Source organism: Manis javanica, chromosome 15, assembly GCF_040802235.1.
Source record: "Manis javanica isolate MJ-LG chromosome 15, MJ_LKY, whole genome shotgun sequence".
Taxonomy (NCBI): domain Eukaryota; kingdom Metazoa; phylum Chordata; class Mammalia; order Pholidota; family Manidae; genus Manis; species Manis javanica.
The window spans coordinates 68084157-68610119 of record NC_133170.1 but is presented as its reverse complement, the minus strand read 5'-3'; the positions used below and the strand labels follow the sequence as shown (position 1 = coordinate 68610119).

At 39.9% G+C, this 525963-nt stretch overlaps 8 protein-coding genes, 2 long non-coding RNA genes and 2 pseudogenes across 77 annotated transcripts; 7 read left to right on the top strand and 5 right to left on the bottom strand.

Moving 5' to 3' along the window:
- The first annotated feature begins 8698 nt into the window (after window positions 1–8698).
- On the top strand, window positions 8699–37694 carry ANAPC7 (anaphase promoting complex subunit 7). Of its 6 annotated transcripts, none has more exons than XM_017665954.3 (13): window positions 8699–8898; window positions 12592–12778; window positions 14294–14413; window positions 17560–17671; window positions 17997–18150; window positions 18908–19050; window positions 20507–20624; window positions 21181–21377; window positions 23955–24179; window positions 24825–24975; window positions 35777–35821; window positions 36550–36582; window positions 37399–37694. In XM_017665954.3, exons 1-12 carry the CDS (start codon window positions 8699–8701, stop codon window positions 36575–36577), a joined length of 1680 nt encoding a protein of 559 aa, XP_017521443.2. In that variant the 3' UTR covers window positions 36578–36582; window positions 37399–37694. The 6 variants fall into 6 exon arrangements, with proteins under 6 accessions (XP_017521443.2, XP_073078920.1, XP_036870143.2 ...); XM_073222819.1 differs by having other exon boundaries at window positions 36529–36582; XM_037014248.2 differs by lacking the exon at window positions 35777–35821.
- On the bottom strand, window positions 37684–89618 carry ATP2A2 (ATPase sarcoplasmic/endoplasmic reticulum Ca2+ transporting 2). Of its 3 annotated transcripts, none has more exons than XR_005060233.2 (21): window positions 88899–89618; window positions 88183–88200; window positions 87995–88077; window positions 81354–81458; window positions 77767–77905; window positions 61336–61416; window positions 60556–60641; window positions 58937–59401; window positions 55322–55410; window positions 54727–54829; window positions 53752–53883; window positions 48738–48860; window positions 48422–48640; window positions 47351–47686; window positions 46020–46240; window positions 45364–45566; window positions 43673–43758; window positions 43264–43397; window positions 42530–42647; window positions 40816–42441; window positions 37684–38486 (listed from the first exon to the last, which is right to left on the bottom strand). XR_005060233.2 is itself a non-coding variant. In XM_037014246.2 (21 exons), the coding sequence occupies exons 1-21, from the start codon at window positions 89014–89016 to the stop codon at window positions 38473–38475; spliced, it is 2994 nt and encodes a 997-aa protein (XP_036870141.1). In that variant the 5' UTR covers window positions 89017–89618; the 3' UTR covers window positions 37684–38472. The 3 variants fall into 3 exon arrangements, 1 of the variants encoding a protein (XP_036870141.1); XR_012125545.1 differs by having other exon boundaries at window positions 89245–89617; XM_037014246.2 differs by having other exon boundaries at window positions 42321–42441.
- Window positions 89619–103194: 13576 nt separating this feature from the next.
- IFT81 (intraflagellar transport 81) lies at window positions 103195–355886 on the bottom strand. Of its 21 annotated transcripts, none has more exons than XM_073222926.1 (23): window positions 355699–355882; window positions 354820–354908; window positions 354112–354236; window positions 270744–270861; window positions 258281–258445; window positions 257670–257773; window positions 256983–257163; window positions 251682–251771; window positions 249285–249350; window positions 248012–248122; window positions 246928–247012; window positions 235425–235588; window positions 234005–234100; window positions 219931–220077; window positions 196997–197146; window positions 191808–191936; window positions 180205–180294; window positions 160083–160169; window positions 159007–159078; window positions 158837–158922; window positions 155294–155339; window positions 136546–136689; window positions 103195–104757 (listed from the first exon to the last, which is right to left on the bottom strand). In XM_073222926.1, the coding sequence occupies exons 4-23, from the start codon at window positions 270762–270764 to the stop codon at window positions 104749–104751; spliced, it is 2043 nt and encodes a 680-aa protein (XP_073079027.1). In that variant the 5' UTR covers window positions 270765–270861; window positions 354112–354236; window positions 354820–354908; window positions 355699–355882; the 3' UTR covers window positions 103195–104748. The 21 variants fall into 21 exon arrangements, with proteins under 21 accessions (XP_073079027.1, XP_073079029.1, XP_073079028.1 ...); XM_073222918.1 differs by lacking the exon at window positions 103195–104757 and adding an exon at window positions 134847–135008 and having other exon boundaries at window positions 354112–354269; window positions 355748–355886; XM_073222915.1 differs by lacking the exon at window positions 103195–104757 and adding an exon at window positions 134847–135008 and having other exon boundaries at window positions 355748–355886.
- LOC118971672 (uncharacterized) lies at window positions 109805–197109 on the top strand. 4 transcript variants are annotated; one of them, XR_012125625.1, is made up of 4 exons: window positions 109805–110104; window positions 112376–112466; window positions 195798–196163; window positions 196973–197094. It is a non-coding gene; the product is annotated as an uncharacterized lncRNA (long non-coding RNA). The 4 variants fall into 4 exon arrangements; XR_012125626.1 differs by having other exon boundaries at window positions 109808–110104; window positions 112376–112458; window positions 195798–196986; XR_012125623.1 differs by having other exon boundaries at window positions 109809–110104; window positions 195798–196986.
- Window positions 289799–337285, top strand: P2RX7 (purinergic receptor P2X 7). 4 transcript variants are annotated; one of them, XM_073222947.1, is made up of 14 exons: window positions 289944–290067; window positions 290508–290611; window positions 294770–294938; window positions 296061–296129; window positions 297096–297168; window positions 299345–299441; window positions 302684–302764; window positions 303391–303520; window positions 305512–305648; window positions 319585–319675; window positions 320928–320993; window positions 321081–321230; window positions 322983–323084; window positions 324773–335410. In XM_073222947.1, the coding sequence occupies exons 3-14, from the start codon at window positions 294870–294872 to the stop codon at window positions 325268–325270; spliced, it is 1563 nt and encodes a 520-aa protein (XP_073079048.1). In that variant the 5' UTR covers window positions 289944–290067; window positions 290508–290611; window positions 294770–294869; the 3' UTR covers window positions 325271–335410. The 4 variants fall into 4 exon arrangements, with proteins under 4 accessions (XP_017499581.3, XP_073079049.1, XP_073079048.1 ...); XM_017644092.3 differs by lacking the exon at window positions 290508–290611 and having other exon boundaries at window positions 289799–290067; window positions 324773–335409; XM_073222948.1 differs by lacking the exons at window positions 290508–290611; window positions 324773–335410 and adding an exon at window positions 335757–337285 and having other exon boundaries at window positions 289800–290067.
- On the top strand, window positions 355886–381197 carry P2RX4 (purinergic receptor P2X 4). Of its 7 annotated transcripts, none has more exons than XM_073222950.1 (12): window positions 355886–356019; window positions 359741–359888; window positions 362450–362521; window positions 362642–362714; window positions 363154–363250; window positions 366252–366332; window positions 366436–366577; window positions 366674–366810; window positions 368991–369084; window positions 369238–369303; window positions 369592–369687; window positions 380891–381197. In XM_073222950.1, exons 1-12 carry the CDS (start codon window positions 355886–355888, stop codon window positions 380921–380923), a joined length of 1173 nt encoding a protein of 390 aa, XP_073079051.1. In that variant the 3' UTR covers window positions 380924–381197. The 7 variants fall into 7 exon arrangements, with proteins under 7 accessions (XP_073079051.1, XP_073079050.1, XP_073079052.1 ...); XM_073222949.1 differs by lacking the exon at window positions 380891–381197 and adding an exon at window positions 375975–376119; XM_073222951.1 differs by lacking the exon at window positions 380891–381197 and adding an exon at window positions 370205–370738.
- On the bottom strand, window positions 360367–418786 carry CAMKK2 (calcium/calmodulin dependent protein kinase kinase 2). Of its 17 annotated transcripts, XM_073222931.1 has the most exons (18): window positions 418665–418761; window positions 414404–414463; window positions 402047–402542; window positions 398723–398770; window positions 397972–398025; window positions 397196–397247; window positions 394087–394220; window positions 391782–391950; window positions 389136–389157; window positions 388924–389012; window positions 387569–387768; window positions 386949–387002; window positions 384870–384943; window positions 384697–384784; window positions 383434–383562; window positions 378954–379054; window positions 378383–378425; window positions 360367–361042 (listed from the first exon to the last, which is right to left on the bottom strand). In XM_073222931.1, the coding sequence occupies exons 3-18, from the start codon at window positions 402476–402478 to the stop codon at window positions 360863–360865; spliced, it is 1869 nt and encodes a 622-aa protein (XP_073079032.1). In that variant the 5' UTR covers window positions 402479–402542; window positions 414404–414463; window positions 418665–418761; the 3' UTR covers window positions 360367–360862. The 17 variants fall into 17 exon arrangements, with proteins under 17 accessions (XP_073079032.1, XP_073079030.1, XP_073079036.1 ...); XM_073222929.1 differs by lacking the exon at window positions 414404–414463 and having other exon boundaries at window positions 418665–418786; XM_073222935.1 differs by lacking the exon at window positions 414404–414463 and having other exon boundaries at window positions 391782–391818; window positions 418665–418785.
- A 146-nt stretch (window positions 418787–418932) lies between these two features.
- Window positions 418933–446629, top strand: LOC118971652 (uncharacterized). The gene is made up of 3 exons (XR_005060190.2): window positions 418933–419140; window positions 443950–444031; window positions 446494–446629. It is a non-coding gene; the product is annotated as an uncharacterized lncRNA (long non-coding RNA).
- Window positions 424963–498869, bottom strand: ANAPC5 (anaphase promoting complex subunit 5). Of its 11 annotated transcripts, none has more exons than XM_037014100.2 (18): window positions 498739–498869; window positions 467654–467733; window positions 467080–467189; window positions 462636–462828; window positions 456479–456601; window positions 455800–455866; window positions 453821–453922; window positions 452640–452830; window positions 450053–450134; window positions 449299–449388; window positions 446538–446719; window positions 445333–445468; window positions 441560–441634; window positions 439637–439758; window positions 439099–439206; window positions 438868–439015; window positions 425706–425868; window positions 424963–425294 (listed from the first exon to the last, which is right to left on the bottom strand). In XM_037014100.2, the coding sequence occupies exons 3-18, from the start codon at window positions 467177–467179 to the stop codon at window positions 425083–425085; spliced, it is 2094 nt and encodes a 697-aa protein (XP_036869995.2). In that variant the 5' UTR covers window positions 467180–467189; window positions 467654–467733; window positions 498739–498869; the 3' UTR covers window positions 424963–425082. The 11 variants fall into 11 exon arrangements, with proteins under 11 accessions (XP_036869995.2, XP_036869994.2, XP_036869990.2 ...); XM_037014099.2 differs by lacking the exon at window positions 498739–498869 and adding an exon at window positions 498381–498704; XM_037014095.2 differs by lacking the exon at window positions 498739–498869 and adding an exon at window positions 470184–470511 and having other exon boundaries at window positions 424963–425199.
- LOC108390403 (peptidyl-prolyl cis-trans isomerase FKBP3 pseudogene) lies at window positions 448100–448847 on the top strand (annotated as a pseudogene).
- Window positions 471007–471795, bottom strand: LOC108390372 (transcription initiation factor TFIID subunit 9-like; annotated as a pseudogene).
- Window positions 498870–498978: 109 nt separating the features above from the next.
- Window positions 498979–523429, top strand: RNF34 (ring finger protein 34). 3 transcript variants are annotated; one of them, XM_017649371.3, is made up of 6 exons: window positions 498979–499120; window positions 513999–514217; window positions 515316–515723; window positions 520267–520359; window positions 520626–520824; window positions 522744–523429. In XM_017649371.3, exons 1-6 carry the CDS (start codon window positions 499115–499117, stop codon window positions 522932–522934), a joined length of 1116 nt encoding a protein of 371 aa, XP_017504860.2. In that variant the 5' UTR covers window positions 498979–499114; the 3' UTR covers window positions 522935–523429. The 3 variants fall into 3 exon arrangements, with proteins under 3 accessions (XP_017504860.2, XP_073079058.1, XP_036870000.1); XM_073222957.1 differs by lacking the exon at window positions 498979–499120 and adding an exon at window positions 499726–499879; XM_037014105.2 differs by lacking the exon at window positions 498979–499120 and adding an exon at window positions 513506–513642.
- The last annotated feature ends 2534 nt before the right edge of the window (window positions 523430–525963 follow it).

Below are 525963 nucleotides of genomic sequence, written 5' to 3'. Positions count from 1 at the left end.
AGGACCAGAGAGACATACCAGCTGACTGCCACCTTAAATACTCTTACAGAAATCCTGCCCAGACACCTGGACTGTGTCTCCTTGGCCTCTACTTGCAAGGGATTATGGTGACAGCAGAATATTAACTGAGCATGTTGCTCCCCAGATCATTTGTGTTGTGCTACTTAAGAACAAAGGGAAGGGTGTACAGGAGCAGAACTAAGTTTAAAATTGTATTTAAAACTTGAGCTTTATGGTATTATTTGATCAACTAGAGTTATTTCCATTTTGGTTTCATGGGTTATTATGTAATTTTAGTGTATAAGTTAAATGCTCTTGAGCATCTGTTCATGGAAGATCTGAATTATGGACTGAGTATCACATTTCACATACCAACAGTATAGATCTGTAAAAACATACTCCATAGATACATGAAAGGATAGTCTTAAAGCTGAAGAAGTGTTACTGTTGTATAATTAAAATTCTTACCTAAAATCAGATTCTGTGTGTTCAGGTTGGAACTTCCATTAGACTCAGACATATATCAGAAAAAGAAAGCCATTGTGATTCATATCAAGATTAAAGGTTTGGTTTTAACAGTCATTTTTCAAGTTGTGGAACCTTTGTGATAGAAACCAACTCACTATTGTGTCTGTTCCATTAGTGCCAGCAGGGAGTGCAAAGACAATAAAAGCTAAAAACTTGATTTCTAAAATGCTCTCCACTGGCGCTGTATAATTGTAGTTTTTGTTTTTTACTGTATCTAAGAACAGTTTCCAAGTGATTTAGAATATATATAAAGTACAGCATAGTGAATTAAAAAATACAGCTTTAATTAAAATGTAATGCTGACATTAAAAGAAGATTGTTTACAAGGCATGCATTTTTAGGGAAGGCAATTTTATAATCACTACCAGATTTTTACTTTTTTCCATTTTTTGTCCTTTTTAAATTATATTGGATTTTTAAGTGTTTGTTCTTTTTGATCCAGCACCTCAACATCAGTCACACACACACACACACACACAAACACACACCCCGGAAATAATTGTCACCTTTCAATAGAGAATTGTATAAATAAGTTATGGTACATCCATAACATATGCAGCCATTGAAAATAATAAGGGGCTCTCTCTGTATTGTCATGAAAAGATGCCTTAGGATACACTGTTGAGTCTTAAAAAAATGTTGAGGACAGTTTTACAGTGTGATTCTATTTCTGTTTATTTAATTGTATGTACTCCAGGAAAACCTGTAGGAACACATACACTAATTGTTAGCAGTGATTCTCTTGGGGAGAAGCGAGTGCAAAGAGTTGTACATTCTAAGGTGTACATACTAAAATAAAATACATGTTACCAATAATCGGGAGAAAACTTTTTAAAAAACTGATAGAATATCAAATTTTAGAAAACAATTATATTAGCCAAAAATAGTCTGAAGATAGCACTTTGTTCTTTTTCTTAAGCATCCTGTTTATATTTATCATTTTAATATGCCATGAATTACTGTCATAAGTATAAAAAGATTATAGTACCTGGAAATACTTGAACAAGATTTATGAGAACTGTTTTATCCTGCATTTTCCTTTTCTCCAAAATTATTAGTACTGAAGACCTTGATAAAAAGTTTGGAGCTGTGTCCAAAAAGGATGTGATACTATTAAAAGCCATTTGGTTTGCTTCCCCCTTCATTTTGTTTATAGAGGTTTGGAAGATAGTTCCATTAGGAGAGTAATTTTAGGGCCACATCTGTTCTGTGTTGATTTTGAGATAAATTATCAATCATAATTTTCCACTTTGCTTTATTTAATACTGCAGCTACAATTTACAGGTGATCTGGCAGTGTGCTAAACACTTTACATTTTTTAATCCTATGTAAACCTTGCAAAAACTTTGGTAGCAGGTAGATACTATCCCCTTTGCTAGGTGAAAGCCGAGGCCTACAGAATTAAATAACTGGCTCAAACTCACCTGGAAATTGGCAGAAATGTCGATTAAACCTGTCTTTCTGAGCCTGTTGGCCCTCAGCCATTATAAGATGGTCACTTGCCTATTTGCAAATTTTAGTAATGCATTCAGGAGATAAGATTGGGAGATTGCTCTGTTGTGCTGTGCCACCTATTGAAAGGTTATACAAGAAATGAAAATGTGAACTCTGCCCTCCAGGACCTTAACCATCTGATGAGAAATGTGTATAACAAGAAAGAAGCCAAGAAATTGACATGACTGTCCAGGACTGTAGAAGCCCAGAGAAGGACAGGCTGTTACTGCTGAGGTTAGCAGGAGAAAGCAGAGTGAAGATGGCAGTCAAACTGTCTGAGCTCAGAACAAGTGAGCCAAATTGGGCAGGTTTGATGGAGAAAGAGTATACTGGGGCAGCCAGGTGACATGATCAAGCTCAGTGCAAAGGAAACCTTAGGGCAAAGAATGTGATGGGGAGGGAGGAAGCAGCCCTAGCAGGGGGTAATGCCCCATATTTTTAAGAGCCAGGATCGGCTTAGAACGTTAAACTTGGTATTCTATTAGTAGCACTAGAGCACGTTTTGGCTTTTCCCCACCACTGTGTGAGAACCATTTGCCTGAGTAACCATCTCTTTCCCTGCTCTTTTTTTCTTTCCAAGCCATTCCACAGTTTATGTGCTTGATTCTCAACTTTTTAAAACAGGTTTTATTTAGATACAATTTACATACCAAATAATTAACCCATTTAAAGTATGCAATGTTTTTTAGCATATTTTTATATAGAACATAACAATTTCCATTTTAACCATTTTTAAGTAAATGATTTGGTGGCATTAATTACATTAATAGTATGCTACCATCACCACCATCTGTTTCCCAAACTTCATCACCCCAAACAGAAACTCTGTACAGCAGGAAACACTAACTCCCCATTCTCTCTCCCCAGTCCCTGGTAACCTTTAAACTACTTGCTGTCTCTGGATTTGTCTATTCTAGATATTTAGGTGAACCATGCAGTATTTGTCCTTTTGTGACTGGCTTCTTTCACTTAATGTTTTGGAGGTCATCCATGTTGTAACATGTATTAGAACTTCATGTCTTTGTGGCTGGATAATATTCCATTGTATGATAAACCACATTTTGTCTATCCATTCATCTGTCTATCATTTCTACTTTTTGGCCATTGTGAATAATGTTATAATGAACATCAGTATACAAATATGTTTGGGTTTTTGCTTCTCACAGTGCTTAAAAAAAAAAAACACTCACTTGCCACTTTATCACAAGTACCCTTAAGATTTCTCCCTGAACCATTGTCTAGCTGTCTTATACTGCTGTTTAGTTTCTTTGTGTGTGTGGCTACCATGCCTGTCATCATTGTGCTCCAATGCTTGGGAAGGTGAGGTGCATAGGCACTCATATACTGAACCAATAAAGCTTTTTGAGGGTCAAGACAGAGTGCTTCCCACATAGTAACTACCTAGTAAATGTTTGTTGATGAGTTACTAAACAGAAGGGCTAGATAAGCAAATCAGGATTTTTGTAAGATTGAGTTAGTTACAGTGTACTAGATGGAGGGTAGAGAAACAGGAGGGATTCTAGGGAATAAGAGGCATTTTATTGGTGGTCTCCATGTAAGGACTTCATGATTGTGACTGAGACTAAAAATACAAGGAAATTTAAGAGACATTCTAAAAGAAGATTCCACTGCATTGAATTTAGCAGCTGAAATCTAGGTTGAGATTCTGAGTATAGCTGATTTGGGAAATAGCAGTGCATTTGATGGAAAGAGTTGGGGTGATGATATAATTTATTATCCAAACTCTTGAGCATAAAAGAACATTCTATGATTAATCCTGTTGGGACAACAGGCATAAACTGGGATTGTCCTAAGCAAACTTCTGGAAATAGTTAGTTGGGTTTGGAGTCCTTTGGAAGGAAAATGGAAGATGAGTTTAATTCTGAGCACGCTGAATTTTAGGAGCAGGTGATTGCCTGGGTGATATTCAGCAGCAAATAGAATATACATGAAGTAGCAAGAATAGAAATAAAGACTTGAGACAGGAAGTTCTAGTGGAATTAGGAAATAGAATCTGATCCCTCTAACAATAAGCATTTAGGAATCAGGAAGATGGAAGGAATTAGCAAAGAATCAGTCTAAAAGCTTAATCAGAATAAGGTTGACACAATGAGATAATCACCTCACACCAGTTAGGATGGCCAACCTCCAGAAGACAAGAAACAACAAATGCTGGCAAGGATGTGGAGAAAGGGGAACCCTCCTACACTATTGGTGGGAATGTAAATTAATTCAATCATTGTGGAAAGCAATATGGAGGCTCCTCAAAAAACTAAAAATAGAAATACCATTTGACCCAAGAATTCCACTTCTAGGAATTTACCCAAAGATCCCAGATTCAAAAAAACATGCACCCCATGTTTATCAGCACTATTTACAGCAGCCAAAATATGGAAGCAACCTAAGTGTCCATCAGTAGATGAATGGATAAAGAAGATGTACATATATACAATGGAATACTATTCAGCCATAAGAAGAAAACAAATCCCACTATTTGCAACAACATGGATGGAGCTAGGGGGTATTATGCTTAATGAAAAAAGTCAGGTGGAGAAAGACAAGTACCAAATGATTTCACTCATTTGTGGAATGTAACAACAAAGCAAAACTGAAGGAACAAAACAGGAGCAGACTCAGATTCCCAAAAGGGGACTAGCAGTTACGAAAGGAAAGGGGTTGGGAGGGAGGGAGAAGGGGAAAGGCTGGGTTGGGAGGGAGGGAGAAGGAGATTAGGGGCACTATAATTAGAACTCACAATCTAGGTTAGGTCATGCAGAAGGCAGTACAGCACAGAGAAGACAAGTAATGACTCTGTGGCATCTTACTACACTGATAGTGACTGCAATGGGGGGTTGAGAACTTGGTAATATGCATGAATGTTGAAACCACAATATAGCTCATGTGAAACTTTCATAACATTGTATATCAATGATATCTTAATTTTAAAAAATCTCTACACCAAGAAAAAAAAGGTTAATTAGTAAAGGATGAGAGTAATAGAAAGGAATTTCTTGGAGGGGGTCGTTAGTAGTTTGAAAATCTCCAGGAAGCCTTATTTTATGGCAGTTGAACTCTGCAAGCCCTCTTGGTTTTGCATTTGTGTTTGAATGAGTTAGTTGCTCTAGCCTTCTGGTCTGACCATCTCATAAACAAAACGCCAATCTAGACATTTTAGAACCCCAGAATATGTTGTTTTGCAGCCACTTGTACTGAAAAGGGGGCAGTTTGTTTGGAAAGATGGCCACATTCATTCCCCTCAAATGCTTTGTCCTGAAGTTACTTTTCTACTTGAAGGCTATCACTGCCAGCAGACACTTAAGGGATTTAAGTAATGTTTACCTTAGAGCAATTTACAAGTGTTGTATTTTTCCCCTTGTACAAAAGACAGATCTAAGAAAAACGTCTAATGCAGCTGGGAAAGATTTTCATTCTTAGCTGACTGCTGGATGTTTAGAAATGAACTTAAGTAGAACAGAACATTTACAATTATAAATTGTTCCTCTAATGTATCTGATTCAACACTCCAGTGTATACATGTCATTCTGCATCTATGAAAGGGTTTACCTACAGGGTCAAGACCAGCCCTGTGTCTGCTCATGTCAATTACCATCCCAGGGCCTTGGTTTCCTCACCCATAAAATGGAAACTGAAAATGAGATAACCTCTAAAGTTTCCCCAGTTCCAAAATTACCATTTTGGAAGGTGATGCTGTGAGAACGAGTATGCCTTGTCCTCTGAGATATAGCTCTTGTGTGTCCCAAGATAATTGAATGCTATATATGTCCTTTAAATAATACTAAAATCATGATATGGCTTATATTGGGTTAATGGAACTTAACTATGGAATCCATCCTACTTGGGTTAATTGCTTTTTAAAAAGATTGTAAAAGTGTTTCCAGAGGAGGTAGGTTCTCCTTCGCCTCTTTAATATTTTGCTTCATACATTGTGTAGGTTTGTCAACCCCACAGGTATGTTTTAGCACTATTTATCAAAGTTATCAGCTTTTCTCCTGCCATTTAGCCAGTGATATATTCTCCTTCATTTCCATCAACATATAAACATGTTATTTCTCCTGTCTTAAAGACAAATCCTTTCTATTCTACTTCCTCACCTGCTAACCACCGGTTTCATCCTTTCTCTTACAACAGGGCTTCCCAACCTTAATATTTTGTCACTTTGGACTTGATATTTAAATATATACATTTAAATTTCTGCTCCACTTTATTGTGGAGATCTGTCCTGTGCATTACACAGTGTTTAGCAGCATCCCTGGTTTCTACTGCCAAATAGTCCCCTTACCCCCAAGGTCTCCAGACATTGCTAAATGTCCCCCAGGGGCAAAATCACCTCCAGTTGAGAACCACTTCTCTGCCAAGAATCATCTATTTTATCTCACGTTTGTCTCTTCCAACCCTCTTTTGACCACCCCACCACCCTGAAAATGCTCTTGTGAAGGTCACCAGTGAACTCACTTGATAATCTGATGTCAATTTCTCATCTTGACCTCTTACCAACACTTTATATATACACAGTTGATTACTTCCGCCTTGGAACCATATTCATTTGGCTTCCAGAACACTCTCTTACTTTTCTTTCCACCTCATTGATTGTTCCTAACCCAGTGTCTTCTGCTGGTTTCCCCTCTTTTCTTGAACCTCTTAATGGTAGGATGTCCTTGTACAGTGTGCTAAACTGATCTGTTATTATCAGTAGTTTCATTTTTTAATTTTTTGCTGAATAGGATTACATGGTATGGATAGACCACATTTGGTTTATATAGTCATCAGTTAGTGAATATTTGAATTTTCCCACATTTTGGCTATTATTAGGTGTGGTTTTAATTATGAAATATTTCAAATGTAGAAAAAGATATAATAGCAAACATTTACATAGTGTTTACTGTGTGCCAGCCATTGTTCTAAGTGTATTAGCTAGAGTGGTGTATTTAGCATGTTTGACACCCAGAGCAGGTCAATTTTTACCCACCCCCGCTTCTTTTAGCAAACCTAATTTTTTAGAGCAGATTTAGGTGCAGAGCAAAATTTAGCTGAAAATAGCCCCCTCACACATGCACAGCCTCCCCCACTATCAATATACTGCACCAGAGTGGGACATGTTAGAACTGATGTACCTACGTGTTAGTACTGATGTACCTAAGTCGACAGACACATCATTATCACCCAAAGTCCACAGTTAGGCATTCTATGAGTTTTGATAAATGTATGATTTGTATCCACCATTATAGCATCATATAGAATAGTTTCACTGTCCTAAATCCTCTGAGCTCCACTTCCTCTCTCCCCTCAACCCCTGGCAACCACTGATCTTTTTACTGTCTCCAGTTTCATCTTCTAAAATGTCATATAGTTGGAATCATATAGTATGTAGCCTTTTTAAACTGGCTTCCTTAATACATATTTCAGTTTTTCCTATCTTTTCATGACTGTGCTCCAACGACTGACAAATCTGCTTTTATACTGCCTATTGAATGTGAATATGCAAAGATCAGTTTTGCGTTACTGACAAATATATTTTCTGGCCATTATAATTTAAGGATTAAAAACAAACTGTATATTATTCATTTCTTTGCTAGTCCAATACGTAGGATAAAAAATTTTTTAAATCCATTAATATGACTCAAAATTATTAATCCACTGCCTTTTTGTACTGCAATATGGTTTTTTTCTCATTAAAAAATTTTACTAGCATCATTATTTAAATAAATGATATTTTCGCTGTCCATTTCTTTTCTGGCCATTATGACTAGTCATTTAATTTCAGGATTATTACTGAAAAACAGTTTTTTTTGTAAAAGAAGGAGTGGTCAAGAGGAGGAGAAAACAAGCTACAGACTGGGAAAATATTTGTGAAACAGGCACGTAACAAAAGACTGTTATCCAAAATATACAAAGAACACTTAAAACTTAGTAAGAACACGAATAACCCAAATAAAAAGTAGACAAAAGATACCTCATCAAAGATGCACAGATGGCAAATAGGCATATGAGAAGATACTCATCATCCTGTCACTAGAGGATTGCAAATTAAAACAAGCTACCAACACAAATACTAGGATGGCTAAGACTCAACCTATCCTTATTCAAGCTGAGCTAGTGTGTCATTTCATAGTGTAAAAATAAGCCGTTCTGCACTCAAAGCATCTTTCCAAACGGTGAAGCCTGACTGCGGCAGGTAGTTAGCAGAGAGGAGTGGGCGTGGCGCCTTCAGCCTGGTGCGCAGGCGCCGCTGGAAAAACAGTTAGGACGGCCTCTGGCGCCTGGTTAAAATGTTTAATCCCAGCTGTTGGAAATTCCAAGCCACCGGACTTCCACCGCCCCCCACGCCCTGCCGCTACTATATTAACTTGAAGGATTATATATACTATATAAATATCCGCATACATTTTTACTGATTGCTGAGAGATACAGACTCATTTCAATTGAGCATGCGTACCGAGGTGCCTTTTGTCCTCAGCCCCCCTGTAAACCCTCAATGAAGTTTGCAATTTAGAACGATGACGTAATTTTACTAAAAACAAAACAACCCCCTCCTCCCCAACCCAAATCATTTCACTCTTACAGGGGCCTGGGGAAAGGACGTTTTTTGTTAGTTTTTTTTTACTCAGGCATATCAGTAGTTGCCTATTTTCCTGGGGGCGGTGCGCATGTGGACCCCATGGACCCCGGCGAGGCAGCCATTTTGGAGTCTTCTCTGAGGAGTTCCTACCGGCTTTTCGCACCGCTGCCGCCTTTGCCCGCGGTCTTGCCGGGCAGGATGAATGTGATAGACCACGTGCGAGACATGGCGGCCGCGGGGCTGCACTCCAACGTGCGCCTCCTTAGCAGCTTGCTACTTACAATGAGTAATAACAACCCGTGAGTTGAGGCGGGGAGCGGCCTGGGGCCGAGGAGAAAGCAGCGCCGGTTGGGGAGCCGGGATAGAAGGGGTTAGGGGACTGGAGAAAAAGAGCGGCCCGCGGTCCCCAGCTGAGGCTGCGGGGCCCGCGAGGGTCTCGTCGGTTGGAACCGACTTAGGAACGCCAGGTTGAGTTCTCTGGGTCCCCGCGTCGTGCCAGGCGCTGGGAGGAGCTCCCGGCGAGAGATGTGGCGAGTGGCGGCCTCGAGAAGTGAACGCGGAGGCTCTGAGGGACGACTTTGAGAGGGTTTCCCCAAAGTTGGGAGCGGAGGGTTTCCTGAGGCCCTTGTCGCTGGCCACAGCCACTGTCACATCATTGGGCTGACTCCTCCCTTTCCGGCTCCTTCCCTTCCAGAAGAACGTATTCTCGCTTGCTGCAGCTCAAAGAGGCCCAGTCTCTTGGTTTTATACCTTTGTCCCACATCTGAGATGGATTTGTCCCCTTGAGTGTATCAGGAGGTCTCTCGCCTGTGCAAACCCTTGAAAACGGGAGACGGCCCTTCATGGGTGGGAGTGGCGTCTTTTTAAGGACTCCAGTGCCCTTTTCATGTTTTCAGAGTCTTAGGGCTGTTTCCAGCTTTGAGTGCATGTTGTTCTTCCCCTGCTTAAATCCGTCCATTGTGCTCAAATTATAATTCCTTCCTGTGCCGCAGGAGTCTAGACTTCTTTCTCCCCACTTCATTTCATCGACTCTGCTCGCTGTACTCCAGCCTTCCCGGCAATTCTTTGTAACTTGAACACACCACGTTGCTCAACTCACAGCTTTTGCATTTGCTGTTCTGCTTGGAGTTCCCACCTCAGAGCTGCTTTCTCATTCTGGTTTTAGCTCAGATATCCCTTCTAGAGAACTCTTCTCTGACCATCAGAATTGTCCCTTATCCTCACTATTCTATCCTTTTGTCCCGTTTTATATTCTGCATCACTCTTTTAGAAAAAAAAAAAAGATGTATAATTGGCATAAAACATTATACAGTTGACCCTTGAATAATACAGGGATTAGGGTCACAGACTACCCCCCCAAAATCTGTGTGTAACCTTTAGACTCCCCAAAAACTTAACTAGTAATGACCTATTGTTGACTTGAAGCCTTACTGATAAAAGAAACAGTGGATTAATACATATTTTGTATGTTGTATGTATCATATACTGTATCCTTAAAATTAAGCTGGACAAAAAATATTTTTTCGAATTGTGGAAAAATTCCGAAAGTTGGAAACAGTCCACATGTTAAGTGGATCCAAGCATTTCGAATCCGTTTGAAGGACAATTCTCTTAGTTTTCTGGTGAACAGCATAATGATTTGACATTTGCATATATTGTGAAATGACCACCAGAATGAGTTATTAACGTCTGTCACCACGCAGTTTCAATTTTTTTTTTCTTGTGATGAGAACTTTTAAGATCTACACTTTGCATCACTCTTAACACCTAATGAAATCAGCATAGTGCCTGTGTGTATTAACACTTCTGTGTTTATTGAATATGCTAAGGCAGTGTGTACAACCTCAGAGAGGTAAATACTGTGTCCGAGTTCACACATCTAGTAAGTGGAGGAGCCACAGTGTCTGGACTTTGATCCCTTTGGCTCTTAAGCCTCCATTCTTACCTACTACAGGCTACTGCCACTAAATGACATTATAAATTTAATTTAGTCAGGGTGGATCCATTTACATTTGGCCTGTTGTAGAAGCTGTCTGGGTCAAAAGGAAGGGCCTTGAAAGTGCCTGTGATGCAGCTTCTGCTCCCTACTTTATTTCCATTAGTGTGCTTTTGGACCTCACTATGTGAGACCCATCATTTTGCCGCTTTCAACTTAGTGTTGACAGTGAAGAACCCTGGTCTCTGTCAGCCTTCTTTGTTTATTCTGGAGCCTTTGGCTTGGTTTTGAGTAATTTGTCAAGGCATACAGTTTCTACCATTGGGAATTTATGCACTGGTTAGTCCTTACTGTTGGTTCTGGAAGAGAGTTAGAAGCAGTTTGATTCTCTGACTAGACTTACTTAGCCCTGGCTTCTAGGTATTGGGTTAAACTGGAAGTTTACTAGCTTCAGGAGGCATTTAAATTCTGACCTTTATCATTTATATTTAAAGTTTTCTTACTGCATTGGCAATACAGAGTTAAAAAAAGTTCAGGCAGTAGAAGGGGTATGCAGATTGTCTGTCCCTGAGTCTTGAACCTCACTTGTTTCCCTTCTCCATAGGCAACAACTATTAACAGTTTCTTATGTATCATTCCAGAGATAACATGCATGTATAATTAGATAGGTATGTTAGAATATGTAAGTAATTTCTGTGAGTGTAGTAATATTTTCTATCATATTTCTCACTAAATACATAGAATCTCAAGAGTTGGAAGAGATCTTAACTATCTGGATGTTTTGAGTCCTTGAATTTCCTGTATAACTTTATATCCAGTGTTTGACCTATATATCCTTTTTTTTTTTAAGTTGAAATTTACATAATCAAATTCAGCCTGGTAAAGAATACATTCCTGTAGTGTTAAGTATTGTGCAGAGTTGTTCAACCGTCTTGACTGTCTATTCCAAAAAAATTTCATTACCCCAAAAAGAAATCCCACATATTTTAGTAATCACTCCCCAATCCCACAACCCCAGCCCCTGGCAACCACTAATTTATGGTACCTATTCTTGAGTATCCTTCATTTGTTGAGAAATTAACTGTCTGCAGAGTTCTTTGATGCTGACTTTCATTTAAGCAGTTATAACTTTTAACTGTCAAAGAAAAGCATGTAAATTCCTCTTAACTTGGGAAGGAGTTAGGGGTGGATGGACTTGCAGATTAAAAATTCCTATTAAGAATGGTGGCCAGCTTCTAGGCAGTTATAATGCTTGCAGCAATATTCAAGGTTAAAGAAAAAGTTTTGAAATTTTTCCTTTATACTGTCCTTAAACCCCTGAGACTCAAGGAGATAAAAATTCTCCTACTGTTAGGAAAGTTTACTTTCGTATGTAAAGTTAAAAAAAAAAAAAAACTTTCCTTTTGCCCTGTTTTATATTCTGCATAAGGCTGATCTTTCTGCCCTATTGGCTTATCTTATTCTATTCCTGTACTTCAGTATTTCAGTATTCCCATTTTCTTCAGTATTTGAAGCGTTTTCAATTACCTCCAAGCTTCCTCTTGTTCAGAACTTTTCCTGAAGAGGATTCAAAATGGTGAGGTTTCTCTTTTCCAGGTTCTTCAACCTTTCTTTGGTAACATTAGTTAAGTCATTTGATTGTTCTCCTTTGTCTATATTAGCCTAAAAATTGATGTTAATATAAAAGATTATAGGTATATATCAAACTGTCAAGCTAAAAGGAGTTGGGCTAAAGGGGCTACAAAGATGAATTACATTTTTCTTTATGTAGCTCTCTATTACTGAATTTGATTTAGAGGTATCATTTCATTTATAGTAAGTAAAGGTAAAACATGTTAAAACAACAATTTAAGGCAGCTTCCTAAATGTGTTGACCATATTGGCATAGAGTATGACTCTCATGCCTCTTATTTTAGGGACTCACATTTAAGGGTATGTGGACTTCTTTGTAAATTGTCATTACACAGGCTTTGTGCTAGGCTTGTGTGGATACTAAGGAGGTGTTCTAACATTTCAGAATAACCCATGTAGGGGGTATACTTTCTTTGTTTTCTAGTGAGTTATTCTCCCCACCTCAGAAGTACCAGCTTTTGGTGTATCATGCAGATTCTCTCTTTCATGATAAGGAGTATCGGAATGCTGTGAGTAAGTATACCATGGCTTTACAGCAGAAGAAAGCCCTCAGTAAAACTTCAAAAGTGAGACCTTCAACTGGAAACTCTGCATCTACTCCACAAAGTCAGGTAATTGGAGATAGAAGTGTGATTCTTTTTTTTTTGAGAATGTGAGACTGAGAGAATTTACTAGACGGCTGATGAGAAATAGAAGATGATAAAAAGTAATTCTAAAGGAGCTGACTGGAGAAACAAAGATGAAAAACCACTTAGATACAAAAATGCATCCAACCAAGCATTATGGGCTAAAAGCAAAATCTACTCTAGGGATGAATCTAAAAAATGGAATTAAAAGTAAATTATCTGGTTTCTAACCTAAGTCATGCCCTGTTCCTCCCTTTTTGAACTCAAAATGTAAGGCATTTTTATAATTTTAACAAAAGTATGATGTTTGAAATGTAACTGAATTATTAGGACTGTAAGTACCTAGGGTAATTTATGGGAATTCCTGCCAGTTTTGTTGCTTGATAATTAGTTAAATGAAGGGGAAAAATTGTAATTTCATCATTTGACAGTCACCCCATTGGTAGAAACTAACCCTAATAGTAGACTCCCAAAAGGTTTACAGGGTACATTATGAAGGCTGCTTTTTCCAGCATTGTTTATAATGTTAAGAAACTGGAATCAAAAGTGTTCGTCAAGTAGGATCTAGTTAAATTATCCTTAAGGTGGAAAGCTATGGAACTATTGAAGAAATGAAAAATGTGACAGAGTTGTATGTGCTGACTTGGAAAGAACTGTGCATATTAGTAAAGTAAAAGTTTGAGGCAGTGTGTTCAATACCCTTTTTGTTTAAAGGAGATAGTTTATAGATATATAAATATATCCTGGTATATGCCTAAAATATATATGGATACTATGCATGAAGGATTTTGTGTATGTGAAGAAAGGAATTCAGTGGAAAGCTAAAGGGAGAAGGGAACTTCTACTTTTCAGTTTGAACCTGTCTTTAAATTTGAATTAGTATGTGCAACTTATATTTAATAGGAATGTCAGAATGAACTGGGAGTGAAATTGTAAGTCAGGTGTTCTCTGTTTTGTATTTTTCCACATTCAAAAAAAGACAAATTAATGTAGTTGCTTTTTTAAAGCCTATAGAGTTTCATCTTGTTTTACTCTATGTAAAACTTGATTTTTTTTGATATTAAAAGATCTGATTTCCAGGATTTTCTGTTTTCTGACATTGAATGGGTCCATTGAATGGACATTTCATATAATGGAATCATACAATATGTGGCCTTTTTTGTCTGGTTTCTTTTACTCAGTATATATGTTTCCAAGGTTGATCCATATTCCAGCATTAATCAGTTCTTTGTTCTTTTTATTGCCAAATAATATTCCATTGTGTGATTAAGCCATGTTTTATCTAAACATAAGTTGATAGACATTGGATTGTTTCTACTTTTTGCCTATTATTAATAATGCTGCTGTGAATATTTGTAGGTTTTTACGTGGATAGATGTTTTCAGTTTCTTGGCTGTATATATAAAAGCAGAATTAACTGGGTCATATGGTAATTCTGTGTTAAATTTGAAGAACTGCCATGCTGTTTGACTATTTTGAGATGTTTTCATTGCCTTTTAGTGTCTTCCATCTGAAATTGAAGTGAAATACAAAATGGCTGAATGTTATACAATGCTAAAACAAGATAAAGATGCCATTGCTATACTTGATGGGATCCCTTCAAGACAAAGAACTCCCAAAGTAAGTTGAATTAATGTTTCATTATGTATTTTTCTTCTCCCCAGTGCTTTCAGTCCTCTCCTCCATGTCTTCTCTATGCATTAGGGAGTGCGTCTGAACCTTTTACTCTTGACTCAGTCACTTTTTCTGCTGTTATTGAAGTGGGGTTCAGAGAGAGGAAAGCCCGTTTCTTATTTTAAGACCCTGAATGTTTAGCTGATGAAAATGGTAACTAGATAATACTACAAGTGCTTATTATTCTTTGGCATTTCTTACTTTAGGAAATAATGATTTACAGTGCACTTCCAGGTGGGAAAAATACTTTTTTAGACCCTCGTTTTTTGTATTCTGTAAGTATACCCATTAGATAATGTGAATGGTTTTATTATTCCCTTCCTTTTCAAAATCCGAGACTACAAGATGATTTTGTACTTATTTGCATGTGGGATATGTATTTGTGTGTTTGACTTGGCAACATATAATGAATAGAACACTTTTAGCTGAAATCAAGATGTGTTGTCTTGTCTGAGTTTAGGGCATACAAGCTGTGTGTGGTGTGAACTTGAGCAAGTTACCAATCTGAGCTTAACCTAACCTGCTTCATGTATATGAGAATACTTTTTAAAGTACTATTCTGTAAGGAGTTAATAGGATCAGGCATCTTTGGTTACCTTTTTTTAAAGTCCAGTTTAGAAGAACAATGAGAATCCTTCATTTTAGGATTGAATTCATATCAGTAGTTAATATTGTAACATATATTCTCATGTCAGATGCCTTCCTCACTTCACTGAAAAACTATTCTGTTTAACTTTTGCTTAACAGTAAGAAATTTTATTTGTAAGATGTCTCTGTACATCATCCTGCCCTTGAAAGAAAAGGAATCTAAGTAGTAGGGATTTGGTGTATTTACTGTTTTTTCACCCATGTGTTGCTGAATTTTAAAAGTAAACAATCAAACCTCATAAGGGTATGTTTAAGCATCTCCTCATATTGAGGATTTATTTACTACTTTCTGAGTTTTTAAAACTAAGCTATTTCCCCAGTATATTCTATGGTGGTGGCTGCTATTAAAAACATCTGGAAGCATATTATAGACTAACCTGTCCATAATGAGCTTGGATGCCATATACTAAATTGTGTTCTGGTACCCTATGAAAGTGACCCCAAGAATAATTTTTTTTTTGTATATATGAAGAGTCTTCCTTTTGGAAGATGTTGTTTTGATTATAAAGTTGAATGATGTCTATTCTTTATCTTACTGGATGTGTACCATAAAATTTTCTCCTTAATGACTTGAGGGAGTTGGGGACATTTTAAAAAAATGAGTAATGGTAAAGTTCAGCTTTATGTATATTCAACACTTGGTGTTCACAGCCATCATTTTAAGAGGGACTAGAGGATCTTGCATTTGTTAGAAGTACATATCCTTCATTCTGTAGAGCTAGCCAGGAGCAAACAAAGATGTGTGCCTCAAACATAAACCTATAATATTTACAGTTTTTCTTTCTTGTCCGTTAGGGAGTTAACTGGCTTCTCAGTCTGTGTAAAGGACAAGGAAGTGAGTCAAAATACGTCTAATGAACGTCTGTTAATGTATGGTAAACACCGCCACACATTCCTTCACATTTTAAAGGAAAATTCCAGTGTGAGATTATATCTTCATAAATCTTCAACTTTTAAGAGTAAATATACCAACATACAGTTTCTCGCTCAGTTTTTAGAAAATGATGGCTGCTTGTGTTCATAACTGGTGGAATGTGGCTTTATGATATTCTTCCCATGTAAGGATGTATTTTAAAAAGAAATCAACTTTCTTGCTAGCTTGTTCTCAAGCTCATTCTTTTGAGGTGACAGGTAGTTTAAAGGGAATTTTAGTATCTGTTGAGATAGACTCTTCGTCAGTCATAGTTTGTTAATAACAAGCAGTCAAAAAAGGATCTTAAATTTAGCCTTTTATTGTTTTCAAGATTGACACCAATACTGGAGTTTTCCTTTAAGTACCTTCTTTTGCATTTTCAACATAGTCTAAAGTGGAAAAGCTGAGGCCAGATAAAAAGTTTTTTATTTCTAGTATTTCATTATTTCATTGTTTGAATCAGTATGGATTAATGCCATACTAGATTGTTTTATATACTCTTAAGTCCATTACTAGAACAGATGTTCTTCATCATTTTCTCGTTTGAGTAAATATCTGGCATACCAAGCTACAGATAACTGAAGAGATTGGGGATTGGCTTTTTTTCTTTGTGCCCTCATGGTGACTGCTTCCTTAGGTTAATGATCTGACAAGTGCTGTGTTGCACTTAATAACTATTAATTTTAAGTTGCAGTATTGTGTTTTCCTCATTGTACTAGTAAGAAGATCACTTACCCCTTACCTACAACCTCTACATTCGTTGTAACTTTTAGGTTTCCTCAATTTATCCCTGTTGTGTTTTTAGGAAGGGTTATTTTAATAGAGCTTTACTGAGTTACATATTTGAATTGTACTGAAAATGCATTCATTCAATTGAAATAGTGTAGCAAACCTCTGGATCATTGTCACCCCTAGAGATCAGTTAGAGTTTGATTTTTGTAGCATTATTTTGGTGAGTCAGACAATACCTAAGGGTCAGAGATTTAAGGATTAGAAGGACTGGTGTCTAGACTAATTGTTTGAGAGAAGCCAAGTATTTTACTTCTGTTCAGTCATTTCTTTTTGGGGGAAAATTCATCTTATATTTCTTAACTAGCTGTTAAGAACGCCTCACTTTCTTATTTATACCTTGATATTAGTTGCATTTAAAATATGTAAACTTGAGCACTTATAGGGTATTTCTTCTTCTAAAGATCAAGAATCAAGGTAATTAGAATTGTATAACATTTCTCAATTAAATGTTACTCCCATTTCCAGAGGCAACATCTTTGGTCCAGATATTACTGGGCCTTTTGGTCTGGTAAGTGAGAGAAATTTGACTTTCCTCTTAGAAATGGGAAGGCATGGGAAAAGCAAAAGCAGTAATTTTCTCTTTGGTTTGAAGAATGGAGTTGGTCTTTGTTTATTTCCACAGGGCTTTGGGTAGATTTTCCAGTAAAAAGTAGAATATGTAGCTGATAATAAAAATCAGGACTGAATTGATGGTGAGATATTTTCTTTGTTATATGCACTTTGTTTTTGTTGATTACAGATAAACATGATGCTGGCAAATCTGTACAAGAAGGCTGGTCAGGAGCGCCCATCAGTCACCAGCTATAAGGAAGTGCTGAGGCAGTGCCCACTAGCTCTTGATGCCATTCTAGGTACAGATGATTCATGGACTATTTTCAAGGAAACTTTACTCTCTAAGAAGCTTTTAGTCTTGGCTGTACATTAGAATAGCTTTTTTTTTTTTTAAGTTGCCCATGCTTCACCTCCAGAGAGTAATTCTAATAGATTGCTGTTGTCATGTATTCTTTCATCGATCAATAGTAAAGTATGCTTGTTCTATCATACGCATCTTGCTTAGCATAAGGAAAGGGGGAAAGGGTTGCCTTGTAGCCTTAGAAAGGGTAGCCTGTTACTTCTTACACTGTGGAAGAGGGATACTATGCCTCACTTTCTTTCTCCTGTTTTCTGTTGAATTAGGTTTGCTGTCTCTTTCTGTAAAAGGTGCAGAGGTGGCATCGATGACAATGAATGTGATCCAAACGGTGCCTAACTTGGATTGGCTCTCTGTGTGGATCAAAGCATATGCTTTTGTGCACACTGGTGACAACTCCAGAGCAATCAATACCATCTGGTGAGAGCCACAAAGTTAATTCAGTATTCTTGAGACCTTTCCTTCTATGGAGGTCTGATGTATCTAAATTAGCAACACTGGAAAATGAGATGCTTACCTTTTGGTGTTGCAGCCAGTTGTCCCTGTGCTTTATTAGTCTGTTAATGTACTGAACAGTTCCAAATGTTATAATTTCTGCTGAGAACCTGTTAAGTGTAAACTTGGACCAAGTTCCGCTCTGTACTTGCAAAAGTAGCAACCCTTACAAAGCAGACTGCCTTAGTGTGTCATGCTTAAAACTGAAAAAGTATATTTTTGAACATAAAGCATAGTGTATTATAGCATCTGAACTGGGTTGCCTCCTTAGGACTAGGATTTTCTTTCTAGTCAGGTAAAGTCCAAGGATAAGAGATTGGGGTTTGTGTTATGTAGAGTTATTTGGTTGAGTAATAAGTAGCTGTCATTTGTGAATGACATTACCTTTAACACCATGTAGTATATGTTGTCGTCTGAAAAACTGCAACCATAAAGTTCTTTCTGGGTAATGAGGGAGATTTCTGCTTTATTCTGTGTATTTGCTATCCTATCCTGTATAACTTTAAAATAAATTATAAGCTCAGAATAAGAAAACCCTAGCATACACAATTTGTTATAAAGTTTTATATTATGAAAAATGTCATACACAAAAGAAAATAGTACCTGTAACCCCACCACCCAGATTCAGCAACTAAGAGGATTTATAAATAGATTTTAAGGTTCAATGTTTAATATCTTAAAGTTCACTAGAGAAAAAGTCCTTATTGCGAGATAACGTGGACCTTCTGGGAAGCTTAGCAGATCTGTACTTCAGAGCTGGAGACAATAAAAACTCTGTCCTCAAGTTTGAACAGGCACAGATGTTGGATCCTTACCTGATAAAAGGTAAGTAATTCTTACAGCAGAGCCGAAGTGGCCATAGAGGGGCATTATCAGAGGAGGTAGGGAGAAAATATAGCAGGATCTTCTGAAACCATTTTCATAGAAATGTTTTCTAAATTTATTACAGTGGCCTTTCACCTTTTTAAAGTCCTGAGACCTGTCTCCAACACTTGGGTGATTACATTTTGAACAGTTGTTTTGCTTGAATCTAAGTGTCATCTTCCTACAGATCATTCTTTGGCTTTTTTTCTTTTGGGAGGGGTCATAGCCCCTCTTTAATGATTTATAAATTTATGATGTGTCTGACTGAGAATTTGAATGGCATCCTCAAGACTGTAATATCTTTTAGGGAATTTAGCTTTACTGTGTCCTTAGTATAGTTAAAAAGGGAATAAGGGAACAGACATTAAGAAAGGGGTGAGGAATTAAAGGGAATAATTAGTAGTGAGCAACAATAAAAAAGTCAGTGATGTAAAAGAGAATTGCAGCTGTAACAGTAAGCCACACAGACTTCCAAAAGATAGCTATTGGTTGCCTGCTCAGGAATGGTAGTGGGAAGTAAGGGTGAACAGGTAACATTGAAGTCTGCTTGTAAAGGCCCAAAAAGGTATCAGAAACATATGTCCTTGTCACAGTAAATAGCCTTGTAGACTCAAGCCATGAGAATAACAGAGGTGAGGGAGATGAGAAAACTGATTGAGAAAGATGAATTCATTTGCCCAGGGGTCTCCCTCCTGCTCAGTGCTTATTTTGCTTCTCCAGGCTGCCTTATGCCCATGATGTAAAGGGTGTGGTAGAAATAACCAGCTTTGCAGTGGTCGGCAGCTTGGAGTTAAAGCTGAGACCCAAGACCAGAGCCTGTAGGGAGTGTTGCAGTAATCTTGGCTTGAGGCATTTTCCTGGGAATCTGAAGGGACAGCGGGGAATGGAGGGGAATGGGGTAAGAGATGGTTGACAGTGACAATTGGGCCCTTTTTATAGAACACAAGTGAGAATAAATAAAGCAGGGTTGGCTGTGGGAGTGAAGGTAGTATTTAATCTTAAATGAGCTAGACTCCAGAAAGAATTAGATGCTTTTCTGGAATAGACTAACTTTTTCTGAGACTAACTGGCATGTTAAGTGTATAGTCATGATTGTGCCTAGAACTCTTAGAAAAGAGAACTTTATTTGGGCCTTTTCTGGTCATGAGTTAGGATAGCTGTATATCATTTCACAGGATGCAGGGACAAATAGTACCTGAAAATAATAGGCTTTCAAACAGTGAGGCACATCCTTCTTCTTTTTAAAAAATTTTTGGATATATTTTGTCAAAAATAGTCATTTTGTAGGAAACTGAATGCTTTTGGGAAGAGCTCAGACCGTGCAGGAGCTGGGGCCTCAGTGTGGGCTCTGATGACGGTTACTGCTCTTTTCTAAAGGACCCTTGCTGCTTTGTTTAAAGAGCCTCTTCCCCTCTAGGAATGGATGTATATGGCTACCTCCTGGCACGAGAAGGGCGACTGGAAGATGTGGAGAACCTTGGCTGTCGCCTTTTCAATATTTCTGATCAACATGCAGAACCCTGGGTGGTCTCTGGGTATGTTTATGCATTCCTTTTTCTACTGTTTTCAGTAGATTTTTTTTTAGGAATTTGTGGTTCCTCCTGAACAGAATATAGGTTGAAAGCACAGGTTTAAGAGGTAATCAGACTTGGATTCAAATCATGGTCTATGGCTTTGGATGCATTATTTACCCCTCTGAGACTCTTCTCGTTTGGGAAATGAGGATAATACCCCTTTCTTCATGAGGCAAGTATTAAATGAGGTAGTGAATGCATCGTGCTCAGCCTTGGACCTGTGTGGGAAATGAGTGAACAGGGGTTACTTCTGTATTGTTACCCTGGCTTCACGTATTCTCTGAATGTCTCATCTGGTAACATCCAGATCATCAGGTTCTTTTCAATAATTTTTCCTTTCCATAAAAATAAATACTTAAAAGTAGATTTATTTCTTTCTGTTTTTTCACTAACATCTTGGGTTAAAGCTATAAACGTGGTTTGTGATAAGGCTCACATAGAGGGGCTTTTCTTTGATTTTTAGATAAAATTCCTTTATTGCCTCTCAGATAACTTTTGGGTTTTTTTTTTCCTCCAGGTGTCACAGCTTCTACAGCAAACGATACTCTCGGGCTCTCTATTTAGGAGCCAAGGCCATTCAGCTGAACAGTAATAGTGTTCAAGCTTTGCTACTTAAGGGAGCAGCACTTAGGAACATGGGCAGAGTCCAAGAAGCAATAATCCACTTTCGAGAAGCTATACGGCTTGCACCTTGTCGCTTAGATTGTTATGAAGGTAAGGTAAAAATAGAGACAAATCGTGTGTACCTAGATGTAGGTGAGGCGATAGCACTCAGATGGAAGATTTTGTTAGAACAGCAGTTCCCAAACTTTGTTGTATGTTAGAGTCCCCTGGGGACACTTAGAAAAATCCTGATGCCAAGTCACTCCAGTGCTATTTAAATCAGAATACTTGGGGTTGGGAGATACACATCAGTATTTTTTTAAGATCCCATGTAATGCCAGTGGGCACCCAAGTCTGGGAACCAGTGCATTAAGCATTTTAAATTCATTCAGAGCTTTCACTGGATTTTTCACTCCATGCTTTCAGAATCCCTTTTTCTCATTCTTTTTTTCTGGTTTTTGGTGAGGGAAGTAGTTGGGGTAGTTTTTTTTTTTTTTGTCCTTTTTTGTTTTGTTTTATCAAACATGGTGAATATAAATGTAAATCTCTCTGTGCCAGCACTGTGCTAGATTGCTTGGGTCTTCTCTTACACAGTTGTCTTACCTTGGGCCAGAAATACTACTCATAGGGTAACTGCTTATCTGTATGACAGTGTTGGTTGTGGGAACAATTGGTTCATTGTGACCTCCACAGTGGGCAGGAGCAGGGTCAAACTTTGTTTTGTTACATACTATTTTTAGTTCATGTGAACTGACCCTAGTAGTTCAAAGGAGTGGTACCAGCTTCAGCAGCATTTGGTGACTCAGTCATAGACATTAAAATAGATCTTAAAAGATGCATTTCCTCCAAAACGTATTTTTTTAAGAATTTAAAAATAAACCCAGCAGTCTAGGAGTCATTTGCTCCTTAACAGGAAGATAAGTTCAAATTTGAGAAAATAAGGAAGTTGGGTTAAAGAATAGATCTGTTTAGATAGGGGCAGAACTGTGCCTGTCATGGATTTGTTCTTAAAGAAACCCCAGCAAACCACGCTTTCAGTTTCAGATTAAATTCTTGATCCTGAAACCGCAACTTCCTTAGCCTTTCAGCTGCTTTTAGCACGCTAATTCCTTTCTGCTGTGTGCCTATTTCATAAGAGCCCGGCAAAGCACTTAAATAACTCCATTACCACAATGCTCCGACAAAGGATGGTTAAAGTTGTCGGGGGCAGCGGACCTTCTCCAGTTGGCCAGCGAGGCTTCACGGGCTGCCTTTACTCAAGGTGCCACATAGAAATTTGGATCAAGGTAATCTGGTTATGCCCTCTCGTGCTTCCTTTACTGGTGGAGGCCCTGGATTAGTGAAGTGCGTTCTTTCCATTTCCTTTTGATTTTTCAATGGGACTTGTGGGTAAAATTGTAATATTTCCAGAATATCTTGCCTGGCTTTAGTACATATGCATATTATTAGGTGTTCTGAGGTGGACAGAAGTGTGGCTTTAGTTCATTTGCATATCCTCAGGGGTGGAGAGAAGTCATCTCCATATCAATGGGTAATTACCTGGGCTACGAAGGGCTTATCTGTACCTGAGAGGTGAGGGGGAGGGCCAGTGTTGCTGCTGCTGCTTGAGCAGGAGAGAGAGATTGGCCAGACCGCAATTTGTAAGCAATAAATGGGTTTTAAAGTTTATTTCTCCTGTTGACTGATTTCAGTTTTTAGAGGTATTTTACCCCAGGATTTCCTCTCCCAGGACTTACAGGACGTTAGCAGGAAAGTGAACCTACTCAATGAGTTGTTGAAAACAACCATATTCTGAGCCCAAATTGTTGCCCTGAAGAGTTAAATAGTTTCTGGTTAAGTAACCATAGTGAGTGGTAGAATGCACAAGTGTTTTAAATGCTAGGGTGGAGGAGCATGCTGAGAAAATCTGCCAGGGAGTGTGTGGGTTTGGGGTTTAAGCTGTTTTTCTGTTTTGATGAGTGCCTTGTGCCAAAAAGTACTTCCTCTGGTCTCCTCAACTTGTTATGAAGAGTTGAGAGTTGATTCTGCTCAGTGTCATCATATGGTGACTTGCTGTGGGTATGAAAAGAGGCAGGAGTTGCTCGTCTTAGTGTATTCAGTCCATCTGACTGTTTTCCATTTAGTTTAGGGGAGCCCTCAGCAAATGCCTTTTAAGATAACTTACGTTTCAACTGAAAAGGTCTTCCTTTCTTCATCGGTCGTTCCCTAGGCCCTTTAGTTTGTAGAACTGACATTTACTTTGGACTGTAGGGGCTGTCCCCCTTAAATCTAGTTAGAGGTGATTGGACACAGCCAGAAAGTAACAGCTTGGTGAGAGGCAGTGAAATCTTGGGTTTTGTTAGAAACATCATCTCTATTTCAGCTAATGATTAGTGTCACATTTGTTCCTCTAACATTCAGCTGGGCTGTTTACAGGCTTCAGTTTAACTTACACATGTTTGTTTCCTTTGCTGACTGAAGGTGCCTGTGCAGTGCAGGCTTTTTCCACATCCATCAAGTGCTCTGAAAAAGAGCACTTCTTAGCTATTCCATCAGCATACCCTCTAGTTTAATCTCACCATCAAAGTTTTTCCCTGGCTTGCCCGTTCTCTGAAACTTTAAAGGTTTGCAGTTTGGGAGGCTGTCGGTGGAAGCATGGCTTGGAATGATAATGTGTTTGCACTGTGTCTCTGTGTTTTGTTTTTTCAGGTCTCATTGAATGTTACTTAGCCTCCAACAGTATTCGTGAAGCAATGGTAATGGCCAACAATGTTTACAAAACTCTAGGAGCAAATGCACAGACCCTTACCCTTTTAGCCACCGTTTGTCTTGAAGACCCAGTGACACAGGAGAAAGCCAAAACTTTACTAGATAAAGCCCTGACCCAAAGGCCGGACTACATTAAGGCTGTGGTGAAAAAAGCAGAATTACTTAGTAAGTCTATCTTTTTACTTCACTGTTGGTTATTAGTTGCATAAACCTTGTCTCATTTGGATTCCCCAGCCCCAGCTGGATACAGATGACTAGACAAGTCCATGCCTTTTGCAGTAGGTCTGAGTCCAGGTGAACTGGTTCATATTTAGCACAATATAACCTACTTAGACCTGATTGGATTGGCTTTGACTGACTTTTGTGGAGTGGCTCAAGCCAGCTATACTTTGTTGGTACAAGTTCAGCTCACTTTGATTGGTTTTCATTGTCCTGACCTAGTTTGGGCCAAATATAGCTGGCATTAGCCAGTTTGGCCTGCCCTGACCCATCTGAGTTCTCTATGACTGACTTACCATGAACTCCTGAGTTTGGGTTAGTTTGGCAAATAAAATAGATTTTGGCTTTTTATTTGCACTTAGGTTAAGACTACATTTAAAAAAAAATCAGAACTTAAACTGCAGATTTCCTAATGGAACAGGAATTCAGATAAGCTTGTTCTCACTTCCTGCTACACTACTGTTCTCTTGAGGACATCTACAAATAGATTACTGGGTTGTGATTATTGTGCTTTTGTATATATGATTTGAGCTGGGAAAGTATTTTCAAAATGTTGCGTAAGTAGGAAAATGAGGGTCTTTTTCTTTTCAGGCAGAGAACAGAAATACGAAGATGGAATTGCTTTGCTGAGGAATGCACTAGCTAATCAGAGCGACTGTGTCCTGCATCGGATCCTAGGAGATTTCCTTGTAGCTGTCAATGAGTATCAGGAAGCAATGGACCAGTATAGTATAGCGCTAAGGTAGGCCTTCAGCCTCCCCCGGGGGGAAGGTTGATGAGGGGCAGAGGAGGCAGGGAACTATGTAACAGGAGCTCTGGGCACGTATTCTGTGTCCACAATTGAAAACAGTAATCGTAGTATTGGTAGAAGAGTTATTTGTGAACTCATGACTTCTAAAAATTTTTTCTTAAAGTATATTAACAACATTAAAGAACTGTTCCACTCGTAACCAGCTCACACCACTACAATATCTGTTTTCGTTTGTGTAGATCATCCTCCTGGCCTTGCCCACACATACATGTATTTTTATAGGGTTATACGTAGTATATATTTTATATTCTGCTTTTTCAAATCAAAGTATTGTAAGTACTTTCCCATGTTTCTACTTACTGTAGTAGTTAAGAACTTAAGCTCTGAAGTTTGAATACTACCTTCACCACCTGTTCTCTTGGGCAAGTCACTAACAAATTTCCTTGTCTATATCTGCCTTATTAGTTATTAAATGATTAAATGAGGATTAAATTTTTCCATGTAAAGCTCTTAGCACTGTGCCTGGTACATAGTAAATACTAAATAAATAGTGGTATTCTTACTGTTTAATAAGAAGTGATTTCTTTGAAGGTGTCTGTGTGTCTGTGAGGGACGGTGAAGGCCTGTCTGTAATCGAGCCTGGTCACATCCATTTACTTGTTCAGCAGTTGAGCACCACTCGTGTGCCTGGCATCTGAGTTGCCACTGGGAATGCTGCGGTTCCGGGAGCGCTCAGTCTCGGATGTGCACACTGATCGATACCTCATGCTTAAGTGCTTTCCTAGCAGTCTCTAGAAGGCAAGGTGGGAGCCTAGCCCAGTGGGCGGGGAGCCCTGGGTGTGGGTGAGGACTGTATGAAGCTATCACAGAAGAAAAGATGTTACAGATCAATCTACAGTTAGGTCAGTAGGAACAGGATTCCAAAGTGGGTTTTATCTGCGTTTTGGAGGCGCAGAGGCAAGTGAGAAAATAAAATACCGGACTTTCATTAGAGGCAGGATTTGCTTGCAATTGTACACATGTTGGCCTAAGTGATCGTGACAAAGGCAAGAGGATGAATTGCTCAGGAGCCAGGTAAATAAATGAGCATCACCTTCTGTCAGCGCCCTCATGTTCCTTCCCTTTCCTGGGCTGGAGCCTCTGTACTTTAGGGATTTTGGCATGTGTAATGATGCTTAACTTCTGAACTCGAATTCCTGGGGACAGGTAGCTTTGGGCCCTGGGGCCTCATCTGTTCTGTGGTAAGCCTGATGATTTTGGTTGACTGCTGAAATGCTGATGTGTTTAACTGTATTGTAAGAACATGGAACTATTTTACTCACAGGAAAATAAGTATATATTTTCTGTAACCCTGTAGCTTGAAAACCCAATACTGTTGAGGAACTACATTTGAATTTTTCTGTTAATGACTGGTTGCTACTTTTTCATTTGTGTTATCTAGTATCTTCCTCTAGCAGAGTGCTAGGGGGAAATAAGTGAAAAGGTTCAAGAAATATGTGGAGAAAAGCTCAAATTGAGAATTCTAAAAATTAGGACAAGATGCCTGTTTTTATTTCTAGTGGTGGACTCCCTTGATCCTGCCTGTGGACCCAGAGTTGTTTGGAGAGGCCAGGCGTTAGCAGTTTCTCTGTGACTCGGTGGTCATTTCACCTCCATGCTAGGGAGATGACGCATCAGCCAGCAAGAAGCAAGGCAGAGATTCAGGCCTCTCCTTTGTTTTGTTGTCCCCTAGTTTGGACCCCAATGACCAGAAGTCTCTAGAGGGGATGCAGAAGATGGAGAAGGAGGAGAGTCCCACGGATGCCACTCAGGAGGAGGATGTGGACGACATGGAAGGGAGTGGGGAAGAAGGGGACCTGGAGGGCAGCGACAGTGAGGCGGCCCAGTGGGCTGACCAGGAGCAGTGGTTCGGCATGCAGTGAGGCAGGCGGCAGCTCCGTGGCCACACTGGCTTGCCCTGCTGTGAGCACTTCCGTGGACTGAAGGAACCCGTAGGAGCCCGCTCTCTGGGAGGACAATGATTCAGCATGTGATACAGCAGGGGTCTCTGCCCCTGGCTCCATATTTCTAGTAGTGACTTCATTTTTAAAAACTGAGCCTGACCCAACTTTCCATATATCTCCATCCTCCCCCGCTCCAGCCAGGGAGGACCAGGTGAGCACTCTGGGAGGCTCACAGACATGTCAGGGCCTCTGGGACAGAGTGCTTTTTGTATAACTAATTTCTAAATCTGAAAACCAGGAATAGACAGTGTTCTGTCTGTGACAGTTGTGGATGAGTTTAAAGGAGTGACCTGTCACCCAGAGCAAGCGTGTCATCTCTCAAGATAGATAGCAGCACAGGCCGACGCTTTCAGGGTTTTCTGTCCCAGAAATCATCGTCCTGGGCTGTCCAAACATCCCTAGGAACCTTGCTTCATTCTGCAATGTTAGTAATGCCTTAAGCTGACAATTGCTATTTTGCAGAACAATCTTCCTATTTGCTAATCTGGTAACTTGCCTGTGAGCCTGGGCAGGATCTGAGAAACAGGTGTGACCTAGAGCATGAACAGAGGTGCACCTGGGTAATTAACTAATAAAACTGTTTTTTGTACAGTAATGGTGTTGGGTTGATCAGAATGGAAGCCCTTTATAGATTTTTTTATTTTTCGGTCTCTTACAATTGATTCAGCCCTGGAATTATTTACTATAAATAGACTCCTTTTCTTCCCAGAATGTTGGGAGCTGGATGGATGGGGAACCTCAGGTAATGCTGATTCATCTATTTGTGTTTTCAATCAGTGAAGTACCCCCAGATTCTGTCCACTCTGTCAGGGGTGCTGAGGTCTGTCTGTCAGCATTTTGTTGTGGGGGCTCATTCCCTGGGCTTGGTGCTGGGAGACTTCACCAACCTTCTCCCCCTCATTTCTTAAAAACGCGATGCTTTTGACTATATAGTTAACTCAGAGGTGAAGGTATAAGGGATGACACAGCTGACGCCAGATTCTCATTACAATTAGTTGAAGGCATTGCCTAATATTATGATTTTGAGGTAAATGGAAAGTTCTGAAGTGTAAAAACAGTATAAGTGTATAGCTGTTTAGGAGCTTGGAACATCTGGTAACTGCAGTTTAAAATGGGCAAAAGTTACTGTTAAAAATATCTTCTGATATGAGAACTGAATGCCTGGGCAGCAGCATTTGATTGAGCAGTTTCTAATGAGCTCACCTGTCAAGTTGGGGTCACACCTGGTAAACATGTGGCCTGGAGAAGACAGTGCTCTTTGGCCTCAGTCCTTACTTCAGGATGCCAACCTCATCGTTTTCAGTTTACCGTCCAGTACGATGGGATAAAAGGCGAAACCTCTTTGTCATTCCTGACTTAGGGGGACGTCCAGCCCCACCCCCCTGATCTTGTTTCTGTGTGACAGACTGGTCCCTGTGACTCCTGTAACTCCTGCAGGGTCAGGGTGTTCCTTGTAGCCCAGACCCTATGCATCACCTTCTGTCAGCACCCTCATGTTCCTCCCCTTTCCTGGGCTGGTCCCTCTCAGCTCTGCTGGAAGTCCCTGGATCAGCCTGTCCTGGGTATCCCAAGCCCCTGCCTCCCAGCAACACCTGGGCTGGACTCCTCAGGCCCCTCCCACCGGCGGCACCAGTGTTTCCTTCCTGACACACTCAGGGTGACAATCAAGTTAGAAGATGCAACTGAGGATACGTTTTTAGAGCACCTGACAGAATTGAAACCACTCTTGGGTGCACATCCGAGAAAGGAGATTAACTTGGATGGTGCAGAAGATTGTGCCTGGCACTGCCACTATCAGCTGCTCTCAAAAAATCCAAGCGTGAGAAGCCCCATGGAGCAGTGACAGAATCAGGCTGCCCGGCCCTCTGGCTGTTCCGCTGAGCTACCTTTCTAGCAAGGAACCTGACAAGGGAGGCCCCCCAGGTGCCCACAGTCACCACAGGTGCCTTCCGGTGTCTGAAGTCTCACACAGCCAATATGGGGATGTTTTAACTGATTCTTAGTATTTCTTTCCCTCCACTTCTAGATTGTACCACAGATTTGGAATCAGACTGGGCTGGGTTCTAAAGGTCCCAGCTCTCCTACCGTCAGAGCTATGGGTCAGGGGCCTCCCCTGGGTAGTTAGCCTTTGTTGCCGGGCTCCCACATCTGCCGCTGGGCTTGAGGACTGAGTAAGCCCACAAGGAGCTCAGCATGGTGCTGGTTGTGAACGTCAGCAGCAGCAGGGTAAATGCCAGACTGCCAATCTTCCCTGGGGAACTGGGGACTGGTGGTATCTCTGTAGCCTTTTTGCCCTTTTGGAAGTCCCTCAGCTGAGCAGGGTCATAAGGGTGCTCCCTGCCCTCCAGTTTAGGCCTTCAAACTCTACTCAACTCTTGCTGTGTCTAAGGACCTGGCAGATGTGGCTCCCACAGGGCTGAACTCAGGAGTGTTCCTGGCTAGTTTTAGTTTAGGGACCACACCCTTCCTCTGAATTCTTCTTCAGAGAATTGGGCAACTTTTGCCCAAATCTAATTCTCAAACTAGAGCATGCTTCCCAATGATGCAGATTGCCAGGCCCAGCACCAAACCTTAATCCAAGTCCAGACCTGGGCCCAGAAATCTGCATTTGTAATCACTCCCAACCTGACTTCCTATTCTGATTAAGGTCTTCCCTGGTCCAAATGTTGAGAAGCCAGGGAAAGGGGATTTGAGGGTCCCAAAAGCAGCAAGCCTGACCTTTAAAAAGCCCCTGGGGGCCCCACTCTGCAGCTGTCTGTGGGTGTGGGAGCACCTTTATGACCAGGTCTCTGGAGCCTGTGCCCAGGCCTGCTCAGCAAGCCCCAAGGCCACAGGCACTGTCTCTGCAGTGACCACATTCTGATGATGATAGGCAGCAAGTCTTGACTCAACAAGCACCTCACGGGCTTCCAGGGTCAGCAGCCTCAGCCAGGCCAGCCGAGAATCCCTGGCATGGGAGGGCCTGTTGAGGTAAGTAAGTGCCTTGCTAAGGTTTTCCACTTCCCTCTGGAGCCTCCCTACCTTGGGGCAGTGGGAGGGTGAACCAGCAGCCACCTCTCCTCTTCGGGCACAAAGGGCAGGCTTCTGTCCTCTAGATGCTTCCAGCCTGCCCTAGCTACACCTTGGCCGCCACCAGCCAGTGCCAGGGTATGTGTGGTTTTCCCAGATTCCTGTGGGAGATGGTGGTGTTGACAGCACAGAACATGTCACTGATTTCACAACCACAGTATCTGCAACACCAGGAATAAACCAGAATCCTGTTAAGTCAGCCTCTTTAGAAGCCATTAGAAGAAAACAGTTTAACCCTTGCGCATTGCTGGTGGGAAAGTAAAATAATACAGCCACTGTGGAAAACAGTCCAGTAGTTCTTCAAAAATTTAAACAATTGCCATATGATCCAGCAATTTCACTCTGGGTATATACCCAAAAGAAATGAAGCAGGGTCTCAAAACAGGTACTTGCACAACCATGTTCATGGCAGAATTATTCTTAATAGCTGAAAGCTGGAAACCACCCAGGTGGCCATTTTTGGATGAATGGGTAAACAAAATGTAATATACATACAATCAAACCATATTCAGCCTTAAAAAGTAAAGAAGTCCTGTCACATGCTACAGCATGGATGATCCTTGACAAAAGGACAAATACTGTATGATCACATGAGATAACTAGAGGAGTCAAGTTCATAGAATGGTGGTTAGCTGGGGGAGGGGGAATGGGGAGTTAGTGTTGAAAGGGGACAAGTATCCATGTGGAATGTTGAACAAGTTCTGGCGGTGGGAGGGTGGGGATGATTGCACAACGATGTGAATGAACTTAATGCCACCAAACAGCACTTAATGGCTAAGATGGTAAATTTGAAGGTACATAAATACATACATATATATATATTTAAAACCCTACAAGACAAAAAAGCTGTAAAGAAATGGCCAGCAATCCTACTATCCAGCCAACTCTGTTAACATATGTAAAAAAATTTAAAAAGGTATAAAATGAATACATCTTTCCAATCTCTGCTGAAATCCCAGTGTTGCTCTGCAACATTAAGCTTCCAGTACTACCTTTAGAAAAACAGTTTTGAGGCTTTAACCTAGTGATACATGCATGAAAGTAGACTAAAGTGGTCACACTTCACACCCGGAGATGAGGGCTGCTAGTGTTGCCAGTGTGCTGTTTATTCATCTTGACATTTCCAGAATCCCATTCTGTGGACAGAACATTTTCTATAATCCTGCTATTGGTGGACAGTTGTTTACAGTTTTTGTATATAATCATTACAGTCTGCACTGTCATGAATATAGTTTGGCATAATGTTCCAAAGACATGCAGATGTCAAGTTCCTTTAAGTGGAATTTGGGTCTCAGTATGTTAAGACTCTGATGGATGCCGTCAGGTGGCACCCCAACAATGGGATAAGAGTGCTTATTTCCACACCCTCACCAACACCAGTGTCGTTTGTTTTTTACTATAGTCCTAGATGTGATATATATTTCATGATTTTGATTTTTGCTTGAACTATTTCTTGAGTGCTCATCTGGGTTGGGCCAAGAGGCAAGCCCTTTGCCTGTGTTATCACATCTTAGCCTCACAGCCTGAGGCATGGATGGAATTAGCCGCATCTCATAAATGAGCAATCTCAGATGAGCATGTTAGCTGTTTTCACATGTCCAGGGTTTCTTACATGTCCTGGTGCTTTACGCTTTACTATGTTCTTAACCATGATCTCACCACATCTTTATAGTCTGCTAAAGAGAAAACGGATTGCCATAAGCATATTTCTGTCCCACCACAGTCTTCAGTTTCACGGACTGAAAGGCTGCTGGCCATGCTCTCTGGCAAGGGCGTCACCGTCAGGATGCAGCTCTAGCTGACCCTAAATCTTCCAGTGTCTGTCTCTAAACAATCCTCTGGTAACCTCCTTTGTGCTCACAGCTTTTTCCTTCTTTGGGGAAATTCCCAGGAGGGGAATTTCAGAGTTAAAGTGTATAGTGATCTTTTTTGGAACCTTCAGAGCAGCTGGGTGGCTGGCCCTCTTTCTGTACAGCCCCACAGCCTCCCCTCTCTGGTCATTGTGGCCTCTTCTGGCTGCCCAAATCTACCCAGGAAAGTCCATCAGCTTCAGATTAGGGGCAAACCAGGAGCTTCCTTCTCTGAAACTCCCACCTCACACACCCTGGCTGGAGCTGGGAGCTGGTGGTAGACTCTGGTGAGGGTTGCTGAGGACTCTGCCTTTTCTTGGGCGTTTGGGATTTGGGGCCTCTTCCCTCAGAGGACAGCCCTTGCTGGCTCTGGATTGGGGATTGCTTCCTGGACCAAGGTCAGATCTTACCTGCCTTAGGGCTGAGGCAGACTGTGCTTGAAGTTACTGTGTGGGTTGGGGGGTGCTGGCTTCTTGTGACCAGTCTGCATCCCCAGCCTTCCTTCAGTGCCCCCTTGAAAGGACTCCCACTGCCCACTAGGAGGCCCCGAGCCTTTGGAAGGACGGCCTCTCTCCACCAGCAGGTGGAGACCTCCTGTGGGAGACCTCCTGTGGCCGTGGGCAGCTTCCTTGGCTGCTCTGTGCCTCCATGTTCCTTTGGAAGAGAATTTAGGAGCATGGGAGGGGAGAGGCCTCCCAGGACTAAACCTTGGTCCTTTGGGGACCTTTGGGGATCAGCATCCCAGTGGACATGAGCCTTGTCCTCTGGCCCGTGGGTGGGGCCCCCTTTGGTGCTGGATCAGCAGATTTGCTCTGAGCCCCCCTTAGTGTCTACGTGGGCCTGTGACTCAGGGAAATTATTTTTAAAGTTTTGGATTATCTTCCACTCATGACCTCAGTCCTCTTGGACCACTGGCTCATCTACCTTGTCAGTCCCCTGCAGCAGTGAAGGATGTCATCTTGGAATTAAGTGGGAAAAGGGCAGCAAGCAGCTATCTGTCCTGAGAGAGGCTCTACCCTCCAGCCCGAGTAGTGCCCAGACTGAAGTCCTACATCCTTGATGGGTTGAAACAAGCTAAACCCTGACACCCCCACAGGCCCAGGCTGCTCTCCACTCTCCTGTTGCTGCTTTGCTGAGCCTGCTGGTGTGTGACAGGAAGGGACAGAAATGGCCTCTTACAGTCCACATCTGGAGCTTTTTTTGCAATGGTGGACATAAACTCAAGCCTGGCAACTTCTGTCAGCCTAGGGGAGCTGGGGAGCTACCTCAGAGGTCAGGGCTGTGCGCAGCCTCCTAAGGAGATTTAGGAGACAGCAGCGTCCTGCTCAGAATAGTTCTGCCAGGACACCAGGGTCCAGAGCTTGCCCAGAGGCCAGACAAGGATTTATTTTTTAATAAAAACGTAAAGTCTGAAATACAGCATATATATAGAAGTATGTGAAAATGTGTTTAAAGAACCCGTAGAGCACACATATACTTTCCCCAGGACTAAAACAAAACATACCCATAATCTGGAAGCCTCATGTGCTCGAACCTGTTCACATCCCATTCCCTCCCTGCTTGCATTCCTCTCTACCCCCTACCCCTGGCAGAGGTAAGCACTGCCTGAATTTTAATGCTTTTATTTCTGACCCTGGAAATTCAGTGAACCTTGGGCAAATGGTGAGCACATTTTTCTCACCTGCAAAATAATAGTTACTGTGTATTTTTATTTTTACCTTTTTATCCCAAACAGCACATTTATTTGATTGTTCTTAATGTAACTGGAGCCATGTTGTTTGTATTCTTCCATGCTATCTTTAGCATTATTTTAAAATTGATCCATATTGGTGCTATCACTTGTTCATTTACTATTACTAGACATTATTTTTCAAACGATTTTAGATACAGAAAAATTGGATAGTACAGAGTTTCACATACCCTGCACCCAGTTTCTATTATTAACACCTTACATTAGTATGGTACATTCATTATGATTAATTAATGAACCACGATTGATGATACATGATTATTAACAAGTCCATAGTTGATTCAAATTTCCTTGTTTTTATCTAATATCCTTTTTCTCCTCTAGGATCCCATCCAGGATAGCACCTTACATTTAGTGATCATGTTTTCCTAGGCTCCTCTTGGCTGTGAAAGGTTTTCAGACTTTCCTTGTTCTTGATGACCTTGAAAATTTGGAGGACTGGTCAGGAATTTTGTAGGTTGGTTCATTCATTTTTCATTGCTATGTGATTTTCCCATGTGGATGTAACACTTCCATCTTATTCTGCCATTGATGGGCATTTCAGTTGTTTCTAATTTTTTGTTTCAAACAATGCTGCTATCTAGCCTTCTGTTGTGTATAGCACACATTTCTGTAGGGTTATATATATTCAGCGGTGGAATTGACAGGTGTAGAGTATGTATGTGTTTGATTTTACTGTTTTTACATACTGTCCAGCTGTTTCCTAAAGGTTTTACAAATTTACATGTACACCTGCTGTCCTTGCCCCACTTTCTCACCAACATTTGATATTATCAAACCTTCATTTTCTCCAACACAGTGGGTAAGAGATGACTTTACATTTTTCTGTTTCATAGCAAGATTGAATGTCATTTTATAAGTCTAGGAACTAACTAACTGGGCTTCCTCTTCTGTGAAATTCCTTTTTTTTGGCCCTCTTTACCATTGGGTTGTTTGTCTTATTAATTCAAAGAAGTTCTTTATATATTCTAGATACAATTCATAATCTGAGTTGGTTTCTTCCAGCTTGTGGCTTGACTTTTCATTCTCTTCATAGCCTCTTTTGATTAACAGAGGGTCTTAATTTTAATATAGTTGTATTTATCCATCTTTATGGTTTTATATTTTCTAATTCTTTAGAAATCCTTATGTCAAAGTTAGAAATACATTCTCTACTAAGTATGGTGTGAGGTAGGAATCCAGTGTTATTGGTCTTCCCATTTATGTTTAAGCATACGTAACCACCAGTTAGAAAATTTACTTTATTTTCCCACTGAGCTCTTAATGCAAGCTGGGTTGTAAATGAGGTGTTCAGATGAATGCGTCTGTTTCTGGGCCCTCTCGTCTGTACATTGGTCAGTTTTTCTATCTTAGCACCCGTAATTATTGGTTATTTAAAGAGCAAGACCCCCAAACCTGAATGTTAGCACTGCTTTGGCTATTCATAGCTTTTCCAGAAAATGGTTATATCCTTGTCAATGTAATTTTTCAGATTCACAATTTTCAAAAGGACGTATGGTGTTATTTCCCCAGCCTGCCTTTCTTTTCCCAGTTACTTCCCCAGAAGCAAGCATAGTTACTAGTTTTCTGTGCATTTTTCCAAAAAAAATCTGAAATGGCCTAAGTGTATGTCTATTTACCACCCCACTTTGTGGAGTTGGATAGTTCATCAATGGAGTTTATTTAAAAAGTAAACTCAGTTTTTTTTGATGAAATGTTGCTTAACAGGTCATGATTTATAATTATCAAACATATGAATGTCAAACTTTGTATATTTTTAGTCCGAAATCATGGGACTTTGAGTAAAATGTACAAAGTACATCTTATCATTTCTACTAATTCTGATGGAAAAGCAAGAATTTCAGCTTAGCCAGTACTTCCTAGCTGACTGCTGGACATGTTTGTGTCTCTTCCTCAGGCACATTAGAAGCCCAGTTTGCTTTTCAAAACAGGAACACCTGGGTCATGCTGAAATCACTCTCTCAGAAATAGAGCAACAGGAGTAACAATTAGTATATTCTTGTAAATGTTATTATGTTTGGTGTTGACTCTATTAGCTTCTATTATCCTATTTGTTTTTAGATTTCTTCCATTTTTTTCCCCTTCTGTTAATGTGTTGGTATGTCCTCTGTTTCTTTTAGTGGTCACCCTAGGAGTACCAGCGTGTCTGCACGTGCAGCTAGCCAGTATCCTTACCATGTTCCTGGATGAGAGGCCCTCGGATCACTTAAGACTACTTACCCCTGGTCCCTGTCTAGAATTTCCTCCAGTGTGAGTCTGCTGGCAGAGAACTCTGTTTTTGTTGGAAAATGTCTTTCTTGAATCTTCAAATACTGTGTATTTTCTCCAGCTTTAGAAGGCTAGATGGCCAGTAATTTCTTTTAGCACATGAAGCTGTCATTCCTCTCGTTTCTGGCTTCCACTGACTACTGTGAAGTCGGCAGTGGTCACTCCTTTAAAGGTAATTGTTTTCCCCCTCTGCTGCTTTTTTCTTTGTCTTTGGTTTTCTGCAGATCACTACACTATGTTCAGGACTCAATTTTTTATTTATCCTGTTTGGGATTTGTTGGGATTCTTTCATCTGAGAATTGCTTTACCAGTTCTAGAAAATTCTTATTATCTCTTCAAGTAATACCACTCTAATCTTTTGAAAACCATGATGGCATGTATGTTTGTTTGACTTTGGCCTTTTTTTTTTTCCAGGTATTTTAACCTTTCTTCCATATTTTCCAGTTTTTCTTTCTCTGCTGCATTCTGGATAATTTCTTCTCATGTTTTCTAATTTGTTAATTTGCTGTGTCCACTCTGATGCCACATTCATCCAACAAGTTTTAAATTTTGGTGGTGGTACTTCTCATTTCTTGGATTCCATTTAATTTTCCTATGTGCTACGTTCATTTTCTGTTTCCTGCAGATTTTCAAGTACGTCTACTTTTCTTTAAACAAGGTAAGTGTGGTTGATTTATATCTAATACTCCAGTGGTGACATCTGGGTGGGTCTGTAATGCTCATTTTTGTTGGCTCTCACTCGTGGGTGCTTGTTTTGTGTGTGTACATACTTGCATATCTTTTACTGTCTGCTGGTCTGAAAAATAACTAGATTTCCCAAGACATAAAATGAAGGTGTCTTCCTGTAGAGAGAATTTACATGTATTCATACCAGGTGCCTAGTGGTGCTGCCAGGGACTTTATAAATTCATGCCTTGAGGTTTCAGACCACCCCTAGGATGCAGATCGCTGCAGATCCTCAAGAGCCAGTTTCTGTTGATGCAGTATGATTGCTGGGTTCCGCGTTCACACCTAGGCAGCTTCCTTTCCTGTCTGATCACGATAACTCTCCATAATGCGTGCTAAGTGGTGGACAATAGCAAACAGGGAGTCTAATTTTGTTTTTTTCTATTCTTCTGGCTTGTTTTTCATTATGTTATTAAATGGAAGTTGGATACTCAAGTTTTAAGTTGAGTGGTTGTAAATTTTAGCAAATGTTTTTTTCTGTATCTGTAGAGTTGATAGGACTTGTATATATACGTTTGTTACTAGGTTTATAGAATCATCCAAATACCCTTGCATCTTTGAATTTTTAAGAGAGAGAAGAATTATCTTAGTGAATCTAGAAAATAGAGATAAGCCCCAATTCCAAACCCATCCCTGGCAGATAAGCACTAAATAACCATCAAGTGAATTCAGTACCTGCTTCAGTTCTATTTCAGTTCTCTTTTCTATGTTAACAAAAGAATTTTACGTTTATTTTGCATTTGAACAGTATGAAAATCTCTCTCCATGGCTACCATCTCCAAGCTGCTGACGTATTACCCTGTAAACTATCTAAGGAAACTCTACTGGCCATACAAGCAACTTTCCCCCTGAAGCAAGAATATTTTATCAGTCTTGTCATCCGGACAGACCCTCTACCACTCTGCTCTCCTACCTAAAAAGTCCAATCCAAGAACTTACCCCATGAGGGCAATACTGCACAGGGCTGGAGGCCCTCAGTGCACATCACCCCCGCCCCCTCACATGGGAGAAGAGTCAGCACCACACTGTTAACTTATGGTAGAATAGATTTATTTACCTGAAACCTTGTCTGTGCAATGCTTGTTGTTACCAGCACAGAAATAAACAACTGATCTCTATTTACAGTCTAAAGTCAAACATGCATTGTGGCAAATTGATGTTTACCATTTTATTAAGATTAAATGCATCACAATATTTGTATTGCACCAATATCTGGCTATGCTTCTGATTTCATTAAATAAGTTACATTTAATACAGTGCAAAATAGCTGTTTGCACACTCAAAACAATAACAAGTTATGAACTGAGGCCTACATTTTACCATTCAACACCTGTAGTGTTTTCAATAAATTTATAAATAAGCAAAACTGTACAGGGCCAATTAAAAAGTAGCATGTTTCAATGACGCCATAGAGAAATCTGGCTACTTACAACTGAAGGCATGCATTACAATTGAATATTGCACATTTATATAAACTATGACATTTTGCAGAGAAATATGGAGACTTGGCTGATGGCTCTAAGTTCTTGCATAATGTTTCAGAACCTCATTTTCTCCTTGCAGCAAACAAACCAAAATCCTCTGAAGAGGCTTTCTGATTCATTAAGCTAAATTGTACATCTGTAATTATTTCGATTTAAAAGCTAAAAACCTCATTGGTAATACACATTTCCTCCACATAACACACAGAGTTGGGGACTTTTTTCTACTTTCCTTTTTTCCCCAACATCAGTCATGCAGAGGGCTGGTAGATGTGTTGCTAAAAACGCACATGCACGCAACCGAACACCCTTATATTTCTGCAAAATGGTTTAGGAAGCGGTTACTCCAGTATTGCTGAAAAGGAAAGAGAGAGGAAATCAGCTTTATGCAACATGGGGAGGAAATGTTAGAATAACTGTTTTAACAGTGACAGGTGGAAAGAAATACTGTTTTATTTTTTAAGACTTTAAGACCAGCATTTCTGATTAACTGTCCCCAAGATGCCGCCCACACAGGAGCATCCCATAGCAGTGGCTTGCCAACACAGATGCCTAGTGTCATCTGGCCACAGGGCAAAGGCCACCACCCCTGGTTTAGAGAATTCCACCAGGCAGACCATCGCTTCAGGTAGAACAGAAGTGAGAAGGGCAGGAGAGGAACAGTTACTGGTTAGCAGTGCAGAGGGGAAGGCTGATGAAGTGAACAGTGTGGTAAGGAGCACAAAGCCTCTAGCTCTCCTTGTCCTTCTCCAGGGGCCAGCCTGTAATGCCCTACCCAATCCTAGAAGGGGAACTGCCGGGAGATGCCATTCCTTTCAAGAAAGATGGCTGGAGAGCACCCTCATTATGAACTGCAAGGTGGTGGCTTTGACAATACTTGATGAAATTAAAAAGGCAACAGCTGACTTAGCTCACTGGCACTTAAAATGCAGGCAGCTCAGGCTCTGGGCAGTGAGGTGGTGCTTGGGAGACACTGAGCTAACACTTGTGGTTCCATATTCTTGAGGTCTGCCCACCAATGGGACATTCAGGGGACTGAGGCCCCAGTCTGAGGGTGATGTGGTAGCAGCTGCTTATTGGGGAGGCTGGCAGTTTGCTGACTGTGTAGCTCTCCCTACAGAACGATCACCTGCACCCAGTAGATGCAGAATGAGCTGTTGGCCTGGTGTCCAAGTAAGGTGATGTGAGGTGGAGGGACAGTGCTGTCTTCCAGGCCGAGCTCTAAAGTAGTAACACAGGGCGGTAGAATGCACATGCTCTGATGGGATGGGCCTTCAACCCAGCTGACAGCATGTACACCATAGTTATGAGGAGGACATGGCCCAATCTGGGCGAAAGCAGAGATGGACAGTGCCTCCCTCCCATGCTAGGGACCTGCTCCTTGCCGCAGGACAGAGGCCTGGGGCCAGGGATGTGTCCACAGCAGCACACTTGCTGAGGAGGCACTGAGGCAGATGTGTTTTTCAGCGGCAAAGTCCAAAGCAGAGTGGGCAGAGGGACTCTGCTTGAGGCAGCTGTGCGTCCTCCACACTCCCAGCTGTCTGGTCTGAGGGGCATGGTGCCCAAACCGCCCTTCTGGATGAGACAGGCCTGCAGCTGAGAAACCACAAGGTGGCAGCCAACCCAGGGCCATGATGTGGGGTCGTGTGTATCTCCTACAGCAGCAAACCCCACTCAACTTTTGTAAAGGCCACTAGATCCAAGAGCTGAGTCGGGAAAAGACACCTATTTGGTTAGTTTGGTTTCCACTGCATAGCACACCGTTCACACATCCTGTTTTGGTTTGCAGCCAAGACACTCCTTACATTTGCTCCACTCAACCCATTTCTCCTTACACCCCGATGCTAACATTGCAAAACCTACCCTGCTACATTCTCTGCCAAGCAAACCTCCCTTTGAGAGAGGCCTCAGTGGCCAGGACTCTGCACTTAGGGTCAGTCTCCATGTTCTACTTCCATCCTCTTACACCTTGCCCTACTGTATACCTGTTAACACTTCTCCAAACTCCAAGCATTTCTATCACATCTTCTGGCTGGCCTCATGGCCTCATGTCTGAGGTCATAGTACCTTCATGAGAGCACTCGACCTCACAGGGAGGAGCTGCCAGCCCACCCAATGCGAGCTACTGCCTAGACCTCCTTCCCCTTGGCTAACAACTAGCTTGGGGTTTTGCTAGCTGAGCAGAGCCATGCCCTAGTAACTGTGCTTGAAGGTACCCTGAAGAGAAGACAAGTCTCAATTGCAAGGATGTGACCCAGAAGGTGAAAAAAGGTGGCCTATTTAAGATAAGCCTATGGATGCGTGAGTTCACTGGCTCAGTTGCTTATTTTCACTGGCTTTTTAATGCATCAGGTAGCAAGGTTCTGGGGTGAGTCCTTATAGCTAACAAAGATCAAGAAAACCAAGGGAAATTTTTGTGAATCCTTGGAACTTAGCAAGGGCACAGCTCCCTCAGCCCATCAGTCTGACCAAAACACGTTTTTCTTCCCCTTGGAAGTGCCACTGTCCTAGGTAGCATGGAGTCTACGTGAGTCACACCTCAGGTCAGCTAATGTGGCCTACCACGCATCATGTGGAACAGTCACAGCATAGCAGTGCCCAACACAAGGCGCTTTTCATGTCATTCATGTCACTGGGAGTCACCTTTAGACTTTTAAAGCATCTAAATTCCAGGGAATACTCACGTTAGTTGATGGATGTTGGAAGGCATTGGAGGAAAACACCACAGTTAGGACTGTTAATGACTTATACACTGTTGGTAAGACTGATCGCAAACATGCACAAATATTTATCATAGCAACGATGGTGTTGGTTAGTGCGACATTCAAATAAAAATAGTTCTATACAATATGTTCATTTGGTCATGTGCTATTTACAGATTTTTACAAAAACGTGCACACACGCAAACACGTGCGTGCGTGCGCGCGTGCACACACACACACACACACACACGTACGCCCTTAGTTCTCTACACCAGGCTAAAACAGGCCAGCACAGACTTGCATAAAATTTATCATAGATGACAATTAGTGCCTGTACAATAAGAAATAAAATTCCTACAACTACCTATGCAACAAAACAGGAATCTTCCTTCCCTCTAGCACAGTAAAACTAAAGTTCTGAGCTAAGAACTTTAAGAGAAAGTTGGACACATCTATTAGTTCAAGCTAAGCCACTTATGAGTTAAAAACAAGGCAGTTATTTTTCTGTCCACTTAAAATGTTTTATTTTTCTTTTTAAACTAGATTGTGAAGTGCCACTGAAATAGGCAATGTTGGCAAAACAATGTCTGTTACAATAAAACACATTAGACATTTAAATAAATAACCTTAAAAACTATGTGGGGGACACAAACCCAGTCGATTGAATCTGAACAATGTTTTCTGCACAAGCGAGAACAAGCATACCTCTTGTTAAGACTGATGTAAACAGAACCATCAAAAACCTACAGGAGAAGCAGCCGAGCAGGGCCAGGAGTGGAGGTGGGGGGTGAATGTGGGCTAAGAGAGGGGTGAGAGGAGTGGCAAACCAAAAATACTGACTGAGGTAGCAGTACTCTGCTCAGTGCAGAAAAATTGGCTTATGAATAAAAATTAGACTGTGATCTCAGATTAAGTCCAGATGATCATGCAAAAGACACAATACATGCTATTTAGTTTTAGAAAACACCACACACATTCAGTTCCTAAAATCGCTGCCAATTAATTTGCTGACAATGTCTGCTGGCTCAACTATTTTTTTGTTTTTTACAAGGATGAGTATTAAACAGAACACTGTACATGCTTTTTCATCTACAAAAAAATATTTGCATAAAATAGTGTTAGTTCTCTGTACATGTCAATGGACACTTTAATTATGTGTATAAAAAAGGAAAATCTTGCCCCACTGGAGTCAGAAAAAGCAAAACAAAATCTAGAGTATGAAACCTCCTTCACCAGCCAATATATTCATGTGAAAATTCAGCAGAAATAGACAGTTGCTTTAAACAATAAAAAAATTAATTGATTAAGTTAAACATCTTCTTTATGTAAAACTGTCAGTCAAGACCAGAACATATCACTAAAGTTAGTGTCTGTGCTATAGACCCAGATCACCAGGGGCATTATGAGCAGCACAAATGGCCAGGAAATCCCATCGGTGCATGCCGAGAACGAGCAGGATTTGGTGGCAGGTTGCACACACTCTTTACCAGGTTCCAGGTAGTTGCGGGCCACAAACTTGAGTGTCTCGTCCATTAGAATCACAGGCAGGGAGATTTTCAGCACCATTAGCCACTGGGTCAAATTCAGCGGTGTGATCTGGAAAATAAGCTGAAACACAAAGAAGTCTCATCAAGCTCCCTGACCAGACTTGCTGGAGAGGCAGCCAGGCCCCAGCCAGGGTCCCACAACTGCTTACTGGCAAAGGTTCCACATAGAGGATTAGGAAGTGCAGCGACATGGACAGGCAGATGGAGCCCACGAGCCAGATATTCTCCCAAGGGGGCATCCTCAGCAGGGACTGGTTTTCAGACAAGCTGCAGAACAAGGAGAGGTTCATGAAAATACGCCCACCAAAAAAGCAGATGTATATGTGCCAAGTGACAGAGTGTCGGGAAGTAGGCTTCAATACGGCAGTGGCTAACTGGGCATTGCCCACTGCCCTAATTCTAATGACTGAAGTTTCTACCGTGGCCAAGTTAAGAAAATGTTCGGATGTAGGACAAACTTCCAATTTTACATCTACATTTCAGCACAGAAGATTCCATTTCATTGGGCTCAAAGCTGCTCTCAATTGCCCTTGATACTTACGCTATTTTGAAATTTCCATTTTTGTCACTGGCTTAATTGCACGATACCACTCATCTTTACACCAAGGCCAAGAGCTTCTTCCCTGTGGGCGCTGGTGTACAGGGGTACTGAAGTCCCTGTTTTCACCCCTAATTTTGGCCTCCACTGTCTCTTTGGCTAAGCACTTCCCCTACTTCCTGGAGGTGATGACAACTTAAGCTTCTAAAACTGGTGCTGCTTGTTCTCCTTTCTTTTGGGGGAGGGAAGTGCTTTCCTGTGATCCTCAATCAACCACGACACACATTCTGCCAGCACCCTGGCTGTCAGAGCTCTCGCCCCAGCTTGCCGAGAAGACTCACTGACCTGTTGAGGGCGTTACACATCTCTATGGTTACTAGAACAGAGAGCGCCATTGTCATCGGGTATGGGGATTCAAAGACTGCACAATCCACTCCTACGAAGTCTGGATTGTCCTCTTTACACTGTAGGAAATGACTCTGCAACAAAAGCCCAGTCAAGTTCCTGATCAGCCAAACACACTTCCAAGGTACATGCACCAATTTCACACTAAACCCAAAACACAGAGCACAGAAGAGCTTCCCCTGTCTCCCAGAGAAGCTCTGGTCCTTTGGAATAATCTTAGATGCAGCTGCTTATTCTTTGAGCATTAAGATTACTTGATAAACACCCAAAACAGAATGCTCATGGGCAACCTTGTTTGTGAGGGCTTACATTCTGCATCTAAGGTACAGAAAGAAAGGTGACTACATACCAGCTGGTAGTAGGACACTCTTGGACCGCCGTCTGCAGCAATGAACCACCACGCAGCAGCACCCACAGTAGCAGCACCAACGTAACCTGGGAACAGACATGACGATGCTGACGCAGGATCTGCAGCCAGCCCTGCAGGTGCTGCCTCGTGGGCCAACCCCAGACATGGACAGACATGTAGGATATGTCAATGGCAGCCACCAGCACCTGCTCACTTGCATCAGCCAAAGTAGCCAGACCAAGGGCTTCTGCAAGGAGAGCAGTGACTCTAGATAGGAGAACCAGGCATGGTTCTAAAAGTTGTGAGAGTATGCATTGGAAGGGACAGGACTTTTACACAGTCAACACAGAAGGCTGTAGGCATGTGTGTTCTCCACACACGGCTGTGCCAAGTCGGAGGACCAGATCACACCATCCGTGACTTTTAGGCAAACTGATGCTACCAGCTGTACATTAATTTATTTGCTCCATCAAGGGCCTGGCAGAACCCTTCTATGGAAATGCCATTAGAGCAGTTAGTGCAGGACACTGAGCAACATAGCATGCCCAAAGCTGATTCTGGGACCCCTTGTCCCAATTACCTCTGAATTCAGTAAGTCTATTACAAAGCAACAAGGGATAGTAGAGAAAAGAGACTTATGAATAAGGGAATGTCCCTATGTGACAGCACCACTAGGAGAGAGACATACACACACACACACCTGCCCTAACACAGCAAGCCAATGGAGCCCCAGACAGACAGACACACACACACACACACTCACTCACTCTCTCTCTCTCTCTCTCCCTCCCTCCCTCCCTGACAGACACACACACACAGACACACAGACCCTCCCTCCCTCCCTGACAGACACACACACACAGACACACACCCTCCCTCCCTCCCTCCCTCTGACCCAGCAACCCAATGGAGCACCAGGTAGCTAGTGCCAAAGGTTGAGGAGCTGTCCACATACTACAGGGCATTACCCAACAGATGGAGAAATAAAAAATATAAGGTTCAGCACTCAGGTTTTCACACCATGATCTCATTTGCAAAAATAATACATAAATGTATCTATTTGTGAAAGTATCTCTACAAGGGCATGTGAAAAACTGTTTACACGGGGGTCACTGACTGGCTGAGAGCCTGCCCACTTTATGACTTGTTAGGCCTTTTGAATTTTAAGGCATGGGAATGTATTAAAACACCTTTCCATGGAATTCCAGGGAAGTCACACAATCTCTGGGCCTCACTTTCCTTACCTATTATATGGGGAAGAAAACTGGCATCCTGGATGAGGAGGATGAGGTCTACATAGATGATGTATGTAGAAGAACCTAACCCGAGGCCAGGGCTCTATGTGTTCACCAACCACTGCTGATGAACACACAGAATTCTCCTCTCACTCAGGGAAAGGAAGACTCTCAAGTTTCCTATAGTGGTGATTGAAGGCCCACATCATCCCCATATCCCTTTGCCCATAGGGATGAAAACCTCATTCAAAGACCCAAGGAAGGACTGAGGATGCTAACTCATAAGGAAGAGCTTTATGGTAAACTGGGTATATAATTTATTGAACTGTAGGATAGCCTCCATTTTTGCTACCCTAATAGGGAAAAGGAAAATGGGCTTTGAAAGGATGAAATACACACATTTTTTATTTTTAAATAAAATGTTCATGGACCAACAACATAAAAAATTGTACTCACAGCCAATAGCCAGGTAACGGAAAAAGAGCCACCCACTGATTAGTGGTTCCTTTGGGTTCCGGGGTGGTTTATTCATGATGTCCAGGTCAGGAGGGTTGAACCCCAGGGCAGTAGCAGGCAGGCCGTCTGTCACCAGGTTGACCCAGAGCAGCTGGACAGGAATTAAAGCCTCAGGAAATCCAAGAGCTGCTGTCAGGAAAATACTGTTTCCACCCAAGGGAAGAAGAGAAAGCCCCCAAATTATTTTTGGCCACTATTTAAATAGCAACACCACCCCCTCGTCCTCCATGAAGTCAATGGATAGCAACAATGACTGCGTGAAATAATTTTTTGGCAACTAAAGAACAATTATACCCAATTTTGAACTACAGTTAACTTTTAGAAGGCTAAGAATTTTATGTTACTTTATATAGTTAGTGTAAATTCATTTCTACATTAAAGGGCATCCTTTGTACACGGGGGTAGCAGTGGACAGCCCTCCTGAAGGCTAGAAGTACCTCTATCTTCACAAGGAATTCCTTCCCCTTGTTTCACCCTCCCTCCCAACTTGTGCACAAAGACCAAAGCTGCTGTATGAAGAGCAAATGTGGAAAACTGGGCATCACAAGCCCTGATTTTAGATCAAGGAATACAAGCGATCTGCCATAAGGACCCACCAGACAACTTCCCCCACGTTTGATGAGATGAGGTAGCGGATGAACTGCTTCATATTGTTGTATATTGCCCGCCCCTCCTCGACGGCGGCCACAATGGTGGAGAAGTTGTCGTCTGCCAGGACCATCTCGGAGGCAGTTTTAGCCACTGCGGTGCCAGAGCCCATGGCAATGCCAATCTCAGATTTCTTCAGGGCAGGAGCATCATTCACACCATCCCCAGTCTGAAAGGGAACCCGATGGCTGGTTCACACACACCTGCCACTTAACACACACATCCCAACAGAGGCTCAGCCATCCTGAAGTGAGGCAAGCAAATGGGGCTGCAGGCCTCTGGGCACAAAGGATTAGGAGAATTTTCATTTTCCCACATTTGTGTCACAAAACACATGTCACCTGGGAAATGTTTAACTGCCAAATGAGCTTACCAAAGAGACTTCAGAGGGAAGTGGAACAAAGGGGACTTTAGATTAACCTGTATTATTATTATTTTTATCAAATCCAACCTAAACCACCCACATGCCACATGGCAGTCAAGATAAAGCACATGCATCCACATTGATAAATAGAGTAGGGGCGGACTGCAAGAAGATGTAACTTTAACATGCCATTTATAAAGGTCAGTAACATGCAAAAAAAAACTAATATTGTCTACAGACACAAAACAATCATTCCCATGGACATTTTTAATACTTTTGCTAAATATCCCAAATCAAATTCAGAACAGTGATTCCCTCTGGGAGAGAAGGGAAGGGAGAGGAAGGAGGAGGGGAGGAGTATTCCTATGATATCTGCTTTCAAACAACAACAAAATATTTTTTAAAAAGTTAAATTTTATAGACAAGTGATAGAAAGCAAATATAACAATGTTTGAACATCTGGGTGAAATCATGGGAAGAATCCCGGAAATGCTTCAACAAGCAGCTCTTACAGAGCTCTTCACCATACATCTCATCTCAGTTATTGAAAGATTGGGTGATAGAACTCAGATTAGCTGTATCTAACTGGGTATCTAATAATTAGTATCAATTCTTAGAAAACTTGAGACACAGATATATGTACTTTTACCAAGACCAAATATAAATATATCTTTATTTCCCTAGTGTCTGATTCAGAAGGCACTTCTAGGTCTTGAATGACTCTAGAAAGTCCCCCTCATGCAACATACAGCCTGCCAACTACAGGTCAGCAGAATGCTAGAGAACAGCCCAGGTTGTGACAAAAATCAAGAAATTCCAAATCTCGGAGCTTTTACTAAAAATGTGATGGGTCAGAATTAGAATCTGCTGTGTTTATGTAGTATGAGTCACCTGTACATGTCCAAAGATACTCACCATAGCTGTAATCTCATCAAAAGACTGAAGAAATTCTACAATTTTAGATTTATGGGAAGGTTCAACTCGAGCAAAACAGCGGGCATTCAGGCAGGCATCTCTCTGGGCTGAAGGACTGAGCTCGTCAAACTCCCGACCTGTAAAAGCCTTTGCTGCCACATCCTCGTCCTGCCTGAAGATGCCAATTCGGCGACAGATGGCCACAGCGGTGCCTTTGTTGTCCCCTGTGATCATGATGACCCGGATGCCTGCTTGTCGGCAAAGCTTCACAGAAGAGGCCACTTCAGTTCTTGGAGGATCCAACATGCCCACGCAGCCCACAAAAGTCAGATTGGTCTACAGCAAAAGAATCACTTTATGTTAAAACAGAAAATTCTGGTTTTTCTCTCTAGTGTGGAAAAGGGCCAGTTGCACATTAAAAGCAAAGGTTTCTGTATTTTTCTATGGTAAATTCTGTAACTTTGACTCTTACCTAAGATTAATATTCACACTACTGATAAAAATCCAAAGAATAGTATTAATCCCAATTAATTGGAAATGATTAAAATTACCACTACATTCTTGTTACCAGATCATTCTTTAACTTTCAAATGGATAATACTCTGAAATAAAGAAAAAACCAAACTGAGGATTAAGAGTACTTTGATACTGGCCATGGCAGTGCCCATAGTACCAAAGCTTATTATTACTTGTTCCTTTCATCTGATGCTCAGGAAGTCATATGCCTGGTATGAAAGAATTCTATTATGAAGAGAAAAAATAGAATCTCTCAACTTGGGTATCTTGACCTTCAATAACTAATGAAAGTTTAAAAAATATTACCAATTTTTACATATCTTAATTTACATAAGAGTTGCAAAATAAATTTTACAAGTTTATTTAGCTCAAGTCTTGATTTTTCTACTTTGAAAGTAACAGATCTGTATTAAACTGTGTGTGTGTGTGTGCGCGTGCACACCTCTGGGCAAAAAGAAAGATAAAAAAAAGACCTATTTGACCTTTTACTGAAGGAGTGCTATTTAAACACAATGAACATGCAGGGTGTGGGTGAAGGATTTTTCATCCGCTAACCTCGTATTTAATAAAGTTGGCAGAGTCCTCGAGGTTCATTTCTTCTCTTCTCAGTGGATTGTCATGAGTGGCCAGACCCAGGCATCTCAGGGTATCACTGCCACTACCCCATTCCCGAATGACAGACATGACCTTCTGTTTGACTCCAGGGGTCATAGGGATTTTAGTACTTCCAACTCGGACATGGGTGCACCTGTCAATGACACCTTCAGGAGCCCCCTAGAAATGTTACAGATTTAGACCAACAATTTAGTATCGCCTCACCCAGGATCCTAATCCTGGTAAGAACATCTCAACTGCAATTCACAGTACTTGCCTTCACAAACATTTTGCTCATTGATGTCCGGCTTGGTTTGTTTGGTGTACAATAAACCGACATTGATTTTCTGTCACGTGAAAACTCTAGAGTAAATTCTTTTTTCATCAACTGTTTAATGACCTATAAAGAGAACACATGGAATATTACCGGACAGCAAATTCTGTAGCTTTTTCAATTGTTCAATAAATATTAGGTACCTATTATGTGACAGGCACTGGAGATAAAGCAACAAAATAAAAAACAAAACAGACAAGTTCTCACGCTCATGAAACTTGCCCTCTAGTTTGGGAAAGACAGACTAGAATGTAAAAGTACAATATAGTAAGTGCTGTGGAGAAAAAAGTACTTTCAATTAAGCAGGATAGGAAACCTGTATGTATGTACAGATTGCAATTTCACATGAAGTGGTCAGAAGACCATAGTTGAGTAAAAACATGAAGGACCTGTGAACTGAGAGAAGAGAAGCACAGGTTGGCATCACCTGGCATGTACAAGGAGCCTCCAGGCCAGTGTGGCTGAAAATAGTTTGCAAGAAAGAGATGAGGGGTGTATGGCAGGGGGTAGCAGAGGCAGGCTGTAGGATCCTCAAAGTCACTGTAACGTGTTCAGCTTTTACAACAGGTGAAAATGGGAAGCCAGTGGAGGGTTTAAAGGTCTGGCAACTGAGTTAAGAATTAGCTGAAAGGGGACAAGGAACTCCACCTACACAAATAATCCAAGAGGTGATGGCTACCTGGACCAGGCCAACAGCTCTGGAGGTGAGCAGTAGTCAGTCCAGAGCTCTGCTGCCCAAGAGAAATTTCTATAATGATGAAAATGCTCTATTGGCGCTGTTCATGTGGCTGTCATACATGCTTACCAAACACTTGAAATGGGACTTGTGCTCTAGAGAAAGTTATTTTAAGAATTCTAAGTAGATTTAGGTAGCTTGTTACTATATTAGACTTCAGCATGTTGACAGCATGAGACCAGAAGAGATCATGGGAGTAACTACAGACAGAAAAGACTGAAGAAGACTGGGCCTCCCCACCCCTAGTGGGATGCGAAAGATCCAGCCAAGGAGACAACAGAGGGGCCAGGGAGAACCAGTGAGGTAAAATAATGTTTCAAGGAGGGAGAAACTGATAGGATCAACTGGTAGCTCAGTAAATGAAGACTGAGAATTAAATCTTTGATTTAGATTGTTGGATTATGCATATAATCATGTTTCTTATAAAAAATATACTGTATCCTTTCCAACTTTTCTATCTTTATTTTTCTTGCCTTATTATACAGAGTAGGAACTGCCAGTACAACATGATAGATATGCCGACAGTGGAAATTCTCCTGTTGTCTTTAGTACGATATTAATGCAGGCTTTGCATAAATACACCGTCAGTTTGAAGACAAGTTTGTGGAGTTGTTATCATGAACAGAGATTAAATTCTATCAGCTGCCTTTTTCTGCATCTGTGTAGATGATCCTGTTTTCTTTTTAGTTAATCACATGGTGAATCATCTTGATCTCTCCCAACTCAGACACATATCTAGTTATAACTGTAGAAATCCCAAAGGACCTCAGCATTCAATGCAGGCAGTTATGAGTAGACAGAAGTCTGGGACTCTCTGCCAGGCTGGGTGTCCTACAGCCACCCTCTCAGCCAGAGCTGCCTCAAGCAGTAGAGGGCAATCGCTACAAATTCTACATTACCTGACTTACTTGTAAATATTTCCTATGTGTTTAGTTTTCATTAAGCATTTGTACCAATGGCAGAAGACTGAAGGAAGGTGTAGTGATTCTGAATAAGGTGGGGTCTTAGGCACCAGATATATCCTGGGGGAGAAGAATAAAGCTGTTTCTTCTAATGCCAGGATTTTCAAGAGCAAGTCACATACACATGGGCCACTAGGCCTTAAAAAAAGATGGATTCTGCCCTCTTTGCATCTGAATTACTAAAGGTTCTTTCTTTCTGAAGGGTGGGAGCTGGCGTAAGTTTGTATCTGATAATTTTCAGTGAATGAGCACATTTCTCATCCCGTTTCTTAGCTGTTGTGGCAAAAATGAGGCAAAGGAGGCCTTGGAGTAAGAAAATGCTTAGTCTGCAGAAAAGAAAACCATAGTCCGCCTTCGTTTGTGCAGGCCGTTACAGTTAAAGCGACACTTTTAAGTTCCATGATTGCTACTTGTTTCCCTTCATTGAGTAGTTACAGGTCTAAACCCAACAATTCTAAACCTGACTCTGTGCAGCTGAGTCTTAAGGTTGCCTCTGAGGGATTCAGTCACACCAGCTAGTAACAGAGACTATGTGGCTTTGCAGGATGGGCCCTCCCTGCTTACTGACAGCTAGGGAGTGAATGCCCGCAAATGGAGACAATGGGCCGTTTCACATGGAGGTCTCAGGAGTCAGGCAGAATGCCAAAGGAGCTGCCCAGGGCCCTCGTGGCTCTGTGATTGTTGGCTGTGAAGCATGAATCAGTCTATGTGGAAGATTCTCTACTTCAGCTGTGATATCCTCAGTTGTGTGTGTGTTGTTTCTCAGGACCATATCAAAGAGGCAAAACGACATAAAAGGAAATGATGCAGGAGCAGGAACCCAGTTTTGCCTCACACAGAGACTGTATGCAAGTATACAGGACTCCATGTCCCTGCCTCAAGTGTCAGGCTGGACCGGACGGTCCTGGGACTTGACTTGGGTCACAAAAATGCTTAAATAGCTGAGGTCCTTAAAAAAGTAGTGTGCTTTCTCTGCAACTGTGGGCTGCATGTTCTGAGAAATTTGTCAATTTCCTCTTTGGTTTCTATAGTTCCCATTCCTGAGCTTCTTTAGCTTGTCCTGGCCTCATGGTGCTTCTCCACTCCTAGGTGCTGCTACCTGCTGCTGCTCAGCTGCATGCATGTACTGGGACATCTTGTTGGCAAATTGCTTGCACTGCTCCTCATCCAAGCACTCACCACATTGGCCAGGACAAAGGAAGTTATCACTTAGGTCCATTCAGCTGGCATTATTATGATCAAAAACAAGCTGGTCAGCAATGAGCTGGACCTGAGCCTCAAGGACCTGAATGAGGTCCTGTCAAGAAGTTGTTGCCTTTGCTAAGGCAACCATGCTGGATCTGTCCTGCAATAAACTGTCATTAGATTCTATGACCTCACATGCTTGGTGAGGCTAGACCTGAGTAAAACCATCTCTAACAGCAGATGGCAGATACTAGCCATCTGGTCAGCCTCCAGCCAGATTTCCTCAGTGTCTTCAGACTGGTCATCCTGCCTGCCACTTTGCTCAGCCCAAGAATCCTGGCTTTAGAGCTCTGACAGGCAGCAGGAAAGGGGATGGCGGCCATGCATTTGTCCAGGGTTCTTACCTAACGGACACCCTGCACCCTCCACCACTGCTACCACACTGATGGACCCTTTCAAATGTTAATCTAACCTTGTAGTCGTAGTAAATTCTGCTTGAAAATCATGTTACAGTTTTACTATACTAGCCTTGATGTGCACATGTGCTGAGAATCTTCACATTTGTATTTGAAGAATATTAGTAATTTCCTTTTCTTCTCATGTCCATGTCAGGTTTTGGTATTAGGGTTAAGCTGGTCTTATTAAATGAGTTGAGAAGAGTTTCATTTTTCTCCTCTTACAGTCTGTAAAACGTCTATTTCTTAAGTGTTTGGGAGAACTGGGCCTGAAGAACTTTTGTGGAGATTTTTATTTATAGATTCAATTAATTTAACAGACACAGGATTGCTCCATTTTCCTTAAAAGTGTCAGTTTAGAAAGTTGTGTTACTGAAGGGGTTTGTCAATTTCTTCTGCACTGTCAAGTTTATTAGTATGAAATTGTTTATAACAGATTCCTTACCTTGATAGTATTTTCCTTCCACCTATTTTCTACTTTCTTCTGTTGGAAGCTTACCGCATTGATTTTTAACCTTTTTAATACGTGCATTTAAAGCTATATATTTTCCCTGAAATGATGCTGTAGCCACAACCTCCAATTTCAATAAGGTGTGTTTAATATAGTTTAGTTCAAAATATTTTGAAATTTCCACTATGGTTTCTTCTTTTACCCATGGGTTATTTAGAAGAATGTTGCTTAGCTTCAAAATATTTGGGAAATGTGCTACTTATTGTTTTGTTACTGATTTTTAGTTTAATTCTGTTGTGATCAGCAACCATGTGTATGATTTCAACCGTTTATAATTTTTGTTGAATTTTGCTTCCTCAACAGCGTATCAGAAGCAGAACAGAAATAAGGGTTAGGCTGAATATATTTACAGTGCTGTTCAAATTTTCCATATCCTTAATGATTTTTTCATCCACTTGTTCTGTCAATTTTTGAGATAGGTGTGTTAAAATCTCCAACTCTAACTGTGGAATTGTCTATTTTTCTTTTTATTTCTATTAATTTTTATTTCATGTACTTTGTGCAATTAGGTACATACACACAAATGATTTAACCATTTAGCACAAGGCCATGGGTGACCTTGACAAGAGGTTTTGATAAACTGAAGAGGCAAAAGCTTGACTGGAGTGGATTCAAGAAAATGGAAGGGTTGAAACAAGAGAATACATAAAAATGGTGCTTTCTGGAAGTCTTACTGTATAGGAAAAGAATATGGTCCTGAAGGGAGAAATAAAGTCAAAAAAAGTTTTAAGATAAAAACCTACTGTTAGGTCTCCTGTGCTGAAGAAGATCCAGCAAAGATGGACAACTGATAATGCAGGAGGGAGATGTTGGGGGCTTACTGCACAAGGAGCCAGGACAATCTATCCACAGCACTACTGGAGAAGCAAAGATTATGTGCACAGATGGTTTCATGTGGAACTTATCTATTGATTACTTTTATTTTCATGGTCAAATAGCTAGCCAGATCATTTTACGTGAGAGTGAATATGGGGAAGGAGATATTTCAAGTTTGAGGAAATAAGGTATATAATAAGTTGTCCAAGGTAATAATAAGAGGGTAAATGTACTAAGCATATATGGTATGCATGATGGCAGCATGAACAATACACCAGGCTTAGATACTGACCGAGTTGCAGGCATTTGCTCGTTCTATTTTAGAAAGACCCTTCAATTCGGTATCAAATACATTCATCTTCTCTACCAGGCAAGTGAGAGCAGTCTCTGTAGCTTCTCCAACTTTTTCATACACACCCTTTGCCTGTATTGGTTAATGGCATAGAAAGTGCAAAAAGGGATAAGTAATGAGCAAATAAGTTTTCATTAATAAAGACTTTTTCTGTAGGAGGACAACCTCTCCTCCACTGCATCACTATTCTATGGGCTATTTTAATCGTACTCTGGAGCTCATGATCCAGATAATTAAAAACATACTCAAAGTAAGGTGTGCATTTTATCTTATTCTAATAATCAGGTTTTTCATTTCCCATAACTATTATCACAATATTAATTCAAATAGAGTTTTCAAAACATATTTATAATTCCATGTCATTACTTATCATTCTGTACAGTTTACATTCTGTTTCTGATGGGGACTGGCTTGCCTTTTAGATGAAAACCAAAGGATTTATCTCACTAATTAAAAGGAGATGGAAAAAGGTTTACTGTTGCTTAAATTTTATAGTATTATTTCATCATCATATTCAAAACAGTCCTTTATGCCTCAGCTTGTCCTGAACAATATAATGCTACTCATCTTAAAAAGGAAGATCAACAGCCTACACTTTCAGGAAAACTGCTTCTATCCTGGGTTTTATTCATTTATAGTAACCACACTATAAAGAGATAAGAACACCATGTACACTACACAACTCTTAAGTAACTGCAATGCTCAGTCACCAAGGTTATGTGAAAGGCTCTCCGCTGCTTTCTCTGGCTGGGTCGTGCTGACTCTGATAGAGAGAGGCTCTTGAATGAAAGGAAAATAAAATCAGGAACCCTTACTTTCAAAAGGGAGGAAGGCAGGCTGGATTTTCCTTCCACCCAACCCACCCTTGAGCTAGGAACGGATCAAGTCTAGGTTCTCATTTATGAAGAGCCTTACCTCATTGTAATCTAAAGCAGAGTCATTACAAAGAGCACAAATTGTTGCCAATTCTACAAGACCGTCATACTGATGACATTTCACTGGTTTATCATCTTTATGCCTGTCAAAAGAAAAAACTCTTAGAGCACGGTGTGGTCATCTCTATTAATTTTTATTTAATTATTTAATAATATAAATAAGAATTTTGTGGAAAACAGACTGGCAAGTATTCAAAAGAATTTCAGTGATGGCTCTTAGAAATGCAATGCTGGAGACAATAACAGAATGTGTTTCTTTTATCAGGAATCTATCAGTAAAGACCAAAAATTATTAAAGAATTTCTTCCACAACTGGTATCAATAAAGAACAAAGGCCACTTATTCAGGCTTTAAACAGGAGCTAAATAACAATGAAAAAGATCACTGGCTTATAACCTGTGTTTTTTGTTTCCAAGTGTGTTTTATATCTTGTTCAAAAAATTTTTACTACTCTTAAGAAGTAACATGAGCCATATTCAGAAAAACTGTCTTAACTTTTTATACACACTGCTTATCTGCACAGGTACCAAACTGCCACAGTGGATGCTTTAAATGATAAGGAGGTTCTCACTCACACTTCTCCAATAGGTGCATATGTTGATCCAGTTATGGTAAACTCATTAAGGGAACAAGTATCACCTTCAATTTTGTCCAGAATGAACATCTACAGAAAAAAATAACAAGCACTAAGAATTTAAAGGTGTAAAAATATGCTAGAAAAAAAAATCTTTAAGACAAAAGATCTTTCTCATTTAAGAAAACAATTTCTATGAAACGATGAATAAAGCTCAGTATCAGAAGTACTGTTATTACAACATGATGCTATTTAAGACTGCCTCCCCCATCTACCTAACAGTGATGGAACAGCATCGCTGAGGTGCCGAATAAATAATAAGCAGCAGCAGCACCAAGGACATGGACGACAACCTGTGTGAAACCTCGGTTACAAGGACTCTGGGTCAGGTCAGTCAATGCCAGAGACTCGGCAGTACTCTTCAGAATGCTCAGAATTCCAAATTTCAAATGACTGGCTGAGAAAATGGTGTTAGGTAGTCCTGCCTTAGAGCTAAGAGTAAATGCCTGGGAAATATAAACTCAAAGAATAAATTTCAGAGGTACATAAATGTTCCCTAAGTAAAATAAGATAAATCACTTCCCTGTTCCTTCCCACTTATTTTGATTTTGCCAATAGTTTATTTTCAGTGAAGCTGCATAACTACGTATACACAGTAAGGAGCCCACAGAGCTGAATGAAATCATGTTACCAAGACAATACAGGTGGAAGTGTGCTTAGGAAAGAAATTTTAAATTTACAGAATAATAAAGTGACACAAGCTAGTTTCTTAAAGATGAGTTCTTTTTGTTTTCTTGGTTTCAATTATAATTCAGAAGCCAGTTTGGAAGATTTAGGTTTGTTTTCACTGTGAACTGAAACTGTAAAACCTGTTAAAAAAACAAACAAAAAAAGGAAAAAAATAGAGAATGGAACTTTGACTATACTAATTCATGCCAAAATCTCTGAAATATGAGCAATTCATTCTACAATAATGAATTTTAAAAACAAACTCAAGTAACAAAGGGCCATGTAATGTCTTAAAAACATGAATTCAGAGCATTCCAACTCATATTCAATAAAAATCATCTCATCTTTAAGAAAATATTTTTTTTTGGTCTCAAGATCTGCTTGCCATATATATAGCACATACTTATAAATCTGAAAGACTTCATTTCAAAAGTATACTCAGCAATAAATCAACATTAGAACTAAAGCTATAAGACATACAAAACACTTCTTTAATAAAAATATATAATGGGATTTAAAAGGTTCTAGTTCAGTGTGTCAAATGAGGAAAAGATTCATGTCCAAGGTCACATACACCAAGATCACTGACTCCCACCATTCTTTTACAACAGATACAACACCTAAAAAAAGGAAGCTTGTCAAATGGCTCTTTCCAAAGATGTTTGACATTTTACAGAAGAGGAAACAAAGGACCAAAGAGGCTAAAGGACATATGTGTTCAAGGTTATACAATTATCAAATGGAAGAGAGAGAACTGGTTTTAACCACCAAACTCTCCTGTAAGAAAATCCAACTTTACCCCTTAGTGAAAGATGTGTGACCTCAGACATGTCACAACTTCTAAGAGCCTTGATTTTCTAACCTCTTGAGCAGGATTACCATGATTCAAATAGAGTCACTGTGAAAAAGCAAGTTGGCATTGTTACTATACACTGTGCCATTTCTTTAATGATACTCTATAAAAAGTGAAACTCTGGCTTTATACCAGAATCCAAAATATTTTAAGACATTTAAAAGTCTAATTCCCATTACCTAAATCCAAATGCACTTGGGCATTTTAGATTGTGAGCAAGTAAACCATTTAGAAACTGCATGATGAAAGTAGGCCTAAATCAAGGGCAGTTATGCAATCCACGGCAAGAAACCTCCTGTAGAATACTGATCAGCATCAGCTTTCTGTTGCTGAGGTAGAACAGAACAAAGAGGCAGGCTATTTCTTTTGTAGAAGAAAACATTTTAAATGAAACTATTTAAGGGAAAATGTAAGAACAGAAAAAATTTCTATTATGAATTTCAACTCCTGGTTTGAAATCTGATTTACTGCCACAACTTTAAATTAAAATTTTCTAGAGATTATAATTTCACACACTACTTACTTTCAGGGGTAAGAATGATTCTGAGGAATTAAAATGGAAGAGAAAGAACAGGGTTCTGTCTTGCAAGTTAAATTTAAACAATTTCCTGGGGGAAACTAAACAGGTAACATGAAATTTCCTTTCAAAAAACAACAACAAAAAAATTCCCTTTCCCTTTCCAAAACAATCTGCTTTTAGCTGACAACTAGCTTTTCGAAGTCTTGTCCACCTTTTCTGGTTCAAAGGAATGAACACTTCGGTAGCTCAGTCAAACCCTACATCTGGAAAAACAGGACAAACTAGAAGCTCACCACTTGAGAGATAGAAGAGCCGATCTGTTTTAAACACCTGTCCATTCATTCTAAATCTGGATTTGGACTTCACAAAGAGTTAGGAGTATGTGTATCTAAAAATCATCACGAATCTAAATTTGGCAAGACAAAGATTCAGAGGGTTTCACTATAAAATAAATGATGTAAAAATAATTTTCAATGCTGAAAAACATTATCCAAAATCTGGAGATAAGACCAAGAGGATAGCCACATTCCTTTTAGAGTCATTCAGAACCATAATTTAACAGGTCTACTCAAAGATTCAGTGTTTTGGAAAGATGTAACACTGTTTCACTGTGCTATTTATTAATTATGGGCTCAATGTTACATGAGGTTGTGGATTTGTGTCCTGCTGAAGAGGTAATCTGCAGTTTGATTGTCCTGTAGGATATTAACCAGTTTTTATAATCTAACATAAAGCAATTTGATTCTAATATTGAGCACTTCCTCAAATGCTCTTGTAAACCAAGTTTCACCATCTTACCGATCATCTCATTACATTAATTAATCTTTGACATATGTCCACTCAATATTTGTATGAGTCGTGTACCTTTTGGAAAATTATACTTTTTTTTTTTGACTTGTACAAAGTTGTTTAAATGAAACCTAGGGAAATGAATGATAAGAACGAACTTATCGGCTATATCATGTATTATTTCTTTAGTTTTCATTTTTCCAAGGGCAGGCTTAAATGGTTCCTTACTTTACTCCCAAGTGATATTCAAAACAGCCTAAGATAGGAAGGAGGAAGCAAGTTTAAGGCAATTATTTACTTTTCAAGAAGAAAGCATGTCTCAGTTCAATGTGTTAGGGACATACCAATGAGAATTTTAGGTAGGTAACTAGTTGTTTTATAGAACACTATTCCTTTAAAGCTTACCTATTAACATCCACACACTTAGAGACAGAGGAGCATAGTCACCTAACATTTGCAGACTGCCTAAAGTTATTTTCCCAATAGAAGTATATCAACTGTGGAGATATACTTTATTTAATGAAATAGTTTTAGGAATTTAATGATTAATTCCTCTGAAGTATTAGAAATTACCTGGGGCTCAGGCTTATACATACAACCCAATTTGTTTACAACACATAAAAAGGTTTCAAATTATGAATCAAAGGTTTTGATGGCATGAGGGCATATTCTTGAGATGAATTAACCACCAACACAGAAAATATTCTTAAATTACTCCCACTTACCCTGCAGACTGACATCTGGTTTGTCGTAAGTGTACCAGTTTTGTCTGAGCAGATAACAGAAGTACAACCAAGGGTTTCTACGGAAGGAAGGCTTCGAACAATGGCATTTTTCTTTGCCATTCTGCGTGTTCCCAGGGCCAGGCAGGTGGTGATGACAGCAGGTAGACCTTCAGGAATGGCTGCTACAGCCAGGGCCACTGCAATTTTAAAGTAGTAAATAGCACCTCTGATCCAGGAGCCTCCATGAACTGGGTCATTGAAATGCCCAATATTTATGATCCAGACGGCAATGCAAATAAGGGAGATGACTTTGGAAAGCTGTTCCCCAAATTCATCTAGTTTCTGCTGGAGGGGTGTTCTCTCCTGTTCTGTTGCCACCATTTCATCCCGGATCTTGCCAATTTCAGTGTTCACTCCAGTTGCCACCACAACTCCCATGGCTTTACCAGCAGCAATGTTGGTACCCTAGGACAGAAGTAGAGAACTGCTTATAATATAACCACCACACCCAACTTAAAAACTGACTAATAAACTAAGACTCATGTTGATTTTAACTAGAGCACCCAGATTCTCTCACTACATTTTACTGGGCCTTCCAATGGCTAATCTTCAGAGAACCAGCCATCAAACTTTGATAATGAGCAATACCTCATGCAGGTAGGATGGTGCCTCTCTCCCTGGCTCTTATTTCATGTGGCACCAGCACCTGTACATGGAGTGAGTCCCTGGGCTCTTACAACACTGAGCCTTGGCCTGCAGACTGGCTTTAGGCTGGACCAGTGCACAGACCCTCCGTCTCCTGATCTCTCAAACTCCATATGGCTCTCAACCTTAAGCATTTTCCACCTACGGCACCCTTCCCTACTCAACCTCCCCTACCCTGATCCCAAATAATAAGGAGGGCAACCAGCACCTTGGGCTACACCTTGAGGACCTCCACTCAAACACTGGCATTCAAAATTAATGAAATCAAGTATGAGCATTCTCTCCCCACTCCACTTTAATTCCTTGTGTGGGAATGACATAGCTCCAGTATTTCCAGCTGCCATGAGTGGTTAGGCTCCCATATTGACCCACAAAAGCCCCCTTGAAATATTTTAAATTCCAAACAAGAAAAAATCTATAAGTTTTCCAATTTGTATTTCCAAATTGTAACAAAGAATTAAAATAGTACAATAAACATCCTTGTAACTTTTCACACACTCACCATGTTTGTTTGCCATATGCTTTCTCTCTAAACACACACCTTGTTATTGTGAACTATGTATACACATCAGCCATATCATTTTGAAAACACCCTTTATAGCTAAGCCTTTTTCAAACAAATCTACTTTTCTGCTATGTTTACACATGAAAAGTTTAAAGATATTTTTTTGACCTTACCTTTTTCTAAATCCTCAAAAATTTGCCAACTAAATGAAAGACATCTTGCATACACATTCCACCATTATATGTTACTGATGTTTTCTCACACCTGAGACTGACCAGGAACAGTGTAATTATTCTCTGAATAACAGCCAGCACTTTCTAAAGTCTGACTCCTGAAAGAGGGCAGTGAAAAAAAAGTCTACGACTTAAAACTGAGAATGTTTTCATTCTATAGTTGATGAAATACTTACAGAAAAGAGCATGTTCTTCTTATCTTGGTTGACAGCCCGTGGGTCAGGGACAGGGTCAGTGTGCTTGATGACAGAGACAGACTCACCTAAGCAGGTTGTAAGATAGAAGAGATGGTTGGATCTGTGCAATTTACACCCCCTCCCATCCATGCATGCCACCACCACTCTCAGAAAAAGGGAGAAAAGGCCCAACTCATTCAAAGTTGGTGAACTAGTAAAATTTAGAAATAGAAACCAATTTCAGAGTAAAGAATGCCAGGATTAAAACCAATACAATTTCAAAATAAAAGAACTTAATTTTGGTTTAAAATCCCAGTCAAATACCTTTATTTTCTGAAGAAACTATTCAAATTTATTTTCAGGTATCTTTTTATACTCTAATACTGTGAATATACATTTACACACACACACACACACACACACACATTTGTTGCATACTTAAAAAATGGCAAAAGTGTATTTATTCTTAATGGACTGAACAAACTGTCACTATATTATGTGAATAATGAGGATCATCCACTGGGAAACCTGTTTTTGTTCAGTACTGCCAAAGAAAGAAATAAAAGCATTGTTTTAGAAATATTTGCATGCACTAATCAGACAATTCTATTTCAATTAAACAAAACTGAAAAACAGCAATGAGCAGGTGCACTAAAAAGATCATGTGCTATAAAGGACTACTTCTCAGAGTTTCTACTCGGCTTCTTGAATTTGGTTTAACTTTACTCAACACCACTTATGCTCAGAGTCCGTCTGAGTGGTGTGAAATTCACTGTTTACCTGTGAGAATGGACTGGTCCACTCTGAGAGTAGTAGACTTGATGGAAGTTAGCCTTATGTCAGCAGGAACTTTGTCACCAACTATAAGGGGGAAAAAGCAGCTCAAATAAGCAACTTCTGGAGTCATGTTTCATAGAAATCAATTTGTCTCCAAATAACACAATTTTTCAAGAAAGTAAATAGCTTATATATAGCGCAATTAAATAAAAATCTGTTAAAATAAGCAAGATAACCAACTTATTCCCGGAATCATAAAACTCCTTTGCTGGACAAATACAGTATTTGAATTACACAGGCAGAGAATGATGCCTGAAGAAATATGAAGCATACATTATTTACACACGTGCACATGCATGTGTGGCATGGTGAGGGGGATGGAGTTATATATGCCATGGTTTACTTCATCAGAAAAGCTAAATTATTGTGAAGAGGAAACAAATGGCTCTTTAAAAAGATTTTCAATCTCAAAAGAGGAATGCAAATAAAACTAGAGACACTACTTTTAAACTATGAAATTGACAAATAAGAGTTGAGAAAATGCACTAAGTTTGCAAAGATGTATAGAAACAGGCAGAGACTCTTATACTAAGGTGACTAGATCTGGAAATTTTAGTTTTAATAAGGAAAAAAATCAGAGGCACAAACATAGGGTCAAGTGCTTAAGCAGAAATTAATGAGTATTCTGCGTTAATGCACTGCTAATAAGGACAAACTGGACATATGTAATGTCACTAAGCATGCCATGTAATATTAATAGTCCATTTCGCATATATAATTCAACTATGCTTCCAGACTTTGTGACTTACATATGCTGCTGAATGGGAAGGAAAAACTTGTTACACAAAAATCTCTGGAGGGCATTTTGGCAATACATAATTGTGAATGGTAATCTTTTTACTCCATAAATTCCACTACAAGGAATTTATTCTACAGATATGGTCACACAATATGTGGTTAATCACAGCAGTTTTTCATTAAGAGAAGATGAGACAACTCTATTCATACTAAAGTGAACATTTCCTGAGATATACTGTATATGAAGTGGGAAAAACTCAAATGTGAAGCATCATGTCTAAGGAAATACATCTAGGAAGGTATAACCAACTGGAAATACTGGGTAGCTGGATATGAGAGGAAGGAGACTTTTTACCTTGTGCCCTCCAATACCCTTGAAATTTGATTTATCAAATAAATGAATAAGCCTCTAGATCTTTAAGTCAACTGGGGTCTTCTTCTCTAGGCTAGAGTTCCTTTAATAGCACTTACAGGGCCCACATTTCAGCCCTTTTCCTTGCATGTATGAAGTAAATGCCACAAGGCAAACCCAGGAACATACAGAGCCAGTGTTTCACATGCACCTTTAGAACAGTGTCCAGCAGTGTAGGTATTCAGATATTGTTGAATGAGTACTCACCAAAGCAACTGGACATTACCTTTCTGAAAGGCAACTAAGATAGCTTTTGAAGTCTTACGCAAGGACAACTAAAAATTAAAATAGAGTTTACTCTAAAAATGCATGTGGTATTTTTAAGTCATATCTTCATTTTTCCATACTTGCTGTACATACTGAACTGTAACTGTCATCGGTTAATAAAAAATTACCAAAATAGCCATTCTGACCAAATAGTAGATTTCTTTCATTTGTTAAACCTTCAGTTTATTTCTGATTTTTCTCCATTTCAGAGATTTTAAATTCAGGGAGAGCAAACTATACTTCTTCAGCTCAAGCTCATGAAATAACCCTGTAGCCTAAGTAGGAAATGTGGTCACAAGGCAGCACAGAAAGAGACTGTCAATATATAATCTCAAGGGACAAAGATCATCCTTGCATTTGACTGCAGGGACACATTAAATTAAGGTGAAATTCCTACTGGAAATGCTTATGCAATGAATAGCAATATTCAGACTTAATAAACTAGAACCTTTCATTTTAATGTAATTCTCACTCTAAAGTAACCATATCCTAAACTTTAGTGACCTTTAACAGCTAAAATGTCCCATCAGGATAAAAACTTGAAACCAACTTTACAGAAACCAAACACTTTCTGCATTATTTCTGGTGGAAATAATTTGATCCTGCATGATCTTGAACATGAAAAGAGTGCAAGTTTAATGATAAGCATATGACCCTAAATGGAAAATTTACTTGAAAATGTTCCTTTGATGTCTGAGGCGATTTATGTCACAATCCTACAGAAGCGGAAAACTTCTAATGCGGCAAAGAGGTCCTGATAATCTATAAGCACTAGCATATTCCTGCACTGTAACGACTGAAGATACAAAAAAATCTTAAAAGGTTTTGTTTTATACTTAAATAAAGGTAATCCTTTTTTTCTATTTAAACTATTTCTTTTATAAGCCCTAGCTCATACTGTCATGTAGAGCTACATTTAAAGCCAGCAATCATATATTCAAATTGAAAATAAACTATGAGAGGACCCAAAAATAGTGTCTTGGCATTTATTTTGCTGTGTTTCAGTGGAAACTCAGAGGATTTGAAATAGATGGCAAATGTATTTCTGAGGCAATAAATACCAAGTTTAAATTTCTTTCCTGGGTAATACAGCCAACATATTATTAGCTATTAGTTTAAGGTGGGGTCAATAATATATACACACAGAGCATTAAAAATTATATTTATACTGGCATTATAAAGAAACCAGCCACTACTTTTCCGTTAAAGGTCTATTTTAAATATAGGAAGACTGTCTCGTTGCTGTACAGAAATTATATTAATAAACATTTCATTGTTGGCCAAACATTCAGGAATGACTCAAACGTCAAATGCTACTGGAAAAAACTACCTGGAAAACCCTTAAAAATTGACCTTAAAGCTCTTCTCAGCTTTTCTTCCATCCAACAATAGGAAAATAATGAAATATTTAGGAATTAAAAGATGATCTGGGAGCCTTTTATAAACTACAGAATCTAGGACATGCTCTTGATTCAATGCCTTTGGGGTGGGTCACAGATCCCATGAAGGGATTCTTTCAAAGAGCCTTTACTATGTGCTGTTTCTCATGTACTAACTATGCTAGCTGTAGGCCAAGAAGACCCTAAGTCCCCCAACACCGGGAAATGTCTTCAGTTTGTTTCCAACAGAAACTGATCTCTTTGTGGAAAGGTACTAAGAGTATTAAGCCCGAACTGGTCTTAAAAACCTGCCATATTCTAGTATTCTCTTAGTTAGAAAGACCCTCACATCATCCTGACCAACCCATGTCTTCATTTCAGAAAACAAACTAAAGCTAGGAAGTAAAAGACATCTTGCCTACAAAACCTTAATTAATGAAAGACGTCCTTCAACTTGCTGTGTGACTCTGCTTTCTTTCCTGCTTTTTGTTTCTAAGAGTCAATTTACAACTGAAACTATACGGAAGCAGGGTTTTCCCTAAGAAGTAAAAGACCCATAAGTAAAGATTCAATGAATACTTTTCAAACTAAGACACAATCTTCTTTTGCAGGCTTCTGTGAATTTCAGGCAGGGTTTGTGTGTAACGAATAGGCAGTGATCATATCCAGCAATATTTCTCTGATGAGGCATGTCAATGCCCTCAGGGCAAGTGGTAGTGGAAAATTCTTACTCTTGCCAAGGGGATGTTCTGCAATTTTCTTCTCTGAAATTTTTTCCTCTCCTGGGTTCAGGCAGCAAAATAAAAGAGTAGATTTTATTTCAACTACTTTCCATTTGCTTAACATCTGACATTTTTTCAAATTCAGCTCTTAGCTCCGTTAAGTCCATAGCTCTTTAAACTGTGATCATAATAGAGATGTCCACTCTGAACAAAATCCTCAATGTACACTTAATGTGAAACTACCAGGCATACAAGTAAAAGTCAGTTAAGGGAAATTATTAGTTTGCCACATTTTAGAACTGAACAAAAGCTTTCTTTACCATAAAACCTAGATGGAGTGTTTATAAGCCATGATACCTAAACGTTGTTTATATTATGTCAAAAATAGTGATGGCTAAAATAATTACCCAGAAAAGGCCTTTTTATGAATTGGTTATATGTAAGAAAAAAAATCTTATTGTGGCAAATTTCACCAGAATTATTCAAATCTTTTCTTTATATACGATCAGAAATTACTTCCTAAATACCACTATTGTTTTTGAGTTTGAACAGCTCCTAGGAAAAGCAAGACATAATAGAATTTAACCAAAATTACTTAAACACTAAACTATGACTCAAACATTTTCACTTATGTTTCCAATTTGAGTCATAAATTTGTACTGAGGCAGAGTGAATGAAATTCTTCACTTGAAAAGCCCTACTTGCCTACTTAAAACTATTTCCAGGCCATGGGGAGAGTGGGAAAGGAACACTACAAACTGCCATAGTGTACTATATCTGCTCCCAATCTGATTTTTTTGAGAAGTATACTCATCTTTTAAAAGTGCAAAAGTGGTATCATTTTCTTGCTTAAAATCTTACAGCAACTTCTTACTAGACTGGAGATAAAATTTGATACCTTAACCATGGTTCATAACATCCTCCCAATGGCCCAACTGTTGCTTACTCTTTCCTTACCATTTTCTCCCTTCCCTTTAAGCTTCAAACACAATGGTCTTCAATTCCTCAAAATGCTGAGTCTTCACAAACCTTTTCTCCTTCCTCCCACCCCAAGTATATACTTATCTGTCTTTTCTTTTTTTAATGGCTGAATAATAATGCCCACTAAAATTTGGAGAATGTTTACTCTACACCAAGTATTGCTATAAAGACTATATGAGGTACTAACTCTTAATCTTTATAATTATACGGAAAGTGTGATTATCTTCATCCCCAGTTTACAGATGAGGAAAACGAGGCACAGAAAGCTAATCTGCTCAAGGTCAATGTTTTATAACCATACTATCCTATCCTATGGACTAAATGTCACCATTTTCATGCAATGTAGGTGTTTTCTAATTTTTCCTGTTGCCATGTCATATGACAAACATTTTTTACTTACATACTACTTCTGGAGGATAGACTTGTAGAAACAGCATTTTCCTACAAATGTACATCTCTACCAAATTTATATCCCTGCCATTTCCCCAGTCTCAATCTTGTATTTTTCTGAGCACTGGAACACCAAAACACTTTTTTTCAAAGTTCTTTTATTATCATCAAAATTTGTTTTACATTTTTACATAGTTAAATCTAGTGATCTTTTGTGTTTTTGTGCTACACTTAGGAAACATGTTCTTTATGCCATGTAGTTTCTTCTAATTTTTCCAAAATCTTAATCATAGAAGCAAGGATAGAAAGGTCGGCACTTACTGGTACTGTGACTACCACTGAGTCATGGGGAGTGGGGAGCAGATGATTACAAGAAATTAGGAAATGCCATGCCAGCACTGTGAAATTTAAGTTAGGCTTCAAGATCAACTGGTCCATCACGATCTGATGGTCAGGGAGATAGTTCTGCACTCTTCACAGTTTTTAATGTCTTAGCTACCCCGACAGTGCTTTGATCCTCTGTATACATCCACACTGACTTCTGTTGTAGACTATTTGCTCTTCTGCTTATACCCAAGATTCAGAAATTATGTTTGCCTGTGTTTGTAAAACCAAGCTTTAACTTACAGGGTCTGAAATAATTATTTCTACTATTACCTGGACACAGATGACTCAGATCTTCATCTGTAACTGTTCTCTCATCCTTCTCATTGTGAAAACAATTCCATGGGGGAAAAGGCAAGAGAATAAACCTGCTCACCACGTAATATTTGTTCATACATCTTTGCTTCTATTTCTTCGATTCGTGTTCACATTTTAGGAACAGGTAAAAACTGTTTACTCCAACAATGTTCCACCAACACTATGCAAATTGCTTAGCCAGACAATATTTTATTTTTGTTTAACTACTTTATTTCTCCCCAGTTTTATTTAGATATAAATCAACATATATAACACTGTATAAATTTAAGATGCAGATTTGATATATGTATATATTACAAAATGATTACTACAATTAGTTAACCCCCATCACCTCAGTTATAATTTTTTCCTTGTGATGAGAACTTTTAAGAGCTACTCTTAGCAACTTCCAAATATACAATATAGTATTGTTAACTGTAGTCATCACACTGTATTTTACATCCCCAGAACATATTTATCTCATCAGTGGAATTCTGTACCTTCTGACCAACATCACCAAGGCAATTACCAATCTGATCTCTGTTTTTAAGAGTCTGGCATTTTTTTAAATTTAGATTTTACATATAACTGAGATTACACTGAATTTGTCTTTTGTCTGACTTATTTCAGCATCATACCCTCAAGATCCATCCATGTTGTCACGAATGGCAGGACTTCCTTTTTTATAGATTAGTAATATTCCATTGCACACACACATATATCTATTTATCTGTTCATCCACGGATGGACACATAGGTTGTTGCCATGTCTTGCCTACGTATATAATACTGCAGTGATCATGGGGGTGCAAATAACCATTTGGAGTAGTGATTTCATTTCCTTTGGATATATACCGAGAAGTAGAATTATTGGATCATACAGTACACTTCATTTAAAAAAACCAAATAGCTAGAATCCTCGGGTGGATTCTAGCAAGAAGGGCAAGTGAATCCCCTGAAACCGCATGCAAGATTTTGAATTTATGACTTTGAGAAGAGGGTCCATAGATTTCATTAATTCTCAAAGGGACTGTGATCTAAAAATGATTAAGAACTACTGATCTAGAGCTTTTTCCTCAAAGTGGTCCACTTGGAAGCTTGGTAGAAATGCAGAATTATGAGGCCCCACTCTAGACCTATAAAATCAAAATCTGCTCTAACAAAATCCCCATCTACATGAAGTTAGAGAAATAGTGCTGTAAGCAGCTGGCCAAATCTGAAGGCCTGTTTTTGTTTGTTTTAAAAACAGCCTTTGAGCCAAGAATGATTTTTACATTTTTAAAGTCTTGTTTAAAATACTTTTTTTTTTCAAAAAAAAAGAAAGAAAAGGGGGATTACTCCCTGATAGGATAAAACTAACTATAAATCAATGATTAATGCATGCTTTAAATATCCTTAATTTTGATCATTTAAAGGGTGTCAGATGATCAGCTATGGAAGTACATTTTTCTGATAATATTCCTTTCTCTTAAAAAAAAAAAGCAGTTCCTGTGTGGTGATCTCCAATAGGTTCTTCACAATGATATAGGGGGGATGTCAAGGTGTGGGCAAGGGGTTTTTTTGTGTTTATACAGAGGATCAAAGCCTAATTTGGCTACCCAGAAAACGAATTAAGATACGATATGAAGAAGAACTTCCAACATCAACATTCTCTGGAAGAGTCATTCCAGAAGATGATCATCAAAAAACTTCAACAAAGATCCTGGCGCTGTTGCAGTTGTAGCTGCATTCATCCCACTGGTTCCTGGACTTGCCATTGGAATGAAGAAGGAGATATCTAAGCTGGCCTGTGCATACAGTAAAACAAATTTGACTGGATCTATACTGTCAGAACTCAACCAAGAATTAGAAGTGCAAGTTGCAGTGCTCCAAGATCTTGCGACTATAGACTATCTACTGTTAAAAGAACATATGGGATGTGAACAGTTCCCAGGAATGTGTTGTTTTAATTTGTCTGATTTTTCTCAAAATATTCAAATTCAGTTAGACAATATCCATCATATTATTGATAAGTCTTCACAAATGCCTAGGGTGTCTAACTGGTTTTCTTGGTTTCACTGGAGATGGCTGGTAATTGTAGGTCTGCTTTGGTTATATAGCTGTATTCCTATTATGTTAATGTGCGCACGCAATTTAATCAGTAGTTTAAAACCTATACATGCTTATGTTACACTACAAGAAGATATGTCAAAGAAATAATCAATCCTCCCATGTTTTCTTCTGTCTGCTACTTCTATAGCTTTTCTTCTTCCTTCCTAATTACAACCCTTAAGTAGAATTTGTGCCTCATAATGAAATTACCGAGTATCATAATTCTTCCAAGTGGTAAAGATACCTCAAGATAAATGCTGGGCATAAAAGCCACAGGGCATAAATCTGCAAAGTAAAAAGCTAACCTTTTCAAACAATATGGCTTCTCTCTCACTTACAACTTTATATTTCCCTGTATGGCCCCGGAAGATGACTGGTTAGCCAGAGACGGGTAAGATTCCTCAAGGGAGGAACAACCTAAGACAGGCACAGTCGCAGGGGGGCCATCAGGTGAGAAATTGGGGATCAACAGAGATGAGGCTTAGAACCTCACCCCCCGTTTTCAGAGAAATCTTCTGCATCCGTGGATGTTTTGTTGCCCTTGTCAAGCTTGAATAAATACGTAGTCTATAGGCACACACCTGATCATCTACATTTGCCCTCTTACAGTACTAAACTATGTTTTCTACCTTTATCTTGCATGAACCTACCACTTCAGCATTTTATTAAAAAAAATAGTAATAATAATAAGGGAGAAATGTGGGATTCACATATAAATCAAGTATAAAAATCAAACAAATATTCATATTTGACCTGATTGTTTATAGTTCATAATGCGTGATCAAAACCGAAAGTTTCTGTGATGACTGCCCTTGCACTGTTCACCATGTAAGAACTTATTCACTATGTAAGAATTTGTTCACCATGTAAGAACTTGTTCGTTATGCTTCAGAAGATTGGAGACTGTTGAGAATTAGGCTTGGGGTTGATTAATGATTGTGCATTGAGTCCCCTATACAGAATTTTATTGTTGTTAACAACCATTTGATCAATAAATATGAGAGATGCCCTCTCAAAAAAAAAAAAGATGTTTTTTTTCTAGAACCTGTTTGGGACCCACAAAGCCCAAAATATTTAAGTAGCCCTGTACAAAAAATAGACTGCCAAACCCTCTGGAGTACAGCACAGAACTGACTCCTGTGGTATTTGCTTTAGGGAGCTTGGCAGGTAGAAAGTGTTTGCTGACTATTCAGTCAGGCTGCTCCAACCTATTCTAAAAGCAAAAGAAGTCCACCTGGATTCACGGCCTAAGTAAACATATGAAATGGCCACGTTATCTGAACCAGACATCTTTTAGAGCCAGAAAGCTCCTTTAAAGAGTCTATTCCAATTATCTGATTCTGTAGAGGTTAATTTACTTTGTCCTGTGTCATACAGAATTAGGATAATAATCCAGTTTTTACACAAATTAAGTCATCTTTCTATTTTACAACTTTCTCTCCTTTTTCTCAATGGCTTAGAAATGCCACTTCATACATATTACTAAATTTCATTACTACAAGTTGACTATCAAAAGTGAAATTTTCTTCCCTAAAATAGTTACTATGTTTACTAGTAGTCTTTTTATTGAATAAATCCCGAAACTGCTAACACTACTGCTGAACATTTACTCTTCATTTTAGGAAATATAAAATCAACTTCCTTAAAAGGTAAAGCAAATGCAATTTCATGTAAAGACTGTATCATTTCTATCTCTTATACAATCTTAAAATATGATTGGCTCCAGAGTATAATACAGGACAGAGGTTATCTGAGGATATTTATGTTCTTGTGCTATTCATCAACTCTGGGTGGTTACCAAGATACATAAAGTTTCTTTAAAACAATCCTGAAAATAGTGGCCTTGAGAAATCAACAAATAACTCCCCATTCCCAGGGCATATACTAAAACCCAAGAACTCTAAACTTAAGACTTCTATGACTATCATAGTTTGATTCACTTTGATAATATTAGCAGATAATACAGAAAGCTCGATGTTCATAAAAAATACTGCCACTCATTTCTCATAAAATTTTTACCTGATTTTACAACTTTTGGTTTCCAGCAATCCAGAGAAATATTTTCTAGCAGGTAACTGTCTCCATATTTTTATTTGCCAGATCAATTTTATTTGGCTCCTTCCTGTATTCTAAGGTTTACATAAGCATTTGGTATGCATGCTTACATAATATATCCTTAGAAAGGATATTAGCTGGTAGAGCAACATCTAATATTTAATCTCCTTAATTCCTCACATCTTCCCCTCATAAAGAAAAGAAAGAAAAATCACCCAGCCCAGTCTAGCCTTCAGAAAGTTTAGCAGAACCATCCTCTCAGATGCCTTCCAAAAGCTAGCCAAAAGAACTTTATCAACAGAAGTTAGAAGGTGATCCTTATAACCAAGCAATCACTATAATAGGTCTATTTCTTTCTCCAAGTATCAAAACAGCAATGCCATCTTGCTTTCATCTTCAAAATAGTTCACACTGTTCTGCAGATTTTCAATTCATCAGAAAGAACTCAAATTCAATTTCATAATTTAAATAAAAGTAAAAAATGATCATATCTAAAAGCACAATTCATGCAATTTATCCCTTCAGGCTATGTTGAGAGTAAGACTGATGAGAAATAATATAGATCTACATTTAGAATTGAGTTCATTTCTATACTTTCACAGAACTGAATTATTTGGCTAACCTCCAAATTGCAGGGTTAATTAGATTACTAAACCTAATAAAACTAGAAGTTAAAAATAGCCTTAACACATATAGTCTTAAAAGTCTTAATAAATGCTTAACATCTTACCACACTGATAGACAGTGACTGCAATGGGCAGGAGTGAGAACTTGATAACATGAGTGAAGGTCGAAACTGCAATGTTGGTTCATGTGAAACCCTCATAAGATTGTATATCAATGATACTTTAATAAGTAAATAAATGCCTAAGCAGTCACAACGTTTTTGCAAAATGTTCCAATTCAATGACCCAAGTGGTTCTAGTAATCCAGCAAAACTATCATTTCTAGTTTGGATATAAATACACAATCAAGGAAGGTCACCAAAACAGACCAAACAAGAGTATATTGACAACCTAAAATTAAAATTGTGACCAGGTTTCCTCAACATGATAAAGGGCATATATGAAATACACAGCTAACATTGGATACTTTTCCCTTATGATGAGGAACAAGACAAGGACTTTTTTGTTCTTGTTTGCTATTGCCATTCAACATTCTACTGGAGATTCTAGGGCAATGAGACAAGAAAAATAAATAAAAGGCACCCAGACTGGAAAGATATAAAAATATTTGTTTGCAGATGACATGACCTTATATATAGAATAAGTAACCCCTGAAAAGCTATCAAAACTAGTAGTAGAGTCTAGCAAGATTGCAAAAATCTGTTTTATTTCTATACACTAGGAAAGAACAATCTGATAATGAAATGAACAATTTCAATTACAAATAGCTTTCCCCTCCCCAAAACAGGCAAAAACAGTACAGTAAAATATTTAGAAATAAACTTAAAAACAAGACTTGCACACTAAAAACAAGACAATGACAAAAGAAATGAAAGACCTAAATAAATGGAAAGACATCCTATGGTCATGGATTGGAAGATTTAAAATTGTTATAATGGCCATTTTCCCCAAACTGATCTACAGAATGAACATAATTCTGATCCAAATTCCAGCAGGCCTTTTCTGCAGAAATTAAGAAGCTAATCTTAAATTTTAAATGGAAGGGACCCAGAATTTGCAAAATAATCCAGAATAAAACAAAGCTGGAAGACTCAACTGGATATCTAAATGCAAAAGAATGAAACTGCACCCTTATACCACAGGGGTGAAATTATGTAACTCCCACCACATCCAACATCTTTGTGACCTGAGATTAGGCAATAGTTTATTAGATATGACACCAAATGTACGAGCAACAACAGAAAAAAATAGACAAATGGAACTATATCAGAATTGAAAACTTGTATGCTACAAAGGACACCATTAAGAAAGTAAAAGAATGCCAACAAGACGGGAAAAATGTTTTTGTAAACCATCTATGATAAGCCAATATATATAAAGAACTCTTGCAATTCAACATTAAAGACAACCCAATTAAAATGGGCAATGAATTTATATATACATTTCTCCAAAGACAACATATTGATGGAAAACAAGCATGTGAAAAGATGCTCAGCTCAACATCAGTAAGAATTTAGGAGTACAAATCAAAATCACTGTGTGATACCACCTCAAACATTTTAAAAGACAGTAAAGAGTGCTGATAAGGATGTGGAGAAATTAGAAACCTCATACATTGCTGTTGGGAATGTAAAATGAGGCAACCACTTTGGAAAAGTTTGGAAGTCCCTCAAAATGTTAAGCACAGAGTCACCACATGCCCCAGCAATTCCAAGTCTATGTATGTACCACCTAAGAGAGTGAAAGCATACTTTCACACAAAAACTTGAACATGAATATTCAGAGTAGAATTCATAAAAGCCAAAAGGAAAAAACAACCCAAATGTCTGTGAACTGATAAATGAAACAAAATATGGTACAATAGAATAGTCACAAAAAGGAATTAAATACATAATACATACAAATATGATACATGCTACAACATGAATGAATCCTGAAAATAATAGCTAAGTGAAAGGCGATACATTGTATGATTCCATTTATACACAATGTCCCAAATAAGCAAATCCACAAAAACAAAGTAAATTGTGGTTGCCAGGGACCAGGGGAAAGGGAGCAGGGGAAGTGACTGCTAATGGGTATGAGGTTTCTTTTTTAGGGGATGAGAATGTTCTGAAATTAGACAGTGACAACTGCACAACTCTGATTATACTAAAAACCACTTACCTGGTACACTTCAAAAGAGTCAATGTTATGGCATGTGAATCATATCTCAATAAAGTTGTTTAAAAAAATTGTTACTTGAGCCTCCAACAATTGGTCTGACACACATGCTATGTACACATTTGCTAAAGGATGTTGTATATTCTCTAGCAAATTAACTGCAGTTGAAAACAGAAGCAATAAGCCACAAAGACTCAGTTTCCTGAATTGTAAAACATACATAACAGTACACGTCTATGGAGCACTGGATGGTTAAGAACCAAGCACCTGCAAGTTCATCACAGTCTCTGATACACAATCTAAGTTTAGCTATTACTGAACACACACACAGACTTCAAATTACCTGTTCTGCACTGAAGTTGCACATAAGCATGTTTACATTAGCTGAACCTATCCGGTTCTTCTGATTTTAAGTTTCATTTATTATTCAACAGTTAGTGGGGCACAGTTCTGCCTTTAAGGTGCTCACTAACTAGTGGTATGACAGAAGTGTTTAATAAAATGTTCATATCTATCTAAATCTAGATATCGTCAATGTTCTGCAACCCTCAGAATGGTCAAAATTCAAGACCAAAGAGTAGTATACATGACCCTCATGTCCAAGCATTATCCATGTTTTTAGCAATCAGTGACGGAAGAGTTAGTGGGAAAAAGTGTTAACTATCAGAACTTGTTAGTTCTCCCTACAAAGAATTCAGAAATAAGTGAAAGCAGAATGGCTTTAAATGTGTGTACTGCTTAGAATAGTTACTATTAGTAGTAAACATATTCACCTAAGATAAGGTGCCCATTTTTTTCTACTAAACTCATTGTTTTATTAAAAGAAGGAGAGTGGTTACCAGGAGCTGGAGGAAAGGGGTGAAGTAAAGTTATTGTCTAATAGGGACACAGTTTCAGTTTGGGAAGATGAAAAAAGTTCTGGAGATGGATGGTGGTGATGATTGCACAACAACGTCAACATACTTAATGCTGCAGAACTGTGTACTTCAAATGGTTAAAATGATAAACTGTGTCTTATGTACATTTTACCACAATATAAACTAATTAAGGATGTTCCAGAAGACCAGAAATCTTTGGTCACACATGGAGCCATCATTATTGTCCTTCCTAAACTGTCAAACATGCAAAGTACAAAACATTACACACAAGGAATGAAATTTCACAGTGGGCAAGAAAAGTCAGGTAGATCAGAGTTCTAAGTTCACCACTGTGAGATTTGTGCACTGGTAAATTAATAAGTTATACATAATTTGCCTAGCCTACCCAAAAAAAAAAAAAAAAAAGGCCAGGGAAGTTTAGTGGTACTGAATTATTGCAAAAGGGATCCTGTATGGCTAGAGCATAGGAGTGGTATAGATGAAATCACAGAAGCAAGCAGGATCTACACAATGCAAGGATCTTTAGGTGAAAGCATTTTGTATTTCAGGTGCAACAGGGAAGCCGCTGAAAGGTTTTAGCAGGTGCGTAAACATGACCTTTAAGAAGCCACTCTGGCTGCCCTGTGTGGAATGGACTGGAAGAAGATGACAACTTAGCCAGAGCCTGATTAGGACACAATGACAGTCCCAGTGTGAGGTGACGGTGGGACTGGTGTGGTGACTGAGAAAACAGCAGCTCACAAATTTGGGCATGTTTCAGAGATAATAAGAGAATGACTCCCAAATTTCTCTGTTAGTTTGGTGTCTAGAGTAAGAATTACTGAAATGAGAAAGACTGGAGAGAACCAGGCTTTAGAGGAAAAGAGAAATCAGGCCTTCATTTATTTCCTCAAATGGGAAGATGCCTTAAGGATCAAGGTTACAGTTTCCTTTGACACTGTTTACCAGTGCCATCTGCTGATACAAACTAAGGATAAAGGCTTTCAGGGTAATTTCCCTAAATTTTCAAGTAGACTATATTCTTAAGAGGCTGAAGAGTATTAACAGATTCAGCTGGAGAAATTAAAAACATACAAAGTCAAACAGAACCTTGTACATATATTTAGGCAATACTATCTGCAACCACGACTACCATATATGTGTACAGAAAGACAAAGTATTTTCCTCTAATGTTTCTTTCCTCAGTTACTAGTACCATCACCATCCAGTCACCTGAACTAGAAATTCTGCCAGGATCTTTTATTGTACATCCTAATGCCATCCATTCAGTTATCAAAACCTGTTGCTTTGCATCTACATCTGATACTCATTTTTCAAACTATTCATGACCATAATCCCATGCCCAAGGGAAAGTCAGAGTTAATATTCTGCATTAAGACCTGGTTAAAACAAAAACCTTTAAAGAGTGTTCCGGGTGACTCTGATCGACACCCCTACTTAACAACCACTATTCATAAACTCAAAATCTTCCCCTCATTATTCTTAATGCTACTGCACTCCTTATCTCAACATCATTACCTTTTTGCCTAGACCATCAAAATGGCCTATCTCTAGCCTTCCCCATTCTGACCTATTTTCTACATCAGTGCCAAAATTCAATCTAACTCATATTTTTGCTCTAAAGTCCACTGTGACAAATGGCAAAATCCTAATCCAGTTTTATGGATTAGATAATAGCATCAATTTCCTGATTTTGGTAATTGTACTGAAGTTACATTAAGAGAATGTCCTTGATTTAATAAAATAAACACTCAGGTATTTAGGAATAAAGGGGCATCATGCCTGTAACTTACTGTCAAATAGTTCAGACTTTTTGAAAATAGTGAAAAATGTGTGAATGTATATATACAGACTAAAGGAGGATAATGCACATGTGATATAATGTTAACACTTGAAGAATCTAGGTAAAGGCCATATGGGAACTTTTACAATTGATTTTTCAACTTTTAAGTGTAAAATTAGGTCAAAATAAGTTTTAAAAAAATCCAACAGCTAAAGACTTCATTCTGAGGTATATTTTTATTAACACTCTGTAGTCCTCAGTAATCAATATGTAAGTATATAGACAGTATTCTTCTTCTTCTGGAAGATTAATGACAAAAATTATGGGTAAGAGAATACCTATGACAAGGTAATTTCCTTTCAGAGGCCAAAACTGTAGAGTACAGAGCAAGCAATTAGCTGTTTGAATTCTCCTCATTAAAATAAGTAAGATAAGAACAAAGCGCACCTTCAACACAAGTCACTATAAAAGCATTACTACGAGACAATTCACAAAAAGAAACCAAATGAAAGTATTCAGAGCTGAAGGGGGTGGGGTGGCAGGCAGGTGGGCATATGTGCGTGTGTGTACCTATGTTGATTTGAAGAGTTCAATGACTCCAAGCAGAAAGACGACACATGCTGTTCTGATTGGTTCCAGGGGTGCTCTGTGATGCGTGAATACATGGTACTGAACTAGAGTTCACTATACGAGGATACTGACCCCTTTGAGATCTTTGGATTCACAAACTCCTTGAAGCCCACTCAAAGATTCCAGGCTAAGATCCCTGGCTTACTGTTAAGTTTTTTTAAGCAGAGATTTTAGAGCCATTACATTATCCTTAACCATCAACTTAGTTTGATAGTTACAACTTGTGCCAAGAACCAAAATAGGAAAAACCAGGTAGCCATTAACTAGTATTCTAACAAATGCTCACTACAACTAATTGTCAAATCAAGATTAAGTTCATTATCTCACTAGTGCTAGTGCACTACAATGGACAAAAAGTAAAAGTACAATAATTCAAAACACTGTACAAAAAAAACCTTATCAACCACATGAAGTGAGATGCCAAAATACTTCAAAAAATTTACTTGATTTGTCTGGATGGCACTGAAAATATGTTAATATAATTGATATACGAGCATGATTTTTAAAACAATTATGAACCTTGAGAAAAGGACTGCATTCAGATGTACAATCTAAAATAAAACAGAAATGATAACTTACCAGCAATTTCTACAATATCACCAGGAACTATGTCTTTAGCTTTAATTCGCTGTACACTCTTTCTGTCCTGCCGATATACTTTGCCCATTTCAGGCTCATACTCCTTAAGGGCTTCAATTGCATTTTCAGCATTTCTTTCCTATACAAAAGAAAAACAGAAGATAAAAGTAATGAACACATGCTTGCCACTGCAAAAGTATTTTAGCCCAAGGAATCAAACTTAACAATTCTAATCTCATCTTCTAAAAAAGGGACACAAGAGGCACACATAACATTTGTTGTGAACAACTCACATCCCTAAGGTGATGAATGCTAGGCCCTTATGATTTAGTATTAAAAATGAAAATAAAAGTACCCTAAGAAGGGTAAGGATAAAAAAACTAACAGAGAAAAGCAGTTCTAGAATTTGTTGTCCATAAACACACTGTGAAACAGCCTTCACCTCAAGCCACACACACCCATGCCATTTTAATCTATCTTGCCTCATGGGAAAGGGGATGGTCTGGGGCTAAACTTCCTGGGTTCAAGCCAGGCTTTTCCACTTAACAGCTATGTGATTGTGGAGAAGTTACACAACACAAAGGTTCACTGTCTACAAAACCAGGACACTAAGAGTACCTACCCTCAAGGGTAGTGAGGATTTACAAGCTATATGTGAAATGCTCAAACTGTGTTTCAGCATGTAGTAAATGCTATGAGCAATGAATTAAGAAAATCAAGTTACACTTCACATATGCTAAGAAACCTGTCTCCAGTGGTAAAGACCAATAAATGGTTGGACTGTCATCACAGCACTGCCAGTCAAACAGCATATGTACCATAATATTATATAGAGAAGTATCAAGACTTAGCCACACACAGGTTTTCCTTCTTAATTTCAAGATGAAAGATATAGAATCAATGTGTCATGTTTTTAAAAAAAAGCTACAGGAAAGTTCCTTTAAGGAGAGAGAAGGGGAGGGAAAGAAACAGAGAAAGACAGAGAGACAGAGAAAGACAAAGAAAGACAAAGAGAGACAAAAAGAAAGAAAAGCTTATGTGCCAGATCTGTCTTGTCTTCTTTTAGAGAGCAAGTCAAGAAACAAATCGACCCAGGGCATGCCCAGGTGAAGCTACTCAATGGACAAAGGAAAGGATTCTTTCATTTCTCTCACATTTTTGCTCTCTGATCTAAAGCTCTTCAGTTTAACCTTTACTTGGATAGAATTTATGCTCAGTGTCACATAATCTCACTTTTCACCTTGTTATAACAATTGTCCATTGTGAAAAATGCCTAAATCTCTTAAAGAAAATTTAGATGACACAAAACTGAAAACTAATGGCATGCATGTCTCACTTTTTATGTATGCATCCCTGAGAAAGTACAGGAAACCTTAAATTTAGGAAATTTATAATAAAATTTCAATCTCTTATCAGATGATCTGCTTAAATAATGAGTATATCTGCAACAACTTATAATTAACGGAAATACTGTAATATTTAAACCTAATTAATGTCTGCTAAAAAGTCCTTCAGATTAATTTCAAATGTTACTGATATTGTAGAAAGCATAAATTCTGAGCATTGTTGCTCTTCCATTACAGTCATATTTGAAACTACTTTTTCCACAGATCTTCCCTCCTTATTTATGTATTGTGGAGTTTTACTTCCCTTTCTCCCTCTTCAAAGTCATGTCAGGTAGTGTTTAACTGGACTGCTCAAAGTTAAGATGTCCCAAATGGAATATTATTTTGCTCCTTCTAAAAATTTGCAAAGGTCCACTTAAATTAGAAGTATACATTCAAAGATAAATTATCTCAGACTGAGCACAAAGATACCAATTAAAATCACTAAAAAGCCTTCCCTCCAACTCAGATTATCAAAGGGAACATTCAGAATGTGAGAAAAGGGAGAATAATATTTAGGGGGTAGGAAAGGAAAGCAAATGATCATAGATTCAAATAGGTTACATCAAAAATAGGTCAACTTGGGGAAACACTAATATACTTAACCTACTACCAACAAAAGGGTAATATAGAGGACCTTAAAAAGTTTCCTTTGTTCTAAAAGTTTGAATCTCCCACCTCTTCCACTCAAACCCAGATTGTTCTTAATGTCATTTCTCAAACACGTTTTGTACCTTTCTACTCATGCCACTCCCTCTCTGGAATATTCTGCCCAGCTTCCACCTACAACTGTTTCTCTGTACTTCCCAGCTGCTTTTTACTTCCTTTAAGAAGCTCCCCTCGAAGACACTGGTCAGAAATGTGTTCCTCCCATTTCCCAATACTACCCTACACCATAATTATAATGACCTTTACTTCCAAAGGGCAAGAAACCCCCAGTATTGCTCAGACCATTCTGTATACTTTGTAAATGGGATTAAGACCAAAGTATGTTAGTTACTTTTTTAAAAAACTAAGATAAATATAAAAATCCTGTGAAAACTGCTGTAAAATTTTATTTTGGGATTCAGATCAGCCTGAGTCTAGATTCAAATCCCAGATACTGTTCTATGTACTACCTGGATGGTCTTTGATATGTCACTTAATCACTCTGAAACGCATGTCACATCTGTGAAATGGGAATATCATCTCTTCTACAAGATCACTATAAGGATGAAATGGGAATGTACATGAATTATCACCACATAACTGGCATAAATCATTTAATAAAATATGTATTACTAGTTTGCAAAAGACAACCTAATCTGTGTATTGTTTCTTTTGCCTAAATTATTCACAAAAGGATCCTTTCTACTGAATATAAACAATTAAAGGAAAAATTAAAACAAGAGGAATACAGCACAATTAAATTTTTCTATATGAGCCTACCACATAAAGACCTTCATGCCTATAAATAAAAAGTTTACAATTTCAAGAAGAGAATGTTTATAAGGTGTTTCCACTTTAAGAATGAAAGATGCATTCTCTTTTAATCCTCAAAGGGGTGACTATATCCGTGAAAAACCTGAAAGATCAATATTTAAAATGAATCTCAAGTATCTCAGTGTGTCTTAAAATATATAAAAAAATCAAACAGATCAACAGTCCTAAAGGAGTTTAAGTCCTCAAGTTAGATGTCATGGAAAAACACTGATGCAAACAGGGGAAAGGTAAATCCCATTGTTTCTGTGGTAAAATTTGCTTCCATTCTGTAAAGAAGGCCTGGGTAACTGAGGGACAGCAGCAAGGATTATGCTCTGAAGGGAAAACAAGTTAGGGTTTAGATTTTTATAGCTAGCTCCCCACCCACCCCATACAAAAATCCAAGGAAAATAAAATGATCAAGGTGACAAAATTTTTCACAGGAAGCAGCTAGGAAATAGGACGACAGACACTGGTTCTCAAATTTTCTGGTTTTCCTAAAGTAGCTTTTTATCCATTGTTAACTCCAAGCTACCATGAAGGGTAAGTTTAATAGCTAAGTATACATGTAGAAGAGGTCTAAAATTCTGCCATTAAATAAATTAATGGACAAAGAAAAAACACATGCAGATGTTCCAGAGATTATTTTAGTCAATGCATCAGGAAAGTAACAGAAAGATTAATAGTTCATATCACTTACATAAATTACTGAAATTTAGCACTGCAGGAATTTTTGCTTACCTGCCACACACCCACAATTGCATTGGCTACTAATATAAGTAAAATTACAAAGGGTTCTACAAAGGCTGTAATTGTTTCTTCACCTTCTTCAAACCAAGCCAAAACCTAAAAAAGAAATGGCATGTGTTAGAATTATGTGTTTTTAGGCTTAGTGCCACTTTACAACAAAAGTGGTGGACACTAAAGGTTGACACAATAGACAAAATCTCTTTTCCTACCATCCCTAGAAACAAATGGTGGCAAAATGTAATGACATAAACATTTTTAACCATTTAGATAACTATTTTACCATGTACTGTAGCTACTTTAAGATTCATTGTTGGATTCCATTACCACCTTAGTTTTGCTCTAATATGAAGTACAATGTGGCTTAGCTCATAGCTTTTAAATCTTAAAGTTACGGCTATTGAACTAGGAGTTAATTCTCTGCTAATTTTTTGGGGGCAGTGTTCAGTTATAAATGATGTTTTTGAACTTAAGACATCTCTGAAATGCTGTACTGCTATAATAGATGTCTTGTAGAGGATAACCTTCAAAATACATGCCTGATCTCACAACAACCTTGCAGTAATTCTGATGACCTTCAATACCACTGAAATAAGTGGAGCATTAGTAGTGTATATACTGTAAAATTTTGACTCATTACTTTTACTATGAATTTATGCCAGATGGATATTATTTGATATGAATACTAAATAAAAAAATTTGTTGATTAGCTTTTAATGAAATCAATAATTTAAGTTTTATTTCTTCTGAACATAAACATAAAATGAATGGGATTTATTTCCCAAAATAATTATTTTATTTGGATTTTAAAACAATTATTACAGGAAAAAATACATTAGCTTTTAAGGGTACTGTTAAGAAGTTGTATAATTTTGATTGTCAAAAATTATTAAGATCTATGTAGTAAATAATGAAAGTACTGTTTTGATACTTTTTATGTCATATATGATTTATGGCAGTAATGAAACCATCTGAGTACATTTGTACTTAGTGCAATAATTAAAGCTTTTACACAAATAGCAAACAATCAGAAAGTTGATTAAGGCAAGGACCAGCTTGAATTTTGCAAGTAAAGGAGGGTGACAATGAATTAACAAGAGATAATCAAATTGAGCAGGAAAAAAATCCAGAAGACACCAAGACCAGGTCCAGACAGATGCCAATCACCACTGAACTAGGGCAGGCAGGAAACCAGAATGAACATAAATGTTACTGAAAGCTTTCAATAGGGCATTCCTGGTGTTAAGGCCAGGCCTAATGCCAGAACAAAAACTTCTCTAGGAAGTTATAAATTTTGATAGATGCAAGATCATAGATGCAAGATCACAGCTGCTTTGATACTAGCCTCTCAAACATTTGCCAAGGAGAGCTTATCAGAAGAAGCCTGATTAGCTCAACCTGAGGGGTAATGAGGACCTTTCCAAAAGGTCAGTGAGGTATTAGCAACTGTAAGATAAGCTTCACACCTTGTTAAAGCAGTATGAATTTCCCTCTTGGCAGCTAGGGCTGAGGAACAAACTTAAAGCAATACTCCCTAACAGCTGGAGCAGAAGAAAAGACTAAGGCAAGCAATGACAGGACTATCAGAGCAAACCTCTGTTTCAAGAAATGGGTGATTCCTCTGCACAAGTGGTATTCATCAATAATGTAATAATCCTAATCTGTACGATGCAATAGCCTCTTCCTCCACTATATGACCTCAAATGTTCATGTGTAAGAAATACAGGCATAGTTATTTGAAGGTTCTACAGGTAATAATTACTAATTGCTAATAAGAAACTAGTGGGCAAATTTTTTAGGGTTGAAGGATGGTGATGAACCTATTTAAAATTGATAGACATTTAAAAAAATATTCAGGAAATTGGTGTTTATGTTGAAACTACAAATAACCTAAAAACCTAAATGCAATAGCCCAAAATGATGATCAACCATACTTCCCTAATCCAATCATGTTCAGATCACACTGTGCAATCCTTCATGATTTTGTTCTATTGAAAACCTCTTTTGTGTAACTGGGAAGATGATACTGACAAATTAAGACTTCACAAGATAGGAACCGGGATAGAGGAAAGGAGAGGCAAACTGGACGACTAACACATTACCAAAATGCAAGGTGTCTTTTTAGCATAAAAGTAGTCAGTTCCTAATTATGGTTCACAAGAACTTATACAAAACATATTTATACAAGAAAGGGGGAATGTTTCTACAAATCTTTATTGAGAACAGGTTGAACATAAACGATTATCTGTTGCTTTTGCCTTTGTCCGCTGTTGTAGCCCCAAGGCCTAGAATAGTCTCTGTACATAGCTAATATCCACTAAATATTTATTGAACAGACACATGATTGAATGAAACAAAATCTCATACCACCTCTAAGGTGCAAGACCCTAAATGGCAGTATGTGAACTTAAAACATTAAGACAGCAAAAAGGTAACCAACTTCATCATTATGAAAGGAAAGTGAAAGAAAGGGTCACCTAATATAGTTTTAGGCATAAACAATGTCTCTTTGCACTATTGCTCTGCACTATTAATACAGTAACAGTACTTGTCTTCTGGGGCTTATTATGTATTTAGCAAGTTCAAAGTTTGAAACTTGCCAATCCTACTCAAAGTAACTACTTGCTAACAAACTCTCAACCACTATTTAAACTGCTTAGATAGGATCGGGTATCTTCTGTTATCACTAAGACTGATATCCGTATATCACGGTATCTTCTGACAGGACAGCAAAAGATGCTGGAGAGCAGAGCTTTACGTATGAAAAGCAAATTTTAATTCAAGGTAGAGGTACATACTGGTATAAAGTGGGTGACAGTCATGTTACTGTGACTCAGTTATATTATCTACATGTTAAATTAATAATGTACTGAGCTCTTAATGAGACCAAAAAAAAAAAAGAGAGAGAGATAAGCACACTTTTAAGACTGAGGGCACAGGCCTGCATTCCCCCTTATATTGGTAGAAACCTGAGATGCCTTTGGGCACTAAAAACACTTGTTTAGTGTAGAAATTTACATAAAAAACATTTTTAAAAGAGTAAATGGAAATTAAACACTTCACAAGAACCAAAAAGTACCATAACAATTTTTTGGGGTAGGAAACAAAAATTCTTTCGACATTAAAAAAAAGGGGGGAAGAATTAGGCTACTTTTCTTCTGATCCAGACACAAAGCTTATTAGAAACACTTTACTGTTTTCAGACTTTGGGAATGCAATCTTCTTTAAACACAAAACCACACACACACATTCACCTTTCAAACCAAGTTTTAAAGAAGGACTCTAAATGAATTATTTAAACCAATCAGTAAACACACCCATCCTAATCCTTTTTTAAAGCAAGAAATTAAAGGAAAACAGTAAAAATTTTTGAATCATTACCTAATACAGTATCAAATGCTTCTAGAATACATTGTTCTGAGAAAGCCAAAGTAATTGATTTCATATATTTTGAAAATGCTGCCAACACAAACACACCCAGATATGTTACATCAAAAAAAGCACTAACTTAAGCTCTAAAAAAAGTAAGAACATTTTTAAAGGGCCAAGGAGTAAAAGACATATTATTCAAATGTAAGTGAAAAGTTGAGAAGTGTCTTAGTCTAAGAAAGTTTTATTAGGATTTTAGGATCAATCTAAGTAGCTGAGATGGGGAAATGGGGGTAAAGGGTAGATTAGTTTACGCAAATTGTTACTACAGAGGAATTTATGATTCAGATGAGGCAATATGGCCTTCATGCTCACCTCTTTGAGGTCTTTTCTCAACTGACACCTTCTTAGAAGCCTTTGCTGACTAACCTATTTGAAAACTGTACTCTGTTCCCCATACTCCCTTATTCTTTCTACCCACTCCCCTTCTGCTTTTCTTTTCTCCACAGCACTATCACTGTCCAACAGATTATATATTTTACTTGTTTATTATGCCTTCACCAGAATGTTAGCTCCAGGTCAGAGACTTCATCTATTTTGTTCAATGCTGTATCCCCAATGTCTATACCAGGTCCTCAATAAATTCTAACAAAGCAGTGAAAGAGGAAAAACAGGCATTCCAGTTAAGCAACCATACAAAGTGTTTTATGAAGGCCAAAGTTGGTGACCAAGGAGGCTGAAAAGACAAAGTGAAAGGACAGAATGTCCTGAATGCCAAAGTAAGGAATTTCTAATGTAACTTTATATGAAATGGGAAATATACAGCCCTTCTTCCAATCCAAGTGACCTTAAAACCAACCAACCAACCAACCCACACTATTTTGGTGACTATGACAAGTAATTAAGCTTTTTTGCTACAGGTCACAAGTGTAGAAGATTAATGCAGTTTCCTATGTTCTGCCACTGCCAAATATTAACTCTGGTTAACAGTTTACTACTTAGTTTGATATTTGAAATAAATCACTAAAGCCTAGAATTTTTTTAACTTGGGCAGAACCTAATAATGTATATAAGAACTGCCTATTCACTTATCCAAAAGAACATGAATAATCTATGGTGTTTTTCCTGTTCAACTAATAGGAATAAACTACCACAAAAAAGACTCAGTGCTCTTTTAAAAGACAAATGAAGAATGAAAAGATCAGGTGTTAACGTAGCAGTCGTCCCAACCTCACATGAAGAAAAATCAATCAAATAGGTTCTGTACCTGCAATTTCTTTATCAAACAAATCAAAGCAAATTAAGTAACAGTACTTCCTGAACACTTCATTTTCTCTAGCAAACTCATAAAATAAAAATGTAACATAGTTCATTTCCTGAGCAATAACTCCTTTTAATTATCAAAAAGGTAACTCAAATTTCAACTCTAAAACATAGCTCAATAAAGCCATAAAAACCCAACATCCTACCTTACAACAAAATTAAAGCATTTAAAAATCTATTTGAAAATGCCTAGAAACTCCAAACTCCTTACTTTAAAGTCACACACATTATTAATTCAAAATGTTAGAATATAAAGTCACTCAAAACTAGCCAGAGATCCTATACAACCCAAACAGTGAGTAGTTTATTAGAAATAATGTCACTGATGTTATAACACTGCCTTAAGTCATATACACAGAATAACATGATAAAAATTTACCTCTGGCTTGAATACACTAGCTAATTAACTTCTAAGAGGTCGCAGATGACCTTATTGAACCCTGGTATTTTAACTGCCAAAGCTGAGACTATTTGAGAATTATGTAGCTAAAGGTAAGTATTATCCTAGTTCAAACATAGCATTTGTTTTGCCCCATGACAATGCACTGAAATTAGGTTATCACAGTTCTACTCCTTTATCTTTATTGGTAAAGCAGCAGCCATTTACTTTGGGAGGGAGTTAAGAAAAGAGACATTAAAGAGATATAGAATGGTTAATTCAGGATGCTGAATGATTTGCTATTACATTACCTTGACTTTATTCAATGAAAATGAAAGAAAAGATTCATGAGGACTAAATTATTAATGGCTACACATCACTTGGCTAACATCGCATGATATATTAAAGTCTCACGGCAGAATATGTATAAAGAATTACTTGAAAAAAAGTTCACCTCTTGCCAATTTTTAACCCTTATCTAAAGAAATGCTTTATTTTGTTCTCAAAATAGCCCTTTATGGTATGGTTATAAAAAAAGCCTGAGGTAGATGCTCGGGGCTTGCATATACACAAACATAAAAAACGAAATCTTGAAGCTGTGTCAATTTTGCCAAAGCCCGAAATTAGTAGTGCACTTGGTCAATTTCACTGCTCATTGATTTTTATAAAGTAAAACACTGTAATTCAAGTACAAAAGGCAGCTCATGCTGTTAGGATTAGGAACATCTGTGTCCTATTCGTGACCATTTTTAGGAAAAGTACCAAGAAGTCCACTGCCCAAGAAAAAATGCAATTAGAAAAAACTGAACAGAAAAAAATATTAATAACCTAGAAATATTCTCACCAACCCTATCACCTTTCTTCTGCAGTTCTTTGCATTTCACCAGTCTCTTAGCAACGACACGACTCAAGCAGGTAAGCAGACACAGACGAAGAAAAAAACACTTTCTCTTTCTTTTAAGATCTAGAACCAACTGTACGGAACCTTATTCTCTCAACCTAGAAATCACTCAAGACAGGGGTCCAATTTAGATAAATACACTACCCTAAAGGTCAGTGACCAAATTTGGTCAACAGCAGTGCCATCACTGCCGTCATCATTCTTGTCACTGTCAGAAACAACTGTCACCTTGCCATTAGGAGGAAGTGAGAGCAACTGGAATATTCCTTTTGTAAGGTCTATTTACAGACTACAAAGAGTCCAACATCATCTTAGTATGATGTTACACAATGGAAGAACCCAAAACAGAAAAGGTCTTCAATAAAGAATTTTTTGATATTAAAAGCTGATAAACCACAAGAATCTGTAAGACCGTGCAACATTTGGGACAAGTCCTAACTGCACTGTAAATGTCAGGCATTTACTTTCTGTACACCAATGGCTTCAAGTGATTTATGACTTTAAAATACCTAGGTTTAAAGAAACAAAACAAGAACATGGAGACATAGCTTATCTCCCAAATACCTAACAGTTCTCACCTAACAGACATCATTTTTTTCCTGGTTTTTCATCTATGGAATACTCTCAACTGTTGGGAGAGAAAATTAATTTCTTTATACTTACAAAAGATATACATGCTGCCAGCAATAAAATTCTAACTAGTAAGTCTTCAAACTGCTCAATCACAAGTTCCAGCAAGGTTTTCCCTGTTAGAAACAAACATATCTGTTGTAAATTTCTTCTTGACATCAGCACACGAAAAGGTGGGTGGGGGTGGTGAAGAAAGGAGAGAACATGTTAAGATTAGTTACCTTCTTCAGCCGGTAACTCTGTAACATGTAGAAATTCACCAGGCAACATGTCAAGGGAGGAAGGAAAAAAACATTTTAGCACTCTTTCTAAAAAGATTTACTAAAATTATGTCCATGAAAGACATACCTGGATATGTTATCATTTAACCATTTTTAATGGAAACCAGACCAAAATAATACCGCAGAAAAATATACACAATACTTGTAACCAATGGCCCTGGGTCTACCCCGAAGCGTAAAACCTCATCGCTACCTTAGCAGGGCTCCTGAAACGAGGAGTCATTTCAGCTTTGTCATCACTTCTGCCAGATGTGTTAGCTTTGGGTAGTACAAGAACGGTCAGAGGCATTGTCAGCTACAAGGACGCCTCATAAACCGGCTGGGGACGAGAAAATGTCTCGCAAGGCTCAACCCAGCTGCAGGACTCATCCCTCCCTCCACCGGGGCCAGTTGCTGCTGGGGAGAAGCCTCCAAGATAGTTGCCTGCGGGGAAGGTCAAGGGCTTGAGCGACGAGGAAGTCGAGCGGAGGCCCACACGCGACCCTGATGCCGCCCCCAACGCCTGCAGACCCTCTCCCGCAGGGACGGCACGCAGGCTCTACCTGCCGCCCGGAGCCCTCCTCGGGCGCGGAGCCGAGACCCACGAGGTGGAGCCCGGTCAGCCATCTTCCCTGGCTCTCGGGCCCGCGCCGGGCCCCTGCAGCCCTGGCACCTACCGTTGGAGCCCCATCTCTCCTTCAGCTTCTTGACCTGCTCCAAGCTCAGCCCCGTGCTCTCGTTGACGCCGAAGTGGCCCAGCACCTCCTCCACCGTCTTTGTGTGCGCGTTCTCCATGGCTGCGGCGGCCCGGCCGGCCTCACCTCCTGTCCCCGAGGCTTCCTTGCCTCCGCCTCGCACTCGGGCCGCGGGCTCGTGTCACCCCGGGCGCCCAGGCGCGGACTGGCGTCTCCCCCGCCGCCTCCTCCTCCCGCCGCTTCCGCCCGGCCGGGCGCTGAATCACCCCGGGCCCCCACCCCCAGAATAACCGCCCCTCTAGCTGCGCGGCTCTCGCCGGCGCCCGACCTGGGCTCAGCTGTGCGGGGGGGGAGGGTCTGCCGACCTCCCTCCCCTCCTTAGAAGGGAGGGCCTCCTACGCCGTCAACCGTCTGCAAGGAGCGCAGGCCGCGGCTCCCGAGCCCTCTCCCCGCTGTCCTGAGGTGACTCTCGGCCCCACCCGGGCCGGAGGAGGGGGCGCCCTGCCGATCCCCGAGGGCGGAACAGAGCGAAGGCAGCGACCGGCGGGATAGTGCGGACGCGCTCGCCCTGTTCTTTCAGCTCAGAATCCCCGACAGCGGCGGAGGAAACTGCAGCGGACGAGAAAGAGGTGGCGTCGGGGACGGCTCGGCGGCGGCTGCTCTAATAGCATTTATCCGCCGCTGCCTCCCCTCTCGCCGCCACCGCGGCATGTGGACGCTGCTCATTGGCCGAGAGAGCCCAGCGCGGCGCGGGCGGCGCAGCCCCGCCCCCTCCCCCCGGAGTCCTCCCTCCCGCGCGACTCGCGCCCACGCCGCCGCTTAGGTCCCGCCCCCTCCCGCGCACCGCCCCCAGGAACCCGGATCTAGGCCCTCACGCGCCGCGCTTCGCCGGTTCAGTATGCGCCGTGGTAGGCGGGCTGGCCGAGGTTGAGCTCGCTACCTAGCCGGGACGCAGGTGGCTTCCAATCCCACCCTTCCCCAGACGTAGACCCGAGGCGGTTAGAGGCTGCGCCGAGGGAACTGCCTGCCTTTCGGGACCAGCCGTGGGCCGGGTGGATGGCTGGGAAGGTGATGCGAGGAGAGGGAACTCTCCGCGCGGGCTTCCCGAGCGCCCTCGCGCTGGTGTCCTTGGTTCGCCCCTTCTGCATCCGCCTGCCGGCCGCGCTCGGCATCCTAATCTGTCTCCTTAAGAGCCCCCCCTCAGGAACCAATGGGAGGAATTCTTCAATTCATACCCCACAAAGGCAAAATCCTTCCTCTGTTGCCTCGGGAATACTGCATCCCATACCCGCTCTGAGAGCTACACTGCACGCCAGTATCAGCCCTTCGCCCGCGGGTTTTGTGCTCCAACTGAGGGAATCCCACTCTTGGGGGAGGAAGAAGGTTTGATTTTATTTTTGATAGCCCACACAGCCTTTGGTACACGTCTGCATAAAAGTCACAGGTTGTGCTGCTCTTAACTGCTAAAAAAAACCAGCGGGAATTGGGCTAGAAGGTGCTTCGCCTGCCCATGAAGACCACAGCTATTTTCTAGATTCCCACTTTCCCCAATAGGAAGAAAAAGGGCTAATTTCCAAAACCTACTCTTATACCACAAATAGTTGGCTCTTGAGGTCTGCAACAGAACCTAGGAACATCAAAGTAAAAGGAATTTTGCTTATGTAAAGAAGTTAGACTACTTTAGCAACAATTTGAATCACAAAGAGCAGCTTTCTTAAGGCAGTGTGTCCCAGAATGAAAGCATTTAGTCACCGTCTGTGTTTGGCAATAGAGTTCCATCCACGTGAGCCAAAGCAAGCCAAAATCATCTCCGTTGTCCAAGATGGGTCAGCAACATATGCAAATCACAGTGCATTCCCCAGCTGAAAAAATCAGGCATGTCATTTCATTTAATTACTTCCAAAGTTGGCATGCAGTTTTAATACTCGGAAAAGGACCATCAAAACCCTACACAAAACAAAATTCTAGTGTATGGCAATGCACTAAGAGCAGCAAGGTGGAAACTGGTTAGGTCACAGAATGGGAGCCTCCCCCAGAAGCCACACGTGGTTGCATGCTGGGGGTGTGGTAATGCAGGGCTGGTGGTTCTCTTCTCTCTGAGACCAGGTCTGCACCACTCTCTACCAGTTCTTCTGCCTCACCTCATCTCTGTCAGCACAACAGAAGCACGGCAGGGAGGATTGTTAACCTTTCTCAGTCTGGAAATCATCTTGGGCATTTGACTTTGCATCTGTTTTCATGGCTGCCTCTCTGCTTGGGGTTGTAAGCACCTCTGGTGTGATCATGAGCTCCTTGAGGGGTTCCTGACCTTGGGTTTTGTGCTGAATGTACTTCCCTAGATCTTGTCATGCTTAGTTCCATCTTATTCAGATCTCAGATCTCGGAGATGTCTTGGTTGACCACTTAAAGAGACTCCTCTCCCAAGTCACTCTCCTTGTCACGTTATTTAGGTTTATTCTCTTCACAGCACTTATCTGTGATACTGTATTTTGTTCAGCTGTTTACCTCCTGTCCCACCCTACTAGGATATATGCTCTATGAGAACAGGGGCTTGTCTAACTTAACTTGTCTACGCTTAGGACACAGAGCAGTCTCTGGTATTCACTCATCAACTAGGATATACACTCTTTGAGAACAGGGGCTTGTCTAACTTAACTTGTCTACGCTTAGGACACAGAGCAGTCTCTGGTATTCACTCATCAACTAGGATATACGCTCTTTGAGAACAGGGGCTTGTCTAACTTAACTTGTCTACGCTTAGGACACAGAGCAGTCTCTGGTATTCACTCATCATTTACTGAACGCCTACTGTTTGAATGAATGAATGAGTCCTTCCTACCATCCCTGATCAGTGACTTGCAGAGAACTTTGCCATGGAGGCCCTTAGCAAATTTTTGCTGAATTCAAGTACAGTAATTTCCCAATTCGTGAAATAAACATGAGGGACTCTGAACTACCTGCCTCATGGGAATGACTGTGAAGGTTAGGTTTAGAACAGAAACAAAATTAGGCAACATTAAAGGTTTCTCAAAGATGAGTAAAATGCAAGTTCACGTTGGTACTGTTGCCACATTGTCATCACCCATCCCAGACTGTTTTTTGCAAGTCTTCCATTTACTGGAGATTGGAATACTCCCTTAAACTGAAAGTGTGATTTTTAGCCCAGGGTTGGACCCCTTCTATGTCACATACCAAGTACACCCTTGGTTCCTCAACCTATTGCTGTCTCTGAAATCGTTGTTCATACGTGGCCAAAATTTAGCTTAAACTCAGTCTCCCAAGAGCAGAAAAATCTAGTTTCTTTTATGTAGAAATAAACTTATGCTCCATTTATTTTATGCATTGAATTATACATGCTTGCTAGCATGGTTTAAAAAATGTAAGAATGGATTTTAGAAGTACTCTATTTTTCTCCAAGGATTGCAGCTATTTTCAATAATTGAGGACAGGGAAAGGAAAAAGAAGAGAAAGAAAGTTGGGTGATTTGATCAAACAACCTCAAAGGAAGTAATTAAGGAAGACATTAGCTGGTAGTAGGCAGGCTAGTTTTAAGAGCCAGGCAGACAAGGCCTAGTAGAAAAAAACGACTTGCGGAGCCCCTGGCCAACTTCCCAACCATCTACAGCACTCCTATAAAGCTATGGAGATTGTGAAATTCAGTCTGTGCCATATTGGGAAGCTCTAATCATTAAAGCAATCTCATTCTGGGCTGAATCTGCCTTCCACTGACTTCAGTGCATTGGTTCCTGTTGAGCTCTCTGGAACATCTCTGAGTAAGTTTAATCCCTCCCCTGTATGAGATCCCTTTGAGTATTTCAAGATATCTATGGTGCTTTATAAAAGTCTCTTTTCTCAACTGCAAAGAATACCTCAGTCCCTGAGCTGTCCCTGCCCAACCCTCCCTCCCCCATAGCAGGAGTCTGCAACCCCTCAACATCCTCGTTGTCCAGTCCTGGAGACACCCAACACGAGACACGTAAGTCTGGGCACCGTCTCACAGTGGAATTGTCCACCTTTGTTCTTTGATGATTTGCCCTGCACATTGCTGATTTGTGTTAACAATCAACTCAAAACTGATTCCTGTATATATAAACCACAGGCATGTTAATAAATCTTCCCATCGTGTGCTTGCACTGGTGATTCTTTTTAACCCAGGCACTGAACTCTCACTATGATGGAATGAATGTGCTCGTGCTCATTTTGGCCCAGTCTTTTGTGGCCTTTTGGAGTTTCATCTTCAAGCAGTGTTTTAACTCTATGTCCTAGCTTGGTTTACACACACGTTTGATAAGCATGAGTTAACAACTTCTGTGTCTTTATCCAAGAGAACCTCTAGACATTCATTCCAGATTGCAGAATGACCAATCAACTGGATTTAGTTGGTCACCTGCTATGAATCAATTGGACTACAGGTTCCAAAGTCAGGAAAATGAAAATCTTAAAGTTCACTCCCTGCCTCCTTCTTCTGTGGTAATACTTCATTATACATCATTGGAAAGACTATTTTTTGGTTGAGACCCTGATGTAGTCAGCTTGACTTAAAGGATCGTGTTATATGAAGAATACATGTTTATGTACCAGACTCAGAACTGGCACAGTAAGGTGTTTACACTGAGAGGCAGGTGGGAACTAAGGCCATCCAACTTAGTCACATCTGCCATCTCTTACCAACTCCAGAACACAAGCTAGTTGAGTGGAGTGATGGGCAGAACTGTATACGCTACTTAAATTCTTTGTTATGTAAGTTAAGTCTCTTAAGGTATCAATGGGATGTTAGTCCATTGCACTATTACATAGGCCACATTTCTCCATTAGAAGTTAATGAGAGGGCACTGTCAAATGTGTGGCAAAGCTTGAGGTACATTGTCTGTAACAGTCTCCAAGTCCACACTCTTGTGACCTTTCTGCAGAAATGTGCCCGGTTTGGCACGGCTTGTATTACTGAACACATACCAGAGCCTAGTGACCATCACTTTTTCTACATGCCCACAAACTATAACTTTAACATCTGAGAATTTGCCAGACTTAACAATGTCTTTCCCAGAATTGGCCTCTCTGCCTCCATCAATAAGCATTCTTTTGATGGCTCAGTGTCAGAAAGTCAACTGACTAGCTTATGTTTATGTAAAAGGGACTTATTGGTAGTAAATTCCAAATTTAGAACAGCTTGATCCAGGTGCTCAAATAAAGCCACTGAGAATCCCTCTCTACCTCTTGGCTCTGTGGTTTTCCTTTACTTTTTACTCTCACGTAGGCTCTCTCCAGGGGATAGTGACCTCCAGCATCTCCAGTTTGCAGTTCACCAAGTTTAGTGATGTCCACGGAGGGAAAAGCCTAATATTTATTCAGTCCACGTGCTCCCCCTGAAGCAGGGACTGTGCTCAGCCCCATATGAATTATATGGACTGAGAGTGGGGAAGAAACAGTTCCCTGCAGCAGTGGTTTTCAAATTTTGGCATTCATTGACATCAGCTGAGGGGGCTTGTGAAACTAAAGGGCTGGCCCTTCCTCCAGAATTCCCATTCACTAGGTCTGGGATGGAAGCTAAGAATTTGCATTTCTAGTAAGTTCCCAGTTGATGTTGACACTGGTAGTTCTGGACCCACACCTGGAAAACAATGTCCTAAAGGAAAGTCTGCTGGTACCACAAGAAGGGGACTGAATGTTGGGTTGGCAACAAAAGAGGAAAGTCAAAGATCTAAGTGGCTTGGAGGAAGCAGAAGGAACTAGCACGGAACCTTGGAAGCTGAGTTTGGAAAGGCCCTAGATAATTCCACTGTGGTTTTCAGTTTCGTCTGCTGTACTACCTCAACTTCTCTTCCAGTCCTAATGTCCTGCTACAACAAACCATCAGACATTCCTCCGCCCCTTTGCTCCGGCTGCTTCCTCTGCTTGGATCTGCCCAGTGGAATCCTGATCATCCTTCAGGATGAAGGCTCAAATCCTATGCCTCCTTGAAAGCCTTCTCTGATAATGGCTGTCTCGGTCATTTCCATCCTTGCCAGCCCAGAATCACTCACCTCTAGTATAGTGACTCAGTGTGGATAAAACGAAAGGTCCTGTGGCCAGGATTCTCACCTGGCCCTGGTTGGCTGGCTCACTACACACGTGTGGGCAATACGTTGCCATTGACTCTATATAAAGAGCCCTGCTCAGTACTCTGGGCGACACGGTGGCAGGGCTGCAAGGCTGCAGGAGAGCAGAGCAGAGGATGGAGTGGTGGCAGCGCTGAGGACAGAGACTGAGATGGCTGTATGGGACGACTGTGCAGGCAGAGAGGCCCAGAGGATGGCTGTGCAGGATGACTGTACAGGCAGAGAGGCCAGAAGACAGCTGTGTGGACAGAGAGGCCCAGAGGCAGACACTGGCTTGCTGCATGCAAACTCGCTCTGAGTGAACGGGATTCTACTGACTGACCTGCCACTGTGGAAATAAAGTTGGGTATAACCTTTTCACCCCAAGAACGTTTTACTGTCATTTTGTTTGGTCACATTGAATCCATAGTGAACTTGCCCGGGGCTGAAGCCCATTGGCAAGACACTCAGGTTTGCACCTGCTTCTCTGGTTCATCCTTTCCAAGCTTCTTTTCATGTGCCTCCAATCTTGAGTAGAAGACTTGAAATGTAGAGTGTCCCAGGTCTTAGGACTTGGCTGCCTTTCCTGTCTGCAGTCTTTCCTTGTGCCCATTGCTTTAAACCCCACCTAAATATGGATGACATACACTGTATATGTCCAGACCTTGCCACTTGACTGGCACATGGACTCACATGTGAGAGTGATAGGTGGGGCATAGGGTGGTAGGCTAGTCACTTCCCTCTGAGAAGTTAGCCAGAAATGTACATAGCTATTTGCATAGTCAGAGCTGAGAACAGCACTGGGGCAGAGGGAACAGCAAACTGGTACACACATATTTAAATAGTACTCTTTCTTTCTTTCATGGCACTTACCACCTAAGTTACTTGTTAATTGTCTTTTCCCACCAGACTATAAAACTCCAGAACAGGGATCATTTGTGATTAGAAGGCATCTGATAATGAATGAATTAGTAGTAATTATTTGCTTTGAGTATTTCAAGCACTCCGTTATTTACTTTGTGTCCCCAGTGCCTGGCATGGTGTGGGGGAATGTAGCAGGTGCTCAGTACATACCTACCAAATTAATGAGGCCCTTCACTGCCTTTGTAATCTCTGGAAAAAAAAATGTTGCCATTTTTTAAAAAATTAAAGAGGCCCATGCAGCAGTGCCAAGCAAAGTACTGTGCAACGGTTTTCCAAACCATAGCTCCCTGATGGGATAATGTAGTTTAAATATAGCAGCTGTTTTTCCCCCCAGTCGGTATGTTCTTTGATTTTTGTGGAAAGACTTCAAAAATTCTCCTCCACTGCCCTCCTTTCTCACCCGCCAAGGTGCTCAGACCTTAAAAGTGAAATGTTTAAGATGCAGCCTCAGAGCTTTGGTGTAAGAATGATCAGTGATTAAATGCAATTTTAATGTTGAAGGATGAGCACTGAGACTCTGCCTTCCAGCCCAGCCGGCGTGCTGCTGTCTGGCAGCCCCGGTAGCACAGTGAGCAGGTAGAGTTTCCCACCGGCAGACATCCAAGGCCTGTGAATGCAACGGATAGGGTTGCAGTGGACAAATTCCTAGAATAGGATCTTTGTTCCCAAGCTGCTGAGCTCACTCCCTTGATGTCCCACAATAGAAAAAAAGGGGTAGTGGGGGGGCATGGTTAGCTCTCCTATTGTGATCCCGCTGTAGTTACCTGATAGTTCACCAAAGATCCCAGGAGGCTGGCTGCCCTCCCAAGTCACCTTGTGATTCTCTCCTGATATTGGAGAAGGGGAAGGAGGGGGACACTGTGTACCTGAGGGACGCATGTCTGGTAAGCCTGATCTGTTCCTTCTGGGAGGATGCATCATGAGCCTCATCTGGCTCCAGCAGTCTCTCCAGGCTGCTGCAAAGGTCCTCTCCTGCACACCCCTGCCTCCTCCCGGCCCTCTCCAGCCTGCCCAGCCTTCATCTTCCCCAGAAGGAGGAAGTCCCGTGTCTCTGTTGCAAGACTTCCCCTCTCTGCTTAGCGTTTGCCTTCTTTTCTTCCATCCTCCTTGCTTCCTTCTTCCACCGGTGGTTTATCTGATCTTCCTCCCCTCCTCAGATGTGGGGTTGATAGGAAGTGCGCTCATGCAGGCCCCCTGGGACAGCCCTGTTCATTCACTCAGTCCTGCACCACTCAGCTCATGTCCTGATTTGGAGACAGATACACCCATTGTAAGGTCCTGTCCTGAGTCTCACATGTTGGAGTCCAGAGATACAAGACAACTGTCCCTGCCAACCCCCGCCTTCTCCTATGGGCTTTCTGTCTCATGGGGTGATAGAACCGTGACCTCGGCTTTAGCCTTCAAGCATAACATTTGAATCTACTCAGGTGGGTCTGATCTGCTTAGATGGGGGATGGGTGGAGTGCAAGAGAGCAAAGACTTGGCTGGAGATGTTTGCAAACATTAGACGTTTCTCTTTCATGACTCATCAGAGGAGAGCAGAGTCCTCCCTCTTCCTGGAATGCTGTAAACCCATGGCCAACTTCTGTCCCTCCCACCCCCAAAATAAAACAACCCATACATAGAGTTTTGTCCTCAAAAATCAGATTTCCCCCAAAGATCTGTCATGGCAACTTGGGAAGCAAGCATTTTTGAGGCCTCAGAGAATAGCCTCTAGGAAGATTTTCTGACCTGAGAGAGAGGGGGCTGCAGGACCGGCATGGTCGTTCACAAGCGAGGACAGTGCATGTGTTGTTAGGATGGGTCTTTGGAAGGAAAGTGTCTCCACTCTCCCCTCGCTTCCTCCAATCTTTCTACTTAGTAGCTTCCTACTATAAAACCTGGGATAGACAACCCTTGGATCCAGCTAGTCTTGAGTTCAGGGGTACGTAAATGTTCCAGAAAAAAAATAGGGTGTTCAGATAAAAAGGAAGGAAAGGAGACAAAAAGGAAGACATCACTTATTAAACACATATTTGTTAGGCATGCAATGTGCTAGGAACTTCTCATGTGTTGTCTCCATCCTCAGGGGACGACTGCCTGGTAGGTACCATTATCATTCTTACTTTTTCAGATATCAAAAGCTGACTCTCCAAGAGGTGAAGTCATTTGCTGAAGTCACACAATTAGAAATACTATTCAGTAAACATTGTTAGGAACAGATTATTTGTATGGAGAAGAATTAGCTGGATTCATGCCTCACACCATGAATAAATTTCATTTGGGAGGGAGAGTTAAACTTTGGGATAAAAATCTGTAAAACAATTAAAAGCAACAGCAAAAGCCTATACTTCTGGAAGGGAGATACTTCAGATAAACACTAATTTTCATAACAAATGGTACAAAACAAATGGAGGGAATACATGCTTAGAGTAGTGGAAAGAAACTAGATGATTCTTGAAGAACCTTTTAATTCAACAGTCTGTGATTTTACCACCATGTAAAAGCACTCAAGGAAAAAAGATACATGGGCACATAGATTTTGACTATAGCAAATATCTCTGTGGTTGGCCCTTGGACTGGGTTAATTTCCTGGCCTGATTGTCCCTATTCCCATTGCGGTAAGTGGAGGGGACCATTCAGAGTCCTGCAGTCCCTAGGATGGGGAAGGGACAGCTGTTTAATTCACCGCACTGGGAGCTGAGAAAGAGGCCAAGCAGAAAGTTACAGTCACAGAAAACCGCACAAGGAGGCTTCTGCCAGCATAATGCAGTGACCTGAGCTGGAATTCTGCCAGGATAGTGGGATTAATTTCCCAAGCACTGGCCAAAATGGGCCCAGGGATTTTTATTTTTATTCGTTTTCCATTACAACTGCACAGCAACGCAAACAAGCCCCAAAACAATGTGAGCCACCAAGAGTCATTTTCCCTTTTAGGATGTCACCTCAGTACCATACATCTTGCTGACTTTATCTTACTAAAGTTTAAAATCAAGAGTTTTATTACTCACTTCCCCACCAACAATAATGGGAGAATGTCATAATAATTGCACAATTAAAGCAGGATGCACACAAAGAAGGGAAACAAAACAAGGTGTGCGTATGGAGAAATCAGTGGAGACCTAAGAAAAGATAAGTCTGGCCTTCCCAAACCCCCAAGATCAAGGTCCAAAGGCACAGGAATTGAAAGAGGTCTGACCACAGGCAATTAAATGTCAATCAAAAAGATCTTGGGGTGGGGAGGGAAGGGCCAGGGCCTAGTGTGTTAGACCTAGACTTCAGGATAATGATACTCTCAGAGGGTACGTCTACATGTGAGATGTTAGGTATATTTTAACTTGTGATTTAGTCTGTTCTTCAACTTACATGATTTGATGTTATCTCAAGGCTTTAAAATGTCAGCTTTTGGAAATTGTAGGGAAACGCATTCAAAGAATTCCAGCCACCTTGTGAAGGTAGACAAACTACTTAACCCATGTCCCTAGTTCCTTATTGTCAAATGTGGACAATAGCACCTATCTCAGGTAGCTTCCGTGAGGTTTTAGAAAGAGAAGGCATATGGGGGGCATAGTACAGTGCCTGGTAGAGCTGGTGGAGAGACACATCTTTAACTTGGGCTCATCTTAGGGTCCAGCCCTCTTAAACCATTTGGTTCAATTTCATAACAACAAACACATTCATTAACATTATTAGTGACGTGGAGGTTCCATATTTTTCCTTTTTTTTTTTCAGTAAGAAACATTCCAGACATATAAAAAAGTACAGTAATAATTGTGGGTAAAATTGCAATATTTCCAGAATATCTCACCTGGCTTTAGTGCATCTCCATATCAATGGGTAATGGGTAATTACCTGGGCAACAGGAGGGCTTCTCTGAACCTGAGAGGTGAAGGGGAGGTCTTGCTTGCTTCTGCCAGAGCAGGAAAGATATGGCCCAGTACTGCAGTTTGTAAGCAATAAACAGGTTTTAAACTTTATTTCTCCCTTTGACTGATTTTGGTTTCAGAGGTATTTTGCCCCGGGATTTCCTCTCCCTGTAGTTACAATAATATAATAAACACCCATATACCTACCGTCCAGTTTAAGAAATATGACATGACTGGTACAGTGGGAGCTCCTTGAATTCATTCTCCTTTCCCAGAACCAGCCTCTCTCCTGAACATGGGAGTCTGTCATCCTCATGCATAATTTTATATTTTTATTGCAGATATATAGATCCATTAACAATTTTGCAAACTTTTCTGTTTTATGTGTTTCACCTTGTATATAAACCTCACCAGTTCTGTGCATATCCTGCATCTTGCTTTGTGTTTACTTACTATTGTGGCTTTTTATAAAAAGGTTTATCTACACAGGTATATGTAGCTCTAGTTACTTCATTTTTGTTGCTATATAGTTTCATGTTTATTTGTTTTTTAAATAAACAAGTAAAAAAACACAGACAAAGCTGAAACCCTCATTGTTCCCTTCCCTCTTTAGCCATAAGTACTTTACAATGTTAGGTTTCCCAGATAAAATCAAAGAGAAGTATTTCCCTTTCTGTCTCTTTCCTAGAACACTTAGCTCTGTTTTTACCCCTGCTTCCAAAATTGATGAGACTTCATTTAAGGCTGGCAAGTTTTACACTGAAGGAGCCTGTAAATAGACTGGTTTGCACTGTAGAGAAGTCATCTTGGAATCTTCATTATTTTCAAAAGATGGGTCCCTGCCCTCTCAGACTGGGAGGGCTGCTCCTACCCTGAGGAACTCTGAATCCAGCACTGCCATGGAGTCTGGCTCTCTGGGAATATTGTCTGGGGACAATTTTTCAATTGTCGGACTTTTGATGGAACCTTAGTTTTAAAAGAGAATCGAGCAAACCCTGCAGGTCAGCAGGAAGTTTTCAACCACCCAATGCCCCATTCCCCATTCAGAATAATTCACTTATGAATGGTAGGAATGCCTAGACAGCTGCATATAAATTTTCCTTTTGGTCCTTCCTCAATAGTTCAAATACGTGAGCTTACTTGAGGATTATTGCATGGGAGGGTTGTTTATACTAAATTGTACTTTGAGGGCAATTTAAGGAAATTTCATGGGTTGTTTTGACTATATTAATTCTCACCTTACTCATCATATATAATATCATCCCTCTGTTGTACATTATCAATGAATGCTAGTTATTACTATTATTATTAAAGAGGTGAAGTATATAACCGATTTGACAAAATACTGAAAAAACAAAATCAGTTTGTGGTGCATCTTGGAAAGTGGCCAATGCCACCTGAAGACGATGTTTTGGGTCTCCTAGTTGATGGGTCCTGCACCCCATGCATATACCCACACATCAGACAGTCTCCCACCCCAGAGTTCCTTACTAAGCTAACCTTTGGCACAGGCATAACTGGATTTTATAGAGCCCCACCTCTTTTTTTTTGTAATCGTGGTCAAAAATATAAAATGTACCATTTTAACCATTTTTAAGTGTAGTAATAACTATATGCATATCATTGTGCAACAGCTCTCCAGAACTTTTTCATATTGCAGTACTGAAACTCTATACCCATTGAACAGCACCCTTTCCCCCACCCCCCAGCCCCTGGCAACCATCATTCTCCTTTCTGTTTCTAAAAGTTTGACTGCTTTAGACACCTCCTCTAAGTGGAACCACACACAGTATCTCTCCTTCTGTGACTGGATTGTTTTACTTAGTATGATATCCTTGAGGTTCATCATTGCAGCAGGTGACAGGATTTCTCTCTTTTTAAAGGCTGAATAATAGCCCATTGTATACATTGCATTTTCTTTATCCATTCTGTTAATGGCCATTTAAGGAGCTTCCACTTCTTGGCTATTGTGAGCAATGCTGTCATGAAGATGGGTGTGCAGATACCTCTTCAAGATCTGGTTTTCAATGCTTTTGGGTATATATCCAGCCGTGGGATTTGCTGGATCACACGGTAGTTCTATTTTTAATTGTTTGTGGCTCCTCCACACTGTTTTTCATTGGGGCTGCTCCATTTTTCATGCCTAGCAGCAGTAGTACCCCACTCCTTCTGATCCTTGTTATTTTGTCCTGCTTTGCCCCACCCAGCTGGCGAGCCCACCTTTCACCCGGGCTTTCCATCCTGCTAATTCAACTCTGGCTCCACTAAGTGCCCAGGGCTCTGGCCGCTCAGCCCCTGGCTCCATCCCCCAAGAGTGATTCCTGTGGGGCAGGGCTCAGGTGTAGGACTCAAGCTCCCAGGGACCAAACCATCGGATTCCATATTGGCTATCTTTTACTTTCCCAATCTGGGAAGCATTGCCACTTGTTTCTTATTTCCCCCTCTTTCTTCTAGGAAGGGAGATGAAGCTGTCAGGAGTGTGTCAGCCTCATTCTGTCATGTTTCAGCTCTTGAGACCACTGACGTGGATAAACCAGCTCTCAGAAGCTGAGGTGCACAGAATCTAAACCTTTAGTAGATGCTTCCTCCCAGTTCTCTTGCTCTTCAGGGTCACCTGTGACTCTCAGGGCTTCACAGCACCAGGCTCTATCAGGGAAAGGCCCAGAGTCATGCAAAGCTCAGTCCCCAAGTCACAGAAGAATGGAATCCTTGCTCAGAGCTTCCTATACAGCCCCATGTCAGACCAGAAAACTATAGTCCATTTCTTTTTCTATACAACCATCTCACCAATGGGCAGGCTAGCTCATGGCAGATCCTGAGCTGGTGAATCCAGAAACATCTAACAGGGTTAATTTAGCCCCAGTGGCTGATTTGTTTGGCTTCACCTGTAGATTTGATCTGTTAGTGTTCAGAGGTCCAGCTTAGACTTCTGGGGAAAGGAGGCAACTATGGACAGAAACACAAATACCTTCAATTAAGGTTGCCTTCTGGAACCTTAGTTTCAATGTTGGATAGAAAGGAAGAGAGAGGAAAGAGAAAACTTCAACAATTCTTCTCTTTAACCTGTAAATTCTCAGTCAAGTTGTTATTGGTGCCCCTGCTGGAAATTAAAAAATGGCAATCTTACAGAAACAGAAAGTTGAACAGTGGTTATCAGAGGCTGGGGGTAGGAGAAATAGGGAGAAGTTGCTAAAAGGGTACACTTTCAGCTGTAAGACGAGTAAGGTCTAGTAACATATAACATGGTAACTATAGTTGATAACACTATACTGTATAATTGAATTTGCTAAGAGGGTAGAACTTAAATGTTCATATGTATAGACATAGATATATATAGATACAGCTATGTGAAGTGATGGTTGTGTTAAGTAACTAGATACATGCATAAATCATGATGTGCTCTTTAACTGTCTTACAATTTTGTCAAATATACCTCAATAAGGCTGAAAAAAAAATCAGTTTTTAAAAAAATTTATTCTGGATAATCTGATCCAGTCAGTTGAAAAATCTTTAGAGCAGCACTGAGGTGTCCTTGAAGAAGCAATGCTGCCTGTGGACAGCAGCTTCAGTTCCTGTCTGCGGGGCCTTTAATCTGCCCTTCCTGATGGTCCACCCTAGGGATTTCACTTTCCCAGCCAGCCCCCACAATCACATAAGCGAATTCCTTGCAATAAATCTTTTGACTATACATCTCCTACTAGTTCTGTTTCTATGGTAGGATCATGATGGATCCAGAACGCTGCATGTGCATTCTGGAGTAGCTAGAATAGTCTAGAAATCCCCAGATGTACCAACTGCATCTCCACCTCTGTGTTTTAGCTGGTTCTTTACCCCCTGCTGAAATATCCTCTCCATGAGGCCACTTTTCAAGTCTTACATCTTGCCTTCAAGGTCCAGCTTGAAGAGAGCTGCCTTTGTGACGCCTTTCTGGCTGCCTCAGGTCTGTCTGTGCTCCTTCCTCTGAAATTCATGCAACACTGTGGGGGGGCCACTCATTTATCTTGTTTTGACCCTGTGTCAGAAACAGGACTTCTCCACCTTTGCTCCCCTAACCCTAACTGCTGCTTTACCCAAAGAACATGCTCAGATGTTTGTCCATGTTGCTGCCAAAGCTTCACCAGCCTAAGCAGCATGTCCTCTCTAGCTTTCTGATGTGTTTTCTAATTTCTGTCACTTCACAGAAGTGACAGCCAACATTTTCATGGTGTAGAGCAACCCTGCCCAGCTTCTGGGGCTCAGATATGCTAGGGTAATACAAAGGGGCCTTTTGGAACGTGACTTAAAAGGGGAACAAGACCAAAGACATGGTTTTGATGCAGAAACACATAGAAACACATGTCAAGGCGGGGAGGAACGGTCTTATAGTCTTACTGTCTAATCCTTGGCCCAGATTTCTGCTTTCTCCGCCGCCCCACATGCAGGGCTTTGAGGTTCCCTCTACTCCATGGGGAACTGATGGAATTCAGCATCTAATAACCTGAGCCAAGGATCCTACGTGGAGGTGAGGAGGGGGAGATGGAGGCTAAAACTTAGAGCTTGTCAGAGGAGACAGTCCACAGAAGGGAGATACCTAAGTTCTCGAAGGACAGCTAGAGGACAAGGTGAAGCGTGGAGGAAGGGTTAGCTGGTCCTGGAGCCGCAGGCGGGGCAGAGTGACTGCAGTGCGGAAGCCCCACCCAGAGTGAGCTCACTCTTCCTGGTAAGTCTGAATAGAGGAATCCTGGTGCAGTTCCTTCTGGACTCTGGGGTGCATGTGACTAACCAGCTAGCACCCGCCTCTTCTCAGTGCACCTTGTGTCCTTCTGATTCTCCTGACAGAAGGTGATTCCACAGCCCTTTGGAAATAATGGTGTATTCCTTGCTAAGTCAAAGGATCACGGTGTTCTTCCAAGACGGCTCCTGTCAAAAAGCTCAGTAAGGGGGCTTGTACAGCCTCAGTCAGAGGGCCCAGGAGAAAGTAGGCTTCTTCTTCTGGCTCCCATCACTTTCTCACCAACCCTGAGAACAAAAAGAACTGAATGAAGTTTCTTGGGAAGGGAAAGTGAAATGCCTGGGCCCCTCCGGCTCCAGCTCAGTTACTTCCTGAACAAAACCGTACTATACATCTCCAGATGGGTCTGAAATTGCAGGCTGAGCTTCAGTTTGTCCAAAATCTGAACTCTGACCTTTTCTCTGAGGTGGGGCAATTATGAGGGAGCTACACAGTGGCTGGGGGTGGGAGGGGACAAAATGGGGACACAAATCTTCATGAAGACCAAAGTTCTACTGGATATGTTGGCTATGAAACAATTGTTTCTCGCTGATGCACCCCCAAACCTGGGTCCAAATTGAGATTCATAATCAATAGAGCAAGTGAGAGGAAGTGCCTGCAGGAACAATGAGTTGTTCTCTGCCACAATGACTCAAGGATCTACAGCTGACTAATAAACACAGGAAAGAAAAGTTCTCCCTTGATAGTAATCAAGGTAATGTAAATTAAATCTAAGAGATACAATTTCCACGACCAAACAGAATTGTTCTTAGGGAGGATCTCCTCCTACACATGCTGGTGGGAGAATATAGTGGCTTTCTGGAATGTCACTTGGTAATAAGTAACAAGACTTGAAAAGTGATGACCCAGCAATTTGACTTCTAGGAAATGATTCTAAAGAAATAACCAGAGGTCTGAACAAAGGTGATTTTTATGCAAAGATCACTACTGCTTCATTATAAAAGCAAAAATAATTTAAAAAAAGGAAACTGTTTAAATGCATAACAAAAGAGAATGGTTAATCATGATAAACATGTATTAGAGAACATTATGCAGTCATTAAATATGGCTGTGATATAGGCTATTTGATCAAACAGTGCATCTTAGGTCTTTGACATTTTAATGCCCCTGTGGGCATTTTAAGTCTTTGCTAGAAGGATAGGTTCCTTCACCAACTCCATCCTTTATCTGTAAAATGAGTTTACCTGAATCTACCTTGAAGGGCTGGTGTGAAAATTAAATGTGCTAATGTATGTAAACTGTTTAGCTGGGTCCTGGCTTATTTTAAGACTCAATCAAGGTGAGCAATGATTATTTCAAAATGGATGTGTATCATCTTTTTAGAAAGGAAAAAAAAATCTTAATTTGTGCTATTTAAAAATATTTCAGAAGAATTCTTGATGAAACGGAGCACAAAACAACATATTAAACATAAAAGCAGAGCACAGTGAATGTGCCCAGGATCCCACCTTCGCCAAAGCACACGCATATACAAAGACCTGCGTGCATTCCAAAGACACCCAGAGGCGCTGCCTCAGAATCTTACCAGTAATTAAGTTGCGGACTATGAGTGATTTTTGTTTTCTTCTTTGTATACTAATGTATTTTCAAAGGTTTCTACTGTAAGCACTTTGTTTTTAAAAAATATACATTTTCAAAAGATTAGGAATCTGGGGGAGGAAGAACAGAGAAGGGAAAACTGTGACCTCCAGCTGTGAGCGGCCCCTCAATTGGTGTCATGCTCCGCAGAAAGCCGAGTCACCCTTGTGGGGCCAGAGTGTCCTGTGAATTATATAGACCAGGGTCAGGCCAGCTGTGAGGCATGATGGCCTCAGCAGACCTTTCCAGGCAGTGGGCACTCTGCCCCGCGGGCCTGTATCGTGACGAGATAATGTTTGTGAAAGCACTCTGCCAGAGGGAGAACTCTATCCAGATAGGTGATTCCGGGCTTATTCTAGAGAAAGGAGGCTCTCAGAGCACATTCCATTAAGGAATTTCACACTCGGCCTCCTCCTCCAAACTTTTCTCTTTTCTCCCTCCCCTGAACAGAAATATATTTAGTAACCCTATCTAAATCCTCTTCTTTCCCTTAATTTGATTAAGGAGCTAGAGGAACAAGGGATGAAGTGGGGAGTGAGGAGAGGGGGAGTTTGAGTTGTGGGGAGAGATTAGAGGAGCTGAATGGGTATCTCAGGCTGAGTGACGCCTGAGTGTGGACAGGACAAGGGCCCCCAGGTACTTAGTACAGAAGCGCAGAGCACAGAGGGCGGGAACAGTTGATCACGGAGCACGCCGCTCTGGGAGAACGAGAGCCAAACAGGGGGGGGGGTCAAGCTTTAAGGATTAACTAGGGAGACGGGGGACGGTTCCTGAAAGATGCGTTGGCATCTTTCCGAGTCCCTTCTGGCTTCCTGGAGTCCTAGGGTCTTCAGATCTTTAAAAGTTCCAAGAGGCTGACGTGCTTGTGTTAGGTACTTTCACATCTATCAACCAATTTACTGTAATTAAGTAATTATCACCCATGAAGCGGATGTGCAGAGAGAACAGTGGTCTTGCCTAGGTGCATACACCTGTTAGCACCCCAGCTCAGATTTTACTACCTCCGACAAATGTTATCCAGGAAGAAAACAGTAACAGCCAGCATTTATTCAGCCCTGTGTACCTTCCAAATAAGTGGTTTTATTTAAGTCTCACCAGGTCTCTACGAGGTAGATGCTATTAATAACTTCATTTACATATGAATAACCTGAGGCATGGAGTATGCAATTAAGCCAAAAGACAGGAATTTGGGTGGAGGCATTTTGGACTAGAGGAGCCAGTTTTATGTTGTCCCTTCTGATAGTCTGGTTGCTCCTCAAGGACAGGGACCTTACCTTGTTTATCCTGTATTTCCAGCTGGGAACAATGCCTAGAACAAAGGGAACGTTGGCTGTAGGGACTAGTGGTACTTGATAACTTCGGACAAGTGAGAGTTGCCTGCCGCTGGGGGCCAGCTTGGTGAGGATTAAGTGAGACATATTTGTCTAGGGATTTCCAAGTCTAAAATGTCACCATGCTGGGCTTCAGAAAAGGTTCTGTTGGCAATGGGGATCCCTGCAGAAGGCTTTAAAGGTGACCAGGACCTTGACAATGGGCCGACCCAGGGAGAGGAGAGGGTGACAGTTCGCCGTGTGGGGTTGGATCCAGACCAAAGAGACAAAGGGGTGGGGGGGTCTGGCGAACACTCCCCACTGGTTCCTTCCACAGGGGCATCTCAAGAACATCCAAACCCTAAAGGATAAAGCAGGACAGGAGATGAGGGGGTGGGGTAGGTTGGAAGGGGCCTATCTGGGCAGCTCCTAGAGAGAGGAGAGAGAGGGAAGTGGGGAGACAGTGCTTTGATCATACAGGGGCCTGAGGCTCTTCTAGAAATTGGTTTGAAAGAATAAAGGGCATACATTTGGTCTCTTCTGGAGAGGACTAATGTCCTCCAGGAAGGGCCCTCAGACTTTGCTGATTAACAAACACTTCGTTGCCACACCATCTCCGCTTTGCAGGAAGCATTCCGGCTTCTTTCCCTCTAAAACCCGGGAGGGAGCCTTCCAAAGGGCAGAGAATAGGAACAGCCAGCGTGTTTCTGGGCCAAGTCCAGGCTCCCTGGCCTGTATTCAGAAAGCTCAGCCTTTCTCCCCCTCTTGCCACAGTTCTTGGTGTCTTTATGTGAGCTGCTTATTAACCAGAGGCTATCAGGACACTGAGAGGGGAGTGTTGTGCCTTTTGCCAGCGAGGGTAATTCAGACAGGTACAGTGGGGCAAAGTGGCTGTGTGCAGGCAATGTGACAGAGATGGAGGTCCTGGGACCTATGGGGGTGGCCAGGAGAGCCTCGGGTTCACTACCAACACTGCCTGTCCATAGTAGGTTTCCAGGGGCCAAGATGCAGGATAACACATGGCAAAGGCAGCTGGAGGAATCCTACTTGGGGTGGGCGAGGCATTGATGGACATTCCTCTCTTGGAGCAACAAAGGGGACCTTCTTTCAATGCTGCAGGAACTCCTCTACCATCCTCCCTTGCCAAAGACACTACTTTGCACAGAGACCCCAAAATTAAATATCCAAATCCTGGGCATCCTCTTCCCTTTCCTCCAGAGAGCAGCTGTTGACAGTCCAGGCTACAGAATTACTACTGACAGGCTTCCTCAGCAATCTGATCCCTTGGGGTCAAACCAAGGAATCAGAGTCCCCTGGTCCCTGAGATGGTTCTCGATACTAGAGCACAGAATGGCTTCTCACTGTGTCTAAAGAAATAGGGCTTAGCCAGGCTTCAGTTGGGCTGCACTGTTACATGTCTTGGGTTTTAAGTTGGTACCAGCTGCACCTAGGGGAAATGTTAGGGAAATTCTCCCATTTGGCTTCTTTCCACGTGGAGGATGGCTAAAGGAAGAGAAGGCTTAGAGCTTCCATGCTGAGGCCTCAGAAGTAATGATATAAACACAGGCCCAGAAGTTGGCCTGCAGAGTCCCTGATGGGGCCAGAGGAGTTGTTGTCCTGACCTACCCTTCTACCCGTGCTCTGCAGACATAAGCGAGACCCAGCCTCATCCATCACCTCAGAGGCCAAACAGCTTCCTCCGATGGCCCCTAGGAATGTAAATCGGAGAGCCATCGCTACTAAGAAATCTGCACAGCTGTAGAAACACGAGTCTTCACGGTCTGTCTTTCCTCACGTTTAGAACAGGGTACTAGCAGGTCAGACCACAGGTGAACCTAGCAGATCACCTTGAGTGTATTACTCAACTTCTCTAGCCCTCACCTGTAATAGGGATCATGTCATGTGTACATCATGGTTTGAGGTGGAAATTAAGTAATTCAAGTCGAGGGCTTAGGACAGTACTGTGATGAATGGTAGCTACTCTATCATCATCGTTTCATTGGCTGAAGACCATTCCGTACAAAGGAGGAAAACAGATAAACAACATGGCTCCTAATTCTAAACCCAAACAAGAAGGGATGTGGGCTATAGCCTCAGCGATTTCAGAATGCACCAAGCTCACTTCTCCTGCTTGATCTCACGCCAAATGGGTGCCAGACCTGGCAACCGCAGTGGTCTCCAACTTGATTAAATTCTCATGGAGAATCACAACGGATATTTAGACCTGCTGGAACAGAGACAAACTCAATCATGCTGGGGTGGCAGTGAAAAGGAGCATAAGAAATCACCACAAAGAAAGTTTATTCAAATTCTAAGCATGTCTGAAGAGCCATGGTTTGCACAGAGAGCCCCTCTTTTCCAGACAGGCAGGGGAGCTAACTTAAAAATTCTTTCCTCTCACACATACTTCCACAGTGGTGTCATCACATGCATAACAAACATGTTTGGCTCCCAGCTGAACAGGTAAAGACACGACAGCATTTCTTTTTTAAAATGAATGCCAAAGCCTTTGCCTCTGCTCAGGTCGGCTAAGCTTCCTTCCCTGCCCAGGAATTGGATCTGGGGTAATGGGTGACCCAGCAGGCACAGAGATGACAGATTCCGCATCATGTAGCAACGCTGGGACAACCTGGGACAACGCTGGGACAACACTGGGGCATCCGGCCTGGCAGGAAGGCGGGCCGCCGTAAGTACACCGACCTTTGTCCCTGTTTGCTCCTGGAGAGGGCGGGCCGTGCCGATGCTGCTCTCCCCTCTCAGTGTAAACCTGGGAAGCCTGGCTAATCAGAATGTTCTTGGGGGCTTGAGAAGTTTTGACCCTGGTGGGTGGCAAGCAGAGACCTCTTCAGGCAGTCGAAGGGCATTCTGAACTTTGTTCAAGACACTGCAGGAGCGGGCTCCCTGGAGTGTGCATGCTCCTGGCCCCAAAGAAATCATTCTCCTTCCAACTTTTTCCCATCTAGAAGGCTTATCATTAACTAACCATCTGCCCCTCTGGAAAACTCTATCTACTCCACCAAGCCACCAAGGGGTCCAAGGGAACAAATCAAAAGGACAGCAGCCCTGAGTCTGAGCTGGCAGGGCTGCCTTCCTCTTTGCAGGGCTTGTCCTCTGGGGAGGGAAACGCTCCTGTTTCTGCCTGCCAACTATGTGGCTGTCCTCAGGAACTGCTGGCAAGTTCTCCAGTCCTCTGGTTCCCAGGATTGGGCCCAGGGAGGGTGATGGGTGCGTAGGTCTGGTGGGGAGGTGGGGGCACTCTCCAGCTCTTCGTAGTAAATCCTCCTGCATTTTCTCCCTTTAATTTCTTGTTTCTCTGAATGACGCTGCTAGGGCTTGAGGCAGGTTCAGCCAGAAAAGCAACTTTTCTTGAGAAAAGTCTGAGGATTTTCTCTTTTATATAGGAAGTCAGGCCCTGGTCCCCTACCCCCTTCACCTTATGGAAGGCGCTATGCCTGACAGTTCCCCTCCAGCTGGCAGGGGAGCCCACGGTCAGAGAGAAGCATCCTTCTCTTTCACAAATAAACAAATCCAATCCATGTGCTAGAGGACTTAGGGTATATTAATAGCCAGATATTTTGTTTTCCTATTCTGGTGCTTATCCCCTTCTACTAGCATGAAAGATAAGAGAACACATAATGTTCTCCACCAGCCACCCTTCCCCCTCCCCCAGGGAAAGGCAAGCCAGGGGGCATGAGCCATTCTGTTTAAAGCCATTGCTGATGTATCAACTCTGAGAAAATAGACTTAAAAGTTTATATTCCATCTCTCTTGGCTACTGTTGCTGCTCAGCAAAGAAACCCTATATTGTTTAAACCCTCCAGGCAAATGGGTTGCAAGGCAACCTTCAAACAATAAAAAATAACCCAAACTAAAAATAAAGGCATTAAAGGAGAGAAAGCATGGTGGTTCTTTGGTGAAGTGATTCTGAAATTTGGGGTGGAGAATGTTGTCAACTAGGCTGCTTTTATGTCCCCCAGTTGTGGGCTTTCACCCTTATTAACCGAGTTTCTTATAACCAGATGTATTAGGTCCCTCTTTTTTTTTTATTCCTGGACTCTTAGTTCTTTCAATGGTCATCAACACCAGTGAAGGCGTTTAATGTGGGGCTGCCTCCCGTCCTCAGGGAGGTTCCAAAGACATTAATCCATGTGCTTCCCCACTGGCTCCCAGCCCAGACAATGACTGGAACTCTGATTCCTGAGAAGTCCTTAGAAGCCCAAGAAAGGAGAGGGCTGGGGTCCAATTTGACTACAAGGGTCCTAGTTCAAGGACTGCAGGAGGTCAGAGTTAGGAATGTGACGACACAAATGAAGGCTGGAGTGATGAAGGGCCTGCGAGCCGAGAATGCGGGTGCCTCCAGAAGCTGGGCAAGGCAGGGAGTCGGATGCTCTCCTGGAGGTTCCTGGAGGAACAGAGCCTTTGATTTTAGCCTCGTAAGATTTTTGACCTCCAGCAATGTAAGAAAATGCATTTCTGTTGTTTCAAGTTTGTGGTAATTTTTTACAGTGACAATAAGACACTAATATGGCAACTGAGACCCTGAGAATCTATTGTAAGGACAAGAAGCCTACAGTTAGTTCTTGGGCACTCTGTACTGTAGAACTGCACAGGCCGAGGACTGGGAAACCTAGGTGTTTCCTTCCTGATGCATTTTACCATGGATGAGCAGACCATTGGAGGGCACTAAATCAGCTGGGCTGATTTGCTATCATATATCATGGTTTCCTTTAAGCAAACAATCAAACACAAATCAATAAAAAGGTTGCTTTTTTTTTTTTTACCCGCTGACAAGGCAGGCTGACTGACGTATTATTTGATAGGCAGACTTGAGCAGCCAGGACTTTGTTTTTTCCCATAGCCTGTGGCCCCACCTCAACCAGTGTCACTTAAAGAGTGATCAGACCAGAAAGGGAAGCTGGAAGAAACATACATAAATTACCTCTCTGCCCTATTCCAGGTTGCTGGCCAGAAACGGTGGGACAATCTCTTGGACTTATGTCTGGAAGGAAAGACTCGAGAGACTTCAAACTCTCTTCTTTTGTGAGCAGGTTTGCTTTTTTCCAGACTTCTCTGATTACAATTCTTAAGGGCTTGCCTAAGAGAGCCTAGGAAACCCTATCATAACAAAAAGAGGGGGCAGAGAAAGATTTCCCCAGGTCTTTGCTTCCTAGAAGCATAAGCACAGTAATTTACTCTGTCTCGTGACAGTTCTAGGAGATGAGAACCATTAGTCCCATTTTGTAATTGGGAATTACAAAACCGAATTACAGAGAGAGCTAACAACATGGACACTGTCACACAGCAATTCAGCATGAGTGGCCTGAAGCAGAGCACAGCTCTCCTGCCTCTGAGGCTGGCACTGTGCTGGTGCTCTTTCGCTCAGTGTCGGCCCAGTGTAACTAGTCAGTAGGGTGCGGCCCCTGGGTAGGTGGTCTTAGTGGAATGCAGAGATATAAACCCATTAAGCCTGTCATCACAGGGCAAGCTACTGACGCCCCAGGGGAAAGATTTTCCAGACCAGAGCTTTGAATTGCCTGGTGTGTTTGGCGTGTGTGTGTGTGTTTGGAAGGTAATCCGGGATGCCAGACAACTGCCAGATCAAGGTGTTTGGTGTTTGCATGTTACCGTGCATATATACACTCAGGAACAGCTTTCATTATTTTTTTGAGAATCAATGCAAATCTTTTTTCTAGTTTCTTTGTCTTTCATTCCTTCTCCTCTCCTTCCCTGTTCCGTTCTTCTGAGAAAGGCTGAAATCAAACTTTAGGAGCAAAGCTAATAGATGCCCCAAACTCACGGAGAAGGAATCGAGCTGGCTTATACTGAATAGCTGCGAGGCTTCGGGCCAGAACAAACAATACCCGTGGCTCTGCGCGAATGCCTAGCTCTGCACGTGGTCCCATTTCTAGGCCTGTTCACACACGGGGGCCTTTGCAGAGCCGCCCTCATTTCTTGCCACCACGTTTTGTGACTCTCAAACACCATGAGAAGATGCCACTCTCTTTTCTTTATGCCACAAAGAGAATGCAGTGACTTGGTTTAAGTATTTTAAAAGTGCAACAGACTCCTAATGGTGTTGTCTGTAAAGGTGGATGTCAGAATTAAGCTGATACTGTTAGGTGCCTGTCCTAAGGGCTCAGGGGGGCAGGGACACAATGTGGACCCTGTGTCATGTCAGGCAGCAGGTTGGAAGTGGCAACTGACCAAGGTAAAGCCAATGATCCTCAAAATCCGAATGGAGGAAGGTGCCTAAACAACACCAGGAGATCCAAAGATGTCAGGGTAAGATGAAAGGAAGGGCTGGGGGACACATCACTTGGAAGGGCTGATTAGTGCTTTATAAAGTCTGAGCTATCAGTGGACTCAGGTTTGGGTTTGGTTGACTGTCCCTCAACCTTAAAGTAGTCCTAATAACCCATGCCCCCTAATAACCCATCCTCCTCCCTCATGCTAGATACATGCACATAGGCAGGACAGGACAGGAAGGGAGTTTTACTGGCTAGGAGAAGTAGGAAAGGAAGACAGGGGCCCAGGGCGGAGGACCAGGTGTGAGAGAGCTCCTTGAGGCTCTTTATGAGATTAACTTCTGAGAAATCCAAAAATAAGGCCTGCCACTTAACGAAGGCATATCATAAAAGTTGTGTAGCTCAGGCAGCTTCCAATTTGACCTTCCAAAGTTCAATTGTACACTTCCAATTGCTGGGCTGACTTCTCCCCATCCTTGGGTCTTACACACAACAACTGGGCTCTCCCACCATGAATAACCCAAGGAGACAATACCTTCCTCAACTATCCTCTGATTACACTCAGGCATGTGGATCAACAAATGGTGGGTGGCCTGCAGGATACTGACAAAAAGGGGAACCCCTATACAACAAGAACTTGGCAGTATTTATACAGCATTTTGCAGATGAGGACAGAGACTCAGTCTCCTGGTCAATGTTCCAGCCACTGTGGCATCGTACATACATACTTGGGAGTAAAAACACCTTAGGGGTCTTCAGCTGCTTTCCAGTCTTCCTATAAGAGCTTCTGATTACCAATGAAGTGTCTTAAAATCCCTTGATAACAGTAAAAGAGGTGTCTTGAGGGTTAGACAGAAACATTCCAAGCCTTGGGATCTGGTGTCTAGGTCTGCAAAATATTTTTACAATTGTGGTAAAACATGAGTAACGTAATTGACTATTTTAATCATCTTGAAGTGTAAGCTCTGTGGCATTAAGTACATTCACACTGTTGTGCCACCATCACCACTGTCCTAGGTCTGCAAAACTTCTACTCTGACTCTGCAAAGTGATGATCACAGCAAGTTATTGGTTTCCCTGGGATGATTCTTCCTTTGTCACATATTTCTTTCTCTCTCAAACTCTTAGAGCCCCCCAAAAGGTACCCAAAATCCTTGTGAACTGGAGGAGCTGAAAATGCCAAGGTGGAGAGCAGTATATATAAACTCTCCTTTGTGCCATATTGACTCCTCATTGCTCTTTCGTCTCAGGCTCCACTTAGCAATGATTTCTGGGCTGATCAATATCTGATCCAGCTTTGCAAATGCCTGTTTCCAAAGTTCCCTCCCCAAACCTACTCATCCCTTTTGGTTCCCCTGGATAACTGCATATTTTAATATTTAAATGAAAAGGAATAATTGAAAGGTTCAGGGGTAAAAGTTTTAACCTTGGTGTAGGTGGTTCCATAACAGAGAAAGTTACAGGGAATGACAACATGGGCAAACATGTGAAACTGTAAGGAGATACTTGAGAAAGCCCACTGGGGAAGCCTGAGAGTCCATAGAGGGAGGGAGGAGTGGATGGAAAGGGATCGTGAGACCTATGTGTTATTGATTCTCAAATCTTTATCTTTATCTCCAGTCTCAACCTCTCCTTGGAACACCAAATTCCTAAATTAGCTCCCCTTGTATATCCAAATGGCTCCTCAAGCTTAGCACGGACAAAAGAGAACTTACGTGGCCTACTACCTAAATTTGCTTCTGTGTTTCTTTCCCCTCAGTACATGTCAATCATCTGAGGGTCATCCCTATACTGCTTTCCCTGACCCCCTGCCTGCAAAAAATCTTATTGACTCTACTTCCAAAATATATCCCAGGTCTGTCCACTTTCCTCCATGTTTACTGATGGTCTAGTTTAATTCATTGTCATCTCTCATCTGGCTACTGCCAGCTTCGTCAACTAACCTCCCTACTACCATTCCACAACCCCTACAATCCTCTTTCTAGCCAGTAGTTAATGATCTTTTAAAACTCAAATCAGACCACATCACTTCCTTCCTTGCTTAAAAGTTTCTAAAGTTTTCTTGGTTTTTTAGAGTAAGATAAAAACCTCTTTACCCCAGCTTCAAAACACCTCATATCTGGACTCTGTGTATTTCTCCCACCTTGTCTTATATCTTCCTCCCTGACTCCATCCTAGCCACAACGGCCATCTTCTCAAATACACAGAGCTTCTTCTTACTGTGTGGCCTCCACATTAGCAGTATACTCTGTCTGGAAGGCTCATCGCACACATCCATCCATGGCTGGCTCTTTCTTAGTTATATGTTGGATTAAATGACACATCTTCAGAAAAACTTTCTCTGCATATCTCCTCTAAAGTGGGCATGAATAATTTATTACTATGTGGTATTACTCTGAGATTTTTAAAAACTTATTTAGCTTTTTAGTGTTTTATCCCACTAAAACATAAGCTCCCTAAGAGCAGAAGACTTGGTCTTTTGTAAAAGGGATCCCCAGTGCCTAAAATAGTGTCTGGCACAGAACAGGTATTCAATTAAAAACAGTTGAATGAACAATTCAAAAATATAATCATTTCTCCATGAAATAAATGTTTAAAAGGAACAGCAAGGATCAAAAGTTAGGAAACCAGATAAACACATCACAAGAAAACTACAGACCAATATCTCTTATGAATATTGAAGCAAAAAATCTTCAACAAAATATTAGCAAATCAAATTTAGCAGGATATAAAAATAATTATACACCATAACCAAGTGGGATTTATGCCAGGAGTATAAGGTAGGTTCAATATTTAAAAGTCAATGAATATGTGAAACCTTCATAAGAGTATATATAAATGATCCTTAATTTAAAAATTTTTTTTAATAAAATAAAAGAGAAAAAAAAGGTCAATGAATATATACATCATAATAATAGAGTGAAAGAAAAACCCATGTGCTCTTGTCAACAGATGCAGAATAAGTATTGAACAAAACCCAACACTTTTTTTTTATGATAAAAGGAATAAAAGGGAATATGTGGGGACTTCCTTAATCTGATAAATCTGATAAAAGGCATTTACTAAAAACCCACAACTAAGATCATAGTTAATGGTGAAAGACTGAATGCTTTCTTCCTAAGATTAGGAAAAAGACATGGATGTCCACCCTCGTTAATTCTATTCAACATTGTCTGGAAGTTCTAGCCAGGGCAGTTAGGCAAGAAAAAGAAGTAAAAGCCATCCATATGGGAGAGAAAGAAGTAAAACCACTTCTATTTATAGAGGACATGGTCTTGTATATAAAAAATTCAAAGGAATTCATTAAAAAACTATTAGGATTAATAAATGAATTGAGCAAGGTTTCAGGGTACAAGATCAATATACAAAAAATAATTTCTTATGTTCATCAGCAATGAACAATCTAAAAATGAAATTAAGAAAACAATTGCATTTATAGGAATAAAGATGTTATAATGAAATTTATTAAGTTCAAGTCTTGAACTATAAAACTTGTTGAAAGCAATGAAAGATCTAAACAAATGGAAAGACACCCCATATTGATGGATTGGAAGACTTAATATCATCAAGTGGCAATACTACTCAAACTGATTGCTGCAGATTCAACACAATCCCTATCATTCTGCAGAAATTGATGGACATATTAAAACTTATATGGAAATGCATAGGACCCAGAATGACTGAAACAATCTTGATAAAGAAGAGCAATGCTAGAAGACTCAAACTTCTTGATTTTAAAACTTACTTGAAACCCATGGTAGTCAAGACAATGTGGTACTGGTATAAGGACATATATAGATGGATAAATTGAAAAGGATTGAAAGTCCAGAAATAAATTTTCCCAATTATGGTCAATTGCTTTTCAACAAGGGTGTTAAGAGAATTTAATGGGGAGAAAATAGTCTTTCAACAAATGTGCTGGGACAAATGGATATACACATGCAAAAGATGAAATTGGATCTCTTTCTTACATCATACACAAAAATTAACTAAGACTGGATCATAGACCTAAATATAGTAGCTAAAATGACTAAAAACTCTTAGAAGAGAACAGGAGCAAATCTTTGTGCCCTTTGGTTAGGCAAAGCCTTTTTAGATATACCAAAGTACAAGCATCAAAATAAGAAAATAAATTGGGATTCATCGAAATTAAAAACCTTTGTGCTTCAAAGGACACTATCAAAAAAGTGAAGAGGTAACCCACAGAATAGAAAATATTTGTAAATCATGTGTGTAATAAAGGAAGTGTATTCATAATATATAAAGAACTCTTACAACTCAATAAAAAGATCAATAACCCAATTAAAAAAGACAAAATATCTGAATAGACATTTCTCCAAAGAAGATACGTTAAGTGGCCAATAATTACATGAAAATTAGCCATCAGGGAAAACAAAACCACAATGTGATACTACTTCACACACTCACACTTACTAAATTGGCTATAATAAAAAAGGCAATAACAACATCTTTTCTCCAACATCTTTGGTGCGGATGTGGAGAAATTAGAACCTTCATATTTTGCTGGTGGGAATGTAAAATTGTGCAGTTGCTGTGAAAAAGTTTTGCAGTTCTACAAAAAATTAAACATAGAGTTGCTGTTATCACTCAGTAATTCTACTCCAAGGTATATGTCTATACAAAGACTTGAAACATGTCTACACATGTATAAAATTTACCATATAAACCATCTTTAAGTGTATAGTTTAAGTGTTAATTATATTCACATTGTTGCACAATAGATCTTCAGAATGCAGAACAATCTGAAGACATGTCTACACAAAAACTTTATATGATAGTTCACAGAAGCATTATTCATAATAACTAAAAAGTGGAAAAAACTCATGTCTGTCACCTGTTGAATGGATAAACCAAATGTAGGATATCCATACAATGGAATATTAAGCAGTCAGAAAACGGAATGAGATAGGAAGGAAATTCTGACACGTGCTACATGAATGATACGTAAGCTTGTCATGTCAAGCCAGTTGAGGCTATTATACCAAATGAAACAAACAAAAGGACAAATACCATTTGATTCCACTTTGTGAGGTCCCTAGATGCGTCAGATTCACAGAAAAGCAGAGTGGTGATTGTCAGGGGCTGGAGGAAATGGAGAATGGGGGATTGTTGTTTAAGAGAAAGAGAGTTTAGTTTTACAAGTTGAAGAGCATTCCAGAGATTGGATATACAACAATGTGAATGTACTTAAAATAGGAGATAGACATTTAAAAATGCTTAAGAAGGTAACTTTTATGTTGTGTATTTTTCCACAATTAAAAAAACAAAGGAATGAAGTAATGATACATACTACAACATGGAGGAAACTTAAAAACATTGTGGAAGGGAAAGAAGCCAGACAGAAAAGACCGACCACATACGTATGGTTCCAGTCATATGAAATTTCAGAACAGGCAAATTCACGAGATAAAATGTAGATTAGCAGTTGCCTAAAGCTTGGAGGACTTGGGGAGAATGGAGACTGATTGCTAATGGGTATAGGATTTCCTCTGCAGGTGGTGAAATGTTCTCAAAGTTAATGTGATGATGGTTGCACAACTCTGGAGAGATACTAAAACCATTGCATTTTTAAATGGGTGAATTGTATGATGTGTGAATTACATTTCAATAAAGCTGTTAAAAAATTAAGGTAGGAGTCACTCTAGGGGCTGAGTGGCTCCAGAGACTTGAGCTTCTGGGCACTTGTGGGCTCTACACAGAAATATGAAACATCAAAAGAACACAGTTCAGACCAAAATCTCACAAACCCCAGAAAAAGGGCCAAATGAAACAGAAGTCACCAATCTTCCTGAAAGAGAGTTCAAAATAAAAATCCAAAACATGCTTATGGAGGTACAGAAAAATATTCAATAACTCAGGATCAAATTAAAGTCAGAGATTCAATTAGTAAGAAATTCCATATCTGAAATGAAAAATACAATGGAGGGATTTAAAAGCAGATTAGATGTAGTAGAAGAGATGGTAAATGGAATAGAAATTAGAGAAGAGGAATACAAAGAAGCTGAGGCACAGAGAGAAAAAAGGATCTCTAAGAATGAAACAATATTGAGAGAACTGTGTGACCTATCCAAATGGAACAATATTCGCATTATAGGGGTACCAGAAGAAGAAGAGAGAGAAAAAGGGAAAGTGTCATTGAGGAGGTAATTGCCAGAAACTTCCCCAATCTGGGGAAGGAGATAGTCTCTCAAGCCATGGAGGTGCACAGATCTCCCAACACAAGGGACCCAAGGAAGACAACATCAAGACATATAATAATTAAAATGGCAAAGATCAAGGATAAAGACAGACATTTGAAAGCAGCTAGAGAGAGAAAAAAGATCACATACAAAGGAAAACCCATCAGGCTATCATCAGACTTCTCAACAGAAACCTTACAGGCCAGAAGGGAGTGGCATGATATATTTAATGCAATGAAGCAGAAGGGCCTTGAACCAAAAATACTCTACCCGGCAAGGTTATCATTTAAATTTGAAGGAGGGATTAAACAATTTTCAGATAAGCAAAAGCTGAGAGAATTTACCTCCCACAAACCACCTCTACAGTGCATTTTGGAGGAACTCCTATAGATGGAAGTATTCCTAAGGCTAAATAGATGTTAACCAAGGGATAGACAAAGAGTACAGAATATGATTCATAACATACAAAGAATGAAGAAAAAGGAGGGAAAAAAAAGAACCTTTAGGTTGTGTTTGTAATTGCATACAAAGTGAGTTAAATTAGACTGTTAGATACTAAGGGAATTACCCTTGAACCTTTGGTAACCACAAATCTAAAGCCTGCAATGGCAATAAGTACATACTTATTGATAATCACCCTAAATGTAAATGGTCTGAAGGGACCAATCAAAAGATGAAGAGTCACTGAGTGGATAAAAAAACAAGACCCATCCATATGCTGCCTACAAGAGACTCACTTCAAGCCCAAAGACATACACAGACTGAAAGTAAAGACATGGAAAAAGATATTTCATGCAACTAATAGTCAGAAAAAAACAGGAGTTGCAGTACTTGTATCAGACCAAATAGATTTCAAAACAAAGAAAGTAACAAGAGACAAGAAGGACATTACATAGTGATAAAGCGGTCACTCCAACAGGAGGATTTAACCACTATAAATATCTATGCACCCAACACAGGATCACCTACTTACATGAAACAAATACTAACAGAATTAAAGGGACAAATAGAATGCAAAGCATTCATTTTAGGAGACTTTAACACATCACTCACTACAAAGGACAGATCAACCAGACAGAAAATAAGTAAAGAGACAGAGGTACTGAATAACGTATTAGAACAGATGTACCTAACAGAAATCTACAGAACACTCCATCCAAAAGCAACAGGATACACATTCTTCTCAAGTGCACATGGAACATTTTCAAGAATAGATCATATACTAGGCCACAAAAAGAGTCTCAGTAAATTCAAAAAGATTGAAATTATACCAACAAGCTTCTCACATCACAAAGGTATGAAACTAGAAATAAATTACACAAATAAAACAAAAAAGCTCACAAACACATGGAATCTTAATAACATGCTCCTAAATAATCAATGGATCAATGACCAAATAAAAATAGAGATCAAGCAATATATCCATATTATCAAGCAATACATAGAGACAAATGACAACAATAATTCAACAACAAAATCTGTGGGATGCAGCAAAGGCTGTGCCAAGAGAGAAATATATTGCAATTACAATATAGGCATACCTCAGGAAAGAAGAACAATCCTAAATGAAGAGTCTAAACACACAATTAATGAAACTAGAAAAGGAAGAACAAATGAGGCCTAAAGTCAGTAGAATGAGGGACTAATAAAGATTAAAGCATAAATAAATAAAATTGAGAAGAATAAACAATAGAAAGAATCAATGAAAGCAGGAGCTGGTTCTTCAAGAAAATAAACAAAATAGATAAACCCCTAGCCAGACTTATCAAGAAAAAAAGAGAGTCTACACATATAAACAGAATCAGAACTGAGAAAGGAAAAATCACTACAGACACCACAGAAATACAAAGAATTATGAGAGAATACTATGAAAATTTATATGCTAACAAACTGGATGACCTGGAAGAAATGGACAACTTTCTAGAAAAATACAACCTTCCAAGGTTGACCCAGGAAGAAACAGAAAATCTGAATAGACCAATTACCAGCAAAGAAATTGAATTGGTAATAAAAAAACTACCCAAGAACAAAACCCCTGGATGAGATGGTTTCACTGCTGAATTTTATAAAACATTTAGTGAAGACTTAATACCCATTCTCCTTAAAGTTTCCCAAAAAGTAGAAGAGGAGGGAATACTCCCAAACTCATTCTACAACATCACTCTAATGCCAAAACCAGGCAAAGACACCACAAAAATAGAAAATTACCTACCAATATCCCTGATGAACATAGATGCAAAAATACTCAACAAAATATTAGCAAAACGAATTAAAAATACATCAAAAAGATCATCCATCATGATCAAGTGGGATTCATCCCAGGGATGCAAGGATGGTACAACATTCATAAATCCATCAACATCATCCACTACATCAACAAAAAGAAGGACAAAAACCACATGATCATCTCCACAGATGCTGAAAAAGCATTTGACAAAATTCAACATCCATTCATGATAAAAACTCTCAACAAAATCGGTATAGAGAGCAAGTATCTCAACATAATAAAGGCCATATAGGACAAACCCACAGCCAACATTATACTTAACAGTGAGAAGTTGAAAGCTTTTCCTTTAAGATCGGAAAAAGGACAAGGATGCCCATTCTCCTCACTTTTATTCAACATAGTACTGGAGGTCCTAGCCACAGCATTCAGACAACACAAAGAATTAAAAGGCATCCAGATTGGCAAGGAAGAAGCCAAACTGCCCCTGTTTGCAGATGACATGATATTGGACATAAAAAGCCCTAAAGAATCCACTTCAAAACTACTAGATCTAGTATCTGAATTCAGTAACGTTGTGGCATACAAAATTAATACACAGAAGTCTATTGCACTCCTATACACTAATGATGAACTAGCAGAAAGAGAAATCAGGAAAACAATTCCATTAATAATTGCATCAAAAAGAATAAAATACCTAGGAATAAACTTAACCAAGGAAGTGAAAGACCTATACCCTGAAAACTACAAGACACTCTTAAGAGAAATTAAAGAGGACACTAATAAATGGAAATTCATCCCATGCTCTGGGGTATAAATAATATTGTCAAAATGGCCATCCTGCCTAAAGCAATCTACAGATTCAATGCAATCCCTATCAAAATACCAACAACATTCTTCAACGAACTGGAACAAATAGTTCAAAAATTCATATGGAAACACCAAAGACCCCAAATAGCCAAAGCAATTTCTGAGAAGGAAGAATAAAGTGGGGGGAGATCTCAATCCCCAACATCAAGCTCTACTACAAAGCCACAGTAATCAAGACAATTTGGTACTGGCACAAGAACAGACCCACAGACCAGTGGAACAGAATAGAGACTCCAGACATTAACCCAAACATATATGGTCAATTAATATATGATAAAGGAGCCATGGACATACAATGGGGGAAATGACAGTCTCTTCAACAGATGGTGCTGGCTAAACCGGACAGCTACATTTAAGAGAATGAAACTGGATCACTGTCTAACCCCATACACAAAAGTAAACTCAAAATGGATCAAAGATCTGAATGTAAGTCATGAAACCACAAAACTCCTAGAAAAAATCATAGGCAAAAATCTCTTGGACATAAACATGAGTGACTTCATGAACATATCTCCCTGGGCAAGGGAAACAAAAGCAAAAATGAAGAAGTGGGACTACATCAAGCTGAAAGATATACCATCAACAAAGGACACCATCAATAGAACAAAAAGGTACCCTACAGTATGGGAGAATATATTCATAAATGACAGATCCAATAAAGGGTTGACATCCAAAATATATAAAGAGCTCATGCACCTCAACAATCAAAAAGCAAATAAGCCAATTAAAAAATGGGCAGAGGAGTTGAACAGACACTTCTCCAAAGAAGAAATTCAGATGGCCGACACATGAAAAGATGCTCCACATGGCTAGTCATCAGAGAAATGCAAATTAAAATCACAATGAGACAAACAACAACACATGTTGGCAAGGTTGTGGAGAAAGGGGAACCCTCCTACACTGCTGGTGGGAATGTAAATTAGTTCAACCATTGTGGAAATCAGTATGGAGGTTCCTCAAAAAGCTCAAAATAGACATACCATTTGACCCAGGAATTCCACTTCTAGGAATTTACCCTAAGAATGCAGGAACCCAGTTTGAAAAAGACAGATGCACCCCTATGTTAATCGCAGCACTATTTACAATAGCCAAGAAATGGAAGCAACCTAAATGTCCATCAGTAGATTAATGGATAAAGAAGATGTGGTACATATACACAATGGAATATCATTCAGCCATAAAAAGAAAACAAATCCAACCATTTGCAACATGGATGGAGCTAGAGGGTATTATGCTCAGTGAAATAAGCCAGGCAGAGAAAGACAAGTACCAAATGATTTCATTCATCTGTGGAGTATAAGAACAAAGCAAAAACTGATGGAACAAAACAGCAGCAGACTCACAGAACCCAAGAATGTACTAACAGTTACCAAAGGGAAAGGGACTGGGGAGGATGGGTGTGGAAGGGAGGGATAAGAGGGAAAAGGGGCGTTACAATTAGCACACATAATGCAGTGGCAGTGGCGGGGCAGGGGGACACAGGAAAGGCAGTATATACAGAGAAGACAAGTAATGATTCTATAGCATCTTACTATGTTGGTGGACAGTGAGTGTAATGGAGCATGTGGGGGGTACTTGATAATGGCGGGAGTCTAGTAACCATAATGTTCAAGTAATAGTACATTAACAATATCAAAATTAAAAAAAGGAAGAAAAAATATTAACGTAGAAAGACTGAAAAATGAATTAAGTTTTTTTAAAAAAACCAAAGCTCTTGTTAGATCATGTGACCTAATAATTGCATTCTTTTAATGACTTGTGGAGCATGAAGCCATTGCTATCACAGATTAGAGAACTGTTATTTACCATCAGAGCAGTAATACAGCTCAGTCTGAAGAATGACTGCAGGCTAAGGAAAAAAATAACCCAGCCACAGAAAAATATTAGAATGCACTCCAAAAAATGTTGTAATAGATTAAATACATTTCTAGAAAAACAAACCTAAAAATCTTTCAATAAAATGGTTTTGTAAAAGGTCTTTAAGGCCTGACTGCTAATTTTAGCATCAAATAGTTTTTCTCATGCTAAGTTGTATATTGTTAATCACTTTATAACTTCATAATCAATCACTTTATAATTGTTTTGGTTTCTTGACAAGAGAATTTGGAACATTAAATGTGCATTGCATTTCAACTTGCTTCTCTTTCTGTATTTGGTCATGCTCTGGGACATTAAAATAGACAACACCTGCAAAGATGTTTAAGAGTAGAATAGACTGTAACAATAAAAATGACATTAAAAAGGACAGTGTTCAGCCTTAAAAACTAAGGAAATCGTGTCACATGCTACAGTGTGGATGAACCTTGAGGACATTATGCTAAGTGAAATAAGCCAGACACAAAAAGAGAAATACTGCATGATTCCACTTATATGAGGAACCTAGAATAGTCAAATCTATAGGCAGAGTATGATGGTGGTTACCCAGGGTGGGGTAGGGAAATAGGGAGTTGTTTAATGGGTATTGTATGGAGTTTCAGTTTTGCATGATGAAAACTGGAGATCTATTGAACAACATGCCATTGGAATGTACACTTAAAGATGGCTAAGACGGTAAATTTTAGGTTATGTTTTTTACATGAATTAAAAAAAATTTTTTTTAAAGGACAGCGTTGAGTTAAAAGTCTTAATAAAAATTCAATTTTTATTCTGCTATTAAAGTGTGACACGGATAGAATTGTCAAATTTGATGAAGAAACTTGCTGGTTGTGTTTATCTTTACTTTCTACTCCTGAAAACAGATGACTTGGTTTAATTTTGTGACTATTTCTACTTAATGGTTCCTGCCTGATTATGCAATGATTTTGGTTACAATAGAAAAAAAGGAAAGTTTATGTGCTGGTCTGTTATTTTTATGGTATTTCATTAAAGAGAACTTGACTGAGAAATATATCTACTTATATGAAGTTTTCATAAAAACTTATTTCTAAATAAATTGGAATTTTGGGGCCTGGGCCACTTGGTAAAGTATCTTCCCTACAGTCCATGAGCTGATGCTGTTTTATATTTCCAAGTGTATATTCTTATTTTAACTGGTTGTACAATACCCTAACTTCCTCTTTCAACAAAGTTAGAAGGTCATAGAATCTATCTTGAGTAATATATAAAATCTTTCATAGAGTAAAAAAAAATTAACTCTATTAACTCCAAATGCTTGGAATTGTCTCTGACAATTTGATACAAGCTACAAAGGACAGATGTTCATTCCAGTCATGAATAACAGTTCAACTCTGAGAATAGCTACTAACTATTCCATACATATACCATGTGCTTTCCTGAGTTATCATCTCTGCTTTAAGTAATAATCATACAGATGCATTTCTAGGTGTATTAAAGGCATATCCATTTTCTATAAACTTTATCCTAAACCTGATGGTGTTCTAGTATTAGACTTAATATAAGATACTCTTGAATACTGAGAATGAAGCAGTGGTTAAGGTGTTAAAGTCTCTGGGACATACTGGTGATTATTTCTAATTATGAAGCTGCATTGTATTTACTTTATTTTCTATATGTTAACCAAGATGCTGATATTTGGGCAGTTGCTACAGTAGGGCTTTCTTGACTAGGGCCTGAATGGCAATTGTGTCTAGCTCTGTAAAAATAATGAGGAACTTGGTGAAGGGGGGAGCATAGTAAACATAACGTTCTGCATGTAATTGTAGATTACTGATAACAAAAAAATAATAATAATAATGAGGAGACAATGAGCTTGGAGAGGTTCCCCAGTCTTACCTACCACCTTCATACATTACCTTATTTGATCCTTTCAGTAATTCTTTGAAGCTGTCAGGGGAAGAAACTGAGGTCCAAAGCAATTAAGTGATTTATTGAAGGTCACAGTCTTTCACTTTCATTCATTTATTATTCATTTAATAAGCATTTATTGATTAAGTTGCCTCTGTGCCAAGTAGGAACTGGGAATACAGCTGTGAAGAGAAACCAACCCTGCATTCTATGCTCTTACAGACCAAAAGCAGCATCAGGTGAGGAAACATGATTACCATACAGGCTTGTTATCTTTGAATGGCTGATCCTAATGGTATTTACTGTTCCCCACATGTCCACCACATTTTCTGCATGTTCCTATCGTGGTTCCTGTCTTATATGTGTATGTGTGTTTGTGTGAGAAAGAGACAGAGAGAGGAGAGAGAGAATAGTTATACACACACACAAATGTATGTGTTTGCTTTTTAAGGTACTGGATTCCTCTATCTTCCATACCATTAAGAATTCATAGAGCTCCATTTCCTTCACTAAGAGACCTATCGGCTCCTAGGAAATCTCATCCACTTTGAGCCCTGGTAGTGACACCACAGTGTCAGGGAAAGAATGCTAATGATTTTTCCACTAGCTGATCCCAAAAGCTTGGCAGAGGGAACTCAGTCCACTGAATATTTATATAGCACCTTGATTAAAAAAGCTCAATGCAATATTCTAAGTAACTGAATTATAACCTCACTTTGTAAACTGTGTATTTTAAATACAAAAATAAGCTCCTTTACCAACCTTTATTATTTGTTAAAAACAATCACAAGATAAATTTCGTAGAAGACTAGAAGTAAAATTGTAAATGGTGATAATCTCTGGGTGATGGAATTACAGGCAATTTAAGTGATTTCTGCATTACTCAAAATTTCCACAATTAACATTATGGACTTTTCAATTAGAAAAAATATTACATAAGCAATTTAAGTTAACAGGCCATAAAAAAATACACCTCACTCATAATTTAAAAAAATACTAAGTAAAATAATTCTCTAAAGCTATCACATTGACAAAGATATAAAGTTAGTATACTTAGTATAGGCAAGGGGACAGCAAACTAGGCTTTAGCTATTATACACAGCTGATACGATTACAAATTGTCCCCATCTTTTTGGAGGGCAATATGGCATATTTATCAAAATTTTAAATGCACATACTTCTGAACCCAACAGTTTCACTTTTAGGAGTTTTTCTTATAGAGGGACTTGCATAAGGGTACAAAGATATGTAGAAGGATGTTCAAAAAGGAATTTTTTAATTGTACTAGATTCATAAAGTGAAATATTCTGCAACTGTTAAGAATAACTCTACATGTACATATGATTAAAACTTACTGTTTTGCACAGAAAGCAAGTTGCAGAATAGTGGATATAACTCCTTTTGTATACAATTTTTAAGGGCTGCAAAAACATGTATATGCTTGTGTATACAATTAAAACCTAACTGTGGAAATACCTCTGAGAAGTGAGATGACTGAGGTAGGCTGGGGCTTTTTATTTTTAAAAAATTTATTTGAAGAGTAATGTTTAATTTTTTATTGAGGTACATACAATAAAATGCACAAGTCTTTGTATACAGCTTGATAACTTTTGATATGTATATCACTCATGTAAAAATTTTTGTTACTTTGAAACTAATATTCTTTGATTATTTGAATTTTGTTATGTTGAGTATGTATTTTTATTTTTAACAGCTTTTTTGGGACATAATCATATACTACATAACTCATCATTTAAAGTAGTTTTTAGTCCACTTACACATTCAATGTTTTTTAGTATTTTCAAAGACTTGTATGATCATTACTTTGAATACAGATGTTGAATTATAATGTTGTATACCTGAAACTTACATATATAATGTTATATACCAATTTTACCTCAATAAAAAAAAATGTTTTTGGAAGATGCTCCAAAAGTGAATTTGCTAGTGGCGAGAGAATGTGTGTGTGAGATACAATCAGAGGTCTGACAGTAAGGTAACAATACACATAAACATGGAGAAAAAAATATGAGAACAAAGAAGGGTGGAGAGGCCAGATAGCAAGAAAGGAAGATGCTAAAATGAGTTTTAGGAACATACTAGATCTGCCTTCATTAAACAAACACATCTGGGTTTTGTAACAAAAAGCTCAAGGTAAGATATTTGGGCATGATAAGGAAAAAAAGAGAACAAAACCTTGATTTGATGGTAATACAAATATTTGTATAAATCAGATTCTACATAAATCTGCAGACAGTTGGATACAATTCCTTTTATGGAAGATGCAAATAAAAAGGGTTTAGAGAAATACATTTACTTTGTAGTTGTTAGAAATCTCTCTTGTCTTAGGAAGCCTGACAGAGAGATACTAATTCTCAAGCAGTGAACACTAACTGAACATGAATAACACTCGATTCGGTTAAGAGTATCTGAGAATACAAGGAAAGCTTGATAGAAGTGCGCTCTTGCAACATAGTGACCAACTTAATAATCACAAACCATGCAGGAATATTCTCTTTGGCTCAAAGTTTTGTATATGTATTTAAAAGGATGAGAAAACATACATTTGAAAGATAATGTTTTATGAAAACATTCAGCAAAACTCAGATTTAATCTCTGTATTATTTAACATTATCTTTTCTCTGAGACTCTTCCTTCATTAAAATCTTCCTCGAGCACTACAGATCTTAGGAACATTTTGTAGACTATATCATCTTATTTTCCTTTTTCGTATCTTTAAAAGCACAGTTGTGCAGTTGGAGGAGTCTCTGGCACCAGGAACAGCAAACTTTCTTGCTTATCCTGTAAATCAATTAGCTTAGATACAGCTCTCATTTACTTAATTAGGGCAATGTGGTGACTGCAGCTCTAGTTCAACATCAATAAAATAATGAAAATGTACACAGGATAGCTATGCCCATGCAAAATCTGTTTTGTAAAGGAGTAAACATCAGATTAAAAATAAAAGCCACCCGTTTGTGAATTACAGAACTGCAAAGTAATGCTGGTGCAATAATTTATTATAACAATTAAAATTTTTAAATTTGTTATCTGATGGGATGGATCATCTTTAAGAGTATCTTAAGTAGTAAAAGCTTTAAAATCTGATGACTATCTGTTCAAAATCACTCATGTTTATGGCTAACAGTTGACATAATACTAAATTCCAAGGAATAAGGAATCCTTAAGAACTAGCTATCCTTTTAAGTATTATAGTATGGTGTGTTTTTCTATTTCTACATGTGCATGTGTGCATGTGCATGTGTGTAACACAGATTATTGGGAATTAATGTACTGCATGTGCTGGAGACTGTTGCTAACAACAAAGTCATCTCTATAAATGCTCCAATTGACTATAACTTCTTAGCAAACCATATGAAAAAGAAAATGTTACTATCCTGGTAACATGCCATGTAGGACAATGATCAGACTATAATTCTTATTTATTTGCTTAAAAGCAAAGTCATTTAATCAAAAAGGCTACCTAAGTCTTGTCCTGTGACTGTGACAACAAATTAAAATGGAATTGCTTAAACCTCCAAAATATGCAAAATGGTAACTGAAAGAATGTCACTTTAATGACAATTAAAGCCAGCCATCTCTGTGGGCTAAATGCAGATACAAGTGGAAGCTAACCTTGGCTTTCAGGCTTAAGGTTAGACTAGTGGGACTTCTATTGTCATCTGGACAGGTGGCAATAACCTTAGAAGGGATGCAGAGCCTTCAAAGTCTTCTTTTAGATCTTACATCAAGCTACAATGAACTCTGGCTTCAAAACAAAATTTGAATGCCAGAAAGCAAAGGCGAAGGGTTAAATACTCGTTATTTTTTATTTCTTAGATGCTAAAATATTTTAAAAAGCCAGGACAGCTCAATTTAGATTACAAAAAGGCACTCTGATGAAAAGAAAATGTGTTCCTAAATATATTTTGAAGTAGATGGTTAGAAAGCTAATATAGAGTTTATGGTCTAAATATATCATTCTTTCAGAGGCAGAACATATTGCTGGGGGAAAAAAAACCCTCCGTCATAGGACTTATGGCATATAGTAACTAAAATGTTTTTCCATTTGTTGAATTTTCAATGTTGGGGAATATTTTTCAGTAGACCCAGAGAGAAGTCCTAAATTGGAAAAGCAGCTGCGTCCAAGGTCATCTCTCTTGTTTCCAAATATATCTTGAAACAAATGCAAGAAGGGCACTTTGCTGAGTGTTATCTGGACATATATAGTTTCAATCAAATTCTTTAAGAAGTGTCAGAATAAAAGCTGAACATTTGTTTGACACTGCCAAGTCACTAGCAAATGGGTCTCTTCAAGGGCTGAGGCTCCCCTTGGCGACCCGGCAATTATTACAACAAAAAGGAGTTCTTTTCCTACTCTCAAGAAAAATAAATGAAGCACAGTTAAACACCAGCTTTGAATTTTTGTCACGTTTTTTGATATATAGGAAATCATATAAATTTATAAAAATGTCTCCTAGCAAAAATAAACTTAAATATTCTGTTCCTCAGCTGAATTCCTTGAAATTATCAAATCTTTTTTACATATCTGAAATGTTACATGTAACAAAAAGATGATGGTATAGATGATAAAGAGTTGTAAACTGAATCAGAGAAAAATGTTGAATCTTTGACTTAAATGTAAAAAATACCTGTCCAAACACAATGAAATAAATAACTGGCTTATTGCCTATACTGCTCTCCTTCATCATAAAAAACAAACCAAGCTTAGTCCATGATAGCAGTCTCCCATGGAGATGATCATTTGTCATTCTTTACAATGTAATGAATCTCTCTGATTCATTGATGTACAATGAATTCATCAATGTAATGATGTAATTTCATCAAGGGTCAGAAAGGAACCAGGGATATTAAGAGCCATTCCAGTTATTATATACCAAATAGACAATGATTCGCAATTGCACCAAATCAAGACTTGCAGCAATTTGGTTCCCAGCTCCATTTCCAGCTCCATCATCCTCATTCCATCCAGCCTTACCTGGCTCATGCCTCCTTTCTTTGAAGGAGAAGCCCTGCCTTTTCCTGCTTAATCAGAGCTGGATGCAAAAGAGGGCCAATGAGTTCTTGCTGGTTTCATTACTGCTGTCCTCCTACACTCTTCCACTTACTTAACCAAATCTACTCATCTTGCCTGGCCCACATTATTCCCCCACTTTGACAAAGCCTTCTGGACTCCCCTTTAACACATCAGTCTTCCTTAGATCTCCAACTGATTGAACTTTGATCGCACCATGAAATTGAGCACTTGGTTGTTACATTCTGATGTATTTGTTGTGGTTTAATGTATTGTTAGTCCTGTTAATAACAGGGGCTACCTCTTATACATACCTTTTCATAGAGTCTAGGTGAGGGCCCAGCACATCAAATTCCAGAGCTTGTCATTAACAGGAACTGCTCCTTCCTAGCAACTGGGTAATTATCTGAGCCATACTAGACTTCTTGTCATTTCCTGAACATACAATGTCCTTAAATGTCTTTATGTCTTCTCCCTTTCCTATGCCTATCAGAATCTTAAGTCCTTACAAATCCTTCCATTAATCTTTCCTCAATCCCCCATGTCAGACTTAATTGCTTTTTTTCTCTGAGCTTCTTGTTCTTTTTATACATAAAAAGAGAACTTTTTATTTTGCTATATAATATAAGAGTTTTCTAGACTGTGAGCTCCGAAGCCAAACCAGGTCATGTTCATTTTATATTTCAGTACTTAGCTCAGTGTCAGGCACACAGAAGATAACAAATATTTGCACATGAATAAAGTTATAATTTCATTCTCCAATTAATCACATAGTATCTTGCTAACTTCTTTGGTTTAATCTTGGCATTTTCATAAAGGCAGGCAAGAAATGTCTATAAAACTATTCAATAGATTCTGGATTTGACCCAATTAAATACATTTTGTGGTTTTGCTTAATATTTTATTGTATTTCAATATTTATTTAAGTTTCCCTGCAGCATTGTTCATAAAGTAAAAAACTGGAATTATCTAAATGTCCAGCAAAAGAAGAAATAATTTCAACACTTTCGCAGAGAAAGATTTAAATTATAACCTATTAGGTTCTATTTGCTCTGTATTTAAAATAATTACTCATTTCTTTGATGCATTTACTTGATATTCATTTTCAGCATAACTCTCTCATCTGGTTGGTAGAGTTTATTTTTCATCATTTACTAAAGTTTGTTCTTTAGGTTATAGTAAGTGAACACATTTAAAAAAAGAATGTAAGATGAATTAAAATAATTTCACATGTATTATAGTTTATATGGACACCAACCTTTCTGCATATATACAACTGGTATACACATGGGGCATGCTGCAGTACATATATATATATACTTTAGTGGTTAAGGGCACAGGTTCTGGACCCTGGCTGTGCCACAGCTACTAGCTGTGTAATACTGGGGATGCCTCTCTGTGCCTCAGTCTCATCTATAAAATGTAGAAACGTACCTACCTCATAGGGCTACTGTGAGAGTTACATTAGCTCATACACATAAAGCACTTAGGACAGTATCTGGTACATACTAAGTGCTCAATAATGGCTTGGCTGCTAGCATCATCATTGCCATCATCAGGATTCTGATCATTATGAATAGAATTTTAGGGAGTAAAATTTGTTCAAGCTTGCTTTGCCTAATTGCTGTTTTAAAAAAATGCTCTTCCTCTGTTAGTTTGCTTTGCTTTTAGAACCAGGAAACTAATCAGGCTGTGTTCTTTAACAATGGAACAGGCTCCCTCGTGAGGAGTGAGCCGCATTGCGGTTACTCTACCAAGGCTGGAAAGTGATTTGCTGTAAGAGCTACAGTGCTGATTTCTGCACTGGAGGGAGCTTAAAAGAGACTGAAAGGTCCGAATCTAAAAACAATCACATGGATCATTCTGAAGTTCCTTTCAAACTCCAAGATTCTGTGATTATTACTCGGTTATCGCGTGCAGTGTTAAGCAGCAGCCTTGCCAGGAACCTGCTGTTACAATCTGATCTGAGGTGAAAGCTAACACTTTCACTGAAAAACAGAAATCTTTAATTTCCTCCTATGTTCTGAACAGTGAATTTCCATAGCAGTAAACCAAGTTTGGTGAGTGACTCAAGTCTCTGCAATTCTAGAAAGGAAATTGTGAAACTATCGGTTTGCTTATAAAGTACTTCCAGTTTGCCAAAAGAGGGAGCCTGGGAGCAGAAAGCATGTTGGTCCAAGGCTTTTAAAAAATACTTGTTTGGATTTCACATTTTAGTTTTTATTTCTTTTGCAAGGATAGGTTGGACTTAACAGTTACAGCCAACTTTTTCTTTTTAAGACTGTCTTAAGACAGGAGGGTCAAAGATTGAAAACATAACTTCGAAAGTTCCCCCCGTATTCCCCCACACTAAACACTCACCTTATGCCTGGCTGCCACACACCAAATGCTCTAATTAAACTGTTCTCATTAAAAGGAAAGGGAAGAGGAGCTAAGCCGGTGGCTCCTCCTGGGCAGAGAAACAATTAAATAGTTAATACAAGTGCAATTTTATTTCTCTGGCTGCCATGGATTGTTTAAAAAAGCATTCTTTGTAAAGATAATCGAGATCTCGCCTTCACTACAACCATGGAGAAGCTACTGATATAACCAAGTTTAATGAAGGTTAATCACCAGGTTGCTAACTAATCCACCCATTCCCTAGGGCTAGACACTCCTATATGCCAAGCAAGAAGAATGACGGAAGCACCTAGAACCCTTTGTAGAAACAAGTCTTTGATTTACACTCATTAGTGACTAACACCGGGTTAATGCCTGTATAAAACAGGGAAGTTTCTATAACACACACATCTCCATATGAAGTCATTTTTCAATACAGACTTAATTTGGTCTTTGTAAAGGCAGCTTTGGCAAGCCATCTATTTGTATATATTTTCAAATACAATTCAGAAGAATTCTGAAAATTTATATATTTTTTGTTTGAGCAACATATTCAGTTTTTTATTTTACTCAAATTACCAAAAAGTGCTCTGTATCACGTTAGCTTAAAACTTAAGAAACAAACATATTTGGAAAATGCACAGAGCTTAACGTTTTCCAAAAAATTTATATATATTATGTAAGTTAATTAGGCAGAATAATACATTTGGATTTATTTGATAGTTTAATAAAATGGGTTCTTTTATTACTGCTGCCCGCTCAATTCAAACAAAATGATAGAAAATATTAATTTAAAGAAGAAAGTTAAGTGTTCTGCAATTTCCTGAGATCTGGTTTGATTTACACATTCCTTTGAACAATGTTCTAAGACCCTTCTGGTACACTCTGCAGACCTAGAAAACACATGATTTTGGATTCAATTGTTAATAGATTTATGATGAAAAGACACTATCCTATAATAAGGTTCTTCTTAAGGGACAAACTTTAAATTTGGATTATTTCCTGAATACAGAAAGTAAGTGGTCTTTTGAAATTTACAGCTTATACAGTCAGTCATGCAAACAGTTGGCAATACCGAGTCCTAGGAGGAAGAAATCTTTGAACGCAGAAGCAGATTTCACAGACTACATTTTTCTCCTTTATTTGGGCCATTACGTGGAAGACAGATTATTTTCCAAAATGATTAAGTACTCTCATCAATTAGCCAGCTAGTGTATCAATCCTGAAGGAAAAATGTAACAAGCTCTTCTTCTGTAAGTGCCAGCTGTCAAAAACTGTCAGGGTTAGTCAAAGCTTTTTAATGTTCCAATCAAATCATGATATGAGTGGAAAGTCACTGTACAAAACCCATTAAACTATATTACTAAATGTCCAATGTTACATAAAAACTATAAATAACTTTGTACTTTTAGGGTTTTTATTTTTTCAATTTGCTTTTCTTGAAGTAATAATGATGTTCTGGTTCAGTTAATAAAGTAATTTTGGAACTGCCCTACTGTTTAAACCATATACTCTTTCTGTGTGGAATAAAGATGGCAAACAATAATCAAATCACAACTATAAGCATTCCTTGGAGTATCTGTTAACAATTTTAAAAATTAAGAGAAGAGCATTAAAAAATAGTGAAGGCTAAAAATATTAATCACTAGGCCTAATAATCTTTCAAGTAGACTTCCCTTTGGGGAATAAAATGCTGTTTTTGTGAAGGGCAGCTAGACCTAAGACCTAAGTACTGTATTAGATTTTTGGTGAAAATATTTAATAATCCTTAAATTTAATACAATACTGTAATATGAATACTTACTTAAAAAAGAATAAATCTGACACAACTTTATAATTAATAAATAGCCATGATATGTACACCAAGTTTTATTTGCCTTTAAATAGCACAAATAGAACAAGTATGTTACTCAAAATATTATGTTTTCTTGAATTTTACAGAAGAAAAAGAAATTGAAGTGAAACTGTAGGGATTGCTGAACTTCAGATAAATGTTTCTTCAAAAGAAGAGATATTAGTTCATAAAAAATTCCTCTAAAGTTAAAAAAAGATTAAGAAAAACATTAAGCGATTGGGTTACTATAGTTTTTTAAAAACTACATATTTCTTAATGGACATATGTTTACATTTACAGATAATAAACTTAGTCTCCTGTCTCATAAAACTCAGACACCACCACTGATGTCTAAACTAAGCAACACAGTAGAAGCCTCATTTTCATATTAAAAAGTTTAAAATCTAAATCTACCTTAACATTCCCAAGAAAACTTAATAGGGAATGACTATCAGAACACAAAATTTTGTATAAATCACTTTCAAGAAAAGAAATACATCATAGGATTACGCTTATAGCTAGTAGTATCAACTTAAATCCAATGATGACACAAGAATTCAGAGTATCAGCCGGTCCTCTCCTCCCTCCTGAATTACCTGACCAATGGAAGTTTGGCTTTGTTGTTTCAGAAAGCACTGTTTCTTACATTCCATCAATTGCTCAAAATCACGCCACATTTTTACTTGTTTCATTTTTGGACCATGACTTTCTCGGACAGCTTTTTGTTCTTCGCGGAGTTTCTATTATAAAATGAAAAGAATAATTAAATCTCAGTTACAGGGAATTATTTCTATTGCTATAATCAGAAGAATATGGTATACTTTGTACATTTGATGAATAATAGTTTACTAAACCAGGTTCTCCTATGATGTGTGAAAATTAAGAATATAAAAGTTTATTAAGTTTATGATAGGAAACCTGAAGTTAAAAGGAACAGCAAATTGTAAAGAATGGGAGGGTAAAAAATAAAGGGAATCAGGAAAGTGAACAATATCATGGTGTAGAAAAAGGAATGCAGATTTTGGAGGTCAGAAGACTTTAGTTTCAATTTTGGCTTTGTCACCAGCTTTCAATAAGACAATTTCTCTGGACCTCAGTTTTCTTAATTGTCAATTAAGGCTAATAATAGGGCCAAACTGCAAAAGTGTTTGCATTATAAAATGATTTTTTCACACAGCATAATAGATATGGAAATACTTGATAAACTATCATGTGTTATATGCTATTAAATACTATATTCTTTCTTTAATCAGTGTATGCTCTACATATCCCTAAATAAATCAATTGTATGCATATATTCCTCAGGGAGAAAATCTGGCAATTTTTTTTAAAGTACACTATTAAATAGGTCCAAATCCTTATCAGAATTGTTTTTGTTACTAATAGCCTATATAGTTCCACCTGCCAAAAACTGTTCTACTCAGACTCTAAAATTATACACAGAATAAGAACAATTTTCAAAAAACTGCAAAAATATACTTTGGTTTTACATTATAGCAAATTGAGGAAGGGTGACTGAAAGGAGGGGAAGCACTTAGTCAGAGAGAATGAGAGGAAAGGTGGGAAGGCAGGAGGGAAGGACATGAAGAGTAACAGGGAAGATGACAGTGCACACATAAGGAAACACAGCATGACAGAAACACAGACACTGACACAAGTCTGAGAAATCACCAAGGACAGAAAAACAAGCAAAGACACAAACAGATTACATAGCATTCCCATCTTTTCCTCTTTTAGCATATAGCTGATCTAATAGTTGATATAAGGACACAAAGGAGAAGGACGGTTGGTGATACTTGCCCAAATAAGAGGCTAAACTAAGCTGAGAATCAGGTTCAAACTACTTACTAAAGACTGCCCTCTTAAACTATGGCTAATGAAGCAAAGTTAATAGCAAACAGTAATGGGAAACAAAACAGAATTAAGAAAATATAATTTAAATATAATCTGTAAATCTTTGATACAATACCTGGCATGCAAAAACATCTATTTAAGTTTATGTTACAAATAAAATATCCTACAACAAATATTTTTATCCTCATAAACTAAAGCAAAAGTAGTAAATCAGATCAAGATTTTAAGAGTTTTGGGCATGACTTTAAGATTAAGGTACTACTTAAACTGTAACTTTTCTTATATTATTAGAATAATTTCCTTGTCAAAAATCCTAACAACCGATAAAAGTTATTTAAAGAACTAAAGACAGGATGTGGGCACTGTCTGTGTCAGAAATATTAAATTTAATTTGCTTCATAACTATGTGTGTTTGAAACCTTAACTTTATGAATACAAGTAACTTTAGTATATATTTTTAATGTTACTGTTGCTTAATACAGATTTACTTTGTTGACAGCTGCAATGTACAAAATACACTTGTCACAGATTTCATTGTTCTTTAAGTAGGGAGGTGATATGGTAGAGGGCAAATTGCAACTTTCAGTACAATACATCAATATATGATAGTGTAAATTGTGGCACTATAGATAGGTCTAATTTCAGAAACTCAGTTGGCTTGAGGAGATCTGTGGCTATCCAGTTTATGCTGGTTTGGAAGGCTTAGGCTACCATTACTTTGGAAGGCTAGATTTGTTCTGTGTTTGCTTTGGAACTTTAGATCTACTCTAGGAGTGAAGAGGATTGAGGAGCTTTCTTTCTGAAATGACATAGCATGACAATTGGGAATGAGCTCATCTTGCTGAAATATACTTGATGTCAGACTGCTGTATCCCAAAGATCCTGCAGTAAAACTTAACTATACTAGAAGGAGAAAGAATAATCATTAGTCATATTTAGCAAATAAGTTTGGGTCTTTAAAAGGATTCTGGGGGGGCGGAGCTAGGATGGCGGCGTGAGTAGAGCAGTGGAAATCTCCTCCCAAAAGCACATAGATCTATGAAAATATAACAAAGAAAACTCTTCCTAAAATAGAGACCAGAGGACACAGGACAACATCCAGACCACATCCACACCTGCAAGAACCCAGCGCCTTGCGAAGGGGGAGAGGAAGGCCACAAACCAACAAGAAGGGGAGCTCTTCCAGCGGTCACTCATACCAGCTCTGCAAACTATCTCTATCACCATGAAAAGGCAAAACTACAGGCAGACAAAGATCACAGAGACAACACCTGAGAAGGAGACAGACCTAACCAGTCCTCCTGAAAAAGAATTCAAAATAAAAATCATGAACATGCTGACAGAGATGCAGAGAAAAATGCAAGAGCAATGGGATGAGATGCAGAGAAAAATGCAAGAGCAATGGGATGAAGTCCGGAGGGAGATCACAGATGTCAGGAAGGAGATCACAGAAGTGAAACAATCCCTGGAAGGACTTATAAGCAGAATGGATAAGATGCAAGAGGCCATTGAAGGAACAGAAGCCAGAGAACAGGAACGTATAGAAGCTGACATAGAGAGAGATAAAAGGATCTCCAGGAATGAAACAACACTAAGAGAACTATGTGACCAATCCAAAAGGAATAATATTCGTATTATAGGGGTACCAGAGGAAGAAGAAAGAGGAAAAGGGATAGAAAGTCTCTTTGAAGAAATAATTGCTGAAAACTTCCCCAAACTGGGGGAGGAAATAATCGAACAGACCATGGAATTACACAGAACCCCCAACAGAAAAGATCTAAGGAGGACAACACCAAGACACATAGTAATTAAAATGGCAAGGATCAAGGACAAGGAAAGAGTTTTAAAGGCAGCTAGAGAGAAAAAGGTCACCTATAAAGGAAAACCCATCAGGCTAACATCAGACTTCTCGACAGAAACCCTACAGGTCAGAAGAGAATGGCATGATATATTTAATGCAATGAAACAGAAGGGCCTTGAACCAAGGATACTGTATCCAGCACAACTATCATTTAAATATGATGGCGGGATTAAACAATTCCCAGACAAGCAAAAGCTGAGGGAATTTTCTTCCCACAAACCACCTCTACAGGGCATCCTACAGGGACTGCTCTAGATGAGAGCACTCCTAAAAAGAGCACAGAACAAAACACACAACATATGAAGAATGGAGGAGGAGGAACAAGAAGGGAGAGAAGAAAAGAATCTCCAGACAGTATATATAACAGCTCAATAAGCGAGCTAAGTTAGGCAGTAAGATACTAAAGAAGCTAACCTTGAACCTTTGGTAACCATGAATCTAAAGCCTGCAATGGCAATAAGTACATATCTCTCAATAGTCACCCTAAATATAAATGGACTTAATGCACCAATCAAAAGACACAGAGTAATAGAATGGATAAAAAAGCAAGACCCATCTATATGCTGCTTATAAGAAACTCACCTTAAACCCAAAGACAAGCACAGACTAAAAGTCAAGGGATGGAAAAACATATGTCAGGCAAACAACAGTGAGAAGAAAGCAGGGGTTGCATTACTAATATCAGAAAAAATAGACTTCAAAACAAAGAAAGTAACAAGAGATATAGAAGGATACTACATAATGATAAAGGGCTCAGTCCAACAAGAGGATATAACCATTCTAAATATATATGCACCCAATACAGGAGCACCAGCATATGTGAAACAAATACAAACAGAACTAAAGAGGGAAATAGACTGCAATGCATTCATTGTAGGAGACTTCAACACACCACTCACCCCAAAGGATAGATCCACCGGGCAGTAAATAAGTTAGGACACACAGGCACTGAACAACACACTAGAACAGATGGACCTAATAGACATCTATAGAACTCTACATCCAAAAGCAACAGGATATACATTCTTCACAAGTGCACATGGAATATTCTCCAGAATAGACCACATACTAGCTCAGAAAAAGAGCCTCAGTAAATTCCAAAATATTGAAATTCTACCAACCAATTTTTCAGACCACAAAGGTATAAAAGTAGAAATAAATTCTACAAAGAAAACAAAAAGGCTCACAAACACATGGAAGCTTAACAACATGCTACTAAATAATCAATGGATCAATGAACAAATCAAAATAGAGATCAAGGAATATATGTAAACAAATGACAACAACAACACAAAGCCCCAACTTCTGTGGGACACAGCGAAAGCAGTCTGAAGAGGAAAGTATATAGCAATCCAGGCACACTTGAAGAAGGAAGAACAATCCCAAATGAATCCAGGCACACTTGAAGAAGGAAGAACAATCCCAAATGAATAGTCTAACATCACAATTATTGAAACTGGAAAAAGAAGAACAAATGAGGCCTAAAGTCAGCAGAAGGAGGGACATAATAAAGATCAGAGAAGAAATAAACAAAATTGAGAAGAATAAAACAATAGCAAGAATCAATGAAACCAAGAGCTGGTTCTTTGAGAAAATAAACAAAATAGATAAGCCTCTAGCCAAACTTATTAAGAGAAAAAGAGAATCAACACAAATCAACATAATCAGAAATGAGAATGGAAAAATCACGACAGACTCCACAGAAATACAAAGAATTACTAAAGACTACTATGAAAACCTATATGCCAACAAGCTGGAAAACCTAGAAGAAATGGACAACTTCCTAGAAAAATACAACCTCCCAAGACTGACCAAGGAAGAAACACAAAAGTTAAACAAACCAATTACGAGCAAAGAAATTGAAACGGTAATCAAAAAACTACCCAAGAACAAAACCCCGAGGCCCGACGGATTTACCTCGGAATTTTATCAGACACACAGAGAAGACATAATACCCATTCTCCTTAAAGTGTTTCAAGAAATAGAAGAAGAGGGAATACTCCCAAACTCATTCTATGAAGCCAACATCACCCTAATACCAAAACCAGGCAAAGACCCCACCAAAAATGAAAATTACAGACCAATATCCCTGATGAATGTAGATGCAAAAATACTCAATAAAATATTGGCAAACAGAATTCAACAGTATATGAAAAGGATCATACACCATGACCAAGTGGGATTCATCCCAGGGATGCAAGGATGGTACAACATTCGAAAATCCATCAACATCATCCACCACATCAACAAAAAGTAGGACAAAAACCACATGATCATCTCCATAGACGCTGAAAAAGCATTTGACAAAATTCAACATCCATTCATGATAAAAACTCTCAGCAAAATGGGAATAGAGGGCAAGTACCTCAACATAATAAAGGCCATATATGATAAACCCACAGCCAGCATTATACTGAACAGCGAGAAGCTGAAAGCATTTCCTCTCAGATCGAGAACAAGACAGGGATGCCCACTCTCCCCACTGTTATTTAACATAGTACTGGAGGTCCTAGCCATGGCAATCAGACAAAACAAAGAAATACAAGGAATCCAGATTGGTAAAGAAGAAGTTAAACTGTCACTATTTGCAGATGACATGATACTGTATATAAAAAACCCTGAAGACTCCACTCCAAAACTACTAGAACTGATATCGGAATACAGCAAAGTTGCAGGATACAAAATTAACACACAGAAATCTGTAGCTTTCCTATACACTAACAACGAATCAATAGAAAGAGAAATCAGGAAAACAATTCCATTCACCATTGCATCAAAAAGAATAAAATACCTAGGAATAAACCTAACCAAAGAAGTGAAAGACTTATACTCTGAAAACTACAAGTCACTCTTAAGAGAAATTAAAGAGGACACTAATAAATGGAAACTCATCCCATGCTCATGCCTAGGAAGAATTAATATCGTCAAAATGGCCATCCTGCCCAAAGCAATATACAGATTTGATGCAATCCCTATCAAATTACCAGCAACATTCTTCAATGAATTGGAACAAATAATTCAAAAATTCATATGGAAACACCAAAGACCCCGAATAGCCAAAGCAATCCTGAAAAAGAAGAATAAAGTAGGAGGGATCTCACTCCCCAACTTCAAGCTCTACTACAAAGCCATAGTAATCAAGACAATTTGGTACTGGCACAAGAACAGAGCCACAGACCAGTGGAACAGATTAGAGACTCCAGAAATTAACCCAAACATATATGGTCAATTAATATTTGATAAAGGAGCCATGGACATACAATGGCAAAATGACAGTCTCTTCAACAGATGGTGCTGGCAAAACTGGACAGCTACATGTAGGAGAATGAAACTGGACCATTGTCTAACCCCATATACAAAGGTAAACTCAAAATGGATCAAAGACCTGAATGTAAGTCATGAAACCATTAAACTCTTGGAAAAAAACATAGGCAAAAACCTCTTAGACATAAACATGAGTGACCTCTTCTTGAACATATCTCCCTGGGCAAGGAAAACAACAGCAAAAATGAGCAAGTGGGACTACATTAAGCTGAAAAGCTTCTGTACAGCGAAAGACACCATCAATAGAACAAAAAGGAATCCTACAGTATGGGAGAACATATTTGAAAATGACAGATCCAATAAAGGCTTGACGTCCAGAATATATAAAGACCTCACACGCCTCAACAAACAAAAAACAAATAACCCAATTAAAAAATGGGCAGAGGAACTGAACAGACAGTTCTCTAAAAAAGAAATACAGATGGCCAACAGACACATTAAAAGATGCTCCACATTGCTAATTATCAGAGAAATGCAAATTAAAACTACAATGAGGTATCACCTCACGCCAGTAAGGATAGCTGCCATCCAAAAGACAAACAACAACAAATGTTGGCGAGGCTGTGGAGAAAGGGGTACCCTCCTACACTGCTGGTGGGAATGTAAATTAGTTCAACCATTGTGGAAAGCAGTATGGAGGTTCATCAAAATGCTCAAAACAGACCTACCATTTGACCCAGGAATTTCACTCCTAGGAATTTACCCTAAGAACGCAGCAATCAAGTTTGAGAAAGACAGATGCACTCCTATGTTAATCGCAGCACTATTTACAATAGCCAAGAATTGGAAGCAACCTAAATGTCCATCGGTAGATGAATGGATAAAGAAGATGTGGTACATATACACAATGGAATACTACTCAGCCATAAGAAGTGGAAAAATCCAACCATTTGCAGCAACATGGATGGAGCTGGAGAGTATTATGCTCAGTGAAATAAGCCAAGCGGAGAAAGAGAAATACCAAATGATTTCACTCATCTGAGGAGTATAAGAACAAAGGAAAAACTGAAGGAACAAAACAGCAGCGGAATTACAGAACCCAAAAATGGACTAACAGGTACCAAAGGGAAAGGAACTGGGGAGGATGGGTGGGCAGGGAGGGATAAGGGTGGGAAGAAGAAGGGGGGTATTAAGATTAGCATGCATGGGGGGGAGGGAGAAAGGGGAGGGTGGTCTGTACAACACAGAGAGCACAAGTAGTGAGTCTACAACATTTTGCTAAGCTGATGGACAGTAACCATAATGTGGTTGTTAGGGGGGACCTGATATAGGGGAGAGCATAGTAAACATAGTATTCTTCATGTAAGTGTAGATTAAAGATTAAAAAAAAAAAGAAAGAAAGAAAAGGGGGATTACTCCTTGATAGGATAAAACTATTGATAAATCAAAGATCAACGCATGCTTTAAATATCCTTAATGTTGATCACTTAAAGGGTGTCAGATGATCAGCTATGGAGGTACTCTTTTCTGATAATATTCCTTTCTCTTAATAAAAAAAAAAAAGAAAAAAAAAGCAGTTCCTGTGTGCTGACCTCCAATGAGTTCTGCACAGTGGTATAGAGGGCATGTCAAAGTGTGGGCAAAGGGTCTGTTTGTTTCTATGCAGAAGATCAAGGCCTGGCTTGGATGCCCAGAAAATGAACTAAGATACGATATGAGGAGGAGCTTCCGGCATCAGCACTCTCTGGAGGACTTGTGCCAGGGGATGATCATCAAAAAGCCTCCACAGGGATCTGGGCGATGCTGCGTTTGTGGCTGCATCCACCCCACCGTTTCCTGGACTTGCCATTGGAATGAGGAGGGAGATGTCTAGGCTGGCATGTGCATACGGTGAGACAATGAATTTGACCGGATCTGTACTGTTGGAACTCAACCAGGAGTTGGGAGGGGTGCAAGTTGTAGCACTCCGAAATCTTATGACTATAGACTATCTACGGTTAAAAGAACATATGGGATGTGAACAGATCCCAGAAATGGGCTGCTTTAATTTGTCTGATTTCTCTCAGACTGTTCAAGTACAGTTGGACAATATCCATCATATCATAGACAAATTTTCACAAATACCTAGGGTGCCTAACTGGTTTTCTTGGCTTCACTGGAGATGGATGGTAATTATAGATTTGCTTTGTTTATGTCACCGTATTCCTATTATGTTAATATGTGAGCGCAAATTAGTTGGTAGTTTAAAACCTATACATGGTTAAGGTACTCTACAAGAAGATATGTCAAAGAAATAATCAATCCTCCCATGTTTTCTTCCATATGCTACCTCTATAGCTTTTCTTCTTCCTTCCTAATTACAACCCTTAAATAGAATTCGTGCCTCATATCGAATTTACCGAGTATCATAATTCCTCCAGGTGGTAAAGATACCTCGAGACAAGTGCTGGGCATAGAAGCCACAGGGCATAAATCTGCAAAGAAGTAAAAAGCTAACCTTTTCAAACAATATGGCTTCTCTCTCACTTACCAACTTTACATTTCCCTGTATGGCCCTGGAAGATGACTGGTTAGCCAGAGACGGGTAAGATTCCTCAAGGGAGGAACAACCTAAGACAGGCACAGTCGCAGGGGGGCCATCAGGTGAGAATTTGGGGATCAACAGAGGTGAGGCTCAGAACCTCACCCCCCCTGTTTTGAGAGAAATCTTCTGCATCCGTGGATGTTTTGCTGCCCTTGTCTAGCTTGGATTAATACTTAGTCCATAGGCACACACCTGATCATCTACATTTGCCCTCTTACAGCACTAAACTATGTTTTCTACCTTTATCTTGCATCTACCTACCACTTCAGCATTTTATTAAAAATAAAAAAAATAATAATATTAAAGGGAGAAATGTGGGATCAACATATAAATCAAGTATAAAAATCAAACGAATATTCATATTTGACCTGATTGTTTATAGTTCATAATGCATGATCAAAACCGAAAGTTTCTGTGATGAATGAATGCCCTTGTACTTTTACCATGTAAGAATTTATTCACTATGTAAGAATTCGTTCACCATGTAAGAACTTGTTCGTTATGCTTCAGAAGATTGGAGACTGACGAGAATTAGGCTTGAGATGGATTAATGATTGTACATTGAGCATTGACCCCCCTATACAGAATTTTATTGTTGTTAACAACCATTTTGATCAATAAATATGAGAGATGCCCTCTCAAAAAAAAAAAAAAAAGGATTCTAAGTTTGAGAAATATTTCTCTACACAGCATCCATCCATATACTTTGCTAAACAAAAGAAATAGAGGAATGTTTTCATATGAAAAAAGTATGTCACTTAATGTATGAAATGTCTGGATGAAAGCCAATTAGTGACAATCATATTAAATTCTAACCCCCCAAAATCTTTAGTTAAAATATACTCTATATATGAATGTTTACACATTAATTCCAATACATGTTTTCAAACATGAAATTATTTCCTTTTTTTCCTTTTGAGTATGATGTTATCCCATAAATGGAATAAGGTGCCTAGAACTCCCTATTTCTCTGATGAAATGGAAGAATCGGCTTTAAGGTTTCCCTTTATTTCTTACTTACTCACATTAATATAAAAGACATTTATTTACAAATCATACTGAAAAAAAGATGAACAGTTTTACAGGAATGGCTCATTCCAGATTTGAAACAGTAAGCATAGAGGATATGCCTGGAACATTTTGTCATACCAGAAAATAAGCCATCAAAGTCTAGCAGGATTGTTTCAAAAGGTTTCAGGAACTGACTTGAAGAAGTTTCCACTGGCCAAACATGGGGCAATTTGAGCACTGATAGGAATAATAATTGCAATAGATTGAAACACATAAAATATGTTAAATCTAGGAGTCATAAAGATGTTTCTGAAGGATGATAAAGAACTAAGTCATCATTTTGACAATCAAGCAGTTACTCTGCCTTTCTTATATGAACTGTACCTTAGGGTATTTAAACAGTTGTTAAGAAGTTGCTGTTTATAGAATTATTCCAGCTAAGAAATGAAAAAGGAAGAACAAAACTAGAATGTCACCATTTTGCAATATCTAATGAATTAATGGCTCTAGGAAGTGATTTTCAATGGCTGCTTACACTACAGAGAGCCTCTTGACAGAAGTACATACTACTACCTATGATGTATGCTTCCTAAATATCAATTTATATTTAACTAAGGTAGTTAACTCTAGATCTAACTACCAATCCATACAACATATTGGAGAAGGAAGAACATGCTGACACCACAGGGATGCCATCAGCAAAGTTCAGGATATTGGAAATCCATCAGGACAAGTGCATAAATTTTAAAGAAAAAAGATGGAGGCATAACCTAGAGAAAAAGAGACTTAAGAGATATATTAACTAATAGCAATGTATGGACTCTTGTTAGAATCTTGATTTGAACAAATAAACCATTAAAAATTATGAGACAAGTGGTGAGTTTCAACACTGACTGGGTAGTGGGTTTTATGCCATTATTGTTAAATTATTTTGGCATTATAATGGTATTATAGTTACGTTCAAAAAGAGTCTTCATGATACAAACTGAAACACAACCAGATAAGGTAATAAGATCTCTGAGATTTGCCTCAAAATGACTTAGGGTGGGAAATGAGTAGGACTATAGATAAAACAAGACTGATTATAAGTTTAATTATTGAAGTTGGGTGATGGATACATATGAGTTCATTATGTATTTCCTCTAGTTTTTATACAGGCTTGAAATTTTCCATCATCAAAAGTGTGGGTAGGGCTTCCTCTTCTGGAGAGGGGCTCAAGATGGTGGCATGAGTAGGGCAGTGGAAATCTCCTTCCAAAACTCTATATATTTTTGAAAATACAACAAATACAACTATTCCTAAAAGAGAGACTGGAAGATACAGTAAAACAGCCAGACTACATCTACATCTGCGAGAACTCAGCATCTCACGAAGGGGGTAAGATACAAAGCTGTGACCTGGTGCAACCCGAGCACTCCCCCCACCCCAGCTCACTGGCGGGAGGAAAAGAGTCAGAGTAGGGAGGGAGAGGAAGCACAGGACTACTAAATAACCAGCCCTAGTAATCTGCACCAGGAGCACAGACACACATTGCATGGTGTACTGGATATTAGAGAAAAGTACAAGTAAAATCGGAGATGGAGATTGCGAGCAGGTCCCCACAGCCAGCTCCCCTGGGACAAAAGAAAAGCGGGTGCTTTTTGGAAGTCTTGGAGGGACAAGGGCTCAGCAGCTGGACAAAATCATCCCAGCACACTCAGCCCAGCAGGCTGGGAATCTTTAGGAACTTTGGGCCTCCTAACCCCCTGGGGGTAAAGTAGCCCCGAAGCCCCTCATGGCAATAAGCAGCCTGCCATTCATTCCCTCCTGCCCCCCGCCAGTGCCGCAAGCAGATAGGCTGACCTGCCACAGCTGCAGAGCAGCTGGGGAACAGCCCCACCCACAGCAACCACACAGAGACTCCTCGCAGCGTGCAGCTAACCAAGACAGATGGAAGAAGCCAGAGCAAGGTCCGGAAGGTACAAAGGGGCACTGTTCTTGCAGGAGAACACACCGGACGTGTCTGCTAACCCCACAGTGCGCTGGGCTATCCCGAGGGTGGTCCTGCCCACAGCAGCTCAGGAGATTGTCCCAGAGTCTGCTCCCAGTGTGCAGGTAACCAGCACAGGCAGTGGAAGAAGGAGCAAGGTCCAGAAGGCACGAAGGGGCGCTGTTCTCGCAGGAGAATACACCCGGCGCAGCTGCAACCCCCGCAGTGCCTAAGGCTAGCCTGAGGGCAGCCCTGCCTCCAGCAGCTCAGGAGATTGTCTCAGAGACAGCCCCCCAGTGTGTGGGTAACTGGCACAGACAGTGGAGAAGAGCAAGGTGACCAACAAGCAGGAAGGGACTTTGTTCTCCCAGATGACACACTTCTATCGCCTGTGATGACGTCTATCGCCTGCAACCACTTCTATTGCCTGCGACCACTTCTATCGCCATGAAAAGGCAGAACCAGGTCCAGACAAAACTCACTCAGACAACCCCAGAGAGAGGGCCTGGTGAGATAGATGTAACCAATCTTCCTGAAAAAGAATTCAAAATAAAAGTCATAACCATGCTGATGGACCTGCAGAGAAATATGCAAGAGCTAAGGGATGAAGTTCGGAAGGAGATAACAGAAATGAAACAATCAATAGAAGGTCTTAAAAGCAGACTGGATGAGGGGAAAGAGACTATTAATGGAATAGAAATCAGAGAACAGGAATACAGAGAAGCTGAGGCAGAGAGAGATAAAAGTACCTCTAGGAATGAAAGAATATTAAGAGAACTGTGTGACCAATCCAAATGGAACAATATTTGCATTATAGGGGTACCAGAAAAAGAAGAAGAGAGAAAAAGGGATAGAAAGTGTCCTTGAAGAAATAATTGCTGAAAACTTCCCCAAGCTGAGGAAGGAAATAGTCTCACAGACCATGGAAGCCAACAGATCTCCCAACACAAGAGACCCAAGGAGGACAACACCAAGACATATAATAATTAAAATGGAAAGGTAAAAATAGTCTCACAGACCATGGAAGCCAACAGATCTCCCAACACAAGAGACCCAAGGAGGACAACACCAAGACATATAATAATTAAAATGGAAAGGTCAAAGACAAGGACAGGGTATTAAAGGCAGCCAGAGAGAGAAAAAAGATCACCTACAAAGGAAAACCCACCAAGCTATCATCAGACTTCTCAACAGAAACCTTACAGGTCAGAAGAGAATGGCATGATATATTTCATGCAATGAAACAGCAGGGCCTTGAACCAAGAATACTGTATTCACATGATTATCATTCAAATTTGAAGGAGGGATTAAACAATTTCCAGATAAGCAAAAGTTGAGGGAATTTGCCTCCCACAAACCACTTCTACAGGGTATTTAAAAGCGAATGCTCTAGATGGAAGCACTCCTAAGGCTAAATAGATGTCACCAGAGAAAATAAAATCACAGCAAAGAAAGCAGACCAACCAAATACTAACTAATGGCAAAAAATAAAATCAACTATCCACAAAAGTAGTCAAAGGAAACACAAAAGAGTACAGAATAAAACACCTAACATATAAAGAATGAAGGAGGAATAAGAAGGGAACGATATAAAGAATCATCAGACTGTGTTTATAATAGCTTAATAAGAGAGGTAAGTTAGATGGTTAGATAGTAAAGAAGCTACCCTTGAACCTTTGGTAACCACGAATCCAAAGCCTGCAATGGCAATAAGTACATATCTACCGATAATCACCCTAAAGGTAAATGGACTGAATGCACCTATCAAAAGACACAGAATAATAGAATGGATAAAAAAAGCAAGACCCATCTATATGCTGCTTACAAGAGACTCACCTCAAACCCAAAGACACACACAGACTAAAAGTGAAGGCATGGAAAAAGATATTTCATGCAAACAATAGGGAGAAAAAAGCAGGTGTTGCAGTACTTGTATCAGACAAAATAGACTTCAAAACAAAGTAACAAGAGATAAAGAAGGACATTACAAAATGATAAAGGGAGCAGTACAACAAGAGGATATAACCATTAAAAATACATATGCACCCAACACAGGAGCACTGACATATGAGAAACAAATACTAACACAATTAAAGGAAGAAATAGAATGCAATGCATTCATTCTTGGAGACTTCAACACACCACTCACTCCAAAGGACAGATCAACCAGACAGAAAATAAGTAAGGACACAGAGACACTGAACAGCACACTAGAACAGATGGACCTAACAGACATCTACAGAACTCTACACCCCAAAGCAGCAAGATATACATTCTTCTCAAGTGCACATGGAACATTTTCAAGAAGAGACCACATACTAGGCCACAAAAAGAGCCTCAGTAAATTCAAAAAGATTGAAATTCTACCAACCAACTTCTCAGATCACAAAGGTATAAAAATATAAATAAATTGTACGAAGAAAACAAAAAGGCTCACAAACACATGGAGGCTTAACAACATGCTCCTAGATAATCAATGGATCAATGACAAAATAAAAACAGAGATCAAGCAATATATGGAGACAAATGAAAAGAGCAGCCTGATACCCCAACTTCTGTAGGATGCAGTGAAGGCAATTGTAACAGGAAAGTACATAGCAATACAGGCTTATCTCAAGAAAGAAGAACAATCCCAAATGAACAGTCTAAACTCACAATTAATGAAACTAGAAAAAGAAGAACAAATGAGGCCCAAGTCAGTAGAAGGAGGGACATAATTAAGATCAGAGAATAAATAAATAAAATTGAGAAGAATAAAACAATAAAAATAATTAATGAAACCAGGATCTGGTTCTTTGAGAAAATAAACAAAAAAGATAAATCTCTAGCCAGAATGATCAAGAAAAAAAGAGAGTCCCTACACATAAACAGAATCAGAAATGAGAAAGGAAAAATCACTGTGGATACCACAGAAATACAAAGGATTATTAGAGAGTACCATGAAAAATTATATGCTAACAAATTGGATAATCTAGAAGAGACAGACAACTTTCTAGAATAATACAATCTTCCAAGGCTGACCTAGAAAGAAACAGAAAATCTGAACAGACCAATTACCAGCAATGAAATTGAACTGGTAATCAAAATACTACCTAAAAACAAAACTCCCAGACTAGATGGCTTCACCTCTGAATTTTATGAAACATTTAGTGAAGACCTAATACCCATTCTCCTTAAAGTTTCCCAAAAAGTAGGAGAGAAGGAAATACTTCCAAACTCATCCTCTGAAGCCAGCATAACTCTAATACCAAAACCAGGCAAAGACACCACAAAAAAAGAATATTTTAGACCAATATCCCTGATGAACATAGATGCAAAAATACTCAACAAAATATCTGCAAACTGAATTAAAAAATACATCAAAAAGATCGTCCATCCTGATCAAGTGGGATTCATTCCAGGGATGCAAGGATGGTATAATATTTGAAAATCCATCAACATCATCCACCACATGAACAAAAAGAAGGACAAAAACCACATGATCATCTCCATAGATGATGAAAAACCATTTGACAAAATTCAACATCCATTCATGATAAAAACTCTCAACAAAATGGGTATAGAGGGCAAGTACCTCAACATAATGAAGGCCATATATGACAAACCCACAGCCAACATTACACTTAGCATTGAGAAGCTGAAAGCTTTTCCTTTAAAATCGGGAACAGTACAAGGATGCCCACTTTCTCCACTTTTATTCAACATAGTACTGATGGTCCTAGCCATAGCAATCAGAGAACACAAAGAAATAAAAGGCATCCAGATTGGTAAGGAAGAAGTTAAACTGTCACAATTTGCAGATGACATGATATTGTACATAAAAAACCCTAAAGAATCCACTCTAAAACTACTAGAACTAATATCTGAATTCAGTAAAGTTGCAGGATAGAAAATTAATACACAGAAATCTGTTGCACTCCTATATACTAACAATGAACTAGCAGAAAGAGAAATCAGGAAAACAATTTCATTCACAATTGCATCAAAAAGAATAAAATACCTAGGAATAAACCTAACCAAGGAAGTGAAAGACCTATACTCTGAAAACTACAAGACAATCATGAGAGAAATTAAAGAAGATACCAATAAATGGAAACACATCCCACGCTCATGGATAGGAAGAATTAATATTGTCAAAATGGCCATCCTGCCTAAAGCAGTCTACAGATTCAATGCAATCCCTATAAAAATACCAGCATTCTTCAACAAACTAGAGCAAATACTTCTAAAATTCATATGGAACCACAAAAGACCCCAAATAGCCAAAGCAATCCTGAGAAGGAAGAATAAAGCAGGAGGAATTATGCTCCCTGACTTCAAGCTCTACTACAAAGCCACAGTAATCAGGACAATTTTGTACTGGCACTGGCACAAGAATAGACCCATAGACCAATGGAACAGACTAGAGAGCCCAGATATAAACCCAAGCATATATGGTCAATTAATAGATGATAAAGGAGCCATGGATATACAATGGGGAAATGACAGCCTCTTCAACAACTGGTGTTGGCAAAACTGGACAGCTACATGTAAGAGAATGAAACTGGATTACTGTCTAACTCCATACACAAAACTAAACTTGAAATGAATAAAAGACCTGAATATAAGTCATGAAACACAGGCAAAACTCTCTTGAATATAAACATGAGCAACTTTTTCCTGAATGCATCTCCTTGGGCAAGGGAAAAACAAAAGCAAAAATGAACAAATGGGACTACATCAAACTAAAAAGTTTCTGTACAGCAAAGGACACCATCAGTAGAATGTAAAAGCATCCTACAGTATAGGAGACTATATTTGTAAATGACATATTCGATAAAGGGTTGACATCCAAAATATATAAAGAACTCCGGTGCCTCAACACCCAAAAAACAAATAACCCAATTAAAAAATGGGCAGAGGAACTGAGCAGACACTTCTCAAAAGAAGAAATTCAGATGACCGACAGGCATATGAAAAGATGCTCCACACTGCTTATCATCACGGAAATGCAAACTAAAACCACAATGAGTTATCACCTCACACCAGTTAGGAAGGCCAACATTCAAAAGAAAAGGAACAACAAATCTTGGCCAGAATGTGGAGAAAGGGGAACCTTCCTACACTGTTAGTGGGAATGTAAATTAGTTCAACCATTGTGGAAGGCAATATGGAGGTTCCTCAAAAAACTAAAAACAGAAATACCATTTGACCCAGGAATTCCACTCCTACGAATTTACCTCAAGAAAACAAGATCACAGATTCAAAAAGACATATGCACCCCTATGTTTATCGCAGCATTATTTACAATAGCCAAGAAATGGAAGCAACCTAAGTGTCCATCAGTAGATGAATGGATAAAGAAGATGTGGTACATATACACAATGGAATGCTATTCAGCCAAAAGCAGAAAACAGATCCTACCATTTGCAACAACATGGATGGAGCTAGAGGGTATTATGCTCAGTGAAATAAGCTAGGCAGAGAAAGACAAGTACCAAATGATTTCACTCATTTGTAAAGTATAACAACACAGCAAAACTGAAGGAAAAAAGCAGTAGCAGACTCACAGACTCCAAAAAGGGACTAGTGGTTACCAAAGAGAAAGGCGTTAGGGATGGCGTGTGGGAAGGGAGGGAGGAGGGGATTAAGGGGTATTGTGATCAGCACACATAATGTAGTGGGGGCATGGGGAAGGCAGTATAGCACAGAGAAGACAAGTAGTGCCTCTACAGCATCTTAATATGCTGATGGATAGTGACTTCAGTGGGGTATGTGGGGGGGGGACTTGATAATATGGGTGAATGTAATAACCACAATGTTGCTCATGTGAAACCTTCATAAGATTGTATATCAATTATACCTTTAAAAAAAACCTCAATTTTTAATAGTGAATTAAATAAGAAACAGATAAAATGATGGGGTAGGGAAACATGGTTAGTGTTCACTATGCAACATGGACTTAAATTCATTGAAGATGATCTTAAAACTCATGTAGATAATTTAATTTTTAAATTTCCAATCTACCAATTTTGGTTTAAATATGAGGAATTGAACTCCCAAGTGGTTAAGGGTTTGTCTGGAACCACAAACTTAGGGCTGAAACCTGCCTACTTGATGACTGGTCCTGAGTTTTAATAAATACGGGTCTTTCTAAAAAAAAGAAAATGACAGAGTTGGTATCTTTAAAATGACTGTCAAAATGTGTTGCTTTAAGTTAACTAGAACAATCAAATCATTGTTTATTTAAGCTGACTGTGAAGGCCCTCCTTTACTATCTATTACTTACTTATAGTGTAGTAGGAGTGGTTTAGACAACTGAGAAAACAAGACTCAATCACACACTCCTATTTTCAGTAGCCTTCATACAAGACTAGAAGGGAGAGAGCTGAATATCTCAAGTAAGGTTTTTCAATTATTTGTATTAAATGAATAAATGTTTGTAAAGGACTTAGCCCAGTGCCTGGCTTGTAGTAAGAGTTTTGTGTTTATTAAATAAAATAAATGAATAAGTTTATACTTATAGCAGAGATACCTGAGAATTTGAAAACTTGTAGTTCATCACAAATGTGGTAGTTTGTTATGCAGAACCTTCTCATGAACTCTTTGTTATTTAAAACTAGATTTTTTTCTCCAAAAATCCATGTGCTTTCACTTCGATAAAACTAAACTCCTAAGGAATCACCTTTGACAGGAATTAAGAAGGATCCAATCTCCCCTTGAAAACTGTACTATAACCTTTTAAAAAGAGTGACAGTGTCACAACCATGTACTGAAAGCCTGAATTACACATATTTTACAAAATAAATAATACATTCTTACCTTCCCAAGGTTTTCTTGTTCAGCAATATTTTTGGTATACTGTTCCCTAAGGGTCAACATAATGATTTAGTTTCAATTTATACTACTTCAATTGATTTGATCATACAACTAAATTATAAATTAACATATCTATCTAAATACATTAGATAATATAGTTAAGAGTGTTGGAGTCAGAATGAAACCCATTATCAAATACTCTCCTCCCATCTCTAGTCAGTTCTTCTAGTAAATAGTAATTTAAAGGGAAAAAAACACATAAAACATTACATAATAAATTAAGAGAATTAAAATGTTAAGTACTATTTCTGGTTGATTAAGCCTTAAAACAATAGCAACCCATTCACTTAAATTATACTTCTTTTTTTTTTTCAAAACACGTATGTTAGAGTGATATATTAACAAGAAATATGTTATTAGGTAGTTGTGAAACAACTCCAACGACAATTGGCTGATGCTGAAATACAACAATCTGAGCCAGAGGCTTAAATTATACTTTATTTTTGAAGAGGTTTACAAAAAGGAGAAAGATATAGATTTTAAATCAATATTAAATACCATCTAACCCTGCAATTCCATTTCTAGGAAGTCATTCCACAGAGAAATTTTCATAACTTAATGAGCATAAAAGCAAAGACTGTTTACTTCACCATTGCCTAAAATAGTGAAAATTTGCAAGCAAACTAAATGTCAATAGATGGGGAAATTTTTAAATAAAATATGGCATATCCATCCAAAGGAATGATACAGCGTTGTAAAAAAGAATGAGATCGATCTATAAATAATTTAGCAGAAAGAATTCCATGTAAATTATTAAGAGGAAAACTGTATATATAATTTAATCTAATTTTGTATACATACACATATAAAATTTTCCCATACATTTGCAAACACACACACACACACACATACGGACATACTAGCAAATAAATGGGAAAAGAACATGGAATAATGTAGAGGAAAATATCAACAGTAGTTATTTCTGAGGCATGGCAATGTGGCCAATATTCAGTTTTTCTGTACTATACTTCATAATGGTTACATTTTGTTTTTTATAATAATTTTTTTATAAGCTAAAACATCTGCCAATTTTTAATGTAAAAAAATACAAATAACATTGTATTGTATTTTTAAACAAAGTATAATTATATTTTAATACTACATAAGGCAAAAAGTGAGGTTTAAAGCTTTAAGGACAAGGATTGAAGAATGAAGACAAAGGAACCAATGACAAAGAAGGTAGGAGACTCTGGACCTCAAATTTGGATAGAAAAAGCCTGTTTCTGTTAAAGTTACATAGTAGTATTTAAGAAGAAATTAAACAGTACAGAGTTGGGAATCTAAGAAACCATAAACCACCGAGAGAAACTCAAGTAGCCTAAGTGAGGGATGACTTGTACTTATGCAAGAAGGGAGGTAAACGTGATTAGAATAGAGAGAATGGCAATCAAAATACCTGAACTCCTTACAGAGCTGAAGTGAAGGTAGATTTGTGCATAGGAATGAGGGTGGAAAGGAATAATAAATAAAGTTCAATAATCTTGATCAACTTTCATTTTGCCCTCAAAATTTATGAGACACTAAGTCAAACTGTTTGCCTTTCTAACAGGAGGATGTAATTGACCTATCACCATGTAATTGTCTATCACCAAAGAAAACTGTATGAATAAATAAATCATTTATTACTCTGGGCCTGAAAAATGTCCAAGCTGTTTAGAATTTCCATTTATATTTTGTCAAAAAGTCAACAGGCTCATGCTTTTTTCCCATATAACACTAATGTGTAATGTTAATTTATTCAAGAAGTAATAACTCTGGAGCACCTGTTATATACCAAGCATGCTCTGGGGCTTTAAGAGTAAGAAAACAAGATAGACAGGGTCCCTCCCTGCCCTGCAGGGATTCAAAAACTATATCATTTATAAAACACTGCTATATATATTATATTTAACTTAATCTTCTGTGGTATACATTGTTCTTATTTTATAGATGAAGTGATCTGCCCAAGGTCACAAAACTGGGAACTGGAAAAACCAGGTTAGAAACAAAATTTTATGAGCCCTTCTCTAGTAGTTTGAAATAAAACATGCTGCTTCTTTAAATACAATTAAAATTTGCAGACAATCTTTCAAAATCAGACTAATTTCTTAGGCCTTCAGCCTTACGAGAAGGTATTATAAAAGTAGAAAATGAGTTAACAGTAAAAATGTTATTTCTATAATAATATTTTAAACATGTATCAGTGAGTTTAGAGTATAACTACTCCATTTTATTCATAATATTCTATGTACTTCTCTAGTCAGGACACAATATTTTCCTATAGAAAAACTTACAGAATGGTAAAGGTTTATAATGATTTTTTAAATGATGAAGAATAATATCTGGCTGGAAAACTGATCAGAAAAACCAATAGCTCAAGAACAATATTTCCTTCTTTACTGTTTATATTAACAACTTAGGAAGAAATGGAACTTAATTTCTAAAACTTTTTATATTTCAAGAACAAAACTTCTCACATTTGTGAAATATTAGTGTTAACCATATAGATTTTTTGAGCAAAGTTTATATTCAATGAAGGAATCTGAGTAAGTACACTTACTATGTTAACAATATTAGAAAAAATATTGTTCTATTTATAGGATATTTTCAGTGTGGACTGCATTCCACTGCATTATATAAAAAAATTTAGACTTTGTAAGACATTCTATTTCTTTGATTTCTTTTTAAAGTATTAATGCCACTAAATATCTCAACTTTAATCTAGAATAAAAGTGAATCCTGCACTTTGAGTTCTTACTGGGTGGTAAAAGCAAAACATTTGAATTGCAGTAAGGGACAAAGAAAGCTTATGTTGTTTAATTACTGCATTTTATCATAGCTAACAATTCAACTATAAATGTATTTTTTAAGGCAGCATTTATTACAGTCTGCTACAAGCTAGGATTACCAAAAAAAAAAAAAAAAAAAAATCACCGCATGAGGACTGGTCGTATTTATCCAATCTTCCTTATTTTGAAGGCTGGCACATTGCAAACACACAGTTTCTAGCTGAAATGCAGTCAGTAATACTGCACAATGAGCAGGCAGATAACTAAAGTCCAAACCATGTGAAACTTTAAACACAGACCAACCTTAGTGCTTATAAAAAGCAACTATGAAATTGTATATATTTCTGGGGAGGAGGGAATGGGGAGTTATTGCTTAATGATTATAAGAGTTTCTGTTTGGGGTAATGAAAAAGTTTTGGTTATATATAGTAGTGATGGTTGCATGATATTGTGAATATAATCAATGTAACTAAATTGTACACTTAAAAGTGATTAAAATGGAAAAATTTCATGTTACATATCTTTTGTCACAATAAAAAAAGTTAGCAAGCAAGAAATAAAATTGCATGTATTTCTCCTTTGCAGTTCTGCACTATCCAGATGTTTAATAAGATTTAATTATAAATAATATCTTAGCATTATAATTCCATTTTAGTTATAAAACTTCTACAGGTAAAAATAATAAATAACTCAGTATAAAAACTACAAAATTACTTGCCTAATTGCCTTTCTTTTCTCTTGTTGATCAGAAGAGACATATGCCTTCATCTCATCAGTAGCGCGACAAAGTTGTACTTCTAGGTTCTAAGTGGAAAGACTAAGTTTTAGGTTAAGTTCTTGATATAGAAAAACCTCAGAAAAGTTTTTGATCCACTCTCTTTGTCTTACCTTAATCATACAATTTGTATAATGATATCTACTTTCTTCTTGAAGGCATTCTTCACGGAGTCCTCTGACTTCCTACAATATATAGTTTTAAATGGACAACATTATTGAAAGAATAATCAGATGCAAAGATGACTTTAGATGTACAACAAAAGAAATACCATCAGAGTAATTTCTTTTTCTGTGATTGTAACTTTTTACTGTAATAGACCAGGTTGCAGTCTTCGAGATTACTCATATCACTCTAAAACGTACAGGTTCAGTTACTCATTTATTAAGTACGTACTTTGTACCCAGTTCTGGCTAGAGGGGACACATCAGTGAACAAGAGAGAAAGGTCTTGCTCTCATTCAAGTAGAGGAAACAGGTGTAAGTATGGAAACACGTAATGAAGTTTGTTTCAGGTAGGGATAGTCCTATGAAGAAAATTCAGCAGTAGAGTAGAATGTGACAGGGTAACTGAGTGCACGATGTTAGATAGTGTGATCAGAGAAGACCTCTAGGAGGAGGTGACATTTAGGCTGAGACCTGATAGATAAAGAGATCAAAGCAAAGAGCTGTGGGGACAATGTCCCAGAGATAAAAGCACAGGTAAATGCTCCAAAGTGAAAACACACTTGGCCTGTCTGAAGTATGAGAAGAAGGCCAGTGTGGCTGGAGCCCCAGGGATGAGGAATAGAGCACATGGACATGGAGTTCATGAGGCAGTCAGTGGGGCCTGTGGACTATAGTTTGGAAGTTAGGTTTTAAGTGCTATGGAAAGCCACAAGGGTGACTTAAATTTTATACAAGTTTCTTTCGCCACTCTATGGAGAAAAAAATCTGAGGCAGTCAAGAGTGGAGGTGGCAGAGCAGTTCCTGCTGGAGTCTAGGAAAGACGTCATGGGGGCCTGGGCTTTGGCAGTAGTGGTACAGATGGAGAATTTAGTGTGTACACATCAAGTCTGAAGGAATAAAGATCTCTGGACTTAGGAGACGGACTCAGAGGATGAGGGATTTGGGGATTTTTTAATATTGATGTAGTGAAAATGCATATACAGGTAGTTTCTGCTAAATTGTTAAGATAAACACTGTCTTACCTGTTCTAATTTGGACCGATTGCTTTCAAGGCCTGCTGCACAGCTATCATACTGGGATTTCTTTTCATCACACTCCTGGGTTAGCTCCTATGAAAAAGATAAATGATTGAATAAATGAAAAACAAAGGCCTAAAATGTGGCTCTGAAACAATGCATGCCCTTGTCAGTCTTGTAACTTAACTCTAAGCTTCTTGGCATACTTAGGAGTTATATATACAATAATAAGACATTTGAGAATTATGACAGATGAAGGTGCTGATAAAAATAATAGCTAGCATGTATTAGCTGTGTGCTAGGCTTTTTATTAGGAGCTGGGGATACAACAGTGAACAAAACAGCCAAAATCCCTTCCCCTCAAATAATGGTAAGACAAGTAAACAGACTGCTGAGGGCTGTGATGGGCAAATGCAAGTATTACAGGAGCACATGGGACTCTCACAGGGCATAACCCAGGCATAGGGATCAGCAAGGACAACTTCCTGGAGAAATTGATATCTAAGTTGAGGTACAAAGGATTAGTAAGAATAGTTACGGGGAAGGTGGACAAGGGGAGGAGAATGTTCAGAAAAAGGAACACTATGTATAAAGGCTTGGAAGCCAGAGAGAAGAACAATTTAGGATGTACAAGTAGTTTATTATACTGGAGTATGTCAGAGAAGTGAGAGAAGAGGCTGAAAGCTTTGGCCTGATTAGAACTTTGTAAACCATGTTAGGTTGTTTGAGCTTTATTCTTGACAATAACTAAATCTCACTGCAATCCCTTGAGGTAGGTATTAATATCCCCACATCATGCTTGGAGAAAGTTCAGGCAGGTCAAATATCTTGCCAAAGAGTATACTGCTCGAAAGGGGTGTCAGAATTCGAATTCAAGCAATTTGAGTAGTTTCAAACTTCTTCTAATGTAGTATTTTAAATTAGATGATCTGAAAATCCTCTGCTATAAATGCTTGATGAAGTAGAGAAAACAAGTGCTTGATAAAGTAGAGAAAATATCTTTCAAATTCAGAGCTGAACTGAACTTTAAAGAAAGTGAGAGGAATTACCAGGGTCAGAAAGAAAGACACCCTGTGGCTACTATCCTTACTGAAGGGTACTGGGAGCTGTCAATCTCTATAACAGAGTGATTATTATATCCAGACAGGGCAGAAGACAGGGTGGAAGTTAGAACTGAGAACCCCATAGCATCCAAGCTATTTTTCAACCTGTGAGTAAAGGGTTAACACCAGGCCTGGACAGATGCAGGCCAGCCTCAGAATGACTTTTGGTTTCACAGCACAGTTCCCTTGGGAACTGAGAGTTAATACAAATGGGTAATGTGTGTGTTTCCTTCGTTATGCGGGACTGCATCTGGTTTGGGTTGACTAGCACAGTATAAAAGGTCAGTGGGAAAAAAGAGCTCTGGCTTTTATTATCAAAGTGACCTGCCTACACCTAGGACTCTCCTGGTGACAGTCATACACACCCTAAATGGGAGAAGGGGCAACAGAAACTGAGTACTTAGGTAGCTGTTGGGCCTCTCAATGAGATGAAGATACTGTTGTAGGTGAAAGCTTTTTTCATTTTGGTCTGTGAGTAGGATGACTCATCAGTAAATGCAGCTTTGCTGAGGCAGAGATGGACAGAAAAAAGGGGCCTGTCCTCAAGCAGATTTGGGGTTTGACTTTACCTATATAGTATAAGAACTCCCAAGCTAACACATTAACTCAAAATTAAACACCTGGCAGAACTGCAAAACTACTCTGGAGGGACATACCCTACATTGTGGCTTCCAGGATTCAAGTGGCAAAACTGTACTAAGATAAGCTCATTATACAAAAGTATAAACATATAAGGAAACAATCTATCATGAGTGAGAATCAGGAGATATAAAAAAACAGCAGGACTATAGCTCCAAGAACTTTGGATACTAGAAATAAGGCTATTAATATGCTTAAAATCATTGAAGTTACAAAGGAGGAACTGAAAAGAAAAGATTAAAAAAAGCATAGTAAGTAAAAATAGAAATGAAAAAATAGTCACTGAAATTAAAAACCAAGTAGATGGCATACAATAAAATTACACACAACTCAGGAAAAGAAAAGCATGAATGAGAATATAGAGCTAAAGAAATTATTTTAAAATCATCAGAGAGAGATAAAAACATGGAAATAAGAAAGTGAGGTTATGTAATACACAGTAGGTTTTCCCATTCCCTATATGCCTAACATCTATATCATAGCAGTTGCTGGAGAGCAGACTAGAAAAATAGGCAAGAGAAAACATGAAGATATTATATAGAATTTTCCCAGAATTAATGGAAGACAAAAAGCACAAATTCCAGCAGAGCAAATAAGATCATGGTAGTAATACTAGATAACACCAAAGATAAAGATAAGAATATTAAATCCAACTATAAGGAAGACATTGCCTAAAAAGCAATGAGAAACTGACCGCAGATCTTTCAATACAAGAGAAACCAGAAAGCAATGAAAATATATTTTTTTCTGACAAAACCATTATTTAAGAAGAACAAAAAGTTGGGGAGGGGGTTGATAAAGACTTGATAATATGGGTGAATGTTGAAGCCATAATGTTGTTCCTGTGAAACCTTCATAAGATTGTATACTAATGATACTTTAATAAGAAAAAAAAAAGAGTTTAGTTATAGTAATGACTTTTTACTAAGAGGACTACTAAGAGAAAACAAAAACAAGGAAATATAATTTCAGGAAGAAGGAAGCTGAATCCAGAAGGAAGGATTAAGATATAAGAAGCAATGATGAGAACTGCTAAAAATGTGGGTAAATATAAAGAGGAAACAACTGCATAAAGTAGTAATTATAACAGTAAAGACCACCCTGACAACTGCTTTTAGAGATGAAGGAATAAAATGGAAATAAAATACCAGACAATAACAACATACATGTAAAATAGGAGGTGATAAATTATTGTAAGGTACTTATATTATTCAGGGAGATGCTGATTAATTTAGACTTTATTAGGTCAGGAAAATAGATTCAAAATTTTAAGAGTAAACAATATGAGAATAGAAGAAGGTAGAAAAGGAAATAAAGAGAAAAAAGAAGATAAAAGAAAACAGAATTGGTGCATTGGAAGGTAGGAAAGAACCAGCAAAGAAAAAACAGCAATTAGGATGTACATCACAGAAATAAACCCCAGCGTATCAATGGCAAGAGCAAATGTAAATGGCACTAAACTCACCAATTAAAAGACAGATTCCTAAACTAGATGTAAGAAACTATACCCACACAAAACTCAGCTGTATGCTATCCATGAGACATATATAGGACAAAAATAAGGACAGAGAAAGCTGAAAGTAAACAAATGGAAGATATACCAAGTAATACTAATCATAAGAAAGCTGGAATGTTTTTATTAATAGCAGACAAAATAAGACTCCTAAATAAAAGGCATTACCAGAAATGAAAAGAGTAAAAAGTAATGATAAATAATTCATCAGGAAGTTTCATAAAAAATAAGGAATCTTTTTAAAATTGTGGTAAAACATCATAAAATTTGCCATCTTAACTATTTTTAAGTGTTCACTTCAGTAGTCTTAAGCACATTCACACTGTTGAGCAATCAACCACCAGAACACTTTTTATTCTTACAAAACCAAAACTCTATACATTAAACAACTTTTCATTCACCAGGAAATTTTGAACTATACATTTAAGAAGTTTGATCTGCTGAACACATGGACAACCCAATACTCAACAACTGGAAAATACAGTCTTTCAAGATCAAGTCACTAAAAAAATTAGGTTGGCCTCTGCTCTCTCCATGGCCATACTTAACCCCAGAGGACTGTGGAGCTTTATTTTTAAAATCTCAAGGAAATAAAGTATGATGTAAGGCAGACCCATAGACCAGTGGAATAGAATAGAGAGTCCAGATACAAATCCAAGCATATATGGTCAGTTAATATATGATAAAGGAGTCATGGATATATACAATGGGGAAATGACAGCCTCTTCAACAGCTGGTGTTGGCAAAACTGGACAGCTACATGTAAGAGAATGAAAGTGGATTATTGTCTAACCCCGTACACAATAGCAAACTCAAAATGGATCAAAGAGTTGAATGTAAGTCATGAAACCATAAAACTCTTAGAAAAAAATATAGGCAAAAATCTCTTGGACATAAACACGAGCAAGTTCTTCATGAACATATCTCTCTGGGCAAGGGAAACAAAAGCAAAAATGAACAAGTGGGACTACATCAAGCTGAAAAGCTTCTGTACAGCAAAGGATATCATCAGTAGAACAAAAAGACATCCTACAGTATGGGGAAATATATTCATAAATGACATATCTGATAAGGGGTTGACTTCCAAATTATATAAAGAGCTCATGCACCTCAACAATCAAAAAGCAAATAGGCCAATTAAAAAATGGGCAGAGGAGCTGAACAGACACTTCTCCAAAGAAGAAATTCAGATGACCACAGGCACATGAAAAGATGCTCCACATCGCTTGTCATCAGAGAGATGCAAATTAAAACCACAATGAGATATCACCTCACATCAGTTAGGATGGCCACCATCCAAAAGACAAACAACAACAAATGCTGGCGAGGATGTGGAGAAAGGGGAACCCTCCTACACTGCTGGTGGGAATGTAAATTCGTTCAACCATTGTGGAAAGCAGTATGGAGGTTCTTCAGAATGCTCAAAATAGAAATACCATTTGATCCAGGAATTCCACTCCTAGGAATTTACCCTAAGAATGCAGCTCTCCAGTTTGAAGAAGACAGATGCACCCCTATGTTTATCGCTGCACTATTTACAATAGCCAAGATATGGAAGCAACCTAAGTGTCCATCAGTAGATGAATGGATAAAGAAGATGTGGTACATATACACAATGGAATATTATTCAGCCATAAGAAGAAAACAAATCCAACCATTTTCAACAACATGGATGGAGCTAGAGGGTATTATGCTCAGTGAAATAAACCAGGTGGAGAAAGACAAGTATCAAATGATTTCACTCATTTATGAAATATAACAACAAAAAAACTGAAGGAACAAAAGAGCAGCAGAATCACAGAACCCAAGAATGGAGTAATAGTTACCAAAGGGAAAGGGACTGGGGAGGATGGGTGGGAAGGGAGGGATAAGGGGAAAAATGGGACATTACTATTAGCACACATAATGTAGGGGTTGGGGGGGACATGGGGAAGGCAGTATATACAGAGAAGACAAGTAGTGATTCTATAGCATCTTACTATGTTGATGGACAGTGACTGTAACGGGGTATGTGGGGGGTACTTGATAATAGGGGGAGTCTAGTAACCATAATGTTGTTCAAGTAATTGTACATTAACTATATATAAAAAAAGTATGATGTAAGGATTTTATGCTTAGTCAAGCTGTTGTTGAAATCTTTAAGGCAAAAAACTCTTAACATGTGCAAGAACTCATCAGGGAATATTGTTCTTAAGAGCCTTTTTTTGAGAACTCTACTAGAGGACAGATCATAGGAAAGAAAAAGTAGGAAAAGGGCAAGGAAAGGATTGGTAATGAGCACTGAATCTAATGATTACAGGTGTAATACTAAAAACCAAAGTGGGAGGTAGGCTAATACAACAGAAGGTAAATGTTACATGCCCTGACAGAGCAGAAACGATACAACCAAACCTGCAGGGAGGGGAAGGGGAAGGGAAAAGAAGGTGGAAGGCAGAACAAGTAAGTTGGTTTCATCAATTTTTAATTGCTGGGGATGGGTGGGGGAGCATCAAAAGATATAACTTAAAGCTGACTTGATATGACTATCAAGTCATAGTATAAGCATACTCAAAGTATAACAGTAAGGAAGATAATACAACTCATTGTATTTAATAATATCAGGTGCTAGAGGAGAGGGAAGAGAAAGGGAAGGAAGAGGAAGTATACTAATTTCATCACTGCTCACAGTGGGCATTAAAAGATACTATTTACTGAAATGCATGATTAATGGTGGAGTTACAAATATAATAATCCCTAGAGCAAAATCACAAGGCAGAAAGCCCATGCACATATACACATACAAAGACAGAAAGAGAGACACAGACAGAGAGAAAATGAACAGATGATTTTTTCCAGGCTTTAAAACTGGAAGCAAAACATAGAATGATGCACTAAGATTAAATATGTCCACATATCAATTAATAGAAATGGATTAAACTAATCTATTAAAATAAGCCCTTCAGATTATATCACAAAACAAAACCCAATTCAAGATATATTCAAAGACACATCTAAAAAAGGTAATTTTTTAGAAATTCGAAGCAAAAACTGAGCAGAAGTACAGCAGGCAAATGCAAAGGAAAGGAAATAACATTCAATCTTAATATCAGTCAGAGTTGAATTCTGGCCAAAAAAAAGCCTTTTGTTCTTTTAGAGAGTAGAACAAAGTTGTGGAGAACAAACTTTAGGTAGCCAATAAATAATTATCCACTCATGTTTTAAGGCCCTTGTCTAGCTTGGATTAATACTTAGTCCATAGGCACACACCTGATCATCTACAATTGCTCTCTTACAACACTAAACTATGTTTTCTACCTTTATCTTGCATCTACCTACCACTTCAGCATTTTATTAAAAATAAAAATAATAATAATAATAAAGGGAGAAATGTGGGATCCACATATAAATCAAGTATAAAAATCAAATGAATATTCATATTTGACCTGATTGTTTATAATTCATAATGTGTGATCAAAACTGAAAGTTTCTGTGATGACTGCCCTTGTACTGTTCACCATGTAAGAACTTATTCACTATGTAAGAATTCGTTCACCATGTAAGAACTTGTTTGTTATGCTTCAGAAGATTGGAGACTGATGAGAATTAGGCTTGAGATGGATTAATGATTGTGCATTGAGCATTGACCCCCCTATACAGAATTTTATTGTTGTTAACAACCATTTGATCAATAAATATGAGAGATGCCCTCTCAAAAAAAAAAAAACCTTCTCAAATCAAAGAATGATTAGTAAAAAAATAATAATAATAAAAAAATAATTATCCACTCATTAATCCTCAGAAAATTTCTGGAAAATACATAAGAAACTGCTAATAATTATGACTTCTAGGCAATGTGCTGAGCAGTACTGAGACAGAAATAATTTCTATTCTTTCCCCTGAACAATTCCTTACAGTCTGAATTCTTGCCAAGAGCCTAGTTTTATAAGAAGTAATCAATATGAAATAGTTCAGTGAAATCAATAATTATCAGATTATTTACTATAACATGAGTGCCTTAGCTTTTCCCCAAACACAAGCAATTCTATGGATTATGCCATTTAATTACATATAATTTATAGAACTGCTCCTAAGAAAATATGAAACTTTTCAAGATGCTGTTCTAATTCTAGGTAATTATAAAAGATTTAAATAAATATAAATTATGTATCTTGAGTTGTGATGCTCTAATGTTCTAAGTTGTTAATATTCAAATTTAGAACAACGTGCAAGTACAATAAAAGGAAATTTATTAACATGTCACTATAAAAGTACCAAAATATTTGAGAGTTGCCCATTAAAGCAAGAAGTATAAAGTATTTTTAAGTACTACTGCACTTTAACTCCATGGTAATAAATCGATGTAATTTCAAGTGTTAAATATATTTAAACAAGTTAAAGATAAATAAAAAAGCAGAGATTAAGAATTTCAGTTAATATTAAAGCCAGTGATGCAGCTGGATTTTCTTTGCAGTATACTTTTTTATTACAAAAAGTTTCTGGGTACAACATAAGATTGTATGTCAACAATACTTTAAGAAAGAAAAAAAGGTTTCTGGGTAAAAATAAAATTAAGCATGGATATAGGATTGACATATGGAGATAAGCAAAATGAGCATCAGACACTCACCAACTGCAATGAACTCAAACATTAAAAAAACATCAGTTAATGCAAATGTAGGCAAGCCCTATGCTCTTTTTAAATATATATTTTTTAATTGTGGTAAAGTATACATAAATTAAAAATTACCACTTAAACCATTTTTAATGTATAGTTCAGTGGCTCTAAGTACGTTCACACTGTTGTGCATCTATCACCACCATCCATCTCCAAACTCTCTTCATCTTCCTATACTGGAAGCTGTCCCCATTAAATAAATACTAACTTCCTGAGTGCCCCTCCCCTCTCTCCTGGCACCCATCATACTACTTCCTGTCTCTATGAATACAACAACTGTAGGGACTTGTGTAAATGCAGTTGTACAGTATTTGTCTTCAGCAGTTTGACTTTTCAACAAGGCAGGAAGCAGAGATGAAAAGCTTAAATGGCTTGGCACCTCTCTGACTTGATGAATATGGAAAGAACTAGGGAGTAGTAGTATTATTTGGAATGTTGCTGAGAAAACTACATTTCTTTGTAATAAGAGAATAGGTAGACAGTGCTTTACATACTGAGAAATCAGTTAAATCAAATGAAAATGAACTTCAGATTTTGGTTAAATTATTATAATAGAATTTAAGATCTTGGCATATGGTTTACTTGGAAGACAATTTGGTTGAAAAGCAGTGATATTCCTTCTTTTAAAACTATTTTTAATTATACTGATAAATACCTTTCTAAAAACGTTCTTACGTTTTGGTCATTGTTGCACAGTGCCTTATATGTGATATTTCATTTAATCTTTATAAACACCCTATTAAGAAGGGTCTAGTTTATGGATGAAGAAATTGAAGTTTATAGAGTTAAAGTCATTTACCCAAGGTTATCTAAAGTCTGCCTGATTCAGTAGCCCGTGCTCTTAATCATTCTATCCAGATTGTTTCCCTATGACTAATCAGTGCAACTGGTATCATTTGCCTTTCATCTATTGAAGTGTTTCCTAGTCATGGCATGTTGTAAGCTTATCCTAAATCTATGCTACCTATGCCCTTACTGGTCCTTTATTCACAGATGGCACAGTTTAGTCACATACACCAAATGGTTCTTCTACTGAACTAATAAATTAGCAATATAGTTTAAAAGAATTAACAAATGTGGAACAGAATGCCTTAGTGTAAAGAAAAAGGGCTTGAACTCATATACGCTGCAGTTTGAGTTTCTGTGCCAACACTTTTGTTCATCTTAAGCAAGTTATTTGACTTTTCTAAGCCTCAATTTTCTCATCTGTAGAAAACATGAAATACTTATTTTATGGTCATTCTGAGTACTAAACACATGAGTGAGAAACCACCAACACAACATTGCAAGAGCTCAAGAATTATTTATTAAATTCTATGCAGGTCTGCTTCTAGCTCTAGAGGACTCTTGTCACTTATATGTATACTTGATTTTAAAAATACTTTTATAAATGTTCTGTTAATTCAACAAATATTTATTGAGCACCTACAGTGTTCTAAACTTGTTCTATAAACTAGGCATAACTCTTGTATAGATTATGGTAAGGATCTTAAAAGGGACATAGCAATTTTTTAGAATTCAAAAAATGAATGCTAATTAAGTAAACAAAGTAATTTCATTTGCATTATATAGGCTTGAAGGTTTTTCCAGAAGTCTTCTCCTCAGACTTCAAAAAGGTTTTTCCAGTAGTCTTCACCTCAGACTTCATCTAGTCTTATTCCTTGCACCTTTTCCAATGCTGTGATCAACATCACATCTAAGCAGATGATAACACACTTCAACCCAAGCCCCAATATCTTCTCCTGAACTCCTGCTGGACATCAACTTTGATGTTTCTATAATAAGTCAATAATTTCCCCTCTTCTTCATCCTCTGCTACCAGAAAAACTAGCTTTTCCTTAACTCCAACCTGCATTGTCACTGGCTTCAAACCTCAAAATTATTTTTGCTGTACTTTGTTCCTTTGTCCAAAATTAGGGTTTTTCCATATATTATTCAGATCTATTCTTCTCATCCATTTTTTCTACCAACACTTTAGTTCACATCCTCATTACCTCTAATCTAGACTATCAGAAGACACTTGAAAAGGGTAATTAAAAATATCATGGCATAATAATGATATTCAACCATGCCCACTATAGGCACAATAGTATAAATATTGAATACTGATTTAAAAAAAATAAGGAAGATCACGGGAAGATGGCAGCATGAGTAGTTCAGAGGAAATCTCCTCACCAAAACATATATATTTACGAAAATACAATAAATACAACTATCCCTAAAAGAGACACCAGTGGATGCAGTACAACAGCCAGGATACATCTACATCTGCGAGAACTCAACATCACATGAAGGGAGTAAGATACAAGCCGCGGCCAGGCGGGACCCGAACGTTCCCCCACCCCAGAACCTGGTGGGAAGAAAGGAGTCAGAACAGGGAGGGAGTGAAAGCCCAGGACTGCTAAACAACCAGCTCTAGAAATCCGCACCCGGAGCACAGACACAAGGTGCATGGGGTGCTGGATATTAGAGAAACGGAAAAGCAAAGCAGGTCTCCACAACCGGCGCCCCTGAGACAAAAGAAAAGTGAGTGCTTTCTGCAAGTCTTAAAGAGACAGGGACCCCATAGCTGGACGAAGTCGTCCCGGCACACTTAGCCAGCAGCTGGGAATCCCGGGGAACTTTAGGCACCCTAAACCCCGGGGAGGCAGGACAGCTCTGAAGCCCCTCACGACACTAAACAGCCTGCCAGTCGTTCCTCCAACTGGCGCGGACCCCGACACATTGGCCCAGTAGCGGGAGAGTGGCAGCACGGGTTGGGGGCGGCAGCACCAGAAGGGACCGGGAGCAGATAATGTGTGCCAACTGCGCCAGAGGGAACCAGGAGAGGCTTGTGCGAGCTTGCAGCAGTGGCAACCAAATAGCCCGGGTGCGGCTCGTGCGCACCGGTGGCAGTGGAGCCAGAGGAGTCCAGGGGAGGTATGTGCGGGAGAGCCACGTGCACACCTGCAGCAGTGCAAGAGGGAGCAGGCAGACTCCCAGCAGCCAACCAGAATCCCAGCCCAATGCACAGCCGCCCAGGCAAGACCCAAAGGCCGCTGATGGCACACAGTTACCTGGCAGGGGTGCCGCTATCATGGAGGAGTGCACCTGGCATGCCTGCCACTCCCCACAGGGCTCCGTGCTGCTCTGACGGACACCCCACCCACAGCAGCTTAGGGGACTAACCCGGTGGCTGCGCCAGGAGTGCAGGTAACTGACACAGGCAGCGGAGAAGGGCAAGGCATCCAGCAAGCAGGAAAGGACTTTCTTCTCCCAGTTGACAGACCCGCAACCTGCCTACAGCCACTGCTATCACCATGAAAAGGCAAAAAAATTTAGTGCAGTCCAAGATAGTTCAGACAACACCTGAGAGAGGATCTGCAGAGACAGACCTAACCAGTCTTCCTGAAAAAGAATTCAAAATAAAAATCATAAGCATGCTTACAGAGCTGCAGAGAAATATGCAAGAGCTAAGGGATGATGTCTGGAGGGAGATTACAGATGTCCAGAGGGAGATTACAGAAGTGAAACAAACTCTGGAAGGATTTATAAGCAGAGTGGATAAGATGCAAGAGGCCATTGATGGAATAGAAACCAGAGAACATGAACACATAGAAGCTGATGCAGAGAGAGAACACATAAAAGGATCTCCAGGAATGAAACAATACTAAGAGAACTGTGTGACCAATCCAAAAGGAACAATATCTGCATTATAGGGGTACTAGAAGAAGAAGAGAGAGAAAAAGGGATAGAAAATGTCTTTGAAGAAATAATTGCTGAGAAATTCCCCAAACTGGGGGAGGAAATAGTTGCTCAGACTACGGAAGCACACCGAACTCCCGAGAGACAGGACTCAAAGAGGACAACACCAAGACACATAATAATTAAAATGGCAAAGATCAAGGACAAGGACAGAGTGTTAAAGGCAGCCAGAGAGAGAAAAAAGGTCACCTACAAAGGAAACTCAGGCTATCATCAGACTTCTCAACAGAAACCTTACAGGCGAGAAGAGAATGGCATGATATATTTAATGCAATGAAATAGAAGGGCCTTGAACCAAGGATACTGTATCCAGCACGATTATCATTTAATATGAAGGAGGGATTAAACAATTCCCAGACAAGCAAAAGTTGAGGGAATTTGCCTCCCACAAACCACCTCTACAGGGTATCTTAGAGGAACTGCTCTACATGGGAGCACAAAAGAGGACAGAACAAAACACCCAACATATGAAGAATGGATGAGGAGGAATAGGAAGGGAGAGAAATAATCATCAGACTGTGTTTATAATAGCTCAATAAGCGAGTTAAAATAGACAGCAAGGTAGTAAACAAGCTAACCTTGAGCCTTTGGTAACCACGAATCTAAAGCCTGTAATGACAATAAGAACATATCTTTCAATAATCACCCTAAATGTAAATGGGCTGAATGTACCAATCAAAGGCACAGAGTAATAGAATGAGTAAAAAAGCAAGACCCATCTATATGATGCTTACAAGAGACTCACCTCAAACCCAAAGGCATGCACATATTAAAAGTCAAGGTATGGAAAAAGATATTTCATGCAAACAACAGAGAGAAAAAAGCAGGTGTTGCAATACTAGTATCAGACAAAATAGAATTCAAAATAAATAAAGTAACAAGAGATAAAGAAGGACATTACACAATGATAAAGGGCTCAGTCCAACAAGAGGATATAACCATTATAAACATATATGCACCCAATACAGGAGCACCAATATATGTGAAACAAATACTAACAGAATTAAAGGAGGAAATAGAATGCAATGCAATCATTTTGGGAGACTTTAACATACCACTTACTCCAAAGGACAGATCCACCAGACAGAAAATAAGTAAGGACACAGAGGCACTGAACAACACACTAGAACAGATGGACCTAATAGACATTTGTAGATCTCTACATCCAAAAGCAACAGGATACACATTCTTCTCAAGTGCACATGAAACATTCTCCAGAATAGACCACATACTGGCCACAAAAAGAGCCTCAGTAAATTCTAAAAGTTTGAAATCCTACCAACCAACTTTTCGGACCATAACGGTATAAAACTAGAAATAAATTGTACAAAGAAAGCAAAAAGGCTCACAAACACATGGAGTCTTAACAACAAGGTCCTAAATAATCAATGGATCAATGACCAAATTAAAATGGAGATCAAGCAATATATGGAAACAAATGACAACAACAAGACAAAGCCCCAACTTTCGTGGGACGTAGCAGAAGCAGTCTTAAGAGGAAAGTATATAGCAATCCAGGCATATTTAAAGAAGGAAGAACAATCCCAAATGAATAGTCTTAATGTCACAATTATCGAAATTGGACGAAGAAGAACAAATGAGGCCTAAGGTCAGCAGACAGAGGGACATAATAAAGATCAGAGAAGTAATAAATAAAATTGAGAAGAATAAAACAATAGAAAAAAATCAATGAAACCAAGAGCTGGTTCTTTGAGAAAATAAGCAAAATATATAAGCCTCTAGCCAGACTTATTAAGAGAAAAAGAGTCAACACACATCAACAGAACCAGAAACGAGAAAGGAAAAATCACGACGGACCCCACAGAAATACAAAGAATTATTAGACTATGAAAACCTATATGCTAACAAGCTGGAAAACCTAGGAGAAATGGACAACTTCCTAGAAAATACAACCTTCCAAGACTGACCAAGGAAGAAACACAAAAGTTAAACAAACCAATTACGAGCAAAGAAATTGAAGCGGTAATCAAAAAACTACCCAAGAACAAAACCCACGGGCCAGATGGATTTACCTCCTAATTTTATCAGACATACAGAGAAGATATAATACCCATGCTCCTTAAAGTTTTCCAAAAAATAGAAGAGGAGGGAATACTCCCAAACTCATTCTATGAAGCCAACATCACCCTAATACCAAAACCAGGCAAAGACCCCACCAAAAAAGAAAACTATAGACCAATATCCCCGATGAACATAGATGTAAAAATACTCAACAAAATATTAGCAAACCGAATTCAAAAATACACCAAGAGGATCATACACCATGACCAAGTGGGATTCATCCCAGGGATGCAAGGATGGTACAACATTCGAAAATCCATCAACATCATCCACCACATGAACAAAAAGAAGGACAAAAACCACATGATCATCTCCATAGATGCTGAAAAAGCATTCTACAAAATTCAACTTCCATTCATGATAAAAACTCTCAACAAAACGGGCATAGAGGGCAAGTACCTCAACATAATAAAGGCCATATATGATAAACCCACAGCTAACATCATACTGAACAGCGAGAGGCTGAAAGCTTTTCCTCTGAGATCGGGAACAAGACAGGGAATGCCCACTCTCCCCACTGTTATTCAACATAGTACTGGAGGTCCTAGCCATGGCAATCAGACAAAACAAAGAAATACAAGGAATCCAGATTGGTAAAGAAGAAGTCAAACTGTCACTGTTTGCAGATGATATGATATTGTACATAACAAACCCTAAAGACTTCACTGAAAAACTACTAGAACTAATATCAGAATACAGCAAAGTTGCAGGATACAAAATTAACACACAGAAATCTATAGCTTTCCTATACACTAACAATGAACTAATAGAAAGAGAAATCTGGAAAATAACTCCATTCATAATAGCATCAAAAAGAGTAAAATACCTCAGAATAAACCTAACCAAGGAAGTGAAAGACCTATATGCTGAAAACTACAAAACACTCTTAAGAGAAATTAAAGAGGTCACTAACAAATGGAAACTCATCCCATGCTCTTGGCTAGTAAGAATTAATATCGTCAAAATGGCCATCCTGCCCAAAGCAATATACAGATTCGATGCAATCCCTGTCAAATTACCAACAGCATTCTTCAATGAACTGGAACAAATAGTTCAAAAATTCATATGGAACCGCCAAAGACCCCGAATAGCCAAAGCAATCCTGAGAAGGAAGAATAAAGTGGGGGGGAATCTCACTCCCCAACTTCGAGTTCTATTACAAAGCCACAGTAATCAAGAAAATTTGGTACTGGCACAAGAACAAAGCCACAGACCAGTGAAACAGAATAGAGACTCCAAACATTAAACCAAACATATATGGCCAATTAATAAATGATAAAGGAGCCATGGACATACAATGGGGAAATGACAGTCTCATCAACAGATGGTGCTGGCAAAACTGGACAGCTACATGTAAGAGAATGTAACTGGATCACTGTCTAACCCCATACACAAAAGTAAATCAAAATCCATCAAAGACCTGAATGTAAGTCATGAAACCATAAAACCCTTAGAAAAAAACATAGGCAAAAATCTCATGGACATAAACATGAGTGACTTATTCATGAACATATCTCCTTGGACAAAAGAAACAAAAGCAGAAATGAACAAATGGGACTATATGAAGCTAAAAAGCTTTTGTACAGCAAAGGACACCATCAATAGAACAAAAAGGTATCCTACAGTATGGGAGAACATATTCATAAATGACAAATCCGATAAAGGATTGACATCCAAAATACATAAAGAGCTCACACACCTCAACAAACAAAAAGCAAATAAGCCAATCAAAAAATGGGCAGAGGAGCTGAATAGGCAGTTCTCTAAAGAAGAAATTCAGATGGCCAACAGGCACATGAAAAGATGCTCCACATTGCTTGTCATCAGAGAAATGCAAATTAAAACCACAATGAGATATCACCTCACACCAGTAAGGATCGCCATCATCGAAAAGACAAACAACAACAAATGTTGGCGAGGTTGCGGAGAAAGGGGAACCCTCCTACACTGCTGGTGGGAATGTAAATTAGTTCAACCATTGTAGAAAGCAGTATGGAGGTTCTTCAGAATGCTCAAAATAGAAAAACCATTTGATCCAGGAATTCCACTTCTAGGAATTTACCCTAAGAATGCAGCTCTCCAGTTTGAAAAAGACAGATGCACCCCTATGTTTATCGCTGCACTATTCACAATAGCCAAGATATGGAAGCAACCTAAATGTCCATCAATAGATGAATGGATAAAGAAGATGTGGTACATATACACAATGGAATATTATTCAGCCATAAGAAAAAAACAGATCCTACTATTCGCAACAACATGGATGGAGCTAGAGGGTATTATGCTCAGTGAAATAAGCAGGCAGAGAAAGACAAGTACCAAATTATTTCACTCATATGTGGAGTATAAGAACAAAGGAAAACTGAAGGAACAAAAGAGCAGCAGAATCACAGAACCCAAGAATGGACTAACAGTTACCAAAGGGAAAGGGAAAGGGACTGGGGAGGATGGGTGGGAAGGGAGGGATAAGGGCGGGTAAAAGAAAGAGGGCATTACGATTAGCATGTATAGTGCGTGGGGGGCACGGGGAGGGCTGTGCAACACAGAGAAGAGAAGTAGTGATTTTACAGCATCTTACTACGCAGATGGACAGTGACTGTAAAAGGGTATGTGGGGGAGACTTGGTGAAGGGGGAGCCTAGTAAACATAATGTTCTTCATGTAATTGTAGATTAATGATACCAAAAAAAAAAATGTAACCATAGTGAGGAACTGAGATGACTATGATGGCTAAATCCTCATCCACCATAATAGAGAATCAAGAAAAAGTTCTAAATCTGATGAATAAAAAATACAGTGGTATATTCATATTATTTAGAAGTAATAACATATGTAAACACTGGAGTAAAAAGGTAGAAGAGTCAAAAGTTCTTGCCTCAGCAAAAGGGGGACAAGGCGGGGAAAACAAATGTATTCTGTTAGACAAAAGGGCAGACAACCCAACTGAAAAATGGGCAAAAGACTTGAACACACTTCATATAAAAGAATAGACAAATGATCACTTATTATGTTACAAAGGGTGCTCAACTTCGTTAATTACCAGGGAAAAGCAAATTAAAATGACAGTGAGAGATTACTACATACCCACCAGCATGGCTGGAATGAAAAGGGTACTGAGTGTTGGTGAGGATGTGAAGCACTTGCAAACAGGAGTGAGAACCAGTACTGTTGCTTTGGGAAACTGTTTGACAATATTTACCAAAACTGAACATATACATATTCAGCAATTCTACTCCTATATATCCAACAGAAATGTGGATACATTTTCAACAAAAGGCATGTATAAGACCTCACATGGCAGCACTGTTTTTTTTTTTTTTTAGAGGGCATCTCTCATATTTATTGATCAAATGGTTGTTAACAACAATAAAATTCTGTATAGGGGACTCAATGCACAATCATTAATCAACCCCAAGCCTAATTCTCAACAGTCTCCAATCTTCTGAAGCATAACAAACAAGTTCTTGCATGGTGAACAAGTTCTTACATAGTGAATAAGTTCTTACATGGTGAACAGTGCAAGGGCAGTCATATCACAGAAACTTTCGGTTTTGATCACGCATCATGAACTACAAACAATCAAGTCAGATATGATTATTCATTTGATTTTTATACTTGATTTATAAGTGAATCCCCCATTTCTCCCTTATTTTTTTTAATGAAACGCTGAAGTGGTAGGTAGATGGCAGCACTATTTTTAATAGCCAAAACTAGAAATTAGAAATGACCCAAAATGTCCACAAGCAGTAGAATTAAGCAAATTGTGGTAATTCACAAAGTGGATTATTATCTAACAAGGAGAGTTACAGAACTCAACTACATCTGTAACATGTACGAATCTCACAAATACTGAGTAAAAGAAATCAGACATAAAAGATGTATAATTTTGTTTATTTGAAGTTCAGAAATAGATAAACTTCATCTATGTTACTGAAGTCAGCATCGTAGTTAGTCTTTGGACACGCAGAGACTGGGAAGGGGTGTATGGTGGGCTTCTGGAATGCTGGTAATGTGCTGTTTGTTCAGAGGGCACAAGTTACCTAGGTATGTCCCCTTTAAAGCAAATTCATCAAGCTGAACAAGCTATAGGATTTGTTTGCTTTTCTCTTTGTACATATTTCAATAAAAATTATATTTTAAAAAGAAAAAAAATACCATGGCAAACAAGGGAAATGTGATATTTAAACATTAAAGTAACTAAATGGAATGTGTACTACAATTCTGACTATGTGAAAAAGTATATATGAGAGGACAAGAATAAAAGGTGAACATTGTTCAGATGTTAGTAATAGGATAATGGGTGGGATACTAAAGATGTCAAAGTACCCAACATGCCTATAGACTCTCCAAAGGGAAAATTTTCTAAGCAGTCATTGTTGGCACCATATCACCCTCCTTTCTTCTCAACCCACCCTTACTCACAAGCATAGCTGCTTAGACTAAGAATAGACCCCCTGATCTGACCTGAGGGTAGCCAATAGTCCATGAGGTAGTTTGGTATGAAAAACCTGCCCAAAAAGAGAGATGCTGCACCAGGAATTTGAATTTAAAAATTTCAGAGAAAACAGGGCACTTAGTAATGAAAACTTCAACACAATATATGTAGAAAGAAAGGCCATAGTGTGAGATATGAACAATGAAGAGATGAGGAGCCATAAGCAAGCTGCGGTTACAAGTTCACCAATCCAAAGAGTAAGGAGAAGTTATAAGCTAGAGAAAAGAAAGAGAGGTAAAAAATCTGGCTGATGTCTGGAACAGAGTGAGAAGCCAATAAAAAGAGCTTCACTGAGTGCAGTATTAGAACTTGGCTCTGCCATTTAGCAGCTGTAACCTTAGGTAAGTCCCTTACCTCTTTGTGCCTTTATTGGCTCATCTGTCTAAAGGGAAGCCCTAAATTACTGGGTGTTGTAAGGCCTAAATGAATAAATTAACAGTGCTGGGCACATAGAAAACACTTTAGAAATCTTATTAGTATCATATTCATCATCATTATCCACAAGCTCCTGCTGCTAGGGTTCCTGAAACTTCCTTGAACCAAAATGCTCTCTGGTTACTGTACCTCTCTACCTGTTCCAGATGGATTATGGTCCTGATCCTTGGAGTTCCATTACGGGACATTTTCTTTATTGTCCTAAGTATCCTTTCAATAATACTATCATTTAAAGTGTAAATTGATTTAATAAAAGAACATTGACAAACAGATTTATTAGATTACTATTAGAGAAAAATTTTATCATCACTAGAAATAGATGTAACCCAACTCCAAGTTGCTTACTCAAGAAAAACATTAAGAAAATCAATGAATTAGAATGTGTCCATGAAAACAATTCTTGATGTCCTCAATCTGAAAACACTGCCCAAAAAAACCCTTCCTGACAATCACTTTACTGGCTTTCTCTTTATCAGTTAAGTATATGATTCTGTTTTTTTCCATATTGTTCGTAACTTGGGTTATCTTTTGTTTTTCTTGAATTTCTTCATATGTTTGTCCCATCTCACCTATTAGAAGATGAACTCCAGAGAACAGGGACTTGCCTCTTCCATTCCTTTTGTGATGGCTGTGGTGTTCAAAGCAGGAGATTTCAAATAAGATGATATAGATGCCAGGGTCAAGCCCCAACTCTCTCACTTCCTATATGTCTATTTGGATAGGTCACTAAACCTGTCTCAGACTCCATGTAATTTTTCTATAAAAAGAAGATGATATTTATCTGATTTCAAAGTCCATGTGATTTTTCACTCTGCTTCTCTGACTCTGATGGATGGCATTCATTAAGAATTTTATAGTTCTATCGTCAGGCACATGCATTACAGCTCACATTCAAACCTAAAATCACCACATGGAGAGTGATAAAATAACAACTGCTAATGTTAAATGGTGGGGGCTATGTAATCTGGATTCGTGGAGGGCATTTACCTTTAACAGTTTATCTCTAAAGCAGTAGTTAGAATTAGCTACCAAATAACGTATTTCATCATTTATCATAAATATCATAGTCTGTCCCCCACCATGCTCCCCAGCAAAGTAAGTCCATTAATCTCAAGTGACTCATCACAACTTGTTGGCAGACTGAGCTTTTACCTGGCCACAGAAGAACGTGGCTTTATATTTATAGCTCTGACATGCATATGATTTAAAGCAAAAATTTCATCTGGTTTCACTTGTGATTTCAGCTTAAAATTCCTTTTCTTTCTTTTATTCCTCCAAAAATTTATGACAAAGAGCATAAATTAAACAAAAACCTTTGCAGGTCACATTATTAACTTCTTTTGCAGAATCATATTAATATCATCATCATCATGTTTTCTACAAATAACCAAATAAAATATTCAGGATTCTAATTAGTATATCTGAACAAAACAGAACATTAAAAGCAAAAACAAGTTCACTTACTTGACATTTCTGACGCAACTGTCGTAGTTCTTTTATAACTGGGGCTAGAGCTGACTTCTTTTCAGAAACCAGTGAATTCAGTTTTTTTACCTGTCATTTAAACAAAATACATGACATCTAAAAAAAGAATTCAAAGGAACAAAAATACTACATACATAAAGATATTTATTACAGTGTTATATACAAGAGTAAAAAAAAACTATAAATTACTTCAATGCCAAACATTGGGGGAGTGGTTTATAAAATCATTTCTCAGTAAGATAAATACCACTTAACCATTCAAAATGTCAATTATTCAGACTGCAAACCATTATGAGAAAATATTTATAATCTAACATTGAATGATTAAAATAAATTATAAAATTGCCTATATACAACTACAATGATGTTGTATTATGTAAAAAATAGATAATTATGTAGGTTACATATACATAAACATGGATGAAATGATATTCAAAATAATAACCTGCATGGCATAAGTAATGACCAATCAGAATGGATACCAGCCATAGAGAGGAAACAAGACAGGGTCTTAGAGGCCTCTGCAGTGCCAGAAGTTAATTTGTTTAGCAGTTAGATTGTGGTGAGATCCAGAGGGCTCTGAGCAAGTAACCAGTGTGGGCAAGACATGCAGAGGTAGGTACTCTGAGAGTCTGGGGCAGCAGTTATTTATCAATAAGTACAGAAATATTTCAATATTTTAATGCCCGATGAAGCTTACCAGTGCATTCTAGCTGAATAGCAGCTCTGAATATGGAAAGTTACTAAGGATATACACAAAATAATTTTGTTAGGGTAATATGATCTATGAAAACTTTTTTTTTACATATTTCTTTAATGTTACTTAACTTTTTAAAAATTAAGGTATCATTGATATACACACTTATAAAGGATTCACATAAAAAGCATTGTGGTTATGAAAGTTTCTGTGATATGACTGCCCTTGCACTGTTCACCATGTAAGAACTTATTACTATGTAAGAACTTGTTCACCATGTAAGAACTTGTTTGTTATGATTCAGAAGATTGGAGACTGTTGAGAATTAGGCTTGGGGTTGATTAATGACTGTGCATTGAGTCCCCTATACAGAATTTTATTGTTGTTAACAACCATTTGATCAATAAATATGAGAGATGCCCTCTCAAAAAAAAAAAAAAAGGATTTCACTTCATGCTCTAAATAAAAAGTGAGAAACTGTAAAAAAAACAACAACAACATTGTGGCTACTACATTCACCCATATTATCAAGACCCCCTCATACCCCACTGAAGTCACTGTCCATCAGTGTAGTAATATGCCAGAGTCACTACTTGTCTTTTCTGTGCTACACTGTCTTCCCCATAACCCCCCACACATCATGTGTACTAATCATAGTACACATCTCAATCTCCTTTTCCCTCCCTCTCCACCTGCCACCCCCTCCCCTTTGGTAACTGCTACTCACTTCTTGGAGTCTGTGAGTCTGCTACTGTTTTGTTTTCTCAGTTTTACTTCGTTGTTATACTCCAGAAATGAGGGAAATCATTTGGTACTTGTCTTTCTCCGCCTGGCTTATTTTATTGAGCATAATACCCTCTAGCTCCATCCATGTTGTTGCAAATGGTAGTATTTGTTTTCTTCTTATGGCAGAATAGCATTACATTGTGTATATGTACCACATCTTCTTTATCCATTCATCTACTGATGGACACTTAGGTTGCTTCCATATATCTTGGCTATTGTAAATAGGGCTGCGATAAACATAGGGGTGCATATGTCTTTTTGAATCTGTGATCTTGTTTTCTTCAGGTAAATTCCTAGGAGTGGAATTCCTGGATCAAATGGTATTTCTGTTTTTAGTTTTTTGAGGAACCTCCATATTACTTTCCATAATGGCTGAACTAATTTACATTCCCACCAACAATGTAGGAGGGTTTTCCTTTTTCCACATCCTCGCCAACATTTGTTGTTGTTTGTCGTTTGGATGGTGGCCATCCTAACTGGTGTGAGGTGATATCTCATTGCGGTTTTAATTTGCATTTCCCTGATGATTAGCGGTGTGGAGCATCTTTTCATGTGCCTGTTGGCCATCTGAATTTCTTCTTTGGAGAAGTGTCTGTTCAGTTCCTCTGCCCATTTTTTAATCTGGTTATTTGCTTTTTGAGTGTTGAGGCATGTGAGTTCTTTATATATTTTGGATGTTAACCCCTTATTGAATATGTCATTTACAAATATATTCTCCCATACTGTAGGATGCCTTTTCGATTTACTGATGGTGTTCTTTGCTGTACAGAAACTTCTTAGTTTGATGTAGTCCATTAGTTCATTTTTGCTTTGTTTCCCTTTCCCAAGGAGATGCATTCAGGAAACTGTTGCTCATGTTTATATTCAAGAGAGTTTTGCCTATGTTTCCTTTATTTTATTTTATTTTTTATTTTGGTATCATTAATCTACAATTACAGAAAGAATATTATGTTTACTAGGTTCCCCCCTTCACCAAGTCCCCCCCAAATACCCCTTCACAGTCACTGTCCATCTGCGTAGTAAGATGCTGTAAAATCACTACTTGTTTTCTCTGTGTTGCAGAGCGCTCCCCGTGCCACCCGTGCACTATACATGCTAATCATAATGCCTTCTTTCCTTTTCCCCACCCTTATCCCTCCCTTCCCACCCATCCTCCCCAGTCCCTTTCCCTTTGGTAACTATTACTCCATTCTTGGGTTCTGTGATTCTGCTGCTCTTTTGTTCCTTCAGTTTTCCTTTGGTCTTCTACTCCACATATGAGTGAAATCATTTGGTAATTGTCCTTCTCCTTCTGGCTTATTTCACTGAGCATAATACCCTCTAGCTCCATCCATGTTGTTGCGAATAGCAGGATTTGTTTTCTTCTTATGGCTGAATAATATTCCATTGTGTATATGTACCACATCTTCTTTATCCATTCATCTACTGATGGACACTTAGGTTGCTTCCATATCTTGGCTATTGTAAATAGTGCAGCGATAAACATAGGGGTGCATCTGTCTTCTTCAAACTGGAGAGCTGCATTCTTAGGATAAATTCCTAGGAGTGGAATTCCTGGATCAAATGGTATTTCTATTTTGAGCATTCTGAACAACCTCCATACTGCTTTCCACAATGGTTGAACAAATTTACATTCCCACCAGCAGTGTAGGAGGGTTCCCCTTTCTCCATATCCTCGCCAGCATTTGTTGTTGTTTGTCTTTTGGATGGTGGCCATCCTAACTGGTGTGAGGTGATATCTCATTGTGGTTTTAATTTGCATTTCTCTGATGACAAGCGATGTGGAGCATCTTTTCATGTGCCTGTTGGCCATCTGAATTTCTTCTTTAGAGAACTGTCTATTCAGCTCCTCTGCCCATTTTTTGATTAGCTTATTTGCTTTTTGTTTGTTGAGCCATGTGAGCTCTTTATATATTTTGGATGTCAATCCTTTATCGGATCTGTCATTTATGAATATGTTCTCCCATACTATAGGGTACCTTTTTGTTCTATTGATGGTATCCTTTGCTGTACAAAAGCTTTTTAGTTTGATATAGTCCCACTTGTTCATTTTTGCCTTTGTTTCCCTTGCCCGGGGAGATATGTTTATGAAGAAGTCACTCATGTTTATGTTCATGAGAATTCTGCCTATGTTTTTTTCTAAGAGTTTTATGGTTAATGACTTACATTCAGATCTTTGGTCCATTTTGAATTTACTTTTGTTTATGGGGTTAGACAGTGATCCAGTTTCATTTTCTTACATGTAGCTGTCCAGTTTTGCCAGCACCATCTGTTGATGAGACTGTTGATATCCCCATTGTATGTCCATGGCTCCTATATTGTATACTAATTGAGCATATACGTTTGGGTTAATGTCTGAAGTCTCTATTCTGTTCCACTGGTCTGTGGCTCTGTTCTTGTGCCAGTACCAAATTGTCTTGATTACTGTGGCTTTGTAGTAGAGCTTGAAGTTGGGGAGCGAGATCCCCCCCACTTTATTCTTCCTTCTCAGGATTGCTTTGGCTATTCAGGGTCTTTGGCGGTTCCATATGAATTTTTGAACTATTTGTTCCAGTTCATTGAAGAATGCTCTTGGTAATTTGACAGGGATTGCATCGAATCTGTATATTGCTTTGGGCAGGATGGCCATTTTGACGATATTAATTCTTACTAGCCAAGAGCATGGGATGAGTTTCCATTTGTTAATGACCTCTTTAATTTCTCTTAAGAGTGTCTTGTAGTTTTCAGCATATAGGTCTTTCACTTCCTTGGTTAGGTTTATTCCTAGGTATTTTATTCTTTTGGATGCTATTGTGAAAGGAATTGTTTTCCTGATTTCTCTTTCTATTAGTTCATTGTTAGTGTATAGGAAAGCCAAAGATTTCTGTATGTTAATTTTGTATCTTGCAACTTTGCTGTATTCTGATATTAGTTCTAGTAGTTTTGCAGTGGAGTCTTTAGGGTTTTTTATGTACAATATTGTATCGTCTGCAAATAGTGACAGTCTGACTTCTTTACCAATCTGGATTCCTTGTATTTCTTTGTTTTGTCTGATTGCCATGGCTAGGACCTCCAGTACTATGTTGAATAACAGTGAGGAGAGTGGGCATCCCTGTCTTGTTTCCGATCTCAGAGGAAAAGCTTTCAGCCTCTCACTGTTCAGTATGATGTTAGCTGTGGGTTTATCATATATGGCCTTTATTATGTTGAGGTACTTGCCCTCTATGCCCGTTTTGTTGAGAGTTTTTATCATGAATGGAAGTTGAATTTTGTAGAATGCTTTTTCAGCATCTATGGAGATGATCATGTGGTTTTTGTCCTTCTTTTTGTTCATGTGGTGGATGATGTTGATGGATTTTCGAATGTTGTACCATCCTTGCATCCCTGGGATGAATCCCACTTGGTCATGGTGTATGATCCTCTTGGTGTATTTTTGAATTCGGTTTGCTAATATTTTGTTGAGTATTTTTACATCTATGTTCATCGGGGATATTGGTCTATAGTTTTCTTTTTTGGTGGGGTCTTTGCCTGGTTTTGGTATTAGAGTGATGTTGGCTTCATAGAATGAGTTTGGGAGTATTCCCTCCTCTTCTATTTTTTGGAAAACTTTAAGGAGCATGGGTATTATATCTTCTCTGTATGTCTGATAAAATTAGGAGGTAAATCCATCTGGCCCGTGGGTTTTGTTCTTGGGTAGTTTTTTGATTACCGCTTCAATTTCTTTGCTCGTAATTGGTTTGTTTAACTTTTGTGTTTCTTCCTTGGTCAGTCTTGGAAGGTTGTATTTTCTAGGAAGTTGTCCATTTCTCCTAGGTTTTCCAGCTTGTTAGCATATAGGTTTTCATAGTCTAATAATTCTTTGTATTTCTGTGGGGTCCGTCGTGATTTTTCCTTTCTCGTTTCTGGTTCTGTTGATGTGTGTTGACTCTTTTTCTCTTAATAAGTCTGGCTAGAGGCTTATATATTTTGCTTATTTTCTCAAAGAACCAGCTCTTGGTTTCATTGATTTTTTTCTATTGTTTTATTCTTCTCAATTTTATTTATTACTTCTCTGATCTTTATTATGTCCCTCTGTCTGCTGACCTTAGGCCTCATTTGTTCTTCTTCGTCCAATTTCGATAATTGTGACATTAAGACTATTCATTTGGGATTGTTCTTCCTTCTTTAAATATGCCTGGATTGCTATATACTTTCCTCTTAAGACTGCTTCTGCTACGTCCCACGAAAGTTGGGGCTTTGTCTTGTTGTTGTCATTTGTTTCCATATATTGCTGGATCTCCATTTTAATTTGGTCGTTGATCCATTGATTATTTAGGACCTTGTTGTTAAGACTCCATGTGTTTGAGGTGAGTCACTTGTCAGCATCATATAGATTGGTCTTGCTTTTTTACTCATTCTATTACTCTGTGTCTTTTGATTGGTACATTCAGTCCATTTACATTTAGGGTGATTATTGAAAGATATGTACTTATTGTCATTACAGGCTTTAGATTCGTGGTTACCAAAGGCTCAAGGTTAGCTTGTTTACTACCTTGCTGTCTATCTTAACTCGCTTATTGAGCTATTATAAACACAGCCTGATGATTATTTCTATCCCTTCCTATTCCTCCTCCTCCATTCTTCATATGTTGGGTGTTTTGTTCTGTCCTCTTTTGTGCTCCCATGTAGAGCAGTTCCTCTAAGATACCCTGTAGAGGTGGTTTGTGGGAGGCAAATTCCCTCAACTTTTGCTTGTCTAGGAATTGTTTAATCCCTCCTTCATATTTAAATGATAATCGTGCTGGATACAGTATCCTTGGTTCAAGGCCCTTCTGTTTCATTGCATTAAATATATCATGCCATTCTCTTCTCGCCTGTAAGGTTTCTGTTGAGAAGTCTGATGATAGCCTGAGTTTCCTTTGTAGGTGACCTTTTTTCTCTCTCTGGCTGCGTTTAATACTCTGTCCTTGCCCTTGATCTTTGCCATTTTAATTATTATGTGTCTTGGTGTTGTCCTCTTTGAGTCCCGTCTCTCGGGAGTTCTGTGTGCTTCCGTAGTCTGAGCAACTATTTCCTCCCCCAGTTTGGGGAAGTTCTCAGCAATAATTTTTCAAAGACACTTTCTATCCCTTTTTCTCTCTCTTCTCCATCTGGTACCCCTATAATGCGGATATTGTTCCTTTGGATTGGTCACACAGTTCTCTTAGTATTGTTTCATTCCTGGAGATCCTTTTATCTCTCTCTGCATCAGCTTCTATGCGTTCCTGTTCTCTAGTTTCTATTCCATCAATGGCCTCTTGCATCTTATCCATTCTGCTTACAAATCCTTCCAGAGTTTGTTTCACTTCTGTAATCTCTCTTGGGACATCTGTAATCCCCTTCCAGATGTCTGTAATCTCCCTCTGGACTTCATCCCTTAGCTCTTGCATATTTCTCTGTACCTCTGTCATCATGTTTATGATTTTTATTTTGAATTCTTTTTCAGGGAGACTGGTTAGGTCTGCCTCTGCAGATCCTTTCTCAGGTGTAACTATCTTGGACTGGACCAGATTTTTTTGCCTTTTCATGGTGATAGCAGTGGCTGTAGGCAGGTTGCGGGTCTGTCAACTGGGAGAAGAAAGTCCTTTCCTGGTTGTTGGATGTCTTGCCCTTCTCCGCTGCCTGTGACGGTTATCTGCACTCCTGGAGCAGCCAGCGGGTTAGTCCCCTAAGCTGCTGTGGGCGGGCTGTCCGTCAGAGCAGCGCGGAGCCCTGTGGGGAGTGGCAGGCATGCCAGGTGCGCTCCTCCACGCTAGCGGCGACCCTGCCGGGCAGCTGTGTACCAGCAGCAGCCTTTGGATTTGGCCTGGGCGGCTGTGCATTGGGCTGGGATTCTGGTTGGCTGCTGGGAGTGTGCCTGCTCCCTCTGGCTCTGCTGCAGGTGTGCGCGGAGCTCTTCCACGCAGGCTTCTACCGGGCTCTGGCTTCACTGCTGCCAGTGTGTGCGAGCCGCGCCCGGGCTGTGCAATTGCACCACTGCGGGCTAGCACAAGCCTCTCCTCTGGTGCACGGGTCTGCTCTCGGTTCCTTCCCGCCCTGCTGTCCCCAGCGTGTGCTGCCACTCTCCTGCTACTGGGCCCGTGTGTCGGGGTCTGCACCAGTTGGAGGAATGACTGGCAAGCTGCTTAGTGCTTTGAGGTGCTTCAGAGCTGCACTGCCTCCGTTTAGGGTGCCTAAGTTTCCCCGGTATTCCCAGCTGCCAGGACCACTTTGTCCAGCTATGGGGTCCCTGTCCCTTTAAGTCTTGCAGAAAGCACTCACTTTTCTTTTGTCTCAGGGGTGCCAGTTACAGGGACCTGCCCACAGGTTTTGTTTTTCCATTTCTCTAATATCCAGCACCCTGTGCGCCTTGTATCTGCGTTTCGGATGCAGATTTCTAGAGCTGGTTGTTTAGCAGTCCTGGGCTTTCACTCCCTCCCTGTTGTGACTCCTTTCTTCCCACCAGGTTTTGAGGTGGGGGAACGTTCGGGTCCCACCTGGCAGCGGCTTGTATCTTACCCCCTTCGTGTGATGCTGAGTTTTCGCAGATGTAGATGTATCCTGGCTGTTGTACTGCATCCACTGGTGTCTCTTTTAGGAATAGTTGTATTTATTGTATTTTCATAAATATATATGTTTTGGGGAGGAGATTTCCACTGCACTACTCACGCCGCCATCTTCCTGTCTATGTTTTCTTTTAAGAGTTTTATGGTTTCAGGTCTTTTATCCATTTCGAGTTTACTTTTGTATATGGAGTTAGGTAGTAATCCAGTTTCATTCTCTTACATGTAGCTGTTCAGTTTTGCCAACACTGGTTGTTGAAGAGGCTATTATTTCCCCATTGTATATCCATGGCTCCTTTATTGTATATTAATTGACCATGTATGTGTGGGTTTATATCTGGACTCTCTATTCTGTTCCATTGATCTATGGGTCTGTTCTTGTGCCAGTACCAAATTGTCTTGATTACTGTGGCTTTGTAGTAGAGCTTGAAGTCAGGAAACATAATCTCCCCAGCTTTATTCTTTCTTCTCAGGATTGCTTTGGCTATTCGGGGTCTTTTGTGGTTCATATCAATTTTAGAACTATTTGCTCTAGTTCGTTGAAGAAAGCTGTTGGTATTTTTATAAGGATTGCATTGAATCTGTAGATAGCTTTAGGCAGGATGGCCATTTTGACAATATTTATTTTTCCTATCCATGAGCACAGGATGTGTTTCCATTTATTGGTATCTTCTTTAATTTCTCTCATGAGTGTCTTGTAGTTTTCAGAGTATAGGTTTTTGACTTCCTTTGTTAGGTTTATTCCTAGATTTCTAATTTCTCTTTCTGCTAGTTCATCATTAGTATATAGGAATTCAACAGATTTCTGTGTATTAATTTTGTATCCTGCAACTTTGCTGAATTCAGATATTAGATCTAGTAGTTTTGGAGTGGATTCTTTAGGGTTTTTTTGTGTACAATATCTGTCATCTGCAAAGAGTGACAATTTAACTTCTTTACAAGTCTGGATGCCTTTTATTTCTTTGTATTGTCTGATTGCCATGGCAAGGACCTCCAGAACTATGTTGAATAAAAGTGGAGAGTGTGGGCATCCTTGTCTTGTTCCTGATCTTAACGTAAAAGCTTTCAGTTTCTCACTGTTAAGTATAATGTTGGCTGTGGGTTTTTCACATATGGCCTTTATTATGTTGAGGTACTTGCCCTCTCTACCCATTTTGTTGAGAGTTTTTATCATGAATGGGTGTTGAATTTTGTGCAAATGCTTTTTCATCATCTATGGAGATGATCATGTGGTTTTTGTCCTTTTTCTTGATGTGGTGATGATGTTGATGGATTTTCTAATATTGTATCATCCCTGGAATAAATCCTACTTGATCAAGATGGATGGTCTTTTTGATGTATTTTTTAATTTGGTTGGCTAATTTTTTGTTGAGTATTTTTGCATCTATGTTCATGATGGATATTGGTCTGTAATTTTCTTTTTTTGTGGTGTCTTTGCCTGGTTTTGGTATTAGAGTGATGCTGGCCTCATAGAAGGAGTTTGGAAGTGTTCTCTCCCTTCTACTTTTTGGAAAACTTTAAGGAGGATGGGTATTAGGTCTTCACTAAATGTTTGATAAAATCTAGCAGTGAAGCCATCTGGTCTAGGCATTTTGTTCTTAGGTAGTTCTTTGATTACCAATTCAATTTTGTTGCTGATAATTGGTCTGTTCATATTTTCTATTTCTTTCTGGGTCAGTCTTGGAAGGTTGTATTTTTGTAGAAAGTTGTCTAATTCTTCTAGGTTATCCAATTTGTTCCATATAATTTTTCATAGTATTCTCTCATAATTCTTTGTATTTCTGTAGTGTTAGTGTTCATAGTGATTTTTTCTTTCTCATTTCTGATTCTCTGTATGTGTGTAGACTCTACTTTTTTCTTGGTAAGTCTGGCTATGGATTTATCTATTCTGTTTATTTTCTTGAAGAACCAGCTCCTGGTTTCATTGATTTTTTTCTCTAGTTTTATTCTTCTCGATTTCATTTATTTCTGATCTAATCTTTATTATTGTGTCCCTCCTAATGACTTTGGGCTTCATTTATTCTTCTTTTTCTAGTTTTGTTAATTTGAGTTTAGACTTTTCATATGGGATTGTTCTTCTTTCTTGAGGTAGGCCTGTATTACAATATACTTCTCTCTTAGCACAGCCTTCACTGTGTCCCACAGATTTTTTTGCAGAGTTGAGTTATTGTTATCATTTGTCTCCATATATTGCTTGATTTCTGTTTTTATTTGGTCATTGATCCATTGATTATTTAGGAGCATGTTGTTAAGCCTCCAGGTGTTTGTGGGCTTTTTTGTTTTCTTTGCACAATTTATTTCTAGTTTTATACTTTTGTGATCTGAGAAGCTGGTTGGTACAATTCCAATCTTTCTGAATTTACTGAGGCTCTTTTTGTGGCCTTGTATGTGATCTATTCTGGAAAATGTTCCATGTGCACTTGAGAAAAATGTGTATCCTGCTGCTTTTGTGTGGAGTTTTCTGTAGATGTCTGTTAGGTCCATCTGTTTTAATGTGTTGTTGAGTGCCTCTGTGTCCTTACTTATTTTCTGTCTGGTTGATCTGTCCTTTGGAGTGAGTGGTGTGTTGGTCTCCTAAAATGAATGCATTGCATTCTATTTCCCCCTTTAATTCTGTTTCACATATGTTTCCCCCTTTAATTCTGTTTCACATATGTTTAATATTTGTTTCACATATGTATGTGTTCCTGTGTTAGGTGCATATATATTTATAATGGTTATAACGTCCTGTTGGTCTGACCCCTGTATCATTATGTAATGTCCTTCTTTGTCTCTTGTTAATTTCTTTGTTCTGAAGTCTATTTTGTCTGATACAAGTACAGCAACTCCTGCTTTTTTCTCCCTATTATTTGCATGAAATATGTTTTTCTATTCCTTCACTTTAAGACTGTGTATGTCTTTGGGTTTGAAGTGAGGTGAGTGTCTTGTGGGCAGCATATAGATGGGTCTTCTTTTTTCATCCATTCTGCCACTTTATGTCTTTTGGTTGGTGCATTCAGCCCATTTACATTTAGGGTGATTATCGATAGGTATTTACTTACTGCCATTGCAGGCTTTAGATTAATGTTTACCAAAGGTTCAGGGGTAACTTCCTTACTATCTAACAGTCTTATTTAACTCACTTAACATGCTATTGCAAACACAATCTAAATGTTCTTTTTTTTTTCCTCCCTTGTTTTCCTTCTCCATTCTTTATATATTAGGTGTCATATTCTGTACTCTTTGTCTATTCCTTACCTGTTGCTCTTTCAGGATTTGATGTATTTGCCATATTTTCATATTATATGTGATTTTGGGAGGAGGTTTCTGTCTCACCTCTCATGCCACCATCTTTAATCCTCTCTCAATGTTACTTTACTTTTACACAGTTTCAAAACCACAGAATCCATAAACTATTACAAGTTGAACATCTTCACTAGAATGTATAGATAGAGGAAAGAGTAAAAGTAAACAGTATGCAGAAATGAAAATGTGGATGTTACACTGAAAACAGAACAAACATGAGAACAGCTGCGTTCTAGCTGCACAGTAAGACAAAACTTAAAAAAAAGTGTAATCACCATTTCAGACATGTCATCCAGTGTTCGTCGTTTCATTTCATCGACTTCGGTCTTCAATGCAGATACCCTTTCTAGCTCTTCCTGGGTGTAACTATATCCAGATATGCCCTTTTTATCCTCAATAGTTTGCTAAAAGTAAAGAATAAAAATAGGTACCAAAAATAAGGTTAATGAAATGAATGTCAAAACCTCAGTGATTCCTTAAGAAGCATACAGACTTAATACATACCAATTAAGTTATAAATAAATTAGTTTGTAATCCTAAAGGACAATTTTTATTGACTTCAACAAAAATTACATACCTTTATATGTTATAAACTTCCACTAAATTTTACTATAGTATCTTCTAGTGCATAGGAAGTATTTCTATTTTTAGACTTTAGAATAATGCTAAATACTGTACTTGGTACAGAATATAAACTAAGATGCACTCAGTAAGTATTTGGTGAATAAATGGATTCCCAGTGATCAATTATACTTGCATTCACTCACTCATCTAATATTTATTATATACCTAAATGTGACACCACAACTTTAGATAACAGATATACAGCAGTGAACAAAAGAGGAACAAAAATCCCCCCTAGCCCATACCCCCACAGTGCTGACTTCTAGTGAGAGTAAACAAGTAATATATAGACAAGTAAAATATATGTGGTGTAAGGAGAGAGTGGGGTTGAAATCTTAAATAACAGGGTGGTTAGAGATGGTCTTCCTGAGAGGATGACATCTGAGCAAAGACCTGAAGGAAGTAAGGGAGAAACCACACAGACACCCAGGGGATCAGCAAGTACAAAAGACATGAGGCAGGAAGCATATGTGGCCTTTTCAAGAAATAACTAGCAAACCAGTGTAGCTGAAAACGGGGTGAGAACGAGGTGGGGGGAAGGAGGGATCATACAGCACTCAGCTGGTTTGCTGGGACAGTCTCAGTTTATATTTACTGTACTTTGCATTCTCAGAAGTGTCCTAGTTTAGATGATAAAATATATTGTTACCCTATTTTTAGGTCAATGAAAGAGCTTGGACTTTCAAAAATGAGATGGGAGGCTTGTTGGATGGTTCACAGTAAAGGAATTTTTTTTTTAAATGATCACTTTAACATCTGTGCTGAGATCAAACTATAGAGGGAAATGGTGGCAGGTGGCAGGGAAGCCAGTTAGATGACTATTCCAATAATTCAAGTTAGAGATGAGGGTAGAGTGAATCAAGTGGTGGTGGTAAAGGTAATGAGAAGTGGTTCTCTGTATATTTTGCATATAGCTTTAACAAGATACTATGACAGATTAGATGTGGGGTGTGAGGGAATGTGAGACATAAAACATGACTCTAAGGTTTCTGCTTTGAAGTACTGAGAGGATGGAGCTGCCATTTGTTGAGATGAAGAAGACTCAGGAAGACCAAGTTTGAGGGAGTGGTGAAGATTAGAAGTTTAGTTTTGGACATGAAATTTGAAATGTCTAGTAGATATCCAATAGAGAGGTAAAGATGTTACGTGTATAAGATTGGAATTCGAGGAGAAATCTAGGCTGGAGATATAAATTTGTGAGTTGTCTGCATAAAGAATGTCTTTAAAGCCATGAAACAGGATAAGATCACCAAGGGAATAAGGGTAGAGAAGAGATCCAAGGGCTAAGTCTGGGGAATTACAACATTTAGACCTTGGAGAAATGAGAAGAAGTCAGCCATGGAGTAATAACACAAGTGTTCTTAAGGAAGAAGAACCAGGAGACTGTAATAATTTTACAGCAAGCGGCTGTGATCTACTATGTCAAATACTGCTAGTAGGTCAAACAGGACAAAGACTAAGAATTGGCCACTGAATTTAGCAATATGAATGACTTTGACAAGAGAACTTTCGGTGAAATGGTAGGTATGAAAACCTAACTGGAGAGGGTTCAAAAGAGGAAGGAAGAACCAAAAGGAAAGAAAGACAAGGAGAGAGGGAATGGAAGAAGAGTTGGAATTTGGGGCTGCCAATAAGACTGGGACTCCTAAGAAAGGAGTAGAGGGAACAACAGAGTATTAGCCAAAAATTCTGTATGCAGTTTCCTCTCCAGGCATTACCAAATCCTAAGCTGTGCACAAGCAGAGTAAGACTCCAAGAAACCAGGTAGAAATCAGCACATACTGAAGAGGTAGCAAGGATTTCAAGATCTTATAATGCTAGGGAGATAGAAATTCAAGACTTGTCAAAGTATATTGGTATATCCCAATGTCCCAGGTTATCGGCTGAAACCCAGAAGGGCAGCTCCTTGGGAGTAAGGGCTATAACCTAGGAGTAAAAGCTAGGCCCTAGGAATAAGGACTACTTCCTAGGAGTAAAGTCTGCTATAGGTATAAGGGCTGCATCTTAGGAGTAAGAGAAACCTGGAAAAAAGCAGCTCTAACAAACAGGAACAAGGTGGTCTACAAGAAAAAAAATAGCATGGGATCTCTCTCACTAATGTTCATCTAGCTACTGCCCATTGCCAAAGGTCTGACGTGGCAGCATCAGAAGCCAATCCTGAGCTCTGGGTATGGAATCATACCTTGAAGAAGCCAATCATCTTTCCTCCCTGAAGAGGGCAACATGTTCTGGGTAAGGGTTTGCTTTTCTTACCCACAGTGCTTCAGCCAGTACTACTGTCCAAGGGCTTGGAGTGTCTGGAATTCCACATAATATCATCTCAGACCAAGGGACCTACTTTATGGCAAAGGTATGGTGGTGGCACATCAATGTGGGATTCAGTCATGGTATCACACACCACACCACCCAGAAAGCTAATGGCCTGACAGAATAGTAGAAGGGCCTCAAGAAGGTACAGCTAAGGTGCCAGCTTGGAATTGATAGCCTATGAGGATGAGTTCTATTCTTCAGGATAGAGTGTACATCTTAAACCAATGCCCACTATATAGTGCTGTGTTCCAGACAGACAGAATACATCATTCATCAGAATTCCTATTTATACACTTAGGGAATTATGCTTCCCTTCTTGACAACTTTAGGCTCTGTAGGTACAGATATTCTGGGTTCCAGGGTGGGTATGCTCCCATCAGGAGGCACTTTAAGAGGCGTCTGAACTTAATGCTCTGACTACCATCACTTGGGCTCCTCATGCTCATAGATGAGGAAGCAAAGAAAAGAGTTATTATATTGGCAGGACATCATAAGGCTGTACAGGTGCTGCTATATAATGGGGGCAAACAGGTGTATGTCTGGCACTCAGGTGATCTATTAGGGCATTATCTTGGTACTCCCATGCCCAGTTTTAACAGTAAATGGGTAAGTACAGCAATAACCATAGCCTTCTGAGGGCATGGTTACTAGAGTCTCACACCTCTCAAAGAGGAGGAACTGGGTCATCCCACTGAGTAAGTCATCTAGACCAGTGGAGGTACTAGCCACCAGTGAGGGAAATCTCAAATGGATAGTAAAGAAAGGAGAAGCTGAATATCACTTCTGTCCTTGGGACCAAATGTAGTAATGAGAATTTTAATTTGTCCCACTAACCCTCCTCCTATAAGTTTTCCGAGAAACAGTAACCAACCAGAACCATGTAGAAGCTATACCTGGAATGGAGTGAATTTATATAAGAAAAACAAGTGCAAGAGGTGGATTGTAGTGGATGTTCTATGTGTCCCACTCAGACCTTATCTGCAAGCTTCTACTATAAGTATTAACTGCTATTGGCTCATAGTTGCCCCCTTCTTTAGAGAATGCCCTTAGCCCAATGGGAGCTGCCTGATAGGAGGTTACATTCCACCACAGCCAATGGCTGACTGATATGGGAGTATAAAAAGCCAGACTCTTTGCCTCAAGGCTGAATCAACAACATGGTGCAACTTGTGCTCCCAAGTTCCTCATGAGATCAAAATGAAGCTGTGTCTATGTCCTTGCTTAGCCTTTTTCTGCTGCCCTCTCTACTTCCCTCACTCTTCTTCTGAAGGCACTTCCTCTCTTAATAAATCACTTGTACAAAGTATTCCCTTCTCATGCTCTGCTTCTAGGCACTCTAACTTGAGAAAAATATGAAGAAAAAACTGACGGAACTAAATGGAGAAACAGACAAATTAATAATCAGAGTCAGAGATTTTAATACACTTCTCTCAATAACTGATGCAACAAGCCAACAAAAATATCAATAGGAATATAGAAGATTTGAATATCATGGTTAACATACTTGACTGAATTGAAATATATAGAACACCATCCCCAACTGCAGAATATACATTCTTCTCAAATGTGAATGGAACAATTGTCAAAATAGACCATTTGCTGGGCCATAATGCAACACTCAACAAGTTTCAAAGGACTGAAATCAGAGTATGATCTCTGGTCACAGCAGAAATAAGCTAAAAAACAGTAACAGAAAGGTAAGTAGAAAATCCCCAAATGTTTGGTTTTACATAATAATCCATGGGTAAAAGAAATCACAATGGAAATTGGAAAATATTTTGAAGTGAACAATAATGCAGGTACTACATATGAATTTTTAAAGTAGCACCATTGGAATCTGTGTTTGATGCAGAGTAAATTTTGAATCTTAAGTTCTTTAGAAGAAAACAATATTCAACAACATGAGTTAGAAAAGTTCATAGTGTCAGCTAACCACAACTGGTTGAAACCTCATTTATCTCCACGAGATTATTGCTAGCTGGTAAATAATTTCCCATGGGTGAAAAAAAAAAAAGCCAAACCAAGAAAACTAAGAGGAACTGGCACCCACAATGAGAATAGCCTTCCTATTAGAGGGACTGCTCTGGGTTTAACTCTTTTCTGATAACCAAGACACACATATGTAAGGAACAAGCCTGCAGGCAAACTTCCATATAACACCTTCCCTGGATATTTCTTTCCAAACTCCACGAAAGTAGCTGCTTAGAAATTTATGCCCAACAAGCAATGATAAATAAGTATTTTAGTCATTCTCTTGGTGATAATTTTGCTCATATTAACCAGCTAACCAAAACAAAACCTACATGGAATTCATATTCTATTAATTACCCCCAAATTAGCACATATAATTTAGTGCTTACTGCTATATTAAAAATAAACTAATCAGCTTATACAACATCTCTCTAATTTATCAGAGAAAATTATTAATTTTATAGTTTTTCCAGTAAAAACAATGACCTCAGTATAAAGTTATAACCCATAAATCTCCTGGCATTTGTATTTCTAGCACTCCAAGATAATATTGTACTACCAGTTGATGTTGAATATTCTCATGACGTTGCTTAAGAAGTTCTTCTGTCCTCTGCAAGACACCAAATTCAGCTTTAAATTCAGCTATTATCTGATGCTTCTTTTTGAAAACTGTACTCTTGCTTCGAAGTTTACTGACATATTGTTTGAACTGTGAAAGAACACAATATGGAATACAGTTAGTAGAAAATTTGCTAAATATATAATGTCAGTGTATTAGAAAAATTTTAGTCCCTACTGTCCAATATGTCTGTCAAAAGGATATAATAAAAACTTTGTTTTATTAGAAAACTTGGAAAGACTAATTGCTCAATTAAAATACTTTGTGTATGTTTTTATTTTGGGGACCCATCTAAGTATTATAAATCTTTCTGTAAAAGCTGTTCATTTGGGCTTACAGATAAGGATTAGGAAAGCAGAAACTCAACCCTATAAAACTAAGAAGGTTAAAAAAAAGTAGGACAAGTAGTGGCTCTATAGTATCTTACTATGCTGATGGTCAGTAATTGTAATGGGGTATGTGGTGGGGACTTGATAATGGGGGAATCCAGTAACCACAATTTTGCTCATGTGATTGTATATTAATGATACCATAAAAAAAAGGTAGGAGGCCAATTCTGCTGTGGTCTTACTGTAATATACATACAAAATATACATAATACCTACAAACTATGTATTGTACTAGTTTGGTAGCGTTGGATCTACTGGGATTAATATAGTCAACCAGAAAAGGCAACAACTGTAACTACTATTTATCAGTTAAGAAATGTACTGTGACCATATACCCCAAGAAGCATTTGAGACATTGGAATGAAACTTATCCCAAATATAAAAAAGTTAAGAATATTCCAACTTAGTGGAAAGTCACAGTTGCCTAATTCAGCTATTTACCTACTAATTAATATTATAACCTCTCTAATGAAAAGACCCATTATTAATACCAACTAGAGTTTGAAAAAGCAAATGAAATAAATAGTACTTAAAAGAATTCATTGATTAGTACTATTTATTAACCATTATGTACTATATGTAACTATTACTAACTATTACGTACTGTGCCAGACACTGAGAATATAACTCTAAACAAGATACCCACAGATCCTGCCTTCATCAAGCTTAAGGAATAGTGGGGAAAACAAACACTGAATTTATGTTTACAACCACTGTGAACATTATGAAGAAGGAAAGGGGCTGTGAGTTTAAATTAACCTGGATTGGGATGAAAGTAGGAAAGGTGGGAATTGGGATTTAGGGGAGGTGGATTATGGCAAGCTTCTCAAAAATATTATATTTAAGCCAAGACTGAAGATGTAGGAGTGAGTTAAAGGAAGGAGGAAGAGGCAGAGACCATTCCAGAAAGAGATAGTAGGTGTAAAGATCCTGAGGCACTGTCTCATTTAAAGTATTGCTTGAAATGAAAAGCAAATACCAGAAGAAATTTCTGGCATTTCTGAAACAGAACATAATATTGAAAAAGAAATTTCCTCTTATGTACTGTTAGTAATAATTTTCAGATTTTTTACTAAGTGGCTTTTTTTTGCTCTACTCTTTTATTAACTACATGACAAAGAAAAAATCTTATATTGGTTTCAAATAGACTACACAGTGGTTCAACAGAGGTGTTTTCCTTCTGAAGTACTTTGTTCATTCCTTAATATACACAGTCCTTAAAAAAGTAAGATTAAAACTTCTTCACATAAAAATAACCTTCTAATTCCTAGTTTAGACATCTTTTAAAATGACTCAAATTTTGAAAGAAATGAAGAGCACATTGTGTTTTAGAGGAAGGAAGTTCAAAATATTTTTCTACCCATGATTAACTTAGTTTTAATATTAAGGAATCCAGCCCACACACAGCAAATTATCAATGGCTGGATTACAGAAACAGTTTAAAATTTTAAGTCAAACGAGTATACCTAGAGTCTAATAACTTGCAATTTTTCCTTTTAAAGAATAAGTGTGTAAGCCTGACATAACCATAGACTCAGAATCCCTAGAGTAAGTATATGTTCCATTAAAAGTGTCCTGGGCAAAGTGCCCAAAATGAAACCAACCCTGTTCATCTGTTATCTTCTGTATTATCTAGGCCAATTTTCCCCTTCCATATCTTGCTGTGCTCCAGAACTATTTTTAAAAGCTCAAAGCTATAAATGTTTTTGGTGAAAGAACAAACCCACCAATTACTCAATGTGCTCTATGCTGATTGGTTATTATTTGACTTGCATTGGACAAAACACCTAGGGGAAGGGTAGTCAGGGTCAGCTCAATGACAATTCCATACAAAATTAAGCAATAGGTGGCTTTTAAGGCACTCCAAGGGCTCTACCCCAAATGAATTAGAGGAAAGAAAACACGTTATCAATGTTTTTCTTCCATTGGAAATGTATCCAATCATTTGGATTTTAGGTTGTTTCTGAATTTTCAAATTACATATATAAAAAAAACCATGATGAATATACTGAAGCTAAATCTTCAGACATATTCTTAATAGTTTGTATAGGACATAGTTCTAGAAATGGTCAGAAGGTAACAGAGTTTTTATACATTCTGCCAAATTGACCTCCAAAGGCTGTTTATAGTACTTTTTATAATTGCCAATTTGTAAAGCAAAATAGTATCTGACCTTTTATTTGCATTTCTTTATTAGGGAACTTTACTTTTTGACATGTTCATTGTATAACTGTGTTTTTTTTTTTAATGACCTGCTGTGTTTCGCCCATTTTTTTATTGGAGCCTTTAACTTTTTCTTGTGGTTCTGTAAGAGTGACTCTCGAACTTCTTGGTCTCAGGAATCCTTTATATATTTTTAAAATTATTGTAGACCTCAAAAGGATTTTGTTTATGTGGACTGCTGGCATGGCAAACTTGAGGGAAAAGAAAAGAATTCTTTCTTCTTCTTATTAACGGAGCCCTTATTTCCTAACATACAAAAATCAATTCCAACTGGATTATTGACATAAATGAAAAGAACTAAAAAATCTTTTAGAATATAGGTCTATATCACTACGATTTTGAGATAGGAAAGGATTTGTTAAACAAGACCCACAAAAAAAGCACAAACCAAAAATACATGATTGGGAAACTTAACTTTGCTAAAATTAAGAACTTCTGTTCATCAAAATATGTATTAAGAATATAAATCACAAGTTGGGAGAAACACATTTACAACACATTAAACCAATAAAGAAATAAGAGAAAGGCAAATAATTTGATAGAAAAATGGATAAAATACTTAACGAATAATTCATAAAAAAGAAAACCCAAAATGGTCAATAAACATATTAAAAGATGTTCAACCTCTACTAGTAGTCAAATTAGTAATGCAAGTTAAAACTAGAGTAAGATACCATTTTAATACCCACCCAATTAGCAAACATAAAAATTCCTTTAATACTAAGTGTTGGTAAAGTGGTGGTGGAAGTGGAACACTTAACACCACTGAGAGTGGGGAATACATAACTTAGAACAATAGTTTGGAAAACAAATTGGCTTATCTAGTATTTATGTCATCACCCTATTTCCCACCAACTCCATTCCCACAAAGAGGAGGGCTTCTCAAATTTATTTATGGTGATGAACCTGTTTTTAAAATTTCTAATCGCTGTAGACTGGATACTTTAATAAAATAATAAAATGTTTAGGGAACATCAAATTACTATAAATGTTTCTAAATGATTCCTCTCAACTTTACAAGGTCCTGGATTAGTAACTAATAATTTATGGACTGGAGCTGGTCTCCAGACCACACTGAGCAGTACTGCTCCAGAGCAGAGCTTCCTAAATGGGGCATGCTCCAGTGCTCATGTGGCACAAATACTATGGGCATGCCAATGTATTAATCCACTCAGATTTTCAGTGGCTGGGCAAGATATCATAAAGAACTTCCAGGCCAGTTCTAAGCAGCCTTGTCCTTTTACCTCAGTAAGATAAACAAGGATCGTTTTCTTTAAGTGTCATATGTGGAAAAAGTTAGGAAACACTGCCCTGGAGAAACTCTTGCTCACGATCACTGAGAGACATGCATAAGAATGTTGACAGAAACACTGCAATGGCAAAAACTGGAAGCCACAATAAATTGTTGTATATTCATATGATACATATATACAGTGATAATAAACAATTAACAGGTTCAAGAAATAATACAGAGCAAAAGAAGCAAGTTACAGAATATTCATAATATGCTCCCATTAGTTTTGCTTAGGAAAACTAAGGAATATTGTTTAGGGATACAAATGTGTGATCGAAGAGTAAATAAAAGTCAGAGAGTTATAAATACCTAACTTAAGATGGTAGTTACCTCAGAGAGGGTGGAAACTGGATGGGATAAGGGAAAGGGACACAAGGAACTTCAAAGGTTATTTTTTTAAAAAGCTGAGAGGTAAGTATATATATGTTCATGATCTCACTATTCTTTATTCCTCACATATTACATACACATACATATATATTTATCTCATATATACATAAACACTTTCACCTACTCTTATTTGACACATTTAAAAAAATCAAACATTTTGAAAAGTACATAAACATTAAAGGATCAATCTAGAAGGCCCCAAATCTAACAAATGAATTCCAGAAGAACATAACTTTTTAAAAAGAGTAGAAATAACACGAGAAAATTTCCCTGAACTGAAGGACATGAGATCCCAATGAAAGCAAAAAGTAGTTATATTAAGCCCATAATCTTAAAATTTTAGAAAATCAGAGGTAAAGAAAGGATCCCCCAAATTTCAAGAGGTAATATAACCACAATAATAACAATGAAAAGTCACATCAAAGGACTAGGAATCAGAACAGCCTCAGAAAGCAACAACAGATGCTAGAAAAAAACAGAACAATGCCCTCAAAATTATCAGGGAAAAAGATTTTCAACCATAATTCATTATCCAAATTATCAAACAATCTTATATGAGAATGGAATAAAGAGAGTTTCAAGCCAGCAAGATTCTCAAAAATTATCTGCCAAATCTCCCTTTTCAGAAACACTCTCTATTACAACAAGGAATAAACCAAGAAAGAGAAGACTTGCAATGTAGAAAACAGGGCATCCAAAACAGAAGAGTGGTAAGAGAAATTTCCAGGATGATGACTATAATTACAATTGTACAGCAAGCTTAGAAATTAATCTTCCCATACTAGGGCAGAAGAATGAAAAGAGCTCCAGAAAGAATGAAACCAAAGTTTAAAAAATGTAATTAACAGATTACTGTGTATGAACATATACCATATTAAGAGAAATTGTACAGTTCTATAGGAAGATCTGAAACTGAATGAGTGACAGGTACAGAAAAAACTAACCAAACAAAAGCAAACAAAAAATGAGGTCACTTTTAATTAAAACAAACAAACAACAAAAGTGTACAAGATCTGTAATCATCATATACTATGTGGCTCAACTGTAAGCAAAATGTTAATACAATCATCATCATGAATATACTAAACAATGATTTTATAAAAATTGTAATTATATTGGGAGGCTATAGAAAAAAGAAAGGATGGGTAAGGGGGGTAGATAGGGAGTGGGGAGTGTAGTGTTAAATCCTCATTTTCTACGATAGTAGGTCCAAAATTGAAAAAAAAATCAAGAAATTTCATCATAAACATGTTACTTAGGAATACAGAGGTAAATACCAGAAGAAACAACTGAAAGCATTAAGAGTGGTTGCCTCAAGGAAGCATGACTTGGGAGTGTGGAGGAGGATCATTATTTTCATTATAAAGTCTGTAGATCTAAAAAATTATAATTAAATTAAAAAACAGCCCACCCCAAAAAAGCCCATCACAAACAAAAACCTAACAGCTGATATATTTTATTTTGAATAAACTGAGTAATAAAGATTAAATTTACTTAGAATTCTGTTATTATAATTTATATGAGCAAAAATGCACAAATAATTTCATTTATAACTTAGTCATGAAAGGTCCTAGGACCAGTATAACAGGGCTACAGAAGCAGTTCAGAGTTAAAATCTTCAGCTTTGGTGTCAGAGAAATGTAATTTCAAATCCTGGCTCCACCACCTAGTGACCTTGTGCAAATAAATTTTTGTCTTTATATATCAATTTTTTCAACTAAAAAAATATAAAGGAGATAACAATATTTATCTCAGAGTGATATGAAAATGTAAGTCAGTCAGCTTAATACCTAGCATAACATTCAATAAATAGGAACTATCATTGTTATGATTAATTATGCTATAATGAGTTAACAAAAAAACAAATTCTTGACCTAAATATTTGCAATTATTAATAATCAAAATTGCTACCATTTAGTAGCCAATTCTTGAATATACTTTATAACTGTGTAAAGGATTTTTATAACCTTTGAGGAGGAAAACATATAATGTTAAACATTATAAAATGAACAATTCTTTGTCTAAAATAAAAGGTAGTTTTAAAATAAGATCTATAAAATGTACTAAAATTCTCTAAGAAATCAGATAATGGATAATGATTAATAATGTCTGCCACTCTGTTTAGATTCAGTTAAAGAATACCTACAAAAAAAGAGATGATTACTGTTCCTTTTAAATACTAAAGAAATTTTTAAAATGTCAAGTATTTAGAATGAGCAGAAAAGTAAAGTTCTAGGTGTGATGGATGCTGTGAGCAATTACAAATCTACATACTCTTGAGTACCACTATGTGAACAATTTTATCTGTGTCTACAAACCAAGACTGGGAGAGAATTAAGAAATAAAAAAAGTTGTGTTGGGAAGGTAGGGTTATGAGTGAATACTCTGAGATTTATTTCTTAAATATTCAACAAATTTTTAATTTTTAATTATTAAATATTAAAAAATAATTTGTAAAAGAACTCTGGCATAGAAGATAAGCAACAAATCCTTGGAATGTTAAGTGCACCACAGCAGGTCAATCAAGCATGTTTATCATTAACATGAATTACAAAGCTTGCCACTGTCTGTGCAGGAAGGCCCATTACATAGCATAGCAGCTATTACTAATCATTTGGACCAATATATATATATATATATATTGGTATCATTAATCTACAATTACATGTGTTTACTAGGCTCCCCCTTTCACCAAGCCCCCCCCCACACATACCCCTTCACAGTCACTGTCCATCAGTGTAGTAAGATGCTGTAAAATCACTACTTGCCTTCTCTGTGTTGTAGAGCCCGCCCCGTACCCTCCCCCACATTATACATGCTAATTGTAATGCCCCCTTTCTTTTTCCCCACCCATATCCCTCCCTTCCCACTCATCCTCCCCAGTGCCTTTCCCTTTGGTAACTGTTGGTCCATTCGTGGGTTCTGTGATTCTGCTGCTGTTTTGGACCAATATATTTTTGTTATCTAAATTTGTCATTTACGAAAGAGCAGCCATCATTTTAGATGCTGAGAGCAGTAAGATCAAGACTTATAGTGCTAGATTTTGGCTTCAGGACCAGTATTATAGACTCAGCTCCTCTGTGATCAAAATAGAATTTGCTAGATATTCTTTCTCTTCTTATCTGTCTAATGTTTTAGAAACTTTAATAGTAATGATCATAATCTGGGCTAGCTTTTTAAATGGACAAGGCAGCTTATTTCCCTAAGTATATAACCATTTACAAGTGCTTTTCAAGCTTTTCTGAAACTCAAAAAGTATTATTAGATTCCAGATATCTTTCTGGATATTTATGTGGAAATGAGAATCTTTGCTCCGGCTGCAAATTTTCCACCTCAATATCTGGCTTGAAAACTATTTCCACAGTAATTAGCTATGAGGACTTTACAAGGCAACCATACAATAAACACTTCATATTCTCAAGAACCACAGAGAACTATTAAAAAAGGTGGGTTGGTTGGGGGGCACTAGTTCCTTTTTAGAGAAAGGAATGAATACTTGTTTGAATACAACTCACCAAAGTTCAGCAAGTTAGAAAAACTCGTCTAGAATGAGTACTCTCATACTCAAATCCTGTGAGTCCAATATCCTTACTACTTTCCATTTCTTAATTAAATCACATCTTTGTCAATTATTTCATCAATGATTTTTTTTAATAGACAGTTCATAGATGATATTATCTGTTGCACCAGGGACTATACTAAGTTCTTTTAAAGTATTATTACACTCTCACAAAAAACTCTACGAAGCAAAAGCAACATTATATCCCTATTTTACAGATTGGGTATAATTCATGCTTGGCTGCTATAATTAAAATATGTAGGTCAATAAAGCTTTTCAGAAAATAAAAACACCTAAATCTCCATATTAAAAGGACACAGCCTGAAGGGGAGATTGATACAGAAACCTGGGAGGGGGAGAGGTTGTTGATACAGAACCCTCAGCATCAAGCAGTATCTATGGACTTTAAAGATAAACAAAGTATCCTCTTAGTAGCCAACCAAAATGTTTAAGTTTTTCTGTTGCTCTTTTTACCAGGAGAACTAAAACAAGTGTGGCCTCAGCCATTTACAGAGCAAAGGTTATTTCAAGAAGGCCATGGAGGGATGCCTGTCACAACCATGAGAAAATAAAATGTGATCCTAAAACTTCCTATCTAGTCAAACAACCCAATGACAATAAACGATCATTTTGAGCAGGTCAGAATATGGGAAATGAGGAAGGCTCCCAGACCTTCCTAAAGTTTTTACTGCAGATGAATGGAGATATTACATCAAAGCAATCGAAGATTTCAGAGAGATTGTCTACAGTAAGGAAGGAGACTTCTGATTTGAAATGGTGAAATGAGAGGGGGAAGAAAACCATCCCTTCCTCTCATAAAACACCCCAGACAACAAAAAGGACACTTGATTACCCTTGACTTTTTTCTTTCCACCTAATGCTATATCTTGGTGCTCTTTCCATTTGGATACCTAGAGAACATTTCAATTTTTTTTTTGAGAGGGCATCTCTCATATTTATTGATCAAATGGTTGTTAACAACAATAAAATTCTGTATAGGGGACTCAATGCACAATTATTAATCAACCCCAAGCCTAATTCTCAACAGTCTCCAATCTTCTGAAGCATAACAAACAAGTTTTTGAATGGTGAACAAGTTCTTACATAGTGAATAAGTTCTTACATGGTGAACAGTGCAAGGGCAGTCATATCACAGAAACTTTCGGTTTTGATCACGCATCATGAACTATAAACAATCAAGTCAGATATGATTATTCATTTGATTTTTATACTTGATTTATATCATCAATGATTTTTAAGCATAGAAAACTAGAGAAATAGGCCCGAGATAGTTAGATGTCACATGAGATAACATCAACTATTCAAAAGCAGCATGAATATGCCCAGTGGCCACATTTTTTTCTCCCATTTGTCTTGTATTGTCTGAATTCGCACTTGCAGAGTATCTGAAAAGGCCATCTTTTCATGTCCTGCTCCAGTACATCATCTGTACTCCTTGAAGTCTGATCCCAGAGTTGCTATTATTTGTTTTAAGGTCTTGCCTTAAAAATTTCTTATAAATATTTCAAAGCAACTTTTGTTTTCTGCTAAAATAACAGTCTTTTCAAATCACCCACCGTAACTAGTGCTATATATAAATACACATACAAATACATTTATAACCTTTTCCAACCTGTATTACATTTTTATCTTTAAATTAGAAAATGTCACCAAGCCAAGCATAAACAATGCAATTACCTACATATGGTAGTGGATAGTTAACTGTTAATTCTTTTGAGAGAGTTTATAATAAGCAATATGGTATATGCTCATAGAAATCTGCCTTAAATGAAACTTGTGGCACAGGAACATCCATCTGTGAAACACAGTTAATCACACCATCCAAGGTCTCTGTGTTTCTATTATAAATCAAATCACTACCACACAGCTGCTACTATATGTCTAATGGGTTTTCAATTGCTGTCCAAGCAGTTAACTCTCAAAAATTTTTTCTATGAAAAGTTTTCAAATCTTGGGTTAAAACTGTGTCATTATCTAGACTGCATGCATGATACACTACTTCTATTACAGTGAACTGAGCCAAATTTATTTGATTCTGTTTTGCTCCCTCTCTTGGGAAATTTTAGGGGCCTCAGGTCCTGCTATGAACTCTGAAGAGTGTAATGTGATTTGAAAGGTTCTAAAAATATCACAGGTTTGCCTGGGCTCACTTAGAAGGGTTCAATTACAAGTGTCAAAATTTGATTCCTAATTTTTCGGGATCTGACAGCTGCAGCAAATCTTGCCAGGATTCCCTTATATTGATTATACCTCCCTTTGAAGTATTATTTCATAATCTTTGCAATTTAGCTCTAGGATTTCTGTTAGTAGCTGTAGAATGAATTGGTTGGAACTTTCTAAAGTTACTTATAAATATTATTTGACCAAGCACATTTCTTAAGTAGCCATAACTGCTGTAATGGTTAGGAGAGAAACCACATGGACTCTATACTCATACACCATAAACCAGGAGTGACTTTTCAAATGTGTGAAATGCCAATGGGACCTTAGCCACAAATTCATTTGTTGCCATAAAAAGTTCAGAACCAAAAGTCATGCATTCATTTGAATGACAGCTTTGAGAAGGTTACTGATAGTGTGTCAACTGGGGCTGATTTTTGTTTGCTTTTCCAAATAATCAGAGCAGAGGTTCAGAGATATCAAGGTGATAAAGACAGTAAAGATCAGTAGGTAGGTAGCACTAAAAGATGCACAGGCTCTATTCTCTGCTCTTCCATTAAGTGAGACAAAGTCATTGAGCTTGGATTGCTGCCTGTGAAATGGCAAAAATCGTACTTACCAAAAGAACTGACGGGAGGTTACCAAATTAAATGACAAATTTAGGTTTGTGGTCAGATATTTAAAAAAAATCTACCTATATAATGAAATAAACAATTATGGTTAAGATGCAGAGTTACATATTAATAATTTTTCCTATCAACTGAAGCCTACTAAAAAGTGCCAAGATATATTTAACATTATCATCTTTCTGATGAAAACATATATATACTTAAATTAGATAATACACTTTCATTCAGGTTTTCCACACACTTGCCAAGTGTCGAATACATGCCAGATATTAAGTAAATGATGGTGAAGAAGAGATATGTCCTTGCCACTGTGGAGCTTACTGGTTTCTTAGGGGAAACAGAAATTGAACAAGTGACCTTAAGTGAGCTGTACATTACAAGACATACAGAGTCCCATGGAAGTACACTTCAGGGTCGTGGAGTGTGATCTGGGAAAACAATAACAGAGTAAGCTTCCTGGAAGACGTGGTACTTAATCTCTTTACATTATCTCAAAAAATCATACTGATCATAGCAACATTTTATTAACAGCTCAGAATCACAATAATGACCATTAATTATTATATTATGCTATAATATTAGGTTTTCTATCTCCTCTCACATTGAATACAGCAAAGTTTCTGTATAAACACTTAAAAATATTGCAAATTGTGGAAAACTAAGGTCACTTATTATTAAAATCCTTACCCAATATTTGAAATTATCCTAACTTGGAATAACGGCAATAATTTGCACTTAGAAAGTCCTAAGAGAAAATCACATAGGATTCTAACTTAGGAGGGTAATTATTCGGTCATATGGTAATTCCGTGTTCAACTTTTTGAGGAATTGCTATACTGTTTTCAGTGGCTGCACCCATTTTATAGACAAGGAAACTGAGGTAAAGAGGAGTTAAGTAACATGTTACAGTTGAACAGCTAATAGGTGACACAGCAGCGATCTGCACACAGGAGTTGTGGTTCCAGAGCTGATTCTGTTAACCTCTACAGAATAGCCTCTTCATTTACTGACATGGAAAAATCTTCAGGACATTTTATTAAAAGCAGGTTGCACAATATATGCAATATAATACCATTCATTTAAAAAAACCCACAGAACAATATTATCTATATCTTCAGAGAAGGGACTAAAAGGATGTACGAAACTGGTAATAGTGGTTTCTCTTTGGAAAAGGGACTGAGGGACTGGGATTGGGGATAGGAGGTAGTTAAGGGAGATTTGTTTTATGTGTACTGCTTGAATTTTATACCATGAGAATGTATTTAGGTATTACTCATATAACCATATTTTTTAACATTAAAAAACCCAAAACATTGACCCAATCTAATCTTTTTTTCTACTCAGTGCACACGTTACTTCTAAATGTCTCCTCATCCAGCTCTGTTAGGATATTTTAAATGGTGGAGCACTCACCTCCACCAAAGGAGCCTGCTTCACTACCGAAGAAAACTTAAGTGGTAGATATTTTTCCTTATGGTCAAGCAAATATTTCTCTCTAACCACAATCCATTGGTTCTAATTTTGCCTCTGTCAAATAAACAATATTACTAATCCATCTGTAACAGGGTCCCCAAGACCATCCCAGGTTCAATAATTTGCTAGGAGGATTAGGACTCAGCATATATATTCATACTCCTGGCTACGCTTTGCCAAGAAAAGATACAAAGCAAAACCAGCAAAGGGAAAAGGCACATGAACATGAGGTGAAGTCCAGAGGAAACCAGGGGCAAGCTTCTAAGAATCTTCTTCCTTAACTCCCCCAGCAATGAGTTGTAACAATACGTGTGAAATGTTGCCAACCAAGGAAGCTCATTAGAGACTCAGGACCCAAGGTTTTTACTGGGGACTGGTCTCGTAGGCATCCTCTGCCCAGCCCATACCAAAATTCCAGACTCCAGGAGGAAAGCAGATCTTCAACATAAGCCACACTCTTTGTATATACATTTTGGGCATGGTGAGTCATTCTTTCTAGAGAATGGTGGGAATCCTAAAATCCAAGTCCCCATATGCCAGCCAAAGGCCAATCTTGCAAGCAAGCTTTTCTAAGAATAGCAGTTTTAGGCCTGCTATGTCAACTCTTTTTCTGCACACCATCTTTCCATAATCCTTTTGATATTTAAATGCAATTCTATTATGCCTTGCTTTATTTAGTTTGTTCTCAGTTAAAATATTATCAATTATTTCTATGAAAATTTTCACTTTTCATCTTGGTCACCCTCATTTGGACTCTGGCTTGATTATTTTCCTCTTAAAACAAGACACCAAAAATGAAAAATAATATTTCAGGCATAATTTCACCAGAAGCAGGACATTACATTTGTATTAATAGAATAAAATGTTTTTTTAAAACTGCATTACTAATGGCTCATGTTTTACACTGAATACAGAACTTGAATTCTCTGACATTATATTTATAATCCCATTAACACATTTTAGTTTAAGCACAATGCTCCTATCTATCAAAATGATTTTGAGTTGTAATTTTATCTTCTGTCACAGGTTGACTGTTCCTTCTAGCTTCCTGTCATGTGAAAATGATTAACAAGAGTTCTGGAGCCAAACTATCTCAATTCAAATCATAGTACTACTACTTACTAGTAATGTGATCTTGGGTAAGTTAGCATAAATCTGTGTGTCTCAGTAACCTTATTTGTAAAAACTAGGAATAATAATCCTATCTATCTCATAGTTGTTCAATGAAATGAATGAGATAATACATATGATAAGCCTAATATGATGTCTGGTAGGATTTGCACTCAAAACAACTTCCAGAGCCTGTATTCTTACCCATTCCACTATATACTGCCTCTCAGCATGTGGTAACATGTGGCTCACAGGAATGATTCCTTTCAGATGCCAGATGTTGTATGTTGACTGTGTTTCTTGGAAGCTTAGACATCCATTATTTTCATATGTTCTTCCTAAAAACAATGAAGAGCAATCTCCCCAATTCTACAGGTGGAGAAGTGATTTGCTCAAGGTCAATAGGAACATGTGAAAGAGAACTGGATTTCAGCTTGACTACTCAATAGCTCTGTGAATCTATAATCTCCCTGAGCTTCGCTTGATTGTAAAATATAAGTAACAGTAACATCTCTTAGAAGAAGTAAAGAAATATATGTTTGGAAAGCATCTAACAAAAATTTGGATAAAAAGTGTTCAGTAAAGAGGCGATCAAGATGGCGATGTGAGTAGGGCGGTGGAAATCTCCTCCCCAAATCACATATATTTTGAAAATACAGCAAATACAACTATTCCTAAAAGAGAAACCAGAAGATACAGTACAACAGCCAGGGTACATCTACATGTGTGAGAACTCAGCATCTCACGAAAAGGGTAAGATACAAATCCGTGCCCTATCGGGACCTAAGCACTCCCCTACCCCAGCTCACCAGTAGGAGGAAAAGAATCAGAGTTGGGGGTGGGGAGTGGAAGCACAGGACTGCTAAATAACCAGCCCTAGTAATCTGCACCAGGAGCACAGACACACAGTGCATGGTGTACTGGATATTAGAGAAATGGAAAAGTAAAATCTTTTTCCATGGAGACTGCAAGCGGGTCCCCACAGCTGGCTCCCCTGGGACAAAAGAAAAGCAGGCACTTTAAAAGTCTTAAAGGGACAAGGGTTTAACAGGTGGATAAAATCATCATGGCACACTCAGCCCAGCAGGCTGGGAATCGTAAGGAACATCAGGCATCCTAACCCTCTGGGTGGCAATAAAGCTCCGAAGCCCCTCACAGCGATAAGCAGACTACTGTTCATTTCCCCCAATCGGCACTGCAAGCAAACTGGCAGACCCGCCATTGCTGCGGACCAGTCAGAAGTAGCCTCGCCCACAGCAACCACACAGAGTCTTCTCCCAGTGTACAGCTAACTGGACCAGACCCAGAGGCTGCCACCAGCATGCAGCTGCCCGGCACAGACAGACGAAGCTGGCGCAAAGTCCAGAAGGCACAAAGGGGCGCTGTTCTTACAGGAGAACACATGCCATGTGCCTGTGACCTGGGGCAGAGCCCTAGGCCATCCCGAGGGCCGCCCCACCCATGGCAGTTCAGGGAATTAACCCAGAGAGTACTCCCTGTGTGCAGGAAACTGGTACAAGCAGCTGAGAAGGGCAAAGTGACCAGCAAGCAGGAAGGGACTTTGTTCTCCTAGCTGACACACACGCCACTTGCTGGTGATCACTTCTATTGCCATGAAAAGGCAGAAGAACGAGGTCCAGTCCAAAATTACTCAAACAACACCAGAGAGAGGGCCTGGCGAGATAGATATAATCAATATTCCTGAAAAACAATTCAAAAATAAAAGTCATAAACATGCTGATGGAGCTGCAGAGAAATATGCAAGGGCTAAGGGATGAAGTTTGGAGGGAGATAACGGAAAAAACAATCAATGGAAGGACTTAAGAGCAGACTGGATGAGGTGCAGGAGACTGTTAAGGGAATAGAAACAGAGAACAGGAATACAGACAAGCTGAGTCAGAGAGAGATAAAAGTACCTCTAGGAATGAAAGAATATTAAGAGAACAGTGTGACCAATCCAAATGGAACACTATTCACATAATATGGATACCAGAAGAAGAAGAGAAACAAAAAGAATAGAAAGTGTCTTTGAAGAAATAATTGCTAAAATCTTCCCCAAGCTGGGGAAGGAAATAGTCTCTCAGAACATGAAAGCCCACAGATCTCCTAACACAAGGACCCAAGGAGGACAACACCAAGACATATGGTAATTAAAATGGTAAAGGACAAAGACAAGGACAGGGTACTAAAGGCAGCCAGAGAGAGAAAAAAGATCACCTACAAAGGAAAACCCACCAGACTATCATCAGACTTCTCAATAGAAACCTTACAGGCGAGAAGAGAATGGCATGATATATTTAATGCAATGAAACAGAAGGGCCTTGAACCAAGAATACTGTATCCAGCAAGATTATCATTTAAATTTGAAGGAGGAATCAAACAATTTCCAAATAAGCAAAAGATGAGGGAATTTGCCTCCCACAAACCACTTCTACAGAGTATTTTAAAGGGACTGCTCCAGATGGAAGTACTCCCAAGACTAAACAGATGTCACCAGAGAAAATAAAATCACAGCAAAGAAAGCAGACCAACCAAATACTAACTAAACGCAAAAAATAAAATCATCTATCCACAAAAGCACTCAAGGGAAACACAAAAGAGTACAGAATAAAACACCTAACACATAAGAGTGGAGACAAAGAATAAGAAGGGAGAGAAAAAGAGATTCATCATATTGTGTTTATAATAGAATAATAAATGAGTTAAAGTTAGATGGTTAGATAGTAAAGAAGCTACCCTTGAACCTTTGGTAACCATGAATCCAAAGCCTGCAATGGCAGAAGTACATATCTGTCGATAATCACCCTAAAGGTAAAAGGACTGAGTGCACCAATCAAAAGACACAGAGCAACAGAATGGATAAAAAAGCAAGACCCATTTATATGCTGCTTACAGGAGACTCACCTCAAACCCAAAGACATAAACAGACTAAAAGTGAAGGGATGGAAAAAGATATTTCATGCAAACAATAGGGAGAAAAAAGCAGGTGTTGCAGTACTTGTATCAGACAAAATAGACTTCAAAACAAAGAAAGTAACAAGAGACAAAGAAGGACATTACATAATGATAAAGGGCTCAGTCCAACAAGAGGATATAGCCATTATAAACTTATATGCACCCAATACAGGAGCACCGATATATGTGAAACAAACACTAACAGAATTAAAGGAGGAAATAGAATGCAATGCATTCATTTTGGGAGACTTCAACACACCACTCACTCCAAAGGACAGATTAACTAGACAGAAAATAAGGACACAGAGACACTGAACAACACACTAGAACAGATGGACCTAACAGACATCTACAGAACTCTACACCCAAAAGTAGCAGGATACACATTCTTCTCAAGTGCACATGGAACATTTCCAAGAAGAGACCACATACTAGGCCACAAAAAGAGCCTCAGTAAATTCAAAAAGATTGAAATTCTACCAACCAACTTGTCAGATCACAAAGGTATAAAAATAGAAATAAATTGTACAAAGAAAACAAAAAGGTTCACAAACACATGGAGGCTTAACAACATGCTCCTAAATAATCAATGGATCAATGACCAAATTCAAACAGAGATCAAGCAATATATTGGGACAAATGACAACAACAGCACAAAGCCCCAACTTCTGTGGGATGCAGCAAAGGCAGTTCTAAGAGGAAAGTATATAGCAATCCAGGCCTATATAAAGAAGGAAGAGCAATACCAAATGAATAGTCTAAGTCACAATTATTGAAACTTGAAAAAGAAGAACAAATGAGGCCCAAAGTCAGCAGAAGGAGGGTCATAATAAAGATCAGAGAAGAAATAAATAAAATTGAGAAGAATAAAACAATAGAAAAAATCAATGAAACCAAGAGCTGGTTCTTTGAGAAAATAAACAAAATACATAAACCCCTAGCCAGACTTATTAAGAGAAAAAGAGAATCTACACACATAAACAGAATCAAATGAGAAAGAAAAAATCATGACAGACACCACAGAAATACAAAGAATTATTAGAGAACACTATGAAAATCTATATGCTAACAAGCTGGATAACCTAGAAGAAATGGACAACTATCATGAAAAATATAACCTTGCAAGACTGACCAAGGAAGAAACAGAAAATCTAAACAGACCAATTATCAGCAACAAAATTAAATCGGGAATCAAAAAACTACCAAAGAACAAAAGCCCTGGAACAGATGGATACACCACTGAATTTTATCAGACATATAGAGAAGACATAATACCCATTCTCTTTAAAGTTTTCCAAAAAATAGAAGAGGAGGGAATACCTGCAAATTCATTCTAGGAAGCCAGCATCACTCTAATACCAAAACCAGGCAAAGACACCACAAAAATAGAAAATTACAGACCAATATCCCTCATGACCATAGATGCAAAAAATACTCAACAAAGTATTAGCAAACCGAATTCAAAAGTACATCAAAAAGATCATACACCGTGATCAAGTGGGATTCATCTCAGGGATGCAAGGATGGTACAACATTTGAAAATTCATCAACATCATCTACCACCTGTATAAAAAGAAGGATAAAAACCACATGATCATCTCCATTGATGCTGAAAAAGCATTTGACAAAATTCAACATCCATTCATGATAAAAACTCTCAACAAAATGCATATAGAGGGCAAGTACCTCAACATAATTAAGGCCATATAAGATAAAACCACAGCCAACATCATACTTAACAGTGAGAAGTTGAAAGCTTTTCACCTAAGATCAGGAAAAAGACAGGGAGGCCCACTCTCTCCACTTTTATTCAACATAGTGCTGGAGGTCCTAGCCATGGCAGTCAGACAACACAAAGAAATAAAAGGCATCCAGATTGGTAAGGAAGAAGTCAAACTGTCACTATTTACAGATGACATGATATTGCACATAAAAAAAACCCTAAAGAATCCACTCCAAAACTACTAGATCTAATATCAGAATTCAGCAAAGTTGCAGGATACAAAATTGATACACTGAAATCTGTTGCTCTCATATACATTAATGATGAACTAGCAGAAAGAGAAATAAGGAAAACAATTCCATTCACAATAGTATCAAAAAGAATAAAATGCCTAGGAATAAACCTAACCAAGGAAGTGAAAGACCTATACTCTGAAAACTACAAGACACTCTTAAGAGAAATTAAAAGAGGACACTAATAAATGGAAATTCATCCCATGCTCTTGGCTAGGAAGAATTAATATCATCAAAATGGCCATCCTGCCTAAAGCAATCTACAGATTCAATGCAATCCTTATCAAAATACAGACAGAATTCTTCAACAAACTGGAAGAAATAGTTCTAAAATTCATATGGAACCATAAAATACCCCGAATAGCCAAAGTAATCCTGAGAAGGAAGAATAAAGCAGGGGGGATATTACTTTCCAATTCCCAACTTCAAGCTCTACTACAAAGCCACATTAATCAAGACAATTTGATACTGGAATAAGAACAGACCCACAGACCAGTGGAACAGAATAGAGAGTCCAGATATTAACCCAAATGTATATGGTCAATTAATATATGATAAAGGAGCCATGGATATACAATGGGGAAATGACAGCCTCTTCAACAGCTGGTGTTGGCAAACCTGGACAGCTACATGTAAGAGAATGAAACTGCATCGTTGTCTAACCCCATATACAAAAGTAAATTCAAAATGGATCAAAGACCTCAATGTAAGTCATGAAACCTAGAAAAAAACATAGGCAAAAATCTCTTGGACATAAACATTAGCAACTTCTTCATGAACATATCTTCTTGGAGGAAATATAGGCAAAAATCTCTTGGACATAAACATAAGCAACTTCTTCATGAACATATCTTCTTGGAGGAAATATAGGCAAAAATCTCTTTGACATAAACATTAGCAACTTCTTCATGAACATATCTCCTTGGGCAAGGGAAACAAAAGCAAAAATGAACAAGTAGGACTATATCAAGCTGAAAAGCTTCTGTACAGCAAAGTACACCATCAATAGGACAAACAACAAAAAGTCATCCTACAGTATGGGAGAATATATTCATAAATGACATATCCGATAAAGGGTTAACATCCAAAATATATAAAGAGCTCACCCACCTAAACAAACAAAAAGCAACTAATTCAATTAAAAAATGGGTAGAGGATCTGAACAGACACTTCTCCAAGGAAGAAATTCAGATGGCCAACAGGCATATGAAAAGATGTTCCACATCACTAATCATCAGAGAAATGCAAATTGAAACTACAATGAGATATCACCTCCCACCAATTAGGATGGCCACCATCCAAAAGACAAACAATAACAAGTGTTGGCGAGGATGTGGAGAAAGGGGAACCCTTCTACACTGCTCGTGGGAATGTAAACTAGTTCAACCATTGTGGAAAGCAGTATGGAGGTTCCTCAAAAATCTCAAAATAGAAATACTGTTTGACCCAGGAATTCCACTTGTAGGAATTTACCCTAAGAATGCAGGAGCCCAGTTTGAAAAAGACATAAGCACCTCTATGTTTATCGCAGCACTATTTACAATAGCCAAGAAATGGAAGCAACCTAAGTGTCCATCAATAGATGAATGGATAAAGAAGATGTGGTACATATACACAATGGAATATTATTCAGCCATAAGAAGAAAACAAATCCTATCATTTGCAACAACATGGGTGGAGCTAGAGGGTAATATGCTCAGTGAAATAAGCCATGTGGAGAAGGACAAGTATCAAATGATTTCACTCATCTGTGGAGTATAAGAACAAAGCACAAACTGAAGGAACAAAACAGCAGCAGAATCCAGAACCCAAGAATGGACTGACAGTTACCAAAGGGAAAGGGACTGGGGAGTATGGGTGGGAAGGAAGAAATGAGGGGGAAAAAGGGGCATTACAATTAGCACACATAATGTAGCGAGGGGACACGGGGAAGGCAGTACAACACAGAGAAGACAAGTAGTGATTCATATATAGCATCTTACTACACTGGTGGACAGTGACTGTAATGGGGTATGTGGTGGGGTCTTGATGATGGGGGGAGTCTAGTAACCATAATGTTGCTCATGTAATTGTATATTAATGATACCAAAATTACAAAAAAAAATTTTTTTTAAGTGCTCAGTAAATGTTAGCTTCCGCCTTTCTTCCTTCTCCTATTTGTGCCTCCTGACACAGTATTCTTTCCAAACACCATGCTGTTACTTTCAAATACTCTCTCACCAACTGTGTTAACAGATGGATGGCAAAGAACATGATTTTTTGGTGATTACCATGTGATACCAAGTGAAACCTCAGTGAAGTCCAGTTATATTATATAATTTTAAGTATAACAAACCTCCTCCCTTTTGTCCATATGGTCTATCACTTTATCAAAGTAGAAAATAAAACTGGTCTACCAACATTTGTTCTTCATAAAATTATGCTTAATGTTCCCCAATACCTTCTGTTCTTTTAGGTAACTGCCAAATGAGTTATTTGACTGGTTGCAGTTTTTGACCAGGTATTACTTAAAAATTGATCTCATCATTTCCAAAGTTATCTTTTTCCCCTTAAAAAAAAAGTATGCCTTTTTGGGTCATCACATACTTCTCCTATTCACCATAATGTCAAAAATAAAAGCTAATAGGTTCTTTTCTCTCACATTTGCATAGAAGGAATATCTAATATCAAATCATAAGCACTATTCATGTCAAATGTGGCCAAAGCAATTAGTATTTCTTGTCAACTGGGTGGCATTTTCTTATGAAAAGATAAAAATGGTAGGAGGTAGCATGGTGTCTTATGAAGCAAAACTGCTGAATAATCCTTTTTTTCGGGGATAGCAAGGATATCATGAAGCATATCCTCTTGGCTTCCACATATCATTTAAAATACTCCCATGTCTTAAAGTAGATGTTAAAAGCCAAAGGAACTTTTCAATCAAATGTTGACTTCTGAAATCCACCACTTCCCCAAAAAGCTAAAGGGCATAATGGGAGGCCACAATCAAAAAAGCACCACAGAGAAAAGTGGTACCATGTGCCTGGCAGAATGAAGGTTCACTGCCAATTTCCAACACTATGAATTCATTACCTTTTCAAAGCCAAAAATGAGGTTTGGACAGGAGCAGCTTTTCAAAGTAGCTTTTGCTGCGGTCTAGTAACTAATATAAATATGCTGAGGAGGTGGTGAAGTAGAGGCAATGTCTAGGAATAAAAATTTGACCTATCATTTGATTTGCTAAAAAATGCATTGAGCTGAAAACAAGATATTTTGCTTCATTTATTCAGTCTTTCCTGAGCTAACTTTATAAAAAGGAGAGGGGAATTATACTTTTGGTGAGTAAGTTTAGCCATCTATAAATGAAAATATTATTTGTTCTACTACTCTCATGAATCTGACAGGATAAATGAAATAACACCTGTTAAAACACTGTTAAAGAGTCAGAAGGGCCTGGAGATGCTTCTGGAAGGAATACCACGATGGCTGCCCAAGGGGAACCCCACATCCAGTTCATATTTGTATTGGTTGGTGATGGTGGTACTGGTGAAATGTCATCTGACAGCTGAATTTGAAAACTGGAAACATTATCCTGTAAAATCACTAAGATCTTTGTCATTATACACCAATAATATTTCAATATTATTGCAAAGAGTTTTCAGTTTGTTTTTTTTTCCTGAAATTTGACATTTATGTATTTTGATGTTTTTTGTTTTAATTTTGGTATCATTAATGTACAATTACATGAGCAACATTATAGTTACTAGACTCCCCCCTTTATCAAGTCCTCCCCACACATCCCATTACAGTCACTGTCCATCAGCATAGTAAGATGCTATAGAATCACTACTTGTCTTCTCTGTGTTGTACTGCCTTCCCCGTGTCCCCTCGCTACATTATGTGTGCTAATTGTAATGCCCCTTTTTCCCCCTCATTCCTTCCTTCCCACCCATACTCCCCAGTCCCTTTCCCTTTGGTAACTGTCAGTTCATTCTTGGGTTCTGGATTCTGCTGCTGTTTTGTTCCTTCAGTTTTTCTTTGTTCTTATACTCCACATATGAGTGAAATCATTTGATACTTGTCTTTCTCTGCCTGGCTTATTTCACTGAGCATATTACCCTCTAGCTCCTCCCATGTTGTTGCAAATGATAGGATTTGTTTTCTTCTTATGGCTGAATAATATTCCATTGTGTATATGTACCACATCTTCTTTATCCATTCATCTATTGATGGACACTTAGGTTGCTTCCATTTCTTGGCTATTGTAAATAGTGCTGCGATAAACATAGAGGTGCTTATGTCTTTTTCAAACTGGGCTCCTGCAATCTTAGGGTAAATTCCTACAAGTGGAATTCCTGGGTCAAACGGTATTTCTATTTTGAGTTTTTTGAGAGACCTCCATACTGCTTTCCACAATGGTTGAACTAGTTTACATTCCCACGAGCAGTGTAGGAGGGTTCCCCTTTCTCCACATCCTTGCCAACATTTGTTGTTGTTTGTCTTTTGGATGTTGGCCATCCTAACTGGTGTGAGGTGATGAGTTTTCAGTTTTAAATAAACAGGTTTATAAATAAGGTTCCCTTCCCATTATTGACACTCAAACTAAAATATTTTTTAAATTAATAAAAAAGAAAAACAACACTCATATTCTTATCCCATTAGATATCTCAACTTACTTCATCTCCCTTCAAAACTTCAGTGCCATCAAATTCACGGGTCTGATTTGTCTTCACTGACACCTCTCTCTCTAAGCTGGCTAATTTTTCCTTTGCTTCCTGAAGTTCCTCCGCTTTGGCTTCTTTTTTACGAGAGGTGATGGATGCCTAATTAAGCATTAAAAATATTAACAAAATAAGACATACAATCAACTTTCTTCATGTTGTGAAATTATCTATTTTTTACATTTTATCAAGCTCAATTTTTAATATCTGGCTACTCCTGACCAATACTCTTGCCCTACTGTCCGTGATCACCAGTTAAATATTTAGTGTAAGTATGCAATGTATACTGAATATCAACCTAAGAACATTCTGGAAGACAAAAGTTCTGAAAATATAGGACATATCAGTAGAGAAACAAAAATGCAATTATAATAAAAATATAACATTGTCAAGTAATACTTAAATACTAATAATGAAAATACATTCTAGGTAGGTAAACAGAAGATAACACTAAGTCTATTGTTTTTCTGCATGGTGGGTATCCTTTCACTGGAAGAAAACAAAAATGCTTTATTCTCAAAACTACAATACAGATCATCTTATCTTACATAAATTTATTTTTGAAATGAAATATGATAGCATTTATTATATTGGGGCATTCTATTAATTAAAATGCAGGTTCAAAATCAAACATCTGACTCAGCAGAATTATGCTAATGTTAACACAAGTGAATACTAGTTACCAACTCTTAAGGGATTTCCTTAAATGAACCATGGCTGTGCTAGTTTAAGAAAAACATTGGTTAAACTGTCTTCTTAAGTGAAATAATACTTTCACTTAATATTTTCATCAAACAAATTTGAAAGAAAGGGAAAATTGTTAGTGCAAACCGTTTAAAAATTCTACTGTTCTACCTGTTTAAAAAATGAAAAGATAGGTGATGAAGGAATGTTTCTCTCTATAGAATTATTCCAGCCAAAAAAAGAGAGAAGGAATGATAAGAGTACCAGAACTGTGTAGGAATTGATGGTATATTTCCTTAACATAATATAAGCCTTGGTTCAAACTAGGGTCTTACTTAAAAGGGAAACAGAAGGGTATCTCCCATTAAAATCTAGAATAAGATAAAAATGCCCACTACTTTCAATACAACTTAATATTGTGTTGAAGGTATCTGCTCATAACATTAGATAAGAAAAAGCAACTAGAAGCATAGAATTTGAAAGGAAAAATTACAATTTTCATGCTATATGATTATGTACCTAAAAAAAAAAAAGAATCCCTGTGATAATTATAGTAAACAAAACAACAGCTTTCATAGATTAACAAATCAGTCAGAAGACATAAGGAAATAAAAGCTCTGTATTAGAACAGCAAGAAATAAAAATATTTTTGAGAGAACTATTATGAGGAAAACTATTAAACACTCTTGAAAGACAAAGAAATGAACTAGAGCAAATGAAAAGACATACCATGTTTTTAGGAAGACACTATCACAAAGAAGTAAATTCTGAGGTAATCGTAAATACAAAGCAACCCAAATAATTCTAAAAATTGTACTTTTTTTCCTAGAATTAGACAAAAGTTGATAATGAAGCTTATTTGGAAGAATATATAGACAAGAATTGTAAAGAAAATGCTGTAGAGGTGAAGCAATTGGGGATGAAGGCTACTTTTATTAGATATTAGAACTTGATTATAAAACTTCGATAGATAAAAGTTAGTAAGAGTACATGAATAGACAGACCAATAGAACAAGACAAAATCTAGAAATAAATCAAACAGCATTTTAAAATTTAAAATAAAACAAACGGTAAAAGAAAGCATTACCCTTTGATGTAGATTTCACTTCTGGGAACACATCCATTTTGGAAAAATGAACTTTTCACTAACCTGTACTGGGACAACTGGATAACTGGATAGCCACATACAGTAAATACCATACACCATAAAAAATCCTAAATTGATCAAAGATTTAAATATAAAAATTAAATCACATTAGTCCAAAAAAGATAATTTGAATAAATTTCTCTGTAACTTCAAGGGGGAAAAATGTTCCTAACTATGACTTAAAATCTGAAATAAGAAGATAAATTATTGGGGGTGGAGCCAAGATGGCAGCATGAGTAGAGCAGCGGAAATCTCCTTCCAAAACCACATATATTTCTGAAAATATAACAAAGACAACTCTTCCTAGAATAGAGACCAGAGGACTCAGGAAAACATACAGACCACATCCACACCTGCGAGAACCCAGTGCCTTGCGAAGGGGGTAAGATACAAGCCCCAGCCCAGCGGGACCCGAGCACTCCTCACCCCAGCTCCTTGCGGGAGGGGGAGTCAGAGCGGGGAGGGAGAGGGAGCCCAGGACTGCTAAACACCCAGCCCCAGCCATCCGGACCAGAGCGCAGACACAGTGCATGCGTGGGGTCCTGGATACTAGAGAAACAGGACAGCAAGACCTGTGAGCGGGTCCCTGAGGCCGGTGCCCAGGAACAAAGAAAAGCGAGCAGCTTTTTTTTTTTTTAATTATTAATTTAAATTTATTTTTTTTTTGCGAGTGCTTTTTGGAAGTCTTAAAGGGACAGGGACCCCAAAACCAGACGGAAGCATCCTGGGACACTTAGTCCAGCAGCAGGGAATCTGGGGATCTCTGGGCACTCTAACCCCCTAGGCAGCAGGGAGCACGGAGACCCCTCACGGAGATAAATAGCCTCCCGGCCGCTCCCCCTCCAACACGGCTCCACCATATCGGAGCAGGAGCCCAAGGCAAGCCACGCCCACAGCAACCACAAAGATAAACTGCATAGCAGCCGGGCAGGAATAAGAAGCCCTGTCTGCGCGCAGCTGCCCAACACAAACCACTAGAGGTCGCTGTTCTCCCAGGAGAGGAAGGCCACAAACCAACAAGAAGGAAAGTTCTTCCAGCCGTCACTCGTGCCAGCTCTGCAAACTATCTCTATGACCATGAAAAGGCAAAATTACAGGCAGACAAAGATCAGAGTCAACACCCTAGAAGGAGACAGACCTAACCAGTCTTCCTGAAAAAGAATTCAAAATAAAAATCATTAACATGCTGACGGAGATACAGAGAAATATACAAGAGCTAAGGGATGAAGTCCGGAGGGAGATTACAGATGCCGGGAAAGAGATTACAGAAGTGAAACAAACTCTGAAAGGATTTATGAGCAGAATGGATAAGATGAAAGAGGCCATTGATGGAATAGAAACCAGAGAACAGAAACGCATAGAAGCTGACATAGAGAGAGATAAAAGGATCTCCAGGAATGAAACAATATTAAGAGAACTGTGTGACCAATCCAAATGGAACAATATCTGCATTATAGGGGTACTAGAAGAAGAAGAGAGAGAAAAAGGGATAGAAAGTGTCTTTGAAGAAATAATTGCTGAAAACTTCCCCAAACTGGGGGAGGAAATAATCAAACAGATCATGGAAATAGACAGAACTTCCAACAGAAAGGACCCAAGGAGGACAACACCAAGACACATAATAATTAAAATGGCAAAGATCAAGGACAAGGAAAGAGTTTTAAAGCAGCTAGAGAGAAAAAGGTCACCTATAAAGGAAAACCCATCAGGCTATCATCAGACTTCTCGACAGAAACCTTACAGGCCAGAAGAGAATGGCATGATATATTTAATGCAATGAAACAGAAGGGCCTTGAACCAAGGATACTGTATACAGCACGATCATCATTTAAATATGATGGAGGGATTAAACAATTCCCAGACAAGCAAAAGTTGAGGGAATTTGCCTCCCACAAACCACCTCTACAGGGTATTTTAGAGGGACTGTTCTAGACGGGAGCACTCCTAAAACTAAACAGATGTCACCAGAGAAAATAAAATCACAGCAAAGAAAGCAGACAAACCAAATACTAACTAAAGGCAAAAAAATAAAATCAACTACCCACTAAAAGCAGTTAAAGGAAACACGAAAGAGCACAGAATAAAACAACCAACATATAAAGAATAGAGGAGGAGGAATAAGAAGGGAGGGAAGAAAAGAATCTCCAGATAGTGTATATAACAGCTCAATAAGCGAGCTAAGTTAGGCAGTAAGATACTAAAGAGGCTAACCTTGAACCTTTGGTAACCACGAATCTAAACCTGCAATGGCAATAAGTACATATCTTTCAATAGTCACCCTAAATGTAAATGGACTGAATGCACCAATCAAAAGACACAGAGTAATAGAATGGATAAAAAAGCAAGACCCATCTATATGCTGCTTACAAGAAACCTCAAACCCAAAGACATGCACAGACTAAAAGTCAAGGGATGGAAAAACATATTTCAGGCAAACAACAGAGAGAAGAAAGCAGGGGTTGCAGTACTAATATCAGACAAAATAGACTTCAAAAAAAAGAAAGTAACAAGAGATAAAGAAGGACATTACATAATGATAAAGGGCTCAGTCCAACAAGAGGATATAACCATTATAAATATATATGCACCCAACACAGGAGCACCAGCATATGTGAAACAAATACTAACAGAACTAAAGGGGGAAATAGATTGCAATGCATTCATTTTAGGAGACTTCAACATGCCACTCACCCCAAAGGATAGATCCACAGCACAGAAAATAAGTAAGGACATGGAGGCACTGAAGAACACAGTAGAACAGATGGACCTAATAGACATCTATAGAACTCTACATCAAAAAGCAAAAGGATATACATTCTTCTCAAGTGCACATGGAACATTTTCCAGAACACACCACATACTAACTCACAAAAAGAGCCTCAGTAAATTTCAAAATATTTGAAATTCTACCAACCAACTTTTCAGACCACAAAGGTATAAAACTAGAAATAAGTTCTACAAGGAAAACAAAAAGGCTCACAAACACATGGAGGCTTAACAACATCCTCCTAAACAATCAATGGATCAACGAACAAATTAAAATAGAGATCAAGGAATATATGTAAACAAATGACAATAACAACACAAAGCCCCAACTTCTGTGGGACGCAGCGAAAGCAGTCTTAAGAAGAAAGTATATAGCGATCCAGGCACACATGAAGAAGGATGAACAATCCCAAATGAATAGTCTAACATCACAATTATCAAAACTGGAAAAAGAAGAACAAATGAGGCCTAAAGTCTACAGAAGGAGGGACATAATAAAGATCAGAGAAGAAATAAATAAAATTGAGAAGAATAAAACAATAGCAAAAATCAATGAATGAAACCAAGAGCTGGTTCTTTGAGAAAATAAACAAAATATGTAAGCCTCCAGCCAAACTTATTAGGAGAAAAAGAGAATCAACACAAATCAACAGAATCAGAAATGAGAATGGAAAAATCACGACAGACTCCACAGAAATACAAAGAATTATTAAAGACTACTATGAAAACCTATATGCCAACAAGCTGGAAAACCTAGAAGAAATGGACAACTTCCTAAAAAATACAACCTTCCAAGACTGACCAAGGAAGAAACACAAAAGTTAAACAAACCAATTATGAGCAAAGAAATTGAAACGGTAATGAAAAAACTACCCAAGAACAAAACCCCCGGGCGGATGGATTTACATCAGAATTTTATCAGACATACAGAGAAGACATAATACCCATTCTCCTTAAAGTTTTCCAAAAAATAGAAGAGGAGGGAATACTCCCAAACTCATTCTATGAGGCCAACATCACCCTAATACCAAAACCAGGCAAAGACCCCACCAAAAAAGAAAATTACAGACCAATATCCCTGATGAATGTAGATGCAAAAATATTCAATAAAATATTAGCAAACCAAATTCAAAAACATATCAAAAGGATCATACACCATGACCAAGTGGGATTCATCCCAGGGATGCAAGGATGGTACAACATTCGAAAATCCATCAACATCATCCACCACATCAACAAAAAGAAAGACAAAAACTACATGATCATCTCCACAGATGCTGAAAAAGCATTTGACAAAATTCAACATCCATTCATGATAAAAACTCTCAGCAAAATGGGTATAGAGGCAAGTACCTCAACATAATAAAGGCCATATATGATAAACCCACAGCCAGCATTATACTGAACAGCGAGAAGCTGAAAGCATTTCCTCTGAGATCGGGAACAAGACAGGGATGCCCACTCTCCCCACTGTTATTTAACATAGTACTGGAGGTCCTAGCCACGGCAATCAGACAAAACAAAGAAATACAAGGAATCCAGATTGGTAAAGAAGAAGTTAAACTGTCACTATTTGCAGATGACATGATATTGTACATATTGTACTGCTGCAACATCTACAGGAGAAAAGATGGGCTGTGAACAGCACTGAGGTTCAGGGACCTTGTTTGTCAGTCAAATTCTTGGGGGTCAACTGGTTGGGTAAGATTGAAGTTATACCAGAATCAGTCATAGATAAAGTCCAGGCCTTTCCTATCCCTACAACTGTGGCATTGTTACAGGAGTTTGGGGGTCTTCTAGGCTACTGGAGAGTGTTCATCCTGCACTTGGCACAAATTTTGAAGCCCTTATACAATTTAGTGCAAAAGGGCACCAGGTGGGATTGGAATGAAACATATGCATCTGTCTTTACTACAGCAAAAGGTTGGACTGGAATGAGACATGAGCATCTGCCTTTACTACAGCAAAATGGGCAGTTAAAGCTGTGTAGGCCTTGAGTGTGACAGACCCATCTAAGGCCCTGTGAGCTAGATGTTCCTGTGACTGAAGATGGTTATGGCTGGGGCCTCTGGCAGCAGCTTGAATGAATTCGCTTACTTATTAGATTCTGGCTGCACCTCTGGAAAGGAGCAGAGGTAGTGTACACCTTAAAAAAAAATTGACTGCCATGTATCATGCCTTGCTGGCTACAGAACCCATCACTGGAATGGCCCTGATAAAAGTAATAGCCACCTATCCCATTGCAGGGTGGGTAAGAGACTGGACCCAAAAGCCATGGAGTGGTGTGGCAAATATACTATATTTGTATACCTATTTATACACCTATGCTGCCAAGTGGGGTGCATACATACAGCAGCACAGCATCCTCTCTACTAGCCCCTTGACTGAAGAACTCCAACACTTATTGGGCCCTGCAAAAAATACTAGTGAAAGGCAGAAAAATTTACTTTAGAACCATTAGTAATAGAACCCTTATTGCGAGGGAAGAGCCCCTATACCTGAAGATGCATTATACACAGATGGCTCCAGCCATGGGCAGCCCCTAAAATGGAGGGCTGTAGTTCTCCATCCTAAGACTGAGACAATATGGATGGAAGATGGTGAGGGGAAAAGCAGTCAATGGGCAGAGTTATGGGCTTGTGTGGCTTGTGATTAGCCAGGAGCCCTCCCCAATAGTTGTCTGCACTGACACCTGGGCCATCTACTGAGGCTTTACTCTGTGGTACCATGCCAACCTGGTTGGTCACTGACCCCTTCTGGGGCAAAATCTGTGGCAAGACTTATGGGTCTGTGGTCAGACTAAAACAGTTACAGTATATCACGTGGCAGATCATTTGCTGTTGGCATCCCCAGGAAATGATGAAGCACATGAATTGGCCCAGGTATGCTGGCCAGAAGGAAAGCCTGCCTCTGATGTGGCCCAATGATCATCGTTTGTTGCATGCAGGGCAAAAGACAATGTGGGCTGTAGCCCATGGTGAGGCTTGCCTTTGACCTTTGAAGAAGTCAGCAGAGCCCAGCAGGAGTGTATCATATGCTCTAAAAGGGACTTACACCGAAATCCACAGCAACATGGGACAAAAGCTAAGGAGCCAATACCCCTCATCAGGTGGCAGATAGACTATATAGGGCCTCTACCCATGTCAGAAGGGTACCAATATGCCATGACTTGTGTAGACACAGCTACTGGACTTCTGTTTGCTTTTCCTATATGTTGTGCAGTCCAACAGATGACCAGAAGAGGCCTGGAGCATCTCTTTGCAGCCTATGGCTGACCACAGGCAATTGAGAGTGATCAAGGCACTTGAACTTGTACTGGACATGCACTATAAGAAGGGTGCAACACAGTGTGGAACACACAGCGGCTTAAGGAGCTGGGAGCTGGGTAGTTGCAGATCAACTCCATCACCATTAAGAGTGCTCCAGGGAACATGGATTTCCTGAAACTTCTGGCTTGCTGTACAGGTGGCAAAGCTGGCTTCAGAGAAAGCCTTCAGGCATAAAAATGTAGGTGCTGGTAGCTAGTGGCTGGACTAGTGTGCAGCCCAGTTGGTAAGGGTGAGGGAATATGGGTGGGGCACTGTGATGGGCTGAACTGTGCCCCCACCTAAAATCCCTATGTTTAACTCCTAACCCCCAGGACCTCAGCATGTGACTGTATTTGGAGATAGAGCCTTTAAAGATGTAACTAAGGTAAAATGAGGTCTTATGGGATGGATCTACTTCAACATGACTGGTGTCCTTACAAGAAGTGATTAGGACAGACACGCATAGGGGGAAGCCCATGTAGGAGTTCAGGGAGGAGAAGATGGCCATCTACAGGCCAAGGAGAGAGGCTCCCCAAACCAAACCAGATGATACCTTGATCTCAGATTTCCAGCCTCCAGAACTATGTGAAAAAACACTTCTGTTCGTGAGCCCCCCTGGTCTCTGGTATTTGGTTGTAGCAGCCCAAGCTGACTGATGCACATGGTGAGCTTGAGAGCAGTTCAAAGCTGTTTGCATCCCCCTTTCCCATCAGCACAGTGCAGGCACATGGTAGGTGCTCAATAAGTCATTTTTTATACATAACAAAGAAAAAAAAAGAAGAAGGGTGTAACAGTTATGAATCAACTGGAAGTTTCAGGTGCCATACAATCCTACTGCGGCAGGCATGATAGAGAGGCGTTTGCTAAAATCTGGACTGAAGTCAGACACCAATAGTCTATGGGGATGGTCAGTCCACTTATGGACAGTGCTATGGTGTTTTAACGAGAAACCCCGAAAGGGAACATTGAGCCTCATAGACATGCTAATGCATATTGCTGCCTCCCCTATACAACTGCAAATACAAACCAAGGAGAAATCATTGAAGCCAAGATTTGGCCGCCAGAATAATAACTTGCTGCCAGCACCAACTGCACTAAACCCTCGAGACTCCATTGAGTGGACATGGCCTTGGACATTTTGACACATGGACCAGTGATGGCTGGCCTTTCCTGGCACCTTGGGGAAAAGTTCTGGAAGCCGGCCTCCTGGGTATTTCTGGAGTAACAGTAGAGTGGCCCCCAAAGATCACAGGAGTATATAATAAATGGCCAGTAGGTAGGAGCATCTTACTGGGGAGTTTTGTTTGATCATTATGGCCAGTGCATACACCTCCAGTAGCACTATACATAGACCCCTCAGTAACCCCTGCAGGAAGAGGGGTGAAGGTATGGTATACTAGACCTGGACAGGACCCCCTTCCTGCCACAGTAATATCACAGGACCACTCTCTTGCATACATCCTACCTGATGGACAAGATTTGCCTATGTTGGTGTGATTAAAACATGTGTCTTATTGCTCTTAAGGTCTTTGTGGATTGGGCACACATCCTAGCAAAAGACTGCTACTCACTGGGGTTCATGGAGCTCCCTATCAGTACCACTACTAAGTGTGAGTCATGAACTCATCTGAGTAGAACTGGTTTTGAATATAGCTAGAATAACCTCCTCAGGCTTAAGGATTATTATAATTTTGTTACCTGTATCAAAATTTTGTTGTATCATAATTTTTGGTATTATCTGTATGTTGTTGTTATTCTCTGTTGCTGTTGTGGAATCTGATTACAATGCTCCAGTTTTCTCGCACAGAGACCTTTGAGGAAGACTGAGAATATGTAGAGTGTGAGGTGAGAGTCCTGGAGGGGTGCAGTGTGGGAAAGATTGAAGTTTCTATGGCCAGGATCCTCACCTGAACCTAAACAACTTTATGATGTAATTGGCCTGCTGCTAGGCTACTGCTTCCATACCTGTAGGCAGTAAGCTATTATTGACTGAGTCACTATACAAAGAGCTCTGCCCAGTGCTCTGGGTGGAGGCAGAGACGAAGGAGGATCACAGACCTGCAGATTGTTGGATGCAGACATAATTAATTCTAGTGCTTGACCTATCACTGGGAGAACAAACCTGGATAATAAACTCTTTTACCCCAAGAACATTCCATTGTCATTCTTTGGCCTCACTGAATCCATAGTGAACTTGTCCAGGGCTGGAACTCATTGGCAAGACATAAATATTGATGAGAGAAATCAGGACATTCATAAACTGTTGGTAGAACCATAAAATGTGACAGCTGCTTTGGAAAGCAGTCTGGCATTTCCTCAAAATGCTAAATACAGAATTAACACATGAATCAGCAATTTTACTCCTGGGAACACACTTAAGAGAAATGACAACATATTTCTACATAAAATCTTGTACAAGAATGTTCACAGAAGCATTATTCTTAATAGCCAAAAAGTAGGAATAACCCAAATACCATCAACTCATGAATGTATAAAAAAATGTGATATATCCAAACAAAGGAATATTATTCAGTTATAAAAAGGAATGAAGTACTGATACATGCTACAACATGGATGGACTTGAAAACAGCATGCTAAGTGAAAAAAGTTATTCACAAGGGACTACCTATGGTATGATTCCATTTATATAGAATGTCCATGACAGGCAAATCTATAAAGACGGTTTGGTCTCTGGTAGCTGCCTGGGGCTAGGGTTTTGGAGGTGGCAAGGGAAGTGACTGCTAATGGAGTCAGGGTTTCTTTCTGGAGTGATAAAAATGTTCTAAAATTGATTGTGGTGATGGTTGTGCAACTCTGTGAATGTACCATTGAACTGTACTTTAAATGGGTGAATACTATGTGGTATGTGAGTTGTATCTCAATAAAGATATAAAAAAAAGAAATAAAGATTATTTTACTATTCACTAGCATATATTGTTAAGAATTAAAAAAGCAGAGAATGAAAGTGTGATAATGTTCTTTCTGTACAAAGGGAGATACATGAAAATATATATATTACTTTTTAATGTAAGAAATTATAAAATTAAAAAAACAATTACTAGGGTGGATAGCACAGGAGATGTTAGAAACACTCTTGAATATTTCTTGTTTTTCAGATTTGATTTAGAATCATGTAAATATTATAATTATAAAACAAATTAATCCCCAAAAAGTAATCCCTAAAAACTGAAATGAACATATACATGTGTATGTAACATATGTAGTTTAATTTGTGATATTATCATGCAGATGAATTATTATTCTAAGTGACTTTATTTTAGTTTATTTTTAAATTATTATTTTTTTATTGAGGTACATACAAAATACACAAATCTTAGTATACAGCTCAAGAGTTTTGGCTTGTGTATGTACTCATGTAGCCATCACCTGGATCAAGATATCAAACATTCTCACTAATTTTTTTTCCCCTTCATCTATTTCACTCATCCCCATTTCCCCCTTTCCTACGGCAACCAACAGTCTGTTTTCTGTGTCTATGAGTGCATTTCTGCTTTGTTTGTTTTGGTTTTTAAATTCCACATATAAGTGAAATCATATGGTATATTCTAGGTGACTTCAAAAGAGTAAGAGTAATTTGGCTGTATTTCCCTACTGGGATCCTAAGGACAAACCAAACTAAAAACCATTTTCAGCAGTAATCATATTTTTGGTGGTAGTATTGGTACTTTTATTTTGAAACTGTTGTGTGTAAAGTGTGGATTACAGAAAATGATGAATTACACTGGTGCTAATAGAATAAAGCAAGTAATGAATTAAATTATGTTGGTGTCACCGAGAACCAAAATTTTCAGTGTGGGATAAGGAGAAAGATGTGAGATTGATGAGGTTAAGTAAAAACCCAGTAGTCCTTCAAAAAGGGATTCTGTGGCATCTTACTACACTGATGACAGTGACTGCAATGGGGTATGTCAGGGAACTTGATAATAAGGGTGAATGCAATAACCCGATTGTTTTTCTTGTGAAGCCTTCATAAGAGTGTATATCAATGATACCTTAATAAAATTGAAAAGAAAAGACAAAAAAAAAAACAGTAGTCCTCAATCTGAACTAGAATTAGGACTAACTCATGGTGCATGTCAGGACAAAGAAAAACTAATTCCTAGCTTTGTCCACTGAAAAGACCTTAAAACAATGGCTACCCCAGCAGCAATGAGAAGTCCTAATACCCAAATAGTGGTCTCAAAGTATCATTTCCTGCTAAAATATTAAGATTCAGAGAAAAGTCTAACTTCAGGTCTAGGGTAGGAAACGTAAAAGATGAGCCTGGAGATATCTTAATCATACCAGAAAGCAAGAGCATTATCAAAGACAAATAGAATCTTAAAAGGACTTGGAAGTTAACTTGAAAAGCCAAAATTGGGACAATTTAAGCATTATTAAGGAAAATGCTTGAAACTTATCAAATATGATTATATCTATGATTCATAATAACATTAGATTAACAAGCAACCAAGAAAAAAAAACTAATCCTAATTGATCACTTTTACTGCTGGAGGATGAAAATGAGTTGGGAGGAAAACAATTAATTTTGAAAACTGATAAAGATAATAATCAAGCATGTACCCTACCTTTCCTACAGGGATATATAGCTTAGGATAACCAAATGGTTGATGAAAGGACATTTCTCTTTATAGAAGTAGTACAGCTAATAAATGAAGGAATCATAGTATTAACATTTTGTAAACCCTCATGAAATTAATGGATAGGCAATGATAATCAATGGCTGCCAACATCATAAAAAAGGAAACAGCCAGACACAATTCCTCCAAATGAAAGTACATAATGCCATCTAGAAAGTAGTCTTCCCCCAAAATTATCAAACCAGAATCTGTTCAGATTTCTAGTTCTAATATATGGGAAATCCAGGAAACAGAGGAACATGTTAAAAGGACACTACAGGGTCATAATCAGTAAAATACAAACTATGGAAAATGCTACAGAATAAATAAATAAGTTTTTTCAATAAACAAATTGCAATAAAACTATTAAATAAATAAATAAGCAAAAAAGAGAACCTATAGATTAAAAGAGACTTAAGCATACTAACCAAATGTAATGTACGCATCTGGTACGGATCCTAATTAAAACAAAGCAACTAAAAGGGAAAGAGAGAGAGAAACAAAGAAAGGAAAGGAAATAGAGGAGAGAAGAGAAGTAAGGGAGGGAGGGAAGAAGGAAGGAAAGGAAACCATCAAGGAAATCTGAACATTGACTGGATATTTGCCAATATTTGGGATTAGATTTTTCAAATATGTTATATTATTATTAGGCTTTTTCAAAACCTTTTAGAGATATATTCTGAAGTATTTATAGGTGAAATCATATGAAGTCTAAGCTTTGCCTCAAAAGAATCCAGTTGAAGCTGGGGGTAGAGATGAAACAAGAATGGCCACAATTGCTCTAGCTTTGGGACACATGAGGGTTTACTGAACTATTTTCTCTACCTTTGCAAATGGTTGAAATGTTCCATTATAAAAAGGGTTTAAAAAATTCTAGTATCCATGAATAATGCTTTGTTATGTAGGTCAGCATTTTCTGAAGTTATAGAATGCTCTTTACACTAAACTCCTCCTACCTGGTTCTTTTCAGACAATCCAAGGCTTTCATTTGAATCTTTTGTCTAGAAATACATAACAACTTATATACACTCAATCTAATAGCTGTGGATAGAATGATAATGCCTTAGCACTAAAATATAATTTATTCTACACTTGTAAGCTAACTTTAAAGCTGAAAAAGCATACTGCTTTCAGTTCATTAAAGATTATATTTTTATTTATATCACTAAAGGTAAACTTTCATTTTAAAAAAATCAAATTTCACATTCACACATATAAACACAAATAGTTCTATCACCACAGTTGGCACTTACAAAGGGAACTAAGCATTACCAGGCATACTGAATTTCAAACTTGAACAGACGTCTTCTGTGGCTTTCCCAAAAATTCTTTGTTATAATCTGGAGATTAGCAATGACAGGGAACATTTATTCTTTATTTCCATCTCACTTTAACACTATCAATAACATAGCCTGTGGTATTTATGAAGATGTTCATGAATAAGATGACAGATCTAAATATGTGAGCCAAAAGAATGGTCTTACCTGCTGCCTATATAGTGAGAGTTTGCCTTTAATTGGCTCATTTCTCATCATTTTCTTTTCAATCAGCTGATTGATTTGTGTGTTTATTTCACTTATCTAAAAGAGTATGAAAGTAAAAAAAGTTAAAACGCTCCCTATGATTATACAAACTAAGAGACATCTGGCCAAACCAAGCTTTGATTTTACAGTTCTTATCATCAATGATTTGACTGAAGGAACAGTTCCACTTTAAGTGGGTTATGACTGCTTTTAGAAACAATTTACATTTCATGGGTCATGAAATATATTTACACAATTTGATTACTTATATGGATTTAATCATCCATGTCTAAATTATCAATTATCCTAAAGAATTCTACCTGAAATATTTGTAAGTTATTATCAAAAAGATTTCTAAAGATCTGAAGTTATCCCTTCACCTAGGTTGTGACTTTCAATTTGCTGCAAGTGATAAGAACAAATCCAGACTAACATTCCTAGGGATTTAGTACAAGGAATTCATGAACTCAGCTGTGAGCTGACATGGATGACATCTAAAACCCTTCCTGTTCTAATGATCTGTGATTCTGTGATAGCTGTCATTTATCCTACTCGTTAATCTAAGCCTTTCTCAAATATAAATAAACTAAATAAAGCCAACAGAAGCACACAGGCCTCAACAAATAAAAAAGTCACATGGCTTTCAGTATATCTATCCTTTGAAAAGGCTAGAGTTTTCCTGTTAATTTTATGACATTAAATTTGATCCAAATCTCACTTGGATACCTAATTTCTGTAAGTAATTAAAAGAATAAAATGGTCAGAATGATATATTTAATAGTTAATCACATATTAAGCACATTAATCACATATTAAGCACATTAAAAGAGGATTAAGTCAAACCCTTTTAATCAACCTTCATGATATTTAATTATGTTTTAAAAATGTACATGTACATCTGATTTAGTGTTTTATTTCTAGAGAACAAAAATGTTATGATATCAGGTTTCAATGAGAATTACAAGAAAGCTTAGTAAATCTAAAACAGTCACAATAATAAAAAATTACCTTTAAATATAAAATTGCTGTAACATTATTTTAGAAATAAGAATTAATGATACATAAAATATTTGAAAATTTATAAGCTAAATGATATGACTACATAAACCTATGAATCAACCATATGCATTAATTTATATATCCAAGTTACTTATTTTCCTAATCATTTGATTAAGTTTTTATAAGATCATGTGGATTAAGTAACAGCATTAAATGTTATAATTCCTTAAAAAGAAGAACTCCTCTTAAGAGCCATAACTCTTAGCACAGGTTAAGTCAAAAGTCAAGAGTAGGGCATCATAGAACATAGTTCACATAATTTTCACAGGACTGGGAATGAGATAAAATTGGGGGCTATAAAAAGAAGATAATTGTCACTTACTTTAGATTCAAGTTCAAGAAGATCAGAATGGCCCATAGCAAAATCTGAAACCACTTTTTGTAAAAAATGCAATTCTTTTTTCTTGTTTTCTAATTCTTTGGGAAATTTTTCAGTTACCATATATGAATTAAACTTTATCTCCTCCTCTAGCCTCTTCATTAAACCTTTAAGATAAAATAAATGAATATTCAGCCCAAGAGAATAGGTATAAAGATACTTTGTACACTTTAAAATACAAGACCTGGTAGTAAGGCATATCTGTTGAAAGCATTCTGTTTAATTATCTAGTATAATAAGATATTAACCATTAAAATATTTTGATATTTAACTAGAATGATAATGAAGGACAATTTACATAGAATAATAATTATAGAAAAAGAAATATTATGGTCTTTCTAAATTACCACCTAATTCTTTTATGCTTCACAATATGCAAAAATAACATTTGCAGAGCCATATTTTCAGGTCATATTGTACCTTCTAAATATTTAAGAAATCCATGAACCAAAAGACAACACAAATGAGATCTACGCAGTTCTTCTACAAGCAGTCATTTATTCTTTTGCTTTTGCAATACTGCTGATGCAATTTTATTTCTATTCTAATACTTCATAAATGGTAATACAGTATAATTTATCAGCCTCAAATCAGTACAGACATTACTAAATGTACAGATTAAAATCCAAAAAAGAAAAATTATCTTTTTCATAAATGTTTTTGGTTTTCCTGTTTGGTAGTTTTGATTTTATTAAGTATTAGCTTGCAGTTAAGTGGAAATTCAAATTATATTTTTAAGATTTAATAGTTTTCTTATTTGGAGAAAATACACACACACGCAGATTTTTAGTGAATAATGGTTTTGTTATAAATTCCCAGACTAGAGAGCTTTAAAAAGTTTATTTCACATTTTTCCATTACACATTTACAAATACTGGCTTGACTTTTTAAAACACTGAATTTCCGGTTTAAGTAATCTACGTACGTAGATTGCATAATAAATCTGGCCCAAAGCCTTAAAATTATTTTTAGTTTTGTTGTGCTAACCATATATTAACATGTAAAAATTTATTAATGGCAACTTCACAAGTTTTCCATTCATCCCTACAATTTTCCTCCCTTTTTAGAAACTGGGGGAAAGGGAGGGAAGAGAAAGTGTTTCATGAATCACACTGTACTTAGGCAGTCACGCCTATGTGGTTTCTAATTAAATCTACATTCTGGCTTCTTTGGCTATAAAATGACTAGTTTCTCCATCCTTAAGTTCTTAAAAATATTGCATGTAATCAGAGATATAACTTAATTATTATGTTCCCTATTAAAAAAAAGTTTCTAATTCTAGAAAATACAAACTAATCTAAAGGAAAGAAAACAGATCATTGGTTTTCTGGGGATTGGAAGAGGGCAGAGAGAGGCAGGCGATATTACAAAGGGGCACAAGGAAATGTTTGGAGGTGATGGGTATCGTGATTAAGGTTGATGGCCAATTTCACCACTTTCTACATGTGTGAAAATTTATGAAGTGTATACTTTAAATATGTGAAGTTTATTATATGCCCATTTTACTTCAATAAAAGTGTTTTTTTAAAAAACATGAAAACAGACTTTCATCACATAAGATTTTCTCTAAAAATTTTAACTTAGACTTGAGAAGGAGTGGTGTTTTTTTAAAATTGTCTTTTGAAATCCTGATGAAATTAAATACAAGGTCATTAAAATCTCAGCAAACTTTTTGATTAATAATCCTCTGAAAACATCTCACTGATCTTACTATAATTTAATGAAGTTTCTTTTATATAATAAATCTCACAAATGTGTAGAATATAAAGATGAGTCAACTTCCATGAATGTTTTATAATATGGCTATTACTTTGAAAAAATACAAATTACACTAAAAATACTTTTTATGTTAATAGAAACTTTTTTGTAAGCCACTTTTTGTTACTAAAAATTTAGATAGACCTATTAATCAAAATAGCTGGAACAATGAAAAGTTTGTTTAATCTACTCATTTCCTAGGCTGCTGAATACAACTCGTAAAGACTCTGTTTCTCAGAAAGATGTTGTCAAAGCAAGAAACTTCTTAACTTCCTGCTCCTCACTCTCTGTCCACCCACAAAAAACACATATTTTGGTACTGGCACAAGAACCGACCTATAGACCAGTGGAACAGAATAGAGAGTCCAGATATTAACCCAAACATATATGGTCAATTGATACACAATAAAGGAGCCATGGACATACAATGGGGAAATGACAGCCTTTTCAACAGCTGGTGTTGGCAAAACTGGACAGCTACATGTAAGAGAATGAGACTGCATTACTGTCTAACTCCATACACAAAAGTAAACTTGAAATGGATCAAACACCTAAATGTAAGTCATGAAACTGTAAAACTCTTAGAAGAAAACACAAGCAAAACTCCCTTGAATATAAACATGAGCAACTTTTTCATGAAAATACCTCCCCAGGCAAGGGCAGCAAAAGCAAAAATGAACAAGTGGGACTATATCAAACTAGTATGCTTCTGCACAGCAAAGGACACCAGCAGTAGAACAAAAGGCATCCTACAGTATGGGAGACTATATTCATAAATGACATATCTGATAAGGGGCTGACATCCAAAATATATAAAGAGCTCACATACCTCAACAAACAAAAAGCAAATAATCCAATTAAAAATAGGCAGAGGATCTGAACAGACAGTTCTCCAAAGAAATTCAGATGGCCAACAGGCACATGAAAAGATGCTCCACATCGCTAATCATCAGAGAAATGCAAATTAAAACTATAATGAGATACTACTTTATGCCAGTTAGGATGGCCAAAATCCAAAAGACAAACAACAACAAATGTAGGCAAGGATGTGGAGAAAGGGGAACCCACTTACACTGCTGGTGGGAATGTAAATTAGTTCAACTATTGTGGAAAGCAGTATGGAGGTTCCTCAAAAAACTCAAACTAGAAATACCATTTGACCCAGGAATTCCACTTCTAGAAACTTACCTGAAGAATTCAGGAGCCCAGTTTGAAAAAGACATATGCACCCCTATGTTTATCACAGTACTATTTACAACAGCCAAGAAATGGAAGCAACCTAGGTGTCCATCAGTAGATGAATGGATAAAGAAGATGTGGTACATATACACAATGGAATATTATTCAGCCATAAGAAGAAAACAAATCCTACCATTTGCAACAACATGGATGGAGCTAGAGGGTATTATGCTCAGTGAAATAAGCCAGGTAGAGAAAGACAAGTACCAAATGATTTCACTCATCTGTGGAGTATAAGAACAAAGCACAAACTGAAGGAACAAAATAGCAGCAGACTCACAGAACCCAAGAAGTGACTAACAATTACCAAAGGGAAAGGGACTAGGGAGGGTGGGTGGGAATGGAGGGATAAGGGGAGTAAGGGGCATTATGATTAGCACACGTAACATAGGGTGGGGCATGGGGGAGGCAGTATAGTACAGAGAAGGCAAGTAGTGACTCTATAGCATGTTACTACACTAATGAACAGTGACTGTAATGGGGTATGTGGTGGGGACTTGATAATGAGGGGAATCTAGTAACCAAAATGTTGCTCATGTGATTGTATGATATCAAAATTTAAAAATATTTAGTTAAGAAGAAAAAAAAGACATATTTTGCACACACAATATTTTACTTTTATATTCAGCCTTTTTTTTCTTACTTGATAACCGTCTTATCTGTGGAAAAGATAATTTTCTTCCTATCCAGGATTAAGGTCTCTACTCTCACCTCTCAACTACTTAACAATTACTGAATGTCTGCTATGTGTAACAGGGCCTGGAAATAGAAAGACCAATTATGACTTGGTGACTAACTTGGAGTTTAGTTGAGTCAGAGATGCCAATAATTAACATACATTGCTGTAGAGCATTCAATGCAATGCGTGGAGCACACAGGAGAGGTTTGTTACCAGTTCTCACTTTTTGCTTCTGAATCTTCAAATCTCCATTTGTCTGACTAACTCTTTGCTCCAGCATATGAACATCACTATGCTACTGCCCTCTCTCAGTTGAGGCACAGCACTATCTCATACATTCCGACACTCTCTCTCTTGGCATCTTTTTAGAAACAAGAGTCAGAAGAAACTTACCCTTTTATTTCCAATTCATCTATCATCTGCCCACTATATTTATGTTCTTTCAGGTCACTCAGCCTTGGCACAGAATGTCTTACACCCCCTCACCTTCTCAACTTTAACTTAACTCAGTGGCCACCACATCCAGAAAGCCACTTGATTCTGTTAAGGTTCAGTGTTTTACCTCTTTGTTTCTACAGAACCCTATGGTAAGCTCCATCAGCATACTCATCATGCCTCATTTTAATTGACCACTGCTTGTCATACCTCTTAGATTGTGAGCTCTTTAATAGAAATATGTTTGCTTACTGTTCCTAGACTTAGCTTAGTGCCCAAGATCTAGCAGATGTTCAATAAATATTGAATCAATGGGCAATGGGGTATGTGGTGGGGAGTTGTCAATGGGGGGAATCTAGTAACTACAATATTGCCCATGTGATTTTATATTAATGATACCAAAATAAATAAATAAATAAATAAATAAACCTAAAAAATTGAATTAATGGACTATTGGTTTAAGAAGATTATTTCTATCATTATTTAACAATGTACCTGATGCTAAAAAAGCATTTGACAAAATTCAACATCCATTCATGGTAAAGACTCTCAACAAAATGGGTTTAGAGAGAATGGAGCTCAACATAATAAAGGTCATATATGACAAACCCACAGCTAACATCACACTCAATGGTGAAAAGCTGACAGCTTTTCCTCTAAGATCAGGAACAAGAAAAGATGTCCACTCCAACTACTTTTTTTTTTAGGTATTATATGATGATTTTTTTTGGTATTATTAATCTATAATTACATGAAGAACATTATGTTTACTAGGCTCCCCGCTTCACCAAGTCCCCCCCCATGTACCCCTTTCACAGTCACTGTCCATCAGTGTAGTAAGATGCTGTAAAATCACTACTTGTCTTCTCTGTGTTGTATAACCCGCCCCGTACCCCCACCCCCACATTATACATGCTAATTGTAATACCCCCTTTCTTTATCATGCCCTTATCCCTCCCTTCCCACCCATCCTCCCTAGTCCCTTTCCCTTTGGTAACTGTTAGTCCATTCATGGGTTCTGTGATTCTGCTGCTGTTTTGTTCCTTCAGTTTTTCTTTGCTCTTATACTCCACATATGAGGGAAATCATTTGGTACTTGTCTTTCTCTACCTGGCTTACTTCCCTGAACATATCTAGCTCCATCCATTTTGTTGCGAATGGTAGGATTTGTTTTCTTCTTATGGCTGAATAATATTCCATTGTGTATATGTACCACATCTTCTTTATCCATTCATCTACTGATGGACACTTAGGTTGCTTCCATTTCTTGGCTATTGTAAATAGTGCAGCGATAAAAATAGGGGTACATCTGTCTTTTTCAAATTGGGCTGCTGCATTCTTAGGCTAAATTCCTTGAAGTGGAATTCCTGGGTCAAATGGTATTTCTATTTTAAGCATTTTGAGGAACCTCCATACTGCTTTCCACAATAGTAGAACTAATTTACATTTCCACCAACAGTGTAGGAGGGTTCCCCTTTCTCCACATCCTTGCCAACATTTGTTGTTGTTTGTCTTTTGGATGGTGGAGATCCTTACTGGTGTGAGGTGATATCTCATTGTGGTTTTAGTTTGCATTTCTCTGATGACAAGCGATGTGGAGCATCTTTTCATGTGTCTGTTGGCCATCTGAATTTCTTCTTTAGAGAACTGTCTATTCAGCTCCTCTGCCCATTTTTTGATTAGCTTATTTGCTTTTTGTTTGTTGAGCCATGTGAGCTCTTTATATATTTTGGATGTCAATCCTTTATCGGATCTGTCATTTATGAATATGTTCTCCCATACTATAGGGTACCTTTTTGTTCTATTGATGGTATCCTTTGCTGTACAAAAGCTTTTTAGTTTGATATAGTCCCACTTGTTCATTTTTGCCTTTGTTTCCCTTGCCCAGGGAGATATGTTTATGAAGAAGTCACTCATGTTTATGTTCATGAGAATTTTGCCTATGTTTTTTTCTAAGAGTTTTATGGTTTATGACTTACATTCAGGTCTTTGGTCCATTTTGAATTTACTTTTGTTTATGGGGTTAGACAGTGATCCAGTTTCGTTTTCTTACATGTAGCTGTCCAGTTTTGCCAGCACCATCTGTTGATGAGACTGTCATTTCCCCATTGTATGTCCATGGCTCCTTTATCAAATATTAATTGACCATATATGTTTGGGTTAATGTCTGGAGTCTCTAATCTGTTCCACTGGTCTGTGGGTCTGTTCTTGTGCCAGTACCAAATTGTCTGGATTACTATGGCTTTATAGAAGAGCTTGAAGTTGGGGAGTGAGATCCCCCCTACTTTATTCTTCTTTCTCAGGATTGCTTTGGCTATTCAGGGTCTTTGGTGTTTCCATATGAATTTTTGAACTATTTGTTCGAGTTTGTTGAAGAATGTTGCTGGTAATTGGATAAGGATTGCATCAAATCTGTATATTGCTTTGGGCAGGATGGCCATTTTGACGATATTAATTCTTCCTGGCCAGGAGCATGGGATGAGTTTCCATTTGTTAGCGTCCCCTTTAATTTCTCTTAAGAGTATCTTTTAGTTTTTAGGGTATAGGTCTTTCACTTCTTTGGTTAGGTTTATTCCTAGGTATTTTATTCTTTTTGATGCTATTGTGAATGTAATTGTTTTCCTGATTTCTCTTTCTATTAGTTCATTGTTAGTGTATAGGAAAGCCACAGATTTCTGTGTGTTAATTTTGTATCCTGCAACTTTGCTGAATTCTGATATTAGTTCTAGTAGTTTTGCAGTGGAGTCTTTAGGGTTTTTTATGTACAATATCATGTTATCTGCAAATAGTGATCCACTCCAACTACTTTTATTTGACATAGTACTGTAAGTCCTAGCCACAGCAATCAGGCAAGATAAAGAGATAAAAAGCATCCAAATTGGTAAGGAAGAAGTTAAACTGTCACTATTTGCAGATAACATGATGCTATATATAGAAAACCCTAGAAACTCCACCAAAAAACTATTAGAATAACTGTATTCAGCATAGTTGCAGGATACAAAATTAATACACAGAAATCTGTTGCAATATTATATAGTAGCAATGAACTAGCAGAAAGAGAAATCAGGAAAATAATTTCATTTACAATTGCATCAAGAAGAATAAAACACCTAGAAATAAACCTAACCAAGAAGGTGAAAGAACCATAGTCTGAAAACTATAAGACACTGATAAGAGGACTTAAAGAACATACAAATAAATGGAAATCTACCCCATGTTCATGGATAGGAAGAATTAATATTGTCAAAATGGCCATCCTGCCCAAAGCAATTTACAGATTTAATACAATCTCTATCAAAATACCAATGGCATTTTTCAATGAACTAGAAAAAATAATCCCAAAATTCATATGGACCCACATAGACCCCAAGTAGCCAAAGCAATACTGAGAAAGAAGAACAAAGCTGGTAGTGCTATGCTCCCTGACTCCAAGCTATACTACAAAGCTACAGTAATCAAAACAGTACAGTACAGTACTGGCACAAGAATAGATAGAACAAGGGAACAGAATAGAGAGCTCAGATACAAACCCACACATATATGGTCAATTAATATACAATAAAGGAGCCATGAATATACAGTGGGGAAAAGACAGCCTCTTCAACAACTGGTATTGAGAAAACTGGACAGCTACATGCAAGAGAATGAAACTGGATTATTGTCTAATTCCACACACAAAAGTAAACTCAAAATGGATTAAAGACCTAACTGTAAGACATGAAGTCATAAAATTCATAGAAGAAAACATAGGCAAAAATCTTCTTGAACATAAGCATGAGCAATTTGGGAGGGGACACATCTCTTTGGGCAAGGGAAACAAAAAATGAACAAGTGGGACTACATCACACTAAAAAGCTTCTGTATAGCAAAGGACACCTTCAACAGAACAAAGAGGCAAACTACAGTATAGGAGAATATATTCATAAACAATTTATCTGATAAGGGGTTAACATCCAATATATATAAAAAATTAATAGGATTTAACACAAAAAATAATAATAATAACCTGACTAAAAAATGGGCACAGGTCTTGAATAGACATTTCTCTGAAGAAGAAATACAGATGACCAACAGGCATATGAAAAAATGTTCCACATTGCTAGTTATCAGGGAAATTCAAATCAAAATCACAATGAGATATCACCTCATACCAGTTAAAATGGCCACCATACAAAAGACAAGAAATAACAAGTGTTGGCAAGGATGTGGGAAAAAGGGAACGCTTCTACACTGCTGGTGGGAATGTAAATTGGTGCAGCCACTCTGGAAAGCAGCATGGGGGTGTCTCAAAAAACTAAAAATAGAAATACCATACAATCCAGTAATTTCACTGCTAAGAATTTACCTGAAGAAAACAAAATCGCTGATTTGAAAAGACAGATGTCCCCCTCTGTTTATTGCTGCATTATTTCCAATAGCCAAGATATGAAAGCAACCAAAATGCCTATCAATAGATGAATGGATAAAGAAGATGTATGTAGTACATATATACAATGGGATATTACGCAGCCATGAAAAAGAAAGAAATCCTATCATTTGTGACAACATGGATGGACCTATATGGTATTATGCTAAGTGAAATAAGCCAGGAGGAGAAAATCAAATACCAGATGATTTCACTTATTTGTGGAATCTAAAAACAAAACAAAACAAAATGATCAAAATAGTGATATATTCACAGACACTGAGAAGTGACTGGTGGTTACCATGGGGGAGGGGTTGGGGTAGATGGGTGAGGAGGATAAAGGGGCAAAAAGATTCTCAATCATAATAATGTAAGTTGGTCATAGGGATGGTAGTACAGCATGGAGAATATAGCCAATGATTCTGTAACATCTTCGTATGTTGACAAATAGTAACTATACAAGTTGGAGTGAGGATTTAATAATATGGGTAACTTGTTGTATACTGGGAATGAATATAAGATTGTATATCAACTACACTTCAATGAAAATTTTTTAAATGTACCCGATTTTATTGTTTAACAGCATCTACTAACATATTACTTTTATTAATATTTTAAACCAACATCTCAAGAGATGCCCCAAGCAGAATTTTGTCCATTTTACTACTAAATGAATAATTATATATTTACTGACTCAAAAAGATTCTCTTTAGGCTAGAAAACCAAAGCAAAATAAAGACTATCAACTCAAATAAAAAATAAAATATTACTAACCTTATAAGTAACTTTGGATATTCTGTTTAGTTGCCAGAATTAAAATGTAATAGCAAGAAACATTTAACCTAAAAAAACTGGAGATAACAGATATTGCAGAAATACAAGCTCAGGCTAACACTTTAAATTGTATTAAACTGTACCAATCCAACAATTGTTTTTGCATACAAATCTTTCAATTCTTTTATACATTATCTTCATTCCCAAAAATTCACTATCAATGTGAAAAGTAGGCCTACACATATTATTTGATAGTAATTTTTAAATGGCTAGAATATAATGGATTTTTGAAGACACATCTTAATTTTTTATAGTAAAGATGTGAAGGCACCTATATCAAATCCAAAGAACATATGCTGAAAATATATTAAGAAGAAAATAATTTAAAATTTTTCTTTTGTCCTGAAAATAAACATTCTCCTAAAAAGTGAAAACTCAGTGAATAAAAGTATCCAATGACAACAACAACTAAATGCATGGCACATCCAGGTATTGCTGGCATCTGGATTTATAATGAGTGAGGAGAATGACAGTCTGTGGAAAGCCACTAATTAACATGCATTAACCATATATCTTACAGGGTGTACAATACTGGTTTCTTAAATATCAATAAAATATATATTTCCTTGATTCTAAGATGCTATTAATTATAGGAGACCATCAACTAAATTACATAAACCATGTTAAGTGAACATGTAAAATGGAAGATATATCCCAATTGCAAAAGCAATTAAAAGTGGTTAAGAATATGTATCTAGAATTAATATAGTATTATATCTTTTAACAGCTTTATTGAGATATAATTTACATGCCATAAAATTCATCCATTTAGTGTTTAATTTAATAGTTTTTAGTATGTTCAGAGCTGTATAACCCTTATAATATATTGTAGAACAGTTTTATCAGCTCCAAACGAAGCCTCTATACCCACTAGCAGTCACTCCCTCCCCTCCAACCTCATCCCTTTCCTCCCCTACAAGCGCAAACCTAGGTAATCACTGGTTTAGTTTCTATCTCTGTGGAATAGCTTGTTCTGCACATTTCATGCATCATGTAATTTATGGTCTTTTGTGACTAGTTTCTATCATGTAACATGTTTTTGAGGTTCATACATGTTGTAGCATATGTCAATACTTCATTCCTTTTACTGTTGAATAAATGCTCCATAGATGTGCCACACTTTGTTTATTCATTCAACAGTTTAGGGACATTTGGTTGTTTCCACTATTTGGCTATTATAAATAATGCTGTTATGAACATCTGTATATAAGTTTCTATGTGGATATGTTTCAGGTCTCCAGGATAAATACCTAGGAATGACATTCCTGGTTTGGTCATATGGTAACTCAATGTTTAAAATTTTGAGGAACTGCCAAACTGTTTTCCAGCACAGTTTGTACCATTTTATATGCTCATCAGCAACATATAAAGATTCCAGTTTCTCCACATTCTTATCCACACTACTTATTGTCTTTTTTAAAATACTCATCCTATGTATTACATCTCAGAGTACAATATTTGATAGAATACTATAGAAAGATGAATTAACCCTTTAACAGTTGATATTTACAGTGGAATATTTCTCCAATAGCAGTGAGAGCTGTGCACTACTCTTCTAGTTTGTATGGTTTCCCTTCTGATGAACAAAAACACTTCAAGTATGCCTCGGATGAGTTTGGTAGTATAATCGAGATACGAGAACAATTTATCCTCTATGAAAGCTAATGTGATAACCAGGAATACCTATGTCATCAGCACAAACCAAAACATGAAAAAAAAATCAGTTTTAAGTGTCCACCATTTTATTCTTTTTCTTTATAGTCCAGGCTCTAAATCATTCACATTTCTGCATCCATCTTTTTCATAACATCCATCCTAAGTACTTTATATAATCACATATCAGAGAGCCTTCCTCCACAATGGTTTTCATTGTTTTCACCCTCTAACAAAACACTGAATGGGAATTTTAAACCCCAGGTAAAAACTTAAGGATGTCTTCATCAGTGATTTCATTTACTAGCTAGGAAATAACACTCCAAAATGCTGAGATATCATTTGATGTTAATTAATTCCCATTAGTTGATTGCTTCAAGGAAGACTACTGATTTAAACTAATATTCTCTGGTCACCTCTAACATATAATAATTTCCACTTACTTTCAGGGCTTGCATCTGCCGCTGCATGGCGCATACTTTTCAGCTGATTTTGTACTCTCTGCAGTCTCTGCACTGCATGAAAGAGCTTGAAAATACAATTAGACCCATTACTTGCTAAGTGTATTGGGTGCTATCATTCACATAGACAATCTATGAAAAATACAAGTTCCACATAAATCTTGTGATGTAAAAGGAATAAATAATAAGAAGTAGGAAATTACTATGTTATATCCCAAAATGTAACTGGTTCTGTCCATTTATTTTCATGTAAAACTTTTTTTAAAAGAGCTTTCAGAAATTTTTCTCTTTTAGTTATTTGTTGAACTTGGTGGTCAAGGAAAATTGCTCATTAAAGAAATACATGCACCAGGATTTGTTTAACTATAACACGGTTTTCTTAATTCTAAGGAAAGCTATCATTTTCACAAATGTCTCAGAATCTGAAATGATGCTAAGTTACCATTCAGCTTGCAGCAATTAGGGCAATGCAGCTTACTGCTGCAGTGAAAGTATTATAATGCCACATCAAGTTCCAAAAGAACCAAACATCTAACTGCCCAGTCAGTAGGAAATGGAGCTGATTTGAATATATTTTTGATGTATAAGTCTACTTAGCTTTAAGATAGATTTTTAATAAAATAAAAGTGATACTTTCTGGCCAAGTTATTTTTTTCTTTAAAGCCTACAAATGTGGTATGGGTGATTTTGAGCTTTTTCATGATTTGTTTATTTGCCACTGGAGTAAAATGTAGAAGATACTGCAATCAATGGAATAAAATGGATGCTCTCAGAGCCCCAGAACCTCAGGATACCTCAGATTCTAGTTTATCAGCTGTTAATCCTACTGCTTAATAAATGTTCTATAACATTGGAACACCATGAGTCAAGCATTGGCCAAAAGACAGTGTGTAGATACCTGATGCACAGAACCCCAAAAGCAGTATTGTTGCTGCTGGTGCCACAAAGTGTGCTGCACCGTGTTAGCAAAGCACAGCATTAACTTCTATAATTTTAAAAAACTATTTTTTCTTTAAAGAAGGAACTATTTCTTTCATCATGAGAATATAAACTTTTATATGGATACCTGATTCTTTTGTTCCTGTTTCTGTTGTGCAAGAAGTTCTTCTCTTTCTTCTTCAACTCGAAGTTGCCTTGCTATTTTAAGCATCTGTTGATGATTCTGAACTGTCTCCACCTACAGTAAGGGAATAAGTAGTACATGTTACTGTCAAGGTTAAGAAAGAAATTAGCATGTCACATGACTCAGACATTCACTTACCATTTTCTTTTGGTAAACAGTACTCCCTAGAGATGACAATAAAGCTCCAGACTCCAGGTTCTTAAAAGTTTTGGGCTACTGTCTAGGGAGAGTCACTTTCCATCAGTGTTATTTGAGTCTGTCTTCAGATGTACACCTATGCCTTGTTTAATCTTTTTTTTAAATTAAAGTATTATTGATATACAATCTTTTTTTTATTAAGGTATTATTGATACACACTCTTATGAAGGTTTCACATGAAAAACAATGTGGTTAGTACATTAACCCTTATCATTGATATAGAATCTTATGTTGGCTTCAAATATACAACACAGAGATTCAACATTGTGGGTGAAATTGTAATATTTCCAGAATATCTCGCCTGGCTTTAGTCCATCTGCATATAATAGGCGTTTGGAGGTGGAAAGAAGTATGGCTTTAGTGCATTTGCATCATTCCTCAGGGGTGGAGAGAAGTTCATCTCCGTATCAATGAATAATTACCTGAGCAAGGAGGGCTTATCTGTAACCGAGAGGAGAGAGAAGTGCCTGTTTTGCTTTTGATGGAGCAGGAAAGAAAGAAACGGCCCCAGACTGCAGTTTGTAAGCAATAAACAGATTTTAAACTTTATTTCTCCCTTTGACTGATTTTGGTTTTTAGAGGTATTTTGCCCCGGAATTTCCTCTCCCTGGACTTACAGTTACCCATATTATTAAATCCTCACCCACTCTAGTGCAGTTACTATCTATCAATGTAGTAAGATGTTACAGAATTATTGACTATATTCTCCCTGTGACCAACTTACATTGTGATAGTGAATTGTGTCCCTTTATCCCCTACACCCTCCCCTCCCACTCACTATAACACCCCTTTGGTCCCTTCTCAGTGTCTATGAATCTACTGCTATTTTGTTCCTTCTGTTTTGCTTTGTTTTTATACTCCACAAATAAGTGAAATCACATGGTATTTGTCTTTCTCCACCTGGCTTATTTCACTGAGCATAATACCCTGCCTTGCTTAATCTTTATCTGCATCCCCACATCTTTGCAAGTCCTTGGGACTTGCAGCCAAAGTCTTACAGTGCTAATTCTTGCCTTACCCTTTTCTTCAAATGTTCAACTCTCTTAATAAGCTGATCCTTTTCTTCCTCCATTGCACTGATATCCTGAAAAGCAGTCAGGAAAACATTATTAGAAAAATTTATCTTTGTCTATAGAATTCAGATAAGGTTTTTATATGATTATGCATCACCATTTTCATCACTTAAAACCAGAGCATTAAGGACAAATATTCTCTTTTGGATGAAAGGCATTTCTATTCCCCTACAAAGGTTCTTTATGCAGGGTAATTTATTTGGCAGCTTGGTGTTCATTTAGAAAAGCAACTAAAACAGGTTATAACATAGCAAGGTAAAGCTGCCAAACAGCACATTTGTACTTTGATTCCAAATATGGGCACATGATTTTTCAAAAATCTCCTGTAATGGAAAGTCGGCAGGTCTAAAAACATGAACAACAGCTGCTCGGTTAAATACCAAACTACATAACCTGCTAATTTTCCATCAAAATTATTTTTAAGGCTATGGTGTTTTCAAGACATAAATTTGTATCTGGTTTTATCAATTAACCAGTCCCTTCCTAAAAATAAAGACTTCAAAAATAAATTATCTTCCTTCCAACTAGCTCTATAATATTTTCTAGTGAAAACAAACAAAAATCCTTCCTAAACCTGAAAAACTGATAGCTTAACTACCATAGTAATACTGAAAGGAAAAATATATATGGTAGTCAATATAGGATTGAGAGAAATAGGCACTATTACTAGTGGTGGTATTACATTGAAGATCAGTATCAAAAGTCTTTAAAAAAATGCATATACCCTATAGCCCAGTAATTGCATATCTGGGAATTTATCCTAATAAGATATTCACGAAAGGTCACAGATTTCTCTGTAAGGATTCTCATAGATGCTAATTATATCTAAATTTGGAAATGACCCAAATATCTAGATTATTAAACTGTAGCACAATACAATAAAATTATTAAAAATTATGCAGAATGTTTAATGACATGAGAAAAATCATGATATGACATTACTTGAAAGAAGAAGATTACAACATTTATGCATAATACCAAGAAAAATATTTAAATATATTCACTAAAATGTCAATACTAGTTATATCTAATGTATTATAATACATAAATGTATTATTTTCTATTTTCTATTTCTTGCTTAATATGTTTTCTATAAAGAATATCTTCAGAAACACTTTGGTAATAATGAAATTAAAATTACAGACTCTACATTATTTTATCATTTTGGTTATTACTCATGTGACATAATGGAGGAATGGAAGGTAGACATCACTCTTCTTTTACACTGTTTTAAGTATCTATCTGTGGGTCTTTCTTCTCTACTAGATGTGAGTTCATCTTTCACTCCTAATATATTCAACAAATTCTTACTGAAGAGGGGCACTGTGACAGGAGCTAGGGATATAGTGGTGAACAAGATAAATAGACACTTGCCCTCATAGAGCTTAATGATAATTGGGAAGACACATTAATTATAAATATAATGAGTGTTATAAAAACAAAATGAATTGGGGGGACTAATCTATCTAGGGAATCAGGGAAGGCCTCCCTGAGGAAGCAACTTCTAATGTTTCCTGATTGAATAAGAAGATAAAGATGGCATTAACAACTCAGGAATTCTAAAATACAGAAATTCATGAATGTGAGAACTAGAAGTATTTAGAAAAGAATTTATATGCCTGGTAAGAACATAAAAATATTTTTTGGAGAACATTAAGTAACATGCATCAACAGCCCTAAAATTTTTTTCATATCCTTTAATAAGCAATTCCATTTCTAGAAATTTATTCTAAGAATCACAGATACCCAAAAATAAATTTATGTATAAGATAATTATAGCATTAACTATAATAGGAAAAAATGAAAACAAAAAAACCCACAAAAATGTTAAAATGTCCACATTGTGGAATATTATTTAGTCACCTAAATCATGTTGCAGAAAGATAAAAATGGAAATATATTCACAATGTAAATGATTTAAAAATATAAAAATAACTATGTACAGTGTGATTCCAAATATATATACACACACACAAGCCTGAAAAGGTATATGACAAAATGTAACAATTGGATAACTTTTTCTCATTTGTTTTCTCTATTTTCTGTAATATATATTATAGAAAGAAGTTAATGTATATATAGTAAATAAAGACCCAGAATATAAACCTTTTTAATCTATGGTAGTGGTCTATATAGTATGTAGAAACTCATTATGAAGTTACCTTGGCCTCATTAATTTCTTTAGTAAAGAACTAGCAAAGGTCCTATAAAAGAAAATCTGCTATTTGTTATCACTAGTTTCCATATAGTCTTAGGACTCATACTGAATTAAGTAAAAATAAAAGTGTTAAATCTAATATTATTCAAATAAAAAAATATTATTTATGTGTTATTTTATTTACCCTTCTTATTTCTGCTGTAGAAAATCTAGATGTCTTGAGCTGCTCACATTCTTTATGCAAAGTTTTAAAGGCTTCCATCAACTCTTCATACTAAAAGAACAAGTTAAAAAATTATACACTAATGACTAAACACAGTAGGCTTTTCTTAATCAGGTTATCTATTAACTTAAAAGTAATTACTTCAATCATTATAGAGGAGCATTAAAAATACATCCTTAAGATGCTCCACATCGCTAGTCATCAGAGAAATGCAAATTAAAACCACAATGAGATATCACCTCACACCAGTAAGGATCGCCACCATCCAAAAGACAAACAACAACAAATGTTGGTGAGGTTGTGGAGAAAGGGGAACCCTCCTACACTGCTGGTGGGAATTTAAACTAATTCAACCATTGTGGAAAGCAGTATGGAGGTTCTTCTAAAAGCTCAAAATAGAAATACCATTTGACCCAGGAATTCCACTTCTAGGAATTTAGCCTAAGAATGCAGCAGCCCAGTCTGAAAAAGACAGATGCACCCCTATGTTTATTGCAGCTCTATTTACAATAGCCAAGAAATGGAAGCAACTTAAGTGGCCATCGGTAGATGAATGGATAAAGAAGATGTGGTACATATACATAATGGAATATTATTCAGTCATAAGAAGAAAAAAAAACCTACCATTTGCAACAACATGGATGGAGCTAGAGGGTATTATGCTCAGTGAAATAAACCAGGCAGAGAAAGACAAGTACCAAATGATTTCATTCATATGTGGAGTATAAGAACAAAGAAAAACTGAAGGAACAAAATGGCGGCAGACTCACAGAACCCAGGAATGGACCAACAGTTACCAAAGGGAAAGGGACTGGGGAGGATGGGTGGGAAGGGAGGGATAAAGGCAGGGAAAAAGAAAGGGGGCATTACGATTAGTATGTATAATGTGGGGAGTGGGGCATGGGGAGGGCTGTACAACACAGAGAAGACAAGTAGTGATTCTACAGCAACTTACTACGCTGATGGACAGTGACTGTAATGGGGATTGTGGGGGGTGGACTTGGTGAAGGTGGGATCCTAGTAAACATAATGTTCTGCATGTAATTGTAGATTAATGATAACAAAATTTAAAAAAATACATCCTTAAATATTTATATAGGGCACAAAAAAGTAGGGGTGCTTAATCCAGTCACTAAATACTTCTCTAACTTCCTCTCTGGGTACTTTCCTAACTCACACTCTATACTCTACTATGTTAATCTTTTTTCAATCTCTGGAATAGTCCATGCTCTCATCTCAAGTCTACACACTCTGTACCCTCTGAGAGTACTCCATGACTTCCTCACCCCTAATGTTGATAATTCCTAATCATCCTGCAGGTCTTGGCAAAGACATCACTAGCCTTAGAAAAGCCTTATCTGGTCCTGTACCTATCCTATATCAGAGTATCATGATAGTAGAGTAAGTATCATATAAAATTAAGTACTTGTCTGTCTCCCTCCATTAAATAGTGAGAGTCAGAAGAACAAGAATCATATTGATTGTATATACTTTTGCATCCCTATGGTCTAGCATAGCAAATAACTGATATAGATGCTGGATAAAAAGTAGCAGAATTAATGGAAAAAATCACAACTCTTATCCAAAAATTTTTTAAAACATTATTTTTTGAGGGTGGTGACAGGTAATTAATAATATTTTCCATGACTAATTATTTCCTACAAACCTGTCATTCATTCAAAAACTCTTAATTCAAAGACAATGTACATTTTTTATTATAGTCTCTGCTAAAAGACTGACTAAATATTTAAGTTATTTTATATATTTACCTCAAATATGCTTCAAGAATAAATATGTCTTAATTACTGTTAATTCTTCTGTTAATTAGTTGGGCATGTTTAATAAAAACTATTAATAAGCTTCCTCTGGAAGAATTAGTTTTTTTCAAATTTACTGATGGGAGAGGGTAAGGAAGGAGGAACATTTCACATTTACACTTCTGTATGTCCTATATTATGTAAAGCCTTCCAAGTGTAGCAGCTGTAGTGGGCTCATTCTGCTGTATTTCTCCCATGACATCTACTATAACGTTTGACATAAATATTTGCATAAACGCTTCAACCCTACAAATGTCATAAGATATCAATATTGCAAAAATACATCAAGAGGGTCATACATCATGATCAAGCGGATTCATCCCAGGGATGCAAGGATGGTACAATATTCGAAAACCCATCAACATCATCTACTATATCAGTAAAAAGAAGGACAAAAATCACAGGATCATCTCCATAGATGATGAAAAACCATTTGACAAAATTCAATACCCATTCATGATAAAAATTCTCCACAAAATGGGTATAGAGGGCAAGTACCTCAACATAATAAAGGTCATATATGACAAACGCACAGCCAACATCATACTTAACAGTGAAAACCTGAAAGCTTTTTCTCTAAGATCGGGAACAACACAAGAATACCCACTCTCCCCACTTTTATTCAATATAGTACTGAAGGTCCTAGCCATTGCAATCAGACAACACAAAGAAATAAAAGGCATCCAGATTGGTAAGGAAGAAGTTAAACTGTCACTGTTTGCAGATGACATGATATTGTACATAAAAAATCCTAAAGAATCCACTTTAAAACTACTAGAATTAATAACTGAATTCAGCAAAGTTGCAGGATACAAAACTAATACAAAGAAATCTGTTGCATTCCTGTACACTAATGATGAACTAGCAGAAAGAGAAATCAGGAAAACAATTCCATTCACAATTTCATCAAAAAGAATAAAATACATAGGAATAAACCTAACCAAGGAAGTGAAAGACCTCTACTCTGAAAACTACAAGACAATCTTGAGAGAAATTAAAGAGAACACTAACAAATAGAAATTCATCCTATGTTCTTGGGTAGGAAGAAGTAATATTGTCAAAATGGCCATCCTGCCTAAAGTAATCTACAGATTCAATGCAATCCCTAGCAATCCCTATCAAAATACCAACAGCATTCTTCATCAAACTGGAACAAGTAGTTCTAAATTCATATGGAACCACAAAAGACCCTGAATAGCCAAAGCAATCCTGAGAAGGAAGAATAAAGCAGGGGGGATTATACTCCCCAACTTCAAGCTCTATTATAAAGCCACAGTAATCAGGAAAATTTGGTACTGACACAAGAACAGACCCCTAGATCAACAGAACAGAATACAGAGCCCAGATATAAACTCAATTAATAGATGATAAAGAAGCCATGGACATACAATGGGGAAATGACAGCCTCTTCAACAACCAGTGTTTGGAAAACTGGATAGTTACATGTAAGAGAATGAAACTGAATTACTGTCTAACTCCATACACGAAAGTAAACTAGAAATGGATCAAAGACCTGAATGTAAGTCATGAAACCATAAAACTCTTAGAAAAAAACATAGGCAAAACGCTCTTGAATATAAACATGAACAACTTCTTCATGAACATATCTCCACGGGCAAGGGAAACAAAAGCAAAAATGAACAAGTGGGACTATATCAAACTGAAAAGCTTCTGTACAGCAAAGGACACCATCAGTAGAACAAAAAGGCATCCTACAGTATGGGAGAATATATTTATAAATGACATATCTGATAAGGGGTTGAAATCCAAAATATATAAAGAGCTCATGTGCCTCAACACCCAAAAAAAAAAATAACCCGATTAAAAAATGAACAGACACTTACCTCTCCAAAGAAGAAATTCAGATGGCCAACAGGCACAAGAAAAGATGCTCCACATCGCTAATCATCAGAGAAATGCAAATTAAAACCACAATAAGATATCACCTCACACCAGTTAGGATGACCAACATCCAAAAGACAAACAACAACAAATGCTGGCAAGGATGTGGAGAAAGGGGAACCCTCCTACACTGCTGGTGGGAATTTAAACTAACTCAACCATTGTGGAAAGCAATATGGAGGTTCCTCAAAAAACTCAAAATAGAAATACCATTTGACCCAGGAATTCTACTCCTAGGAATTTACCCTAAGAATGCAGCACCCCAGTCTGAAAAAGACAGATGCATCCCTATGTTTATCACAGCACTATTTACAATAGCCAAGAAATGGAAGCAACCTAATGTCCATCAGTAGATGAATGGATAAAGAAGATGTGGTAGATATACACAATGGAATGTTATTCAGCCATAAGAAGAAAACAAATCCTACCATTTGCAACAACATGGATGGAGCTAGAGGGTATTATGCTCAGTGAAATAAGCCAGGCAGAGAAAGACAAGTACCAAATGATTTCATTCATATGTGGAGTATAAGAGCAAAGACAAACTGAAGGAACAAAACAGCAGCAGAATCACAGAACCCACGAATGGACTAACAGTTACCAAAGGGAAAGAGACTGGGAAGGATGGGTGGGAAGGGAGGGATAAGGGCAGGGAAAAAGAAAGGGGGCATTACAATTAGCATGTATAATGTTGGGGGACATGGTGAGGGCTGTACAACACAGAGAAGACAAGTTGTGATTCTACAGCATCTTACTATGCTGATGGACAGTGACTGTGAAGGGATACATGGAGGGGTACTTGATGAAGGGGGGAGACTAGTAAACATAATGTTCTTCATTTAATTGTAGATTAATGATACCAAAAAAAAAAGAAAAAAAACCCCTCAAAATAGAAATACCATTTGACCCAGGAATTCCACTTCTAGGAATCTACCCTAAGAATGCAGGAGCCCAGTTTGAAAAAGACACATGCACCCCTATGTTTATCGCAGCGCTATTTACAATAGCCAAGAAATGGAAGCAACCTAAGTGTCTATCAGTAGATGAATGGATAAAGAAGATGTAGTATATATATACAATGGAACATTATTTAGTCATAAGAAGAACAAATCCTACCATTTGCAACAACATGGATGGAGCTGGAGGGTATTATGCTCAGTGATATAAGCCAGGTGGAGAAAGACAAGTACCAAATGATTTCACTCATCTGTGGAGTGTAAGAATAAAGCACAAACTGAAGGAACAAAAGAGCAGCAGAATCACAGAACCCAAGAATGGAGTAACAGTTACCAAAGGGAAAGGGACTGGGGAGGATGGGTGGGAAGGGAGGGATTAAGGGAATAAGGTGGATACAAAAGTCAATACTTTCATACATGATTATAGTTGAACAATAACTGATAACTACTGCACCTTTTGGTGCCACCTGGAAATATAGAGACAGCAAATAAACTGAAGAGAGATTGATATGTGTTTGTGTTTGAAATAATGTACACATTGATATGTATTACATATAGTTTTTAAATACCATTTATGTATTGTATACCTGTTTATTGGTATCAGCCACAGTTTCATCCTGAAGAAACTCACTTGGTACCTCAAGTTTTATTAAAAAATGAGCTAAATATGCTCTTTTCTTCAGTTGATTAATCCTCTGAAGAAGCCAGTGGAGCACTGGGTAAATTACAGGTTTACTTCCAATCACTAGACCTTGACGAAAAGTACTCCTAGAAAAAGAAAATACACACACATATACTCAGGCTTATAAGTAAACCTTGAAAGAGATCATATTCGCCAAACCAGATTTACAGTTTCCTAACTGTTTTCCATGACTACTTTAAGATAAAACCAAAGCTATTCTAAAGTCAGTCTGCACATTAACAATAAACATAAAATTAGGCCCTCAATATGTCACTAGAATATTTGGGAAGATTGTGTTGGAACATAAATTGGTACAATCAGCCCTCCTGCTTCACTTCATTGACTGGGTGGATTTAAGTTATTGTATTTTATCTAGGATGGCAAATAAATGATGAAATGGAATAGTGGATTTGACTGACTTTTTTTGATTAGGAGAAAGAACTGGCCCACTTAAGCCTTGTGCATGACATTCAGTAATGTTCTGAGACTAGTAGAGAGACCAAATATTGCTTAGGAAGACAGATCATAGCCTATGAAAGTTTGGAATAGTAAAGCATAGCTTTAAGAAAGCAACATGTGATCAGAGTCTTACATGTCTGTGGCATTTCCTGGAGGTTTGTATTTAAGGATACCAAGAAGGCTCAACATCCGTTTGGCTGTCTGCTCTGGCATCTCCTCTCTGATATCAACAATTTGCTAACAAAGAAATTGAAAAAATACGTTATTGCTGTATATCTAACAAAGAATAATATTTATACTCACTGACAAAACTGTTCTGCTAGAGCATAACAGGCACTGTGGTCTCTTCATAAGATTAAGTATGGAGGCCTCCAGATCCCAGGTGAAGGTATGTACAAGTCAGATCAGGATTCATACTAAAAATGTCAAGCTTAAAAAAGTCTCCCGTGGAAAAGACCAGTGTACAAGAGAGACACATGAGCTAACTTGCAATACAATAAAACTTTCTGTAAAAGCTTTTCACTCCAGGACCAAATCTATTTATGTTTGGAAGTAGAGAAATAATTGTTAAATAAGGTACAAGCAGATAATTTAATTTTTGAGCGAGTACTATTGCTATTACTTTACAGACATGGAAAATAAGGCCTAGAGAGGTTAAATAATTTGTACAACTTAAAGATAAGTAAAGGTAGGAAATGGCTTTCCTGCCACCCTTTTCATTACAGAGAAAGAGAAAACTCTTACCTTTGGGTCAATCTCAGCCAGAACATCATTGAGAACTTGTAATAGCTGCATTGGCTCCAGGGAATCAAATGTGATTAAATTATAGTTCTTCCTAAAAGGCTCCTTATTGAGATTGTCCACTATGAATTTGATTTGATCACTCATAATTGGGTCTTGTAACTTAAACTAAGGAGTAAAAATACAGAAAAAAATCCTCAATATTGATAACAAAAGTTCTGGAAAAAAATTAGCAATATTTATAGGAAATAGGCATGAAAAGTATAATTCTACATGGCATACAAAATGCTGTGAAAACTAGTTATTTTGTTGAAAGAAATCAGAGTACAAAGACTTTATTATGAATGCTACAGTATATACTGTTAATATTTAATGCCAAATGTTTCTGTATATGCAGCTGGTAGGATAAAAACCATCTGAATTAAGGTGGACAAATGAACAATAAATCCTACCTGCATCTTTCCCATTCAGCTCCCCAACTTTTACCCAAGAGTAAAAATTTGTTAGGCTGCAAGCATGCTTCTAATTATTTGTTATTAGCAGCCCGTATGTAAAAATTAGGAAATTTTTTACATTAAAATCCAGATGTCCAGTTGCTCTTGAAAATCTGTATCTGGCAACCCTGGGCTCAACCATGGCCATACCCAACTGAAGCTGAAAAGAGGCTGTCAGCTTTAGCCTCTTCTGTTTTATTTTGGTTTCCTCAACCAGCATTCTTCACCCATTGATGTTATGGGCTTGGCCCTGCAGACATCAACTTTGCTACCCTGGAGTAATTCAGGCCTATATTTCCTTACCCTTCCGTAAGGTAACAGCCTCAAATTTTCCTGTCTCTGCCTTTCCCAATCCAAATCATTTGTAGGAATCTTCATTGCTTATGAAATAAAGTCCAAACTTCTTATATTTTGAGATATTTTAAGATCCAGTTCAATTTAGCCTTTCCTAACTTTATTTCCGAATTGTTACCTTTCACCCTTTTCCAAATTTCAGTCAACTTTACTAGTACTACTCCCTAAATAGTTTTTCCACCTCTGCCTTCAGTTAATGTTTTCTCCACCTTAAGGCCTTCCTTCCTTTCCCCCATCTCCAGAGATGCAAATTCTAACAGCTTTTTGAGCTCTGCCCTCCAAATTTAAGTTCCTCCAGGAAATCTTCCTCAAGTTAATCCCCAAATTCTGCATCAGGATAACAAGCGCCTTTCAGGCTGACCACATTTTACCTGCCCTGCTCTCCTAGAGTTACTTTTCTAATTTGTACTAGTTACTTATGTACATTTTTTCTTCTCTATTCAACTGTAAATCCATGAGGATATATCCATGCCTAATTACATCTTTGAAAACCCACTACATCTAAAACAGTGACTCCTTCCACTAGACTGAATGAATTGTTCACAGGCCCAAGGCCAGGCAAAACATAAGCTGAAATAGGCTGACAGTGAGAATGATCATAACTTATTTAAAAATTGAGTATCTGATGATTTAATTGCTGAAACAGCTTTATCTAGGTTCCTGGTGTTTCCTGCATGCAGGTATCACTTGTTTAGTATGGGAAGTGGTAGAAATTTTGTAGGCAGTCAATTTTTTAAACTAGCGATTTAAAAAAATTTTTTTAATGAGCTGGTAAAAAAGAAACAAAAATTACTTCATTTCTCCCTAATAGTTTTTAACCATGAAATAGATAGATGCCATTTTACCTAAGACTGATTGAAGTTGCATCCATCTTGCTCTGAAATAGGTTTTTTTAATTGGGTGGGTGGAGCTGGATGCTTAGAAAACATAAAAAATATTTGATGTAATTAGTACTTTAAAGTACAGTAAAGATATTATACTTTCTCCATAATTATACCAAAATTATGAGTAAATATTGTTAAAAATAAGCCAAAAAGACATCAGAAAGGTTAACCAAGTTTAAAAATATGAAATTTCTTGTAAGCTATAAAAGGAAAGCCTTTACATAAATAAAAATCCACATTGCAGATGCAAGTTTTCCATTGTTAGAAATATTTTAAGTAAAAAGTCCACATCATCACTTTCACATATTTAATTTTTAGATGTAAAATGATTTACAAATTATATGATGTATACATATACCACACACACACACATTTTTTTCCCTTTCAAACAAAACAAAAACAAAACACTAAGTAAACGCGTTACCAAGAGGAAATGAAAATAGTTGGGTTCCCCCCCTAGTTAGCCCCCAGCCTTCAGATGGTCACCGGCTAAGGCCAAAGATGTAATGAACGGGTCAGCCATGCGCAGTGGGCTCTGTGCTCTAAAATTAGCAAAAGCAATTATTCTCCTTCTTCAGCGGAAAGCTGCCACACTAATTCACAAGCACCCACAGAAGAACCCGAGAGGGTCGGGGTAAGAATTAAAACCAGGACGTGCGTTTATCTGGCACAACTTGGGACAGAAATGACTTTGCTGGTCCCAGGCTGGCAAGAGCGCGGGACCAGCAGCCTCACAGGATTCCCCAAAATAGTGTCCTCCCCGTGCCCGGGGCTAGGGATAGGGGACAGGGGACCCCACATCCGGCCCAGACACCTCGCAGACGCAGCTCTGGGCCCCAGGAGACTGTTCATCCCGCGGGGGAGGGGCCTGTATCACCCGGAGGCCCGGTAGAGGCCGACCCCGATTTGAGGGTTTAACTGCTACGACTCTACAACTTTCGAGGTGCTGCACTGAGAAGGGAAGGGAGAGGGAGTTCTCTCCTACTTTGGGAATTCTGGAGGTTTCTGACCGGCGGGTTAGCGAGGTTACCTCAAATTCTCCTCAAGAAACCACTTTTCCCCCCGCAGGAGGTGTGCAGGCTCTGGTGGGTTCCTAGAGACGAGCTCCCTGGCAACGGTTGCTACGCCGTGGCTTCCCGTCACTTCCGGCGGGAGCCAGCGCGTTTCCGCGGGGTCCCCTCGGCCTGGGAGCTGGGAGTGCCGGGCGAAATACGCGGTGGGTGCGTAACCTCTGAGCCACTGCTAAGAGCCTAGAGAATTTGGGGTCGTTACCATGGCAATAAACTCTCTCCAACGTGCTGCAGTTTGCAGTTTACAAATACTTTAATTTTTACCACATGTTAAGTGTGTGTCCTTTCATCCATTCATTTATTCACCAAAGGGGTGATGACTTCTCTGAAGCAAGGCCAGTGGGATTTGGGTTGAGAAAGCTTTTGGCTTGGGCTTCAGATTTAGGCTTTTGACAAACGTTTCTCCAAATTAGGTTATACAGTTAAAGAGAGTCGCTGGCAGAATTAAAAGCAGTCACATTCATCACTGAGATTTCAGCTTCTGTGTCACATTATTGGGCCACATCGTACTGGGAATTAAATTTGTTTAAATCCAGTAATTTTTTTAATATGCTAAGAGCTTGAAGAAAAAAAAGCTCCTTGTGGCTTCTGTGAGCCCCTTTTTAGGTACCTGCAGACATGAATGAGGTCCTTCACAGAGTTCACATCCAGTGGGTTAGGCAGGAGGAAGATCTCCATGCCAGATCACAAAGGAGGCTCAGAAATCTACTGAAACAGAGACCCCAGGATTGTACTAGCTGGCCTGGGGGAGACCTTGGTTGCTGAATGGTATTTTGAATCCACTCATATTAGACTAGAAACCAGTGCACTTCCTGATGGCACTGAAAAGAAAAAAAATGAAATTCCTCATACCCTGAAAACTTAGTTTTTCCTATTCAAACATCTTGGAAGAAACCAACTACAGATTTAGCATCAGAGTTAGAACAGCAACAAAAAAAATCCCACCAAATTCTATGTTAGGCATCTCCTATATGCAATGGCACGTGGGAATTATGTAGCCCCTGTCCTCATGGAGCTGACAGTCTAGTGTGGGAAAAGAGACAATTGACTGAGCAACACCAATACAGCTATGATAAATGCTTTCATAAAGTACCCAGTGATGGAGGAACCTAGATGAAGGGTCCCAAGTTTATTTGGGGCTGAAGGGACCATACTATCAGGAGAGGTTGAATTGGGCAAAGTGATGTTTAAGGATCAGTAAAAATTAGCCAAAACAGGAAAGGGGGGATTTTTCAGGCAGAGGAAACAGGACATTCCAAGAGGAGTCCATTGCTGGCTGCCTTCTGACTACTGAACTACCATGTGAAGACACCCTGAGAGTACTTGGAAAGAAACTAAGACCCTTCCCAGCTCATGGATGCTCACAACCAGTTAAAGGAGGCAACACTTAAAACTGGAAAAGCTGAATAATTGAAATAACTTTGAGAAATACAATAAAAAATTTGTACAAGGGATTACATAATTTATTGACCCTGTTGGGTGTGTTAGATTCCCTGGATTGCCTGAATTTGAATCATAGGTCTGCCATTTTGTGGCCTCACATCTCTAAGCTTTCATGTCCTCATCTATAAAATGGCTACAATAATATTTCCTTGAAGGGTTAACATGACGATTAAGCAAAGTGATAACAGGTAAAGCAACTAGAACAATTCCTGACATTGGAAGAGCTAAGAACACTTTTCCTTTTATTTTTCTTCTTTTTAAAAAATGAGACATTAGACTTGCTCCTTCTATTGAGTCTACAGAAAAGGCTAGAGAAGGAGTGGCTTATCTAGTAGTTTTTAGTTCCTCTTCTGCCTGTTGCAGCTGTTACAGAAACACTATACTTTTCATTATGAGAAGGCAATCCTGTGTAAATTCAAATCAGCAGTGGAATTCACTCTTTTCACTCAAACTTGAATGGATTTTATGCTTAGTGTGGTTGCTCTGGAACACAGGGAAGAACCTGAGGCCACCTGGGATTCATATACTGAGAAGTTTATGTTCCAAGTTGAAGCAAAAAAGAGACACAGAGAGGCCTGCACATATTGGGTCCCTGCCTAGCTATAGGGCCCAGACACAGGCCAAGGGAAGACTTGCTACCACTCCCTGATTCGTTTAAGATAAAACTTCGGATAGATTTATTGAGGGGCCCAAGAGGAACCTCTCAGCAACAATTTCACAGCAGTGAAGGCATTGCTGATTACGTCCCAAGTCACACGAAGACTTTTTCTCCTTAAATGCTATGTTGAGTCTTCTTTGTAAACCCACAAAGATGCCTCTTGGCTGAACTATATTTGACATTTTTAATAGGTGAAGGGAAGTCCTAGACACATGGGACAGCCTTTCTAAAAGGTTCCCACGCCTACCCTGACTCTCTTTTTAAAAGTATCTTTATAAAGTATAATTCACATACATATTATAATACACCATTTAAAGGGTGATATTCAATGGTTTTTAGCATATTCACAAAGTTGTGCAACTGTCATCATCATCTTAATTTTCAGAACATTTTCATTACCGCAAAAAGAAATCCTGTATCCTTTAGCCATCATCTCTCAGCTTGCAATTAAAAAACTCAATTTTTTCCCAGCCCCTGGCAACCATAAACTGCTTTCCTTCTCTGTGGATTTGACTTTTCTAGATATTTCATATAAATGGAATAATGTGTGGTTCTTTATGTCTGGCTTCTTTCACTTAGTATGTTTTCAAGGTTTATCCATATTGTAGTACTTCATTTTGTTTTATGGCAGAATAATATTCCATTGTACAGATTTTTGTTCATCCATTTATCCATTGATGGACATTTGGATTGTTTCCACTTTTTGGCTATAATGAACAGTGCTATGAACATTTGTGTACAAACCTCCACTCTCTTATGGATAAAGTATTTCGATTGGCTAAGTCAGGTGAGCAGGGTATGTACTTCACGGATATGGGTGAGTAGTGGGGGATGGCCATTCATTCCTGGATTTGTCTTTTCCTTCCAATTCTTGTTAATTTTAGCACCTTAGGTGCACGTGGTTGTAGGCTACAGGACCCAAGGTGTGGATTCTTTAGCAGTTTTTGGTTGCAACAACATACTGTTGTTGGAATCTACACATTCCTTGCTACCAAAGTACTAAAATTCTCAATCTGCTTCTCACCCAAAGCCCTCTGATAAGAAGATGCTGCTATATGCAAGTATGCTTTCAATGTTCACCAGCCTCCAGTAAAGCAGAGGATGAGAAGAGGTATGAAGGAGGTGAGAGAGAAACTGGAAGCTGCCCTTTCCAAATCCCTTATTTAACCTTGTAGATACTGCAAGGACCATACACAGTTGTGAATTTCTACTGTAGTTATTCGGAGGGGGAAAAAATCACTCCTCGTCAAGTGTATTTTTAAGGGTCCATTTTAGTACAAGATAAAGAAGAAGGAGACAGGTCATCATTTCAAGCAATTGTGAACTCCAAGGATATAACTACCTTCAGTTATGGCTTGCTCTAGGAGCTCAGAGATGTCATTCTTGACACTCTTTCTCCCTCCACCTCTTTGCCTCTCACCCCCAATTTCCTCTGGATGGGCTGCCAGTAGCAAGAGGCTTACATTCTTCCAGCCTACTAACTTCAGTAAAAGTAGAATCTTTTCTCCGAGAGTTCAAGCAAAAAAATTCCCAGGGCCAACATTTGGTCTGAAGTGTGTTAAACCATTCTTGAATCAATTCCTATGACTCTGATGGACATAGTAATAGACTGGGTGAGGGTGGCTCTCTAAAAGGAAGAGCTGGATTCTGTTACCAGAGGCAGAAGTGCAGTGAAATCAGGAACAACAGATGTCCCATACAGGTGGTCAGGGAAGGTAGTTAAATCTTAAAAGCTAGATAAGCAAAACTGGAAGAGGAAGAAATGAACCTGTACTTCTTGTGAGGAGTATTTGTATCAGTATGAATCTTCTCCCTGATTTCCTTCCAGTGGATTATCTTTCTTCAATGTAGGTTTCCACTGTGGACCAAATGAAGTCTTGAAATAACAGCAGACCTGCCAGGTCCCCACAAAAATCCTAGGATGTTGTGAACATAACATCTCTAGCCCCTTCTCATTTCAGAAATTCCAAACAAGAACTTTCCTGTGCAGAGTACAGAAAAGCCAAGCCAATTTTCTGTTTTTAGTATTAAATTTAGACCTTTCATCCTGACCATGAGATATTTCTGGATTCTGCTCGAGTATTCAATGAATGCCAGTTTTCAAGATGCTATCCCATCTGGGGCTTACTCTGCACACTGCCCACTTTATCTCATTCTTTCAAAACTGGGAAAAATGACCCAGACACAGGAACAAATTCGGAAGTGGGTTATTCTGTTATCCATTAATTGTCATTTAATGCCTTTGCCATCTAGGTTACTTGGAAATGAAAGAAATTAAATTTAAATGGAAACCTCAATTGAGTTTTGCAGATATCCTAAATTGTCTCTGCTCTGGCAATTTAATCTTGTGGGTATGTTTAGTGGCAGAATGTGCTTTCCTAAAAGGAAAAAGACAAATAACCTGTGAAATATTCAACTGAATGGATGAGATTCCAGAGGTCTCTGGAATGTGTGCCATTTAGTACATTGGTGTAAAATAGTTTTCTTCGTGGGGTTTATGAGATTAATCAGCAACGTAAAGGAGTAAAAATAATATTTACTTCATATTAATTTCTTGGTTATAAGTATGGATTGAAATATAGGATGCCTCTAACATTTTTACTGGGTTCAAATAATAATCATGTCATCACTCACTGAGTGCTTGCTGTATGTCAGAAACTCTGTTAAATGCTTCACATATGTGTCAGAATTTATTAAAATATTAATTTGTGTGTGTTCTCTGTCTGTTTCCCCTATGCTTGAAACAATTTGCACTGCCTTGAATTTTGCAGATTGAAATCAGAAGCTGTACTTCCTGTCTTTCATGCAGGTCTGAAGTCTTCGGGGAAGAGTAGGCTGGCTGGCTGTCTTCAAGGCAGGAGCAGAAAGAAAAGTTCCTTCAAAGTGAGAAGATAAAAGAGAGATGCTAGGGAAGACTGAGAAAAGGTCACAGGTTGATAATTCCGGGGCAGCTCCCCAAAAGGAGGGCTACCCTAAGGAGGCCCCATCATGAGTCCAGTGGCTTCCAACATGGCCAAAGCTTACCTTGTCCTAGGCCTGACATGAAAGTGTCAATGCCATTGGACCAGGCAGCCTGGGATGATGGGTGGTGGGTGGCCAAGCAGTCACTAGAGTGGGCCCTTGTCAGAAGATGGTAAGTGGTTTTCCAAAGCTTTGTCACTGCAAAAGAGCCCAGGATGTGTGTGAGGGGGAGATGCCCAATAATGACAGGAGGTTGTACTTGAGTTGATTATAAAATAATGTCCTTCTTTTTGCATATCTGAGTTGACTAGAATGGATAACGTTGGTATCAGTCAGCTTCCTGGCAGGATAAAGATGGCACAGTTTGGGCAATTGAGGAGAGCTTAATAAAGGACTACTTATAAATGCATGGGCAAGGTTTAGGGAACCCAGCAAAGGGCCACCAGCCAAGGAAGCCATTGCTGCCCTAAGCCTAAAGCAGCAAGAGAAGGGAAGAGGCACCGGACTCCCGGCAGAGCATCTGTTCAGGGAAAGCTGCCTGACAGGAGCCTTTAGATTCAGCCAGTCTTGCCCTCACTCTCTTCACACCCTCTGATACCCTGCCTGGCCTCCCACCGGCTAAACCGAACAGGGTGCCTCAAAGGCAGCTGCTTTGAGGTTACTGCACAGATTGGGATCTCAAGACATAAATCAAGGAAGAAAATGGCAGAGGGTGAATCTGGAAGGCAGGCTGAATGAATTACAAATTGAATTATATGTTGAATTATGCTGTCAAAATGATGGGCAGAAAGGCCTTGTGAGGTCAACTGAACCACCCCCCACCTCTCCAAGCTGCTTGGCCCCCTAGCCGAAGTAGCAGGCACTGCCCGGAGTTAGGCCTCATTTCCCTGCAGCACACTGCCCACACTCACATCATCTCATTTCATCTTCTTTCACAACAAGTCTGCAAGGGCAGTATTGTGTTTTCCATTTTATAATTGAGGAAATTGAGGCCTGGAGAATTAATAGAGGGCTCAAGGTCATATAGCTAGTAGCTGCCTGAACCAAGATTCAAACATGGTCTGCCTGATCCCAAAGCCATTTTCACCAACCTATTAAACTGATTCAAGACCAGCTCAGCAAAGTCAGGAAGGAAGGACCACAAATCTGGCCACCGAGGCAGGAGGCAAAGCGATTTTCTGTGTGGGAGGACCTACCCAGGGCCTATAAAGGCTTTGCCAAAGAAACTCTTCTCTTCTCCAGGGAGAGCTAATGGTTTGAAACCCAGGCACCTACCCTGGAATCAAAGAGGGGGAAGATAGAAAACACTTGGTTGATGATGGGAAAAAAGTATATTTTCATTTCAGATGCTTTTCAAGTTCTTTTTTTCCCAGCTGAGTGTTGGTGTATTTATAGAATTAAGGGGGAGTGTTTAAGGGTAACCAGCAGTGGAGCCGCATTTTGGGCCACGAGGAAGCTCCAAATCATGCAGGAAAAGGTTTATGGGAGGGGACAAGCAAAGGCCAAGAGCAGCAGGACACAAACTGGCCTTCTCTTTCATGTCTTTAAGATCTCTGCTCCCTCCTCAGCTGATAAAATCAATGCAAAGTTTGTAAGAGTGCTGTAGATGGATTATAGGATCAAAACGATGGGCAAAGAGATGAATGGCTCAAGTTGTGGTATAATACAACAGAATATTATTCAGCCGTAAGAAGAAATGAAGTACAATAGGTTACAACAGTGATGAACTTCGAAAACATTTTGTTAAGTGAAAGAAGCCAGACACAAAAGGCCACATATTGTATAATTCCACTTATATGAATTATCTAGAGAAGGCAAAGCCATTAAAAACAGAATGCAGATTAGTGATTGCCAGGGGCTGGGGGGAGGGGAAAATGTGGAGCAACTGTGTAATGGGTACAGGCCTTCCTTTTGGGGTGATGGAAATCTTCCAGAGAGAGAAAGGGTGGTTGTACAATATTATGAATGTACTAAATGCTTCCCTTTAAAAAGGTTAACTTTATATTATGTGAATCTTACCTCATTTAAAAATAAAAAAAGGGCAGTCAGGGCCTTGGGAGATCAACTGTCCACTTGAAGTCTTCCAAGACTTTGTCTTTGTTCCCTAGAGCTGAAGACCCAGAAGCTGCAGAGCAGAAGGCCTAATTTCATTTGAGGCTTCCCTTCTCTCCTTATTCCCCAACCACTGGCTCCCTTTCTGCTGCTCAAACACACCACACCCATCCTAGCCTCAAGACCCTTGTACCGCTATCTCTTCTGCCTGGCTATTTCCCCAATCTAGCCCAGCCTGGCTCCTTCTCCTCATCCAGGTGTCAGCTCACATTACTTCTCAGGGAGGCTTTTTCTGACCCCCTTACTTAAAATAACCCACATACCAGTCATTCTCCATGTTTTTCAGACAGTCAGGTATGGCCCATTTTGTGGATACAAAAATCAATGTAGTGGGTCTTGATTAATATTTTTAATAACTGAAATGAAATGGAATAGAAAATAACACAGAATAAGGGCAATTTTTTCTGTGTCAGAATAATTTTTTGCGGCATGACAAACCGCTCCAAGTTTATTGGCTTAAAAACAACCATCTTTTCTTCCCACAAGTCTGTGGGTTAGCTGGGCTCTGCAAGGCAGATCTTCTGCTCCGTGTGTATCTGCTGGGTTACCATGCAGTTGAATTCAGCTGGGAGCTGCTCTGGGGCTGGAACATCCAAGATTGCTTCCATTCAGAGGTCTAACCTGAGCTGCTTTCTGTGGCAGCTGGGAACTAAGAGTGTAATAGTGAAAGCCCCAGGTTTCTTAAAGCTGAGGCCCAGAACAATCAATGTCAAGTCCACTGCATTCTATTAGTCAAAGCAAGTAGTAAGACCTGCCCAGATTCAAGGAAAGGAGAAATAGATTCTACTTCTTGGCATGTGCATACCAGGAATGATGTTTGCTAATTTTGTTGGCAGACATCTTTGCAGACAATCTACCACAAATGTTTTGTGAAGGTTTTATTTCAATTTAATAAACATGCATATGTGTTCATGGGGTCACACAATAAACATATTTCTTGCTGTGAGTCACAGTCACAAGGTTTGAAAAACATACTTCTTCCACACCCCATTTTAAATTTCTTCCATAGCACTTGGTACTCTCTGAACTTAATTTACTTGATTGTCTATATCCCCTATTAGAATATCAGCTCTCTGAGCGTAGGGATCTTGTCTGTTGTGATCACTGCTATACCCTCAGCTCCTAACAGGGCCTGACACTTAAGAGTGCTAAATGAACACCTGTTGTTAAATAGGTAGTAATAGCTATTATGTTTTGGGTGCTTTGCACTTAAAAAGCATCTCATTTAATTCATTCAATACATATTTGAGCTCCTACTGTGTGCCAGGCACTATTCTCTAGGTGCTGGTGAAATAATAGTGAACAGAATAGACAGTAATCTCTGCCTTCAAGGGTTTACATTTCACTGGGATACTAGAACAGTATCAAGTAGATTTGTTGATATTATTATGACAGATAAGGAAACAGAGTCAGAGAGGTCAGGCAACTTGCCCAAGGTCACACAGCTAATAATTTCACCATGATACCTGGCTCTTCTCCACTCTACAGCAAATGTTGGGTTTTGCCCAGAGATGGGCCTAAGTGGTTACAGATCTCAGTTCCTGCAGTTGCTTCTCTGAAGGATCAAACGTGTCTTTATGTGAATCAGACACAGGACAGGGGGAGAGGTGAGTTCCATGACCTCAGAGTCTCTTCCCTCCCTGCCCCCTCAGCTCCCCAACTCCGTGACGACGGCTCACACCTGGGGTGTTGCAGATTTGAGCCACAGGTCTCAGTCACCCCCACTGTCTTATCAGCATGTGACATCCCCAAGTGGCTGGGGCCTGCAGGCCTGGCAAAGAATGCAGCCTGAACAAAAATAACCCTGCCACATTCCTTGGCAGCCCCCTGCCCCTTCCCGCTCTCCAGCCATCCATTCTCACAGCAGAGGCTGCCAGGGAAGGCTGAGAGAGGGAGAGCAGGGTGGAGGAAGCAAGTGCTGCTGCCGTCCAACCCTGAGAAAGAGAGGGAGAGGGGAAGAGAGGAAGAGAAAGGGAGAGCGAGATCACCTTATATGGGAACGCACGCAGACAATGTGTGGCAGTGGCTTAGAGGGCAGCAGAGGGCAGATACCAGACAGATGGAAGAAATTAAACATGGGACAGAGTGTGTTCCTGGGCCCTGAAAACAGCTCTTGTTTCACAGCGAGTCTGCACAAAGCCTGGCCCATTTTCCGTTTTTGCCTAAGTTAAGCAAGGTGTGTGTCCTAAACTCTACATGACTTTGAGTCAGGCCCCTGACCCTGGCTTAGCAGAGGTCTCAATCCTTTAAGGTCATTTCTTTGATGAGCAAAACTCCTCTTTGCAAATAAAAAGGAAAAGACTGGGCTTCTTTCCCAGGAGGCTCCAATAACTCTCCAAAGTACATAAATTAGTGGTTAATGAGTAAATACTCCTCCATTTCTCATTCATTCATTCAATAAATATAGAGGACCAGTTATGCCCCAGGCTCTGAGCCAGGGGCTGGGAAGACAGTGTTGGTAATAATAATAACAACAATAATAATAGTTACCATTTGTTGATTTTCACTCATCTGATAAATATTTCAATTCATAATAATTTACTCAGCATCTTCATGTTATAGTCATTGGTGATACAGAACATAGATGGAGAATCACCTGGCCCCTGACCTGTGGAGGTGGGTGGGGGAAAACAGAAATGACAGATATTGAACAACTGATCCCCCTGGATCCTCACAACAGAATTTTGAATTAGCTACCTTCACTGTCTCCATTTAACACAGGGATTTCAGCCTTAGCACTACAGACATTTTGGGCTGATGATTCTTTTTGGGGTGTGTATGTGTGTGTGCAGGGATGGGGACTGCTCTGTTCACTGTAGGATATTTGCAACATCCCTGGTCTCTATCCACTAGGTATCAGTAGCAATAATTCCCCTCCCTCCAGTTCCTCCAGTTATGACAACCAAAAAATATCTTCAGACATTGCCAAATGTCCCCTGGGGGACAAAATCACTCCTGGTGAAGAATCATTGATTCAATACATGAGAAAGTACAGCCTCTAGGCGGGTTAAGAAACTTCCTATAAGTCATACCACTAACAAGCGGGGCTCACACCTTGGTCATTCTGATTCCAAGGCCCATGGGTATAACCATTACAGTGTGAAACTGTTTCCGTGACAACAGATGACTATGGGTTTGGGTGGTTGTAGACTTCATTAGCTCACTCCACAAAATGGAAGTCATCTGTGTTAGTTATGATCATCTAAGAAGCACATGCCAAGACTGGCTTAGACCTGGAAAAGAGTTACTGGTTTATTTATTTATGCCCATGAAGAACAAAGGGGAAGGGAGAACAGGAAGGAGTCTCTTCAGACTGTGATGCTAGTCCAACACATGCAAAAGTAGAGGTGAAGGAAGAGCTTCAGACAGCAGGGCAGTTCCAAGAAAGTTTCACGCAGGCTGATGTGGAGTTCCAAAGCCAAAGGCAGCTGTAAGAGGAACCCCAGGTTGGCAGCGGTGGGGCTGCACTAGCACTCCTACTATGCCCAGTCATTGGCTGGGAGCAGCCTGGGGAAGTAAGGCCTTGGTGTGAACCTGCTGGTGGAGTCAGAGGAATGGGACTTAGGGCTGTCAGTGAACCATGCTCTTCACAGCAGACACTCTTGGAGGAATTCTGAGCCATGCACTCTGTGAGTGCCACATCATCAGAAAAGTGCTGCCCAGTAGTTACATTCACCTTGAAGCCAAGGGATTTAAAAGGCACCAGAGATTAAGTGGGTAATAGAGGCAGGCTGGCATCCTTTAAGCAAAAGGGTTCTTTCTCCTTAATGTCTTCAGCTTCTTAGTGATCTTCAAAGTCGGCTCGCACTTGGGTACCACCAGAGAGGAAGTAAGGAGTGCAGTTTTGAGGGACTACTTTGTAGCTTGTGGATGTGGGCATTCTCTGAGCCTCAGTTTCCCCATCTGCATAATGGAATTAACCTGCCTTACCTCATAGGGTTGGTGTGTGGATTGAACAAATGTTTATAGAATTGATTTTCAGGAGAAAATGGAGATCCCCCTGCATGAATTTTCTGCCCATCCTTGGTTTCATATGCACATCTCCCTGTTAGCTGCCTTCTCATCCTTGCAACTAAGATTCATTGTGGCATTTATACAAGGGATAATAAACTAGCATTCCTGGGGCTGTGACAGACAAGTTGTGTTGGGTTCATGTGTTAAAAAAAAGATAGAATGAACCAACATCTGAAAATTTAGATATTTCAAGATGAGACCAATCAAAACCACTGAGACTCAATTCCATTTGTTGGAAGTGTCTGGATTTCTGGCTTCCCTTGAATATTTAGGAAATTTGGATATACAGTGTGGCAGATTGTCTGAAGCTGAGAGGAGGCTGCCTGCTTCAGATGGGACATACACTGTCCAGTTTTCCACAATCCCCACCACTCCCTATCATCTGTGATCCTGAAGCCAGTGTCAATTGCTGATTATCATCACATTTGTGCTGCCATTTTTCTTGGATTAATATTCCTTTGTCACATGTATTTATCAAAGGGAAAATGGTAGCCAAGGAAGCCTATGATCCTTCTTCCACCTGCTGCCATTTCACTCAGATCACCACCTAACACCTGCAACATCCAAGTTTACCTTTAAGCTTGCTATCCTTTTAAGCCCTTTTAGAATCATCTTCCTAAAATTATCCCTGTGATTTCATAAAAATCTTTAACATTTTCCTTTCTCTTGAGTTCACAAAACCCAGTCATTCATTTCTTCCAATAATATAGAGGCACATATTATTTTCTCCATTTTAGAGAGGAGTTGAGTCCTGGAGAAGTGGTTTTTTTTGCCCAAGGACACAGCTGGTGGCAGAGCAAAGTCCTTCTGACTCTAAGTCTCACACTTTTTCCATTACTCTAGAATGCAAAGTGTGTTAAAACTTCTAGTTTCAAAAGACAGAAAGTTAACTAAAACTGGCTTAAGCAAGAAAGGCAATTTATTAGCTCATGTAGCTGGACAATCCAAAGGAGCCATGAACTTTAGGCTCAACTGGACCTAGGAGCTCAAACGCTGTTCTCAGGACTCTGTCAATACTTCTCAACCCTGGGTTCTAATCTTTATTTTGTTGAAGTTATTCTCAGGCAAACTCTCCATTCATTATGGCAAGACAGCGACCAGCTCTAAGCTTCATCTTATTAGCCTCGATTGCAATGGAAAGAGAGTTTCTCCTTCCAGACAGTCCCAACAAATGGAATTGAGGCTCATTGGTCCTGATTGGTGTGATCTAGTCATGTGTCCATCTATGAGCCAATCACTGGCCAGAGGGATGTGGCATTCTGATTGGTCAACTACAACCACATGACCATCTCTAAACCAGAGGATGTGGTTGCTATGTCCAAACAGAAGCTGAGGGTAGTGTGGAAGGTGGATAAGGAGTGATTCCCCAAAGGAAAATTGGATGCTGTTATCAGAAGGGAGGATGAATGCTGAACAGGCCAAAAAAACAGACTTCCATTATATCTAGAATCTTCCCTACCACTGATTCCTCCCTGATTCCTCCCCTCTAGCCTTCCAACATGTGCCAGTCTTCTCCCTTAACCCCACCTGCCTTGCCTTTGCTCCTAGGACATTCCCTTCCTCTCACTGGGTGTTCCTTATACCCTCTTTCCTCGTTCAAATTTATTTCAAGACCCAGGGCAAGCCTCCCCTGTCCAATGATGTGATGCAGGACTACAATGAAATTGTTCTTCTGGGAACTCCTAGAACAGTAAGAATCTGAACCACACACATCAGCACTCAGCTCCATTGCTGTTGAATGAATGAAATGTGGACATAATTTGTATAAATTACAGTAATTAGAAAACAGGGCCAAGATTAGAAGGAAATAAACAGAAATGTTAGTGGTAGCTGTCTCAATAGGTTATGAGTGATTCTGGGTTTTCCTTACTCCTTTCAGTATTTTCTACAATTAAAAGACAGCAAATGATAATAATAAAAAGGATATAATGCAAGTTTGGTTTAAACACCTAGAATATAAGCAAGATGAAGGCAAGGACCAAGTGTTGATTCTGTTATACCCCCAAACCTCCCAGCAGTGGGGCACACACAGTGTAGGAGCTAGTTAGAGCTCACACTGGGAGCTAAAAAATAACAGTTATGTGGGCTTATAATGGAGACTGCTGATTCCCCTCCCAAAAGCCAGTCCCCCTTTTCTCCTTCAGACTCTCTAAAACCCAGTTTTGTGTGGAGTCCTCCAGCTCTTCCTCACCACCATGTGCTTCATTGAACAGACCCCAGCCCCAACCCCTGTCCTACAGGGTGGATCCTGATCAGTGTAGCCTGGGGTTTCTCAATATGGGCACTGTTGACTTTTCAGGCAGGAAAATCCTGATGTTGTTGAGTTGATTCATGAGCCACATTGGAATTTACTGTTAAATTAAGTAAAGTTTTCCTTAATGTTTAAATATTTAATCTAATTTGAGTTGTGTCATTCTGTAATAGCATCTTAATCAACCCAGGGAGGGGTCTGTCTGCTGCACATACATACAAATAAAATGCCTATCAAAAACGACTCTCTGGATGGTTGGGGATTGCTATCAGAATCTGGATTTGGGGACAGGTGTAGCATTTCACAGTCTGTTTCAAGTACCACTATTGATCTAAAGCTATTCCAGTACCACATGGAATTAAAATAATCCATGAAGGTGCTGAGACGGAGTGAGGGGCTTAATTCCTTTTGCAAAACAAGGAGCAGTATTTGGACTAGAACCCACTCTGTCCTACCACATGAGAACTGCGGCAAAACACCAAGTTCTGAAGTTTTTTATCTAATATTTTTGGAAGTCTACCGGACAGCCTCTAAGACAAAGCTGATTAAGAAAAAGTTCCAGAAGCCTCAGTAAACTAGGGAAGAGAATCCTCCGTTATTAAGGAACAGAAAATACTTCATGAACCATAAATTAAGTAACGGGTTATTGGTACTAAGCAGACCAGACATAGTGCAATGAGTTCTTAGTACTGGAATGGTCTAAATGTACGATGTGGTGTGACCAAAATCGTTAGTCAATTGTTTATATGTGGCCTTGTTAAACTTCTTATGTTTCTGTGGCTCTGCTTCCTCATCCGTATATGGTGGCAAGACTTCATTTTGACTGTGCACGGAGGATAAAACAAGGCTATTTGAAAAAGTGTAACATACTACTAGTATTATTTCACCACAATTTCCTTGTTGGGGCCAGACAATAGCAACAGGGCAAACCAAACTAGACTTGGGGTCGCAAATTCCATAGAGAATGTTGGTGCATCGCTGCCCTCTGCTGGTCAGTAGTGAGACCACAGATGTTTACATAGGGGAGAGCGTCCTCCGAGAGGGACCCTGGGGGTAATCTAAGGGCAGAGAGGAAAGGGGATTTGCCGGACCGCATGGAATTAGCCTTGGACAGAGCAACTGGGGTTCCTGAATCTCAGCTCTTTCCTGAGAGAGAAAAATGAGGACTACAAACACACATTTCGGTTTCACTCTTGCTAGTTGGTCAGGAGCTTCCCTAGTTGGATAGGGATTTTTCTCTCTTCTTATTCCCTCCCCACCCAAATTGCCTGGACTTCTCACCCTTTCCTTCATACCAAGATAGCCACTGCTGGCCCTGAGGCCAAGAGTCCTGATGGACGCTGGGTGCTTTACAAAAATGATCTTGGGTTTTTATAATTGTTTTGTAAGGCAGACTAGGAAACTAAAGCTCAGAAAGGTTAAGACATGTGCCCAAAGTGCAACAGCCTTTACCAGCACAGCAGCTGAGAGCTGAAATGTCACCTAAGACTCCAAAGCCCATTTTATACCTACCACACACAAAAAAAATCAAAACACACACAAAAAAACATAAAGCAACTTGTGTTGAAGACACGATTAAAGGCCATTTTGTGTTTTTTGAATGCCCCAAATGGTATTCGCTGGGCAGACCATGACAAAGCAGTGACGGAGGGAAATTTTTTGAGCAGTTACCGCATACCAGTGCCATTCACATACATTAACTGTTAGTTCTCCTATTGACACATATATGATCTTGAATCCTGTCCACAATATTAAGGCACAAATGAGGAAACTGAGTCAAAGAGGTTAAGAAACTTGCTGGTCATGTGATGAAAGCTGGTATTCAGTCTCTAATCCCCCTGCTTAGGGTTAGTATATAAATAAACTATGCTCTTAAAAACAGAGAGGAAAGCCTACAGTGTCTGTGGTCAGGCTGGCCCACAAACCTCTGAGCCATGAAATCCCTCAGACTCTCCTGTAAACCACTACCTTCCTGGAGGCCTCTGGATTTCAAGTCCTAATCTGGGTTCAAACCCCACATTTCTGAGCACTATTTAGTGTCAGGTCCTGGCTGGGTATATTATTTCATTTAATTCTTGTGAGACCACTGTGAGGTAGATAATGATTATTGCCCCCATTTCACAGATGAAGTAATAGACACTTTGAGAAGTTGAGTATCTGCGCAAGTGTGTAGGTGAGCCCAGGTGTTGACAATTTGCTAACATTCTATATGATATTGTCTTGACGGTCTTATTCTTCCCCATTTGCAGACAGGGAAACAGTTACAGACAAATGAAAATGACCTCCTTTGCACTTGTGGTTCCCTCTTCTTGTGATGCTATTTTCAGACATCTTGGTGGCTCACTCCCTCACCTTCTGAAGATTTTCACTTAAAAGCCATCTTCCCAGGGAGACCTATTCTTACCACGTATGTAGAAGTTCAACCTCCACTCTTACATTTTGATGACGAATAGACAAGCAACCCAATTCAAAAGTGGGCAAAGGACTTAGAAATTTCTCCAAGAAGGTATACATACAATGTATACATACAATTTTTTCATGAAAAATGCTCACTACCTAATAATTTGCATTTGTGAAATGCAAATCAAAACCACGTGAGGTAACCCTTATTATCATTAGGACAGCTATTATTTACAAAATGGAAAACAGAGAGACAGAAGACTTGTGCTTAAGTCTAGAAAATTGAGTGAAATAACAAAGTAACAAAGATGCTTACCAATGGGAAAAGGGGTCTCTTATTAACCTCCCGAGAGTCTTGGAAGAGTGGAGAGAAAAAATGCAGTAAGTTGAGCAGCAAGAAGGCTTTATTTAAGGCTAAGTACACACTTAAAAAGGAGAGTGTGGGCAACCTCACAGAGAAGGTGCTCTCAAAGCCTTAGGATTTGTGTCTTTTAAGGATTTCAAGAATGGAGCAAAGGGCCAGGAGGGCGTAGGCTTGACCTGTGGTCTCACGATGTCTGTCTCCAGTGAGAGACAGCATGTCACCATCCATAGTCAGTCCTCTAGATATTCTGCAAGATAAACTTAACACAAGGGATTTATTGATCCTGTTCTTCACTAAGACAGTGGTTACCCTCAAGCAGTGGGAATACACCATTTAGAATTGCTTGCCCTGCATTAAGATAGGGTCAGTTGCCAGCCAACTACCATAAAGTATGTTAGGAATATTACCTCCTAACTCCCTGGTTTTAAAAATGGAATCTTAGTCTTAAGATGGAGTCCCTCCTGTTCTTACTATTTATATATTGACACTTTTCATCACAGCAGGAAAAATTATTCATGGTGCTTATCCCATGTCCCTGTTCTAGCTCAAAGACAGAAAGAAAATTGATGGTTACCATAGGCTGGTAATTCCATAGAGACAGAAAGCAGATTGAGCGTTGCCAAGGGCTGGAAGAGGAGGGAATGTGGAGTGACTGCTAATAGGCATGGGGCTTCCTTTTGGGGTGAGGGAAGTGTTCTGGAACTAGAACATTAGGCGCTGGTTGCACAACATTGTGAATGGACTAAAGGCCATTGAATTTTTCACTTTAAAATGGTTAATTTTATGTTGTGTGAATTTCACCTCAATTTAACCCCTGAGTTCAACCCCAAACACATCTTATCTTTCTTCTCTGCTTGACTTTTGTCCATAGGGCACATGGCCCTCCCACTTACTATATGTCTGGTTTATCTATTGTAAACCTTGTTTCTTTAGAATACAAGCTCCAGGAGGGCAGTGATGTTGGTCTCTTTCATTAACGCACATACCCCCAAAGAGGACCCGGCACTCAGTGGATGTTTGCTGAGCAAATGAATTAGAGAGTGCGGTGATGAAGCAGAGCCTGCCCCTGCCCCTGCCCCCCACCTTCTCAGTTCTAAGGGGCTCTTGATCCTCAAGCATATTCACAATGACCTCGTTCAGGACTCATTTTTCCTATCCTTTCCTGAAGTGCTGAAGCCATAGGCTCTCACTCAGCTCTTCCTTTTAACGCCTTCCCAATGGAGAGTCTGACAGAAGAGGGGAAGGAGAGGGACAACAAATGACAATGTGGAGAAACGCTCTCTGCTCCTCCATTCTGGGGTTTCCCACAGCAATTGATCAGAACCCCAAACCCCATCCTGTGCTCCAGCCAGGAGGACCTATGCCCAGATGCTGCACAGGTGGCTCTTGGCCATTTATGGGACCAAATCAATAACCACTTAATGAACAGCTGCTCTGACACAGGCACTCAGCCAAATTACACATGAAAGATACAATCATTCATTGTTATTTGATCACTGATCACTTGATGAATGATCATTGATTAACCATTTGTTCATTCATTCATGTGGTTATCAAACATTCATTGAGCACCTACTATGTACCTTGCACTGTGGCCCTTAGTTTCACATTTACAATTGAATTTACAACTTAGATGCCAACATTGTATAGATTGGGGTTTCTCAGCTTGACACTACTGACATTTTGGATGGGGGTTGGGAGCTTGATCTGTGTATCATAGGATGTTTGGCCATTAAGGATTCCTGGCCATTAGATGCCAGTCATACTCCCTCAATCATGACAAGTTAAAATGTCTCCAGACTTCATCAAATGTCCCCAGGGGCACAATCACCCCTGTTGTGAACCAGTGATCTAGACAAGTATTTTCCCCAAACCCAGATAGAACCATAATTATCAGAGGAGGAAAAAAAATTGTTTTAATTATTTTTGTTGTTTGATCTTTCTTCTCTGTTTCTCTCTGTTTCTGCGTGTCTTTCTCTGTGTCTCAGTCTCTCTCTTTCTGTCTGTCTGTCTATCTATCTATCTATCTATCTATCTATTCTTTCTCTTGGTCCAATCAGGTATGGTTAGGTTGATATTTCAGGCTGAGCTGCAAGGAAATGTTAGGTGTGGAAAAAAACAAACAACAAACAAACCTGTTCATCTCTGTTTTAATTAAATATTTCAATATTGGATATTATATATTATATATATATATATTATATATTATATTATATATATTATATAATATATATATTACATATATATTATATATATATAATTATTATATATTATATTATATTATTAATATAATTATTATAATTATAATTATAAATTAAATTAATTATAAATATAATTATAATTATAAAAATATATAATAATATAATATATAATAATAATTATTATTATTATATATTATTATATATATTATATATATATAATATATTATATATTATATATTGGGTTATTGAGCCTGGGCATAGGGTAACCACTTACTTGTCTTCCAAGAGCTTATTGCCTTTTCTTATTGTTACTGTTATTAATAACATATCATTAATAATTAATAGCTGCAATTTGCTAAATATTATTATGTACTGGGCATAGTGCTTCTAATGAGTAATGTCACTTAAGGCCCTCAGAGACAGTCAGTCAGTCAGAGACTTTGCATCAGGTATGGCAACCCTAGGGATATTTGGGATTTAAGAGCTGTGCTTTGGAGAAAGGAGTATAATTATTTAACTTTCATTTAATCAGAGAAACTAAGTGGTAGGTGGAGTTGTAAAGGAAGGCAAGGCACAAGGCAGGCAGATGCTAAGTGGGAGACTGTACCAGGCATAAGGGAAATGGGTGTGGGTGTAGAAAAATGCAAGAGAGAAAGCCAAGGGAAATTAGGTTTGACTGGATAAATGGATAGTGAGAGTTTTGATAAGAGCAATGAAATGGGCAGCAAGAAGTATAGAGATCTTCAAATAATGGACTCCACCCCCATCCCCTCTCTTTCAGCAGTTAAGCAGCATTAGGTCCTCTCCCTACTCCTTCCTGGAGCTTCCAGAGACCCTGAGCTCAGCCCTCTGTCCTGGCCCGCTCTTCTTGTTTGCCATTCTCGCTCTATGCCATGTCACCTGTCCATGCTTCTCCCCTCAGCCTGGCAACCTGATCCCAGTTCCTACCCATTCCATTGGCTTCTCCTTTGTCATGGAGCTCTTGAGGTGTATTGAGAGAGCCCTGAAGAATGCCATGTCACTGGCTCAACAAAATAAGCTGAAGCAAATCAACAAATTTTTAAAAATTGAAATACAGTTGACATACAGCATTATGTTGGTTTCAGGTACACAACATAGTGACCTGAAAATTATATACATTACTAAATGTTCACCATGGTAAGTATAGCAAGTCAACATCTTTGACATGAAGATGCTGTCAGCTTGATGGGGCCAAGAGAACAAGGCTGTGTTTTAGTAAAGTTTGTTTGATTGTGAGGAATAAATATTCAGTCACATTATGTGACTGTGACACAGTAAGAAACAGATACTTGGTCTCTGCCCCCAGTTCCTGACACAGATCTCCTAAAACCCTTATAATTGCCTGAGTGATAGGGGTGCTAGAAGTGTCTTTTGTTCTAATATTTGGTCTTTGACCCTGGTTCCTGACACAGAGCTCCTAAAATCCCTTGGAATCTCCTGGGCAATAGGAGCATCTTTTGTTCTAGTGAGGCAACTCTTGGTGAGCTCCTGGATAGCTTCAGGATGGGGGATGTTCACCAGAAAGACCAAGTCTTGATTAGAAGCTTGGAACTTTCAGCCCCACCCCCATCCTCTGGGGAGAAGAGGGTCTAGAAATTAGGTTAGTCATGCCTACATAATGAAGCCTCCATAAAAATCGCTAAACTACCGAGTTTGGAGAGCTGCCAGGTTGGAAACACATTCACCTCAATTTCATGGAGACAGAAGCTCCTGTGCTCAGAACCCTTCCACCCAGATGTCCCTCTTCATCTGGCTGTTTGTCTGTATCCTTTATTATATCCTTTAAAATAAGCCAATAAATGAGTTTCCCTGAGTTCTATGAGCCATTATAGCAAATTATCAAACCTAAGGAAGAAGTTGTAGGAACTCTCAATTTGTGCCAAGTCAGTCACCTGGGGACCCGCTGCTTGTGATCAGTGTCTGAAGAGGGGAGCAGTCTTGTGGGACTGAGCCTTTAGCTCTTGGGGTCTGCTCTAACTCTGGGAAGTTAATGTCAGAATTGGATTGTAGGACACCCAGTCGGCACCCAGAGAGCTGGAGAACTGGTTGGTGTAGAAAACCCACACATTTGGTGTCAGAAGTGGTGTGACTATAGAGACAGAGACTTTTCTTTTTAGTCACACACAGAGACTTATTATGCACATGCTCCGAATACAATATGGGAGATGGGATTTCATGGGAAAAAAAATAAACAAGAGAAATAGTAATTGGATTAGGCTTCTTAGAGTCAAGAACCAGGGAGGAATTCTGTATTCAGGTTTATCCAGAGACCTGAGAAGCTGGTGTGCCTTCCTTCCACAGCCCCACTCTCAGCTCCTCCCTGTCTCCCTGCTTCTCTTTTCTGTTTCATGCCCTACATTTCCATCCATTCAACATAAACCCTATTCTCTTTCCCCCTCTATTATCTGTAGCAGAATGTCCTGTTGGAATTAAACTAATGGTTTTTATCTCTGCTTTAATGAGATACAGTGACTCACTAACAAAAAGAAGATAGGTTCCCTTCCAAGGGTTATGTATTCAGTTTGGGGGTTAAAAAGGAGAAGCTATCAAACACATATGGATATATACTGGTAGGTAAAACAAACAAAAACAAACTTGGTCCATCAAAACATTAAACAATTTCACTGAAGCCTTCCCCTGAGAATGTTGACCTTTCTACTCTCCTGGTGTCCTCCATGCTCCCCAACTGTATTTCCAGATCAATGGTCCTCCACCTTAAATAAATTCCTAGTCTCATGGCACCTGGCTGTGCCACCTTCTATGCCTTCTCCATGCTGTGTCTACTAATTTGTCAACCAATCATTCAACCCTTATTCTTAGAAGACGTTGTCATCTGGCTCATCCTTCCTCCCTAACCCAGCTCCTGCCATCACACTATGACTTTAATGACTATGAGGGTGACCAAAGACCCAGCCAACCTCATGGCCCCTTGCCTCCTGTGACCCCTCATCCCAGGGATCTTCACGTCCACTCTACTTGAGCCACCATATCCCTTGACCATGTCCTGGACCTCAATTTTTCCTGGAACTAATCTTCCCCTAAACTCTTACATTCCTCTGACCACAGGTTGTGTATCCTCATTCTTTCAGTTGTTACAGGCTTAGTAGTTCTTTGAACTCCAGGATCCCTTGACCCTTTTACTCTCTCCCTCTTAGGACCCTCCTTCCTCTATTTCCTTCCCTATCCAGAGAATATTCCCTGGTCCTCATTTTAGCCACTTTCTTGCCAGTGCCTGAATAGTAGACATTGTGGATGACTCCTCAACATCAATTCCATCCAGTGATTCCTGTGGGGAGGAACAGGAATGTAACTCACTTCTAGCACTAGAGGATAGGGTGAGGTGGGGACAGGAAGGCTCTGGGAAAGATTTTCCCATGAAAGAGACAAAATAACTGATGATCTTTCTTTCTGAGGATGAACCCAACGAAGGCGGCATTGCAGAGAGACAGAAAGAAGCTGGATCCTTGATGTTTTCAAGTCATGAAATCAACCCCCTTCAAAGTCTGTCCTCCCTCTGGATATCCTATGAGATAACGTCTTTCATATTTAAGCCAATTTGAGTCAGGCATTCTGTTATTTTCAGACAAAAGCTTCCTAAATAACGTAATTCTCAACTCACAGCAAATGTTCAGTCTTAGATCAACATAAATTTCCTTCTATTCTGTTTTCATATCTGTCCTGCTAAAACTGATGGAGAAAACAACAGGTCCCTAGTCCTCTAGAAACCTCAGATACTACCCTACCACCTACCATTAAAAGGAGAACATCGGTTTTTCTCACCCACCCCCAGCCTCTGTGTTTAGGATTTCAGAAGATCCCAGTTACCTGAATTGGCCAGCTGTCTTGACTAGGAAATAGATTTGAGAAGTTCCCAAGGAGAGCATGTGTACTGGGCTTGGAAGGAGTGTTGTAGAGGGGAGAGCCTAGGATTAAAAGAAATCCAACATCCATAGGGAGGATGGAGCAATTATTATACCAAGAATAAATGAGTGAACCTCGTCATTCCCAGTTAAGGGCCAAAGAGAAGCTTCCTGCCCTGTGTTGTGGGCCTGGCAAAGGATACAAGCCCCAGGGAAGGGTGACTTAGGGGGCCGGAGGGGCAGAGATGGAACTTTACGTACACTTTTAAGAACAAATGTAAAAGATCACAATAAGCATAGCAGATACGAATGCTTATAAATCCTAAAACTGTGTGAACCACTTGGCAAGACCTGGTGGGTCTCTGGGTGTGGAAGTAGGAGGTGGATCCTGTAGGTGGGAAGGTCCCAGGTCCTTATCATAATCTCAGTCATGTAGAACTGTTGCATAACAAACCCATAGTCTTTAATTCTCAACACCAGCCTAGGATTCCTGTTTTTCCTCTTGGCTCTCTTCTCTTGTTCACCATAGCAACTGTTTTGAATCTTCCTCACTCTCATCAGACCTCCTACCCCTCTGCCTTCTCTTTCTCTGTCATCAGGCCAATCTGCCTCCTATTTCATACATAGAATGCTGCCCTCTGGCTGGGCCTACCCTCACCTTCCTCACCTGCAACCTCTGTCTCACAGATTTAGTCAGCAGTGCTGTCCAGCTGACCCTTCTACAACGGTGGAAATGTTCTGTATCTTCACTGTCCAGTATAGCATTAGCCAATGTGGCTATTGAGAACTTGAAATATGGCAAGTGCAACTGAAGAACTGAATTTTAAATTTCATTTAATTTTATTAATTTAAACTTAAATAGCCACATGAGGCTAGTGGCCACTGCATTAGACAGCACTGGTTTAGTGTAACTCAAAAATATTTTTGCTACCACGGCACTGGGATTTCTCCTAACTCTGTAACATCCATCCTAAAGCAGTAAATGCTTGACCAGCTTAGAACCCTGAAATAGGTGATGAGAAAGAAGGAAGAGAGGGTTAGACAGGCACATTCATGAGAAATTGCCATGGAAAAACACAGAGGAAAAAAATCATCACTTTGATGTGCTTTTTCAGTAACTCCAGTTCCCGAGAAAGAAACCACAATGAATCCTGGCTGAAACACTGCACTCCTGAGGGAGAGTAAAAGGCTCCTATCACCTTATCATCACTGCAAATCCATGCTAGTAGTGACACCAACGCGGAGTTTTAAGTGGAAGGAAGAACCAAACAAGAGCCAGGTGAGAGGGAGGCATTGTTATTTCAAAGGGCACCCAGTCAACTTTGCATATTCATGCAAAGTGTCTGCAACACAAATAGAACCAGTGACTTGCATGTCCCTCTTGTGTAGCTGATTTTGTTCACTTTTGATGATTCTATCACATTTCAAACAGTTACACATCTTTCTAAATAAGAAAAGTTAGAACATCCCCCTCCCTCTACCAACCTCCTCTAAGTGGCTAGCCAATTGCTCTGAGATCATATTTTAAGTAGTTTCTTCCTTCCCTAATTTAAAGTGCTTTAAATATAGGCTAAGTTCCCACTTACCTTTGGGTTCAGTATTAGACTCTGTCTTGTTCCATTAATTTACCTGTTTCTTCTCTGGTGCCCTTTAAGTATATAGCTTTATAATCGCTCTTAATACCTCCTGTGGCCACTGGCTTATTCGCAACCTGCTCCTTGGTTAGCATCTGGGTACACACTCCCTCCTGGTTTTCTTTGCCTTCCCTGATGCCTCTGCTTAGACTCCTTCATGTTGGATCCTTCAGGGATCTGCCCTCAGCCCCACTGTGTCACTAAACCCTCTCCCTGGGCAGACCCCCTGCCTCCACTCTTACCCCTTCTGTCTACTTTTCACTGTGCAGACAGTGATTTTTACTAAAGTACAAGTAAGATCATGCCACAACTCTGCTTATAAATCCACCTATTGCTCTCAAGATAAATTCCTGACTCTGTAACAACAGCACAGGAGGCCGCAATAGATAGAGTTTCCCTAAAGCAGACCCTGAGACAAGGATCCCAGCAAAAGTGGTTTATTTAGGAGATGAGGCCAGGAAGGGCGGTGGGAGGTGGGACAGGGAAGGAAGGCAGCCAATAGAGGAAGCCTTCTAGAGCAGGTCCCTGCCTTAGGTTCAGTCCCACTAAGGACCGGGGAGACTGCCTAGACTGAATCAGAGTTGTCTCTCCTCAGAGAGTAGAGCTGGGGTGTTTAACCAGAGTTCCCCAGCCCAGAAGCCCCCATTCTCTGAGAGCCACACCTCCCTTTCTCCCTCCTTTCCTTCCTCCCATCTCTCCTTCCTCTCTCTCCTCACAAAGCAGGTGTGGGGTAGGGGTAGGGGGACGCCCACACCCGTAGCTGCTTGAACTAGAGATGAACAGCTGGATCAGTCAGATTCACGCCCCTGGGATTCTGAATTGGGCAGTCATCTGCTCCTTCACTTGAACCGTAGACCCTAACCATGACTGCCTTGTTTGGCCATAGAGAAGCAGAGATGGCGGGGGTGGGCAGTGTTTAGAGAGAGACACACAGTGGGTGCACAGAGAGAGGCGCACAGCTTCAGACACATCAAAAGCAAGCTCAGCATAGGACATTTTAGTTTCTGATTCTCTTCATAAGGTTTTCCTGGGGTTGAGCCACATTCCCAGAACTTGAGTTCTGTGAGACAACAGTGCTTCCTGTCTGCTGCAGAGAGATGTTAACCTGTATTTTCTGTGTTTCCTTTTGATTTCCTGACCTGTAACTAGAAACACCCACACCCAGCCTTGACTAAGAAAAATTCCCCCAAGTTCCCCAATCGCCATTCATGACCTGGCTTCCTACCTCACAAAGAAACAGAAACCACTATTATTGACATTCCACTTGGACTATTTTTTAATGGTTCCAATGTTTCCATCTTAACAACCCTCCCTCATCCCCACCCCCATCTTCCTTCGACTCTATTTCACCTTGAAAACCACCCTTACCTCTCTCCCCTCATAGCCAACCTTACAGGAAAAGTAGTTCACATCTGGTGTCTCTACTCTCCCCCTCTCTTAGTCCTTACTTGCACAATTATTTTGTGGGAAGGTGTTCCATTCTGAAGATGTGATTTGAAGTGTTTATGGGATATTTAATTCTGAAGGTTCATAGACTGTACAGGTGTAGAATTCAGAAGGCAGGTTTGGTCTGGAGATAATAGATTTTAAAAATCAATCAGGATTTTTTTTTAAGAATTATCTGCACAGGAAGGTGATAAATAAGTGTCTTGACAAGCACTGACTAATCCCCCAGTTTCCTCCCCAGAGGCCATCTTGTGTATCCATCCAGACATGGCCAGCTTCATGAACATAGGACCTGACCTGCGCAGGTATGTAGAGACACATCCTGGAGAGGGACCTAAGCTCGATTTAATGCTCTGCTGTCACCATCTTGCAATTCCTAATTAGGAATGAAGGACCCCAAATTTTCATTATTCAGAAATTATGTAGTAGGTCCTATTTCCAGTTGTATTTCATGTATAGAACACATAATAAACACATATACCCCTGTTCCCACCCCGTTTTCTTCCAGCATTTTGGTGATTCTTAAAAGAACATTATGAAACAGGATGAAATTTCCCAGGGAGAAGGTACAAAAGTCATTACTGCTGTTCACCAAATATTTTGGCTTTTTCTGTTTCTGCATACACGGGGGATGTATGCTGGGGTTGCATTTCCTGGCTCCCTACTGGTTAGATGCGGCCAAGTAACCAGTTTCGATCAATGAATTAGGAGCAGGAGGGAGTGCATCACTTCCAGGTCAGAGCACTTAAATACTGCTGTAAGCCCTGCCAGATTTCTCGTTCAGGAGTTCAAGATAGTGCTGTTCCATTAGTCTTGGTCTCAGAGTGACTACGATGAGCAGACCCTTCTGTGTAGGCCATGATGGACATTCAGTTGAGAAATAAGTTGACATTGTTTTTAAGCCATGAGATTTGGGGAGTTATTTGTTATTGCAGTGTAACCTGTCCTATCCTGCCTGATAAAAATATTAAAAAATGCTGGGACAGAACTTGCTGGAACTGACATTTAAGGGGAAGAGAGAGCCATAGAAAGATAAGACAAAGACTTATGAGATAAAAATGAGAAACCAGGAGAAGACAGGACCTAGGGGAGTCATGAAAATGAAAGGAAGAAAGTGCTCTAAGAGGAAGAGAGTAGTTGACGGTATTGGATGCATCCAAGAGGTCAAGTAAAATAAGGAATACAGCATATCCATTAAATTTGGCAAATGGGAATTCATTGGTAAGCTTACTGAGTGCAGTATCCCTGGAGTGACAATGGTGGGGAAATAAAGGACAGAGGGCTGAGGAAGCAGAGAGGGAAGAGCCTAAGGGATCATTTTATAAGTTCATAAAAGCCTGAGAGAAAGTATATGTCTTTGGGTGGTGGTAAGGCCAATACTGAAGTGAGTTGCTTACTCTGAATGTTTCCTATAAATGGAATTATACAATAGGTGGTCTTTTGTGTTTAGCTTCTTTCACTTGGCATCATGTTTTCATGGTTCAGCTATGATGTAGCATGTAATAGTACTTCATTTCTTTTTGTATCTGAATCATATTCCATTATGTGGGTGGACAACATTATGTTTATCCACTCATCTGTTGATGGGCATTCGGGTTATTGGCCTGTCTACTGCTATATCTGCCAGTGGCTGGTGCTCTTGGGAATGAATGAATGAATGAATAGTATAAACAATGCTGCCCAAGGTCACAAAGGTGCTAAGATGTGACACCAAGATTGGAAGCCAGGCAGATAGTCCCTCAGTGCCTATGCTTTAACTATCAGATTTGAATGCCCTAACAGGAGTTCTTTTTTCACAGATGCAGATTTCTGTATCTTCAGAGTCCTGGAAGGAAATGAGGGCATATTCCCGTGGGGTGACCAGTGGTGGTACCATTTACAAAGGTGTCAGCCATGTTAAGTGAAAGCAAAAGTGATGGTGAGCTACCGGGTCTGGCAACAGTGCGAAGCCCTTACCACCCCTAGGCCCAAAGGGGCAGGGAGGGCATGGTGCCCAGAAGCCCTGCTATGTGGAACTCGGAGGAGCAGAGCCCAGAAGATTCACATTCAACCTCACCATTGTCTTGCACTCCAGTCTCTGTAATTGGGAGCCAGAAGGCAAGGGAGCCCCTGGTGCAGCTCACACAGGTGAAAAAGTAAAATTTAGCTCAGTCTGAAAAAGCAAAACTCAGCCTAGCCACTTAGTTGCTGGAAGAGCAGAAATGGGTAAAGTCAGCTGCAAAAGGAACAAGAAACAATATTTCTTAGTAGCTATAAAGTGATCATAAATTCCCCTACCCGGACTTAATCTTTTTTGAGTAACTGCTGCTTTCTTACTGAGAAATGTCATTCTCTAAAATCATAGACCATTAGAAACTTTGCTATTTGGAATTGTATTAGTAAGAACAAAATACTCCACTTTTGCTGGAGGGTTTAAGTCACCTTGCTACAGATTACCAGCCTTGATTCGCACCCCAGGTGCAGAGGTTTGTATAAAGGGTTTCTGGACACAACATTCACCATTTATCTTGGCTTTTATAGCTTGCAAGCAAACAGGGCCCTGGGTCCACTTTGCAATCCAGATATGAAGTTGACTATTTTATGTAAACCTGCTTTTTGCTTTGGGCTTATCAAAACCAGCTTTCCTTTAAATTTCATCTAAACTCCACCATCCCTCAGAATCCTATGGTAATTCTGTCCCTTTCTTTGATGATGCCCCAGAACTTCAGGTGCATGTCCTCCCTCATTGAATGGGTTAATACACCTAATTTTGTTGGACAGCAAGTTTGTTTCTAGTGGCCTTAGGCTGACTGGCCTAGGTTACAGGTGGACCTCCCAGGGAACAGATCTGGGAGGAGAGTGGATCTAGAGGGTCACACAGGAAGTATCCAGCCTAGAAATAAAGTCGTCCTCCATACCCCCAGCCTGCAAGAAATCTGATTCCCTCCACCACCTACAGACCAGAATGTTGTAAGGAAGTGGGGCAAGGAGGAAAGGGAGAGACTTTCATTTACCGTGATCGTATACATTTGGGCAGGAATAAAGGGTGTAGAAACGAATCTGTCAGTCTCTGTGTGTAGCTTGAGGCAATGGAAAGATCTAGGAACTTTATACTAAGGTACAAAGGAAGCACTAGATCTTCTGACATTTGAAGGGCTGCCCCTTTTCCCCAGTTGAAATTAGTAAAAAAAAAAAATGAAAGGAAAAAGGGGATAAGGCAGAATTCTAAAAATGACCTTCTTTTGAACACCATCTTTGTGCAGGCATCTGGAGGAGGTCTGCTGGGCTGGGGTCATCTGCCAGCCAAGCCTGTAAGACTTTGCTTCTCTTGTTTATTCCCAGCCACATCTGGGGCAGCTGCCAGGGCCCGCCCCCACTCTGCCGTCATTGGAGGAACTCAAACTTAAAGGCTCCCCCTAAGGATTAGAAAGTTTCATTTTCCCTCTTCCTGGTGGGCCTGCTGTGGCTCTTCTGCTAGGTTTGAGCCCTGGTCCAGCCCTGAGCAGTGAGCCTCTCACCATGTCAGCCTGCTGCAGCTGGAAAGATGTTTTCCAGTATAAGACAAACAGAGTCACCCAGATCTACAGCATGAGTTATGGCACCATTAAGTGGATCTTCCACGTGTTGGTCTTTTCCTACATCAGGTAAGTGGGGTGTGGGGATGACCCTACATCTCTGCAGTGGTTGACAGCACAGTAAGCCCCCAGCTGCAGCTTCTGGTGCATATCCTGAGTTCCGGGTGGCTTTAAAATCTGAGACTTGCATCTCACATCAAGCTGGGGGCAAGGGTGTGGGTGAGGATGGTGGAGGAAGCAGTGCCAGTTTGCTGTAGAAAAGCCATAAGGGGCTAGTGTCACACTTTGGGTTCTACCCCAGGCCTGCCTGGGCAAGTTGGGCAGGGCATGCCTGAGAAGGTGGGAAATGCACGGCAACACCCCAGATTCCCTGGAGTGATAATGCTGGCATCTGAGTCATCACTAACTTAGCAGGAGGAATAGAATCAGACTTGAAAATGTAACTTTAGATCCTCTCCAGTGTCAGGAAGGCTGCCCCCCACCCTACTCTTTTCTCTTTTTTTTAACAGTTTATTGAGAGTCCAAGCTCTTACTAAAGTGATATACAAAATGGAGGAGACAGAAATACGAGTGGAGGGAGAGAGACCATGTAGGAGGCTACTGGGTTGTCCAGGTGAGATCTGATGGTGACCTGGACTGAAGAAGTGACAGTGGTAGAGGAGAGAAGTAGATGGATTTGAGTAACATCAAGAAGATAAAGCAACAGGATTTGATAATTGAATGGATGAGGGGAAATGAGGGAAAGGAAGATTTAAGGAGTGCACCATGTCTCTGGCTTGGGCAACTGATGGGTGGTGAAAGAACTCACTGAGATAGGAAATGTTGGGGGGAAAGCCCAAGTGGGGTGGAAGATGAATTCAGAACTGAAGGTACTAAGTTTAACATGTCTATGGGACATACAAATACAGGTGCTTAGTGGGTAGTTGGATATATGAATCTGGAGCTGAAGATACAGATTTTATATCACCAGCATATAGATGGTAACTAAAACCATGGAAGCAGCTGCAACTGACCAGCAAGAGAAGATGTAGATCAGAAGGCAAAAGGACTTAGAACAGACCTTCTGAGGAATACTAACCTTTCAGATGGGGAGCACGGAAGTCTTTGAAGGATTCTCAGAATGGAGGGCCATAGAGATCCAAACAAAGTCAGGAGAATAAGGATTCTGGGAAGCTAAGGGAAGAAGAAGAAAGTGATACACGGTCATTGGTGTCAAATGCTGCTGTGAGTTCCAGGAAGATCAAACCTATATTGTGTCTATTGGATTTTGTTGTTTACTTGGCAAGAGAAGTGGTGGGGGCAGCAGCCAGACTGGAGTGGGCGGAGGAGTGAATGGATGCGGAAATGGATGCGGTGACTCACTCTTTCAAGGGAGCTGGCTAGAAAGAAAAAGAGAGGCACCAAGTGGTAACAGAAGAAGAATGTGGGGTGGAGGAGGGAGAGTTGATTTTTAAGATGGGAAGTGATGTTGAGATACAGATGGAGAAGAGACTGGCAAGAGAGATGATGAGATAAATGGAAATTATCATCATTATCATTATCACCAATTAGCAACTACAAGGAAAGTTCACTCTGTTCTGGCACTGCTCTAATTGTTGGACTTTTCTTCCTTATATTGAGCCAAAATCTATCTGCCTGTAATTTCCCCCTTTGATTAGAGTTCTACCCTGTGGTCCCTCTTCTACTTGACACTCATGAAATGGCTTCACTGTACCACTTTATTTCTTCTCTTCTTCAAAACAATCTCTTCGGCCATGTGCACCTCCCCACCCCCCACAGTGCTAGGACCCTTTCCAACCTCAGCCAAGCCCACACAGCCACACCCCTTGTTCATCATGGCCCTCTTAAAAGGTGGTGCATGCACTCTTACTTTGTAGGTGGAACCACAGTTCAACTTTTTGTGGTTAATAAACCAATTCAGTAAATGTTCTGTGGTTTGGCAAAATGAACTGAAATATAAAATGCATGCATCTTTTGGCCTAGAAATTTATCTTAAGGGGTGAAATTTATCTTAGGTGTGAAAAGATTCTTGTACAAGTACACGTCTGGTGACATCGGGATGCAATGAAGCAGAGTGCTTAAGAGAACAGACTGAGCCTCAATGGTGAAAGACTGAACACTTCCCCCCCACAGAAGATAAGGAAAAAGACAAAGATGCCTATTTTCACTGCTACTATTCAATATTGTGCTGGAAGTTCTAGCCAGAACAATCAGGCAAGAAAAAGAAATAAAAGGCATCCAAGTTGGAAAGGAAGAAGTAACACTATATTCAGATGATATCCTATATAGAGAGAATCCCAAAGAATTCACAAAAAAACTGTTTAAGTTAATAAACCAGTTCAGTGAAGTTTCCCTTAAGGTATAAATGCAACACACAAAAATCCGTTGTGTTTCTATACACCAGTAATGAGCAATACAAAAAGGAAATTAAGAAAACAATTGCATTTATAATAGTATCCAAAAGAGCATGAGCCAGTATTACTACTTATTATGTGTCTTAGTCTGTTGGGCTACTATAACAAAATTCTACAGACTGAGTGGCTTATAAACAACAGGAATTTATATATGTTTATATCTGTAAAAATATTTTTCTCTTTTTATTTAGTTGAAATTTATGTAACATAAAATTAACCATTTTAAAGTGAACAAGTCAGTGGCATCTAGTGCCTTCACAATGTTGTGCAACCATCACCACTATTTAGTTCCAAAACATTTCATCATCTCAAAAGGAAACCCCACACTCAGTATGTACTTCCTTCCCAATTCCCCCTTCCTCAATCCCTCATAACCATCAATCTACTTTCTACCTCTATGGATTTACCTATTCTGGATATTTCATATAAATGGAATCATATATTTGCAAGCTTTTACGTCTGGCTTCTTTCACATAGCATACTGTTTTCAAAGTTCATCTACAGTGTAGTATACATCAGGATTTCATTCCTTTTTATGGCTGAGTAATATTCTACCATATGGATAGATTTTGTTTATCCATTCATCTACTGATGAACATTTGGGTTGTTTCCACCTTTTGGCTATTGTGAATAGTGCTTGTATGAACATGTATGGACAGGTATTTGAGTATGTAATGTTATTCTGGATTTCTCTAAATTTTACATTATGCTGTGGCATGCTTTATTTGCTCAACATTATGTTATTTCCACATTGATAATAGGAACTTTCTCCATTCATTTTCCCTGTCATAGAGTATTGCAATGTATGAATCCAATAATTTATTTACCCATTCAATGTATGAGGACATTTAGGTTATCTCCCATTTTCCCTTTTAGAAATAATGGTGCTATAAACCTTCTGATATTTAACTCCTTGGGCATATGTATGAAGGTTTCTCTAGGAAATATACATAAGAGTGGAATTGCTGGGTCATAGGGAATGCACTTCTTCAAATGTACTTCATGTTGCCAAATGTGAGTTGTCTTTTTATGAGTCTCCTAGGGGTTATCAACTCTGGCTGTGCATTAGAATCACCACACAGAGAATTAAAAAAAAAAAACATATATATGATAGATAGATAGATAGATAGATAGATAGATAGATAGATAGATAGATCTGGATAACTCCCCAGACTTACAGAATCAGAGTTTCCAGGGATGAGACTGGGGAAGTGCAATTTTTAAAGCTCCCTGGGTGATTTATTGCAGAGCCAAGGTTGAGAACAGCTGGGACCAAGTGTTGGCCTACTCTGTATTGTTTTCCCAAGGTCAGCTCTTGCAGAGCAGCCACTGGCTTAGACTTCCTAATACTACTTAGATAATAGAGACTGGGCAGAGGGGAGAAGCCAAATAAATACATGGTAAATGAATAAACCAAGTATTTAAGATAAACTCTTAATAATTAAGGGCAATGGGGAACAGGGAAAACAGATGAATGGGGAATGGAATCAACCATGTTTAGTTATTAATTCCACTCTCTCCCCTCTCTTCCCACACCATAATAATTTAGATTCATATCCCTAAGAAGGTATTAACAGCTAATAAACTGGCCAAAAGGCAGGAAACCAGAGGCACAGCCCCATCACGCATGAATGGTATAGCATACATTTAATCACATGGCTCTGGGCTATCAGGCAAACCAGTTGAGAACCTCAGTTCAGTCACTGACTATCTGTGTAAACTTGGGCAAGTTCCTTCACCTCTCTGGGCCCATTCTCTTGTCTACAAAAGGGTCATGATTACACTATCTCCTATTGCAGTTGAGAGGACTAAAGAAGATGAGGCATGGAAAGCCCCTGGCACATACTAAGTGCTTGATAAAGGGTAGCTGCTATTACCAATATTATTCATGAACCAGATGAGTGTTTCTGGAAAACAGATGGCTGACCTGCTGGACATACTGTTGAATAGATGATGTGCCCCTGAGCCCAGAAGAAATCTGGTGGACCAACCTGGGGCTGAACTTTGGTATTTAAGAAAGTACCCTGTAAATTAGGGTCTGTACAAGGCAGTGATGGAGACTGACACTGGGGACAATCGGATCCATGTTATGAGCCCTCGCTCTGTGACAGAAATGTTACTGAGGAGTTTGCATACATATCCCATTTCATCCTTGCAATGTCCCCATTAGGCAGGCATGACTGCTCTTCCCATTTTACACATAAGGAAAATGAGTCACAGAGAAGGCAAGTCGCTTGCCCAAAGTCACCCAGCAAAGTAGGATTTGAATGGAGGCAACCTTTGGAATGACATCCAAGTGGCCTGTACTGTGTCTCTCTCAAGAAAACCATTGATGCTTTTTCTGTGTCTTCCATTAGCTTTGCTTTGGTGTTTGACAAGCTGTATCAACAGAAAGAGCCTGTTATCAGTTCGGTGCACACCAAGGTGAAAGGGATAGCAGAGGTGAAGGAGGAGATTATGGAGAATGGAGTGAAGAAGGTGGTGCCAAGCATCTTTGATTCCGCAGATTACACCTTCCCTTTGCAGGTGTGCATTTGTCAGAATCTTCCCAGAACCTGTCCCTGGTCACCCGGGCCTCACCCCCCTTCCCTGGGATCTAGAGCCTCACTCCAGAAAAACATTTGGCCCTATTTTAAAAGCTCTGTGAAAATCCCAGCTGAGAAAACCTAAAAATTGCAAAATTGGGTCAGATCTAGCAGCTCAAAGGAGATGATTCTTTGCTTTATCAAATCCTACAGGGTTTCTCAAAATAGCAAGTGTGTCCTGGTGCTTTTAAAACTTGATTTGATTCACTCACACTTGATTTATACACAGCTTTTTAGAAGTAGGGCCATCAAGTCAGTAAGGTCTGCCTAAATTCAGATGGGCAAAGAACATTCTGCCTAGGGAGGACCAGCCCTTCTGTAGTGTTTGTGTGACATTTTATTAACAAATATGTGTCCAGGAAAGTATTCCTGGGCATGTTTTTGCTCAAAGAGAGGATACAGATGACAAAAGTAGGGCATGAGTCGCAGAAAGGGGGCATAGAACTGTCTGAATTTGCCATAAAAGAAAATGAAAGTAGAATTGTCTAAAAAGAGAAGTCAAAGTGAGATTGAGAACACCCAAGGACAGATGGGGGCGGAAGGGACGGAAGGGCACGTGTGCAGCCCCTGGAAGCTGGAAGCTTTGCAAAACCGTAAGACCCAAGCTGCTATCTCTTTGTTTCTAAGAGTGGGTCATTTAAAATCTCCAGCTATTTCCCAGGTGGTGGGGTGCCCTCTTGCCCTTTAATTAAAACCCTGGGTAATCTGAACAGCGTTCTGACAAAAGCAACACTCCCACACCCACCTCCCCAGATCTGTTGAGTTTCAATTTAAGGGATTTTAGTGTGTCCAAAAAAAGAGGCGGCCGCTTTTGAGGCTGGAATGGAAAATGAGCACTCGATCAGTGTGAACGTTCCTTTGCTCTCCCTCAGCTCAGCAGGGCCGCTCTTCCAGCTTTCAAGTTAAGCCATTGGCATAGTCCTAGTGGCCCCCAATCTTGATTGCTAGACTGATGTTTAGAAGAGTGGGAAGGTTCACCCCCAGGCTCTTAGCCAGCTGGATCATAATAAGTAGTTCTGTTCTCAGAGGCCTTGCGTTTGCCTTCTCTTCTCTTTCTCTGCAGGGGAACTCCTTCTTTGTGATGACCAACTTTCTTAAGACAGAAGGCCAAGAGCGGGGTTTGTGTCCCGAGGTAAGGAAGGGAACCTGGAGTGGTTGGATGGGTGATATCAGCTCCTGGAGGAGGCAAGTTAGAGGAGATAAAGAGCGGAGGTTGTTTTCACCCCTGCTCAGATTCTGCTTCCCCTAAGACTGGCCATTAACCCAGTTCCCCGGTAAATGGGAGGTGGAATATGTATAAACCAAGTCATCCCATTCCTCTTTTCCTTATCCTGTCTGCAGCCCTGAGGCCTGCCTGACCCTGACCTTAGGCCAGGAGGGATTGCTGGCTGGTGTCCCTTATTTCCACACTTCCTGTTGAGAGCCTTTGTGCTTGTCCACTTCTCTGCAGTCATGGGACTGCTGGGCCCACCTGCTTTCTACCCTAAGGGCTGTCCCTAAAAATGGTCCCTGGCTGCCCGGAGATCCACTTTTGATATTTACTTTAATTTTTTTTGAGATATAATTCATATACCATAAAATCTACCATTTTAAAGTGTACAATTCAGTGGATTTTAGTATATTCACAATGTTGTGCAACTATCATCACTATCTAATTCTAGAACATTTTCACCACCCACCTCTCCCAGAAAAAAAATTGTACCCACTAGAAGTCACCATACATTCCTCCTTTCCCTCACCCCCTGAAAACCACTTATCTACTTTCTGTTTCTGTGGATTTGCTTATTCTGGACATTTCCTATGAATGGAATCAGACACTGTGTGACCTCCTGTGTCTGGCTTCCTTTATTCAGCACCATGTTTTTAAGGTTCGGCCATGTGGTAGCATGTGTCACTGCCTCATTCCTTCTTATAGCCAGGTCATGGCCACTATTCATCTGTTGATGGATGTTGGGGCTGTTTCCACTTTTTGGCTATTTTGAATAGTGCTGCTGTGAACATGTGTGTACAAGTTTTTCTATGGACATAAACATCCACGTTTCTGTATCTTAGGGAAACACATTGCTTTCTCCCCACTATCCTGTCCTTCTCCCTGCAGTATCCTACCCGTGCGACACGCTGTTCCTCTGACAAGGGCTGTAAAAAGGGAAGGATGGACCCACAGGGCAAAGGTATGTTCTGTTTCTTTTCTGGGACCCAGGGGTGAATTTCTGGCATCCTGGTGACATTCATATAAAATGAATGGCATTTACAATGCCCTGAAGTTCAGATTTTAAGCCTTTGGCTCTCAGCTGCCTCCTTCTACCCTCATTAGGCCATGGGAAAGCCTGTGTTTGCCCTGTGCCTAGGCTCTGTCCCCAGCGTACCAGCTGCTAACTATGAATATGACTCTAACTCCCCATGAAGACAGCTCCTGGAAACAGCTGGTCTCCCGGACAGTTTCAGAATTGGCACCTTCAGGGTTCTCATTGACAGAAAAACCAAATGGCCCATGGCATCACCTGAGTATTCTAAACTTTCCCCTTTGAACTTCCTCCAAAGATTGGGGGGCATGAATTGTACCCCAAGGACACCTGCAGAATTTCCATATATCTTGTTTTAACTTAAAGAGGCACATTGAAATTTTTTAAATGACCAGAAAAAGGAAAAAAAAAAGTGGTTATGACACACATATACCCAAAAAAGCATATGAATGTTACATTCTATTCCATAAAACATGTGACAGAGTTGGCATAGAGACCATTTTAACATTACTTATTATTTACCTTTCCCCTGGGAATTTTGTTACTGATGAGGTGGGGCAGAGGCATGGGACAAGCATCATGATTAACTTTTCCTGCCTACGATGAAAAATGATGAGTATAAACAGTATAGTAAGAACAGGAGGGACTCCATTTTAAGGCTAAGATACCATTTTACAAAGCAGAGAGTTGAGAAGTAAGATTCCTAACATATTCTCTGGTAATCAGACAATAGCCCAACAGCCTATCTTAAGGCAGGGCAGACATCTTAACTGATATGTCCCTGCTACTTGAGGGTACTATCTTGGAGAAGAACAAGATAAATAAATTCCTTGTGTTGGGTTTATTTAGCAGAATTAGCTGGAGGACTGATAATAAAGGAAAGGAGACTTGATGTCTCTCACCAGAGATAAGCACCTTGAGACCACAAGTCAAGCCTACGCCCAACAACCCCTCCCCTTTGCCCTTTGTCCATTCTTGAAAACCTTAAAAGACCGAATCCCCAAACATTCAGTGTGCCTCCTCCATTCTGAGGACTCCCACACTTCCCTTTCTTTAAGTGCGTACTTTCAAATAAAGCTTTCTCACTGTTCAGATTATTACAGTTTGTCTTTTTGCTATTTCTTTTTATTTCCAAGTCTTTACTTTATCTCCGCTTTACTCCTAATGAATAGGAAGGGGTGCTAAGAGCTCAGATTTGGGCCTGCATGTTCCCATCACCTGGCTGACCTAGACAGAACTGCCGCTGTGCAAGCTGCTCTTAGTAGCCTACCTGAAAACCTTTCTTCAGGAAGTTCTCAACATAATCTCACTTCACCCCGTGCTCCATGGCTCCCCAAAATCCTGGAGTGGTAGGGGTTAGTCCCCATGCTGTGCAGATTCAAGCAAACATAGGATGCCAGGTGACCCTGGCTTCAGGAGTTGGCAAGGGACTCTGCCCTAGGCCGAGACCTTTCCCTCTGCATTTTCCTGTTCTCTGCGGCCTGCAGAGCAGCTGCCATCCCCTGCTGCACTTGTTTTAATGAATTCCTTTCTTACCTACACTCATCTGACCTGTTTGAGAATTTTTTCTCGCCCAACGTGAAGAACTCTCTCCCGTCCAGGTTGAGGTTTCTCCTCGTGCTTCACCTAGTACACAGGGAGGGACCTCCCCAGACACAGCTGCCTGGCAACAGTGACACTGATGCTCTGGGAAGATGTGCTGTGTTTACTCTCTGGCTTTGCACATCCCCAGCACATGCTGTATACCCTGAAAGGGACTCAGGTGCCCATTCAGAGGCCAAGTTATAGTCCATTTATACCAGGCGAGAGAATACACCCTGTTCGGCTCCTGTCCCAGGCATCTTTCCTTGCGAAGAAACCAAAGAGCCAACAGCACCCACAATTTTTCTGTTTTATCTGATTTTTTTTTTTTTAAAGTCTACATTTGATGTGTTGCTTGCTTGGTTTACCTTATGTAAGTTTGTGGTTCAGATGGGGTTTCATAGAAACAAACTGATGGGGTTGAAAAGCATTATATATATATACATATAATGGTCTCTTGCTTGGGTTGAGGTAACGATGCATGGTTGTCATGCCTATACTTCCATGACCCCTTGACCCACAGGCGTCCAGACTGGAAGGTGTGTAGTGTATAAAGGGGATGTGAAGACCTGTGAAGTCTCTGCCTGGTGTCCCATTGAAGAAGCGGAAGATGCCCCCCGGTGAGTTGCAGGGTGGTGACAGATGTAGTGGCCCCCAGCAGTGAGCAGATGAGGCCTTGTCAGGCGCCGCTCCAGCTACTCTTCTAAGGGCAGTTCTGAAAACCTTGGGTCCTCCAGGCTTGATGACCCTGTGCCAGACACACTAATGGTCTCAGGGAGGGCCATGCTAATTATTAAAATACTGAAATAGTTCTGTACTCACTGGTAATAGCTACTACCATGAGCACCCTTGGGTGCCCCAGCCCCTCCACTAGCTGTCCTAGCACCTTCCAGGGCACCACCCCTGGCCCCTGCTCTGGTGCTACAGTGGGCTCCATTCTGATGCTCAGTGTCCATACAGAGTGATTAAGAATGTGAAGGTGGCAGGGAGGAGGGAGGAAAAGAAAAAGGAAGGGAAAGGGAAGAGAAAGAAATGGAAAGGAGGGAAAGAAGGAGGGAAGTTTTCCTAAATTAAACGGTCAGTGACATACAGATTTGGCAATCCTCTGTACTGATTCTTCTCTTTAACACACAAGGTCAGCCCCAAAAAGCAGAACTTAATGTTAAATCTATTAAACTACAGGGACTGGTGAATTTCTGCAGAGAATAGAGAGAGCTGGATTTAAATCCTGTCACAACACTGCCTGTGTAACCTTGAGCAAGTGGCTTACCCTCTCTGAGCTTCAGTTTCCTTGTTTGTAAAATGAGGATAATAATTGCACTTACCTCACTGAGATGTTAAAGAGAATTAAATGAAATGATACTTGTATGGTGATTGCAAAGGGAGCCCTATACCTGGCTTAAAGTAAATACTCAACAACACACACACACACACACACACACACACACACACCATGTGTGCACAGCCACACAGACACATACACACATAGACAAATGTTGTGCCTTTACAAGGGCGGTGGTTCTAGATGAGCACTGTCCAACAGAACTTTCTGCAATGATGGAAATATTCTGTACCTTCACTGTCCAAAATGGTAGCCATGAGGTACATGTGGCTATTGAGCACTTGAAATGAGGCTATGGCAACTGAGGTACTAAACTTTTAATGTAATTTAATTTGCTTTTAATTTTAATAGTCACATCTGCCTAAGGGATACTACACTGAAGAGCACAGTTCTAGACAATGTGACTCCAGCCCACATCACCAGCATCTGTGGGGCAGAGAAGACTGCCCCAAACTGACTTTTTAGAAGGTTTATGCAAAGGCTTCCCACCCCAGGGTGGGAAGCACTAGAAGCACTAGGCACTGTCAGCCCATCTGCCCATCAATCGCTAATGGTACCACCCAGGCTCATTTCGGTTAGAGAAGTCTCTTTGGCACAGAAGGAATTGCCCAGAGCCTGGGTGGGGGGACATCAGCCTACACGCTAGCAGTTCTAGGGTTCAAGACTAGATTGCCTATGGTGTGCAGTCCCTACTCTCCCAGCAACTCATTCATCAGGTAAATACTGTGCATCTCCAGTATGCCCGTCCCTGGACTGAAGTTTTATATGACCTTGGGCAAGAAAGTCCCTGAACTTCAGTTTCCTCAGACATTATACAAAGGACTACTAAAATGATTCATTTAATCATTCAGTCAACACATTCATTACCATGTAGTAGGCATTACATACTTATTTGTATGTAACTATGCACAAGAAATTGTAATAAAAAATACAAGATGGCCCAGATATGGAGCAGGTCCCAAGGCTCCTGCAATCTTCTAAAAAGACAATTGCACAGAGAGCTTTAATTCAAGACAGGAATTTTTGTCATGAGAAGGGAATGAAGGGCTTTGATCCTTAAAGCTTCAGGATCCTGTAACCCTCTGATGCTTAGAGTATTGTCTAGGAAGTGCGAGATTTATAATGTTCTAAAGGCAAAGGGTCTGGCACATAGCAAACAATTGTCATAAATAAGATTTTTTAAATGCAAATGACAGAAATACAACATAAACTGCCTTTGGGGAAAAAGGGGGGTGTTATTTTTTGACTACTGTAAATGAGGAATCCAGAATCTGGCTTCAGGTGAGGCTTAATCCAGGCTTCAAATTCAAATGATGTCATTAAGATTCTCATTCCTTCCCCACCTCAATCCTCAATCTTTTACTCCTTCCCACCCTCCCACCCTCACTTATTCTTTCAATTTGGCTTTCCTCACATTGTAGTACAGGGAACTGCAGGGTGGGAGCTATAGGGCTAGGCAGGAGAAGGATTGTCCCCACCAACCCTCTGGGCGGGCATAGAGGAGACTTGGCTTCCCCAAAGGCAAAAAACTAAGGTGCTACTGCCGGAAGGGATGGATGCTGCACAGCAAAAATTACAGTTTTCTCTATGGCTGTATTACAAATAGAGCCACAGCCAGGCTCTGAAAGTTCTGGAATAAAAAGTAGATCATTCTTTGTGCCCCCTTCCAAATGGCTTCTGCCCTTTCCTGGTGCCATTCCCAAATACATATGCCTATCAGGCATGCCAGGCAGTTGGGTACGAGCTGTATTAGTTTATCCACAGGCAGTTCTCTCCATCTTTAACACACTGTCACCTACATAAGGACAAAAACCTCGTCTTGTCCATTACTGTATCCCCAAGGCCGAGTCCCATGCCCAGCACAATAAATACTTGTTGAATGAATGGATGGATAGATAGTGCACAGACCTTCCTGCAGTCTAGAATTTGGGCTCCTCTAATTTTATGCTACTCAGAGCCTCCAGAAAATGACTGAGAGAATCAACTAGCCTTGTACTAATGGGATGCCAAGATAAGAAAATTATTGTCCCAGCTCTGCAGGAACATCAAGCCTATTGGCAAAGATACAAACAGCGGTGTCCTGGAGTTGGCTTGCACCGGCTCTGAGCCAATTATGCTCATCCCTTCCCAACTCCAAGTTCAATGATGACTGATGTCTCATTGGTATCTTGAAAATAGCCACGGTGGGAGTATTGATTCCACAATAATCAGTAAATGCTACATATCAGAGTGTTTTTTTCCTGTAGAGCTGTTTGTTAAACATATATCAGCACATCACTGCACATACCTAAACATGTATCAGAATGGGAGAAGTGTCCTAGTAAATGCCATGGGATCTCAAGAAGAGAGAAATTCTTCCTGGAAAAGCTGGAGAATTTTAGAAGGTTTTGCCTACTAGATTATATTTCTCTTCACTCATCACAATGACCCAAGCAAGAAGCCAGAAGCCTGCTCCCATTGGCCCACTGACTCCCTTGGTCTCTGTGCTCACTGACTCTCATGTTACATTTTTCTCTGCAGGCCTGCACTCTTGAACAGTGCTGAAAACTTCACTGTGCTCATCAAGAATAATGTCCACTTCCCTGGCCACAACTACACCACGTAAGTGCCCGGGATGTCTGGCCATATCTATTGCTGTGTAACAGATTACACTAAAACTAAGAAGCTTAAAAACATCCATTGCCTCACGCAGTTTCTGTGGGTCAGGAATCTGAGAATGACTTTGCTGGGTGATTCTGGCTCAGTGTCTCAAGTTGTAGTCAAGCTGCAGTGGGGCTCTCATCATCTCTGGGGTTGACTGGGGCTGGAGAATCTTCTTCCAATCGCACTCATGTGACTCTTGGCAGGAGAGCTCAGCTCTTCACCACATGGACCTCTCTCAGGACTGCTTGAGTGTCCTTAGGACATGGTGTCTGGATTCCCCCAGAGCACATGATCCAAGAGAGACACAGAGCAAGCAAGCAAGATAGTAATCAGGATGGAATCAAGATGGGTCTTTTAAAACCTAATCTCAGAGTGACACACCATCACTGCTGCCATATGCTATTGGTCACACAGACTAACCCCTGTGCAATATGGGACGGGGCTACACAGGTGTGAATTCCAGGAGGTAGGGATTTCAGGGGCCCTCTTAGAGCCCAGCTATCACACTGGCTCACTCCTATGAAAGGGAATGGATCCCAATTTTCAATAGAAATGTTTGTTTGTTTGCTTTTCACTACATGCAGGAGGAACATCTTGCAAGATTTAAACATCACTTGCACCTTTCACAAGACCAAGAATCCACAGTGTCCCATTTTCCAACTAGGAAATATCTTCCAAGACACAGGAGATAATTTTTCAGATGTGGCAATTCAGGTTGGTGGTGCCTTTGTACAGTGAGGTGCAGGGGTGTATGTCAGGGGATGGAAGATGTCAAATGGCCAAGAGGCTGACCCACTGGGTCTCAATTATGTGGCTCCACTTACTGAGCATTTAGTAAATCCATGCGTGCTACACGGTGCCAACAACTTTACCTTTATTACCTCATCTAATCCCAAACTTGGTGTATTAGTTTCCTGTGGCTACTATAACCAATTACCACAAACATGGTGGCTTAAAACAATACACACTTTCTAATATGTCTGAAAGTCAGAAATCCAAAATCCATTTCACTAGGTCATGTCCCTACTCCTGGAGCTTGGGAGACATGACAGCCCTACTCAAACCACTAGAAGTTGGGAGAGGTGTTTCCCAAAGGAAATTCCAGGTAATTTTGCCAGAAAGAGAATTGGATGCTGAGTGACAGAAACATCTGATATTCACAGTAGTATGTAGAGAGCTTGGCTTAGTGCCTGACAATAAATGGGATTGTTCCATATTTTCCCCTTTCTCTAAATCAGAGCCTGCATATTACTCATCTCTTTATTCCCAGCATCTAGCATACTGTCTTGAAATACCATATTTCCTCAATTCAAAGACATACATTTTTCACATTCTAATAGTTCTGAAATCAGGAAGGGCTTTCAACTGGAGTTTCCCAGTTCAATTGACAGCATCTTTTTCTTGAGGAACATAAAGAGAAAATTATGTGTCTTACAAGCAGTGGTATCTGAGTCAATGAAATATGATAGTTAATGCTCAAAAAATGTGGGAAGAAAAAATACCAAATACATGTAAGAGATTAAGAGATTCCTTTGCAGTTCAGAGAAGAGAAAGGCCACCTTGAATTGAGAAGGTTAGGGATGGCTGACTGAATGAGGAAGGAAGTGAGCTTGGTCTTGGAAGATGAGAAGGATTTAGCTAGAGAGATAGTGGGAGAAATACTATATTGGAAGAAAAAAAGCAAAGGCCAAGATTTAAAAATTCAAAATGTCCCCAGCATGTCCACTCCTAGGTATATACCGAAGAGAAATGACAACACATGTCCACACAAAAGCTTGTGTATGTGTTCAAAAAAGCATTATTCAATAGCCAAAATGTAGAAACAACACGAATGTCCATCAAAGGATGAAGGGATAAACAAAATGCAGTATATCCATACAATGGAATATTCTTCCACCACAAACAGGAATGAAGTTTGAAGACATGCTACAACGTGAACTTTAAGTAAACATTATGCTAAATGAAAGAAGCCAGACACAAAAGATCACATATGCTATGGTTTTACTCATATGAAAGTTCAGAATAAGGAATTCTACAGTGACAGAAAGTAGATGAGTGGTTGCTTAGGGCTGAGAGAGGGGATTAAAGGGTAGTGACTGAAGTTCACCAGGTTCTTTTAGAGGCAATGAAAATGTTATAAAATCAATTATGGTGACAGTTGCACATGTGTGAATATACTAAAAACTGTTAAGTTATATGCTATAAATGGGCAAATTGTATGTGAGCATATCTCAATAAATTTGTTTTGAAAAAGAAATGAAAATATAGTGTGTTTTAGAAAAAGTAGACAATTTGGAATAGCAGTTTTCTCTAGGACAGTATTAGGAGATCAAACAGAAATGACATGCAATGGACTGCCCTGGATTCCAGTCTAACAAGTTTCAACTTGATCTTTACTTGGGGGGGCCATTAAAGGTGTTTGATTACTGGAGTGGTTTATTGAGAGTTGTATTTTAGGAAAATAAATCTAACAGGTATCCCAGACAGGAGGAGCAGGGAGACAAATTTGCTGCTACCACAGTAATACTTGTGTGAGTTAGCTAGGACTGCACTCATGGCTTTGAAACCTTTGAAACCTTTAATCAGTACTTTTCCTTTAAAAAGAAAACCTTTCCTTTGGTGGTCATCGCCATGCAGAGCAACATCTAGTGGCTTGGTCCCTTGCCAAGCAAGGCTTGGAGATTGTCTCTTGTTGTCTTCCCCAGGGAGGAATCATGGGTATTGAGATCTACTGGGACTGCAACTTGGACACGTGGTTCCATCACTGCCGGCCAAAATACAGTTTCCGTCGCCTTGATGACAAGACCACTAATGAATCTTTGTACCCTGGCTACAATTTCAGGTAATAGCGCTCCAGGTCAGACTGGCCACCATTGCATGCCCAGCAGTCAGTAAGACTAGTTTTAGTTCCCAAGGCAACCAGATGAATGTAAAAGACTTCTTCTAAGAGCTAGGCAGTAACTAGATTTTTGTATGAGTTTTTTCCTTTTCATTGTTAAAGTGATATACACTCTTTGTGAAACAAAAACTTGGGAAACAGAAAATAAAAAAGAGAAGAGAGTAACATCACCCATAACTCCCCTTCCTTGAGATAATCCAGGATGGCCCTCTGGTGAATTTTCCTTCCTCTAGCCAATTACTTATGAGGCTCATATGAGACCATACCACACTTATAATTGGAATTCTGGGCTGCTGCTGTTTTTTTTCATACTCTGGGTCACTCAAAATTCTTTGAGACCATCACATTAATGATCCCATTGTGTAAGTTCAATGATAACATAGCTCCAACATAGGGAGGGTCTTCTGTACACCACACACTCTAATCATCATCTCTAAACCTCATGACAGCTTGGAAGGTGGACATTAGCGTTCCCAGGTAAAGCCGAGGAGGGTGAATGATTTCCTTAAGACGCACAGCTAATAGCAAAAGCTCCATAATACTAACCTAGGTCCTCTGACCCCAAAATTCATACCCTTTCCCTTCCATCTCATGATTTTTTCATCCATTCCTCCATGATTGGACATTTGGGGAGTTCCCAGTTTTTCTATTTTAAGTAACTCTTCAGTGTACATCTTGGTATATAAATCTTTGTTTGAATAATAGATTGTTTCCTTAGGATAAATTTCTAGAAGTAGAATGATTGGATCAAAGGTTATTAACATTTTACCCATATGCTTTCAGGTTTTAAATATTTTTCCTATGACTGTGTTTTTCATTTCCTGGATTTATATTCAGGTCTTTTTCAAAGCCATCTAGTATTATTTCAGTGAGGTCTGTTCTCCTTTTGTCCATCCTACTCTGTAGCCCCTTTCACAGTTGACCCATTATCTGTTATGACTTGCATGGGATTTCTCTCTGTGGGGCTTTGGAGTATGTGTTGGTGAGCTTCAGCAGGAAAGGCCTTGTGCAAAGTTCTGTGTGTGAGGTGGGTATGGATATAACCACTCCTCTGGGGTGGTTATGTAATCTTCTAGCCTGCCAGAACTGTATGGCATCTATCAATTATGGACCACTTTTTAATTTCTGGGCACTGGATGTCTTACTCTCCTAAAAGTGTCCCATCTCTACTCTCTTGTGGTGTAGAGCTTCTGCAGCCTCTGCTCCCTTCCCCAGAAATGTAAGATTCTAGGTTCCTAAGATACAGATCTGGGTGAGTACTCCTAGGGGTTACATGGCTTTAGTCCCCACTCTCCACTCATTTCTAGCACCTAGAAAATGTCTTTCCTTATTTTGAGCTCATTAATTTATGGATATGACTTAAAAAATATTTTATCTTGCACTTCTGTGTATACGGTGGTAGGCTTCCTGTACTAGGTTAGGCTGCCACCTTGACTGGAAGTCCTTTTGGCAAGAACATTTTAAGGACTCCTGATACTTTGGGCCACATTGCTTCCTCACCTGCAGTCTTGTCTGACTTTTAAGGTTCGTTGTAGCTCATTGTGTATGCTTCTGGCTTCTGGGCTCAACCCCATGAATTCATTACAACCCTGGTTTATTTTCACTCTTAAGCTAGCCAGTGCTGGTTTGGTACTAATCTATTCTTATTTTGACTCTCTACACAGTTCACTCCTCTGCTCCTGACTTTTGCCCAGTGGTGATCCTGCGCCATCCTTAGTTTCCACATTACCTCTCTATGCCTGGATCAATTTTTCAGCCTTTACCTACAACTCTGCCCAGCACTAATTTGTTCCTTAAGTTTGAGGCTAACAACAGTCTCTATGACCTATCACTGTCTGTGGGTGCCAGGCAGGTTTCTGTGACTGTGATTGTGGCTGATCATTTTGTGACCTGGTAACAGACACAAAGTAGGCTTACTACTGTTCCCTTTTCAGAAAGATGTCCTAAGTACATCCCTCCAAGCACAGGTTGGACCCCTGCAAGTACTGGTGCTTTCCTAAGGATTGTCCTAGTTAGGAAGAAATGGAACTGCACAGATAGGAACCCATGTTAGGGGAATCTTAATGTGCTGAAAGTTGAAATAGTCTACATAAAAATGAAGACTTCCTACTCTTCTTTAAAAATTAAGCTATTTGAAGGGGCGGAGCCAAGATGGCGGCGTGAGTAGAGCAGTGGAAATCTCCTCCCAAAAACACATAGAGCTATGAAAATATAACAAAGAAAAATCTTCCTAAAATAGAGACCACAGGACACAGGACAACATCCAGACCACATCCACACCTGCAAGAACCCAGCGCCTTGTGAAGGGGGTAAGATACAAGCCCCGGCCCGGTGGGACCCGAGCGCCCCTCCCCCCGGCTCCCGGCGGGTGGAGAGAAACCGGAGCGGTTTTTTTTTTTTTTGGCGAGCGCTTTTTGGAAGCCTTAGAGGGACGGGCCCCCGTTGCCGGGGAGGCAGGGTGGCGGGACCGGTGAGGAGGTGCCTGGGAGCGGCGCTGGAGGACAAAGAATATCCCGCGTTTCTCCCTGCGAGACCTGGGGGCGGGTGCCTGAGACCGGTGCCTGAGGACGGAGGAGGTCGCGCGTTTTTCCCCTTTTTTTTTTTTTTCTCTTTTTGGCGAGCGCTTTTTGGAAGCCTTGAAGGGACGGGGACCCCAGTGCTAGGGAGGCACGGTGGCGGGACTGGTGAGCGGGTGGCTGGGACCGGCGCCTGAGGACAAAGAATATCCCCCGTTTTTCCCTGTGGGACCGGTGGGCGGGTGCCTGAGACCGGCACTTGAGGACAGAGGAAATCGTGCGTTTTCCCCTTTTTTTTTTCTCTTTTCTGCGAGTGCTTTTTGGAAGCCTAAAAGGGACAGGGACCCCGGTGCTAGGGAGGCAGGGCGGCGGGACTGGTGAGCGGGTGCCTGGGACCGGCACCTGAGGACAAAGAATATCCCGCATTTTTCCCTGTGGGACCGGTGGGTGGGTGCCTGAGACCAGCACCTGAGGACGGAAGAAATCGCGCGTTTTTCCCCTTTTTTTTTCTCTCTTTTTGCCGAGTGCTTTTTGGAAGCCTTGAAGGGACAGGGACCCCGGTGCTAGGGAGGCAGGGCGGCGGGACTGGTGAGCGGGTGCGTGGGACCAGTGCCTGAGGACAAAGAATATTGAGCGTTCCTTCCCTGCGGGACCGGTGGGTGGGTGCTTTTTGGAAGCCTTGAAAGGACAGGGACCCTGGTGCTAGGGAGACGGGGCGGCAGGACCAGTGAGCGGGTGCCTGGGACCGGCACCTGAGGACAAAAAAAAATCGCTTGTTTTTTCCTTTTTTTTCCTTTTTTTTTTCTCTTTGTTTCTGTTCCCTCTCTCATTGTTGCTGCTGTTGTTTTGGTTTGGAGAGTGCTTTTTGGAAATCTTAAAGGGGCAGGACAGGTCACTTAGACCAGAGGCAGGGAATCTGGGGATCTCTGGGCACTCTAACCCCCTGGGCAGCAGGGAGCACAGAGGCCCCTTACGGAGATAAATAGTCTCCTGGCTGCTCCCCCTCCAACGGGGCTCCACCATTTTGGAGGAACAGCCCCAGCCAGGCCAAGCCCACAGCAACAGCGGAGATAAACCCCAAAGCAACTGGGCAGGAAGCAGAAGCCCTGTCTGCGCACAGCTGCCCAGCACAAGCCACTAGAGGTCGCTATTCTCCCAGGAAAAGGCTACAAACCAACAAGAAGGGAAGCTCTTCCAGCGGTCACGTGTACCAGCTCTGCAAACTATCTCTATCACCATGAAAAGGCAAAACTACAGGCAGACAAAGATCACAGAGACAACACCTGAGAAGGAGACAGACCTAACTAGTCTTCCTGAAAAAGAATTCAAAATAAAAATCATGAACATGCTGACAGAGATGCAGAAAAAAATGCAAGAGCAATGGGATGAGATGCAGAGAAAAATGCAAGAGCAGTGGGATGAAGTCCGGAAGGAGATCACAGATGTCAGGAAAGAGATCACAGAAGTGAAACAATCCCTGGAAGGATTTATAAGCAGAATGGATAAGATGCAAGAGGCCATTGAAGGAATAGAAGCCAGAGAACAGGAACGTATAGAAGCTGACATAGAGAGAGATAAAAGGATCTCCAAGAATGAAACAACACTAAGAGAAATATGTGACCAATACAAAAGGAAAAACATTCGTATTATAGGGATACCAGAAGAGGAAGAAAGAGGAAAAGGGATAGAAAGGGTCTTTGAAGAAATAATTGCTGAAAACTTCCCCAAACTGGGGGAGGAAATAATCGAACAGACCATGGAATTATACAGAACCCCCAACAGAAAGGATCCAAGGAGGACAACACCAAGACACATAATAATTAAAATGGCAAGGATCAAGGACAAGGAAAGAGTTTTAAAGGCAGCTAGAGAGAAAAAGGTCACCTATAAAGGAAAACCAATCAGGCTAACATCAGACTTCTCAACAGAAACCCTACAGGCCAGAAGAGAATGGCATGATATACTTAATGCAATGAAACAGAAGGGCCTTGAACCAAGGATACTGTATCCAGCACGACTATCATTTAAATATGATGGTGGGATCAAACAATTCCCAGACAAGCAAAAGCTGAGGGAATTTGCTTCCCACAAACCACCTCTACAGGGCATCCTACAGGGACTGCTCTAGATGGGAGCACCCCTAAAAAGAGCACAGAACAAAACACACAACATATGAAGAATGGAGGAGGAGGAATAAGAAGGGAGAGAAGAAAAGACTCTCCAGACAGTGTATATAACAGCTCAATAAGCGAGCTAAGTTAGGCAGTAAGATACTAAAGAAGCTAACCTTGAACCTTTGGTAACCACGAATCTAAAGCCTGCAATGGCAATAAGTACATATCTTTCAATAGTCACCCTAAATGTAAATGGACTTAATGCACCAATCAAAAGACATAGAGTAATAGAATGGATAAAAAAGCAAGACCCATCTATATGCTGCTTACAAGAAACTCACCTTAAACCCAAAGATAAGCATAGACTAAAAGTCAAGGGATGGAAAAACATATTTCAGGCAAACAACAGTGAGAAGAAAGCAGGGGTTGCAGTACTAATATCAGACAAAATAGACTTCAAAACAAAGAAAGTAACAAGAGATAAAGAAGGCCACTACATAATGATAAAGGGCTTAGTCCAACAAGAGGATATAACCATTCTAAATATATATGCACCCAATACAGGAGCACCAGCATATGTGAAGCAAATACTAACAGAACTAAAGAGGGAAATAGACTGCAATGCATTCATTGTAGGAGACTTCAACACACCACTCACCCCAAAGGATAGATCCACCGGGCAGAAAATAAGTAAAGACACACAGGCACTGAACAACACACTAGAACAGATGGACCTAATAGACATCTATAGAACTTTACATCCAAAAGCAACAGGATATACATTCTTCTCAAGTGCACATGGAACATTCTCCAGAATAGACCACATACTAGCTCACAAAAAGAGCCTCAGTAAATTCCACAATATTGAAATTCTACCAACCAATTTTTCAGACCACAAAGGTATGAAAGTAGAAATAAATTCTACAAAGAAAACAAAAAGGCTCACAAACACATGGAGGCTTAACAACATGCTACTAAATAATCAATGGATCAATGAACAAATCAAAATAGAGATCAAGGAATATATAGAAACAAATGACAACAACAACACTAAGCCCCAACTTCTGTGGGATGCAGCGAAAGCAGTCTTAAGAGGAAAGTATATAGCAATCCAGGCACACTTGAAGAAGGAAGAACAATCCCAAATGAATAGTCTAACATCACAACTATTAAAACTGGAAAAAGAAGAACAAATGAGGCCTAAAGTCAGCAGAAGGAGGGACATAATAAAGATCAGAGAAGAAATAAACAAAATTGAGAAGAATAAAACAATAGCAAAAATCAACGAAACCAAGAGCTGGTTCTTTGAGAAAATAAACAAAATAGATAAGCCTCTAGCCCAACTTATTAAGAGAAAAAGAGAGTCAACACAAATCAACATAATCAGAAATGAGAATGGAAAAATCACCACAGACTCCACAGAAATACAAAGAATTATTAAAGACTACTATGAAAACCTATATGCCAACAAGCTGGAAAACCTAGAAGAAATGGACAACTTCCTAGAAAAATACAACCTCCCAAGACTGACCAAGGAAGAAACACAAAAGTTAAACAAACCAATTACAAGCAAAGAAATTGAAACAGTAATCAAAAAACTACCCAAGAACAAAACCCCGGGGCCGGACGGATTTACCTCGGAATTTTATCAGACACACAGAGAAGACATAATACCCATTCTCCTTAAAGTGTTCCACAAAATAGAAGAAGAGGGAATACTCCCAAACTCATTCTATGAAGCCAACATCACCCTAATACCAAAACCAGGAAAAGACCCCACCAAAAAAGAAAATTACAGACCAATATCCCTGATGAATGTAGATGCAAAAATACTCAATAAAATATTAGCAAACAGAATTCAACAGTATATAAAAAGGATCATACACCATGACCAAGTGGGGTTCATCCCAGGGATGCAAGGATGGTACAACATTCGAAAATCCATCAACATCATCCACCACATCAACAAAAAGAAAGACAAAAACCACATGATCATCTCCATAGATGCTGAAAAAGCATTTGACAAAATTCAACATCCATTCATGATAAAAACTCTCAGCAAAATGGGAATAGAGGGCAAGTACCTCAACATAATAAAGGCCATATATGATAAACCCACAGCCAGCATTATACTGAACAGCGAGAAGCTGAAAGCATTTCCACTGAGATCGGGAACCAGACAGGGATGCCCACTCTCCCCACTGTTATTTAACATAGTACTGGAGGTCCTAGCCACGGCAATCAGACAAAACAAAGAAATACAAGGAATCCAGATTGGTAAAGAAGAAGTTAAACTGTCACTATTTGCAGATGATATGATACTGTACATAAAAAACCCTAAAGACTCCACTCCAAAACTACTAGAACTGATATCGGAATACAGCAAAGTTGCAGGATACAAAATCAACACACAGAAATCTGTAGCTTTCCTATACACTAACAACGAATCAATAGAAAGAGAAATCAGGAAAACAATTCCATTCACCATTGCATCAAAAAGAATAAAATACCTAGGAATAAACCTAACCAGGGAAGTGAAAGACTTATACTCTGAAAACTACAAGTCACTCTTAAGAGAAATTAAAGGGGACACTAATAAATGGAAACTCATCCCATGCTCATGGCTAGGAAGAATTAATATCGTCAAAATGGCCATCCTGCCGAAAGCAATATACAAATTTGATGCAATCCCTCTCAAATTACCAGCAACATTCTTCAATGAATTGGAACAAATAATTCAAAAATTCATATGGAAACACCAAAGACCCCGAATAGCCAAAGCAATCCTGAAAAAGAAGAATAAAGTAGGGGGGATCTCACTCCCCAACTTCAAGCTCTACTACAAAGCCATAGTAATCAAGACAATTTGGTACTGGCACAAGAACAGAGCCACAGACCAATGGAACAGATTAGAGACCCCAGAAATTAACCCAAACATATATGGACAATTAATATTTGATAAAGGAGCCATGGACATACAATGGCAAAATGACAGTCTCTTCAACAGATGGTGCTGGCAAAACTGGACAGCTACATGTAGGAGAATGAAACTGGACCATTGTCTAACCCCATACACAAAGGTAAACTCAAAATGGATCAAAGACCTGAATGTAAGTCACGAAACCATTAAACTCTTGGAAAAAAACATAGGCAAAAACCTCTTAGATATAAACATGAGTGATCTCTTCTTGAACATATCTCCCCGGGCAAGGAAAACAACAGCAAAAATGAGCAAGTGGGACTACATTAAGCTGAAAAGCTTCTGTACAGCGAAAGACACCATCAATAGAACAAAAAGGAACCCTACAGTATGGGAGAATATATTTGAAAATGACAGATCTGATAAAGGCTTGACGTCCAGAATATATAAAGAGCTCACATGCCTCAACAAACAAAAAACAAATAACCCAATTAAAAAATGGGCAGAGGAACTGAACAGACAGTTCTCCAAAAAAGAAATACAGATGGCCAAGAGACACATGAAAAGATGCTCCACATCGCTAATTATCAGAGAAATGCAAATTAAAACTACAATGAGGTATCACCTCACACCAGTAAGGATAGCTGCCATCCAAAAGACAAACAACAACAAATGTTGGCGAGGCTGTGGAGAAAGGGGAACCCTCCTACACTGCTGGTGGGAATGTAAATTAGTTCAACCATTGTGGAAAGCAGTATGGAGGTGCATCAAAATGCTCAAAACAGACCTACCATTTGACCCAGGAATTCCACTCCTAGGAATTTACCCTAAGAACGCAGCAATCAAGTTTGAGAAAGACAGATGCACTCCTATGTTTATCGCAGCACTATTTACAATAGCCAAGAATTGGAAGCAACCTAAATGTCCATCTGTAGATGAATGGATAAAGAAGATGTGGTACATATACACAATGGAATACTACTCAGCCATAAGAAGTGGAAAAATCCAACCATTTGCAGCAACATGGATGGAGCTGGAGAGTATTATGCTCAGTGAAATAAGCCAAGCGGAGAAAGAGAAATACCAAATGATTTCACTCATCTGAGGAGTATAGGAACAAAGGAAAAACTGAAGGAACAAAACAGCAGCAGAATTACAGAACCCAAAAATGGACTAACAGGTACCAAAGGGAAAGGAACTGGGGAGGATGGGTGGGCAGGGAGGGATAAGGGGGGGGAAGAAGAAGGGGGGTATTAAGATTAGCATGCATGGGGGGGAGGGAGAAAGGGGAGGGTGGGCTGCACAACACAGAGAGGACAAGTAGTGACTCTACCACATTTTGCTAAGCTGATGGACAGTAACCGTAATGTGGTTGTTAGGGGGGACCTGATATAGGGGAGAGCATAGTAAACATAGTATTCTTCAGGTAAGTGTAGATTAAAAATTTAAAAAAAAAAAAGAAAGAAAGAAAGAAAAGGGGGATTACTCCTTAACAGGATAAAACTATTGGTAAATCAAAGATCAACGCATGCTTTAAATATCCTTAATGTTGATCACTTAAAGGGTGTCAGATGATCAGCTATGGAGGTACTCTTTTCTGATAATATTCCTTTCTCTTAATTAAAAAAAAAAAAAAGCAGTTACTGTGTGCTGACCTCCAATGAGTTCTGCACAGTGGTATAGAGGGCATGTCAAAGTGTGGGCAAAGGGTCTGTTTGTTTCTATGCAGAAGATCAAGGCCTAGCTTGGATACCCAGAAAATGAACTAAGATACGATATGAGGAGGAGCTTCCGGCATCAGCACTCTCTGGAGGACTCGTGCCGGGGGATGATCATCAAAAAGCCTCCACAGGGATCCGGACGATGCTGCGGTTGTGGCTGCATCCAGCCCACCATCTCCTGGACTTGCCATAAGAAGGAGGAGGGAGATGTCTAGGCTGGCATGTGCATACAGTGAGACAACGAATTTGACTGGATCTGTACTGTTGGAACTCAACCAGGAGTTGGGAGGGGTGCAAGTTGTAGCACCCCAAAATCTCATGACTATAGACTATCTATGGTTAAAAGAACATATGGGATGTGAACAGATCCCAGAAATGGGCTGCTTTAATTTGTCTGATGGTTCAAGTACAGTTGGACAATATCCATCATATCATAGATAAATTTTCACAAATGCCTAGGGTGCCTAAATGGTTTTCTTGGCTTCACTGGAGATGGCTGGTAATTATAGATTTGCTTTGTTTAGGTCACCGTATTCCTATTATGTTAATATGTGTGTGCAAATTAGCTAGTAGTTTAAAACCTATACATACTTAAGGTACTATACAAGAAGATATGTCAAAGAAATAATCAATCCTCCCAAGTTTCCTTCATATGCTACATCTATAGCTTTTCTTCTTCCTTCCTAATTACAAACCTTAAATAGAATTCGTGCCTCATATCGAATTTACCGAGTATCATAATTCCTCCAGGTGGTAAAGATACCTCGAGACAAGTGCTGGGCATAGAAGCCACAGGGCATAAATCTGCAAAGAAGTAAAAAGCTAACCTTTGCAAACAATATGGCTTCTCTCTCACTTACCAACTTTACATTTCCCTGTATGGCCCCGGAAGATGACTGGTTAGCCAGAGACGGGTAAGATTCCTCAAGGGAGGAACAACCTAAGACAGGCACAGTCGCAGGGGGGCCATCAGGTGAGAATTTGGGGATCAACAGAGGTGAGGCTCAGAACCTCACCCCCCCTGCTTTGAGAGAAATCTTCTGCATCCGTGGATGTCTTGCTGCCCTTGTCTAGCCTGGATTAATACTTAGTCCATAGGCACACACCTGATCATCTGATCATCTATATTTGCCTTCTTACAGCACTAAACTATGTTTTCTACCTTTATCTTGCATCTACCTACCACTTCAGCATTTTATTAAAAATAAAAATAATAATAATAATAGGAGAAATGTGGGATCAACATATAAATCAAGTACAAAAATCAAATGAATATTCATATTTGACCTGATGGTTTATAGGTCATATTGCATGATCAAAACCGAAAGTTTCTGTGATGAATGCCCTTGTACTGTTCACCATGTAAGAATTTATTCACTCTGTAAGAATTCGTTCACCATGTAAGAACTTGTTCGTTATGCTTCAGAAGATTGGAGACTGACGAGAATTAGGCTTGAGATGGATTAATGATTGTACATTGAGCATTGACCCCCCTATACTGAATTTTATTGTTGTTAACAACCATTTGATCAATAAATATGAGAGATGCCCTCTCAAAAAAAAAAAAAAAAAAAAAAATTAAGCTATTTGAAAAAAAAGATTAAGTCAATTGGCCACTCTGGGTTCATATCCCACAGTACAGCACTCAGTTAGAGGTGAGTTTTAGTGGTTCCTTTTACAAAGAACATGTGTTTTTTGGTTTGCCACTGTCCCCACTGCTCCTTATTGTCTTATATCTGGCCTGCATCGCTCATTTCTGTTATCCACCTAGCTTTTGGGTTTGAGATCCTTGAGTTAAAGGTGAGCTGAGATCAACACAATAGGCTTTTTGACTCCTCTGGGTCAATGGAGTTTCATCCAAGGGCCTAAAACCAGCTTCTGATTTAGGTAACATTTTGATCACCCCCTACTGTTTTACTGAATAGGTTTATGGCCATAAGCAAGAAGAGAAAATTACATCAGTGATCTTGTGAGTGCCCTTGCTGGCAGTTTTATTTTTTATTTTTTGGAGTTTGCAGAAGCATCCAGGAAAATGTACTAATTAGATATTAGCAAATGCCCTTAGAATCATTGAGCTAAGCCTGGAGAGATCTGAGTTCTGAAGAACTGAGGTGGTTATGATGTTCAATACTCTTTTAGAACAAAAGTGTACTTGCTGTCTGGAATGAGCATCAGAAGAAATCTTTGGTCAAAAATAAGTTGTCAAGATCTGATGAATAACTGGACAAGTTATTTTCAAATAGCCACACAAAAGAGAAGGAAATTATCAGTTATATGAGGTGTATATGAGAACATGTAACTTTCTAAAACATAAGAAGGTGAAGAAGACCAAATTACAAGATTTTGTCCTTTACCAAAAGGTCCTTATTCCGTGAACATGTGGTTCAGTTTATTTACAGCATGTATGAAGTAGGGTACACCCACATGAATGCCTGCTGGATTTCTCTGATTCAGGATGGGTATGTATATTAGTTTCCTATTGCTGCTGTAACAAGTTCCACAAACTTGGTGGCTTAAAGCAAGGTGTCAGCAGGGTCACACTCCCTGCAGAGTCTCGGGGGGAGACTCCTTCCTGGCCTCTACCAGCTCCTGGAGGTTCCAGGCATTCCTTAAGTTGTGGCTGCATCACTCCAGGTCTGTCTCCATCTTTACATGGCTTCTCCTGTGTTTCTGTTTCAACTCTCCTCTTACTTCTCTTATAAAGACACCAGTCATTGGATTTAGGGCCAACCCTAAATCCAGGATGATCTCATCTTGAGATTCTTCACATCTCCAAAGACCCTATTTCCAAATAAGGTTACACTGACAGGTACAGCATTCAGGCACTTGGATGTATCCTTTTGCCAGGGGGTCTCTACTCAACTCATTACAATGCACAAAAAACATCCTTGCCCAGGACCTAATGTTTCTCAGTGTGGCTCACCGACCATGTGCACCAGAACTATCAGGTACCTTTCTGGAAACACCTCAGACCTTCTGAAACCACCCTCTGGGAGTGAGGCCCAGAAATCACCTCACTTTTTGAACACACTTCCCAAGTGATTCTTGTCTTCAGTTTGAGAACCACTGTATCAAGACCCCGAAAGCAGATATACAAATATTTACTGTACAATGTTGAGCTTCCCAGGCAAGCCACCTTGCGTAGAAAGATAATACCAACCCCAGGGCATGGAGTGATGATGTGTGCTTGCTTTTTGAATTAAAAAATAAATCACTCAGTAGAGCAGCAGATGAAAGAACTGTCATGGAATGAGAACAATCAGAAGCAAAGAAATCAAAACCCCTTTGGCTGGAAACAGGCGCTGTTGTGCCTGAGAATATCTAACTGATATCAATGTCAAATTTGAGTCTAAAAAAATGAAGAGTTTCAGATGTTTCCTACTATATTCTGGCAGAGCATCTGTCTTCTGTGTTTTTTTCTCTCCCACACCTGTAAATAGATTGTGAATTAATAACTCAGAGAAAAAATATATACCTTCACATAAAAACAACCATCAAAAGGTAGTAAGAAGGAAGAACAGATTTAAAAGTTTTGTGAGGCATGTGGTTTAAGCCTTCCTAACTATTCATAAAAAAGAAAACATTCCCCTTTCCCTAACTATAGCACTGGTGAGAGTGGCATATTTGGGGTGACTGTGATTTGTGCCCAAGTCTTAGTTTTTAAAGGTGGCTGACGGAGCACACAGAGAGATCGATGCTATTGAAAAAATTTTCCTACATTTCCCAAAAGGAGGGGGCACACAATGTCACACAGGGCAACAGAGGGAAGCACCAGATTTGGTCAGGAGGTAGAAGGATCAGGGGAGAGCATGGCCGAGACTTTATTGTGTTTTCCATGGGAAAGACAAGGCAGGGCAGGGGGAACAGCTTAGGATTGGCTAGTTTGAATGATACCAGTGGGTTTTGGGATACAGGGTAGTTCCTAGTTGTCTGGTACCTGGCCCTGGGTGATTTAGCACAAGGGAAATATTGGCTGGATGTGTGAGAGTTAGATAAACGGGGCGGTTGGGGATATGATCCCAGGATTGGTCAGAGGGTTTGTAAAATGATTTTCACATACTTGCAAAAGCTGGATAATAGGGGAGATGTAAGTAACTTTGGCTGTTAGTTTGGCCCTGTGATCATGGATGCCAAATAGACAAACACAGAATCTGAGAAAATACAGTTACAATGGACTGCTGCAGTGCAACTGTCCCCAATCCAGTGATTAGTATCTAAGATTCACCACCCGCCATGTTCTAGAAGCCAACCTACTTTTTCCCTTTTAGGGAATAATCCCATTGCTTGCAGCTGTTTTTTAAAATTTCTCTGCTTATTGTTAATCCTGTATTGGTTAAAAGTTGTTCATTTTAATCTTAAATGAAAAGCAGATTTTTCCATCACCTTGTGATGGAAAAGTAGAGTTGGTGATGTGGGAAGTGGTACTTGGGTTCCAGGTGGTCAGAAAGTCATTGGTGGGTTTGGATTGTGTTCTCCCCTTGCCAGCCGCGGCAGGGCTAGAAGATGGACAGGGAAGACTAGACGGGCTGTTGTTCTGGTTTCTCTTTTCATGTAATACTAACATTTTAAGGTAGATCTTTATAAATATGGGTCCTTTTCCTCCTACAGATACGCCAAGTACTATAAGGAGAATAGTGTTGAAAAACGGACTCTGATAAAAGTCTTCGGGATCCGTTTTGACATCCTGGTTTTCGGCACCGTAAGTCTCTGCTCCCAGCCGCCAGCACCTCCATTCCATTTTGCTGTTTTGTTTTGGTCATAGTCACTAGCCGGCACTTTATACCTCACATGTGGGATAAGAGAGGGAAAAGAAATGTCCTGTCCATGAACAAGTCATTTGATGAGTACAAGAGTAGGACTGGGGAGGAAAATTTAATATTTGACTTTTATAATACTCTGATGCTTAAGAAAAAGGAGAAAGAAATGCCTCTGTAAAGTAGCTATAAGTAATAGAATCCAACTCAAATTGACTTGGGGGGAAAGTCTTTTTTTTTTTTTTTTAGCTTACATAACTGAAAAATTCAGGGGCAATTTCAGGCTTCAGCATGGGCATGGCTGGATCCAGATGTTCAAACAACATCAGTAATCTGCCTCCCTCCATCTCTTTACATCTGTTCTCTGTTTTGGCACTGTCCTCAGCTGAAGATTTCAGGTAGTTCCTTACATCTTACCAGTTTAGCAACCTTCACGAAAAGAGAACATCTTTCTACCAGAAGTTTCAGCAAGGGCCTCAGGCAGATGCCATTGGCCCTGTTTGGTCCTATATAGGCCACATGCCTACCGCTGAACTAATCACTGTCACCAAGGTCATGCCATACTTTCAATGGCTGGTCTTGGACCAGCCCTGAGACCAGCCTCTTTCCCCCAAACTACAAGGACAGAGATGGTTCTTCCAGAGGAAAACTGGGGTGCTATTTTGTTACAGAAAAAGGAAGAAGAGGATACTGGGCATGCAAAAATCAACAGATGCCCACAACACCTTGTCCGACAGCATACTATTTATGTAACATCGTGATAAGCTGCACAAGAGTCAATGAGATATAAGTTGAGAGGATAGATAGAAAAAAACCACAGGGACATCTAAGGGGAGAGTTTGTGCAGACATTCCTTCCCTCTGCTTCCAAAGTAATCGCAAGCCACTTTTAGGGAAAGTTTGTCTGAAACCCTCACCTTGTATGGAAAAACAACAAACTTAAAATGGTTTCTCTCAATGTGTGGGATCCAATGTATCTTGTTTAAAACATTCATGTTTTCCAGCACATCCTGGAAGGCATGGACAAATGAGAGTCATATTTTTAGCCTCCACAGTCTCTGTTGCTGTGAACACCTTAGATGCATCTATCAAAGTCACAGCATTAGACTCCCTTCTCTGCGAGAACTGACAATTACATGTTAAAGCAAAAAAGCACTGCTCTGAATTTAAACTGAGTAACCTTTCCCACTGTTTCCAGGGAGGAAAATTTGACATTATCCAGCTGGTCGTGTACATCGGCTCAACCCTTTCCTACTTTGGTTTGGTAAGAGATTCTCTTTCTCATGCTTGATGAAAATGATTTGTCAAAAAGAAATTTCACTAACATGGCACTTGTCTGGGTTTTTCCCAGGCCAGTCTGTTCATTGACTTTCTCATCGACACTTACTCTAGTAAATGCTGCCGATCCCAGATATATCCCTGTTGCAAGTGCTGCGAATGCTGTGCAGTCAATGAATACTACTATGAGAAGAAGTGTGAGTCCATTGTGGAGCCAAAGCCGGTAAGGTTGTGTCTACAGGATGCCAAAACACCCAAGAGTCGGTTAGCTCACTGAGAAATATACAAAAATACAGCCCAAATCACAGGTTTTGTCCAGGTGGACAAATCTCTGGGTTCTCCCCCAATCCACCATCTCCCAGATGGACCCTATGGTCTTAGGGAAGAATAGAAACAAAAATGGAGAGGCAAATTATAGGGAGAACAAATTTTGATATTCCAGAACATGTCAGTTTTGTCAGATTTATTAAATCGGTACAACCACAAGAAAGCCAAAACAAAACAGTATAATGACCTTGGAGAACAATCTGACAGTATCTACTCACATTTAAACAGGCCATACTTAACAGCCTGGCATTTTCCACTTCTCCATACCTGCCCTAGAGAAACACATGAGTACCCAAGTAGTACAGGTGTACAAGATGCCCATCACAGCACTTTTGCAACAGTGAGGAAAGAGCATCTGCCCAACAGCCCAACAGGTAAATGGTGAAATAAAAGATGATCAATTCATAGCAAGGAATGTCAGGCATCAGTTTAAAAGAATGAGCTAGATAATAAGGCTTACATAGCAAACACTTTATATCGCACTTTGAAGTGCTTTACATATATTAACTCATTAACTTTTGACAACAACCCTAGAGATAGATACTACTGTTCTCTTTCTTTAGATGAGGAGATTGACACACAGGAGGGTAAAATACTTTGCCCAAAGCCATACAGCTAGTAAGTGGCAGAGCTGAAACTTCAACTTAGTCAGAATCCACAACCATTATGTTACAGGTACTGGCATGAGCAAATAATATCCAAGACATTTTCTTGAGAGGAAAAAGGAAAAGTACAGAACAATTGTTATACATGGTATGATATATAGGTTAAAGAACAACTTCACATGTAAATTAATTCTATGTATTTCTACATGTATATTATATATGTACATATAAATACAAACACACATACTTCGTGTGTTTTTGTTTTGTATGTTTTCTACATGAATTATACATACACATATGTGTGTTGGGGGTAATATATGTATAGAAGAGGGTATTGGAAACACACGAAAGTGGTGGCAATGATTCCTTCTGGAGAAAAAAGAGCCTGGAATGGGGGGACTAGTCAAAGGAAATTAGAGCTCATCTGTTTAATTTAGACTTTACTAAGCAGGTCCTCTACACTTGACTCCATGATTTCCCCCAATGAAAGAGAAATCTCTGGTACTTAAAAACAACAAAGAGGGTTTCTTTGTCTTTCCCTCGTCTGAGAACATCACTGCCCTTTTCCAGCAGCTGTATGCACAATTCATTGTCCATTGTACATGTATAAACAATCTGAAGTAAATGTTCATGTTTGCAACTAAAAAATAATTACCATTTCATGGCCTAAGAGGGGATAAAATTTAAGAAAATATAAGTAATTTACGTTGCAATAGTATAACTTACTGAAGATACTTAATCGAGAGTAACTGAAATTGAGAGAACGCAATAAAGGAATTTTACATAGCACTTGGAAGACTGAAAAACATTAGGCAGTTAAGTTGTAGATACTCAGAGGCTACAAATTCAGGTGCTTGGGCTTCCAGTTGTGATTTCCCTTTAAATTGGAAATCATTCACTCTTGGCCAAGGGCAGTTTGGGTTAGCTTTTTTAACAGTTTTTAACTTGGTAAGTGGGAAACACTTGCTTTAGATATATCCATGTATTCAATTCTTGATAGTTTCATACAAAAATAGGTAAAATTTTTAACCTTCTTTACCTAGGTATTAAAATATGTGTCCTTTGTGGATGAATCCTACATTAGGATGGTGGATGAGCAGCTACTTGGGAGAAGTTTGCAATATATTATAGGCGAAGAGGTCCCAGTAAGTAAAAACATTTAGCCTTTTGCTTTTTAAGAAAACTTACTAATTTTTTTAATGTGGTAACTCTTTAACTTTTTAAAAATATATAGCTGATATGCAATATTATATTGGTTTCAAGCATACAACATAGTGATTCCACAATTTTATACATTATTAAATGCTCACCATAGTAAATGTGACACCATCTGTCAGCACACAAAGTTATTACAATATTGTTGACTATATTTCCTATGCTGTACTTTTCGTTCCCATGACTTAGTTTAAGAGAACTTATAGTTAAATGTAATTATGTCTGGAATTTGTATAAATCACAATGGATGAATTCTAATAAAGTAAACACATGCACCCAGCATCCAGATTTAAAAAGCCAGTATTATTAGCAGAAGTCCCTTTCATGCCTCCACCTGATCACTACCATCCCTTAAAAGTCATCATTATCCTATATTCAAAGGTTAGTTTTATGTCTTCTAGAATTTTTTAAAATTTGAATCCAAATATATATTCAATATATACTCTGTTGAGTGTCTGGTTTCTTTCACTCTACACTATTTTTGTGAGAGTCATCTATGACATTGCATACAGCAATAGTTCATTTTCATTGTTGTATAATTATAATTATAAACATCCAATTTATTCATCCCTTCTGTTGTTGGACATTTGGGTGGCTTCCAGTTTGGGGCTCATGCCAGTGATGCTGCTATGGTAAACATATGGCACCTAAAAGTGAACTGCTGAGTCACAAGGCAGACATATGTTCAGCTTTAGTAGTACAACCAAACAGCTCCCTGAAGTGGGGGTTCTAATTTGCACTCTTGCCAGCTGTTTTGGTTGCTGGACATCTTCACTATCTGTGTTACAGGGAGGTTCTAATTTGCACTCTTGCCAGCTGTTCTGGTTGCTAGACATCTTCGCTATCTGTGTTAGTTTTCTATGGCTGCCATTATAAGTTACCACAAGCTTAAGTAGCTTAACAACAGAAACTTATTCTCTGACAACTCTGGGAGCCAAAGTGTCAGCAGGGCTGTGCTCCCTCTGAAGGCTGTAGGGAAGGATCCTTCCTTGCCTCTTCCAGCTCCCGGTGTTTTTTGCACCTGCCAGGACCTCCAGTGCAACAATGAATACAAGTGGTAATAGCAAGCATCTTCATCTCATTCCCTTCTCAGGAAGGAAGCTTTTTATATTTCACTACAGTATTTACTACAGGTTTTTAAAGATGCTCTGTCAGGGACCACAACAGAAGGGGTGAGGACTTGACAATATGGGTGAATGTTGAAACCACTGTCTTGATTATATGAAACATCATAAAATTGTATATCAATGATACTTTAATAAAAGAGAATGTTCTGTCAGATTAAGAAAATTCCCCTCTGTTCCTAGTTTGCTAAGAATTTTTTATCATGAATGGATATTTAATTTTTAAAAAATGGATTTTTTTCTGCTTCTGAAATGATCGATGAATTTTCTCTTCATTTTGTTATGTGGTGAACTACATTGATTGATTTTCAAATATTAAGGCAACCTTGCATTCTTGTAAGAAAATCAGTTTGACTGTGATGAGTATTCTTTGTATTTATTGCTAGATTAAATTTGCTAATATTAAACTTATAAATAAAAGTTAATAACAAAATTAAAGCACTCAGAACCTTAGGGGTTGTTATTGCTAATGGGTTTGGAAACAACTTTTTCAGAGACCCTTGATGGACTTCACAGAGTTGTCCAGGCTGCCCCTATCTCTCCACAACCTACCTCCTATTCCTGGACAACAAGAGGACATACAGCTATTGAATGAACAGGGGACTCCTAGATCAGGCAACGTGCCAGACTGGTGCCAGTGTGGAAATTGCCTTCCGTCTCAACTTCCCGAGAGCCACAGGTGCCTGGAGGAGCTGTGCTGTCGGAAAAAGGCAGGTGCCTGCATCACCACCTCGGAGCCATTCAAAAAGCTTGTCCTGTCTAGACAGGTTCTAAAGTTCCTCCTGCTCTACCAGGAGCCCTTGCTGGTACTGGATGCAGATTCCACCAACAGCCAGCTGCGGCATTGTGCCTACAGGTGCTACAACACCTGGCGCTTCAGCAAACAGGACCTGGCTGACTTTGCTATCCTGCCTAGCTGCTGCCGTTGGAGGATCCGGAGAGAGTTTCCCAAAAGTGAAGGCCAGTACAGTGGCTTCAAGCATCCTTACTGATGGCATGAGGGTGAACAGTCATATTAACATTACCTTTGCTTGATCAAGGTTGAACTTCACCTGCAAAGATCTGTAGTCAAATTTCCAACTAAACAGAAATGTGTTTTCCTCTCCTAGACTTCTGTATGTGTCTGGGAGCAAAGTGCACAAACAAACTGGAATGCCTCAGCATGGACTGAGAGTCACAATATTTGGATGTATATATCAGTTCTGTCCCTGAGAAGCTGTGTACAAGATCCTAGGCTTTTAACCTCTGTACCTCAGCTACCTTATTATTACCCAACCTACTATTTCACAGAGATGGTGGGAGGACAAATTGAGACAGCATACATGAGCTTCCTTGTTAATGCATAAAGAGCTACATGAATGTAAACAGCTCATTATGAGGCCAGACTGGAATAGTGTCCAAATATGAACAAACAGCTTGGTCCTGGTTAAAGAATGTAGAGCATTAAAAGTGGCCAAATATCCTTTGGCACTTCTCCTCCAGAACCTGAGAATTATGTTTCCTACCCTTGCCTTTGGATAATTCTGATTGCTTTATTCAATAGTGGAAGTGACACCGTGTCAGCCTCAGGGTCTTGGTCTCAAGAAGCTGGCAGTTTCCACTTCCTGTTCTTTGACAAGCCAGTCCCCAAGTAAAAGCCTGATTATCCTGAGACCATCCTTCTGTGAGGAAGCCCAAGCAGCCTCCTAGAGGGATACCCAACCAGCTCTCAGCTTTCAGGACATCCAAGCCCAGTCTTGACCTGGAAGAGAAGAAGCCTTCAGATGATTGCAGACCCTGCTAACATATGACTACCACTGCATCAGGGACCTCAAGTGAGAGCTGCCAGTGAACAAAGTGGTTGTTTTGAACCACTAAATTTTGGGTTGTTACACAGCAACTGATACTGGGACAGAGAACAAGCCTGACTCATGGGAACATAGATGCCGCCCATCCATCCCTTGGTTCCAAGGTTTTTAGGGAGCCTGGACCACCCTTGGAGCCCCTCGGGGCTTAGGTTTCTATTTGGCAGTTCTAGGAGGGCTACAGACCAAATCAGGTAGCCCACCAGACCAGCCCTGGAGTTCATCAAATCTAACTGCCCAGCTACCCAATACATTCCAATCCTTAGCATATTTCTATGAGTCAAAGTAACTAGTACTATTAAAAACTGGAAATGGCTGCCTTTATACCTTTAACATCCTGTACTTCGCAGCCAGTTGGAATGGATGCAGTCTGGATGCTACTTAAAAAGCAACCCACACCCAAACCTTTACAATTTTTATACATCAACTGCTAAGAATATGAAAATGGATAGTCACATGTTTCAGGATCCTCCTGCAGGATTTCCTTTTCATGGTTTTGGTACTGGAACTGACTATTTCTAAACAACTGTGTAAAGACTACATAGAGACCACCATTCAATACTGTGACTGATGAAGGATCTATGAGTTTTTTTATACATACCTTAGATCTACCATTTTGATACTTTTTTAAAACCAGCAGCTTTCTATTGCATTAATGTAAATATGAACAAAATGCTTCTTTTTTGGACCCAGGATTTTATCTGGACTCTTAAAATCAGGAATTAAGTAGGAGAGACTGATCTTTCATTTTTACTACCTTTCAGAGATTATTTTTGAAAGGTGGATTATGTATGATTTCTTCAGAATTTCAAGTTTTACTCTGAGAATTCTACATCACAGCTACAGAGTTCCATCCTAATGACCTGAGTCCTATACCTTTATTTTTTGGTACCTTACTCCTAGCATGTTTTAATTACCTCATGGAGGTCCCAGATGGGGTCAAAATTTAGAATGGCAAATAATCACTGGATCCAGCTCCTGTTTTCCCTCACCTTCCCCACAGATGCTTTAGGTGAGAGGGTGATGTCTTATGTCAGCTGTGAGTAAAATGTCTGACACTTCCTATAATAACGTACATCATGTTTGTATTCTTATTTTTAGTCTACTGCATAAAATAATGTCATCACCAAAGACATCCCAAGGAGAATCACATTTTGTAGGATCTGTTTTCTTGTACTTAAATGCATTCATCTGTTATGGTAACTGCACAGTATTCATTACTTCATTTTTGAATTGGTCAGTATGGGGAAAAACCCACACACATTTGGTGTCTGAAGTGTTATGAGTAGCAAAACAGGTTTTCTGTTAGGCATTCAGTAGAGACCAATGGTAGAAAAGGCTGCTGCTGTCATGGAGATATGAAGAGATAGACATTAATCAAATCAAACAAATGTAAACTTGCATCTTGTGGCAAGTATCATGATGAAGATAAGTGATGCTCTGAGATCGTTATAAGGGAATTTGACCTCTTTGGGGAGATCAGAGAAATCTTTCCTGAGAAAGGAGCCTTTTAGCTGAAATCCAAAGGATATGTAGTAGATAACTAGGTGAATAGGGTAGGAAAGAGCATTCTAGGCAGTGATGCTAGCATGTGCAAAGGCCTTGAGGCAGAAAAAGCAAAGCCAGTTTATAGAACTTAATGGAGACCTGTATGCCTGTTGCATAAGTAGGAAGGGGAAGTAGGGAATGAGACAAGACTGAGCAGGCAAGCAGGGGCTGGACTGCACAGAGTCTTGCAGGCCATGGCAAGGAGTTTTGTCTCTGTCTAAGAAAGACCAGTAGAGAGCCTTGAAGGGTTTTAAGTAGGAGGCTGGTAAGATTATATTTGATTTTTAAAAAATCATTCTGGATAAACAGATTCAAGATGGTGGCATGAGAGGTGAGATGGAGAACTCCTCCCAAAACCACAAATAGTACAAAATATACTTAATTAATACAACTAACCCTAAAACAGCAACAATAAGGCTGAATCAGACTCCATACAGACATCATGAATAGAGCAGACCTCATGAAACAGGGTAACATATAAAAGCCTTAATCCCTGATCATTTAAAGGGTGTCAGATGATCAGCTATGGAAGTACATTTTTCTAATATTCCTTTCTCTTAAAAAAAGAAAAGCAGTTCCTGTGTGGTGATCTCCAATAAGTTCTTCACAATGGTATAAAGGGCATATCAAAGTGTGGGCAAAGGGTTTGTTTGTGTTTATACAGAGGATTAAAGCCTAATTTGGCTACCCAGAAAATGAACTAAGATACGATATGAAGAAGAACTTCCAATATCAACATTCTCTGGAAGAGTCATTCCAGAAGATGATCATCAAAAACTTCAACAAAGATCCTGGTGCTGTTGCAGTTGTAGCTGCATTCATCCCACTGGTTCCTGGACTTGCCATTGGAATGAAGAAGGAGATATCTAAGCTGGTCTGTGCATACAGTAAAACAACAAATTTGACTGGATCTATACTGTTGGAACTCAACCAAGAATTAGGAGAAGTGCAAGTTGCAGCGCTCCAAAATCTTGCGACTATAGACTATCTACTGTTAAAAGAACATAAGGGATGTGAACAGTTCCCAGGAATGTGTTGTTTTAATTTGTCTGATTTTTCTCAAAATATTCAAATTCAGTTAGACAATATCCATCATATCATTGATGAGTTTTCACAAATGCCTAGGGTGCCTAACTGGTTTTCTTGGGTTTCACTGGATATGGCTGGTAATTGTAGGTCTGCTTTGGTTATGTAGCTGTATTCCTATTATGTTAATGTGTGCATGCAATTTAATCAGTAGTTTAAAACCTATACATGCTTATGTTATTCTACAAGAAGATATGTCAAAGAAATAATCAATCTTCCCATGTTTTCTTCCGTCTGCTACTTCTATAGCTTTTCTTCTTCCTTCCTAATTACAACCCTTAAGTAGAATTCGTGCCTCATATCGAATTTACCGAGTATCATAATTCCTCCAGGTGGTAAAGATACCTCGAGACAAGTGCTGGGCATAGAAGCCACAGGGCATAAATCTGCAAAGAAGTAAAAAGCTAACCTTTTCAAACAATATGGCTTCTCTCTCACTTACCAACTTTACATTTCCCTGTATGGCCCTGGAAGATGACTGGTTAGCCAGAGACAGCTAAGATTCCTCAAGAGAGGAACAACCTAAGACAGGCACAGTCGCAGGGGGGCCATCAGGTGAGAAATTGGGGATCAACAGAGGTGAGGCTCAGAACCTCACACCCCCTGTTTTGGGAGTAATCTTCTGCATCCGTGTATGTTTTGTTGCCCTTGTCTAGCTCGGATTACTACTTAGTCTATAGGCACACACCTGGTCATCTACATTTGCCCTCTTACAGCACTGAACTATGTTTTCTACCTTTATCTTGCATCTACCTACCACTTCAGCATTTTATTTAAAAAAATAATAATAATAATAAGGGAGAAATGTGGGATTCACATATAAATCAAGTATAAAAATCAAATGAATAATATTTGACCTGATTGTTTATAGTTCATGATGCGTGATCAAAACCAAAAGTTTCTGTGATATGACTCCCCTTGCACTGTTCACCATGTAAGAACTTATTAAAAAAAAAAAAAAAAGCCTTAATCCAGCAGGACCCAAGCCCTTCCCCCACCTGAGCTCACTGGCAGGAGGGAGGGAAACAGTGGGGAGGGGGTGGAAGCCTAGAGCTACTGAACACCCAGCCCTGGAGGTCTGCTTTGGGAGCAGAAACCTACACTGTGTGGTGCTCTGGACGTCAGGGAGCTGGGAGAGGCAGAGTGCCTGAGAGACTGAGATTCTAGCTGTTTGTGGAGGAGGGGATCCGCACCCGGCCACGCTGTGTCAGAGGAAAGGCAGGTGGTCTGAGAGGCTTCCTAGCAGCAACAGGGCTGCTGAAGTGGTGGGGTTTTCACGGAGCTTGCTGTGCGTGGGAGTGGAGAGCTGGACAAGGTTGTCTGGGTGCGCTCTGCCCAGCTGGTTGGGAACTTTGAGGAGCTTCAGGCGCTCCATCCCCCTGGCTGCCTACTCAGCTCCAAGGCCCCCCACTGTGACACGCCCTGCTGCGCCTTCCTCCTGGCCTGACAGCACCGGTCTGCAAACAGGCAGTCACTGCACTGGTGTCAGGTCAGCCAGAGGGAGGCCCCGCCTACAACAGCTAAAGACACCAAGCACAGAGGCTTATACCTGTGTGCTCGGCCCACTGGCTCTGACTGGAGACTGGCAACGCAGATGGAAATCAGGAAACAGATCTTTCCTCCCCCCCCAGGCACCAGCTCCACTCCCCTATGACCTCCAACCTCACTGTAGGGGCTGAGCAGCTCCAGAGACTGGAGCTTCTGGGCACTAGTGGGCACCACACAGAAATATGAAACGCCAAAAGAACACGGTTCAGACCAAAATCTCACAAACCCCAGAAAAAGGGCCAAATGAAACTGAACTCACCAATCTTCCTGAAAGAGAGTTTAAAATAAAAATTAAAAACACGCTTATGGAGGTACAGAAAATTTATTCAAGAATTCAGGAATGAATTTAAGTCGGAGATTCAATCATTAAGAAATTCCATCTCTGAAATGAAACATACAATGGAGGGATTTAAAAGCAGATTAGATGTAGCAGAAGAGACGGTAAATGGAATAGAAATTAGAGAAGAGGAATACAAAGAAGCTTAGGCAGAGAGAAAAAAGAATCTTTAAGAATGAAAGAATATTGACAGAACTGTGTGACCAATCCAAATGGAACAATATTCGCATTATAGGGGTACCAGAAGAAGAGAGAGAAAAAGGGATAGAAAGTGTCATTGAGGAGGTAACTGCTGAAAACTTTCCCAATCTGGGGAAGGAGATAATCTCTTAGGCCATGGAGATGCACAGATCTCCCAACACAAGGGACCCAAGGAAGACAGCATCAAGACATATAATAATTAAAATGGCAAAGATCAAGGATAAAGACAGACTTTTAAAAGCATATATATAGAGAAAAAAGATCACATACAAAGGAAAACCCATCAGGCTATCAGACATCTCAACAGAAACCTTACAGGCCAGAAGGGAGTGGCATGATATATTTAATGCAATGAAGCAGAAGGGCCTTGAACCAAGAATACTCTACCTGGCAAGGTTATCATTTAAATTTGAAGGAGGGATTAAACAATTTTCAGATAAACAAAAGCAGAGAGAATTTACCTCCCACAAACCACCTCTACAGTGCATTTTGGAGGGACTCCTATAGATGGAAGTATTCCTAAGGCTAAGTAGATGTCACCCAAGGGATAGACAAAGAGTACAGAATATAATTCATAACATACAAAGAATAGAGGAGGAAGAAAAAGGAAAAAAAAAGAAACTTTACGTTGTGCTTATAATAGCATATTAACTGAGTTAAATTAGACTGTTAGATAGTAAGGGAATAACCCTTGAACCTTTGGTAACCACAAATCTAAAGCCTGCAATGACAATAAGTACATACCTATCCATAATCACCCTAACAGTAAGTTGTCTGAGTGCACCAATCAAAAGACATAGAGTTACTAAATAGATAAAAATACAAGACCCATCTATATGCTGCCTATAAGAGACTCACTTCAAACCCAAGGACATATACAGACTGAAAGTAAAGAGATGGAAAAAGATATTTCATGCAACTAATGGTGAGAAAAAAACAGGAGTTGCAGTAGTTGTATCAGACAAAATAGACTTCAAAACAAAAAAAGTAACAAGAGACAAAAAAGGACATTACATAATGATAAAAGGGTCAGTCCAACAAGAGGATATAACTATTATAAATATCTGTGCACCCAACACAGGATCACCTACATATGTGAAACAAATACTAACAGAATTAAAGGGGGAAATAGAATGCAATGCATTCATCTTAGGAGACTTCAACACACCACTCATTCCAAAGGGCAGATCAACCAGACAGAAAATAAGTAAAGAGACAGAGGCACTGCACAACATATTAGAACAGATGGACCTAAAGGACACCTACAGAACACTCCATCCAAAAGCAACAGGATACACATTCTTCTTAAGTGCACATGGAACATTTTCAAGAATAGATCATATACTAGGCCACATAAAGAGCCTCAGTAAATTCAAAAAGACTGAAATTATACCAACAAGCTTCTCACATCACAAAGGTATGAAAGTAGGAATAAACTACACAAAGAAAGTGAAAAAGCCCACAAACACACAGAGGCTTAATAACATGCTCCTAAATAATCAATGGATCAATGACCAAATAAAAACAGAGATCAAGCAATATATGGAAACAAATGACAACAATATTTCAACAACACAAAATCTGTGGGACACAGTGAAGGCCGTGCTAAGAGGAAATATATTGCAATACAGGCCTACCTCAGGAAAGAAGAACAATCTCAAATGAACAGTCTAAACTCAAAATTAATGAAACAAAAAGAGGAAGAACAAATGAGGCCCAAAGTCAGTATAAGGAGGGAAATAGTAAAGATTAAAACAGAAATAAATAAAATTGAGAAGAATAAAACTAGAAAGAATCAATGAAAGCAAGAGCTGGTTCTTTGAAAAAATTAACAACATAGATAAACCCCTAGCCAGACTTACCAAGAAAAAAAGAGAGTCTACACACATAAACAGAATCAGAAATGAGAAATGAAAAATCACTACATGACACCACAGAAATACAAAGAAGTATGAGAGAATACTATGAAAACTTCTATGCAAACAAACTGGATGACCTAGAAGAAATGGACAACTTTCTAGAAAAATACAACCTTCCAAGGCTGACCCAGGAAGAAACAGAAAATCTGAATAGACCAATTACCAGCAAAGAAATTGAATTAGTAATAAAAAAATACCTAAGAACAAAACTTCTGGATGAGATGGTTTCACTGCTGAATTTTATCAAACATTTAGTGAAGTCCTAATACCAATCCTCCTTAAAGTTTTCCAAAAAGTAGAAGAGGAGTGAATATTCCCAAACTCATTCTACGAGGCCAACATCACTCTAATACCAAAACCAGGCAAAGACACCACAAAAAAAGAAAATTACAGACCAATATCCCTCATGAACATAGATGCAAAAATACTCAACAAAATATTAGCAAACCAAATTCAATAATACATCGAAAAGATCATCCATCATGATCAAGTGGGATTCATCCCAGGGATGCAAGGATGGTACAACATTTGAAAATCCATCAACAGCATCCACTACATCAACAAAAAGGATGAAAACCATATGATCATCTCCACAGATGCTGAAGAAGCATTACATAAAATTCAACATCCATTCATGATAAAAACTCTCAATAAAATGGGTATAGAGGGCAAGTACCTCAACATAATAAGGCCATATATGACAAACCCACAGCCAACATTATACTTAACACCAAGAAGCTCAGAGCTTTTCCTTTAAGATTGGGAACAAGACAAAGATGCCCACTCTCCCCACTTTTATTCAACATAGTTCTGGAGGTCCTGGCCACAGAAATCAGAAAACACAAAGAAATAAAAGGCATTCAGATTGGCAAGGAAGAAGTCAAACTATCACTGTTTGCAGATGACATGATATTGTACATTAAAAAAGCCCGACGGAATCCACTCCAAAACTACTAGAACTAATAACTGAATTCAGCAAATTTCAGGTTACAAAATTAATACACAGAAATATGTTGCATTCCTATACACTAACGATGAACTAGCAGAAAGAGAAATCAGGAAAACAATTCCATTCACAATTGCATCAAAAAGAATAAAATATCTAACCTAACCAAGGAGGTGAAAGACCTATACCCTGAAAACTACAAGACACTCCTAAGAGAAATTAAAGATGACACTAACAAATGGAAATTCATCTCATGCTCTTGGCTAGGAAGAATTAGTATTGTCAAAATGGCCATCCTGCCTAAAGCAATATACAGATTCAAGGCAATCCCTATCAAAATACCTACAGCATTCTTCAATGAACTAGAGAAAATAGTTCTAACATGCATATGGAATGACAAAAGACCCCGAATAGCCAAATCAATCCTGAGAAGGAAATATAAAGCAGGAGGAATTACGCTCCCTGACTTAAAGCTCTACTACAAAGCCACAGTAATCAAGACAATTTGGTACCGGCCAAAAACAGACCCATAGACCAGTGGAACACAATAGAGAGCCCAGATATAAACCCAAGCACATGTGGTCAATTAATATACAATAAAGGAGCCATGGATATACAATGAGGAAATGACAGCTGGTGTTGGCAAAACTGGACAGCTACATGTAAGAGAATGAAAGTGGATTATTGTCTAACCCCATACATAAAAGTAAATTCAGAATGGATCAAAGACTTGAATGTAAGTCATGAAACCATAAAACTCTTAGAAAATAATATAGGCAAAAATCTCTTGGACATAAACATGAGTGACTTTTTCATGAACATATCTCCCTGGGCAAGGGAAACAAAAGCAAAAATGAAGAAGTGGGACTATATCAAACTAAAAAGCTTCTGTGCAGCAAAGGACACCATCAGTAGAACAAAAAGACATCCTACAGTATGGCAAAATATATTCATAAATGACATATCCGATAAGGGGTTGACATCCAAATTATAAAAAGAGCTCACACACCTCAACAAAGAAAAAGCAAATAATCCAATTAAAAAATGGGCAGAGGAGCTGAACAGACACTTCTCCAAAGAAGAAATTCAGATGGCCAACAGGCACATGAAAAGATGCTCCACATTGCTAATTGTCAGAGAAATGCAAATTAAAACCACAATGAGATATCCTCACACCTGTTAGGATGGCCAACATCCAAAAGACAAACAACCACAAATGCTGGCAAGGATGTGGAGAAAGGGGAACCCTCCAACACTGCTGGTGGGAATGTAAACTAGTTCAACCATTGTGGAAAGCAGTATGGAGGTTCCTCAAAAAACTCAAAATAGAAACACCATTTGACCCAGGATTTCCACTTCTAGGAATTTACCCTAAGAATGCAGCAGCCCCGTTTGAAAAAGACATATGCACCCCTATGTTTATCGCAGCACTATTTACAATAGCCAAGAAATGGAAGCAACCTAAGTGTCCATCAGTAGATGAATGGATAAAGAAGATGTGGTACATATACACAATGTAATATTATTCAGTCATAAGAAGAAAACAAATCCTACTATTTGCAACAACATGGATGGAGCTAGAGGGTATTATGCTCAGTGAAGTAAGCCAGGTGGAGAAAGACAAGTATCAAATTATTTCAGTCATCTGTGGAATATAAGAACAAAGCACAAACTGAAGGAACAAAACAGCAGCAGACTCACAGAACCCAATAATGGACTAACAGTTACCAAAGGGAAAGGGACTGGGGAGGATGGGTGGGAAGGGAGGGATAAGGGGGAAAATGGGACATTATGATTAGCACACATAATTTAGTGGGGGGGGGGACATGGGAAAGGCAGTATATACAGAGAAGACATCTTACTATGGTGATGGACGTGACTGTAATGGGGTATGTGGTGGGAACTTAATAATAGGGGGAGTCTAGTAACCATAATGTTGCTCAAGTAATCATACATTAATGATATCAACAAAAAAAAAGGTAATTCTGTTGACTGTGTGGAGAATGAACTAGGAGTGGTGGTAGATAATAGTTTTAATTTTCATTTCAGTCTTTCCCTGCTTTGTGAAACATCTGACCATCTGACCCAAGTATGCAGCAAAATGGATTGATCCTTTTTCCTCTCCTTTTTATCTTAAGAAGTCACTAAAAAATTGGCAGCAAGAAAAAAAAAGGAAAAGTTCTAGTGTGCCTTGATTTTTAGAATATCTCCTGCCCCAAGTTGGTGGACATGAGACCACTTGTTGAGCTCTGGGCCAAGGGCAAGAATGTGCCAAATCTAGAGACACAGGGCAGTCAACACAGCCTGCAGAAGTATTTCATCCTGTAGCATAAGGCCTAAAACTGGCGTCTAATATTACATGCTGGCTGGACATCTGGTGAAATCCCAAGAACCTAGAATGACTCAATTGCAAGTTTCTCTCCCCAGTCTGCTACTGTGGAAAAGGTCAGCTAGTCAAACAACTGTCCTTATCAAACAGAACAGATACAGTTCCTGCCAGCCTCCGAGTAGTGGGTTTCAGTTCCCCGCCAGCCCATGGAATTACCCAAAAGTCAATTACATTCTCCTGTGGGAACTAGAGGGCATCTCACCCTCTTGATCCTACAAAGCAAGCCTGCTTCCCACTGCCTTTGGTTGTCCACTCTGTTTCCAAATACAACCCCCACGTGTCCCTGCAAGGCATGTGGTATCCTCCCAAGCTGTAAGTATATGTGACTAATAAATTGCTGCCAATATCTGTCCAGTGTTGGGTGTCATGTTGTGGATAAAATGAGAGTTCCTGTGGCCAGGATTCTCACCTGGCCATGTTTGACTAGCTCACTGCACACCTGTGGGCAATACATGGCTCTTGACTCTATAAAAAGAGCTCTGCTCAGTTCTCTGGGCATGACACGGTGGCAGGGCTGCAAGGCTGCAGGAGAGCAGAGCAGAGGTTGGAGTGGTGGCAGTGCTGAGTACAAAGGCCCAGAGGACAGCTGTGCGGGACGACTGTGCAGAGAGGCCCAGAGGACAGCTGTGAGGACAGAGGGGCCCAGAGGACGGCTGTGCAGACAGAGGGGCCCAGAGGTAGAGACCAGCTTGCTGCATGCAGACTCGCTCTGAGTGAACAGGATTTTAGTGACTGACCTGCCACCTGGAAATAAAGTTGGGTATAACCCTTTCAGGGTTTTTTTGTCATTTTCCCCCAAGAACGTTTTGCTGTCATTTTCTTTGGTCACACTGAATCCATAGTGAACTTGCCCGGGGCTGAAACCCATTGGCAAGACAATTGGCGAAAGTCGGCAGGGTTCACTGTTGACCAAGGAAAAAGACAAGCTGCCCTTATGGGAGGGGTGCTTCAGCGGTCTGCCCCTGTGAATGGGGAGACAGTGAATCGTCCTCCAATGGGTATGTGGTCTGAGGTGGCTTGCCTCCTAGAGGACTGGGCCCCACCCCAGGACTGGACGGAAGTGGAGGTGACACCTGAGGCAGTAGGGGTGGCTCTTGGTATAGTAAGCAGATCCTTTGAGAAGCAGAGTGTCCGTGAGGCAGCAGGGACTGTGGGTTGGCTGCTTCTCACAGTATTAAAAAGGTCTACAGAGGAGACCCAAGAAATGGCAGCACGAGAACGTGAGCTGCAAACATCTGTGGATTTCCTGAAGGAGATGGCATTGATATGAGAGGAGGCAGCACAAGAGCACCGGCAGCAAGGTGCCATTAGAGACGAGATGGCAGCGCTGCCAGGTGTTCTGAAGGAGGAAGAGGCCATCAAGGAAAAAGATGAACTCCTGAGAGAAGCTCAGGCAGAGGTGGCACGAGAAAATCAGCTGCAAAGCATTGAGCTGAAGGTATGAGACCTTCTGAAGACCAAGCTAGCATTGTTGCGCGGCACTGTAGCAGAGGAGGCACTTGGGGGAGTGAGAGAAAGGTGCCATCAGTCCCAGAAATGGAGGACCTAGAGAAGGATGAAGGGGTGGTGCCAGAGGCACTGGCGCCTCCCGTATTGAAAGCAGGCCCAGTGGTTGTAAAGAAAATAAAGACCCAGCAGCCCCTCCTCAGGTCGTAGAGCACTCTATGGTCCACCCTATACTCAGGCTGAGCCAGTGGCTGTGGGACCTAGGGGTGGATGGAATTGTTCTGTCAGGATCAGAGATGGGAAAGCTGACTTCCCTGACAGTGCAGCCCGCCTTGAGGCAGCGATTACAAAATGCGAGGTGGCACATACAGTAGCTGAAGCAACAAGAACCCAGAAAGAAATAGGACCTGTTACTTAGAGGAGGAATTTGAGGGGCCTCGTGGGGGTTATGAGGACGCAGATGTGGTTTGATTTGATACAGGCAGGAGTAGATGGAAGGAAATTAGACGGGAAGCCAAACAGGATCTTACCGGAGCTATGGCAATGACTGAAAACAGAGTGGCAGTTCCAGCCATTAAGACCAAAGAGGCAGAGGTCAGACACAGAGCCACGAGTCTGGCCTGTGTGTCTGCAAGACTTTTTGCTGGAGAGGCTGGATAACAATGTTCGAGCTTCCTTGCAGAGGACTGCAAGGAACATTGCAGAGGACTAAGGGCACATAGATTGAGAGGAGAGAATCCTGGAGGGGTGGACTGTGGATAAAATCAGAGTTCCTGTGGCCAGGATTCTCACCTGGCCGTGGTTGACTAGCTCACTGAACACCTGAGGGCAATACATGGCTGTTGACTCTATAAAAAGAGCTCTGCCCAGTGCTCTGGGCAGGACATGGTGGCAGGGCTGTAAGGCTGCAGGAGAGCAGAGCAGAGGCTGGAGTGGTGGCAGCACCGAGGACAGAGGCCCAGAGGACTGTGCAGAGAGACCCGGAGGACAGCTGTGCGGGACGACTGTGCAGAGAGGCCAGTGGGATGACTGTGCAGACAGAGGGGCCCAGAGGCTGGCTGTGCAGACAGAGAGGTCCAGAGGCAGAGACCGGCTTGCTGCCTGCAGACTCGTTCTTAGTGAACAGGATTTTAGTGACTGACCTGCCACCTGGAAATAAAGTTGGGTTTAACCCTTTCACCCCACGAACATTTTGCTGTCATTTTCTTTGGTCACACTGAATCCATAGCAAACTTGCCTGGGGCTGAAACCCATTGGCAAGACCCATGTGTTTGGCCATCTCCATAACCCTAGGGTGGGAATCCCTCCCTCACCAACAGGGGAGAGAAGAAGTAATTAAAGCACCCCTAATTCTAGGCCAGCCAATCACTCTTAAAAATCAGAGGCTTGGCTTGGTTTCTGCAGAGTCATTGTCTGCACAAAGCCCTGCCTCCTACGGCCATCGAACTGGGACCGCTATCCCCATTTATTCAAATCAGCTACATGCATGCACTGGGTGTGGTCTCACTTTTGGCTTCTTGGATATTTCTCAACCTATATTCTAATCCTGAGCAGTCATCATTCTCGGAACTTCTGCGTGTCCCCTGACTCAACTCCTTCTGCTCTCTTTTCAAGAGATCTAGACACCACTATCTTTTTCTGCTTTTACTATGATCTCTGTTTCCTCTTTTCCAGTCCCAAAAGGATTATGAATGTGTTTCAAAAGTAAATGATGATCTATGGAGAGGATATTGCATTTCCAATATCCTTAGGTTCTTTTAATTATCAAAGTCCCATAAGCCTGAATCTTCAGGCATCAGGAGATGGACAACTTTAACCAAATAACTGCCATACTTGACAGGCTTGGGGAAGAGCCTATGCAACCCTGTTGAGTCCAGAGAGTTGAGTCATATTGTACTTCCCCAAGAAAACAATAAGATCCTCAAAGGCAAAGGGCCCACCTTGGATTTGTGTCTCTTAGATGCCTATTCTAGCACACTGGTGCAGTGGGGAAGAGACTGGAAATTGACCACTTGGGCTCAAATCCTAGTTCACCCACTAATTAGATGAGTGGCTTCAGGCAGCTTCTCCAATCCTTGGAAACCTCAGTTGTATCTTTGTGTCCAAGGGCTGTTTTAAGTCTTAAATGTTATAAGTATAAATGTATATAAAGCTCTTAGTGCCTGCCTGCTACAGAGTAATCACTGAATAAATGTTAGCTATTAATATCATTTAAAGTGCTAAACATATGTCTAACTATGTAAGGTGTTATTGTTATTTGGAGGGTGCCCAGGCATCATTCCTAAGCTCCAAGCCCATAATTTAACCCTCTGGATATTCTGCCTAAATAGTTCAGAGGAAAAGCAAACTGGTACAAAGGAGAAATCACTCTCTGCTCACTCCACCCCACCCGCAGGTGCTCCTCCAGAACTCCCAACTACCTGCCATCAGCTCAGTTTCCCGAGCCAGAAATCCAAGGGCCAGTTCACAGATCCCCTGTCTCTCTTCTCCTTCCTCACTCCATCCAATCTCATTAACTCCTCCAGCAACCATTTATTGGGCATGCTTGCACTGTGCAGGTGCCAGGCACAAACAAGTGAATGAGACGGGTTCCTCTGGAGGTTAGGTGTAGTGTGGGAGATAGGCAGGCAACATGAAAAGAAATGAGATGAAAATAGCTTGGGATAAAGAATATAAAAGAAACAAACACCATGCCATGAGAGAGACAATGGGCTTAGTTCTGATAGGGGTCAGGGATGGCTCTCCAAGGAAGAGACATTCAAACTATATCTGAATGTCAAGAAGAAGTTGGCTGTGATGAGCTGGAGGAAGGCATTCCAGACAGAGGGACGGCAAGCACAAGGCACTGAAGCAGGAAAGAAATGAGTGTGTTCCAAGAAGTGTCAGATGGCCAGTGTGACTGAGACATTTATGACATGGTCCCTACATTTTAACTCTATCTAGAAAGGGACACAGGCTTGTTTTCTTACTGCTTTGCAAACTTTGTGGTGCCATTTCAGTGAAATAATAGCTCAAAGAAAGGCAAAATCCATACAGGCAAGAATAATAAGGGGGACTTTATGAAGCTCATGGGTTGTGAGCTGACCCTCACTAGATGAAGAGACTAGAACATCTGTTGGGATGAGAAGAGGCATCCCAACAGGACCAGCAGCATGAGCAAGGTCCAGAAAGAAATTAGTATGATATTAGTAAGATTATAACGAGACTTGGATCACTCCTCGGATTGGAAAGAACATTAAACAAAGACTGATTTGGGGAAACCTTCAAAAAAAAAAAGGTTGAGGTGTTTGAACCAATTGCAAAGTCAAAATGGAACCATTGTTGGGCTGACAGGGAACATGAGGAAGGCAGTGACTTAAGAACATCCTCCAGACAGTCATGAGCACATTGGTGGAGGGGAAACTCTGGGAAAGGAGATTACTTAGAAGTCAGCTGGGTTCATACAGGAGTGACTCGGTAAGCAATCTGGACTACTAACTTAGTGGTGGTAATAAAAAAGGAAGAATCTGAGAACTTTAAAAAATTCCTTTAAGTCCAACAATAAAGGATTATTTAAATAAGGTATGGCACACTCATATAACAGAGTAGTATGCAGCTATTTAAAATGATGCCATAGGACAGCAAATGACACTGAAAGACGTTCAAAGCAGAACACAACCTGGATAACATTTCTTTCTTAAGGTGAATGTGAGCCTTTAATTAGAGCTCATTTTTTTCTTCCTGCAAATATATTATTTATTAAAAACCTTTAACCCTGAATGCAAATTTAATGAGACAAAGAAGAACCACCTCATTCCTCATTGGAATATGCATGGATAATAACAAATACAATCATTCAGAGATATCAGAGAAGGTCAATGGCATTTCTTGAAATCCAGAAATCAAGTTTAAAAACCATCTTTAGGGTTTTCCTCGATAATGGTTTGTTTTGAGTAAGTCAATTGAGTTGGCATATGGCTGGCTCTATACTTTGCTATGAGCTAAATTCTGCCCCTCTCCTCCCAGATGCAGAGCTTAAAGTCCTAACCTCTGTTTTCTCAGAATATGACTGTATTTGGGGATGTAGTTTGTAATGAGGTAATTAAGGTAAAATGAGATTATACAAGTAGGCCTTAATCCAATCTGACTAGTGTCATAAAAAGAGATTAGGACACAGGTGCAGAGGGGCTATCATGTGACCATACAGGGAAAGATGGCTATCTGTAAGAAAAGGAGAGAAGCCTTAGAAGAAACCAACCCTGCCGACACACTAGTCTTGGACTCCAGCCTCCAGAATTGTTAGAAAACAAAATTCTGTTATTTAAACCACCCTATGTGCAATGCTTTGTTATGACAATCCTACCGATATACCTTTTTTCTTTCTTTTTAATTGTGACAAGTAATTTTAAATACAAAATCTAAAGCATGGGCCTGGAAATTCCTCAAATACTTAATTGTACAATTTCCATATGATTCAGCTATTCTACTCCTAGGCAAAAACCCAAAACAACTGAAAGCAAGGATGCAGATTAGATACTTGTACACAAATGTTCACACTGACAACAGCCAAAAAATGAAAATAACCCAAGTGTCCATCAACAGATGAATGAATAAACAAAATGTGACAAATCAACACAATGGAATATTACTCAGCCATAAAAAGGAATGAAGTTCTGACACATGCTATAGCATGGATGAACCTTTCAAACATGATCCTAGGTGAAATAAGCCAGACACAAAAGGCCATATACTCTCTAACTCCTTTTATATGAAATATCCAGAACACTCAAATTCATAGGGACAGAAAGTAGAATAAAGGTTATCAGAGACTGGGGAAGAGAGGAATGGGAAGTTAGTGTTTAACAGGTACAGAGCTTCTGTTTCGGATGACGGAAAAATTCAGGAGATGGATGGTAATGGTTGCACAATGTTGTAAATGTACTTATGTCACTGAACTGTACACTTCAAAAGTTAAAGTCTTAAATTTATGTATATTTACCATAGTTTTTTAAATTGCCAAAACAAAAAAATGATTGCTTAGATAACTGTGGGATTTTTTTATCTTGTGGAAATTTCTTTATATTACTAAAAAATTTGCACTTTTTTTGCAGCATCTAGACATTCTTTTAGTCCAAATCTCATTCGGAGGCTTGGTCAGTTTGCTGTTCATATTTTCTCATGTCCTCCAAAGGCATATAAGTGTGTCTTGTAAAAAAAATTCCAATGGAGATCCCCAGTGTGGCCAGCAAGCCAGGAGAACAGTATCCATGAGGATTTGCAAAGAAAAAGGGATAATCCAATGGTTGGTGGATATAAATCTTACCTTTGGCTTTCTTAAGATGGAATTCCAAACACTGACCTCACCTGAGGCATTCACTTTTCATCCACCCTCAGGAATGATATTTCTACTTTTCTGATGGGAATGAATCTACCTTCAACTTCACATAAAGTACTAAAGGACGAGGTTCACGAAGGCACTTGCTGATCCCTGTGTTGAGCCAGGCCCCTATGCAGGTAGCCATCGATTGTGCATGGTGCCCATTCAGTTTGAGGACTGCCTGGTGCAGCACCTGGAAACAGCTTTTGCTTGCTCAGGGTACATCCACATTTCCCCCTGTGTCACTGGGAGAACAAAGCAGCTCAGCCTCCAAGGAGACTGAGATGGGAAAACCTTCAAGCAACCAGGCAGTGCCAATGGGTAATTATTGTGAGTGTCTTTGTCATGTGGAGGTTTCTGAATGTGTTGCAGAGGTGTCATCAAAAAAGGGCTGGGACAGGTCGTTCCTGGACATGAAGGTGGCACCCAGGAGAACAGAGGGCAGGCTGAAGCTGCTGCCTCACAGAAGCAGATCCAAATGTCAAAGAGAAGCAGAGGGGTAAAATTAGAGCAGAACGTTTTAGGAAAGGAAGGAGTCTGTGCGGGAAACTCACTCTAAATAAACCCAATCTATAAAAATCTAGATTTACAAAATAAGTAAATGGGATGGGTGAGAGGGATTTTTGAAAAAGAGTCCTTTCAATGACATTTGGATGAAATTACATAAAAATCAAGTCCTCCTTTTTAAGAGCATATCTATCCAAGAGATAGGGGGACATCCAGAGCCTGGGCTTGAATTGACTGTTGTGAGACCTCTCTAGACCTCATCCTGGTTTTCTTTTTTCTTTTTTTTAATTGATATACAGTCTTATTTTAGTTTCAAGTATACAACACAGTAGTTCAACAGTTACCCATATTATGAATCTTCACTCTCACCAGTACAGCTATTATCTGTCAACACAGAAAGATGTTACATAATCAGAGACTGTATTCTCCATGCAATTGCAAATGGAATTGTTTTCCTGATTTTTCTGCTAGTTCATCACTAGTATATAGGAATGCAACTGATTTCTGTGTATTAATTTTGTAGCCTGCAACTTTGCTGAATTCAGTTATTAGTTCCAGTAGTTTTGGAGTGGATTCCTTAGGGTTTTCTATGTACAATATCATGTCATCTGCAAACAGGGACAGTTTGACTTCTTCCTTACCGATATGGATGCCTTTTATTTCTTTGTGTTGTCTGATTGCTTTGGCTAAGACCTCCAGAACTATGTTGAATAAAAGTGGGGAGAGTGGGCATCCTTGTCTTGTTCCCAATCTTAGAGGAAAAGCGTTCAGCTTCTCGGTGTTACGTATAATGTTGGCTGTGGTTTTGTCATATATGGCCTTTATTATGTTGAGGTACTTGCCCGCTATAACCATTTTATTGAGAGTTTTTATCATGAATGGATGTTGAATTTTGTTGAATGCTTCTTCAGCATCTATGGAAGTGATTATGTGATTTTTGTCCTTTTTGTTGATGTAATGGATGATGTTGATGGATTTTGAATATTGTTCCCTATTTCTATTAATATACAGAGAGAATTCAACACCCAACTGAAAATGCATCTTCTTTTAGGGTGCACTTGGAACATATACAAAAAGACATACAATAGAGCATGTATTTCCTTTAATACATTCCCAATAATCAATATGTTACAGATTAGGTTCTCCAACTGCATTTCAATGAAACTAGAAATTAATATTAAAAAGATAAATTTTAAAAATATTTAGAAACCAAATAAAGTGTTGCTAAATGACTCTTGACAGTGTTTAAAACTGGATAATGAAAACACCATATAAAACTGGTGTGGGTCACAGTGAAAGCACCACTTTAAAAGAAAACTTATAGCTTTATACACATTTGCCAGGAACCAAAAAAGGATTTATCTCAAAGCATTTTCAAAGCATTGAAAAAAGAATAGCAGAAGCAACTGAAAGAAATAAGAAGGAAATAACTATTAGTGCAGAAATCAATGAAATACAGATCAACTGAGACAATGAACAAAAGTAAAATCTGGTTCTATAGAAAGATTAATAAGATTACCAGAGGTCTGTGTCGAAGAAAAAGGGAACAAAACAAATTAGCCACAGAATAAAAAGGAAAACATAATGACAGTCACAACAGAGATTTTTTAAAATATAAGAAAATTGTAAAAAATCATGTGCTAACAATTTGTGTGGCTTTCCCTGACTGCCCCTACTTATTATTTTTGTCTATTGTCTGTCTCCTGGCACTGGAATATAAGCTCCTTGAGGCAGATATTTTCATCTGTTTGGTTCCAGATAAATACCACACACTGAATAACTATTTGATGAATGCACAGATGAATGTCCCCAATAAGCCTACATAGTGAGGGCAGATAAGTTTTTCCCAAGACAGATGTTTTGGTTTGTCTTCAGCAGATATGCCCAGTTACAAGGACAGCTGCAACGGAATCCCAGTAAAGACGTCTGAGATCTGATCATACCAAAGTCACAGTGTACCCAACAATGGTAATTTCTGGAGCCACTCAAAGAAACTATGAATTTCTGGCTCAGTAAGCCACAACTGTGCCCACATCCTGGGTAGATACAATAAAGGGTGAAAACAGTTTTGTGGTCCCTCAAAAAAATTAAACATGACCCAGCAATTCCAATCTTCGATGTATATCTCAAAGGATTGAAAACATGGACTCAAACTAAAATTGTACATGCATGTTCACAGCAGCACTATTCACAGCAGCCCAAAGTAGAAGTAACCCAAATGCCCATCAACTGATGAGTGGATAAACAAATGTGATATATTCGTACAATGGAATATTATTCAGCCATAAAAAGGAATGAAGTACTGACACATGTTTTATACTATTTATTCAGTATCTGAAAATATTCAGATACTTCTTGAATATCTCCAAGAACAAGTTAAATATTACTTCTTCACTCATATTTTAAATTTCTAATACCTTTAGGCATTTATTATTATTCAAAGTATTATAGCCTCCAAAATCTCTTCTAATAGTCTGCCTATTGATGTTTTCTATTACTGTTTGAAAGTTCTTAGTTGTTATTTTTGAAAATAAGTTTCCACTCATTACTTTATTTTTGAAAATAAGTTTCCACTCATTATTTTAGCAACAATGAACTTAAATGTACACTTAAACTACTGATAAAATTTCAACATATAAATTACCCAAAGAGACTTTTTTCACTCCAGTTACAACTAGAATGCTCACCTACATTTGAAAATGAATATTCACATATTAACAACATAACCCATTGACAGGCCTCATTCACATCACTGACATTGATATTCTGACTAGAGATGATGGTTCCTTACATGACCCCACATTCATTGATCACATACAAGTTCAGAAAGGCCAGAAATGATGCTGTAGTGGTCATTTGACTACTTGGTCTTCCAAAGGCTAAGTGGCAGAGCTGGGCCAAAGAGAGGGCTGAAGATGGTGTTCCATACCTAGTAAGGAAGCTAGATGCAGGGAGCTGGAGGAGATGCACATTTGTTCTGGATAATTCTCAGGGCAGGAAAGAGCCAATATTTGCCCTCAGCTGACCCAAAGAAAGTGACTGCATTTGTCACCCCACTTCCCATGGAATTTCCTCCTGAGAGAGAAATGGAAAAACCAGGGAAAGGGAAGCAACTGAAGAGACAGGATTCTCCCTTCTGAAAACACTTCCTCTTGGTAGTGCTTTTAAGTGCACATCACACATTAGGTTGATGGTTTTGGAGCCTGATTAGTCTTTCCTTTCTGCTTTTGTTCTCTCTTAGCCACCAATTATTATCAAGCAAAATCTCTTGTGACAGGCAGAGGGAGGCATAATAACTAGAAATAGCAACATCTCCAGAATGTTTTATCAAACACTAATGGGACTGAACTTTTACACAACTGTAAACTGAGATTTTTGAGTGTCACTCACGTGAAGATGGTTTTCAAAATAGAAACTGCTCTGCAGAGCCAAAGAAACCTAAATCTATGTTGGATTTAGATCTGCAGAGACTGTTTATTTGGCTAATAATCCAATAATTCTGTTGGGGGATGGATTAACAGTCTGTGTATTCCAGAAAACTGCCTTCACTACAGAACAAAGCAGATGGGTTCATTATGAAACAAGTCACATAAGAGGTATCCTTTGAGGCTTTTGTTGTTTGTTTCATTTTCTTTCAGACTTCCAAGTAAACTTAAAGTTGTTTGATGTAAAATCAGAAGTGCATTTTGGAGGCTACATTTCTTAGAAAGCCTCCCTGCTTCTTGCAATAGCCTCTTCTTTTCTTAAACAGATCTAGTTCAAGTTTAACCAGTTCACGTCTCCAGAGAGTGAAACTGGGGGTGGACAAGGGGAGTGGAGTGAGCAGTATCAATGGCCTGTGGGGTCCCGTCTCAGAATTCATTTTATCATGAGCCTTCCTGAAGCTGTTCAGCATCATCCTTCTGAGGGTTACCAACTCATCCTGTTTGCAGGGACCTTCCTAGTTTTAGCCCTGAAAGTCCCACATTGTAGGACTTTTCAGTCCCACATTGTAGGACTTTTCAGTCCCAGGCAAACCTAAGGATTCTCATCTAGGGGTTTGCCTCCTTGGTTATCACCTAAGGATTTATCTCCCTTGCCTGAAGCCACACTGTGTACAAACAAGACATCCTAAGTGGAATTCAAACTGCCAGAAACTTTTCAAGTTAAATCTACCTATGTACTTTGCAGCCTCTGTCTCTGCATTACCTTATCACAGCATCTTTTTCTACCATTAAACAGGATTCCTACCTAGTTACCCCACAAACGTCATTAGGAACATTATGAGGCAAATGTTTCTACTCTGTTAAAAACCTTTAATTTTTTTACTTATTTTTTAAAGGAAAAATATCTAAATTCACATTTTAAAGTTCTTGCTTTGAGTAAGAGACTTATTTTCTGTGCTTATGAAAATTATTTTGTGAGGGAATATCATTTACCCAGCTGAGCTAGCTTTGTACTCCTCCCTCAAGTCCTGGTCCTTTGCCATGTATTTGAAGGTACATAGAGAAATGTACACCAAAATCGTCCCAGAAGAAAACAAATCAAGCTGTCCCAAGATTAAAGACTAAAGATAGTAAGTGAAATTCTTTGTAGCTTAATCCAAATTAAGAATCCTAAATTTATAATATTTCTATAGAGTTAACTGTATTTGTTTCCTATTTATGCTGTAACTACCACAAATTTTGTGGTTTAAGACAACACAAATATACTACCTTACAGTTGTGGAGTTCAGAAATCCAAAAATGGGTCTTCTGGGCTAAAATCAAGGTGTTGTTAGGCCTGTGTTCCTGATTCTTTAGTCCCTTCCAGGCCACACTCCCCATCTCAAAATCTATAACTTAAACACACCTGCAAAATCCCTTTGGCCATGTAAGGTAACATATTTACAGGTTCTGGGGATCAGGATATGAACATCCTGGAAAGTGGGGTGTCATTATTTGCTTCCCACAGTAATTAAGGTGCCATCTTAGACAGTTATCAGACACTATGGGACGGGATCTTTGGGTCTTATTTTCCTGAATCTGTTGGGTAATCCTTCCAAATATTTAGGTACCTAATAGGTTCTGTAAATTGGAAAAGATATTTTATTACACTGTATGCTAATGTCAGGGAACATAATGAAATGGATGGGAGTTCCAATAACCAGTATCCCCACAAGCCAAAGTTCCCCCATTTCAAGGTGCCCACCCACAATCCTCATTATCCCTTCATCTTGGTACACATCAAGCAACAGAACCATAAAAATAGTCCCACACAATATTACACAATGATTTAGAATGGACAAAAGGATTTCACAGCATTTTAAGGCTATACAATGAAATAGCTAAGAGCAAAGATTCTGGAATAAGACAGGCACAGACTCAAAACCTGATTCAACCACTTGTAGGATCTCAGTTTGACTCCTCAGTGCCTACCTCATGGGTCATGTGAGACTGAATGAGATGAAGCCTTTCAAGCATTTAGCAGTATTTTAGCTGTTGTTATTACTATCAAAACATGATATCATACTTGACACAATGACATTGATCCCCATTTTATATATATATATAGGTATATATACTTACATTTATGTTTATACAATGAAACAGACTCCCAGGAAGTAAATAACTCTTCTAAGGATGCACAACTAGTAAATGATTTTATATATATCCCAGTGTCTGGGACATACAGTATCCACTCCTAAATACCTGTTTCAGTAAAATCAGACACAATCCCTGCAGTTTGACCTCACAGCTGCTGCACCACTTCTTGTATTCACAGCTTTGCTTTTCATCCATCCTCTACTCTCTGTTGCCTACCAGAGAATATGGTCTTCAATGTCTTTTTACATCCTAGAGACCAAATTTCAAATGTGCTGGGACTTTGAGATACATTCAGATACAGGTCGTTCTTTTGCAAGAACATCATACTTCCCATTTTCTCCATTTCAGTAATCTGTAAATCACACGCACTGAATGGGAGAAAACATTTGCAGATCATGTATCTGGCAAGGAATTGTATCTAGAATATGTAAGGAACTCTTACAATTTAGAGACAACCCAATTAAAAAATGGGCAAAGGACCTAAACAGACATTTCTCTAAAAACGTATAAATCACTAATAAGCACCTGAAAAGCTCAACATCATTTATCATTACAAAAATGCAAACCAATATATGTATACACACACTTACATATGCATACATATATATATATACATACACACACACACACACACACACACACACACACACACACACATAGTTGAGTGTAGGTAAATTGTATTGAATATTAATTTCTCCCAGGGCTCCTAACAAGATACTAGAGAATATTTCTTTTTTTAAGGGAAATGGGGTCTGACAGGGTTGAGATCCACTGATCTACCAGATAGCAAAGAGGATTATCTGTGAGCAGCACACAGCCTATTTGATCAGAATCAGGTCTTTTTCTTCTATGTTTCACAACAGCTTCAGTAATGGGGAAAGCAGCCACAAATTATAATTTATTCCTCACTTTTGCTACCATCTTATTCTTTATTTAGAGGATGTGCTGTTTCTGGAGGTATATATAATTATACACTTGGACTACATGTATCTGTTATGTTATACAATGACGTATTTCACCATGTCTATGTGCCAGGAGAGTGAATCTTAGATCTTTAAATGCCTGAACATTTAATTTAAACATTTTTCCTTGATGATACTCCTGAACAAAGGATACAGTTTCATCTGACTGGCCTTCTGTGGTTTAAGGCGATTGCAATAAACATTCTTACCATGTTTTAACCAAATGATGCCCTGAGGTGCACCCAAGTCAGCACTGCTGGCTTCTCAACAGTCCCAGACTGAGGAGCTTTTGAAGTGTTTGGCTGTTTTTTATAGGAACTTGTTTCTTTTTACTGACTATTAATTTATTTGTTGCTGCTCTTAGTGTTGGTGGCCTCAGATAGTGCCTCCCACCTCTAATTTGCTGCATTTATACAAACATTTGTTTTAACACCCACATTACTGGTGACAGTACGTTTTTCATATCTTGGAACCTAGCACCGTAGCTGAAGTCTTCTCAATTTCAAGTTTCAAAAGTCTGCTAGTTTAAGGGGGAAAATGAACATTTATTATAAAGTTATGGAAGTATCTTAAGGGCAAAAGTGAACCAACAGGACAGAACCAGGAAGTAGAAACTCAGAAACCAAAGAGGCCGTTTTCTTGTCTCTCTCGCCTGTGTGCCCCTTACCCCACCATCTGTTTCATTCTTTTGTTTCTGCAGACTCCCCTTCTCAGCTTCTCCAAGAACAGGAGAAGCTGCCACAAACCCTGAGGTTACATCAATTCAGTTCTAGAGAAAAGAACTGCCTCTCTCCCAGGGCCACAGCCCAGAGTGCAGAATCAGCTTAGCCCTTTGGGATCAGGTACCCCCTGTGGTCCAACCGATAAGATCACACAGTATAAAAATGGCTGCTGGGGCCACCACTGTGAGGAAGGGCAGTTTTCAGAGGAAGAACACTGTAGTAAACAGCTTAAAATGGAACAATGGAACCAGATAATCCAGTTAGAGAACTTTATCTAAAATAAAAATAAGCTTATTGTATATCAATGATACTTTAAAAAAAAGTTTTATATGAGGGCCTAAGGTGCTCCCCTATGAAGAAAGGACATAAGGTATGACCCCATTTTTGTGTGGTGTGTACTTTGTTTTTTCTAAGGCCTTGGGTTGTCTACTCCATTTTTTAAAATTTGATATAATTCACATATCATGAACTTCACCCTTTAAAAATGTACAGTTATGATTTTTAGTATATTCACAGGGATTTTGCAATTATCACCATTATCTAATTTCCAGAACATCTTTATCACCCCAAATGGAAACCTCATACTCCTTAGCAATCACTCTCCATTCCTTCTACCTCTAGGCCTAGGCAACTGCTCATTAATTTATGTTCTGACTGTATGGATTTGCCTATTCTAGGCATTTCCTATAAATACAATCATACAATAGGTGGCCTTCTGTACCTGGCTTCTTTCACTTACCATAATGTTTTCAAAGTTCATGCACATTATAGCATCTATCAGTATTTAATTCCTATGGCTAAATAATATTCCACCTTACAGATCACATTTTATTTACCATCAGTTGATGGACATTTAGGTTATTTCCACTTTTTGTCTATTATGAATAATGCTCTAAACATTCATGCACAAGATTTTGTATGAACATATCTTCAATTCTCTTGGGTATATTTCAAGGAGTGAAATTGCTAGATCATTAGAATTATCACTGTTTTCTGAAGCAGAAACCATGTCACTTAACCACCAGCAGTGCATGAGTTTTCTAATTTCTCCATGGCCTTGCCATCTTTTTGATTGTTCATCATTTTGAATGTTGCCATGATAATGGGATGAAGTGGTATCTCACTGTGACTTTGATTTGCATTTCCCCAGTGACTCATGATATTGAACATCTTTTCATGTCCTACTGACCACTGTGTCTTCTCTGTAGAAATATCTATTTAAATCTTTTGCCCATTTTTAATTGGGATGTCATTTTATCAATGAGTTATAAAAGTTAAAGAATTTTTTTTTTACCCACTTAAAAATCTATAATTTGATGAGTTTTGACAAATATATACAGTTGTGTAACCACCACTAGAATCATGTTCATCACCCAAAAATCTCCTTTGTACCTCTTACCCTTTCCCAGCCATTTCCCCCGGGAAACCACCAGTCTCCTTTCTGTAACTATGTTATTATAGTCTTTTCTGGAATTTGGTGCAGTATATAGTCTTTGCATCTGGCTTCTTTCACTTAGCATAACCCTGTTGAGATCCATCCATATCACGGCTCTCAGTAGTTTGTTCCTTCTGATTGCTTAGTGCTGATGTTGTGTGTGGCTGCAGCACACATCGGTTATACATTTCCTCACTTGTTGGGCTCTTTCCACGGTTTGGCTGATATGAATAAAGCTTCACCTTTTCAATTCCACACGAACACTTGTGTGGACATAGGTTTTTCTTTCCCTTGGGTAAATATATAGAAGTGGGATTTCTGAGTGATAAGTTAAGGGCATCTTTAGCTTTTTAAGAAACTGCCAAACTGGTTATACCATTTTACATCCCCACCAGCATGGGTGAGAGCTCCTGTTGCTCTGTCCTTGACATATACTTGGACCTTGTCAGTCTTTTTTGGCCATTCAACTGGAATATAGTGGAATCTCATAATGGTTTTAATTTGCATTTCCATTACAATGGTGAGTATCTTTTAATGTGCTTATCGGCCATTTGTATACCTTCATTTGTGAAGTGTCCAAGTCTTTTGCCCATTTTTATAAATTGGATTGTTGTCTGAACATAAGTACTTTGTCTTATGTATGTATTGTGAACATTTTCTCCTCAAGATTGCCTTTTCATTTTTTTGATGAGCAGAGGATTATTTGATGAAGTCCAGTTTATCAAGTTTTTCTTTTATGAATAGTATATTTTGTGTTCTAAGAAATTATTGCCTATCCTAAGGTTGCAAAAAATAGTCTTCTATATCTTCTTCTATCAACTGTATGATTTTCTATTTTACTTTTAGATCTATGATCCATCTCAAGATAACTTTTATATTTGGTGTAAGGAAGGGATCAAGATGAATTCTTAACTGCATAGATATATCCAGTTGTTCTAACACTATATAGTGAAAAGTGTGTTCTTTCTGCATTGAATTATTTTGATTCTTTGCTTGAAAATCGATTGACTGTGTGTGTGTGTCTGTTTTTTACCTGTATTTTCTATAAAGAACTCTTAAGATATTTAAGATCCTAGACCCTTATATATAATTTGTAAATATTTTTCCCATTCAGTGTATTGTCTTTTCACTTTCCTGATAGTATCCTTTGAAGCACAAAAGTTTTAAGTTTTGACAAAGCCCAGCTTATCCATTTCTTTCTTTTGTAGCCTGCGCTTTAGGCGTCATGTCTTTAAACCTTGCCTAATCCAAAATCCTGCAATTAAAGCTCTTTGTTTAAACATTTAGGTCTTTGATCTGTTTTGAGTTAATTTTCTATATATAGTAAGAGGTAGGGGGTTTAACTTCATCATTTGCATGTGGATATCCAGGTTGTTCCAGCACAGTTTGTTTAAAAGACTAATCTTTCCTCATCAAATTATCTTGGCACCTTTACTGAAAATCTTTTTTAAACTAAAATCCCAAGGTCGCTCAATAACTGACTATACTCAAACATACAACAAACACACAACTGAATGTGATTACAATGTACCCATGCGACAAGTCCCAACTGTAATCAGCAGTTCCTTTTACTTTATATAAACTTAAGATTACTCTGGCTAACACTTTGGATACATTCACTGTCTTGACTGTGGTGATGGTTTCATGGTATATACATATGCCAAACTCATAAGACTGTACAGTTTAAATATGAGCAGTTTATTGTATGCCAATTATACCTCAAGAAAGCTGTTTTTAAAAAGAGATAAACTAAGAGCAAGAGTGCAAATGAAATAACTTTCTTTTCCTAATCATGTTTCAGGATCAGCTTCTCCCCTTGGGCCTCAGGATATGTCATTAAGTAGTGATTTAGGAAAACTTGCATTTCCTCACTTCCCTTAACTGACTTTATTTCAAGATGCAAGCAAACCATTTAAATTCAAGATTTGTAAGGCTGGGACCAACTTATTACTATGGGATAAGTAATAATGAGAGCTGGTAATGTGTTCTGATTCTTAAGGAAAAGCATTTTTAAATCCCTTACCAGTGAGAATTTAGCAACTGGGTTTTCCTTTTATACACAGAATTTAAGCCCAGCCAACTGCCCCAAACTCCATTTTGGCAGACTTCATCTGTCTGATCACCTTCGTATCTGTAGCATCAGGAACACTGCCAAGCACACAATAGGCACTCAGTAAGTATCTGTGAAATGAATTAATAAAATCCCAGTCAACCTGTCACCACCTTTCCCTAGGACCATTTTGGGCTGAGGTAGACAGCAGCTCTGTTCTACCCTCTAATTCAACAATTCTCTCAAGGAGATACTGTCTGCTTTCTTCAAATTTGCTTATTATTCACCTTTTTAGATTTGGAAAAACAAGGTGGTGTAGCTTAGTAATATCACATCCAGGAAATGAACTGAAATATATCACAGATTATGCATAAAACCCACAAACTAGAAGCAATCAGATGACAGCAGTTAAGAAAATCGTGGCACATCCTCCAGGAAGAGTGCATAGATTAAAAATGATCATTACAAGCCCACAGTAACATGGAAAACCAGTAATGTGAATCAGGAAATGCAAAGCACCATCATAGACTATGATTAAACTAAAATTTATATAGGCAATGATCTGCTAGAATTTATACTCCACGAAGGCAGGATGTTCTGTTCACTGGACAGTCTTTGTCATATGGAAGATGTTTATTATTACTTGTTGAATGAATTAATGAAACTAAATATAAAACATACCTGAAGGTAATGAACAAACGTGGAAAATTATGTTCAAGAAGTAGAACTGTAGGTGTTTCCTCCACTTTCCCTCTATTTTCCAATTCTCCCTAAAGTTGGGATTAAACTTTTTCAGTTAAAAGACAGACACAGAAACCCATCACCTGGCTCTGGCTGCTTCCTCGCCTCCACTCCCCCCACCCCACCCCCCGCGTTCTGCAAGTAAGGAAGCATCTGAACTGGAGTATGGACAGGGCCTGGCTTCAATTCCAGGAAGGGTATTTTATAGGGTGTGTGGCTCCAGCAGGGTTCATTGGGCACCATCGTGATATTTAGGCTTTTACCCCAAAGGTTGAGAAGGCAGCACAACACCCTGGATCTCCTCCATTATAGCCTGCACAAATTTGGATCACCGGAGGACCTCCTCTTTCTCCTATACCGCCCCCCTTCCTCCCCAGGTCACTCCTATTTCCTAGACCCCTAAGGCGGTCGCTCATAAACCCCCTCACCTTGGCCCTGCAGGGGGGTAACCCATTCCCAAGGGAGAGGTCACTCCTCCAGGGCTTTCCCCCTTAAGAGGGTCACACGCTCCCCCAGATCCCGGCCCTCCTGGGGGGCCATTCGCCCACCCTTCGGCTCCTGAGGGAGTCACTTAGACCTCACAACTCCTGGCCCTGGCCCCTCTTAAGTGGGGTTGGGGGTCGCTTGTCCTCCCCGGCTCCCAGTCCCACAAAGGGATCATTCCTTCCCGAAGGGGAGGTCACCCCTCGGACGGAGTCTCTGTTTTGCCCAGCCCTCTCGAGGCGGCCACTGGTCCCCAAGAGGGAAGTCATTCCCCAACTCCACAAGCCCCAAGAGGCTGAGGCGTGACCGCCAACCCTTCAAAGGCGTCACTCGTACCCGTCGGGGAGGCCACGCCTCCGCCCGAGCCACCCACGAGACACAGCACCTCCTTCCGGGCCCGCAATAGGTGGAGCTCGAGCCGCCAGGCTGCCTGGGCGGGGCTCCCGGGCCCGGAGGGGGCGACCGGGCGGGCAGCCAGCCCTGAGCTCAGAGCCCGGCGTCAAGGCGGCGGCGGGTGCGGGCCATGGCGGGCTGCTGCGCGGTGCTGGCGGGCTTCCTGTTCCAGTACGACACGCCGCGCATCGTGCTCATCCGCAGCCGTAAAGTGGGGCTCATGAACCGGGCGGTGCAGCTGCTCATCCTGGCCTACGTCATCGGGTGAGCGCAGCCGCGGGCGCTGCCCCCGTGGGGGTCCGGGGACTGGGATGACCCGACAGCCCGAAGCTCCCTGCTGTGGGTCCCAGCCGTGCTCCTGCTCCTCCTGGCCACAGTCATTGGGTGAGCCCCGTGGGCGCCCTCGGGGGCGGCAACCCGAGGCCGGGACCCACCCCTTCCCGTACCGTAGCCCCCTGGGACGGGCTCCGTTTGCGTCTCCAGGTCAGGAGACTGCTTTGATGTCGTGTTTAAGGGCAAAGCCTGGCTAGACCTTCATCTTCGCCATGCCTGCTGCTTGTGCTTCTGACTCTTTCCATCACGTTCTTTGGCTGTGGGCGGCTTTGCCCTAATGTCTCAATCTTTGCTCTTCACTTCTCATTCTAAAGATCTGCTGACGGAAACCAAGGTTTGGAATTTCTGCTTAGTTTCTTTTGGCTCTGTGGCTTCTGGGCCTTTCCTTTGAGCAGCATGTGGTAACCCAAGATAGTAGAGAGATCACACTTCCAAAAGGCATTTAAAGTTCACTTCCTTTGCTTTGTGGGGTCGTTGGGACTTTTTGGCACAGATACCTACCTGTCACCCCCATGCTGTCCTCTTAGGCTTATCCATACCCTGCCACGCTCAGTCCTCACCAAGGGCTTAATTTTAATAGCGTGTGCCTGTTACAATTTAACAACACTGGAGAGAGGTTGAAATTAACTTACCAACTGGAACCACTTTCAAGGTGCCGCTGGGGTTGTACAGTGTCTAACAGCGGCTGAGCTAACAGATGTTATCTGGGCCATGCTTTATTTTCGTCAAAGGCCTATTGCTGTAGTCCCCAACATTAGAACCATTTGGGAATTTAAAAAAAAATACTGACTGCTGGCTCCCATCCCTGGACCTTTGATTCTTATGGAGTACCAGGTGATTCTGATGTGCAGCAAGATTTGGGGACCGATTCTGATGTGCTGCAAGATTTGGGGACCAATGTACTGTTTCCCAAACCTACCTGATCATGCAAAACTCTCCTGAAGAATTGTTTTAAAATGACAGCTCCCCTACTCTGAGGTGGATCTTAGAAGCTGTTAACACTTCCAAGGAAATTTGCACAATCCAACAGGTTTGCCTTCTAATATCTATCAGCCCAGTAGCAGTAGGCACAAGACAGTTTTCAATAATAGGGCTTCCCAGGCATGAATGCTACATCAGAACCATCTGGTCTATGGCCAGGTTTGGACTCATTAAGTTACATTATGTACCACCACCACCAATTCCTTGTCCTCCAGTGATTGTGATGCACCCTTAAATTTTGAGCCCCTCTCTAGCTGGTTAACTCAACTCACATTGCTGGTTTGGACTGGAAGCATTTGGAATCAGGAGCTCTCACACTTTTCCTTTTGGCTTTTATGCTCATGGGAGGATCAGTTTACATCTATGTTAGGGTATCTGTACTGCAGAAAGTATCAATATCTGCACTAGTCCCATGAGGCTATTGAACATTTGACATGTACCTACCCCAAACTGAGATGTGCTATCACTATAAAATATACCAGCTTTCCAAGTCCAAGATAAAGTAAAAATTAATACACATTATACATTAATACATGCTAATTTTATTGTTAACATTATATTGATAACATGTTAAATATATTGATAACATGTTAAAATATTTTGGATATATTGGGTTATATAAAATAAATTGTTAAAATTAATTTTACCTGTTGTTTTTTTTTTTTTACTTTTTAACATGGCTACTGGGAATATCTGAATTACATATATGGCTCATGTTGTACTTTTGTTGGGCACTGTAGCTTTCTAGGGTTCCTACGGAGTGTTCTCTATTTTGATCATGAAGATTTTTAAAGTAGTAAATGCTTTTATCCATCTTGCAATGAGCAAAACTGACTCAGGATATTAATTAAATACTTTTTTTTTAAACTTGTCTCTTAACTTCCTGATCCAGTTCATCTTGGTGAAATTATGGTCTCTTTTCTCATAGTGACCTATACCAATCTTTCCTAAAAAAGACACTGAAAATGCATTTCTCAGTTATCTACTTCTAAGTCACATGATGAGGAAATAGTTAATCCATAGTGATAAGTGTGAAACTACGAGTCTGCTGTTTGGCAGTCACTGTACTCTGTGGTAAAATAACGGTGACCTTCCTGCTCCGAGCTTCTGTGTGTCCGATTAAAATTAAATGGAAGTTTACATTGCAGGTGAATTCCTAGAACCCCTGAAGAAGAGGACTTGTTAGGGGAAAACCCCTCCTCTAGGATGGATAATGAATTTGGAGACCGCTCTGACCAAACCTATCAATAAGTAACCCAAACCAGTGGTTTTCTGAATTCTCAGCATCTAGGGCTTATGAGGAGGGGAGAGAGATGTTAGAAATTCTTGATACTAGGGATAATGACAACAGTAATACACACTGGTAGATGTTAAATGACAGCTCTTGTGGGGAAGAGTTCTGATTTGTAGTACTGGCCAATTTCTGTGGTGTAAATACTCCCATCATGGCCAATTTCAGCCTACTCATGGTGACTCAGAAATATTGTTCTAAGCGTTTGACATGCATTAACTCATTTAGCCTCACAACAACCCTGTGAAGTCCTGTTATCATTCCCATCTTCAGGATGGGAAAAACTGAGAAACTGAAACAAGTTAAGCAACGTGGCTGTCATTATGCCTCGTAAGTGGTGGAGCTGAGATAGGAACCAAGATTGGCTTTGGTCTGTGTTCCAGGGTCCTAACCACCAAGGAATAATACCTTTAGATTTTTAATTATTCAGACTGGTAGTAATGCCCACACTTCAGAGGAGAGAAGCATACACATAACCTGAATTCTTGGGAAAAAAGTAAGAAACTACTATAAAAAGTTACTTGAAGGTGAGGAGGTGGGCAAATTAGTTGATGGAAATAAAGACGTACAAACTTCTGATAACAAAACAAATTAATTGATGGGATAAAGTACAGCATAGAGCATATAGTCAATAATAATTTAATATCTTTGATGGCAGATAGTAACTACACTTACCGTGATGAGCATTTAATAATGTATATAACTGTCCAATCACTATGCTGTACACCTGAAACCAATATATTATATATCAACTATATGTCAATTTAATTTTTAAAAGTCACTTGAATGGTGAAATTCTCCTTTTTAGAGGGAGTATAGCATGGGGCAAGAGAAGAAGCTTCAGAGGTAAAAGGCTTGAATTCAAATCCTAGCTGTGTGACCTTGGGCATGTGACTTAACCTCTCTGTGTCTTGGTTTCTTCCTCTGTAAAGTGGAGAATGATGATAACGTCTGCCTTATAAAGTCATCAGGATTAAGTTAGTTAATACATATAAAGAGCTTAGATCAGTATCTGGCACCTAAAAGCTCTCCAATGATAACTTACAATTTTTATTATCTTGGTGATTCTGCAGGTCATAGCACATTAAAGGTGCTCAAATATCTAATAAAGACAGCATACATTGTGCATTGTTTTTATGCTGATCACTGTGCTAAGTGCTTTACCTGCATCACCTCGTTTACTTCCCACAAATTGCCCTGTGGTTTAGGAGCTATTATGCCCATTTTGCAGAAGTGAAAATGGAGCCCCCAGAAGTTAAGCAGCTTTTGCAAAGTCACATAATTAGTAAACATACGACTCTGGCTATCAGAGGCTCTCCAGTGTCAATTCAAATTTAACAAATCTTAATGTCCATGTAAGAAACCTGTTTTATTTTGTAGGTGGGTGTTTGTATGGGAAAAAGGCTACCAGGAAATGGACTCTGTGGTCAGTTCAGTTACTACCAAAGCCAAGGGCGTGACTGTGACCAACACTTCTAAACTTGGGTTCCGGGTCTGGGATGTGGCCGATTATGTGATTCCAGCTCAGGTATGCTTCCCACTATGACTTCTGTCTAACACTAAAGTTTCTAGTTAGCTCCATTCGCATTACTGTCTTTGCACACTGGATTAATAATTGGCACGGCTGGAGTTCTGATACCAGCAGCGCTCATACTTATCAGCTTAGTCCAAGAAAGCAATACAGATGATCTTTTTGGCTCAAGTACTCAATCACCTATGTTTATTCAGCACTAAAAAATGGGTGGCTCAATCACAGGAAGTTTTCCATATGGATGTCATGGTCTGTCAAACTCTGAAGGATGAAAAAGCAACTGTTTTAAATCCTAGGAAAAATTCAGGTGGAAATATCACCTTTCCACATTTTGTATTTGCTTTATTATTGTAAACCACATAAAGTAAATCTTTTCAGACAATGTAAAAACTTTAACAGCAATTAGAAACCAAAAGCCAAATCAGAAGAAAACAGACATACCTGCCTAGGATTTCATCAGGAACAAAGGTAAGGAAACAAAGTGTTTGATACAGTGTCCTAGTATCCAGTATGTAAATCTACAAAGCTCCAAGTTAAATGTTGACTCTCTTTAGCCATGGCAATGGCTGTGGTCCACAGCCATACCTGGCATATCCCTCCAGATGGCTTACCTGCTAGGATGACTAAGATGACCAAGTGCAGATAAGCTGCCAGCTCCTGGCTCATAGCTTTGGGAGGGAAAGCAAGGACTTCAGACTCTGTCTTCAAGTCTGTTCATTTTTCCCCTGCCTTCTCAAGACAAGGGTCTTGTGGGGTGCACAGAGAGAAGACAGAGGTAATGACAATAAGGTCAAATGGAACAGGGGGTTGTAGTTTGATGGAGGTGGGAGGTCCTGTTGGCATGGACCTCTGTCAACCAAGAGACCTCTGCTGCCCATGAAGGCCTGGCCTTACCCTGGCTAGCTCTGGGAATATCATAGTCAGTCTCTTAACTGGAACCAAGGAAGGATACAGGCTCTATGCTTCTGCTCTCAGCTGAAAGGAACATGCAGCAACCCTGGCTTCTGTCTGATCTGGGCTGGGGGCCATGTGAGTTCCACAGAGCTCTCTTCACCAGCTTTCATGATGTCCTGCTTCTCCAAAGATGGAACACAAACATCTCTTTGCACCACACCTACTTGGCTCATCTCCAGACTGAAAACTTCCCTAAACTTAAAATAGATAAGAAATGGGAAGCACAAAGTAAATGATACTGAATTATTCTTGTCTAACTCAGGAGAGTTATAGAAACAACCTTCTGTAAACACCATGTGAGTGGTATGTTTGTATATGGGACACCTGGGAACCTGATAGAGGTGCCACATCCTCATACCTTCTCTTGTGGCCCATTTCCTTGTCTCCCAACATGGTTTGTTGTAGGCCTTTCTTTGGAAGATGCCACCTATTCCTAGAGCTTCTACCACCTTGTCAGCCCTGGGGGTGGAAATGTCTACAGACCCTTTTAACTGAGGGAAAATTTATAAACCATAATATTAGCCATTTGAAAATGAAAAGTTCAGTGGCATTTAGTACATTCACAATGTTGCATAACCACCACCTCGTCTAGTTCCAGAACATTTTCATCATCCTAAAAGGAAACTACATACTCATTAAGCAATCATTCTGCTCTCCTCCTGTCCCCCACCCAGGCAATCACCGATCAACTTTCTGTGTCTATGGATTTGCCTATTCTAGACATTTCAAATCAGTAGAATCATACACCTATGGCCTTCTGTGCTCTTTGACTTAGCATCATGTTCTTAAGGTTCATCCACATTGTTGCTTGTGTCAGTATACCCATCCTTTTTAATGGCTGCATCATATTCCATTATAGGATAGACCACAATTTGTTTATCCATTCATCTGTTGATAGACACTTCGGTTGGGTCCACCTTTGGGCTATTGTCAATATTGTAAGTAATGCTGCTGTGAACATGCATATACATGTCCCCCCTTATCTGTAGTTTCAATTTCCATGGTTTCAGTTATGCATAGTCATTTAGAGTCCAGAAGCAGATGATCCTCCTGATATATGGTCAAAAGGTCAATAGTAGTCATTCACCTCACTTCATCTCATCATGCAGATGTTTTATCATCTCATATCTTCACAGGAAGTGTGAGTACAGGAAGTGTGAGTACAGTACAGTAAGATATTTTGAGAGAGCTTACATGCATATAACCTTTATTACAGTATATTATTGTAATTTTTCTATTTTATTATTGTTGTCAGTCTCTCGCTGTGCCTAATTTATAAATTACACTTTACCATAAGTATGGAAAAAACATGGTATGTATAGGGTTCAGCTTACCTGTGGTTTCAGACATCCATGGGGGGTCTGGAATGTTCCTCCATGGATAAAGGAGAGATTGCTGTACAAGTATTTGTGTCCCTGTTTTCAGTTGGGTTACGAACTTTCATAGGAGAGAACAAGAGACCTAAACATCAGTTTTTGTTTTCTGCATGGCATGTGGGAGAAGTGAAAGGGACTGTCCTATAGTGAACAGGTGGCTTTCTTTGGGGCTCTGCTTCACTCCTCTGAAGGTAACGTGGCATTCCCTCCCCTCTGCCCGCTCTGCAGGAAGAAAACTCCCTCTTCATCATGACCAACATAATTACCACCATGAACCAGACCCAGGGCTTCTGTCCTGAGGTAGGTTGCTTCTTAGGGAAGAGCCACGGGCCTCACTCTCCCCTGGGCCATCTGCCTGTCCTGCTGTGCTTTGGCTGGGCCATGCAGAACTTGTTTTCACTCAGCATTCTCTTTTTCCAGGTTCCAGATAAGAACACTGTGTGTAAATCAGATGCAGATTGTGCTTCTGGCTCTTCAGGCACCCACAGCAGTGGTACGACATGTGGCCGTGACCCCACAGTAGACACAGCCTGGGGAGGGTAGCGCCCAACCAGATTGCTTCCCTATGGGGCTTCTCTCAGAGAAATCTCTGGGATAAAGAAAGCCCCACATTCCCCAGTTCTTTCAGAAGACCCTGGGTGAGCTTCATGTCCAGACTGGGATTCCAGGATCCTCTTGACAGTCACCTCTGTTACCGTATCCCAGAAGCCATCCCAGATCTTGCCTTGTGCCGTGGCTGGGCATCACCGTAGCCCTGCCCAAGCCTGGCAGAGTGGTGGCTAGGACTCAGACCTCCAATTACTGGAAACATCCCAGAATTGGAATAGCTCAAGATTGGTTGCATAGGATGCTATGAGGAGCTTCCATTTTCAACCTCACAAAGGTAGAAAATAGGAGACCCCTGTGGACCTGGGTCTTCCTCAACCCTGTAGGAGTCGCAACAGGAAGATGTGTGCTGTTCAATGAGACTGTGAAGACATGTGAGGTTGCAGCCTGGTGCCCGGTAGAGGATGACACACACGTGCCAAAGTAAGTCCTGCCGAGGGAAGGAAGTGCCCTAACTATGGTTCTCGGGGAGTTTAAGGCAGTAGTGTGCGTTATGTGTGGTGACATTGTCCTCTTGGTGGCCATGTGTATGTAGTAGGTCTTCCCTAGGGGTTCTCAACCACAAGACAGCAACCATCAGTGGCAAAGTGGGCTGCAGTTTGTCACTCATAGCAAGGGGACAAATGACTTCATCCTTATTAGACTCTGTCAGTTGCAAGTGACCAACAGGAAACCATTCTCAGTGCTTCAGAGTTCACACATGCAAATACAAACACGGGGGGCAGATTATTGCTCAGCTCACCACAGGAGCCCAGTGTGGTTAGATCTGGGACTCAAAGGACAGCTTCAGAGTCTCCACTTCTTGACTCTGCTTCTCTCCATGTTGGTGTCATTTTCCCAGGAGGCAGCTCTGGGCTTATGTCCCCACAAGGCCAAATCGCCCTACCAGTTGTCCATAGATTCTAGACCTGTCCATCATCACATGTTCAACCACAGCCCTCAAGCCATTGCCGCAGCTGAGGGATGGATTTTACTTATTGGCTCTGGCCTGGGCCATCTGCCCACCTATGGAGCCCGGTGCAGTCAGCCCCAACCAAATGACACAGGCTGAGAGCTGGGGAGGTGTGGCTTCCAGAGAAATTGGGGACTGTACTACCAGGAAAAAAAAGGGAAACAGACGCTGGGCAGGAAAATAATGTCCACTGAAGCATGTTTTATAAACTAGAGCAAGTTTGAGGTTGCCCAAGAATAACATTCTTCACGATCATAATTTACTCTGCTTTGAGCTAGTGGAGTTAGAGACAATGCTCTCAGAATTGCATACAATCCCGGCCTTCTTACCCAAAGTTCAGACTGAGGCCCAGATAAGCCCTGGAGAGCAGGTAGCCATGTGAATCAGGTTTGTTGCAACAGAAAAAAAGAACGTTCAGAACTGCTGATTTTGAGATTGCCGAGAGCGGCAGCTCAGGCAAGGGAAAATACTAAGAGAAAAGGAATCCTAGCATTTCAGAGCTGGAAAGGATCTTAATGATCTGTGCTGTCCAGTGTAGGAGACACTGGCCACGTGTTGCCACTGAGCACTGGGAATGTGGCTGGGCCCAAAATGAGATGTGTGTCAGGCAAAAGGTACTCCAGATTCCAAACACATTTATTTTTTAAAAAAAGAAGAATATGTAATATCTCATTAATATTGTATATTGTTTACATGTTGAAGTAATATTTCAGATATATTGGGTTATTGAAAAGTTAATTCCACTTTTCACTTTTTAATGTGGCTACTAGGAGACTGAATTACAATGTGGCATGTGTCTGTGTCTCAGTATATTTTCACTGGACAGTGCTGTTACTGGTCTGACCCAGGGTGTGACTTTTAAGTGTACACTGATGCATGAAGGAACATTGAGGCACATTCCCACTAACGTTCTCATTCAACCCCTTATCTTCTTTCAAGGAGGACATCCTGGTCTTGGGTGCCTTTAATACCTTTCTGTCATTTACTGGTTTCCATTTTTTACAAAGAACAAGCCCCAGCTTCAACACCTTGGGCAGACAATGTTAACTACAACTTCTGGTAACATTGTTTTGATTTTGTTATATTTATTTGAACAAAGACCTCTGACTTATAGCGAATGACATTTTGTACGGCCATGATGGAAAGTTTCATTTCAAAATGAATGTCAAAAAAGTGAGTTGATCCTAAAGGAAAAAAAGCCAAATGTCCATTAACAGATAAAGAGATAAATAGATCATGGTGCCTTCAGACAATGGAATATAAGTCAGCCATAAAAAAGAATCAGGTCCTGACACAGGCTATGCCATGGATGGACCGGGCAAACATGATGCCGAGTGAAAGAAGCCAGACACAAAGTGTCACATAGTGTATGATGACTCCATTCATCTGAAATGTCCAGGTCAACAAATCCCAGGAAGACAAAAAGTAGATTGGTGGTTCCCAAGGGCCGGGGGAAAGAAGAATAGATAGTAACTGCTTAATGGGTATTGAGTTTCCCTTCAAGGTGAAAATGTTTGAACTAGATAGTGGTGATGGTTGTATGACACGTGAACGTGCTTAATGCCATTGAACTGTACACCTTAAGATGGTTAATTTTATGTGAATTTCACCTCAGATTTTTTTTAAAAGGTGAGTTAATCTTCAAGCCAAGTATTGTATATGAGGTCCACAGTTGTGGGGGAAAGGTTATGGTTCAGAGAATGACAGAAGTTGGAAAAACTCTGATCTAATCCATCCCTCCTGGTACAGGGATGAGGAAATTTGAAGCCCTGAGAAGTGGGCTTTATGTGTCAGCAGTGATGACAGGCTAAGCGCTCCTCATTGTGTGGGCTAGCCATTGACCTTGCTCCTGTGTCTGAGTTGGGAAGACCACTGATGTTGTTTATAACTGCAAAGCTTCCACCTGGATCAGGGGAGGCCTCCTATACCAAGAGGTGGGCCTACAGTGCTGGATTCTCCTTTAGAAGTCGACCAACAGGTGGAGTCCTCTGGGGGGCAGATTCAACTCATATTGTCAGCTAGGAACTCCTGGGCACTTAAGAGGAAGACACACACTTTGGGGGAACTTTCGAGAAGAGGTCAGGATCCACCTGTTGGTGAAACTATCTTTGCTTTGACTTGTAAAACCAGATCCATTGGGCGTTCCTTTGAGAACACCTGAGAGAGGCAAGGTGGGAATGATTTCCAGTGAGCCTCTAGGCACATCTTTTCCTTAGGTATTCCTCAGGCTCATAAATTCCCGCTGCCTTGGGCAAGAGGCCATGAGAAGAAGAAACCAGAAGCCCTGGTTTACAGACTCGTTTCTCAACCTAGTATTTTTGCAGAGGAGAGTACAAAATGCTGGAGATGTTTCACTTTGTTCTTGACAAAATGACATTTTAAGACGTGTATACATATGCTTTTTAAAAATTTACGTATATAAGTGTACATAGATTTGTACTTTTATTAACAGTATGTTATAATTTTTTTCAGACCTGCTTTTTTAAAGGCTGCAGAAAACTTCACTCTTTTGGTTAAGAACAACATCTGGTACCCCAAATTTAATTTCAGCAAGTAAGTGGTGGCCAGCTCTGAGTTCACCAGTGTCTTGGGAGAAACTTCTGACTCTTCTTTGAGGTTTTCCTTGCTTCTTTTTTCTGCTTCCTTCCAACTTTAGGAGGAATATCCTTCCCAACATCACCACCACCTACCTCAAATCTTGTGTTTATGACGCTATAACAGATCCCTTCTGCCCCATATTCCGTCTTGGCAAAATTGTGGAAAATGCAGGGCACAGCTTCCAGGACATGGCAGTTGAGGTAGGCCTGTGTACTGGCTCTTCTAACAATCTTTGACACATCTTGTTCTAGAATGGGCTTTGAGGAAAGCTTGCTCTCTCTGCTCTCAACCTCCAGGGAGGCATCATGGGCATCCAGATCAACTGGGACTGCAACCTGGACAGGGCCGCCACCCACTGCCTGCCCAAATATTCCTTCCGCCGCCTGGACACCCGAGACACAGACCATAATGTGTCCCCAGGCTACAATTTCAGGTATTGAAAATGGCACAAGCCTGGACCCATTTCACATGTGTTAGAGGGTGACAGTGGCTGGATCCCTCCCCAGGGGGGACATCCAGGCCAACCAAAGCCCAGCACTCAGGCAGCCCCCTAGGGGCAGGTGGGAGAGGGTTCCAGGCAGGGCCTCATGCCTGTAGCATTCTGGCCCATGAGAGTGCTCCTTGCCTATTCTTGCCTCAAGAAACACGTCAAAACAGTTTCTTTGCGGAGCAGCCAAAGGGGCTGGCTGCTTTAGCTTCCTTAGGGCAGCCTCAGCCAGGACCTCTGCTCATGAATTTACAGAGCAGATAAGCTTATGGGCCTTCGGAGCCTGACCCAGGAATTTTGTTCTCAAAGACTGAGTCTGTCCCCAGAATCTCCAGGGTACAGGTGATCAGGTTTGGGGTCAGGAAAGGCCCTCGCTGGTACTTCCCTGCTGAACATGCTGTATGTTAACTCCCTGGGGGGCTATGACAAATCACCACTATCTGGGGGGCTCGAAACAACAGGAATTTATTCTCTAAGTTCTAGAAGCCAGAAGCCCAAAATCAAGGTGTCAGCAAGTCCAGAGTCCAGGCTCTTTCCCTGCCTCTTCCAGGTTCTGGTGGCTCCTGGCCATGCTTGGTGTTCCTTGGCTTGTAAATACATCACTCCTGCTTCTGCCTGTGTTGTCACATGGCCTTCTTCCCTCTGTGTGCATCTTGTGTCTCTTCTTTTCTTACTGGATTCAGGGTCCACCCTCTCCAGCATGACCTCATCTTAACTAATCACACCTGCAAAGACCCTCTTTGCAAGGAAAGTCACATTCACAGGTTCAGCTTGGACATTCGAATTTGGGGGACAGTGTTCAACCCAGGACAGCCTGTAATCTGATGGGAAGCACCAGGGTCATGTATGCCACTTCAAGGAAGCCAAATCCACAGCCACGTACATCTTTGTTACATCTTTTATCCATTTTGTCCCTCTTAAAACTAGGCCCAGTGGGGCCCCATGAGCAGGTCAGTAGTGCTTTTGTGTCGCACTTGTCTCCCTCTAGTGGTGATATGTGGAATCAAACAAAGGATCAAGGAATGTCTAATTGCAGGATCTGCTGTCCTTTTGAACCATATGGTACACAGATAATAGGGCAGATATTTGATTTTCCTGGTAAGGGAGTTAGATTTGTACTGCTCTTTATCTGTTGTCACACAATTCTTGTAGAAAGCACTGGAAAACCTCATGCTTGGGTCAGAACCCCAGAACAGAGAGAAGCTGATGGGACCCTCATGAGGACACCCATCCCCCTGAGCTCCACCAGCATCAGCCCCACCTGAGTTCCCCAGACCAGGCCTACCACACAGCAGCTGTGAGCCACAGATCCCAGGCTGAGGGCGTAGTCTGCTGGTGGGCCTCTTGTATAACCCAGGGGAGCAAATGACATGAGGTGTCACCCTGTACCCTTCAGCCATCACCTCTGTCCCCCAGCCACCTCAGCGCCCGGCTGTCACTGGGCTACTTCCTGTCTCTCTGGATTTGCCTCTTCTGGACTTCCATATAAATGGGACCATACAACATGTGGCCTCTGTGACTGGCATCTTTCACTTAGCAGCATGTTTGTTTTTCATGGTTCATCCGTTTTATAGCATCTATCAGTACTTCATCTCTTTTTTATGAACAAATAATATATTGTGTGGCTAGACATTTTATTTATCCATTTATCCATTAATGGGTCAGTGGTTCTTAAAAAAAAAAAAGTGTCCAGGGCTGATGCTGAGTTTTGTGGCCAATTCAGGGTCCCCCACCCACAAAACAACAGAGCCGTCTTAAGAGATTGCTTGTGGCTGGCCACACTCTGTTAGTGGCCAAGGTCTCCTGGAGTAAGTCAGGTGGCTCAACTATATCAGGAAGGACGTTCAGAGCACTAGGTTCCAGCTTAGCCATAGGGCAGTGGTGGTGCTGGGGGTGGCAGGCAGTGCTCCATATGCCCCACGGGCCTCAGTGCCCTCCTGCTGCATGGCACATGTTTAGCCAGGAGAGGCCCTCAGGAACTCTTGTGTCATCTCCAGCAGCTAGAGTAAATCCTCAGCCAGCGCCAGCTCCACGAGGGCCTGGGGAATCCTACTTTAGCACCCCTAGCTCAGGACTGGGAGGGAAAGTGCGGCTGCCTGTCTCACGCTGTCCTCTGCCTTCCCCAGGTTTGCCAAGTACTACAGTGACCTGACAGGCCCTGAGCGTCGCACACTCATCAAGGCCTATGGCATCCGTTTCGACATCATTGTGTTTGGAAAGGTACCTGACCTGGCCACCAGCTCCTCTCTGGGCCCTCATTCAGACCCCGCTAGTCTTTTCCTAGGTTGGCCAGGGACAGAGGCCTCTCCCTACCCTCCATCTGCTCCTGTCACCCTGTAGCAACTTGTTTTCCTTTTCTCCTATCATTTGCAGGCTGGGAAATTTGACATCATCCCTACCATGATCAACATTGGCTCTGGCTTGGCGCTTTTTGGGGTGGTGAGTTTGGCCTCTCTGTTCACCCCTGGGACTGGGCCTCCTTAGCAGTAGTCAGCACAGCTGGTACCCTGGTTCTTCCCCTTGACACCAGACTTGCCTCTAGACTTGGTTCTCTGGGCTTGTTCCTCTTGCCCCCACCTCTACCCTCCCTTCTCCAAGACTGTGCTCCTCCCAAGAGATGAGGAGCCTTTCCTGTTTGAAAGGTTTCAGGCTTCGAGGGAAGGGACACGCACAGCACAACGGGCTAACACACCTGGCTCATTCTTTCTCACCCCGTGCCACACGCAGGCGACAGTGCTATGCGATGTCATCGTCCTCTATTGCATGAAGAAAAGATACTACTATCGGGAGAAGAAATACAAATACGTGGAAGATTATGAGCAGGTAGGCCTCTGCTGAACTCCAGCAGATAGGGGAGTCCAAGCACCTTACCTCACCTGCCTCTTGTTGCAGTAAAAACCCAGAGTGCTGGGCTTGTCCAGAGGAAGCCCCAGTACAAAGTTGGTGCTATTTGGTGTCACAAACCACGTAGTCACAGGCCACTCTCATCATCTGTCCCTAGACCACCTGTACTAGTATTTACCTCATGCTTTCTTTCAGAAGGTCTTACTCTTTAGTTATGATAATGGTTACTAGGACAAAAGCTATGTCCATACACTACTAAAATTCACCTTGCACAGCAAGAAGGGTTGGGTACCATGCTTTGAGACCCCTGCACTAGGACCAACTCAAGTATACTTGGTGTGAAGGGCTGCCCAAAAGTCCTCAGGGAAAGCCTGCCTCTTGCCTGCCCCAAGTGGTCCAGTGGCTATTTGCCCCGATTTGCCTGTGGGCAGCACATGGTGGGTATACATTTATCTGTAAGCATGTCAATTAACCATGAGCAAATCATTCTTTGCAGGGCCTTGGTGGTGAGATAGACCAGTGATTCCCACCCCACAGCTCTCATCAGAGCACAGCAAGGAGGAAGGAAAGTTCCAGGCTGAGTCTGTCTCCAATCCACAAGAATTTCAGGGTTTCTCAGCTGCTCCCGTGTTTTTTGTGTAGGGTTTCCATAGTATAGCACTCTACACAGTGGGTTACCCTCTGTTCTTGGCTGGGTCGCCTCTGCTGTTCCTTCAGATGGGGATTGTTGGCCCAGGGGCAGCGATCTGGGGCCTTTCTCAGGGCCAGCTGTCCTCAGAAGCTCCCATCTCCAGCCCCCTCTGAGACAGTCCAGTCCTCTTAGGCCTGGCAGCTCTGTTCAAGCACTTTATAAGGAAAAGAAGGACGCCGGGGTGTGGTTGTTAGACCTGTAGCAGGCCTGGGCTGCTGTTCCTCTTCCCATGACCAGAGACTTCTTCCGTGTAATCACAAGGCAGATTCAGTGTTTCTGCTTTGAGAAGAGGTACCAAGATGTTTGAGGACCAAACATTAAAGCAAATTATTTTCATAATCTTTCTGTGGTTTCTTAGCATGAGCTACAACTTTCCTCCCTTCCTTTTTACTTCACCAGTAAATCCATTTGTTGTCCCAGTCACTGTGCTGAGAAAAGGTTCCTGAAGCAGTCTGTTGCTGGAGCTTGGGCATTTTTTCCCCTACTTTAACCTTCTCTTAAAGGCCTAAGAATTTTGATCTCCATTAGGTTGTGTTCCTATAGAGTTTACAAGATGTTTTTTTTGTAGTGGCGACTTGTCTTACCTGTGTACGTTTTTACATAAAATTGTGGTACTATACCATAGGACACACAATTTTAGGCCACACGAAAATGGCTCATCCTCCTCACTCCCCTTGCTTTCCAGAAGTCTCCTACCAAATGCAGCACCACCTACACCCACCTTGCCACTGATTTGAAATGTTAATGGAGCTATTTCTAGCTTCCCCTTCACACCAACTTAATTCTGCATCAAGTGTTCAGGGTCTCCCTGAAGAAAGCAGCTCATCCCTCCCCCTTATCATGACTTCATTTCCAAATAGTGAAGAGAACATCTATTTCAGAAGTGCACTGCTTCTGCTGGATGAATGACCAACCTGGGCTTTCCTTGCTTTTGAGGGGAAAATAATTTACTGAACCCCTGTGAAAAAGCTCTGATTCACATTGCCTTTTTGAAAAATGCCTGAACCCGTGGGTCAGATGGAGCTGGGGTTTTTTTCAATGGTTTATTATCTTCAGGCTAAAGAGGGATGATGGGTGGAATAAGGGACTTCTTTTGGCCTCTCTTTTTCTAATGGAATTCTGGGGCCAGCTGGGGTGAGGCATGGGAGTGGCATTGTTATTCAGCTACACCTCCACAGGCCCTGCACTCCTTGGTGCTGCTTCAAATGGGGCTCCTTTGATCTTGCATCCATGGTTGGCCTCCCAGGAGTCTCTGAAACCCCTAAAATTCTGAAAGTGATGCACCCATGGACATTTCTTTCAACTTTCATCAGATTCTCCATGAAGTCTGAATAGGAACACCTGCTTTTGACTCTTAAAGGCCAGTATTTCAAAGTCATGTTTCTGCAGTGATGGAATAGGAATCTCTCTGACTTCATCTGCTGTCCCTTGATAACAGAAAACTGCTGTTAAAAGCCAGTAGAGCAATGCCATGGGCTAGACTCACATTTGGAATGCAGGGAACCCTCAGCCCTTAGTCTGGAGAAAGCATCAGTTCTAACACAGTCTGCACACACACATGAAAACCACAACCACCAAGGCTGTGTAGAACACAATTTGCTGACAAATTCAGAGCCCTTGGACAAGTGACTTAACTTTCCTGAGCCTCAGTTTACAGGTGCTGCTCCATAAATGGGGTTAATACCTACCTTGTGGGGTGAAGTGTCATGTAGCATGCCTGCCCACAGAACATGGTCAATGCGTGGTTAAAATGCTCCCGAAGCCAGTCACCCATTTGGTCTCCACCAGGAGAATCTAGCAGTTGCTTCCTGCCAGAGCAGAGCTCAACCCAGAACGAAGGTGGGTCAGCTGGGGAGTTTGTTTACACAAGGCCTGGGAATCTGCATTTCTAACCCACCTCCAGGTAGGTAGCATTGATGATGCTGGTTTGGAGACCACACTTTGAGTAGTGAGTTTCTAGGACATGCTTAAAATTAGAGATGAAAAGTGTAATGCTGAATACATTAGCCCTGACTTGGGCATCTGATCTTGCTGTCAGCCTAACGAAAGAAAACAGACATAAGGACAGATACCTAGACAGTGCTAACTTAAATAACCAACCAACAAAAACATCCCAAAGAGGAGCAGGCTTTGCACCATTTTGCTGTCTGTTTATTTCAAGTTTACAGAGAAGCTTAATCTGTGGAAAAACACCAAAGGCTTATGTTTCTCTTAAGTTCATGTACATTTAAGTGATAAATACACAGTATTTAACTTTGTACACCTGATAAAAGGAAAATGCATAGTAGAAAGGATCAGGAATAAAACAGAAGCATCGGGCATTAAATCAATCACAGAATAGAAAAGTCAGCAGTCTCATGAAACTCAGCTGGTAAAGCTAGAGAGAAGAAGGGAACCGATGACCTTGAAACCTTCCCTAGCACCTTGGAAGCAAGTGGAAGTCACGGCTCTTTCCCCCACACCCAACATGAAGCTCCACTTTGGAAGATGGGTGGGAGCAACAGGCTGAGCCTCTGTGTTTAAATGCACAGGTGTAAGCCTCCTTATTCCATAAAGACTTTGCAGATGGGAGCCTGAACTCACAGGAAGGGCAAGACCAGCAGGGAAGACAGACTCTCCAGCCCCAGTGCCAACAAGGAGCTAGATAAGGCTTTACAGGAGCCACTGGTAAGCCTACGACTAGATGGGGTAAGTGGTACAGGGCAAAAGAAGGTGAGCAGAGAACTTGTGCTTCCATCTAGGCCACAGATACAAGCTACTTGTTGCTTTTACCAAATTGGTTCCTCAGATGAGCCAGCAACGGAAGAAACTGATGGGCAGCCTTTCACTCACCTAGAAAAGCTGCTCATAACAGCTCCTCCCCTTTCCTGATAGAGCTGGCTTTTGAAAATTAACTGTGCTCCAAGAAAGGGGTAGCTCTAAACACTTTATATAACAGCTCTCTGATTATACTTTTCAGGGGTGGTAATTCGTTCTACAGCTTTCTTTGGTGTTCCTTTGTTTAAAGAAAAAGAAGTTATGAACTTGGGCCTCCCCCAACCAACCCGCCTAAACAGCTGGGTGCTGCCTGCTTGCTGGCATGCCACACAGGAAATTTTATACACGAGCTTTGTGATGGGAGAAATGGTGTTGCCCGATGCAGCTGTGTAAACACAGGAGGAGGTCTGCAGAAGCCCTGCATGCTGCCCGGCCACTCTGGGCAAGCCACTTGGCCAGGCCAGAGTCCATACACACGGGCTGGGACTAAGACTAAAGACCTGTTGACTTTAACCACTACAAGGTGCTTACTGCAAACTAACCAGACCCCATCTGCTCCCAGAAGGGGTGGAGCCCATACATGTAAACAAGCACAGGAGGGCAAGAGGAAGTACTAGGTTACAAAAAGAAAGCAAGGAGGTGAGATGACAGACACTCCATCAGATGGTGTCTTTTGCTCCTGAAAACCAGCATTTCCTAATACTGTACTGTTTGTAAGTTAGCAAGAAAAGTCTGACTAAACAACGGTCAAGAGCTTACGAAGCCTACAGAAGCCAGGAATGCCCAGGCTCTGAATGTACTGGGCAGGGGGCACAAGGCCTTGCTTCTCCATCACTCTGCACAGAGTCCTCATGACAATGCTGATCAGATAAAAACTACAGGAAAACGTCCTTCTGAGCCCAGTAACCAACAAAGTCCACAGAGGACTCCTGGGTGAAGTCTTCTAGTTTTCTACCCCTTGAACTTTAACTTACCCACATGTGACTCTGGAAGAAGTCACACTTGAGTTGCAACCAAACTTCCCAATATTATTTGGAAGTCAAAAAAGGTAAACCTTTTCCTTCTGGGGGACTGGCCCCTGAGGAGTGCTCTGGGTTTCACAGTCTTCTCTAAAAAGGCACCCCCAAATTTACTGTGTAGATCCTCACAGAGCTTTGCCAATAAGGATGATTTTGTGTTTCAGCTGAATGAAAGTACTTCCTAACTGGCCCTCCAGAAACTGAGTAAGTGCTTCACTGACTACAACAATCAGCTAGTGTTTAAGAAGAAAAAAAAAACCGAACCTTAGCAGTCTCTAAAATACGTACGTTATAAGCAAACTAAGCTGCTAATATACAGGCATAGATTTTATTGGCTCTAACTTTGATCACATGCCTGATGCCATGGAATATATCCTGGAAGCTCTAAAGGATTTCTGAACTACCCTAGAGTTCAGTCTACTTTGAGAATTGAAAATATTTTTTGTTGTTGTTTACTCTTAAGCCATGTAATGTACATGGAAGTGTAGGATTTCACCCTGAAGTTTTTGCGATTTACTAGAGCTCCAGTCAACTAATTCAGAAACCTGCTTTTGAGTGGCTGTCATAAAGAAATGCCTTCAGTCCTTTAGGTGAAAGGTCTCCCATAACCACCAAATGCCCTTCTAGGGTTGGAAAATCTCCTTTGAGAAGCAATTAAACTTCAAGCCCTTTCCGTTGTCCTGACTAAAACTCTATCCATAAAAAAATGTAAAAGTCCTTCTTACAAATAAGTTGCATTAAAGCTCCCTGCTGCTACTGAGGGCGAGCCCTGCCCTGCCCTGAGCCCTGGAGTCTCTCAGCCCTGGAAGGTGCCACGGTTTGGGGTTTGGGTTCAGGGCTGGCAGGGGGTCACCCCCACTCTTCCTCTCCCTTTCAAATGCAAGGACTAACTCTGCGGTCTCAGACCCCTGCTGCCAGAGTTTTCTACCAGTTTTTCATGATTTTCAAACCCCCACACACATTCACGTGGTGTATCTGATGTGGTTCCGAGTTCACAATGAAGGATTTTTGGCATAAAAACGTTTTAAAAAGCAATTGTCCCAAAACGCACGTGGCTTTGGGTCTGCAACTCCTCACACCTGCCCGTTCAGCCAGCCAGCGGCCAAGGTCGATGTCATGGAGTCAAGTCTTTTTTTTTTTGTCCCCTTTAAAACAACAAAGGAAAAAAACAAACCAGAGATGACTGTCAAGGCTCTACACACTTGCTGAATTTCCGAGGACATGCTGCTATGGCAACACGGGGGCAGCCCGGGAAGGTGTGCCGCCTGCACGCGAGGCTGCACGATCCCGGCAGCTACTCCATCGCCTGGTCGGGCTGCAGAGGATGCATGCGTGCGCGCGGGCCGGCGCCCGGGGCCCCCCAGCTCTCCACGCGGGGACCGCCTTTCACAAGCGCACTTCCTCCTCCCCCACGGGGGCCGGGTTGGGGCCCAGGCGGCTGTCTTCGCTGCCTTGCTTCCTGCTCACCGAACAGAAAACCATGTTAAGAGCCGGGGCAAGGCTGGCACAGCCCTGAACCTGTGTCTCCCACATTCCCGCACCACCTGGGATGTTTTATGCTTGACTTTCCTCTTCAGATGCTCTCCCCTGTTTTTCCTGCTTCCATAAAAGTTTTAAAGGAGACTTTGTGTCCCTTCTGTAAATGGAAAACCAGTATCATTTGCCAAAAATAGAAAGGAACTATAAAAATAGATGCAAACTTATCTGGGTAAAATCATCCCACATAAGTAGCATGCAGCCGGCTTTGGGGCCTGTTCACTGAGGTTCTTTACGTGTTTCTACTCCCCACCACCCTTTAGGCTAAGACTGAAGAGTTTTCAGTCACCAGAAGGTGAGCTTCTTGGGGCAGTGAGCAGGACCCACATGTGGCCAGCTTTCCGAAATGGTTGTCAACAGAAATGCCCCAGCAGACAGGCACAAGGGACACCTCAGACAAGAGAGAAGAGCCCTCCACTTGGCGACGTGAGTGATCAAAGCAGAAGAGACCAAGTCGATGGAAGGAAAAGTGTCCTTGTGCCCCCAGAGGCCATTCCAGAAGCCCCCGCCAGGTAGAGCTGCCTAGGACGAGACGCGGGCAAGTGACAGAGATGTGAGGGTAAGTCCCTGAGAAGAGGTCCAAGAGGTGGAGGTCCCCGGCCACTACCAAACCAAGATCACCCCTTCTATGGGAAGCAGTTGGGCTTGCCACACAGGACTAATATCCACGTGCCCCGGCCAGAAGCTCTGCCCTGTACAGGATGGGAAAGCGGGATATCTGTATATTCCTAGGAAGAAACTCTTTGTTTAAAAATCACACTCATTGGCTTTTTATGTTTCTACCAAAGAATAGAGGTCAAATGTCCTGGGAAGGAGAGCTGTAATGAGGTGTCAAATCAGGCCCTCAATTTCTGGCCTAGCTTCTGGCTCATACCTGTTGGCTCCAGCTGCAGACAGCTGGCAGACCTCTTGCCCACCTCTGGCCCAAGGCCTCCAGTGACTGAATAAGCCCTACAGGTTGCAGAGTGCTGACCATTTGGAACCCACAGTGAGAGCAGTCCCCAGGTGCTGCTGGGACTGTAGGTGAGGGAAAAGAGGGGCAAGGAAAGCCCTTCAGGCCAATCTCATGTTGGGCGATTTTGATCTTACTGAAAATAAGAAACAAATTACATACTTGCACACAGATGAGAGGCAAACCCTAAAACCTGATGTTGAGAAGAGAAAGGCCAGGGCCGGCGCATTAGGCTTCCACTCCCCATCACCCTGTGAGGCTCAAACTATAGGCCGGGCTGCAGAGAATCAACACAGAACCTGACAGGGTAAGGCAACCTTCTCAGGCAGTCCACCACTGGCTCTGATTGCTAATTGCTGCTGTGCCTGCGCCAGAAAAGAGTAATCCCCAAACAAGTGTTCCTTCTACATTACCTTGTAAGCCCCTAACTCCTGTGGAATGGGTGGCCCATAAATTTCATCTCATAAACCAACTCCTAAGAAATGGAAATGGCTGCCCCTTGTACAGGAACTGTTCACAGCAGCATTAATTATTTGTGACAGCCAAAACATGGAAATAATGTCCATCATCACCTGATGAATGGATGATAAAACGTGGTCTATCCATACAACGGAATATAGTTCAGCCACAAAAAGGAATGAAGCTCTGACACATGCTATACATGGTTGAACCTTGAAGACATGATGCTGAGTGAGAGAAGTCGCAAAAGGCCATATGTGATTTGCATTTATATGGAATGTTCAGAATGGGCAAACCAACAGAGACAGAAACTAGATCGGTCGTTACTGGGAATGGGGGAGTTGGGAGTGATAGCTGAGCATTCAAGGCTTCTTCCTGGACAGATGAAAATGCTCTAAAATTGCCTGTGGTGATGGTTGCACAACTCTGTGAGTATACCAAAAATCACTCAATCATATACTCCAAAGGCTGAAATGTATAATATGTGAATTAACAAAGCTGCTCTTAAAGTACAGAAATGGCTGTCTATAGCTCCCAGCTGAGGTGAGGTGGTGAGTCAAGCTCTAGCCAAGCACTGGGATGTCTACCCTGCCACAGGCACTGGGGGTACGAGTAGCAACAGGGATGCCAAGTATTTGTCATCTCAGTCCTTCAATGACAAAAATCCTCATCTGTCTGGAGAGGTGCTGGTAACACCGACCTGGATGTGTGTTTGGAGGAGGCATGGCCTATGGGAAAATGTTCGGGTCTGCCCTAGGGGCAGAGAACTCAAACTCGTTTGCAGCAGGCTGAAGGGCACGGACTTTCTAGGTCTTAACCCATCAGAAAAGAAAGGGCGGTTGCTGAAGAGCCCCTCGGGGGAGCCCCAGAGCACAACATGCCTGACCTATGCTCTGACCACACAGGCCCAGAGCAGGGGCAGCCTTGGGGTCCTGTGACACAGCTTTAATGCCATCAGCGTGCACTGAGCATATGTGGGTGCCAGACTGGGTCGTAAGACCTGGGTGAATTCACAGGCATTCCGGGTGGAGCACCATGCACCTGCAGCCCCAGCCCACATGCATGACCTGCCGGCGGGCCCTAGCCCCTGGATGCCCCACGTTTTTATCCTGGGTCCAGAGGCCTAAGTGGGCCTGGGCACAGCAACGGGGCTGGCAGTAACCTCCGGCCTGGTTGGGGGATGCCCGTGCTCTGCAGCTGCCCCCACCCCCAGGCCCCTGCAGAGGCTACAGCACAGGCAGGCAGGCAGGCAGGCATTACCTTGGGCCCAGACAGGGGCTCACACTCCCTGGTTGGTTTTTTGCTGGAATGGCCAGAGGGGAGGGAAAAGGGAAGTGAGCGAGGGACAAGGGATCCACGAGATGCCCGTCCCCCACCCCAGAGATACTCACACTCCAGACACCAGCTTCACAGAGCTGTTGCCAGGAAGATTATGAGTAGAACGTCTCTGCTGTGATGTGCAAGGTCCCATGGGTGAGACTAGCCTTGCTTACTCATCACAGGACTGAAAATCCCACAATCAAGCACCCATGCTTCTGGGCCACAAAAACGCTATCAAGAGGCCCCCCCCCCCCAGTTAACGTGCAAGTCCCCATGAGAGAGGTAAACTGCCAGTGTGAATTAGTTTTCAGCAAAAGGACGCAGGCTCAGCCCAGGCTAGGGTGAAACCAAGGCCAGAAACTGCTCCATTTCCCTAGTGTGCCCGGTGGGTGTGGCCTCAGTCTTTCTGGACAGTCTCTGCTCCAAGGACAGGCCCACGCAGCGTGGGCAGAGCAGGGCTGTGCTGCATTCAGCCTCCAGCTACTCAGCCAGGTGGGCAGGGGACACTCACGTGAGCAGGCTTCCAGGCGCTGACAAGGAGCGCTCATCCCGTCGGCTGCACTCAAACGGGTTCCCAAAGGAGCGTTTCCGAATCATGGTCTTCACCAGGATCTGAAGAAGAGAGCAGGGGTCTCAGCCACCTGGGGGAGACTGCAGGCAGTATCCTCCCATGCCACTCCACAAGTGCCACCTCCCTCCTCCTTCACTCTCAGCTTTCTGCCATCTCCCAGGGCTCCTGGTGACAGCAGGACTGTGAGAGACACTAAGTAGCATCCCTCCTGCCTGGGACACAGCCGCCAAAGCCATCACCAAGTACGACCCATCTGTTCCCAAACCTTCCACAGCTCCCTGGCGGCCAAAAGGATAAGATCCAAACTCCTGGTCTAACGTTCAAGGCCTATCATCACCTAGTCTTGGCCACCCCCTTTCCACAGAGGACCATATGCTCCAGGAAAGCGGGCCTGCACCATCCCTCCAGCACACTTGGTACCATCTGTTTCACCTGAGCCATCGCTGGACATTCCCCGCCTGGTCCATCAACCTCTCTCACCTTCAAGGTCAAGCCTTTATTTTTGGAGAGAGCCATCTGTGACCACCCCAACAAGAAAAGAACTGTTGCTTCCCAGATATAAATCAGGGGAAGGGGGAGCTGAGATTGCTTTTAAACCTAATTTACACAACATAAAATTCACCATTTTCAACTGTACAATTCAATGGTTGTTACTGTATTTCCTATCTAATTTCAGAACATTTGCATCATCCCAAAAAGAAACCCCGTACCCATCAGCTGTCACTCCCCATTTCCAAGTCCCCCTTGCCCCTGACCACCACCAATCTGCTTTCTGTCTCTGTGGAGTTGTCTATTCTGGACATTTCATATAAATGGAATCATATAGTATGTGACATTTTTACAGCTAGCTCCTTCCACTCAGCATCATGTTTTCACGATTCATCCATGTTGCATCAGTACTTCATTCCTTTTCATGACCCAATCTTTTGTACGGATATGCCATATTTTGTTATCCATTCATCCACTGGTGGACATCTGGGTTGTTTCCACTTTCTGTCACTTATAAATAATGCTGCCATGAACATTTGTGTGCAAGTTTTTGTGTGGACATGTTTTCCTCATAAAATGTTTTCGTTTCCCTTGGATGTACACCCAGGAGTGGAATTATTGGATCATATGATAACTTTGTGTTCAACATTTCAAAGAACTGCCAGGCTGCTTTCTACAGTGGCTGTAACATTTGACACTCCCACCAACATCATACATGGGTACTGATTTCTTAGGGGGCTGCATTTTAGTCAAGGATGGGAAACACCTGTCCAGGTCTAAGGAGAAAACATCCCTGGACACTGAGGAGGACCAGTCCATAGGCTGGTGTGGAGAGCTCAGAGATCCTGAACGTCCTGAGTCTGAGAGGCACTGAGGGTTGGCTTATCCATTGCTGGGAACAGGAACTCTTTGGTGCCTGACATTCCCACCCCACCACCCACTTTAACACAGACTAGGTCTGAAGCTTGGTTGGGAAACACTGGCCTGAGGAGCGGATCCTTTGGGAGAAGGAACTATCCCTCATCACCGCCCTTGGCCACTGCTCAGTCTCCTGCCTCTGTCTCCCAGTCTTCCACCTCACCCCCATCAATCTGCCTCCAGCCTCTAAAACCTAGATCTGATTCCCTCACTCCCTGACTTTAAATGGCTCACCCACAGGAGTTTGGAACTTATCCCATTGCCTGCCAGGGAGCCATGGAAGGCTCTGCAGCAAGGAAGTGACCCAGTCACCTTTGGTGATGCTTTGGTCTGCTGTATCCTGTGCAGAAATTTTCAGGGAAGTAGCCTCAACACTCTGTGAGGCTCTGGTCCCCAGCCCCCTTCAAACAGAGCCTGGTGCCTCTTCAAGCTGTTTCATATATTGACTTAGCTTCTGAATTTTTTTTAAGGGTTTGCTGCTAAGAAGAAAAGTAAGTGTTTGAAAAAACACTGATTACTAAAAGGCAGAAACATCCAAATTCCATCAGCTGAAGAATGGATAAACAGTGTGGTCTATCCATACAATGGAATATGAGTCAGCCATAAAAAGGAACAACATGCTACAATGTGGATGACTCTCTAAAACATGATGCTAAATGAAAGAAGACAGACACAAAAGGCCACACAGTGTATGAGTCCATATATAGGAAATGTCCAGAGCAAGTATATCTACAGAGACAGAAAACAGATTGGTGGTTGTCACAGACAGGGGCGGGGGGAAGAGGGGGGTGCGGAGTGGCTGCTGATGGGTGTGGGGTTTCTTTTGAGGATGATCAAAATGTTTCAAGACCACAGAAGTGCTTATTGCACAATACTGTAAATGGAATAGATGCTCCTGTATTGCTCACTTTAAAATAGTTAATTTTATGTAACATGAATTCTATCCCAATAAAAAAAGGAAAACACTGACTCAAGAGAATGAAGGGGTTGTACCCCCTTGGCAAGGCACTCACGGTGCCTCCCTTGCCAGGGTGGGTGCTCTGTGGCTCCTGGAGCACCCCAGCCCCTTTCCTCTGGGCCTTTGCAGAGGTCCCTCCTCCTGGTGAGACTGTCCTGCCCTGCTGCTTCCCTAGCCAAACCAGCCAGCCCTTGCAGCCCTCAGGACGCAGTGGAAGGAGCAGCTGTGCTGTGTTCACCTCTGTAGCCTAGTGCCCGGCACACACTGTGTGCCAGGAGGAGGCCTGGATGTGCCTGCGCCAGCCCCCCAGCTCTGGCGGCTGCTGCAGCCCCCACTGCCTCCCTGGAGCCCACAGTCCGTTACCCACGTGGGATCTTTCCAAGGCCAACACCATGCTTCTCCCGATTCAAATCCTGCAGGTGCTTCCCAAACCTCGTGGGACCAAGATTTAAATCTTTGCCATGGCCTCAGGACTTATGTGGTCTGCCCCACACCCCCACCCCGGCACCCAGACTCATACCACCCTCCCCCCACCTTCTGTGCTCTGCTTCATGGCCCTGGCTTTCTTGAAGCTTCTCTCAGGCCTCCCTCTCTCCAACCAGAGGATCCTGCGTCTTCTGGTCCCTCTACCAGAAACACCCTTCGCCCTCTCTTTCCTCTTAGCCGGGCTAACACCCTGCCATCCCTTCAGAGCACATCTGCTACTTCCAGGGAGCTTCTCCCACCCTTCCCCTGGCCGCATTCCCCCTTAAGGGTACACCTCGCTGCCCCTGTTACATTGCTGGGTTATTTGTTGTTTGCCCCATAGCTGCTGTGTCTGACTTGCTCAGTGCTGGATCCCTGCTCCCTGCACAGGCCTGAGAAACCACTCGGTATTTTGGAAGTGTTTCCTGAATAATCAATGACCATTCAGACCTCTAGGGTGAGATGCTTTCTCCCAAGATTATCCCAAGCCTGGTAGAGAACAGCCTGCCGTGGGTGCTGGGTCTGAAGCTGGCTGCCTCCCTCACTGTGGGCACAGGACACAGATGCAGTGGGTGGATGAGAAAGAGAGAGTGGGTGTGAGTTTTTCACAGTGAAGGTAATGCAGAAGCCCCTGGGGTGGGGGGATGTGAATGGATGCCCCATCTGCAGGCTCAGGTTTTGGGAGGATAGAGGAGCAGCAGGGAGAGGAGCAATGCTGGGGAGGAGCCAGCACTTGGGCTCCAAAAGTGGCGGACACTGTGCCTTTGCAGACGTCCCACCAGCCCCCTCCCACAGCCTGCTGGGGCCACTGCTGTCCTGATGCCTACCAGGGCTTTCAAGGTGGCCACAGTGGGGCGACCAGCTGGATTCTGTCCCTAAGACTGCTGCCTGGGCCCCTGAGGGTCCTGGTCTCCCTCCTAGAGCCAGACACCACCCTGGGCAGAGGCTTGGCATGTGGCTGATTCCCAGAGTCTCCAAGGTTAGGCCTGAGGGCTCCTCATTCTGGTTTCTTCTTCCGGGGTCAGGACCCAAACGTAAGGCCACAAAAAGAGGCCCAGCAGCTCCTGAGCAAACTCCCCCCTTCAGGAGTCAGGAAGAATTTTCTGAGGCATGTGAAGTGGGACCCCCACCCCAGAACTGGTAGCGGTCCACATGGCAGACATGAGATGAGCCAGACTACCCACTCCTGAGACTGAAGACCCAGCTGGATGGGAACCCCATCTTAGCAACCTCAGCTCTAGCACCCACCCCGACCTAGCACCACCCTGGTCCTTCTCCTGCTCCCTCTGATGTGCTCTGAAAGCAGGAAATCATAGAAAGCACAGGAGGATCCTTGGAGAAGCTAGCCCTCTCCCCAGTAACACGGGGCCTGGCTGCAGACATAATTAAAGCTAGAAGATGCAGGGCTCACCTGGCTTGATGTGTAACCATGGTCAGGGGCTGGTGCCTGTGGGTTAGGGGCAGACCTGCCATCCCCCGACTCTCGGGCCCAATGTCTACTTCTCAGATGCCCCCGTGTCCTGACTCATCCTTGCTGAGCCTGCCTCAGGTGCTGTCCCTGGTCTCAGTCAGTGGGTCATCCTGCCTTACCACGGTCGCCAGGCTGGGAATGTGTTTGACCGAATTCTCGACCTCCTCTTCGGTCACCTCCACCAGTGTGCAGTTCTCATCCTCCGATGGCAACGGCTCCGCCCCATGCCTTGTGACCCAGGGGTGCAGCTTCAAGGAATGACAGGAAGGGTGAGGGATGGTCACAGCTGGCTGACAGGGGCCAGAGAGTAACACTGAGGCCCTGGCAGCAAGCAGAGTCAGGGAGGGAATGTGAGTGGGGAGAAGCAGTGGCCTGATATCGGGCATGCTTCAGAGCCAGGCAGAGGGTAGGGGGTGAGTGAGATGGCAGAAAACGTGGAAAAGATGAGGCAGAGAATGGGAGGGAGACATGAGGCCAAGGCCGGACATGTGCCTGGCCAGATTCTCCACCTGGCTCTAGGTCTTGGCAGAAGTGACTGGACTCTGGCATCTGCCACTCATGGCTGCCCAACGATGGCCCATCATTCCTCAGCAACCTCTTTAATTCCCATAGGTTCAGCTCAGAACATGCAGCACCCTCCCCAGTCATACAAGAGGAGACAGAGGCTCAGGGAGGCAGTGTGGCTAGATGGACACAATCAGGAGAGGACCCAAGCAGGTGTCTGTCCCACAGTGGCCACCACTGGGTCCAAGCCTTTATCTATAACCTTTTGAGCTGTCCCCTCCTCAAATGCTAGCGAGCCAGGATCCTAGGAGTTCCCAAAGCAAACTCTAGATTTCTTAAAGGCCAGATGTAGTGTGTATGTGGCACTGGCAGGGGTGTCAGGACAGATGGGGGTCCCTCTTCTAACAGTGCCTTCTGCAACTGGGTGGAATTCAGCAGGCTGGGGTGGGAGTGGAGTCGGACTTCTCACTAACTTCCTCCTACCCTCATTGCAATTCCTCAAAGGGATGGGCAGAGCTAGTCCTAGGACTTCAGCAGCAAGAATGTGGACCACACTCTCATCTGGCCTGGTCTGGCCCAGGAAGGATGGCTGCCATTAGCCCAAGCCAACCAGAGACAGCATTAGCTGCCTGGCTGGCAGCAGATCCTACTTTGACAACCAAGTGAACACAAATCCCAAGTCTTGTCCCCACTTCCTCTGCCCCCACACCAGTCCCCAGGAGCCCCAGGGCTTGGGAGGGCAGCAGTGCTAAGGACTGTGCAGCGCCACAGATGGAGGGGTGTGGGGTCGGGCCAAGGGAGCGTTAAGCCAAACACCTCCAAGCAGAGGCAGGCCAAGCCCCCAGTGCTACCCCACAGCAGCAGCAGCCCCCAGGTACCTTGATCTCTGGCACCATAATCCTTGTCTCAGGGCTCTTATCCAGCATGCGGGTGATCAGATCCTTCAGGTCCTCAGCTACATCAGGCCTGGGGACAGGAGACACATCAGGGTGGGAAATAAACACCATGACCAAGGGCTCAGAGAGGGAGGTGGCGGACAGATGCTACTCACTGATCTGGGAATTCCAGGGCCTGACTCTTGATCTTACTGTGTAAGCACATGATTCGCTCATCCATGAACGGACACTGTGAAGAGGGTCAGGGACAGAGCAGCTGTCAATGGCTGACACACTGTCCTGCAAGTGCTTCCCTGCTCTGGCATTTAAGCCACAGGGGTTACAGAAGAGAAATAAATAGCCCAGTGACCTGGTTTACGGAGGAAGCAGTTCCCGTCCGCCAGAGTTTAATAAGGACCAGGAATATCCTTCTAGAAGGGCTACAGCCCTTCCCCAACTACACTGTGGCTTTCCTCTCTAACTGGGCTTTAATTTACCTACTTATTTAGAAGCAAACACTCTTCTTCACCCACCTGCCAAGTGAAGGATAATAATACTAAGAATACAAAAGAGGGAACACAAATCACAAAACAGATTTGTGAGAGCTTAGCCTGGGCCAGGCCCTGTACTGAGGTTTCTTCAGAGCAACATTTCATTGGCTGTTCCCTCTGCCTGGAATGTTCTACCCACCAACATATGCACAGCTTGTTTTTCCCTATCGTCCAGGTGTCTGATAAAAGCTCACTTTCTCAGGGAGGCCTTCCTGAGCTCCTGTCTCAAACAGACACCCCGCCCCATCACCATGTGATTTCTCATCATAGCCCCTATCTCTGATATTGTATTACACATATATTTGCTCATTGTTTAACTACTGCATCGGGACATCAGCTCCAGCAGAGAAGGGACTTTTGTCTGTCTTGCTCACTGCTGACTCCTCTGTGCCCAGGAACATCCCTGGCACAAAGTAGGGGCTCAATAAACTGTTGAATTAATGAATGCTTGAATTATTTCTGATCCTCTCAGAAGCCATAAGAATATTCCTCTTATTTTAGAGAAGCTCAGATCAGTGCTTACACCAATAGAGGGCCTAACCCAGGAGGAACTCAGGTATTATTCTGGAAAAAAGGAACCTTTATGCAGGGTGCTCATGAGGTTGGAAAAGGTCACAAAATGTGACCTGGTCCACTCTTATCCAAGGAAAATGATTTCATTAAGAGCAGTGACTTGAGATAGTCTGGACTGCACAGGTGTACCCATTTGACAGAATTCATTATATAGTACATTTAAGATCTGTATATTTCATCACATGTAAAGTTTACCCTAAAAGAAAAAACAGAGCCATGAACAAATAGTAAGCTCTATTTAATGACTACACTTGGAAGGAAGTATAAAGATGCCTTTACTCTGAAATGTATAAAAAAATTGAGACATGTTGAGGATTGACAGATGTGATAACGCAAGTACTGTAAAACAGTTACGGTGAAATCCAAGTGATGGCTACATGGGTGTTCACTGTACAGTTCTTCCAACTTTGCTATATGGCTGAAATTTTTCTAATCAAATGTTGGGGGGAGTGCAGATTATAAAATCCTTTACTTCCTCCTGGTACCAATTTCTTAAGCTTTCTTCAATAGGAGTATAAGCTCATGAAAAGGAAAAATCCACACTTTCATTACACAATCAATCTGAACTTCAAAGTTAAAAACAGAGCCCCTAAATATCAATAATATAAAAAATAACAACAAAGAAACAATAACAAGACAGACAAAATGGCACTCACTAAACCAAAATAATGCCAAATGGACTTTAACTTCCATTCCAATCCTATCCCTCCAACAACAGCTTTTAGGAACATTCTCCTGAGAAGAACATCAAAGCAGTACCGGGCTCAGGAGGAAAGAGTGCAGTGATTGATTACTGATGTCTTCCTCTGGTTTAAGAGTGGGGAGAGGTGGCACATTTGCTGTCTTTGCCCTAAATTCATCAACTATTTACAACCTCTGTTTACAGCCTCTATTTACAACTATTTATAGCCTCTGCCAATCCTTGTTTTAACATACCATTTTTTCACAGGTGTGACTATTATATACAGATATGTACATTTGGAAAAGCATCCTTTCCATACCCAGGCCTAACTGTGGAAATAAAATAATATAACTTTTCAATGAATAAATGCTGTCTCCCTGTAAGGGTAACTATTAATCTAAGGGGGCCACCTAGCAACACTCAGGAGACAGGACACCCCACCCTGTTACCTGGCCAAACACAAAGCAGTACAGTGTCACACCCATGGCCCAAACATCCAAGGCCTGTAAGAAAAAAAGAGAGCTACATGTGAGGGGACAAGGGGTAGGGAAAGTTGTCTACTGCAGTTGTAGGTCCAGCATCCAATCCTACAGCTTTCCTTTGGAGAACCACTTCTTCCATACTCAGTCCATGGATTAGGAATGGATCTAACCTGCCTCCTGGCCTCTGGGTAGGCACATGACCCAGGTCTAGCCAATGAGAGCACCACTTCCCCCAATCACAGTGATTGGTCCAAGGATGGGCACATGTCCCTTGTGGGGCCAATCAGAGCCAATCTAGGCACTCTTTGGACAAAAGATATCCTATCCATTGAGGTCTTACGCTGATGGGAAGTATCCTGGTGCCAACCCACCTGGGGAAAAGCCAATTCAGAAAACAGCTGAGAGATGGAGAGATGGATTCCTATCTGAATCCCTCTATCTAGCCAAGCCTAAAGCCGAATGTACCCCCTTCTCATTTACACAATCCAATGGAGCCTTTGTTTAAGCCAGTTTGAGTTGGATTTTTGCCACTTAAAACGGAATGGACCTTAACGTGGTAGAACTCAGCATCTCCGGTAGGACCCTACCTTCCCAGAGAAGATCTTCCGTGTCTCTGAGAGCGACTCAGGTGCCATGAAGGCAGGCGTTCCCACAGTGTTAGAGAGTAGTGCGTCGCTGCCCTTGAACTCATTGCTCACACCAAAGTCTGCGATCTTGATGTGCCCATCTTCTCCGACCAGCAAGTTGGAGGGTTTGATATCCCGATGTATGATCTTCTGGTAGTGTACTGGGATGGGAGAGAGAGGCCAGGAAAAGCATGTGAGGAGCTCCATGTGGCCCATATAGCCCAGATACAGACCCATATGGCCCATATAGCCCAGATACAGGCATAGCCCCCTATGTTCTCCCACAGCCCCAAGCCTGTCTCAGCCTTCCCCTCCCAAACCTGCTTGACACCCACAGCTCTGAAGATTAGACGAAAAGTGTGTCATTAAGAGAGTTCTTGGTCCTTGGTCCTCAAAAATGTGGAGAAAAACACCAACTGCCAATAACAATTATAACCTCCTTAAGAGTCTAAGCCAGGTGGACAGTGCATGCACAGTTTTTGTTGAGCTTGGCGCCCAGCTAAAAGCCTCAAGACTTGTGACAGTAAAACATATTTTCATTTACTAATGCCAATGCTCAACCTGTTCACCAGCCCAACAATGACTAGAGCAGGTGGATTTGAAGTATGAACCACAAAGCAGGATTTAGGGACTGAGCTAACTGTTCCTGCCTATCAGCCCATGGGAGAGGAGAGTCCTATGGCCTAGAAGATCCCACTGCTGCTGACAGGATTACATCAGTAACAGGAGCAGCAGCTCTGTTGAGCACCCAGTCTGGGGTCTTACTCTGTGTAAGTGATACCCATTTATCCCACTTAAATCTCACAATAATTTGATGTGGTAACATCAACATTTTTAACAACTGGAAGCAAAAAGGACACTTGCCAGTCAGAACTGCTCATGCCAGTCAGAACTATTGGCTGATTTCAGCCCCAGTGAGATACTTTATTCCCATTTTACAGATGAGGAAAACTAAGCCTCCAGGAGGTTAACAGGATCCCTGTCCCAAGGTTGTTAGGAATAAGGGACAATGCAAATGGAGCCCCTAAATGTCTGGCACACATAGAAAGTACTGGATAAATGGTCATTATCACTATTGCTCTTAATTTTTCTGTATGGCAGGAAGAAGGATTTCTGCTCACCAGTAGCATGGCCTCAGGAGGGCTCTCTGCAAATGTCTGTGATCCTGCATCTCAGACAATTCTGTTTCCTACCCACTTCCTTATACTCCAGGAGGGAAACAAGAAACTTTCTGCCTACCATCTACTACCTGGCAATGCTAACCATCCTCCCACCCCCCTGCCCCAGGTGAGAGTCCTCTTGCAGGTCCCACTTACAGTACTCAATGCCTTTGATCAGATCCTGGAAGTAGAAACGGGCCTGGTCTTCAGAGAGCGGTTTGAGAGTTGGCACTTCCATCACAGGCCTGAAAGGTGGACACATGCATGAAAAGCAAACCAGACACACAGCAGAGCCCAGCCCTGGCCCGCTCAGCTTTGCAGCTCAAGCAGCTTCAGGCATCACACCCAGCGGAAGTGGGGACACTCACCCTTGGTTGACCAGTTCAAAGACTGTAGGGAAAAGAAGGGGGTGAATTGTTACATTGGGAAATTGAAGATCCATCTTCCTCCCCATCCTCCCCACCTCCCTAGAAACACCAAGAAGCACAGAAACTAATACTGGGGCTGGGGAGAGGAAAAGCCCCCCAAACCAAAGCTGCTCAAGGTCCTGCTTTTCTAAGTTCCATCAGGAGGATGCAGGGTAGAGATTTATGCTGTCCCTGGGACCCCAGTCTGGCTGTTCTTCCAGTTCTCAAAATAGCTGAAGACTTTCTGCCAGAGCAAACAAAACAGGGAGACAGGAGACAGGTGGGGGCAGCCCATGAGCCTCTTTCGCCTCTCCATTCATGCCTTGGAAGTTCTAGGGCTATGACTGATGCTAAACTACATCCTCCTAGTCACACACACCCAGGTCCTGAGCCACCTCGTGCCAAAGAACAGGTCTAAGGGGACATGGCCCAAATGTCAATTTCCTTATGCACAAAGAACTAACCCTGGAGGTCTTGAGAACTGTACAAAAGTTTCAATTCAAGAAACAGCAAAAGCAACCCCTCCTACGTTCTTCCAGCTGCCAGGGTGTGTCAGGCTACAGACCAAGAATGGCTGAATAATATTATGCCAACTCCTCAATGCTCCGTGGTCACCTGGTCCTCAGCTTCTTTCCTGTGACTCAATCCAGACCAAGGCTTGGAGCTAGAGATGGGATGGAGAGTTCCTCACTGTCTCCAAGGCCAAGCCATCCCATTCCTCCTAAACAGGGCCCTTGTCCCACATTCACACACGACACACTAATGCCTCACACCACACCAAGTTCTTCCCAGCCCCATGTATGTATGGAAGCTCCCCAGTCACCAAGCACTAGAAAAAGTGTATTCAGGGAATGCACAGTGTTTTTGTTGGTGTCAGAGGGTTTTGCACTTTTAAAAACTGAGATGAAATTTTCATAATACAAAATTAACTATTTAAAAGTGTGTAACTCAGAGGCATTTAGTATTCACAAAATTGTGAATACTAAACTTTATGAATACTAAATCGGCCTCTACCTAGTTCTAGTCCCAACCCCTCCAACCTCACCTGCTGGCCTCGGCCATTTAAGTCACTCCCCATGGCCCTGCCCCCAGCCCCTTGCAGCTACTAATCTGCTTTCTCTTGTGGATTTGCCTATTCAGGACATCTCATATATATGGAATTATACAACACATGACATTCTGTGACTGGCTTTTTCACTTCTACAGGAAGGCTTTGAAGTTCTAAAATTTGAATGTGAACTGCACATTAGATGCTCTCAGGGAAGAGGAATTCATTTTTTCAGATATGATAATAGTGTTGCATTCATCTAAGAGAATATCCTATTTATGTGATGCACACTTGAGTATTTAAGGGCTGAAGTGTCAAGATGTCTGCTACTTCTGTATGGCTTAGCAAAAAAAAAAAATGCAGAAAACAGGTAGGTAGCTAGACTGATAAAGTAAATACAACAAAAATTTACTGTTCCATCTGGGTAGTAGGTATACAAGTATTCACTGTGCTATTCTTTCAACTTTTCTGTAGGCTTAACATTTCTCACAATAAAAACCTAAGGGGAAAAATGAAAAATATCTTGAGCAACAGCAGCATCTGGGAACTGAACCACAGCAACTACTTTAGGAAAACTGAGCTCTGAGCTCTATTTTCAAACCATATCCATTACATTGATCAACTACTCCTCACGCAGCAAAGGATCATCCCTGTGCTCATCCAGGAGACTTCTGGATTCCAGGCTGGGCCTAGTCATGCCGACTTCCCTCATCTACTTGATACCCCTCCTAGAATCTTGATACCCACTAAAAATGCACAGGCTCATCTGAATCCCCACCCAAGCCAGACATTACCAGGACACATGCACTGTTGATCTTGGGCCCGAGAGTTTGCTGTCCAGTTTTGAATTAGTCCTTCCCTTTCTTCCCTCATCAGTGCTTACACTGAAAGCTGACTGAGGGCTGCCCCATGTCCTCATCATTTAAAAAAGAGGTCTCTGAGGATGCCCTTGAATCCTCCCATTTCCATGTGCAGTGTCCAGACCTTCAAGAGCCCTCAGGTCTCCAAATGCCCCAACATGGCCTCCCAGACCATCCATCTCCATCCACACAGCCACATTTTTCTCAAACACATTAAGCTCTCACCAGCCTCAGGACCTTTGCAACTGCTATTGATTTTGCCTGGAATGCTGTTCCCCAGATGTAACAGAGCTGTGCCCTTGACATTCAGGTGCTGTATGTGACCCCCTCCATCTCTCCCTCTTACATCACCTTGTTTAACCTTCTTGAGGAGCTATCTGAAGTTATCTAGGTTTATTTAGTTGTGTCTTCCCTGACTAGAATGTCAGCTTCATCATCTTTATCCTAAAATGGCACCTAGCATATAGTATGTGCTCAATAAATATATGCAAGTGAATGAAAAGGGCATCCAGATAAAGTTCCCAGCAAGAACTCCCTTCCACCTCCTGCTTCAAACAGGGCTGCTGCTTTATGTGTGGCCCACTGTGGAGCCCAGCTGGAATGGGAAAGGGGAAGCTGCCCTTGGTGGGAGGGGCCAGTCCAGGAGGTGCTTTGAGAGGACCCTGGGGCCTGGGTGGCAGAAGGCAAGGGCTCTCTTACCCATGTACAGATGGTCCTCGTTGGGGTCATCCAGAACCTGTTGGCACAGACACATGGAACAGACCGGAGACGAGAAGCAGAGGAAGGAAGAGCAAGAAAAGTCGTGAGCAGGAGGCAGCATCCACATGACTGTGTTTGCCAGCGGGAGAGCTGCAGTCCACTGCTTTTCCTAGTAAGAATGACAGGCGCAGGAAAAACCCAGAGTGCGAGATCCAAATGGCCATCTGGAAAATATGCCCAGTCCTCAAGGGTCCAAAACACCCAGAAAGGAGGCTACAAAGGGAAAGGCAAATTCTTCACCAAGAAATGTCTCAGCTTGAGTAGGAATTCCCACTGTATCCTAGGCAACAACAGACTGATACTCAGGGTGAAAATTCAAATCCTGCCTGTGCTCTTTGACTCTTCTATGAAGGAAAGTAACTCCAATAACTTCCACACCAGCAGGAAATGATGTCTCCTTGCCTCAAAATGCCACAGCACTTCCTCTCTCCTCCTCTCATGGCCTTCTGCTTTCATTTTATCACTATTTGTATCTTCCTCCCTCTCTGCAAAGGGCATGCACAAGGCTGTATCCACTTCAGTTGCCTCCGTGGTGCCCTGTACAGGACAAGGCACATAGTAGGTGCTCAGGAAAGATCTGATGAATGAACAAACAGGCAGGCTGGCAGACAGTCTTGTTGGGTGAATAGGTCAGATGCCACAGGGCAGCGGGGAGAAGGCAGATCCTGCCAGGACCCAGAGCCACTCACTAACCAAGTGCCCTTAGGCTTCCTTTAAAATGGCCAAGTCAAGATCAGTGAGTTGAGATTGAGAAACTCGGTTTGACAGGTGGAGAGGGCCTGTGGCCACCATTTCTCTTCTTTGAGAAGAAACAAAGACTAGATCCTTGGCTAGACTGGTCCTCCTGCCTCTTCCCACATCTGACTTCCCCAGACACCCAAGATCCACAGGCTAAGAGCCCTGAAAAAGGGATACACCCAAGGCAGCAGCCCAGGGCAGCTACCCCAGAGCCCTATGCCCTGCCCGGCAGGTGGAAGTGAGACCTAGGGCCTGGCCCACCCAGAGTTCTGCTTCGGATGGCCCCAGGCAAGGCATGGCTGCCAACCTTCACATCTACCAAAGGCAGGGAGGTACCCCCCCCCCCAAATAGAGACCTCCAGCCCTTTGTACATGCTGTTCCTTCCCTTGAGATGCCCTTCCCTGTCTTCTCTATCCATGGAACAACCCAGGCCATCAACATTGCTGAGAAGTCTTCCTCGGCCCCTTAGACTGGGCTGGCTACTCCCATTCCTACTCCCACAGCACTTTGAACATGCATCCAATAAAGTACTTCGTCACACCCTGTTTCCAAGTCCTTGTCATCTAGACTAGAGGTGTTCCAAATATGACCTGGGGACTTCAAAGGATCCCCGGGATGCTTTCAGGGAGTCCACAGGGTCAAAACTATTTTCACTCTAAAACAAAGGCAATGTTTCTCCTTTCCACTCTTCTTGTCTAGTAATATATAAGAGTTTTCCAGAAACCACATGACATACGATGTCACAATAGGCTGAAAGCAGGAGCAGGTATGAGAATCCAGCTGCCTTCTTTTAAGCCAGACATAAACAACAACAAATTTGCAAAAATGCAAAACTATACTGCTATTTTTTTTTCAGAAATAGTTATCTGTCATAAAAATATGGTAAGATTACTGTTGTTTTTAAATGAATAAATCATTGTAAAATTTCTCAGTTTTAAATTCTAATGTGGTAAATACTAACAAATGTTAGTATTTGCAAATACTTTTAGGAGTCTTTAATAATTTTTAAGAACATACAAGAGTCCTGAGACCAAGTATGACAACGGCTGATCTAGATGAGCATGAGTTGACAAACTACAGTGTGCAAGCCAAATCTGGCCCTCTACCTGTTTTGTAAATAAAATGTTATCAGAACACAGCCATGCCCGTTTGTTTACATATGTATGGCTACTTTGTACTACAATTACACATACATGTAGTAGAAAGAGAACCAGCTCCAAAGAGACAAAAATGGGTGAAGGGCAAAAGCTTTAGCATCCTTCTGACCCTCAATTTCTTCATCTGTAAAATGGGACTAAAAAATAGTCTTAGGGAAGAGTGAGGATTATATGAAATAACAAGGGTGAAGGAGACTGGAACAACAGCTACTACTCCACCCTGCAGTAAGCAGACGGATGTGATGTAGATCTCCCTGGAAACTAGTGGTGTGGCACTTGGGTAATAACAGAACTGGGGCTGGATAACCACCATCCCTCCCCCTCCCTCCTCCATGTCCCTCCACCTCACCTCCACCAGCTTCACCACATTGGGGTGGTCCAGCTTCTTGAGGATGGCGATTTCCTGGTACACCTGCTCAATGGGGCCCCTGGGCTGGATGCAGCCCCCTGAAACTGGCCGGGTGCCCCGGGGTGGGGGACGACCTGAAGGAGACATGAACCATACCAGGGTCAGGGCAAAGAGACTTCCCCCTGAAGATGGCAGCTGCAGGTGGGACAATTGAAATGGGGGTTCTCAATGAGGCTGAAATGGCTGATGCCACCAGGAGGTTTATATAGCTTTCTCCTCATATGCGTCCTCTGCTGCTGAAAATCAGTGATATCAGAGATCTAGCCCCTTCCTCAGCCTACTGTTAAGCCCTTTCTTCCCATCCCATGTCTCAAGCCAAAGTAAATTGGGACTTTAGCAAGGTATGGAGAAAAGAGGTGTGGGGTCTGATGTGGCAATCTCAGTATCTCAGGGCAAGTCAATCACTTCCCCTCTCTGGAGATAAGTTTTTCCACTCCATAAAATAGACAAAAACATTTCCCTTATCTCTTTAACTCATGAATAGCAGAGATATAAAATAAAGTCAGCCATAAGAAAAGAATTAAGAGCCAATAAGAGAAAAATGTCAAAAGGGAGAGTCAATCAGCTTCAGTGACTGATAGTCAAAAGGTCACGATGATGGAAAGGCCCACAGTCAAAACACTTATGTCACACACTACATGTAAATAAGGATCTAAGTGTGATTAACAGAAACTAATGTAGACCTGTCATGCTTGGAAAAGTAAAAACAAAGGTGCAAGTGTCAGAAGTGGTATTTAAAGGGAGGGAAGACAAGCTCAAAGGAAAGGCACTTGATACACCTGCTGAAACAAGGAGGAAAGTGGCAACTGCAGTACCCACAGAGGAGCTAAACATCATGGTATCATTTCATTGCCTGGTTCAGGAAAGGGAGTTAAGAAGTCATTTAAGCTGTCCTCAGAGGAAGTCAGAAGTAAACATCAAAAATTAACAAGTCAATGGTTAGCTAGAGACAGGTAAGATTCCTCAAGGGAGGAACAACCTAAGACAGGCACAGTCGCAGGGGGGCCATCAGGTGAGAAACTGGGGATCAACAGAGGTGAGGCTTAGAACCTCACCCACCGTTTTGAGAGAAATCTTCTGCATCCGTGGATGTTTTGTTGCCCTTGTCTAGCTTGGATTAATACTTAGTCTATAGGCACAGACCTGATCATCCTCATTTGCCCTCTTACAGCACTAAATTTTGTTTTCTACCTTAATCTTGCATCTACCTACCACTTCAGCATTTTATTAATAATAATAATAATAATAATAAGGGAGAAATGTGGGATTCACATATAAATCAAGTATAAAAATCAAACGAATAATCATATCTGACTTGATTGTTTATAGTTCATGATGCATGATCAAAACTGAAAGTTTCTGTGATGACTGCCCTTGTACTGTTCACCATGTAAGAACTTATTCACTATGTAAGAACTTGTTCACCATGTAAGAACTTGTTCGTTATGCTTCAGAAGATTGGAGACTGACGAGAATTAGGCTTGGGGTAGATTAATGATTGTGCATTGAGCATTGAGTCCCTATACAGAATTTTATTGTTGTTAACAACCATTTGATCAATAAATATGAGAGATGCCCTCTCAAAAAAAAAAAAATAGGAATAGAATGGAAGAAAACCTACTTGAATGTAATTATACCAGATTCATCTGAGCTAACAATAAAAATCAAAACAAAAACTAGCAAAAAAAAAAAAACTGAAAGTTTCTGTGATATGACTGCCCTCGCACTGTTCACCATGTAAGAACTTATTCACTATGTAAGAACTTGTTCACCATGTAAGGACTTGTTTGTTATGCTTCAGAAGATTGGAGACTATTGAGAATTAGGCTTGGGGTTGATTAATGATTGTGCATTGAGTCCCCTATACAGAATTTTATTGTTGTTAACAACCATTTGATCAATAAATATGAGAGATGCCCTCTCAAAAAAAAAAAAATTAGCAAGTCAAGAAATAATGGTACAAAGATATTATCTGGCTCGGAGTTCAGATAAGCAGGATAAACCAGAGTCCTGGTGTTTGGATAGGATATATGTTTTTTCTTGTCTATTTTCTCTTTTTGGCCCAACCCTATATTTTAGCCAGCACTGCTCTCAGGGAGCTTATGTACAAGCAGCCTCTGATACAGATACACTCACCGACAGGTCTGTCATCTGACCACATGCAGTAATTACCAGCTCCTTAAAGAGCTAAAAGTGGGGGCTGCCTGTAGGAGAGGGAGGAGTACAGCAAGTTCTCCATTATAAACCCTCCTGTACTTTTATATTTCTTTGTAGATATAATTGAAATGTCTTACTGCACTTAAATTGTTTTAATTCATCATTCTCAAATTCAATAGTTTTTAGTACATTCACAAGGCTGTGCAACCATCACCACTATCTAATTCCAGAATATTTTCATGGCTTTCCCCAAAAAAAACTAGCACTATTGGCAGTCACACCCAACTCCCTCTTACCATCAGCCCCTAGAAATCACTTATCTATTCTCTTCTTTTCATATAAGTGGAATCATACAATAGGTGACCTTTTGTGTCTTCTTTCACTTAGCGTAATATTTTCAAGGTCATCTGTGTTGTAGCATGTGTCAGTGCTTCATTCTTTTTTATGGCTGGATAATACTCCACTGGATAGATAGACCACCTTTGGTATTCATCCACTGACATACATTTGGATTTTTTCCACTTTTTGACTATTATGAATAGTGCTGCTATGAATATTCACATATAAGCTTTTATGTGAACATGTGTTTTCAATTCTCTCAGGTATATATACCTAGGAGTAGAATTGCTGGGTCATATGGTAACGCCACATTTAACTTTTTGATGAACTGCCAAACTGTTTTCCTCTAGTGGATTTTTTGACTTGATATTTATATTACTTTATAAATATCTTTAAATGAAAATGAATATAAAAACCTCAGCAGGAGGCCCAGCTCTGTCTTTGGGGCATCTACCTACAGCACTCTCTGCAGGGGACACCATTCAATGGGACCATCTCTGTCTTGCCCCAGCCCCTGCACTTAAGAACAAAGGTCCTAGACAACCAAACTCACGTGGAAAGCCCGCCTGCCGGATCAGCTTCTTTTTGGACAGCACTTTCATTGCCTGTGGGAGAAAAGACCCCATGTCCCAGTTAAAATGGAGAGTGGGATGGAAGAAAAGTACCCTCCACTCACAGATCTGCCTAAGCTCTCAACACCATGGCAGCCTCAAGACAATGCAACAAGTGCCTCAACAGTGGACTGGGTCAAACAGCTATGGGTTGTGTGGAGGCTGGACTTTCAGGGTCTCTCTAGCCCTGAGGGTACTTCTGAGGCTCCAGGTCAGCTTTCCCAGCTGGGAGACCACAAACAAGCCTTGGAACTCACTAGCACTGAATCAAGACAAGAGTGAGCTGGAGTGATGGGCAAGGGAGGGGAATATGACCGGCTGTTTTACACATGGGGAAACTGAGGTTCCCCATGTTATGTCACTTGCCCAAGGACACACGGGGGCACATGGTTAAGCCATGATTTGAACCGACATTGAGCTCCAAAGCTGCAGGTACAAGGGCAATTTGTCTCACTACCACTGATGCTCAGAGCTATGGAGGATGTAGAAATGGCAGCCCAAAGTAAGGATATGAGATGTTTGCTGAAATTTATTCATTCATTCTTCCTGAGTCAGTTCACCTCCACATTTCTCCCCTTCCTTCCTAATGCACAAAATAAACATGACCTAAGAATAAAATGAGACAATAGCTCAGAACACCTTCCAGGAAACCAAGTACTTAAAAGGAGGCTTTCTCTTCAGACAAGGGTGAGGGCACGAAGGGGATGTGGATACTCACGTAGTAGGTATTGTCATTTTCATTGTAGGCCAACTTGACCACGCCATAGGAGCCCTGGATGAAGGAAGATGCCCATGACTACTATACAAAAGTTATGATCTACAAAATGAGGGCCCTAATACAGAGGTTGCAAATTGACAGGCTACTGGCCAAATCTGCCCTGCAATTGTATTTTGTTGGATCTGCAGTTTTTAGAAAGTTCCAGTTGGTTGACATTTAAAAACAAAAAGATCAGATATAAAAATCCAGGTTCTCAGCTTCTTTTGAAAAAATTGGAAGACCTAACTTTGCAAAAAAATGGAGCTATATCATTTCCATATGTTAACAGTTTTCCACAATCCTCACCATTCCCTACTGTCTTATACCTAGCATACTCTGCTCATTTATATTATTCACTTGCTCTCTATTGGCATTTGAGTTTTTTGACCCCTGCAATAATACTCCCCATTGGCTGAAAAGAAGCAAAAACAGATGTGAGAATACCTTAGTGAGGAAAAAACCAACACTGATGTTGCTGATGTAGGATTCCTTGGAAGCTTTCTAGGTTTTTGTAGAAACACATTAATATTATGGTGTGAAAACAAAACAAAATAAAATAAAACAAATGGACCATTAATGACGAGACCCTTTCCCCCAAGCTTTGCCTCCAAGGACACTTCTCCCATTCCCAGTTCCAGTAAGGGTTCTCTCCACGGTATCTGAGACATCCTTGGTAGATGTGGAAAACCAGCCTGACTTCTGGGATATTTACCTTTCCGATTTCATCCTTCAGTGTATACTGATTCAGCTGTACACAATCCTAGAAAATAAGTAAAACACACAAAATATGAATTGTCAAGTTTACAGCTAGATACATTTTTTACAAGTTAAACAAACACATGAACCATGACCCAAATCAAGAAGGAGAATATGCCCAGGTCCCCAGAGGCATCTCCCAGTCACTGGCCCCTCTCTAGAGTGACCACTTTCCTGACTTCTTACAGCACAGTTTTTGTACAGTGTAAAAACATTATCATAAAATATGTAGTCTTTAAATTGGGGATCAACAGAGGTGAGGCTTAGAACCTCACCCCCCCTGTTCTGAGAGAAATCTTCTGCATCCGTGGATGTTTTATTGCCCTTATCTAGCTTGGATTAACATTTAGTCTACAGGCACACACCTGATCATCTAAATTTGCTCTCTTACAGAACTAAACTATGTTTTCTACCTTTATCTTGCATCTACCTACCACTTCAGCATTTTATTTTAAAAAAAAAAAAATAATAATAATAATAATAATAAGGGAGAAATGTGGGATTCACATATAAATCAAGTATAAAAATCAAACAAATATTCATATTTGACCTGATTGTTTATAGTTCCAAATGTGTTATCAAAACTGAAAGTTTCTGTGATATGACTGCCCTTGTACTGTTCACCATGTAAGAACTTATTCACTATGTAAGAACTTGTTCACCATGTAAGAACTTATTCGTTATGCTTCAGAAGATTGGAGACTGATGAGAATTAGGCTTGGGGTGGATTAATGATTGTACATTGAGCACTGAGTCCCCTATACAGAATTTTATTGTTGTTAACCATTTGATCAATAAATATGAGAGATGCCCTCTCAAAAAAAAATATGTAGTCTTTATCAATTTCTTAAAGGTTCTTCCCACTTTTAAAAAGTTAATTTTTAATTAAACAAGTAATCCATAAAAAACTAATCCTATAAAAAACATAAAATGATAAAAGAGAAAATCTGAGTGACCTTGGGAAAAAGGTTTAATTGTTTCTAAAAGGTTTTTTGTACAAAAGTACAAAATAAAAAAGGAAACATGATAAATTGGATTTCAGCAAAATAAAACATTTGCTCTTTGAAACACTACTAAGAAAACAAAAGGCAAGCCACAGATTGAGAGAAATTATTTGTAACACACATATCAGACTCATATCCAGAATACATAAAGAACTCTTATAACTCACTAATAAGAAGACAATCCAATTAAAAAATGGGCAAAAGATCTGAAAAGACCTTCTCCAAAGAAGATACACAGATCAATAAGCACATGAAAAGAAGTCCAATATGATTAATCAGGGGGAAAAATAAATTAAAACCACACCCATTAGATTGGCTAAAATCAAAAAGTCTGACCAAACCAAGTGTTGTCAGAATGAAACTTCATACACTGCTGGTGGGAATTTTAAATGATGCAAGCTCTTTGGAAAACAGTTTGGCAGTTTCTTAAACACCTTCCATAGGACCCCATTCTATTTCTAGATGTTTACTCAAGAGAGATGAAAACCTGTGTCCATGCAAAGATTTGTATGCAAACGTTTACATCTTGATTTGTAATAGTCAAAAACAGAAACAACCTAAATGTCCATCAACCGGTAAGTGGATAAACAAACTACATGCAACACCATGGACAAATCTCAAAATCATCATGCTCTAAAACAAGCCAAGCTAAAAAATGGTACATACTAAATGAGTCCACTTATAAAAAAGTCTTGACCTTGCAAACTCATCTGTAATGATAAAAAGCAGCTCAGCAGTTGCCTGGGAAAGAGGAAGTGACAGGAAGGATGCTGGAAGCATCTATGATCTTGATTTGGGTGATGGTTTAACTGACCATATTGTACACTTGGAATATGTACAGTTTATTTTACTTCAATTATATCTCAATATAGTTAGGGGGAAAATGTTAGGTGATACAGAAGTAAAACTGGGAAAAGAAACATGATAGAAAACAACATTTCAAGTGTTAGAGATAAGCCCACCATTATTACCCTTGAAATCTCCTGCCACATTTCTAATCCTCTCCCCAAACCTTAATATCAGTTTGGTATATAAACTTTCAGGCCTTTTTTATGTAAATGCAAACATACATGCACCTGTTGAAAAAACAGAATATTGTTTTGGGATGGGGTTTGGAAAGGCAAAAAATGATGTCATGCCAAATCATTTCTCAGCTTCTACTTCTCACTCAATAATGTCACCAAACATAGTTTCACATTTTTCTGTGTGTCCCCATCTCCAATTGCGAAATTCTACCTAGCCCTCAAACTGTAGTTAAATGCCAGTCCCTTTAGAAAGCCATTCCTGATGTCCTGGCTTCTCCCAATTAAATTCATTCATTCCTTCAACAGATATTTTCAAGCTCCTACTATGTGCCAGGCACCATGCTAGGGGTCACAACGGTAGACAGGATTGTTCCTATGGAGCGTGCATTCTAGCTGTGGGAGACAGGCAATAAACAACAGACATCAGATGGTGATGAGTGCAGTGAAGGTAAGTCTACAGGGCAACAGAGAGAGGAGCTGCAGGCTGTTGAGAGATGGTGGTTTTAGAGGCTTTTCAAAGGAGGTGACATTTGAGTTAAGACTTGGACATCAGATGGAGATAGTCTTGCAGAGATTGCTAGGTTCCAAGCAGAGGGGACAGCAAGGTAAAGGCCTAATGAAGGGAAGAAGCATGGCTATTGGAGGGATGTGAAGAAGACAGGATGGATGGAGCTCTGTGAGTCGACTGCAGAAAGGCAGGAGAAGGGCAGACTCAAGAAGGCCTGTGAACCTGGTGGGATCTGAGTTCTCGCCTACCTCCCAGAAGTTGGTGGTCAGGAGCAAATGAGAAATGCACCACAGCACTGAGCACAGTGCCTGGTACAGGCAAACACGCAGGAGCACGAGCATGCTGTTGGCAGGGAGGCCTCTCTCTGCCCCACCAACCCCGTTTCAGAGCTCCGGGCACAAAGTCTGCCTGCCAGCACCTGCATCTTGGCCAGAGGCTCTCTGACCCCAGAGCTGCTCTGCTCCTGCTCAGGGCAGGTCACTAGTGTCTGCGGGAGTTGGTGGAAAAGGCCCAGCTCCCTCAGGCCCCCAAGTGGGATAACTCAGGCTGGTGTTCTGCACTGACAAACACGGTTCCCCAGAGAAGGAACCCTAGTTGACAGTCAGGTCCGCTTTGATGCCCTTCTCTTCCCACTGCTACCTGGGCTTCCCGGGTTCACCTCCTGAATCAACCCGTTGCCCTGGATTCCTTCTGGAGGAGCCCAACCTACCTGGGTGGCCGGTGGGGCTATGTGTCTCACGCACCTGCATACCAGTGATGGAGACGTGGTGGGACTCCACCGTGGGCCGCCGGGGCAGGCGCGGCGAGGACTGCGGGGAGCCCACGGGCGAGGCGGGCAGCGCTGGGCAGACGCAGCGCCCGTCCGCATCCAGCAGCGACCGCTCCTGCAGAGAGAGCTTGCGACTGCAGAGCTGGGGCCGGATCTGGGACCCGGAGGCAGTGAGAGAGACCTCTCGGCCTTCAGCCTCCAGGGGCCGGTCCCGGGCCACAGCACAGCCCGACTCACACTCAGTGACCACGATAAAGGACTCCATGCCCAGCCGGATGCTCAGGGACGAGAGGCCCTGCAGGGCCTCACAGGGCTTCTGGCCTTCACTGCTGCCGCCCCCTCCTCCCAGGTCATCCTGGGGGGCGCCCCGGTCGCTGCTGGGCTGGCTAGAGACACATGATGACATGGTGTGTGTGCCACCTCAACCAGCACGGACACGCGGGGTCACTCCCATCCGGCAGGGGCAACACCTGCAGAGAGAGGAGGGGTCAGCCCCAGCCTGTGGGCAGGACCAGGGATGTAGCCCTCTTCTACCAGTACCTCATTCCTGCCTCCAGTTGATACCCTAAAAAAAATCTGGCAAAACATGAGGTGATACAACCTCAGTCTATACAGAAGAGCATACTTCACATGCCCTTAATTTTTTTTCTTTAAATTTTTTTTTCATTCATTTATCAATGCTTACATTGATTTTTTTTGGTATCATTAATCTATAATTACATGAGCAACATTATGTTTACTAGACTCCCCCCATCACCAAGTCCCCCCCACATACCCCATTACAGTAACTGTCCATCAGCATAGTAAGATGCTATAGAATCACTACTTGTCTTCTCTGTGTTGTACAGCCCTCCCCGTGCCCTCCCCCCCACATTATTATACATGCTAATCATAATGCCCCCTTTCTTCCCCCCTCCACCTTATCCTTCCCTTCCCACCCATCCTCCCCAATCCCTTTCCCTTTGGTAACTGTTAGTCCATTCTTGGGTTCTGTGAGTCTGCTGCTGTTTTGTTCCTTCAGTTTTTTCTTTGTTCTTATACTCCATAGATGAGTGAAATCATTTGATACTTGTCTTTCTCTGCCTGGCTTATTTCACTGAGCATAATATGCTGTAGCTCCATCCACGTTGTTGCAAATGATAGGATTTGTTTTCTTCTTATGGCTGAATAATATTCCATTGTGTATATGTACCACATCTTCTTTATCCATTCATCTACTGATGGACACTTAGGTTGCTTCCATTTCCTGGCTATTGTAAATAGTGCTGCGATAAACATAGGAGTGCATATGTCTTTTTCAAACTGGGCTGCTGCATTCTTAGGGTAAATTCCACAGAGTGGAAATCCTGGGTCAAATCGTATTTCTATTTTGAGTTTTTTGAAGAACCTCCATACTGCTTTCCACAATGGTTGAACTAATTTACATTCCCACCAGCAGTGTAAGAGGGTTCCCCTTTCTTGACAACCTTGCCAATATTTGTTGTTGTTGGTCTTTTGAATGATGGCAATCCTTACTGGTGTGAGGTGATATCTCATTGTGGTTTTAATTTGCATTTCTCTGATGACCAGCGATGTGGAGAATCTTTTCATTTGTCTGTTAGCCATCTGAATTTCTTCTTTGGAGAACTGTCTGTTCAGCTCCTCTGCCCATTTTTTAATCGGATTATTTGCTTTTTTTTGGTTGAGGTGCATGAGCTCTTTATATATTTTGGATGTCAACCCTTTATTGGATCTGTCACTTATGAATATATTCTCCCATACAGTAGGATGCCTTTTTGTTCTACTGATGATATCCTTTGCTGTACAGAAGCTTTTCAGCTTGATAGAGTCCCACTTGTTCATTTTTGCTTTTGTTTCCCTTGCCCGGGGAGATATGTTCATGAAGAAGTTGCTAATGTTTATGTCCAAGAGACTTTTGCTTATGTTTTTTTCTAAGAGTTTTATGGTTTCATGACTTACATTCAGGTCTTTAATCCATTTTTAATTTACTTTTGTGTATGGGGTTAGACAATGATCCAGTTTCATTCTCTTACATGTAGCTGTCCAGTTTTGCCAACACCAGCTGTTGAAGAGGCTGTCATTTCCCCACTGTATGTCCATGGCTCCTTTATTGTATATTAATTGACCATATATGTTTGGGTTAATATCTGGACTCTCTATTCTGTTTCACTGATCTGTGGGTCTGTTCTTGTACCAGTACCAAATTGTCTTAATTACTGTGCACATGCCCTTATTTTAAAAGCCCCTCCCACACTTATAACAAGAATTCCAAATTCAAATACTTGGTAGTAACCAAGTAAGAAAAAACCCCAAAATAGAGCACTTTCACCCCTACAGAGATTGGCAGCTATTTCCTGCTCAAGCCAATTGTTGCTAAGCAGGGATTTGGGCCTGGTATTGCCTGGTTTTCCCATTTTGTTTTGTTTTGTTTTTTCCTTTCTTTTTCTAAGAGGAGCCCTAAACCCAGAATGTTAGGGGAGATCTCTTTTTTTCTTTTTAATACCAGTAATTATTTCAAATATTTTTAAGTCCTGGACAGGCCAAATGAAATGCTTCTCCATGGCAACCTTTGGGCTGCATCACTTCTCAAGGGCAATGATTCAGATAGCACTTTATAGTTTACAAAACATCTTCACACATCAGCATAATCCCAAGCAACCCAAGGTTGTTGGTGTCTCATACTCCTGTTCTGTACACAGGGAAACTGAGGCTTTAGAGAAGAAAAAGGGTTTGTCCAAGGTGTCCTCATGCAAATCCCAGGTGCACAGCAGTCCAGTATTTAAGCCTAGCCTCAGGCCAATGATTCTCCACTGAGGAGTCAGGGCTATAGGTCTCATCAAAGACAGGCACCCAGAAAGGGTGAGCCACAGCATTCTGTGTTGTCTGAGGATCCAGGCTCAACGTTTCTATTATCTAATGTTTGCCTGGTTCAGCCCTCAGCTGGTGCTTGCCAATGTAAGGCAAACATGAGGTCAAATAGCTTGATGGTTCCTCAAAAAATTTAACAGAATTATCATATGACCCAGCAATTTCGTTCTTAGGTTTATACCCAAATACACTATTCACAGTAGCCAAAGAGGGGTAAAAACCTACATGTCCATCAACAGATGAATGGATAAACAAAATGTAGTCTTGCTACACAATGGATTATGATTCAGCCATAAAAAGGAATGAAGTACTGTTACATGTTACAGTCTGGATGAACTTCAAATACATCATCCTAAATGAAGGGAAGCTAGGCCCAAAAGGTTACATATGTATGATTCCATTTATATGAAATTTCTAGAATAGGCAAATCCCTAGAGACAGAAAGTAGATTAGTATTGCCTAGGACTGGGGAGGTCATGGTGGGGAAAGGGGAGTGACTGCTAACGAGACAGGGTTTCCTTTGGGGGGATGGAAATGTTCTGGAACTAGTTAGAGGTGGTGGTTGCCCGACACTGTGAATGTACTAAATGCCACTAAAGTGTACATTTTTAAATGGTTATGTTATAGTAATTAAAAAAAGATTGACTCACTCTGCCTGTCAATTCCTTCTGTCTCTGTGATAGAATATTAACCTTTGGTTCATGTGTTTGACAAATTCTGTTAGACAAATGTCACAGGTAGCACTGGAATACACAGTAGATCTGCAGATAAGGATGGTGGTGACTCTATGCTGATCAACCATATCACAGAGGTGCTAGGAAAACAGCGGGTAGAGAGATTTTATGAATGAATAAAATATCTTTTGGTAACACTGGGTGGCAGTGAGGGGACAGAGAGGAAGGTGTAGATGGGAGCAGAAAGCCAGTGGCCCCTGAGGAACTGGATGAGGGACAGAGAAATGCCACTTACCCTCTTGGGACAGTTTTGCAAGAAGTATTTATGGAACAGCTTCTATGTCATGCAATCTGGACAGTGATGTTGACAGGTGGGGTCCCTGCTCTTGGAGCAGGGAAAGACCAAAGGGAAGGCATTAAGGAAATAAGGAGTGTCCCAGCTCAGACATGAGCACAGTCGACAAACAGAGTTCATGGTAAAGGATGACAAAGAAGCCAATCATGTGACAAGATGTTCAAACTCAGTTATAGTAAGAGAAGTGCAAATACAGAGTATAATGAAATGGTGTGGTAGGTGGTCACAAAGCTAAACAGAGAATTACCATATGACCCAGCAATCCCTCTCCTTGGAATAAACCCAAAGAAATTGAAAGCAGAGATTCAAACAGATAACATATACACCTGTGTTTATAGAAGCATTATTCATAATAGCAAAAAAGTGGAAACAACCCAAGTGTCCATCAACTGAGGAATGGGTGAACAGAATGTGGTCTATCATGCAATGGATTGCTTGGCCTTAGAAAGGAGTAAGGTTCTGATATGTACTACAACATGGAAAAACCCTGGAAACATGCTAAGTGAAAAAGGCAGATATTAATAGACAAATGCCACATGATTTCACTTATATGAGGTGTCTAGAATAGGAAAATTCACAGAGACAGACAGTAGAAGAAGGGTTACCAGGGTGTGTGGGGGAAAGGGAACAGGGAGTCATTGCTTAAGGGGTACAGAGTTTCTGTTTGGGGTGACAAAAAAGTTCTGGAAATAGACAGTGGTGATGGTTGCACAACATTGTGAGAACATAATTAGTTCCACTAAATTATACATCTAAAATTGCTGAAATGGTAAGTTTTATGTTATGCATATTTTACCAAAATTAAGGAAATAATAATAATAATCTAAAATGAAGTATCACCTTTTTTAGCTCTCAGATTGGCAAAGACAAAATAATGAAATAATAGCACTATTTTGGTGACACTATGCAGAGTATGAATTGGTACTATCTTTACAAGGGGAAATTCTCTAATACCTAACAAAATTCTAAATTCAAAACCCTTTAACTTAACAATTCTGCACCTGAGTATTTATCCTTTGGACAACCTCACACATGTAAAAATTGATTTACGGCACAAGATTATTTTGGTAGTATGGTTTGAAATGACCATCCACAGAGGACTGAGTAAGTAAAATGAGGTACATGTATCCCAAGAGAAAACCATGCATTTATTTTAAAAGCAGTTGCTCCAAACATCTTAATGAGAATTAGCTCCCAGACACATGGAAAAAACCAAAGTGTTTGAAAACTGCTGTTGGAGTAGGGGAAAAAAGGCCATACATGCATACATAATTGCATATGTATAGCATATTTCTAGAAAGGTACACAAGAAATTGGTTAACAGTGGCCTCCAGAGAAAACAATTGGTTTGAACAAGTGGGGCAACAGGATGGGAGGGACTTACTTTTCATCATATTTTCTTTCACTTTTGTACCATGTGCAAACAATAACTATTCAGACATGAATTTTTAAAAGAAAAAAGGTAACAGTAACCATGAGAAGAGTCAGGATGTGATGGCCTGGACGGCTACGTATGGGGAGAGACCAGTTAGTCCATCTCCTATTTCTCAGTCATGCCCTAACTGTATCTGAGAAAATTGTTAACTGTATTCCTGCCTATGGATTCCTTCCCTATCAGTGAAAGAATATAACCCAAGTTCATGTTTTCTGTGGCCTCAGCTGCTGTTACTTTACATTTTCCTTTTATGATCCTTGTCTCTCAGGAGGGGAAAAGCAGGGCCCCTGAAGCACAACTGCTTGGGCTGGCCAAGGATGAGAACCTTAACCTCTCTCAGCCTCAGTTTCCTTTTCTGTAAAATGGGTGCTCACCCAATAGTCATGAGGATTAAATGAGCTACGCATCAATATCATGTCTTGTACATGTGCTCAAAAAGCTATTCTTTTACAAATACCTACTGAATGCCTACAACCTGCTAGGCTGCGTTCCAGAATATTCCTACGAAGTACTGATGTCCAAGCCAGTCATCCTGCTCTTGTGTGGGCGCCACAGCCCTGACCATGTGGGCCTGCCTCCTTCAGGAGAGGCAAGCAGCTCCAGCAGCACCCCTTCCTCCCAGTGCCACCTCTGACAGGACTGCAGTGTTCCTGAAAAGAAAACTAGTCTGGCAGCATCCAAGAAAGTAATGGAGAATTTTTTTTCTTGCCAACAGAAAAACAATTGCTTATCGATCTCTTCAGGCCAAGGACACCAAGCCATCCACCCCCGGCAAAGCTGCTTTTAATACATCTCCTTGACAGGCTGGCGTCTGGCCAGGGCCTTGGATCTGGAGCAGTCTGGAGAGGAGGCCTCCGTGCTGGAGCAGGTGTGCCTGGGTTCCAGGAAAGAACCCCACCTCAGTGCCTCAAGGCCACCAGGAGGCTGCTGGTCTGCAGTGCACATGGCAGCCAAGGACTCAGCCACTCAGCCTGAGGAGGATCTTCTACTATTGACCCCTACTGAGTCCAGGTCAGTGTTCTGACCAGTTTGGGGGTCACAGACCCTACAAGGTCAGATGAAATAAGGATCTGATGAAATCTTTCAACACTTGCCCCAGGAGAAAAAAAAATCATAAAAAAGACAAAGGTTTCCATAATAACAGCAATAGAGAACACCAACTGAGTACTTATCTCAGCGTGGCTAACTGCTCTGCCTGGGTCCTATAATTCTCACAACCCTCTGCAAGGGGAGGGAATGCTAAGCATTTGATTTCGGGGGGAGGGGTGGAGCTAGAGAAAGAGGACCTTTTTGCAAAGCTGTTTGGGTTTGACAAAATGCCAAAGCCCTGCCCCTGAGCCTCAGGGGCCAACCCCAAGTACTTGTCCCACACCCAAGGCCTCCCCTACCACCTGGGGCCGGCAGCCCTGCATCCCCCTCCCCTCTCACAGGGCAGCTCAACAGGAGCAGCCAGATCCTTCCTGGAGCAGATGGACACAGGCTAAGGGCCAGGATGGAAGGAAGCTCCTTCCTCTGCCAGGAAGTCAAGTGTCACTGGCCTCTAGGAAATGCATTCTGTCTCCTGGGCGCCACTCCCAACCTGTGCCTGCTCACTAAATGCAGAGAGCGAGGCTGCAACAGCAAGTAGCCCAAGCTGAGACATGCCGGACACAACACACCCTGTGCAGGGTCCCCTGAGGTCCTGGGCACCATGGGATAACAAAGGGGCCCAAAATAGCTGTGAGGGTTCTGCCAAGGCCAGGGACGATGTTCTTCCTGGCTTGGCCAGCCACATCCTCTCTCACATGGGGAAACCAAGCCCCAAAGAGGTCCTAAAGGAAATTCACCCATTTGTTCTTTCAACAAGTGATTACTGAGGGCCTACTATGTGCCAGATAAGCAAAACAGCTTTCTTAGAAGTAGGCCCCCAAGTCACTGCTGTAAGCACAAACTGGGGAGAAAACCATGCTGAGATAAAAGAGAACAGAGGCACCCATTTTAGATCAGAATGGGGGGCGGCAGTTAAGGAAGGCCTTGAGTGGGGACATTATATTTAGGCTGAGACCTACAGGGTGAGTATGCTGAGGGGCAATAACTTGTTCCAGGAAGAAATAGCTTCTGAGAAGACTCCAGGCAGGGAAAAGGTATGAGTGGAGGGAACAGGAAGAAAGCCTCTGGGACTGGCCCCATGCTTGTAAACAAGAGGCTTGGGGCCTGATGACAGGAAGTGACGACAGAAGGGGTGGCTCAGGGCAAAACCACAAAGGCTCCCCTACTTGAAGCCTGTTATGGGTTGAACTGTGCCCCCGCCAAAAAAGATGTTGGAACCCTAACCCCAAGACCTCAGAACATTACCTGACTTGGAGCTGGGGCCTTTACAGGAGTAACCAAGCTAAAATGCAGCCATTAGAGTGGGTCCTAATCCAACAGAATTGGTGTCCTTATGAAAAATGGGAAACTTAGGCACAGAGACAGACTCACACACATGGAGACTGCCATGAGAACACAAAGGCAGAGAGCAGGGTGCTGCACACACAGGCAAGCAAGGCCATGGACGGCCAGCAGCCTCCAGAAGCTGGAAGGGAGGCCTGGACAGGACCTCCCTCAGGAGTCACCCCTGCTGACACCTTGATCTCAGACTTCTGGCCTCCAGAACTAAGACAACACATTCCTGTTGTTTAAGCCCCCATAGTGTGGTACTCTGTCACAGCAGCCTTAGCACATTCACACAGGTCCCCACCTAGCCAGAGAAGCTGGCTAACTCAGCGGCCCCAGATTCAGAGGTGTTTCCCAGTGTTTAAGCGGAAACCTGGGAGGCTCGGCTGTGCCAGCCAGTGCAGTGCTGTTGTATGATGCCAACTGGAATATTCTAGATTCGGGGCATTGGCCCCACCAGTCTTACCAGATTTGGTGACACCAACTATCACAACTGTCTCTCCTTGAACACTCTTTCGTTTGGAGGCAATGAAACTGCGTCTCCAGGGATAAAGGTCCTCCCTCGGCAGAGAGCAAGAGGGATAGTGCTGACTTTAGAGTGCACAGACCCTGTCCCCATCACAGTCCCTAAGGGTAAAAAGGTAGCAAATGGCAACTCTCAGGTGACATCTGGCCACTGACATATTTTGCTTGGCCTACACTATGTTTAAAACTATTTGAATGAGATACCAACATTGCAGAGTTGGGAGATCTCAGATAAAAATAAAAATTTCCAGAGTCTCTTGAAGAACTGGACACTCCAATAGCACTGGGCCTGTATTCTCTCCCAGCAACAACTCACTGCAGCTCAGGACAGGAGATATACTCTCCAGCATGCCACAGTCTTCACTGCTCCCCCTTGCCTCTCCAGTGCCAAGGATGGGCTGAGTACAACCTTACATGCCCTCCCCTTTTCCCACAATTCATGACCCATCTCACCCCTACATGGCCTGTTTTGACATGCAACAGATGTAGTGCTAAAAAAGGCACACATTGTCATCACAGAAATGCAAATTAAAACCACAATGAGATATCACATCACACCGATTAGGATGGCCATCATCTAAAAGACAAACAACAACAAATGTTGGTCCCTGACCAACGGGAAAGGGACTGGGGAGGATGGGTAGGAAGGGAGGGATAAGGGGGAAAAGGGGCATTACAATTAGCACACATAATGTAGGGGGGGGTCATGGGGAAGGCAGCACAACACAGAGGAGACAAGTAGTGATTCTACAGCATCTTACTACACTGACGGACAGTGACTATAATGGGGTATGTGGGGGGGACTTAATAATAGGGGGAGTCTTGTAACCATAATGTTATTCAAGTAATTGTATATTAACGATACCAAAATTTTTAAAAATGTTACAAATTATTAAAAAAAAAAAAAGGCACACATTGGTGGTCACCTGCTCCAACCATTTCATTTCACCAATGATGAAATGAAGGCCCAGAAAGATTTACTGATTTTCCCAGTTACACAGTGGTTCCAGGCAGAACTAAAACTGGTCTGAGTGTTTTAGGAAGGAGCTAAAAATTACAGGTGCAGCCTTTCATTGCCCACCTTGTGTCCTGAATAAAGTCTAGGCTGGGCCAAAAATCTCTAAAAAAGGGAAGCATATAGCCTATTCCTCCACCTTCCTGAGACCTCAACCTGTGTGAGAGACAAAGTGTGAAAGCCCAGTGTCTTGCAGTACTTAGAAGAGAAACAGATAGGATTTGGGCACAGATGTATCACTTTGACTTACCTTATAAGAGCCATGGCTTTGCCTTTTTTGTTTAATACTGAATTCCAGGACCTAGAACTTTCTAGAATGCTGCTGCATTCAATAAATATTGGCTCTTTATTTCATTCATCCCAAGGCCTCTCAGGAGGTCAGAATCTATTAGCTGGCCTAGAATCTATGTTTCTTTAGTCTAATAACAACAGCCTGATTTATGTCTGGGACCCATCCTTCCTTGTGAATGGTGACTCAATGGAGCTGCCTGCACCATCAGCTTCAGGGGTTCCTAACCACTCAAGCCTGGTCAACTGGGCATCAATTGTGTTTGTCAAGTGATTGATTTAAGAGTAGATGTGTGATCCAAATCAGTTTACCAAGTCTTATTCTAGGATTTTGTGGAAGTATTACGAAGAAAGTATGTTTTTTTCTGTGAAACTTAGAGCAATGAGGATGTACTTCTAGAGTTTTCAGGGACTAGGGAGAATCTTGACTTAAAATGAAGTTGACAGAGAGAGAAGAAAGGCAACAGATGGAGAAGAACTGAGGTTGTAGTAGTATTTGGGTATCTGGATCTAGCCATGCCTGAAGCTCAATACTCTAGGAGTTTTTAATTACATGAGACAATAAATCCCCAGTTTTGCTTAAGTTAGTTTGTGATTGGTTTTCTGTCACTTATAAACAAGGGTCTTGACTTAGAGATGACACAAGGCTGGTTGACAGAAAAGCTTCTCTACTAAGCTCCCTTCCACATTAGTTCCCTACACCTTAAACCTCAAAACCAAGTCAAACTGCCAGGCAGCTGACAGTCTCCTGTCAACCGGGGCAGCCTTCACCTTGACAGTAGGGAAGAAACCAGAACTTCCAATAGTTTGGGTGGGTTTTTTGTTTGTTTGTTTTTGTTTTTGTTTTTGTTTTTGGATAAAAATCAAGGATGGAATAGGGAAGGGCTGATGAACAGGACAGAGTGAAGGGAAGAAATCACTAGCACTTTCAACACAAGAATCGCACCATTGCAGCAGCAGCCATGGTAGCTGTAGATGCAGTAATAGTCATAGCTAGCATTCTTTAGTCCTTGCCAAGTGCCAGACAATATTCTTTGCACATATTATCTCATTTAACTGTCACAACAAGTTTATGCATCAGGTACTGTTTTCATATGTTCATTCCACTGGTGAGAAAACCGAGGCACAGAGAGTCTGAGTGACTTGCCCACAATCACACTGTGCTTTGGGAGAGGCACAGGTATGAAATCAAAGGCTTGCAGAGAGGTGTGACACGGTGATGAGGCACACATTCCTTCCCCTTAGCCATGTGACCTTGGGGACAATACCTACCTCACCTCCTCACCTACAGGCCCCTGCATACAGTAAGTGCTCCCTAAACAGAAGCTTTTGCCAAGAAAGCACTTTAGTGGCTATCAAGTTCAAGCCCCTCAATTGACTTTAATTTATATTCAAACAAAAACTGTTTATCTCTAATCCCACCATGCTAAATTAAATCTTCCCCTCTAACTTGTTCCTATGCATCACTTTTCATGAAAAACAGTGTGCACAGAATTTCACATACTGGCTTATTTGTGTCATGAACTTGTATACACTCTCACACAGTTTTCATAATCAGCACACCGAGCCCAGGGAGGTGAGATGGCCTCTCCAAGGCAGCCCAGCAGCTTTGAGGCTAGGCCAGGGCAAGAACCAGGGGTCCTGACCCCTGCAGCCACAGGTCCCCTGTGGCCCTGGACACTCACAGAGCAAGAAGCTCAACTGTCTTAAGAGTTCCTAGGCAACTGTCTTTTGGCCAAAAGTGAGGTGTCACAAAGACAGCCGCCCCAATCATGCAGCCCGGTATCGAAAGCCAGGTGTGCACTGGTGGCCCAACCCTGAAGAGATGTGTGAATGTGGGTGGGTATGGAGTGGGTGCTGGGGGAGTGCAGGGGGCTTGGAACAGAGAGTTAGGAACCAACTTCTTTCCTCTTCTCCCACTGAATACCTCCCAGTCTGTCACTGAACTGAAGGAAGAGACAGAGAAACAACAGGAATTTCAGTTTGTAATGAAAAGACAAGGACTTTGACTTCAACATACTGCAGCTTGGCAAATCAGAGATAGAGGAGGCCACCTCAGAATCCACAGGCATCCATGCCTAGCCCACCCACAGCCTTCCTCTGTCCCTCTTGCCTGCCTTTGGAGGTGATGCTAAATCCAGCTCCCTGCCCCCAGCCTCCGGCAGAAAGCAACCCAAGCCAGGGGCATAGAGGGGCTGGCAGCCACCTCTTCAGATCCAACCCTGTTCCCTACACCTGGACCCAGAAGGCAGGACTGTTTGGGATGAATATAAAATCTCTTCTTACCAGAGGCCTCAAACACAAAATCCCAATGCACCATTAAAAACCCATAAGGGACGAGCCCTCCTCTCCACACCCTGCACCCCACCCAAACCACTGGTTCCCCATTTAAACTTCTCCAACAGAGGCTTATCTCAGGCACCAACCCCTCCCCCGCCCACTCACTCTCTACCTCCTACCCAAGCATATGGGCAAAGGGGCAAGACCCTAACATTTCCTTAAAGACTATCCTGCTCTCCTCTTCAGGCTGGAATGAGTATTTTATCTCTGCAACTGCCATCCCTCATGGCTATTTACAGAAGCCAATGGGATAAAAAGAGACAACATAAAAATAGTTACTCAGCAGCTTTTGGATGGGGTGGGAGTAGGGGTAAAACAGACTCTTGAAATTTTCTTCCTTTCCTTTTCAAAAGGGACAAATGCTGTAACTGTTTATCTCTTCCAAAGTGCTCCCCAGTACTTCACAGGCCACTCACCTGGGAGCTCCTTGGAGACAGGGACCAAGTCTCAGCATTCCTCAGTTCCCAGAGCAGGGTCTGTCACCCCCCGAAAAAAGTGTGGGTTCAGTGAAAGATCCTCAGACTTCCAGATCCAGCACTAAGTAACACACAGCGCCCTGCTCTGCTCTATCTCCATCACCTCCTGGGCCTCCTTCCAGCCTTCTAGAAACACAAGCCAATCAAAAAAACAAAACAAAACTTTGGCTTTTCTTTAGGCCTAAAATGTTTCATAATTGAAGAAAAAAATCTCAGCAGCACCACTACAAACACGATGGAAACTGAAAACAGTGGCATCTAAAATAATCTCTTCCCCATTTTGGTCACTGACACCCTCCAGCAGGGAATGTTGGAGCCAAGGTCTTCCAGAAGCAATCTACCACCACTCACCTCCTTTTAAATATGCCCTTTTTTTGGTTTTGTTGAGGAAAGGATCCAATCAGAGAAGAAAGAAAAAGTAATCATTTGAACTCTTATTTTTCAGAGAACAAAACCATTCAGAAATCATCCTATGCCATAACCTCCTAGAGAATGTGGATTCCACTCCATGAGAAAAAGGGCATCATTTGTCAGCAGGAGAAAGCCAAGGGAGACAGAAGAGCTCAGGATTAGAAGGTAGGTCAGGAAACTATGCAGACCAGGGGACCTAAGCCTTGATGTTCTCATCTGTAAAATGGAGCCACCACAGCTGCTCTACAGGGCTGTAGAGTTGATCTTCTTTGTGAGAGTGCCCAGCACACAGCCTGGCTTATAGTTAATGCTCCAAAAGGCCCGTTCTCTCCCTTCCTCTCTGCGCTCCATCTTCCCCACATGGGGGACACAGGGGTTAAGGGGCTATTTTTTTCTGAGCTTCCTTCCAGGCCAGTTTTCAAGCTGCTTGATATCTATGTCCCTGGCAGGCATTCCCGGCAAGGCTGTCAAGAGACTGTGCTGACTCCATGCCTGGCCATGGGGTAAGGGTGCAAGCTGTCTGGCTTTGTCTACTTTGTGGGTTAACCTACCTGGAAAAAGTCTCACAACATGTATAACAATAAAATCATACAGGGACCTACATTTAACAAATCATCATGACTGAAAAGAATGGAACTGAATGAAATCCATACTCTTCCTGAAAATCGTGCAGAGTGACCCTAGAGACGATTGGAGCTAGATTCTTGTGGAGGAGCTGATGGGGATGAAATTAAGCAAGTCCTTGTTCCTGGAAGCAGGTCCCAAATTTATTTCAAAGAGCCTTCCTTTCCTCACCCTCTCCAGCAAATGGAGTGACAAAACAATTTCTAATGCCCATAGGGTTATTAATTGGGGACTGCAGGTGCACTGCAGGTGCACAGGAATGAACAAAGTGGCCTTATGAAGCCCTTATGGTGAAAATAACCCAAATGTCCACCAACAGATGAATGGATAAACAATATGTGGCCCATCCATACAAGGGAATATTACTCAGCCATAGAAAGGAAGCACTGGGATAATCTACAACATGGATGAACTTCGAAAATACATGTTCAATGCAAGCAGCAAGACACAAAAGGTCACATATCATTAACAAGTCAGTAAGGTAGCAGCATAGCCTGAAAGAAGAAAAGTCCAAAAGGGAAATGTAATTTTCTCAAATTCCAGGAAAGGCACAGAAGTGAGGGTGAAGACCAGTGCAATGTCATGGAGACAGGCCTGCCTGAACCCCACATCTGGGTTCTCTACCCCAAAGGGGAGGAGCTATTGGGAAAGCAAAACATTCTGCAAAAAATAGCAATACAAGGCCCTCTGACCCAAAGGAAAACCTGAAATAGCATTTGCTCCAAATCTCCAGGACCGGGAAAAGAAATGGGAACCATATGCTTCCCACAGCTACCAAAAGAAGGCATGCCAGGAAGGTCCTAAGTGACCCTGAGCAAGTTACTTAGCCTCTTGCAACACTTCCATAAAATGGGTTCATGGTGGGGTAAGGAAGACTCTGTGGCCCACGTTAAAATCTGAGCCAAAGTGCCTTGAAAACAGGCTTGGTCTGCCCCACCAGCCCATCTATCCCTTCCTCTACCAGTGCATCTTGGATCCAGGTTAAGGTTCTCATGAGGGAACTCCAAGTTACTACAGAAAGATTCCCTTGTTAGGTCATCCTGTCCTATCCCCCTCGCCTCCTGCTCCCATCTAATTTCCACTGTTTTTAGTCCATCCTTCAAGGCTCAACATAAATGACACCTCCTTCAGGCACCTCCTGGCGTCACACCAGCCAGAAGGGATTTCTCCCGAATCTCCACTGCCACCTGCTTCTTCATTACCACCAAACATTTCACCTGGTATTTCTCAACAGAGCTGTCCTAGCATTTAAGGCAGGGCAGTTCTTCGTGATTGCCATACATCTGGCCTGCCTGCAGGATATTTGGCATGCGTGGCTCCTGCCCACCAAAATCAGGAGTGCTCAACATTTTGACAACCAAGTTGCCCCCACACTTTCCCAAATGCTCACCAGGGAAGTGGAACCATCCCTGATAAAAGCTGCATAGTCATTAGTGACTACATTTGGCTACCCACTGACAACCTGGGAGCAAAGACAAGCCAACTCAATCAGTATCCCCCCCATGCCTGCTTAGATCTGTATCCTCATAGGCTGGTTTAATAAACAATTTTGGGCTCCTGTAGAAAATGAAGTCAGCCTTGTAAGGGTGAAGTCACAGGCTCTGACATGCCTGGATAGGCTTGTGACCCTGGGCAAGTTACTTAACCTCTCTGAGCCCCTCTATAAAATGGGGCCAACTCCCAGCAACATTGCAGGATTGCTTTTAGCCTCAGTCTCTTCATCTCTACAGTGGGGACAAAAATCTATGCCTCATAAGATTTTAGTAGGCATTAAATGAGATGATGCACACAACATATAGCTCGGTATTTAGGGGCTCATCAAATGATAGCTATTACTTTCTATTACAAAAATATGTTATATGCTCTATGAATATCTGCTTTCTATATAGGAAGGGTTTATTATCTATGATCTGCGATCTGGAAGGCCTGGGGCTCACCGTGAAGCTACACTTGCATAGTATACACAGTTTATTCTTAAATTGCATGTTTTTGTGGGGTGTTTTAGGAAACAGGGGGCTAACTACCCCCAAAGTCCTGCCCCTGCTGCTGCCCCTGTCTCCCCCGAGGAACAATAGAGCCTAAGGGGACACAGAGCTATCCTCTCTCCCCTGAAGGCAGAGCTAGGGAAGAGGGAATGGCAAATGACAACTCAGCTCCAGGACACATGAAGTTTCTATCCCTAGGACTGTGAGGACTGTAAAAGTTGCCTCCAAGGTGATCGACACTGAATGTCCCTTCCCAGGCCAGCCAGCTCCTCATCTTGCTGAAGGCACTGAGTTCCCCGCCCTGCAAACGCCATCCCTCTGCCCCAACCTTCAGAGGGACACAGGAGGGGCTGAGGTGCAACCTCCTCAGCGCCAAGTGAGAGCATCAGGGTGGCTAGCAGAACTGTGAAAACACCCGCTTCACAAACTGGGCAGTGCGGAGGGTGGGGAAGGCCAGGAAAAGCTCGAGGCTGGAACTGGTGGCACCTCAGGCACCAGTCCCAATGGAGAGCGGGGCTGGGCCCAGAATTCCCGCGTCCCCAAGAGTCACGCAGAGAGGCTGCTGGGGAAGGCACCTCTGCATTCGTAGCGTGCTGCGGCCCCAGGTGAATTTAGGTCAAAACGACCAAGCCTGTAAGTTCCGGCTGCGAGACGGGGATCAGGGTCAAAGGGCCCTCTGCGGAGAAGCAAAGGCCCCCAGCCCCATAACTGCTGCTCCAGAGCCCTGCCGCCACCCACCAGGGCCTGGGTTTGCGGGGGTGGGGTTGGCCTCTCAAAGTCCGTTGTCCTCTCCTCCCCTGCGCTCTCCAGCTTCCTTACCTGTCAAATGCGAGGGGGTGGGCCTAGGCCGCGTCCAAGACCCCTGACTGCCCCGGGTCCGGTGACAACGGCTCCAAACTCCGGGTCCGCCCTTGCCGCCCCGGAGCGGGTGCGGCCCAGCCGAGGAACACTCCCCCTCATCCCCCGAGGCTGCGGGAGCTGAGGCCATGGGAACAGAGGAGCAGGGGGCCGGGTCCCCCACGTGGCGGGGCGTGGGGAGGCGCACGTGGGGACCCCTCAGTAGAGGGAGCCTGGGGCCGGCCTCAGGGCTTTGTCTGCAGTCCCGTTAGCGGTGCCCGCCCCAAGAGGGCGAGGGCGCCGAGGCTGCGTCTTCACCCGCGGCCCGGCTCCCTCCAGCTCACCTGGGCTCCGCGCCGCCGCAGCCTCCCGCGCTCTGCGCCCCTGGCTCGGCTTCGCTAGGCTTGTCGCGGCCGCGCACTCCTGTCCGCGGCCCCGGCGGGCGCGCGGGGGCGGGGGCGGGGGCGGGGCGGGGAGGGAGGAGCCGCCCAGCTGGGCTCCGGCGCTACGCGGCCGCGGGCTGCGCGCAGATTGGCCGCGGCCCTGAGACCCGGCGCCGAGTCGCCGGCGGGCCGTTTGTGGCTCGCCCCCGCCGGCTCGGCCGCGCACGGGGAGACCGGAGACAGGCTGCAGCCGGCGGGGACCCTAGTAGCAGCGAGGAGGAGGGGAAGAGGAAAAGAGAGGAGGCGGCGGCGGGGAGGGGAAGTGAGGCCTGGCCCGGAGGGGGTCGGAGGAGGCTGCGGACCCGCAACGAGGCGAGCGACTAAAAGCGCGCGCGCGAGCGCGGAAGGCTGCGCTGCAACTTTGCCCCCGCCCCGCGGTGCGTACCTGCCTCGGTTCTCCCCGCAGCGGCCGCGGCACCCCGCCACCCCCTCCACGGCACCCTACCCCCGGCAGGCCGGACGCGCTGGCAGCGCTCGCTTTGTTTAGCCAAACGCGGGGACTGCAGGGTGGCGGCTGAGGGGCGGGAAGTTTCCCATACCCGCGGGACACCCGGAGTCCCGGCCCCGCTCCCGTCCCAGCCCGGGCCCCCAGAGGTGGAAGCGGCCTGGATTTCAGGTCATCCCCATTCGGGGAAACCCCCTTACGCCGCCGCCTCCCCACTGACCGCAGATAAGAGCCCGCCCTAAAGGAAGGGAGACGGGGTTCCTTTCCCACCTCCCCTCCACCCGGATGTACCGAACTACACAAACCCAATGAAGTTCTGGCTTTACCCTAAGACTACTTAGATGTATTTGTGAAGAAAAACATTCTTCCGAAACATCCTGCCCTTTTAAAAGGCACCCTTCTTTGCTGGAGCCTTAAGAGTGTGTTGTCTGCCAGCTGAGTAACTGCACTGGGCGGGGTGGGGGGCGGGAGCGCCTCAATGGCTGCCTGATTCGCGGTCCTTGGGTGGTTGCGAAACCCAGTCCCGAACCAAAGTACCTTGCCAAGCAGCTAAAGGGGAATCAGAAGTTGAGAGGGGAGTCAAAGGCCAAATTAATTAAAGGTTCAGAGTCTTCTTGTCAACTGGGAGGGATTCCAGTCCCCTATTTAGCTCTTCTGGTATTTCCATGCTGCAGGGGCGTGCACGAACAATTCAGAGCATTCCAATATGACCACTCCTTCGGTGGATATTCAACATGCACGCATTGTTAGTAATAGTCAAAGCCTGGGAACACCAGGAGTATGGATAAATGAAATGTGTTAGTCACTTGATGGAATACTATGCAATAATTCAAAGGTGTGCATTAGATCTACTTGTAGAGATCTCTACCCAAGGGATCTCTAGAGATCCCAAAAACATGCTGAGTAAAAGAGCAACGCAGAATACAGGATGATGCACAATTTGTGTGTATTGTAAAACCCCACACATTCTATATTATTCATGGACACATACTTACACATAAATGTTTTAAAAGAAAGGATGAGTGCAAATTAAATTCCTGACAGTCCACCATAAAGAAGGAAGTAGGGACAGAGGGTAAGATGGCGAGCATAAGAATGTTATTAAGTTTCTGGGTTTTTTTTAATTTACCATTTTAATCTTTTTTTTTGTATCATTAATATAGTTACATGAACAACATTGTGGTTACTAGATTCCCCCCATTATCAACTCCCCATCACATGCCTCATTACAGTCACTGTCCATTAGCATAGTAAGATGCTATAGAATCACTACTTGTCTTCTCTGTGTTGTACTGCCTTCCCTGTACCCCCATACACACATTATGTGTGCTAATCATATGTCCCTTTTTCCCCTTATCCCTCCTTTCCCACCCATCCTCCCCAGTCCCTTTCCCTTTGGTAACTCTTAGTCCATTCTTGGGTTCTGTGAGTCTGCTGCTGTTTTGTTCCTTCAGTTTGTGCTTTGTTCTTATACTCCACAGATGATTGAAATCATTTGATATTTGTCTTTCTCCACCTGGTTTATTTCACTGAGCATTAATACCCTCTAGCTCCATCCATGTTGCAGCAAATGGTAGGATTTGTTTTCTTCTTATGGCTGAATAACATTCCACTGTGTATATGTACCACATCTTTTTTATCCATTCATCTACTGATGGACACTTAGGTTGCTTCCATTTCTTGGCTGTTGTAAATAGTGCTGCAATAAACATAGGGGTGCATATGTCTTTTTGAATCTGTGATCTTGTTTTCTTCTGGTAAATTAATAAGAGTGGAATTCTTGGGTCAAATGGTACTTCTATTTTGAGATTTTGAGGAACCTCCATACTGCTTTCCACAATGGTTGAACTAATTTACATTCCCACCAACAGTGTAGGATGGTTCCCCATTCTCCACATCCTTGCCAACATTTGTTGTTTGTCTTTTGTGAAGTGGTAAGGTGTGGTGTAAGGTGCTATCTCATTGTGGTTTTAATTTGCATTTCTCTGATGATTAGCAATGTGGAGCATCTTTTCATGTGCCTGTTGGCCATCTGAATTTCTTCTTTGGAGAAGTGTCTGCTCAGATCATCTGCCCATTTTTTAATCAGGTTATTTGCTTTTTGGTTGTTGAGGTGTGTGAGCTCTTTGTATACTTTGGATGTCAACCCTTTATTGGATATGTCATTTATGAATATATTCTCCCATACTGTAGGATGCCTTTTTGTTCTACTGATGGTGTCCTTTGCTGTACAGCTTTTCAGCTTGAATGAGTCCCACTTGTTCATTTTTGCTTTTGTTTCCCTTGCCCATGGAGATACCTTCATGAAGAAGTTGTTCATGTTTATATTCAAGAGCATTTTGCCTATGTTTTTTTATAAGAGTTTTATGGTTTCATGACTTAACATTCAGGTCTTTGATCCATTTTGAGTTTATTTTTGTGTATGGAGTTAGACAGTAATCCAGTTTCATTCTCTTACATGTAGCTATCTGGTTTTGCCAACACCAGCTGTTGAAGAGGCTGTCATTTCCCCACTGTATATCCGTGGCTCCTTTATTGTATATTAATTGAGCACATATGTTTGGATTAATGGTTGGAGTCTCTATTCTGTTCCACTGGTTTATGGGTCTGTTCTTGTGCCAGTACCAAATTGTCTTGATTACTGTGGCTTTGTAGTAGAGCTTGAAGTTGGGAAGTGAGATCCCCCTGCTTTATTCTTCCTTCTCAGGATTGCTTTGGCGATTTGGGGTCTTTTGTGGTTCCATATGAATTTTAGAACTATTTGCTCTAGTTCATTGAAGAATTCTTTCAGTATTTTGATTGGGATTGCATTGAATCTGTAGATAGCTTTAGGCAGGATGGCCATTTTGACAATATTAATTCTTCCTACCCAAGAGCATGGGACAAATTTCCATTTATTAGTGTCCTCTTTAATGTCTCTTAAGAGTGTCTTGTAGTTTTCAGGGTATAGGTCTTTCACTTCCTTGGTTAAGTTTATTCCTAGGTATTTTATTCTTTTTGATGCAATTGTGAATGAAATTGTTTTCCTGATTTCTCTTTCTGCTAGTTCATCATGTTAAGTTTTATAAGCCTTTTACTCATAAATGGACTTGAAGCAAATGGCAAAATGTTAAGTCAGTTCTGAATGTTGGATGCATAGTTCTGTATTTTTCTATATTTTACTATTTTCTCCAATGTTTTTTTTCTCAGAAAAAAAAGTTCATTTATCTTAGATGTACTACGGGAAAGATAAAAACCAGTGCAACCACCCAAAAACATCAGGACAAAATTTAAAACACTCTGAGCAAGCAGAGGCAGAAGTAGTCAAGGTGTGTAGACAAACACAAAGGCAGTGCAGTGGATGAAAGAGAAGGGTGGTAGTGATGAATGAAAGAGAAGAGTTGAGGAGCCTATCACACCCGGACTGAATCCTGACTGATTCTTACTAGTGAGGGGCTGGGTCAGGCCAAATCTCTGGGGCTGTTTCCTCACCCATAAAATTGTATTTGGCTTATAAGCATTAGAGATGGCATGTGTGACAGTATTAGCAGTGCCTGGTCTATATTGGGTACTAGATAAATGACAACTGATTATTATCAATTATGTGTTGAACAAACTGAAAAATTAATGTTCACAAAAAGCCTACAGTTTTTCAAAACTCTGGAAGCAGACAGCTCTAGGTTAATGCAACAACCCGGTTGTATTCCTGGCTCTGCAATATACCAGCTGTGTGCCCTTGGGTGAGCGAGTGATTTAACCTCCTGGGCCTCAGTTTCTACATCTGTTAAATGGAACTGATGCTATTGCCTACCTCTTAAGATTGTTGTGAGGATTAAATGTGTTGATATACATAAATAATTTACAAGGCAGTTTGTGTTAAGCTTTTCATTCACAGCTGCCTTGGGGCTGGAAATAATACCAAACCTGCTAGGTAGAGTTCCCACCATGCCAACCCACTGGCTCAGTCACACCTTTCTTCTCTTCCCCTTTAAGGATATATCCTAAAGTCTCTGGTTTAGATCTGACTGCCCATTGGCTACTTAGCTGCAATTCCCTCCTTACCAAACCCTTCCCCGTTTTACCAAATCATCAGTTGTTACACCCCTATGTTAAACCACTCATAATTACATGTCTAGCTCTTCCCTCCCCACCAAATGCTCCTCCAGGGAAAAAGCCAATTAGCTGTAACCTCAAAAGTTCTGAGTTTGGGGGTCAGTCTGATGGTTTAAACTTTTCATGTAACCCGCTATTCCTTCCTGGAGGAATTGGGTTCCAGGCAACAAATCTAAGTCACAGATGGCAGGGGGTCCCAGACTCTATTAGCCGTGGACTCGGTCCTGCCGGATGGGGCAGACTGGCTTCACAGGCAGGCCAACTGTCAAGTTCCACAGGGCTCTGTGCTTAAGAAGGGGCCCCCTCCCTGGTTTAATGCTCCACTTAATACAGGTCTCATATTTTTACTTTGCACCAGGCCTGACATATGATGTACCATCCTGGTCAGGTTTGATGATTTCTGGTCTTTAATGTGGATACCGGGGCAGGGTGGGCAGCTGAGCATCTTGCCTCATCTCTTGGACCTTATGCTGAGGCAGAGTGATTAAGTTCGCTTCCTAGATTGGAATAATGTTAGTTTAAAAACACTGAACAAAAATGACATCAGATAAGAGAATTTATTTGGAATAAAAAGAAACTGGTAATAGTGGTTACTTCCTGGAAGAATTGCTTTTAATATATAGCTTTTATGTAAGATACTATACTTTTTACTATACAGCTATTTAATTTTTGCCATCTATATATATAACTTTTCAAATATATTTAAGGAAAGATTTGTAAATATCAACATACCAATTAGTATCTCTATCTCTACACTGAGTCTCTTATTTCCAAAGCAGCTGTCTTTGGCAAGCAAGTGCACCCTATGAGTGGGAGTTGTTTTACACTGTTTCAGAGAGCTCTGGAGATAAATTAATTCCCATCAGAAGGTTTAAATTTAATGGAGAAAGGGCCAATGACAGAGGCTGCAAGATTTGGTTGGTTCCTTGTTGCTGTTTTGAACTTGAAACATGATGCTTTTTCAACACTCAAGGGTAAGATAAATTCATGAACAGAAAAAGCAATAACTGGTTCTTCTTAATTGCAGGGTTAAGATATGTAAATTAGATACACTGTTTGAGTTATAGCATCCACACATCTCTGAGCTTCAGACTCCTTCTTAACTTATAATCACCTTATTCATGATAAATTCCTAGACTTAAATTATCATCCATCATTTATATAGTTAAATATAGAAAAAATGTATACCCATGTGGAAGATATAAGAAAGCCAACACCCAGAATGTGATTGAAATACGCTTCTTGTCATTGGTTCAAAAACCATAGAAAGATCTTTTACTTCTTAATCTCCAGTTGAGGACTAACATATGCTTGCAAACACACACAGACCCACCACAGCACCAATTCAGTCCAACAAAACAGAGCAGCTTTAGAAGGAAAAATCTAAGCCTCAGAAAAACAAGCACTGATCCTCTAGAGAGATCCACTGATACCCAAAAAGCTCTTGTCTGAGCATTAAGTGTTAAATAAATTCACACAATGATGGAGAGTGTATGCAAATTTTAGTAAGATATTGGCAATTTTACCAGGGAGAACATATATCTTTAACACTTGCACTATTTTATTAATAAAAATAGCCATTTATTAACAAAAATTTGATGTCCTTTGCTATCAAAAGGAAGAACAAAATAAATATGTGTATTCCAACAAAATAAGACAAACTAATCAGAATGCAGTTTATTGATATGACAGACATCAAATACATAATTTATGTGGAGGAGGGGATGTGAACAAGCCCCCAGAACTTATATTCTGCACAGTGGCCCAGCAGGGAGGTTCTCACTAGAGGTGATTTACCAAGGGCACCCCATGAGAGGGCAGCTCCTGATGCAACTGCCGGAAGAGCATTGCACACCGGTTCCTCTCCTGGGTCTTCCCCAAGGTGTGGTAGAGTCTGGCCTGAAAGTAAACGACATCTCTGATTTGCTCTTTGCAGTCAACTTTTGCAAAATAGTTCTTGGCTTCACTGAGGTTCTCAATGGCGGCCTCCAGAGCTGATGGAAAGTAGGGAAATACCACACGTTTAACTAAACACTTCATATATAGTTTTTAAAACTTAATATCTTCTTTTATTGATTTAACATGTACCAGATACTTTTATATTCTACTCTTTGAGACTAAAAAAAAACCCCACTAGGGTGAGGTTTTTAAAACAGTCTTTAGTCCTGGTATCCAGCCTGGTGCCTGGTTCTATAGGGTCAAAATAACAATTCACTTTCCCTCAACCTTCATGCCAAGCACAGATGGGAAAGCACTTTAAATGCTGCATAAAATTTTAACATATATTTGTGAACACTCAGAACTTAAATACTGTTCCAAATTTAATGTCTTTGCTTCTTCTGCATCCTAAATTTTCGAAGCTTTCTACAATAGAATTGCCTAACAATCTTTGTATGACTTCCTACCTTCCGCTTTCTTTGGTGGATCGTAAGAAGCTGCTGAAGCCACCTGGCACTTTGCCACCAAGAACATGGCACGGCCTTTGTCCAGGACAGCCCCATCAGCCAAGATGGGCTCGATGGCCATGTGGAGAAGACTTAAGGCCTGTTCTGGGATCCCAAGGATGAGCTGAAAAAGACACACCATGGTACTGTACACACACACACCCACTGCCCACTACAGGAGGGCTTCATTTCTGGCTCTTCTTTCCTGAATGGCCATATCCTGGCTTATCTTCTCCCTGACGTGTACTACATGTAATGTGTACCACACTCCTAGAAAAAATAATGTATGACAAACTAATTTCAGACTACAACAGCTACAGTAGGTAGTAGTTACTCACACTGTAGAAAGGTTTTCATCTTTACAAAAAGATTCAGAATCAATAGCCTTTAGTTGGTGATTCCAAAGGGTTGAACTATCTGTGTAAGAATCACTGGGAGAAGGGGAACCACAAAGAAAATAACTCAAAAATACATAGTGAAATAAACAAGGGTATACCTGAAAATATGTAATTAACACAAAAGAAACAGTAATGGAGGAACTGAAGAACAAAAAGATGTAAGACATGTAGAAAAAAATAGCAAAATAGAAGTAAATCCTTACTAATCCATAATTATATTAAAGATAAAAGGATTAAGCTCTTCCATTAAAAGGCAGAGATTGGCAGAATAGATTTTCAAAAACACATGATCCAACTGTACGCTATCTTCAAGAGACTTAATTTAGATTGAACATGCAAGTAGGTTGAAAGTAAAAGTATAGAAAAAAGACATTACATACAAACAGTAATCAAAAGAGATCTGGAATGACTATACTAGTCAATGACTAGTCAATACATATAGTCAATGACTATACTAGTCATCAGACAAAATAGACTTTAAGTCAAAAACTGTTACAAGACACAAAGAAGGACATTATATACTGATAAAAGGGTAAATTCAGCAAGAAGATACAACATTATAAATGTAGAACCCCAAAGTATCTGAAGCAAAAACTGACAGAATTGAGAACAGAAATAGCTCAACAATAACCATTTCAAAGTTCAATACTTTCAATAATGGGTAAACTAAATAGAAGATCAGCAAAAAAATAGAAGACTTGAACAAAACTGTAAACCAACCAGCTCTAATAGTCATCTATAGCAGAATACATATGCTCTCAAGTGCACATGGAACATCTTCCAGGATAGTTCCTATGTTAGACCACAGAATAACGCTCAATAAATTTTAAATGATTGAAATCATACAAATTATCTTCTCTGACCACATGAAATAAAATAAAAAATCAACAATAGAAGGAAATCTGGAAAATTCACAAATATATGGAAATTAACACACTTAAATAACTTAAATAACTGATCAAAGAATAAATCACAAGGAAAATTAGAAAATACTTGGAGATGAACAAAAACCTAGCACACTAAAATTTATGGGATGCAGTGAAATGAAAACCTCTGGGATTCAGGGCTCAAAGGAAATTTAAGCTATAAAGACATACATTAACAAAATCTCAAATCAATAAATGAACTTATGCCTCAAGAAACTAAAAAAAAGTATATGTAACCTAAAGCTAACAGAGGCAAGGAGATAATAAAGATAAGAGTGAAGATAAACAAAACAGAACAGGAAAACAATAGAATCAATGAAACTAAAAGTTGGTTTGAAAAGATCAAGGAAATTAACAAATTATTAGCCAGACTGACCAAGGTGAAAAAGAGAGAAGACTCAAATGACAAAATCAAGAATGAAAGCAGGGACTTAACTAACAACCTCAAGGAAATAAAGACACACAAGAATACTATGAACAGTTGTATACCAACAAATTAAATAAATTAGATGCAATGAACAAATTTCTAGAGAAAGATACAAACACCAAAACTGATTCAAGAAGAAATAGAAAATCTGAATACACCTATAACAACTAGAGACTGAACCAATAACAAAAAAACTTGCAACAAAGAAAATTCCAGGACCAAACAGCTTCACTGGTGAACTTTACCAAATGTTTAAAGAAGAATTAACACCAAACCTTCTCAAATTCTCCCAAAAAATAGAAGAGGAGGGAACATTTCTTAATTCAATTGTGAGGCCACTATTATCCTGATACCAAAGAAAAAAAAAAAGATATCACAAGAAAACTACAGACCAATATCCCTTATGAACACAGATGCAAAAATCCTTTGCAAATAGTAGCAAACCAAATACAGCAGTATATTAAAAGGATCATACATGTGACCCAGTAGATTTGGTGACCAGGAATGCTACAGTAGTTCAACATACAAAAATCAATCTACCATAACTATATTAATAAAATGAAGGGGAAAAGCCACATGATCATCTCAGTTGACATATAAAAAGCATTTGATAAAAATCCAACATCCTTTCCTGACAAAAACACTCAATAAACTAGGAGTAGAAGGGAATTTCCTTGACCTAATAATGGTGCACCTATGAAAAAATTCACAGCTAATGTTACTAATGATGAAAGACTGAAAACTTTCTCCCTAAGATCAGAAGCAGCAACAAGGATATAAAACCTCTTGCCACTTCTATTCAACACTATATTGGAAGTTCTACACTTTCAGGCCAAATAGGCAAGAGAAGGAAATAAACGGTATTCAAACTGGAATGGAAGAAGTACAACTCTATTTGCAGATGACATGATCTTAACATATAGAAAACTTTGAGTAATCCTCAAAAACCTGTAACAGGTAATAAACAAGTCCAGCAAAGGTACAGATGTAAAATTAATATACACTAGCAATGAACAATCCAAAATTGAAATTAGTTTTTAAAACTCCATTTACAATAGCATCAAAAAGAATAAAATACTTAGTAGTAACTTAATCAAGGAACTAAAAATTACATACTGAAACATTGTGGAAAGAAATTAAATAAGACCAAAATAAAGACATCCTGCTCGAAGATGGCGGCGGACCCCGATGGGTCGTATGTGAGGTGATTTGCTGCATGTGGTCAGAAGACATACTGTAATTCACTAATTAAAAGTGTTTTGAGAAACACTCTTTAGGATGTTGTATTAAAAAAAAAAAGCTGGGCGGAGCCAAGATGGCGGCGTGAGCACAGCAGTGGAAATCTCCTCCCAAAAACACATAGAGCTATGAAAATATAACAAAGAAAAATCTTCCTAAAATAGAGACCACAGGACACAGAACAACATCCAGACCACATCCACACCTGCAAGAACCCAGCGCCTTGTGGAAGGCCACAAACCAACAAGAAGGGAAGCTCTTCCAGCAGTCACTTGTACCAGCTCTGCACACTATCTCTATCACCATGAAAAGACAAAACTACAGGCAGACAAAGATCACAGAGACAACACCTGAGAAGGAGACAGACCTAACCAGTCCTCCTGAAAAAGAATTCAAAATAAAAATCATGAACATGCTGACAGAGATGCAGAGAAAAATGCAAGAGCAATGGGATGAGATGCAGAGAAAAATGCAAGAGCAGTGGGATGAAGTCTGGAGGGAGATCACAGATGTCAGGAAGGAGATCACAGAAGTGAAACAATCCCTGGAAGGATTTATAAGCAGAATGGATAAAATGCAAGAGGCCATTGAAGGAATAGAAGCCAGAGAACAGGAACGTATAGAAGCTGACATAGAGAGAGATAAAAGGATCTCCAGGAATGAAACAACACTAAGAGAACTATGTGACCAAGCCAAAAGGAAAAATATTCGTATTATAGGGATACCAGAAGAAGAAGAAAGAGGAAAAGGGATAGAAAGTCTCTTTGAAGAAATAATTGCTGAAAACTTCCCCAAACTGGGGGAGGAAATAATCGAACAGACCATGTAATTACACAGAACCCCCAACAGAAAGGATCCAAGGAGAACAACACCAAGACACATACTACTTAAAATGGCAAGGATCAAGGGCAAGGAAAGAGTTTTAAAGGCAGCTAGAGAGAAAAAGCTCACCTATAAAGGAAAACCCATCAGGCTAACATCAGACTTCTCGACAGAAACCGTACAGGCCAGAAGAGAATGGCATGATATACTTAATGCAATGAAACAGAAGGGCCTTGAACCAAGGATACTGTATCCAGCACGACTATCATTTAAATATGATGGCGGGATTAAACAATTCCCAGACAAGCAAAACCTGAGGGAATTTGCTTCCCACAAACTACCTCTACAGGGCATCCTACAGGGACTGCTCTAAATGGGAGCACCCCTAAAAAGAGCACAGAACAAAACACACACATATGAAGAATGGAGGAGGAGGAATAAGAAGGGAGAGAAGAAAAGAATCTCCAGACAGTGTATATAACAGCTCAATAAGCGAGCTAAGTTAGGCAGTAAGATACTAAAGAAGCTAACCTTGAACCTTTGGTAACCATGAATCTAAAGCCTGCAATGGCAATAAGTACATATCTCTCAATAGTCACCCTAAATGTAAATGGACTTAATGCACCAATCAAAAGACACAGAGTAATAGAATGGATAAAAAAGCAAGACCCATCTATATGCTGCTTACAAGAAACTCACCTTAAACCCAAAGATAAGCATAGAGTAAAAGTCACAGGATGGAAAAACATATTTCAGGCAAACAACAGTGAGAAGAAAGCAGGGGTTGCAGTACTAATATCAGACAAAATAGACTTCAAAAGAAAGAAAGTAACAAGAGATAAAGAAGGCCACTACATAATGATAAAGGGCTCAGTCCAACAAGAGGATATAACCATTCTAAATATATATGCACCCAATACAGGAGCACCAGCATATGTGAAGCAAACACTAACAGAACTAAAGAGGGAAATAGACTGCAATGCATTCATTTTAGGAGACTTCAACACACCACTCACCCTGAAGGATAGATCCACCGGGCAGAAAATAAGAAAGGACACAGAGGCACTGAACAACACCCTAGAACAGATGGACCTAATAGACATCTATAGAACTCTACATCCAAAAGCAACAGGATATACATTCTTCTCAAGTGCACATGGAACATTCTCCAGAATAGACCACATACTAGCTCACAAAAAGAGCCTCAGTAAACTCCAAAATATTGAAATTCTACCAACCAATTTTTCAGACCACAAAGGTATAAAAGTAGAAATAAATTCTACAAAGAAAACAAAAAGGCTCACAAACACATGGAGGCTTAACAACATGCTCCTAAATAATCAATGGATCAATGAACAAATCAAAATAGAGATCAAGGAATATATAGAAACAAATGACAACAACAACACTAAGCCCCAACTTCTGTGGGACGCAGCGAAAGCAGTCTTAAGAGGAAAGTATATAGCAATCCAGGCACACTTGAAGAAGGAAGAAAATCCCAAATGAATAGTCTAACATCACAATTATCAAAACTGGAAAAAGAAGAACAAATGAGGCCTAAAGTCAGCAGAAGGAGGGACATAATAAAGATCAGAGAAGAAATAAACAAAATTGAGAAGAATAAAACAATAGCAAAAATCAACGAAACCAAGAGCTGGTTCTTTGAGAAAATAAACAAAATAGATAAGCCTCTAGCCCAACTTATTAAGAGAAAAAGAGAATCAACACAAATCAACATAATCAGAAATGAGAATGGAAAAATCACGACAGACTCCACAGAAATACAAAGAATTATTAAAGACTACTATGAAAACCTATATGCCAACAAGCTGGAAAACCTAGAAGAAATGGACAACTTCCTAGAAAAATACAACATCCCAAGACTGACCAAGGAAGAAACACAAAAGTTAAACAAACCAATTACGAGCAAAGAAATTGAAACGGTAATCAAAAAACTACCCAAGAACAAACCCCGGGGCCAGACGGATTTACCTCGGAATTTTATCAGACACACAGAGAAGACATAATACCCATTCTCCTTAAAGTGTTCCAAAAAATAGATGAAGAGGGAATACTCCCAAACTCATTCTATGAAGCCAACATCACCCTAATACCAAAACCAGGCAAAGACCCCACCAAAAAAGAAAATTACAGACCAATATCCCTGATGAATATAGATGCAAAAATACTCAATAAAATATTAGCAAACAGAATTCGACAGTGTATCAAAAGGATCATACACCATGACCAAGTGGGATTCATCCCAGGGATGCAAGGATGGTACATTTGAAAATCCATCAACATCATCCACCACATCAACAAAAAGACAAAAACCACATGATCATCTCCATAGATGCTGAAAAAGCATTTGACAAAATTCAACATCCATTCATGATAAAAACTCTCAGCAAAATGGGAATAGAGGGCAAGTACCTCAACATAATAAAGGCCATATATGATAAACCCACAGCCAGCATTATACTGAACAGCGAGAAGCTGAAAGCATTTCCTCTGAGATCAGGAACCAGACAGGGATGCCCACTCTCCCCACTGTTATTTAACATAGTACTGGAGGTCCTAGCCACGGCAATCAGACAAAACAAAGAAATACAAGGAATCCAGATTGGTAAAGAAGAAGTTAAACTGTCACTATTTGCAGATGATATGATACTGTACATAAAAAACCCTAAAGACTCCACTCCAAAACTACTAGAACTGATATCGGAATACAGCAAAGTTGCAGGATACAAAATTAACACACAGAAATCTGTAGCTTTCCTATACACTAACAATGAATCAATAGAAAGAGAAATCAGGAAAATAATTCCATTCACCATTGCATCAAAAAGAATAAAATACCTAGGAATAAACCTAACCAAAGAAGTGAAAGACTTATACTCTGAAAACTACAAGTCACTCTTAAGAGAAATTAAAGGGGACACTAATAAATGGAAACTCATCCCATGCTCATGGCTAGGAAGAATTAATATCGTCAAAATGGCCATCCTGCCCAAAGCAATATACAGATTTGATGCAATCCCTCTCAAATTACCAGCAACATTCTTCAATGAATTGGAACAAATAATTCAAAAATTCATATGGAAACACCAAAGACCCCGAATAGCCGAAGCAATCCTGAAAAAGAAGAATAAAGTAGGGGGGATCTCACTCCCCAACTTCAAGCTCTACTACAAAGCCATAGTAATCAAGACAATTTGGTACTGGCACAAGAACAGAGCCACAGACCAGTGGAACAGATTAGAGACCCCAGAAATTAACCCAAACATATATGGTCAATTAATATTTGATAAAGGAGGCATGGACATACAATGGCAAAATGACAGTCTCTTCAACAGATGGTGCTGGCAAAACTGGACAGCTACATGTAGGAGAATGAAACTGGACCATTGTCTAACCCCATATACAAAGGTAAACTCAAAATGGATCAAAGACCTAAATGTAAGTCATGAAACCATTAAACTCTTGGAAAAAAACATAGGCAAAAACCTCTTAGACATAAACATGAGTGACCTCTTCTTGAACATATCTCCCCGGGCAAGGAAAACAACAGCAAAAATGAGCAAGTGGGACTACATTAAGCTGAAAAGCTTCTGTACAGCGAAAGACACCATCAATAGAATAAAAAGGAACCCTACCGTATGGGAGAATATATTTGAAAATGACACATCCGATAAAGGCTTGACGTCCAGAATATATAAAGAGCTCACACGCCTCAACAAACAAAAAACAAATAACCCAATTAAAAAATGGGCAGAGGAACTGAACAGACAGTTCTCTAAAAAAGAAATACAGATGGCCAAGAGACACATGAAAAGATGCTCCACATCGCTAATTATCAGAGAAATGCAAATTAAAACTACAATGAGGTATCACCTCACACCAGTAAGGATAGCTGCCATCCAAAAGACAAACAACAACAAATGTTGGCGAGGCTGTGGAGAAAGGGGAACCCTCCTACACTGCTGGTGGGAATGTAAATTAGTTCAACCATTGTGGAAAGCAGTATGGAGGTTCATCAAAATGCTCAAAACAGACCTACCATTTGACCCAGGAATTCCACTCCTAGGAATTTACCCTAAGAACGCAGCAATCAAGTTTGAGAAAGACAGATGCACCCCTATGTTTATCGCAGCACTATTTACAATAGCCAAGAATTGGAAGCAACCTAAATGTCCATCGGTAGATGGATGGATAAAGAAGATGTGGTACATATACACAATGGAATACTACTCAGCCATAAGAAGTGGAAAAATCCAACCATTTGCAGCAACATGGATGGAGCTGGAGAGTATTATGCTCAGTGAAATAAGCCAAGCGGAGAAAGACAAATACCAAATGATTTCACTCATCTGAGGAGTATAGGAACAAAGGAAAAACTGAAGGAACAAAACAGCAGCGGAATTACAGAACCCAAAAATGGACTAACAGGTACCAAAGGGAAAGGAACTGGGGAGGATGGGTGGGCAGGGAGGGATAAGGGGGGGAGAAGAAGAAGGGGGGTATTAAGATTAGCATGCATGGGGGGGAGGGAGAAAGGGGAGGGTGGGCTGCACAACACAGAGAGGACAAGTAGTGACTCTACAACATTTTGCTAAGCTGATGGACAGTAATCGTAATGTGGTTGTTAGGGGGGACCTGATATAGGGGAGAGCATAGTAAACATAGTATTCTTCATGTAGGTATAGATTAAAAATTAAAAAAAGAAAGAAAGAAAGAAAGAAAAGGGGGATTACTCCTTGATAGGATAAAACTATTGGTAAATCAAAGATCAACGCATGCTTTAAATATCCTTAATGTTGATCACTTAAAGGGTGTCAGATGATCAGCTATGGAGGTACTCTTTTCTGATAATATTCCTTTCTCTTAATAAAAAAAAAAAAAAAAAAAAGCAGTTACTGTGTGCTGACCTCCCATGAGTTCTGCACAGTGGTATAGAGGGCATGTCAAAGTGTGGGCAAAGGGTCTGTTTGTTTCTATGCAGAAGATCAAGGCCTAGCTTGGATACCCAGAAAATGAACTAAGATACAATATGAGGAGGAGCTTCCGGCATCAGCACTCTCTGGAGGACTTGTGCCAGGGGATGATCATTCAAAAAGCCTCCACAGGGATCCGGACGATGCTGCGATTGTGGCTGCATCCAGCCCACCGTCTCCTGGACTTGCCATAGGAATGAGGAGGGAGATGTCTAAGCTGGCATGTGCATACAGTGAGACAACGAATTTGACCAGATCTGTACTGTTGGAACTCAACCAGGAGTTGGGAGGGGTGCAAGGTGTAGCGCTCCAAAATCTTATGACTATAGACTATCTACGGTTAAAAGAACATATGGGATGTGAACAGATCCCAGAAATGGGCTGCTTTAATTTGTCTGATTTCTCTCAGATGGTTCAAGTACAGTTGTACAATATCCATCATATCATAGACAAATTTTCACAAATGCCTAGGGTGCCTAAATGGTTTTCTTGGCTTCACTGGAGATGGATGGTAATTATAGATTTGCTTTGTTTATGTCACCGTATTCCTATTATGTTAATATGTGTGTGCAAATTCGTTAGTAGTTTAAAACCTATACATACTTAAGGTACTCTACAAGAAGATATGTCAAAGAAATAATCAATCCTCCCATGTTTCCTTCCATATGCTACATCTGTAGCTTTTCTTTCTTCCTAATTACAACCCTTAAATAGAATTCGTGCCTCATATCGAATTTACCGAGTATCATAATTCCTCCAGGTGGTAAAGATACCTCGAGACAAGTGCTGGGCATAGAAGCCACAGGGCATAAATCTGCAAAGAAGTAAAAAGCTAATCTTTTCAAACAATATGGCTTCTCTCTCACTTACCAACTTTACATTTCCCTGTATGGCCCTGGAAGATGACTGGTTAGCCAGAGACGAGTAAGATTCCTCAAGGGAGGAACAACCTAAGACAGGCACAGTCGCAGGGGGGCCATCAGGTGAGAATTTGGGGATCAACAGAGGTGAGGCTCAGAACCTCACCCCCCCTGCTTTGAGAGAAATCTTCTGCATCCGTGGATGTCTTGCTGCCCTTGTCTAGCCTGGATTAATACTTAGTCCATAGGCACACACCTGATCATCTGATCATCTACATTTGCCCTCTTACAGCACTAAACTATGTTTTCTACCTTTATCTTGCATCTACCTACCACTTCAGCATTTTATTAAAAATAAAAATAATAATAATAATAAAGGGAGAAATGTGAGATCAACATATAAATCAAGTACAAAAATCAAATGAATATTCATATTTGACCTGATTGTTTATAGGTCATAATGCGTGATCAAAACCGAAAGTTTCTGTGATGAATGCCCTTGTACTGTTCACCATGTAAGAATTTATTCACTATGTAAGAATTCGTTCACCATGTAAGAATTTGTTCGTTATGCTTCAGAAGATTGGAGACTGACGAGAATTAGACTTGAGATGGATTAATGATTGTACATTGAGCATTGACCCCCCTATACTGAATTTTATTGTTGTTAACAACCATTTGATCAATAAATATGAGAGATGCCCTCTCAAAAAAAAAAAAAAAAAAAAAAGCTGTACAGATTTTGGTATGACAAATATCCACAGCTGGAATTTGAGAAAACAAGAAATTCTGGATTTGGCAGCTGGTCCTTGTGAATGGGTAATGGTCTTACCACTCTCTTCTGGGATTCACTGTTACCCAACTAGTTAGAGATCTAAGTTCTGAAAGCAAATGTGGATAAATGAAAACTCATTGATGCCCATGCTTTTTGAAATTGAAGATAGATGATCAAGAAAGAGTGATTTAGCACAGGCATACAAAAAGCCTTTGATTAATGATAAGACCTCTTTCCATTAATTTTGATGAACTGTTAGCTCTATTTTTAGCTGTTGTATAATAGGTACCTAATTTCTTTGTGCAAACCAGAAGCTATTCTTTGTTTTTTTGGAATTAAAGGTTTTTATTATGGGAAAAAAATAAATAAATAAATAAAGACATCCTCTGTTAACAGACTGGAAGACTTAATATTAAGATGGCAATACTCTCCAAACTGATCTACAGATTCAAAATCTGTATCAAAATTCTAAATACTATTTTTGCTGAAATGGACAAGCTGATTCTAAAATTCATATGGAATTGCAAGGGAACACCAATAGCCAAAACAATCTTAAAAAGAATAAAGTTGGAAGATTCTTACTTCCTGTTTCAAACATATTACGAAGCTATAGTAATCAAAACAGTATGGTACTAGCATAAGGACAGATACATAGATCAATGGATTCAAACTGAGAGTACAAAAATAAACACATACATTCATGACCAGTGGTTTCCAAGAAGGGTGCCAAGACCATTCAAAATAGAGTAGTCTTTTCAACAAACAGTGCTAGGACAGCTGGATATTCATATGTGAAAGAATGAAGTCAGACTCCTACCTCATACCATATACAAGTATTAATTCAAAATGGATCAAAGACCTAAATATAAGAGCTAAATCTATAAAACCCTCGTAAGGAGACATATGTGTAAATCTTTATGACCTCAGATAGGAAACACCCTCTTAAGTAGGATACCAGAAGTACAAGCCACGAAAGAAAAAAAAGGATAAATTAGACTTCATCAAAATAAAACATTTTTGTGCATCAAAGAACACTATCAAAAAAGTGAAAAGAATCCACAGAATGGGAAGAAATATTTGCAAATCATATCTGATAAGGATCTAGTATTCAGAATATATAACGAACTCTGACAACTAAATATCAAAAAAACAAAAAGCCCAATTAAAAAATGTGTAAAGGACTTAGACATTTCTCCAAAGAATATACACAAATGGCCAATAAGCATGTGAAAAGATGCTCAGTATCATTAGTCATTAGGGAAATGCAAATCCAAACCACAATGGGATATAACTTCACACTAGGATGGGTATAATTTAAAAAAATGGAAAATAGCATGGATCTAGAGAAATTGGAACCTTCATACACTGCTGGTTAGACTGTAAGATGGTATAGCCAGAGTAGAGAACAGTTTGACAGTTCCACGAAAAGTTAAACACAGAATTATTGTATGATCTAGCAATTCTACTCCTAGGTTTATTCAAGAGAAGTGAAAACATCCACACGAAAACTTGTACATGAATGTTAAGAGCAGCTATTCATAAGAGCCGAAGGTGGGAACAACCCAAATGCCCGCCAACTGATGAATGGATGAACAAAGTGTAGTCTAACCATACAATGGTATATGATTCAGCCATTAAAAGGAATGGAGCTTTGACACATGCTACAACATGAATGAACCTTGAAAACATTATGTTAAGTGAAGAAGCTGGACACATAAGGCCAAATATTGTATGATTACATTTATATGAAATGTCCAGAATAGGTAAACCCATAGAGACAGCAGGTTGATTAGTGGCTGCCAGGGGCTGGAGGGAGAGGGAAATGGGAGTGACTGTTAGTGGGTATGAGGCTTCTTTTTGGTGTGATAAAAATATTCTGGAATTAGATGGTGGTGATGGTAGCAAAACACTGTAAGTATTATAAAAGCCACTGAATTGTGCAATTTAAAATGGTAAAAATGGTAAATTTTATGTTATGTGAACCTTAAGATAAAAGTCACTGGGGAAGCTGTTAAGAAAAATAAATTCCTAGACTCCTCCCCCAGAGATTCGGACTCCATAAGGTTTGAGGCAAGACCAGATATGTAGTGTTTTTTTTTTCAATTTCCCTGATAATTCTAATGCATCATCGGTTTGGGGAATCTCTGCTATAGTTAGTATATTTTCCAGTTCAAAATTCATTCATTCAATAAATATTTATTAAAAGCCTATCATGTGTAGGTCCCTAGTAGGTATCAGAGGATACAACAGGGAAAAAAACATAGGCTTTACACTCTACAGGGGGAATTAGAAAATGAACATAAAATACAATTTAGTTTCCAAAAGTTTTCAATAAACAGGAATAAATGAGGAAGAGTGACTTCCTCATTTCTTTATTCATCCCCTTGTTATATTAGCACAGCTCTGGGCCACCTAAATCATTAACGGGATGCAAGTGTCCTCAATGAACAGGGGCAACCCCTTACGAAACATACAGCTCAGAAAGATGGCCACTGGGAGGTGTCAGCTTGTCACCAAGTTCATACCTCCAAACTTACATGGAGGGCTAGCTCACTGAGACACATTCCCAGACTTCAATATTAAGTGAAAGCTCACTGCTATCCCTTCTAAAACCAAAAAGTAGTAATAGACTCACTAGTTCTCGAGCACAAACACATACTATAAAAACAGAGATCGAATTACCTGAGCAAAAGCCAAGTTGAGCACTGTTTCAGAGGCCAAGTACTGTAGCCGGTACTCCTTGGAGAGGGCCAGAGCCTGCAGGAGCACAGGCAGGGCGATGGTAGAGGAGGAAGACCGCCAGTACAGCTGTGCCACAGACAGCAGGACACTGCCCACAAAGAGGAAGACAGGGAATGTAAATCCCACACACAAAGTAGCACTTCCATGAGATGCACAAGAGACCTCCCTTACCTGATCACCATTTCTGTATTCCTGATTTTCTGACAATGAATCAACAATTTTTGTAAAAGCTTGTGTGCCTCTGACATCTGGTTCTGAGCTTGTAGTACAATTGCTTTTCTGACACAGAAACAAAATAAACACAAATGGCTTCATTGATGTTTTGCAAGGGTTATAAGTATAGTCATGATATATTTCCTCAATTAGACTGTATAAACCTCCCAAGGGGAAGAACTGTGCCTGTTATAATTTTTGTTAAAAGAGAAAAAAAGTGTGTGTGTGCGAGCACATATGTGTACATGCTCACACATACACATACAAACAAGGAGAAAGTCTGAAATTGTAGATATCAGAATGTTAGTGATTATCTCTGAATGATACTTTTTTTCTCCATTTTGCTTATCTATATTTTCAAATTTCCTATAATAAAGAGGTGATACAAAAAAGGTTTTGTCCTAAGCTAAAGTTAATAAATTAATCCACAAACAAAACACATAAGAATAGTTATTTGAGAATTCATTCTGGGATTGGAGTTTCCAAAACTTCTTACCTATATACACCCTCTATGCTATTAAGAGCTGTGATCCCTGTAACAAGCAAATCAGCCAAATGATATTTGCCATCATTCATCGCTCTGTCAAACTGTATTTTTTGATCACACAGCATCCATAACTAATGAAAAATAAAAACAATTAAGGACAAGGCAACTGTTCATCTCATCCAACAGAGATATAAAAGTATTTTGGCTTGCTAATGAGCAAATATGCTTGCAACAATTCACACACTTTGAGATTTAAAAAATTTTTTGAAATATTTTAAGTATGTGAAAAAGCACTGAGTAACAAAAACGTGTACCAATCAACAACTGTGTCAAATCACAGTATTTGCTTTATTTGCTTCAGATACTATTACCTATTAGAAGATCTTTGCAAATTCCATTCCCCTTTTCCCAAAGTAAGCATTTGATTTGATGTTTATCATTCCCATTCACATTTTTATACATTTAAAAAATATATTCTTATCCCTGAACAATATAGAGTATGATCTTGTATGTTTTTAAATTTTGCATAAATAAGTACTATCATACTGTATGCATCTTTTGACAACTTGCTTTTAAGCTCAACATTATTTTCTGGAACTTACACATGTTAATACAAGTGATTCTAGCTCATTCTTTTTCACTAATAGTTTCCAGTTATACGAACATTCAACAACCTATTTATTCTCATGTTAAGTATTTTCTTAGTACCAATTTTTTGCTTTTGAACAATGCTACAATAAACATTCTTACTCATCTCTCCTTGTGCGCAGCAAGCAGGAGAAATGCGGGTTGTAGGACATACGGACCTTCACCTTAATATAGAGCCCATTTGATTTTCAAATGGGCTATACCAATTTACAGTCCGCACCAGTAGAACATGACATTACTTGTTGCTCAACATACTCACCAGTACTTGCTTTGTCAGATATTTTATCTCTGTCCAATCTGATGGGTCTGAAATATTGCATCATTTAATTTGTTATTTCCCTGATCACCAGTCAGGCTGAGCATCTTGTCATATCTACTGGCCATACATGTTTTTTCTGTGAACTGTGAATTAAACTGTGTGTCTTATTTTTTACTGTGTACCTTTTTAAAAAGTGGCCTGAACTGTAACCAAAACTGCTCTACTACATTAGCACTGCCACAGAACCACACTTAAGTCTTTCTTCCCTGCAGTATCTTGGGTGCTACCTATCTTCTATTTCATTTGCTTACCACCTTTCTGTCTGGGTACTTTGAATTCAGACCACAGCTTACTGAAAGCAGCAAATGAGATCCCAGGACGGCTCACATGCAGATGGGCACTCACACCACATCTAATGAAATGGAGTCAACAACCATGTGAATGGCAGCTTTGGGCAAAAGTAGAAGGAGAATCCTGGACCACAGTGTCTTATGATTTCAAATTCCCCAGTCCACTGAAGACTAAACTTGGTAAGGGAAGAATATGGTAGTGGCCCCTTGTAACAGCTTTTCCAGTGCAGTAAGGAACAGATGGCTTAGGACTGCTTTATAAAGTTCATTCCCTCCGGGTACAACCTCTTCCCAAAAGATTACTTAATTCTAAGAAGAGATTAGAGTTGTCAAGAGACACAACAACAAAACAAACCTAATTCTTGATCTATCCAAGGACACTGATTTCTTAATCTCATTCAGCTAGAGATTTAAGGAATACTAATTTAAAACCATGAAGACAAGAAGAGAAAAAGTCCCCAGCTTTAAATCTTTGATCAGAATTTACTTCTCAGCCTTCTTGAACAGAGCTTACAGTCTCCTACATACCTGTGCTGACCTCTACACACAGATGACACAGAAAGAAACCAAGAGACAAGAAACTGAGAAGAAACCCTAAAATATTCTGCTTTGACAACAATACAGTAAAACAGTTTTTTCAGAAATCGATCCAATGCCACACAAAAGACAGGTTACCTGGGCATGCTGACTATTAGGTGGGAATCGTTCCTTCAAGTGCTTTAACACTTCTGAAGCCGCAGAGAAACAGCCCTAAACAGAAAGACACAGTGTTGATGGTATAGTGGTTAGCATAGCTGACTTCCAGAATACAATCTGATTAGCACACCTATGTTGAAACCACACCTCACAGGATGTCAATAGGATTCACCTGTTCTTGCTGCAAAAACCTGGAAGACGCTGGCTGAGCCAGTCAGGTATCAAAGGGCTATTTTTTTTAGGTTTTGATATATTTTATTTGTTCATTTAAATTATATATATTTTTTAATTACACATACATGTTCACTCTAGAAACTTACAAAATACATGCAAACAATAAGAAAAAAAATTACTTTAATCTCACCAAAGATAATCATAGTAATGTTCTAGCACATATCTTTCTAAATTTCTCTTATGCACATGAAAACATAAATATTCTGGAAATAGGTATATATACTATTTTTTAAATGCCCTGTAACACTGTTTACCACACTCAATAAATATTTTTTGAATGAATTAATCTCTCCAGTGTCAACAAATACAAATCTGTATCATCAAAGTATTTTATTACATAAATTTACTTATTAGGTAAATAAATCATGATATATCAAAAAATCTATTTTAGGATATTTTGGTTGTTTCTAATTGATTCCACTTAAAAATGCTGTGGTAAGTATCTTAGTACATAGATATTTGCATACTTGTCCAGTTAGTTCCTTAGGATGAAACAGAAGTAGAACTACTGGGTCAAATGGTAGGTACTTTTAAGCCCTTTGATATATACATATATTACTAAATTACCCACCAGAACTATGCTAGGTACTTTCATACCAGCACTCTATGCCTTTCTCCTCTCCCAATATTTAAGCATCTTTGCCTATTTTATTGGTGAATCTGGTATTTTACTGTATTAATTTGGATTTCTTTAATGACTAATCTGAAATTTTTTCATGTTTTCTGGTCATTTATGTTTTTTCTGTGAATACATATTCATGTCTTTTTTATACTCTTATATTGGAATGTTTATCTTATTGAGCCCAAATGCTTTTCAATTTGTCCCAATTCTTTGATTAGGTAATATACCTTCTGTCTGTATAGAAGCTCAGTTAGACCACAAGTGAACTTTATCTAAAGTAAGTGAAAATTACATTGAATTATAATAAAGGATCATTAATCTTTTTATTCTTGTGATTTTAACAAGATCTTGCCAGTTATTTTCCTGAATGCCACATGGTGCAGGCATGTGGATCTAGATCTTGCCAGTTATTTTCCTGAATGCCACATGGCGCAGGCATGTGGATCTAGATGGGCTGTCAAGCCTTCAGGCCAAGTAGAGAGAACAGTACATATGCTGTAATAGCCCCCAAAACATTCCTGCTGTGACCTGCCATTCCTGAGGCTGGGAGAGGAGTGACAGAATTGCACAGAAAGAACAGAGGGTGGTTATCTTGGCACTTCCCTGGATCACAAAAGAAAGCTTGGAAACAGAAGTTCAGACTCCACCTACAGCTTCTTTATAGGTTCACCCAAACTCCAATCACCGCAATATCAAAGTGCAGCAGCCAGTTTATTGAGAGATCAATTTCAGAACACAAGTGGAAGCACACACAAAGTAAAAAAAGAGTGAATGGAAACTCATGATCAAGCTACCTTCTCCATAGATGGTCAAACTTTAATTTCACAGGTGGGAGTCTAACCTACGTAATTAAAAATGTGACAGTCATCAGCCCAGCAAGCATACCTAAGTGGTAGATGTTTTACAACTAATACGGTGTTTTGAAGGCAGGCTGAAGAAAGGGGAAAAGAGATTGAAATGAAATAAAGAGGCCACTAACTATCAGCTAGCTGTGCATTAAAGGCTTCCTAACATATCCAGACAATGATGGGGTCAGCAGGTTTTTCACATAAGCCCAGAGGTGAAAGAGGGATGAAGATGGAAATTCACACATAGGTCCAAAGACCATGGTCACTTTCCAGGGTTTCACCCCCCCCAGGAAAAATCATGAAACTGTAATATTTTACCTTGGAGAAAATTTTGAGGCTAAAGAATTGTGCCAAAATCAAGATTTCAGTAAAGTAATTTTCCATTCCATTAGAAAAATAAAATAATTTCTATCCTGTGTAACTCAAAGACAATTGAAGGGAAGCTATTCCACTGTTTAAGGTTGGGGTCAGTGGGGAGAATCCAACTTAAAAAGTCACATGGGACACTTAATTATTAATTAATTAATTGATTATTTTATATAGAGTCTTAAAGTTTATTTTGGTAGACTTGCTTTTTATGGTATTGACTTAAAGTAACTACTTTTCAGAAATGACTCTTTGAAAAACTAAAAATGCAAATGTTTATACTTTCTTTTATTTCATAGGTACATAGTGATTACCCAGGAATAAGGATTCTCCCTTTTCTGCCTGTAAAGAGCAAATAGATCTACAGAATGCAAGCTACAGGTGGGTGAATTCTATGGGGTGTGAATTATATCTCAGTAAAGTTGTTAGAAAAAAAAAGTCACAGCAAATCCTTCACTGAAGGTTCACTGACTCATTCATTACCAACTAAACAGAGCACCAGAAGAGGAAAAGAAGAAACTTAAGGAGGTTCTGGTGCCATTAAGAGGGGGAAAAAAACAAAAGCATGGTGAATGTGCATCTTCTCCAGAGAAAAGCCAACAGCAGAGCGGCTGGCTGCTCTCTGGTGTCAGAAAGCCTGAGCAGCACTTCCCAGGCCCAGGAGGAGGGCAACTGCTGGGGGTACACGCAGGACCCAGTAGCCAGAGCCCATCCAACTCCGCTGTCTACACAGCTACCTCATGGACTGAAACATGCTAAATCCCTTTAGTAGAGGAGGTATTTATAGACTTCTGATGGGATAGAAACTACCCAAAGATCCTCGGGCTGCAATTAGGGAGTACTGAGTGGTATGATGTAACCTAACAATAATGGATACCACAAAGAGGTGGAGAAAAACAATGTGGTCAAGGAAATGCACTTACAGCCAAGGTAGTGTTCAGTGAGAATGCGGGCTTTAGAAAGGAGGTTTCCCTGCCCTCTTCCCCAAGAAAGATGATGTTTTGCACAAAGGAGAGAGAAAGCTTAGGCAGCATGAGAGACACTTTGATCAATCCCCTATAAAGAGAATCATGTAAAATTCCTTGGCCTGTAAGTCAAGGTTATGTCCAGTTCCCACTGTCCTACTTTGGAGTAGGTTCAACTTGGGTTGGAGAACTGACTCTGCATTTAGTGGTGTGGGTATAGGAATTAGCTCCCTGGAACTCAATTCCTTGTTCTGTGAAATAGGTATAATAAAAAGTTGAACTCATGGAGCTGCTATAAGGATTCAGTAAGATAATATATGTAAAACACCAAGCACATAAAAAATGTACAATGAACATTAGCTATATTTTTACAGCTATACATGTATATCATTTTAGCTATACTTTTATTATGCTCTCCCCTCTCCTATAAACATAGACAGCTCTACTATCTTACATTTCAGACTCTTTTTTATTCCATTTGTTACATGGAAATAGCTGGCCTCTAATTCCCTTCTATCTGGTGTCAAAAGGGACTCCAAGTTCAACAAACTTTGCCGACTCCAAACCCAGTCCATTTCCACTCATGGGATTTCACCCTTTCAGCCACCTGCATCCAACCAGACCCATCAAGACATGTCCAGTGCCTTTCTCAAGCTCTAGAGGGAATGGCAGAACCTCCACTGTTCCAGAAGCACACTGGCCCAGCCACCTGCCTACCTGCTCCGCGTGCAGCTCTGCGAGGTGGCACAGAGCAACGGCAAACGACTCTGTGTTGTTCTGCTGCACGCCCGCATTTACTGACTCCAGGCTGTTCATACTCAGCAACATCTGGGCTTGCTGCAGTGCCATGGTGCTGGTGACAAGAACAGGAATTCCTTACAGTCAAGAGACTCCAGTTGCCTATCAGCCACACCCTACAGTTATCTTGTGTGGAAAAGGAAGGAAGTTAAGCCCCTCTGCAGCCTCTGGCTTTGTGGGGGCAGCTGCCTCCCAATGCCAGCTCTCCCACTCTCAGGACAAGGAGAGCAGAGAAACATCTGAATGTGCAGCCCCAAAGGAAATATGGAGTTGTTACAGGTCCAAGATCCAGACAACCACCAACCCCCACCACTACTTCTAACTTCCCTGTGGTTACAGCATGTTAATTAGTTTTCATGGGTAAATTCAGACCTGATGCCATCCTGGCACCAGCTGCACAGGCAATGCTTAGTGGCCAGTGTCTGAAACTGTTTCAGACCACATCATGCCAAAAAATTATCCCAAGTGAAAAAACAAGACTGGTAAAATCGGCACTTCTTTTCATTATTAATTCCTAGAAGCAGCAGATTATCTAGGGGAGAGGTTACAGGCTCCAGGATTAAAGATCTGGTCCAGAAATTTACTTCCAAGCTAACAGAGGCTAAATGGAAAATCAAACACAAGACTAGAGATATTCCGAGACCACTCCCTGGCTAACAGGGAAGACTTTCTTTAAGCTTAGCTTTGGGGCTCAGTGCTCGACTTGAGTGCTGTGGCCCACGCCTCCTACAAACAGGCAGAGGTTCCTGTCTCAGAGCACAGTGGTACAGTGCTTAGAGTCAGAGGCCTGGGCTCGACTTGTTAACTACATTCATGACCTTGGGCAGATGAGATGTGTGAACCTTGAATTCCACATCCTGGAGTGGAGATCACCCACCAGTTACCCCTCAGAGCAGTTGGGAAGTGTAAATAAGAACGTGAAGAAGAAAGAAACTTTGCAAAGCCTGTGCAAAACACAAAATGTTTTCAAACTCTAAGGATTTTCTTTAATCCCCCACATGGGCAACTTCCATCAAAGGGGGAAAGACTTGTTTGGCCTTTCAGAAACCCAGTTCACTAGCTTCTGCTTATCTTTGAAAGGACTCACACTTCCACGGCCTTGAAGAATCTGCTTGAAGACCCACCTGCGGCCGTAGAGTCTCCAGATGGCCGTTTTCTGTGCGATGCTGATATCAATAAGCTCTGACAGGCTGTGCTTCCAGTGCAGGAGGTCGGAGTCCTTCAGAGCATCCATCAGTTTGTTTGCCGTCTTCCCAGCAAAAGCCCTCTGCTGCACCAGGGACTGGATTCCCAGGGAGGCAAGGTACTAAAGGCACAGACAGACCCATGACTCAAGACAGAGATTACATAACAGAATTTGTTTTGTTCTTCAGAAATTTGGCATATTCACACATGCACAGCAATACCACTATTTAAAAGATAAGTACTTAGAGACTGACACTGACCCATATGAAAGCTGGGGCTAGAAGAGAGGCAGATGGTACACTGGGAAGACCCAGGGCTTTGATGTAAAAACACTGCCTCTGTCATTTACTGTGTGACCTGGGGCCAGTCACTTAGCTTCCTAGCCAAGCCTCAGCTTTCTTATCTATAAAATGGGCCTCAAAGCTACCACAAATAATTACTGAAAGGATTAAAGTGAAATAGTATGTGTCAAACACTATGGAGTAGGAGATTTTAGAAATGATGCTTATTATGAGCATTAATTACTTTTTTCATTAATTTCTAGCAGTTTTCAGGGATGAAAGCTCAACTAATAAAAAGGACAGCTTAAATCCATAATAGAAATTGTTCTTTAGAAGTATATATATATATCATTTATTTTAAAGAGCTACTTACTTGTTATTATAATCAATTCCTTATGTTTAAGTTTCCTTTCCCAAAAAATGAGTCGAAAGGACAATTTACAAATTTAAAAGCACATATACCAAATTATTACATTACTTTCAGTTTTACTGGACTTTGCTGAAACTTCATGAGACAGAATGATGAAGCTATCCCACTGCCTATGGTCCAGTTTTCAGTAGATGTTTTTGAGACAGAACAAGGTTCTTTGTACCAAAGTAATCTAGAGTCTAGCAGTCAACACTACTTCATATACGGAGACTGTCCTTTCAGTGTCCTTCAGTATTTGTCACTGAGGACTTAATTCAGGTCCTTCCCTGTCACTCAAAATGACAAAGGACAAATCTGCCTATCAGGTTTACTGGTTCCTGGCTTTGTTTATTGTTTAAAACAAGGATCAGCAAACTTGTCCTATAAAGGGTCAGAGAGTAAATAATTTAGGTTTTGCAGGCCACATTTGGTCTGTGTTGCATATTTTTTGTTGCTTTTTTCCCCCAACTATTTAAAAATATACAACCCATTCTTAGCTTACCTACGCAAGCCAGATTTGACCCAGCGGCTGTGGAGTTTGCCAAAACCTCATTTAAAAATAAGCCTTCTGCATCTTGCTGCACTGATGGACAGTGACTGCACTGGGGTATGGGTGGGGACTTGATAATACGGGTAAATGTAGTAACCACATTGTATTTTCATGTGAAACCTTCATAAAAGTGTATATCAATCATACCTTAATTAAAAAAAAAATCCTTCTGCCCTCGGGCTCTGTGCGGAGTCCAGCCCCGCCCCAGGGGCGGAGCGATGCCGACTGAGGCGGGCTGGCTCAGTAGCGGGGGTGGGGGAGATGGCAGCGGCCGTTCCACAGCGGGCCTGGACCGTTCGTTGTGCAGCGAGCAGCTACCCAACAAGGACATTACCAAGTTTATTCAGGACCACGGTTCAGATTCATTTCTTGCAGAACATAAGTTAGCAGGAAACATTAAAAACGTGGCCAAGACAGTTAATCAGGACCATTTGGTTACAACCTATAACCATCTTTTTTAAAGCAAGCGTTTCAAGGGTACTGAAAGTGTAAGTAAAGTGGATGAGCAGGTAAAAAATGTGAAGCTTAATGAAGATAAACCCAAAGAGACCAAGTCCGAAAAGACTCTGGATGAGAGCACCAAAATACACAAAATCTGTTCTTTAAAAAGGAGATAAAACCAACTTTCTCCAAAAGGGAGATGTTGTTCACTTGCTGGTATACAGGAACACTACAGGGTGGGACTGTTTTTGGTACTAATATTCAAACAAGGTCAAAGAAGAAAAATGCCAAGCCTTTAAGTTTTACGGTTGGAATAGGCAAAGTTATCAGAGGATGGGATGAAGCACTCTTGACTCTGAGTAAAGGAGAAAAGGATCGACTGGAGATGGAACCAGAATGGGCTTATGGAAAGGACAGCCTGATGCCAAAATTCCACCAAATGCAAAACTCATTTTTGAAGGGGAATTAGTGGACATTGATTGAAACAGCAATGCTTTAGATATAACGACAGCAACAATAAAAACAGGCTTTGAAGAAACTTATGTAACTAAATTAAAGCTGGTTACTATTATAAGGGAAGAATCAACTAGAAAATTTAAGGAGTTAAAACTTGTTTACTTGATCCTACACTATTAAGAAATGTAATCTGTCATAAATCCCTGAAGTTTAAAATACTTTACTGAAACTGTTAAAATTTTGGTTAAGGAGAACTCATTTTCCTTTTACCTCATGTTGTAAACTAATAGGGTCAATAAAAATGTCTTGAAAAATAAAAATAAGCCTTCTCTGAAGCTTTTCTAAGCAAATTTGTACAAGTCAATGTTGATCAATAAACTAAACAAAGATATCATCTAATTGATAAATGCAACTTTCACAGATGTTATTAGGATATAGGAAGTAGGGAGAAATCTATCAAATAGAATTCAGTGATTTGGATTAATTAAGGTCACATGAAACAACCAAGAATGGAACCACACCATTTATGTATTTAAACAATCTCACAGAAAGATGAGCCTTACCGGTAACCCAAAGTGTACTGCTTTCTTCACAGAATGCTCTAGCAGAACATAGCTATCAGATCTCTTCTGCCCCAACACATAAAGCCAGCTCTGGAAAAAGAAATCATCAAAATATACCCAAACATGATAATGATAAAAGTATAGCCTAACAATGATAATGGCTAATGTTCTATGAAAATAACAGCATGGTTATAAGGAAGAATTAACAAGGTACAAAATAAATCCTCTAAAATACTCTTCCATGATTATGAACCGACATGAAATTCGTTGAACACATTCAAACTGTCAGACTGAAATAAACAAGCCATTGATCTTCATCTCTGAGAGCAGTCAGTAGTAAGTGTTTCAGAAAAAAAAGTATGAAGGCCCCATATGGGCTTTAATTGAAAAAGTGAGATTCTCAGGTGACTGTTAAATGAATACAATGTTCTACTTGTGCTTGGCAGTTATGGACAATGGTCTCATCCAGTTAATCAATGCTACATACACCTTCTTGTCAATGCCAATGTTCAATATGATAGTTTTGCATGGCAAGTTGCATTAAAATCTGTAGATAAAAAATACACCCAAAGCAATACAGAGGTCAGGAATTAAAGAACTATGGGTTGCCTTTCCTGAATTCCCACGACCACCTAACTAGTTTCCCTTCACTGCTAAGGACCTTCCAACTGCAAAACAACGTAATTTAAATGGGGCTTTCTGAAGGCCAACTCAATCCACAAGCAGAACTCCCAAGGCAGGAGGGTGGACTCACCAAGCAATGCTGGAGACACACGTGATCGTTGGACTCCTGGGCAATCCTAATTGCCTCCTGCAGGGCCAGCTCTGCCTGTTGACTAATGACAGACTGAACATTAATATCTTATTAACAATCACAAACATGCACAGGCAGCAGTAACAGGAAGGCATCTGTACAGTAATTCACCTGAGTGCAGGCTGCTGGGCTGCAAGATGCAAAGAGGGGCTTAATCCCTCAGAGGCCCTCCCCTCCCCAGCAGCAAGAAACATTAACAGTGGAGAATCCTGTCCTTTAAAAAGTGGATTTCTACTAAAAGGAGAAATAAGGAATGTCTTTTCTAGATCTCAGCTCCTAGGGTTTTTATTTCACCTGTTTGCTGCTGAGGGGAGGTGCAAGGAAAGGATATATATCTTACTTTTCACTGTACTCCCTTCTGCATTGTTTGAATTTTTTTTTTTCTTACTATGGCTTTTGATACTTACATTTATATAATTTTCTCAAAACTACTTCTAAAAAGTATTTTGTGGATACCCATTTCTGATATTTTTTTTTCTGCTCATGTGGTTCCCTCCATCTGGGATGTCTACCCCAATCTTTCAACTTCTGTGGAAATTCAGTCAATTATTCTTGGCCCCACTGAACTCTCTCACTTCTGAAAACACCCGCAGAAATGCTATCTGTGCAGGGCTTAATTAAATACTACTGTGTATCACCTTCTATTTATTTAATCTCTGTTAATTTTATTTCTTCAACTAGTTTATAAAACCTGCAGAGGGCATGGGCTTAACATTTATTGTTTATTATTTATCTCCCCTACTGTAAGCTCCATGATAACAGAGGTTATCTTTCTTTTCATTGTTGTATCCTCAGCACCTAAAATAGCGCCTCATACAGAGTAGATGCTGAGTAAACAACAATAAAGATTTTCAAGAAATCTCCACAATTCTGTTAGCTAAATGACAAAGATTTATATAGGCCTATAGCTTTAAAACTAGCAACAAAGAAGCCTAGACCTGAGTAAATCAGTAAATCAGGAATTAACTAGCAGTTAATTTCAGGCAACTAGCCACCTACCATTGAGAATATTATAATACCATAAATATAAAGAATATTATACATATAAAGAAATTCTGTGCATCAGATTGTTTCTATAAGGCTCTATACAAATTTCCAAATCCCAGGGGAAGCTGTTTTGAACACAGAACAGAAATAGGTTAATGGTATATACCTCAAATGGTGTTCCCATTGATTAAGAGTACATAAAAAATGAAGGGCCCTGATCAAGAGATTAAAGCTAGGCAGACAAAAAGAATTTGATTACTAAAAGGTGATAATGGAATCTCACAAAATCATGGAGTTTAGAGTAGCCTTAAACATTTTGTGTACAACTATCAATCTGATACATGAATTCCCTTAATGACATGCTGGGTCTAGAACTGAGTAATCTGGTGATACCCTTCTCGGAGGGTTTATACAGGGAACTTCTTCCATCTGATGAGTGAAAACGTTTTGCCCTTCAATTTGCACTGACCAGCTCTCACTCTTCTTTTACGGTCTTACTCTCCATCAGTCTAAGCCCTTCACCTGACCTTTTGTTACATGAAGATGTTAAACACATTCTTGGCTAAATCATGCCAAGCTAAACATTCTCACATCCTTCCCACATTATTTGTATGACATGGCTTTGAATGCCTCCAATAAGACTGTCCCCCACACAAGCTTGTGTCTGTGTCCTTTTTAAAATTTGACTATTAAAAAACTATATAAAACCAGAAATTAAAATTTCTGAATGTTACTTGACCCATACAGCAAGGCATAAAAGTTTCAATTCTTGAATTTTGGACACTATTTCCATTAATACACTCTAGAGTCTCTATTCAAACATGCCTACAGCAAAGAGCACATTTCTCTCAAATGGGAAAAAGTCACAGGGTGGGGTGGGGAGGCCCTTTCAATCAGTAATTTCCTACCTTTTCATCATTACTCACATTACTTCACTGTTTCCAAAACAGCCTGCAGGCTTGGAAAGTTTTTACCCACTTAACTCTATTTAGTAAATAATAATTGATCAACTTTCCTACCTTTATTCATTGAAATCATAGACATATTTTAGCAATGGCATAATCCAATGTCACCTCCCTGAGCTGCCCGAATCCCATCCAAAAGCACAACATGAATTCTAAGTAAACTGTACAGTCTCTCATCCACGAAAGGGATAACTTCCTTTTGGCTTTTTGAAATTCTGAAAATAGCTCCTGCATCCCCATTATTACCTCTGAAAAATCCTTTTGGGAATCTCCAGCCTAATGACCTAATTTCCTTTTAATTCAATGGCTGTTCTTAGAAGTCATCAAAGAGGCCACATACTAAAGCAGTAATGCTCAACAGTGACACATGGGGGCAGACTACCTAAGTGGGAGATTTTCATTAACTTCTGTCCAATGAGGAGGCTTTCCTCCTTGGAAGTTATTGACAAGTTCAAGTTGAATAGTTTCTTTCTTTTCTTCTCCTTTTTTTAAATACAGCATTAAAAAAAAATCTCTGTTAGCACTTGAGAGTTAATTTCTTCGATTTCTGCATGGATAAAAATCTGTAAACTTACTAGTGACCAAAGCGGCAGTGCAGGGCAGCCAGGTTCAGGGCAGCATATCTCAAGCTGCGTCCATAGCCCTCTTCCCCGTTACTTTTGCTTTCAGCTCCAGTAAGAATTAGGCGGTCAAAATAATGAAGGAGGCTATGTGTTGAACTGAAAACATCTTGGACCCGGAGGTTGTTTAAGTAGCTGAGATAATGCTGAAACAAGAAGCAAGCAACAACATATTTTAAATGTTGTTTACTCTTGCATAAGACTAATTCAGAGCGTATACCCCAGTGTATCCCAGATACTATCCCCCACCCTTCTAACAAGATGATCATAGTTTAGCTTAATATTTTTCCCACAGACAGAATAAAAAGGTTCAAGATACACTGGTTTGTTTCTCCCCCATCCCATCCCCTAGGAATCCCCAGACGAAACCAGGAGTTCCATTACTATGTGTGTCAAGTGTTTATCCTCAATATACTTCCACCGTGCCACTGGTTACAGTAGGACCCATGGGAGATACGGGAAGGGAAGGAGGGACTCACCTAACTCAAGTATTAAGGAATACTGCATGTTCAAAAATAAAGACTTCAAAACATGAATTCATATCAAAATTATAAAATAATTTTCTTAAATGTCCAAGTTAAAACACAGACTTTTACTAGTTTTACTAAGTTAATTATCTTCTATTTTGAGACTATTTTCATTTGTTTGAGTTGAATTAAACTTCCCTCCAAACAGGTAGATTCCAGTTACTTAGATATATTTCTTTAAGTGGATAAAGTCAGATGTCAAACCCCAGTACTATTAAGAAAGTTTTTCAGGAAAAATCCAATAAGGAACAGAATTATGTGAACATATAATAAAAAAACAAACACTGACAAAAGAAAAGGAAAAGAATTTTAGCCCCATAACTTATTTAAAAAATCAGTCTATTCTGTCATTTCCATTCATAATTCACAACATGGGAGAGATGATAAATGAAAGGGAACATAAATAGACTGACGAAATCCCTACTGGCACAGGCATAGGAGAGTGGGAGGGAAAGCTTTGCAACTTATGCTGAGCTGTTTACTTGCCAACAGCACAATTTCTTTACAAGAACCTGGGCCAAGGGACCAATCCTCATGTGCTACATATAAAGAGTAGCCTTGTCATTTCTTTCCAGTCCAGCCGCAAGGTCAACAAATGCTGAAACTCACCGCTTCAGCAAAGTCAGGATTAAATTTCAACAAGTTGTTCAATTCTTTCTGTAAAGAAGCTGGTGTGAGGGCTTTAGTCTCATCATTCTTTAACAAAGAAGCCTGAAATTTAAAGACAACAACTGAGTAGTAATGAGAAACAGCCAATACACATATGGGAATGTATACTACTTGCACCACCTGATTATTTTCTTTTCTGAAGCTACTCTCAACTCTTGACTGGATAGACACTGTTTCCTCTTCCTGAAGCACTAAGCCTCCCAACCACACTCCCTATCACATACTCCTCCCATGCCTACCAAATTCCTGCTCATTCTCCAGGTCCCAATTCAGACTCTGGTCACCTCCTTCTATCACCTTCCAGATTAAGTAAGGCCCCATAAGCCCCTATGTGCTCCCATAAGTCCCCTGCACTAACCCTTCCTGGAGTACTTATCAAACTACACTAAAAGTGCCAGTCTGACCCCACTTCCAGATGGCAGGCAGATTGTGTATATCTCCAACACTGCAAAGATCTATGGCACTGGCTGCCCTGGTTATTTGTTTCATATGGATGGTACCAGCAATGACTATATAAAATATGTAGAAAATGTCATTCTAAGTTAATTAATACTTAACTAGGTTATAGACACTTCAATTTTACCTTGACAAATTTTCTTTGTAAGTAGTAATAATTTCTAATTCCATTTTAATTCATATTATAGAAGATTCCAAAAATACAGAACAGCATAAAGAAAGCAAAAATCATCTGTAATCCCTCCATCCAGAAATAATACTATTAAATACATCAGGATATTTTATTCCAGTGTATGTTAAAATATGTGTAGATCTGTGCATATATGTATACATATATCCCATATATTTAACAAAAGAATATATCATTTACTTTCTATTCTTTTCATTTAATAATATATCATAAACTTTGTTTCATCAGTCTTTGAAAACTTTTTAAAGCACAAGTATTAACCCTTTGTCACATTTATTGCAAATACTGTTTCCCATTTTGTTGTTTGCCTGTTAATTTTGTATAACATGTTCTGGCATATAGACATTTTTAATTTTTATACTCAAAAATCAAATGATCTTCTCCTATATGTTTTCTTCCACAGCTTTTGTTTAGAAAGTCTTTCTCCACCTAGTAGATAAGTTAAAACTTAATACGTAGTTCCTTCTAGTCTAATTACAGCTTTCAGTATTTACATTTAACCCTTTAATCCATCTGTAATATACTGAGGTATGAGGATGAGGTGAGGATCCAGCTGTCTTTTCTCCTTTATATTTAATCAATTGTCTCAATGGGTTTTTCTAATCTGTTTGATTCTATTGTTTTCATCTAGATCTAAACAATACATCCTTCTGCTGAAAGTTAGTTTTCTAGAGAAAACTAGAAAAGCAAAAATAAAAATTCTATGCTGAAAATAACATGGGAGAAAAATGTTCAGCTTACGTTAATAAGAAAATGAAAAAGTATGGATCAAAAGCACCAGCAAGACTTGTTTTGGGTGAAATGTACTGATGTCTGCAAATTGAAATGCACCAAAAAATCAGATGAAATGGTGGTTGGATAAAGGATGGATAAATAGATGATAAAAACAGAGAAAAATATTAACTACAGGATCTAGGTAAAGGTAAATAGGTTTTCACTGTACAATGTTTTTCAACTTTTCTTTCTGTTTGAAAACGTCCGTGGTAAAATGTTGGAGGAAGGGAAATAAGTCTTCTAAATCATGTTTGTGGACTATTAGTTGCACACCATTATTAAATTAACTTGCATCATAACTTTAATAGAAAAATAAAATCACACACGAAATAAGAAGGAACATACGGCTATAACTGCATTGTTAGTGAAGAAAAGGAGATTAAGAGTTAGCGGCTAATGCAGATTCATTCATAAACCTACTAACATAACAGGCATATGTCATGATATACAATGTCACAGGATTAAAAAAAATTTTGTGATAAATACAGAAGTTACATACCTGTTGAGAAAGAAAAAATTCTGCTTGTTTTTGTGACAGAGGCCCACTGCAAGATACCTCCTCTTCTCTGGAAAAAATAATAATAATAAAGAATTACACAATAGTTTACAAATGCTTACAAAGTCAAATAGTTTCATCAGAAGAGTTAAAAAACTTTTTAAATTAATTCTCCCCTCTCAGGAACAGAAAAGACATACTTAAAAGTGATATTGAATGACCTGCCAAAGTTCACACAATATAATTATGGACAGATACAGATCTAAATTCTACACAGCTTCCAGCATGATCTTTCTAAAAGGTAAATCTATCATGCCAGCCCTGATTTAATGCCTTTCAGTGGTATGTCATCACCTTCTAGAATAAAGTCTATACTGCTTAGCAGGGCAAGTGAATGCTTCAAGAGTGATTTTACCTCCTACCTCTTCCCTTTGCCTTCTCTTGCTCACCTATACCAGCACTGATGAACTCCTTATTGGTCTCCTCTCATGCCAAGATGCCCCACTGCTTCCTCAGCGTACAGGGCCCATTGTCTCACCTACCTTTGGACTGTTGTACACCATTCATCATTCAAGACTAACTCAAGTGCCATGTCCTCCAAGAATCTCCTGGCATCTCTCATTTGAGCTCCCACTATCTCCTGGAGATGCTTGTCACAGCAACTATGCTTTGCTGCACTTACCTGTTCTTACTCACATTTGTATGGGAATACCCAAGGCCACATTTAGACAAAGAACAGGCACTCAGAGTTTGGGAAATGAAGGCAGCAAGGGTTTCTGACTCCTTGATATGGATACAAGAAGTGCTGTATTAAAGAACAGGAAAAAAGTGGCTTTTCCTAAGAAATAACCATTTGCCTAGAAGTTTAGATTACCTAGAACCAATAAACTAAATATGTGTTGGTATATATTTAAGAAATCTATACATGTACAATATAAAGGTTTTATTTTAAAAGCAAAGTATGAATAATACTCTTTTGCAACATGACTCTGAAGAAATGGCTTTTCTATATAGGATTACAACATGTATACAAAAAGCTGTTTATTCATAAATAATATTTTTATAAGCATTGTGTCTAATATAACAGTTCTCAAACTGCTTCATGCAAACAATAAATAGATATTCAAAGAAAAACCATGTTTCTGAGGTTAAATAATTTTGGGCAAGTTGTATACTCTATCATGCTTGTATACTCTAAATAATTTTGAGAAAGTTATATCTTGATGTGCACTAGAGAAATCCAATAAAAAGAAACTATTTACTTCTGTTTAATGTACCATTTACCAAACTCATTTGAACAAAGAATCCTTTCCTCACAGCTCTCAAGAAGCACTAGTGTTCCATAGAAAACACTCGGAGAGGAGCTGCTCTAATATTCTCTTGGTTTCATTTCTAGTAAATATTACCTAATAATCCCAAGGCAGTATATCAGATTTTGCAACTATTAGGGCTACCGAGAACCAGCCCCAACCAGGTATCATAACGATCAGTGATACAATAGTGACCTAGAGGGAAATGGGAAAAAGTTCTCAAATGGAAATAGTTAAGTGTCTAAGCAATAAGAAACCCTTTTCTCAGGGCATTACGATTAACATGCATAATGTGGGGGGAGGGACACAGGGAAGGCTATACAGCACGGAGAGGACAGGTAGTGATTCTACAGCATCTTACTATGCTGATGGACAGTGACTGCAATGGGGTATGTGGGGGGAACTTGGTGATGGGGGGAGTCTAGTAAACATAATGTTCCTCATGTAATTGTAGATTAATGATACCAAAATAAAATAAAAAATAAAAATAAAAATAAAAGAAACCCTTTTCTCTTAAATGAAGGAATGGCTATAACAAATAGATAAACATGGCTGTAACGAAAGGGCTAGAGACAGATGAGAATCTGAATGAAAGCAGACAGAACACTATGAGTCCCATCCTCTGAAGTTCATGATGCTCACTGATACTAAATGCTTTATTTACTTAAATCCTTTCCCAAAAGAGACTGCAGGTAGTATATAATAAAGGATACAGGAGTGATAGAGTTAATAAAACAGAAAAAGAGAAAATCAGAATCACACAAAGTGAAGTTGCTACAAATGAAGGGAAACACAGTTGCTATAAATAAAGATCAAATTTGGCTCTGGCTTCCACCGCAGAGACTGTGGCCGACAGGAACAAGCTTGGGAAGAGCAAGGAGAAGTACCATGGCCCAAGCCATCCTTTACTAACTCCTCCTCTGCTTCCTCAGAGCCTCACAAATACATGCTGGAGAAAATGACTCTTAAGAAGCCAAAGAGACATTCAATTTAGGAAAAGGACTACCCATTTAGGAAAAGCATTCAAGTATACCTTGTTTATAAATCCAATTATCAGCTGAGAGAGAATTTTAGACTTATTAGTGCTATACATCAAGGGCACTTCACCTGGGTCCATGGATGGGCTTCTAGGAGTCCATGAACCTAGTAAAACTGCAGGCAAAAGTTTGTAAGATGTGTATCTTTAATGTGGAGGCAGTATCTGGAATTCATGAGATTCTCAGAAGGAATCTGGAAACTCCTCTGAAGGGCTTATATCTACCACTGTAAGTGAAATTTTAAAAATATAGGCTAAATCAATCAACAAAGAGTTTTTATTTGTGAGCACTTGCAATGCATAAAACACCAGTTCTGGTCCTGGAGGAGAAACATAATGCCTTAATGGGCTCAGAGCCATGGAGAAGGCTAAGACCAGGCCAGTGAAATGACGGCAGTAAATCACCAATGCCAAGTATGAATCTGAAGATGAACTCGGTGCTTAGCAAAGGGGAAGTCAGTCCTGCTGGGGTAGTGAGGAACTTGAAAGTTGGGAAGGAGTGGAGAAAGTATTCAGGAAGAAGGCATTCCAGGAAAGAAAAATAAAAGACACAAGCTGGGAAAAGGCCTGGCATTGGAGGGACACAGCAGACCTGCTGGCTGGAGTAAAGGATCAAGTTGAGAAGCAGAAGGTAAGGTCAGAAAGGTCAACCACAGAAGGCCTCAAACATCAGGCCAGGAGTCTCTGGAGTCTGGAGATTTCTGAGAAGGGTAGTGAGAAGACAAAAGCAGGGGAGGGAGGGACTGAGAAAGGGCACAGTTTCCAAATATCCAAGGAGGCTGTGAGGACCTGAGCCCTCTGAGTTGTGTGACCAGAGCTGATCAGGCACCCCACCCCCGGCGGTGCTCAGGCCACACCACCCTTCCTTCCATCTCTCCCATATGCCAGCTTGTCCTGTCTGAGGCCGTGTGTCTGCCATATGCACTGGCACGGCTCCTGGCTGTCTCCTTCATCACCTTGACCCCAGACGCACAGGGCCCTCACTATTTACTATTAGGTTGTATAGTGACACAACAGTGACCTAGAAGGAAATGGGGAAAAAAATCACCCAACAGTTCTCTAATTGTGTGTCTGGGTATAGCTCTTCACTGCACCGACACTCAAAATTACATAACTTACTAATCTAGTTACCTCTCTATTATCTGTCCCTCCTCACATGACTGCACAAGAACAGGGACTTTCTCCCCTTTGCTGACAGCACAGCATGTAACACAGTGCCTGGTACACCAGAAGCACTTAGCGTTTAATAAATTAATGAATTTGGGAGACTTATATTAAATCACTGGCAAGTGAAGAAATACTTCTACTCTTGCTAGGTCCTTTTAGAAGCACAGAGAAGATGTAGTTCCAGCCATTTGCAGGCTGGTGGCCTCCACTGCATACTCAAGCCTGCCCGCCTACTGCAGGACACAAACAAACACTACTGCACGGCAGCAATGAGTGGATGAACGCTGAAGCTAAGTTTCCAAGGGAGCTTGCTTCTGTAACTGGTGTTTCAAAAAATACCTGATAAACATTTCTTGACCGAGTATTTATTCCCTCCCTCCAAATTTAACAATCAGGGACAATTTTCAAATGGGAATAATTGCATTGTAAGATGTGAGATTCACAAGGTATGCAATGTTACTTTCCCCTTTCTAATTTTAATACAAACTTTTAGGGCAAGAAAAATAATTTCCTGGAAGAAAAGACACCTAAAACAAAAGAAAGGGCAAGAATGAGAAGCTTCTCATAATGCAATATTAAAAAAGATCACAGAAAGAAAAAAATGAAATTTTCCTTTTTAAAAGAACCAAGAAATGCATATAACTATATCCTATAAAATAAAGTAAAAAATCTTACAAAAAGTAAAATCATTCCTTTTTGGACAAAGAATTATAATACTTTATTAGAAAAACATTTAAATAATCTATTTCTTTAATTTCAGTGATGAAATTCAGTTTACTATATGTACATTATTTTCTGAAACTGTACACCTTACTAGTAAATGCACTGGATAACACACAAATTAATTCTTAGAACAGGATAAAAATAAGATACAGTTAGACACTACACTGATGGACACTGACTGTAATGGGTATGTGGTGGGGACTTGATGATGGGGGGAGTCTAGTAACCGTAATGTTGCTCACATAATTGTAGATTAATGATACCAAAATAAAAATAAATAAATAAATAAATAAATAAAAGATACAGTTAGACCTAGTTAAACCAGATATAGGAAAAAGCCAAACTGTATTAAGAAAAGTCTGAATTACAACATTTCTCAAGAAGTGACATTCTGCTATTTTAAGCATATTAAGTAGCCAGAACAAGATTACACTGTAGCCTGGAAGCATTCCCTAGGGCCTTAACTAAAAGAGAAACTAGAGAATGAACACTCCTTGAACATTTACTACATGCCAGGTACAGTTCTAAATACTTTTCATGCATTTATCATCTCACAACAGCCCTCTGAGGAGGTGAGATAATCCCCATTTTGGAGATGAGGAAATGGAAGCACAAAGAGGGTGAGCAACTGGCCCAAGGTCTCACAGGGTATAAGTGGAGGAGCCAGAATTTAAACCCAGTGACTCCACAGCCAGATGCTTAACCCTACACTATACTGCCTTTTCACTAGATGAGAAGCATTTGTAAGCAACTCTAAGCAAGTGAGTTTTGGTAAGTATTTAATGGTAAAATCTTGCTCCCAGTATGTTCTGAACAAATCATGGAACCATACAAAGGCCACTCACAGGAACTGCAGGGAAGCATTCTCTATCCACATACAGTCACCACTTACCCCACCAAGGGGGCTAGCCAGCCCACTTAGAGCAAGAGGGGTTTACTTAAATCAGCTCTGAACACATTGTATTATAATGATCTTTAGGTGTCAGTCTTCCTCACCCCAGTGGGCCTCTGGAGATCAGGGAATATGAAATACACGCATGCACACACACCCATGTGTTTTTCCCTCCTAGTACTAGTTTTCTGGGAAGATGATCCCTAGAAACAGTTGGGGACAGGGGAAGTGAGACAGCAAAAGTAAGGAAGTTAATTAAAATTATGTTATGGGGCCAGTTACCAGTGAGGGCAATGGATGAAGCATTTTGATTCTCTGCATTCATTCATCCAACATATACTCACACTTCCTAGGAGTCAGGCACTGCACTAGCACTGGCAGAAATGATGAGCTACACCAAGACAGAAGGGTCTATGCTCTGCAAGGGTATGAAAGCAGAGGAAACAGATACAAATGAGGAGGCAAAAAAATTTTTAAGTCACTTCGTGAAGAGAGCTCTGAATAAAGCTGGAAGTACTTGGGATGGAGGCCACCTCAGGTACATGGTCAGGGAAGTCTGTCTGGTGGCGCTGGAGCTAAAATCTAATGACGAAATGGAGCCAGTGAGGTGAAAATCCAGGGAAGAGCATCCCTGGCCACCTGAGGCAGAGGGCAGCCTGGAGTGCTTTCATGACACTGAAAGCAAGTCCAGGTGGTTCAACTGCTGAGAAGGGGACAGAGAGGGAGGACAGCGGGGGCCAGACCAGGCAGGCACTGAGGCTTAGATTCCTGTCCAAATTCCAGGGACTGTCACTGAGGGTTTGGGGCAGAAGAGTGCTCTGGTGTGATTTACATTCCTAATGGTTTCCCTGGTGCTGCATGAAATACTGATTGTAGGGGAACAAGAGTGGAGGCAAGGAGAGCAGTGAGGAGGCTAGAAAAACCATCCAGCCATCCATCCAAAAGATTCAGGGCTTCACTACAGGGTAACAGTGGCTGGCGATGGACAGAAGTGAACTACTTCCAAACACAAGGTGGAGGAAACACTGGCTGTTGGGGTGAAAGAGAGGGAGGAACCAAGGACACTCCTAGGTTTTGTGCTTGAACAACTAGATAAGCAGTGGCACTGCATCCCCAAGGCTTAAACTTTGGTAGGTATTCAATAAATTGTCACTAAATCAATCATTAATTCACTCTGATGTAATGACATCACCCCATCTGCTGGGTTAGGGTCCCAGCAGAAAACAGGTGGCACATTCAAATGGGTAAATTTGAGAAGATTTTAGTAAAGAACCACTTACAAAAAATAGGGGCAGGGAATAGAGAAGTCATAAGGAACAATACAGTCCCCAGGGCTGGTAACAGTAGGGCACCTGACATACCAGGCCTGGGGAACAGTCCCAATTACAGAACCCCAGAGGAATGCAGAGTGGGCCACCTGACAGAAGCTATGACCCGACAGCCAGCACACCCTGACCCAGAAGGAAGAAAGCCAATGACTCAACTCTGAACCTCACTCTCCTTGGCCCTTTGGATATCCCACCAGGGCCTCCCAATTGGAAGTTAGAGGGTAAAGAGCCAACTGATGCAGCCAGTATAGGTCAACTTCCTGGGTCTAAAAGGGTAAAAAGATAAAGGCCAGCACATGGGCTCTGAATGAATGAGGATTTACTGCACCTGTAATTATGCTATTTTGCGGGAAAGGGATCCCGGTCAGAAAAATGCAAGTTACCTTATAGATACATCAAGTTCTTCTTTCTCCATTTTCCTTTCAGCCTCCTCTCTGCTGGTCAGTTCCATATCAGTGTCCTCCACAGTCTTTTTCTCACCATTCTGGAAGTACTGTTGAAGGGCAGTGTACAGTTTAAACACCTGACTGAAAGAAAGCTTACTGTATGCCAAGATCATGTGACGCAGAAACAAACCTGAAAATTAGAGACAGAAACAAGGTGACAGTATTAACTGAAATCCAGGCTACACAAAGTTGTTGCTATTTGTTGCAATTCTTTCTTCAGAAGAATCAAAAAGAGACACTTGGCAGGTGTTGTTCCCTCCACCTAGAATGTTTTTGCCTCACCCCTTACAAAGAGCTGTTTTCTTTTTACTCAGGGCTCAGTCTTATAACCTGTACTCCACCATCTTTATCCATCCAATATATTTTTTGTGGCTATTTTAACTATCTGAAATTATCTTATTTGTTTAGTTTTTACAATCTGGCTCCACTCTACCAGAATGTAATCTCTGTAAGAGGAAAGTCTATGTTTGTACTGTAAGTCAAGAGACTGGCACACAAGAGATCAATAAACAATTTATGTTATAAACACATGGAGGCTTAACAACATGCTCCTAAATAATCAATGGATCAATGACCAAATTAAAATAGAGATCAAGCAATATATGGAAACAAATGACAACAACAGCACAAAGCCCCAACTTCTATGGGATGCAGCAAAGGCAGTTCTAAGAGGAAAGTATATAGCAATCCAGGCCTATTTAAAGAAGGAAGAACAATCCCAAATGAATAGTCTAAAGTCACAATTATTGAAATTGGAAAAAGAAGAACAAATGAGGCCCAAAGTCAGCAGAAGGAGGGACATAATAAAGATCAGAGAAGAAATAAATAAAATTGAGAAGAATAAAAGAATAGAAAAAAAATCAATGAAACCAAGAGCTAGTTCTTTGAGAAAATAAATAAAACAGATAAGCCCCTAGCCAGACTTATTAAGAGAAAAAGAGAATCTACAAACATCAACAGAATCAGAAACTAGAAAGGAAAAATCATGATGGACCCCACAGAAATACAAAGAATTATTAGAGAATACTATGAGAATCTATATGCTAACAAGCTGGAAAACCTAGAAGAAATGGACAACTTCCTAGAAAAATACAACCTTCCAAGACTGACCAAGGTAGAAACAGAAAATCTAAACAGACCAATTACCAGCAACGAAATTAAATTGGTAATCAAAAAACAACCCAAGAACAAAACCCCTGGGCCAGATGGATTTACTGCGAAATTTTATCAGATATACAGAGACGACATAATACACATCCTCCTTAAAGTTTTCCAAAAAATAGAAGAGGAGGGAATACTTCCAAACTCATTCTATGACTCCACCAAAAAAGAAAACTACAGACCAATATCCGTGATGAACATACATGCAAACAACAAAATATTAGCAAACTGAATTCAAAAATACATCAAGAGGATCATATACCATGACCAAGTGGGACTCATCTCAGGGATGCAAGGATGGTACAACATTCGAAAATCCATCAACATCATCCACCACATCAACAAAAAGAAGGACAAAAACCACATGATCATCTCCATAGATGCTGAAAAAGCATTCAACAAAATTCAACATCCATTTATGATAAAAACTCTCAATAAAATGGGTATAGAGGGCAAGTACCTTAACAAAATAAAGGCCATATATGATAAACCCATAGCCAACATCATACTTAACAGCGAGAAGCTGAAATCTTTTCCTCTAAGATCGGGAATAAGACAGGGATGCCCACGCTCCCCACTTTTATTCAACATAGTTCTGGAGGTCCTAGCCACGGCCATCAGACAACACAAAGAAATAAAAGGCATCCAGATTGGTAAGGAAGAAGTCAAACAGTCACTGTTTGCAAAAAACATGATATTGCACATAAAAAACCCTAAAGAATCCACTCCAAAACTACTAGAACTAATATCTGAATTCAGCAAAGTTGCAGGATACAAAATCAACACACAGAAATCTGTTGCTTTCCTATACACTAACAATGAACTAGCAGAAAGAAAAATCAGGAAAACAATTCCATTCACAATTGCATCAAAAAGAGTAAAATATCTAGGATAAACCTAACCAAGGAAATGAAGGACCTATATGCTGAAAACTACAAGACACTCTTAAAAGAAATTAAAGAGGACACTAACAAATGGAAACTCATCCCATGCTGTTGGCTAGGAAGAATTAATATAGTCAAAATGGCCATCCTGCCTAAAGCAATCTACAGATCAATGCAATCCCTATCAAAATACCAATAGTATTCTTCAACGAACTGGAACAAATAGTTCTAAAATTCATATGGAACCACAAAAGACCCCGAATAGCCAAAGCAATCCTGAGAAGGAAAAATAAAGTTGGGGGGATCTCACTTCCCAACTTCAAGCTCTAGTACAAAGCCACAGTAATCAAGATAATTTGGTACTGGCACAAGAACAGAGCCAGAGACCAGTGGAACAGATAGAGAGTCCAGATATTAACTCAAACATATATGGTCAAGTAATATATGATAAAGGAACCATGGACATACAATGGGGAAATGACAGCCTCTTCAACAGCTGGTGTTGGCAAAACTGGACAGCTACATGTAAGAGAATGAAACTGGATTATTGTCAAACACCATACACAAAAGTAAATTAAAAATGGATCAAAGACCTGAATTTAAGTCATGAAACCATAAAACTCTTAGAAAAAAACATAGGCAAAAATCTCATGGACATAAACATGAGCAACTTCTTCATGAATGTATCTCCCCAGGCAAGGGAAACAAAAGCAAAAATGAACAAGTGGGACTCTATCAAGCTGAAAGCTTCTGTACAGCAAAGGACACCATCAATAGAACAAAAAGGTATTCTACAGTATGGGAGAATATATTCATAAATGACAGATCCAATAAAGGGTTGACATCCAAAATATATAAAGAGCTCACCCACCTCAACAAACAAAAAGCAAATAATCCAATTAAAAAATGGTCAGAGGAGCTGAACAGACAGTTCTCCAAAGAAGAAATTCAGATGGCCAACAGACACATGAAAAGGTGCTCCACATCGCTAGTCATCAGAGAAATGCAAATTAAAAACAGAATGAGATATCACCTTACACCAGTAAGGATCACCACCATCCAAAACACAAACAACAACAAATGTTGGCGAGGTTGTGGAGAAAGGGGAACCCTCCTACACTGCTGGTGGGAATGTAAATTAGTTCAACCATTGTGGAAAGCAGTATGGAGGTTCCTCAAAAACTCAAAATAGAAATACCATTTGATCCAGGAATTTCACTTCTAGGTAAGAATGCAGGAGCCCAGTTTGAAAAAGACAGATGCACCCCTATGTTTATCACAGCACTATTTACAAAGCCAAGAAATGGAAGCAACCTAAGTGTCCATCAGTAGGTGAATGGATAAAGAAGATGTGGTACATATACACAATGGAATATTATTCAGCCATAAGAAGAAAACAAATCCTACCATTTGCAACAACATGGATGGAGCTACAGAGTATTATGTTCAGTGAAATAAGCCAGGTGGAGAAAGACAAATACCAAATGATTTCACTCATATGTGGAGTATAAGAACAAAGCAAAAACTGAAGGAACAAAACAGCAGCAGACTCACAGAACCCAAGAATGGACTAACAGTTACCAAAGGGAAAGGGACTGAGGAGGATGGGTGGGAAGGGAGGGATAAGAGGGTGTGGGGGGGAAGGAAGGGAGCATTATGATTAGCATCCATAATAGGGGGGCACGGGAATGACTGTGCAACACAGAGAAGACAAGTAGTGATTCTACAGCATCTTACTACGCTGATGGACAGTGACTGTAATGGGGTTTGTGGGGGGGCCTTGGTGATGGGGGGACTCTAGTAAACATAATGTTCCTCATGTAATTGTAGATTAATGATACCAAAATAAAAATAATAAGTAAATAATAATTAATGCTGAATAACATAAAATGTCAGACCATACAAAAAAGCCAGATGCATGGGGCACAAAAATAAAGCCAATAGAAAGGAAATTTCAAGTATGCCCTCGCCTTATAAACCATATCAATAATATATTCTTACTTATCTCTCTTCATAAAAGTTTAGTTAGTGACCCCGACTTAAAGTTGGACAATGCAGACAAGTGATCCAGAGAACTGTGAGAAAGAACTGGGAAATCCTAAAAGCCCTCAGGACTAGGCTAATACTTTGACTATTATAGATAAAAAAGATGATGTTTCTCCCCAAGACAATTATTTCAACACAGGTGAAAATGGCAAGGCAGTAAATACAAACTAAACCATGTCCAACATCCCCACTGTGTTTGTTCCGATGTAGCACAGTAATGATAGATGTAATTTAGAAAGCTGCTCACTTCAGTGAAAATATTCTCTGCTCTCCTTAGAAGAGCTGCATACCTACTACACTTGTTTTGTGAACCTCTGGTTCAGTTCCAGAAAAAGAATCTGAAAGGTCATCAAAAAACTGTTCCATATCCTTCAATTCGCCTTCAGCCATCAGTTTGATTCTGAATGAGAAAATTGAGGTGCGTATTTTAGAAGGCCCTTTGAACATCTGCCCACGTTGCATATTCCACAATTATCTAAAATAAATCAATTCTAAAAGTTATTCAGAAATTCTTATAAAATGGTGGCACATAAACCTGGTAGTCCAAAATGTCAGTCTTACATTCTGAAGAGTACCATTGCTGATGTTTTCTTAATCATAAAATTTGTCAAGAGTAACACATCAGCCAGTAAAAATGAAATTCTCTGCAACAACTAATAAGAACAAGGTAGATCAATATAGAGAAAAATTAATTTTGAAGCAGTATGTTTAATGTTAACCATTTTTCCAAAAGAAAAAATTACTTAGGAAAACAACCTAGAATAAAAAAGGTACCTTTTTTAAAGAAATCATTACCATGCACCCTTTTCTGATTTTTATCTACCTTGACATCTTTTCATCTAAACAAAAGAAAATGAAGTTTACCTGATCTGTACTGAATTTGCCAGCTGAGGACAAGATTCTTCAATTAACTTGTATAGTTTAGACAATGTAATATCTGGGCCCTGGGCAAAGGAGAGAAAGGGAGGTTACAGATAAATTTTAAAGAGCTGAGAATGAACAAACAGCTGCAAACATGGATATTCACTTAAGCCCTCTGCTTTAACAATTACGCCAAACATGAAATCTCAAATCAGGAAGGGAAAAAAACCTATCTATCTAAAATGCAAAAGTTTGCATAGCATTCTTGTTTCATTGGAGAAATGGCTTAAAATGGAAAAAAAGTATAGAATTTGTAGTCCAAGGATCTATAATTACTTCTTAGTTGTGTAATCACGCCAAAGTTGTAGCTTCCTTGAGCCCTAGTTTCCTTCATCAGTAAAATGGAGAAAATAATAACCATTTCCCCTTTCTGTGGCAAAGATAAAGATACAAAGTGCTTTGTAAACAGGAAAACATAATATAAACACAGGTGTCCTATTTTTCATAAACATAATCTATTTGAGACTTCTCAAACCTTGTAAGGCAGGCAGACATACTATGTGCCCAACCCGTAAAAGGTACCATCAACCATCAAAATTATAATCTAACTGAGGTTTAAAACTAAATGCTGAATCTTTTTCAGAGAGTAAGTTGACAGTATACATGCCAAATTTAGATGTGGATAACCCAGCAATTCCTCTTCTAGGGAAGATATATTCAGCATGCACTGTTTGAAATGAAAAACTGAAAAGAACCTGTAAGTCCATCAATAAAAAGTTGATTTATAATTTACAATAAATTACAGACTTTTAGTATTAATTAAAATTATGAATTATTATTTCTTTTCTTAGTGTGGAATACAATATAGGCCATTAAAAGAATGAGATAAATCTGTAAATTCATCTTTCCATATCAAATGTTCTGATATGGAAAGATCTCCAAGATTGGTTCAGTGAAAGATCAAGCTCTAGAACAGAAGTAGCATTTATGTTTTTAAAAAATTAAGCAAAATTTAATTAAAAGAATACATATATATTCTCATAACCATATGCACCTATCTATCCATATACACATACATACAGCAAAAGGTAATGAAAGATCCATTCTGAACTGTTTACTCAATAAAAAGTTCAATGAATGAACATTAACAGTGATAATCTCTCAGAGGAAAAAGGATTGGATGGCATGCAGAACCATAACCTTTCACCCCATCAACTTTAGTATCATTTGAAATTTTTATAATGAACCTTTGGGTATTAGTTGAGTAGTTAAAAATTAACTAGTTTTTTTAATTGAAGGATGTTTGATATATAATCTTATATTAATTTCAAGTATCTAATACAGTGGTTCACCAGTTAACCACATTATTAAATCCTCACCAAAAAATTAACTAATTTTTAAAGCCAAACAATAAATAAAGGAGTTGGAGTTTGGCTGGAATGTTAGTAGATGAATTCTATATATACTTTTATTAAATAAAACTATGCAGTAGTTAACCAGGCAAAGGGCCAGAAAGGAGAATCTGACAGAAAAAAACAGCATGAGCAATGGCAGAAAGGTGTGTAGGTTGACAAAAGAACTACTGTTTTGCTTCTTTTCTCTACTTACTGAAATTACTGTATGTTAATTACTTAATATTGTAGTAAGTACTATGACTTTTATTTGAATAGTGGAGAAAATGCACATAATAGTAATGTGGATAGGGATGGGAACTACAAGTTATAGAGACCCCATTCCTTTTATTTAACTAACTGGACAAGCCACTTAAACCTGTGTCCTCAGTAACCCTTCTCTCCACAACAAATTCCGGTGATGGATTTTGAAAAGCCATTTATGAGTGATGTTGATAATTCAGGGGCCCAAGACCCCAGATCTTTGTTTCTGCCACCACTGTTCCTCTACAGAAAACTGCTCCTCCTTCAAGCTCTAGCTTAACACACCACTTCCTCTGAGAAGTCCTCCCCATCCACCTGAGACCTGAGTACGCCCATCCACTGCAAGAGGGTATATCACATTTCACTCATCTCACATGTTATTTAGGTGCTCTACTAGCTTTGAGGATGCAAGAGTAAAGAAAAATAGTACACTGTTCTCACAGAGGTTACATTCTAGTGGAAGATAGATAGTCATATAATCATTCAAATAAATGGAAAAACCACAACTGAAATGAAAATAGCTAACATTCTAGCATTTACTATTTGCCACACGTGAGGTGCTTTCTATGAAATGTTAGCTGGTGGTAGTGTGTGTGTGTGTGTGTGTGTGTGTGTGTGTGTGTGAGGTGCTTTCTATGGACTGTTAGCTGGTTGTGTGTGTGTGTGTGTGTGTGTGTGTGTGTGTGTGTGTGTGTGTGTGTGTGAGGTGCTTTCTATGGACTGTTAGCTGGTGGTTGTGTGTGTGTGTGTGTGTGTGTGTGTGTGTACACGCGGTTGAGAGACTGTCTGATGAACCCCCTGACCTAGGCCCAGGACGGTGTCCGGCACAGAGCAAGTCTCAGTAAAGGTTTGCAGGATAAGTGGGAGCGGCCCCTCACCTGCAGCAGAGGCAGGAGTAGCTGGTTGAGCCTCCGCCGTTCCATGAGGCTGACCGCGCCCTCGCCCGTGCGGCCCATCTCGTTCAGCAGCACAAGCACCGCGATCTTATACGGCGTCACCCAGTCCTTGATGCCAAACACGTTGGCGTGCACCACCCCGTTGGTCATCATGGGATTGAAGTACAAGCTCTCGTGGACGCTGGCCATGGCAAGCCACGGCTAATACTACGGGCCCGTCTGCCCGCCGCGCCAAGGTTCCGGCTCAAGGCACCTCAACATGCCCCACACCGTCTCCCGCAGCCGCTGTATCCCAGGAAACAAGCATCTTGGCGCACGGCATGCCGAAGACCAATCAGAACAACGAGACCGGAGCACATGGGAGAGCTACAACCAATCAGAATGTCCAGGATTGCTGTTTCGAGTGGGCCAGAGACGGTGCACCTATAGACCGAGTCCCTACAGAAACTCCTGATTGAGGAGCACAGGTTCCCGGGCGAGGTAGTGTGTAACCGGGTGAAAGGCAGACGGCGCTTGGGGTCGGGGGCTGAACCGCCAGAAGCACTGCCCATTTGTTCATTTACTTTGAAAACAATTAAAATTAAAATTTAAAACCATTGTGTTTAAAAGCAACGAAATTGTGTACCTTAAAATTTTTTTATGTCAGCTTAATTTTTGGGTTTGTGGCAACTATAGTTACTCATTAAATACTATTTAAGTTTTCTAAAATACAGCTTTAAAACATCCAGTATGCATATTTAATCTCAGTCAATAGATTCAACACCAAGTATACCTGTTACAAGCATCAAGGCTAGACTACAAATTATCAGTCTTCATCACCATCATTGTCACCACTATCTTAACGTTTTCTTTTCAGTGCATTTGATGATTCATTGGAAGTGTTTTGTGATGACGCCATGTTAGTGATAATAAGTGTTTTTGGATTCAATTAATGGATTAATCTAAACATTCTGAACTGAAGATAATGCAGGAATTGATGCATTTACATCTGAGGACTGTGAATTGGGCATCTGTACCATAAACTTTTACCCTGTGAGGGACATGGGAGCCCCTACTTTAGTTGTCACAGACATGGTTTGTGGCCTTGCTGTGCCAAGTGTGGGAGTACTTGGTCTGCTAGTAACTGAACAAACACTTAATCACGAGACTGTTATTCTTCTCGCAGAAGATGCTTTTTTGTAAAGACTTAAGTCTATAATTTGGAATAAACAATATATATCAGGTGGCAACCTAGGGCCTGAATATGGCTTGATCAATAGCAAGGGGGTTGATTTTTTTGCCTTGCAATACCTAATAAAAAAAATCTCTGAGGAGGAGCAGTAAAAGACTGATCAGCAGGACACTGCACTGCCAATCACAAACCATCTGCATCAATAGCAGCTTTCCTGGCATAGCTTGAGTGAATTTTTGGATCATCTAAGATTGTGGTCACAAATCGGAAGGCAAACTCCAACATGTGATTTATAACTCCTAGCTTATATTCTGTAATCCCCATATCCTTAAGGATTTATCCCATCATCTGTGCATCTTTCAGCATTCTCTTGGGAGAAGCCATCTTGCTGGACTCATGATGTCTGGTGATCAGATTTCTCATCTAAATCATCCACATTAATGTATTTCAATTCTGATCTTGATGCAAATTCTTGGCCTAGCATGGTTGTTTCAGCCCCTGGTATACCAGTAAGTATGTTGGGAAGTAACATGGTCCTCACCCACTTAACATAATTTTTAAACTCAAAGTTTGGGAGTTTCATTTAACTCTTTTAAGATGAAAATAAACATTTTTTCTCAGTATTTTACAAATGTCATTTAGAGACAGCCTGGTCAGGTTGTAAGAGGCCTTGTATCCCTATGTGAAATAGAATTTTTTTTTTACGAGAGTTTTGTTTTTTTTCCTTTTTTTAAATTTATTTAGTTATCATTGCTGCTTATATCCAGTCAATTATTACCATATAGGAATAAATCCATTGCCAAATTTTCTAATTTTTCAAGTAAAGGTGGATATACCTCCAGCTCTTATGAAGGTTTCACATGAAAAACATTGTGGTTACTACATTCACCCATATTATCAAGCTCCCCCGATACCCCAGTGCAGTCACTGTCCATCAGTGTAGCAAGATGCCACAGAGTCACTACTTGTCTTCTCTGTGCTACACTGTCTTCCCCATGACCCCCACGCACACACCATGTGTACTAATCGTAACACTCCTCAATCCCCTTCTCCCTCCTTCCCCTTCTCCCTCCCTCACCACGCACCCTCCCACACCCCTCCCCTTTGATAACCACTAGTCCCTTCTTGGAGTCTTGAGTCTGCTGCTGTTTCATTCCTTCAGTTTTGCTTCATTGTTATACTCCACATATGAAGGAAATCATTTGGTACTTATCTTTCTTTGCCTGGCTTAGAAATAAAATAAAATTATTGTCTATTTTTTTATTCTATTATTATATCACTTCCATGTTGAGTCTCCCTTTCCTACCTAACAAAACCCATAATCTGGCATTCATAGCCCTCCAAGATCAATCCATAGACAGTATTTTCAATCCCCTTTTTCACAACTTCCCCTCTATTCATCTGTACCTCTCCCAAGACATTTCACATAGCCTGAATTATTCTTAATAATGATTTTCCTTTCTCTTCTATACGGCCCTTGAAAGAAAAAACATATAGTATTCAACTTTGGCTATACACTGTGCCTTGTGCCTTAATTGCTATTTGTTTAATGAATATGAATGAATATGTGCTTTTAATTCACAAAAACAGAAAAGGAGGCAGATACACATAGACTAAACAACTGTACCAGAAAAGAAGCCCATTAATAGCTTGGAATAAAAGAGTTCCATATGTTGAGAACTCTGTACATTTTAGAAATACAATTACATAGATTTTAGACATACAACATTTTATGACATAAAATTCTCATATAACAGTCATTTATTCTTAAAGGGAAAACTGGCTTTTTGCAGTAAATTTAATACTTAACATCTTTCTTTCCTCTGTTTATTCTTGCACAGCCCCCCACCTTTTTTAATGAAAAAGCATACTTATAATTTCCCAGCTTTCTTAGGATATTTTTGCATACTGGGTATAGCATACAATAAAGCTTCGCAAAGAATATTTATGGAATAAACTTCTATTCAACCTTAAAATCTTGAATAGAAACACTTTACTGAATGTAAAGAGGAAAATAATCTTTATAAAACTCCAAATAAAAAATTTATTCTAAATAGGTAAGGCTTTCAAGTCATTCATTCATTATTCAATAAATACGTGCTGAGCTCCTTCTGTATTCAATCAAGGCCCTGTTTTAGGAGCTGGGAGATATTTCCAGCTTTACCTGAAAAATTAGAAAATTTGGCAACAGATTTATTCCTATATGGTAATAACTGACTGGATACAAGCAGCAAGAGCTACCTTTACTTAGTGCATGATGTCCCCAAATCACTACAGTCCTGGCCATTCATTATTGTTTCTTGAAAGGTAGCTTGTGTCACCCATTTGTCCTGTCTTGCTCACTGAGACAGCTTCACCTGTAGCATTGGGTTGGAAACTCCTGTTTGAGACTCTTCATTTTATATATCTAATTTTAAGAACAGAGCTAACTACTATCAACTCCTGAAAACATTTTAAATCTCTCTCACTCCTTAGAGATTATGTGACCAATTTCATAGCACTTTGTTCAAGCCTCATTTATTACATGTATGATTTTATATCAATGACTTGCATGAGTAGCTACTGTGGATAAAATGAGAGTTTCTGTGGCCAGGATTCTCACCTGGTCCTGGTTGACTAGCTCACTGCACACCTGTGGGCAATACATGGCTGTTGACTCTATATAAAGAGCTCCGCCCAGTGCTCTGGGTGCCACACGGTGGCAGGGTTGCAAGGCTGCAGGAGAGCAGAGGAGAGGCTGGAGTAGTGGCAGCACCGAGGACAGAGGCCCAAAGGACAGCTGTGCGGGCTGACTGTGCAGAGAGGGCCAGAGGACGGTTGTGCGAGTCGACTGTGCAGAGAGGCCCAGAGAACAGCTGTGCAGAAAGATGACTGTGCGGAGGCAGAGAGGCCCAGAGGACGGCTGTGTGGGATGGCTGTGCAGACAGAGGGGCCCAGAGGCAGAGACCAGCTTGCTACATGCAGACTTGCTCTGAGTGAGTGGGATTCTAGTGACTGACCTGCCACCTGAAAATAAAATTGGGTAAAACCCTTTCACCCCAAGAACGTTTTGCTATCAATTTGTTTGGTCACACTGAATCTATAGCAAACTTGCCCAGGACTGAAACCCAGTGGCAAGACACTACCATCTCTAATGGACTGTGAGTGCCTCAAGGGCAGGGTTCAGGTTTTGTTTTTTTAATCTTTGCAGCCTCAGTTTCTGATACAGGTACCTTGTGTCTGGTATGTGCTTAATTATTGCCAAGATTCCTTTGAGTCACTCCACAAACATTTTTGAGTACCTACGGTGAAATAGAATATTATATAGTCTTTTCTATTCTATTATATTACTTCCTTGTTCAGTCTCCCTTTCCTGACAAAATAGTGTACCTACTACTTTTAAGTAGCACTGTGCTAGGCACCGTGCTAAGTCATAGAGATATAGCGATGAATATACAACTAGTTATTTGACCTCGTAGAAAAAAAAAGTGACTATGTGCAGGTGTCAAAAATCCCTTTGATGAGCCAGTCTCTGTCTTCAGGAGACTAAGAAGGACCTGCTGTTCTAGATGTGTGGTTGGCCTCCTTTACTTTAAGCTGTGAAATCTTAATGCTCATCTCCTTCACCTTTCACATTTCAAAGCAGCCCTTCAAGCCAATAAAAGAAGCAAGGATTTATAACTTGTAATGGACTTTGTTTTACTTATTTCGTCCACCCAGCATGACCTACTATCCTCCCTACAAATGTGTTGTATTTGATTTGAACAAAGTTATAGAACATGCCCCTCTGAATATAGAAGTGGGCGTATGGCCCTGGCAGAGCCAATCAGATCCTTCTCTGGGACTGCTATATGGACTCTTTCTCTTAGGGTTGCTAGGCAGGGTTATTGATGCCATATTCCTGCTGCCAGAAAAAGGCTACCTATAGAAACAGAGAACAAAGCTAATTTGCAAGAGAAACAGAATCAAGTAGGTGGGAGGGAGGGGAGAGAGAAATAGACAGCTGTGGTTCATTGAGTTCTGTTTCTACCTTGAGACCATAGCTCCTTGCAGCTCTTCAACAGCATGAGCTTTCCTATCATATAATCTGCCAACCACAAAAATTAGCAAGTGTTTTTCAGTTTGGTTTTTGTTTTGTCTTGTTAACTTTTGGTTTTCATTTGGTTGAGGAAGGTTTTTATATCTTGCAACCAAAATCATATTTATTAATATATAATTGAAACTATTGAATCAATTCATCCTACCAGAATTGTTTAGTCCCCAGAAAGACCTTCAGGCTCCTAAATTTGTTTCTATATGAGCCTTTATCTCATCCAATGTGTTAATCAGTGACTGCTCCCTAGTAAGTACTCAGTCATCAAGTACTCTCCAAGAAAACATGATTCAAATATAGTCATGTTCAATGGAAGAAGAAGAAAGTTGGCCTGGGAATCAGAACCCTTAGGTTCTACTCTTGGCCTTGAAACTAACTTTGTGATTCAGGCAGCCACTTAGTCTCCTCTGAAACTTGGGTCAGTCACATTAATAATGAAATGTTCAGATTAGCTGATGTGTTAAATTCTCTACAGTGCTAAAATCTATGATTTGTTACTCTTTATTTTTTAAACTGTATTGTGGTAAAAAAATATATATAACATAAAACGGACCATTTAAACCACTTAAAGCATAGAGTTCAGGGGCATTAAATACATTCACATTGGTGTGCAGCCTTGTCTTGCCAATGGGTTTCAGCCCCAGACAAATTCACTATGTATTCAATGAGACCCAAAAATATGACAGTAGAACGTTCTTGGGGTGAAAGCGTTTATACCCAACTTTATTTCCATGGTGGCAGGTCAATCACTAGAATCCCATCCACTCAAAGCGAGTCTGCATGCAGCAAGCTGGTCTCTGCCTCAGGTCCTCTGTACCCCCACAGGCGTCTTAGTCTCTGTCCTCAGCACTGCCACCACTTCAGTCTCATCTCTGCTCTCCTGCAGCCTTGCAGCCGTGCCACAGTGGCACCCAGAGCACTGGGCAAAGCTCTTTATATAGAGTCAATAACAACATATTGCCCACACATGTGTAGTGAGCTTGCCAAACAGGGCCAGGTGAAAATCCTAGCCACAGGAACTTTATCCACACTCCCACCCTCTAGTCACCCTCCATAGTTTTCTATCAGTTTAACCCAGTTGGTCGACTCAGGAGCTGGGAAAGGAAGCCTGCAAGGATCCACACTAATGTCAGAACATTTTAATGACCCCATAAAGAACCCTCCTACCCATTAGCAGTCACTGCCCATTCCTCTTCCCTACCAGCCCGTGGCAACTACTGAACTTCTTTCTGTCTCTATAGATTTTCATATTCTGAATATTTCAGATCAATGGAATCACCCAATATGTGACCTTTGTGTCGGCTTCTTTCATTTAGCATAATGAAAGAAGTTCTGAAGTTCATCCATGTTGTAGCATGTGTCAGTACTTCATTCCTTTTCATGGCTAAATAATATCCCATTGTATGAATAGACTACATATTGTTTATCTGTTTATCTGTCAATTGGATTGTTTCCACTTACTGGCTATAGAGCACCATACTGCTATGAACATTCATGTACACAGTTTTATGTGAACATACATTTTCAATTCTCTTGAGTATATACCTATGAGTGAAATTTCTGGATCATATGGAAACTCTGTTTAACTTTATGAGGAACTGCCAGACTCTTTTCCAAAATGGCTATACCATTTCACATTCCCACCAGCAGTGAATGAGGGTGCCATTACATTTTAGTGAGGATCAGGAACCACACTTACTGTTTAATCAGCAATCCTGATTAGCAAGGTCATGATTATGAAATAACTAAATAATTATCAAAGATGTTTTATTATGAGTAATTATGACTATATTCACAACTTTATGTATTTCTGGATACTGTACGCCCCATGTAGAATTATGCCAAGTAGAGTCAGCTCCCCCTATTGTTCATTAGACAGTAGGTCGCCAGCAGCTAAGTGCTGGCATCATCTGCAGCTCCCATAACTGATGGGAAAACCAGCAGTGTTACAGAATCTATGTGTTACCTGCTGATCAGAGCCAAAACTTCTGAAAACAAAAACTCTACTTGTGGTAGTTGTGCATCCCGTTAGATGAAACAAGTAATTGCTCTGAACAAGGCAAATATAACGTGTGAACCAGGTCTCCTGTGTGCATGCATAAACACTCTCTTTTGATGTCCAAAAAAATCCAACTGAGAGGGGAGAAAATATCTCCTATTAAATAAAATGAGCCCTATTTGAGAGAGTCATGCAGAGACTCAGGACGCAATCAATACAGAAAGTTCTGGGTAATTAACTGAGCTGCTGGGGAAACTTAATCCCTAGCCTGACAAGCATCACTTAGTATTTCAAGACCCAAGGTAACATTCCAGCTTCTCAAAGCTCATAAACTGAATTGACCTCACTCCCTGGAGAAACTCTCATTGTCTTCTGGACCTTCTGTATCATTCAAAGTACACACCATTATCTGCAGCTGGAAGGATCAATGAACTAATTAATTAATCAAGTTTGAGCTTATATTTCTACTGTTGAACTGTCATCGTTTGTTTGCTGGAACCCACTTCAGATATCTCTTAGTGCTAATAAGCAAAAGATAATATACATTACATAATTTCCACAAGTATATAAGTACATTTTACACTCACCATTTTCATTTCTTTGCGGATACCCTGACTCACTCTCAATACTTGACTTAATGGAAGTTTCCAGTAGGAATGGCTGCTTTAAATAATAGAAGCAGAAACTACATTTGCTCATTGTTTTTTTTTTCTTTGTAGGATGTTAATTTCTTTGTTTGTAAAAATTGCAGTCATTTCAGTTTGCAAGAGTTTCTGGACCTGTAATGTTTGATGAACATCTAGTGCCAAGTAGTGGCAGTGTCTAGTTCTCTTTTGCAAGTGTAATACTGTGTAACAACTATAAAACCTTGAAGGTGCAATAAAAAGTATGTTTGCTCAGGTATCTGGGGTAGAAGCCTCAGGAACTCTGTTAACATTCTTGGGCCTTCATCACAGATCTGAGGACTGGCTGACCGGATGATCTAGAATGGATGTGGCTGGGGACAAATGGAGTGGCTATGTCCCTTCTCCACTAACAGGCTACCCCAGAGAATGTTTTTGTGGTGGAGTCAGAGGTACAAGAAAGAATATGGAAACAAATATATCCTAAAGTCCTAAGCTCAGGGTGGCACACATCAGTACTTCCACCACCGTCTGTTAGCTAAAGCATAAGGTCAGCCCAGATGCAGGAGTCAGGAAATACTCTTCTTCTTTAGCAAGAGGAGCTGGAAGGTCACATATCCACAAGTGTGGATACAGGGAAAAGTAAAGAACTGGAGCCAAGGGCAGTGTACTAGGGACAGTCCCTTCTCATCCCCTAATGAGGCTATTCTTAGACCTCAGTTTATCTAAGCAAAAAGAAGATTGGGTCCAAGAGTAATAGATATGACTGACATTTGTGTTTTTAATCTCACCAATTATATAAATAGATGTTCAGGCTGTCTTAGTTTGCTCAGGCTGCCATAACAAAATACCACAGCCTGAGGGGCTTAAACCACAGACATTTATTTCCCACAGTTGTGGAGGCTAGGAAGTCCAAGATCAAGGTGCAGGCCAATTCAGTTTCTGGTGAGAGCCCTCTTCTTGATTTGCAGATGGCTGACTTCTCCTGTATCCTCATATGGCAGCGAGAGAGAGAACTTTCTGGTGTCTCTTCTTACGAGGGCACTAATTCCATCACAGGAGCCCCACCTTCATAACCTCATCTAATCCTAATTACCTCCCAAAGGCCCATCTCTCAACACCACCATGTTCAGGGTTAGTGCTTCAACATGTGAATGTTTGTGGAGCATCAGGGGTGGGGGATAACCAGCTTAATCCAAAGCATGAACCAAATTTAATAATTTTGGATTTAGTATTTTCATTCCATTTTAATTCTCACTTCATATATATCTCATTTCATATTGGTATCAGCTGTGCATAAAACTTCCTAATATTAGAAATCAGAGTCAGAACTTAACTTTGGAGTCTCAGAGATTGATCAGAACAAATTGGAAACATATCCATAGCATTTCTTATTTAGTCTTTAAAAACATGTGTATTTCTACTAGAGTTTAGGATATAATATATATTTGATCTAAAGCTTGAGGAAATAACTAACCAGTCCCTGTCAAGCCAGATTTATTGAAAAATTCAAAGTAGTTTCATGCTTCCCAGCCAAAGAACTAGAAATCATCTTTCCCATAAGCTTCTGAAATTTCTGAGCATTACTCATTCAATCTTAAAAACTGCATATTATTTCATTCTTTATTTTCAGACTCTTTTTTAAGTGGCCTTGAACTACAAGAGCACTTAAGTTGCCAGACAACTTCTCTACTATCTTGTTCATTTTAAGTTCATTGGATTAGATGTTTTATTCATTGTGTGTGTAAGAGAGAAAAGAAGGAATCTTTCTGCCAAGACCTTAACTTATGTCAATTAATGAATAAAATAACAGACATCTTTAAGATGAGAGAAAAGTTCCAGAGAAGAAAACCACTATCCCAGAGAAAAGATGAGATTAATTTGTCCAGAGAGTGTGTTAAAGATAAGCTGATGTACTTGTGATGTATTTCTGGGATGTACTCACACCATGCTTGAAGAAGTGTAGCCCTTGGAACAGGCATTCAAGAAAGCTATTGTTAAACCTAATCAAAGAACATTATTGATAAGTCTTTAATCAGTAAAATAAATTTTTTAATTCTTCTAAAACCAGTATTAATATCACTGTGTGAGGAATTTATGAAATAAAAACTAAATTTGGGGACTTTAATACCAAAGTTAATTCCTTTTTATCAATGGCCTCATGTTTACAGAGGTTTCTGACCAGCTCTGCCAAAACTTATGTATGTCAGAAGAAATACCTAGAAGGACTACACAAAAATAACAGTGACTATCAATTCTTTTATTTACTAAGCATTTTGTTATCATATAGTATATGCTAAGCACTGAGCTAGACACTGGTAAAAATAATGGTGAATGAGACAAATTCAGCTCAGGCCCTCACTGAAGTCAGTCTAATTTATACACAGACAAGCCATAAACAGGGACAACCACAACAAGCCTCCACTTCACACTCACTAGGATGGCTATAAACAAAAGACAGACAATAACAAATGTTGACAAGAATGTGGAGAAATCGAAACACTCATGCTTTATTGATAGGAATAGACAGGTCTGGCAGTTCCTCAAAAACCTGAACATAGAATTACCATATAGCACATCAATTCCACTCCTCGATAAATGCCCAACAGAATTAAAACATATGTCTGTGCAAAACTTGTACAAGAATGTTCACAGCAGCACTATTTACAACAGCCAAAAGATGAATACGACCTAAATGTCCATCAACTGATGAATAGAGAAACACAGTGTGGCATATCCATATAATAGAGTAGTGTTCCAGTAATGTATTCCATAAAAAGGAATAAAGCACTGATACGTTACAACATGTATTAACCTTGAAAACATTATGCTAACTGAAAGAAGCCAACACAAAAAGGCCATATATTATATGATTCTGTTTTAATGAAATATCCAGAATAGGCAAATCCACAAAGATCAAAGTAGATTAGTCATTTCCAGGGGCTGGGGAGGTAGGGGAGGGAAAAAGTGAATACAGCTTGACTGGTTTCTTTTTGGGGGTGATGAAAATGTTTTGGAATTTTGATGGAGGTAGTGGTTACACAACATTGGGAATGTGGTAAATGACACTGAATTGAACAATTTAAAGTGGTGAATTTTGTTATGTATATTTTTCCTCAATTAAAAAATTAATTGAGCTGTACATATAAGATTATACACTTTAATTTTTGAGCAGTTTTTAAAAATCACTCAAGAGTTTAAATTTTTCACGAGTGTATTTTATTTCATTTGCAATCATTATGACTACATATCTGTATATTTATACATGTGTAATGTTATTGCAAATTAACTAGGCTGGGTTCCATAGGGCATACGTGAGAATTGTGTCTTTTTAGGTACTTGTTGTACACACAAGGAAGAGACATAAGGTCAACTTCCACTCTTTAATTGGTTTTATGAGATACATATCCACACTTAGCCCTCTAATTTTGATTGAGATATATAGTACTTAAGTAGTTTTTAAGTAGAAAAGCTGTAATAAAAGCATAATAGCTTAACAGCTTTAAAAATTACTATCCAATCTTCAAATTAAACTGATACTGAACATTGACATGACACTGGATTTATAAGAAAGTTTACATAATTATATTTTTTCAGATTATAAAAGTAACACATGCTCAATGTAGAAAAATTGGAAAATAATGGGAAAAGGTAAAACAGAAAAAAGAAAATTTGACTATCATATCACAACCTAGTGATAACTTATATGTCATTTTGTTGGATTTCCTTTATCTTTGGTCACTGATGAATCTCCACACATACAGCAGCATTTGGCATACAAATGGCATATGATAAATATTTGTTAAATATCTTAATGATTGGATCTTTGTTGAGAGAAAGTTAAACCAAGTAGATTTTACCATAAAATTTTAATATTCAAGGTTGGAATACTGAGGAATACTACAGACAGATGCAAATCACAAAGAGGTCAGGTACTCCAGGCCAAGGAACACCTTCTTTAAAACCATCCAATGAGAATCCACTTCAGAAGTGCTACTCTAAAACATTTCACTTCTTGAATTTACTCAGCCATATGTCACATACGAAGGCAATCTCCCTTGCTAATTTGGAAACTACATTAACTTTTCCTAGCCTCTGGTATGTGATTTGGTTTGGAAAGACTCTTATTCTTCCCAAAAGCTAAGTTCTTTAAAAGTAATGGGTTACCCTTTTGATGGTGGTTAAGTTTTCCAGTGACTTGGTGGGGAATACTAATGAAAGACTGGTTGGAACTTGTGCAGTAAGTAATTATGCAACAATGCATCTCTGGTCGAAAATAGGAATTATATATACTGGGTTGATGAAACTGGGATAGCATGTACTGCTTCAGTGTTCCAATAACAATGCTTCTCAAACTTTAAAGTGCATACAAATAACCTGGAAAGCTTGTTCAACACAGATTCTGGTTCAGATGGTCTCGGGGCAGCCTGGGATTGTGAAAGACTACCAAGCTTCCAGGTAATGTTGACCACACTTACCTGGAGAAGTGAGGGCTCATTAGAGAAAGCTGATGAATAGCCTGCCTGATCCCCACTATTAAAACTTCAGGGTACAGTGCGGTAGACTCAATAGGGGTATTAGGCTGCATCTCATATGGAGTTATCCCATTAACTGGTCTAAATCATCTGTGTCAACATTTGAAGTACTTGGCTACTCAGCAGCCAAGGCTACCTTTAGTTTCTCTCTTTTTTAAAAAAATTGAGGTGAATGTAAGAACTTGTTCGTTATGCTTCAGAAGATTGGAGACTGTTGAGTATTAGGCTGGGGGTTGATTAATGATTGTGCATTGAGTCCCCTATACAGAATATTATTGTTGTTAACAACCATTTGATCAATAAATATGAGAGAGGCCCTCTCAAAAAAAATAAATAAATAAAAATAAAAATAAAATTGAGGTGAAATTCATATCACATGAAATTAACATTTTAAAATGAACAATTCAGTGACATTCAGTACATTCACAATGTTGAATGATCATCACCTCTACCTAGTTCTAAAATATTTCCCTTGCCCCAAAAGGAAATCCTGTGTCAATTGAGCAGTCAGTCCCCATTCCCTCTTCTTCCCAGCCCCTGGCAACCACCAATCTACTTTATGTCTGTATTTATGGTTTCTACCTGTATGGATTTATCTGGATATTCCATATCCAGATGAAATCACTGGTGGTGGTGATGGTTGCTCAACACTGTGAAGGGACTAAATGCCACTGAATTGTGTGCTTTAAAATGGTTATAATGAAGAATTTCATGTTATGTGAATTTTACCACAATAAAAAAAAACACAGACATCTACATTGTCTAACAAAATGTACCAGCTGACCCAGTCTCTGGTGAGATCTTTCTTCCTGGGTTGCAAATGTTCACCTTCTTCCACCAATCATATCAGATTGGGACCTCATCCTTATAACCTCATTTTACCTTAATTGCATTCTAAAATCCCTATCCCAAATACAGTCATACTGGGGGTTAGGACTTCAACATATGAATTCGGGGGGGAGGAGGTACATTCAGTCCACAGTACATGTATGCATATTTTTGCATTTTCCAAGTTTCTACAAACAGCATGCATTATTTGCATGATTTGTCTTTAAAAGACAAAAATGAAAGAAAAAGGGGATCTCCTGGAGATACTTTGCAGGGAGATATTACAAATGAGTTACTGATGATCAAGAATAATGTTAAATTACTTGGTAAAGTTAAGCCTAGGGGTTAGGAGGGAGCATTTGCCAAATCACAGCACTACAGCTGTAATGTACAAGTTAAGAAGGATGCCAGTTTGAAGGATAAGGTGGTGACTTTCCTTAGTTTTACCTTAAGTATGATTTCATCTCAGTGTCTGCAGGAGAAGCCACGAGGACAACTGTAAAAACAAGCCTGGGGACACTCGATGGGTAAGGTTTTATCCCGAGGAGTTTAGACGTACTAAAGTTGAAACCTTGCCTGACCACTCCAGCTAGAGTGATTTCCTCTTTGGAACTGATAGAGCAAGAGTCTTCAACACTTCCAGCACATCTGTGTTCATTTACTCATTCATTCCAAAAATATTTTCTGAATGTCTTTTGTTCAGTATCACTCACGGTGAGAAGGGAGTAGACCAGATTTGAGGAATGGGCAGGGAGTGGGGAGGATATGCAGATGAGGAGGAAGTGGAGGCTAATACAAAAACTAGGAGCTTTTCCCTCAGATTTTGGGATGCCTTCAAAATCTTCAAAATTAATAAAAGGAAACCTCATTTAAAATGAGTAGGGAGGCCAGCAGAGGGAGCGCTCACATGATAAAACTCCTGGCCAATTGCAGACACCAACAGGAGGAGACGTACCTTGCCTTCCCAACAGGAAGAAGCCTACACTTCATTATCCAGAGGGAAGAAAGACTTTCTCCTTACCCAGCAACAGCCCAGCCAATGACATACTGTCACAGTTCAGCCAAAGAAAAGCCACTACACTTCAAACTCCCAGTTTCCTCCAATGGACTTTTTTGTTTATAACAGGACCTCCCCAACCCATCCTACCTCCCTTTTCTCTGTAAAAGCCTCGCTCTCCTTTGCTCTCTGGACTTGCCTGTAATCCTGCTGGTCCCAAATTGCAATTCTCTGTTATTCCTGAATAAACCCATTTTACTAGTAAAATAACTGACAGGTTTTTTTTAAGGTTATTACATACTTGAGTCCCAACATCTCTTACACAAATGATAAATATTCCTGACTCACGCCAAAAACAAACAAAAAACCTCAGTATAAATACTAAAACAGAAAAACACATTTGGCAAACAGGTGCCATTCCAAGCCTTGGAGATATGACTGAATAGTTTGTTTTTCTCCTCCTGTTGATAATGAATCACTTTGGAAATGAAGATTTTCAACTAATCTCTTAACTCTCCTATAGCCTCTCTAGAGTAATAGAGAAAAAATGATAACCTGGATTTGATTCTCCCTTTCCAAGTACAAATTACCCTGAGAATATAAATCACACAATTTACTTTTTTTTCTCAGAGCATTAAGGAGGAAATTAAGTTGGAAAACACCATGCCAATAATTTTCTACATGTAAATACTAGTGATTAAATAACCATTGAGAGTAGAGCATCGATGTTAGGGAAAAGAAAATAGCTTAAAGGTTTATATTTTTTGGCTCCATTATTCTCTTTCTGGGTATTTAATCTTAGACAATTACCATGAATATTCATGATTATTTATAAATATATTGTTAATTGTAGTATTGTTATAACAAAAAATTGAGAACTACCTTAAGTCCACAAATAGGGAATTAAACATAAATTTGGATCATGCATAGACAGAAAGGGCACAGACGCAGCCAAATTATCTTGAGAAAATATGTAATGACTTGGAATAATGTCCATATTTTAAATAGAAAATATGTATACTACAATACAAAATTTTTAAAAATGGATTTATATGCATAGAAAAAAGTCAGTTTCCTTATTCTTTAAAATGGGGGTAATAATAGCATGCACCTCATGGAGTGGTTATAGGGATGAAATTTAATGAGAACACCTATATTCTAATGCTTAGCATAGTGCCCAGCATATTTAAAGGACTCAGTAAATATTAATTATTGCTATTGTAGCTGTCAAAGGATATACATCAAAATGCTAGCAGTAGTTATCTATAGTTAACGGAATTGTGAGTTATTTAAATTTTCCTGTTAGCTTATCCATTTCCGCAATTAGTGTGTTTTTATTTTGTAAGCAGGAAAAAAAAAGCAAAATAAAACATTAGAAGAAAAAACATTGACTTTTTCCAAGCAAGATAATTCTACTGAAGATAATTCTCACTCTCCCGCCAGACTGAGTGATTTCATAGTGGATAAACATTTTGGTATTTTCAGAAAGGTATCCTAATCTTTGCTACCATCTTTTCTGGTAAGAGTGAAAGTGCACAGCACAATCAGACAACTAAAAAATGCTTCCTATCAAGATAGCTCTCCTGGATATTGCTGTTCTTAGAAATGAAATAAGATTTGAATAGCAGTGCCTTAGAGGTTGGGCAAGAATTTTAAAAGCCAGGGATTACAGTAGATCTGGAGTTTTTTGTTTTCTTATTAAGTACCAGGAACTGAACAACTCCATGACTGGTCACTCATTTACAATAAATAGATAGATTTAGATAAAGAAATAGATAAACTTTGGATTATGTTATTTACCTTATAACATGTTTTATAGTACCTATTTGCTTAATTTAGAAACTACCCATTACTCAACCAGGCATGTGAAGCCATTTCTAAGATAATTTTCAGTGATTTCATCAGCGGCTTTTTTATCAATCTAAATTTTGGAGTTTACAGCTTTCACATGTAAAGCTTTGGGACTTTAAGTTCCCACCCTGAGATAAAAATGTCAAGAGCAAATTCAAAGAACTCTGTTCTTTGGGTGTCACTACAATATATGTAACTGAAATGAAAATTCAGGAAGCATTCAGGGAAGGATCAATCTATTTAGCAACCTTTAGATATAGTGGGAAAGTCTTGGCCATATGTTTGGTGGGATTGGTCCCACTTTCAGCCAATGGACGGTTCCTATTCCCTGGTCACAATGAAGGGTTCAGTGATAGGCGCATGACCCAAGTTGAACCAATCATATTCAGTTCCTGGACATTTGTTTAAATTGTTTACCACAGAACAAGAATAAGAAGCATGTAGCCTCAGAGACTTCAGTGGAAAAACTGGCTTGAAAATGGAGCCCACTGAATTCAGCAAAGTTGCAGGATACAAAGTTAATACACAGAAATCTGTGGCATTCCTATACACTAACAATGAACTAGTAGAAAGAGAAATCAGGAAAACAATTCCATTCACAGCTGCATCAAAAAGAATAAAATACCTAGGAATAAACCTAACCAAGGAGGTGAAAGACCTATACGCTGAAAACTACAAGACACTCTGAAGAGAAACTAAAGAAGATATCTATAAATGGAAACACATCCCATGCTCATGGATGGGAAGAATTAATATTGTCAAAATGGCCACCCTGCCTAAAGCAATCTATAGATTCAATGCAATTCTATCAAAATACCAAGCATTCTTCAATGAACTAGAGAAAATCGTTCTAAAATTCATATGGAACCACAAAAGACCTCGAAGAGCCAAAGCAATTCTGAGACGGAAGAATAAAGCTGGGGGCATTACACTCCCCAACTTCAAGCTCTACTACAAAGCCACAGTAATCAAGACAATTGGTACTGGCACAAGAACAGACCCATAGACCAATGGAACAGACTAGAGAGCCCTGATAAAAACTCAAGCATATATGGTCAATTAATATATGATAAAGGAGCAATGGATATACAATGGGGAAATGACAGCCTATTCAAGAGCTGGTGTTGGCAAACTGGACAGCTACATGCAAGAGAATGAAACTGGATTATTGTTTAACCCCATACACAAAAGTAAACTCAAAATGGATCAAAGACTTGAATGTAAGTCATGAAACCATAAAACTCTTAGAAAAAAACATAGGCAAACATCTCCTGAATATAAGCATGAGCAACTTCTTCCTGAGTACATCTCCTTGAGCAAGGGAAACAAAAGCAAAAATGAACTCATGGGACTACATCAAACTAAAAAGTTTCTGTACAGCAAAGGACACCATCAACAGAACAAAAAGGCATCCTACAGTATGGGAGAATATATTTGTAAATGACATATCTGACAAGGGGTTAACATCCAAAATATATAAAGAACTCACATGCCTCAACACCCACAAAGCAAATAACCCGATTAACAAATTGGCAGAGGATATGAAGAGGCAGTTCTCCAAAGAAGAAATTCAGATGGCCAACAGACACATGAAAAGGTGCTCCACATCACTAATCATCAGGGAAAGGCAAATTAAAACCACAAATGAGATATCACCTCACACCAGTAAGGATGGCCAGCATCGAAAAGACTAAGAACAACAAATGCTGGCAAGGATGCAGAGAAAGGGGAATCCTCCTACACTGCTGGTGGGAATGTAAGCTAGTTCAACCATTGTGGAAAGCAGTATGGAGGTTCCTCAAAAAACTAAAAATAGAAATACCATTTGACCCGGGAACCCCACTCCTTGGAATTTATCCAAAGAATACAACTTCTCAGATTCAAAAAGACATAGGCACCCCTATGTTTATCACAGCACTTTTTACAATAGCCAAGATATGGAAGCAACCTAAGTGTCCATCAGCAGATGAATGGATAAAGAAGAGGTGGTACATATACACAATGGAATACTATTCAGCAGTAAGAAAGAAACAGATTCTACCATTTGCAAAAATCCACATGGATGGAGCTGGAGGACATTATGCTCAGTGAAATAAGCCAGGCGTAGAAAGACAAATGCCAAATGATTTCCCCCATTTGTGGAGTGTAACAATGAAGCAAAATTGAAGGAACAAAATAGCAGCAGACTCGGAGACTCCAAGAATGAACTATTGGTTACCAAAGGGGAGGGGTGTGGGAGGGTGTGTGGGGAGGGAGGGAGAAGGGGATTGAGGGGTATTATGTTTAGTACATGTGGTGTGGGGGATCATGCAGAGAACAGTGTAGCACAGAGAAGGCACACAGTGGATCTGTGGCATCTTATTACACTGATGGACAGTGACTGCATTGGGGTATGGGTGGAGACTTGACAATACGGGTAAATGTACTAACCACATTGTTTTTTCATGTGAAACCGTCATAAGAGTGTATATCAATCATACCTTAATAAAAATAAGTAAAAAAAGAAAAAGAAAAAGAAAATGGACCCCAGGTAGAGAATGTGGAGCTGAGAAATAAATCATGCCCTGGTCCCAGTGTCAAAGCAGTTGATTAAACTTGGCCCGAAGGAATCTTGCTAGATGAGCCTGTTTAATCAAACCAATACCCTCCATTCTGTTCTCTGGCTCAAGCATATTTGAGTCAGTAATTCCAACTAAAGGCTCCTGATACAGGAATAAAGAATATAAAAGCTAAAATAGCCAAGGTTTTAATAATTAATTAAAAATACATGAGATTATGAGTAATTTAAGATCAAACGCAACTGTTTCAGGACATTGGTCATGTACATATTTCTTCAGTTGGCTCATTGAACAAGATGCTGTATCTCAAAGACCATGACCTCCATCTCTTAAGCTTATCCTTCTACCATGCTCTAAACAACCTAGGATTTGCCCTACTTCACAAGAAAGATTTTTTCTAATGTCAAATGAAATAATTATTCAAATAAAAGAGGTCATTCTAAATCGAGTTACTTTGAATTATGTAAGAATCAAGTCAGCTGAAAGAAAAAATCTTTAACTCAAGATCAACAGATTTCTGTTCTGGAAATCTAACAAGAGTTCAAAAGAAAAAATTATTTTGGCAAAGACAGATATGTGTTTGAGAACATTGTTCAAAATCATGATCTATACAAAATTACTACAAGTGCTGTGACCCTAGAAGGTGCAAGGTTTATAGAATGAAGATGGACAGAAGATTGACATTTTAGGGAACAATTATGAGGCATGTGTATATTCTTAAATGATTGCAAATGAACATGGTGATGAAGAGAGAAAAATACTAAGCCTTTTATCTTGCATACTCTGAAATTGGAATTTTTCAAGACAACACTCTTTTTCTCAATCATCTGAATTATCTCCATTTCTGAATGTTTACCTGCTCATTTCTGAGTCAACTTAATGTTTGTAATTCCACTTTGTCCAATTTGTCTGTAAATGTGAATGAGCGTCAGCCTGTCTGCCTGGGCTGTAAACTGTTAGAAGAGGCAAGGTTTAGCTAATTCTCTCTGTGAATCATTTAGCATGGCATAGTACCACACACAATTAGGGATTTAATAAGTGTTTATTATGGCCTTTGGAAAGAGGTGAGTCCCATTTATTGCCTTCTTGATCCTACCAGCACTTCTCAAGAGGTGGGGGAAAGTTAACTTGATCTACATTTCATACAGTGTTAGCCTGGGAGCATGTGCTGAATGTGATGACTGGACTCTCAGGGATGACTATTGTGAATGTCTGTATAGCATAAGAAATATATTTGGTCTTTGCCCTCAGTTCCCCAGCACAGAGCTCCTAAAACCCTTGGAACTTCCTGAGTGATAGGAATATCTTTAGTTATTCATAAAGAACTTCTTTTGACTACATGCTAATATAGGGTGGGGCCCCTAGATAGCCTCTGGATGGGACTGGTCACTAGAAAGCCCAAGTTATTAGAGAGTTGGAATTTTCAGCCATATCTACCAACCTCTGGGAAGTGGGGTTTGGCTAGAGATTGAGCTATACAAAGATTCTTGAACAAGATTTGATGAGCTTTGGGGATAGTGAACACATCCATGTGCTGGGAAGTGGTGCACCAAGGTTCCGGCTGTGTGACAGCTCCTGTGCTTGGGACCTGTCTTGACCTTGCCCTATGTATCTATTCATCTGGTGGTTCATCTCTGTCCTTTTTAATAAACTGGTAAATGTAAATAAATGTTTCTCTGAGTTTTGTTAGCCATTCTTGCATATTATCAAACCTGAGAGGAGGTTATGGGAACCCCCAATTATAACCAGTTGGTCAGAAGTACAAGTGATAACCTGGATTTGTGGTTGGCATCTGAGGTGGGGCTTGTCTTGCGGGTCTGAGCCTTTAACACGTGGGCATTGATTCTATCTCCAGGTAGACTGTATCAGAATTGAGTTAAATTTGTAGGACACCCAGTTGATATCCATTGATAACTGGAGAGTTGCTTGGTGGTATTAGAAAATACTCCCATCTGAAATGTTATATTTTCACATTTCTGTAGCTATTTGATGTGAGATTATTATTATATATACTTGGAAAGTTGATTTGAAATAAATACAAAATTTGATTCACTTTAGTGAAAAATTCAGATTCTGTGGAATCCAAAATGCTTAAAAAAAAATGGGGAATTACAAAGCTTTATTTTTACTTTTACCAATGCTTATTGGGAATGGAACGCTTAACCCTCGGCTTTTAACTTAATGAAAACTTTTCATTACCAGCAGAGAGGTGTAGAACCTGGTCAAGGGCCCAAGAAGACAGGGCACTTCCTTTTTCTGCTCTGTTAGTTACTGACTTGGTACAATAACGTATAGTCTTCCTGCATTTAACCTGAATACTTGATATACAATAATAATATACAACTGACATACAACAATAACAATTGCTGTTTAGGGCTTAGTGAACATCTGCAAAAGTGCTTAATAATAAAAATGTGTTGGTTTTTTTTTTTTTTTAATCCATGAAAGCAGTCAGAGACTCTTGATTTTGAAATCTTCTAAACTGTAAACTGGAAGTAAGGTTCTTGCTAAGTGTGTGGGGACTTAGCAGGAGTAAAAAGTAGATGGTTAGAGCAAGAGAATAAATAACTGAAGCTAGCTATGGAACGAGGGGGAAATAGTATTTGAAGAAAATTTGTAAACATTGTCTCAGTTACTATTGTTTTTAAAGTTAGCAATGTTAACCCTCAAAATATCCAATAAATTAATGTAATCACTCCAATATTTTCTCCATCTATTTACTTTTAATCTATATGTGTCTTTATATTTAAAGTGGGTTGCTTGTAGATAACATACAGTTTGTCTTTTATTTTTTATTTTTTTGATACACTCCGACAATCTGTTTTTGATCTGGTGCATTTGGGTCATTAACATCCAAAGTGATTATTGATATGGCTAGACAAATATTTACCATACCCCTTGCTGTTTTCTATTCCCTTTGTCTTTGTTCCTATTTGCCTTCCACTCTTTGTCAGCCTTTTTTGGTTTTAATTGAGCATTTTATATGATTGTATTTTCTCTCCTTTCTTAGCATATTAGTTACACTTCTTTTTTACATTTTTAGCAGTCACTCCAGAGTTTGCAATTTACATTTACAACTAATTCAAGTCACTTTCAAATAACACTATATCACAGACGGGTAGTATGAATGCCCTCTAATAACAAAATAACCTTAATTCTTCCTCCTGTCCCTTGTGTATCATTGCTGTCATTAATTTCAGTTAAACATAAGTATACATAAATATACATATCCTAAAATACATGAACTATAATCAAATAATCAAAATACATTGTTGCTATTATTATTTTTACAAACTGTTGTTATGTCATTTAAGAATAAGAAAAACCAAAGATTTATTTTACCTTCATATATTTCTTTATATGTTCTTCCTTTCTTTATGTAGACCTGAGTTTCTGACCTATATTATATTCCTTTTCTCTAAAGAATTTCTTTTAACATTTTTCTGTAAGGCAGCTCTACTGGCAAAAAATTCCCTCAACTTTTGTTATTCTGAGAGTCTTTATTTCTTTCACTTTTGAAAGATAATTTCCTATGGTACAGAATCTAGGTTGGTGGGGTTTTTTTCTCTTAACACTTCAAATATTTCACTCATTCTCTTCTTGCTTGCATGGTTTATTAGAAGTTGGATGTGGTTCTTATCTTTGTTCCTCTACAAGCTAGGCTTCTTTCAGGATTGTTCATCTTTGATTTTCTATAATTTTAAAATGATATGCAGAGGAGTCTTATTTGTTTGTGTTTTTTTTGCATTTATCCTGCTTGGTGTTCTCTGAGCTTCCTATATTTGTGGTTTGCTGTCTGACATTAATTTGGGGAAATTCTCAGTCATTATCCTTTCAAATATTACTTCTGTTCCTTTCTCTGGTGTTCCATTGTGCGTATGTCACACCTTTCACAGTTCTTTACATTCTATTGTTTTTTTTCAGTCTTTGTTCTCTTTGCTTTTTGAGGATTCTATCAAAACGGCCTCGAGTTCAGAGACTTTCCTCCACCGTGTCCAATCTACTATTAAGCCCATCAAAGGCATTCTTTGTTTCTATTACAGTATTTTTTATTTCTAGCCTTTTTTGGTTCTCAGGATTTCCATCTCTCTGCTTCCATTGCCCATCTGTTCTTTTATGCTGTCTACATTCTCCATGAGACCCCCAACATACTAATCATAGTAGTTTTAAATTCCCAATCTGATAATGCCAACATCTCTGCCATATCTGGTTCTTATGCTTGTTTTGTGTCTTCAAGTTGTGTTGTTTTCCTTTTGTTATGCCTTATAATTTTTTCTAGATGGCCAGTCATGATGTACTAGGTAAAAGGAACTACTCTAAATAGGTCTTTAGTTGTATGGTGGTGAGGTGTGGGGAGAGATGAAGTATATAGTCCTATGCGATCTCAGTCTTTTAGTGAACCTGTGCTCTGGACTGTGAACTTCACAATGTTTGTTTCCTTCCTCCACCTTAGGTGGGACAGAATGGCTAGACTGAGCTGCAGCTGGGTATTTCCCTTTCCCAGGTCAGTTGGGTTCTGATAATAAGCAAGGCAGCTAGTTAGGTTCTAGTTAACCGGTTTCCCCTGAGGGCAGGTCTTGTTATGAAATGAGTGCTCTGGCCTTTTTCAAAGTGGTTCCTTTTCCCCTCTCCCCCTGCTTGAAGCCGGAGATTTTACTTCAGTATTTACTACGGGAATCTGGTCAAGCTCCTTGAGGTAAATCTCACAGTATCATAGGGGCTGCCCAATGACTGGGCCCCCTCATGTCTTTAACTCTCAGAACCATTGGTAGTTCAGGTTCCCTGCTGAGGCACTGGTTCCCACCCACCATCTCCTCTCCTGCCTCTCTGCTATGGTGAGTCTCAGTTCTTTGCATTCGTCTATCTGTCAAACTTGGGGGGCAGTGGTGCGCTCTGTATCCTCCCCTCTTATGGATCCAAGAGTTGTTGATTTTTTCCGTCTGTTCAGGTTTTTTTCATGTAGGACAAGATTGTCACTTTCAAGCTCTTTACCTACAGGACCAGAAACCTGAAGTTCTGTTTATATACATATACATATATATATTTTTTTAATTTTCTTTTTTTAATAAAACTTTTTTTCTTAGTTTTAATTACAGATAATTGACATACAAAACTTCAGTACATTTAATGTACACATATTAATGAGCTTGGACATATCTGTACTATCTGTGATAACATTACTAGAACCAAGGTATCATCTATCACCTTCAAAAAGTTCCTTTAGTTCTTGTATGTGTGTGTGTGTGTGTGTGCATGCACATGCACATGCTTTTTTTTTTAGATAAGAACTCTTAACATTAGTTCTAGTCCCTTTACATATTTTAAATTGCACAGTACTGTAGTGTTATCTGTTTATATTTTTTGAGAGCTATCATTAATGCATCTAGCTGACTCATTTATTTTATAACTAGAGGTTTGTATCTTTGACCATTTTCACCCATTTCACCCCCTACCACAATGACCAGTGTCCTCTTATTACAAGATGTTGTACGTAAAACTAATACAGTGTTGTATGTCAATTATATCTCAATAAAACTAGAGGGGAAAAAAGAAAAAGAAAAGTAGATACAGAGAAGGCCATATGAAGGAGGCAGAAACTGGAGTGAAGCAACTCAGCCAAGGAATGCCTGGAGCCACAAGAGGCTAGAAGAAGCAGGAATGGATTCTTCCCTAGAGCTTTTGGAGGAAGCACAGTCCTACCAACCTGAATTTAGGACTTTTGGCCTTCAAAGCTTCAAGAGAATACATTTCTGTTGTTTTAAGCCACCAGGTTTTTAGCTTTTTGATATGGCAACCCTTGAAAACCAATATGTCACTTCTGACATTTTTCCCTTACATGGCCATTTAAGGAGAGAGTTATATCCCTCTTTTTGGTGCTTGGCACATAGTGGGTGCTTAACATATATCAAATTACATGAGATATCAATACCAGTGCAAAATTGTACTGACTCCCCATTTTAGTGGTAGGTGAATGGTTTCCTCCTTACTGTATAATATTTACAATATCCATAAAGAGGCTATACATGAATGCAGATCTGAAGGTACAAGCATTAATTTGTTTTACAAGGTCCGTCTCTTTATTAGAAGAATAGCAATAGAGGTGAGTATAGCACTGGGCTGGGGAACAGACGGCTTGGCAGCTGTTCTACTTCTCATCACTGCCTCCCTAAGCTTCAGGCAAGAGAGCTCATTTCTGTGGCTCAGTTTCCCAAGCCATAAAAAGAAAAACCTTATCCCCTTTCTGCCAACTAAGTGGGTTAGAGGGTGGAAAGACTGTAAAGTGCTCCAATTTACTTAAAGGAAATATAAGATGGCTTCGCATTACTATTTTACTCTGTTTAAAGTTCTGTTTGTTTCACTTTCAGTATTGGGATTCTTCTACCATTCAGCAAATTGTGAGACATATGCTGCCAGTTAATTATCTCCATTTTACAGACGGGGAAACTTAAGGCAGAAGAGGAATATATGTTCAAGTTGGCAAAGTAATTCACCAGCAGAATTCCAAGAAGATTCTACAAGTCCAAAACAAATGATTCTGTGGAACCATCTGTTCTCCAGATGCAGACATAGTTCTCTAAAGTGCAGTTAAGCATTGTTGAAACCATTTTTACTGGAGAAGTCACTCAGACAGCCGGGATACAGATAAAACCTTGTTTATGCATTACAGTGAAGACATCCTGTCTTGCCAATGGGTTTCAGCCCCAGGCAAGTTCACTATGGATTCAGTGTGACCAAGGAAATGACAGAAGAATGTTCTTGGGGTGAAAGGGTTTATTACCCGGCTTGTTCTCCCAGCTGTAGATGGAGCAGCCACCGCCCAGAGCACTGGGCCGAACTCTCTCTTATTGCCTATGGGTGTGGAAGCAGTAGCCTAGCAACAGGCCAGTTACATCATCAAGTGGTTTAAGTTCAGTGAGGATCCTGGCTAGAGGAACCCCAACTTCCCCATAGATGCCTTTTCATTCTACCTGTGAGTAGATTTTATGACCTATCTTCAATTTAGGCATTTGCAAACTCAGGTGAAATGAGGTTAGAGAATCCCTTTGGTCTTTTAAGTCATGATGAAATTTAAGAAATGGCCACAAAGAGGATGGAGCAACTTAACTGAGTAAAATGGTGTATTTGTGAAGGTGACCAAGGATAAATACAACGTAACAAACCAGATTCAATTCTCAGATACTCTCATTTGGCTCATATATAGGCAACCAGTCAGGCTCTAATCTAATGATGCAACTTAACTCAGATGGGGGTAGGTGGGGAGTGGGTGGCAAGATGCAAGTGCTGGAGATAAGAATGGCAGAATGTAAAGAATTGTTAAAACTGGTGATATATACATGGGAGTTCATTTCACTATTTACTTCATATATGTTTGAACTTTTCCAAAATTAGAAATGGCTTAGGATAGCAAGTTGCTAACCAACTTTCCAAAAGGCTCACGTGGTCTTCTTTGATTTATTATCTTTGAGAGGGTCCATTGCTAGAATAAAAATAGCTAGCTTTCTACCCTATTGTCTTATGAGTACACATGATGTTTAAAGACATAACTCAGTAACTTTAAAAAATTTAAATAATGAAACTTTTCTTCTTGAATTTGAGATAAGTTTAGAAGTTGATATACAGAACATGGTGAGATCAGTAAGATATTTTTTTTGAGGGGTGAAAAGAAAACCTTCAGAGAACAGCTCATTACATCCTAAGCAAGTAGTTGAGCTGTAATAAATTATCTCACACATCTTGATAATACTTTTTGACTCTGAAAACAAAGTATTAAGCTATTATGATTACATTAGGAAACAGATTACATTTCCCTGAACCACAATTGGTACAATTAATATACAATTGAAAGATGTCATTATATAACGTTTGAAACAAAGAAAAAATTTTTGATCACATAATGCATCTCTTATTGAAAAAGTATGATATTTAAGCAAAAAATGCCTCTCAAGCTTCAAGCCCAACTTCAAGCCCAAGGATTTAGAGATTGTGAACTCATGTGTACCCTATTTACACATGTATGGTTTTTTTTCAGTATCATTTTTCTTTCAGAAGAAAGAATTCACTCAAACATTTGTTAGGAGCTTGCTTTATGCTAGGCACAGAATAAGACAAGTCTTCCTCAAGAATTGCAGTTTTAAAATGGTCTCTAATACTTAAATCTCTCCCTATCCTTGAGAGTTTTAATTGCCTTTCTCTGGCTACTGTCCATCTATATTAACTTTTTTTTCTAGTGAGTTGTTTCTCAATATCATTATTATTACTGTTATTATCACAGCTTTATTGAGATATAGTTCATATACCAAACAACTCACTCATTTAAATTGTACAATAGTTTTTAGTGTATTTACAGAGTTGTGCAACCATCACCACAGTCAATTTTAGGACATTCTCATCACACCAAAAAGAAACTCTGTGCCCATTAGCAATCACTCCAGTTCTCTCTAAACCCTTCAGCCCCTGGCAACTACTACTCTACTTCCTGTCTCTAAGGATTTCCCTATTCTGGACATCTTATATAAATGGAATCACACAATATATGTATGACCTTTTGGGTTGGTTCTCTCACCTAGCATATTGCTTTCAAGGTTCATCCACAGTATATAACACGTCTCAGTACTTCATTCCTTTTTATGACTGAATAATGTTCCATCATATGGATAGACTACCTTTTGTTTATCCATTCATCTACTGATAGACATTTTCAGTTGTTTCCACTTTTTGGCTATTGTGATTATGCTACAATGAATATTCATGTATAAGGTTTTTTTTGTGTGGACATATGTTACTTCTCTTGGGTTTATACCTAGGCCTGGAATTGTTGGTTCATATGGCAAAGCTACAGTTAACTAAACGAGGAACTGCCAGACCATTTTCCAAAGCAGCTGCACCATTTTACATTCTACCAGCAATGTATTAATGTTCCACTTTCTCCACATTCTGAACTCTTATTTTCTGTTTGTTTTTTTAAACCACTGTGGTGGGTGTGAAGTGGTATCTCATTTGCAGTTCCCTGATGGCTGATGTTGAGCATCCCTCTCACGTGCTTACTTTTTAACAGGTAGGTCTGCCAGCTCCTTTCTAACGAGAGAAATAAGGATTGTACCATTAGCAAGTTTTTATTGAGTTTCTTTATCCCTAGATCATTATAAGAGTAAATTAGTTCTTTTCGAGTGAAGCTCAGTTGCTACTCTGACATGGTGACTGAAAAGCTTTTCTTGCGTTTTTTTTCAAAGAAAATCCACGACTATACTGGATAAGAAGTTAAGTTACACTATCTGAGCAGTGACTGAAGCAAGAAAAATAGGTAAGCTAAAATAGAAGCTAAAAGACAAGTATTATTTCAGCCTAAGGAAATGGTATGGCTTGGATTATTCTGACATAGTACAATATAAGCAAATCTATTAAAAAGGAATAGAACAGTCTTAGGTCCTCATGTGAACTGACATGTCAAATATTTAAATGGTGGTTCAGTTAGCGAGGAGAGGAAGTGTAGGAAAACAGAGTGTCATCCAAATTAGGCTGAAGAAATCGATACTTTAACTTACTACCTCGGAAGTCAACTCCAACGGCTCACCCGAATTCTCTTATTGTACTAGGACTTGGTTATTTTGAACGTCGCTCCTTAAAAGAGTAGCTGGAATTTGAGAACAGTTGTTTCTTCATCTGTTTTCAATAAAAACTTCTGTTTTAAAGCCCCGTGTTTGCGTGCGCACCAGCAGCTGCTCCGCCGATCCTCGTGTGAGGAGATCGGAGGTCCACACCGAGTCTGAGAGACTTGAATGTCTGTCTATGGAGGAAATCTAAGGCCCTGCCTGCTCTGACGGTTGACAAAAGCCTTCAATTCAACCGGCGTTTTCAAATTGACCACGCCCCTTCCCGACCTCACCGCCAGGGTAACTTGATCACCTCGTCCTACAGCAGATTCACTCCCGATCAGGTTCCTCAGAGAATGCAGCTCCTATTTCAGAGATCCAACCGGGAAAAACACCCCGGGGGCTCGCCGCCACGCCCAGGCCCGCCCCTCTCTGTTCCGAGCGAAACAGTCTTTCTTCGTAGACACGGCGGCGCCGGCTGAGTGTCAGCTTCGGATTGGCCGACTGGGCTGCCACTCTCTCTTCCGGGGGACGTGCGGCGGGCGTGGCTACGCCTCTTACGTCCGGACGCTTGGTCTCCTTCAGAGGTGCCGTAATCGCCGCCCAGAAGGAGCGAGGGCGGCTGTGCGCGGAGCTGCTATGTTGCTGAGCTCCCCGGCAGAGCCGACCGAGACGCGCCGGTTGCGGCCATGAAGGTGAGGGACCGGTGGGGCCAGGCAGTCCCTCCTCGCCTCTCCTGTCTGGCCCAGGCACCTGAAGTGCCTTCTTTTCGCCTCAGCGGTTACCCCCCCGGCACCTTGGAGAGCTCCGCTGAGGGGCGTCCCGGGTCGGCGTCCGGGGCCTTCATCAGCCCCGGGCAGAAACCCTGGGCCCCCAGACACTTCCGACTCCTTAAGCAAGCCCCAGGAGCGGGGAGAGGCTGGAGCCCGCTGCGCTCACGCCTGTGGGCCCCCTCTGCGCTGGGATCTGTTCGCGTCCTTGGGGCCCTGAGCAGACCCTCCCTCTAGTGTCGCTTCTAGTGCCCACAGCGTGGCTGCTCCCGCCCCGAGTCCTTGAACTAACCCAACTGTCGCGAACACCACGGGACTGTCGCAGGACGGGACCTGCAGGATAAGGGGAAAAGAGTGGTGCAGGGAGTCATGAGGCTGGGGCCGACTAACAGGTTAGAAATGCCTGGGAGTGAGGCTCCCACCCTTAAGTTCTTTGGAGGCTTAGTTAACATTAGGGCCGTGACCTAGAGCGCTGGCAAACTAGATGTCTCCATCGCCGCTAGGTACGCAGCAAGTAATTTGACAGCTTGAGTTCTTCAAGGTGGGTGTGAGAGCGTGGGAGCATCACTGAGTGAGAAGTTTAAGAAGAGGGAGAGGAGGTAGATTCTGGCCTACTTTTGGGAGTTGATTCTCTCAGCTTGATCTCTGGGAGTTCTGAAGAGCAGTGTACAACAATCAATTCAGGTATCGATTCATTTGCTGAACTCAAATCAAGTGGAATGAGTCAGAAGGTGATTCTCTTTCAGACATTGGCGATTTCATTAATCTCAGTGAAGAGGTGCTTGATGTGGGTAAGGAAAATAACAGTGAACTGCTATCTTAAAATTCTACCTTCACAGAGTCTCAAAGGTTCATGGAGGAAGATTGACAGGGAGTGTCAAGTGGCTAGAGAAACTCAGCAAATACTTTGTTGAACTTTATATGTGTTAGCTGAGTAAGACTTGGAGAGTAGAAGTCACAGAAAATACAACCCCCCCCCCTTTTAGGGGTTTGCCAATCAAAAGAGAAGAGACATTCAAAAATAATCACATTATAAGGCAAGAATGTGTTGTAAGATATAAAAAAATGCAAAATTCTTAGCAAGAAAGGATATTTCTGGCTGCAGGAAGCAAGAAAGATTTTTGGAATGGGTGGCTTTTGAACTGTTAAAGTATGAGGATATGGTAAGAGCTTATTTCTATCTTCCTAGTTTAGTTAGAAAATATTGCAAATCAGAATACCTACTGACATAGCTAAAACTAGCTTTCTTTGCTGAAAACCATCTTGCTGTGTTAAGATTCAAAAGCAAAATAGGGATACATATATATGTGCATGTGCATAGGGGTGTGTGTGTGTATCTATATAGCCTCAAAGAATGTCAGTATCTTTATTAGCGCCATTAAATTCTCAGCCCATCAAGGAACTAGATATAGAAGAAGAGAAGTAGGGACAGGTCCAGTGTTGAAATTTTAATCAAGTTCATTAAGAAACAAGTGTTTTTGAATTTAAGTGGAAGATACCGCTTTCTGAGATGAAATCTTTGAAACAAAATTTGGTGGCAGTTGAAAATGTAGAGAAGATATTTTATGAAGTAAAATGCAGACCTGAGTAGACATCAGTTTGTGCAAGATGACAGTTATGTAGATACTGCTTTTCATTTGTTTTTATGGGAAGTGGATTTGCAGAATTTAGGATTGGGCTACTTAATTTTTTATTACTTTATGTTTTATATTGGAATTGTTTAATTGTGGGGTATGCTCATCTGTAGATTTCTGGGCAGTCAGTGATTCCTGATGTCATGGATTCTAATGTTCGTGAATGTTCATCTAAGCAAGAACTTTCAATGGCATTAAAATTACTTTAAAAGCTAAGCAATCGGATTAGAAAATCACATTTTCACTCAAACTCAGGAGCAGCTGATTTTAGTATATGTGTGAAATGAATATTTACTTTTTTCCTTTAATTTGTTTAGAAACTGATGTTTTGAAAAAGGTTTAAAGACTCAAGTAACTGTTTAACCTTAGAATAGCATCTAAGGGATGCTACTTACAGGGTATATAAGGGATTTAAAAAATCCAGACTGGTATCCTGTATTAACTTGACTTAATCCTCCTTCCTGTTTTTCCATATTTACATTGCTCTCATCCTTAATTGTACTAATCAAGTTCATTCTTCCAAGTCAGAATGAGTTATTAAGGAGGAAGTAATCTGTTGAATGTAATTTCCTTTCTTTTTTCCCTCTCTGAAAGGTGGGAAATAGTGTTAAAGATCAAGTATACTGTTTTAAAAAAAAGAAAACAAAACCCAAACAGGAGGAAGGTAATATTTATGATCTCCAGTACATATTACTGTAAAAATCAATCGATTTGACCAAATGTCTTGCCTAAGAAAATGTTAGTTTTAAGATCAGCATCTGTTTTTGTAGCCTGCTTAATGTCCAGATGATATGAGAGAGAGAATTTAGAATGTAGAATTTCCTTCTTTGTGATATATGGTCTGATATTTGGTCATTAAGGCACAGTTGCCTGCATATTGTATTTCAATTGAAACACTTTCAATAGAAATCCTTTCACATTTTAAGGAACATGTGTTTCTCAAGTGGCTCTGCTGAGGGTAAATATTTTTGCTAATTAACTGAACTGTTTCTTCTGCTTTGCTTTGCTTCTAGTTCTAAGTTCTGGAGGAAAGTTTAACCCAATTGCAATATAAACTTACTGTTTTATGTCACTGGTGATTTCATCTTATTTCGCACAAGGACATTGAGTTTTAGCAAAATGAAGTTGTTTGGAATTTAAAACAAATCCTGTGGTGAGTGAGTTCTCTGAAGAAGCTCTCATTGGTAGAACTGAATTCCTTCCTGGTCCTTGTAGCTTCTTAACAATATCCAAGATAATTGATGCTTTTGAATTTGAAACTTACAGCCTTATCTTTAAGATAACTCTGTAAATATTATATTTAAATTTAGAGTTATGGCAAGTATTTCTTGGGAGGTGGCATTATTATTACTGCGGTTTACCAAGTTTAATCAAAAGCAAGTGATTTAGACTGATCATTTAGTTTTCTGCTATTTTCAAACCCATCAACTTTCTGTCATTTTACCATATGGGGACCGCCTTAGTTTTTCTTATTCTTCATTCTAGCTTACCTGGTTACTATTACATTTGGTGGAATCATTAAAGGGGATCACATCCTGATGTAGTTTAGTATTCAAAATCTGTTAATTCTTTAAACTGAGCATTTTGGACATATCTTCCACCCACAGAGATTCTAAAAGCACATTAGATCACACACACAAACACAATCAATCAAAGAGAACTTAACCTTGAGGCCGTATGAAAACGCTGGCACTTTGCCAGAAAGAAGACTGGCTACTGCTCTTGAACACATTTTCTCTTGCTTTATTGACTGAAATGATGATTCAGAATGGGCTTATAGTGTGTAAATCTGAGGGATCTGAGAGAGTGCTTATAAAATTGGTGATACATTATTCTTGTGGAAATAAGCAGTTCAGCACTAGAGACTGTCAGTCCCCTCTCATGTAGATCATTAAGGCTTGTGGATAGCACTCCCCTCCTTTGTACTTCTACAGTGGGAAGGGAATTTCTAATAGGAGGGACCCTTTGACTACTTCTGCTACCAGGGAAAGAAGAACTTTGATGTTGGTAAAATTTTAGCAAAGTTGCTGAACACACTTGGCTCAGTACTTTCTCTTTCCTATGGGGGATAACAGTCTGGTCAACTAGATGGTAAGCTGCTGTTGGTCAGTTGTGCTGGTGACTGGGTGGCATATTATCAAGACCACTGGCTGCAGAGCTAAAGTCATGTTCTCCAACTGGTGTTATCAGTAGAGAAGCAAATATTTAAATTTCTATTTGTCTCTCATTTCTTAATTAGTTCCAAATTGGGAGTGAAAAATGTTGTCTTATTGGCCCCCTGAAATCTTGGTGCACTACTTGCTTTTATAGATGCTGTCACTTGAAAATTGGAATTGTTATATCAAGTAATAACAGAAAATTTGAACAGATTTGGGAGGGGAAAGTTGGGTATAGGGCACCTCAAACATTATTAGGTGAATGTCAAGGTGAAGGTTGTTAGGTAGGCAGGCCTGTGCCCTGAGGAGACAAAAGGAAGAAATTTAGGAAATTGGAACTTTTAAGGGAAAGTGCAGGAAAACAAAAACATACTAAAGGGGAGACAGGCAGATGGAGCCCAAGACTTGGGAAGACTCGTCTTCTGAGTAGATTCTTCAACTTGGAGGAGAAGAAGGACAAAGACAGCTTGAACAATAGCTGTTTTTGATGGATTTAGAAATCTTTGTCTTTCTCCCATTATTGGATATTTCACACAAGAAAACATGTAAAGGAATAAATTAGGAAATTAAAAATTGGGCCAAAAAGCAAAGAGCAAATAAAATGAAGACACCAAATTCCAGCAAAAGTTCCAGGCCAATATGTGGAAAGGAACTAATGAAAGAATCAGATTAAATTGTTAAAAACTCAGCTGAGCTTTTCTGAAAGAGTTAGGGGAAACTATAGAGCGAAAGGAAACCCTAGAGGCATGTCTCATGCCTGTGGCTTGAGGGGATGGGGGTTGGGGATGTAGACATTCATGAGGAGCACATGATTGAGGTCTTAGTTCTAGAACTCTAGAGGCACAGGCTTCAGGAGTAACCGTGGCCCCTTCAGGAAGCCGCTGAGAGTGATTATTCATCTGAAACCATGTAAGCAGGAAGAAGAAATCTCCTAGACTGAGCAGGTGTTAACCTTTAAATCTCAGCTGTACTTTTGAATCTCGTGGGGAACTTTAAAAAAATTATAATAGCCAGGCCAGGTAAGTCAAAATCTCTGGAGTAGGGACCCAGGTATCAGTATTTTTTGAGGCTTCCCTGGTGAATCCAGCCACTGTCTTACAGACCTTTCCACAGGCCTAGGCAGTTGCTTAGCAAAAGAGTGACAGCAGCCTTGGGATTAAAAGTACCTGCTCCAGAGTAGTTGGAGAGGTCAGATCACTAAAGAGTTCATCTTCATTTCAGCACTGGGTGCAGAGAGCATAGGATTTAAAGGGGAACTAGAAATTAAGTTCTTAAAAAATATGCTGAATGGGAAAGAAAGGTACTTCAAATAAAACTAGTGACCAGTGTACAACTGTTTCAAATTTCTGAACTGTCAAGAAGGCTAGAGTGTTGCAAATTTTACTGTCATGATAATAGTACACAGAGGTAGATTTGTTCTTCAGTATGATGCTAAGAGTGTCTTTTAGTGGGAGATTATTCTCTTATTGGGAGGTTTTATCCAAATTTAAGTTCATAGATCTAATGAGGCTAAAACCTAGATTTTTCAGTGTTTTCTCTTCCCCTCTGCTATGGTCTTTGGCTGAGTTGTACCAAATAATAGGTTATAGCAACATGTTTCCCTGTGATAACACTTTGGGAATTGGCTTCAGCTTTGTTTTTTAATTTTTATTTTTTAATGAGAAGCCTGAAAGAAGATAGAAGTATTCTTATTCTTATTTTCCCTTCTGGGGAATGAAGAGGAAATTCCCTTTATAGAAATATGAGGAATGGAACAAAATTGTTACCTTCCAATATTGATGTCTACAGAGATTCTACCTGTTTTCCCAAAATAAGTCTTGTGTTCCCTTCACCAGAGCTGTGAATACTTGCAGCTGGGAATTTTAATGATCATACTCATTAACATTTTTTGAAAATGTGTATCCTTCCCTTACTCTCATTGTAAGATTGATTTCTGGTAGAAATAACAAAATGTGTGACAGGGCTCTTTTAAAAGGAAGTATCATTTGAAATTTTTGGCCTGCTAGGTCACAATCTTTTTTACCTTTATCACTCTTTCTCAACAAGACACAATTTGAACTTTCTAAGTAGCATACAAAATGTAAATAATGTTACAGTGCTTTTAAAGAGGTAATGTGAAGAAACCTTTTGCACATTATTATCAGTCATGATGGTGGAACTAGATGCTGTGGAAGAAAGAAGTTCTGTCCGCAAGGAACTGGCTAGACATAACCAGGAATCAGAAGGAGGGGAGAAGCTAACACAGCTGTTTAATTGTTTAGTAGCTAAGTCAGGAAGCTGAACTTCTCAAAACCTTTCTTCTTTCAACTCCTGCAGTGAAGAAAGGTTTATGCTGATGGTACTTTCTGTATTTGCTTTGAGGTATTCCCTCCAAAAAATGTTATGTGTAAATTGAATCTTTTTAAACAACATTTTCAGTTGTTTTAAGAGCTCACTGTTTAAAGCACTGTAGATGAACCCTTTGCTGAAAGAACACTCATTTTAAAAGAACTGTTAGTAAATCTGGGTTTTCTTGCTCTTATGCTTAAAGAAACCATGGCTATATTAGTTCAGTTCTCTAGGTTCAGGGTGGGTGGGGTGGGGGGTGGGACTTTCTCCTCTCAGGAGGTAATATAAACCCCCAGACACCATAGCCCTGATGGCATCCTCTCTTGGAACACCTTTTGAGTAGCAGGAGCCCTTTCCTTTTCAATCCTCATTAAAATAACTGCTGATTGCTATAAAAAAAAAAAAAGAAACCATGGCTGTAGAATCTGAGGTATATATTTATTTAAAGGTATGAACTATTAATTACAAGTTAAATTGGCTTCTAAACACATCATTATTTCTTGAGGATTACAGCATGTGAAGCCATATAATACTTGAGTTAGTGACCCTGATACTAAAGAATGTTTGAACATTGTATTGTGGTTTCTTACTGCTTTACCCTCTTCTTTCCCTGTATTTAAGATAGCATATTACTTGTGGGTAGTAGCAAGAAGAGCATGAAGCCTTTTAATGTTGTTAAAAAAAATTTTTTTAAAGAGTATGTTGGACAAACAGCAAGACTTAGACAAAGTAAATGAGCTGTGAAATTGTCATGTGTTGCTATGTAATAAGACCTCACCTACCTGGACTTCCTTACCTACCATGTTATCTAGAGTCTAGCATTTGCTTAAGAATCAGGACAGGGAGCAAAAGCCCATTGGTTCCAAACACTGTAGCTTTCATTCTTTAAGCATGGGTGAATGCCTTGAGCCCTCACTGAAAAAAAATATTTTTATATATACTTCTAACAAACTTGGTTATCAGGTTTCTGAGTATGCAATAAAAAAGGACAGGTATTCCTAAGATTCAAGATGGCAGCGTGAGAGGAGAGGCAGAGAACTCCTCCCAAAACCACATATACTATGAAAATATAATTAATACAACTAATCCTAAAAGAGCAACAGGAAATAAGGCTGCACCAGACTGCATACACCTGGAGAACAGAGCAGACCTCACAAAAGAGGATAACGTACCAAAGCCTTGATCCGGTGGGATTCAAGCCCTTCCCCCACCCCAGCTCACTGGCTGGAGGAAGAGAAACGGAGTGGAGAGGGGTGGAAGCCTAGGGCTGCTGAACACCCAGCTCTGGAGATCTGCTTTGGGAGCAGAAACATACATTGCATGGTGCTCTGGAGATTACTGGGGTTGGAAAGCTAAGACAGGTGGAATACTTGAGAGACTGAGATTCCAGCCGTTTGTGGAGGACAGGGATCCACATCCGGCTACTCTAGGAAAAAGGAAAGGCGGGCGGTCTGAGAAGCTTCATAGCAGGGAGAGGGCTGCTGAAGAGACGGAGATTGCACGGAGCTTGCTGTGCGAGAGAAGGGATAGGTGGAAAAGGTTGTCTGGGTGCGCTCTGCCCAGCAGATTGGGAACTTTCAGGAGCTTCAAGCGCTCCATTCTCCTGGCTGGCTACTCAGCTCTGAGGCCCCCCACTGTGATACACAGTCTGCTGCACCTTGCTCCTGGCCTGCTGGCACCAGCTCGCAAACTGGCAGTCACTGCACTGGCATCAGGCCAGCCAGAGGGAGGCCCCATCTATAACAGCTTCAAATGCAAAGCACAGAGGCTTATACCTGTGTGCTCTGCCCACTGGCTCTGACACTGGACACAGGCACTGCAGCTGGGAATCAGGAAAAAGCTCTTTCCTCCCCCGAGGCATCAGTGCTGCTCCCCTGTGACCCCCAACCTTACTCCAGGGGCTGAGCAGCTCCAGAGACTAGAGCTTCTGGGCACTAGAGGGTGCCACATAGAAATGTGAAATGTCAAATGAACCTGGTTCAGACTAAAATCTCACAAACCCCAGAAAAAGGGCCAAATGAAACTAAACTCATTAATCTTCCTGAAAGAGACTTCAAAATAAAAATCATAAACATGCTCATGGAGGTACAGAAAAATATTCAAGAACTCAGGAACAAATTTAAGTTGGAGATTCAATCATTAAGAAATTCCATATCTGAAATGAAACATACAATGAAGGGATTTAAAAGCAGATTAGATGCAGTAGAAGAGATGGTAAATGGAATAGAAATTAGAGAAGAGGAATACAAAGAAGCTGAGGCACAGAGAGAAAAGAGGATCTCTAAGAATGAAAGAATATTGAGAGAACTGTGTGACCAATCCAAACAGAACAATATTTGCATTATAGGGGTTCCTGAAGAAGAAGAAGAGAGAGAGAAAGGGATAGAAAATGTCACTGAGGAGGTAATTGCTGAAAACTTCCCCAGTCTGGGCAAGGAGATAGTCTCTCAGGCCATGTAGGTGCACAGATCTCCCAACACAATGGACCCAAGGAGGACAACACCAAGACATAATTAAAATGGCAAAGATCAAGGATAGAGACAGACTTTTAAAAGCAGCTAGACAGAGAAAAAAGATCACATACAAAGGAAAACCCACAGGCTATTATCAGATTTCTCAACAGAAACCTTACAGGCCAGAAGGGAGTGGCATAATATATTTAATGCAATGAAACAGAAGGGCCTCAAACTAAAAATACTCTCCCTGGCAAGGTTATCATTTAAATTTAAAGGTGGGATTAAACAATTTTCAGATAAGCAAAAGGTGAGAGAATTTACACCTCAACAGTGTATTTTGGAGGGACTACTATAGATGAAAGTATCCCTAAGGCTAAATAGCTGTCACTAGGGGAAATAAAACCACACCAAAGTAGAATAATTAATAACTAAGCAGATGCAAAATCAAATCAGCTACCCCCAAAATCAATCAAGGGATAGACAGAGTGCAGAATATGACCTAATATATAAAGAATGGAGGAGGAAGAAAAAGGTGGATAAAAAAAGAACCTTTAGGTTGTGTTTGTAATAGCATACCAAGTGAGTTAAATTAGACTCAGCCTGTTTATAGTAAGAGAATTAGACTGATAGTAAGAGAATTACCCTTGAACCTTTGGTAACCACAAATCTGAAGCCTGCAATGGCAGTAAGTACATACCTATTGATAATCACCCTAAATGTAAATGGTCTGAATGCACCAATCAAAAGACATAGTCATTGAGTGGATAAAAACAAGACCCCAACTATATACCGCCTACAAGAGACTCACTTCAAACCCAAAGACATACACAGACTGAAAGTAAAGGGATAGAAAAAGATATTTCATGCAACTAATAGGGAGAAAAAAGCAGGAGTTGCAGTACTTGTGTCAGACAAAATAGACTTCAAAACAAAGAAAGTAACAAGAGACAAGGAAGGACATTACATTTTTATAAAGGGATCAGTCCAACAAAAGGATATAACTGTTATAAATATCTATGCACTCAACACAAGATCACCTACATATGTGAAACAAATACTAACAGAATTAAAGGGGGAAATAGAATGCAATGCATTCATTTTAGGAGACTTAACACACCACTCACTCCAAAGGACAGATCAACCAAACAGAAAATAAGTAGACAGAGGCACTGAACAACATATTAGATCAGATGGACCTAACGGACATCTACAGAACACTCCATCCAAAAGCAACAGGATACACATTCTTCTCAAGTGTACATGGAACATTTTCAAGAATAGATCATATACTAGGCCACAAAAAGAACCTCAGTAAATTCAAAAAGATTGAAATTGTACCAACCAGCTTCTCACATCACAAAGGTATGAAACTAGAAATAAATTACACAAAGAAAATGAAAAAGCCCACAAACACATAGAGGCTTAATAACATGCTCCTAAATAATCAATGGATCGATGACCAAATAAAAACAGAGATCAAGCAATATATGGAGACAAATGACAACAATATTTCAACACCATAAAATCTGTGGGATGCAGCGAAGGCCGTGCTAAGAGGGAAGTACATTGTAATACAGGCCTACCTCAGGAAAGAAGAACAATCCCAAATGAACAGTCTAAATTCACAATTAATGAAACTAGAAAAAGAAGAACAAATCAGGCCCGAAGTCAGTAGAAAGAGGAACATAATGAAGATTAGAGCACAAATAAATAAAATTGAGAAGAAAAAAACAATAGAAAGAATTAATGAAAGCAGGAGCTGGTTCTTCGAGAAAATAAGCAAAGTAGATAAACCCCTAGCCAGATTTATCAAGAAAAAAAAGAGAGTCTACATACATAAACAGAATCAGAAATGAGAAAGGAAAAATCACTATGGACATCAAAGAAATACAAAGAATTATGAAAGAATACTATGAAAAATTATATACTAACATACTGGATAATCTAGAAGAAATGGACAACTTTCTAGAAAAATACAACCTTCCAAGGCTGACCCAGGAAGAAACAGAAAATCTGAATAGACAATTACCAGCAATGAAGTTGAATTGGTAATCAAAAAACTATCTAAGAACAAAACCCCTGGATGAGATGGTTTCACTGCTGAATTTTATTCAAACATTTAGTGAAGACCTAATACCCATCCTCCTTAGTTTTGCAAAAAGTAGAAGAGGAGGGAATACTTCCAAACTCATTCTATGAGGCCAGCATCACTCTACCAAAACCAGGCAAAGACACCACAAAAAAAGAAAATTAGACCAATATCCCTGATGAACATGAATGCAAAAATACTCAACAAAATATTAGCAAACCAAATTCAAAAATAAATCAAAAAGATCATACATCATGATCAAGTGGCATTTATTCCAGAGATGCAAGGATGGTACAACATTCAAAAATTCATCATCATAAACCACATCAACAAAAAGGACAAAAACCACATGACATCTCCTTAGATGCTGAAAAAGCATTCAACAAAATTCAACATCCATTCATGATAAAATCTCTCAACAAAATGGGTATAAAAGGCAAGTACCTCAACAAAAATAAAGGCCATATATGGCAAACCCACAGCCAACATTATACCTAAAAGGGACAAGCTGAAAGTTCTTCCTTTAAGATCGGGAGCAAGACAAGGATGCCCACTCTCCTCACTTTTATTCAGCAATAGCTCTTGAGGTCCTAGCCTTGGCAATCAGACGACACAAAGAAATAAAAGGCATCCAGACTGGCAAGGAAGAAGTTAAACTGTCCCTGTTTGCAGATGACATGATATTATACATAAAAAAAAACCCTAAAGAATCCACTCTAAAACTACTAGATCTAATATCTGAATTCAGCAAAGTTGCAGGATACAAAATTAATACACAGAAATCTGTTGCATTCCTATACACTAATGATGAACTGGCAGAAAGAGAAATCAGAAAAACAATTCCATTCACAATTGCATCAAAAAGAGTAAAATACCTAGGAATAAACCTAACCAAGGAGGTGAAAGACTTATACTCTGCAAACTACAAGACACTCATGAGAGAAATTAAAGAAGATACCAATAAATGGAAACACATCCATGCTCATGGATAGGAAGAATTAATATTGTCAAAATGGCCATCCTGCCTAAAGCAATCTACAGGTTCAATGCAGTCCCTATAAAAATACCAAAAGCATTCTTCAACAAACTAGAGCAAATAGTTCTAAAATTCATATGGAACCACAAAAGACCCCGAATAGCCAAAGCTATCCTGAGAAGGAAGAATAAAGCAGGGAGGATTACATTCCTCTACTTTAAGCTCTACTACAAAGCCACAGTGATCAAGACAATTTGGTACTGCCACAAGAACAGAGCCATAGACCAATGGAACAGACTAGAGAATCTAGATATAAACCCAAGCATATTATGGTCAATTAATATACAATAAAGGAGCCATGGATATACAATGGGGAAATGACAGCCTCTTCAATAGCTGGTGTTGGCAAAAGTAGTGATTTTACAGCATCTTACTATGCAGATGGACAGTGACTGTGAAGCGGTATGTGGGGGGGACTTGGTGAAGGGGGGAATCTAGTAAACATAATGTTCGTTCTGTAATTGTAGATTAATGATACCAAAATAAAAAAATAAATTAAAAAACAAAATGGGTGGAGGATATGAACAGACAGTTCTCCAAAGAAGAAATCCAGATAGCCAACAGGCACATGAAAAGATGCTCCACATCACTAATCATCAGAGAAATGCAAATTAAAACCACAATGAGATATCACCTCACACCAGTTAGGATGGCCAACATCCAAAAGACAAACAACAACAAATGTTGGCAAGCATGTGGAGAAAGGGGAACCCTCCTGCACTGCTGGTGGGAATGTAAACTAGTTCAACCATTGTGGAAAGCAGTATGGAGATTCCTCAAAAAACTCAAAATAGAAATACCATTTGACCCAGGAATTCCACTCCTAGTAATTTACCCTAAGAATGCAGTTTCCTAGTTTCAAAAAGACGTATGCACCCTTATGTTTATTGTAACACTATTTACAATAGTCAAGAAATGGAAGTAACCTAAGTGTCCATCAGTAGATGAATGGATAAAGAAGATGTGGTACATATACACAATGGAATATTATTCAACCATAAGAAGAAAACAAATCCTACCATTTGCAACAACATGGGTGGAGCTAGAGGGTATTATGCTCAGTGAAATAAGCCAGGAGGAGAAACACAAGTACTAAATGATTTCATTCATCTGTGGAGCATAAGAACAAAGCAAAAACTGAAGGAACAAAACAGCAGCAGACTCACAGAACCCAAGAATGGACTAACAGTTACTAAAGGGAAAAGGAGTGTGGGGGGCAGGTGGGAAGGGAGGGAGAAGGGGAATAAGGGGCATTACGATTAGCACACATAATGTAGGGGGGGCCACGGGGAAGACACTATAGCATAGGGAAGACAAGTAGTGGCTCTATAGCATCTTACTTCACTGATGGACAACGACTGTAATGGGGTATGTGGTGGGGACTTGATAATGGGGGGTATCTAGTAAACACGATGTTGCTCATATAATTGTATATTAATGGTAACAAAATTTTAAAAAATTAAGTGTAAAAGAAAAAGGACAGGTACTCTGGGTGTAGGTGTTGTGAAAGTAGTGGTGTCTTACAGGAAGGGAAGAGAGAAAAGTATGAAAGGCAATATATTAGTTTCAGGCCATTTAGTGGAATGGCAAATAGCCCTGCACCTTGGGGGAGGCCATTATGTTTATCATATCATCAGAAATTGTATTTATTATTTTCAGTTTGAAAAGGTAGGGTAACTGCCTTTAAAAAAATATCTTAACATTAAATTAATATATTCTTTATAAAGAATTTGGAAAGTAAGAAAAACTCAAGAAAATAGTTACATGAAAAACCTAGATAGTGCTTCAGTTGGCATTTTGATATTTTCCCAGTCATTTTTTAAACTTTTAAAAAACTATATGTCATAGTTTATTACACCCAGCTATTAATGATAGAAATGTAAAAATTAAATAGTTTGAATTTATATTCTTTCTGCTAAATTGTAACTGGGAGAATCCAGCTCAGCCTATATATCTGTGCTGTCTAGTACAGTAAACACCAGTCTAAGGTTGGTGTGCTTAGTTAAATTTGACAGAATACAGCGTGCTCAGTTTAATTTGAACTTCAGATAAATATCAGTTGTTTTAGTGTAAGCATATCCCAAATATTGCACAGCATGTACTTCTATTGAGTCTTTTTCCATGCATGTGCCTATGTATCTCCATGTATATGTGTGTGTGTGTGGTGGTGGTTTCTTTTTTTTTTTAAACAAAACTGGATTCATGATGTATCTTTTCTTTTTGTATAACACTATATCATGAGTATCCCAATGCCATATATTCTTTGGCAAAAACCAGAAAATTATCTTTCCAAATAGCTTAATATTTTGATGCTTAAAAGAATAATCTCTTTAAAACTACAGTGAGATCACCTCCCATCTGTTACAATAGCTATCAAAAAGACAGTAAGTATGGGAGAGGATGTGGAGAAAAGTGAACCCTTCTACACAGTTGATGGGAATGTAAACTGGTGCAGTCACTATGGAAAATAGTATGGAGATTGCTTAAAAAATTACAAATAGAACTACTATATGGTCCAGCTATTCCACTTCTGGATATTCAAAGAATATGGAAATACCAGTTTGAAAAGATACGTGCACCCCATGTTCATTGCAGTAGCCAAGATATGGAAACAACCTAAATGCCCATCAGTGGATGAATGAAGATGATGTATAGCTATATACAATAAAATACTCAGCCGTAAAGAAGAAGGAAATCTTGCCATTTGTGACAACTTGGATGGACCTTCAGGGTATTACACTCAATGAAGTAAGTCAGAAGGAGAAAGACAAATACCATATGATTTCAATTATATGTGGAATCTAAAAAACAAACAAAACAAAAACTCATAGATACAGAGAACAGATTGGCGGTTACCGTAGGGAAAGAGGGTTGTATCACAATTGTATAATGATGAATCGTAACTAGGCTTATGGTGATCGGTTTGTAGTGTATACAAGTATGTATGTTGTACATCTGAAACATACGATATTTAAGCTAATTTTACCTTTAAAAAAAAATCAAAGTTATATAAGGCAAATAAACCTCTGAGAATGGCATTTCCTGCAGTTTGCAGAGAGGTTCCACTTGGCTTAACTGTGGTCTCTACATGTGTTTCTTTTCAGGCGGGTGCCACTTCTATGTGGGCTTCATGCTGTGGGCTGCTGAATGAAGTCATGGGAACCGGAGCTGTCAGGGGCCAGCAGTCAGGATTTGCAGGAGGCACCAGTCCATTCAGATTTACAACAAACTCTGATTTTTCCACTTACCCACCAGTACCTACAGAAGGGCCTAATATAGTCTGCAAAGCCTGTGGACTTTCATTTTCAGTGTTTAGAAAGAAGGTGAGTTGCATGAACTGTTACATACATGTATCATAATTCTTGTTTGTATGTTATTTTGAATACTAATCTTCATTTCTTTTTATAAAAATGGCAAAAAGTCGTATTCACCATTTCACATTTAGAAAAGTACTCAGTTGAAGGGACTGAACTGCTGCTCAGGTTTTCTGACTAGACGGTGTTCTCATGTTGCTTAGGCCTTTCTCCTGAACTCTGTATGCTTTGATTCTTCCTTAGGATGCTTATGTCCTGAAGCAGCAGATTTAATTAATCTGCAGTTTTGTTCAGAGATGATTTACTGTAACTGATCTTGAGTTTAAAAAATGTATCCCTAGCCCATTTTCTCAACTCAAATGAAGAAATGAGTGTATTAGGATAACTACTGTTTGGAGATTGAACATAAAACACTTGGGCTAAAACAGTTATTTTCTGTAAGATAGTCATTCTTCCTGAGAACCATCATATTGCTAGGCCATCTCAGTCTTTGATCATCAATTCAGTCCTTTGAGATACTTAAGGAACAAGGTGTTAGCTTGTGGGAACTACACAGAAATGACCACATCTTCTTTAAGCTTTGCTAGTGGAATGGCTTTAATTGTGATTAAGGCTCAACATGGTATAGGTTACTGTATTATGGGGTCCTTTATGTACTTGGGTTTACCTTGAGAGATAGCTGCCCTTTTCTTTCCCTCTCTCTTATGTTTTTTACCCTCTTCTCTTCAAATGGTGAAATTGTTCACATAGAAAAGAGCAGAAAGAGAATTTGTGGTTGTGCTTTCTGCTCCATATGGTTTAAGTCAGCTCTGTTCTGCTAATTACATGTTTGCACCAAGGGGAGGAAAGGTTTTAATTCATTAACACAGGAGTGTGTTTTTCTTAAAGGGCTGTATTTGAACTTATGTGAATCCAAACTGCCTCAGCAGTGACTGTTCTAATTTTCATGACTTTTGGAATATGAAAACACCTGTAAGAATAGTCTGGTGCCACCAGGGACTTCATAAGAATTAAAATTGAATCTTAATAGAAGGCGAAAAGAAAACTAGTGCTTTCACAATGGTTTATATCTAGTGCTCATTAAATGCTTATTTTCTGTTTCTTCAGCATGTATGTTGTGACTGCAAGAAGGATTTTTGCTCTGTTTGTTCAGTCTTACAAGAAAACCTCCGAAGATGTTCTACTTGTCAATTATTACAAGAGACAGCCTTTCAGCGCCCTCAGTTAATGCGACTGAAGGTGAAGGATCTACGGCAGTATCTCATTCTTAGAAACATACCTACTGATACCTGTCGAGAGAAGGAAGACCTGGTTGATCTAGTACTTTGCCATCATGGGCTAGGCTCTGATGATAACCTGGACACAAGCAGTCTGAATTCCTCAAGGTCCCAGACTTCTAACTTTTCTACACATTCCTTTTTTTCAAACTATACAGCCCCCTCTGCTACCCTGTCTTCGTTTCAGGGAGATTTTATGGGTGGTGACCGGACCTTAGGATCTGGAGCACTGGCACAGGTATGAGGGTATCATAACCTCAAGGGCCTTGTACATCTGTGCTCGGCCCTATCTGGTGGGGCCTTTAGGGCTTGATGACTGCAAGAGCAGAGGTTTCCATGCTGCTGAATTCTGTGCTTGCAGGCTCTCCTGATGTGAGTCTCTGAGCTTAGGTGCTAGGTGGCCTCAAAGTCAGCTGTCTGAAGGGCCTAAAAATAGCTCATTAATCTCTAGACCTTAGTTAACCTCAGTTTCCCTACCTTATATAGTTTAAATACTAACTGTTGAAATGGCGGAAAAGTAGTGTATAAATATTTGCAAGACTCTTTGTGTGTCAGTGACACACAATGGAAGCAATAATGTAAGTAATCTAATTCCAGGTGCCTTACTACACTAAAATAGTTCTGATTTAGATAATGGTAAAGAGCTATCTGGGTTAGTGAAATACTGTGGCTATTTACTAATTTCAAAGCGATGCCAGTACAGAATATTGTCCCAGTTAAAGTCCTTGGGCATCCTGATTGAATAACATGCAAGGACTAGTAATTAATATTCAAATTGTATAGGTGAATGATTCTAAAATACTGAAATAATTGTTTAAAACAGTTCTCTCCACATTTAATTTTCTTCCTTGAAGGAAAGGTGTTTAAAAACAGAGGGAAATTTGGTCCAGTTGCCTTCTAAATAATACTCATAAATTAGGTAAGTCCAAGCTATTATTTCCCCAAATGAGAAATAAGAGCTGGCATAATTAGGATGCAAACATGAGACACATTTTGCCTTTTGTGTTACTTTTGGGTATATGTCACCACTTGGGAGGTGTGGGTCTTTGGTTGCTACAGTAATGTGTTTGTGAACCAGTGGATGGAATATTAAAAATTTTTAACTGACCTAGACTATTACAGAACTATAGTCAAAATAAAGTCAAAAGAGAAAGAAATATGAAAGAAGGTACATAGCTCAAGTAGAAGGGATTCTATTCTTCCTAAAGAAGAGTACCTCTGATTATTAAAAGAATTTCTGAAAACTAGAACTAGCATCAGCCATCAATGAATAGGTCTAGAAAGCACTCTTTGGAATTAGAATGTCTGAGTATATACACACATAAACAGAATCAGAAATAAGAAAGGAAAAATCACTATGGACATCACAGAAATACAAAGAATTATGAGAGAATACTATGAAAAATTATATGCTAACAAACTGGGTAATCTAGAAGAAATGGACAACTTTCTAGAGAAATACAACCTTCCAAGGCTGACCCAGGAAGAAACAAAAAATCTGAATAGACCAATCACCAGCAAGGAAACTGAATTGGTAATCAAAAAACTACCTAAGAACAAAACCCCTGGACAAGATGGTTTCACTGCTGAATTTTATCAAACATTTAGTGAAGACCTAATACCCATCCTCCTTAAAAGTTTTCCAAAAAGTAGAAGAGGAGGGAATACTCCCAAACTCATTCTACGAGGCCAGCATCACTCTATTACCAAAACAGGCAAAGACATCACAAAAAAAGAAAATTACAGACCCATATCCATGATGAACATAGATGCAAAAATACTCAACAAAAGATCAGCAAACCAAACTCAAAAATACATAAAAAAATCATCCATTATGATCAAGTAAGATTTATTCCAGGTGTGCAAGGATGGTAACATATTTGAAAATCCATCATCATCATCCACATCAACAAAAAGGACAAAAACCACATGATCATCTCCATAGATGCCGAAAAAGCATTCAACAAAATTCAACATCCATTCATGATAAAAACTCTCAACAAAATGGGTATAGAGAGCAAGTATGTCAAAATAATAAAAGCCATATATGACAGATCCACAGCCAACATTATACTTAACACAGAGAAGCTGAAAGCTTTTTCTTTAAGATGGGAACAAGACAAGGATGCCCACTCTCCCCACTATTATTCAACAAAGTTCTTGAGGTCCTACCCTTGGCAATCAGACAACACAAAGAAATAAAAGGCATCCAGATTGGCAAGGAAGAAGTTAAACTGTCCCTGTTTGCAGATGACATGATACTATACATAAAAAACCCTAAAGATTCCACTCTAAAACTACTAGATCTAATATCTGAATTCAGCAAAGTTGCAGGATACAAAATTAATACACAGAAATCTGTTGCATTCCTATACACGAATGATGAACTAGCAGAAAGAGAAATCAGCAGAAAGAGAAAACAATTCCATTCACAGTTGCATCAAAAAGAATAAAATACCTAGGAATAAACCTAACCAAGGAGGTGAAAGACCTATACTCTGCAAACTACAAGACACTCATGAGAGAAATTAAAGAAGATACCATTAAATGGAAACACACCCCATGCTCATGGATAGGAAGAATTAATATTGTCAAAATGGCCATCCTGCCTAAAGCAATCTACAGGTTCAATGCAGTCCCTATAAAAATACCAAAAGCATTCTTCAACAAACTAGAGCAAATAGTTCTAAAATCATATGGAACCACAAAAGACCCCAAATAGCCAAAGCAATTCTGAGAAGGAAGAACAAAGCAGGGAGGATTATGTTCCCCAACTTCAAGCTCTACTACAAAGCCACAGTGATCAAGACAATTTGGTACTGCCACAAGAACAGACCCATAGACCAATGGAACAGATTAGAGGGCCCAGATATAAACCCAAGCATATATGGTCAATTAATATATGATAAAGGAGCCATGGATATACAGTGGGGAAACGACAGCCTCTTCAACAGCTGGTCTTGGCAAAACTGGACAGCTACAGGTAAGAGAATGAAACTGGATTATTGTCTAACCCCATACACAAAAGTAAACTCAAAATGGATCAAAGACCTGAATGTAAGTCATGAAACTATAAAACTTAGAAGAAAACATAGGCAAAAATCTCTTGAATATAAACATGAGCAACTTTTTCCTGAATGCATCTCCTCGGGCAAGGGAAACAAAATAAAAAATGAACAAATGGTACTACATTATGCTGAAAAGCTTCTGTACAGCAAGGGACACCACTGGCAGAACAAAAAGGCATCCTACAGTATGGAGAATATATTTGTAAATGACATATCTGACAAGGGGTTAACATCCAAAATAGATAAAGAACTCACATGCCTCAACACCCAAAAAGCAAGTAACCCTATTAAAAAATGGGTGGAGGATATGAACAGACAATTCTCCAAAGAAGAAATTCAGATTTCTTCTAGACTAGTAATTAATATTAGTCACATGAAAAGATGCTCCACATTGCTAATTATCAGGGAAATGCAAGTTAAAACCATAATGAGATAACACCACACACCAGTTAGGATGGCCAACATAGAAAATACTAGGAACAACAAATGCTGGGGAGGTTGTGGAGAAAGGGGAACCCTCCTACACTGCTGGTGGGAATGTAAATCTGTTCAACCATTGTGGAAAGCAGTATGGGGTTTCCTCAAAAAACTTAAATTAGAAATACCACTTGACCCAGGAATTCCACTACTAGGAATTTACCCTAAGAATACAGTTTTCTCAGTTTCAAAAAGACATATGCCCCCCTATGTTTATCGCAGCACTATTTACAATAGCCAAGAAATGGAAGCAACCTAAGTGTCCATCAGATGAATGGATAAAGAAGATGTGGTACATATACACAATAGAATATTATTCAGCCATAAGAAAACAAACCCTACCATTTGTAACAACATGGATGGAGCTAGAGGGTATTATGCCCAGTGAAACAAGCCAGGTGGAGAAAAACAAGTATCAAATGATTTCATTCATCTGCAGAGTATAAGAACAAAGCAAAAACTGAAGGAACAAAACAGCAGCAGACTCACAGAACCCAAGAATGGACTAACAGTTACCAAAGGGAAAGGGACTGGGGAGGATGGGTGGGAAGGGAGGGATAAGGGGAAAAAGGGGCATTACAGTTAGCACACGTAACATAGGAGGGGCCACGGGGAAGGCACTATAGCATAGAGAAGACAAGTAGTGGCTCTATAGCATCTTACTACACTTATGGACAGTGACTGTAATGGGGTATGTGGTGGAGACTTGATAATGGGGGGAACCTAGTAACCACAGTGTTGCTCATGTGATTGTATATTAATGATACCAAAATAAAAAAAAGAAGTCTGAGTAGGACTGAGATGTTTCAAGTTGAATGCCTGTGACACTTGGGCTGATCTTACTTTAGTCTCTATCTGTATCTTAGAGGCTCCAGTTAAACCAGCCATATGCAGGTCTTGATAACACCATGCAATTCTATATGCTTACAACTTTGACATTTCCATGATGGGATTTTCCTCAGGGAGGTAATACTCTGGTTAGGTTCTACAAATTCACACACACATAGGAATTTGACTTTTGGGATACCATCAAGGGAGGTAAGTTTATGAAGTTAGGGCCCAACTCTTCAGGAGGGGCAGTGGGATTCGAGATCCAAGAGGTCATGTTTTGGGTATTGGGTATTGGGATCATCCTTGGAGAGGGACTGTGGAAAGGCTTTCTCTATAGTAATAAATGTGGGTTGATACTGTTAGGAAAATAGGATTCCTGACCTAATCAGATCATTATATTTGTAGGAGCAAAGTGATAGAGCCTCAGCAAACACAGATGATGAGGAGGAGGAGGAGGAGGATGACGATGACGATGGAGAAGAACACTTGGAGGCGCGGGTGAGTTCTCCTATGAAATTTGGTTTCCCTGACATGTCAACTTGCCAGGCAGGGAAAATGCCCGTGTGGACTTCTGCTAGATTAGCACAGAATGTTTCTTCTGGTTTGAATGTAGCATAATACATATAAAACATTTCAAGGACTGAGTTGAAGCCTGGGAAGAATATGCAGGGCCAGTAATGACTATTGGGTGAGGGGAGCATGCCGTTTTCCTTGCTGTGGGGGGTCTAGGTTTGCTCAGAGATAACAGCACTCTGTGATTCCAGACACCTGGCCTCTCTAAGAGAGTGAGAGCTTCACTGTCTGACCTGTCCAGCCTTGACGATGTGGAAGGGATGAGTGTGCGCCAACTGAAGGAAATCCTGGCTAGGAATTTTGTCAACTATTCTGGTTGTTGTGAAAAATGGGAGCTCGTAGAGAGAGTAAACCGGTTATACAAAGAGAATGAAGAAAACCAGAAGTCATGTAGGTTCATTTTTTTTTTTCATCTATACTATCCTTAAGCTTTTAAAAACTGGGCTGTTCCTGTCACAAGGCAAATTTATTTTTGAGAAAACTATATCCTTTTATTGTGAATTTGTTACATACACCTGGTTATAGATTTGTGAAGTAGTAAGTTCCTTATGGGGTCTTCACTCTGAGACCACCAGTGGGAGACTCCCACCCTCCATTGCCAAGTGAGTTAGGCAGTCATTTGTTCAGTCTGCTTTTTCTTGGTATCATTTGTTAGAACTCTGTTGAAATGCCTTGTCTCTATAAAAATGTTTTCTTACTAACCCCTCTGACAGGCCAATGCTTTGATTATCTCAATTTTGGCTTTTAAATCCTAACAGTGGGGAAAAAAATTCCCTAGAGCCAAGATGTTAAGTAGTTCTTAGCAACAAGTATTAGTAGGTTTCTGCGTTAAGTCAAGAAAAGCTGAGGTTATGAACTTTTGAACTATTTATTGATGAAGTGTGGAACAGAAATCCTCAGCTGGTAACGGCCAAACCACAGAGCATTTATAAGCAAGAAAAAAGAATTCAGTGGTGTTCAGACTGACAAATAGTATGTTCCTATCTAGACTTACACAGTCTTCCCATCATCAACTTTTATCATCTGGAGTGTTTTCTTAAGCTAGTTATAAAAATGCAGTGTTTACTGATAAAACAGGTTTATGCCCAGCATATGAAGGAAGTATTTTGGCTTGCCTGTTTCTAAGACAATGCCACAATGGTAGGTACACATCTTATTCCTTAGAGCCTTCAGAGATCCCAGGCTGTGGCTGAGAAATGGTATTCTGGCAGTGGAGAAATCCTTTTACTTAGTAAATGTAAATGCCAACTGTACAGTGCACGCCGGTAGTGCACAGCCATTTCCACCCTCAGGAGCATATGGTAGAGGAGGCACCACATGCGTGATTGCCAGAGTGCTTTTTTCAGTTAACTTGCTGCTTAATCCCAGGTCCAATCTCCAGGCTTGTGCAATACACGTTTTGAGCACAGCTGGAATCTTTCCTGTTTTACTGGCTGCAGCCACTTATGCCAATTCACTCCAATAACCTTATATAATAGCCTTGATAAACTCTGGCTTGTCTGCTTTATGCTCAGAAGTGTAAGAGTTGGAAAGAACCTTCCTTGAGGAAATGAGACCAAGGCCCAGACTCAGATTTGCTCTTGTCTGTCATCTTAAACCCCTTGGCTCATCTGTCATCTTAAACCATGAATCCACTCTCCCCAGTAGGGGCATGGGCTGTGAATTAAGATCCCAGATTACAAGAATCTCTTGATTTTCTCAGAACCTAAATCTGGGCCACAAGAGCCAGGATGGCTTTTCCCTTTGAGTTAAACTTCAACAGTACCAGGGGAGCCAGGAACACAGATGGCTCAAGATGCTTCTAAGACTAGTGGGAGTGCCTTCCCCAGCTATAGGTTACTTGATGTACAGCTCTTCATAACTTTTCCCTCAGTGTAGCTATAAAGCTCCCTTTCTACTGAGATACGAGGTTTTGGAGGTGGTAACTTTCCCAGGGCCACACAGTTGGGCTGGAGATTGCCAACCGTCTGTGAGGCCCGCCCAGGGTTTCTTCATTTTTATTTACATTAGTAATCCATCCTTATCACAAAAACCTTCTATTACAATAGAGATATGAAATATATTAAGTAGCTGCCACTTGTTGGGTACTTCATAAACTGGCCCTAAGCTAAACATTTCTCATTTATTTTTCACAAAACTGAACTGTAGGCATTATTATTGCTTTTTCTAATGGAGGAACTTAAGTGCAGAGAAGTTAGATTATTTCTCTTAAAGCACTGGGTTCATTCCGGGCCTGCCCTGGTCACCCAGCAGATGGCTACTCCACCAGGCAGCCATGCCTGCAGCCCCAGTTCTCTGTTCCCTTTCAGATGGTGAGCGGCTGCAGCTGCAGGATGAGGAAGATGACAGCCTGTGCCGTATCTGCATGGACGCCGTCATTGACTGTGTCCTGCTCGAGTGTGGGCACATGGTCACCTGTACCAAGTGTGGCAAGCGCATGAGTGAGTGTCCCATCTGCCGGCAGTATGTGGTACGTGCTGTGCATGTGTTCAAGTCCTGAAACTGAGGCTCTCCCTGACAAGACACTTGCCCCCAGGACTGGAAACTGACTGTTCCAAGGCTTAAACTATTATTAAAGTAATCTTCACTTCTAACCGGAGACAGAGTCACCCTTAGTTGCGGCAACATTGGTCCTGTCAGCCTGTGGACAATGCTGTTTCCGAGTTTCTGTCAGGCTTCTTCACACATCCAAGATCACTAATTGCTGAAGTCAGACTGCTTACAGTATCAGCTACTGCTCTCTTTGGAGAATGTTTATTCTGTTCTCTTATTTCTCCTCCATCCTATTTTTAACTTAAACTACTCAGATGTTTGAAACTTCTGTTCTCTTTGGATGAGATCACTGTCCACAAGTGAATGTCCACTTCATTAGTCATGTATATTTTAAATGCTACTATTTGATGAATGTAAGTTTCCACACTGTTGCTATTTCTGCATTAAACAAATTTGGAAACAACTGACATTCTGTAGTCAACTGCCAGGGCCTTAGACTAAACATGTCCGTTTCATATACTGCTTTTTATAGCAATGGCTGCATCTAGCTTCTTTAACTAGGTAAGTGTGTTAAATTCTTTGTTACTGTGGAATCAGTTTACACCATTTTTGTATAGTGAAAATGTATTTTTCAGTGCTACTGGCTAGCTAACTTAAACTTTAGGAATAAAATTAGATTTAAAAAAATGCTTTTCTTTACATTGTTCTGGTCAGTTCCTAATTCACTTGGATATGGCATGAATGGATGTCCATGTCTGGTGTAGCACCTGCTTTACAAGCGGTGGGAGCACCTTCAAAGATGTAGCAATCTACGTTTGCCAACCAGTGAGGTTAACTTCTGATTTGCTATTTACTGTGTCCAGGTGTTATGCATGGTACCTCTTAGTTATGCCCAGCATTCTGAAATAATAGATATTGGGGAACCCAAACTCTGACAAGTTAAAGAACTCGTCTAAAATCTCAGTTAAAAAGTGGACACATCATAATTTGACCTACTTTTGATGCCAATGTTTTATTTTCTTAATTCTTCCAATATCACACAGCAAATGAGAAACCCAGGACATTAGCTTATGCAGAAAGGTTCTTAGGACATGAATGATCTGAAATCTTTTCTCCTTTAGGTCTAACTCTAATCAGGGTGGATCCACAGTTGGATTCATTCCCACCGATAGCAGGCAGGTATATTTTTAAGAAATGCCAGATTTCTCAGCAGAGTCCTGTTGGGTTTTATCTTTTGACTCTGTCACATCTTTGGATGCTCAGGATCCATGAGTCAATCAACAAACCTGAAAATTACAGCAAGGGAGGCAGATTGTCCCTGTGCTTACATCAGGAAGTTTGGCTAGTTGTAAGAAAAAAGTCTTTCTACCTTTTCTGGTTTTGAGGGTCAGAGCGTGTATATCAAGGTCTCATATTTTCAAGTACCCTTTTTCCCATTTGCCTGCAGAGCCCAGGGTGGGTGTTGGCCACTATTTTCAGTAACCACCCTGAACTGACAGCTCCCTACAGAAGCAGTAAAAGCTCAGCCCCTGCTTGAAGCTTTAGGAGCACTTACCTTGTCTGTCCTTCTCATGACACACTGAATGCTAAGAATTCAACTTTCCCCACAAATTGCTAATTTGGTGGAAGAAAGTCTTCAAATCCAGCCAACAGGTGATAGAAAACACTAAAATTGAAGCTGAGCAGCAGGTGCTGGTTCATATAAAGTAAAATAAGAAAATTGAGATTTACTTGTATACAGTCTCAGCTTCAAACAACTTATTTAATGTTTCTTCTTGAATTTATAGTCTTAGGTGCTTGTTTCTAGAAAAATTCAATGGTAGATTTTTTTTAAGGTAGCATTTTAAAGTAACCTTGGTTTAGTAGGTAGCCAGCAAATTTTTAGCGTTAATGGTCTTGACACGTGTGAAATAAGGTACTAGCTTGTTTGGCAGAGGGCCAACATTTCTCCCTACAATCTGTGTTTTTCTTGCTGGCATGCCATGCCTCCTTAATTTTTTGAATAGATAATATATGGATAAAAGTCGTAAGGTCCGGAATGGAATACAATTATGTCTTCTTGTTCCCATCCTCAAACTGTGGAAAGATGTCATTCAATGCTTTGCCATGGATATAGTCCTTGGTGAACATCGTTTCCTAGGGAAGAGGGATGGAGCCTCCTTCCTGGGTTTAGAAAGCTGCAACTAACACGGGAAGCACTCTCCCCTGGTTTATGGCCCTTTCATTACTTCATCAGATATGGTGTGTGGGCTCAGAGCAGCCGTTTGCAAGCATCTAGCTTAGGCTGGCTTCATCTAAAGCTCTTTTGAAATAGGTCTGTCTAGAGATTGTGTACTGGGATATAATCTTAACTGGGCTGCTGTTCAGGACGCCTTCAGGGAGCTCATCTGAGACCACTATACTGCAGCAGCCTCCCTCAGGAGATGGCTCTCTGGTGCATCCCTGTGGTAGCTTTGACTCCCTAGTCCTGGCAGGCCTTCCATGCTTCTGGAGACATTACAGGAGAAACAGGGCAAACCCCAAGGGCTGTTCACCTGGAAACTGGAAATCACTGTTACCTTAAAAGCTATTCCCAAAGAAAAGGATGCCTTTATTGGACACCAGGGTAACTGTTATTTGGAGGTTCAGAGAACTTGAGCTGCCAAGAACACCAAAACTTGACCTCTTGTAGGGGCACTCCACAATGACCAGGCTTGCAAAGGTAAGCCACATTTTTACAAAGAAACCATAGATTGTTCAACTAATATTACCTCTGTTAAGTGCATCTCCTGAATTAAATTCCAGAGTCCCTCAGCTTCAGATGTCTTCAGTTTGAGTCAGAAAGGATCTTTGGATTTAAATTAACAGGAGGCAGGAACCTAGATGGTATCTAAAGCCATTTTGCTGTGGCAAAAGGGAAAAAAAGATGGGGGTTGGGGGTTGGGATGAAACTCCCATCCCAGGAGACCAAGGCCTTATGCTGCTATTGATTACTAAGGAAGGAAGTTGGGTTATCTTCCCCTTTTCCAGATTCACCTCAGCAGTCATTTCTAATAT

Excerpts from the sequence above, each read along its gene's own strand:
- RNF34 (XM_037014105.2), top strand. The coding sequence starts at position 513,613 with ATGGACCTTCAGGGTATTACACTCAATGAA. Across the intron at positions 515,724-520,266 it reads GATCTGGAGCACTGGCACAG|GAGCAAAGTGATAGAGCCTC; the intron begins GTATGAGGGTAT and ends TTATATTTGTAG. Across the intron at positions 520,825-522,743 it reads TGAAGAAAACCAGAAGTCAT|ATGGTGAGCGGCTGCAGCTG; the intron begins GTAGGTTCATTT and ends GTTCCCTTTCAG.
- P2RX4 (XM_073222949.1), top strand. The coding sequence starts at position 355,886 with ATGGCGGGCTGCTGCGCGGTGCTGGCGGGCTTCCTGTTCCAGTACGAC. Across the intron at positions 356,020-359,740 it reads ATCCTGGCCTACGTCATCGG|GTGGGTGTTTGTATGGGAAA; the intron begins GTGAGCGCAGCC and ends TTTATTTTGTAG. Across the intron at positions 366,333-366,435 it reads CCCAAATTTAATTTCAGCAA|GAGGAATATCCTTCCCAACA; the intron begins GTAAGTGGTGGC and ends TTCCAACTTTAG.
- ANAPC5 (XM_037014094.2), bottom strand. The coding sequence starts at position 470,390 with ATGGCCAGCGTCCACGAGAGCTTGTACTTCAATCCCATGATGACCAAC. Across the intron at positions 456,602-462,635 it reads GAACTTGATGTATCTATAAG|CACTTCTTGTATCCATATCA; the intron begins GTAACTTGCATT and ends TCTTTAATACAG. Across the intron at positions 455,867-456,478 it reads ACAAATGTGAGTAAGAACAG|AGAAGAGGAGGTATCTTGCA; the intron begins GTAAGTGCAGCA and ends TATTTTTTCCAG.
- CAMKK2 (XM_073222929.1), bottom strand. The coding sequence starts at position 402,478 with ATGTCATCATGTGTCTCTAGCCAGCCCAGCAGCGACCGGGGCGCCCCC. Across the intron at positions 398,771-402,046 it reads TCTCCATCACTGGTATGCAG|GATTGTGTACAGCTGAATCA; the intron begins GTGCGTGAGACA and ends CTTATTTTCTAG. Across the intron at positions 383,563-384,696 it reads TTATGGTGCCAGAGATCAAG|CTGCACCCCTGGGTCACAAG; the intron begins GTACCTGGGGGC and ends CATTCCTTGAAG.
- ANAPC7 (XM_073222819.1), top strand. The coding sequence starts at position 8,699 with ATGGACCCCGGCGAGGCAGCCATTTTGGAGTCTTCTCTGAGGAGTTCC. Across the intron at positions 12,779-14,293 it reads CATCTACTCCACAAAGTCAG|TGTCTTCCATCTGAAATTGA; the intron begins GTAATTGGAGAT and ends ATTGCCTTTTAG. Across the intron at positions 18,151-18,907 it reads AGAGCAATCAATACCATCTG|TTCACTAGAGAAAAAGTCCT; the intron begins GTGAGAGCCACA and ends AATATCTTAAAG.
- ATP2A2 (XM_037014246.2), bottom strand. The coding sequence starts at position 89,016 with ATGGAGAACGCGCACACAAAGACGGTGGAGGAGGTGCTGGGCCACTTC. Across the intron at positions 81,459-87,994 it reads TGGCAGCATGTATATCTTTT|GTTTTGGCTTGGTTTGAAGA; the intron begins GTAAGTATAAAG and ends TTTCTTTTTTAG. Across the intron at positions 47,687-48,421 it reads CCAACTTTATTAAATACGAG|ACCAATCTGACTTTTGTGGG; the intron begins GTTAGCGGATGA and ends CTTTTGCTGTAG.
- IFT81 (XM_073222918.1), bottom strand. The coding sequence starts at position 270,764 with ATGAGTGAAAATCAACAAATG. Across the intron at positions 257,164-257,669 it reads CCAGGAAATGCCACAGACAT|GAGTACTTTTCGTCAAGGTC; the intron begins GTAAGACTCTGA and ends TTCTTTTTCTAG. Across the intron at positions 160,170-180,204 it reads AGTTGCGTCAGAAATGTCAA|GAGCTAACCCAGGAGTGTGA; the intron begins GTAAGTGAACTT and ends TCTTTTTCATAG.
- P2RX7 (XM_017644092.3), top strand. The coding sequence starts at position 289,943 with ATGTCAGCCTGCTGCAGCTGGAAAGATGTTTTCCAGTATAAGACAAAC. Across the intron at positions 302,765-303,390 it reads CCTGGCCACAACTACACCAC|GAGGAACATCTTGCAAGATT; the intron begins GTAAGTGCCCGG and ends CACTACATGCAG. Across the intron at positions 323,085-324,772 it reads TTATAGGCGAAGAGGTCCCA|AGACCCTTGATGGACTTCAC; the intron begins GTAAGTAAAAAC and ends CAACTTTTTCAG.